Below are 468365 nucleotides of genomic sequence, written 5' to 3'. Positions count from 1 at the left end.
ACCCATTCTGGGTCTTTGTTCCTACCCATAATTTCATAGCCTTGTTGTATTGCCTTGCTGAAATTTAAGATTGGTCAGAAATTTCTGAAATTTGGTTCAATTAAGGTAAAATTTCTGTGCTAAATTTTCTACTGGCATAAAAAATTGTCTTGATTTTATTATCAATATAATGATCAAGTTTTATAAAGCCACTTGTCTTAGCCACAGAGCTGCTTCCATTGCAATATAATAATGTTTGTATGTTTAATGCACAAGAAAATGTGGAAGTGAAGCTAAGCCCAAAATTACAGCTATTCTTAATGCAAATAGAAAGTTATAGGACAGCATTAAGTCTTACCCATATATCACTGAAAGTATAAGAGGATGGTGTGGAGTTCACCGGTTTAATTAGTAAAAACTCATCCCCCAGAAAGCAGAAAGAGCAACAAACCTAGTCTTCAGTATGTGACTTTGAGGGCACATTTGTCTGCAGCGAAGTGGTCCCTTGAATTAAATAGCACATGTTGTATAATTACCCTGATTTGTTTATTGGGCCTGTGAGATTTGACACATATACATGCACACTGCTTTTTATCTATCCGCCTTATTCTGAAGCATTTTCCCAGCATGGGCAAGTGAGGTACACCACAGTGCTCAAATTATGAAATTTTGTGAAATCCATTATCCCCATTTACTGAACCCCCCCAATTCTAAACAAGTCATGCTCCCCTTAGCTGTAAGGAAGGCAGCAGAAGGGTGTTCTCCCCCAAACCGGTAATTCAAACACTGTACTATAGGAAAGGAAGGAAACACAAGCAATTGCTCAAAGAAAATGAAACTTTTAATCTGGGAGACAGTTCCCAAATGGCCCTTCAGAACTGCATAGTGGAATTGCACTTTGCTTTAGATGGATGTCAGTGTCTTTGTGACATCCGTAGACATTATACCAATGTCCTTCCTCATCTCAGGCTTATTTGCATGTGAAGCAGCTGAATGACTTCATACTAACAAATGGGTCAAATATATCCAAGCATAATATTATTGTGGTGGTGATGATGATTTAAATTTTTTACCTACCCTTCACCCTAAGGTTCCAGGGTAAGTTGCAACAATTGAAACACAATTTTAAAAACAGTTTAAAATAACTTACAACAAGAAAATAAGGTGGGTCCTAGATATATATATATATATATATATATACATCTCAGGTGTCAAAAGCCAGGGTAAGCAGGTGTGCTTTCAGCATTCATTGACAGATGTGAAGATACCAATCACACCTCTGTGGGGAGTGAGTTCCACAATTTAGGGGCTTCCAAAGAGTATGCCCTCTTCTAGGCCACCAGCACCCCAAGCTTTTGAGGGTGATGGAGCAATCCAGAAGGGTCCCTCTGCAAATCTGAACACCAAAACAGATTTAAGGGCTTTGGAGGAAGAGGAGAGGGGGGAAATGTTCACTTGCACAAAGAGAAATCCTTGCACGGAGCACTTTCCTAGGTGATACATTTAATACAACCCAGTGATTCATGGCTTCAGTGTCAATAAATGTTGGATCTATGATAACGGATAGCCAATGCCTTTTGCAGGATGTGTTCTTGGGTTGTTTGCATTAGAACTTAATGCTGAGCATGACCAGATGAAAATAAAATGGTACAGCAATGTATGTACTGTAACTGCATTCGTTGTAAACTATTTGGGGCATGGTTTGAAAATGTACCTAGGCACAGAGCTTTAGTGGATTATGACTCAAGTTAATCCATGAGTGAAACAGGTATCTATTTTTAACAGAGTCTTTCTTATTTTAAGTAGCAGCTTCAGTAATGTTGCTCTACAGGGTAATTTTATTTAATTTTTATTATCATTCTGACTCTTTTACCAACTCCCAAGTTTTGAAATGACAAATGGTCTGGTCTTATAACGTTTTATACAATCAACAAGCCAAAAACTAGAGCTCAGTGAGTATTCAAATATGAAGACTACGAAGGATTTATGGGTTTCCACTGCTTTAGGAAATATATTTCTGACTAGCCAGCATTCCAAGCAGAAAACAATAAAAAGATAGATCTCTCTTTCATGTTGGCATGTGCTCATATACCACTTTTCAGCTCTAGGAAAAAAGCAAGCAATATGAAATGTAATAGAATCATAGCTGTCAAGTGTCCCTTATTTGAAGGGACAGTCCCTTATTCCAGCGCCATGTCCCGCTGCTGTCCCTTATTGATAGATGTCCCTTAAATGTCCCTTAAATGATGTCCCTTAAATTTCAAAGGAAGCAGCTCCTCTCCCTCCCTCCCTTCTGGCCAGGGAGGAGGGAGGCTCCAACTGTGTTGCTTGGCTGTGTTGCTCACCCAATAAGAAGTCTGAGAACGACTGGGGGTGGAGCTTGCATGCCTTGTGTGTGGCTAGTTAATGCAAGCTGAGGGGGTTTTTGAATGCTGGACGCCATTTTGTTGCACGTGCTGCTGCAAACTTTGCAGTGCAAAGCCAGGCTGGGGAGCCATCTTAAGTTGACGCTGCATAGGCCTTGTGGTGCATGTGATTCAGATTCTATTCAGTTGAACCTCTGGTTACAAAGTTGGTTGGACAGTGTTCTCGAAGCTACCAGCATGAGTTTGACCAGACTGCAGGAGGACAGGAAGACTGGAGTGCCTGGAACAGGTGAGGCTGCAAGTCCCTTATTTTGGCTGCTGGTCCATTATTTTCAAGGCTGCTGGTCCCTTATTTTCAAATCTGTAAGTTGACAGCTATGAATAGAATGTTCTAATTCATATTATTATTATTTTCAAATGTACATATGTACATTATTTAAAGTTAATATGTAAACTTCTCCCATTGCATTGGTTAAGTAAGGAATGTGGTACAAGCATAGATTTGGTTTCTAGCAGAAAATTCAGGCTTTCTAAGCACCAAGGTGGGCACTGCCTTATGAAATCTCTGTGGGCAGGGAACAACTGAGCTTAGGGACCTTAGATGCTCTCACATCCACAGTTTCATGTCCCATTACTTCTTGGTCTAGTTCAAGAGTTCACCTGCCTCCATTCTCCATACCTTCTTTTGTTTTCTTCTTCTCGAACTTGCAGCTGTGTACTTTAAAACAAGTCTCTATCATAGAAGCAGAATCAATAACACTAAATAAAAGTAACCAGTTATTTAGATAGTAATCTTTATTCTAATTGTAGGATTTAGCTTACATATAGTTACAATAAAAAACTACATAAAGGGACATAAAGCAGCTTCCGCCAACCTGGTGCCCTACAAATGTTTTGGACTACAACCCCCATCAGCCCTAGCTAGAACTTGTCCAAAACATCTGGAGGTCATCAGGTTGGGCTCTCATATAGGCTTAGATTCCAAGCTTTCTTGCATAAGTAGTCACACCAAATTCTGGCAATTATCCCATGCTGCTGCAGCCCATTGTGCCTCATCCCACCCCATTCCAGAGAGTTCTTTGACCTTCACGAAATGTTTTGGGGGACCATAAAGGGGCATAGTGTGAATGTAGAGCCAGCAAACCCACATTGTTGCATCTTATGTGGATCTGATCCATCGTGAATTCTGAATCACAGAGAATTCTGAATCACCAAATTTTCGGTAATTTTTGCACTATAATGTAACAAAAACTGGAGCTGTCTGCATCTCCAGGAGCTATTCACTAGAGAGAGTTTTCTTTGTGAAAATATTGTCTTTGAAGTCAGAGACACATTTAAGAAGACCAAGGGCTAAAGTAGATATGATTTGGAAGTCTGTGGATTGATCTTCCACTATCTCATTCTTTTTGTTAAAAGCAGAGATGAAATCTAGGCCTTTCCCTCTTCACGACTGCCACAATCTAAACCAGCCTACTTTAGCTATTATATAAGTGATGTTTTATGTTTTACCCATGTAAACCTACTTGGTATTTTATGATTTGCTGGTATAGAAATATGTCAATCAATCAATAATTTAAGACAGCTATTCAGAATTTCATCTGCTCCCCTAGGATTAGATGGAAAACAGAGACAACTCATTGAGTATCACCAACATACCAATAATAACACTATACTCAATTCTTCTCAGCACTTTCACGTACATATTAAAATTCATTCTGAAAGCTGTAGTACCACATCCTGACGTTTACCACCAGGAAAGAAGTATCCCCAAGTTGCATCTCAGCAGCACAATCTAGGTCAGATACTATCATGGTCCTGAAGGCAGGCAAGAGATCCAAAACAACATCCCCCTATCTCCAGGTATATGTCATCCAATGGATGGGTAACCTATGGCCCTCCAGATGTTGGTGGACTGCATTTCCCATCAACTCCAGCCAGCATGGCCAATGATCAAGAATGATTGAAATTATAGTCTACAGGTCCGCAACCCTGCACTAGGGCAACTGAGGCAATTTCAGTCTTAAACATGGGTTGAAAACCAGACTGAAAAAAATCCATGGTTGTGGAGCATTACTGCAGACAAACACCAAAACACAAAACTCTGAATATCAGCTTATTTGTGCTGACAAAAATATAATAATAATAATAATAATAATAATAATAATAATAATAATAATACATACATACATACATACATACATAACCCACCCATCTGGCACAAGTCCAGCTTTTTTCTGGGATGTATCTAGAAAATGTACCAATGAGTCAATGTCCGCTTTCAGAAATTCCCATTTTGAATGAGCAATTTCTGTTTAGGTGTTTAAGAAATCTTTAATGACACATTACACTCGCTACTGAGTATAATCCAATGTACACCAAATTACAACCATAAACATTAAATCCTCATTAACTGGTATCAGTGTCTAAAGATTAATTCTTGTTTTTTAAATATATATTTCCAAATGTGATTTAATTAGACCATTTACTTTTCTGATTAAGAGCCTGTATAATTATTACCCATCTGGTCAGGTAATGACTAAGACTTTAATCTCTCTCTCTCTCTCTCCCTCCCTTTCTTTTTGTTAGTTAATCACAGCTTTAGACAATGTGCACACTTGTCTCTCTGCACTATATATCTGTGTGGCAGAGGATAAAACCCTTAACAGTGGATAAGGAAGTGTGACAGTACAGGTAGAGCCTTTTTTTTTGGAGGCTCACCGTTTTGTGAATTATAGAATCTTTCCTTATGATATAGCCCTGAGCTGAATTTCACTGTTGAGCTTCCACTTCATTCGAAATCCACAGATTGGAGAAGAGCTATGTGAAAAGTGATTGACACATGTAGCAACCGATGCCATGTGCTTCTACTTGGGGCTCACAGATGCCTGCAAACTGGGTCAAGATAGCACCGTATGAACTGAATGCTGTCTATGTCAGGCGAAAGTATGTCACATGAACTTCAGCTGCTAAACACATAGCACTGTGCCTCGCAGGCACATGTGGAAGGTGCACCAGATGCACATCCATACCTTTAAACCAACACTGGGGCAGAAGGAATAAACACCAGGTAGCAGGGGTGCCAACCTGCACCACATAATCTATCACATGACATGGCACACGGAAACTATTTGAATGGCAACACCCATTAACTTTGACGGGCTCCAGACTCCTCAAATATTTCATGGCAAGGGCTGGGTTTAGGTTTGATGAGGCCCTAAGCTACTGAAGGTAACGGGGCCCTTTACAGTCATACCTCGGGATAAATACGCTTCAGAATAAGTATTTTCGGGTAGTGCTCCGTGACAACCCGTAAGTAATGGAGAACGTTACTTCCGGGTTTCTCCGCTCGCACATGTGCAGTCAAAATGACAGCACATGCATGCGCGGAAGCGGCGAAATGTGACCTGCGTACGCGCTCAGTCTTGTCTTACGTTCTGTTCAGGATGCGAATGGGGCTCTGGAACGGATCCCATTCGCGTCCCGAGGTACCACTGTATATGTCCAGCTGTCCTTTGTCAACAACAAATTGTTGCTGTTTTTTGTGTACCACTGTATATAGAAATGAGCAAACCAGTGATATTTTAGGGAGCAGGCTAGTAGGCAGGGCCAATTACTTACATCATAGGAGCCTACACAACACAAAACACTGTTGCTGTATGTAGGTTTTGTTTGTTTTTTTATCTTATATTTTGGAAATGTACATCCAGGTCTTTCCCCCTTTATATTTTTTGGGGGGCCCCCAAGAGAGTGGGGCCCTAAGCTATAGCTTCGACCCCTAGGAGTTGGCTCCTATGGCAGGAAGCACCACCTGTTGAATTTCAGCCCGCCACACGGGTGACAGGCACACTCCGCCAGAAACAGTGGCGCGCTTTGCGATAGGTTGCCTGAAATCACTCCAGGGAGGTGATTAGATGACAGCTGGCGCGACCCGCAATCTCTTCCTATCGCTGCTCGGCGCGCGCTTAAGCTCTGGGGCGGCGAGAGCGACTCCTTGGTAGCAGCAGCAGGAGGAGGACGTGGAGGAGGGAAGAAGCCACAGCTCGCCCAAGAGGCAGCCTGTTGCCCACATAGCTGTGCGCCTGCCCGCTCCTCCCTCTGCCCGTCGCCTCCCGTGAACAGCAAGCAGCAGCAGCAGCAGCAGCAGCAGCATAGGCAGGAGGGAGGGCGACAGACGGCGCCCACCCTCATGCCGAGCAGGCGGAAGCCTCAGCTGAGGAAAGTCGCCCCAGGGACACGAGGAGCAGCGCGTACAAAGAAGGCAAGGGAAGAAGTGGCCCCGGCGGGTTTGGAGACATCCTTCCCTCAGGAAAGCGCAGCCGGAGACCACCACCTCCCGCCCTTTCCTGCTCGTCTCGGACTCGGTCTCTGAGAAGGTGGACCTCGCCAAGATGGTTACTGTGGTGACCAAGCTGGTGCACTACCTGCACCTCAGGTAAGGCGGCCGGCACCTGCTCGCGCGCGCGCTCCGCGCCGGCTCCTCCAACCAGAAGCCTCGCAGCCTCGGAGGCGGGAGACTCTCCGCGCTTCCCTCTCGCGCGCGCCCATTCGGAGCGCTCCGTAGAGTGGGCGCACGCACCGCGCTCCAGCAATCTCACACACGAAGAGCTTTCAGGCTCTTCACACACAACTCCTCTTTTACAAAAATCCACAAATATAGTTATTACACTTTCTCTATACACTCCCCAACCCCATCGCCCCAATTCACATTCTTTCTCTCAGGCATTGGGCACCTTGAAAGCCCATTCTTTCCCTCAAAGAATTATGGGCACTGTAGTTTACCCCTCTCAGATTCACGATGCCCAAACGGCTGAATTCTTTGAAGGAAATATTTGTGCTTCTCATGTGTTTAGTGTGTACTCAGTCTCAGTATATTGTTTCTTTAACACTTAAATGCATAATAATAATAATTTATACTAATTTAATAATAATAGTAATTTATTATTTATACCCTGCCCATCTGGCTGGGTTTCCCCAGTCTGGGTGGCTCACAACAGGATATTAATAATAAAAAAGAGATAAAACATCAAACATTAAAAACTTCCTGAAATAGGGCTGCCTTCAAATGTCTTCTAAAAGTCAGAGAGTTGTTTATTTCCTTGACATCTAAATGCACTCCCCTCCTAGCGATTCACCCAACACACTTGCAACACACCCACCCTTCCCTCTTTTAGGGATATGCCCATTGACACTATCAGGCAAGTCTCTCGACATCAGGCTAAATTGTCAGTTCCATCCCAAACTGGGCATGCCTTTGGGGAATGGGGGTCAAGACTGCTGGCCCTTGGGAAGGGACAGAGGAAACACAAAACAAAAGCAAGCTGAGAGTGCCTGTGGGGTTGGGTAGCTGAAAAGATAACGGATCGGGACCCCTTTCCCTGTGCAAAAAAATTCTGGATTAAATTCAAACCACTTCTTGCATATTCACACAAACCACTCCTTGGAGAAAACATACAGATACCAAACTATACACTCTTAGTATTCACCTGCGGTAGATCCTCTGGGGAGCAATAGTTTTTAAAATGCCTTGTGAGTCCATTCTAGGGTGACAGCTGCTCTTAAATGGGAGAACTGATATTTTGTATTGATTTTGTTTTATAAATATCACTTGTAATGAGGAAGAGTGCAATAACTTTATTAGTGGAAGTTACAATATGTTTACATAACACAATTTATATGTTTTCATATAAATGTAATTGTTGCAGGTGGTCCTAGTCTAGAACCATTAAATGAGGATATCTTCACATAGACTCATGGGAGTGAGGTAGATTCTACACTAGCAAACTATCTTGGCACATATTTTATTTATTATTTTAAACTTTTTTCATCCTGATTTCTAGAAAATGTTTTCAGTGTAATCCTCCCTCCACTCTGTTCATTTTGATGTTTCAAGCCTGTTTGCTTTTCTCTTAATCAAATAATAATAATAATACTTGGGGGTATGTTAGTGGAAATTGATTTTCCTGGAACACAAACGATCGTAATATGCATATCCTTAGAGAGGACCCATTTCAGCCTTTAAGCATTGATATATGCACAACTGTTTGCTAATGCATGAAGTGGTAGCTCTGATTTCTTTACAAGTAAATGCTTACAAGGCAGTGGTTAACATAGCATGCATTCTGTAAGCAAAAAATGTGTTTCTGAGTGACGATGGAACTCTGTTATCTCTCCAACTGTACATATGCATATGTTCCCAAATGCATATGATAGACAGCAAGGTAGATTGATTCTGGGCTATTCATATTATTATCCCTTACTTACTCCGATTATGGTTTAAGTCAGTAAAATAGGAACTCAGCAGTACCTGAAGTTTTTCTGTGCCATGCGCAAATCAGGCTTGTTTTCTGGTAGTGTGCTTTGGAGGAAAATTTTGCAGTATGCATATCAACTGTTGTTAAAAGATATGTTTTTCAAACTTGACTAGTGATGAGAGTACCTTGAATATTGCTGGAATCTAAAGACCATAACTAGCAGGATTTTTTTTTTTACATATACAGTCTCCACTGTCTCTGAGGCAGTATGCCTCTGTATATCAGTTGTTGGGAATGACAGTTGGGAAGGGTGCTTTTGCACTAAGATTCTGCATGGGGTTTTCCAATTGGCATCAGATTGGCCAATGTAAGAACAGAATGCTAGACTAGATGGACCAGCATAGCTCTTATGTTCTCATTGGAAGACTCCCTTACCATGTTATAAACTGCTCTGGAAAGTCTCCTTAGGTTCAAGCATGACTTGCCACGTAACATGGGTAGCTACTGTTGGAGAACTAAAGTTTACAGCCCTACTGAACGTTCAGAATCAGTTGTTTGGATACTTGCTTTTCTGTATTCCAAATTTCTTTATGATTTGGAAGTGTCCTAGCAAATAATAGATACCTCAATGAGTCAGTCTGTGAGGGCCAGGTGTCTTTCCATGTTTGCTAAGCTAGAAGTGCTTGAATTATCACTTAAAAAAAAGGATTATTCTTGAACTGTAGTATGCACGGTATGTTTGTTGTAAATATATGCCTTAAAAATCCTTCCTCTCCCATACTTTGCTAAATGCATAGATTTGCAAAAGACTGCATCTCATTTTATATTTGTTAAAAGGATTATCTTATACATTTTAAACTTACTTTAATGACATGGTTATATATTGAATCATTTGCAATGAAGAAATAAGGATGGAGAAATTTTGCCCAGAGCATACTCATGGCTGCTACATATGGAATGCAGGAGGAACTTCTCTGTGCTGAGATAGTTTTGCTTGGGTTCATATTATATTCATAATATTGAGAATGTGTAAAAAATACTGATTGATAAATACCTGAGTCATTAATCACTCTCAGTTACTTAATTAGGCAAGCTTTGGCTATCCTGGCATAATCAAAGACACTCGATTGATTACACTCAGAATGTAAGGTCTTTGTAAGCTGAGTCTTGAACACGGTTACTGAACTGAATCAGCCACACTTCAAAAAGGGAAAAAGCTGGCAGGGAATTCGGGTCTAGACACTGATATACCTAAACGGGGAAGACAAGTCTGATTTAATTAAACATTATGGTGGAGGCGGCCTATGCAAATGTATTATGTTACTGTGGATTAACTTTTTTTGTGAGGCTAAAATTTGTCCCTTGCCCAGATTTTATGCAGTGCAGTGCCTATTTACTGTTATGCATCTGTGCTTGTTGACTTTAATTATTTATCCTCTTCTATTTACTGTTGTTATGACCTACAGTTAAGCAATAAATTACTATGATGGTGCTTGCTTATCTGAAATCATTATGAGCTGACCTGGTAGTTAGAGAATCAGCAGTACCGATGGGAAATAAAAAACAAGAGTAGAACACAATATTTATGTTTTTTTTTTATTTTTATAAATATTTATTAAGGTTTTTAAATATAAATGCACACATAATAAACGATCTTACTTCTTTTACAACAATTTCAACACTTCTTTGGACTCCCTCACGTCTCCCGCTCCCATTTACATCGTTAAATTTTTTTTCAAACAAATTATCAACTTGTTTACAATCTCATGTCCACTCATTCAAATATAATCTAGCACTTCTTCCAAAAAATTTTTATATTTTCTTTAGTCTCACTTATCATCCAATTTAAATCTAGTTTAGTGGTGGCCAGTTTTTTATAATCTAGCATCCTTCTTAACATTCAACCAAATTACAATGTTTTTGTAGGTACATCTTAAATTTCTCCCAGTCTTCCTCCATCTTCTCTTCTCCCAGATCACGGATTCTGCCGGTCATCTCGGCCAGTTGCATATAGTCCATCAGCTGCATCTGCCACTCTTCCAGTGTGGGTAGATCTTGAGTTTTCCAGTTTTTTGCAATGAGAATCCTTGCTGCCGTTGTTGCATACATAAAAAATGTTCGATCCTTCTTTAACACCTTCTGGCCGACAATACCCAGAAGGAAGGCCTCTGGTTTCTTTGTGAAGGTATACTTAAATACCTTTTTCAGCTCATTATATATCATTTCCCAGAAGGCCTTCACCTTAGGGCATGTCCACCAGAGGTGAAAGAATGTTCCTTCATTTTCTCTGCATTTCCAACATTTATTATCAGACGAATGGTATATTTTGGCAAGTTTAACTGGGGTCATGTACCATCTATATATCATTTTCATTACATTTTCCTTCAGAGCATTACATGTGGTGAAGTTCAGCCCAGTGGTCCACAACCTTTCCCAGTCCTCAAACATAATGTTATGCCCAATGTCCTGTGCCCATTTTATCATAGCCGATTTAACCATTTCGTCTTGTGTATTCCATTTTAGCAGCAAGTTATACATTCTAGATAGTACCTTGGTCTTTGGTTCTAACAATTCTGTTTCTAACTTCGATTTCTCCACCTGGAACCCTAACTTTTTGTCATTTTTAAAAACTTCTTTAATCTGAGCATAATGTAACCAGTCTCGCACCTTATCCTTCATTTTCTCCAAACTCTGCAATTTCCAATTGTCTCCATCTTTTTCTAATATTTCCCAATATTTTGGCCATTTGGCCTCCATATTGGGTCTTTTTCGGGCCTTAGCCTCCAGAGGTGAAAGCCACCTTGGAGTTTTATTTTCCAATAAGTCTTTATATTTTGTCCAGACATTAAACACTGCTTTCCTGACAATATGGTTCTTAAAGGCCTTATTGATCTTAACTTTGTCATACCATAAGTATGCATGCCAACCAAAAGCATTGTTAAAACCTTCCAGGTCCAGTACGTCAGTGTCTTCGAGAAGTAGCCAATCTTTTAGCCAGCAGAAAGCTGCGGCTTCATAGTACAACTTTAAGTCTGGCAGGGCAAAGCCCCCTCTTTCTTTCGCATCTGTTAATATCTTAAACTTAATTCTGGGCTTTTTGCCCTGCCAGACAAATTTAGATATATCTTTCTGCCACTTCCGGAAGCACTCCGTTTTATCCACAATCTGTAATGTTTGAAACAAAAACAACATTTTTGGCAATACATTCATCTTAATAGCAGCAATTCGGCCTAACAAAGAAAGCTTCAATTTTGTCCAACTATCCAAGTCTCTCTTAATTTCAGACCAACATTTTTCATAGTTGTCCTTGAATAGGCTCAGGTTTTTTGCTGTTATGTTTACCCCTAGGTACTTTACCTTTTTAACCATAGTTAATTCTGTTTCTCTCTGAAACCGTTCTGACTCTATGTCTGTCAATTTTTTTCCCAGCACCTTGGTTTTCTGTTTGTTTAATTTAAATCCCGCCACCCGACCAAAGTCCTGAATCAATTGTAATACTCTTTTCGTACTAGATTCTGGCTCCTGCAGGGTCAAAACTAGGTCATCTGCAAAAGCTTTAAGTTTGTATTGTTTCGCTCCGACCTGAATCCCTTCCACCAACCGGTCCCCTCTGATCATATTCAAGAGCACCTCCAGAACCGAGATAAATAACAAAGGGGAAATCGGGCAGCCTTGTCGTGTTCCTTTTTCAATTTTGAACTCTTCTGTAACCACATTGTTAACTATCAGTTTGGCCTTTTGTTCTGAATATATTGCATCAATCCCATTCTCAAACCCCCGTCCCACTCCCATTTCTTTCAAATTTCCCTTCATAAATTTCCAAGAAATGTTATCAAAGGCCTTCTCCGCATCTATAAAAATTAACACTGCTTTTGTATTTATGTCTGTTTGCAAAAGTTCCAAAATGTCAATAATGTTCCTAGTATTAGCAAACATATGTCTACCTGGGAGAAAGCCTGCCTGGTCTTTATGAATTACTTCATTAAGAACTCTTTTTAGTCTACTTGCCAAAATGTCTGCAAATATTTTGTAATCCACATTCAGAAGGGAAATGGGACGATAGTTTTTGAGTTGTGTCTTTTCAGTTTCAGATTTTGGTATCAATGTGATAAAAGCTTCCTTCCACGATTCCGGCGCCTTCTTCCCTTCCATAATTTCATTACAAACCTCCATCATTGGTTGGATCAGATAGTCTTTTAATATCTTGTAATACTTGGAAGTCAGGCCATCTGGCCCTGGAGATTTGCCCAGTTGCATGTTCTGAATGGCTTGTTCAATCTCTTGTTGTGTTATTTTGTTGTTCAGGATTAATCTGTTTTTTTGTGACAACTTTGTTAGTCCATTTCTTTCCAAAAATTGTTTAATCTCAGCCTCATCTTGCGGCCCTTGAGTGTATAATTTTTTGAAGTATCTCTGGAAGCACTTTCTAATTTCCATGGGGTTCTGAATGTTTCTTCCTTCAATTTCTAGGTTTGTAACTGTATTTAATTTCTGTCTCTTCTTCAACTGCCAAGCAAGCAGTTTCCCACATTTATTCGCCGATTCAAAAGTTTTTTGTTTCATTAATTTAATCTTCCATTCTATTTCTTGGTTTATCAGTTTGGAATATTGTGCTTGGTATAGTTTAATTTCTCTCAGAATCGGCTGTGACTTCGGATTTGATCTTAATTTCTTCTCCAATTCTTTAATTTTCTGCAAGATCTTATCTTTCCTTTCATTTTGTGTCCTTTTCTTTACGACGTTCTGTTGTATCAAGAACCCCCTCATCACAGCTTTGCTTGCGTCCCAGATAGTTCTTTTTTCCACCGTAGTGTTCATATTTATTTCGAAATAGTCCTTCAGAGTTTTTTGGGCCTTCTTAATAATCTCCTGGTCTCTAAACAAGCTATCGTTCATCTTCCATCTAAAGGAGCCGGTTGGCAAAAGTGTCATATCCATCTTCAGCGCGTTATGGTCGGAGCAGGTCTTTGGGCAGATTTCCACTTTTCTAACCTTGGGTGCCAGACCTCTAGTTATCCATATTTGGTCGATTCTTGTCCAAGTCAGCTGGGCTTCAGAGAAGAATGTTCCCTCTCTTCCCAGGGGGTTCTTAGTTCTCCAAATGTCAATCCAGTCCATATTGTCGGTCATTTCAAAAAAGGTCTTTGGTAGTCTGCCGTCTTTTGTAACATTTTGATTTTGTGACTTATCCATGTTAGTCGATACGACCCCATTCATGTCTCCCATCATAATGATGTTGTTGTAGTCCAGATAGTCCAGCATAATCTCACAATATTTATGTTTTTAATGCCTATTTGGCATAGAACTGGAAGGCATAATGTTTTTCCAAGGCTGAGCAGCAACGTTTAACAAACTTCAGACACTGATAGAATAGTTAAATATAGAGGCAAATCTTAATAATGGATGGGTGACAAGAAGGAAATCAATGCAACTAACAGGTAGCAAGTATATTCTTGCTACTCATTAGAGAGATATTCATGGTAAGAGATATTCATGGTAAGCATTTGGATATGCAAGGGAAATGGAAGAATACTTGAATTTTGTATTTCTAACATGATAAAACTTTCCTTTTGAATCGAGAGAGCAGTTGATCAGCATGATGATGTCATAGTCAGCTGAAAGAAGCCCAGTCTTGTGAGAGGAGGAAGATCACCATATGTGTGTGAACATAATGTTGAATGCCACCCCAATCTCAGAGTGGTGTGAGATTCCATGAGTTCCAGTGGTTTTACCTAGGGTTTGTGTTTCCTTTTGGAAATGAGGCACAACAGAGATTGTGGTGTCATTATGATATATGGTGTGTGTGTGTGTGTGTGTGTGTGTGTGTATACACACACACACAACCTGAGCTTACAATGGAGGGGTTCACAGTATTAATACCCCAAGAGGGTCTTGCTTCTCCCATAGCTGCAGCCTTGGATTCAAACAGGAATCAAACATTGTGCTCAGCCTGCTGCTAAATTTCATATAACTCCTCACTGTAACCTCTCTACTCTCTCTACATTATCAAAAATACATTATTCAACTAAATTATAATCAGAGTAGACCGAATGTGTTTTAGAATAGGACATCCAGTTCAGATTTCTTCTCTGCTTCATCTTTAGGGATGAATCCATTTTAGTTCTGTCCTCGATCATCTCCTTTCATTAGGTTAACTAGTTAATTAGTAAAAACAACAACAAAGAGCCTTGTGGTGCATTAAAGGCTAATGCATTTATTAAGGCACAAGCTTTCATGCATCTGATGAAGTGAACAGTAGTCTGTCAAAGCTTCTGCCATAATGAATGTATTAGTCTCCAGACTGACAACAATACTCTTTGCTGGTTTTTCTGCGGCAGACTAACATGGCTACCTTACTAGGAATAGTAGAAAACCATAGGTTATCAAAGATTTTAGGTTATCAAACATTCAGCTTGAAAGGCTTCTGAGGGCTGAGCCTGATGGTTCTGGATTTCTCCTTATGTGTCTCTTCTCAATTCCCTTCTAGAAACTGTGGCGACTCTGGGTGGCCGAGAAACAACTTTACTTAGTTGCAGCAAATTAAACTGATTCTTTTTTGCACTGATTAACTAACATACTAGATTTGGGCTGCTATAGTTTCTGAAATGGGTGTTCTAATACACTGCTTTAATTGTAAAAAAAGAAAAAGTCGTTTATATTTTGATTTGCGTTAAGCATACTTGTTCTGTTAACAAATTAATCATTTAGTTTCCAGAATTCCACTACTAATATTTCTACGCAAATTGGGTGTAAGTCAAAATATAAAAATAGTACACCAAAAGTATTTCCTTCTTTTTTTAGGAAAGCTTCCCTGTTGATAAAAACACTGTACATAATTAAAATATGTTTTACATATAATTAAATAAATTCACAGCCAATGTGAAATAATACTTTAGAACAACGAACAAAGGAGACAGAAATGGGTAGAACAGGCTCAAATGACTAATATGAGAAACACTGAACAAACAAAGCAAGACAAAGAATGGGCAGACCAATAAAAAACAAGACAGTATTCATAAGCAAAGCGGTCACTGATGTTACAAAAGATACTTGTATAGCACATTACATAAAGACGGTGTCAATAATAGCAGAGGGGTGGATTTTAAAGGCTGCAAACCTCTACACACAAATCTGTGAATATGGCTCATTGAAGTCAATGGGAAGCAGACTTGTGCAGCACTGGACTGCGATCTATAACTAAATCCACTTACCAGGAAGTAAATGTTACTGAATTCAGTATTTCTTATTACCCCTGTTGGTTGACATTATGTTGTGTTGTTTATTTTGTTTATTGTGTTAATAGTCTCATGGCTGTTAGCCACCCTGAAAGTGTATTAGTGAAGGGTGGGATACTCCACCCCCCCCCAGCTCTCTTATTACACTGATTCTGAGATAAACTGGAGAGTGGTGAGCCACATGTACCTATTCTCTCGTAGGGCAGCCTAGGTGCATAGAGCCCATATGAGCCTCCATTCTAAGTGGGAGCAGAGTTAAAGTCTCTTTGGAATGAACATCTGCAATGAATGATATTTTTAAGACTATTTAATTGATACTTGTATTTTCCATTTATAACTCTCATAAAACATACTATATACCGTGTTTTTCCATGTATAAGACGCCCCCTATTTTTGGTGACTCCAAATTAAGAAAACACTCCTCAGCACTACCTGTGTATAAGACGAGCCCCAATTTCAAACCTAATTTTTTGGTAAAAAACCCTAGTCTTATACACGGAAAAATACAGTATATCACAGACCAAATAACACCCACAGGTGGCATAACCCACTTTTGGGTGCCATTGATTTAATTAATTAATGGATTATTAAGTATATCCCCCCCCCCACTGACTAGCTCAGGGCTGAACCACTCAAGGGAGCTAACAAAGTTAGAAATTTAAAATATTTCTTTCTCTTCCACACCAGCACATCAATTAAAAAACTTACAAATGAGTGGCAAATAAAATATTTTAAAAATAATTGGAGAACCTGCAAAATGAAACTTCAGTGAGAAAATTAAGGACACACTTACATTTCTCTTACTAAAACCAAAGGGCTGTTTTGTTCTAGTTGGAATGGTTTTACTTGTTTTTATAATTGCAACTATTTTATTGGTTTGTATATTATGTTATTGCAACCTGCCCTGGGAACTTGTGGTGAAGGATGGCCAAGTGCTTATCTTTGGATTGTCCAAGTATGCATTTATTTAAAAAATTGAAAATTCCTGAACTTTATGTTATACATGATGATTTTTTAAAGGACGCCAGATAGATAGATGTAACTTGGTTTCTTATCTATTGAGTATGTAGAGCAAATATTACAAATGATTATAACACAAATGATGAATCACTGCTTAGCAACCAGAGCAAACATCCCCCTCCCCTTTCTGACCACATTTAATTGTTGGTTTGACTAACAGAGCAGACCATTATGCTCTGGTTATCAAATCTGTCCTACCATTGTTGGAAAAGAATTAGGTTTTAGATCACAGGACATCTTGTCTACATTAACATTTCTTTCATTTGCATCCAAATTCAAGAGATGTTTACTATGGTAATAGCAAATTCACTGAAATTTAGATAACACAAAACTCACCAGAATCAGAAAAAACTCTCATATTCAAATTTAAAGGAGGTCTGTGGACTTCAGATAAGTGTTCAAACAGTGTTAAATTTTGATTAGATATATGGTGCCTAAACTAAACAAACAAACAAAAAAAAATACAAATATATTTATAATCTCTTCAAAACAGATCAGACTATACAGCATAGAAAAGACTGCCTTTCCCTGTGTGGCTTATGAAAACAAATTGAAATTTACATGTTTGCAATATGTGCATATATATAACGCTCATTTTCTAAAATAGTAAGCACTTCCCTTTTAAATAAATAAAGATTCATAATGAATAGTAATTAATACTGATTGTATCAATAGTTTACAAGTAATATTTCTAATCCCCTAGCCATTCTGATTTGGAATTCCACAGGCACTCCAGACTGCCTCACAAAGCAAGGCATGACTTGATCAGCAGAAAAGAGCTCTATGATATATCCCAAACAAGCATGCTCATTTGTTGTAGCATGAGATTTCAGATGCATGGGCATTCTTCACCAGAGACACAAGAGGGCACTAGCTTAAGCAGAAGGCCCAAGTTCAACCCTTGGTATCTCTTGATAGGACCTATCTGAAATCCTCTAGAGCCGCTTCCATCCAGTGGACAATACTGTATAAAGCTAGATAGAACAAGGTGACATCCACACCATACATTTAAAACACATGGCTCTCCCCCAAATAATCCGGGGAGCTGTAGTTTACTCCCACAAAGCTACTATTCCCAGCACTCTTAACAAATGTTCTGGCTAATATGACTGGTGTTTCTGTTGGAGTGCTGGCTAATTTGTGAACATGAGAATGGTTCAGGCCATTGACACAATAATCCCTTGTGTCCTCTCCCACTTTGTATATATCCCACTTGGTACCTTTGTGTACACCAGAGCTCAGGGCAATGAAACAAGCTGAGAGACAGCTTCAACGCAAGTGGAGGAAAGCTACAGACTAATACAGTTGAACACAATTGAATACAATTGGTCACTATCAAGACTACTCAGTGGCAGTGAAAGTGACAACCAATGCATACTTTGCTTCCTCCATTGCATCTTCATGGTGCCCTCTGGCAGAGCTTTTTCAGGTAGTATGGGGCCTTTTATAGAGTGGGCCGAAGGAGGTGGTAGAACCAGTGGTGGCTTGCTGTGGCTCATTTGCAAAGTGTTTTGGGGATAAAATTGCTTGTATCTGCCAGGATCTTGACTGCTGTTATAGCAGATGAATCTCTAGAGGTGTCCAGAACACTGTCTGGTTTTGTTATGTGGGATGAGTTTAAATTTGTAAGGCTCAAGGATGTGGACAAGGTGCTTGGTTCAGTCCGGGTCCCATGACTTGTGCCCATGTCTCTTGCCAATCATAGTTGAGAAAAACTAGTGGGGAGGGGACAGCCAGCTGCAAGAGGGGTTGGTCTCTGTCTGCTGAAAGGAAACAGTGATAAGTACAGTATGGCCATTCCTTAAGAAACCCTACCTGGATTTGGTCAGTAATTTGGTCAGTACAGTGGTACCTCTGGGTATGAACTTAATTCGTTCTGGAGGTCCGTTCTCAACTCGAAACCGTTCTTAACCTGAGGTGTGCTTTTGCTAATGGGGCCTCCCGCTGCGCGCATGCCTCCGGCATGTGATTTCCACTCGCATCCTAGGGCAACGTTCGCAACCAGGAGTGCCTACTTCTGGGCTAGCGGAGCTTGTAACCTGAAGCATTCGCAAGGAGGACGGTTCGTAACCAGAGTTATTACTGTAATGTTAATCTCCCCTTCTTGGGCAAGGTTCTTGAGTAAGTAGTTGCATGCCAGATACAGGCTATCTTGGATTAAACTAATTTTCTAGATCCATTTTCATTGGGGTTTAGGCCCGATTTTGTTTTGGAAACTTCTTTGGTTGCCTTTTCTGATGACCTTTGATGGGAGAGAGACAGAGGAATGGAGGCCCTCTGGCTTGGCCCCAGGACTGTGGGTGCCTGGGGCTGTACACACCGCTTGCAGGCACCTGACGTTTGTTTGTTTGTTTGTTTGTTTGTTTGTGTATTGTAAGTTGCTTTGTGTTGCCTTAGTAGCCCCCCAATAAATTTAATAAATAATAATAATATCCTGCCTGCCCAAAATGACCATTGCCATTACTCTCTGAATGCTTGCTGGAATAGGAATATCTTTCCTTGTTCCTCCTGAACAGATTAGCAGTATTTTGGTTTGGGGTTTGAGAGAGACGGAGTTGCAAAGAGAGAGAAAACCCTGCCCATTTCTCCTTTAAAAATTAGGCTGCCTCAGAAATCAAATTAAGTCATGAATCATGTAAAATATAGCAGGTGGTCAAAATGCCCACCTACCATCTGCCAGTATTAAGGTACAGGTGATACAGGACGAGAACTTCATTACTCTCTGAAATGGTTTGCTAACTGATACTCCGAGTCTTCTCTCATCTGAATTTAACAAACTCCTGAAAGTGCTTTTGCATTGCAGCAGCATTATATTTCAGCCAGCAGATGGCAAGCAACCAATTCAGTGCAACTGCAAACTCTTTCCACCTGGAAACATCTTAAAAGTATTCTAAAATTAGTTCTAGTAATTTGTTCCTCATTACATTTCTGGCTGGAATACAGGAATGGATATTTTTCAAAAGCTCTAGGATTTCTGAGTTACGATTATACGTTGTGAGTTTATCATATAGAGAGTCAGTGAGTGTCTGGAGGTGGTTGGAGGATGGATGACAGTTAATGGATTGAGGTTGAATCCCAACAAGTCAGAAAAACTGAGGGATAGGTGGTGAGCGGGGGTGGGATGGGGGGGGGGCTCCCTGGTCCTGAATGGGATAACTGTGCCCCTGAAGGACCAGGTGTACAGCCTTGGGGTCATTTAGGACTCACAGCTGTCCATGGAGGCACAGGTCAATTCTAGTGTCCAGTTTGTCTACCAGCTCCATTTGGTATGCTGGCGGAAACCCTACCTGCCTATGCACTGTCTCACCAGAGTAGCACATGCTCTGGTTATCTCCTGCTTGGAATACTGCAATGTGCTGTACATGGGACTACCTTTGAAGGTGACCCAGAAACTACAATTAATCCAGAATGCAGCGACATCAAAGACATGATGTCTTTGCTGGATAAAAGAATGGATAAAACTTAAAAACACAAAACTCCTGGACTTAGAAGGATTTGATAACAGATTTGGGTGGCATGCGCATCTATGGAAAGAAAAGAAAAAGGGTTACAAATCGTTTGAAAACCATATCTTCCGGAGATCGTTAATTGAAGTTTGGGACAGATATAAAAATATATTAGAAATGGGGGTCCCACATTGGTTATCCCCATTAGAGGTTATAGGTGTTAAAAAAACTAATATGAGGAGTGAATGGATTACTTATGGAGATTTGGTGGTGAAAGAAGGAGAGAAATGGAGACTGAAACCATATGAGCAAGTAAAAGAACATGTATATGATTGGTTGCACTATTATCAGATAAGTGATATGTTTAAAAAGGATGTGAAAGAAAAAGGATATAAAGAAAAAGACTCAAAATTTCAAACAGAAATTGTTAATAATGATTGTAAGATAATTTCAAAAATGTACAAAATTTTATTGGAATGGCACACGTTAGATGAGGAAGTAAAAGTGGTAATGATTCAATGGGCCAGAGATCTAGGGTATAATATAGATATGGAAGACTGGCAAAAAATATGGAATGGAAATTTGAGGTTTACAGCATGTACTACATTAAAAGAAAATGTCATGAAAATGGTATATAGATAGTATATGACACCAGCCAAATTAGCAAAAATGTACAAAACTTGTAACAAATGTTGGAAATGTAAAGAGAAAGAAGGTACATTTATGCATATGTGGTGGGAATGTAAGAAAGTAAAGGGGTTCTGGGAAATGATATATAACGAGTTAAAGAAAATGCTGAAATATAGCTTTGTTAAGAAACCAGAAACCTTCTTGCTGGGAATAACTAGAATGAACATAAATAAGAGGGACTGTGAACTCTTTCAGTACGCAACAACAGCAGCGAGAACATTGATGGCTCAAAAATGGAAACAAGAAGAAGTACCGACCGTGGAAGAATGGAGAACAAAATTAACAGACTATGCAGAACTGGATAAACTAACTGGAAAAATCAGATTCCAAAGGGACCATAAGTTTTTAGAGGACTGGGGGAAATTTAGAGAATATTTGAAAACTGTATGTGAGGAACATACAACGCTAGTGTGTTTTAAAGAAGCTTTGTGAAAAATTAAGGAATATTGCAAGAATGTACGGTAAATGAGGACAGAAATATTGTACTTAAAGGCAATATCAAAATTAAGGAATGTGAAGATAGAAATTTAACTACGAATGATTGTCAGAGAAGTTGAGGGAGGTCCAATAAGTTAAAATATGTGATGTGGAATTTTGTAAGATTGGAGATTTTATGGAAAAGTTTAATAAAAATTTATTTAAAAAAAGAAAAAAAGAATGCAGCTGCCAGATTGGTGACTGGGAACGGCAGCCAGAACCATATAACACTGGTCCTAAAACTCATTGGCTCCCTGTACATTTCCAAGCACAATTCAAAGTGTTGGTGTTGACCTTTAAAGCCCTTAACGGATTCAGCCCTGTATACCTGAAGGACTGTCTCTGTACTTATTGTTCAGCCTAGACACTGAGGTCTACAACTGAGGGCCTTCTGGCAGTTCCCTCATTGCGAATAGCAGGCAGTAGTGGGAAAGGTGGTAGCAACGGACAGTCCAGCTCTGAAAAATGAAGTGCCAGGTGAAGAATCCATTGCAGCAGTTGCCATCTTAATTTCTCAGAATGCCTCCGAACTAAATGTTGTGGCCAAAAAGCATTCTGGGAAAGTTATTATGGTTGTGGTTGCAGGTACCTCATCAGATGTTTCCTTTTAGAGTGCTGGTATGTAAAATCACTTACCTGTATTTGTTTTTGGTTTTAAATTAAAAAGGGAGACTGGCATCAGCATCAACAAGGCCTTTGGGGCCTCTGTGCCAGAGCCCAGCATTTGCTCCACCATGTGGGGTGCTGGTGGTGTTTCTGCCTCTCATTGTCACAGAGAAAGGGTTGTAGACATTGTGCTTCACTCATGATGAACAGATTGTAGGGGCTCCGTGTCAGCAGAATGAGAGCTGGCAGAGTGCTAGGCAAATACAGACTTGGCCCTACCTTTAGGCAAGATGAAGTAGACCATTAATGGGGGACAAATTGCCCATTGTCTAGTTTACTTCAGATATGAGTGAAAATTTTGAGAATACCAACTTTCAGCTTGACATAGAGGCATGTGGTGTGTGTGAGAGAGAAATTGGACACGCCTAAAATGGTTGCTGTCTGTACACTGTACAACTCTAGGCTTGTTGTTGTTGTTGTTTGGTGACATTTCATTGCAAATGGTTAGAGATCTTATGGATCCACAGCACATGCCAGAACTCAGAAAATTCATGCAGGGTCCACCCCCTTATACTTGATTTGGAAAGTGACTTAAATGACAGTGTTTGGAATTCTAGTCCACAGAGTGAGGGCTATTTTCCCCGTTGTTTAACAGGTTCCAGTTTGAAACTATAGGGGCAGAAACAAATGAGAACAAAGGATTGTAAGAAGAGTATTGGGTGTAGTGACCTATTTGGCAGAAGTGAATGGGTGTACTGTAGTAATAAAGAGGCATATAGATCAGCTCTAGTGGCAAAAACATAACAAGGAGTATAGCATAGAAAATATAAAGCGTTGATGCACTTAGAAGATGAATTCAAGGAGGATGAACTGATTTCAAGAGTATCCTCATAGAGCAGGACCAAATGCACTTGAAAAAGAGCTTTTCTTTCTTTATGGGGTGCTCTGTCAGACAAGGCGGACCTGCAAACCATCAGACACATTGAATTTATAAAAGAAAAAAAGGGCAGCGTGGCATATAAAACAGTTCAAAAAATCTATTTGTAAGCCTGTGATGTAAAGCAGCCTGTGGTCTCATTTGCATGTAATACTGAGTCAAACTATAGCTAGATGAGCAAGTGCATGCAATGATAAAATCATGGCTGGTTTGCTTCTCTCCCCACTCTTCCTGTAGTTGCCATGCTACTGAGAGCTAAGCCACAGTATAGCACAGCAGTATGTCTGAACCCAAGTTTTTGATTTATCTCCCCCAAACAAACCACAAGCAATAAGCAATAAATATTGGTTGCTCTTTTTCAGGTTATGGCAGAGGCAGTGCAAAGCAGTCTGTTGCATATTGGGATACTGTATTTACATTCAACTGTCATACAATCTAGCACTGTTCCTGGATCAAGGTTAATCCAGTATACCTGAAGGAGCGTCTCCACCCCCATCGTTCTGCCCGGACGCTGAGGTCCAGCGCCGAGGGCCTTCTGGCGGTTCCCTCATTACGAGAAGCAAAGCTACAGGGAACCAGGCAGAGGGCCTTCTCGGTAGTGGCACCCGCCCTGTGGAACGCCCTCCCATCAGATGTCAAAGCGATAAATAACTACCTGACGTTCAGAAGACATCTTAAGGCAGCCCTGTTCAGGGAAGTTTTTAATCTGTGATATTTTAGTGTATTTCTGGTTTTTATGGAAGCCGCCCAGAGTGGCTGGGGAAACCCAGCCAGATGGGCGGGGTACAAATAATAAATTATTATTATTATTATTATTATTATTATTAATAATAATAATAATAATAATATTATTACATCTTGGTAGGAAATTCCATTGATTTCCATACATGTAGGATAGTCATTCATTGCACAATGAAGTGACTACTTGGTGAAGAGTGGTACCCTCTACATTTCTACTATTTGTCTCCTCTCATCCCACTTGTTTATTAAAAATAGTTACAAAAGCAACCACCAGAGTGCACCAACATACCCTTTTTAAATTACCGGTATCTGTATGACAAAAGGGTCAAGCTCCATTTATTTGTATATGTTATTTAACGTGTGGACAGAACTTTAATATTGCATTAGCTTTGAATGTGAAGTAAGTCATGTACCAGTACTAAATACAGTTAATTACAATACATCTACAGCTAAGCCATGCAGAAACAACTGTCTAAACTAGCGGGATTTATTTTGGTCACATAAAAGCAAGATTGATTGGTACCTCAGTTGATTGGTAGCCTTAACTAACTGCAAGTCGACCTTTTTCTAATTTATTGGTTTATTAATCTGCAAACAGAAATAGCTCACGAGTACTGAGATATCAAATTTTAAGAAAAGTAGAAACATGGATTATACTTTCCCTCCCCTAAATTCCCCTGTATTATAGGGGTGCTCTTATGTCTGTACTTTACAGCTGTACATTCCTGCCACATTTCACCATTAATATTTTATTTAAGAGAGCAAAGAATGGACAGAAGTTTAACATGCTGAACATGCAGACCTGCATAACCTCAGTGAAATTCAGTGAAGCTTCCTCCCATGTCACGTTGCTGATATGCCTCTGTTTAATTGCCAGGAGGTGCCAGATTTAGCTTGTAAAAGCACCAGATTAAATTTGCTTCTTAAATAAATATTGAATTTGCACTACAGAGAGATCTCTATCTGTCCCCGCATGCCTGTGGAAAGAGTATTAACCAATATAAATATCACAATTTTTATTGAATTCTTTTAATATCCAACAAAATGTAGTGCGTAATACAACCAGATGAAAGAAACAAATGCTCAAGTGTGCACATAACACAATTAAAGAAAATGAGGCAAGTGGCCTTGAGCAGTAGTGCAGGAAGCAAAATCATGTTATAGTACTGTTAAACCCAGGCACCTCTTTACAAGGTTACATGGCCTAGTTTGTGCTGATATTACGTACCTTTGCACTAAGTGTAGTTTAATTAGCCAATTTTATGAGCTACGTCTACTGTGATATTCTCTGTGATCTGAAGATCTTTTAAAAGAGAGACTTGGCCCTTGATAAGTCTTTGCAGTTGTTGGTGTTAGTGTGAGCTCTTACAGCTGCCTTTACTGTTCATTCCGTTAGAACTCCCAATTTGTGTGCATGGCACAGCTTTCTGTTTAGGTTGCAGATCTTTGCAGACTTTACATGTCCCCCCAATTCTTGGGAAACTGAGAAGTTTGGGAAACTGCTGCAAATTCGAGACAAAATTGTTTACCCCTGGTGCCTTATCTTCATAACCTGCTAATAAAGACAGGGAAATGGAAATTTCCTCAGAATAAATTGAAAGAGAAGGAGGGTACTTATGTTAATGCTCAAAACTTGGGAAGGGAGGAAGTACACAAAGACATATTTCTAATACATTATGGTTACAGAAAGTAAAAACACTCAGCGTTGAAAGTTTTTTTAAAAAGTTTAAAATATGAATGGGTCATAGACTGCAGCTGGCTTGGACAAGAATTTGTGTTTTGTGCATCACCAGCAACCTCACAGCATCGTTAGGCGTTCTGGGACCACATCACTACATTTGAGATGGCACAGACAATAGCTAACTGCTACTTGACAAAGAATCATAGTGTCTCAGCAGCAGCAACATGTGGTGTGTTAGGGCAAAGATGTTTACAGGCTTGTTCCATGCATGTTTACTTGGAAGCAAGTCCCTGTGAGTTCAGTGCACTGTGCCTAAAAATGTAGCCATAGATCCATTCTGAAAGGTGCACTAACCTCAGTTGTATTTTTTAATGGTAATAAAGCACATTCTGTCTTATAAGACACATTTCATCCTTGCTTTTCAAGCACACTTTAAAGAGTTAATGAATCCACCAATGAGAAAAAGTTCTTGAATATATTTCAGCATTCCTCTTACTCTCTTCTTAGTGAATTGTATGCAATTGCTTGGTTCAGCACTGAACATTTTTTTCACTTGGAGAGAGTTTCAGTTAAAAACTATGTTTTAAATTTGAGAGTAATGAACAATCATGCTTTTATCTTCCCAATATTCTCAAATAAATCTGTTCAGTATCTGCGGGCAGGAGTTTGTAATTCTGAAAGTGGCAAATATTTACTGATTCTCTTTAGATGTCATTCTAATCCTTCCTGAGTCCCACTGTGCCATCAGCATGTGGTTAGGTGGTTCCTCCTTTACCATTTTCAATTCTGTCTCTTTCTGCAGTCCCTAATGACAGCTCAGCTGGATCAAGCTGCTTTTGCATACTCCGACATGTAAAAACTTTGCTTTGTTCAACCTTAGCTGTGGAATCTTTTCAGATTCCTCTTAAATGAAAGACAGCTTTTGCATATTTATTTTTAGAATGCCCAATCTGTATCCTGTTTTAGTTTATAGAATTGTATTGTGTTCAAAGGTTTTGTACAACAAAGGCTTGTATTGTTTGTATATCATGTCTGTATTGCATATCTATTGTAAATTATATACATTTGATTCTATGTTCTTCTTTCCTCCCTCAAGTTTTTTTTTTCTTATTCACTGTAGGATGTTTAGTAGCAGAGGATAGCTTTTGGTATGCAGTTAAAACAATGAATACTTCCATGGTATCAAAGATGTAAATCCTTTCAGTGTTGTACAGTACATGTTCAAAGAAGAGCTATGGCAAGACAGCGTTCTCTTAAGGCTGAAATCCTAACTCCCACTTACTTGGAAGTTCAGTCCCACAGAATCTAATAGGACTTACTTCTGAGTAGACATGGTAAGGACTGTGCTGTACCATGTCTATGATTTCCTTACTTCACTTACACAGGTGTATATCCTCCAGGAGCTCAGGTAACAGGAAAGATAATTTTAAAAAGTTTGTAACACTTAATGACAATGATCACATTGAGGTATGCCCGGTGGGCAGCAGGCCAATTTAGGCTGCAAGTCTCAATGAACCTTCTGAGGCTCACTTTTGAATAACGGATAGGACTGTTCCGCCAGCCCATGGTTTTGACTGTTAATGCCTGCTTCACTGCAATTGCTGTGTTTGGCTCTGACAAGTTGTGTTACCTGCCTCAAGCTTGTTCTTACTTTTTACATAAATAGGCAAATACATATTTATTTTACTTTTTTTAAAAAAATCCATATCTCACAGGAGTGAAAGGAAGCTGTGTGTGTGTGTGTGTGTGTGTGTGTATACCCACCCACACCCACACCCACACACCCAGTACTGTGCGATCCAGTCAAGTCTAAGGGCAGGTTCATATCTAATCCCTTTTCATTTTCTATATGAATATTCATTTGATAGGGACAGGATGGGGCGGGGGGCGGGAATTGCACCATTAGCAACTGTCACTCCTGTGATCCTGCCGCCTGGGGCAATTGCCTCAGCTTGCCTCATGGGTGGGCAAGACCTGGCCCCAGCCACTATGGTCAATTTTCAGGGACGATGGGAGTTGAGGCCCAACAATAAATTGGGAGCCACCTCCTATTACACATGTCTTATGGTAAGCTGAATCAAAAAACAACCCATCGTTCAGCTGGCTGTATAGGAGCAAATTGTCCCAGCTGCTGTTTGTGTCTTGATTCACAAATGATGCACTCTGCTCCAAGACAGAGAGGTTGTACAAGAGCAAATTCAGGAAATCCCAGACCTATTCTCAAATAACCATAATTGCAGTAGGCATCTTTTAACCCTGCCACAAGTGTAATGGATGACCACTAGCAAGTAACTCTGAATCTATTTTTAATGTCAGGGCTTGGTCTGCGTAGCAACAAGGAAGGAATGAAAGAGATTTTGCAGGAGGTTTGACTAGATGACCCTCTCAATCTCTCCCAACTCTACCGGCTATGATTCCATGAATGCCTTTTTCTCATAGCTACCTGAAGTGACCTGCCAAGTGAAGACCCTTTTTCCTAAAGAGAGGGAGAACAACAAAGGATAATAACAATGGCTTGCATAATTACACACAGCACATTCCTATCAAAACCCAAACTAAATTCCGCAGAATAGGGCAGTGGCGTAGCGTGGGGGGTGCAGGGGGGGGGGCCGGCTGCACCATCTGGGGGTTAGGGTTAGGGGACGCAAATCCACGGGTTAGGGGGCGCAAATTACTTGCCTTGCCCCGGGTGCTGACAACCCACGCTACGCCACTGGAATAGGGTAGTGGATTAGATGCGCCTCTGGCCTCACCCTGTAGGGCTCATCTTATGTTCTTAAAATGTGCCCCCAAAGTTCCTTTGTTGCAGCAACTTCTTTGAGGAGCTCCAAGTTTTAGTTCGGCTCCTCTCGTTTATAAACGATTCTTTACAAATGCCCGAACCTAGCAAGTCAGTGAGCTGAGTGCACCTGACTCAGCACAGTAGCGGGATCAATCCTGGTTTCCATGTAGCGAGCAAGAAACGTCCCGCTAAAGCGGCGAGGAAACGCTGAGATGGCCATGCGTGCCAATCATAGATAGGCTTGTGCCACGGCGTCCTGAGATCCCTGCGCTGAGAGAAGGAAACCTGCGAGCAAGGGGTTAAGAAGAAGCGTTGCACAGAAGACACAATCAGTTGGGAAGGAGGAGGTGGAGGAAACTGAAGGGAGAAAAAATAAAAGGCAAAGCGACGCTCCCGGCCGGGGTGGGGAAAGGCCGGCGTAAAATCCCTCCGCGCGAAGAATATATGAGCGTAAACTTGTGGCTGACTCATGAAAAGGTCCAGTTACAGATAGGTAGCCGTGTTGGTCTGCCATGGTCAAAACAAAATAAAAAAATTCCTTCCAGTAGCACCTTAAAGACCAACTGAGTTAGTTCTAAGAAGTGTGCATGCACACGAAAGCTCATACCTAGAACTAACTCAGTTGGTCTTTAAGGTGCTACTGGAAGGAATTTTTTTATTTTGTTTTGATCATGAAAAGGTCGTCCGAGAGCAAGACTCGCTTGGAAAAAAGGCGGCCGGGTTACTCGGCCCAGGCTGCGAGGATATCATTGGAGGCGGTCCGGACGGAGGCTGGTCCTCCCCTCGCCCGCGACGCCCAGTGCGAAGCGCAGCCTCGCCTCCGAGGGGGCGGGCCCGCGGCCAGCTAATACGCCCCGCGGCCGGGCGAGGCAGGAACTTCGCGGGCGCTGCGCTCAGTCCAGGAACAGCGATGCCCTCGCCCGCATCATGAGCCGCTGGTCTGCTTCCCAGGGGGTGGTGCTCACAGCCTATCACCCCAGCAGCGCCGATGCCGAGGCGCCGGGAAGCAGCGCCAAGGAGGCGGCGGGCGCGTCCCCCGTAAGGTAAGGAAGGGGCGCCCGCGGCAACTGCGCGGGTGGTGCTCGGGGAGGACAAGGGAGGGTTGCCTGCCTGCCTGCCTTCTTACCTGTTGACGTAGGCAGGGTGGCTGGAGCCAGGTACAAAAGGCTGCCTCTCTCTCGAAGGGCTGCGTCAGGCCATGTGACCAAAGTTTAAAGGACGGTCAGGAGGCATGCCAGCAGCTCCACCACCCTGGGGCGCGGCCGCCGAGCGTGCAACAGGTGGAAAGCGAAGGCTAATGCCGGCTGGGGTTTGTAAACCGCTTGGAGGGCTTGTTTTGCTTTGTTCTGAACGAGCAAGCGGCGTATAAATTTTGTGTGTCTGCGAGAGGAGGAATAAGATAGTGTACTAAATACTGGAGGGTAGCGCATCCAAAGCAAAAGTTCTGAAATTCAGCCAGCGGCACCTGCATGTTCGATTTCTGGAGGAGAAATAACATCGTCTTGCCCTTACACTCCGATCCTAAGCATATTTTCCTCTAAATGTGTCCTGCCGATTTTGAGTTTACTTCGATGTAGGCATTATTTATTTCTTATATAGCATGATTAGTATGCTACTTGGCGAAACATTAACTATCTAAGAGGTTTACCTAGAATTAGTCTTCTTTGAATTTTTCTTATAAATGTAGTTATAAAAAATTATGTGTGAAAAGGGATTTTCCTTCCAAGTAACTACAAGGATCCAACAATGAATGGAAGGTGTTGGTGGGGGAAAAGCTGAGCTACCTTATGGCAGAGGGAGGCACTAGCTTTCTGTTCGTTCTCTTTTGGGACTGCCTATGGAAAAAAGAAACAGCATTTTGTATTGCTAAAAGGAAGAACACACACATTTAAACCGCTTTCAGTAATTATTTGTAAGAATAGCAAGAGTAAATTATTAGGCTATTTTACAAGTACAAATATCCCCTTCCCCATTGCTTGTTGTGGTGCAAACAGTATTTCCTGCAATGTGCACTTTGGTTCCCCATCACCATCATTTCCCTCCAATGAGCTCAATACATTTTTATTACTCTGAGGTCTGTGTCAAAATACTGACTGCGTAAACTAGAGGCCATCACAGACAAGAAAGCTTGCTTGAAAATAAAATGAATACTCTTGGAGTGGAGTCTTTTGCTCCTGAAGGCACCTATGTGGGGTTTGGGAGGAAAGACAAGTGTGAAGTAGAACAATTTCAACAGGATTGGGGCATATTCAACCGCCGTTCACTGTGTCCTGATATGGGTGTGTTTCAAGGAAAGCGGGTTTTCTTACAATATCAGGTTTTAGTTTTGTAATAATGATTCTTATTCCAGGGTAGGGGGACCTCAGTACTGAAGAGGGCCTATTTGTCTGACCCTCAGGACTCTTCCTGGGCCGTGACCTGTCTCAGGCTACATTCCTCACTGGTACTCCTCTGCACTCTACTCAATTCCTTCTGCCTCCCTAGAATGTGTCTTCAAACTGATCTAATACCTCTTCCTAGATGGAGAGAGTCTCTCTCTCTCTGTCTGTCTGTCTGTCTGTCTGTCTGTCTGTCTCTCTCTCTGTGTGTGTCTCTGTCTCTCTCTCTCTCTCTCTGTGTGTGTGTGTGTGTCTCTCTCTCTCTCTCTCTGTGTGTGTGTGTGTCTCTGTCTGTCTGTCTGTCTGTCTGTCTGTCTGTCTGTCTCTCTCTCTCTCTCTCTGTGTGTGTGTGTGTGTATGTGTGTGTGTGTAGAAATGCCTGACTTGTGTGTGGCTGGAATGGCAATAGTATTAATACAAATAAATGGTGTGACTGTACTTGGAATCCTGTGTACATGTCTGGTCACCTCACCTCAAAAAGGATATTAGAGCTGGAAAAGGTGTGTAAAAGAACAACCAAAATGATTAACGGATTGGAAGAACTGCCCTATGAGGAAAAGTTACTACTTTTTAGTTTAGAGAAAAGGCAAGTAGGGGGAGGGGTTATGATAGAGCGATACAGAATTATACATGTACAGACATAAAGTGTACAGTGGTGCCCCGCAAGACGAACGCCTCGCAAGACGGAAAACCCGCTAGACGAAAGGGTTTTCCGTTTTGGAGGCGCTTCGCAAAACAAATTTCCCTATGGGCTTGCTTCGCAAGACGAAAATGTCTTGTGAGTTCCTGCAGGGTTTTTTCCCTTTCCCCCCCTTTTCCTAAGCCCTAAGCCGCTTATCAGCTGATCCGCTAAAAGCCGCTAAACCGCTAATAGCGCTAATCCACTAAGCTGTCAATGGGCTTGCTTCGCAAGACGAAAAAACTGCTATACGAAGAGCCTCACGGAACGGATTAATTTCGTCTTGCGAGGCACCACTGTACAGAGAAATGTTTTTCTCCCACCCTCTCAGTACTAGAACCTGGGGCAGTGCAAAGAAGCTGAATGTTGGAAGTTGCATGACAGATACAAGGAAGTACTTTTTCACCTGGCTTAAATGGCTTTACAAGAGAATTAGACAAATTCATGGAGAATAAAGTTCTCAGCAGCTGCTAACCACAATGGCTATGTTCTGCTTCCACTGTTGGAGCCAGTATGCGTCTGAATACTAGGTGCCGAGAATCACAGGTGGGAAGAGTGTTGTGCTCAGAGCCTGCTTTGGGTCTTCCCATAGGCATCTCATTGGCCACTGTGAGAACAGAGTGCTGGACCAGATAGGCCTTTGGCCTGATCCAGCAGGCTCCTTTTACTTTTGCCTGTACTCCTTGCATGCAAATAAGTAAACCTAGATTTATTAAGGCAAGAACTTTTATTACACAAACCAAAAAGTCACAAAGCAGTGTGCCAGCTTTTGAATCCCCCTTGATCAGGATGCGGGTGGCGCTGTGGGTTAAACCACAGAGCCTTGGGCTTGCCAATCAGAAGGTCGGCAGTTCAAATCCCTACGACGGGGTGAGCTCCCGTTGCTCGGTCCCTGCTCCTGCCAACCTAGCAGTTTGAAAGCACGTCAAAGTGCAAGTAGATAAATAGGTACCGCTCCGGCAGGAAGGTAAACGGCGTTTCCGTGCGCTGCTCTGGTTCGCCAGAAGCGGCTTCGTCATCCTGGCCACATGACCCGGAAGCTGTACGCCGGCTCCCTCGGCCTATAGAGCAAGATGAGTGCACAACCCCAGAGTCGTCCGCGACTGGACCTAATGGTCATGGGTATCTTTACCTTTACCTTTACCTTTACCTTTACCTTTACCTTTACCTTTACCTTTACCTAATCAGGCTAGTTGTTAAAAAACAACAACACCGGGGGAGGGGGGAGACCATCCTGCTGGTGGTAATCAAGCCACCTACACCTGCAACCTGTGAGTTTTAAGATGGATCACGGCAGGATCTGGTGGACATTCAAATGAGGCCCCTTCAGGTGCTTTTGGGTTTCATGTTGCATCCATGTCTCTTGAGAAGAAACTTATAGTGGTGGAGTCCCTGTCTCTGCAGATATAGTGACCAGCTATTGCTACAGCTGTCGCCGCAAATAATCTTGATGAGATCAGCGCCTGTGTTGCTAAATTGAAATTTGGAGTTGAGCATCTGAATCCCATGAGCCTGCCAGCATTGTTACATTGTCACTAAGCACTCCTTCTCTGCTATGGGAAGGAAGTCACTTCCTCTTCAGCGGCTGCTTTTTCTAATCCTCCCCCACACCAGATGTGCTTAATAAGGCTTCATTCCAAGGAAGCATTTGAGCGTTTAGTTTTACATCGCTTTCCTCACGAGCCCAAAGTTATGTCCAGATGCAACATGAGGTTATTTTGATGTGACATGAAGAAATGTTGTTAGGCTGTTTGAATACTTAGCATACACTTTTTTTGATAATTTGCGTGGGATTTATTGTGCGAAGCAAGATGCAAGGGTTTCATGGTCGTCCCCCCCCCCCCAGAAGCCCAGCTGGGTTTTCTGTTGCTTTAACATGGTTAATCAGGTTCTAATCCCATTCATAAAACTTGAGCAATGGAAAATGAAAATGGGGCTTGTGTGTATGGAATCTGTTACGCTAGCAACTGTAAACTTAAGTGTCGTCCAATTAGAATTCCAATATAGGAAAAACAGCTGTGTACTGCAGCGTAATAGAGTTCTGCAGATACTCTGGAAAAGTGCAATCTGAGATCAGAGTTGTATGTTTTTCCCTATTTGGGAATGGCACCTCCAGGAAGAGATTTGGAGTGGGAAAATGACACAGGGTTATCCCTTTTCATCTGGTACCCCCCTCTACCCTTGTATTTGCCCTAAAAATAAAAAATAAAACCCATTGGGAGTTCCAATCATAGATCTCTTGCTGCCACGTTTCGTTTGGTATGGCTGTTTCACATTGCCATGTGGGATAGTGCCAGCTACTTGGTCTCCAGGAGAAGAAGTGAAACAGATTTGGTGAGAATGAATCATGTGTCTTATCTGATATGTCAGAGGTTACAGTGATACTTAGACCTGCAGTAAAGCGATGAGATTAAAAATGTGCCAACAAGTGTTGCTCATTGATAAAGTAGCAATGCGATATGTATAGAATTACATCTTCACTTGTAAAGAAATGTTTTTTTGCTGCTATACTGTTGTATATGTCCTTTTAGGATAAAAAGAATGATAGCTGATGGTTCTGAAATGCTTTTGAATTCCACGTGATTATTCTGAAGTAAATGGTTATATTGGTACATTATGATACGAGCTGCCCTTTTGCTGTGCTCTGACAAATGATGGTTTGTCATGGTTTTATTCCCATGTTTATTCCATTTGTACATGTGATGCATGTGATTATCTGTCGTCAGGGGACTTATTTCTGACTAAACATGTCTCTTGCATAGGGGAGGCAAAAGTTTGTGGAGCACAACTAGGCAGAGGATTATCGTGGTGGGCCAGGAGAAGCATTTTTTCCTACCTATTCATATATGAAAATGCTACATTGGCTTTTCTAGTCTCTGTTGGGGTCCTTAAAGGATATGTTGTTGGTTCTATGCTCTTTCCATGTTGTCCATGGGTGACCTCATCAAATCCCATGCCTTACAGTGTCACCTAAATGCAGATAATGCCCAGCTTCCTCTACCCCAGAACTGCTTCTCCAGAACTCGGGTCTGACATCTCCAGCTGCCTCTCTGTTATTTCTGTTTGGATGCTCTCTCTTTTTTTGTGCCCAAGACTAGACTTCTTGTCAACCTTCTTGTGCTGTCTGGCCCCCACCGCTGGCACCAAGGAACTGAAAAAGGTTTGGGCTGAAAAAGGTTCACCATCCCTTTTTTACCTTCAAGGAAAATTCAGGCAGAATAAACAGAAAGAACTAGAGGATATGATATAATTGACCTCTTATGATCTTAGATAACAGACCTCTTAGGATCTGTTCTGAGGGGAAACGTTTTAATAGTATTTTTGAGAGGAATAGATTTAGTATGAAAGGTTTTATGGTAGCCTTTTCTAATAGAAATTTTATGCGGAAAGTTTGTCTCAATAATGTCAAGGCCAATGGCTAGTGCAATATTTAATGATGCTAAGAAACTATTATGCTGCAAGCCTGTTCCCATTTATTTATAAAAGATTTCTTACCCACTTTTCAGCATAAGGTCTCAGAGTGCATTACAACCATATAATCACATAACATTAAAATCCAATAAAGCAACTGAAAACAAACCAAAGAATGTGCATCAAACAATAGAGGTGGGTCACAAAAAACAAAATACCTTAACTATCAAAGGTCTAGGGTAAAGAGTTGTGACTTCAGCAACTGACATAAACTATGAAGATTAATATTGATGCACCTCCATTGGAAGGGATTTCTGCATTTTGGAAGCTGCCACAAAGAATGCAGTCCTTTTTGCTTCTAGCGGTGGTTGAACTGCCACCTTAACACCTCAGAGAGTCTGTAGGGTAGGAGGCAGTCATTCAGATATTTGGGACCTACATCGTTTAGGGGTTAAACACCAATGTGAGCATGTTTAGTTGGGCCTGGAAACTTATTTAAGAGTAAGCCCCCTTGATCTCTGCAGGACTTGTATCTGAGATGTGCATAGTATTGCACTCTTGTAATGCTGCGTGAGAAGGGACAGTGTGTGTGAAGATACAATGAGTAACCTGTTGGCCTTGCGTGCTTGAACTCTGTTCATTTGATAGCCAAATTATGCTAAGCAACCTTTTAACAATAGAAGCTGGAGCCAATAGGATAATGGCATGGACAAAAACTGCTGTCTAGGCTGTCTTAACACAGAGACAGATGCTATGAAAATGAAGGGCTGAATTTCTGAACTGTTGACATTTGAATGATCACCAAGCTACTGAATCCTTGATGAAACATTTTCTTGTTTCAAGAACTTCTGTTCAAACTTCTGGACAGTCTTCTCTCATTGACAATTTGTAAATTTTCCCTCAGGTTGTTGGTGTATTTTTAACATGTGCACTATGTTTTTCACTCACTCACTCACTCACTCACCTAAAGCTAAAGCTTTCTCTACCTAGATTTGCCAACAGTTTGCAGCCTCCTGCTATAATCAGTTGTAGATACAAAAATTTCTTGTCTTATACCTGGCTGTGCTTTTGAACATGAGTGTATTGTAAGATGGAGCCTGGTGTCAGAGGGCACAGGTGTACATTTCCAGTGTAGCCTGGTGTTCAGCTCTGAATTGCCAGTGTTCTCCAAACCTTAGATTTCAGTTGGTTTTACGCCACTCCTGCCCTCCAATTTTGTAGCAGAAAAATAATGCCAGCTAGATAAGTCTTTTACTTCCACTGCATCCAAAATTATTTCTGCCCAGCTGTTGATGCATCATCTTAAAATACATTGTTCCCATCTACTGAAAAAAACAATTGTTTGCTGTAATAAATCTGTTGTGTAACGGCACACAACTGGTTTTATCATAAACATACCTTTGTATTGTTACTCAAAAATAAATGTATTTGATTTTTTTCCTTTTAAGGCATTGTTCAGATCAGGTTTTCCTGTTTCCTTTTAAATTAACAATGGCTTCCTCATCTACAGGAAATAAGGTGGATTTTGTTACAAGCATCTGTCCCACAGATCCCACAGATAAATAAACACATGTTCATAAAATATGAAGTGGAGGAAGAGGCTATAATTTTTTAAAAAATAAAAATTATAGCCTCTTCCTTCACTTCAAATTTTAATGATTTAAGCAAAATGCATTAGGTGAGGTTGATTTACACCACAGGAGAAAGATTGTATGGAACTTGATATAAGCCCTGTGCTCCATGTTCTTAAAAGTGTGTATGCTGAACTTGTGTAAGAGCAAAGGTGGTTTTAGGGTAGTGTGACTGGTTTGGCAGGACTGGGTACCAGTGCCATTGGGACCCACAACAGTGATGTAGAAAGGAGCTTGATAGGTAAGGGAGCGCTGAATTTTAGCATCACACAGGCCCCTGCTGAAATTTGAGAGCCGCTGGTAAGAGCAAGATCTTGGCTTGATCAATGCACTCTCCAATATATGCGACCTCAAAATGCATTTTGTGTAAAGGTTTCTGCCACTGTTGGCCTAAAACAAAATATGTGTAAAATTCTGGTTACCTCATCTCCCAAAAGGATATTGTAGAGTTGGAAAAGGTTCTGAAAAGAGTAACCAAAATGATCAAGGGGCTGGAGCAACTCCACCACGACAAAAGGTTGCAACATTTCAGCCTTTTTAGTTTAGAAAATTGTATGTGGTGTGCAGGAAGTGGATAGAGAGAAGATTTTCTTGCTCATAATTCTAGAAACGAGACATTCTGTTGAAGCTGAATATTGAAAGTTTCAGGATGGAGAAAAGAGAGTGGTACACAGCACATAATTAAAGTTTTGGAATTTGCTACCAAAAGATATAGCGATGGCTGCTAATGTGGATGGCATTAAAAGGGGTTTAGACAAATTAATTGACAGTAAGTCTTCTCTTATGTTTACAAGAAGTCTTCTCTTAGGTTTACAAGAAGAGGGTAAAGATTGCATCCTTGATGCGTCATAACCAATTAGTGTAGGAATCCACACATCATTGCAATTCGATATTGGAGCATGTGTCCTGTGGCAGATGGCTTCCTCCATATACCCTTTTATGAATGCATTGGTAGATCTTCAGTGGAAAAGTGCAGCAGAAATGAGAATTTTCAGACAGATTTGGAAGTAGGTGATGGCTTTGTCCAACTATTGACGCCTTTGACATCTTGGGATGCTTCAGTTCTTAAACCCCGAACATTGTAAGCTCAGTAATAGGTGGTCAGACTTTTTGTTGGGCTTGTATTTATTTGGAAGAGAACCAAAATGTTTAAATATCTTCACCGTGTTTGTTTATTTTAGTGCAGAATGGAACATTTGCTTTAGTTTTGAGTGACACTCAGGATCTTTAATGCCTTTCTGATACCTGAAATCTTCATTGTAAAAACACCTTTTTCTGTCAAAAAGCAAATATTTGAACAATTACCATTATTTACAAGAGTCAGTGAGTAGAGGCAAAATTGTTTTCACTTGTTTGCATTGGCACTTGCCATAAATACTGTATTGGAGTTATAAATTCTTTAGCTACTGAACGAATGTTAGCAAGGCAAATCATAAATCTGGCCTCTGTGCAGGGGAGGAGTTTGAGTTTTGCGCTTATTTAACCTTTGATACATGACCCTGCAGTAAAAGTATTTGAAGAAGCAATGTTGAAAGAAGTGTGATTAATAAGATTTGGTTTCCTATACAACACTTTGTGGGACTGACAGGGATTGCTGCTTTTAATGAAGCGATTTCTGGCAGACTAAGGAGATCTCCTGATAGATTATTTCTTGCATTTCTGTCCTTATCATCAAATGGCATGAGATATGAATATAGACTTCAAACCTGAGTAAGGATTAATATGCAAATGGAAAGCTATTGAGAATTTTTGTGTGTGAGAGAGAGGGGAGGAGGAAGAGGAGAAGAAGTGGTGAAAAGAAAGATTTATGTTCTTGTGTTACATGCCTTGTCATTCTATATATGTACTTAAAAAAATGCCTGTTGATAGCGCCAAAGCATTCAGCTAATCCCCAGAGGTTACTGATTTGAAGTGATAACATCCTTCAGTGTGTCTGATTGTACAGTGGTACCTCGGGTTAAGTACTTAATTCGTTCCGGAGGTCCGTTCTTAACCTGAAACTGTTCTTAACCTGAAGCACCACTTTAGCTAATGGGGCCTCATGCTGCTGCGCCGCCGCCAGAGCACAATTTCTGTTCTCATCCTCAAATATTACCTGAGGTAATATTTCTGGGGTAGTGGAGTCTGTAACCTGAAGCGTATGTAACCTCAAGTGTATGTAACCCAAGGTACCACGGTATATGCATATGTGAGGCATTGACACCAATCTATGCCTATGTGATTCCTTCACCAGTGAATGTATTTCGCCTTCAAACCCCCTTCCTGTGCTTTGGTATGAGGATTTTTTGAAACCTAAATGTGATGCTGGGAGGGAAGGCCTAGAGGAGGCTGTGGCCATAATGGGTGAGCTGGGAAGGGAATCCCACCAGCTGTTTCTGGCAGTTGCAGGTCTTCTGTAAAGAGTTTTCTAAATCCAAAGTATTTGATCTGGAATGAATTAAGATAATCTGGAATATTTTGAGTGTAACTGTTCTGCATGATCCGTTCCCTTTCTTAGGTTTTCAAATACTGTGGAAGACGTTGGTGAACTAGTAAGAGGTAGTGTGGTGGTTAGAATGTCAGACGAGTCCTTGGGAGACTCGAGTTCAAATTCCCACTCGGCTATGAAGCCTATTGGGTGAGTCATTTCCTTTCAGCCAAGCTACCCTGCAGTCTTCTTGTGAGGATAAAATGGGGTTGGGGAAAGAAATTTCACTCCTTGGAGAAAATGTAGGGTATACAAGCTGAAGGACATGTGTGGAAGACTGGGAACAAGAGAAGTAGCAAGAAACTGTGGCAGGCACTGAACTCCTTTATTTAACTCTGCTTGGATTTTGTTCAGTTTCACAAGTCACTGCTTTCATTGTTTTTAACCAACTAGAAATGTTTTATTGTTGTTATTATTATTGTAAATTAAAATTTACATCAGGTTTTCTGCATAAGGTTCTGGGCTCCACTTGTATGTAGATAAAATATATATTCCCAAGCGGTTGCAATTGGGGATATATTTTCATAAGGTAGTAGGTTGAATCAGTGTAGGTGATACACATTTTAATACCATTTATAAACTGCAGTAAAACTATAAACAGCCCATTCCCACAAATTTACTGGCCAATACAGTTTGGCAAAATGTTTAAGAGCATCCCTCCTAGCAAGGATTCCAGAGCCAGCCATTTCCTCCAAGCAGGGCATTCTACTCCTTTACTCTGCAGAATTTTAGAAGGCTTGGTGCAGGGATTAGGGAATTATGTTGAGTGATAAACTATCTGAGGCTTTGTTTTGTTTTCTGTTCAGTTGATACCAGTTCCTTCCCTCTGAAAAAGCATTGTGGTAAAGTTATTTTTCTGGCTGGAGGCTGAAATGGTCAGGTACAAATCTGTATGTACTCTTTCCTCCTGCCCAGTGTTTTCCTTTAGTGGAGACAAGTGAGATGGGAGAATTTAACCATTTTCAACTGATGATTTGGAAGGATGCAGGCAAAATAGCATCCATCTCCTAGGAGGACCCGAAGCTTTGGAATCAGTTTTTTCATTCAGGAAATAAAATACAGTGGTATCTTGTTTCTCAAACGCCTTGCTTCTGAAACAACTTGAAACCCAAACATAGTAAACCCAGAAGTAAGTGTTCCGGTTTGCAAACTTTTTTTGGAAGTTGAACGTGCTCTGCTTTGAGTGTTGCGCTTCCAATTTGAGTGCCACCCTTCCGTTTGGAGTGCCACCCTTCCATTTCCGTTTGGAGTGTTACGCTGAGAATTTGAGGGTTACGTTTCCGCTATGAGTGTAACACTTCTGTTTGGAGTGCCACACTTCCGTTTTGAGTGTTATGCTTCCATTTTGAGTGCCACACTTCCGTGTGGAGTGTTACACTTACGTCCGTCTGTTTTTTGCTATTTTGCGTTTTTGTGGCTCTTTTTGTGTGTGTGTGACTGCGTGGAACCCAATTCAGCTACTGATTGATTGATTGTGTGACTGCAGTACATGGTTCATTGCTTCCATTTTATGTATCAATGGTCTCGTTAGATAGTAAAATTCATGTTAAATTGCTTTTTTTGGGGATTGTTATTAAAAATATGGAACGGATTAATCCATTTTGCATTACTTTCTGTGGGAAATCATGCCTTGGTTTGGGAACACTTTGGTTTTGGAACAGAGTTCTGGAACATATTAAGTTTGAGAACCAAGGTACCACTGTAAGTGAAAGAAGCCTTGTAGAAAGGAATACTTTTTTTATTGTACCAATGTTTATGTGCATGATAGCTATCAATCACAATTTAAAGCTGTACAAGTTGGAGAGGGGCTGCAGCTCAGTGACATAGAGTATATAGCATCTACAGTATTAGGTCTTGAAGTGTCCCCTGACTGACTGAAACTTTGGAGAGCAGCTGCCAGCCAGTGTCAACAATACTGAGCTAAATGAGCCAATCGTCTGGCTTGGTATTAGGCAGCTTCCTATGTTCCTGTACCTGAGCAGCACACATTATTTGCATATTCAACTGGTACTGCTGATTTGCAAGAGGCGATGCAAATTTGATGCATGCATAACTAGATGATGCAATGTTATATACTGTGTTTTCTACAGAGTGCTCTTCGACATATTTTCTTCAAACCGATGCTTGGTTTGGAAGGTGGAGAAATGCCAGATTCAGGTGTATAACATTTTAAAGGGCATCTTATCTCTAAGGAATTTAGCAATTTCCCCAGCACACTCGAGTTAACCAGATTTGTTTAATAACTTGTAGCAATAATTCTAGAAAATAGCATTTTTGTATACAGAAGTTATTGCTATATAGGAGAAAAAAATTTGAAACTTGCTGACAGTGTGGTAGAAAACCTGAGGGGAGACTTCTTCTAAGAGTCCAGTCCTTGTACCAAAACTATTGTGTTCTTTCCCTAGAAAGTAAACAAGATTTGCAGAAAAACACAGTGATAAATGTTAGGGCAGTAGCAGAAACAAAGCAGGCTTTTTTAAAAACAAACATTTTTCATGGTTCTAAACTCCAAGGATTTTGAAAAGATGAAAGCAAACTATTGGTTCTTTCCCATCCAGTTAATGTTTTGTTGAAATATCAAAACACTTGTGTAAGAAAATAACATAATACATTATTTCTGGAATTCCAGAATCTTATTGTCCCTAGAGGACTCACCCTAGTCTGCTCAGGAATGCTTGTGTAAAATCTGGAACATTGCCGTAATGACAAGGGAGCATCTTGTGAAGGGAAGAATAGAGAAAATCAGAAACCTTGGAAATGGCTTAGTTACCATATAGTAACCTGGAAACACTAAAAGCTAAAACTGCTAAATTATAAGCTAAAACATTGTTTACCACAAAGATTTGCATTTCAACATCTCCTTTCTTAGATTGCAAGTTTCATTTCCCCACTCTTAGGGCTCTAGACTGGGTGCTACATGTGCCATATTTCATGTCTATATGCTACTTTACTACTTTCCATTATTATATCATGCATTTGCCTGTTCTCATCTGGCAGCAACCAATGAGGTCAAGCAGGTGTAAGTGAAAAGCAGTATTGTGGTAGCACCATTGCAATGAGGTTTACCAAACTCTTTGAAGGGAAACTACCGTAACTTACGTGGCTGCTGGTTTTGGTGGCAACTGGAAATTTAACATCCTTTCTGATTTGGCCCTTTGAGGCAAGTCTCACATAATTAGGGTGTGGTACAGTTCTCATAATTTTATATATATGTATGTATTTATGTATGTACTGCTTGAATCAGCCTCACATAGAAATCTTGCTGTGTGGAAAGCGAGCGTTGGAGAGGTGGTTTCCAGCTTGGCCTTCACCTTTGTATCTTAACTAAACACATGCAGGAATTTCCACCTATCTGCGTTTAATATATGAATAGACTCTAGAATAATTTAGGAACCATTGAAACTTTCCATGAGCCTGATAGGATCTCAAAAGAAGGCCAGTGGCCAGGGCCCAGCTTGGTGAGCGCCCAAGAGGACAGAACTGAAATCCAAGAGAAATAGAGCCTCAAAATGGTGCAAAGAAATAATTTTTTTTAATCAAACATAGTTCTTTTAAAATACTCAATGTATTTTGGATGAAAGTAACTTTCAGGAATATTTATAAAAGCAATAACCCTCATTCACCTCAGTGGGGCTACGATGGCATAAGTTCTGTTGGAGATAGCATAGGACTAGTACTTTAAGGGATTTATATCTTCTGTAGCAGATGAAAGCCTTTGACAGGAATATTACACTGTTTTTGTGTGTTTGTATTAAAGCCAATAGATGGGTGAATAACTCTGTTAAGAACTGTGGGTAAACCTGTTTTTAAACTGTGGTGGCACAGATGTGGACTGATTTTGTAAAAGCTGACTGAAGCCCCAATATCAGAAAGGAACAAATGTAACTTCTTATCATGACTGTAACAATCAGTTGTGACTCTGTGAAGGATTCTGTTTATCTTACAACTATGCAAGCAACCGCTGAGGGTTACATGCCAAAGGAAAAGCCCCAGAGAGTATTTATGTACATTCCATCAATCTTTAACTGCTTAGCAGTTGGAGTGTGAATAGTTTTTATGACAATTTACCCTGAAACTGATGCTTGTGCTTTTGTGAGTCAAGCAGACACTTGGGTGCTTCCTGGGTCATGCTGTGTCCACTAATACTTCTTCTGCAAACTGTAAAAATATTTGAGTAGTGGGAAGGAGAAGATAATACAAGAATACTCCCCTTGATGTTCACTGCACTTCTGAAAGTTAGTGCTGTGTGTAGATTGCTGGATCTCTACCCAGCTGATAATGATGTGCCAAAAAGGGCCAAATTAGATGCTGTGTGCGAAACTTGTGAATAGTTTTCCAGTGCTTTGCTATGAACTGAGACACAGCATGTAAGTCTGCAGTCAGGAACAGAGGAACAGAAAAGAGGGGTCTTTTGTTTGTTTAGAAATGTTTGCTGTAATACCTTCCATCTAAATAGCAGGAACAGTGAAGGAAGTCTGTGAAACTGTTTTGAGATGTGTTACTATGTATTGTGATAGATTCAGATTGTTTTGGTCTATGAACAGCTGCATTATCCACCATCAGCCTTTGAGTAGTTTTCAAGATGCATTTTTGTTAATATCAATGATTTAAAGAAGACACTAGTGATACAGGGTGCAGCTATTTAAAAATAGCATTAGAACATCTGTGTTTAAGAAGATACAACTTCTGTAAAATATTTTTTGGTAAAAATTTTTTCCACAAGTCGTTCATTCACTAGTTGCTGATTTTCCCCAGACTTTTTCTTCAGACATCAACTAGTTTAATTTCTCAATTAAATTTCTTCTGTCTGCCATAGTAAAGCCCAGATTCTAGACCTGCAATTATATAGGCATTGTGGTTTGCGTGAATGCAGATTTTCTTCTATCTTCTATCTTCCAACATGATATGGTAGCTCAACACTCTTGACTTCCATAAGCAAACCAGCCTACAATGAGTTATTTTGCAACTGGAAAATAGGTCTGTAACAAGTGCACTGCTATCCCTTCTGGTTCTACTGGCTTAAAATTAGAAAAGGTATATTTAATGTTTTAGGGTCCTATGTCATGAGCTAGGCCGGTATTAGCTATCATTTCTTAAGTTAAACCGTTTCCATTTTCTCTTGGGTCTAGATTCCGCAGGAATTGTGGCCATAGTAGCAGTTGGTTTTAGGTTTCCAGCAATTTAGTTTATACAGTACGCATGTGTATTTTTAATTTGTTTTGTGTGATCAGTGAGAAACTTCCTTCTCTACCCCAGCCATTATATCCTGCTAACATTGTTACCCTGTTGCCTTTACTACCAGGAATTGCTGTGAAGGTAATTGGTATCCCTTGAGCTACTGTTACATTAATCTGCACAGGACATAGAAAACCCTGTTAGCGCAAACCTTTTGTGAATGGGTTTCCGTGCACCTTTCTTCTGTGATAGTGATTGGTTCTATCCTCCTAGGGAGAATGGACATGAGTGGGACTCAGAAGTCATGGAAAGTTCAGGGTTTGTTTGTTTGTTCTCTTCCTGGTGTGCCTACCTAAAGGATTGTCATGGATGGTCATTCATAGTCAGGAGTTGTTATGTCATACTGAATTCGTGGAAATGAATCTACAGAGTAATGCCTTTTTCATTGCTATCTCCAGTGCTTTCCCCCCCTAAAAAAATGTTTACAAGTACTCTCATTTTCCTACCCATATTGAAATACTGCCCCTCAATGAAGCCAAACTTAGATACACACAATGTTTAGGGGTATGTCTCCCCCTGCGTCCCCCCCCCCGAAAAAAAGCACTGGCTATATAAAAAATCAAGCAAGCAAAGTACATAACACGGTTGAAACTCCAGATAGATTTGTTGGAGCAGGAAAATAAGAGGGAGGAATGTATTTATAAATGATGTAAAAGAGGAAACATGTTTTCTTACACACACACTAGGCTGTGACCTTTAGACTTGCTTTTCTAGGAGTTAGCTCCATATAGCTCAATGAGTAGGTGCACATTGTGTGGCAAAATGTCTTGCCTTTGCCACTGAGGTTCACATAGAAAGCTAGATTTCTTTAAAAAGTAGGAACTACAGAAACTAAAGTCCTGCCTCAATCTGAATGCCAGGGTGAACTTCAGAATATTGAACTTGTTTTCTTCAGTTCAGCACAAGCTGTCCCAGGAGAGCTGATTCATATTTGAAGTGTTTATATCTAAATACAGCTACAAAGTGATAAACAATTCAATTAGCTATTGCCCTACTCTGGGAAAAAAACTAATTCTTCCTCCTTCAGGGAGAGCAATGGATTCCTCAGTATTGATGAAGTGTTTTAAAAGTACAGTAAGCCTGTAACTTAACATGGGGGTTATGTTCCAGGGATCGTGACTAAAACCAAAATCGCGTGTAGTCAAAACACATTGGGTTCAATGGTGGGTAGGGTTGCCAACATCATTTCCCCCAGAAACTCGCCCCTTTCCTGTCCCCTTTTAATTTTTTTAATTTTATGCTACACACATGAAGCTGAAAGCATATAAGTTGCAGACTTACTGTAATTCATACTTTGAGACAGTAGAAACCCTTCTCTCCACTCCACACTTTATAAAATATGCATTGGTCTTCAAAGTCTAGAAATATTGATAAAAGACAAATTGCTACTTAAAATGTCACATTTTGAAATGTTAAAAGTTGTATGAAGACCAGTGGTATGTTTCTAATTGGCTTTGCTGATGTCACTGTAAACTATGCACCACATTATTAAGTCTCTCTCTCTCTCTCTCTCTCTCTCTCTCTCTCTCTCTCTGTGTGTGTGTGTGTGTGTGTGTGTGTTTTCTAGCAGGAGATCTGGTCAATATAATATGAACCATGACAACTCTAAGAAGCCCTCAGGGAAGCCCCCTTATAACCGTTCAGGTTCTCAAGATTCACTCGATGAATTATCCATGGATGACTACTGGAAAGAACTTGAAAACATCAATGAAACCAGAGGCAATAACTCTGAAGAACAAGCAGTGGTTCTGGTGAAGGAGCCTGATGGTAATTATAACTGGAATTAAGAAAACCGTTTCTCTGTTTTGAAGACTCTGTTTTAGATCTTTCATTTATTGTGCTTGAAACCACATACCAAGATAGATTTAAGATTTGGTCAGTTGGAATTGACTAATGCCTCTGTAAATCTGGCAACACATTCACTGTGTAATGGCAATTATTTTCAAGGACCTGGAATTGCTTTTGTGGACTAGACTATCCTGAGCTGGAGGAAAACCATGATACTTTAAGAAAGTACTTGCTTGAATTCATAACTTATGCATATTATTGCCCCAAGATGTGCTTTTAAAGCTTTTGCAGCAAGAGAGAATTTCCTCTTTTCTTCGTTTACATTTCTGCTGTTTTGCAATAAACTGTAACTGGATTTTGACCACTGCTTTGGTAAGGGTAATGGGAAGTTCTTTTGCTTCTTCAGAAGTCATATCTATTCTGGTTACCATAGTACCCGGAATCACTCAAAGAACAATTAGGAAGTCAGAATTATATAATAAAAACAACACCGATAAAAAAACAGCTTCTACATACAGTAGTAAAATGCAGTGTATTTGGAAAAAAGAGAAAGCAACTAAACACCCTAGTGCAAATAAACAGCCCTTTCAGTTGCCAAATGCATTTGACTATATGGTAGTCAATAGGTTAATAGGTGCATGATATCTCAGACCTATTTATAGTGGGTGTGGTGGGGACTGTTCTTAAAAAACACAATTGTCAGCCAAGGTGAAATGTGGGGGTTTCCTCATAATGTTTCACCACACCTGCTCCAGGTTGGCGTCGTTGAGAGGCCCAAGGAATGGGCCCCTTGAGGAATCCCCAAGACTTTTGGATCTGAGGGATTCAGGGGATTTTGGATCCTGTGATTCTAAACTTGCTGCCACCCTGCAACTCCCCATTTCAGTGCTTTCCATCCACTTACCACTGCTGGTGGCAGGAGAACCGCCAGTGAGTTGTATGTCTTCATTTACTGGGCTATGATGGGACCTCTGCCACTTTGGAACACTAGCAGCATGCCTCTACTGCCCAAAGACAGTGGAGAGGCAGTTACATATTGCCACCACCACTATCAACAATGGAGGAACAAGATCGTACTCTCAATTAATATTACATTTGAGTAAAATACCCTCCCCACTCCGCAATAGAGCGTCTTTAATGTTTAAAATTATGCAAAATAAATTCTGATTGGAGGTGTGTGTGTGTGTGTATGTGTATGAATATATAATCATGTTTTCTTGGCAAGGACTCTGAAGCTGTGGGAGGGGGGGAAGATAATACCTTAGAACCCTTTTACTGAAAATGCACTTCTGTTTTCTATACTAATTTTAGCGAACGAATGCTGAGGTTCAGGTAAATGTTTCCTAGGAAATGTTCTAAGTCTATGCCATTTCTCTGACATTAAAGCACACTTCTGCAATCCTCTCTTTTGTATGAGTAGCTTCTTATATTCCTAACATGAAAAAAAATATCTTGCTAGTTATTTCTATATATAGCAAATGGCCTGGGTTTTTTGTTTGCTGGGACCGTTTTGTTTTTAGTAAACAATGTGTTGCCATCTAGAAACAATGAGGAAATGATCACCTTACTGAAAATCACTAAGGAGTAGAGAACGCAGCAGCAAGCATAATTGGATGCTGCAATACAATCACCCATTTGCAGTAAGATCACCCATTAGCCTTGATAACCTCTGATTAAATTAAACTAATGAAGAGTTGTACTAAGAAAACAAGGCACTGTTACAGCTGGGAGCGAAGGCCGAACTAGCAGAAATGGTGTATAAATCCATTGAATGTGGCAATTGTATATAAATTCTGGTGCTGGGCTTTCTAATTCCATGTAGGAAACAGATTTCCCCCCCCCCCAACCCTGCCACAATCCTATTTTACAGGGAATATGTATGGGAGAAGAACCAAAGGTTTCTGTGCAGATTGTATAAGGAACAGCTTCCATGGAACTGCTTGCAGTTTGGTTTTTTTATATACCTCTCACTTTCCTGCAGAAATCTATGGCTGACTTTGGGTATAACGCAAACCCATGGTCATGCAAATATCATCAAATTTGCAGTCATGCAAATGTCATCAAATTAATTTTTATCTTCTTTTGCCCGTGCCAGAGGGGGAATTGGAAGAAGAGTGGTTAAAAGAAGCCGGTTTGTCAAACCTCTTTGGTGAGGCGGCTGCTGACTCTCAAGAAAGCATGGTGGTTTTGGCTACGCTGACGCGTACGCAGGCAGCAGCCGTGCAGAAACGAGTGGAGACAGTCACACAGACAATGAGGAAGAAAAACAAGCAGTACCAAGTTCCTGATGTGAGAGATATCTTCAAGCAGCAAAATGAGTCAAAGGAAAAAGTGAGTTCCTGATTTGTGGCTTTTGGTTTAGCCTCACTTAAAAAACAACAACCTGTATAGGAATGCAGGCTATTAGGGTTAAGTCGGAGGAGACACTGTTTCACAAATCTCAACAAGAGGGCATTTTCTAAAGGCTGCTTTGCTTGCTGCATGCTGCTTAGAGGATACGGCCGTGCTGCTATGTTTAAATTTGCTAGGAAGAAGATGAAGTTTTGTGTTTTACTGACAAGGGGGCCTTGCATATGTTTTGCGAAGTCTAGCTTTATTTTGTGAAACAGGTCTTCACATGAAACAAAGGGAAGCAGTTTGTTCAGGCAGCAGACTCAGGTGAGGTGGAGCTCCTTTTTCCTGACTTTAAGTGCCAATCAAGTCATAGGGTTTATTTGCTGGCATGTAGATTGTTCAGCTGTGTAATGACTTTCAATATCCCGATGCTTTCTCCAGTTCTGAAAGTGGAGAAATCCATTTGTCTGTTAGACTCCCTCTTTTACAACTCTGCAAAAATAATTTCCTGTATAGAAAACTTGGAGTGGAAAGATGCACAGGTTCAGGAGACACCTTTTCCCATTTTGGGAATGTCAGACTTTGAATGTGCCTGAGAGCCAGACATAGGCGTGTTCTATTAAACTATGAAATTAGTTTGGTACAGCTGATGCTCCATTTATTATGGATGCTATAATCTGTCAGATGATGTAGCTAGTGCTTCAGTTCCCTTTTTGAAGTGAATATTTATCCAGAGGTGCTTTTGTTTTGTTTTTTACTGAATCAATAAGTGTTGTGCCTTCCTTTTTAGAGCAGTGTAATTGCATTCTCAACCTGTGGTGACATCAGCCACATATTAGGCTCATTTAAATGTTTGTCCTTTAGCCACATGCTGCTGTTCTGTATTCAAAATCATATATAACTGCTACAAAATTCAATTACTTACTAAAACAATGGGAAATAACACACACTATTATATTTATACTTGCAAGGATTAAAGGTTCCTGTTTTCCTCTGGAGAAATTTGGTGCTAAAATGTTGCAGCATAAAACCAAATAAGGAGCAACAACTAGAGAGAAGGCTAGTAATGAAAAGATCTGAAACACTTCCCTGGACTGCAGTCCTGTGTACCTTTACTTGGGAATGTGCCCCATCAAAATGTGTACAGAAGGGCCAATTGTTCAGTTGTAGAACATCTGAATCGCATGCAGAAGATGCCAGCTTTAATCCTGGCTTTTCTGGGTAGGACTATAGGCATGACACTTGTCTGAAACCCTGGAGTGTCATTGCTAGTCAATATAGACAACCCTGAATGGTCTGACACTGCTTCAGACAATTTTTTAATATGTACCTAAATTTGATGGGCTTCCAAACATAGGATTGGGTGGCAAATACGTTCTTAAAGTGTTGTCTGAACTACTATCAGTAATGGGTGGCAGAAAGAAGCCATCATGTATATAGGTTTCACTGATTCCTCTTTTCTCTATAGTGCAGACTTTTCCAATTCAGTGCCCTCCAGATGTTTTGGACTGCAACTCTCATCAATCCCATCCAGCTTGGCTGTGCTGATAAGCTCCAATAGGAGTGGTAGTACCAAACATCTGGAGATTGTTGGGAAGGTTGGGGAAGGTCGCTAGTGTGCTTGTATTTACTCTTCCCAGTTTAGGGTTTGGAAATCTACAAGAAAGATTGCTCTTATACTGAATTAAAAGGATATCAATATCATTATTCACGGGGAATGTGGAGAAGTGTCAAGAGCAAGAAGTGGTTGCACCTGTTCTGGCTAACCTGACCTTGGATTAATATGCAAACTTCCCTGCACTGGAAGAACCTGTTCAAGTATTAGCAGAAGCATATAACCGCAGGGAAAGGGGAAGTTCTCTGCTACTTGCCTCAGAAATAGTCGGAGTCCCCCCCCCTGCCCCGGCTTTTTGTGGGGAGGAAGAAGAACTTGGCTGACTTTCTGAGGCCCAGATAATGAGAAGCTGGGATTGGGACTGTGGAAAATTGGGGCTTCGGAGCAAAAGCCCATCCCTCCTACGAGGGAAGATGATCCCATCTGGGGTGAAGCTTTTGCCCTCAACACCAGTTTCCTCTGGGGCTGCTCTGCAAAGAAGGAATGCACTGGGAAGCCTTTTCCAGCCCAATATGTTAACCTGAACTGGGGGGGGGGGGAATTAACCTTCTAATGTTCACCTCTCCCTTTGGGTTGAGCCTTACAGGATCCCAGAGTCTCAGTTCTGAGCCTGAGCCCAGGAAACCCAGCACTGACATCTCTAGCAATTGGAACTAAAAAGACCAAGCACAATATTTGTGTGTATCAATGTATTAAAATAAAAATAAAAATGGATGCACAAAAAAATTAAATCAGAAATGTGTAGTCAACAAAACTGTTTTTTATAAACAATGTGCTCTTATTCCAACTGTTTCATTATATATTTATATACTTGCTTGTGTGTGTGTTTCCCAGGCATAACAAAAACGGTCCATTTCTCAAACAAATCTTATTTCCCGGTCTGCCCCCTCCAATTCTGTCAATATTTATGAATTTCAGCATGAGCACCAGGTCTCATAACCTCATCATACATTTTTTTAGGGCACGGGGCCTTTTGGTTTCCATATGTAGATGGTTGTACATTGATCAGCTGTTAACATGAATATTAATAATTTCCCTATCCTCTTTAGGCTCTTCGAACTTTCACATATTCAGACAGAATAACAACTCGGTTATACCTTTGGTTATATACTGCAAGTTCCTTCATAGTTTCCAAATTCCAAACACAGTTGGCCATCGCAATATGCTTAAAAGCTGTTCTTCGTGCAGGCTGTTGTGGGGAATCCTTTGTCTCCCAGATGTTGTTGGGCTCTCGGCTTCCATCAGCACCAGCCCAATGGTCAGGAACAGGGGGAGTTGTAATTCAGCAACATCTGGAGGACAACAGGCTCCTTGCTTCTGAAGCAGGGATTCTCCATATATCCCCAAACCTCTGGCCTTTCAAGTTTTGAAAGTTTTCAAGTACTGACTGTGTTAATAATCTTTTTTAAATCTTGGCAATAATTTCTATAAATTATATACCTGAAATTCAAACATGAAAACGTCCATGCAAGAGCAATTTTTCTGATGTCTGTCTTAAGAGCAGGTGGGAGCAAAGCGTCTTGTCTATCATTTTATTTTCTGAATAAATATTCAGAATATTTTATTTTCTGCATTTTAGGAAATTGGCAGTGAACACCAGTCTGTAAGAACAAAAGAAAACAAAGAGGATGACACAAAAGAGGGTAAATCTTATCAATTTTCTGTATTGTTTCTATTTTGAAATGTCTTAACAAGATATATTGCTGAGCAAGTCTTTTTTTAAAAGAAAGATTTTTCTAGGATATGGACCATATTCTGGAGAAGTCTTTTAGACAACCCAAACACATGTGTCAAAATCTTTACCAAATCAAAAAACCTCATCAGATGCAAGGATTTAGTCTTGTGGCTCCAATGCCCTAATTAACCATAATTGTTCCCAGTGTGGATCGAATACCATTGCTATTTCTATAAACAGCAACCAGACCAAAATAATAATTATTTGGTAATCATAATACTCATAAACTCTTACAATCCATATATTGCACAATGAAAGTTGTAACATTTGTTTAATGTCAATGGCAGCAGCCAGTCCTGTGTGCCAGCGCCTCCCTCTCCAGATTATGTGCCTGGTGTTGGCACAGTTGCACCACCCTAATGGCAAGCTTTAGCCAATTTGTCTTTCCAAAAACTGTAAAGGAGCAGATTAAACAAGTTAATAAAACAATTGCAACAATTGCATTTGACTAGCTCTGTGAAATCCAGACATTGGATTAAGATGGGTATATAAATCTGGCTGTTGGGAATTCATAATACAGTGGTACCTCCGGTTACATATGCTTCAGGTTACATACGCTTCAGGTTACAGACTCAGCTAACCCAGAAATAGTACCTCGGGTTAAGAACTTTGCTTCAGGATGAGACCAGAAATCGTGCTCTTGCGGCACGGCGGCAGCGGGAGGCCCCATTAGCTAAAGTGGTGCTTCAGGTTAAGAACAGTTTCTGGTTAAGAATGGACCTCTGGAACGAATTAAGTACTTAACCCAAGGTACCACTGTAAATAAAACTAAAGCACACTGAACTGAGTTGTACTCTCATAATGGAACTAGAGTTCCTCAACTCTTGGATGTATTTATGGAAATCTCAAGACACCAGAGTAATGACTTGGCAACCTTACTGTATTTTGAAGCATATACAAAAGCAGCTAGGTCCAAGCCTGAGAGACAAGGACATCTTAAAAGTAGGATAAGGAAGCATGGTCAGAAAAATGACTAATTACAAAACAGGGATTTGTGTACGATAGCCATAAATGCCTGTATATAATTGACTCGGGGGTGGGGGAAACAGGAGAAAGGTATGCTTCCAAATAAGCAGAAAAACAAGAGCCCTGCTTTTATCACTAATGATAAGGATGATACCCATGAAGTTTGGTATTAAAAATGGGATATATTACTAATTATCAATATATTTCAGAACTCTGAATACATTTTCAATAAACTGGAGCCAAATTGGAAATACAAAATCTTGTGAAACAGAAAGATACCGTCAGCTGAATAATATGTGCTTATAGGAGCATTAATGAGCTTTTTCTCTGTTTGCTTCAGCCACCAGGCAGCCATTCACTAGCAAGAACAGTTTCAAAGATGGGATTGCTGCCAAACTGCTGGGTCAGCACAAGGCAGAGAGGCAGACAGAAAAGCACAGGGCTTATGCCAGTAAACTGCTGTAGAATCTTGGTCTGGAAAATTACCAAGCATTTTATTTAAGAATTTCATAACATCTGGTTCTTTTTTCTCCAGTGCCTCTTTATGAGCCTTTACAAATGGAGAAGTTCTGAAAGGCAATTTCCATATGCTAACACTCTCATAGCACTGAATGAAAAGGGAAAAGCTAAATCAGCCTGTGTATATTCTGATATGTTACAGCTGTTGGGAACCTTGCTGTAAAGTGCAGCTCTGCTGCCAGGATTGGAATGGGAGAGAAATCTGTTGCATTTGCAGAATTGTCCCAGTTTTTCTGGTTACAAACTTCAGCACCTGTTTCTGGGCTGTGCGAGAGGCTCGTCAGTAATAAGGAGCTAATAGTCAGTGTTGTTTTAGCAGAGCATAGTGGGGGGCAGTTGTTTTTCCAACGGCAATAGGAATTGCCTGGCATTTCAAAGGCACCAAATATTCTTGAAGTGAAATTCAAAACTAAAAGCTTGTTAGTAAAAGTTGGGAGTGTGTTTAGGGTTTGGGGCAGTGAGCAAAGTAGGGGAGCGAAGTAATTTTCTCATCTCTGATAATAATCTCTGATAATTAGGTGGTGTTTAACAAAAACTTTAAGCTGCAGTAGTCATCACACTTGCCTCATGATTGAAAAATGATGATAATATATTAACTTTGAAACTGAGCAATGCTGCACATTAGTTGTGGTATTATCTTTGTTAAGTTAGAGACAGTAACATAATAGAGGTTTACCATCAAGGAGGTTTACATGCTAGGAAGTATACATTTTTTTTTAACAGCACAACAGTAAGATTATTAGGGGGAGGGAGGATTCTAAAAATTTGTGATCTTCATAATGTGCCTTGATTGCAAAGCAGTTATATGATCGTGTAAGGGGACTGTGATCCAGCCGAGGTTCATAAAGGCTCCCATAACCTATCAGAAGGTGGAAGCATTCTGTGAGCAAATTCTCTGTTCACGAATCTCTGGAGCCAATCCATGATTAATTCAGCACCCCCCTCAAATATGGTTATGGAAGAGGGGGGAAAGTTACATTTAAACTTTAATGACCATTTCCCTCATTTCTTTTTCACCACATCTAGCATCTTGTCAACATATTGATTATGATCATCAAAGAGAAGATGTTCCAGTGACTGAAACGGACATTAACTTGGAAATATCATTTTCGGAGCAGGCAGCTACGCTCAAAGATGACCCAGCAGGCAAAGTCTTGAAGGGCAAAGAGGATGACACACTCCTTCCTGTAGGTGCTTTTTTGGTCTTGCTTTAATATCTTTAATTCTGTGGGGGTTTCTAATTTATTTATCTTCTGCAGCACCTCCAAAATTACACTGGAGAACTTCAAGTTCAAAGAGATAGAGAGTACTACATATTCAGACATGTAGAATGTTGACGTGTTTTAATCTGGTTTTTAAGCTTATCGCTGATTTTAACTTTTGACTGTTTTTAGATAGTTGTTTTTCACTAATTTTAACTGATAATCTTTTTGTAAACTGCTTTGAGGTTTGATTACAAGTGTTGTATAAATATTGTGAAATAAATAAATGCATGTTGTTATTTGTGCATGCAAAAATAGTAGAAGAGGTGGCTAAATGGCACAACCTAGGAACAGTGTGTTTGGTTGCATTGTTGGTAATGGGGCATTCATGGAAAACAAAGTGTGAAACTGCAGAGTCTTAATCTAGTTTTCTGTGTTCAGTAATGGGCTGGGAAGCGTTCACATATGCAACCTTCACCATTACCACCTGCAGTTTGAAGATTTATAGTTCTAGGAACTATTTTACTACTTCAGCTGTTTAGACCAGGCTTTAGGTCCTTTTCTAGGGATGAAAACACTTTCACTTGATGATAGGTGCTGCTTATTGCTCTAGTCCGAATTTATTTGTCCATCTTTGATTGCTTAAAGAAAGATGCACGGGGCTCTTGGCATGCATTCAGTTTTCAAACAGGCAAAAACCAAATCCACTTTCAAGGTATGGGTAACCCACTTTCAAACACTTCTAAGGCATGGGTAACTCCTCCACCCCTTATTTTGTTACCCACAGAGACTGCAGACCCACAGGTACCTCCTGTTTGGTACCTGTGTACAAGTCCCCAATGAAGCTGTAATTTTAATAATATGCTTGGGAGGGGAGGGAATTTTTAAACTAGTAGTGCAAAAGTGAATTTATTATAGCAAAAAATAATACCTTCCCCAATAATATGCACAATATGAAATGCAGCACGAGCTCCCGCTTCCTTTTGTTGCTTGTTAGAGAGTAGACTTTAATGCTATTATTTTAAACTCTTAGAATTTCAGACTGCCAAAAGACAAAACGGGTACAACAAAGATTGGAGACCTTGCCCCTCAGGATATGAAGAAGGTCCACGCTCTGGCACTAATTGAGCTGACAGCTCTCTTTGATATACTTGGAACAGAACTGAAGCCACAAAAAGCAATAAAAATCAAAACCAAAGGTCAGTTTCTTCCATTTGCAGTGCTACTATGTTGATGTGCATTTCTATATGTGTAATCTTTGAGGTCACTTTTTTGGTTTCCCCATGAAAACTGTAGAAGGTGGGGCAAAAATGAAATACGGTCATTGAGACTTCTCATTTGCTTTGGTGGGGTGCACTATACATTGGTACCTTGGGTTAAGTACTTAATTCGTTCCAGAGGTCCGCACTTAACCTGAAACTGTTCTTAACCTGAAGCACCACTTTAGCTAATGGGGCCTCCCGCTGCTGCTGCGCCGCCGGAGCACGATTTCTGTTCTCATCTTGAAGCAAAATTCTTAACCTGAAGCAATATTTCTGGGTTAGCAGAGTCTGTAACCTGAAGTGTATGTAACCTGAGGTACCACTGTACACGCATCGCATCGCATCGCATCGCATCGCATCGCATCGCATTGTGTATTCTTGTATTCTAGATGAAGAAATAGGCCTCAGGTATCCACTGGGGGTCAACAGAACCTGCAAACCAAATGCATTTGTTTTAAAGGGTTGTGGCTTGGCATATGTAGTCAGGTGAGTAGGGTGGGTACAATCCATGCCATATGAAGCAGTTTTGCATTCCATCAGGTTTAGTGGCGACCTGTTAAGCATGATCTAAGCTCTCTCATTACAGTCAATGCAACTTAATTACATTCAAGTTGCATTGACTGTAATGAGAAAGAGAGATTCAAACTCTGGCTGAATCATGCCAAACGAGGCTGCAGCATGAAAAGAAAAGTAGTAGTTTCCAACCACCCTTATTTCTAGGAATATACCACTTCTTCCTACTTTAAACCTGATGGAGTGTTTCACTAAGCTTGTCCTTAATGCTGTCATGCTTGTTTCACTGCTTGAACGTTTCGTTTCTTCCCTTTGCCTATCTTTAGAAGCTTAACTCTAAAAGTGCTCTCAACCATGATTTATTTTTGTTTGTGGAGAACCATCCATATTGATTATGATCTATAGGGCGGGATGAAATAACTTAACATGACTGCACTTGGAGGCTCTCAACAAAATTGTAATTTATGTTACATAACAATATAATTGCAGTGTTCCTATTCTAGGCAAACGCTTTATGAAAATTACAGCTTTATGACCTTTTCCTGTGGTTTCTAGTTTGGCATGAGATTTTGTTCCAGTTCTGAGGTGTGTGTGTGAGTGAGTGATGGCATCCTCCATCAGAGCAAAGGCGGCCTGTCAAATTTTCAAAGCCTGTAATTTAATCCAAATGAGTAACTTCTTTTTCTTTATTTGTTTATAAGTCTTCAGTTCTACACTCATATCATTCTCCATTCCTTATACAGGGATTCTTTTTGGACTTCCCAACCAACAGTCCATATTGGTTTTTTAATATATTTTTACCTTTAATATAGATATGGGCAACTGGGAACATTTTGAGATCACCAAGTTAAATGGCATACCATCAAGTCCTTTTCCTATTAAAAAAGAGGAAAAGCAGCGTTGCTTCCCCGCTCCTCTGATTGAAAATACAAACGTGTATATAGGTATTGCATGCATATATCTGTAAAGTCAACATCCTGTAAAATAGGCTTAGTTTAGTGTGGGGAAACTCACAAAAGAACAGAATTTTTATTAGGGAAAGTTGACCTCTAATACTGATTTTGAGATTGTTGACTTGCAAATTTATGTGTCTTTGACTGTATATATTTGAAAATTCTCCATTAACGTTTTCATTGTTTTTATTTAGTTTCACTTGTATGTTTTAGATGCGACTTTTACATTTAAAAAGTTTTATTTTTAAACCGAAGTTTTGTATATTTCCAGATTAGCTTCTAGTGAGTACAGCCCTGGTTAAACGCATTGGACTGGGAATATTTTATTTATTTATTGGTTGATTAAGAGGATTCCCCCTTTGCTTTCCCTTCAGTCTGAAGTTAAGTGCAGCTTATATGAATTAAAAATGTGTAGAAATAATAAAACATTATGCAGAGCTAAATTTGAAGCAGCAGCATTGCACAGATTTAAAAGTAACCTATGAAATACAGGAAACGTTTCCATTTTGTTAACTGCCTGTATTTCTGACCTTCTCTTTAATGTTTTACAAGGACCTGAAACATGTTACCAGTTAATCAAATATCTTCTTGGGCAAAAACTTGCAGTCAGGGTTCAGCAGAGACGACAGTGCAGTAGCTAAATAATTGAAAGCAACTGTGAGTGATGAGGGAGATACAGCTGGGTACAGTTGAGTTCTCTGAATACAATCTTCATTTCACAGCTCAGAAAATAACTTCTTCCAGCCACATCAGGGTAAAGGAACCTTCCCTCCTCCACAACCTTCCATTTTTATATTCTTAAAAAAGCCGTGTCCAGTTAAACATACCAAAGCTATGCCAAATACTTCTTGAATATGGAATATTGCTTTAGGATAGCCATTTTTTCCTTTCATCCCTGGGAAATAGAGGGTCTACAGAGAGACACTCTTGATTCAGTCCAACTTCTTGTTCCATGTGATTTTTCCTGAGGGTATTCTGATTTGGGAAAACCCCATTGTCTTTCCATAGGAAAAGGGGCTATTGCTCAGGGTAGAGTATTTGCCTTGCATGCAGAAGGTCCCAGGTTCAATCCTTCGCTTCTTGGGGTTAGATCTGGTAGAGATGGCTGTCTGAAATTCTGGAGAATTCTGCTGCTGGTGTGTGGACAGTACAGTGGTACTTCGGGTTAAGTACTTAATTCGTTCTGGAGGTCCGTTCTTAACCTGAAACTGTTCTTAACCTGAAGCACCACTTTAGCTAATGGGGCCACATGCTGCTGCCACGCCGCCGGAGCACGATTTCTGTTCTCATCCTGAAGCAAAGTACTTAACCTGAGGTACTATTTCTGTTTTTAAAAAAAAAAAAAAAAATTATTAAGAGTTTTTTTAATACAATAAAGAGAGAAAAACAGCATAAGCAAAAAGCAAACAAAAAAGAAAAACAAACATAAAATTTAGCATCGTGTAATAACCAACTTTTCTTCATTTTTGGACTTCCTCACGTCTCTCGCTCCTACTTTCCAAATTTATAAAACTTTAACCAGCAATTTATCACCTTATTTCCATTCTTATTGTACACATTTCCAATATTTTGTCCCTCACTTTGAATATTTTTATCTAGGTCTTAAATATCTAATTTTACCATAATATTTATTCAAAATTTATTTTTCTCATAGACTTCACTCATTCTCATAGTCTTTTCACCAAACTTTATGGTGCCCTGTTATTTTCAAATCCCTCATCCTTCTTAACACTCATATAATTTACAGTGTTTTTGTAGGTAGTCCTTGAATTTCTTCCAATCCTCTTCCACTGCTTCCTCTCCCAGGTCTCGGATTCTGCCAGTCATTTCTGCTAGCTCCATGTAGTCCATCAGTTGCATCTGCCATTCTTAACCTGAGGTACTATTTCTGGGTTAGCAGAGTTTGTAACCTGAAGCGTATGTAACCTGAAGCGTTTGTAACCCAAGGCGTTTGTAACCCAACTGAGCTAGATGGACCAATGGTCTGACTCAACAGCCTCCTATAGATGTTCCATCAAATGGTTTACTCTACCATCCCTACCTCAGCACCAGCTATGGTTGGTGGCTGCATCACTGTGAATAATAAGGGCTGTATCCACTTGCTTCATGACTCGAAGGCAGCTCCACATGCATGAGGTCCCCTTTGCTTAGTGTTCAGCAAATCAGTTTTTCCCCATAGAACACAGTCCACACTGTTCACTTCTAGAGAGGTTTTTCGGTGGGGAGGTGTGGTGCTACCAGGGCTGTGGAGATTAAGAGGAGGGAAGAGAAACATCAGTTGTGCAAGCTGCCTTCCACTTGCACAACCATTGGATACAACCCAATACTTAGACTTGATGGAAGAGTACTTCACATGCTCAAAGGCTTGCATATCTTTATCTCGACAACCTTCACAACAGCCCTATTAAAGAAAGGCCAGCATTTTTGTTCCTATATTGCAGATGAGCAGCTAAGGCAAAGACAATAATAGTTTGCCTAATGCCCTCTAGTTAGAATGGGCCCTGTTCACAGGCCACTCATACAGCAGGAAATAGAATGACTGAGGTTACAATCTTGTACGTGTCAGTGAGCTATTCCAAAGGTTAAATGTTTGGAAGTATTCCTCCTTTTCTTTACTTATGGTATATTTATTTTTGCTGGAGCCCCTTTCTTGCTTTAAATGTTTGAAAAGTCTTAAAAAATTGATACAATAATAGCCAAGTAATGCCAAGACAGATTGCAGAAATGTAAAAACAGAAGAATATTTCAATCCTGCTATTTGAGAAGATGAAGTGTACCTAATTCATATGGTAGTAGAGGGATGTATGCAGCAAGAAATAATGTCTGTTTGAAAATACTATTGACACATCAATTTGCAATGAATTCTGAAGTGGGTCAGCTTTGTAGGGTTCGTCTGCAACTTTTTGCTTTTAGCTAGCATGCATTATTCAAATATGCAGAGCTGGCTGATGCTTCAACCTTGTGCATGTTTACAGGCAGTAAATTCCCATTGAATGCAGTGGGACTTGCTTCTGGGTGAATATGCATACGATTCAACCCCACTCTGTTCGGTGGGATTTACTCCTTGCTAAGTGTACATAGGATTGGACTGTAAATTGTTTGTCTGGATTTATTAATTATAAACTGTGTTGATCTGAACATAGTGGAGAAGAGTCTATGAAACCATTTTTCATGTCGTCATAAGCCAATTGTTTGTCTTTTGTTGTTTCATACAGAATCTGGTCTTTTTGGTGTCCCACTGTCAGTTTTGCTAGAACAAGATCAGAAGAGGGTGCCAGGCATCCGGATACCACTAATTTTTCAAAAAGTGAGTACTGTAGGCTGACCAGTCAGTTTCTTCTATACCAGTTAGGTTTCAGCAGAACGCAAACATATAAGGCACCTATAGTTACATCAGTGTGCAGAAAAGCTTGTAACTGTTTAGCCACAGCTGCATTCTAGTTTTCAGTAGAACAAATTTTCTATTTTTCAACTAGCATTTTAGTTGCCGCCAACTTGAGTTGAGATACTTTCTATTTTAATTTGCAGCTCATTTCCCATATAGAAGAAGGAAAGCTGGATACAGAAGGGCTTCTTCGAATACCGGGTGTGGCAGCAAGGGTAAAGGTAAACTAATCTTTCAATTCTGGAAAGAGAGTGTTAGATTAATTACATATATTTTATTAATAATAGTAATAATTTGGTAACTTGTGTTCAGTGGCAAGATCTTGAGATCCTTACGACATTTTATAATTATAACAATCGTATCTTAAAAACAATTTTATATTAATCCTTGGACAACTGACAGTGGTTTTGCCAAAGCTGAGTGACTGAGCAGGAGTGTGTGTGACAGAAACCTCCTTTCCAAGACTTATTTTATTACATTGTGAGTTCTGGTTTGTTCACAAATGTAGGCTTTTTGTATGCATTGCTATAGGTATTTTTTATTGAATTAAGGACAGGGTGAAGGACAATTGACTCTATTCTTCCTACATGTTGACCCTTCATTACTCTGATGTTATCCTGGATTGTGGTTAGCCACCTGGGTAAATAAAGCCTTTGCTCTCAGTCCCTCTGAGAGCATCTCTGTATGGACTGGTTTTTTTTGGATAAAAACTCATCCTCTTTTTTTATTGCACTTCATACCTGATTTTTACCACTGTGCATGTCAAATTTTAAATCTAGAGCAGATGGTTTTCATATTTAGCATCATGTGCATACTCTGGGCCTGCTAATTGTGGATTACGCTTGCATAGAAATCTTCTTGACCTGGCAAAGTGGCTGAATTGAAGCATAGCTCCATTGAGATGAAATAGGCAATAATGGAGTGGGGAGGGTAAATACAATACAAATCCCTGTTCTCCAAACATGCAGAGTGATTGCAAGCCTCTGTTTAGATGGCCAAATAAGCATGCATGCAAGCTCTTTTTGGAGAGAAATGTGTGGAGACCACAGGAGCTATTCATTTAACCTGCTCTGAATGTTGAATTGCAGATAGGTGTCTTGTTAACTTAGGACAGTGGTGTCCAAACTTTTTAAAAAGAGGGCCAGATTTGATGAAGTGAAGGGCCGTAAGGGCTGACCATAGGGTCAACCAGTGTTGTTAGCCTTGTTGGGGGGCTGAAGTTGAGATTTTTAAAGGATTTTACCCTGGGAAATAAACTGCCACAGGAGCCAGATTGAACCGAATGGTGGGCCGGATTAGGCCCCCAAAATGGACTTTGGACATGCCTGGCTTAGGAAGATTGGCATCATGTGTTAATCATCTGAAGAGTCATAAATGAATTCAAAACACTTGAATTCAAGCATCTGCAACACTTGATCATATTTCTAGAGATGTTGTATAAATAGAGAGCATTTTGATACATGACACTGAATGTGCCTTTGCACATCCTCTTTTGCTATTGAATACTGTTAATGGGCTAGGGAGCACAAAGAAGATCCATTGTCAAATGGAGTATCTGTTTTGACAGCATATGTAGCATTATATAAACACATGAAATACAAAACGTCATTTTTAGCACTACGCCCTGACATATAATTGATACACACCCAAAAACCTAGCTCAGTTTTTTTATGTTAAAATGTGTGCCTAGTTTTAGCGTTGATGTTTTGGATAAATAAGATGATTTCATATCCCCCTTTTTTAAAAGCATTAAATATATGTGTGAAGTGCATAAAGACTTTTCAGCCTCTTGTCTTCTAGAATCTTTGCCAGGAGCTTGAAGCAAAGTTTTATGAAGGGACTTTCCACTGGGAAAATGTAAAACAGCACGATGCAGCAAGTCTTCTGAAACTCTTTATTCGAGAACTGCCTCAACCGCTGCTGACTGTGGAGTATCTCAAGGCCTTCCAGGATGTGCAAAGTAAGCATAAGTCCTTCTGGTTCAGAATTAGGGGAGTCATTATGCAGAGCAGGCCTTTTTTTCCAGGTCAGCCTTCCTACATCCCTATAGGGAACCTATGGGAGGACTCAGTAATAACCCCCCCAAAAAACATTTCTAGAAATAACAAACTTTGTGGAGTTCTGGAGAGCCACAGGGAGAAAAAACCTGTATGGCCTTGCAGGCTACAGGTTAAAAACCCATGTTGTAGAATCACATGTTGCACATACAAGAATTGTGTTCCTACAGTTCTGGAAAATGTTCTCCCTCATAGTCTTTGATGTGGAACAGTTAAACAACCACTTGCACCATTAATCTTTTCTGGGCATGGCTATTCTTCATTGGCAAGCGAGTCCATGAAATTTTCTGCAAATAGTCCATTAGCTTGCTTGCACCTGAAAACAATACACAGAATGGTTTTCTATACAAAAGTGCCTCATACTGTTCAGCAAACAGTAGATGAAGTCATAAAATGGTATTTATGTCTTTCATAGTGGAAAAAAAATCATAATTGTGTAGGGCGGGGCTTACCTCCCTCCAATATTTTATTCCAGTTGGCAACCCTGTCTGCCATGATGGCTAGGTTATCAGTAAACATTTTAAAGAAAATGTCTACATGGAGATTTTCAAGCTTGCTGAACACACCTAATGATGTTGTTGTTGGTTGTAATTGCTGCCTAAAAAATCCTCCATAGATGTGGGACTCCCATACTACATTTAGCACCACAAATGACTTGCAATGCAGCAATATCAGAAGCATGGTCAACAAAGAACATTGTGCTTCAGTGAGCTTTTTAGCATGTGATACTAAGCCATTCTTTTCACTGACTGTCATAAATTCCTTTCATAGTCGTGGGCATAAATGGATGTTTCATCTGTGAAGGATTTTTCTTTGGTCTACTAAATATTGTATTAATAAGCATTACATTATGAAACAAAGTAGCAAAAGTAAGGCATTACCTGGGAAATCATGAATCCCAAAATTGGTAATAATGGATCTTGTGGCAGTTGAGTCATGAAGCAGAATCGGAAAACAAGTTGCTAGGTGAGGTGACTGCCTCATGTGGCAAGATCCACAGGGCTAGCAATCCCAATGTAGATGTTTATACTTCCTTTGTTCCTGATGTTGATGTTCACCTCCCCTTCTTACCTGATGGGGAGTGGGGTGCCATTTTGTGGTTTGCCTGAGGTGTCAAAATGTCTTGGCTGCTTTTTACCTGTGAAGATAACCAAGAGAAATCCATAAACATTAATATTTTTGAGGAAAATGCAAAATGATTCAAAAACATACTCACAAATTGAGATTTGCATGTTTCACTGACAGAACTTCCAACAAAGAAGCATCAGCTGCAAGCACTGAATCTTTTGGTCCTCCTTCTCCCAGACGGAAATAGAGATACTCTTAAGGTTAGACTTAAGACTTCACCATTAAAAAAGCACTTCTGAAATTACACTTCTACCCACAGCAACTAGGGCTACTCCTCACTTCTCTTCCTCCCCAGTTGGGGTTCCAGAGCCATGCTTCTACCACAAGGATAGGCCTGGAATCTTGACTGCGGGAAAGGTGTAAGTGCAGGGCCTAATTCTTGGCACCACACTTCAAAGGAGAATTTGGACAAATTAGAATGCTTTCAGAAAGGATGGTTGGGGGTATGGAAACCTTTCGTTTGAGGAGAGGTTAAGGGAATGGGATATGTTTACCCTGAATAAGTGGACTGATATGGTAACACTCCTCAAATATCAGAAAAGCTCTCACTTGTTCTCTGCTGCCTCAGATCTAATGGGCTTAGAGGATAGCTATCAGTTCAACATTAGGAGAAATCACTTGACCATAAGAGCAATTTAGCAATAAAACTAATTAACTAGAGAGATGATGGACTGTTCCAGACTGGAGGTTTTCAGGTAGGGTCTGGACAGCCACTGATGGATACTCTACCTCTGGATTTGCTGCTAGATTAGATGGCCTACAAGGTCCCTTCCCAGGCCCATAATAAATCTCACAACCACTAACACAAATTTACCTTTAAGGAGTGAGGCAGCCCAGAGATAGGGTGACTGCTGGTCTTGCAAAGAACCAGAGTACAGCTAAACAAAATCTAGGGCAACCTTGAATATGTGATATATACTTGACCTAGTCAAACATATATTCATTAGAAGAAGGATAGCCAGTGTGGTTTCCTACAGATGTTGGTGGAATCCAACTCCTATCACCCTGACCATTGGCCATGCTGGCTTGGGCTCATGGAAGTTGTAGTTAAACAAGGCTCGTTTAATTTCATTGTACACAAGTTGTACAATGACAATAAAGGTATTATTATTATTATTAGAGGACACCATGTTGGCTATCTCTGATCCAGAATAAAGATTTCAGATGCCTACCTTTCTTTTTACTGAAGGTAAAAGGAAGTTGACTTTGATTTTTGGAGAAATCACTTGTTTAGTTTAACCACTGAAGTTACTAGTTGATTTAACGCTGTGTACATACTAGAATAAACTTTTTAAAAAGCGCACTATTTGAGCATGTTTCTTGTTTGTTTGCACATGCCTACTTTGCCAATGCTGTTCTCATTTTCAGGCACTGCTTGAATTTCTTCAAAGGGTAATTGATCACCGAGATAAAAATAAAATGACCCTAAAGAATGTTGCCATGGTTATGGCTCCAAACATCTTCATGTTTCATGGTTTGGGCTCAAAGAACACAGAGCAAAGCGAGTTCGTTATGGCGGCTGGGACAGCAAATGTCATGCGTTTTATGATTAGAAACCAAAACCTTTTATGGACTGTAAGTTTGTTTAAAAGTGCTTATTGTCATTAGAGAAGAGCTTTCCAAATTTTTCATGTTGGTGACACGGTTTTTAGACATGCATCATTTCACAACATAGTAATTCACTTTTACTAGCAAACTGGAGGTGAAACTACAGCAACCCCTTTCCAGCCCCAGGAGGAGCGTGGGGAGCATTCGTGCAACATACCTACACACTGCAGCTGACACACTAACGTGTTGTGACACACAGTTTGGAAAGCTCTGCATTAGAGAATTGTCTCAACCAGAAGGGCCACCATTTTACAAATTTTATTGAACATACACACAAACACACACACAATGCAGATGACTCGATTCATTCTGAGCAGCTGGATGTAAGAGCTACATAGATATACAAATTTAATAAATAATAATAATAATACTGAGCTGTTTTGTGTAAAAAAAAAAGAAAGGTCAGCGTAAGCTATAAAATATGCCTGTTTAATGTAGTTCAAAATATGGATGGCGTACATAATTCCCCATAGGAATATTTACAGAATGAATCCTCGTGTGTTTTAGAATATTGTTTGCATATTTTACTCATGACGAGAGTAAATAGCCCCTACTTTGTAAATGTTATTTTGTATTTCAGAACAAACAATAACTTGTTTATTATATTTAAGTATTTATATGCTGTCCTTCACTAGATTTGGTTTTGGAACTATATACAAGCTAAAAATATAAAAATACAATAAACCAAATAAAAACACCCAACAGATGTTTTTAAAAGCTTCAATGAAGGAAAAGAGATTTTCTCTTCTAGAAATGTAATTGTTATATTATTAATCATGTTTAAGTGGTTGTAGGCTGCCTTGAGTATGCATTACACAGAAAGACAGAAAACAAATTTTAGAATGAATTATACCATTAGTACCATATTTTGTTATATATTGGTTATTTCCACATACGTTAGTGTTGAAAGCTTAGTTTTGCCCTTCTGTGGGTTTATTCACACATGCAAACAACAATATGGAAGGCAGAGCACCATTCATGAGAAACTGCTTGCGGGGCAGTCTGATTTCACGACACCAATATAGACCTGTTACTTGTACAAAAACTTATATGGTTTTACTATGAAGAGGTTCTGTGCAATTATATTTCATACCATGTCTTTGCATCTATCATTTGAGTCTCATTTTTAACAATATAATTCTGTTCTTGTTTGACATAAATATTGGTCTTTGATATTCCATATTTGATATGTCTCGTCACTAGAAGGATATAAACATTTGTTTATAGGAGCTGACTGTATCAATGGTGTTAATAATAGATTTTTTGTCTGCTTAGATTCCTACATTCCTTGTGAACCAAGTAAGAAAGCAAAATACTGAAAGTCAGAAAAAGGAGAAAAAGGACAAAGCTGTGAAAAAATTGCTGAAGAAAATGGCTTATGACCGTGAAAAACACGAGAAGCAAGATAAAAATGTCAATGATGTAAAAAGTGTCAATGAGGTAAGCAAGCAACTTTCAGTAAATTAAAGTAGGTCGTCTTCTTTGGCAATTGCTTGTAGCTGAGTAAGCTTGTTTTCCATAAATACACTTTTAACAATGACTGTGGAGGCCAATTCTGGATCTGCACGTCTTTCCACAGTGGGGACATAGGTTTCTGGGCCGGAGTTAATCACGGTGGGGGTTTGCCAAGCATGCCTTCCTCTTAGCATGTTTCTCCCTTGCGTCCTGAGTTGGAGGACTTGACCTTTGGTAAAGGCTGTTCTCCAATTGGAACTACCAGAGCTAGTGGTAGTGATAAAATAGCAGCGCTGCCATATTTACAATTTGCCTTTTCTTGATGAATAAATGTAATTATCTGAAAAACATGATCTTATTAAAAGAATGCCTTGCCCATTAGCAAAGAAGGGTTTATAACATGTATTTAGTTACTAAGATAATCAAAATGGCTAGATGTTCCAGTTTGGAAGGCCTATATTTGTAACACTTGAATGTTCCAAAGCGCTTGCTTATTGTTGTGAAACTATCATGGTTCAGTCGTACCTAGCTTTCTTGCTTCACTTTCAGAGTGAAAGGTGCATGGCCCTGAGCAAGGGTGTAAACTGCATACTTGCTTCAGCAGAGGAAAGTAGAAGAGCACCTCTGAAATGATTGAAGTTTATTTCTTATGTCAGTTTGGCATCCAGATTAGTGCACCACATAATAAATGCCAATAAACAATAAATGATTTTAGAACACAGTCTCTAAAAACAGTCATGGAAGTATCTGTAAGAACAGCAGCAGAAGAAACCAAATCCATTCCCTTTTTAAAGTATGGAATATATATATATATGTGTGTGTGTGTGTGTGTGTGTGTGTGTGTGTGTGTGTATGTATATGTATATGTATGTATTTAAAAAAGTACAAATCAATTCACAGTCACTAGCGTTTTGGGGCAAATACTTGCTGCTCTGTTGTTCTCAATTGGTTAAACATAATTTTGTTTAATTAATTATACCCAGCCTGTGTTAAGATCAAATATCAGAATACATACATGATCTGTATTCTGAATGCAGATTCTCTTTGGATGTGTGTAACCCATCATTAACTAAAGTCATATTCACAATTTAGTGAATTAGAGACATCTTGTGGAAGAATGCAAAATTGCACTGGCTCATCATGTTATAATAATGATTATTCATTATAATCTATTGGCATATTGGGGGCAAACTGGATGTGGTGATGGTAGGCATTTTTGTTACAAATTTTTGGGGTGTTGTGTATTTAACTTTTAAATATAAAATAAAAGCAGGAGGTAAACCTTTTCCCAGTTTAACTCCTTGTGCTCCACCATTTCAGTTTCTGACCTGGCTGGGGGAGGGAGTTTGGGGGGGGGAAAGCATCCGACAATAAAGCAGAAAAGGGCTCCCCTACCCTTATCCCCACTGTGGGCTCTTGATGTTAAAATTAGGCCCTATAGCTCACTGCTTCATATGTATCTAGGGCACAGCATGCAGAATCCTCAAAATTTGGTCAGCTCTCTTAATTGCAGCAATTTCAAAACTAAAATTTAAAACTGAATTCTCTTGGAAAATAAAAAGTTGTTATTGTTTTTGGGCTTGGATAGTGCAGCATGCCATGTGCTTTGTATGCAGCTGTATAGACAAGAGGGAACCTCAGGAGAGTAAGAAGATCTAGCACCTTCTCCGATTCCCTTTTCCCATTGTCTTTTAATGAGTGTGAGCCGTGCACTCTTTGTCCCTGGTCACCGCAGTACAAGTCAAGGTGACTCTGGCTGTCACCTGACGATGTAGCAGGAAGGCAAGTGGGGCTCATTACACAGCATGCCTTCAGTGTGTTGTGTAAACATCTACTGGATATAGCTGGCTTCAGTCATTTCAGGCCATCTTGATACTGAACAAATTATTTCTTGAGACCAGTGTTGGCCAAACTTGGGTCTCCAGCTGTTTTTGGACTACAATTCCCATCATCCCTAGCTAACAGGACCAGTGGTCAGGGATGATGGGAATTGTAGTCCCAAAACAGCTGGAGACCCAAGTTTGGCCAACACTGGTCTAGACCTATCTAGAAATGGGAAAAGTCAGCTTGGCCATTAGGAATATAGAGTGATGCAGTAAAGCAGGGGAAATCCTTATCTCTTCCACCCTGTGTCAACCAACCTGTCAGTCCCCTGGGACCAATCATAGTGGTGTCAGTGGACCTGTTTTCCTTGCCCATGTGGCTTGAAATCAAACTGTTGTGGGTACAGACAGTGCTTTGAAAGGGAATCATCTGATGGGTGGGGGGCTTGCAAAGGACTGTACGTCCTCAGCTTCCTGATCAGTAGCTCTGCAGTGTAGCTGATCCCAGTGGGAATCACTAGCTGCCAACACCAGACAGCTGATAGGCACTGACAGCAAGTCCCCCTCAGCTACACTGGGGAGGTGCCAATGAAGGGAACTCTGTGGATCTCGCTGTTGGATAAGCACAACACTTTGCAACCACCAACAATTGGCACCAACATATAACATCAGTGGTTGGGCAAGTGGCCGTAGTTTGGGGGAAATGGCCTTGTAGGCCAAATTGGGACCCATATCAGGCCTGCAGGCACTAAAGGAAGGCAACATAAATTATTATTATTATTATTACAGTTTCTGGAAGGAGTTGGAAGCTATTGGTTTCTTGCCCTACACATTAATAGGAAGACTTTGTAACCCTCTACATATAGCTTCCCAACTCACCTATCCCTTATTATGTGTGCCTCTGTTCTGTAATAAAAAAGACTTTGTATTTTCTTTTTTTGCAAGCTGAGAAGTGGATCCCACCTGCTCTGCTGGCACTACCAATGCTTTCTTTCCTGTTATTAAATCTAGTATATGAGAAGCCAGGCTATAGTAGCAAAAGCCTTCCAGAGGTTATCCAAGGATTACAACTAATAAGATAGGTTTTAATAAAATTTTATGTAGGATATGTTGGATTTTAAAGAAGGAAAGAACCCTAAGATTTTAAAAGCAATTTCATTTTATAATTTGATATGAGATAGTTCATTCAGAATTTGAAATTAAACTCATTTCTTCACATTTTGCAATTAAGAGTTGCATAAAAGCTTTTCTTTAGGTCTGTAGTATAACTGAAAAGAGAATTCACATTTGGTTAAAAAATATCTAATTGGTTCAGAAATGTTCTTATAATAACCTAAGGTACAATTAAGAATAATATTTTGTTAGTTTCCGGTGCACAACAGGATCCGATTAATGTGCAAATGTAATATCACAAAAGCATGCTTCATAATGTGCCCTGACTGTGCAAATGTGGTAGTAACAATATAAAATATAGGCATCTGTAAGCATTTTGCAAAATTGTATAACTGGTAATTCCCACCCACCCTGCCATCATGCTCTCCATACAATATCCCTAACTTGAGTATTCAGTACGTGAGCTGTCCCAACTATTTATTCTGCACTATGGTTGGAGAAACTCCTCAAAGCCAGTGCTTTGAAAGCTGCTCCATTCCAATTCCATTATTGCTTTACAGGCTGATGTTCCTCAGGGAGTAATACGGGTGCAAGCGCCTCATCTTTCCAAAGTTTCCATGGCGATCCAGCTGACGGAAGAACTAAAAGCTTGTGATGTAGTAGCCAGGTTCCTCAGCCAAAAAAGGTACAAGCATTTCTGTCTCTCATTTTCTCCCAAACTCCTCCTCCTCCTCCCCCTCTTCCTCCTCCCCTCCCCTCCTCCTCCTCCTCCTCCTCCTCTTCCTCCTCCCCCTCTTCCTCTTCCTCCTCCCCCTCTTCCTCCTCCCCTCCTCCTCCCCCCCCTCCTCCTCCTCCTCCTCCTCCCCCCCCCCTCCTCCTCCTCCTCCTCCCCTCCTCCTCCCCCTCCCCTCCTCCCCTCCTCCTCCCCCTCCCCTCCTCCTCCTCCTCCTCCTCCTCCTCCTCCTCCCCTCCTCCTCCTCCTCCTCCCCTCCTCCTCCTCTTCCTCCTCCCCCTCTTCCTCTTCCTCCTCCCCCTCTTCCTCCTCCCCTCCTCCTCCCCCTCCTCCTCCCCCCTCCTCCTCCCCCTCCTCCTCCCCTCCTCCTCCTCCTCCTCCCCTCCTCCTCCTCCTCCTCCTCCTCCTCCCCTCCTCCTCCCCTCCTCCTCCCCCTCCCCTCCTCCTCCTCCTCCTCCTCCTCCTCCTCCTTCTCCTCCTCCCCCCTCCTCCTCCTCCTCCTCCTCCCCTCCTCCTCCTCCTCCTCCTCCTCCTCCTCCTTCTCCTCCCCTCCTCCTCCTCTTCCTCCCCCCCTCCTCCTCCCCCTCCTCCTCCCCTCCTCCTCCTCCTCCCCTCCTCCTCCTCCTCCTCCTCCTCCCCTCCTCCTCCTCCTCCTCCTCCCCTCCTCCTCCTCCTCCCCTCCTCCTCCCCCTCCTCCTCCCCTCCTCCTCCTCCTCCTCCTCCTCCCCTCCTCCTCCCCCTCCCCTCCTCCCCTCCTCCTCCCCCTCCCCTCCTCCCCTCCTCCTCCCCCTCCCCTCCTCCTCCTCCTCCTCCTCCTCCTCCTCCTTCTCCTCCTCCTCCCCTCCTCCTCCTCCCCTCCTCCTCCTCCTCCCCTCCTCCTCCTCCCCTCCTCCTCCTCCTCCCCTCCTCCTCCCCTCCTCCTCCTCTTCCTCCTCCTCCTCCTCCTCCTCCTCCTCCTCCTCCTCCTCCTCCTTCTTCTTTGTGTTGACTTGATTCTACAGCAAGAAAAAAACAAACGCACCCTGACATAATTAAGCTCAAGGGACCAGCGTATATTTAGGGCACAGTGCTGTGGGTCTCTGTGAGGGCATCTTGGGGACTATAGGATTCCGCAAATCACCTTTGTGGACCTTTGAGTATATAAGTTTCTACAAGTAATTTTGTTTCCATGCAATTCATCGTAGCGTGTAGCTCCTTTTTCTAATCATCCCAATATGAGATGTTTATTCAGTAAGTTAACAGATGGAGAAAGATAGCAAGATAATTTTAGCACACTGGCAAATCTCCTGAGCTGTAGAGCATTTTCCTAAGCACATCTAGTAGCTTTTGGTTGCAAGTTATTTGGTACTCTGCTGAATAATTTTGTTGCATTCCTTTGTAGTGGGACCGTCCAGTCTCTGAAGAAAGAGGAAGTGTTTTTATATGAAGTTGGAGGGAACATTGGTAAGGCTCTTTACACTGTAGACTTGGTGCTGGTTTCAAACTTTGCTTAAAGCACATGTTGCAGCTGGAATGACCTCATACAGGTGTATGAGTAATTTCTTGCATGGAAGTGCCCCCAATACCTATTGTTTTGGAAGTAATGTATGTCAAGAATTAGGCTAGAAGCTTTCCCCTGATGTGCAGGTTTGAATGTACAGGAGTAGGAAGAGCGAGGTGAGGATTTATTGGCAATGTGTGTCCTCATGCAATGGCAGCCAATGAGGATTGAGGGCTGTATTAATCAGCACTGCCTCAAAAAACAGGCAATAGGTTTGCGGGGAGCTCAGCACCCACCCACTCTCCCTTTAGCCATGGTATGGTATTAACTGGCCAGCTTCAGAGCTGAGTAGGATTCTCAGCAGGGGAGATGTATTGCACAGGGCCTAATTAATTAGATTATCATTATACGTTCACAACTGCTGGAATAGTACAAGTAAAAGAGAGAGCAGTAAAGATTGGTGTGCTCCGTAAGGTGAAGCATAAAGTGACCATCCTTTCAAGACAATTGGGGTGAGGAAGCTGGGGGCATGCTGGACTTGCCCATCTAAAAGTAACTGGCTTGGAGGGTGAATTTAGTATGGATTCCCTAAGTGTACTGCAAAGCGTGGCAGTTGACCACTAAGTGGTTTTTACTGCTTCTGTCTCTGAACCAGTGTGGAACTCACTTAGAATTCAGGATCTGATCTACTGAGATCACTGTGTGATTAGGTGTTATGGTTTTCTTCAGTTATTAACTCAATCAGAGTTGTGGTTTTGTTTTATCCCTTGGTTGGTCTTCATTTCCTCTGTTTCCATAACCCGATGCATGTTGACACAGAAACAACTTCCACTAAGCTCAATAGGACTTATTCCTATTTGCATACAGTCTTAATCATTTTCAAAATAATCTGTAGTTTTACATAATATATGTGTTTTCCTAACAGGTGAACGCTGCCTGGATGATGATACCTACATGAAGGATTTGCATCAGCTAAACCCAAATGCTGAGTGGGTTATAAAATCTAAAAACTGCTGACTTTTTTTTTAATTTACAAAGAGATAACTGTGACTGATTTTTGTAAAAAACTAATGTTCATGTGCACCAAAATAAAAGCGTGATGTATTCATTTGATACTTCACAAATATTGCACTGTTAAGGGGCATTGTCAGTGCTGCAGTTGGCTTACAGAAAGCCTTCTCCCTTTCTCCCAAGTCAATGCAAACTACTGTAGCAAAACTGGTAGGGCAGGTAGCTTTGTGATCTTAACTGATTTTGTTGCACAGGAACAGTATGTACAGAACTTTTTTCTTATGGGAACCATTGTGCCTTTGGTATGGTCCCATCTAATTCCCATTACTTTCAGATTGCTTGTTATGGCTTCATTTCTCCAATGAAGGGTCAATTTTTTATAATGAAGACATCTGTAAAAATTAGATGTTCCTTCATTGGGCCATCCAAATTATTAATGGTGCTTGTATTCCCTATGTAATCAGGACAATAGTGGCACAAAGAGTACCACACAAACTTACTACATGTATTTGTTTAAGTCACACAAAACGATGTACCTACCCTTTCTGTCTCCAGAAACACATTCATATGGGAAAGCTAATGTGACATAATACTGACAAAACTATCTTTACCCGGAAACAATTCCTGTGATCGTTGTGATGAAAAATGTATTGCTATGAAGCCAGTAAACCAAAGAAAATCTCTGTATTACCACCCTAGATTCCACAGTCTTCTCAATTCTTAATGAGCTGCTACAAATATAAGCATTCTAGGGAAAGGAAATATATATGGAACTTAAGTTCCATAACATATTAGGCATTTCCTTGATAATTCCATGTTGACAATAGTGTGAAAATTTGAATATAGATGCTTCTGTGTGATGAGTGCAATACTCACACTGGGCAATCTATGCAGGTTGGGAAAAGAATAATATGTATAGTGTCTCCATGTATGGTAGTAATGTGACTAGTCATATCAATGATCATTCAAGGGTCAAATATCCCCCCAATGTCTTCGACATATGCACAGATAATGTTTTCAATTCAGTATTGTCTAAAGTCAGTGAAGTCCAAAGATAATATTCATGACCTTTTAATTTCAGCATACTCACGTTGAAGCTTACAGTGTAGTCGTTGAGCACACTGTTGTGCATTCTGTGCAGATTAACATGGCTGAAAGTCTCATAATGAAAGGTATGGCCCTGGGCTTTGCTTAAGCATTCTCTTAACAACAAAGTTGTCATCAAAAGCTATTCACTTGTGGTTGAACATAAAGATGTGTTTTTCTCCCTACAGTGGAAGGGGTGAGGCTAATTGTATGCAGATGAGCATTTACCCTTATGTAGGTGGGGCTCACAGCAGATGTCTGTAAGGACATGTTGACCTTTGCATTTTGTTCTTCTGAAACAAAATCAACAGAAATTAAGCTTGTATAAATAATGACAAAAAGAGGATGAAATGTATTACTGCTAGGATGCAAGTCTTAAGATCCCTTCCTATTTTCAACAAGGAAGTATTACTGACATTCATTTTTGGCGGTAGCTATGAGCTCTTGCACCACTGACAAACCACGTGTTCCTGTGTCACTGAAATTATTCTAGCTTCTCTTGCTCCACAATTAATAGGCTATCAGAAGAGTCAGATGTTCAGAGGCACAAACCTCAGTGGTATCTGCACTTGCAACATTCCCAGGGAATTGTGACCTAATCTCCTGCCATAAAATGACTGTATTGGTTTTCGAAGCCTCACCCTTCATGATCTGGTACTTTGGTGGGATTTGACTGTTTCAGGTCAGTAAAGTAGGGAGAAGAAAGCTTGTCCAAGCAGGAACTAGCTAGCACAGGGAATCTCTGGCCCTCCTGGTGTCTTTGGACTCCCATCATCCCTGGCCATTTGTCATGCTGGCAGGGGCTGATGGGAGTTGTAGTCTGACAGCATCTGGAGGGCTGTGAATCCTGCATCCTTAAGGTGGAAACTCCTGGAACTCTTATCTCTCCTGCCACAGTCAACATGGCTACCAGGATGGTTTTCCCTTCTCTCCTTGATTGGCATGCAGCCATAACTGGGGATTCCCACTAGCCATCTCTGGTAAAGAGGAAATTTTAAAGGCAGAATAGTTTATGAATCTGGAACCTAGTTTAACAGGTAATATGAGATGCATTATGCAACCTTTGTAATACTTTACAGTCTGTAGTTGCTGCAAATCAGACTCAATTGCAAGGGAAATTTTAGGTATTTGAATCAGAAACAGTTACTGCTGCTGGGAACAGCTGTAGCGGTCATTAAACTACAAATGGCCTGTAGATTTGATTTTTTAAAAAATAACTTTTGTTGCAGGGTTAGTGCCATTTTTATTACTATTTGAACAGCTCTTTTATATATGTAAATGAATTTTCATAATCTAATTTGATTTATGAGGTGTATACGTGGAGTATACACAACAGATACACTGACTAGTTAATGGGGAAGGGTGGGGAGTTACCACACTTGTGTAGATTTGTACATAAAATGTTTCAGATGAAAAATTGTGAGTCTGTGTTTTCCTTTTCTGTGTATGTGTGTTGTTGCATAGGGCACATCACCAGGTCTTTGAAAACAGAAGTCTCTGGGGGGGAAGCAGTCCAAAGACTTGTCTCTGCACTGAATCTAATGACACACATATGCAGTCAGATCCTTGTATGCCATTTAATTTAATACAATGTGACATTTGCCTAGTTCTGTATTTACAGTTGATGATACATATTTAAACCTGGGCCCCAGTGGTCACCATTGCATCCTCAGACATCTCCCTTGAAGCCAGCCAGAGCTGCTTGCCCCTTCCAATGTTACAATTTAAATTTAAATTGATTCTTTTTTGTTTGCATGAGGGGTGTTGTTTGGTTTTTTTGTCTGTATTTTATTCGTTTTGGGGCTGTGTGGGAGTGTTTTGCCTAGTGAATACAACAGGAGTGAGAAACTTCTGGTTTGTAGACTGGTCTTTGCTCACCAGTAGATCTAATTTGGCCCACGAGGACATTTACCCCGAGCCACATCCACCTGTCAGTCAGCTGAGGTCACTGGGGTTCAATCCTGCTGGCAAAACAGACCCCTGCAGAGAGCAGAATTGAACTGCACATTCATCAGTTGCTGAGCAAAAAGTTCAATCATTGCCCCAGATGATTGAAAGGTGGGTGGCCCTATGAGATGGGGGGAGGGGAGGAGAACTGTCCCTCAGGCACTTGGTTTCCATGTTTTTGCTATGCCTGTGGTATTTGAGTCTCACGTTGACATGTTCCTTCCCCTTCCTTGGTTCATTTGGGAAAGTGGCCACAGTGAATAGCAGAAGTCTATGCCCAGGTCTAAATGATGACACGTCTGTTTGATTGTTTTTAAATCCAGCTACCAAAATGCTCAGTTTCTGATTTGTTTTTGGTATACTTCATCTTCTCATTTGCTTCTGGTCTGAACAATTGTCTTGCACTTTCTCCATTTTTATTCGTGGGACTTTTCTTTACAGCCTCCATAGGTGGCAGCATTGCTCCACAGCTGAACTCAAAGGTGAAAAAGCAAACACCCAGAAAAGTGAAATGGTTGAAATATTCTTCGAGTTTGTATGGAAACCCTGGCATTTATTGATAAAGTGGCTCTCCTTCAATAATGCCTGGACGCAGGAGGCAAATGTATTAAAAGATACAAGATCTTAACATGTGGTCGCTGGATATCCCTTAAGTAGAAAATGTAAGAGGTATGCATCAAAATACAAATTGGCATGGCTTGAAAAGGTGATGGAAATTGTAATCTTGCTTCAGCATTGCTGACACTTGCATCTCATTTTTGCAAGGTCCACCTAACTGTGGCAGACTTCGCCTTTTAAAGCTGTCAGTAACAGTGAGAAGCATCATTCATTTTGTACGGTTTATTTATTCCTGTTACCTGCAGCATCTGTTTGTGCTGTTCAGTTAGCCATTAGTCTGCTTTATCTGACAATGTAAGTATTTTTTTTAAAAGTAGCCTTGGAGAGCAGTAGTAATTTAATATTGCACAATCATTGGGAAACCTAACAATTTGGTGGTACCATTTTAAACAAGACCATTATTGCCTTGTTCTCAATTATAGACCCAAAAAAGGTTTAATGGAATTTAGTACCTGCCTTCTACAAACTACATATTGTATTTTATTTAGAATTTTATATGTGTATAAATTGGTTAAAGAATTCCTAAGCAGTGTACAGAAAAGCAGGGTACAGTTGTGTTACTCAATAGAAAGGGGTTTGAGTGGGAAAAGATAACAAGGGTCTTTTCTCTCTTCCTTAGAGAGTTGATGATGAGATGATAGTAGCCTTGTTACTGGGGTGTAAGCATTAATACAAATATCACTCACTCAGTGTTTCTGAAACACACTGCAAAACCCATACACCAGAGACATTAGTGGTGTCAAAATGTTAACAGCATAGCAGTGGGCGACATCCAGTTATGTCTGCCTGATTGCACAATGGAAATTTGATCCTGCAACAATTCCCGTTTCTCTTCTCTCTGCCTCCCAGAACCTTCTACATGCCCTCAAAAAGTACTGTGGGTGTATTCCAACCACCCAGGGCAGATTTGGGGACAGGGAGAGAGGAGAAGAGGAAGGGGAATCCCCATTGCACAAGCAGACACCCACTTGCAGTAGTTTGTGTCTTACCCAGTGCCTCATGTCACACTCCTGAACTATCTTAAAAGAGTTTTGTGCTTAATTCAATTTCTTTTTTTAACCCACATTTAGTTTACACAAATAAGGAAGGTACCTTAGGAGCTTGTAGGTTATCCAAATGTGTTGCTGTGTACATGCAATAGATTTTTCATGGTTTGTACCACCTCACAGTGGGCACACGGGGATTGTGCATTTGCAACTTTAGACCACAAAGAGAGATTAACAGGGGATGGACTGTCAGTCTGCAATGTGCACTGTGGAACTATGGCGACACTCAAACCATACATTTCAAACACTCTGATACCAGTCAGGACTTCCGCCAAAGAATTCTGGGAGCTGTAGTTTGTTAAAAGTGGTGAGAGTTGTTAAAAGACCCCTGACTTCATAGAGCTACAATTTCAAGAGCGGTTGAACAACCAAAACACTTCCCAGGGAACTCTACAGCTCCCAGAATTCTTTGGGAGAAGTCATGACTGTTGAAAAGCGGTATAGAGCTTTAAATACAGGATGTGAATGCAACTGTAACAGACCCACCACTTAATACCACCAAATAATAAGGTGGCAGATCTGCTAACTGCCCCCTATGAAATATAGCCACCCACCTCAGGGTACACCAGTTACACAAACTTCTACAATTTACCACAGATTGTCTAGTGGGGGACTTGTGTGAGGGAAAACTTAATGATTTAGAGTCTCAGGCAGGAGTTCAACAAACAAACACAAGAAAAGCTTATTGAACTAAAGTCAGAAAATGTGTTCCTTCAGGTAGAAGTTAACTTGTTTGCTTTAACTTAAAGATTTCTCAGGCTTAAACAAAACACTGTATGCACAGCTCCTCTTAAACTTCAGTTACTAAAAATCAGGTGGTAAAATATTCAGGTTTCCGAAACAGATGGTAAAATGCTCAGCTTGGTTTCTGTCACTTGGATTATTACAGTTAAATACTTTCAACACCGTACAGCTTCCTTCACAGCTTAATACTTTGGTTCATGAGCAAGGGGCACTTTTCTTCAGTTACCCACTCTCTTAACCACCCCACGCCTGTGGTGTAACAGACCCAGGGGATCACCTCACCCCTTGTCACTGGTTTGGGAATCTTCAGTACCTAGAAGAACTCTCCCCTCCTGGCTATACGGAAACCCAGGTAGCCTGAATTCCCACAGGATCTACTTCTCCCGGCTCAGACTCAGTCCTCCCAGGACACTCCTGTCTGTATACCTTTCCCAGACCCTCATCCCAGTCTCCCTATCCAAGCTGCAAGGCTCTGTCCTCTTGCTATTGATAGTGTGTATGTTTCACTTCACTCAGAACCAGTTCTCCTTTTCTCACTCCCTAACTCCCAACTCCAGTCAAACTGAAGTATTTCAGTTTAAAGTGTAAATTTAAACGGGAGAAACAGAGAAAAATGGGACTGTACATTGCCATCTGGTAGCACAATGTTCTATTGCACATACACATATAAATCACTTTTTCTTTGCTAGTCTAGCTGAGTCCCCTAACTCTCCCTCGGAAACTGCTCCTTTTATTCTCCCCCGCAAAGTGCTAGCTGACTCCATAGCCAATGGGCGAGGGCTTCCCACACTCTGGTGGAGTTTCAGTGGAACTGCATCACCAGACTCTGGTCTGACTCTGCTGTCTGTCACTGCAACCTAAGATATGTCTGCCATCATGGAAAAGGGAGAAGCTCTAGGCAGCACAAGGTTTTCAGGGGACTGATTTCATAAGCTGTTGAGCTGGGCTTTGCCTTGCATGTATATCTTTGTAACAGCAGGCAGAGTATTTTGCTAATGTCATAACAATAATAGTGTCTCTGGGTGCCAACTTGCACTGTAAAAAGCCATTCCATACACAGTTGATATTGGGGAAAAGGAACAATAGGTCTGATGCAATAGCTTCCATGAAGCTAGCAGCATCCATGTTGGTTTTTAAAAATACATTCAGTTTTTAGGTTTCACCCTGTTAATACAACAATTGAACAGAACAATACAGTTTCCATAATGCACAAAAGACGTACTTTATAAAGAGATAGATTAGTGTCAAGGAACTAAGTATAATTGGAATGGTTTTTGATCAGTTGTTTAAAGGGAAAGTAAGTCTGAGGAGTCCAGATCTGGCATTATTAGAGGAGGAGTGACGAAAATCTATGTGGGCCTTTTTGCATTTTCACTCTCTGGAGTCTGGTTTGGATAAGAAAGGAAACTCAAGTGAGCCTTGGCTGCTTTATGTACCAGAAATGGGCCCTGGTGCTGTGCAGGAGGTGAGGAGCATCAATGCATCGATAAGCAAAATGGCCAGGTTTCTAATAGAAATGTACCGATGGGGAGCATGTTTAGTTTTCGGTGAAAATCATTAGTCCACTTTGTGAATCTTGGCAGCATGTATTCCCTATTGTAGTGGAGAGCTGACTGCAGCGGGTGAAAGATCAGATACTGCTTGTTAAACCTTCTTGTTGAAGCTGTAGCTAATTAAAAGTTTCTGCCGGCAGCCAATTAGTTTGACTTGTTGGAAAAAGTACTTTGGTTGGATTTCATGCCACTTGAAGAGCATTAGCTGCTTGGGATTAGGTAGAAGCGATTCAATTGACATGGGCTGTCACCCTCCACTCCCACTCCAAATTCAGAGCAGCCTTTTGAGGCTAATCAGCATGCATCATGTGTTTTTATCAAGGCCAGGAGCCACTTCACAGTTGCGCTACCCAACGTGGCTGAGCAGAATTCTGCCTTCCTCCTTCACTCTGCCTACCCTGACAGGACGCCATGTAGACTAGCATGCCTGCACACAGCTCTATCCATAGCCAGGCCCCCCTCTCTGCCCAAGGCAAGCTGTGTTAGAAGATGGAGGTCTAGACAAGGGTACCTCATCCTGTCTGCACTACCTGGGTGTATGCTCATGCAGATTTCTCACACGTGGGTTCTCCATTTTGGCTTTATTTCTGTTAATAAATCATGACATGGTGTGTAATATGTCATGTGTTGTTGTTCATCTGAGGTTGTATATACCTAATTTTAAAACCAGCTAAGGAACAGATGGTTGTTATGTCCTGGTATGTAAAACCATAGAATTCATAGAGAGTGTACTTTCTTTTCCACATGACTTTAAGTATCTGTGATTTATTCTAGCCCAAGTATTTTTGTGTGGGGAATGTTTGTTTAAAGGTGACTGATGGCCAATGTAAAATCTAACCAAGTTTTAATATGCCTGGAGCAATCACCGTTGTGCTTAACTCTGCTACTGGATAGTAGAAATCTCTCTTCCAAACCTCTCTCACACCAACAGTATTTCCTTAGGTCTACAGAAGCAGCTGCTAGCCCAGACCTGATGTTTTTACTTGCTGAAAGGCATATATTGATGGAATCTGAGTGAAAACCCACCTCCATTACTAGGAGATGAAAAGTATCTTACAAAACATTTAGAATCCACCAATTTCCTGCCTTACCAAATCCATTGCAGTAATGCAATTTCCACTGACTTTTTAGCAAGAAGATGCATTTTACAATTAACAAAATGTGCAGTTATCTTTCAATGCATAGCTAGTCATGCGCTGAGTGCCCAGCCATTCATGGCATTGAGCACTCTACATTACATTTAATTGAAAAACATGATGGTACATAAAGCTCTATAACCTTCCCTGTTCTGTCTATAAACTGTAAGCAAATACATCTGGTGATATTATGTCTATCATAAAAAACTTTTTCATGCTTGTGTAGCATGTTCTGGCGGGGGAAGCAGGTGGAGGCTAGAGAGCATCTGGGTTGGGACTGGGACAACTAACCACCTTTTAGAGATGATGGGAGACATGGTTCAGGTCATCGGGGAGTGGGGGTAAGGTAGAAGCTAGCAAGAAGCATATAGATTGACATTATAGATATTTAAAGACCCCAAAGAATCATAGGAGAAATTGCCTCAGAAAATTTCTCCATGGTTTACTTACTTACTTACTGAATGAATGTATATCCCACCTGCCCTCCCAAAGGAGGCTAGGGTCAGGGTGGCAGTTTATCCATTGCATTCCTCTCAAAATGTCCTGTGCTGGTATGCAGTGGTCTCTTTAGAATGGTTTGTACAAATAATATTTCCCTTACTAAAGTGTGGTTATGTTGCTTTATGAAGGCAATCAATTATACACCTTTTATACTATGGAGGCTCCCCCAACTTGCCAAAGTAGACTTTGAAGGGAGCACAGTGGAGAAGGAGAGGATGAGGAAGTCCCATTGAATGCGCCAATGTCTGTTCCACTTTTGCAACAGGAGGGTTGGATCCAACCTATGGCACCACCACCACAAAACCGGCCATATCTTTGTAACCATATGTGCTTAATACTTTCTGATAGCCATTTGTAATAGGGCTAAAGTGGACAATCAACACAGTCATGGTAAAACCAAATTTCCACCATGCGCTATATATCTCACCTGTCATTACAGGAACACAAATTTAGGAACCAAGAAAGCTGCCATCTATTGTTATTTCAGACTACTTGTCCATCTTGCTCAGTTTTGTCTATCATGACTGGCGTTAAGATTTCAGGCACGGGTCTAACCTCTCTTACTACCTGGGACCTTCTGCATTCTTAGCATGTGCTCCACATAGCTAGGCCTTTCTGTTCATCAGAGCTAGAGAAAAGTTGATTTTAAACATGCAGCAATATGTGCTGACATACCAAATATAATTTACTCTCCAGGTAAAGTGAAAAGTAGCCACTCTTCCTCCTCCTCTTAACAGTTCACCGCTACTCTAGATTTTCAATTCCCATAATAAAGATCGTGACAACCGTAACACACACTATATAAAATAATTACTTTTCCCTGTCAGCTGGTATTACGTCAGACATGTTCTTAAAACAATACAAGTGAGCTTCAATGGAGCCTCTGAAAGGGAACTGCAATGAAGCAATTTAGAAATGCAGCAATAAAATGGATGGTAGTTGCTGAAGTCTATTCACTGTGAATTACCTTCAATATATTTACCATTTCTGGGTTTCTAGAGTGCTTTCCAGTAATTACATAGTTGCCTTGAAGGGACAGTACTTCCTCTATCAGCTCTTTTAAATTAAATCTACAGAGGACGTGACAAATGGTCATTTAGGCAAGCTAAGAATCCAGGCAACAATGATGGGGAAGGGAAACGATGAATAAAGTCCTTGAATAAGGCTGAGGTAGCATCTTTCCCAATGAATGGAGGAAACTAGCCTCTAGAATAACTTCTGACTCTTTAAATCACAGGTGGGCGACATGTAGCCCTCCAAATATTATGGCATTGTTAACTCGCACCACCCCTGACCAGAGGCCGTGCTGGTTTGACTGATGGGACTTAGCGTCCAGCAACATTTAGAGGGTCACCCACCCCTGCCATAAAGGCCTATTCACTAATGCATGGTGGATATAAATGTGGTCACCAGTAAAACTAGCAGATGCTCCATTTTGTTGCTGTTTTCCAGCTAAGGTCACAGAGCAATAGGCAGAAGTGTACTGAAGTGAGCAGGGGCAGGCAATGTGTTGCCCTTCAGATGTTGTTAGTCTACAGCCTTTATCATCAAAGCAGCTCACAAGAATCACAATGGCATTAACAAACAACAACAAAAATTGCAATCACTGTTAATACCAAACATAGTAGAATATAAATAAACAACTTGTCACCTACCCAGCAAAACAATGAATACAATTCAATAAAGTAATAGTAACTCATAGTATTGCCAGGATACTTCCTAAGCACATGGAGCTTTACTCCAGAGTAACAAAAAATGGATTGGCTAAGTCCTGTTGGTTATCAAATGCATTGTTTTGCAACAATGGTTAGAAAGCTTCCTCCTAGTCCACTGAGAGTGATCAGTGTATGGGATCATGTCACAAATAGCTCTTTGGGGATGTAGTTTGTGGACAAAAGGGCAATATTACGTGTGTGTACTTGAAGTCAGCTTTATTGAGTTCAATAGAATTTTGGCCCAGGAAAGTGTGTTTAGGATTCAGACTCCATTTCCTTTCCAAACAGGATCAGTGTCAGCAAAAATGTTGAAAGCCAAATATAGCCGAAGCAAAATTGTCCAGATAAGCCTAAGTGAAATTATTGGACTTAAAACGGTGTCTCTCTGTGTGTCTACGTTGGTACTTGGAGTGAATTAATTAGTATGGAAGAAGTGCTTTGAAGATGAAAAGCATTTTGTAAAGACTAAGCATTAATTTTGTCACTGCATTGTAATCGTTCCCAGTTGTTCCACAAATTAGTTGCCTAATAAGGCTTTAATAGTGCTCATTTATCTTTTCTGTATCAGGTGTGAGCCACAGTTGTTATAATAGCTTTACAGCTTCTTTTCTCTTTACATAAAAGAGCATTTTCATAAGTGAGGTTTAAATCACTTTTGAGCCTTGTGTGTGCTATTTATGTCAATGTTTGCATGTTGTTCATTTAGAAAAGGAGCATTTAGTAAACGTGAGTAAATATCCCAGCCAAGGTGGGTTTTTTACATTTACATTACAAACCACTTGAGCCAAAAGCACGTAAACAGCCACAGGCAGGAAAATGTCTTAAGTATTTAAATGACAGGTGGAAAAACAAACAAAGTAATAATATTGCCAACTGTAGTCTGAGTCTTTCAACATCTGAGTGGCAGACAGTTAGCTGGAACATTCAGATGCTCTTGGATTAAGTTAACTTTATGGATCTGAATCCAGATAACTTCCAGCTGGGTTCCAGAACAGGAACATCCTAGGATTTGCTGGCTAGCTTGCTTGCATCAGGAGAAGATGGGGGTGGGTAGGTTGTGGGTTTGCAACATTACTTATTTTCTTAAAGACTTCTCAACAGCTTTCAGTATTGTTGACTAGTTCCTATGGTATTACTTGGGACCATCTCTGTTGTTTGGGAGCTGGTGGTTCTGTTTTCTCCCAAAGAGTATGCACCAGGAGGTGGTTGTAACAGGAGAATGATTGACTGCCAGGTGTGTGGAGTCAGAGAGTGACAGGTGCAGAGAATCAGTTGAGAAAGACAAGAGTGAGAGAGGGTGTGTGAGGGCGACCATAGGTAAAAGGCTGGGAGTTAGAGGAAAGTCAGGTTTGTTAGGTTAGTAAAACTACTCTTGTTCTTTATTAAGTGACTTCTTATTGTTTGGTATCTCCCATGAATAAGCTGTAGGGTAATCAGCCTAGCATGCTTGAGTCTAATTAGTGCATGAAAGGGTTAAATCCATAGAGAAAGCTGTCCTGTCTGTGTCACTTCCTCTCACCACAAGAGGAAATGGGTAGTAACCAAGCCTTTGTCCATGTGAAATTCAGTATGTAAGGAGCTCTGAGCTGATTGCTCCAACCAGCACAGGGCTTTAACTAGCCTCTCTTGTTTCAGTCCTGAATGGAGTCTGAAACTAGCATTTTTTTCTGTACCAATAGTTTGTTTTGTAACTAAGCAACATTTTTAATTGTTTGGGCATCTTTTGTGACTACTGCATGGAAAAAGCACAGAAATCTGACCTTTGAAGAGTTATGTAAGTAAACAATTTTGTTACTTTCTTAATGTGTGCTATGCTAGGGAAGTGGGATAGCTTGGAGAGATCTTTTTAAAGGGGACACTTTGTGGCTCACTGGAAGGGCACATTTCAAAGGTTTCACAACCTATATTTCAATGCTTTTCTTTGCTGCATATTTTGTGATGTTAAATCTCCGCTGGGGTTCTTTCACAAGAGAGTACTTGCCCCAACTTAGCTTCCAAGATTTCAACATAAAAAACAAGCTGAGTTTAAAATTTTATGAATGTGATCGTGTCTGGGGAGTGATGGGTCAGCAGTTTTCTGGCTCACCTCTCATGCTGGCTTAGTATTACAATAAAAGCTGAGCCTCTGTAAATTTTGGGGAACATTACAGGAAGTGGACCAAGTAAAGTTAATATACAGTTGTACCTTGGAAGTCGAACGGAATCTGTTTTGGGAGACCGTTTGACTTCCAAAACATTCGGAAACCAAAGCGCAACTTCTGATGGGCTTCAGGAAGCTCCTGCAGCCAATCGGAAACTGCGGAAGCCCCGTTGGACGTTCGACTTCCAAAAACAGTTTGCAAACCAGAACAGTCACTACTAGGTTTGCGACATTCGGGAGCCAAAACGTTCGGGAACTAAGCTGTTTGACTTCCAAGGTACGACTGTGCTTTGAGCATTTGTCCTGGTTTGTTTGCAGCAAGATTAGATGATGTTGGCTGTTAATGAGCATCCACTCTAATTTGTTTGTGGAGATGCTAGGTGCCCTTGTATCAAAGCAAATGTTACCACATGCTTTTCAGTGCATTTCCCCCTCACTTTTCATCCTAGCAAAAGGTTAAATCTTTTGGGGATGCAGGTTTGTTGTGCATTTGGCTTTACTTGCCTGAATTTGCTCGTATGCGACTGAATCCCACTCAAACAGCGACAGTGTGGAAATACCCTCTGAGTCTACTTCAGGTCATGTTCATCACCAGTAATTCCACTATATTGTTGGAGGATACCTTTATTAATAATTCCACTACAGTGTAAAGAGACTACCTTTATATTTTTTATTAGTCCTTAGTTCTGATTTATAACACATTAAAGGCTTTTAATATTCTGCCAACAGGCCTGAGACACTTGAACGCTCTTAAATGCCACGCACCCTCATTGAGAGGAAGCACTAATTCCCACAGTGAATGTTTCTCGGTGTCATTATCCTTACAGTTGAAAATAAGATGCTTAAGCGAAATTATATGAATCATACAATTAAGCTGTTCAGGGTTAAATCTGAATTCTTGTTAAAATCTATAGCAAATCTGCTGCTTTCAATGGGACTAGGCATTACGGAGCTCGCTTATCAAAGCCGGTTTAATATTTCCTTGTCAGGTGAATAGGTATTTGTTTTAAAAGCAATCATTCCAGCATGGCGAATCAATGAGCCTCTGCAAGCAATAAGCCAGGCAGCGAGCAGAGCTGTCATAAAGCATGTGCTAGTACAAGTGTTTCAGATGTTTTATGGCCTCCTACATAGGCAGGAAGTGACAGTGAGGCAGAGCGCTTTAAGACTGGCCATGGCTCAGTTAGCCTAAGTACTAACAAGGATATTTAAATGTATAATTCTGCTCTAGTTCCATTCCATTAGAGTAGAAAATGAGATTTGGTTGCTCTGCTTGACAAAGCTACTTGATCCCACTGTGCTGCCCTCAGATGAGCTCCGGCTAGGCCTCAGGCCAGCAACTGATTTTGAGTGGGCTCCACAGATGAGTACCTGGAAAGGCATGTAGCTTCTGCCTGATGGTCCTTAGATAATGGTTCTGTGCACAAATGTATTTCATTTCTCTGCAGCTAGGTAAGTTACTGAATTGGAACTCGGTTGAATCAGAATGAAGCATATTAGTATAAATGACATTGCTCAGATGTAAATGGCAGAGAAGATATTGCTTGGGTCAGGCAATGGCAAGATCAGCACAGAAAGGAGATTTTGCAAATTGATCAGAATCCGGAACTGGTCTGTGAACAAATTGCAGACAGGCTGTTTTGCCGCTGCCACTATGGGTCTAGCAACTGACTTGTTATTGGCTCTTGCTGCACAATAGGACTGCCAGCAGGTTATCTGTTATTCAGGTTATCTCTTAGCTATACTAGATAAACCTAGAGCTCTTGAGAGAAAGTACCAATGATGTTCAATTCACCTTCTCCGTATTGGAATCTTGGCTCATAGGAAAAACAATTTTTAAGCAAAGTGTTGACGTTGCTATCAAGGGAATTGATCTGTTATTCAGATGGGTGTATAACTTGGTGGTAGAGTAGAAACAGCACATGTGGAAGACTTAATGTTCAGCCCCTGGCACCTTCACTGAGAAAAGTAGTTCAGGGAGCAGGTTTGATGCCAATAAGAGGTAACAGCAGTGAATGTGACTCTTAGAGTATTAGAGTAGGTGCATTCCAGCCATGCAAAAGTCTGAGGGCTCTACACTCCCTCCCTCCCAGTTCAGGGGCACATGCCAGTCAGGCATGAGAAGGCACGGGGTCCTGATGGGGAGGGATGTGGCATGGGGAAGGGGGTGCCCCAGGGAGAGACTCAGGGGCCGGTTAGAAAGGCCTGAGGCATGCAATTGGACCTGAACCCCGAAGTTGCTTCCAGAGCCATCCTGTGACACAGTGGGTCAGTGCGTTAGCCGGAAGGTTAGTGGTTCAAGCCCACCCAGGGACGGCTGTGGGCAGAATCGCCGCATGGCACGGGGTTAGACTAGATGAACCCTAGGGTCTCTTCCAATTCTGAATTGTGCTCATTAGAACAGGCTGGTGCTAAATGTTAACAGCTGTACAAAGCAACTGAAACAGCAGCAATTGCTGCTTCCGAAGCTAAGCCGATAGTTTCTGCAGCTCAATTTCCAGTAGTGTTTAAGTAAATAGTCCTTAAAGTTGCAATTCCCTTTGCTCATTATCTCAACTAGCTCAGAAGTGCTACAATACACAAAGTTTCAGAGGTAATGGGAAGTTCTGTGGGTTTTGTGTTGTTGTTCCAAGGAAAAAATACTAAGCTAAGTAAGTGTAACAGGGAGAGCGCTTCCATGAAATGACAAGCTGCCTTGCAGGTCATTGTGGGGGAAAGTTAACACGGCCAATGTGCAAGATGGTCTGGAGTACTTTCTGTTTGTTCATATGTCATTAAAACAAGGAGTGACAGATTTTATACATTTGAGAAATCTGAGGAAAGCTGAACTGGATGTGATGGCAGCCTTGGCTTAAAATTAGGTCTGTTGCTGAGTAGCAGCAATGAAAGTTACTGCAATTTAAAACATGGCATTTGGGGGGGAGGATGCACCTTTCAATAGCCTTCCCTCTTTCGCTCTTTCCTTCCCTCTTTCGCTCCACTAACCGTGCTCAAGCTGGACTGCTCCCCCCTTCTAATCGTGTGTGCCCCACCTCTGAAACCCTCCAGCTGCTAGCAATTGCCAGAACTCTCCCACAAAACTCTGTCTATCGCTCTTTTACCTTACATGGTGATGTTGCTTTGAACTAGGTTAGGGGATTCCCCTCCGCCTATGGCATCATGTCTTTAATGTAAATGGAAGTACGTACTTAACTGGCCAGCTAAGGCCATAATCTTAACCCATTTAGATGGGTGTATCATCATCATCATCATCATTATTATTGGAACTGATTGGTTTGGTTTCCTCTTAGAGAGTCTACCTTCATCTATACTGAGTCACAGTTTCGGAAAACACCCTGACTAACCCCCTCCCCCCAAGAAACCCTCTATACCAGGGTGGTCCAACTTTTCATACCAAGTGTGCCGCAAGACAACTTTGACAAGGAAGCCATGGTCCTCACACTGCCTTGTTGCCTGCACGCTGGGGGTGTGGGTGGAGCAAGGCCAAAATTTGATGTTAAGTGAGGTGCTGGGCTTTGGGAAGGCTGCAAGGCTCTGGCAGGGTCCTAGAGCCTTCCTACTTCCTTTCCAAAGCTGAGAAAGCGCCAACTAGGCCTTGGGAAGGAGGAAGGATGACCTTAGGACCCTGTCAGAGCCCTCCTGCCTCCTTCCCAAAGCCCAGCAGCTTGCTTACACAGCTGTGAGAAGGCAGCACAAGGGCTGCAAGGGAGGGGTGTCAAATGTTGCTGAGGGCCACCAAAAAAGATCTCGGGGGCTATCTATCTGTCATCTATCTATCTATCTATCTATATCTATCATCTATCACCTATCTATCATAGCAGTTTCATGAAATGTAAAATCCAGTGTAAATTTTTGACCACCTGGTTAATTAGTCTGATGTGAGAATGGCCTAACAGCAAGTTATAGAAACACCATTTATGACTCTATGCAGGTTTGAGTTTGATTGGGAGCCATCCTAGGCTGCAGCATGAAAACAGCACCTCTCTGCTCTGTTGGTCGATATCAGCAAACTCAATTAACAATTGCTGGAATGCAAAAGCCATTGTTGGGGTGTGTGGCGACACAAAGATCAAATTGAGACTGAGAATTTCATCTAAATTTAACTCAAAAACAAGATTTGAAAAGCCCAGGGCATGCTCGCCTCGGCTGCACTTATTAGCAATGACAGCCAGAAGCAAAGAAACTCGCTATATTAAATTAAGAAGAAAAGGAAGACAGCATGTTATTCAGTATAATTAATTTGCAACACTGAGAAAGTGAGACCGCTTGAGACCCAGTATTTGCTTTCATTATTAGAGAGATGCTCTTAATTAAGACAAGACAAACTGAAATGATCAATTTAATTTGTGTTCAAACTAACTTTGATGAGAAAGAAAGAGATGTGGTGGTGGGGATTCTAATACTAAAAAAAAATGCTGTGAAGTTCACACAAGAAAAAGAATTCTATAGAAATAATGTAAAAAAAATGGCACTGCACAATTTCTTTGTACTTCTGAAGCCAGTCTCAGAAGGATGACCCAATCTAACTGCGTGTGCTTGGATTCCATTTGGGAGTGAGTCAGACTATTGATCCATCTAGCTCAATATTGGCTGTGGTATTGACTATGACTTTCTGGGGCTTCTGACAAGAAGATGCTGGCTGTTAAACCTGGCCTGGTATCTTCTGTATGTATGTCCATAGATCCTTCTATCACTGAGTTACTGTGGTCCTCTGAACAGAGCGCATGCTTGCCCAGATTTGATCACTGGCATTTCCAGATTGGGCTGGGGAAAGGGCTTCAGTGTTTTTAAAAAGGTTAAGATTCCGTGAACCAGTTGCTTGGTGGAGGAGGAAAAAGCTGAATCCAGCCCCTGGTGGATTTTAAACTTCTGCATGTTCTGCTCTTGGATCAGATGTGGAAACCATGCAAGGAGAAATTGTTGGCATACATAGTTCCTTATTGAGCTGGGCTACACACGTGTGAATGATTTGGACTTTTCTGTCCTAGACTGAGTCTATGGTCCTTATTTGTACAGACTCTTGCATATTTTACTGGCAGGGGAATGTATATCATACTTGTATGAGTATGCAAATTTTTATTTCTGTTTGTTTGTGGGATTATAGGGACAACTTGGAAACTTAGCTGAGCCCCAGGCTATTTGCTGTCAGGATAGTGAAACCTTCATTGCAGATAAGCAGTTTGGCACATTTCTTGTTTGGAGAGGCTTCATGTGGCCCACTGGGCAGAGCCAGTGATTGGCAAGGAAAATCTGTATCTGCAGGTAGCCAACCTGGTAGGTTTTTAGTTTAAGGTGAAACTCCGCATAAGGAAAAGCATTATAAGCCTGGAAGGCAGGCAATGTGTTGCTACCCAAGAGTAGGATACTTCTGGAAGCCTGGTGGGTTGAGGGGCTGTTTAGTACAAAGAAAGCGGGTGGCATTTTAATCTACTTTATTTTGCTGTTCTGCTCCAAAGGGAATATACTAGTTCTCTGTAACTTTTGCATTGCATCTTTTCCCACTGTCCATTTAAAATATGCACGTATGGAATACAATGTTTGATGTGTTTAATGACTTATGCAAATGTCACTCATTATTGGTTCACCTGCTGATTTTTCTAATGCTATAAAGTAATCTGGCAAAGGAAAATGAGTATGCCATGTGTGGAATGTGGAATGTGTTATTGTCTTACAGCACCATGAGTACCCAAAGAGCAGCTATATATTTTTTAAAAAGCACAGAACATTATAAAGCTGTTCAAATGATATATTAGGATTTCAATCCAACATGTTCTTTGTAGCAACATTGCACAAATTCCTTAGGCAGTGAACAGTGTCATCCCCATAGCTCCCTCCCTACCGGACACACAAAAGAAAACCTTGAGTCCTGCATATCATGGAAAGAGTGCGTTACACAGAGTATAGAAAACACTAGCAGAGTGCATGGAAAACATTCAGAAGCAGGCAAACAATACTGTTATCTTAAAATGTCCTGATAGCTTTACTGTTGAGTTTTTTCATTAATCTGACACAGTGATGGTGGACTTAGTTTTGACAACCCTAGATCCAGACAAACAAGCCTAACACATTGGGCTTCTCCATATGTAATTGTAGAAGATGCCCAAACCCTCTTCACAATACACTTTCTCCATTTCCTGTGAACTTTATTAAACTTAGTTGCTTTATCTTGCCCAGGGCAACACAAAGTGACTTACAACCAAATACAGAAAGGGAGCACACTTTCCCCTGCAGAGACATGCGTGAGCGCCAGATGCTGGCGTGCTGCGTGCATCTCACTGTAGGGGCATACTGACCATGAGACTACAAGTTTCAGACCAGAAGCACCTATACTGTTTGTTATTACACAGTACAAAAAGTAATGACAGCACAAGGAATATTAAAGTGGTTTCTCTATTCCAATTAAACCTTTATCAAGCCTGTGAATCTCACTGCCCTTCGATGAAGTCTTTGTTTCTCCCACCAGAACCTGATGTGGATGACAAATGCCTTGAAGGAAGCCAGTGATCCCGTTATTTGCTCATCTGTTTTACCACTTTACCATAACAGCCCAAACCATCCTAAGCTAAAACATGAAATTGTTCTGCTGGGCCTGTTCCAGCCACAGAGTGGAAAGGAAAAGTGGAAGTGAGGCCAAAGGTCCCAGAGATAGTCATCCCCAGAGAAAAGACCCCCAGGGGAAATTACATTACCCATTACCACTGGCAACCAACCCTAGAAGGGGGGGGTACATAAAACTGGCTATCTTTATCTCAGCATGCCCATACAAATTGAACCATATCTCTATTTTGTACTTGAAGACTCTGGGTCTGTGTTAATACAATTCCATTCCTCAAAATGATACTAAAAAGATTTCACTTCAAACTCAGGGAAAAGACTGACACATCACACATGAATAGCTTGCAACTTTATTCATTCCAAGGGGAAAATGTTCTTCATCTAACATTTTGTTTTAGAAGCACACCCTGAAATAGCACCATTTTGACTATGTAACAGGCTGTAGTCAAAATATTTGCAAAAGGGCCTTTTTATTATGGAGGTAATGTGTATATATAGGATTCTTTAAAAATCTGAGGCACTTTTTTTGGTTTTAAGTGGTCAGGCTCATATCAGAGTCGGATGATGTCCTGTTAATTTGTAGGGCAAGATAGAGGCTGAACTCCCTTTATCTCCAAGGCTTTGCTGAAGTTAATCTCAAGAGGCTTAGCAGTTCCTTTGGTGAGCTTCATGGATCTAATGCATCCTTTGAAACGGATGTTAGTGGTCAGGCCAAACTGGTTCAGTCCATCTGTGAGGGAAGAAAGAAAAAAACGAAGGTAATTATTCAGACCTCTCTCTCTCTCTCTCTCCTAAAAATAAACATTTCCTTCATATTTCATTTTCTGTGCAGCATTTGAGTAGAAAGCAATGTGAGCTGCAGGTGGAATCCAATTGAGCCCTTATGCTCATGGAAGTATTTCTGATCCAGCAGATACTTCTGCTAAGGGACCAGGAAGGGAAATGGCTTAGGCTACATGCCAGATATTTAATTTATAATGCATACCTTACAAAAGACAAACTTTGTCAAGTCACACTACAGTTGTTCTTGTGGTACTGAAGGTGTCCTAACTTTTTAAAAAAACACACAAAAAACTAACAGATAAACAGGGAAAGGCACATCTTTTGTCTCCACTTTAAATTCATGGTCTTTTTCAGTTTACATTTAGTGGGACTGGGAGACACTTGTCATAGACATCTTGTGGTTGGGGGAAAGAGATGGTGTTGTGGTGTTCTTTCGTTCTATTGCCTAGTGTTAGTGTAGGGATTTGTGTCAGCATCACGTGGGTAGGTCCTTTGTTTATGTATTTATACTGATAATGCGAGAGATTAGAGGGTTCTGAGGTTGATTGATTGAATGGGGAGGTAGGTTGTTGGGTCCGGCTAGCCATATTGATTTGAATATTGTGCTGTGTATGTGATAAAGGGGAACCATACTATGGTGAAGGCGTCCTCCTTTGCTTGTCCCTGTGCCTAGTTTAAGTTTGTTGGTAAACTTCTCTAGTAAGGTGGTTTGCCATACATTTTGGTACCAGTGGTCTATGTTCATTCCTGATAGGTCCCTTCCAAAGTCTAGGTTTGTACTTTGGATTTCTAGCTGCTGTGAGTACGTGACTTATGAGTTCCTTGTCATGTGTGTATGGTTTTCCTGGAATATATTAAATAAGACTACTTCTAGAGTAGTGTCTATTACCCGTTTTGTTATTTTGGAAATTTCCTGCAGCACTGATACTCGGAAGGATTGAACTTTAGGGCATTCCCACCACATGTGCAGGTATGTGCTGACTTGCCAGCATTTAGATGAGATTCCTGGGTACATTCCGGAGCCCCGTTCGCATCCAGAGCAGAACGCAACCCGTGTGTGCGGGTCGCGATTCACCACTTCTGCGCGTGATGTCATTTTGAGCGTCTGCGCATGTGCAAGTGGCGAAACCCGGAAGTAACCCGTTCCATTACTTCCAGGTCGCCGTGGAACGCAACCTGAAAATGCTCAACCTGAAGCTACTTTAACCCGAGGTATGACTGTATAGAAACACTAGCTCTGTGGTGTTAGGTATAGGCCTGGGTGATGTTTTAATACATCTCCCAGGACTGGTATGCGGGCCAGAGCGCAATGGCTGCTTCACCCAGTGGGGTATTGCAGGTGAAACTGCCACTGCTCCTGAATCCCTTTGCTACCAGTGCGCAGTGTGCCAAAGAAGAAACAAGCTGCAGCTGGGCACTGGTGGCAGAGGGACTCAGGAGTGGTTATGGTTTCACTTGCAATATACCCCTGGGTGAAACCACCATCCCACTCTGGCCATCATACAATGGAGGGAGGAATAAGCATCACGTTCAAACTTCTCCATTGAGGGGTGTGCAGCTTCCTGCCCCTCAGTGGAGAAGTCTAGCAGAGACCGTACCACCACCTTATGCAAGTTGGGGGCTCTGTTACACTTCTCCATTGAGGAGCAGGCAGCTGTGTTGAGGGAGGGAGCCCCCCCCCCCCGTGAGCCAAAGGACAGGGCAGGTGGATTGCTGCCCTCCCCTGCCCATGTGAATGAAGCTTAACAGGCTCCATGTGCTTGGCTGCCTTTGCCTGAGTGGTGTCTGCTCAGGCAGGCTGGACTTTGAGGGAGCCACTCTCCCTAACTTGTTCCCTCCAGGGGTGGAGAGACGCTCTTGCGCCTGGCGGGAGGACAAAGCTGCATTGACCCCAGCCCCACGAGGCACTGGGGTGAAACCAGTTCAGCTCCTCCAGCAGGAATGGCAGTGATTTCAGCCCAGCACCTTGTGGGACCAGGGCCAATGTAGTTTTGTCTTCCCTCCGTTTCAACTTTGCAATGCCATTGCCCAACCCGTGTGTCTGCCCCCACAACTTTTCAAGTCCCTTTCTCTGGAATATCACCCAAGCCTGAGCCTAGATATATGGCTATTGATGACAAAAAATAGAAAATAATAGAGTATAAAGAAGGGTAATTGGAGCTTTATGATTGATTTATTTCATTTATAACCTATGATATAGGTGGGGAACTTGTAGCCCTCCAGATGTTGGTCCTGATTTATGACTGTTGCCACTGCTGGCTTGGGCTGCTAGGTATCTTAGTCCAACAACATCAGTAAGATCACAAGTTTCCTATCCCAACTGGTCTTGTTACACAAACGGTGTACCTGCTAAATATTTGGTGGTTTAGGATAGTTTTGATTCACTACAAACTGGCTGGACTACGCCTTTCACCATCAGGTGCTGTTTTTCAGGTTGGTTTTTCCCCCCTCATGAAGCATGGGATCCAGACAAGATAGTTCCACTGATTTTGTTATTTATTTATTTATTTTTCTTAATATGCATAGACTGCTTGATTGTTTAAAACAACACCCTCAACGGGTTTCCAAAAACGTAAAACAATAAAATCAACAGATATTTACAACCTTACTTTAAAATATACAAAAAGTTAAAACACTAAAACAGATTAAAATGACCTCAGATTCCTAAGCATCTGGGTAAGCTTGCCTAAACAGGAATGTTTTTAGCAGGCACCCAAAAAAAGATCAAGTGCCACGGAAGCCCTCCATAGAGCGCATTGCAGTAGCAGTGGATGAACCGCTGTGGGAAGGCTTTCCTGACCCTCAAATGGCTGTAAAAAGGTACTTGCAGTAGCTGAGTCTCCAGTGACACAGCTGGACCCAGAAGCGCCTCCAAACTACAAACCTGCTCAGTTGGGGGGGGGGGAATGCTACAGGCAACTGAGCTACTCAAGATTCAAGCTCAGCTTCCTTTTCACCATCCATTTCACCTCTGCATCCCAGAAATGGCCCAGGGACTGCACAATCTCTCCACGCTGAGTTGTCCTGGAGAAATAGAGCTGAGTGTCATCAGCATACTGATATCATCTCACCCTGAAACTCCTAATGACTGCTTCCAGCGGCTTCCTATAGATATTACATAGCGCTGGAAATAGTGTAGGGGGCTGAAAGGCACTCTCCCAAGGCTATGTCCTGGACTCTGCCTTGAAGGTAGGATTGGAACCACTGTGATAGTTGTCCCATTTCCTATTCCATAGAGGCAGTTCAGGAGGATACTATGGTGAATGCAGTATCAAAAGCTGATGACACTCTCCCTGTCCTGCTCTTTGCAGAGGTCATCCATCAGGGATGAAACACATTGAAAAAACAAACCCTATTTGACGATCACTGGATGTTGAGTTTGTGTACTCACCAGGATATCCTCCAACGAAGACAGGATCATTAGTCTCTGCTGAACTGGAAGCTGCATTTGGACTGATCCCTTCTACGTTGTGGCCATCTACTGTCAGAATTAAACGGTGCTTCATCTTGTGTGCTATAATCCTGTGCCACTTTCCATTACACAAGCTACCTGGAACAGCAGGTTCATAGATGGCAGAGAATCGACCTGCGCCATTATCGACATGGAACATCACCTGGCAAGCAAATTACAGAAACAATTAGGAAAACCAATTAGCTCTAGAAACAAAGCAAAACAAAATGTAATCTGCTAATTGCAAGGCTGGCTGCTATGCTGTCAGAAGGGATCTGCCTTAAAGCTATGAGTTGATATACAAGGTATAAAAGCAGAGACTGTTATATGTCATGTTTATGGTGCAGATCCTAACCCATTAAAGGCAGTAGTGGCTTGGTTATCCTCTCCAGCTAAAACAGTGTTTAAATACTTAATCAACATAAATGGATGAATTTGTGCTGTACTCAAAGATCCACTTGAAATTAATTTGCAGCTTTAGAACCCATCTTGGCAGGAAAGCTCAAAATTATGGGCATAATGTTTGTCAATTTACTGCTGCCAAACTAAAATGGGTAATAGACGCAAAATACTGTTTCAGCAGCTGATTTGATGATCCAAGCGTTTGTGAGAACTTGACCAACTTGCAAAGGGTTTCTCCGTTAACTGTACTGCAATGTGTGGCACATAATAGTTTCTATGCAGAATTTCCTTTAGAAGAACCGTGATAAGGTTTGGAAAGGCAAACAGAAATTTCATCACGAGGGATCTAGTTATCCTATTCCTACAAAGCTGGTAAGGTGCTAAAGTGATATTCTAAATGTGAAAGTGGGACAGAGCAGCCAGGCTCTGCCCTGCAAGTCAGAGAGACACCCATATGTAAACACCCTGTTGGGCTTCTTCAGTTGACCTGCAAAGACCTCAACAAGAAGTAGAGAGTGCCTTGGTGATACCTGGTTTTCAGCTAAACACCATGATTTTTTTGCATAGCCAGGTCAAAAATGATGAAACTTATCATGATACGTACTTCAAACCGGTTTCGGATGGTATACTGATGATGTCGCCTAGCCCTAGTACTGGTATAAAGACAAAAATCTTGTTGTCGAGCTCCAGGTGCTTTAGACTACAACTCCTCTCATATCCTTGACCAGGAGCAGCAAAGGAGGAGGTGTGGTGCTGTGCACCTGGCCTTCCAGCAGCACGGAGGCTGCTGTTTACTGGGCAGAGCAGGATGTGATGGAGGGGAGATTGGCTCGAGTGATGAGCCACATAACACCAATCTGGTGCTCCCACCCTCCCACTGCCTCACCCCTCCCAGTAAGCAGCAGCACTCCACTGCTGTGAAGCCAGGTACGCAGCACCAGCTCACCTCAGTCACTCCTCCCCATGCCTATTTGCCATGCTGGCTAGGGCTGACAGGAGTTGGAGTCCAGAAAATCTAGAAGTCAGCAGGTTAGGTAAAGCTGGTTTACATGAAGTGGTTGATAAACAGAAGATTGTCTGAAACAATTCTCATAGCTCCATACTCACATTTTCATCTACCAACTCAATGCCAAGCCCATCCATTTTTTGGCTGCTGATCCCCAAGAGGACGCCATTTGTCCGAGTTGTGCGGAACTCAAACTCCACTCGCAAATCCAATCCTACTTTATATGCTCCAACTGAGAAGTGAGGAAGAAATGCTGTGTGAAGTTCAGAGGCTTGGAAATAACACCAGTAATAATGTTGTTGCCACAGTAACAGAAAATACATGGGGCACAGGTACACTGAACTCCTAAGCCCTTTCCTTCAACAAATGGTTAATTTGCCAGCAATGGAAGACTGGCTTTCAGCCTGGGCTTGAGGGCCTCAATGGGCTCTACTATCTGAGCAAGGTAGAAGATAAAGGATGAGGACATAAAATGTTGGTATCCATCTGTCTTGAGAGACAATCTGTTGGTATCAGTCTGTCTTGAATGCCTCTGGGGGTTTAATAAGCCTGTCACCATAGGAACATTTCTGTTCATATAAGAGTTCAATGCGATTTTGGGAGTGCAGAAGCTGAAGGGGAGGGCAGGGGGAAGCCTTGTTCCATGAATGTGAATTCTGCTGCACTCAAGGGAGGAAAGTTAGAATCCAAGTCATGTTCTTTGATAAAATAAAATAAGATTATTTAAACAGATATATCAATGTTTTAGAATTGTTGTGGGGTTTATAGTTATAACTGCATAAGTTCTTTTAAATGACACTCTTGTTATTCTTTCATTCATTAAAAGAACTTTTGTAAATTTAATCATAGCCACAATCCTTTGGAAGACCTGATATTACTGCTGTTGAACAAAGTACATTTCAACAAACCTTGCACAGGTAGCAATCCCTGTGGGCCATCATAAAAATCTATATTTCTTTCATTTTGCTTCTTCACTTCTCAGCCTTTATGCTCCGATATATTCATACCTCCCTAGGCAACTGTCTTCTTAGGAGGGCCCAACCATGATTTCTGAAGAACAATTGTAACAATCCCCTGGTGCTCCATTTTGGAATAAAACCTCACATAATGTTACCTGTTTTGGCAAACCCTGTTCCTGAAAAGTATGTTCCTTTCTGTGGATTGGCAAAGCACTTTCCAACATTGTAGCTGGAGGTAGGATTATCCAGGTCAACAGGAGACTCTGTCATTTGGAAATTTCGCATGCATCCATCAATGCTATAGACAACCTGAGTAAGGGTGAAAAAGGTGTTAGTATATGCACAGCTATCTAAAATCCTTTCATCCCACAACTGAAAAAGTCAGAGATATGGCATTGGCGAGTAGCTAGCATTTTTAATTCATTGTTCTTGGCTTTCTGAAATGAACAAGACTGATTACATGACTCCTATACAAAAAAAACCCAGGCATTAATGGGGCAATATCCTTTAATTTTCTGCAGAATCACGTTGCTTAGAGGATATTCTAAGGTTTAGATTACACAGAATGTGGGTCACAGTTTTCTAAGTTTAAGCAAAGGTGACAGAAAATGTGTGGTATAATAGCTTGCCAAATTACATTAGGAATATAAAATGTAATATTTTTCCTGGGTAGAACATATTTTCCACATCACAAAAGTGTGCTTTGAGATTACTATTGCTAGCATTTCTACATCTCTTGGACAAGAATGCAGCCATGTAACCTCTACTGTTCAATGATAAATCTGTCTGTCAACTGATTTATTCTTTTTCCTATGCAAATAGATTCTTTTGTCTTCAACAATCAGGTAAACAGACACCTTTCCAAGACAGCCAAAGATTAAACTTCTAATTTTTATTTTGTGTTTTAGATTTTTAGGAGATTTTTTTTGTATTATATATAAATACAGTATGCAGTTGCTGATTTTTTTAAAAATAAAAAAGATACATGTGGAATATTGGTGTGAAGGCTAGGTTGTAACTTAAGGAGTTCACTCACTGGGCCAGCATACAACCCACTGTGAAATGTGTCTTGATAGTGTGAGGAGAGGCCAGCACAGCCACATTACTACCAAGTTCTCTGTGACACAAAGGCCTTGAACTGGCAGTGTAGAGATTCTTTTCTCAGAAACTCTGGTTCATGTTTCCTGGGTAGATGCCAGCAGCGATTGGTGGGGCTGGAACACTCACCTGACCTTCTGCTGCTGCTTCCTTGGAGATAGAAGGTGGGATGGGGCAATGGCAGAATCAATCTGGTGTTCCCACCTGTGACACTGCCCCACCATGACATCAGCTACAGGACTCAGCTCAGGCATTACTGGAACACCTTGGGACCTGCTTCCTCATGGATGGATGCATACCACTCTGGTAACACCTTGGACCAGAGAAACAGCTTGGACCACCTGAATGATGTTCCCCATGCCAGCATTGCTAGCCCCTGCAGATGGGCATTGCTGGGAAAGGAATAAGTTACTCAGCCTCAAAGGGGAGGTTAAGGATGCAGTTTTTGAACAGAGTACCTCAAGTCTTTTAAAGGACACCAGAAGCAAAATGCTCATCCTTGTCACCCTACACCATGTGCCTGACAAGTGGTGTCACGGAACACATAACTAACAATGGGTTAGGATTTTTTAAAAAACACAAAAAGTCGTCTTTACTTACGGGACCAATTCTTTTAGTTGTATAATTAATTGGCAATCCTCCAACATACAGCATCCCCACTACATCCAAAATGTCAGCTTTCTTTGGGCTTCTGGTCCTGTTTGTAGCACCATCAACTAAAAGGACACCTTCTTGCTTGGTTCGGAATATTTTTATCTGGAAAAAAGATAGAAGTTTAGTACATCGCTACTGCCGCCACCGCCACCACCACTATATCTAGGTTGCAATCCTATTCATACTGCTTGAGAGCAATCCCATTGAACACAGTGGAATTTACTTTTGAGTTAACATGCATATGATTTGGTTTGTGATGCAACATCCCTCATTTTTAACGAATGCTAAGTTACCTTCCTTTCACTTAATAGGATCGCGTGCTGTCAGTAGCAGATGGCGTGGTGGCGATGTGCCACTTGACTGCTGGTTGGTCTCTTTGCCGCAGCTTACAGGAAGAGAGTGGCGGAGGCAGCAGGGAGGTTGACGTGGTGTGTTTGGATCAAGGAATCTTGCCATTGCCACCTTGCCAGTCTCACTCTACACAACTTATGGGAGGTCGGATGAGTGGCAAGCCTCACCACAGTGTCCTCTACTGTGTGCAGTGCAATCCTATGCATGTTTACTCAGAAATAAGTTCCACAATATTCCCTGGGATTTGCTTTGAGGTGACTATAGTTCTGCACCCTTAGACTGAAATCCTTCACAGAAGTAAGGTCTATTGGTGTCTGCTTTTGACAAACACGCTCAGGATTGCACTGTTATATTCTGAGGACTGAGGTGCTTAGGAAAATGGCATGTATTCGTAAGACATTGCATAAGCAATCATAATAACCACAGAGTTTTTATGACAACATTCTCCTGACTTGTGGTCTTCAGAGGCACCCTCCCTCTAGCAGTGGCTAATAGCTATTGATAGTCTTATGTTCCATGAAATACTAGTAATGGTGTGGAATAGTACTGTTTGCTCTTTTAGAAAACACATTAATCCAAGTGAGCAAGCAAGCAGGCAGGGGCGAAACTGGCTGAGCATTCTGCTTTCAACAGAAGTCAATCAGAAGCTAATAACTAGGACTTCTGGTGAATAGCAACATTTGCAATACACATGACATTTGTGTTTGAATAAACCCTATGAGAATATTCATGTGTCTCTTGTTTTGCTGCCTTGCTTGATTTGGATCCAGACTTTGCTCAAACTGGTGACAGCTTCCTGCCAATCCCACCTTCCCCTATAGTTCCAGGCAATGTCCAGGAATCTGCTCTAGAGAGAGGGTTGGACTGGGGGGGGGGATACTATCCACTTCTGCCAATGGGATCCATCCCTTCAATGGGTCAAAAATGTCAGAAGAAGTCATTCCATTTATGGACAGCTAAGATTCGATCCAATCTATTCCTTCTACAATGCTTCCTCATTTGGTATTCCCTTCCCCGTTCCACATATAACCTAATTCTATAGGTGCTGACCATCATTGCTCTATACCTTGTGCCACTGGCCATCATTGATTTTCTCAGGAATCATTGTGCTGGTGTTCCCATGGCCCAGGTCATAACTGAAGTATGGAAAGCCATTCTTTATTTGAACGGTGGCAAAATCAGCATGATTGATCCGAGCCATATAGAAGAGCAACCCATTTTCAGCCTCAGTTCGGATTTCAAATTCAATGGTAAGTCTATACATTTGGAAAAAGACCACAAAGTCGGGAAGCATTAATCTGCTTTATCTTTCACTCTTCGTCATAAAACTAACATCGCTAAAGGCAACATTATTTATAAGACAAATAAACCTAAGATACCCATTTCCTATTTCTGAACTTGCCAAGGTGTATGGATACAGTATTCATGCACTTACTGCATAGACTTGATTTAGAGCTAGAACGATATCATCTTTATGTGGTGCAGAAAAATAAGGGATAAAAACTTGTCGCTATGCCCACAAAAGGCCAATAGATCATTTTAAGAGCAAACAGGTTTTCAGTTTACTGAACTGGATAGGTGTGAGTTCTGAGTAGAATGGGGTTAGCCATTCCATTATCCAAAAGCAAGTCTGGGTCCACACCCTTAAATGAAAAACATAAAATAGATAAATTCAAACAATAATTAGCATCCAAAGAACATTAAAAAAACCCTCATGGAAGACTCTGAGGCTGCCTTCTATATACATAATTGAAACTGAAACTGATGTTCTAAATATCAGTTTATATGTAAAAGTGTAAATTCATACTTCAAAATATTTACTGTAAAAAAGATTCTTAATAGTGTAATCCTATGTATATCTCCCCAGAAACAATTCCTGTTGATGTTAATGATTCTTAGTCCCATAGGATTTAGTGTCTATAGGATTGCAGCTTTAAGTGCCCATAGATTGCAGTTTAAATAATTCTAGGAAATTAGTGACTTCCAGCAACACAGAAATGTTCTTGTCTGTGACTTGCTAAATATAGACCAATTAATTCTGTCTCCTTGGCACTTTTGCTTTATTATTATTTTTGCTCTGTTGGGCTTTTTCAGGAATGAGACACATACTAAAGAGCTACACTGATTTAGGAAAGGAGCTTCAAGTCTAACATGGAATTCTTGCTAAGTGTAGCATCTAACGTTGTTGAGCTGAGTTTTAGAAGAACAAGAACATTTCAAACGGTCATTTTGTGCAGCATGAAATGAAGAGAAACTTGTACAGCTCCTTCAATTGTGGCTGTCCTGCCTAAAAGCATGCCCAGCATTACTCATCCCACACTACCACAATGAGTTTCACCACCATATCATCTCAAAAGTATGGAACATACTTATTCTTAACTTTGGTGTCATCAAATGCAACTGCAATATGACTGTTCCTTGAGAGGCCAAATTGCTTGCCGCCTTCCAAGGTAATTGGCTCCACATCAGCAGCACAGTGTTCCTGCAAAACAAAACACCGCCATCATCTCTTATTCATCGTGCTCTATTAGTTAGCATGGAGCCCTTCCCACACACTCTTAAGGAAAGCAGGTCACATTTTGTATGACGGGTGGATCATGCCAGTATCTCAGTTTTGTAAACAGCAGAATTCACTTTGAACAACACAGGAGATGCATCCTAAAACAATGTTTCTCTTTCTTTGTGTGCTTGCCTTTTTGCTTTAAAGCTGAAGTAAGTAGTGCTGCATCTATGCACCAGACCCAATTCTACATCTGCTTTTGGGGGCATACCAGCTAAAACATCATCATAGGTTAGGTGAGTGAAGCAAACTCAGCTTTTTATGTCATAAGCACATAAGACAAGCCCTGCTGGATCAGCCCAATAGCCCATCTAGTCCATCATCCTGTTTTCACTAGGGGCGTGGGTGGCACTGTGGTCTAAACCACTGAGCCTCTTGGGCTTGCCGATCGGAAGGTCGGCGGTTTGAATCCTCACAACGGAGTGAGCTCCTGTTGATCTGTCCCAGGCTCCTGCCAACCTGGAAGTTCAAAAGCATGCCTGTGCAAGTGGATAAATAGGTACCACTGTGGCGGGAAGGTAAGTGGTGTTTCTGTGCGCTTTGGTTTCTGTCATGGTGTTCCGTTGCGCCAGAAGCGGTTTAGTCATGCTGGGCACATAACCTGGAAAGCTGTGGACAAACGCTGACTTCCTTGGCCTGAAAGCGAGATGAGCGCCGCAACCCCATAGTCGCCTTTGACTGAACTTAACCGTCCAGGGGCCCTTTACCTTTTTACCTTTACCTGTTTTCACTATGGCCAGCCAGATTCCTGTGGAAAACCTGAGGTGAGGAGCAGGACCTGAGTTCCCCTGTGGGTTCTGGCAACTTATGCAGAAGCATGCTGAAGACTGTGGAATTCCTTCTTAAATTTTATGTGAAAACTCTTCTTTTTACATTTGACACTCTAGCTACAGACATAAGTAAATCGGTGTCATGTACTAAAGAACCACATGAACATGAATGCCATATATGTTTTCTGCTTCTAGTGGATATGCTATGAAGAGGATAAATGAATAGGCTGACACAAGCAATTCACAAGAGAAAAATGTTTCAGGGCAAAAATAGGTCCAAATATACATAGTACAAAACATTTTGTTTAATAGCCCCGGGTAACCATTTTCGTCTGCTTTTATTCTAATTCAGTGGAGATTAGACTGCAATGTTTGGAGTTCTGTCCATAAAACATTTTCAAAACACCATCAATTATACATTAGGAAACAAGACATTTACACTTTAAAGAGGAATCTCCTTTCTTTTATGCTTCAGCAACATGCAACCAATCACAATGATCTGGGTATCGGCTTTCAAATGGGGTTTTTTTGGGAATAAACATTCTCTTCAAAAGAGAAAGGGCACAAAGAGAAAGAGCACAAAGATGTTAAAGGCACTTCCAGACACAGGGCTTTCAGAGAAATTGATGTTCTGAATGAAAGCGTTGGTCACTGAAAATCTGCACGTTCAGAGTGCCAGTTATGGTTTCTGCAGCTGCTCCAGATGAACCAGCAATATCTATGCAGGCTGCTATTATGTCCTGAACAACCAGGTTCACCTAGACCCCCACAAAGGGAAGATTTTTTTCTTTTGAGGTACTTTTTGCTGCATGTCCTGCTATGAACCAGAAAGTCAAGTCAGGAGGACGTCTGGAAGAGCCCTGTTGCAAATGTGTGAGGCTAGTCCTTCAGCAACTGACCATTGGCAAAGGGAAATCTCACGCTCCTGCACATTCAGGTCCACATCTATTTTAACAGAGTTGCATATATTTTTTTCCTGTCAGTTGCAACTTGAAACTAGGTGTATAGATAACAGCATATACGGGCCCTCCACCATTTGATTGGCATGGACCAGGAAAGAATATAAAGATGCTTAGTGAAACCCAAATTATATTAAATACTACAATGGACCAAAAATGTCCAGAGGGAGAAGATGAAAGCATTCATGTTTATTAGAAATGTTACTGGAATGGGAACGTATAGCTTTTTGAAAAGACTGAAACTTTACAACCATGTACGCCGAAGAACAGCTTCAAGAATGAACCTTTTAATTAATTCTTTTAGCTGAAATCTTATTGATGTGACATTTCCTGTGAGACAGGAAATTGATACCTTCAGTAGAGCAGTTTGAGCAAATGGGAAGACTGCTGTCTGACTGTCTCACACATTCGTCTGCAAAGCTGCACTACAGCGGGTGGGTGGGTGGGAAGAGAAAAAGCCATTTAGTAGCAAAGCAAGAAGATAAAATCACTGTGAAACAGCACTGCAGCATCTAGCAGTGTTAAATAAAACCAGGGTGGGGGAAATTGGGAAAAACATTGGGAGATACCGTCACAGTGCCAAAGTCAGCTGAAATGTTGGCGCTCTTCACTTCAGCAGCAAGCAAGTCCTAAGAAGCAGTAAATAACATGAGGCAGAAGCAGCAATCACTGAAGTTGTCTCGCTACACACACACTATAGTGTTTGCAGCAGAAAGAGAGCTACTGTAGGACTCTAATATCCAGAACGCCCAACCTCAAGTTATTAGTTTATTATTTTTAAAATCTTCTTCCTCAGAAATGAAGACGATCCATATTCAAAATGCAAATTAAGCTTTGTTTATGCCTGCATTAAACCTGCAACATAAAATACAGGACAAAGCAACAGCAAATAAACTCCAGCAGCTGAAATCCTTTCCAGGAGCAAACAAAATTGGCCAATCCTCACTGGGGCCCAGAGTGGTGTGTTTTCTGTGGCATGTGCAGCCCTGCCTCCTGCTGCTGCCTGGAGCAGAAGGTTGGAGGGTGGGAGATAATAATTTTCCACCATTTTGTGCTCCACATAGGGCCCTTCACCTCTCCTGTCAGAAGCACACCATGATCACTCCAGCATCATGGAATTAATTAGCTAGCTAGCTAGCTAGCTTTATCACCCACCCTTCACCATAAATACATTTAAAAACTGATAAAAATCACATTTTTAAAAACAAACAAACATAAAAACATTCCAAAATGGAACAAGGGAATATCAGGCCAGCAAAAGAGGTGGGTTGCAATCCCCCACTCCCAAAAGCAGCTTAACTGTCAAAGGCCAAGGTAAAGAGCATATGGGGAAATCTATACAATAAAGATGCTAAACATGCCGTATTTACTCGCATCTAATGCTCACCTTTTTTTGGCCAAATTATGTTGCGAAAATTAAGGTGCGCATTAGATTTGAGGGGACATTTACATTCAACAGTAAATACTTTTTTTGGTTTCAAGGTTCTGGAACCTGAGGTGCGCATTAGATTCGATGGTGCATTAGACTCGAGTAAATATGGTACCTCTGTGGAGAGAGAGAGTATCATAATTTAGGAGCAACCACAGAGAAAGCCCTCTCTCAGGATGCTGTTCCCAGTGGAACTGATCAGGGGTTACAGTTGCTCTGAAAGCCGTCTATGTAGAATGAAGTGAAAAAGGCTAAGCTCATAACCAGTACATTGTGAAATATATCAGAAGTATCTAAGACATTCACTGCTCAGATGACTCAACACTAAAGATATAATCGTCAGGCTGATGAATATAAAATGAAATTACATTGGTCTAATAAAGCATTGAGAAGTGTGAACATTCCCTCATGTTTAAAGTCACCTAATAACCATTTCAATAGTAACACATTTTAAAATGGTATCTGTGCTTGTTGCAGCAAACACCAAGTGTCTCTTGTGCCACTTTCAAAACAAATACACATTTTGTTATTTCCATAGTAAAGGCCTTTTGGAATCTATGCACTACTTAAGAATATTAGGCATTCTGAATAAAGTAGGATCCATTATTTTTTACCTGAAAATGATACTTCAAGGGACAATTGATATCACCTCAACATAAAAGAAATCTTACTGAAGTATTCATCTTCCTTGCTTGGACATTGCGGCAGAAACTGTCAGAAATCTTAGCTATGTCAGCTTTTCAGCATATATAAAACCATTACCTTCTTAATGGCATCATTCCACTAAAATAGTAAACTGTTTAGAAGACAGACGAAAATACTATCATTTGGTTCATCAAGCAGAGTATTATCTACTCTAAAGGATAGCAGGAAATAAATCTGGGTCTGTATACAAAGCATGCACTCATGTGATCACCAATAGTCAGCATGGATTTCTGAAAAATAAGTCATGTCAGACTAACCTGATCTCGTTTTTTGACAGAATTACAAGCCTGGTAGATGAAGGGAACGGAGTGGATGTAGCCTACCTTGATTTCAGCAAGGCATTTGACAAGGTGCCCCATGATATTCTTGTAAAGAAGCTGGTAAAATGTGGTCTTGATTATGCTACCACTCAGTGGATTTGTAACTGGCTGACTGACCGAACCCAAAGGGTGCTCATCAATGGTTCCTCTTCATCCTGGAGAAGAGTGACTAGTGGGGTGCCACAGGGTTCTGTCTTGGGCCCGGTCTTATTCAACATCTTTATCAACGACTTGGATGATGGACTCAAGGGCATCCTGATCAAATTTGCAGATGACACCAAACTGGGAGGGGTTGCTAACACCCCAGAGGACAGGATCACACTTCAAAACGACCTTGACAGATTAGAGAACTGGGCCAAAACAAACAAGATGAATTTTAACAGGGAGAAATGTAAAGTATTGCACTTGGGCAAAAAAAATGAGAGGCACAAATACAAGATGGCTGACACCTGGCTTGAGAGCAGTACATGTGAAAAGGATCTAGGAGTCTTGGTTGACCACAAACTTGACATGAGCCAACAGTGTGACGCGGCAGCTAAAAAAGCCAATGCAATTCTGGGCTGCATCAATAGGAGTATAGCATCTAGATCAAGGGAAGTAATAGTGCCACTGTATTCTGCTCTGGTCAGACCTCACCTGGAGTACTGTGTCCAGTTCTGGGCACCACAGTTCAAGAAGGACACTGACAAACTGGAACGTGTCCAGAGGAGGGCAACCAAAATGGTCAAAACCCTGGAAACAATGCCTTATGAGGAATGGCTAAGGGAGCTGGGCATGTTTAGCCTGGAGAAGAGGAGGTTATGGGGTGATATGATAGCCATGTTCAAATATATAAAAGGATGTCACATAGAGGAGGGAGAAAGGTTGTTTTCTGCTGCTCCAGAGAAGCGGACACGGAGCAATGGTTCCAAACTACAAGAAAGAAGATTCCACCTAAACATTAGGAAGAACTTCCTGACAGTAAGAGCTGTTTGACAGTGGAATTTGCTGCCAAGGAGTGTGGTGGAGTCTCCTTCTTTGGAGGTCTTTAAGCAGAGGCTTGACAACCATATGTCAGGAGTGCTCTGATGGTGTTTCCTGCTTGGCAGGGGGTTGGACTCGATGGCCCTTGTGGTCTCTTCCAACTCTATGATTCTATGATTCATATTCCAGTTTGACTGGTATATGAACACAGAACTTCTCATATTGTAAAAAATAATTATGTCAGTGGACTAACAAAATCTATTATTATTATTTATTAGTATACCGCCCTTCATCTGAAGATCGCAGGGCAGTTCACAACATAAAAATACAAAATGAAAGCACAAAATATATATTAAAACAAAAACAAACCAAAAACCACTCTACCACATTTAAAAGGCCATAGAATGTTATTCAGCTTGAAGCCTGGTTTTCACCTGGTGCCTAAAGATATGTAATGAGGGCGCCAGGTGAGTCTCCCTGGGGAGAGCATACCACAAATGGGGATCCACCACAGAAAAAGTTCATTCTTGTGTTGCCACCCTCTGGACACCCTGTGGAGTAGGCACACAAAGAAGGGCCTCAGATGATGATTGCTGGGTCTGGATCGGCAGTCCTTGAGGCATTGTGTTCTCGAGCTGTTTAAAGGCTTTATAGCACTTTGAATTGGACCTGGAAACTAACTGGCAGCCCGTGTAGTTGGGCCAGGATTGGAGTTATATGCTCAGACCGTCTTGCTTTAGTGAGCTGCCTATCTGCCAAATTCTGCACCAGCTGAAGTTTCTGAACTGTCTTCGGAGGTGGCCCTACATATAATGTGTTATTACTTACTGTAGCCTCTTAGATTAAGATTAGAGCTTAATCTACCCAATTAAATCAGGAATGGAGAATCTGTGGTCCTCCAGATGTGTTGAATTCTTATCAGGCCCAGCCAGGATGGCCAATGGTTAAGGATGAAGGGAGTTGGAGTACAACAGCACCTTCATAGTTTTCTATCCCATTCCTGAGCTAAGCATGTACAGTGTTTTGAATATATTGAAGTTCAACAAGTGGTGGTTAATTTTATCATTTTACATTTTTGCTTTTTGGATAATAAAGTTATTACAAAATATGTTTTGCAACTCTTGATCTTACTTCTGCAGTAAGTGAAGGTTTTGCTTGCTTTTATTCTTGCTATAATATACCATTTGGATATATCACCTGTCATTTACATTGAACAACTGACAAGTCTGTTCTACCTACTTATGGATTGGCTACATGGCTGCAAAGGAAAGTGAAATGGAAAATTCATTTTAGGTCTTGTTTCAAGCTGGAAAACTATGACAAACTAGCATAAACTGTAGCATGGCTTAAACTGAAACCACCAGCTTCTGGTTGGAAATCTGGCTCAACTTGTTTGCATTCCCAACATATTATTGAACTATATGTTTTAAAAAGAACTGGAAAATAAAATATTGCATTAATAAATGCATGTTACCATTATGCCACCTTGTGGGATTGAAGGAAAAGTGTTCTATATCATATTTATGAATCAATAACGCACATCTACCATCCTCTATTATTATTAAGATTGATCTCGGCTAGAAAATCATCCTTTTAAATTCCTTCTTCTTTAGACAGACCATTTTAAAGCACACAGTTAGCAATAGTTACATAGAGTAGTTCAAAATGACTGATCCATATGTTAAAAGTCATGCACAAAACTAGTCCACCAGAAAGCCACAAATGCACTGCTCTTAAAAGCTGTCTCTGCTGGACTTTTGGCAATTCTATTCTTCTACTGCAGTCTGTAATGTTCAGAGGATCCCCTCGCTCTGCGGACATACATTTCATGGGTTCATGGGAGGGCACAGGACAGGAAAGATGTGTCCTTCTACTCTGTCTTAGGACCCAACCCTCTGTCTATAATGTGGTGATTGTAGTGGACAAGGAGAGATGTTGGCTTGATTTTCCACAGTGGCTTATATAGGACTATCTGATGAAACTAACAAACAGGTGTCAAGCAAAGTTTGAAATGCTGACATTCTGACCTATAAGTTCTATCTTTTGAAAGTGGAAAAGAGAAGAGATTGAGTAATGAAAATCTAAGCCTTTCTCCCTTTAGACGACAGGTTCATATACAAGCAACTGAAAAAGCACAAGTATCAGATAGGTGACAACGGTAAAAATGAAGTGGTGAATTCTTTTTTGCAGTGGTATTCACCTCACAAACACAAGTTGCTGTCCGGGTGGAATTTCATCAGAAAAGCCATATTTTTTCTCCTGGAAGGTGATTCCTAATGTTGTCAAAGGCACAGGAACCCTCATATCTGCTGTGTGAAATTTGCATCTTAGAACAGGTTTCTGATGAGGGTGAACCAAGGGTGAAGGCAGGGATAAAGACCAGGTTTCCCAGTGATATTTTGAGTATAAAATTAACTTTAAAAAATATTAAATATATACTATATACTATAATTCCTATGCTTTGCTCTAAAACAATAGTGATGAATGGAATTTATATCTTCAAGTTGCAGCTCACATTAGTCACCTCCTTGATTTGGTTGTTGTTAGGACTGTATTTGTTTGTTTGTTTTTTAAAGTTCCCATGCTTTTCATCAGATATCCATGGATACATTGTGTTGGTTTAATTCAGAAAGCAGAGAACGGCCAAAGAGGAGACAGAAAGAACCCCAAAGGACCGAAAGTTGATCCAGATTTCCATGGAAATTGAGAAGCTGGTGATAAAAGTTAAATGTTTCCCACAGTAATGAAGCAACAAGTGCTAACTTATGCATGCCTCTGTACTGATCATTCAGCTGAAAACTGGCAGCAGACTCACCATTTTGAGTTAAGCAGGAACTATGAGCAACTAATAAATCTCACTGAGTGGTATAGCAAGACCTACAAAGCTACACCCACAACACTTGAAATTGATCTTATGGCAAATGCATTTTGGGGGATCCAGCTGATAACAACTGCATGCACAATGGAGCTTCCTTCCTCCTCCTGTGTGTCTTCAGCCCCCCACCCAAATTGGCTCGGGAGGGAGGATGTTGAGAACCCCCAGGACAGGGCACAGGGGGAATGCTTGCCCTGATGGAATGACTGCCTTAGTGCAATCTTGATTTCCTCCCACTGGGATGAACTGATCATATTAGAGATTCAGCTTGTTCAGAAACAGCAGGCTTTGTGTTCCTGTTGTATTGCCCAGAAGAGGGATACCACCGAGATGTTGAACAAAGTCTCCATATGAAGCCCTATTTGCAAAGTGTTCAGTTAGCGAATCCAAGAAGTCGATCATGCACCATCGGCATAATCACTATGCAGTTACCAGTGCCAGGTAAAAACCTGTGATTTTTTTTTTTTAAAAAAAACCCCAACTCACCCACCCAATCACATCATAGAAACGAAGCACACTTACATGTGAAGGTGGGAAAGGGGGTGGCGGAGGAGATGTTGCACTCGCTATCTTTTCCGCAGTATCTGGTTCGGGACGGATCACAACTGTTGCACGGGAGATGTGATCCTCATCCTCTTTCTCATGCAGTGGGTCTTGATCAGGACACTGGCCAATATCTGCATTTTCGAAGGATAATGGCTGGGCAAAATCCATCGGACTGAAGAAAGACAATGAAGTCAGTGATGTCAAAAAACAGGAATTCTTCAGTTGGAAACTTTCACCATGATCAATAATTTTTAAATGTGCAGTTTGCCTTTTTGGAGGCAGTTGTTGAAGGGATTAGGAACTAATCTGATGAACTTGATGTAACACACAATTTCCCGAGATAATTCTGGATTCTCTTTATAAGGCTTTAATTTCATTTACCACCATGGTGAACTGCCGGTGTGTAGTGTTGAAGAAGACTGGGAAAACTAGGTTCAAATCCCTATATAGCTATGAAGCTTCCTCCCTTTTCCTTTGAAAATACACAAAGTTACCCCCCACCTACCCACCCGGATTGGACAGTGCAGTGGGGCTGTGCTGCTTCCCCGACTGCCGTTCAGCTATATTGCTCCTGGGACACAGAGGGGAAGATGCAAAGCAGAGGTGAGGTTGGCACAGTGGGACAGTGCAAATGCACCGGGGAAGCCAAACAGCTCCCCTGGTGTGCCTTCCACTACTGCCCCTTGCCCCTAGTGAGCATACATTTCCAAGAGTTGATGTATTGTTGGAGCTCCATGTGCAGCCTATAATTCAGGTACATAGCAGGTTCTGCTCACATTCAATGCTGCCAACATTAGTACATAGAGACAGTGCCATGTAACACATATATGCTTCAGTGAATCGCTGATCATACAGTTGAAAATCACCTGGTTCAGCTAACATGTAAACCTGGAGCTAAGATGTCATGCTGTGTGTGGCCCTTCTGTGAACTGAATTGGACAGCTGCTAGTGCTTGAGACCTGGCACAACACTGGCGTGGCTATTACTCTGTTCAACATGTGCCTCAGCTAGTACATGACATGTGCCGGAAGATATGAAAAAGCATAGACATCAAATAGAGATCTTGTTCCACAAATTATTTCTGCATGTGTTTAATGAGTGTATAATTGTTCATTGCACACTACCCAGATAGCTTTACGTTATGGAGCAGCATACAAATATCATAAAATTTCAGCATCAGCTAAAAGAGTTCTCATATATTCATTTTCAGTTCTTTTAAAATCACCATTAACTTGACTTTTCCCATCTGATCTGACTAGCAGAACTTTCCTTTCATCAAGCCATCTGGTGTTTTAAAGTGTCAGGAATAACATCAGCTATCATTGTGGTTGGTTTACTTTGTCAAAAATTAACATGGAAATTAAGAGTGTGGCATCTTTCGGATGCATATCACAAATGGTTGGGTTAGACCAGGCAAATATTGCTCAGCTGGCAACCTTATATCATATTATGGGCAAGCGCATATTGTCAGAATTTAAGACCTAGTTATGTAGAATGGCACAGGGGTGGGGGGACTCAGGCTTGTTGGATCTCCTTTCTATTTATTTTTTTACTAGAACCTGGAGATCTACCTATCAGAGGCACAGTTAAAATTAAAGCACAGGGTGCCTCTGAGCAGATTCTGACCATAGAAATTTGTTTTCCATACCAGAGTCCTTTCACACAAAAAGCCACTCCTGGTTAGCTTTATTTATTTCAGCAGTCTAACATAGGTGGGGAAAGTATTGCTATTTTGGCTATTGTTAAATGATTGGGATGTACTGCAAAGACCTACTGAGAGACCTACTAGTAGATCCCTATCTATCATATGCCTACCAGTGGAATAACATCAGTTGGTTTCTATAAGCAACATAGCTTTATATCAATAGGTTGCTTTATATAACCTGACAAAAAATAGATACTCACACAGCATTTATGACAAGGTTCCATATGCAGCCATCAAACGCAGGTATGTTCCTAATAGGAGCAATGTGGAATTCAGGTGGTGTCCCTCCCACAAAAAGCTTCTTAACGGAAACAGGTTGATCTGACGGGAGTCTTTGAGACTGGCTTCTGTCCTCATCTACTTGGATCACAAACAGCCTGCAAAATCAATGAAAATGACTTAATACACAAATACCCCGAGCCAAACTGATGCTCCTACTGCCGTGCCTGCACCATAACACTGATGGATGCAGTTTTTGCTTTGTTTAAAGAGCTACAGGATGAGAGCCCAAACTGCTCTGGCTGAATAAAACCTCCAAACCAATAGAATATCAGTGAAATTAGTATGTGGATGAACTGAAAAGAAGAGCCTACAGACCGACAGCATTACTACTGATAGAAACAATCAAGGCTACTTTTAGTGCTAAAGTATAATTTCCCACGGCCCACCAGGATAAAAAAAAAATGAAAGGGGTCACATTTTGTTTGGTTCTTTATTTTCCTGGTTTTCCCCACTAGTTATTACACTCTTGCTGAAGAACAGTGAAGCCTCTTGAGTATGCTGACTGCTGGAATCCATGAAAGATGTATATTATATATTTTCAAAAGCCAAGTACACCTGTAGTGGCAATATAGCAACTAGCTTTAGCACCAGGAGGTCCTTTTGTACAAAGGGCCTATCCAAAATTCTGGACTAATAATAATGATTCCCCCCTAAAGAAACATAATTTCTACTTTGGTCTTTGTGGTGTCGTCTTAATTGCTGTGATTTCCATCGAAAGCTACACTCACACATGGCAATTTCCCCACCCCTTCCTTCCGACCGCAGGCTCTGTTTTCTCCGAAAAGTCTTTGAGGAAAGGCCCAAGTATATGTGTGTCTGGGAGAGGCCTGACCGAGGAGGGGACACAGTGTGGCTTGAGCACAGCGTGGCCTGGATGCAACCCGGTGCTGCAAATGTCATGCACTGCAGCCCTATACAGGTTTACTTGGAAGAAAGCCCTAATGAGTCCAATGGGACTTTATCCATAAGGTGGCAGACAGTGTATTATTATTATTGCATGGATAGCTTTATAAGCATCCTGAAAGCAATATGTGTGAAAGTGGGTGGGCATGTCCGAGAGCCCAACAGCAGCTCATTCACCTCAGCTTAATGATAATATTGGGTATTCCAAAATGTAATATTTGTGCTGAAGTGTACAACCAAAGATGAAAATATATACTGGGGCCAGATGTGAGGCTACCTGAGGACTGGAAGGAGTTGCTCAGTGCATTTGTGCAAAAACTTGCAGAAACCATTTTGTGTTTTCTTACATTCTGTCGAAGGTTTTGCAGCTGGGCTAAATGATCCTGAGTTCCCCCCCAGCTTCAGGTGTCTGTGCCAGCGAATGGAATAGCAATAACTCCACATTAGATGTTCTCAATTTTTGAATACCTTCTTACCAGTAAAGCTGGACATTCTTAGGCTTGCTTGATTCTCCTGTAGCTGATAATACCTGTTCCTGGTTAAATCCCTAATAATTTACGAAGCCCTCTGCTATTGTTCAAGATAAAATTTTTATGCACTCTGATGCAGAAGACCAGGACATGATGATATGCCTTAGTCCTCAATGCTGTCCTATAATTATCCTGGAATGGGAAGCAATTAGTTTATAATCATATGGGTAATTAGCTTTCTGAAGAGTTTTCAAAAATGTCCTCTGCTTTTAATAAAATAAAGCTTGGGTAATGATTAGCAGATGAAGAGGTTTGTTCATTTCTACTCCAGCCCAGTTTATGGGAAAATGAAGTCTGTTGTGTATGTGTTTTGGACAGTTACGAAAATCACAAGCATGAGCCTATTTCTGTATTTCTGTCCACTAGAGGGTGCTGTAAAAGCAGTGATGAGCTGGCATTAGCAGTCCTTACAGGGTAGCAAATAACATAATCCTGTGTATTATATACAGCATTATTATTTGGTTTGTTAAGTGAAAGGATTTCCTTTGCATTCTGCTAGATATTGTAGTATTATCAATACTTGTCAGCTTGCATTTTGTCATTTATGGTGACATTTAAAGAAAATTAAAAACCTGACTTTAGGAATTTGAAGTTTAAACAAGTACCAAGGAGGCTGACAAAACATGTTTTTGCTTGGGAATAAGGTCATGGGTTAGAGAACGAGGAAGATTCTGAGGAAATGGAATGAATGGATTTACTTGTTAAGATATTTATTAGAGCTGCAGGGCCTCCAACAGAAAGTGCGCTTTGACATAATAAGGGATAAAAACTAATAACCAAAGTAATCCTTTCTGGCCTCCAAGCCAGCATAGCCTATGGTGGCTCCAGAAGCATTGTAGGGTAGATGGATGAGTGATTTACGCTATGCTATCAGTATTATCTTATGTTACATTATTTATATATCTTATGTTGTTATTTTATGTTTTCAGTGGATGCACATTAGGGCTGCACCAAATTCTTGCAGGCATAAATACCTGGATTGATAGTGCTATTTTGGAGGGCATGTGTGTCGATGTGTTTAAAAAGCCCCTTCCCCCACCTCAGACAGATCTTTTTCATTTTTGTTCCTTGCCATCTGCAGGACTGCACCTAAAACAGGTGGCAGGGGCCCCCTTGAATGTTGATTATTACATTTGTATCCTATTCCATGACTTCTAGACATGATTTATCCCTAACATCTAAGACAATGTTCAAACACTGCACCTGCACCACGGCAACTAGCAGCATGTGCTAGTGTGAACCAATGACGTTGCTATGTTGCTGCGAGCCACCAACACTTTAGCTCTTCCTTTTCCTTATTCCCTCTCTCCTCCCGATTGCCCTGACTCTTAAAGATATAGGGCCCTTTTCCAGTTCAGAAGGCATCAATCCCCAACCTTCCCATAGTTTCATGTGAGAAACTTATAAAGAAGTTTCAGGTGTTGTGAATTCGGCGTGGGCGTCGTTAGGTCTTGATGTTGCTATTCCTTCTCATTGGAATCTGTTCCTTAATATTAGTTCAAGATCCAATTCCTCAGCCACACAAATTAGATTAATAAAGTGTATTTGCAAAAAGTATCAAAGGTTAACATAGCAATTTAGATTAATGAAAATCTTAAGCGGCAATGCCTACACTAAAGCATGACCTATGCCATAATGAAATCATCACTGTCAGAAGATGACTTTTAAATGAAAGCTGCACAGAGATTTCATTCTCCTCTCCTCATAGTTTCAGTTACTGGGCTAGAACAAATGTTCAGGGTTACAGTACCCCTATATTCTGAGTTATTACCCTCCGAGTCTTTCTATTCGGATGCTGTGTTCTCTGCCATCATGAAACTCGCCAGATGCAGGTTTGATGGTGATCCTGCGAGGGTCCCTTATTCCGGTAGAGACGTGCACTTCTAGTCGACCACTGTTCAGGAACACAGCATAATAGGCCTGCAATAGGAACCAGCATTTTAAAGGAAGCCCTTAACGCCTTTGTGTATTTATAAGATCATTCCCAAACAACGTGCCACACCCTCCCTGTATGGCAGAAAAGAACACTTTCATCCTTTCAGCTTCCATTTATTTTATTACGGATGAACCATAAACATGTCAAATCTTAGCCATGACTGACAGTGGCCTGAAATTATCACAGATTTCTAAAATGTAGTACAGTGGTACCTCGGTTCTCGAATGTAATCAGTTCCAGAAGACTGTTTGAGTTCCAAAATGTTCGAAAACCAAGGCGCAAAGGGCTGCCCGCAAATTCAATTGAGAAAACTGAAAAACATGCAGCGGAAACCATTCGACTTCCAAGGCATGCTTGAGAATGGAAGCATTTCACTGTTTGGGTTCCAAAATGTTTGTCAACAGAGTCGTTCAAGAACTGAGGTACCACTGTACAGTTAGATGATGGTTGCTGCAGTCTAAAACAGCTGGAGGACTACCCTTGCACTGCCTGATCAGTAGCAAGTGATTGTTAAGTAAATGGTAAAACAGTTTTCACAGAAACCGTGAAATGAACCAAAACATTGTCCTGTAGGTATTGTATAGTACATTAAGTGTTTCCTGCTATGTCTCTCTTTAGTTCACAGGGGCAGAAACCATAGAACAGCAGCATTATGGACATATCAAGAGGAATAACGATACATCTGTGGTAGGGTACATGACCCATGGTCTAGGTCATGGGTCACCTGCAGGTGCCATGGCACCCATGAAGGCTTACAGTGGTGGCCCTGGGTAGGTCCTAGAAATAATTTTATAGGGCACTGTGGTCTAAACCACAGAGCCTAGGGCTTGCCAATCAGAAGGTCGGCAGTTCGAATCCCCGCGACGGGGTGAGCTCCTGTTGCTCAGTCCCAGCTCCTGCCAACCTAGCAGTTCAAAAGCACATCAAAGTGGGATCTAGTGGGAAGATAAACGGCATTTCTGTGTGCTGCTCTGGTTCGAATGACCCAGAAGCTGTACACCGGCTCCCTTGGCCAGTAAAGCGAGATGAGCACCGCAACACCAGAGTCGTCCGTGACTGGACCTAATTGTCAGGGGTCCCTTTACCTTTAAACTCTGCAGGTACCTAATAAGTGATGTCTGAAATGAGAATGGCGTGGGCGGAATTTACCTAACCAGCAGAAACCCTGTGCAGGGTCTTCCACTTGCCTGACAGAGTTTTCATTTTTCTGCAAACCCTCAAAATTGGCTCAGGGTGGAGGCGATTATCTCTCATAATTTTGTGTTATGCCACACATTCCTCCATGACAGCTATTTTGTAATTGTCTCCTCCAACACTCTCTCAGCTTTCAAAATGTGCCCACTAGTCCAAAATGTTTGGGAGCCCCTTGTCTAGGTGTACCAAATGGACCAAACGTCTGATATGTCAGCTTAATGAGATCTCTTCCCCTTCAAACTTTGATAGGAACAACTTTCAAGGAAACGTTCTGAATCTCCAACTTATTTCCCTTCCCACACAACATAAAGACAAAATAGTCCCTGCAGTGCAGGAGCTGAACAATATCTTTGGCCAATGAAGATGTGGCAAACAAGCAACCCAGTTTCTGGTATCATCCTGTACCTGCCCAGTCTGCCTGCGCTTTCTCCGTGGGGGTACAGGCGCCCCACTAGTACCAAAGAGTATGATGCCAGATTCATTTCTGGTGCTGAAGGACAAGTGGATTTCTGTTCCCACATTGAGCGAGACTGGTGGCAGCTCCACAAAGCCCGGTTTCGGGAAGCTGACTGTGTAGATATTCTGCAGAAAAGAAGGGACTGGATGAGTTTGACACAGAACAGGAAAACTTTCTTGCAATAATAAACAGCTCAGCAGTTTACATTCAAAGTGCTGTGCAAACATTTGTCCATCTGTTAAATCACCCAATATCAGAAAACATTTGGAAAAGTAGATTCAGCTAAAAAGAACTGCACAGTCCAGTCTTGTTCCAGCATTATTATTTTGAGGCTTTGTACACAACACGGACTATTCTGAGATCTGCAAGTACTCCTAACCAAATACATTTCCTAATATTCTTTTTCTTTGGGAGGGAGGTTGGTTTTTAAGTATGATGTGTGTGCATCCTGAGTCATGGAAGTCAGTTTGACAGGGAGCCAAAATTTGGGGGTCACATGGTGATGAAGCTAGTCATGGCTAGGGTCGACAAGTTGCAAGTCAGAGAGCACAGTACCTTCAAAACCCCCAGTGCAGAGAGATGTGTGGGTTCTGCAGCCTCTTCCCCACTTCCTCATCTTACCACTTGCCCTCTTTCCCAACTGGCTGCTGTGAGTACGATTCCAAAGGGCCACATGTGCTGGACCGAGGAAAGAACAAGGAGAAAAACCCTCAAGGCTGCCTTCAGGGAGGATTTCAAGAGATACCACAGGTCTCTGGGTTGCAGCCTGTTCACCCCAGTCATGGAAGTTGAACTGCAAACAGCCTCTAGGTCTTGAAACTAAAACAAGTTGTTGTTTTTAATCACAACCATTTTCAAGACAGTTCCCTGCTTGTTAAAACACTGGTGAGAACTTGTCAATATGCAGAGAACTTTCTTGGAATTAAGTCACGTGCACAAAACCTTCCTGATGGTTACTGGTGATGGGAATTGCCCAGCAGAAGATCTTCCACAATTCCAAAATGTAATATTAATGTATTTATTTACTGAATTATTCACTTGCTGCCTTTTTGGATGCAGCCTAAAAATAATCCATTTTAATTCATTAATATACTTTCCCAGCCCTTCCTTGCCCCACTGGTATGTGACGTACTTTATGGAAGATCCAAATCCTGACAAGTGAGCCTCAGTTGTGGTGTTAAATCTGAATAGGATTCTGCTTCACACACTTTATGGTTATCTTTACTTGCCTTGTCCCCACAGTGTGGTTGCTTGCACTTTAAAACGAATCCGCTCATACATTAGGCTCCACTGTTTGTCATTGCCTTCCTATCTGGGCTAAGCACTTCAGCTCGTCTCCTGAATCCAACTCATAAATAAGGCATATACTGCCCATGGCTCTACAGCTCTCACACTGGGAGATATTAAGGATGAACTGAAGAGGGGCTGTATGTCACAGAATATTGAATCGTATTTTTAAAAAACATGAGATTGCTTAAGGACCGCTTGTACATACAGCATTATGATGATATTCAGGATTAATTCTGACCGCAGTCTGCTAAGGACTACTTTTGTACAACTCACTGAAATGAAATGGTCTCATCTTGAAGATCAAAGAATAATAAATTCTAGACTTGGAAGGAACCCCAAGGGCCATCAACTTCAAGCCCCTGCAATGTAGGAATCACAGCTAAAGAATTCCTAACAGAAGGCTATTTAACCACTGTTTAAAAACCTCCAATTAAGGAGAGTTTGCCACCTTCCAAGATAGTTTGTTCCATCGTTGAACAGCTGTTACTATCAGAAAGTTCTTCCTAATGTTTACTCTGAATCTCCTTTCTGTAATTTGGTTTGAGTCCTACCCTTTGAAGCAGCAGAAAACAAGCTTGCTCCATGTTTCAGTGATAGCTGTTCGGAAAGATGGATAATGAAGAGGGCCACAAGTCAAATAGTGTTAGGCATTACGATAATCATGCAGAAGCAATTTTCCATGGGAATTGAATGACATGTTGTAGGTCCTCATTGCAACTCTGTAAGTCCCATACAAATAGGAGTGACGGGAGGGGGAAGGGGAAGCAGTCACTTCCTCCAAGCAAGATGGCAGTGGGGCAACTTTGTTAATGGAATTGTATGTCACAGAATGAAGAAGAAGAAGAAGAAGAGTTTGGATTTGATATCCCGCTTTATCACTACCCTAAGGCGTCTCAAAGTGGCTAACAATCTCCTTTCCCTTCATCCCCTACAACAAACGCTCTGTGAGGTGAGTGAGGCTGAGAGACTTCAGAGAGAAGTGTGACTAGCCCAAGGTCACCCAGCAGCTGCATGTGGAGGAGCGGGGAAGCGAACCCAGTTCCCCAGATTACGAGTCCACCGCTCTTAACCACTGCACCACGCCGACCTCCTTCATCCTCAGGAATTTCCTTGCCAGAGCTGCTTGTTGATAAAACATGGAGCAATCATTTTAAGATCATTGAAGGAAACATGGAAAGCAAACTAACCTCCAGTGTACAGCCTTTGGTAATGCCCACAAAGTCAGGACTGCTCAGAAGATTGTATGGCGTCCGAGAAATTTCAATATCCTTGATGCAGCCTGAGTATTTCTTTGTGTTTACTTCAGGCCTGCAAAAATAAGGTCAAAGCAGGTTTAGTCATGAGTAAAAACAGTCACAAAAGGGCTAAAACAGTTTTCCATATTACTGTTTTAAACATTCTGACCACAATCCAGAGGATGTTAGTCATGTAGGTCACAAAACCTACAGATTTCAATGGGAATAATAATAATAATAATAATAATAATAATAATAATAATAATAATAATTGATGATAGCACAGTCCAGAATATTAAAATGCTAAACATTCTACCAGAAGAATAAAGTTATCAATGACTAACTTCCCTTGGATTTCAGCCTTTTACATAAATTCTGCTTCTCGTCATTTACCAAAGATACAGACCTTTTCCCTACTTCTGCATTTAATGTCACTGTTATCTCTGTGTAAAATGTAACAGGATGACAAAATAATAGGTTATTCTCCAAGAAGTGTAGAAAGATAAAGGTTAGAAAACTTTTTGACAGTTTGCCTATTTACATGAAGTATTTTCTTTAGACATGTGGAAGAAGTAACATATGAGCCACGTGCCCAATTATTTAGTTGTGCTCACATCACAAAAATGTTAGCAACCTACTGTGAATTCAAACTTTCTCCTATGTTCAGGAATATAGCAGAGGCGAGGGACTTTTGTCCCAGAAAATGGTGCTGGAGCACAACTTATTTTCACCAGCACAGTCATGGTTGATGAGATGATTTCTGCTTTGCAGAGGGTCTGCTTTGCAGACTAGATGACCCTCTTGGGTCCCCCCTCCAACTCTACAATTCTATGATTCTATCACTTGAATACCCACAGCCTGAGTTTTGTGATCTGCCAGAAGAGCAGCAGAAGGATAGTGTTAGTATCTCTCAGAAGCCTTTATACTGAGCACCAAACCAGGAGCAGTTTTGTTTGAATGTTTATCATATTCACACATCACTCCTCTGGCTTGGAAAAGCTGCTTCATAAATGTTGATTTTTCCTGAAACAGCAGCCTTCCTGAAGCAGCAGCAACTGCAGTTAACCCTCTGATCCATGTTAACGGTTGATGGAAAGAAAGACTAGGCCTCTTGAGATGTGGATACAATCTGGCCAATTGACCAGATCAGACAAGTAAAATACTCGCATGAAAATAATACAAAACATTAGTATTAAATAAGGTAAAAAACAATTCACATTTCATAGAATTAGAAAGCCCAGTTCATATACCCATATATGTATGTGCATATATGCACATGCACAAAAATATATCTACAATCTTAATTTAAAAACAACATTATAATATAGAATATCAACAACTTGGATGTCCCCCAATAGCTTTTTTCTGCTGTGGCATTTTTATTTTTTATTTTTGCATTTTGTAGCATCTCAGCAAAGCATAGCATGTCTATTTCAAAAGCTGCAAGTACTTTAGAGTTCATACCAAAAAAAGAAACAAAAGAAAATCTCAATTCTATGTTACTGCTAGTTGAAGGTTCTAAAGTCTCCCTGTGGGCACCAACAGAGCTTCAGAAAGTTCTGAGAAAGGCAAACACAATTTCTTTCCAACTTTGAAAATTTTTCTATGTTTCATCTCCTACATTTTCTTCACGCACTGATCCACAGTAGCAGAGCTTTTCTGCAGCCTAACAACCTGTAATTCCATCTGTCTCACCAAGCAAATCTTGCCAGAGTTTCATAGCCACTGAGGCTCAAACTACATGTTAATCAAAGTTCTAAAACTCTCTCTCCCACCTCAGTTTTTCTTATGCTATAGCAGGCTGGGGAGGGTTGTGTCTGAGCACACAGATGTGCTGAAAAAGGGTACTTAAACCTTTCAACGCTCCTGACATTTCCCAGCTAAAAATGACCCTCACCAAGATATTTGTTTCAAGAGAAAGTTATGGAAAAGATTTATCTGCATCTTCTTTCACATGCATTCTCTCTCTCTCTCTCTCTCTCTCTCTCTCTCTCTCTCTCTCTCTCACACACACACACACACACACACACATCCTTTGAGCCTCAAGAACCATCTAATTTTCCCAACACCACTTGAATGCAGTTTTACATAACAACAGCAGTGTGAGACTCTACCTCACTGGGCAACCTTCAGGTACACAGACTTTAATTCTGGGGCTGCCAAAAATATCTCCAAAAGGATATAATTTATTTCTGTATAAGAGCTATGATATGCTTTAACTTAAATTCAAATTTCAACATTGCATGAACTCATCTGTGGGATCCCTCTTTATTAGATGCACCTGAGGAAATAATTGTAGTTGTCTAGACAATGTGCAAAATATGGAGGCTGAGGTTTGCTTTTTATAATTCAGCGGAAGATAAGCAGGGTTTCCAGGCTCATCAAGAGAGACTAACTCAAAATGAATATATGTCCCAATCAAATTTTGGTGGTACTGGGAGATGGTGCTAAATGTTTGGGGAATGGATGGTTAAAGTTTCAGTTGTGTTTTCTTTAAGGTTTTTCTTTCTTTCTTTTTTTACTTGCATATATACAAGCTGGTAAACTTTCATTTTGCTTTCTTTTGTCCTTTTAAGAAGTAAGCCAAGCTAAGATTACATGGTCACAGAATACTGTTGCCATGAGGCAGTCTGGCCCATATTTGTATAGAAAAGGCAGCCTGTCTGCCAAGATTTTCTCACTAAAACATCACTTGCCTTGGGGGCTGGTGTGGCTTTCTTCTTAAGAGGGAGATGAAGAGGAAAAAGAAAGAAAGCCCTTACCACCTTGTAAAATGTAAATAAAAATACCCCACATCTAAAATCGTGGAGACTGTTGCACGCCCCTCAGAAAGTTACAGAAGTTCTGCCCCCCTTTCATCACCTTTGGGAAGACTTTGGGTTCAGGCTTTAGTTAGGATAGCTATGTGGGGATATCCAAGTACAATGCCAGTGCACCTATGAATATTAGTTTTCTGGGGCAAGCCAAAGGCTATCACCCTTGCACTCTGCTTATGGTAGAGATTATTTTGCTGGCAGATTGCTGGCCTACAGAGACTTGATCCAATAAGACAATTCTTAGGTTCCTGAACATATACAGAAAACATATATGCCAGAAAGAGCCTGCATTGCACGGAGAGGTTGGAGAGTCAAGTGTCCCTCCCTGCAATTTGCTGAGAAAATAAACAATCTCTTGTGATTGACACTCCATTCTCACAGATTTCTGCACGTGTTCCATCACTAATTTGCTCTGTGCTGAACAGAAACTCTTAACTGCTTTTTATTTTTTTTTAAAAAATACAGCTTGTACTTCTGATATAATTAATTTTTAAAAGGAAAAAAAAAGGAAAAGAAAACCCAACACAGCAAGATATAAACAGCTGTGTGAAGATGCTAGGCTAAGTGTTTGTTGCTGCAAGTGTGTGCGCAGCATGCGGCAAGGCTGTGTTAAGCACTGAGGAGCAGCTTGATTTGCTGCAGCAGGATCCATTGCCAAATGAACAGCCCCAGAGCAACAGCTGGAACAGATACAGACACAAATTGCTTTTTGCTTCGCCACCTGTTGCAAGCTGCGCTTAACCCATGCAGAGCGCGAGGCATGCAAGTATTGCTTGAAATTTGACGGTTTTTGGTTTTTTTTTTACCTGGATTTCATACTAGGATAAAAATGAACAGAGAAAGAGAGAGAGGAAGAAAAAAAATACAATTGTGTTTATTATTTGCAATTATAACATTTATAACAAACCAAATTCTTATAATGATACAGACTGTTCAGTCTGCTTAAGATTCAGGCCACTTTCTTTAAAATATACACCCATGGCTTTTAACAAACCACCCACTGCCCTTCCGTAAGACTTGCATGCTGGGAAGCAATTGACCCAGAAATCCTCAGAATGTTTCAAAAATTAGCCAACTGACCACCACCTTTCTCTGCAGCCCCACACAATGTCTGTAAATAACAGAAGTTCTAACCAAGAAAGTCAAGTATGCTAGGCTGGAGGAGCTTCCACCAACCTTAAGCCCACCCCCTAATTCCTGGACTACCTTCTCTATAGAGGGGGAAGACACCTAGACCTGCTGGTGAAGGGAAGAGGACAGGGCACAGACAAGATCCCTCACTGAGGGTAAGGCATTAAGAACGGCTTGTTGCAAATCCAGCAGTAGCTGATGGGCTCTCCCACTTTTCAGGCCTGCAATATCAACTGGCAGTTTTGACCATCACTTGTGTGAGGCCACTGCACCCTAGGATCCTTTGGGAGAGAGCAAACATTGCCAGCAATCGCTGGGTCCTTCTGGATCGAAGGAGATAGCTAGTTGGGGAGGTCTATGGAAAATCTTCCATCATCTTTAAGTTGCACCCTCCTTCAATACAGTGGTACCTTGGGTTAAAAACACCTCAGGTTACAAACACTTCAGGTTACAGACTCCGCTAACCCAGAAGTAGGACCTCAGGTTAAGAACTTTACCTCAGGATGAGAACAGAAATCACGCGCCAGCAGCGGGAGGCCCCATTAGCTAAAGTGGTACCTCAGGTTAAGAATGGTTTCAGGTTAAGAATGGACCTCTGGAACGAATTTAGCTCGTAACCAGAGGTACCACTGTATCATTCTCCTTGATCAAAGGGCTGGATCACCTTTCCTATAAGGAAAAGCTGAAACATTTGGGAGTTTCGGAAAGAAGAGGAATAACTGGGACATAACACAGGTATGTAAAATGATGGAGAAAGAGTGGCTTGAGGGAAATTTTCTTCTCATAATACTAGAACTCAGGGCCACCCAACAAAACTGATTGGTAGAGTGTTCAGGGCTGATAAAAGTTCTTCACACAATGCACAAGTAACTTATGGAATTCAGTTGCACATTATGTGGTGGAGGCTGGTAGCTTAGATAGCTTTTAAAAAAGCATTTGTGGAAAACGGGTCTCTCAAAGGACATTAACCACAATAGCCAAATGGAACTTCCTTGTCCTACTTGTGAGTTTCCAGACGTGTCTAGATGGCCACTGGATACTCTGATGACACAGCTGTAATTTATGTGGCACAGCTCTTATGTTAAGGTTTCTACATGACACACAAAATAAGGTCATTTATGTTGAGCTGCAGCTCAATTCCTGATTTCTTAAAAATGACCTGTGACCTGAACAGCTAACAAGCAAATTTTAAAACAACAATAACAGTGCAATAGTGGCTGTTTGGCTCTGTAGCAGCCCAGTAGCCTATCTAGATCTCTCTGCCTATGCAATGACTTCATCATTGTTATTCTTTCATGGAAACTGAACTGATATAGGTGAATGGGTTTACCTGTGTTGCACAGTATCGGCACTTTGTACCAGAGATATTTTTTCCATTGCAAAAATGTTTCTGTAAACTTTGATAAAGGTTCCAGAGTTTGTTCCAGAGTTTGATTTTAAGCTGAGCAAGAAATTCTATCTTGAGTTCATATGCGATTAAACAGAAAATGAAAACGGATACCAGGGCAGTGGGGATGGAGCTACATGTTGTGCCTCAACCACATTTCTTTAAACTTGGCTACTGCTTCATCTGTGCAAATTGAGCCTGGAATGATAGGGCCTGGAGCAGATAAGTTATGGGCAGGAGCAGACACACTACAATTTTTTCCTACCAGCTGTTTCTCCACCAGTCCCCATATAATGCATTTTTGTATGTTATTTTCAGTAATATATGCACCTGTATGCACAATTTGTCCTAGGTATAAGCATTTTTGTATGCATTAGTTGGCTGGAGAAGCCCCCTGCAAAATTCAGGTAAGTGTGAATTTCAGTGGTTCACTGTGTTTTGGTTCGTGTATTGTTTCAGAATAGGGTATGTGGCATAAGTATCCTTTTTGTGTGCAATCCTTTCATGAATCCTTAAGAAAAGGTTTAGAGAACAATTGCTGTTCCTGAATTCCTTTAGTTGACTATGTGCTAAGTGCCATTACCTTAGGTTTCGTCTCAGTGTTGGCAATCCACCAAAATAGATGGGCTCGTCGGCTTTCAAGTTGAGGCCAAAGTGCTTCCCTGTAGCAATTGTTGTGATGATCTCTTCCTGGTTGGAGTCTATGTCTACAATTGATACATTAGCTGAGAAAATATAAGAAGAAAAATTAAATAGGGATTTGAGCTACAGAAGAATTTTCAAATGTTTATAACTACTTCTTCCTTCCTTGAGCAAACACACTTGTCCCTTCCCTCTTTTCAATTAAGAGAGGGGAAAGTATGACCAGGTACATTCTGATTATACCAGTGATTGGTTTTTGAATAGCCTTTTCTAGCTGAATGGCACATAACTGCTTGCTAGGAGGAAGAAGAGAGAAACCACTAAGGGTGAAAAAGCAGAACACAGTTGAAGAAGAACAACAAAAAAGCAAGCATGAAAATTAAAAATGCAAAGGGGGGGGGAAATGGATGTGTCAGACCCCCCAAAAAGTTCAGAATTATTAAAACAGACAGTTCATTGGGAGAGATTCCCCCCTGTACCCTCAGCTATAGCCCCAAGCTTAATTATCCCTATTTTATCATGTTGACTGATTGGGAAAATATTTTTGAGAATGTACAAACTGGAATATCCATCAAAACCAAAAGAGCAATAAAATATGTAATACCACCAATGTGATCAGGATTTTATTCTAGTCACTTTGCTTAAACGGGTTGTGACCCTTCCACGACTGCAGAGTATTTATTTTGGCAGGGACAAAACTGCAAAAGTTTACCTTGGTGAACATACACAGAGAAGTTTCTGGATTTCAGGGTTCAGCAAGACAGCATGAATCAACTGGAGCCAAAGATTGTTTCAGCTCAGCTTTCTTATTTCAAACAGAGATGTATGAAATTCTTATAGGCTTGATTAGACATCCTATAGATATTTTGCCTTTGGAAATATTCTCATTGCATTTTTATTTTAAGTTGAATTCGGCAGCAACGTTAGCAGTCATGTAAATTAAAGTTGCCTGTCATTTATGGGGAGTCTTTTTCTCCTTGCAGTACAAAGGGCTGTGACAATGTGCAAAAAGGGCCCATTGTGTATCGTAGACAGATATACTGTGCCATCAGTATTTTAACTCTCCACATTTTGAAAGCAATTTGATAGATTTAAGTTATGAAAGGCACCATGAAGTACAAAACCCAATTTACATTCTAACAAAAATAGTGTAGGTTTGTTTTATGAACTCTGAACAACATCAGGGCACTGCATGAAAAAAACATTTTTCACTCAGATGCATTTTAGAGTATAATTTAGGTAGCTGTAAGGCAGAATTATGCCTGAAAAATTAAGCTACCATTTTCAAAAGAAAATCATAAGAGACCTGTTTGACACTGCAATCAGTCACAGCTAACCTGAGCCATCTGTAATTTAAGCAAAAGAAGTTGCTAAATCACTTTCTTTTACAACTTTCTAAACCCAGCAATTTTGTACATCATCTTCTCCATGATTAGATAGTTAGCTGTGCTGGATAAGATAATTAGGACGTTTATGATGTTATCACTGCAGGAACTCACCTTGTTTTAGAATTCTTGACAAGGTGAATGATTTCCATTTCCCGTCATTGTGGTTCTGGTTGCCAACAACAGAAGCTGTTCCTGAACCGAGATCATAACTGACTTTAATACGCCCATCACTGAGCTCTATGCTCATGAAATCTTTCTGTTAATGAGAAGCATTAGAAACTTTATTTAGGATGCAGTCCTATGCCCAGTTTTTTGAAAGTAAGCCCCACTGACCTCAATGAGACTTACTTCTGAGTAAACATGTAGTCTGATGATTGCACTGTGAGATTTTGAAAGACAGCTGATTTTCTGATGAAAGTAATCTCAAATAGTGACTAGCCCCCCTTCCCAACAATATCTAAGATTATTTTTCTGCCATTTCTTAATAGAGGTTTAGTTCAAAGAAGGCATCATAGGTGAAGTTAATTTGTTACCGCCTCAGTTCCTAAGAAGGTAAATGAATAAAGTGGAAATATGCTGCTCTTTAATTTCCAACCAGGCAGTAAATTATTGTGAACAGCAAGGTGGAGTCGCTTGCATTCATCATTGCAACACAGATCTTGATAACATTAAAAAATGATCTGAAAAATAATAAATAACCTCCGACTCAAGTCTCCAAATTAATATTCTTCTTACAGGATTTTGTGTCAGAAAGAAAGAAAAAAGCTGAAAAAGACCAGTGTGCCTTCATACATGCTTGGTTAACTTAGGTGTCTCTTTGTATCACTGCCACAGCATTCCATGGGCTGCTTGCCTGTTTTTGCAAACACTACCACCCTCTGCGTATGTGTTGCTGGTAATGTCCACATTTGGTAAATATCAATATTCTGACAACCCCATAACAAGTAAATGCTAGTGATCACACTTTAAGTGACTGACTGCATTTGCCAGTGCATATTGGAGTTTCAGACATTCACAAATATCTCTAGAACTGTCAAAGTTCTCATTATATTTGCCAATAACTGACACATTTCAGACATGCAGTATAATCTATACAGAACTTCTTGCCATCTGTTTATTACAGCTGGTTCCATTTCTAAGGGAAGAACTAGGACAATGACAAGTTAGTTTGCAGTTAAAATCCCTATAATTAGATTATCACCTAATGGATAGATCCCTATGGGACTGTTTCCTTTATCACCTGAGAACATGTTACAGTTCTCTATGGGAACTGGGAGGTCTGTGTAGACTTCATATATCTAATATCTAGCCACCCCTCTCTGTACTAATGTCTGATCGGCAGTGATTCTGAAGGAGTTTCACAGTTCTGTTGACAGCAGCAATGTCAAATGAAACTCTGTCGGAGTGCAGCTTGTAGTCTTGTTCCAGCAGTAAGTTCCAGTTGACTAGAACGGGCCTTTGTTTTGAGCAGGCATCCCCAAACTCGGCCCTCCAGCTGTTTTGGGACTACAATTCCCGTCATCTCTGACCACTGGTCCTGCTAGCTAGGGATGTTGGGAGTTGTAGTCCCAAAACAGCTGGAGGGCTGAATTTGGGGATGCCTGGTTTTGAGCTAATCCTACCACCCCAAAAAATTATATTGGTGCACAAAGCAACTCATGTGCAAGGGCTGATTATTTCAAATGAGGATGCAGGTGCACTGGCTATGCATTTCTACGCATGATTGTTCTATACAGACATATTAATTAGGCAGCCCAGGCATGGGTTTAAGTCAGAGGTGAGAAATCCATGTCTCCCCAGACATTGTTGGACTCCAGTTCTCATCAGTCTAGCCAGCACAGGCAATGAACAGGGTTGATGGTAAATTGAAGTCCAGCAACACCTGGAGGGTCACAGGTTCTCTAACTCTGATGTTAGATATGTCTACATACACCCAGAAGATGAGAACATTTATACCATTTACTTGAGAATGAGATCTCAAGTAGCTTCCACAGTGCAGAGAAGGAGAAGTAGCTGAGGCACTGGAAGTGTACACTGACCTCCCAATCTCTGTAATGTTCTTGTAATGTCTGTGCATGGTAATAGGTAAGGAATAAGGATCTACCAAGCCTGGGAACCTGCGGCCCTCCAGATGTTGTTGAACTCTAACGTCCATCAACCACTGCCAGCATGTCCAATGGACAGGGTTGATTGGAGTTGTAGTCTAGCAACATCTGGAGGACCACGGGTTTCCCCATCCTGCCCTATGCAAATCTATTAGTTTGCAGACATTGTACCCACACATGGAGAAGGATGTCTACCTAAAAATGTATGTCCCACTTTCCTTTCCTTTACACCCAAGGAAGCTAACAAAAAACCAGGTACAAAAGTAATTGTTAACAAAAGCAAAAGCATTCTGGTGAAATGTTTTTGATACCATGTTATGCCTAACTCTAACAGATAAAAGGTAAAACCCAATAGCCATTATTGATGAGTCTTTTGCCATACAACTTTTTTTTTTTTTTTTTACAAATTATAAATTGTAAGAATAATCATTGTAATGATCTGCACAGAGCTCCGTGCAAAGCATTATACAAGCTGCTTGGTTATGTTCTTGCAAATCACACAGATTGACTATAAATGGCCTCACAGAAGTCATTAAACCCAGTGTCTTCACTTAAGTGACATTCATCACGAGTGTAAAAGCATGCATGTTAATCTCTTTACAAGGAACTGTGTAATTCATAATGTTAATGAAAGAAGCCAAGAAACATTTAGGCAAGTTTTACCAAATCTATTGTAGCAAGGTACATCAGAAGAGCAGTGGAAGAAAATGTCTTGAACTTGAACATGACCATGGAGATATTTGGGTTCCATCTTATTGGACGGCTCACCAAAGCATAACCTTCTCCATCAAACTGAACAGTTCCTTCACCATCTGCCACCTGTGGGCTGAGGAGGAAAGGGAAATTTTCAAAATCTAAATCAGAACTTCCAGAACTGCTTTACATAGAAGCAACCATGAAAAAGCATTATCAGGGGCTGGCAACTATTTCACATAGACAAACCTTCTCAAAGCTGAAATGTTTTGTGCAGCTGCTGCAAGTAAAGAGCAGTGAAATCACCCCGGCATTCTGTAGAGATTAGCTGCACATTTAAGTTCCCTGTGTGGAACTCAGTTGCGCAGCTGATCAAGCTGGGTCTCAGCCTGTTCCACAGCAGACATCACATATGTAGGGCAGGTGGGCATTGCTTGGGGGAAAGAATCCCACAGGCCAAATTGGACCTGTGCTGGGTCAAATCTGGCCCACACGCCGGAGGTTCCCAACCCCCACTGTGTGTTTTCAAATCAATACTTTATGAAGAATAAAAGAAGAGGAAGGAATTAGTCCTGTGTTGTATGCAAACTCTACAATTATCTTGTTTAGCATGTTGACCAGTCAATCAGACATGGATTGGATATGCATGAGCAGACTTTCACGAGCTTGGTTCCTATGCCAAAAAATCAAATTAGGGTGGCTTCAAAATGTCATTTCCTATATGAAAATGGCCATATGAACCAGCTATAATATATTTAGAGGTGATATTTAGAGAACCTTAATAGGTTTAACTTTTTAAAAGATATATCTTTAGCTTCCGACATCCATGCCTCATTTATAGTTGATAAGCACAGATTTGTATCTATGAAGCCATATGTGGTTATTCATTTCTGTCTAGTAATTGGCATTTGTTATACTGAAACTGTTGAAGAGAAGCATGAAAACACAGGGGAGAATTTATTTAGGCAACTTGGTATTTAACAGAATTATGACTTTTTTTTGTTTAGGTAACCTGCACATCAATAGCAATAACATTGACAATATACAGCAAAATCTTACCTGACAGCACACCCTTTACACTCTCCTTCAATGTCTCTGAAATTCCATAGTCCTATTGGTTTGCTGTCTAAATAAGTCTCTCCCATACAGCCGGTGAAAGTAGTAACTCGTACAGCTTCAGATTTCTGGAAACAGAAAGCATCCAGACTGAGTTCTGAGCTCTTGGTTAATGGACAATGGTATTGTGAATACATGGCCACTGGTTTATTAGGCAGATAGCATTTGCTTGTTTGAAAGTCCCCAAGTACTTTTTAGTCTTCAACTGATGTGGAAAAGTGGTTGAAATGGACACAATCCTTTGTGTCCAGGAATGTACACTAATGGAAAAACAAGAAGTTTGCTAGTTTGCTGAATGAGGTCAGCTGTGTGGCTTCACATACTAGGATGCTAAACGGTGATGAAAGGAGGCGAGAGCAGGCTGATCTGCAGACTTCCCCCAAAGCCATTCTAAGTGGATCTCACTATGGAGGCTGCTCTCCTTGTTGGTAAACTGTGGACTGGCCTCCTTCATCGTTTCATGGTTTCCCGGTCATTATAAAGTGTGCTCACAGTTGAAGTTGGAATATCAAACAGTCTCCTTTTGAACTCATTTAATAGTTGATGAAAGTCTGATGTTTTGCTATACATCTGGTGGTTGTGAAAAACTTCATTGTTATAAATGAAGTTTCCATGAGATGAATCCTGGAGAATAACTGCTCATTACACCCTTTCCTTCCTACTGATAGTTGTCCGACTCAAACAAGCAGCTATGTGTTACCTGCTTGATTCAAGCCATGTGAAAGTTTCTCCAAGGGGAAAGCCATTTAGATAAGGAGTAGGGAACCTTTTCAGTCAAGGACCACATTCTCTCACTGGCAACTTTGTAGGAGCCATATGCCAGTGATGTGCAGGGCCAGGGGGGAAAGTGGGTGGAACAAGTTTGATTCTTAACATTGTACAGTAGGCCACATTCCATCCATACAAAAAAATAGAGTATCTGAAGAAGTGTGCATGCACACGAAAGCTCATACCTAGAACTAACTTAGTTGGTCTTTAAGGTGCTACTGGAAGGAATTTTTTTTATTTTGTTTTGAAAAAAATAGAGGTTTCTGCACACACCTCTCCATCCTCCATACAGGCAATCCAAAGGCATTATCATCATTCAAGAACACATCCCTGCCAGGCCAAAACACATGAGAAGGGCATGGATCAGGGCTGTGAGGGGTGTGGCCTGGTGAGAATCCCAAGGGCCAGACAGAGGGGCCAGGGAGGTAGCACTCAGTCTCTGTGCCTGAGATTCTCTACTGCTTCTAAGCTCAGAGAATCCCAAAGCTCTTCCATACTATATGAGCAGATCCATTAGGTGATTTCTGCAAAGATAATGCTGCCAGTAGCAGATGATGTGGTTGGCTGGTGCTTCCCATTTCACTTCTGGCTGGTTCTGCTGCTGCTGCTTACCAGGAGGTAGATGGGGAGAGGGGGTGGCATGGTTAGCAAGGTGCAAATACTCTGGCAGAGCCAACCTAGAATTCCGACCAGTGCCTCTGCATTGCGCCGATCTTACCACTACCTTTTCCTTCTCCCTCTTCTTCCTGGTAAGCAGCAGCAACACAATTGACCAGCGGTCAGGTGAGTGGTGTGGTCCCATCACACCATCTGGTGAATGCTGCCTTAGAATGTCCGAAAGAGAAGCTGGGAACTTAACTAGGATTCCCTGTTTAGCAGTCAAAGTAGACTCTTGACAAAGTTAAATTAATAAGTTGGGAGTGATTTATTACTATTATTATAATTATTATTCACAAGCCAGAAATATTAACATTTAAATTCCCCCCAAAATACTTGGCTAAGGTCATATGGACTGCTTTTAGAGTATTTGTTCCAAGAGGAACTTGTCCTTTTCTAAAGTATCCAATCTTCTTTTATGTTTCACTTCATCAATGTGAGCTAGTTTCAATTCCAGATATTTAGCAATCTAAGACACACAAGCACCTGCTACTTTTCATGAAGCAATTATGATTATTAAAAATATTAATGTGTGAGCATATGGAGAAGAGCAACTTGACTTTCAAAGTGAGGCATGACTTGAAAGTGTAACAACATGGGCGATCTGTTCCAAGGTCATTGTGAATATTTTAATTGGCACATTTGAGAACTTCATGATGAGTAGGCACTGCATTCTACTGGAGTAAAACTGAAAAAGCACATTGGAAAGGGGGCGGATAAGTCGAAAGAGGGAAGAAAAATAGATTTTTTTAAAAAAAATTCCTAAAACGGGGAAATGGCAAGTACCATCTTACTATGGTTGCCAGAACTGCACTGTATCTTTTGGGAGTTGGGCAGCTTCTTCTGCCCATTTGTCTCATGGACTATTTTTCTTTTAGGTGTAATGAACATTAACTCCAGGTGTGCCACACAGCAGATGACAGGACAGGGGGGCAATGAGAGACAGAAGCCATGGCTGCCTCATCTCCTTTTGCATCAGGAAACTTAAAGGTGCAGTGCAGATTTTTGTTTAAGAAGGTTTTTCCATAATTGTGGAAGTTCAATTTTATAACTGTTTTTGCTTCAATGGCTTTATTCCGTGAGACAGTTTATAAATTTATTTATTAAAATAAACAATAAAATAGAACTTCCGGGTTAGCGCGAACGGCTAATGGCGGATTCCCTCCGAGCTCCGGAGGGAATCGGCTCTGCTGAAGACGGGTCTTGCCATGCCGGCGACACGGGGACCCTCAGAAACCGCAGGCGCGGAAGCCTGCGGACTTGGTGACTCGGTGGGCACCTTAAGCGCCCTCCCCGACCCACGAAGAGCCTTTTTAAAGGCTACGGAGAGGGTACGGAGAGTGGCGTGGTGCTGAGAGTAGACCGCTACTTCAGTGGAGCGAAGCCGCAAGCCATGGCCGGAGAGCGCTGACTTTCTTCCCAAAATTTGGACTGGATAACAAAGGACCCGTGAGTAGTGGAATTTGGACTTTAAAAATTTTTTATCCTGTGAATTCGTCACGATCGGGGGATGTGTTAAAGGGAAGTCCGCACCCCCTCTACTTATAGACGATTTAAAGCAAGGAACGGAGAATTAAGGTGGAATGAATACTGTTTTGATGATTTAAAAGTTTTTCACAAATTTGATAGAAGAAGATTTTGTGCTGGAGAGAAAGGGAGGAACTTTGGAACTTTGTGTGTAATCCCCCCCAAAAACCCGGGAGTGTCCTATTTGGGTGCCGGAGGAAGAAGTGAAAGGAGTTTGACAGCTGTCAAAGAAGCTGTCAAACGGGCGGACAAAGTAAAGAATTTTGTTATTTAACAACTCTTGGAATTAAAGGTGATACATTTGAACTGAGGCGATTGGAAACAAAGTACTGATAATAACAAAGTAACAGATTATTGGAAAAGGACTACTAAATAACTGAAAGCCCCCTAGGGGGAATTAGTGACATTACAATGGCTGCAGAGGGAAAATTACTGGCGGAGATAGAAAAAATGTTCTTTCTCGTGGGAATCCTGCAAGAGCAGAGTATGGCTCTGAGTAAAGTTTTTATGACCTTGAATTCTGAAACAAACAACTCTGCTGAATGCACAAAGGAGACGTATGACAAAAACTCTGCAGCTGAGCAGGAAGAGATGCCTTTGGAATTGACAGAGAAGAAAGAAGGAGTTCAGACACTACAAGTGGAAAATATCAACCAGGAATCTACATTGTTAGAGTATGAGCAAGAAGACCTTTGGATTACAAACCTGCGAAAGATGAGAAAGAAGAAGAGGGAAGTCCCTGGAGTACTTGGAATATTAAAATTAAAAAGAATAAAGCAACATGATTGGGACTTTCCTCTTGAGTATGGAAAACTAGATGGTCCTTCGCAGCAAACACTTTTTAACATTCTGGATGAAAGAAAATATGATGTGACTCTGACTGAACTCCTTCGGGGTCTTAGGACCAACAAAGAGGACTACCAATATAGTTGGCAGAGAGGGACTGACAGAGAATCAGACGCCTCGGACGTGAGGAATCCGGGCTAAGAACTATTTTTTGTTTGTTTTTTGGACATTTGTTTGGGAAGGGACAGAAACCGGGGCGGGGGGGGGGGAGAGAGAATAGAATTATAAAATGTTATGATTTGTTTTATTTGGTCAATGTGACCTATAATTAATATAATAAAGGGAAAATTTGTGGAAGGGAAGTTAGATCGACCTTAAAAAAAAAAGAAATTAATGATTATAAGAGAATTGGATAAGTTGAATATAGATAAACAAAAAGAATTAAATTTTTAAAAGCAATATGAATATGTTTAAGAGGTTAGGTAAGAACTTGCTGAATTAATTATTGGAACTGGGATGTAAGAGGAGGGGGTGGGGGGAAGTCAATGAAAGTGGGTAAAGAAAATTAGGGTATGTAATTGTATTTGTGTGTTTTTGTCTTTGTGTGTGTGTTTGTTGTTATAAAATGTAAAAACCCAATAAAAATTATTTATAAAAAAGTAAAAAATAAAATAAACAATAAAATAAAATGTTGCACACAAAAATTATACAATTTGCTAGATCAGGCACAGAAATAACTCTAACTTTGCTAGAATGTAGTTCAGACACAGAAATAAGTAATTCTTTAAAGTATTTTTTTTCAGACTGATTGACAGTATCTTGATCGCTCTACATTGTCATTGTTTTTCAGTCTGACTGACAGACTGGATGCAGAGCTGCTTGGGAGATACCTGCATAGCCTGTCAAACATCTTTCCAAACTTGTCATTCCAGCCGAGTGTTTGTGCAAAGCATCCAACATCACCCACTTATAATCTTAGATTTCACTTCAGAGCCGACTGCCAGGATATAGGTGCGTGAGTGTGTGCAAGCTCTGACCTTATGCCATATGAACCCATAATGAATGAAAAATGTGCTTGCATTGCCTCTTCGTGCCATATCCCCCAATATAAAAGGAATCTGAAAGCTAATACTGAAATCCTTCACTCAGTTATAAGCACTTTAGTCCCAGATTTAATGGAATAGTGATTGTGACCCCTTTTAAAACACTGCAGGCCTTTTGTGTTCTATAAAACTATATCCAGTGTTCTTCAGTAATGCCGGAAAAGGATTTGATATTGATCTGGATTGCTAGAAAGCATTACATAGAGCAACATGCCCCATTAATATCGTCACCTTTATATTGATAAAATATATAGACTGTCACCTATTTCCACAACCACCCTTCTGCAAATGATCTGAAATACCCAGAATGCTTACTGGATTAGCCAATATAAGCAGCATTGCAGCATACTGCAGATAGAGACCAACAACTGATGGTGCAATCCCATGTATATCAACATGGAAGTAAGACCTAGTAGATGCAGCAGGACTCATTTCTGAGTAAACATGGATGCGATGATAAATAAGAACCACCTGATGCCTCAAATATAAATAGCCTGATCCCGAGCTCTTCTATGCAGCCTGATAAGAGCTACTGAACATGGAAGGGTGCTTCATTCATTTGACTAAGATTGCCATCTTTGCTCAATCTAAAAGAAAGTAAATCAAAGGATGGAAACATGATTAAATTGGACTAGTGAAGTAACAACCCATTACCTTTATTTTGCCAGTTAGGCCTCCAACAAACAGCATGGCATTTGCATCCACATCCAGAATTGTGTAACCAGGTGGAGAAATTGCACTGAAAATGCTTGGTACAATGGTGGCTTTAGGACCTTCCAATGCCTGTACGGAAACGGTGCCATTTCTTCCAGTCCTTCATGAGGAAAAAAAAGAGAGAGATGGGAACCATTGATGAATGAATTCATAGGCTCGTTAAAAGTCCTGAGTCAGTAAAGAAATTTACACATACAATAGAACATTTTTTGAATTTCTATGCACAACTTTTAGCCTATGAGGAGATATTGTGGGTCACAGCATAACTGACTAGTTGTTGATCTCATGAAGGAGATCAGCCAGTGGGCCACTCTTTATTGATTAGGCCTCATCACAGCTGCCCGACTAAAGGTGTCCTTAGCAGTAGTTCATTATCCGGTGAAGCTGTGAATGGTGCTGCCTTCACAAACATACATACATACATACATACATACATACATACATACATACAAAGGGCCACAACAGTATTTGGGGACTAGTGATGCCAGACCTTCACACAATCTCACTGCTGCTTCCAGGGAAGGTTCCTTAGCAATAAACATTAAGTCCACTACTTATTGTGAACTATTGTGTCTGTAAAACCCCAAACAAATCACTGCTCTTTTAAAAGGAAGTAACCAGAATAAAGATATATCTCAGGTTTATTCAAATAGAACAAATGAAAGATTAAGCTCTCAATTAAAAACTTTTATTAAAAACTGAAAACCTTCCATTGATTTTTAAGAAAATGAAACACAACAATCCTTTAATGCATTAATTTATTTCACAGAGATTGATTATTTCATGCATCAATTATATCCTTCCATTTATGGAGCAGAAATATTTATCAAAGTTTTTTTTTTCTCTGCAAGTGCCAGGCCTTTAAATTCCAATTCATTTTGCCTCAACATGCTGATAATCTGAACAAGATATGCATGGCATTCCCTGGTGAATATTATCTAGAAAATAACATAAATTGCACTGTCATGCAAATTACTGGCAAAAGCGTTAAACTATTCTAATGGTGCCTACTGTATAATTAGACTGTAAAATGAAATGTATTACTAAACATATAATTACAACGTCATATAACATACTTAACGAATCATGAATAAGCATTAGTATATTTCATAGAGGTGGCTAGTTAATTGGCATAGACATCTAACTAGTACTGTCAATGGAATTCCTGTCTGCTATAACTTCTAAGAATAATAAAAATGCCCCCATAAAACTTGGGTTCCACACTTCTGTTTCAGAATTACTCTATCAGGGTGTGATATTCAAAGAAAATAAGGTCAGAATTATATACTATATATGCTGCAATCACTGCATTATATAATCTTCTGTGATAGATTAAGTATGTCCCATCATGTTCATGCCCACTGCTGGCAAAATCTTTTGGGGGAGAAGGGCCAGAAAGATTTACGGGAGGGTAAGGTTCAAAGGCCTGATCTTGGATATGGTCATGATTAAACTGCATAAAAACTTGTGCATTCTTAAGAGTCTTAGTCGGGTTTGCATTACATTTTATAATAACGATGCTCCTGACAAAGAATGCATGTGGCATGAACCATTACACAAGACAACAGTATCTAGACATTATAAAAGCCAAGGCAATGTTGTTCATATATCAACAGAAAGTTACTGGCCATCAATTCAGAAAAAAACCTACCTAAATAATTTAGTACTTTTTAACCCACAGGAAGTGATAAACTATGGCCGAAGCCCTCGGGGAAGAAGTTGTGGTAGTAGTACTACTGATGGTAGTACCACTGCTGAAAACGTCCTGCTTTTAACAAGGAAAGATTTAATCTCAGGAGCAAATGAAACTGAAACATGGTGTCTTCATTTTATATCATAATACAAAGGGTGTGTGTGTGATGAGACTTGTATGGAAAAAGCGAGTACTTGCCTTGATGCTTCAATTCGGTACCAAAATCCGTCGTCAATTGTCAGATCTGGATATTCAACCCGTCCAACACCGGATCCCACATCCCACAGGAAATCCACTTTGCCTTTACGCATTTCGATGGCCAAAAAGTCAGTCTACAAAAAAGACATTTCATTAAAAATAAAATAAAATAAATTAGAGAAATAATAGCAAAGCTACTTGGGAGCAGAGACAGTAACAAAAAGGCAAGGCAAAGTGAGAGAATTAGTAAAATATTGAAAATAAGAAAGATGTGAGTGGAGGACAATGAGTCACCATCACTTGAGGTGGAATAATCTTTCAAAATCCTTAATTTTCCTTTTGGAGATTTACTTCTTATCATGATTTACATGACATTTTTGTGAATTACTCTAATTATAGCATAAACATGTATTTTTCCTCTTCATGGGCTTCTTTCAAATATTGGCTTATTTGAACATATAGCAAAAATAATAGCCACAACCTATCAGTGCAGACATACTCAGGACTAAGCATGTTCTACATCGATAGTAAATACTATTATAATAGTAATATACTAATATAACAGTAAATATTAATATATTTACTCAGCGGCGTAGCGTGGGTTGTCAGCACCCGGGGCAAGGCAAGTAATTTGCGCCCCCTAACCCGGGGCAAGGCAAGTAATTTGCGCCCCTAACCCCTAACCTGCCGCCGCTGCCAGCTTCTTCTTGCTGCTGCCTGGGCTGGTCGGGTGTGGTTCTCTCCCGCACTCAGCGCTGCGCTGCCGCTGCCGCTGCATTGTCCCTCCCCCAGATAGTCCCTCCCTCGCGCTCTCTCCACTCCGCACCGCAACACACGCCTGGCACCCTCCCCCTCCACAGTGGGCGGCGACCTGGCAGCTCGGATCGGATCGGATTCGCACAGCCAGCACTGCAGCCAGGTAGGGGTTAGAGAGCTGCGAGTGCGAGCACACCCCCCCAAATGTTGCGCCCGGTGCGGCTGGCTCTCCCCTGCACCCCCACGCTACGCCACTGTATTTACTGCTGCTAGTCACTCTGAGCCCGGCTCCGGCTGGGGAGGGCGGGATATAAATAAAAAAATATTTTTTTATTATAATACTAATATAACAGTAATTACTATTGATGAGATGCAAAGTAGTGCATTTGTACAGAAAAAGGCCAGGAAAGCATCTGATAAATAAACATTCAAATTATGTTTCCCTTTCTTTTCTTGGGGGTCTTATTTTGTTTCCTTGTGCCATGTTTTTTTTTATATCCATTACAGCAGAGGCTTCAAAAATTGTGTCCTGGGCCTCTCTGGACCTCTGTGGGGGCCTGACTATCTGTTACAATGCTGGCCATGATGATTTCCTATGAAAAAGGGGCTGGGCGGGTCATCTAAAGTGCTGCATGCAGCAAGGGATTGCTGAATCCTTTCCTTCTTATACTTCCTTCCCAATCAGTCTTCTGCCAGCCATCTTTTTCCTGGCTGATAGAAAAAATAATAATTGCAAGATAACTTTACTCTTTTGATTCAGCTTTTATAACCTTAGGCTGCATAAGTCTTATGCACACTTATCTGGGAGTAAATCCCACTGAACTCGGTAGGAATTGCTTTTGAGTAGATATGTACAGAATTGCATGCTTAAGGTTGTTCTCATCAAGTGGCTTACTTTTTCTTACCAGGAGGTTGATGGGTGAGATGTGGAGGCTGGTGCAGTGCAAATGAACCAGCAGAGACCATCTGATCCTCCTGCAGGTGAATTTGCATCACAGTGACCTCACTGCCTTGGCCCCTCCCACTTCCCGTAAGCAATAATCAGAGAATAGTGACTGAGCCCTACACAGTGAGCTTTTTCTGCCACAATCCCAACGTACATCAACGAGCTGTATAATTTATAAATCTGTTTCGCATGGTTAAAAGACAGTCCTTTTGATCTTTGTTTGCCTTACGGCGAATTACAATTATTTAGTTAACCTTAGTTTCCCTGCCCTTCCACTGTGCCTTTATTTACATTGACATTTGCTACAGGTGTACAGATCGGATTAAAATTTCCCCAAAGGAAAACGAATGCAGACTTACAAATCTGTTACTTCCAAGGTAAAAAAGCAGATTGTCGGCCACTGTTGTCTTTACATTGAGAATGACAGTGTTGTAGCTTCCTTTCTTTATCTCTGGTTTGTATGTACGAATGCAGTTGCCTCCAGAAGCCACAGATACTTTAATCTTCAATGGAAACAGAAGAAAGAAAAGTTGGGAGGGGGGGGAATCAGGAGAGAGAACTCAGGTTATACAGCTCATTACCGCCAGTGTAACAGTTAGGTATCCACAAATACATGCAGCGGACTCATTTTCGTCACTTTTCAATCATATGCTCCCTTGAAGTTTAAACTGATGGAATAAATTGCAATCTACTTCCTAAAAACTGGGTTTGGATTACAGGTCATGTACTGGCAATTATTTTGCAGTAAGAACTAACTAGGATATGTGACCATGAACAAGGGTCAGCTGTGACAACATACCTGTTGAATATATTCAGAAATGGTTGCTAATGAACCCACAAGGGTAACAATGAATACAGCCTATGTGGGATGTGTGGTCTATATAGGATGCCTTATTTTGAATGCATTCTTCTCTCCTGTTCTGTTTGCATTACGGAAGACTTTCATGTATTTTAGTTCTACTGTCATTTGCTAGTTCCATCTCAGAGGATCTCTTGCAGCTCTTAAAACTAATTATCTAATATTCATTAAGAGTTCACTTGGTGCTTACAATATTATTGCCATGGCATTTATGTGAGTATAATAAAAGACTCAATAAAGTCCTGGACCATTTGCTTTACTGAGCTTATGGAATCTTGTTACCAAAACAAATAAGAATGTAAACAATTCTATTTTGTTTTTCAAGTTTATGAAATAGAAAAACATTTTGGCGATGGCACAAATTAGTATCATATCCATATTTGTGGAAAATTAGGCAAGTGTGTTTTCCTTACCCGTTTCATTTTTTTTTTTTAAAAACTGATGATAATGGGATTGTGAAAACAGCTGCCATTTTTCCTGTGTGTCCTCTTCTCAACTTTAATATGACTATGTGGCTGTGTAACTGTGTACATGAGGGATGGAGAACCTGGCTCAGATGTTGTTGGGACTCAAAATCCCATCAGCCAAAACCAGCATAGCTAATGGTCAGGCATGATGGGAGCTGTATTTCAGCAACATCAGGAGGGCCACATGATGAGAGTGTATAAACAAGCCTCCTTTTGTAGCATGTGTGAACTAGCTACATGATTCTATATTAGGTACAAAAAAGAAGTAAGAAAGCAAGGAGATGTCCAATGTGGGACCATTTAGGTAAAAATGTATTATATTATATTTCTTTATTTGTTTTTTACATTGAGGCTAAGTCTCTTTCATTCTGGGCAGTGTTATATGGATTTGCCAGAGCCTCACATACCTAAATGAATAATAATTGAGCCATATTTTAGATAGTAATGAGATTTTTAAAGATGTTGTAGGTGTCACACATAGTTGTATTCAAAATTCACTTAAAACTTTTGGCATGACTAAAATGCCACTGACATTGAATTGCTAAACCACCACATCATTTTGGGCTTTCCAACCACACAGTGAGGAATAGTTGGAATGCCTCCTCAGAGAAATGATAAACGTAATGAAAATAGCTTTAAAACCTAGGCATGAAAATTATTTCAAGAGGTGGAAGAAATAATCGGTTGCCTCGCCTCTATTTGCATGAAGAATCATTTATATATAGAAGGTGCTGTTTTATCAGCATTATACTACATACATTTATTTTTGTATTTCTCCTGCAGGCAGCATGATGCTTTGACTTGAATTAAACAGGAGCTGGCTAAACATTCATCTCTAAGGATTTTCTTTACAGATTCTTGTGGGTCATATGGCAAATAAGTTTAGCGTTACCAGCTGATCCCAGAGTTTAAAATGTAATTACACTGGGAAGACAGATTCAGGACTCAGTAATGAGGCTAGAAAATGATGCTCTTAACCCGAGGACACAAGGTGAAGAAAATCAGGAAAATGGGAAAGCAACCCAATTTAATATTCTTGGTGGTTCTGCAAAGATGCTGGCAGGTTCCATATATAGCAGCAATGCTTGCTGATAAGAAAATTTCTACGTCTTGCAGTAATGGGACCTTTTTTGTTTTGTTTTGTTAGGATGATTAATGTAAACACTTGATCAATATATTCATCATACAGCATTATTATAATACATTATTTTATTGATTAATATTTGTCATTAAATATAAACTGACACATCATTTCCAACTTTGCTCACTGTTCATGCTCAATGCACTGATCAAGTGTGAATTCAAAAGTTATAATATGCTTGCTGCACATCAACAGATACTCTCGGGATGATGACCGTAATCCCAGCACCTATGCACAACAAGCACACAGAGGTCTGTGTGAACAAGGCCTAAACCACTCCATTACTGGAAAAAGGTCCATGCACCCAATGGGGAATGTTTGGTCTCGATGTCCATCTGTAATTACAGCACTACTTTTTTACCAATGTGACATCATAGTGGCTTAACCACAGTGACTGTGACAGAGTGATGCTCCAAAGGAAGCGGAACAATGAGCTTCAGTTTAATGACAGACCAGGTAGATACCACATTTAATCATATGAACATGAGCCATGAGGAGAAGAAAGTTGTTTCAGTTTCTGGTTGTTGTGTTGTAAGATCCCATTATGGACGATCGATACAGATACTGTAAAACTTAAGGGCTTAATTCAACAGAGCAGCTAACAGGAACAAGTGCTGAGAGTTCTGCTAGTACAAGGGGACTTGACCCTCTCCTCTACTCATAGGCCCTCATGCCCCCATGTCGCCTCTGGAGCATCCAAAGAACGTCCCAGAACAGCATGTAGAAAGGGGAGCTTGCACTGATGGAACAATCTCCTTAAAGCAATGTTGAATTCCACCCTTAAAGTTGCAGACTCCCTCCAAGACCAAGTGAACATTTACTGGTTATGTCATGGTAATTGCCTCCCCTACTTGGGCATGAGGAAACCTCTTTTATTACTACAATGTAGGGTTGGGCAAGTGCAACCAGATAGGAGGGTCTGCTGTCAATTCAGATTCAAACCACCCCACTCCTCCTGCAGCTAGAGGGATGCTAGTGGGTTACACAAACATTATGTGTGGTTCCTTCATTCCTGCTTTACCAATATGACTAGGAAATGGCTCCTGCATTGCTAACCCTTAGATTACCAATTCTCAAGCAAGCTAAAGCACAACATGAGTCCACCCAGTTTTTATGAGCTTTGTTACCAGCATCGTTATTTTCAGCCCTCCTTAGCCCTTCTGAGATCTCTGTATGAATGAAATAAGATAGTTAAAGAAATAGAATAAGCTATTAGAAAGGCTTACGGAATTGGCTTGCTTCCTGGCTTGATTTATCAGTTCTTTAATCTGAGAGATGTTTTTCCCTAGGTTATCTTGAAGTTGTTTGATTGGTTTGAGTTTATCCATCAGTCGATCTGCTTCCTCTTCCAGGTTTTTAACAGTGTCTTCTGCATCAGCAACTTCATGTAAAAAACACACAACCAGAAACAGTGTGAGAAATTGGTTACAAACACCATGAGTTTGAGAACACTTGAGAACACTCTGGGCCAGTTTGAATATAACAATCCTATTTTATATAAACTGTGGATTTTTTTTTTTTAAAATCTTTATTTTTATTGGGGATGGGACTTGTTTGTTATAAACTGTGGATGATTAATCCAGGAATGAGTGTTGTGCAAATGCACACACCCTTCATGTGCCAGCCAAGGTCTGTATCATGATTGTTTTAAACAAACTTATTTCATCCTATGTGTAATTGGAAATTGTGGCTTAATCTTAGACTCCTGGTGTGGTTTCATATTGTCACTTGCAGTCCATGATTAACCCATAGTTTCTCAATTCAGAAGCAATGTAAAGTAGCTACAATGAAGGTGTGTATGCTAATTTTCAGATAAATAAATCATGCTTTATTCATTTGGGATTTAAGTGTTTGAAAAGCCCAGAAAAATATATATACTGATAAGATTTTTTAAAAAGATGCCAAATAATTGCAACAATAATTTTAGAGCTTGATTGGCAAAATAGGTGCAAAGGAGAAATATTCAAAAGAGTTCTTTGGGTCTGAAGTTACAGGGTTGCTTTTTGTGTGTGTTTTTTTCTGAGGTTAACTGAGATCCTGTGGCATGGAAAAGTTAGAGCTTAGAGGTCACAGTATGGACAGCTCAGGGTTCCAGAGTTTGCCTTTAGTCTTGATTTAATGGAAGCATTTTGTACTAAAATGGTAGCTCATTAGTTTTCATTAGTTAGGAAACAAATTAGCACTCATTAGTTACATAGTCATAAATTAGAAGAAGAAAATAATTGTCTAACTCCAAATATGAGGACCCATGTCTCAGGACTTTTCATATTTGTTAAATCTGGTAAAGGTTGGAAGCCCACACTTGTTTTTTTCACTAGCTCTTAATATTATAAAGTGTAAACCACATGACCACCCCCAGTCACTCAGGATTCCAGCTAACATGGAAGCGTAGAGATCTGCAAGCATAGGGTTTCCTGCTTAGATGCCCATATTGCATGGGGAGTGAGACCAATAGTCTTTTCTATGTGCTGAACCCTCTTTGTGTGTTTAATGTGTAAAGGGATTTTTTGTTTGTTTTGTTTTGTTTTGTATTGTGTGTGTGTTTATATATATATATATATATATATATATATATATGGTAAAGGGACTCCTGACCATTAGGTCCAGTTGTGGCCGACTCTGGGGTTGTAGTGCTCATCTCGCTTTATTGGCCGAGGGAGCTGGCGTACATGTGGCCAGCATGACTAAGCCCCTTCTGGCGAACCAGAGCAGCACACAGAAACACCGTTTACCTTCCTGCCGGAGTGGTACCTATTTATCTACTTGTACTTTGATGTGCTTTCGAACTGCTAGGTTGGCAGGAGCAGGGACCGAGCAACGGGAGCTCACCCCATCGCGGGGATTCGAACTGCGACCTTCTGATCAGCAAGTCCTAGGCTCTGTGGTTTAACCCACAACACCACCCGCGTCCCTCTCATTCATATATATGTATGTATATATCTATATATATCTATATATATCTATATATATATATATATATCTATATATATCTATATATATGTATTATAAAATTTATAACAATTACCGGGTTCTAGTTACATAATACAATCACCACAAAAAAATTACACTGAATTTGTAGTGCCATTACAAGCATTTTCTTAATTTGTCTGTGGACAGGCTATATCAACCATCAATGTGAAGGGAATTTATGAGCACTGGTTTGCTCGATGAGACCAAGATGTCTCTGGAAGTCTGCAGACAGAATATGACAATAGCAATCTGTTGTGGCTTCTCTTCAGGTATCTGGTTTTCAGAGGTACAGAAGGAAGTTTCATTCCTCTGTCATGGACACTGACAGACACATTCCACATGAATTTGTCTAATCCTTTCAAAATGGAACAGTCAGTGGCTTTCATTGTGACCCAAGAGTCTAATGTCAACATATTTCTGGTTCCTTGCTAGGAATGGTGGGGACGGTCAATTCTGGTTCGCTCAGTTTCTCATTCTTACAATCTTAAGTTCAGTTCTCCAGGGTTCTGAAGCTATTTCCCTTCAATTCTTCATGAAAATTCTTCAGCATTTTAGTCTGAATTTCTGCTAATGAACACATTTTTGTCTGCAGTTCTGAGTAATGTACGGCTTTGCAAATAATTTTCATCTAGCGTGTGCTTTATATGCTATTTCCACTAAATATTCATTTTCATACACATTTCCCCCAGTATATACATTTTGTAAACAATGATCAGAGAAGTGCTCCACAAAATTTTCATGTGAACTTTGAAGGATGGCTGTGTTTTGGTTCTTATATTGTACACTGGTAAGTGTGAATTTGAGAAATTCAGCTTTAAATGTAAACTGAATTTAGTTTCTACCCTATACCTAGTCCTGTGACATCATTTTCTATACTATCAGACCTCCATTTCAGGTCCATAAAGAAAGAAAGAAACACTAAGTTACTGTCAGCTTCTTTGGAGAGCTGGTTGCAGTATGTTTTTGCACACTCATCTTCAAGATACAATAGATGAAAAAAAGCAAGTGAAAAATGACAGAAGTAACAAGTTTTCAGAATCTGACTTGTTGGAACATGCAGAGCATCTGAAGGAGAACTGCACCTTCCAGGAGTCTTGACTCCGTATGACCTTTCAATAAAATGACAACTTTTGCCTCCTGCCATTCTTTGCTCCATTTCTCTCTTATGGCTTTAAGACGCTAAGTATGGGCTCGTAGCATCAGAACTGGTTGTGAGGTGTGTCCCTTTCCTGGTATGAATAACAGTGTTAGTGTCAATGTTGGAACATTGACTAGGCTAAATAGTAAGGCGTTATAGCGCAGCAACTTACATAGGTACCATGCAAGTGTATTTGAGAAAATGAATGAAGCATATGGGCACAGCGGAAGGGGAAAGGCTAGAAAGAATAATAAAATTAGAACCTTATACGTACTGATTTCTGCAGACAAGTTTTGGAGATTTTAAAAAAAAGAAGAAGAAAGAAAACTTGTAAGACAGTAGATTCGAAACAACAAACAGCAACACAATAAAATGGATTACTGAACAGAAAACTGTAGGAATTCACAGCTTAGCACACAGTGTACTGCAGATTTGGCAGAAGTGGAGAATTTTCTCCAGTTTCAGGTGCCCACATTAGGTCCTCTAGATATATTGCCACTGGAGAACAATCAACAGAGTAAATGTAAGTGTACTTCATGTGATAATAGCTCGATGCAGATGAAGCATTTCCAGTCTCACAAGTCCTGGCCCCTTCCTCTCCCATTTCCTTTGATTATGGCACTTTTTGTCCTCCTCCTCCTTGTCTTGCCTTTCCTGTTCAAATCTCACCTTTTCCTTTTCATTACTTTACAGAGCAATCCTAATCATGTCTAATCAGAAATAAGTCTTACTGAATTCAGTGGGGCTCAGTCCCAAGCAAATGGAATTAAGATGGCAGCTGAACATCTGTACCAAGCTGAGTGCTAATGATAGTTTTAATTTAACTTGGTGGGGTTATAAATTCTTGTCTACTGTGGTGTAGGTGGCACAGATTTAATGTTCACTGTAGGTAGCGCTGGAAAGAGGAGTGAATTTGAGTAGGAAAAGTGAGGAGGAGGAAGGACAGCCATGAGAATCTGAGGAGCATTCCTGTTCTAATATAACTACACTTAGAAAAGCATACACTGAGATAAAGCAAAATACGTAGTTATCTACAGTTAGCTACATATTTAAATACACACTTAAATGTGAATTTTCATATGGATTTCCCCCCTAAATTGCACATTAATGGAGACGTGGAACAGAATGAACTTACGCATAAACGTATGCAAAATTGGCATGGACTAGATATAGACTGAACTGTCTATTCCTAGATTCAACCCAAAAATGAAGACTGGGTTTTTTATTTAATTTTTTTGCATTTTCAAATGCAGAACTGAGACTTTATGGAAGGAATATAGGACAGAGTTCATGTACATAATACCTCAGAAGGTATGTGATTTAAACACGTCTAAGTTCTTCCACTGTGACTATTTAAGGACCTTCAATGGAAATGACTATTCATTTTCTGTGTCATTGCAATGCTAGAGGTCACTCGACTGTGCTGGAGACGTTCTTGCTCAATTCTCCTACCATGCAACACAGGGCTACTCTGTGAATATAATAACTAAGGGATCAGCATAAAATATACTCTTAACACAGCTATATTACCCAAGAGGCTATATTACATTTCCTACAACCAAAAGACAGCTTTATTAAATTCTTCTCTCATGCTTCCCCCTTTAAAGGTTAGCTCATTGACCAAGCTGACATGTTCATACTACAAAAGCTTGTCGTTATTTCTACTGTACTAGAAATGATCTTTCAAGGACTTCTTTGTTTTTTAAATGCAGCGCTAGAGTTCTTAATCTTAATGGAGATGTTTTAAGAACCAAGAGAATGGATTCTAGAAAACCTACTGCCAATTATTTGCTATGTAAACCTTCCTTAACCTGCTGCTTTCCGGAGGTTTTGACCTATAACTTCCATTACTCCCTGCCTGAATGCCTGTGCTTGCTGAGGCTGATGAGAGTTGATGTCCAAAACATCTGGAGTGCACCAAGTTGGGAAAGGTTGTGCTATTTGAAAAATAAAAACAGCAACGAGATACAGTATGGAGAAACAAATTGACTATTGTTGGGAAGGTTTCATAAAAATAAAATAAACAAACAAACAGCACCATCAATTAATCTGTGCTTTTCCATTGATAATTTGCTTGTAAAAGCAGACACTATTCTGCATGTGTCCAATTGATGTGTGTCCTTTAGGACCTGGAAGAGGGCAGAACAGGGGCAGGCTTATGCATGCTCCACCGACATGTGTGCAGGTATGGAACCCCCATGAAAAGTGGTTGCCGTCTGTAATAACAGCACTTGAACTTATATGCTTTAAATCATATACAGAGTTAGGGAGGGGAAGGAAGCCTTTCATAGCTGCAGAAGTACACGAACAAACAACAGTGGGTATGAAAAAATATGCTCTTACTGTTTTTGGTGGGATCTTTCACCACAGCATTTGTCTTGGCTGCATCCTCAGCCAGTTTTCTGTAGTTGTCTTTTAAGCCAAGGAGATTTTCATTGAGATCTCTGATTCTAGCCAGGACATCATTCGCAGTATCATTTGCTTGCTTGGCTTTGTCTTTGACAGCTTGTACCTTGGCTGCTGTGTCTGTAAATGGGAGGTAGGTGGGCATGAGAGACTTGTACGTATTGTATGCACAGACGTGCTCTATCACTGACGCAAGGCCATTCCCCTCGACGTAGTTACGAAGGGCAAAATCACTGGTTAGATATGGAAACCTAAACCATTAAAAATATAGTTCTTTTCTCACCTAATGTAAAGGAGCATGCCATATATTAGCCAGATCCTACTATCATGCTACCTGCATGTGATTTCTCACCAAACTTCAGTAATATCCTGTCAGTAAATGTTGCCATCAGATATCACTAGCAATGTCCTAGCTAAATATCTTGTGAAGGAAAAAACTGTCAGTGGAATGGAGCCCTGTGTTATCAGTTTTTTGTGAAATGAGAGGACTGCAAATGCTTATTGATTGAACTGCCATGGTACCTATATGAATTATGTCTGAAATCTACACTTACATATTATACAAATTTGGACATACAATTTTCACAGGAGCCAGCTTCTGAGCATGATTTCATAGTCCTGTCCTCCCTGCCAAACCCTGTCACCTGCACTGGCAAAGAAAAGAGCACAGATGCTTGTGAGCTAGTTTAATTAGATCACAACTTTGTTAAATCAGAAAAGTCTGTGATCCAGTATTTTTTGGCACACTGAAGATACCATGCCGAGTGTTATACTGTACCACAGAGAATTGTTCTTTCCAGTCGGAAGTATGGCAACATACCTATGGAGCCATGCCAGTTTGCCACATATGGATAGATACTGGCAGCAGATCTTGGCTTCTGTTTATATCTTTTGAATGCAAAGAGTCTCAGTCAATTTCAGTTCCCTTCATTTATGGGTTTGTGATATTTCTCTGGAAATTTTGAGTTTTGCCTAACTAGACAGAGCGTTTACTCTTTGACAGTTTGCTAGTCTCTGTACTGAATTGCTACGGTAATAGGAAGGATAGGTATTTTGGGAAAATGAGCTAGAGGAAAACGGTGGATTAGCAGTATGGACTCAGCTAGACTGGTAAGGAAAAAGTGATTTATATGAGTTCTATATGCGATATAATATTGTGCCACCAGATGGCGATGTGGAGTCCCATTTTTCTCTACCTGTTTTCCCTGTTTAAATTTACAATGCTTTAAACTGAAACGCTTCTTTGATTTGTCTAGATCCAGCCTATGTTGTCTTTCATTCCTTGGAAGAAGAAGAAAATTAACTTCCAGAACTGGCCTTCTAAGAATGACAAGAAAGTGATAGCTCCTGCAATGCCAAGGGGGGAGGGGGGAGAGAATGCCAAGTATTCCTTCTTCTGTGGCAGACAGAACACCAGCATCCTCAATGATGCTCACAGGCAGGAGGGCACATAGCGAAAAGTATAATATACATACATCCCTTGTCAAAAAATAGAGATCAGAAAAATATTTCAGTCAAGTCTGTCAATACTGCAGCACTACTTACTAGGGCCTAGTCTTGCCTGTGAACTGTGAGAGATGGATGACGAGCAATGGAGCACCCTTGTGTAGAGATGGTGGGAAGAGTGTTCACACCTGTATTGCCTAGACGATGATCCTTGCCATCTGATGCTGTGCTGTGAAGTTGGGCAATGAGGCCACCACAGCATAGCATGGGAAGACAAAACAAAACAAAAACCCTCTTTGTGTGTTCCTTTATCCAAATAATTAGCAACATGTATTTATTTTATTTAATACAGTTATATACTGCTTGTCATCCGAGGATCACAGGGCGCTTTACAGTATAAAAGCAGAAAAACAAACATAATAACAAACCAAACAATCACCCCACCCGCAAGAGGAGAAAGGGACGGAGTGTGCATAAGCATCCGTCCTGTTAAAAAGCTACAGCCTGTTGTGTGGAGTCTACTGTGTTCATGTAGGCTTCCAATGTATTTTATTTATTTTTTTTTTAAATGTTTTTATTAATTTTACAGAATAAGAAAAAGAACAAAAAATAAAATACAAGAGTTTCATAAATCATATTTCTTTTACAGAATCTTTTGGACTTCCCCACATCTTCCCGAATCTGCATTATTTATAATACCAACTTCAGCATTTTGTTATCTTATTTCATCACTTGTTGTATCTTTCATTTTGTCATATTACCCATTTCAGTATATTTGTAACCCAATGTTCATAATACAAAGTCCTCAGCTATTTATTATCTTATTTCATTACTTATTGTATCTTTCAATTCATCATGTTACCAAAGTCAAAATTATTATAACCATGATCTTATGTATTGTGATTAAAACATAATGCAATAAAAATTTTTCTTAATTTCACCTCTATCATCTTGTGCCTTAGTTTTCATTTCACCTGATTACCATTGCTGGGGCTAATATTTCCTAAAAAGTGCATTTTCTTAACATTCATACAACTTATAATATTTTTGCAAATAGTCCTTAAATTTTTTCCAGTCCTCTTCCATTGTTTCTTCTCCCAAGTCTCGGATTCTGCCAGTCATTTCAGCCAGTTCCATATAGTCCATCAACTGCGTCTGCCATTCCTCCAGTGTGGGTAAATCTTGTGTCTTCCAACACTTTGCGATGAGAATTCTTGCTGCTGTTGTAGCATACATAAAAAAAGTTCTATCCTTCTTTAACACATTCTGGTCTACAATGCCCAGAAGGAAGGCCTCCAGTTTCTTAGGCAAGGTATATCTAAATACCTTTTTTAACTCATTATAGATCATTTCCCAAAAGGCCTTCACTTTCGGACATGTCCACCAGAGATGAAAGAACGTCCCTTCCGCCTCTTTACACTTCCAGCATTTATTATCAGACAGGTGATATATCTTAGCAAGCTTGACTGGGGTCATGTACCACCGGTATATCATTTTCATAATATTTTCTTTCAGGGCACTACATGCCGTGAATTTCAATCCGGTGGTCCATAGCCTTTCCCAGTCCTCAAACATAATGTTATGTCCAATATCCTGTGCCCACTTTATCATGGCGGATTTGACTGTCTCATCCTGTGTATTCCATTTAAGCAGCAAGTTATACATTCTTGAAAGTAATTTGTCTTTAGGTTCTAACAATTCTGTCTCTAATTTCGATTTTTCCACCTGAAACCCAACCTTTTTATCTGTTTTGAAAATTTCCCGAATTTGAGCATAATGCAACCAGTCTCGCACCTTGCTTTTTACACTTTCAAAACTCTGCAGCTTCCAATTGTCACCATCTTTTTCAATTAGTTCCCAATATTTTGGCCAGTAGGCCTCCATGTTAAGTCTCTTACGTGCCTTGGCCTCCGCCGGTGAAAGCCACCTTGGTGTTTTGCTCTCCAATAAGTCTTTATATTTTGTCCAGACCATAAAAATTGCTCTTCTAACAATATGGTTTTTGAACATTTTATGAATTTTAACCTTGTCATACCACAAATACGCATGCCACCCAAAAGCGTTATCAAACCCTTCCAGATCTAGGACATCGGTGTTCTCTAACAAAAACCAATCTTTCATCCAGCAGAAGGCTGTAGATTCATAATATAACCTCAAGTCTGGCAGGGCAAATCCCCCCCTTTCTTTCGCATCTGTTAGTATTTTAAACTTAATTCGGGGCTTTTTGCCCTGCCAAACGAACTTAGAGATATCCTTCTGCCACTTTCCAAAACATACCACTTTGTCCACAATCTGCAGGGTCTGAAACAAGAATAACATTTTCGGCAAAACATTCATCTTTATAGCTGCTATTCGGCCTAACAAGGAAAGTTTTAGTCTTGTCCAAATTTCCAAATCCCTTTTAATTTCTGACCAACATTTCTCATAGTTGTCCTTAAACAAATTCAAGTTTTTAGAAGTCAGGTACACCCCTAGGTATTTTACCTTTTTAACCACATTTAATCCTGTCTCTTTCAAAAACTCATCTGCTTCTGTAGACGTTAGGTTTTTTGCTAAGACCTTAGTCTTTTGCTTGTTCAACTTAAATCCCGCCACCCGACCATAATCAGAAATTAAATCCAAAACTCTTTTTGTGCTAGGAACTGGCTCCTGTAGTGTTAATACCAAGTCATCTGCAAATGCTTTCAATTTGTATTGTTTCACTCCAACCTCAATGCCCCGAACTGACCGGTCCCTTCTAATCATGTTCAAAAGCACCTCCAGGACCGAGATAAACAATAATGGGGATAGAGGGCACCCTTGTCGTGTCCCTTTTTCAATATTGAATTCCTCCGTCACCACATTGTTTACTATCAATTTAGCTTTTTGATCTGAATATATTGCTTCTATACCATTTTCAAACCCCCGTCCCACTCCCATCCCTTCCAAATTTTTCTTCATGAACATCCAAGAAATGTTGTCAAAGGCTTTCTCCGCATCAATAAAAATTAACACCGCTCTAGTGTTAATATTTGTTTGTAAGAGTTCCAAAATGTCAATAATGTTTCTCGTGTTGTCAAACAAATGCCTACCCGGGAGAGGCTTCCAATGTATTTTAGACCCCTGATCTTCCAGGGTTCTAACACACACCGACATGAGAAAGCCTTGCTGAATCAGGCCAAAGGCCCATCTAAATCCAGAATCTTGTTCTCACAAAGGAAACAAGATGACTATGAAACGCCTGCAAGCAGGACATGAGTGCAACTGCAGTCTCCCCACTTCTGATTCTCAGCAAGTGGCAATCTAACCGGGGTGGCAGGAGTAGATCAGCCTCCCTTCTGTATACAGTTGCCTTCCAACTAATGGAGGGCAACGGTGGTGGTGGGTGAATGTACTTGGCCCTTTGTCCTCCTTAATGAGATGTTGATTGCATGCAGAAAGGAAAGCCCGAGGCAGACAAAAGAATTGCCCAGTTTCCCAAAATGGAGACCTATTTCCCCTGGCCTAGCTCTACTGATGGCAACTTTGCTACATTTGCAACACTTCCTTTCAAGCTGTTTGGTAACACAGAGACACACAACATAACCCCACTCGCTTCATGATAATTGATTGGCTGGATTCAAGCAATGTGGGAAATGGATTTCGGGTGCTCCCCAAATGGTGGTCAGCCCTACAACTTACCATTAGGAATCGCAGACAGTTTCCCCAAGGTGTCGTTCAAAGCTTTCAGGAGATCTGAGTTCTTTTCCTCTGCATCTTGCAACCTATTCTGCATTCCTTTTAGATTATCCTCATTTTCTGCAAAGAGGGCACAAAACAAAGATTTGACTTAGTTTTCTGAAGCCTCTGTTTATTTCATATACCATGTATGTTGTCAGGAAAACAGGAAGCTGAAAGGTTCTTAATCAAATCAAACAACAACAACAACAACAACAACATCAACATATTTATACCCCGCCATCCGCCTGGGTCTACCAAGCCACTCTGGACAGCTTCCAACAAAATATTAAAAATACAATAAATCATCAAACATTAAAATCTTCCCTAAACATGGCTGCCTTCAGATGTCTTCTAAAAGTCAGATGGTTGTTTATTTCCTTGACATCTGTTGCGAGGGCGTTCCACAGGGCAAGTGCCACTACCGAGAAGACCCTCTGCCTGGTTCCCTGTGACCTCACTTCTCACAGTGAGGGAACCGCCAGAAGGCCCTCGGTGCTGGACCTCAGTATCTGGGCTGAACGATGGGAGTGGAGATGCTCCTTCAGGTATACTGGGCCAAGGCTGTTTAGGGCTTTAAAGGTCAGCACCAACACTTTGAATTGTGCTTGGAAAAGTACTGGGAGCCAATGTAGGTCAGATATATCAGTTTCACTTTCTCTCAGTTTCTCCTTTTCCCAATCAGTTCTCCATATTTTCACAGCAATATGCTACTATTATTTTTGAAAGCCTTCATGGAAATCCATCAAATTTAAAGCAAATTTCTCCAAATATACATGTTTGTATGCAGTTTTGCCAAATATTTACATTTTTGCAAACATTTCCCCTTAGGTAATACATTTTTGCATGTTATCTTCACTCATAACACGAGCATTTTCTGTTCTTTACCCTAGCACACACTGTTTTGTACGTGGAATTTGGCTGGAGAACTGCACTGCAAATTTCAGAAAAGTGCAAATTTTGAAGGATGGCTGCATTTCAGATTGCATACTGTTTCGGGAAGAGTGAATTTGGTATTCACCTGTAGATGAGAACTGAATCAAAATCCTCTCCCATCCTTAATACTCACAGCCACACTATAGAGGAGCCTGGGCAAAGAGAGAATGACTGACCCAAGGGCCTTTTGTGGTGTAGTGGTTAAAGTGCTGGACTAGGGCCTGGAAGGCCACAGTTCAAATCCCCACTCAGGCATGAAGCTCCCTGGGCCAGCCACTCGCTCTGGGTCTAACCTACCTCACAGGGTTGTTGTCAGGATAAAGTGGGAAGGAGGAGAACAATGCACACCACTCCGAGCTGCTTGGAGGAAAGGTGGGATATGTAATAAATAAATATTTTTTTTAAAAAAATCTATGGCTGAGCAGGGATTTGAAAGTATAACTTATAAAAAAAATACTTATATACTTGATTATTCTTTAAAAAATACTGATACATTTATTTATATCTATCTGATGGCAACCACACAAAAATTAAAGTTACAGATCTTTTCTTTAATTGTCCGCATAAGCTTGGCAGCACAAAAGGTTTTCTGTGAAACTCTTGCAGAAAAGAAATAGAATCCATAACTTTTGAAATTTAAATCAAGGATTTCCAGTGCGTCTAAGGTCTTGGTTTTCTTATATTAGTTTAATACAATACCTAGTATTTATAGAATTTTCATTATTATTAGAGAATATGCCTATGGTTGCATTTCGAATTGCATACCATTCCTAGGACTGCATTTAAAAAAGAGGAAACTTGCTGAACAACCGTTCAATAATGGTTAAATTGAATAGAAGACACAGGAGACTTTCCTTAACATCTTCTGCCCTCATCAATAGATGAAACTGCTGTGGTGACCTCAGAATTTCTTGAATTTCTTCAGTGGTGTGTGTGTGTGTGTGTGTGTGTGTGTGTGTGTGAATAAATACAATCAATGAGGTCAGAGTAGAGTCACAAAGAGTGCGTTTTACTTACCAAATTCCTATTACATTGACTTGATGCAGCTGCTGCAGATGTAATACCCATTGAAAGGCCATGATATCATGTTAACTATAATATGATCAATACTGGAGGCAGCTCTCTCTCTCACTCTCTCTCTCTCTCTCTCTCTCTCTCACACACACACACACACACACACACAGAGAGAGAGAGAGAGAGAGAGAGAGAGAGAGAGAGAGAGAGAGAGAGATTTTAAAGCAAAACTAATTTGTGGGTAAAATAATGTACTAATATCCATTTAAACGGAAAAACTGCTACAAACCATAAGGACAATAATTGAATATTCAATATACTACTGATGAAATTAATGTCATCCTTTGTGTATGATTCAATAGTCTTTGCAAGCTGTTTTGCATGACAGTGGTGTTTTCTAGGACATCTTCCATAAAAATGATTTTTAAGGCTGTCAAATCTATGTTCCAACTCAGATTGGTGGATATTTGCAAATACATATGTCACAAACTCAGGAGTGTAGTTTGGCAAGGAAAATGCTGATTAGTGCTGAAGCATCATTTTAGAGACATTTTTCATTATTTATTCCCATCAAAATGGATGTTATGGTGCTGTAGCATTGGAGGGAAGACATTTATTGCAACATGGCATTTTCCCCTTGGAAAAAAGAGGTTGCACTGATGGCAAAATCTGGGAAATGAGTTATAAATCATGTATAGATTGTTTGCCATAGGTGGCAAATTACAGAGAATTCAAACATTTGTATATACAAGGTAACTAGGTACATCTAAATAAGTGATATATTGCATTATGTGATGCCACAAAGCGTTCTTAATTGGCCTGTAAAATGGTCTCTCCTAGAAAGACAATAAATGGTCTCTCTTAGATACACAATAGATTTGCCAGTTGATGAATTAGTAGCTCACTTCTGAAATATCTACCACACGGGTGTGTGTGGAATCAATGAGGAAACATGGCTCTTCAGTGTTCCTCTGCACATTTTCTGAAAGTAAAATAAAATGTCTTTTGCCATGATTATTGAAGCATGTTACATATAGGGTGTCCTGAAAGACAATTTGGAAGCTTCAGTAGGGGCACAACCTGATAGACTTTTATCAGGTACAGCCATAGTTGTCCAAATTCCTTTCATTTGCAAGCCCAATTTAAGGTGCTGGTGCTTTAAAGCCCTAAATTGCTCAAGACCCAAATATCTGAAGTATTGGGAAGTTTTTAATGTTTGATGTTTTATATGTTTTTATATGTACTGTAAGCCACTCAGGGTGGCTGGGGTAACCCAGCTAGATAGGCAGGGTATAAATAATGGTAATGCTAATGGTAATGGTAAAGGTAATAGTAATAGTAGTAATAATAATAGTAGTAGTAGTGGTAGTAATAATAAATGATGAATGCCTATTATTATTATTAGTGCTATTTTTCTAGAAAAAGAGGTGCCAGAACTCACAATGAACACCTCCCTCATTCTCTTAGAATGGCAGTGGCACCCACCTGAGAGTTCTGACTGAAAAAGCTGCTATTATTATTATTATTATTATTATTATTATTATATGCCACCCTTCATAAGAAACCAGAGACAATCAAGAGACCAAGGGTCATTTATTGCCTAAACAATGACTCTTCTGCTGACTTTTTAATCTGACTTGTTTTAACATTTATTATTTATATTTATCAATCACTTCATAATAAAAATTCTCTTAATATTGCTCCAAGATCTGTTGGACATTTCAAAAGAAAATATATAACACCTATGTAATGCTTTCAAAAATAATTTCTTCATAACAGATACATTTCAGGTAGTAGTTTTAGTAGTTCTTCAGTCAATGTCTGTTATACTGACTGCTTCTCTCCTGGGTGCCTTGTCCAAATTATACCAATTATTCCATTCTTACAGTTCAGAATCACCCGGCTCTGAAAACTGCTTCTAGTTCTGCAACCATTGAGCCAGGCTATTTTTATGACTTTTAATAAGTTTTAATCTCTGTGGATCTTCCAAATTCCAATATCCAAACTCCATCTGTTTAAAATTCCCCCCTTTAATATCTCAAAATGCATTTTAATTGTTTTCTAAATATTAAGAAGGAAAAAAAGCAAAATAAATTTCCTCAGGGAGTTCCATGCAGACTGGAGGATGAAGTTCTGAAAATCACCATTAATTTTTAAAGAAACTGCTCTGTTCTACAAGTGATAAATATTCCGAAGAGTCATATTTTGAAGTCACCTGTGGTGAAGTTAAACACTGTGCTGTAGTTACGGCATGAAATCCATTCAGTTTACTTGTGACTGACAACTTCCTTGCTTTTTAGTCAAAGTTAAGCTAGTTCTCACTCATTATGCTAAGAAGAGCAGGCATGCAGTCTGTAAGGAAGTAATCGAATACAGATAATGAGAATGATAGAGGCAACTGCAACGTAAGACAGCACATTCTACTCAAGGATGAAGAAGCTTAGCCTGTGCACTTATGAATGCAAGGGGCTTAACACTGAATATGTGGAGAAGGCCCTAGCTGAGCCCTGACTGTTTTTGTGAAGCAGCTGAAGAATGAGAAGTGGGAAGATGACTAAGAGGCAGACAGGCATCTTTGAAGGCTCAAGAATTTCTCTTTCATTGGAATTACACAACAGGCCCACCTAGAGCAAGCAAGAGTTTTTCTTGGTCTACTTTGCACAACAAAGCAAAATTTGCTGCTGAAACTAAGCAAATTATAAGGAGAATTGCTGAAGCAGGAGGGTAGGAATGTCCACACGTCAGACTCTGCATTCTGTCCAGATTCCTAGAACCAGTTTGACACAGAGACATTTTTAGGGCTGAGTGGCAGAAGATACATAGTTCATGAGAATTTCTCTCCCATATCCTTCATGACAGTATATGCAAGAAAGAGTTTTCCTGTACCTACATCAGATGGCTCAGGGAGAAGGCTTCTGCCAGTTTCATGGCCTTGGTGACCTAGAGCTCTCCAAGACAGTTGCAAGTCCAGATGCTAGGCATTGACATTGGCAAAGCAGAGGGATATCCTATCTGGTTCCCTCTCCTTCCCACCCCATAGCTTTAAAACTGAGTTGTCTTTATAAGAAAACAGCAAAAAAGTATAATGAGATATGTCTAGGGTATTGGGTGTCATCCAACTATGTAATACTCAGAACATTCCCATTAAAATAAGTGGAACTGTTAGCAATAACCAACTTTGGTTAGCTATTTATTTCAATGGGTCTACTCCAAATATGACTCAGTTGGATACCCCCGTTAGAAAACATCTCAGAATAACTACTTTTGGAGATCTGGTAATTGTAGTGTTATGAAGTCTCAGAAAAATAGGGGGAAGTTGCCAGTACAGTCATATACCTTAAAGTCTGCTGAATTCTTTTCTAAATCTATGCTTTGGTGACAATGACTAATGGTGGGAAGTGCTTCACTTTTTGCTGACACCATACATTTTTGTGGTCATAAAGGAATTCAAACCAAAAGATCATGGGGATTTATCCAGGAACATATACAAAGATGATGATTATATAACAAAGATCCTGTGACTTTGCAGGAATACATATTACAAGGCAGTGCTAATCATTATTAGGGACCTCAGTGCTTTTCTTTAGGGGATACTCAAGGGTAAACAGTACTGGTACCTCTTTTTGTTGTTAAAAAGTGTGGAACTTACTGTAACAACTTCATGGTGAGTACCAGCACCTAGTTTTCTAGGGGGGGGGAGCACTGAATAGAGTACAAAGTACCTGCACCCCAGAAATGAAGTTCTGAAAAATAGAACTCCTATTAAGTTATCAATTGCTAATCTGAAAAAAAGAGGAATGGCTTAGATCTGAATGACCACCAACAAATACAATATACTTTCTGTGCTTTCGTTCTGCAATTAACCTTGTTTAGACCAAAGCCTGTCTGAATAACATATCTTTAAAAATATGCATTCACAACCCCCCATCCCTTATACATTTGTCTTGCGTCCCTTTATTCTGACACAGAGCAAGCAAAGGGAAAGAATTTGGTCACTTATAGCTAGGAGCCTGAAATCCACGTATGTGCAAAATGCTAGCTGTAGAACCTACTCTTCCTATCAGTTCTCCCCTTTCAGACTTCCAGCCCCACAGAGGGAGAGAGAGAAAAAGGGAGAAATGAGTAAATCTCCATTTTAATAGCTGCCGTCACACGTTTTGCTCTGTAAGGACTATTTCAGCAAATTTCGGAGGTAATATATGGCATTTTCCTGATTAACAGCCATTTTATACCTTATGTAATTGGCTACAAATCAGGTGGATGTCATAATGTAGCAAGAAAACATTCCCATCTCTGTCGCAGCCTAGGCCTGAGTTCCTGGAGGATATATTACTTGAGTGGTTTACGGGTTTTCATTACTTTAACTAATGTACTACCTGTAGTGCAGAGAGAGAAATTCCAAACTAATGACTGCTTCTGCCTACTAGCTCTTTACAGAGTCTCTATTATTTGTCTTTTAGTTGTGGGCTTCCTATAGGGATTTGGGAGAATTCTAAGGAGACTTTGTTCTGTAAGTTTTTTTTTATTTTAGTGCTCTCTTCCTAACCTAGAAATGCCAAGCCATGGCTTAGGAATTATATTAATAACACCAACAACATACTGATGCAGCAACAAGTGCCACAAACAAATAAAAGCTATTAGTCTCAGGCTTGAATTTGGCTTAATGTCTATCCAGGCCACAATGTGATCCTGCAGGGTTAGAGTAATGTGTGCCAATATATTAACATATACACAGGATAGAGCACTGAGAAAAAACATTAAAGCTTTATGTTTCAGCAAAGCAGTTTCATCACTGTTAGAACCGTCTAATAAAAAAGAAAAATCAGCTCCATAACCCTCCAATTAACCTGTAATAGGGCTTCATGACCATATAGGAGTACTTAACTTGAAATTTTATAAGATGCCTTTGTGGTGATATTGGATTGCTTTAGAAAGACAGAACTTTCCCTTGGTACTGAGAGTGAAGGGGGGAGCAGTAATTTTAAAAATAAAATAATTATTTTTTCACATAACGAAAAGCAATGTCTTAACAACGTGATGGCAAAGGTGTTGAATGCAAAGATGTAAAATGCATGAATGCATGTTAAAATACAATTGCTTTCTGCAATACAGCATAAGCCACTTTGATTAGATTTAGTTGTGTACCCATCATCAAATCCAGTTTATGAAGTTGTGACTTGCCAGATGATCTTGAGCAGGTTCCTCTAAAGAGCCTTCTGGGGACCATGGGCAAGTTGTAGGTGGGACCAGAGGAAAAAGCGGGCAAAGTCAGAGGAAACAGACAGAATACAGAGCAATGGATGTGACTGTAATTTGTGTACAGTAGGCTGATCCAAAAGCTGCAACCAGCACAAAATGCGATGGCTCAGTTGCTCACTGGGGTGGAAATTTAGCTATCATGCCACTGACGGCCAATGAGCTACTGGGCAAGGTTCAAGATACTGGCATTGGTGCACAAAGCCAGATAACTGAAAGTTTGTCTCATCTCCTACATACCCAACCAATCACTGCATTCTGCAGGAGAAAGCACCCTGCAGATGCCATCCTATCAGGAAGTTTGCTGTGCACTGTATTGGGATTGGGTCTTTAGTGTATAGCTGCCAACGTTTTCCTTTTTTAAAGGGAAATCCCCTTATTCCGAATAGGATTCATCGCAAGAAAAGGGAAAAGTTGACAGCTATGCTTTAGTGTGATGGCACCTACACTCCTAGCATCAAACAGGTGCCTTCTCTATTGTCCCTTTTCCAACAAGCATACTAAATGGAGATATCTATTCCAGTAGTGAATGGGAATCGATTTTATGTATGTTCTGCGTAAATTGCTTTGAGATGTCTCATGTGAAGCAATTCATAATTAAACAAATAGCCATAAGAAAACATTCTAGCCATGTCAAAGTCAGAGGTTTCTACACACATAAACACAAACACCCATTTAAGTAAGCAAGAGGCATGAATATGATTCAAGGATCTGTTCTAGCCACACAAAAGCACTTGAAAGGGAGGGTATGGAGTAGGGATGGTGAGCTGTGAGGCTTGGAGAAAAGAGGGGCAACCTGCAGGGGGTGGCATGGCTTGGCGAGAGAGCCTTGAAGACTGGATAGAAAGGCTTGGAGGACTGCATTCAGGTCCGAGGTTTCCCACTCTGGATACTGAGCAAATCAGCAACACTCAGGATCAAACAAGACATGCCACTAAATGTGTAATTAAACAGCTTTCCAAATTAATGCAAGGGTACAGGGGGGGGGGGGTTTGCCATATCTTCCTATGTCATTTGTACTCTCACAAACACTGTCTGAAGCATATTAGAAAGAAGGTCAAAATAGATGTGACTCAACGTAGTCATTAGAAAGGATGCCGTGTTTTGCTTTTTAAATGAGTAAGGATGGGGGTGACAATTTTCTCCAGGACTGCAATGTGTGGCATCAATGGGAGCCCCCCGCCCACATTAATAGCACCCATAATTTCCATTGGGATTGTGCCTGGGAAGGGAAGAGTCTTTCTCCTCGTGAATCCCTCTAGTCAAACACACTTGGCTGATTCTTCCAAATTATGGCGTGCTTTCTAAAGTCACATCTAGTTTGACCCTCACTCTTGTCTAACTGAAAGGGTGTTTGTGAAAGTAAGATGACATAAAAAGATATTGTAGCCCACTCAGCGCCCTTGGAGCAAGTTGGAAAAACTAGATATGATGCTAAATGTGCCCTTGCATTTAATTTGCAAGTTTTAAAAAAATACAAACAGCATCAACTGGGCATGCTGATAATTACTGGGATTGCAGCATGTGGGGAAGGAAAGCTTCATACCTTTCTTCCTCCTGCAGTACTGAGGACAACCCTTTCTTTGAACCCCTTCATTGAAGGGAAATTCCACACCTGCAAATATCACCTCCAGGAGAGATTTGTTTCAGGACCAACAGCAGGGAGGTAAAATGATTAAACTCCTCCTCCACATCTGCCAGGGTCCCAATAACTATTACCCCTCCTCCAGCAGATGTTTGCATATTTTAAAAATACCTATCCATTAAGTGTCTAGTTTGGCCCTAAATAGGGATGTTATAGTTTGAAGCCACGGCCTGTTCTTCCTTTGTGCATTTCTGTCCCTGGGGTCCTCAGACCTTCTGATACAGTATCTTCTGTCCAAGTGTATTCAAACTCAGCCCTCATTTATTCTGACATAAACATCTCTCTTCCTGAGGATAGAGAATATGTTGTTATATCATTCTTCCTATTAGCTTATGTGATCTAGGGTGTTAATGTTAACAAAGACTCTGGTGGCATTTTAGAGATTAACATGTTTATTATGATTTAAGCTTTCACAGACTAGAGTTCTCTTGCTTGGTACAAAAATGCACACGACTGAGTATAGAGGGAAGAAATGTAATAAAGTACCCAATGGCCATAAATTCCAATTATTGGCAGCACTGTTTAGTTTTTTCCTACCTGTATGTGTGTGGATAGACGCATGTGTGTATGCATCTTACAACTGAGGTTAACACTTCATTTATCTAAAGTAGTGGACTCTAGTTCATTCAAGTTTATGCCATAAACTTTTAAGGTGCCACCAGACTCCTTGTTTTTGCTGCAACAAACTAATGTGGCTGCCCCTCTGTAGGTCATTGCTTTAAATTTCTATAGTGAAACAGTGGTTGAGAGACTGTAAGTTGTTCCAAACTTCCAAGAAAGTTCCTGATTGAATTAGGATCTGAATGTAAGAGACTGCTGTCACCATAGGTGGGTATACAGTTCGTATGGAAATCAAGTACTGATTATAGAGACAGAATTGTAAATCAAAATATTTTCCTATAGAGATATTTGCACACTAAGACCACAGTAGATCTCATTAGCTTTTCAATGAAACCCAATTATTGCAGGGAAAGAAAAAGACATACCTTTAACATCATTTGCCTGCCTGTTGGCATCGTTAAGAACCCTGAAGCTTTTTTGCAGAGCATTCTTGGCACCATCCTTTAATGATCCTTCTGGACCAGACGCCTATAGAAGAAGAAAAAGAGGGGGGAAAAGACCCAACAACCAACTACTGTCAGTGAAATGCATGCTAAGCAGCAGGTTCAGGAATTGAGAATCCTCAGAAAAAGTAAAATGGGGCAATTTAGTTGAAGCGTCATGAAAATTTGAAATGATCATCAATGCACTTTAAAGTATGCTCTTAAATCACTATGATATTTATCATACAGAACTAATAAAATATTTTTCATATTAATTTGGGTCTTACATCAAAGTAAATACCTTTCAGGCAGCCATGAAACAGAAAATGAGAGCAGGGCTGAACTGGGGAGCAGAAATTTCCTTTCCTTTTGTTTATTTTAAAATATTATTTAGAACAGATTTGAAATCTATAAATTCTTTCTGCATCTATATGAATACAGCTGTCTATCCCTAAAAATATGTATGAGACGGCCTACAAACATTAGAAAGAGGATTCTGCCAGTATGTTTCTGGAGCCAAACTGAGCCTGCTGTGACATAAAACACATCTGTGGAAGTGTTATGATGTCTGTATATTAAGATGTGTAAAGAATGTTAATGAGCTCGTGTGGCATAGTGGCTGAAGGGTTGGACTACTGCCAGGGAGATACAAGTGCAAATTCAACCTCAGCCATGTAGCTCACCTGGTGATCTTGAGCCAGTTAGCCTCTTCATCTAACCTACCTTACGGAATGACTGTGAGTTTGTAATAGAGGAAGGGAGGCTCTCTGGGTTTCTTAGAGGAATGGTGTTATAAAAACTTAGCAGCCAACATATGTGGTTAAAATAAGAGCTTGATTGCTGTTATTGGCAATCAGCTTGTACGATTCTTTGAGCCCTTGTATAAGTGTCTGTGTTTTAGAGTGGGAAGGCAGAGTAATAGCAAAAACGTATTCTGTTTCCTACCATAAATGCATTGGGAAGGACAAATATACAGTGTCTTGTCACTCTGGGACTACAAGTCCTAGCATCTTTGATGACTATGCCTAATCTTAGTCCTATGAGACTTTGCAAGAGGTTTTTAATGCAGTGTCATCAAAAGGTTTAAGGCATTCAGTTCTATTTTCATTTTCAGCAAATTAGACCTGAACTGTGCAGGATAATGGACAGCAAGCTGAAGCTTAAGGCAAGGATGACGACGACGACGACGACAACAACAACAACAACAACAACAACTGGTGGGAACAACAACAACAACAACAACAACAACGTGGTGGGAGCCAGTCCAGACCCAAATGATTGTTTGTTGGCCTTGCCTACCTTGGATAGGGTCATATTACCCATTTAGTAAAAATATCAAAATAAAGTTGAAATTCATGAAAATCTATTTATGCAATTTGTTTTCTCTTATTAAATATTCAAATTATTCTTCAAAATGGTATTCCATCAGATGCAGCAAAACTATACACCTGCCACATTAGATTATATTTCTTCTATTCTTTCTCCCTTCAGATCCAGAGGCACCGGGGTGATCACTGCACTAGTAAGGAACTACCGGTATATACTGAAAGATTGAGATGATGATGATGATTACTATTATTGCTATTAACAAATAAAATGTTTTGTTGAATGCATAGTAAAAAAGCTCAATAGGCATAATGAAGATGTGAGAAGGTCAATTTGCAATAAGGCAAAAAGGAGATGCAAGTTGGATATGAGGCTGAGTAAATACACTCAGCATAAAACATAAGCAGGGAATTTTGACTGCAATACATGCACTGTAAAAAAACTATCTACACAAGCTATTCAACAGATTGGTAGAGATTACTCTTTATCCAGCACTAACTGGCACTGATGTGCATAACATTTTACACAGCTAAAGTAGGAGCAGATCAAACTTTCAAAACTGAACTGATCATTATGATTGTCATAATGCTCTATACATGATAGCCAGCATGTAATGGAAGTTTTAGAGCTGAAATCACCATGTATGGTAGACTTTAAATATTTCAAGCACCTCTGTGTAGAGAAGGATGAATGTTTTATGCACTGGTTTTGATGTGTGAAGACATAACAAAAACTTGCAATTGGTTGTGGCTTCTCAAGACATGTATGATGTTTGTTAATTGTAATATATCTGCATAACATCACACATGACTATGTGCAACTTTCACCTTTTTTCCTAAATGAAAATGTGTGAAAAATTGTAACTTTTGGAGATACCCTGAGATCATAGGAATTATCCTGTAAGAACAGTATTGTACTACAAAAGCTTAAGAATAGAACAAACAAGAAATGGAAAAGGAAAGAAATAATAATTACCAACTGTGATTGTGAATAAATACAAGAAAGACTGTGAGGAAATATGGCCTAGTTAAGTCATGGCAGAATAGAGTAAGAAGAATATCGGCTGCTCAAGCAAAGCATTGTAGAGTAAAAGTAGCTTTGGGGTGGGGGAAATCTGAGGACTGTGAGATATCTATTAAAAGTCTAGTAAAAGGCAAGCAATAAATATACCAACACTGCCTTAATGAAAGCAATAAAACTTTTCCTCACAATTTAAATAGTCTAGTATAGAGATTAGGGGTAGGATTCAGCGAATGAGTCCCATAGCAGAATTATGCCTGTGTATTTTTGGGGACTTCTGCTTGCACAATGGGGCTGCCCCCTCCTACCACCGCTTGCCTCCCTTCGTGTGACATTGATATACTCCCCCAGTGTCTCTATACTGAAGCTTCTATAGGAATTAAACTGTATAAGAAAAAGAAAGAAAACAAATTTGTTAGCGATAATTAGGTAATTATAGTATATATAGCACCAAACCCTTTCACAGCTTGATGGCTTTACTGCATTTTATAAAACACCGGCATTTCCTAAATATACCGTATGTTAAGCCTTTATTATTATTATTTTTTAAGGATCCTCAGTTCTGAATTGGATCTTTTATCATGATAGAACCCAGATTACCATCGCCATCCACACAAGTAATGGGCTATGTAAATCTACTTTAATAGTGGAAATACCTCATCTGTGATGAATTTATTTTACTTTAGAAGCAAAGAAGAATTCATCATTTAAGGCATGAGACGAATTCATCTGTCATATTTTAATACTGCTTATCTTTCTAGTTGCCACTTAGTCTTCATTTAAGGATTCTTAGGATTTTTAACTGTTGGCTGCTCTTAGCTCTAAAACCATGCAGTCCACAAATCCAAAGCCCATTGTGAATAGAAGGCAAGAGGCAAAGGGATTCTAGTAGCAGATGCACAATCATGCTGCCACAGGCATGAAAACCCAACCATCTCCATTTCTTCCCTTGGTGAATCCAGGAACCTGCTCTTCCCCAAGCCCACAGGCATCTCATACCAGGGACAGGAGTGAATTCTCCTGGAGTGAAGCGAACAAGCAAATGAATAGAGGATCTTTGATCACCATGTGCATAGCATATGGTGCTGTTGACTGCCCAACACAGCTACGTAATTGCAGGGCAGGGTTGTATGTCATTCCTCTGAGCATGCAGGGAAGGACTGTAGTCAACTAGTTCATTCATAACAATACAATCTTAAGAATAAAAAAAAGCAGCAGCACATCGACAAATTGCTACTGGAAAACTTCCTTGTACAGAAGTTGACTTTTTTTATAATGCTTCATGAAAACCTTGGGTGGTATTCAACTAAGTTTGATTCAGATTGGACCTACTGAAATAAACCTGATTTAGCTGTGTTCATTTAATTTCAAGGGGCATACTCTGAGTAGATCTTAGTTGCAAACAACCATTTGGTGGCAAACTTGCAGATTACTCTACTATGTGAAATAGGGCTGTGAGTCCCAGATTGTCACTGGAGTTAGATCTCTGTGTAACACATTTCAGGTGTAGATAATGGTAAGCATTCTTCTGTTTCACTTTACTTCTTTGCTACGACGTTACAAGCAAGCTGGTCTTTGAGACACTTAACAGCCAAAATCACGACTGTTCTCTTTTCTTAGGATATAGTCTCTACTGCTTTTCTTGTTTACTGAGATGATGATTACCAAGGTCCTAGGAACTTTTAATGGTGCATTTGCCTGTGAATATCATTATATTTTCTGCAGAAACTGTAGAATATTATGTTTTGTCACACTGCACACACTTGTAATCAATCTATGTAGACTCCTTCCTGAGTACTAATGTGCGACTGATACAGCTTATTGCCTCTATAATACATTCCACAGGTCACTGTTTTTCTGACAGATGTGCAACAGCTGATGTTCTGTCCTCCCCAGCGAAGGAAGGCACACATCTGATAGTTAACCCTTTATTGACAAGAAATGCACTTACAGCAGCTTCTACTGTGCTACACCCCCCACACTTCTAGCCTCTAGTCCCTGCACAACAGTTACAGCAACAGGGAGACCCCACCCTCCTGCCTCCTTATATACCACCCCCACCATCGACAGGTGGCCTGCAACCTGCAAGTCCCCCCCCCCCATGGAAGTTGCTGCCGTTCTTCCCACTTCAAGCCCCTCCTGCTTCTAGAAGACAGCAGGGCAGGCGAAGGTGGGGAGTCTACTGACCTATCTGTTGGCTGAACAGCCTCTTCTTCTTCCATCACTTCTGGTGCACCTTTCTCTGTTGCAGCCTGCCTTGACTCTCCCCACTTCCCTGACTCCTGCCTGGCGGGTGGCATCAAACTTCATAAATCACTGGTTCCCCCACCTGGGTCATTCTCCTGGTCCCCTCCCTCTACCCCACACTCTTCAGAGACATGCCAGTCCCTGACATCGTCTTTGTTTCCTGGTGTTCTGTCACATACTACATGGACTACTGATGTAAAAACTGTTAGGATTCATTTTCTGTGTTGCAGTCATGCAACACAGAAATTTTATCACATCATTTTATCACATGATGGTGTATGTTTTCATTCCACATTGTGGGAAGTAAAGGAGACAGGATGTTTTTATTACTGTGTTTCCATGATGTAGGATTTTTGTTTTTTGTTCTTTCTCTTTGCTGTCTGATGCTGAAGAGGAAGGAGCTGAGTTACGATGCTCTGAGTGTGTATATGTAAATAAATGTAGTTTAGTCAAAAAGCTGTGCTACTGAGTCTGAATGCTGACTGCCTATACTCTGCTGATCCTGAAGTGTGCTGATGCCTCTTGGTATCAGTCGCTGTGATGTTTGGGCTGGAGAAAGCATTTGAAGCTCCCAACCGACCAGGAGGGAGAGAACATGCCAGTCGGGCATGTGTCTCTGCCAGACTCCTACTCATGTGTAGGACCTCCTGACAAAAACGTCAGTCGCTTTTACTACAGATTGACCTTTGTTCCATTCAGGGCTGAACAGCAGGTTTTCCTGGGGAAAGCAGCGGGATAGATGAAAAACCTCTTGGATCCATGCCTAGAAAGAACAGGACAAATGGAAAACCTCTCAGGCCTGTGCTTTCTAGGCATGAGACAAGCAGAAGTGTGGATGGGCCCATAATTATGTATTGTGCCATGATTTGTGCCCTGTAAAGGGAGGCGCAGCACCAGTGCGGCACATGACCATGTAAGGGGCAGATGCAGCACAGAAAAACAGTGGAACAGTTACAAAGACTGTGGAAACCATGTAAATAGGACTTGACAAGTTTTTGTAGGAAGGTCAGAAAGACCACAGACTTGGTGTTGAAATGAAGACGGTGTAAAAGACATTGACTCATATTTTTCTCTTTTAGGAGACCATACAAACTAAAAAAAAAAAAGGAAACATTCAAAGGAATTGACAAAAAAAAGGCACCAGTCTCAAAAGATGTGGTGGAGTAATGCTTTTGAATAGGTGTTAATAAAAAGCATATTTGGCATCTTTCAGAATGATAAAAAGGAGACTCTTTGAAGGAAACATTATTTTCTCTTACCAGTTGTATAGCTTCATTGGCACGAGCCTTTGCTCCTTTGGCAATTCCATCAGCTTCATCAATATAATCCTTGATATTACTGTAGGCCTTAAAAGCTACAGTGGCATTGAAAGAGAGGTTTTTAGCTTCGTCAAGGATTCTGTTAGGATACAAAATACACATAACTTTAAAAACTCCACGGGCAGTTTCACAAGCTAAGGCTGCAATCCTTTATTCAAGTACTTGGGAGTAAACTGAACTCAACGGGACTTAGTGCTGGATAGACTTGGCTCCGTTGGTGTGTCCTGTCACTACGAACCTACTAGCTGGATCCCAATCAGAAAGGGCAAACAAGTCTGAGATGTGATGTCAGTAAGCCTGCTCACCTAAGTTTCTGATAAACTTAATGCTGCCAGAAGCTCTACTTTTTCTTTGGACTGTTTGTCATTAATCAAAAGACAAGTGCAAACACTTCAACCTGAGCTCTGTGTCTTGTATTTGGCAATGTTAGGACTAGTGAGAACTTGAGGATTGAATGGTGAGGATGTTTGGGAATCCCTGATCTATATTCAAAGATGTTTAAAATAGAAAAGGTGTTATTTATTTCTGCCTGTTAGAGAATCCAGCAGTGTAATCAAGTTGATATCCAAAACAACAAACTCATGGTTAACATACCCATCCAATATAGCAGATGAATCATTCAGCTCGGCAGCATGGGCCTCTGCCTGTAGCACTTTTTCTGGAAGCTTTCTGTCTTTGATATCTTGGGACAGATCATCTATTTTATCCCTTAGATTATCTGTCAATGGACTTATAGTATCCCGGACATCATCCACATACTAAGAGCAACAAAACAGGAAAGTGTTTAAACAACTGAATGCAGAAATCATAGCCCCACACCATTATTCACCCATTCATTTATTTAAAAAACATGTATTATTTATTCTGCTAAGAACTCATCCAAAAAGCTAGATAAGCTGATCCCCAGGTGGCTACCCATCTGGATGTCGGTTATCCTCATGGCTGCTTGGCTCCCAGCTATTTCAGGCTCTGTTGTCAGATATACAGATTTAGTGGATGACAAAAGGAAACTATAAAGGGGAATTATTCCTCCCCAAATCATTTTCTACAGATTTATTTATTTATTGCTTTAAAGGCATAATGAAAAGTAATTTCCCCAGTGAGCCACAAGAGCAGACCATTAGCCATCTTCTGGGTTGGGGGCCTCCACTGCAGAAGACCCCCAAAGACCTGAGGCTTCTCTGCTCCATCACAGTAGGAAGTTTCTGGAGAAGGATGACCCCTTTAAGTCAAGCAGCACTTGTCAGCAGAGGGGGCGCTAATGATAAGAGGGAGTGCTAAAAAATAAGGATGCACCTGCTGCTGCTACTATATAAAGACTTGGTTTCAGCTTGCTTGTGGTTCAAGTCTCTGCCTTGCCTTGAGTCTGAACACTGCCATGCCTTTGCCTTGCCTCACCCTCTATGCTGTCTGAATCTTGTCCCACCTTGCTTTGTCTTGCACCCACATGAGGCCTTGCCTCGCATAACAGGGATATTTGTGAAAGAGAAATTATCCCATCAGATTACCACAGAGTAGTCCAAAAGGAATTACGAGTGAAGACTAGAGATGCCAGTGTAACTCCTGATTCTGGCTGGGGCTTGGCTATGACTTTTAGGAGCTTGTAATGTTTGGTTCAAAGGCAAGGAGAAAATCAGAATCATGAAATTCGTCAGATTTTAACTTGGCTTTTCCAGGCCGATAAACATGCAGAGCATGTCACCCATCCTTATGAAGACAGTTATATATGGTGACTTTTTTCTGTCCCATGAACAAATGCATCAGAGTGTAGCATGTGTGTGTCAAAATCAATTCCACAACAGTTTAGAATGTTTGTGGTCTGGTTCACATGCCACCGTAAGCCGAAGAAAAAACCTTGGCTGCAGATCATAGGTAAGGAGAAGACAGTTTAACCATAAATCTCTGTGGTGCAATGGGTCAGTGTGTCTGACTGTTAACCAGAAGGTTGGTGGTTTGAGCCTACCCAGGGATGGCTGTGGGCAGGATTCCTACATTGCAGGGAGTTGGACTAGATGACCCTTCCAACCCTGCAATTCTGTGATCCCAGGTTTGGACAACACAAAAAGACAAACTTTGACTTGGCTGCCATGCAGCACTAAGCTAAAAGAAACAGGGAGGAGCAAAGCAATTGTGGTTTCCTCCCTGGGAGCCAGCACATTTTCAGTGTCCTGGTAAGATGTGGTTCTGTGCAACCACAGCTAGTCTGTCTTCACCCTTAGATTTTCTCATGGGAATACATACATGGGAAGATGGCAAAGTTGAAAGTTTCCAATAGATATAAATCACATTTGACTGTTATTGCTCCTACTTATTTATTAATTAAATCTATATAATGTCCTTCTTCAAAAGGCCACAGAATGGTTTGCAACAGAATACAAATTGAAGCAGTTATATACCAGTAAATGCATTTATAGTAAGAAATACAGGCGGCAACCATTTTTTTTTGGGGGGGGGGGTTCCATTCCTGGCCCCTGCATGTCACTGGAGTATGCAGAAGCCCCCCACCCTGTTACCCCCATTATGTCCACCATTCCACCACTGTCCTGCCTTCTTTCGCCTTCACATGGACCCATGCGTCGGCTGTCAACTGGACGCACGCAAAATGGTTGCTGCCTGTACATAGTAAAATAAAATATTTCACTGTTGTGAAAATCTGTTTCTTTGTGCTCATCCTTCAACCATATAATATTTACCTCCACAGCTAAATTGATTCCATTTGCAAGGTCATTAGCTTCACTAAGGATGTCATTTCCTTCTTTTAGAGTGTTTTCGACCGCCTGTCGTCCATCTTCTAAAGCTTGCTTCTTTTCCTATAGATTGTATTTGTTTATGTGAGGAAAATGGCTCAAAATGAACATGCGTTTGTTTTTATATTTTATATTTAATAAAACATTGTGTTCGCAGCACTTTTGTTGCTTATTTTGTGTTATGAAGTACAGGAAGGTGTTTTTTAAGAAACCTCAGGATTTCTACCTTCTGTAATATGAGATTTAGGAAATTGCATACGAAGCTGAGTAAGTGATTGTAAAATGCTATACATCTGGTTCATCTTTCCAGCATTCTGTGAAAAATGTCATTTTGGGGAGCTTGCCATGATCTGAGGAATCTGATTAAAACAGAGAATTCAAAGGGATGATTACATCATAAAATTCTACAGAGAAGAAAATATTTTAATTTTCTGCATCTTCCTTCTCTCTACCTTGAAGAAGCAACTGATCTACCTTTAGGGAACGGCGATGGTTAGCCCTTCAGGCCCCCCAAGTATTTCATGGAAGCTAGCATCATGCAACTCATAACAGCCTTGAGACAGAAAAGACTGAAACAAACAAGAAACCGAAACATTTGTCTTCATTTGAGGTTGACTTCACTCTTACTGTCATGGCTAAGCACTTGTTAATGTATGGTATAATGTGCTTTCAAGACGTCGCAATTAAAATTAAATCAAGAGAAATCATTTACACCAGTTGCTAACAATAAAAAATATAGGGTAGTTTGATTTATAATCTGAATTTACATATGCCCATTTAATTCCTGACTTGAGAACAAGACAGAATGAGGAAGTAAAGGTAAAGGTAAAGGTACCCCTGCCCGTACGGGCCAGTTGTGTCTGACTCTAGGGTTGTGCGCCCATCTCACTTAAGAGGCCGGGGGCCAGCGCTGTCCGGAGACACTTCCGGGTCATGTGGCCAGCGTGACAAGCTGCATCTGGCGAGCCAGCGCAGCACACGGAACGCCGTTTACCTTCCCACTGGTAAGTGGTCCCTATTTATCTACTTGCACCCGGAGGTGCTTTCGAACTGCTAGGTTGGCAGGCGCTGGGACCGAACGATGGGAGCGCACCCCGCTGCGGGGATTCAAACCGCCGACCATGCGATCGGCAAGTCCTAGCAATCGACCCACGTCCCTGAATGAGGAAGTATATCCATCCTAATACTAAATCTTGATTGGCTGGGTCTGTGTATAGTCTCAACACAGATTTTAGAACAATGATTGTTTGGGGCCATGACTACTTGGGTTGCTATATTCCATCTGTACTATAATATACACATGCGTAGATCACATACTATTCACTAGAGTAAAAATTTAAGTTCCATTTCATTTCTTTCTGGCATCAATAGTAATTTAACTTAGTCCCCCAACTAGGAATTAAAACATGTCAATTAATTTGTCAAGATTTTAAATCTGCTTGTAGTGTTTTAAAAGCAGAGGGAAAAACATTTCTGATTCTGAGAGAATCTGCATGTGGTAGATTGTCAGACAGTCAGAGTGGGGCATCTCACCTCCACAGATGTCATATTTCCTTGGTTGATTGCAGATAGTCTATTTGCCTCCCTAATTTTGTTGGTTGCTTCTCTCAGCAGGTCTAGAGCATCATTAACTTTATCTTGGTAGTCTGCCAGCTTGTCTCGGACTTCATTTTTGAGCTCCTCTGTTCTCTTCCTAGGATCTCCAAACAGTTTATTCACTCTCTTTAAGAGGGCTTCTGCTGCTCTGTAACGTATGAGACACGGTATTGTTAATATGCCTGCTATATTTATGATTCCATGTGCTTATGATGTCTGTTTTAAAATGGACTTGGGTTAGATTTTCTTACAAATTATTAGAACACATTACAAAATTGCCTGGATCCCCTCAGTTCTGGGTGTTTATTCCAACTCTGGAATATTGGTAAAAAAATAAATAAAAAATTATGTGATGAATGTCTAAATCCAAACCAGAAACACCAGCAGCAAATTTAACTTTCTGCTGCTTGCCATGCTTAATTTGGAGGACAAAAACAAAACAAAAACCCTATTCCAAAGAGGTTTCGTGTTGACTGATTCTGGCCTAAATTGCAGATTTGCAAAGTTGCAAACCAATGTTTGCAATCAACTTCATTTTTTATTTTTTGCATATAGTTTTTAAAACAAGTTAACAAAAGTCCTCTCATTAACCTTCAGTTTACAAGCAGGGTCAAATGCACCCAGATAGCACTATAAAGCACTATAAAGAAATCATTAACAAATTCTTTTAGATAGTCTTCAACCATAATGAAATGCAAATTGCCATGTGGTGCTTCAAATTAGTGAAAAATTCTATGTTTTCACTTGTGGCTTTGGGGGTCAATTCTACCCCTATTTGAATGAATGAAAAAACCCACACCTTTAACCGATGTGTTATTTAATCAATATGGATATGGAATGCTATTCTAGGTTGTGGTTAGCTCCAGGGCTGTCTTAAGCATATGCAGCGCTGGGGTGCAAAGATCCGCCTGGTGTCCCCCCCCCCCCGGTTGCCCAGTCCCAGGCGTGCAGGAGAGCAGAACCAGCCAGCCACCTTAGCATCTTGCTGGCTTGGTCGCCCCCGAACTCGCGGCGCAGAGCCATCCGCAGCAGAAGAGCCCGCCGCGGCACTCCAACTGATGGGCGGGCTCTTCCCCGGACTCAACTCTCGGGCCCAGACTCTCAGCCCTGCACCCCTAGCGCCTATGGGTAAGACGGCTCTGGTTAGTTCAAGTTTCAGCACTACCTTGGAATTGGAGAGCTCCTGGATTTGTCAGATCACTGGAATAGACACATGGAGGCCATGCAACTGAAGCTGCCATTCCATGTTACAAGTACCCAGCTGGCAACCAGTACCATCCACACAGAATGAGGAAATGGGGAAAGTCCTGCTGCACAAGCAGATATCCTTGCACTGATTGAATGGGTTAGTTGATTCCTGCCCTATATTTTCACACACTAATTACTTGTTATCTCCCATGTCCTGTTATTCCTGTTTTACTTTCTTACCCCTGCCCTCTGTTTGAAATAAATAGCATACTCTTAACCTTAAAACGAAACAAAAAAATCATAGTACACCTATGCATTTAATTTTACATGCTACCATAGCCAAAGATCTGACTGGTTATTTCAAAGTAATCAGCGTAGAATAGCAGAATAGGCTTGAGATTCTGAGTATTTTCCAGTTTTGTCTGAAGGATGGAACAAACTCCATGTCAGCTATCTATTGTACTGAACCACCATACTAGAAGGAGTAGAGTTATATATAATGAGTTACACTGTGGTCCTAAACTCATTACTCAGATGTAAGTTCCCCTGAAGTCAATAGGATTTATTCTCAAGTCATGCACTTAGAATGAAAAGGGAAACTGCAAAGGGAAAAGAATGACATGAAATCAGACATAAATTAATGTGGAAATAGTAATGGGGATGTTTTCGATAACAAACAGTTTATCTATGGGAATATGTTTGCTGGCCAATAGATCTGTGTGCTTGAAAAAGAGCTATTCTGTACAAGTGACAATAGATGTAGCTGCCCAGTGCCTCATTTATTTCTAGGTACACGATCAAAGAAGTGGTCAGGTCAGCATAGCTGGGTGTGTATGGGATGACCTCAGGCAACTACTGTTGGTGCTTTTATAAAGCTGTTAATCCAGACAATAAATTTGAAGGCTCCAAGTATCCAAAAATGCCAGTACAAACCAGGTTTTTGGAGGTTCTGGTTAAGTTTAATCATTTTTGGCTACTTAGAGCAAATCTTCCAATGCTGATAAATGACTATGAGTTTTCTGAATCAGAAAATAAATCCTTACTTTTATCCCTGCCTTCATTGTCTGTTTGAGTGGACCAGAACCACTACTGAAAATTCAAGTTCCACTGAAATCTGAATAGATTACAGTCATTTTCTTTAGAACTTATTTGCTAACTCAATTATATTTATTGCTTTGCTACTCACTCTAGCTCATCTTGGGCTGCCTTCTCTTGGACACCCAGCTTTCTCTTCCTGAGCAATGCCATCATTCTGTCAACATCCCTCTGCAATTCTTGAAGGCTTTTGTCCAGAGGCTTGTCTGGGGTTCCAAGTGTCTCATTCAGCTTCAAAGCTGTTTCGTTTGCAGCTGCAGAAAAGTTGACAAATTATATATATCAACAAAGAGAGACAAGGGAAAACAGAGGAAGGGAAGGAAATGGAAATGGAAGCAGGGATAAACAGAAGATTGTTATTATTATCATTTATTACCCACCCTTCACCCCGAGGTCCCAGGGAGGGTTACAACAATTAAAGCACAATAAATATATGTTTATTGGTTATACTTGAGCCATATTCAAGCACTCAGAAACCCCAATATGAATGTCTGGGAGAGTGGGGATGTTTGCTCCACCCCCCACCCCCAATCACCTACCATGACTTGGAAGAATAAATTCCAAAGTTAGGAGTTGGCTCTACTCAAGTAGCTGTCCTGTGTGATTTAGAATCCTGATTTTCTATGGTTCTAAATCATGCAAAGCAGGTCCTTGTGAACAGAGTAGGTTTCCTGTTTCAGAAGTTATTCTTCCACCTCACGGAGAGTGACATGGTGGGCAGAGATAGTGTGCTCAATCCAGCTTTCCTATATTGTTTTCAGGATTTAGAATACATGAACTGGGCTATAAGTAAGCTTGGTTAGAGTGGGATATGACTAGGTTGCTGTACTAAAAGCTTTATAGAAAAGGTGGGATTTGAAGCAAACAGGGGGGTTAAATTATTATCAGGGACAATATAAATAGTGAAACTTTGGAGACTGAGGAAATAATTTTAATGAAAGGTCTCGATTATGTTAAAAGATTGTTTGTTAGAGGCAATCCTTAATTTGCAACAGATTGAGAAATAATTGTATGGAGACTTCTTAGGGCAGAGCAAGAAGTCAACAGTATACATAAAGCATTCATCATTGTATGTTTGGTACACTATAATACTATAAATAATGCTAGAGAGCCTGAACTTAAGACTTGTTACATCAAATTAAGTGTCTGGGATTGTGTGAAGCTTATGCTTTAGAGGAAACTCCCCCAAAAGAATGCTATAATCATCTATGCATTTAGGACAGGAATGTTAATTTATTAGTATCCAGATTTTTGTGAATGTAAGACAGTGTTTCCCAACGTTGGCTCTCCAGCTGCTGTTGGACTACAATTCCCATCATCCCTGACCATTGGTCTTGCTCGCAAGGGATGATGGGAGTTGTAGTCCAAAAACAGCTGGCGACCCAAGGTTGGGAAACACTGATGTAAGAGACATTCATAACACCATGAAAATTGAAAACACAGCCTCCTAGGTTGCCTTATACTATGTTAGACTTTGTCCATTTGGACCAAAATTGTCTACTCTGGCTTGCAGCAGTTATCCAGGGTTTCAATGAGAAGCATTTCCTATTAACTGCTGTCAGGTTTTTAGCAGGAAATTGCAGGTCACCTCCCCCCCCCCCCGTCTCACTAAGGGCCTTTCCAATATTTCTTATTAAATGAAGAATCGCCTGTGCAAAGAAGGCCTTCAGCAAGGTTCTCGCCTCTTAATTTAGCTTTCAGGGCTGGGTGTGTGGAATCTCACACACACACACACACACACACACACACACACACACACACGTAGATGTGTCAATCTGGGTTTTTTTTTTGGGGGGGGAAGAGGGTGACTGGGTCTAGTCCCTTGTATTCTCCCTATGCCACTGAACAGCCAATAGGTTATTGGCTATGGATTCAGTTGTGCAGCTATGGCTGCTGAGCAGGCACATAGGTGGATTGGAGTAGTGAAAATTGCAGGCAGTTCTGATTACTTTAGCTGGAAAATAAAAGATCAACTAGGAACAGGAAGGAAGAGAACAACGGAGGCCAGACTATGAAATCTAAATTCAAACAATGACTGTGCTGTACCAAGTTTATAATAATTGGTTGTTTTGCTCCCTTTTTGTTTATTACTTATGCACAGTGTTCTCTTATTTTCAACCCCCCACCCAAAATGACTTGATACCTTTAATTATGGCTCTCAACTGTACTTTAAAGTTTAGAAAATCATGCACCTTGCAGGGGCATAATGCCTAAGTCCCAGCGCATATGTATGGCTAGCTGTCATCTGCAAATGCTAAATAGCAGATGTTCATTAACAGTAAGTAGTAATGCATTTTTAAAGCCATTTTGAGAAATTAAAAATGTACCGTTAATGCACCACATAGAATGCTAAAACAACAGAGGATTTCCCCCACCCCCTTTTCCTCCCAAATGTAATTTTCACTGCCTTGAAAATAAACAACAGCAAAGCAGAAGTTCCCCATTAGTTATTTAATCATAATAGTTATTCTTTAAGAACCTGAACATCCCTGAAGGAGAATGTTCAATTTTTCTGCTGCTCTGTGCTTTTAATTGCCAATCTGCCAACAGTTGTAGCAAACGGTACCCTTAGATTGCAGGAAGTCTGCAATTATTTGGCTATATAGGTTTTTTTCATTTAACAAGTCCAGCATTTTAATCGATTGATTTCTTTCAGCTCATGTACTCTTTTTCAGTGCTTTCGTGTTCTTAGTCCCAACACATGATGCTTTACATTTCTCAAGAGGCTATTGGCACTGCCTCCCCCTTCTCTGATACCTTCTGCTGCTTGGAGGGTGCCCTTGATGAACTGTCCAAGCATCTTCGCTCTCTCATTAGTTGCCTGAGCGTGCTGCCCAGTTTGCTCCCCATCTGCTGTCACCTTGGTCGCCTGGCGATACAGATTAAAGAAACGTGTAATTAATGAACATGACAAGAAGATACTCCATCTGTCTGAATCTACTTGGAAACTTTACCTCAAGCAAAAGGCAATCAATGAATTATTGATCAGATATACTGGAAGTGACACACAGTCTTCCCAAGTACACAATTACATTTTATTACTCCCTTCTACCATTAAAGAGGCATCCGAGGCTTTATTCTGGGTTCTTAGAACACATACTGGAACAGGACACAAAGAGATCCCAGATGACATTCTTTTTCTTTGACTTTGTTCACAAGCTATCATTCTTAGCACACGTCAGGCTCCATCCATGGCAAAAGTACTGAAGTGTATTAAAACCATGAAGGTTTTAGTGTTTTATTAGCCACTTCAGCCATATTGATTTCAGTGTAACTTACAGAACACTAAAGTTACATTCCAGATCATTCTTGCAATGGATACTTCACAGGCTGTTTACACTCTTGTTATGCTTTTTAATAAGTTGAGTATGGGTTACATCCCACTATGTTCTATTCAAAGCAGACCCATTGACATTTATGGACCCAAGTTAGTCATGCCCATTGATTTTTGAAGGGCCATGTTAAACACTGGATGCAACCCTATGTTTTTATGAACTATTCATTCATGTAAGTTCTTTCCACATCAAGGAATATAATGTATGCATGTACTCATGTGTCGCCTTCTTTTATAAGAGAACTTTGATGCCTCCAGACAAGCGTCAAAGAATAAACCCTACCTTTTGCTTATAGACTGCATTTCCACTTTTGTACCTTTAGTTTTCTCAAAGTCTTTAATGTTTTCAACATTAAAGCTATGTATCCATTCTAAATGCTACGAGGGAGGAATCAATGCTTCGCTTAGAAAAGAACACACTGCTACCAGAAAAGAAGCAACGGAAAATGCTAGATACCTCATGAAGTTTGTTATTTCTGTGTTACAGAACAGAACTGGCTGAACATGCACAATAAAGGCCTACAATACATAATCTCCTCAGAACTATAAGGTCCCTGGTCCCTGCAAGTGCAATTTCATTCCAGAGTAAGACCCTAGATCAAAATGTGTTTATTTATTGATGTAACCATAATGCACCCCCAAATATTTCAAGGCAGAGTACAAAATATGAGAATAAAATCCACATAAAAATTATCAATAAAACATCAATATCGACTGACAGGTTAACAAAGAAAACTTGTGTTAGAGAGGTTCTGTCTAAACAGTATAGTTTTCACCAGTGTTACAGGGCTAACTTCTCTCTGACCATGTACTGACAACTTGGGGTCAAGAATTTGAAAGGAGAAGGCTTGAGGCTTGAGCAACTGACTGCTGATAGTTGGGGGAAATATAAAAACTGCGTACTTGACAGCATTTTTTTGTAAGATGGGGGGCAAGACGTGGAGCATGCATATCTGATGCTGCAGTCCTGTTTCCTCCTCCTCACTCTTATTCTGCTTCTTAGCCTGACCATCTAACAAAGGGGTCAGCAAACTTTTTTCACAGGGGGCCGGTCCACTATCCCTCAGACCTTGTGGAGGGCTGGACTATGTTTTTATTTTTTAAAAAAACAAATTCCTATGCACACTGTGAGGGGGCAAGTAGTCCTTCTCCACCCTCAGCCCCAGCCCCAGCTGCCTTCTTGGTTTGCCACCTGCCTCATTCACTGAAGGGCTGGCAGTGGTGGGGTGAAATGGGCTTTCTCCCCGCCTAGAGAAAGAAGACACTGTGCTTACTCTCCCAGGGGCTGCTGCCGCCGCCGCTTCTCGTGAAGCTCATTCGCTCCGCTCTCTGGCCCACAGGAGCACCAGGGCAGCGGCGGCGGAAGGAAGAGGCAAAGCAGAGGTGGCTCTGCCAATCAAACACCAAGCCTGATTTACCTCAGTGCGGTGCGGGGGACGTCTTTGCCAATCAAATGCCGCTGAGGTAAACCAGGCACAGCGTTTGATTGGCAGAGGCACCGCCGCTCGACCACTTCCTCCCATCACCATCACCGGGAGTCTCGGCTTTGTGGTGGGTTCTGGCTTTGTGGTGTGGGCCAGATTTAGGACCCAGGTGGGCCTGATCTGGCCCAGGGGCCTTAGTTTGCCAACTCATGATCTAACAGTTAAAAGATCTATCCCTGGTAACTATACCCCTGCAGACAGGGCTTGACTGGTTCACTGAGATTCTGTGTTTAACAAACAGGGGATTTATTGATTTGAACCATCAACATCTTATGGATTTGAGAGAGGCATAGTGCCTAAGACCTGCTATTCCCAGTTTCTGATAGGGAACAGACATTCACTCATTTTCTCTAAAATACAGTGTGTTATATCAAGCAGTGTTTACTTACAAAGTGGGATTTTTATCTCCCAGCATCAAGGATACAATTTTTTTTATTATATATATATAAAATGTTGAACCTCCAAGTTAAATCATTCACCTCCCTCCCAGGTTCTTCTCCCGTTGTTCAAACAACATTGTTCAAACAACCAAATCACGGTTGAAATAAGACCTAGGCTACTTCACCACTAGGTGGCACACTTTATATTAATATAAATTCTTACTACCTGATTGACTAATGAAATTCCAATTTCTGCACAGTTTGGAGTCTTTACTAATAAAAGGAATAACAAACAACAGAGGTGTCATCTCAGGAGAACTTTACCGCCTACAAAATAAAGGTGTTTTTAATAACAAGATTTCTCCCTCATCTCTTCTAAATGAAGGTTGCTTGATAGGCTCTAAGTCATAACTGAGATTTGATTTGAATACACGATTTTCTCTGTCTGGCTGTGCCTCTGTTGGATTACAAACTGGAATAAACAAAAGTGTTTTTATTTTATTTCCACAGGTCAGACAAATGCTAGCACAAATATAAAAAAAAGACAAACTGAAGTAAAAGCGAAATGAAGCCTTGCCTATATCTTCCTTCCAGAGCTTTATAAAAGCAGCCCTTGGTAGAAAATAACAGTGTTACTTTGTGAGAAATCACATTCTATTCATTCTATTTTTCTGGCTATTGACACAATTGCATGGTGTAGGACACAGGTACAAAACAGCTGATCCTTGTCAAAAAAAAGGTTGACCAGCCTCTATTATAGTAGAAAATAAGCTTTCAGCGTACACTTAGACAACCCTCAGGCAGAATGAGAAAGCAGCTGAGATGGTGTCTAATTAGCTGTTGAAATAAACCAAGGTCACTGCCTAACTCCTTTGTACTTAAACCTGGGCCACTTAAATTCACAGGACCTGATCCAGGACAGGACCACAGAAAGAACAAATAATGGAAGCTCCACTCCCAAGCCAGAGTTCTGATCTGGAATGGACACCCCTTCCCATTGCTCTCTATTTTTAATTCTACTTTCTTTGATGGACTATGTGAGGCTCTCAGAAAATGTCTTAATACAGCTTGATACACCTTGAACACACCTTGATATTGGCAAATAGCGGAGGCTTAATTTCTTTATCAACCAAAGAATCATTTGAACACCATTCTTACACTAATTGTGTCACATTCTCCTTGAGAGCAGTGTGTGAAGTATCCCTATTACCACCCATACCACATGACTTCCTAGCCCTCTTCAGGCATTAAAACCCCTCACTCGAATAGCATTGTGTGGTGGAGAACTGAGGCAATCAGAGTTGTAAACAGCAAGGAGAGCCTCCATAAGAACAGGGGGCTCCACGTTTTAGAAGTTCACCCTTCAAGCCATGGAGGGTGACCCTGGCAACAACAGAGGTAGAGACTGGGGCATTTGTACCCACTCATTTCACATGATGCTGCTTGTATGGGGCTTTAGAACACCTGAAGCTTTAGAACATCCTGCATACAGACATTGGCATAACCAGGGCCGTCTTTACCTGGGGGTGCAAGGGGTGAGGGGCACCAGGGCACAGAATTCTGGGGGGTGCCAGGCACCCGCCGCTGAAGTTACCTAAGTGTATTTAATTGAGCTGCTATGTGGCAGCAGGGGTCAGCTAAACCTTTGACACGACTGATCTCGCGCTACCTGCCTGCTAATGCTGCTGCAGGGAGAGCACTCTGGAAAGTCTCGCTCACCAAGGCTGGGAGGAGGGGGAGTGACAAGAAAGAGGGAGAGACAGACAGAAAGAGAATGCGTCTATCTAGCGAAGGGAGTGTGCACAGGCTCCGGAAGAAGAGCTTGTATATATGCACTTGCAAGGGCCCTCCCAGCTCCTCTAGAAATAAGGTTGCTCCCACAATGAAAGGCTGCCCGAGATGGCTCTCCCACGCATGTGCACAATGCCCACCTGTCTCATCTTTCATACACCTCATATGTGTGGAGTCTTTAACGCTGTGTTCTTTGTCTTCTTTAGAAAAGCTGGTTTTAAACAAAAACACTCAGACAAAAACTCCTTTTGGAGCTGCGCAGGCGTGAGCGCCATTTATCAAATGATAATAGTGACATAAGCATAATAAAAGTTAATTTGGGGGCTAAACTAAATTTGGGGGCGCTGGGCGGATCTTTGCACCCCGGCAGTGCATATGCTAAAGACGGCCCTGGGCCTAACAACATGAGATGGGGTCCTTGGGAAGTAACATAAGAACGTGTCCTGAAACGCTTTTCTTAAAAATGAAATCGGGATCTAACCCTTTACCCTCTGGGCTCACCCTTGTCAAAAGCTCATCCATCTCTGTCACAAGAGTATCCAAGTTCTTCTTTGCCACCTGAAGGAGTCTCTCTGGTGCTCGCTGAGGTGACAGTAAATGCTGAGGAAATAAAGTCAAACATTTTACATTATGGATTTCAGAAATAACACATTACTGAATGAAGCTGCTCTGTTGACCTTAATTATTGCTGCTGCTGACACATAAAGCATGTTCATAAAAGAGGGCAAGCAGTATATGCATGGGTCTGAGTAGACGCTGCACTGATAAACATGTAATGTGGCTTTTCTTTATCAAATGTTAAGAGTCATTTTGTGACATTAACAGCACACATTTCATGGCAATTTGTTTCCTTCCGTCCAAGAGAAGAAACATGAATTACTATAGCATCTTCTACTTATAATTTATTGTAATAGCTATTTAACCACTGCGGCATGCTTAAACTAAGTAATCAAACCATTAATACACCACCAACCCATCCTGATCTAAACATAATCTCACATGCCAACAAAAGCGTGTGTGCTGGCCTCTCTATCCAGATGTGAAATCTAAAGCTGGTGATGGTTTTGAGAATACCTTTAATTCCTGGGTCGTATTTTCAAACGAATAAAGCATTTTATATGGAGGGTGTAGCGGGCCACTGAGATTGACACTCAAAGCCATCTGGTTTAGAGATTCTAAGTCACGAAGCAGGACTCCAGTGCACTCGTCATCACAAACTGTGGGAAAGGACAGTAAAGAATATTTATTCTTGCTAAATATTTGAGGCAGATGCTTGGTATTTCAACTCAGAAATATTTTACAGTGCCCATAAAGTTCTCCAAAATATAAGGCCACTAAACTCCAATAAATGGTGCCTTAAAAACCCATGGTGCAATAAAAGGAAAGGAAACAAAGATGTGAGCAGCAGATGGGATAAAATGGGATATCTAATTGTCAACAACTTGAAAACAGGGCTTTGTGATTTACAATGTGTTTTCAGCTATTGCTTTTTTGTATAGGGGGAATTCAGTATATAGTGCATTTTATAAAGTCACAAAAGCAAACCACAGGTCACAGTCCAGAGGAGCTTATAATCTCAATTTGGATGGAGAGAGGGAAGACATAACATGGGGATGGGTGGGCATAGGCATGGACAACAAGGATGAATGCAAGCAAATTCATTTAATTCACAATGGCTAAATTCAATTGTTGATTGGGAGTAATGCCAGTAGCGTGGCTTCATAAAAGAAATGGGACTTTTGAGTTCGGACTTAAAGGGAAAAGGGAAGCCCTGTTCACACATTACTTGCATGTAGGGCACTCACAGTTTTCCTGGGATAGTCATCGTCCCATCCCCCCCCCCAAGCACCATGTGTTGAGTACATTTGTCAGGAAAGGATCCATACAAACATGGCTGGGACACCCAGTTGCACCCAAACTGCAAGTGTATGTATGGATCCTTTGGAGACACACAGTGCATGGATGTCAGAAGGCAGCACTACAGTAGGGGTACAACACTGGGGTGGGGTGGGGAAACTGTGAGAGGGACAAACTTATGCCAACGAGACCATTCCAGGGATAAGGATAACAAGGGAGCATGGTGAAAAAAATGGTAAGAGAGCAGGAGACTGGTGGCTCAAGGTGGTAGAAATGGAGAAGTACAAAATACATTGGGAAATTAAAGCAGAATGGTAAGACCTTGGAAGTGAAAAATAAGGAGGGAAATAAACTTGAGATTCAAGAGCAGGTGAATAATGCAATCATGCATGAGACATCATAATGTTCTCATTAAGGAAACTAATAATAAAAGTCTCTGCCATAGGAAAATTAATCTAGACAATCTAAAATTACCTTAATTCAAATTTTTAAAGCAGAATGTATGCATGTAAAACAATTTGCCCTTTTGTCATCAGTAGAATTAAGGGCTTGCTCGTGTTTGCAACACATGGGTTGCATAGAAGAGCTGCAGAACCACAGAACTTCCCAGTACAGTGGTACCTCGGGTTAAGTACTTAATTCATTCCAGAGGTCCAAACTTAACCTGAAACTATTCTTAACCTGAAGCACCACTTTAGCTAATGGGGCCTTTTGCTGCCGCTGCGCCGCCAGAGCATGATTTCTGTTCTCATCCTGAAGCAAAGTTCTTAACCCGAGGTACTATTTCTGGGTTAGCGGAGTCTGTAACCTGAAGCGTATGTAACCTGAAGCGTATGTAACCCGAGGTACCACTGTACAGATGATTAAGGATTGTGTTTAAATAATGGTACACCCACAACCACTATCTGGGATTATTCTAGAGCCCTTACTCAAGACATTAACCACAAATGATAATCTTCCCTCCAGTCTTTTCTCCAAAACTCAATCATTATGACCAGTCAAGGGCTGCCAAGAATTAACCACAGGACTCCATTGTGGAGCCTCTTTGAAATGACTTGGGAGAAGAGTAGTTTTTGGAGCCCCTGTTTAAATGTGTATATAAAAATGCAAAATTGTACTCCCCCCCCCCCCAAGAGAGCTGAAGTTATCCCTGTATTGGGATTTTTTTAATGTGTGAAGTTTTGCTGTCTTTTTATTAGGTTGGAAGTCGTCCAGAGTGGCTGGGGCAACCCAGACAGATGGTTGGGGTATAAGTAATATATTACTTCTACTACCATGCTGAGCAGGATGGGGGGCTATGCACAAATGTTATCCCTTCCTATACTTTTTGGCATTCAGTCAAATTCATGTCAACTCTTTCTCATATAAGCAGCTATGATGCTGCTTCAGCCAGCATGGAACTAAAAGCTCCCGTTTAGCTGCAGAAGTAGAAACAACAGCAAGGAAAATCATTGGATGGGAGACAAATTGATTTAGTGCAATGAGAAGGCAACTGTCAAGCTGCACAAGGAAGCACGGAGATGTTATTTTCAGCTCCTTCCTTTCCTCACTAAGTTCTTTTTCCTTTCCACTCCATACAGTCCTCCCACTAATTTGTTGCTTGAACTGAAGTGCACTATAATTGCTTGAGTAAGGGGGCAATATTTTCTACTTTATGCATGCACATCAGAAAAACCTATTAGTGGTGCAAGTCTTCTCATTTGTGTGCTTGCGTAAGGAACACAAAGAGAAAGCACATTTCCATAAATAACATATAGTTTTAACACTGGGCTCTGTGTTTTATATACCAACATCTATTCTAGTTGGTCAAGGAGTCAGACAGATCTGTCAGGCAGGCATTCAGAAACTATAAATCAAATAAATAGTAGAATACCATTTTATTTGAAAGACCTAGAATCCTAAAAAAATAAATAAAAATACTTTGTTGTGCTGGACCAACAGAGAGCTGCATACTAACAGATTTCCCTACTTAACACTGATGTATACTCTTTTGTTTAAGTAACCCTTTTCTAGTTAACCTTGAAATAGCTGGCAATAAATATAGCAAAATGGGATGCAAATGAAAACCAACTTAATTCAGCATGATAGGAAAAACAAAACAAAAAACAAATCCTGAATGGCTTATAAAGACATGAAAATATTCAGAATGAACAAGCAACTGTTGCCTATAACGTGCACACTGAACATTCATCATGCATTAACACCTCTTGCTAGATAATTGGGTTGAAAAGAGAAGATGTAGCAAGTTCCACAATTTAGTAAAAGAGACAGAGTAATGTTACTCCAATATGCAGCCTGGAACGTACTGAAAACGTTTCAAGGCTCTAATTACATAATTTATACATGACTAAATATTTCTATGGCTTAATATATAAAACTGTCAGTATAAATTTCTGTTCACTATTAGAAAACGCAGCATTATGTCCAGATCATTACTGCTGTGCACACATGAAAGACAAAAAAATCATGCAATGTTTCAGTAAAGAGTTAGCAGCAAGCACCAGCTTTTCCTCACAAATCTGCTTCACTTACCAAATACAGCACATCTCAGAGTTGTCTTAAATGTGAAATGCCTCATAAGAAAGCATGTTTGTTAAAACAAGGAAGTCTTTTTTTTTAAAGAAAAAACTGCTTGCAAAGGTAACTAAATCTTATGTGCATTATCTAATGAATTGCTTCCCATAGCACAGGTGCAGAATTTTTTTGGCCTTCCAGATGTTGGTGAACTATAATTCCAACCATCCCTGGCCATTGGCCATACTTGCTGGGGCTGTTGGGAGTTGTAGTTCAGCAACTTCTGGGCAGCCAAGGGATCCCCACGCTTGTCCTAATGCAAGGACTTTTGGTTGCATAATGGAAGTTCTGCTCCCTCTTCTCGCCCCATGCCTCCTGCCTGAAGCTGTTATGGATTTCCCCTCAAAGCCTCCATGGCAGATTTTGGGAGTGTTTGTGGGGAGAGGAGCGGGGTAGTTCTGTTGTGTAACCAGAAGGCCTTGCACCAGCAAATGCACTTAAGATGGATACTGCCCTAAATTTTGCCCAGCTCATCAGTCATTTTCAAAAGAAAAGTGTTCTCCAAGGCCAGAATCCTAAGAACCTCAATCATGGCAGAAAGCTGGCTCTCACTGCTTGCTTAGCAAGCCCTTGCCATCTGAACGCTAACTGAATTCAGAGCGTGGGTCACCTTCTAAGCTGGGTTGGGAACCTCTGGCCCACCAACCAAATGGAATGGCCTGAAATGGGTCCCAATTTGGCTTGCGAGGTTGTTTCCCCAAAACCACACTCATCTGCCCACATCTGACACCCTATCAGGTGGGGGGTAGATACAGATACGGCTTGACAGGCTGCAAAGCAAGTTCTCCACAGGAAATTTGACTATGCAGCTGACCCTTGCAGGGAGTAGGGTGCAGTTGCTGCCCATCAGCTGACAGGCAGTGAGTTCAAGACCAGTGGATTGGCTGTGTGACTGAGTTACCTGTGGGAGATTCAAATGCTTAGTTCAGGCATAGGCAAACTCCGGTCCTCCAGATGTTTGGGACTACAATTCCCATCATTCCCTGACCACTGGTCCTGTTAGCTAGGGCTGATGGGAATTGTAGTCCCAAATATCAGGAGGGCTGGAGTTTGCCTGTGCCTGGCTTAGTTGAACCCTGCAGAAAGTGGCTTTGCCAACTCTATGCTTGGCAAATTACGTTGCCAACCATGAAAATTAAGTGCCACCCCCATTGTTGCCTGGAGGACAAAGTAGGAAGCCTGTTGTACCTGCACAATCAGGGTTCTAAGCAACACAGAGCTTTAGAATTACAGCAGCCCAGACCTTCTCCTGCAATGTGTGGAGGATGATGGGACAATGGGGGAGGTGATAGAGGAAGCAGGATCAGAAGGTCCTTGCCCTCTCCTCACATTTATTCCAATAGCATGATGGTTTAACTGTCCAAGCAGGCAGAATTCTTCAGAATTGTTCCCAGTGTTTTTAGCAACACATTAAGCAAACATCACAGATGAGTCCTTATTCAATTGCAATTTTCTATTTTTGCATTCACGTTTCACCTGTGACTGTCCTTGTCTTTGACGGGAATGGACTAACCATCCAAAAGCAGATTCTGCAATGTAATTTTTGATTATCATTTTGATAGGCTTAAGTGTAGCTAATCAGAGTAAATTGGTCACATGCTGAGGACAGAAAGCAGAAATACAGGATCAATTTCACAGTGACCAGAATTCAAGCAATAATAAAAGAGAAGGCAATCTACACAGAAGAGCGATGCTGGAGAAATCTATCAGTGCTGTCAGCGCTGAAATGGTGGTTATTTTTATACTTTTATCAAAGTGTACAGCCTTCAACATCTTGTACTCCTTCACCCAGCTCTGTGTTTTATTAGGCATGTGTGAACCAGCATGACTAGGGGAGCTGGAGAAGGCAACATTCCAAGAAAATATTAATCAGAAAATGACAGAGTTGATCAATATTTAGGAGGGTACATAAAAATTAAATAAATCCCATATAATCTGTCAAAGGATCTGTGAAAACCATGATGGAAGCTTTAAAAAGTATATTTTTGTGGGGTTTGAAAATCCATCTTACTCCTTCTGCTGGATGAGATTCAAACAAGGGGGAAGCTCATTTCTCATCAGCTGACCACATAAAAGGTAAAGGTAAACGGACCCCTGACCATTAGGTCCAGTCGTGACCGATTCTGGGGTTGCGGCGCTCATCTCACTTTACTGGCTGAGGGAGCCGGCGTACAGCTTCTGGGTCATGTGGCCAGCATGACTAAGCTGCTTCTGGCGAACCAGAGCAGCGCACGGAAACGCCGTTTACCTTCCCGCCGGAGCAGTACCTATTTATCTACTTGCACTTTGACGTGCTTTTGAAGTGCTAGGTTGGCAGGAGCAGGGACCGAGCAACGGGAGCTCACCCCATTGCGGGGATTCGAACCGCTGACCTTCTGATCGGCAAGTCCTAGGCTCTGTGGTTTAACCCACAGCACCACCCGTGTCCCTAGCTGACCACATATTTGCATGTAAAGGTCCTAGGTTCAATCTCCTATAGGACTGGGATGGATCCCCTTTTGAAATTCTGGGGAGGTGCTGCTAGTCTAACGGTCAGCTTTGATATAAGGCAGCTCCATGTTCAACCCAGTATGATCTTCTGTTCTGATCATATACATGAAGCTTTTCAGCTCTTTCCTTCAAATAGTAACTACCTACCTATTTACTCCACCCTAGAGGCCAAAGGAGCTTCCAGAGTGGCACCCTGTAAACCACAAGAGCCTGCTGTCAGACGTTATTGTTCCCTCCCCATGTGCGAGCAGAACTGTTTCCCACTCTCTGTGTTTGGGTCTCACCAATACCAGCAGTTCTAGACATGGAAGATAGAAAAAGGACATGATTCCAGGGATATTGGAGGGGCAGCGCCTATTCTCAGTAAAATTCTGAAAAAAACACGATTCACATTCTGAAAAGCAAAACAAGACACCCAAGATCCAGAAGTACTGTTAATATACATACAAACACATGCTATGCCTTCTCGAGCATGCCGGGGTTCACATCCTGCACACTTCCAGCCAGTAGATCCAGGTTTGCACGTGCACTGTCCAGTGACAGGATCACAGGGAACAGGCAGAGAACCATATGGATGGCACTCACATTCTTGGCAAGATCCACCAGGAATTCTTGGGTTCCCAGTGTATCCAGGTGAACATCTACAAAGTTGCAAAAATACAATAAAAACTAAATTAGTCTTATGAAGTTGGGGTAAATGAGTTTCTGCGGAGGAATCATCATAGAAGGTTAGGATGGAGAGAGAGAGAGAGAGAGAGAGAGAGAGAGAGAGGTTTGGCAAGGTCCAGGGAGAGGGTTGGTTTTTTTTTGCAAGTTCTGGAGGGAGGTGTGGTTCTTGTGTGGTAGCACAGGTAGCACAGGCAGGTGATGGGTGGCTCTGACAAAGTATAAAAGGGAGGGGGTGGCTGCCATTGGCAAGGGGAGTCATAAGTGAGCAAAGCACTTTCTTTCATCACATATCTCTTTTTTCGTTCTTCCTATGAGCAACTCTTGTCTTCAGTGAATTTCATTCTGTCGATATCGTCCTATCTTTCTACTTAAGATCATGTTAAACATTTAGCTTTATTGCAGACACCTCCATCAAACTGCTATGCAGTAATGTGATTATACAAATGAACAATGACGGCTTTTGGAATGCTAATCTGACAGTGAAAAAAGAGGCTGCACTGAAATTTTATTCAATATAAGCTTACAAAGGAGGCTTGCTCCCCCACAGTCTACTTGAGGCCTGCAACTAATACCCAGTAACTTTTTCATCTTGGAGTTCTAGTATGTCCTAATAATCAAATGCTTCAGCATGTGAAGCAACAAGTCTCAATAGCTTGGAGATATAGCAGGTCACTAGCTGGTTCTGTTCAATCCCCATATAATCCCCAAGTGCCCTTCCTAAGAATAGCAAAGTCATAACAATCTGGAGGCATCTCCAGGGTTACCAATAACAAGATCCAACCTAGCCCACTGCAGTCATTCTGCATGACAGAAATTCAACAAGGGGATGGCAACTGACAAAAAGAGAGGTAGGAACCTGGTAAGGCTTTCAGTCAGCTATGGAGAAAAACTGTTCCTTCTATCAGATATGGGAAGGCAAAGCATAGGCAGTCTCACCGTGGCAGAAAACCACCTGTCGATAATCTTCCAAGAGATGATGGAAGATAACATCTGCAGACTCAGAAGATGAAGAGCAGAGCACTATTCAAGTCTTGCTGGCTCCACCTTGTTTGACACAGCGCTTGTTCACTGGTAGGAGCAGCGACATACAGGTCTTGCTGGTCACCTTCTGCTCTCCTGCCTTTTCACTGCCTGAATGAAGCCCATCTACTCGGTCCTACCTGCAACCCTCTGCCAACCAAGGGTGAGAGCAGTAACACTTTCCTGGTCCTGCTTTTCTTTCACAGCTCCTCCCTTGTTTTCCCTTGGGGAGCTTCTGCTTTGGTTCCCCATACCAGTGAGGAGGGGCTGCACTCTGCTGCCAGCCCATAAAGGACCCCAAAGTGCTGGGATATGTGATCACTGCCCAGCTGACCTTTCTGCAGTCTGCTCTGATTCTATGGTACACACAGAGTCACAAGGGGGCAGATAAGCTTATTGTATTATAACCACATCTGAGAATTAGGAATGTGAATCCAGTTATTTAATAAAACATATAAAAGTTAGGTAAAATTAAAGGACCCCTGGACGGTTAAGTCCAGTCAAAGGCGACTATGGGCTTGTGGCACTCATCTCGCTTTCAGGCGGGGGGGAGCCGGTGTTTGTCCACAGTTTTCCGGGCCATGTGGCCAGCATGACTAAACTGGCACACAGAGGACTGAGATGAGTACCAGAGCGCACAGAAATGCCATTTATCTTCTCACTGCAGTGGTACCTATTTAGCTACTTGCACTGGCAGGCTTTCGAACTGCTAGGTTGGCAGGAGCTGGGACAGAGCAACGGGAGCTCACTCCATCGCGGGGATTCGAACCACCGACCTTCCAATCAGCAAGCCCAAGAGGCTCCGTGGTTTAGACCACAGCGCCACCCGCATCCTGGTTGCAATTTATTCCCTCATTACAATGGGCCTCTTCTGATTAGACAAATTTAGCACACATTTATTGCTTGCTTGTCCATCACTCCTTTTGCCATTTGTTTCCTAGTTGCTACATCTTTATTTTATAATTTGTGCTCAGTACTTTTCCTTACCTTTCACAGTACTGTCCTTCATATCCAGGTGGGCAAGCAGTACATCGGTAATCATTGACGCCTTCTGCAACGCATGATGGACTGAAGCTTAAAGCAGAAAATCAAAACCATAAGCTTTTCTCTCTTTCATGTAACATATGACAGATGCAGAGAGGGGCATCCAAGTGATTTTGGACCCCCCTCTCACAATTTAAAAATGCAGCTGTGATGATTTTGATGCAAAAGCATGTCAGTTAAAGACTTCTGTGGACTTGTCACATCACACAATGTACATTTTCTTAATGGGAAATGTCCTGTTTCATCAATTGACAAAATTATATAGCATTTGGTAACCGAAATGAAAGAAACTGACCATAAATGCTGTTTGCTTTGGAAAAAGTGACTTTAAATTATCATGGGCAAAAAAATCGCAACCCCCAATCTGCCATGCTGGGTATGGATGAGGCAGAAGTGGTCCTCTGTTGAGCCCTACCTGAATCTGCCTCCTCCGTCACAGGCAGAGCCAAACTAGTGAGGAGAGCACCAGTGCACTTCCACCAGCAGAATCTTTGCAGTGATAATAATTGGGAATTTCCCCACCACCCTTGCCCAGGGTGTTTCTTTGGTTGAGCTAGTACAGGGACCACAGCATGCTGAGCCAGTCCCACTGCCATCACATTACAGCAACAGCCCTAATCTGGGCCTCTTTGCTGCACCAGCTTGGGAGCTGGCACCGAAGAGGGTTTTTTCCTGCCTCTCCTCATCTTCTGTTCTGGTCCACATAAGCAGCAAGGCTACAAATGCAGCAGTGGTCAAGTAAGATTGCACTTCAAGTAAATGTTAAGAGCTACTCTTTGATAAACAATAAGCATATAAAAAATCTGATGGCATGGATTTTTACAAATTTGGCCACAATTCTATGCAGATGATTTACCTGGGAGTAAGTTACGTTCAACTCAATGGGATTTACTTCTGAGTAAACATGCACAGGATTGTACTGTTAATTTCCCATATTAATGGTAGGATGTCACATAACACCCATTTTCAGTAAATGTTATTGTTTTTGTACTCCTGGAAACATTTGTCCATGATTTTCTAGTGGGGAAAGGGCATGGCTCCTAGAGGAGAGAAGAGATCTGCTTTTGTTGCTGTTATTACATTGTTTTGTTATGAATTACAGAGTAGTTTTCTGCTCTTTTTTAAATGGATTTGAATGGAATTCAAGTTCACTGCCAACAGTCTGAATGAGTGAACTGACCAAAAGGGGCCAGTGTCAAGGTTTGTCATTGAATAGTAATATTCATAAATTCAATTTCCTTGCCTTTAGATACTGAATGTCTGCTAGGGAGAGAATAATGCGGGTTAACGCTACTACTTTCTATTGAAGTTTTTAATGTATACTTTAGAGTTCATGGTACTGTCTAGCCTGCTTAAACCCTCTTATACACTGTTTGTACTGTAGACGTGTGGCTGCTTCTCAGCTGGAAAGCAAATGAATAAATTGCTAGTGAAAACTAGACAAATTTCTTAAATGATGATACATTCACCAAAAGTGTTTCAGATACATGTTCTGATCTTTAGCAGATTTTTAAAGTATCATTTAATAAATGAAGGCCTCTGGCAATGCTGCAGAGTTGTCATTCCAGTCCATGCTGTTTTTATTTGGAGATTAACAATCTAAATCCAAGATCGACCAGGATGAGAGAGTTTGGATTCGGTGGACTTTGGGTTTCTCCTGCTGAGCTGAGGATATACCCGTGGAAGTCCGTCCTCTGTCTAAGCTGAAACCAGCCTAAGCCCTTTCCCCAGCTCAGCTGGGGTCCGAGCTAGTAGAAGTTAAGCCAGTGTAATTGACGGTGGCATAAGCCCCACAAAATGACTGTTCAGGGAGCTCAGTCATGTGACCTAGCAACCCAGCGAAATTTACGTAACTTGCACCAGTGTAAATTATGCAGTTAAGATTGAACTGTTCAACATCTCCACCCCCCAAATAATAAAACTATCCAAATGCTTCAGCCTTTCCGCTTACAGAATCTGCTCTCACCATTTAATAGTTTCAAGGCTACAATCCTATTCCCACTCCTGGGAGGAACCCCATTGAAATCAATAGGCCGCACTTCATTTTGGCACTTTGCCTGTTTTGCCGGCTAAGCAAGGTTATTGTAAGAATTTTGTGACATGATATTTAACCTCCATGCAGACTTTAAAGCCCTGAGGAGCATGTGGAATTGTTGGAAATGTTAAGCTGATATGCCCAGGGTTTGTAGAACATACATCAAACAGGAGAAGAGGAAAAGCATTGACGGAAGCAGGTGCCACAACATTTGCAACTACCTGTGCAACACTTGCTGAGCCAGGTTAATGCTAAAAAACCACTGTGGCAGCTGGAGCCCCAGACAAAAGCTTCCCCTTAGCTATAGTGCAGTCAGCATCCTCCTCTAAGTTGCTTGTAATGCATTAAATCAATAGTGCTTGAATGAGTAATAAAATTACACCTTTGCAAAAAATGTAAACAAATTGATCTACTCACAAACTCATTATCCAACACATTTTCAACTCAGTGAAAACAGACCCGCCAAGCAAGTCACAGTCTTGAGATTCCCCTCCCCCTACACTCACACCAGCTCATCACATTTGAAACTGAATGCTGAATAAAGAAACAGGAAAACATGTTAAAAATTTAAAGACTTAAACTCCTACCGACTCTTAGTATTGTGGCCTCTGCGGTGAAGCAAAAGTAGAAGAGCAATATACTCAAAGCTTAGTATTCTGCCTTGCTTCATAAACAATTAGATACGTTCAACAATCTGCAGTCTAGCTAGCTAAGATGCTTTCATTCCAACTGATAGAGACTTACGACCAAAACTGGTTTTAATAAGAACATTGTGCATGTTTCAAGCACTTCACATGTCTTATCTACTTATAGTCCTTACAATAACCTTGTAAGGGTTCTGTCCTGGGCCCACTGTTGCTCAATAAACACAATGTTTGTTGTTTTCATAAATGATTTGGCTGAAGGAATTGAGGGGATGCTCATCAGATTTGCAGATGACACCAAGCTGGGAGGGGTAGCCAATGCCACAGAGTCAGGATGCAGGATGACCTGAACAGATTGGAGAACTGGGTCTAAACTAACAAAATGAATTTCAAAAGGGACAAATGTCAGGTTCTACACTTAGGCAGGAAGAATCAGCTGCACAAATCTAAGATGGGGGCACCCAGATTGCCAGTAGTATATGGGAAAAAGATCTTAGTAGTCGACATGCTATTCTAGACCGCATCAACAGAAGTATAGTGTCCAAAACAATGGAAGTCACAGTGACACTCAATTCTGCCTTGGTCAGACCACACCTGGAGTACTGTGTTCAGCTTTGAGCACCAAACTTTAAGAGATATATTGACAAGCTTCAAGAAAACATCAGGAAGAACTTTCTGATGTGAGATCTGTTCAACAGTAGGATGAACAGACTCCCTTGGAAAGTGATGGACTCTCCTTCCTTGGAGATTTCTAAACAGAGGTTTGATGGCTTTCTGTCATGAATGCGCCTGTTGGTCACTGTGTTAAAGAACAGGCAGCATCTTCAAAGGATGCAAAGAAATGTTGAGTATTGCTAAAGCCTGAAACCAACATAGCACAAGTCTTTTAGATAAAACAATCAGATACAGCATAAAGGACGATGAGAAAAAGAAGAGACCTCTCAGCATAAAATTAATAACATTTTAAGTCACATTTGCAGAAGAATAATGGGATGGAAAGGTCATTAGCATAACATACCCCACCAAATGGATTCAGCATGATAGTATCTCCTTTAAATTATTTGATCGTTCACAAGTTGTCCCAAACCAACATAACATTAAATAAGAACTCGATAAATTACAAAGCCCAGAGCGAGGTACTGTAATGCTTTTATGGCAGCTCAAAATATGAGCATAAGTCTCTCTATGGCTCCCTTGTGATTATATTGAACTTGAAAGCTCCGTTCTAGCTTCACTTGTGAGAATAATTTTTATAATGCTCATTCATTATCCGTTGACTATTACATTTTCCACCCTTTATGGATTTCTACATAGCTAATTAGCCAGGAAGCAATTTCTGAAGCAAGACAATTCAGCAGAGGTGGTTCAGTCACTATTCATTGTGACTCCATGCACTATTCTTTCTAATCACTGACAACTGACCCAGGAGAACCCCGAGGGAAATCTAGGCTAAAGCTAAGGCAGATTTGTAACACAGGCTTACTTGTTGCTTGAAACAGCCAGTGGGCATGCGCAAGGTCGGCAATCATTAGGCGATCCTCTAACAATCCCATAGAACCCAAGGGCACACCTATCACAGTGGTCGCCACTAGTGTTGTGACGGCAGTTCTGCGAAACAAAGAGACAATTTTCAGGAACCAGCTTGAAAACATTTTTGTTCGTCACCACCATTACATAATAACATATTGGTTGGAATAGACCTAAGGTTTGTTTAATCCAGAATTGTGTTTCTCACTCCATTACAATGAAGTGAAGCAGAATGGTGTTGGGTGAGGGAGAGGTGAGAGGGGGACAGAAGGGAAGCCAATACCACATTGGTCATCAGCTGGGGGTTCCCTTCTAAGCTTCCCCTTTTGCTCTGCAGTCTTTAATTCTGCCTCTTTAATGGGACAGTGTTAACCCCCCCATTACATTAAATAAGGACAGAATTAAAAAGTTGAAAGCCTATGCTTGGTTAATTCTCCAGGTTTCGGTTTGGTGTAGGAAACATTCCAAGATTTTCTGATTTATTTGTTTATTATTGAAGAACTAGGATCATTTCCAAGATAATCCAAGGGGAGCTCTGGTGAGCTCATCCATCTCTAACTGCATTGGCTCTAGAGATCTAGTGAAGATCACTTGAGTTCTGGCTAGCTATTTGAAATCAGTCCCAGCATACAATACTCTCGTCTTCTCCCCACATTACTTTATCTGCTCACTCAACTCTCCCAGAAATACATCTACTTACTACCTGAAGTTCTTCTATTAAGTTGGTCCATACTGTTTTCTGTAATCATCTATTTTTGGGTTTCTTCTCTCAGCTAGTTCCCTATGGACTACCCGAGTGCGCGCGCGCACACACACACACATGAATTGGCCCTATTATGTTTAGAAACTGGTCCACAGCTTGTGTGGCAATCATGTTGGTAGTATCAACTATGACAAAGTGATGTAGAATACATTCCAGACATGTGCCAATGAGATGTGGCCAGTTGTGTTTCTGCAGCATATGGCTGTTTGTGTTTGTAGTTCATACTTTATTTTCCATTGCAAACTCTGGTGTATATATAGTACAACATATTTATTGAACAAATAAAAAAAAATCAGCTCCATGGCTGCTGTTTTGTTATGGTGCAAAGAACTCTGCACAAAGACAAAATAATTTGATAAACAGTCTAGGCAAAGCATAATTGTTGTACCTGACATATTGAGGTCTCAGGATCACACATGTCACTATGGCCATGGCACTGACACGGAACACAGGCACCAAATGCCGGTCCTGGTCTTCTGCCAGCAGATGTGGAAGGAAGTCTATAGAAACCTGGGGAGCATGTCTGCAAGAAAACACAGTGAGGAAACCAAATGCCATTATATTGTGGCTTGGATAGGAAGGATTGGATAAGACTGCAAACACATCTCCATTCCCACTAGCTTTGACAGGCAACCTGCTCTTCATCATTCCAACTGCATGCTTCAAGCTGTTTTACAAACAGTGCACACTACACTTTAGAAGTAACAGAACCAATCCTAATTGAAAACTCTGCTGCCAGATCCCTTGGGTTGCAAAGCAACACTACTAGGCTTTTCATATTACAGCTAGAGAAACCTTTCATTTAGATGCTCCCTCCTTGTACATCATGTATTTCTCCCGAAATACATAAATACACACACACGGACGCGCGTGCGTGCATGCGCACACCCACACCCAGACACCACTGGCTGTGCAAAGTGAGCAAAAGTACTCTGTATTCACATTGTCCTTGCTGTGTTTTTCTGAGATGACAAGCTAATATCTGCCTACACACAGGCTGATAGATAACAAGCAAATGCCCAGTGATACTCAGCAAAATATGTCTTCATGGCTACATTATTTATACTTGTATACTTGTATAATTTAAAGACCATAAAAATAAAGAATTCAGGAGAATAAAAATGCTACCATGGCCTGAGACCATTAGTCCTTGAAATAAAATTTATCTAGGTCTTGTACATTTTCTTCACCCAGCAGTAAAAATCAGCAAGCATGCTGAAAATTCCCATCAAAGATGACAGATGCAAAAAAAGGGAAGCAATCCTGCATCTTCTGATCCTCCTTTCTTTCCTATTATTCCCTAATGCACCTCATCTTTAACCAGATTGTAAACCTGTGGACAGAGTTTGCCTTTTCAGAGTTCTACAGAACTGCTTTATAAAATAAAAATAGCAACAGTAAATAATGATGATAACAAAAATGGTAGCATTATAATGCATCTATAGCTCTTCTGAGAAGTACAGAATCTGAAAATCAACAATAAGTTAGGTAAGAGCCTTGGCTCAGTACATGCTATGAATGCAGAGGTTCAATCCCAGCATCTCCAAGCAGGATTGGTGGTGGGAGGACACTGTCTGAAACCTTGAAGAGCTACTGCTGGACAATGCAGATCCGACACGGGGAAGCTGAAGCCCTGCAGATACTTCTGGATCCTCTAAACAGCATGGTTATAGAAAGCCCCGAAAAGCCACCGCTAGTCAGAAGAACCAGTGGTGTGCCTCACAAGCAGTTTCCTATGTTCCTATGTTGCTAGTTGTGTCTTGGGACTCATCACACTTAGAGGGCCTTCACCTTTGAGCTTTCCCAATACTTTGTTTCAGTTATTCTCAGTTTAGGCTTACAGCTTAGCATTTTCATAGCACCAAGACTGATTGCTATGAACTAATCCTCATTCAGAATGACTGAATACAATGGGACTTGTTTCTGAGTAAACATGCACTCCTGGTGTACAGTATCATGAGATGGTGGCAGAGACATGGCAGCTGCTAACTCAGAACTATGTCTGCTGCACTGCTAGCAGAAGCCAGAGTGGCCTGCCTAATTACTGAAACTCACCCACCAGGCATACACCTGCATAGTTTTGCATAGTTTTCAGACAAAAATGGAAACAGGAACAGAAATTGCTGTTAGCTTATTTGTCCCATGTCTGGAAAGGAAATCAGTGCAGTGAATAAGATCTGTATTCATTGTTTTAGTTGCTTTCATTTCGCAAATGATACATTATTGATTACCTTTCCCCCTAATTTACACTGTGACACCTCTGCATTGAAATGAATGGGGTGGAGTAACGTAATGACAACATCATTATGTATGTTATATAATTATACAAATTACATAATTTCACTACAGCAGATAGCAAGAATAATAACCTAGTTTTTGGAAGAAGATGAGCTGCAGTAGAACAGAGACAGTGCTGTGTGCAAGGAATACAGGGCAGAGTGGAAAATGATGCCTTCCCATAACCTACAGTAAGTAGAAGCCCACATATCTTTAACACAGCCTGGTGGCAACGCAGGTAAGGCTGTCAGGTTCACTTAGCAGCGGAGCCAGCAGACTTCCATGGAACCACCTCATAAACTGACACCAGCACGGTCGAATTGCTGTTATTAAGATGAATGTATTGCCAAGAATGCTGTTTTTGTTTCAATCATTGCAAATCATAGACAAGATGGACTGTTTCAAGAAGTGGCAAAAGGACATTTCTAGATTTGTCTGGCAGGGCAAAAAGCCCAGAATAAAATTTAAGATACTTACGGATGTGAAAGAAAGAGGAGGGTTTGCCCTGCCGGACCTTAAATTATATTATGAATCAGCAGCATTTTGCTGGTTGAAGGAATGGCTGCTTCTTGAGAACACAGACATCTTAGATTTAGAAGGTTATGATAACGCTTTTGGGTGGCATGCATATGTGTGGTACAGAAAGGAAAAAGTGCATAGGGCTTTCAAAAACCATATTGTCAGAAAAGCACTGTTCAATGTCTGGATTAAATATAAAGACTTTTTGGAGAACAAAACCCCAAGGTGGCTATCACCTATGGAAGCAAAAGCTCTGAAAAAACTCAATATGGAGACTAACTGGCCAAAATATTGGGAAATTTTGGAACAGGAGGGCGATAAATTGAAATTGCAGAGTTATGAGAAACTTAAAGATAAGGTGCGGGATTGGTTACATTATTTTCAAGTAAGAGAGGCCTACAATTCAGATAGAAAAATTGGCTTCCAGGTGGAAAAATCAAAATTAGAAACAGAAGTGTGCTAAGATATTATCAAGAATGTATAACTTGCTGTTGAAATGGAACACTGAGGATGAAACGGTAAAATCTACTATGATAAAATGGGCACAAGATGTTGGACATAATATTATGTTCGCTGACTGGGAACAGTTGTGGACCACTGGAGTTAAATTTACGGCATGTAATGCCTTAAGAGAGAATATTATGAAAATGATGTACAGGTGGTACATCACCCCAGTCAAGCTTGCAAAAATCTATCACTTGTCCGACAATAAATGTTGGAAATGTAAAGAAACTGAAGGTACATTCTTTCACCTTTGGTGGACGTGCCCAAGGATCAAGGCTTTCTGGGAAATGATTTACAATGAAATGAAAAAGGTATTTAAATATACCTTTCTGAAGAAACCAGAGGCCTTTCTCCTGGGCATGGTCGGCCAATTGGTGTCAAAGAAGGATAGAACTTTCTTTATATATGCTACAGCAGCTGCAAGAATACTCATCGCAAAGCACTGGAAGACACAGGACTTACCCACCTTGGAAGAATGGCAGATGCAAGTAATGGACTATATGGAAATGGCAGAAATGACGGGCAGAATACGAGATCAGGGAGAAGAGTTGTTGGAAGAAGATTGGAAGAAATTTAAAACCTATTTACAAAAACATTGTAAAATTTTTGAATGTTGATGACATTGAAATGAAATGAAGGGGTTCTAGTAAAAAAGGTAAAATTCAAATATGAAAGAAGGGATAGATATTAGATGAAAATTAGGAACAAACAAACAATATGAGAAGAAAGATAATTAAGGATAAAATTAATAAGAAGGAATTTGCTAATTAATTTCAAATTGGAATACAAGAAAGGAAGGTTCTTGAGGAAGTCAAGAAAATAGGTTTATGAATGGTAAGAAATTAAAGAGAGGGATTTTCTTTTTTTTCAATTTTTTGAATATTCTTTTAGCGTTTTAATTTTTTCTTTTTCTTTTATTATGTGTTAACTGTTTGTTTTATTGTATTCTGATGTTTTTTGTATGTTTATATATTTTGTGTTTTTCTTTATGTAACCTTTTTCTTTGATAAAACTTAATAAAATATTATAAAAAAATAAAATAAACTGACACCAGCACACCTCTATCCCTCCTGCAGCAGTTTTGCAACTTTTTTTTTTTTTAAATATCTATTCTTACTTTAAAAAACAAAACAAATGAAGAAATAACCGTGTTCTTTAAAAAAGGGGAGACAGCTTCTCTGAAGCATGGCAGGTTGGTGAAAGTGATTGTTCAGCTATTATTTGAATAGCTGGAGTGTATGTTCCTCATACAAATTACAAAACACATAGGGTCCAGCTCATATGGCTACTATAAGCCCTCCACAAGTAGCACGGGCTTTCTACACTATTTCTATTGATCCTGTAGAACAATATAGTTCAGGATAAAACAAATTCCTTCCAGTAGCACCTTAAAGACCAACTAAGTCAGTTCTTGGTATGAGCTTTCGTGTGCATGCACACTTCTTCAGATACACTGAAACAGAAGTTTCCAGACTCTTCTATATAGTGAGAAGGTGGGGAGGGGTATTACTCAGAAGGGTGGTGGGAATGGGTGATTGGCAGATAGCTGTGATGAGCCTGTTGACGACTCTTAACGACTGCAATAGGTCTTACAGGAAAAAGCAAGGGGTGAAAAGGTGAAAAATGGCTTTGTCATGTATAATGAGATAAGAATCCAAGGTCTTTGTTCAGACCAGGTTTCTCCATGGTTTTAAGTTTGGTGATAAGTTGTAATTCAGCAGCTTCTCTTTCCAGTCTATTTCTGAAATTCCTTTGTAGTAAAACAGCTACTTTGAGATCTTGTATAGAATGTCCTGGGAGATTGAAGTGTTCTCCTACTGGTTTCTCTGCCGTGTGATTCCTGATGTCCGATTTATGTCCGTTTATTCTTTGGCGTAAGGTCTGGCCTGTTTGTCCAATATAGAGAGCTGAAGGACACTGTTGGCATTTTATGGCATTCGTCTAACATTGTGTATGCATGCACACGAAAGCTCATACCAAGAACTGACTTAGTTGGTCTTTAAGGTGCTACTGGAAGGAATTTGTTTTGTTTTGACTATGGCAGACCAACACGGCTACCTATCTGTAAATAGTTCAGGATGCATTTGTCAAAAAGAACTAGAATCATTATAAAGGTTAAAATGGACATGCAGTCTAAAGTGTGACAGAAGTCTCATGCATGCACTTCTACTGCATTCCTGAGGCATTTCAGGACAGAGTTCGTGCACTGAAAAAACTATTTCCAGCAGACTTGGGGCCAAACTACATAGATCACAAAGATCTGCAAGAAGCCAGCCTTCCTTCCTTCCTGTTTTCCTTCCTTCCTTCTTTCCTTCCTGCAGCATGGGATTGGGACTCTGTCTGGATCAGGATCCCAGCTCAGTAGTGGTGGGGTAGTTTTTTAACCCTTTGTCCTCCACTCTTGGCTGAATTCACATTAGGTCCCTTGCACCTATATTCTGCAATGCCCCCCAAAATCCTGGTTATATCATGTCCACAACAGGGGTGGGAAAAGCATTCAAGCTCCCTTAACCCCACACACCAAGATCCTGATTAAAGCTTGTCAAATAAACAACCCCACACTGAAAGGAGCAGCTACATGACTAACATCACATGTTTTTGGCCCTTTGGCTGATGGAAGGAGTTTCAGTTCACATTCCCTACATTAGCTTAAGTCTCGTTGATTTCAATGGACCTAATTTCAGCATGTTCAAGTCTGGATACAACCCATTACTTTTAAAGGATTCAGCACATCATTTAAGATCTTTTACATTCACTTTGGATTTGGAAGATTTGGAATGTTAAAGCTGCCAACTGAACATACCTGCTGCTCATCTGGCATCATCAAGGTTTGGGGAAAATTCTAATTGAGATGAATAATAACACATGAAGAATTTGTTCTTCACTATATATTCCTGAATTCTGTGAACTGTAGTTATCAAAAACAAGCACCATAACAGAATGTTTTAAAAGTGCCAGTAACTTTAGAAATTATACCCTTGACATCGGATATGAATAAATAACCAATATGACAGTTCTTTGAATAACAATAAAATCTTTCCTGTTTCATCTGATATGCTATTTATATTCCTCTGTGAAATAATTTCAGAGAGGGAAATGTGAGCAAAATATGATAATATATATGATATAATAATATTTCTCAGTTGATAAGCTACGCATAGTGTATTTTTTGTTGTTGTTGTTTTTAAGAAAATCACAATTGTACTTTGGATGTAAGATGTAAAGGTTTTCAAGTCCCTGTCATCTTTAAATTCCATTATAACAACTTTGATATGTATACAACTAATAACAAAATTAAAGAACATAAGTGCCAATCTCAATGAAAAAGCCCCCCCCCCAAAAGCAGGAAAGCAAAATCATAAAGAACTGCAATACAAAGTTGGAGCACTAAGAGTATGCTCAATGACTGCTTAGCATAGCCTTTACAGCCCAGTCCAGTTTGTTTATAACCACCCCAATTTATTGACCCACCCATTTATTGAGCACCCATCCATTTTATTAGAACACCCACCTATTTTATTAGAGCACCTACTTACTAACCTAGTTAAATCCTCAAAGTGCTGTCTGGAATGCCTCCTGCTGCACAGTATGAAAATACCATTGGTCTGGAATTGTGACAGCAGATTCACAAGAACATAAGCATCACCTGGCATAATTAGACCAAATCCAATTAAATCTAGCGTCATGGGTCAAATCCAACTTAGTTATACCCAGAGTAGGCCTATGGAAATCAGTGGATGAGACTAACTTCAATAGGTCTATTCAGGGTCCAAACTGGATGTCATAAAGGTACATGCAAGATCAAATCTCTCGACTCTTCTCTAAAGGTTAAAAGCAGCCATAGGGATGTAGGGATTGGGTCCAGAGCATGGGGTATATGTGTGTGTGTTAATACTCTGTGTCCTTTTTCAATCAAAATAATGTCCCCCAAAACTGCTCTTTGTCCTGCAGATGGAAACAGGTATTCTATATTAAAATGGGGGGGGGGGGGGGAGTGACGTGGCAGTGCACCTCTGAAAGTGTGGGCATTTATAACACACCCCCAACACACACACTCCACACCACGCCATGCCACGGCACACCGTGCTTTGGTAGAACTGTATGTATGGCTGTATCAAGATTATTTGCATGGTCCTGATGCACAGAATATAGAGGGGTGGAGGAAGATACAAATGAACTGAAGGAACAGAAAGCTGTAACAAACTGTGTAAGCTCCAGTTCTGGAACAAATTCTGGAACTTCACCAAGTTAAACTGGAATTCAGGAAAATAAGAACACAGGAAGAAACTGGAAGAAACAATAACAGGGACGTGGAACCTGTGCTCTGTCCCTGCCCAAATGATGTTGGACTACAGCCCCCAACATCCATTACCTCTAGCCATGCTGACAGGGGCTGATTGGAGTTGGAGTCCAACAACATCCATAGGGCTACATGTTTCCCAGTCCTTTCATAAAGGAATGGAATGCTGCATGGGAGCTGACTTGGGCCCCAGGTTATGGGTGCCCAGTGCGTGTGACGTCATGGCATCATGAAATCATGTGCAACCTCTGGTCTTGGGTTCAGAGGTGTCAGAAGGCTTCAGACAGCATCTCCAAGGCCTTGCGAGACCTCAGAAGTTGTGTGGGGGCCCTGAGGTGTGGGTGCTGAACACCCACAACAATTTTTGTGTGTGCGTTCAGGCACCCAGAGCCCCCTACAGTTGGTGCCCCTGGAACGGTGGAAACCTTATTCATCTCATCACTACTGATAAAGTGGATACAGTATAGACAACATAGTGAAAGAGTTACTCTACCTCACAAGACAAGCCAAAATAACCCAAAGGGCACTCGCATTTCTCAATAAGTTGTGCACGAGGTGTCCTTCCCGACACATTTCCTTCTTCTGCAACTTCCATGGAGATCTCAGAAATTCTGGCAGAAGGGTGGAGAAAAAATTAAAACTAGCTAATGAATCTCTTCAGCATTGATTTGGCTTTAGTTGATACACAACATTGAATATAGCTACTTTTTCCTCAGCCTCTTGGCATCATTCATATAAGAAAAAAAACCACACATTTATTTTTGTCTGTCTCAAAGGAAGATCAAAGCTAGCACCATTTTTAACATCGTTTATAGCCGCGATTAGTCTGACCAAGGGAACTAATGTAAAGTATACTTGCACATTCGCCTTCAGTGTTGTTTTGTTTTAATTTTAGAGCCAAAATAACAAGAACTCGGCAAACAAAATGAAACTTTCAGGATGTGCAACACACTTCAAAGACACTGCCGACTTGCCTTTCCAAGACTGTTTTTAAGATCTGCAGCCAGAATCTAGTATTTTGTCAGAATATCATGAAGAAACTCAAACAGATGCTCCAACGCACTTATCATGCCATGTAAGGTTTTTTCCCCTATTTTTTTTTTTTTAGAGACAGCAAACACATTGCTGAGTCTTCTCCACCTCATCTCATTAGATTATACCTTCCTTATGAAGGATGCTGCTGTGCATGTATGTGTGGTGCGCACACAAGCACACGCGTACATGTGTATGTATGAGTATGCATGGGTTTAAAGCAGGAGTGGGGAGGCAGTGGGGCAGAAGAGATGTGGTGGATGTTTATACTACAGAGAACACTTTGGAAGGGAGTAAGTCATAGAAAGATAAGAAAATAAATGGGGGGAGGGGGAGGTTCCTACACATTCAGTGCCTGACTGGTGACTTACCTAGCAATTTCTGTACTTTTGTTACAAAGAACGTTGCCATTTTGGAACCAGTAGAATTGGTCCATGTGCCATAAAAACAGAGTGCTGAGAGACAGAAGCAGCTAACTACATACATGAGTTCCAAAACAAAAACAAATCACCTGTGGCATGTTAGAAAGCTCATGGCAAGTGAGGGCTGGCTGTTGCCTAGAGTCCACTTAAAGGATTTTTAACACAGATAACCAGTTTATATTAGAAATTCTGGAAAAAAAGACTAAAATGGAGCAAACAGTTCCAGTTCAAGTAAATAGAGTGTCCTTGTCCACTTTTCTTGAAAAAGGAAAACAGCCACATAATGGAAGAAATGTTTCAATTTTGAGCAGTAAATCTGAATCTGGGAACAACCAAATTAACACAGCAGGAGAAAAATGTTTGGCTTTAGGTTTTTTAATGGCAGCCTCTGAATCACTTGCTGTAATAGCATCACTTTCATGCAGAAACATGATTAGTGTTGTGCCTAAATTACATAGCTAATATAGAGTTACCACTGGAATTAAGCTATTTTTACCCTTGAACCTACTGTCAGTGTAAGGTCTCTCTGTATTATTTTGCTGCAATGTCTCGGTGATCTGCAGTGTTGCATTTGCAAACATGTCAGACAACTCCCCCTTTTAAAATATGTGCCAGAATTAAGGAATCAGTTCCCAAAGACTCAAAGGAAAAGTCTGACTTCATTGAAGCTAATAATGGCCCTCTTAGCTGCCCCAATTCTCCTTGCCCCTGGTATGCCCTGTACCCTTTGCAGTTTGGAATCACAGGTACATAGTGCCGCTGGATCTGCAAACTTCTTAATGCACTGCTAAACTACCAGCCTTCTGGTAGGGGCAAGAAGAGGCAAGAAACTAGAGAGCACTTGCTTTGCAGTGGGATGGAGTTTGTCAAGGGTGAGGAAGATGCAGTGAATTTTCCCCCATTCTATAACTGTGATTCGTCCCCTTCCCCCATGTTTCAGAGCAATACTTTGGACCACTTTTTCTTACGCCTTACCCTCAGAAAAGAATTGTCCAAAATGATTAAATTAAAGATTGTGTTGGCAAAAAGTAGTGAACAATTGTTTACTCTTTAATACACTTTGAAAAACTAAATGGCATTGTGAATAATCAGCAAGGTGCATTACGCAACCCCTGCCCCCAACAAAAGGATTGTTTTGGTAATAGAATCATTTCAACAAAAATACCAAATTTAAAAGAGATAGGAGTACCACTGTTCCATAAAGGTAGGGTATTCAAGTCACCTAAGGGCAACTTGCATCATTATTTCACATTGAGTTGGTTCCTATGATCAATAGCTAGAGAACAACTGCTCAAGCAAGCAAGCAACTCATGTGAGCAGCAAACTCCAGTAACATTATGGCTCTTCTTCTATGAACTGGAAAATGTGTGTGGGCAGTGAGTCGGTGGCTGATCTGCAGAACTCAGTCATTTGTTAAAATTTAGAGCCACTGGGAAACTGACATGTTATGCAGTGCAGTTTATTATGATGCACACTCACACAGACACTCATAGTGCTCAGTTGGGTTTACGTCAAGACGAGCATCATGCCTTGGCTTAGCCCTGGGATAGTTGAAGCTGGGATTTAGTTCAAGGGCAGATAAATGAGGATCAGAAAGGAAACAGACACGATCATAGATAGGCATGTAGTCAGACACTGGATTAGGCAGGGAAGGATCAAAGGTCCCAGGGTCAATAAGACATGGTTATAGGTGTGGGGTGCTGGTGGTAGTACTAGATATGGCAGATGGGAAGAAAGAAAGAAAAAACACAGAGGCAAGTGCAAAATCATAACAGGGCAGAACATTGAGTTCCAAGGCAGCAATAGAGTTAAAGGGTCCAGAAGCAGATGCAAAGCAGAAATCAGGGGAAGCTAACAAAGCGTAGTCACAGTAAACAAATATGACTCCAACCGATAAGCTGGCTTCAATGGTCTTGGTGTACTGATTGGTGTGGGGAGTCAGCTGATTCTCTTCAAGCTGGAAGGTCATGTGATTCTTTTCAGGCAACCTACTGGGCACCTTTCCCCCTAAAACAGGCAAAGGAGAAGCCTAGCTTGCCTGGCTTCCTGAGAATCCAGAGACTACAGGTGCTGCACTCGCTGATTTGAATTCCCAGCCTTGGGGCTTTAGAGAAAGTGTGTGGAGAATTGCAGCCAAAGTGGTCGCAATAAATTGACTTTGTAATGTGAACAATTCTTTTAATCCTCCTACCTAGTCTATCCCTGGACTAATGCAAGGCTAACCATTGAATTTCATGGCTGAGTGAGGAGTTGAAAATGGGCACCTGCAGCTTAAAACTGACACACTATTACACCATACTGGCCTTGAGACATCCATGTTGCCTAATAGTGACCCCCTGAAGGGATTTGGTCCCACTACTCAAAATGTAACCCTCTTCTACTTTCTGCAATTAGTTACTGACTGGCAACTCTTTAGTTAGCAGATTTAAAAGGGGTTGTCGTGCACCCTCATTCTCTTGGATTCTCTTTTACTGAATATAGTTGCTGTCGGTGATTAATTTCAAGGATGAGAGGTTCTGCCATTTAAGCCATATGGAGATTTATATAAAAAAAGTAGTTTATTGGCCTAGTCCAACACAGGTTCTCTTCAGCCTACTGACACCAGTGGTGCAAGTTGGAGATAATACTGTGTGAGACTGTACATTAGAAGAGACTAGCTTAATCAGGCGAAATGGAAGCTGGACCTGAGGGCAACAACTGGTGGCTTGTGCCTTTCCTGTGAAAACGAATCCCCTCTGAAAATTACCTGGAGATTGATAACAGATGCCGAGGTTATAAATATTGATAGCATCATGCAAAATGGTTACCTGCTTTGCCTCATGAAGCTGCCATGGGTAGCCTTAATGAGTATGTAATGAATGTTGTACAAAACATCCATGAAGTCCTCACGGGTCACAGTCCTACTGACCCTTGGGTCGTCACTGTGATATTTCCACTCATGCTGAAAGGGAAACAACATCAACGCCTCAAATGATTTAACTGTTTCCAAAGTGCCAGTGACACAGCTTCTTGAACAGGTTGGATTGAAAAATTACCTCTGTCATTTCTATCTCATGTCTTGTCAATTGACCATTCAGAGGAGCAGCTACGTGCCTGACAATAATCCTCGTATGGGTGGGAAGCCCACCTCTGATTATGACCTGTGGGTTGTAGGTTGCAAAGCCAGTCTCTTCTCGTGCTTCAAAGAAGATTGCATATTTCAGCTTTCCCCCATAAGCTGTCAACTAGCAAAGAAAATAAAACCCATATAAACATTGACTGGAAACCAACACCATATGCAGTTATTATTATTATTTTAAAAAATCAGAAGAACATACATATTAAAATAATGATCTTTTTTTCAATGAGACTAAAGGTCTGAAAGCATTATTTTGTGGATCTAAACATTATGTAGCTGTAGGTGAATGTATTTTTCCAATATGTTTAAAATATGTTTTTGAGCTCTTCAGTTAGCAAAAACCTAATCAGTTCACTTCTGTGTTGTGTACTCCACATAACAGACCCACAAAATGACTTAAGATGAACCTATGAAGCCCAATTCCCCATGTCCATTTTAGGTAACAGTCTCAGCCATTTTTGTATGGTGACGTGAAAAACAAATTTCTTGTTTTTCACAACACTCTTATTTTTCCTGTAACAGGCTAACAAGTCAATCCCTCTAGAATTTGAAATGAAACAAAGCAAAACACAGCAGCCTACATCAAGATAACCTAAAGCACATTCCAACATGGTGGCTGTTGTGGGAGCTTTTTCTACTACACTTCCCAAGTGCACCGCTCTCAGTATAGCTGGAGGGTTAGGGTCAGCTAGAAAGAGACTGTGTTTCTTTCTGGATAATCCCAAATTGATCAAGGTCAGCTATAGCTATAGGCTATGAACAGAATTTTTTACTTAAGAGTATTGTATTGTAATGATTTCCTCAGTACTCAGATGGCTGTGCCTCAGCATACCCTGTACTGCAAATGTTATTAAAGAGTGTTTTTCCAGTATTCCAACAGAGCTTGCCTCTATCTGGGATGAGAAGAGCAAATAAGGAGAGTTCTGCCAGTTTTATTTTATTTAATAAATGCAATATATACTAACTTAGTTGAGAGTTGTTTTTCTGTATAAACAATAAAATCATGTTCAGAAAGATTCATTTGGCTATTTGGGGGTGGGAACCCAATGTTTTTTCATGAAGATTTTAAAAAAACTTTTGCAAATCTTAGGGTTCTCCCAAGACTGCCCATTTAGCTACAAAAGGACCAGCAGGTAAACAATTGTGACTGTTATATGATAAATTCAGTTCATCTTGCCCTTCCTAGGGAAACAAAATGTAAAATCGGCAAAATATCAGCTCCAATAAGAATTCATTCCCTTTACCTTCCGTCCTTCAAACTGTTTTGGAAGTCTCCAGTAAAATGGTTCTGAGCGTAACTCTTGAGTGACCAAGTCGATATTTGCAATTGTCTCTGGGTATTGGTATATAATCCCTTGGACAGTTTGCTGCTTGACATTTTCATCAACAAGAGGAAGAATGACTTGATCTGGTTTCAGAGTCAACTATAGTAATTAAAAGATTAGACAAATGAAAGATTTTCTTCTTCTTTGTGGACAAACAATATTAATTATCTGAAGATTAAATATTTTATCAAACAAGCAAGATAACAATAAAATATACACTGGAATATGCATAGTAAAACATTGAATAGTACATACTCAGAGACATCCTACAAACCATCTTGGCTGCGAGTCCTGGAAGACCTGCTCCTTGCCTTGCAGGCCTTTCCCCACCTGGCCTGGGAGGACAGGGCCCTGATTGACTCCAGCTGCAGAAGCTGAGGCAGCTGATCAGACTCTTGGGCTGGGTTGTTGTTGCTGTTGCGAGGCTGGGTTGTTGCAAGAAGGCGTTGCTGCAGTTGACTTTTTGTATCTGTATTTTAGATCTTGTTGTGATTTACGTGGAAATTGTTAGTTTGGTTGTGCATGTTTTAATATTTATTGTTTAATTTAATATTTATTGTTTATGACTACTTTTGTTATGTTATAGTTATGTATTTTTTCATGTTATTAGCTGCCTTGAGCATGGTTTGAAATGTGAAAATATGTATGTATGTATGTATGTATGTATGTATGTATGTATTAAAAGACTTAATGGCATTCACCTTTGTATTATTCAGGCAAATGTGAATTAAACATAACAAACTCTGCATAGTGCTCTATGGTTTGTTTACTATCTTTGCACCAGATGTATTGTGTAAATTTAGCAACTGTTGCTGTTTTCCATACTTCAGGGCACAATCCTAGCACACAACGTAAAGGGCTATCAGATTAAGGACAAGCTCTGGGGGGAATGGCAAATATGACACCACCACAAAAGAGTCAGAAGTACAGAGCCATTGGGACAACGAAATCAAGTAAAGTCATGGTTGGGATTTGGGTAGCACAGGAAAAGAGCATGCTCTTATAATTATAACCTATAATGTGGTTGTCAAGGGCAGAGGGATAGTCAGTCCATGCAGGAGCCAGACTCCTTTTGTATTTTCTGCTTGACTGTATTTCTTCTTCCCTACTAGGCTGAGCACTGGCTATAGTGGATATTCCACTTGATGTTTTGAATCTTTGGTCCTGGAGAAATGTGAATGTAGAATTGCTCTGACTGATGGAGATGCACAGGCCAGAGAAAATGCCTGGGTTAGATGAATGTAGATATTAGACCTCATTTAGCCTATATATAACTTAAGAGATTCTCAGGTTTCACATCAAAAATCTATTGCTTGTGCAAGACCTCATGTGACATTTCTTAGTTTGCAATCTCATCTTGACCTAGTTTTTTTTTAATTTTGAGAAAGTTTTAAAAAATAAAAATAAAACAGGTAGGCTTTTTGAAAACGGCAAAAACATGCCAGACAAACTTACAGAAATCAAAGAAATCTGAAGAACATCACAATAATTAATTTCTCACATACAAAGAGAAATTGTGTAGAATACTAAACAAGTACGAGGGGAGAATCTGAAACTACACAGAATTGCACTGATGCTAAAGATGCAGATACGGCAATTAAATTAAGAAAAGAAAACCATCCTTGAAAACATCAGTCTCTTTCTGGAGCTTCACAAAATTCCTGTCTAGCAAAGAAGAAGAGATGAGGCCCTGAACTGACATTATTATTTTTCTACTGTATCTGTAGCAGTATGACAGCACATTTCTTTGAAGTGCTAATGCCAAAATGAAGTGTCTGATTTCACTCTGGAGGTGTTCCCAGCTCTCATGCATTAGACATGCTAATCAGCAAGAAACTGGTTAATGCACAAAGTATTTGAAATGTACGCCTCAGTGTCATGGTACCGGTGTATAAGAGGGTTTTGCCAGTTGCACTCAATCTGTTCTAAAATAGATGGGAAGAGTTACAAGTTTTTAATGTTCAGAAAGAAAGAGACTGCAGTGTGAAGCTGCAAGCCTCATTTGATATGAGAATTCAAAGAGGGATAATTGATCATTAGGGAAATATTAAATCAGTATTTTAAATCAGGTGCACCTGCACCTTCCAAAGGGAGTGGTTGCAGGAGAGGTGATGCTTTGATTAACTTAGGCTTCAGTCCTATGCCTATTTACCTAGGAGTAAGCCCCACTTCTGCTACAATGCAATCCTATGCATGTTTACTCGGCTCTGCTCAACACACTTGGACTTACTTCAAAGTCAACATGCATAGGTTTGCTTTGTCTATATTTAATGTTTACTGACTCTGTTTTATTCTCCTCCCAGGCCACAATCGATAAATGAAATTGGACCATACCTGACTATAAAAGGTCTCCCTTTCAAGGAATGCATAATTCCTTATCAAAGGTATCTCCTTTCAAGGAATGGCAGAAGGCCAGTTGATAAATATATGTATTGTACTTCACTTTATTTTTTATCACTTGATTAGTCAACAAATGGTGTCTTGTGGCTAAATGTGTGAACAAACCCCAATTAACTGAATAGGATGACATTTGTGGAGGTGATATGTGAAAGTTCTGTATCTGGTGTTTGATCTGTAATGGCTCATTCATGTGCAAACCAACACTTAATGGTGCAGTCTTCAGTTGATGCGTGAACCAGCTTGGACTCTTCAACAACTTGTCACACACAGCACAGTACTGACCTTTTTGGGGGGTCTCCCCCTCTAGTACTCAGTCTATTTGAAAATCTTGATGTGAGTTCTATGAAAGGTTCTGATCAGTACAGAAGCAAGATGGAACATGAATTTTAAAAGCTTAAATTTCCATATAGTGCAAAGGTAACGGTATAATAAGTGTCCCAAATCTTTCCCTACAGATTTTGCATTCCATCTACAGTCAAGAAAAATGTGGATAAAGCCATTAAGCTACCGAAGTTGCATCATCTATGATTTTATGTTTCTGGAATTCCACTGTCCCTCTTTCTTCCATTGCCTTTTAAAAACAAAACTGTAGTGTGGGAAGGGGCAAAGCAGGGAAAGGTGATCCCCCAAATATATTTCTTTATCTCCATGTCTGACAAAGAAGGTATGCTTCACATTGCTCCTCAGTTTCTCAGGCTAAAAGTAGAAATTGCCTGTTTCCGAATCTTAATATTTGACAATTGCTGAACTCTTTTGAATGATTGCATGGATATTTTTTACCTTTATCAACAACAAAAGTCTTAAAAGGTAGATTTTTACTGCAGCTGGCAGGGGTAAGCTAACACATAATCCCCTCTCTGCTAGCCTTTGTCAGCAGGAAGAGAATCTCCAGCTGAGAGACAGGACCACTGCCACACTAGAGGTTTCAGCTTCACCCAACATGGTACCACTGGCAGTTTTCCTTCCAGCAGAAAGGACCAACATAGGTATGTTGTTTGAAAAGCCACATGATAGTGTGGTACCCAGGAATTGACACAATGTTCTAAGTGACGTTTAAACAGTGCAGCATTATAATTTCTGATAGACATACTGAATCAGTGCATCTGACATCTGTAAAACACATGGGGATTATGCTAATCCACATGTTGATAACTTTTGGTTCATAGGATCAATGTAGGTGGACAGCAGAACTGGGGGGGGGGGACAGCAACAATAGCACCAAACTGTACACTATTTGTTCTCTCTTTTCTCCCATCTTTTCACTAAGTACTACAGTGAGTGGGGAAGTGCCTTCGTCTTGGACACATTGGTTTAGTGATGACAATTTAATGCTCTTTTTTTGAAGTCACAGAATCACACTGTTGATTGACATGCGTTATGCGACAGTGCCCCAAAATCCTTCTAAGTAGCCAGTTATTCCCTTCTTGTGCAAATTATACATTTTGTCAAAGCACTGGCAAATGTTTCTTAATACTGAAATCAGCCTTAAAAGCAGAAGAAACTTGCTGGTTCCTAAGGCAGGAAATCTTTCTACATTTTGATCACAAGGGAAATCCCACTGAAGAAGGTATGTCAACACCTAAAGTACTGGAAGGGTTTTCAAAATTATTTGGCAGTGCTGGCTGGAGCTGATAGGAGTTGCAGCCCAAAACATTTGCAGGGCACGAAGTTGGGGGAGGCTGCTAGAAAGTTATATTCAAGGACACAAACAAGACAAAATGTGTAATATATACAAGTGCCAGAAGATAATAACTGGCTAGGTGATAGCACTACTTAGAAGTTTGGCATCTGATGCAAGCCCTGCTGAGATTTGTTCCACTCTGAGCTCCCGGGTGCAAACCCTGCTTCCTTTGCAAACACAGCCTGACTTTTAAAACACACGATCAAACGATGCCTAAAGAGAAACAGTGCTTCTTTCTGTAGGATTTGCAGCCACCACTCTACCACTGACAGCCATCCATCTCCAAGGTAGTGGTGGAGCTGAAACTAAGTACAAGATAGGATGCCATACCATATCAATATTGCTTAAAGAACATGTCTGTTAAAGGTATGTTTCTTACTTGTTTTAATTTCCTGGTATTTTGGAGCTTAAGTGGACATGGAAAACCCTGGAACTTATTAAACTGCAAGGTCCCCCCCCCCTCGTTAATGGAATATATTAGCAATCCATTATTCTGGGTAGAAATGAAAACCTCTGATTTTTCTCAGAGCTTTGCATTTGAAAAACAAAGCTCTGAAGTGCTACGTTTTCTCATGGAACCATTTTCCTTGGTTGATTACATCACCTTTCTTCAGGGTTTTAATAGCTTTGCTCTGAGGCCTGACACCTATTGTGAATGTTTTGACCCTGATTGCCTACTGGAACATGGCCTTCTACCTATTTCTCATAAGTGCACAATGAAAAACACTGCTTAAATGCTTTGCTACACTTTCTAGTTCCATCTCTGTCTTGGACTAAAAGACACCAGCAGGAAACATCATTATTGCATTACACGGCTCAGCAGCGCCTTACTCACCCACATGCGGACCAGCCCCTTTGCCTCGCTGCACTGTGATGTCAAGCCAAAACAGTAGCAGCTGCTGCAGCCAAGTGGGTTTCTGGCAGAAAGTCCAAACCTGCCAGGTTTGCACCTGTCACAGTAGACACCCTCCACATTAACCTATTGTAGAAAGAGGGAAACACTTTAGAGACAACAGCTCCTTTTCACACATCAAAATACTTGCACACTGTGTGGTTCTTAAAGCAAGTAGTTATCGCAGTTAGATTTTTTAAGATATATATTGACTTGGACAAACGGTAGTATGAAGACCTGGAGATAAACACGCTGACATCTGCAGAATACATTGCAACTGTACAAAACTTCACAAACTTATGTGCCTGCTATCCTGTATTCAAACATGCATCACTGGGAAGCATGAGAACTGAGTTCTAGATCATAATGGTTCAGCTCCAGAACAAGTTAATATCCAGCAAGGCTCATCACAGGGATACACAGATCTGGTTCATGCTGTCAATTGCAGCTCAGTGCAAAACACCCAAATGTGCAAGTTTCCAGACAGGAGATTGTAGGCACTACACTCATCTCCTGGCTCTACTGCTACTAAGCCATGGTTTGCCTTAGCATGTCATCTGGTCGCAGGCTGGTGGCTTGTCTCACTTCAGACAAACCATGAGCTACAACCAATGTGCTGCTTCCAGGTTGGCATAACAACGCAAGTATTTTGCCTTCAAACTCTGCTTGTGGGCTTTTCAGAAATATATAGTTGGGTACAGTGGCAAATAGGATTCTAGACTAGATGGACTTTTGGTTTGATCAAGCAGGGCTGCTCTTATGTTCTTCTTTAACTGTTTTTACACATCATTTAACCGTATAAATAAATAGGGCAACATAATGATCATTTACAATGGGGTAGTTACATTAAAGCCAATGAGGCTAAAAGTAAACAAACAGTCAATGAATTGTGACTTAAGAATGAGAAACAATTGTGAATATAATCCGGCAGTGTTTTAACACAGGCTGACCATGCTGAAGAAAAGTATTAAAGTTTTCCACAATCCATGAGAAATTGTCCTGGCAAATGTGTGTGTGTGCATGCGTGTGTACGCATGCACGCACAATTCATTTTAGTGGGTATGGTGTTAATTCTATACATTGTTGATTAAAAGTGCAAACCTCAGGGCACCATATACAAGTCAATTAAGACAATGAACTTGGATTTAAGATGATTTTGCAGCCTATTGATCCAGTGCAAGTCAAGATGCTATCATCTCAGGTTCATTATCCTACAACAACAACAACAACAGCTACACAAAGTTGGAATTCCCATGTGCTTTAAGGGCGATTTTCATTACAGCGTCCAACACTATAGCTGCTACAAATGCTGAGCTCTCAGTGCCACACAGAGAGGGTAGCACCCATTTCTTTCAAAATTCTAAATGTGTGCCCATTGCGCCAAAAAGGTTGTTGACCCCTGCAACTCAGTGGCCCTGGTTCAATGGGAATAAAATAGTCAAAGCTAATTTGACCTGTTAATGTTTTGACGCTTGAAGCATGACTAATTTGGATAGGCAAGTGTATTCTGTTCATGCTGTCAGTCTGAACAGGACTTCTGTGTGTTGCACCACTGCAGGTGATCACTAAAGGTGCCTAGCAAAGCTCTCCAGAGCCAGGCTGGGAAAATAATTTTAAAGGCTCATTTAAGCTGGCCTCGAAGATTAGTGATCCTTTACAAGCCCCCCCCTTTTTTCTCCTGTTCAGTCTGAAATCCAAAATAGAGAAGAATTGTGGGTTTCCCCAGAGGTGGGGAGAAGTCCACTTATTTTTTCTCTCTCCTGCAGCTTCCTAAATCTTTCTCCAAGTAGTTAATTTGAAGTGATCTTATGAGAGCAAGCCAATCTCTAGTGGCCAGTTCTCAGCTATCCCACCTCAGTGCCAACTTTTCTGTACATTATTCCATTCCTGCACTTGGTGGGGGTCTGTTTATCCCACCGGCTCCTAGGGGAAAGAAATGTGGAATGGTCTCTTGCTTTGGGACAGGGGCAGGTAGATCCCATGAGGCCAGGGAGGCCAACAACTAAGGAGCTATGAACTCTAGTCACCAGATATAACAGCCCCACTACTGGTCAATTTTGAAGGATGAGAGAAAGGTAGATCAAGAAACCTAGATCAGGCATAGGCAAACTTGGCCCTCCAGATGTTTCGGGACTACAACTTCCATCATCCCTAGCTAACAGGACCAGTGGTCAGGGATGATGGGAATTGTAGTCCCAAAACATCTGGAGGGCTGAGTTTGCCTATGCCTGACCTAGATAGATCAGGGATTTCTGTCTTGCTTCCTTGAATGTGTAACACAAAAAATGGAGTTCAGGACCTGCTTTTTCAGGATAACTGATGGCCTGTTCTTGCTGGAAACCATGCAGCAAGTCAAGACAAGCAGCCTTGTTCTAATCATGTGCACTCAAGTTCATCAAACACAAGTGTAAAAAAGGCTGCACACTTTATGCCTATTTACTTGGAATTAAAAAACACTGAAATAAATGAGGCTTACTGCTGAGGGGTTCAGGCTGTGAGTGTGTGACCTGGTGGAAGACACTCGCTATTATTTAATCAACAGCTGTCTACCAATTTGAGCCAAATGAAAGATGCTATAGTGGAGAACACTGAGAGACGAAGATAAAATATTTGGTGACTAATATTTCTTCTCTTACCTTGCAGGTGCATTGTCCTGTATGATCAGAACATGAACATTTTTCCATTTCTGAATCACAAGTGTGTGGCTCAGTCCCTGCTGCCAGGCATTCACAGGCAATGCACTGTGGGTAATTGCGATATCCCGGCCTGCATTCAGTGCATTTATCCCCAGAGAATTCTGGACGGCAGAAACAGCAGCCAGTGTCAGGGTTGCACTGGAAACTGAGAGATCCAGTTGGACTGCAGTCACAAGCCTAAAGAGAAGAGGAGATGTTCCATAAGAACATTTAATGATTCTATGTTAAAGACTTTCAACTTTAACTGAAGAAAAACAACTCCCTCAAGAACAACTGAAATTATTACCAATTGTCAACATATTTACATCAATAGGCTAGGCAACTATTTTGTGCAGGTAAAGAGTCCACACATATTGGATTCATTTCTTAGGTATTTTGTCACTTGAAGGACATTTTTTTTAAGTACATGGATTGGTATGGGGGTGGGGCTTGTTTGACTCAAAAGGCAGCTGATGAATTTTTAAACAAACAAACAAACAAACAAACAAACAAACAAACAAACAAACGAGGTAGGGTGCTAAAATAAGCCTCACAGGATCACAAAGCCTGCACAAAAACTAAGGTCCAATAAATTCCACTAATGAATCAATGCTTGCACAATGTTTCGGAGCTCTTTGTTTTGGAGAAAGTCTTCAATCAAATCAAAGAAACAACTTTTGCAAACCCAGAAAGGATTCCTTCTGTCCTGGAATCTTTGTCCAGTTTGCAGAGAAGTTGAAAAGGCATTTGGGAGTAAGGATCACAATGTTAATTCTGTATTGAACTTGCATTTCAAATCTACAATAATGATACTAATCACCTCAGAGCTGATCCTAAATTTGGATACCTTAGATTAATTTAAAACAGCAGTTTGTTACTTTAAGGTTTGGTCTGCTCACATTTGTTATTACTATAGTTTGCAACTGTAAAATTCTTTTATGAATGGAAACTAGGAGGGATAAAAATTTACAGAGTCAGCAAATTAATACGTATATTACCCAACAATATACACTAGAAAATGCTCACTGGTGTTGTTGTGGCACTAGCAGAAATATATTCTGTTTGGACACATGCATAAGAGGAATGTTGTATCAAGAATTGTGGCCTATATTAACAGGCAAGAGTACAACAGCAGCCACTGGCTCTCTTGTTAAAGATGAAAAAGTAGAGCTGGAAGGCTTTGAAAAAAGTTGCTAGAAATGCAGTAGGTTATGATTCCCCATAAGAGAGATAATTGGCAACACCTCAAGTTGAAATCATAAGATGTGTTCCAAACCTCTATTTCGCTCAGTATATATGGCAGCCAAATTCTGGATTGTATGTATCTGGGACCACTAACAGTTAAGAATTGCCTGGCAGGCTTCTGTGTAGTCTAAGAATTAAAGCCTATTTGGAGCAGGAAGCCTGCACAGTAAGTGATGCCAGAGGATAATGCCTACTGGGCAAATTGTTCACCATATGCAGAGTAAATTACAATCAAATGTAATGTTTGTTTTGCAAGGAGAAAGCTTCACGCAATCTTCCCCTGCCAGTGAGTTATGATGGGCACTGAAATCGGCTCCACTAAAAGCTCAAGTGGAGAGGGGGGCAATCGCACCTTGCCTTAGAGAAATTAGTTGCCATGTGTTAAAAGGGAAGACTTGGCTGACATATCATTATTAATTTAGAGAGTGCTGTGGCAGCTGCCATACTAATGCACTCATATAATAGACAAGGCGAGGATAGATAGAAGAGATCCCAGAGCTGAAACAGAGGTCCTCAACCCCTATTAAGCTGGTTTGCAGAAGCCTGGTGATCTGTGTGGTGAAGAAAGGCAGAGGTTTTGTGAGAGGAGCTTTACAACTTAAAAAGAAAATAAATTATTCTGCATTAGTTAACTGGTTTGAATGGCGATGAAAAACAGCCTTTTAAGAGAGAGCACTGTGGCATTTGATTGCTTGCCTACACTGAAAGAAACTACCACAATGTTAAGTTAGGCCTCTTTATGTTCCTATTAATGATCATTTGTACACACGCTTGATATGTGGTGGTTTTAGTCTCTATAATGTCCATTTCCAATATATCTCTAAGAGACGGTAATTTTGATTCTTACATAATGAGAGGGACCTGGAAGTGAGAGAAACTAACTTGCCTGAGGTCACACAGTGAACCTATGGCAGAGGTAGGAGGTGAATCACATCCAAAGCCATCATGGTATTCACCAGACTACAAGTTGGCTCAAGAGAAACAAAAGAAAATACTTTCCACATGGCACATCCACACTTCTGCTTGTCCCACCACTTTCCCTCAGGAAAACTTGATCTTTACTGCTGAATCAGAGCAAACGTCAATAGTTTCCCTGTGGATTGATGTTTGGTATGATTCAGTGAAGAGCGGGTTTTCTCGTGGAAAGCAGTGGGGCAAACAGAAAACCGTTTGGATCCATGCCTAGGAAGTGTGGGGCAAGTGGAAAACCATGCTTTCTAGGTATGGGGCAAGCAGAAGTGTCAACAAGCCCACAGTCAAGTCAATGATAAAAGGCTTAGACAGATCCTAACGCCTACGCATGGTAGTACCATGGATCCTTCATTTTATTTTATTTTATCACACTTGCATCTATCTTCTTTCACAGAGCTCAGGGTAGTATACGTGGAGACGATTCCAATCTATCCTCATAGGTAAGTTGGGTTGAGTACCAAATGAAATATTATTTAGGAGATCCACAATTGATCCTGTAACTCAGATAGGACCTCTATTGTATCTTTGGCTTCAGTTTTTAATTGGGACAATGTAATACCAACTGCAGTTCTAATACTGCTCATGAAGACTGGTATCCTTGAATGACACTCAGAATTCTATTAAAATTGCGCTTGGAACAAAGCTTTGTCAGACACAATACAAAGCCGTCTGAGTTATCCTTAGGCTCACTTCGCCTTTGTTTTGTGAAAAGGGATAAAATTATACCCAAATTTGGACAGACTGTCCTTCTGACTTCAGTACACAACAGCTGAAATAAGGTACATGTGGAGTTCGAACACTTTGTCTTCTGAAAGATGCAGCTCCAATTCAAATATAGCACATCCTGTCATCCGGGCCAATGCCAATGCTCACAAAAGAGAACTTCAGTTCTATGATTCTTTAGAAAACTCCCACTGTGTTTTTGGTTCCAAAGACTAGTAGTTTACCACATGGAAAGCAAAGAAACACACAGAGATAAAATACAGGTTCACTCACCTTGCACCCGCTGATAATGTCATGACCCCAGTGATTTGGTGCACATTTATCACACCTCTGTCCTACAGTATTGGGAGGGCAAATGCAACGGCCAGTGTGTGGATCACAATTATTACCAAGATGGGCACACTCACAACCTTCATGGGGAAGATGAAGAGAAAGAAAACACGAAGCACATTGCTTAAAATATCTGAAGAAAGCAAATTCTGTCATCATAATGTCAGTTGTCCAAAATCTTAGGTTTTTATACTGTACTGTGATGTTTCGTTTTATTGTTTGATGGATAATTGTTTTGATCATCAACTCTATCGTGTTTTATGGCTGTATGTTATGTGATCCCCATGGGTGGTAAAGACTGGTCCAGAAATGAATTAATAGTAATAATCATTTATCTGTGGTGGGTGCATCTAACTATGGACTGGAGAGATGAAAACTGAGCCAAAGTCATGTACCCAGTTGGGTCTGATATAGAAATAATAAAAACAAAAGCGGTAGAGTTCCAACCATGAACTATGTATATGTGCCCACATCATGAAATGCCTGCCTGAGACTTTACAGAGACATCACTTGCCACATCTATCAGCTACATGAGGCAACACATTGCCAGCATACTCTTGGGGCTCAGCTACGCCTCAGTCTCTTTTCTTCTAATGACTGAAATATAGAGTATGAAACACAATTTTAGATAAATGCTATCAGGACTGAGCAAACATTTTTACTTCTGAGAGCCAAGTGTGGTGGTAAGTGGTCAGTCAAGGGCCGTATGCCAGTGGATGTGACTGGAGCCCACACTCCCACCCCCTCCATTGTGATTTACATGGGGAGCAAAACATGTATATCACCCTTCCCAACACAACTGCACTCCCTTGTCTGCCAATATTTTTTTGATGGCAGTGTGATTTACATGAAAAACATGGTGCACAGACATAACTGTGCATCCTCCTTCGCAATAATGAATTCATTCATTCATTCATTCAATTTATATACCCCATAGTTCCTCTCCAAAGGAGCCTGGGGGGCTGCACTGAGGGCCTCTGAGACCCATAGGGTGCCCACCTGTGCTAAGGTAACTTATTTGGTGCTGGAATGATGGAAGTGGCTTGCTAGAATGGGGTCATTCTATTTAACTTTTGTCCTGCTCATAAGCTTTGCCTAATGAAGCAAGTATCCGTTTGGGGGGAGGCAATATTCATACTGTAAAAATGGTATGAAGAAAAGAAGCTCCCTAGTGACTATCTAAACCCCCCACTTATTCTTGGCTGCATTAAAAATATTTTTTAAAAAAGAAAAAAAGAGGCAAGAATTCCAATCAAGATTCCCCATCTCATTTACATACAGGGTCTCAACCATAAATCAACTAGAGACCCGGCTGGCTTTGAAAATCTAATAGTATAGTGCACCCTCATATCATGCTGTCTTCTCTCTGAATGGAGAGTTGCTTGCTGGATGCAGTTTTGAAGTACCATAGAATTAATGGAAGTTTGTGTATCTCTTTGGAATATTCTTAAGCAGTCTGAAGGCATTTGGCTTTTCTCAAGGTTTTCAGACATCAGTATCATTGTCTTTAATTAAAAAGATTAACTGGTAAGCCATTATGCTGTTCTTTCCCCTGCCCCCTACAATGTACTAGAAAATGAAATTCCAGAACTCATTAAAAGTAGAAACAGACTCTCTTTATATCTCTTGCACATCTTTGGTCTTCAAATGTCAATACTCTGTTTCCCCCCTGTTTTGCTATATATCTGCCAGATTTATTATGCCAAATGACATTTCTTTCTATCATATTTCATTTCAGAGATGTAATGGCACCAGTCCCATAAGGGGGTTCTTCCCTTGTTAAAATGGCTGATGTAGTGGAAATGAAGCAATTTCTGTGGCTAAGAGATGCTAGACTGTAGAACGGACTCCCACGAGAGGTGGTGGACTCTCTTTCCTTGGAGCCTTTTAAGCAGAGGTTGGATGACCATCTGTCATGTATGATTTAGTTGAGATTCCAGCAATGCAGGGGGTTGAACTGGATGACCCTTAGAGTCCCTTCCAACTCTGCGATTCTATGATTCTCCTCTCACAAAACTGACAGCAGTATCCATCTGCTTGACAGAGGAAGGGAAGATAATCCTTGTGTACACCAGCAAGCATTCAGCCAATCAATGTACAAAAACATTTCTGGATCAAGGCCAATTTCTTTTTTCTGTGGAACTCATATTCACCATTTGTCCCTGTACTTATGATAGGTAAAGGTAAAGGTACCGCTGCCTGTACGGGCCAGTCGTGTCCGACTCTAGGGTTGTGCACCCATCTCACTTAAGAGGCCGGGGGCCAGCGCTGTCCGGAGACACTTCCGGGTCACGTGGCGTGACGAAGCTGCTCTGGCGAGCCAGCACCATCGCAGCACACGGAAACGCCGTTTACCTTCCCGCTATAAAGCGGTACCTATTTATCTACTTGCACTTGGGGGTGCTTTCGAACTGCTAGGTGGGCAGGAGCTGGGACCGAACGACGGGAGCTCACCCCGCCGCGGGGATTCGAACCGCCGACCATGCGATTGGCAAGTCCTAGGCACTGAGGTTTTACCCACAGCGCCACCCGCGTCCCTGTGTACTTATGATACTATATAATTATTCAACTTTTTTTTTTCCAGAGCAAAAAAAACCTAAGAAGATTAAATGACTTTTCTTTTACTCAGAAAGTCTTCTGGGTTTCCCCATTCCCCTCCTGTAAAATAGAATTCTTTTGAGTTGCTGGTTTTAAAGTGGTTATGATGTGCTGATTTGTGTCTCAAATTAAACACTAGCTAAATCCAGGAATTTCATTTCAGGGTCTTCATCAGAGTAACCCAGAGTGCATACAACCACTAAAGAGAATGGGAAACCCTAAAGAGATGTGGGGCTCTGTAAGTGCCCTCCTACAATTTTTATCCATTGCATCTGCCACACTGACATCTCATTTGTGTGACATTGATATCTCATGCATGTGTGTGTGCTAGAGCACAATTTATGGTGAAAATGTAAACACAAATTAGTACATCATTCATTTCCACCATGTATGATTGAGAATGCAACATTTTAGGATGAAGGAGCCAGAGCTAGACATTCTGGAATAAATCAGGTATCAGTTGCAGAAAATTTTCACAAAAGAAAACAGCTTTCCAAACCTGCAACTGCTGCAAAAAATGACAAATCACAAAAATCATTCACTGTGTTCTCGTTCCATCCCCATTTGTGCTAAGAGCCTTAAGACTACAGTTACCATTTGTTTTTCATTTCAAGTTTTCTCTTCCGTGAATCCAAAAGTTGACCTCTTACCCTTACCAAGTGCTGACATGTTTAAACTTTTACACAACAATAAACATGTCTTTATAGATCGACTCTTCTTGTAAGGGAACACAATAGCACAGAGCCGTGGTTCAGCATGCAATCTGTACAACTTTTAGGAAATATTCATCTGCCTAGAATGTTGCTTTTTTGCTAGTTCATAGACGGAAAGGATTGAAATCACATTTAATATCCTCTAGGGCTAGGCCACTGCTACACTTAAGCAGAACAGGTAAGGGATATAGTTCAGTACTGCAATCCAAGCGTATAGATGAATTTCCAGGTTCAATTCCTGATATCTCTAGTTAAGAAGAGGCTTTCTTTTTTGTGGGTGTTGGTGGGAAGCAGGGTGGTGGTGGTAAATACCTTGTTGTCTTAGACATTGGAGACAGAATAATTCTGGGCCAAATGATCCATAATCTGATTTAATATCCTATGCCTACTTCCTTGCAAGTCCCATTCAACACTCTTCTGAGTAAGTAGGACTGGGCATCATCACACACCCATGACATAGATCAGGCAATCCAGAGTAGTGCAAATGTAAAGAGCCTGAAGGCCAGGAAGAATACCGTAAATACTTTATTGCATAAAATGCAGGAGTATGAGTTTCTGGGTTTAAGTTTAAGAAGAGTAGCTCATATGAATTGCTGAGGAAAGAGAAAAAGATTAAGACTTAAATGGGAAGGGTTTCTATCAATCACACACTATTAAGGAATATAAGCTGACCTGTGTAATTGCATCAGTTGAATGCTTCAAACTAAGGGTGAAATAATCATTCCTCAGATAGGCTTAATGTTACCCTTTTCAGCAATTCTGCCCAATTCAGCAACTTGTGTGCATCTACAATTTCCCTATGGAAGTTGCTCCATTGACTATTGTATCTTAGACTGAGAAATCTTTTCACTGCTCATATAGGTCATACTGATATTGCAGGTCCCATGAGGATGAATGTGTCCTATGGAGAGATGGCTTCAGACCCAAGGGAAGCAATGTTACACGGAGTTTTGGCAGACACACAAAAGTTTTAGTCCGGGGTTTTTTTTTTAATGGGAACAAATTAACATACAAAGATCCAGTAGCACACAGGAAAGCTCACATTTGTGGACTTGAGGAGGCTCTCTCTGCATTGTGAATCTTTCCCCAATTTTCTAGGTCAGCTACTGGGAGAATGATGCCTTTGGCTAAAGTTTCTTGCTGGAAGGAAGGGTGGGGGACAGGGCAGAAACACTGTCACTTTAGCTTTGCCAGTAGATAAATGGAAAAGTAAAGGAACCCAGATTTGATGTTATCTGTATGCTCCTTGCTCCTGCTCACCAAATAAAAAGTCTAATTCAGTGGACTGCAGTCTTCCTAGACCTATGACCCATTTCTAACCTCATCAGTTAAGATGAGAACCACTTTTAATTATCCCCCCTCTCTCGCCGTCTCTCTGACTTGCCATCATGTAGTCAAGGGACAGGGAAACTTTGGTTGTCCTGATGTTGTAGGCTAGAATTCTCATTATCCCTGACCAATGGCCATGCTGGCAAGAGGCTGAAGGGAGCTGAAGTCCAGCAACATTTGGAGAGCCACAGGTTCTCCACCCTCGAGGTAGCTATTGGGCCATTTTCTTTCTTGGAAGACCCAAACAGATCAGAAACTGTGGACAAATTCAGACATGTGTCTATCATGTGACAGAGAATCTTACCTCTGAGATGTTGGTTTGCTGCTGAAAGTTTTTTAATAAACAAATAAATAAATTAGGAACCATGAGGCTGCTGGCACAAACCACCTTACAGAAAGTTGCAACTCCATTACACCACCAGTTGAAGATGAATGACTTAAGGGACAATGTAAGAGAGTGTGCTTTGGGAAGTGTGAAGCACTTAGAGCAAGAGATGGTGTGTGGAGAGAGGTAACCATGTGGAAGAGAGAATGAACTGCCATTTTATTTTCTTTCTTATTGAGCTCCACAATGAACACAAATACACAAAGTAGGTGCCACATAGAAATTAGAGTTGCAATTTTTATTTATTTTTTTTTTACTGACGGGATTGTTTAAAAGAACTGAGGTACTTTCATGTGATTATATTTTTTCATTTAAGTTGACAATTTATTATTTCCATCAGTTTCACCTGGTAATGCTTAGGCTCCATTTCTGTGGTACATTTTGTATAGATTAACTTGCACCTCCCAGAAATTGGTAAGGAATATTTTCTTCTTGCATTTACCTTCTGATGTGTCATGTGGAAACAGAAGAGATATGCAACTAGACTACACCTGCTGGTTTGAAATGCAGTATGTAAAGCTAGACTTTTGCACCCATTATATTCTACTTGTTTGACCTAGCTCTGGGTTGCTACATTTATCTCTAGGTAGCTCCAAGTCGAATGCTTATCATTTGTAAAAAAAACAACATATTGCAAGGGAAAATAGTACAACAGGAACATCACTTTATGCCAAACCATATCATTGGTTCACCTAGCCCAGTAAAACTGATGAGAAGTGGCTCTCCAGATTTTCAGCCGGCACCCTTTCCCCAGTCCTGTCTGAAGGTGCCATGGATTGAACCTGGAACCTTCTAAATGCAAAACGCGTGGCTTGGGATCAGATTATTTAAGAAACTGCTTCTCCGTGTATGATTATCCCACTCTGCATTCACTATTAAGATATTTTGCATGGGCCTTATAGGTTCTAAGGAAGAACACTTCTTGCAAGCCACACATGATAGAATTGGTTACTAGAATAAATCTATCCTGGTGTGTGTGTGTGTGTGTGTGTGTGTGTGTGTGTGTGTGTTTAAAAGAAATGCAAAGTGCATATTTTGGCGTTAACCTTGGACATTTGTAATTCTCCTTGTCTTTAGAGCATAATGCTTGCTTTGCTTGTGTTTTCTTCATTGCAGATGGTTTATGGACATTAGAAAAAAAAGATTTGAGCATTTTGCTACATGTATTTTTTTAAAACAAAAACTAACTTGCATTTAAAAATTTTTTTCCCTAGAGTTAAATCCCAGAGAAACAGAATGTGATGAACTCAGATGTAGTGCGGGGCCTGAAAGAAGTCTTTCTTCCTCACACACAGAATAAAAAGGAAAGCTCCCCATCTATTAAATGAAAGTTGATGATCTATACTTACGAGTGCATCCTCCTTCTTCAAAGCCATAAAATCCATGAGCACAGCGGTCACACTTCTTTCCTCCAACACCTGGCTGGCAATGGCACTGTCCAGTCTCATCACAGTCAAAAGATTTGGATCCAAATGAATTACAGTTGCAAGGAACACAGCCTCTGGATGACTGTACGCCAAAGGTTCCAGGCTGTCACAGTAGACAGAGGGAAATCATTTAGCAGAAATAAAAATAGCAAGCAATGCTAAAGGAAAAAAGTGTGTGAGAAGCACTGACTCTTGAAGGGTCAATGGATGTGAATGAGCCAGTTTGTTTAAGTCCTAAGAGGTTAAAACAAATAGGAAGGTTCAAATCTGGCACCTCTCCTTGTAGCCCAATTTACCCAGTTCACGCTTGAAGTCTGAAATGAATAAAATACCAACATCTGAAATACAAAGAAAGACAACTCTGAAAGCTCCAAAGTTAATTTGAAATCTGATTCATTGGTCCTCATTAAGGAATCAGTATAGTGTAACACCAAGCATTCTAAATTCTGAACTTGGTTCTGCTCTAATGGATCACCTTGCAAAAGCAGCTTTTAATATGCACTCCCGATGTGTCTAATAACAAAGGATGAGCTAACAGAAGAGTCCTCATTTGGGCTACCACAGGGCTTTTGATTTAATGTGGCGGCTATCACTTTTCCATAGGACACATACAGCCATTATTCTGCCTTGCAGAGTTTAGCTTATGTGGCCTCTGAGGCCTTTAGATAATGTGGAGGCCAACTGTGCACATTCAAAATGAGATAGGGAAATGCCTCTCTTTTCCCATCTCCACAGACGACGTCCCTCCTTGCAATGCTGCTGTATGGCATAGAACGGCAAGGATTTTCTGTTAAACCTGTATCACCATGAACCTGTATTAGCAGTAACTATTAGTGCAACATCATTGATCCAAGCATGCTCACAAATCCCAATTTGTGCGTTTGGAATATTGTGTAGGGCTCAACCATTGGAAAGTCCTGGCCTAAATTCAGCCCCATAAGTCTACCAGGTAAACTAGAGGTCCTTGGTCCACCAACCCTGCCTGTTCAGAAAGTACCTCAGAGCAAGGTTCTGTTCAATACATAAGCTTCAGTTATCCCTACTTCAGCATGGGATCAGTGGGCCTTGTTCAGATTACAGGCGCAGAGGCTGAAGTTGCTTCCTCATGCAAAGCCAAGTAACAGCAATAAGTATGCAATTTATCCACCGTTTCACCACTGTATATTATGACTAGTACTATAGCATCGTATCTCTCACTAAGAACAGAAAGGAATGCCTCAACATGCAATTAAACCAGCAAGCACCCGCCCTCTAAATCACCAGTTTCATAGGAAAAGTAAATCCTGTTTATAAGGGGGAAAGGCAGAAAATCAAATTCCATTTTAGATAAAATTGTCTGCTTAACCTACAGTTAACTTAAGAAGTTGGGTCAGTGGCTGCAGTGCACCAGTGAGGAGAACTACAAATTCACATATAAAATTATGCTTTGTTAACTATTTTCTTACTGAGAGGGTGAATTATCTAATAAGAGTGATACATTTTGTGTTAATTACTATGCACTGGATTCAACTAACTGGTACCGCTATAAGTAACTCTGTATAGAGAGCTACCTGAGAACATTACTTTAGGTGAATTCAAGTAATCACAATAACTTAGGTTACGTGGGTTACTAATATTAGCCAAGTTCCTTTGTAACTTGATTCTTAGTTATCTGAAAAGTCAGCATTCAAAATTTATTTTTTTCTCAGATATCCCCCTCATTAATTACCTCAATTGCTTGATGCATCACACTGCAACAGCATGGGTCCTGAACTTCAACTAAATCCCAGGAATTTCAATGGGATTTATTCTCTAGCGCATATTGTACCAGACAATGTTTTGATGTTGAGAGAACACTGACTGTTTTCTAAATGGTTTGCTTCTACTGCATTGTTAGTGTATCACAACACAGACACATGCTAGAATGCAATGCATGCTGTACATGGTCTTTTTGATTACCAAAGAGGCAGGTTTGAAAGCACCTCTCGGGCACCCACTTGCACTGGAGTAGCCCCATCTCTGATGAGGTGCTCTGATTTGCTGAGCTGGTAATGGGTTTTCCTTCTGGATATACACCTGTCTGCTCAGCTCACATCGTTTACCAGCGAATCCTGATTTACAGATACATCTCCCTGACACATCACAGTTTAGTGACATGGATCCTAGAGGATTGCATCCACATGGTGTACAGAATTGCTTTTCTGGAACCCAAACATAACCAGGCTTTTGAAGAGAAAGAGAGGGAAAACAAGTTAGAAAACAAAGTTGTACAAGAAAAGGTTAGAAGAGCAAGAGCAAGAAGTCTATTATAAATATTTGTACACCAAACGATTTGGTTTTCTTAGTGTACATATGGAATTAAACTGAACCAAGTAAAGATTACATAAATTCAATGGCCTTTTGTTTTACACTTAAAACTATCATATGCACATCTTATAAAGTCCAGTAAACTTCGCGCTAAACTACAACCGATAAAGCTCCAGTAATGTAAACACATCCGTATCTAGTAAATGAGCTAATGCCAAACATGATCATAATAGGGGTTGAATCCAATTGTGCTCCTTCACTCATGCAAGAACTTTTGACCCAGTGGTCACCTCTGCCAATGTAAGGGAGAGGCAATTTCCACCAACTCCATCTCACCCTGCAGTCCGTTGCACCCCTGAAAATCTGTTTCAGAAGTTTGGGGGACCCTCCAGAACAGGCATAGAGGGTGACAGTGGGTAGAAAGAACTGATAAAAATTGCTTTCCTTCTGTTGGATTAAAAAGCCATTAAAAATGGAATTCTATCCTGAGAGTGCTATTGAGATGATCATGTTACTTTTCAAATCCCAGTTTTTTACTGTTGATATTTTTTTTTCTAGTTCTCTTAATGGCTTCGTATTGTAATTTCCCCCATAGAAAGTTAAAGTGCTCTAATGAAACTTTCACACAGGAGAGAAATAAAATAATCTTTCAGGGGAAGCCTTTGAAGTTCCACAGATGACCACAGCACAGAATCACCATTTTTCTGGACAGCCTTACCCATTTATTGGGCCAACCTGTTTCACTCAATTCAAATTGTTTATTTCAAATGCTTCGAAGGTTTGCTATATTGTTGTAAACACTGACATAATCATTGTGATCAAGGTGTGAGATGAGTGGTCAGAAAACAGGTAACCGACCTAACCTCTTTTTTAAAAAACAAAAGCAAATGGACAATGAGTCCACAACTGCACTGAATGATAATTCTAGAAGCCAAGAGGGTTGTTCCTTATGTTTTCTTTCTGAGAGACCCTTCTGTATTTGTTTATAAAATTCAAAAAAACAAAAATGTGAATCATGATGCAACAATGCAAAAGGGGTGTGTTCTGCTCATTTTCTTTCTTTCTTTCTTTCATGTCAACTATTATGTCAGTTTTTGTTTTTTGTTTTGCAAAGAACTAAAATCTTCTTTATATACATAAAAAGATATTAACTATTCATGGTGTACATTTATTTTGTTTGACTTAAGTTTTAAAAGGGGATAGATTCTGTGCACCACAAACAACATGTTCCAATTAGCACCAATAATGATTCCAGAAAGCCTTAGAAATAAATTCTGAGACACGTATCAAAGGCAGTTAGCACCCTTATTTCTAAGCCCAAAACCACCCTCAACATTTTATTTGAACAACAACAAAGAGTCGTTATAATATAACACATAGAAAGGGGAGGGAAAGCAATAAAGATGGATCAGTTTTTATGGCTTACCTTACACTCATCACATCTACGGCCCACCACGTTGGGTCTGCAGTCACACTGCCCAGTCTTAGAGTTGCAAGTCTCTGAAAATGAGCCATTGAGATGGCAACGACAAGCTACATGGAAATAAGAAAGGGTGTCATAATGTAATGCATGCTGGCACGCTATGATATGTACATGAAACAGAATGAACTCCACTTTTATCATGTACACACACACACACACACACACACACACACACACACACACTGTAACTCTGTTCTTGGTCTACAATTAGCCCCACAAGAGAAAGATGAGTGCCACTGCCCTCTCCCATTTTTAATTGACTCAGAACCATGCAACTAGAACCCTGCCATGAGCACACGATCCTGATTAGGTCACTGATGGCTTCTTCTGTATTTAATGGCAGGTGCCAGGCTACACATGCTACATGAAAAAGTCATTGCCTGCACAAATAATGGAATTCTAGTACCAGATTATGTGACTTATGATAACAGGAGAATTTTAATAATATAAATACACCCCTGGGAAAGCCACGCAATGCTGTGGCCCAGTAATCCCTGCAACGGATTACTCAAAGGACACACCTCATGGGTTTCAATGCACATCCATCCAGTATTTCCTTTGGCCACTTCCTACTGGGTGGTGGGTGCCTCTCCCCTCCAGACAGTTCCCCTAAACCATTTAGCTGTGTCTCAGATTATACAGAATGTACAGTCATTAGGGCTTTACTTTCTTTTCTTTTTTTAATCTGCCTTGAAGACCATGCAACTTTCAGCTGTATGAATCTTGTGATGTTTCCATAATTAAAAGCCAGTTGTGAAATAATGGACAAAATGATCTGGGCTACTGGTTTGATACTTTTATTTTACATTTTTGTTTCTTAAAAATAATGTTTAGGAATAACAGGGCTCGTGACAAAACTGAGCTGCCAATTGAACTGACTAATGTAAATGACCCCGGCAGGAAGGAAAGAAGGGAAAGGGAGGGGAAAAACCACAGTATTTTGAGAGCAAGACTCTTGCTTTGCAAGTTTTCAATCACGAAGTTGATTCTTTAATGAAAAGGAGAAATTGAAAGCAACAAAGCATAGGCACAGTCCCTCTGATTTCACAGCTTCAGGGCAAACTTCATGGAAGCCTGCCCAAGAAATATGCAAAAAAGAAAGCCTAGTCGTAATAGGAGGAGAAATAAATTTGCAGTAACTGCAAGCACAAGAACATTAATATACTGAGAAGTTCTACTATGAACTCAGCTAATGACAAAAAGCAAATAATATAAATATACATTAAAAAACTATCTATTTTAATGTTTTTTTGTATATATTGTATGTTTTCGCTCCACACAGAGCCTCCTATACAGCTGTCTCTGTAGAGGAAATGTTCAAAGTTTCAGCCATGTCAATGCCTCAAGGAAAGAAGCACAGCAATGGGAGTTTCAATTCTGCTCATAGTTTGATTTTTCAAATCCACTGCTTTTTAAATGACAGCCTTAAAGAAGAAGTCACGAGGCACCGCACCAATGAATTATTAATCAACTCCAATGCAGCTGCTGAAATTGGAACCTGTAAAAATCCCACATGTGCAGAAGTGGTGGTGGTGGTGGGGAAATCTTATGAAAATCTTATTAGTGAAAGAGACTGAATTGATCCACAGAAGACTCTACCTAGATGGAAGACAAGGAGTGGCTATGTTTGCATGGCACTGTATTGCCTTGGAGATCCATGGATGAGCTGGTTGAAAATTATATTTAATGCTGCCAGGGGATTCTTTGTAGATCAGATGTTCTGTGCCAAGTGGTCAGCTGGGGATTAACTGTGTTATGAATATGGTTGGTGAGAACGGGTGAAGGTGAGGTGCTAAGGATGTGTTTTGGGAGATGCTACTGCAGAAGGAAGTGTTAGCATAGCTTCCATCTCAGTTATCTTGCTTAGCCAATAATGCCCGAACACATGGAATTGTTACCGTATTTTTGTACAGTATTTGCTTTTTACTTGTAGTGTTCCTTTTAAAAGGATATGTTGTTTCAATTTTCCTCCAAAAATTTTTCAAATTAATTTTCCAAATAATTACAAATCAAACCAAATTACTTAAATTTAATACAATTTTTAAAAAACAGGTTTCCCGCTCCGGTTCTGAACATATGATAAATTTTAATTATGCTACTTTAAACCATGGGCATTTATTGCACTTTTGTATTTGATATTCATTTGCAAAGTTCTGTTCTTTGCAATGTTGTACTTGATATTTTAAGATTCACTGTAAACCGGTAAAGAAATTATCTAAATCAGCGATTCCCAAACTCCCCTGCAATGGATCTCTCAAAAACTGCTAATGGCTTTAGCAGACCACTGATTTATTATTTTTTTCTGCTTATTGTAGGAATTGTGATGTGCTGTGCTAGATGCTGTATTATTTTTAATTCTATTTCTATTGCTTCTTTTGTTTCTTACGTTGTATTACAATTTGAATTCTCCATAATTTTATAGAACTCAAATGGTAAGTGTTCTTCACAGACCTGCTGTGAACCACCTGAATAAAGCTTGTGGACCACTGGTAGTCCACAGACCAGGGTGGGAACCCTCAATCTTAATACAGTCGTACCTTGGATCCTGAATACCTTGGTACTCGGATGTTTTGGCTCCCGAACGCCGCAAACCTGGAAGTGAGTGTTCTGATTTGTGAACGTTCTTTGGAACCCGAACATCTGACAGGGCCTCCGCAGTTTCTGATTGGCTGCAGGAGGTTCCTGCAGCCAATCAGAAGCTGTGCTTTGATTTCCGAACATTTTGGAAGTTGAGCGGACTTCTGGAACGGATTCCATTTGACTTCCAAGGTACAGCTGTAAATTAAATACATAGATAAATAAAAGAAATATATCTCCTACCTTTACACCAAATGAGTCACTCAATGGGAACAACAAAGCAGTACTATTGCACAATCTCTTTTTTTAAAACCAGTGGTGACATCCTTCTGATTAGTCACGCACTGTGACAGACACTGAACATAAGGCAGGCATCCCCAAACTTGGCTCTCCAGTTGTTTTGGAACTACAATTCCCATCATCCCTGACCACTGGTCCTGTAGCTAGGGATGATGGGAGTTGTAGTCCCAAAACATTTGGAGGGCCGAGTCTGAGGATGCCTGACATAAGGGCAGAAGAAATATGCAAAAGGAGTTGGCAAGAAACGGGCAGCCTTTACGTTCATTTCCTCCTTAGTATGCTTAATGCAACCTTTTGTCAACCAGCTACAAGGTAAAAAGAAAGGTTCTCCTAAACGCCAAACCTGTAGCCAGCTTGACTAGGGGGAGAATGGGAAGAATAGAAGGCTGCTGCATGTGCCTGTGTGCCTATGATAAGATCATCATTGTGATGTGCATTTTCTTCCTCCTGCTCCACATAATTGGTTGCCGCTGACAGGGGAGAGAAACACTTAGCCAAATGGTGTCATGACATGAGGTTAGCTATATTCAATCTTATGAAGAGGGCAAGCTCAACACAGTGCTGTTATTTTCATACCCTTGTTTATCATCATCTCATTTAGTCTGGCCTAGGAAAGCAGAAGTGGCAGGGAAGAATTCTGCGGTTCCTCTCCAGGGTTCCTAGTTTTTATTCTCCTATAGCAGGCAATTCGAAACGAGACTGGTAAGGGAGCAAGCCCTGTCCAGAGATGAAGGAAGGCATCACAGGCCATAACAGGGACAACAGGACACCCTCATAAAGTTGATTTTCCGCAAGGGTAAAAATGGGTCCCACAACGTCATCATGACAACCCAACTGTCAAACCAGCTCACTTATCAAATGTGTGGCAGGGTGAATTGACTGGATCCAGTTCTCCAACCTTGGTATAATCTGAAGTTCAGATGAAAAAAGGGTGCTGGTGGCACCTGCCCTCTTTTAATATGTAAAATGCTGTGCACAAGTGATAGAACCACAATAATAAACAAACAAACAAACAAACAAACAATGACCCTGAATCTAGACAGCAAGTAAGGAAATCTGAAGTAACCGCATTTTGGATAATGTGACACTTACTGTACGTAATGCCATGAAAATAAATGCATGTCCTATTTGACAGACCGTCATGCGCTATGCCCATAGGGAATGAATGCATTCTGACAGGAGAAGCAGGATTCCAAGACTTACGTTGACAGTTCTTTACATCAACAGCATCTCCGAAATACCCATCAGCACACTTCTCACAGTATTGGCCTGTTGTACCTGGCTTACATATCAGACAAGCTCCAGACAAGCTGTCACAGCTGCCAGGAATGGAGAAGTCGAGGTTGTCATTACACTGGCAAGGCTGGCACGATCCCCCTGGTTTTAAAGGTTGTCCAAAATATCCTTCTGCACACCTAGGGCGACAGACATAACATCTTAAAGTATTTACATTGACCTGTTGGCATTTTTAAAAAATAACATTGTTTACAGCTCTGTTGCCTTACGAATCACTAAAGACAGCTTTATTTTCTCTCAAGTGTTTCTCAGAGTTTCCCTACCCACCCACCATTCCCATCGTTTTTTTCAATTTCCTTAACAGCACTGAAGATTCATTACTAGCTGAAATCCTGCCAGCTCGAGGGGGGACCGCCGAAGAGCAGGGAGGGGGCGGGAGCTGGTCACTGGGGCTGAAGATGAGAAAAAGCATAATAAGAAACCTGTCTGTTACCACTCCAGTGGAAATCAGATTCATGTGGAGAACACTTTATGATACAGCCCATCATGTGCAAGTATACAAGAAGGAAACTCAACTATGCCAGCTAACCAGCAGATCTGATATACTCCGCCATGCAACCTAAAGGGTCTGGTTGAGAAAGGAAAACAAAAAAACCATGCAAATTGACAATGAAATAAACTGTATGCATAACAAGGGATGGGAGCACACAAGCTAACACAAGAAACCTTTGATTTCACCCCAGGTGGTAGATCTTCAGCATAAGACTGCACCCTTAGAAATAGTTGTTAAACTGGGTGAAATTGTATTATAGAGGTTTTGTTGCCCCTCTGCTCCATCAGCCTGTGCTTACAGTGGCCAACCAGATGCCTGTGGGAAACCCTCAGGCAGGATCTGACCACAAGAGAACTCTTCTCTACTGCAGTTTCCAGCAACTGTCATGCAGAAGCATTACTGCCTCCAACCATAATGGCTAGTAGCCATTGATAGCCCTCTCCTCCATGAATTTGTCTAATAGCCTTTTAAAGCCAACTAAGTTGGTGGCCTTCAATATGTCCAGTGGGAGCATAGTTCCATAGTTTAACTATGTGCTGCATGGAAAAGTCCTTTCTTTTATCTGTCCTGATTCGTCCAACATTCAGCTTCATTGGATGTCCACGAGTTCTAGTGTTATGAGGGACGGAGGTGCTGTGGTCTAAACCACTGGGTCCCTTGGGCTTGCTGATTGGAAGGGTGGTGGTTCGAATTCACTCAACGGGGTGCTCTGTCCCAGCTTCTGCCAATTTAGCAGTTTGAAAGCACATTTAACTTTTACCTAGTGTTATGAGAGACCAATAAAAACTTTTCACTATCCCCTTTCTCCATGTCATGCATAATTTTATAAACTTGTATCATGTTGCCTCTTACTTGCCTTTTCTCTAAAATTGCCTAAAGCATCTGAGCTGGCAACTCTTAAGTAAGTGGATGGCAGACTAGATGCTAGTTTTCCTTGGTTTGACTAAGCAGGCCTAGTCTGTTCATGAACTACATGGAACCTGTAGAACGAAGGGCCTCATATGGCCAGTCCAATGCAATTTCTGCAAGTATGCTGAGATAATACAGATGACTCCTTCAATTGCTAATAATTTTCGCCTTCGCTTATCAGGGTTCATTTCTTTCGCTCTGCCCATCCTCTTTCATTTAAGCTTTTGTCTTGTATCGGATAATGCCAGCAGAAATGTACAAAGCCAGTCATAAGAAGAACACCCAGAGGATTTGTGACTACTGATGTGCTAATCATAAATAACCCTTCTACTAATGACAATCCACTTTGATCACTCCCCTCCCTCCCTGCCCCAATTCTCATCATTTCAGACTCTGCTAATTAAACTTAACATAAACCTTGGTCTCCTGGCCTTTTCCAAGTGTTCTGGAACCACATTCTACTGATGTGTCTTGTGATGAATCCCAAATAGCTTTCAAAAGCACTGATTGCTGGGGTGGGGGAGGGCGGAGAGAAGTGACCCTAATCCTGTTTTGTCTCTCTCTTCCTTTTTCCTTCTCTGAATTTCCTGGTAAACCCTTAATGTTGTCTACTTTATAGCTCCATATGTTTCCTTTAGGAATTCTTCCACTTCACTTACTCTCTTCTGATCCAATGGGCTGTGCTCATGAGAACCAGCACAAAGGAGGAACGAGTCATGTGTAACATTCATATCTTATATTAACAGGGAAGTCGTATCTTTAAACACAACAACAACAGTGCCGAATGGCTATAAGGAAAAGCAACAGAGGAAGAAAAATGCAGATATTATTATTATTATTGTCTGCAAACATGACATGAAGGCTGGTAACATCAACCCCGCCATGTGGGAATCCCTTGCAGATGACTGCAGTGCCTGGAGACAGGCCATAAAGTCATGTATCCGTAGCAGTGACCTGAGGAGAATTGACCGCTGGGAGGAGCGCAGAGAGAAGAAATGCTTTGGTGCATCTGTAGCTGCACAACTGGGTGCCTTCATCTGCCTCAGCTGCAACAAACATGTCTCTTCCTCATCGGTCTCTACAGCCACAGCAGGCGCTGTAACCTTCCAACAGCTAGACCTCACCCACAAAAGCACACTCCTCCATTCTCTCCCTAAACAGTTGGATGCCAGCATCATTATTGTTGGAAAAGCTTTTTTTTGGGGGGGGGGGGAGAGAGGACATTCTTGTCCCTCTTAGATGTAGCTATAAACTAGAGTAATATCCTCCACATCTAGCTGGCAGGCACATATAAGCCTTTTTCTCCCTAGGGTATATCCATTCAAATTGCAGGATGGATGGAATCACAGAGCATCAGATTATGCTATTCAACCTGAACAACTTGTAGAATAGCAGTATGAATGAGAGAAAATCATTAACACGATGTATACATACATGCCAATTTTTGAAACAACTGAACAGCAGTCATTTGTGTAGGAATTGGGAGGGGGAGTTGTTAGTCCAAGGGTGTTCTTCATACTTAGTTTTTGGGGGGAGCCTGCAGCTTAACTAAAGCTGCAGAACTGTATCTGTACACTTCTCGGAGTGGTTCATGAATCCTGAATTATTATTTTTTTTAAAGTAAGGAACATAAAGTCAAATGACAATTTTGACCCATTGTAAAGGTTGTTTTTGAACTCTTTGTCATGAATATAGAAGCAATCAGATTATGTTGCTTCTAGTTTCCTGTCACTCTCATTCCCCATTTTCTTCTGTCTCTCCCTTTGTCGGTTATTTCAGAATGCTCCCTTCTTACTCACTACTAAGGTAACATTATCAAAATGTCTTGCTGCTTGTCTCCGCCCCCCCCCCCCAACTGCTGCCTGTTCCTTTCTGAATGAATCTCTAGGCTTAGTCCTTTCCTTTGAGGCTCTGAATTTGAGGGTCACTTTTCTTGCTGAACACGTGTTGGCCCACAAATGCCCAACTCATCTTCAGTCCTCAGATGTGCTTGTTGAGAGAGAGAAGATGGTGAGATGGGAAATAAAGAGAGAGATAAGAACTGAATTTTGCCAAAGGCAGAGAGACAGAGAGCCTCAAAAGCAAGGATTAGGGCACAAAATTGAAAGCAACAAAGGGACAGTTGAGAGATTTAAAGAAAGGGATGATGCTATCTTAGAAAGCAGTAGCATTCTAAATATATGGAAAAAGAGAAAGCAGAAGGAATGGAACAGCAAAGAAAGTGACTGCTAGAAGACTAGAGCAAAAGGAGTACAGAATGGGCAAGTGTGTGTTTTTTTAGCAATGGGGGCTGATGCAAAAAATGAAAAAGCAACTTGGTAATGACCAATCCAACAAAACAAACAGAAATGCAGCCCAGAACTCGATCTGCATATAAATAAATGGAACAATGTTCTTGATAACAACAAAAATCCTATAAAGTATTCTTAATTTGCTAGCATTGTAAATACACAAAAGGAGATTTATTGCCAACTCTAAGAGTGAGAAATCATGGGTGGTTGCTGTAAGACAAAACTGAAAATAGAAGATGTCAGGGTAATTTTAAAGCAGTTAATTTAATAGCAACATGACTCAGAGCTGCGCCCCCAAGCTAAAAAAGAAAGATGGGATTCCATGCAAATTCCTGAAGTTATTACTCATTCACATATGATAGTATATAAAGACAGCTTTCGAAATGCTGGCATGTTGTTGTTGTTTTCATAACCAATGGCTCGGTGCATTATTGTGCAACTTGTGACAATTAAAACAGACACACACTTATTCAAATTCCTTCCTTGTTGCCAATCTATGGACTACTCAAGAAATACTACTTGTTGCTTATGGGACTTGTCAGTGACCCCCTACATTGACAAACTGTCACAGAAGTACTCTTCGGCTGATTTGTTCTTGCATTCATTAACTCCACAGCCCTCAGGTTTGAGAGGAGGGTGATGACTTGCCAGCGAGACAGGAAAAGATAGACAGAAATAGCACTCAGCAGTAACAGCCATAGTGATAAGCGGGTGAATGCCTAAGCCTTCTTTTGGCAGGTGCTTTTAGCCAAATATAACACCAAATGAATGTACAAAGAAAGTGTGGGCTTGGTATTTGTTCTGAGCCTTCTGCTTTGACTTTTAATGTTAACGAAGCATATGGCTAAATGGCTGCATTTTCTAAGATGAATCTCAAAAGTCTTTAATTGAAAGGAACATTCTACATTTGGAACCTCCCCCACTCCTTTTACACATGCCATACATTCTCCTGAGGCTTTGCAAATTGCTGACTGCTTGCCATGTATGCTTAGGACATGAGCTGTATTCTTCTTTCCAAATGTCAGTTCTTCCACATTTTAAGGTTCAGAGGATGAAAGAACCTGGGTTTTCTAACTAGAAATAATGAGCCGTAGACTTTCAGTACAATCCCCGCCCCCCACCCAATGACTGGGTTTTCTTTCATATTGGGGGATGTCTTCAGTGATGTCATTCAGGAATGGCAATATTGAATGTAGGTCAGAATGATGAACAGTTAGAGCACTTTGTAGGGTGTAGCCATATAACCCAATGAATTGGGCAGTAGCCAACATGTTAAACATTCCAGCTTCCATCACACCAAGGTAGTGGTAATCAATAATATTAACAGGATTTGTTGGGCCCAGCAAACTGTATGCGGATCGGGCCCTTTGTCCATTCTAATGTATGTCTAGATAGAAAATTACTTCAAAACACCACTTTTGAGACCTTGAGCTCCCTCATTGGAGAAAAGCAAGATAATTATAAGCATAAGAAAAATAAGAAAAAATGGTATTTAAGATGTGATATTAACTTTGCATTGTTTTCATTATGTTCTCACTTCCTATAGTGACAGCAAGTACAAGGAAAAGAAGTAGTCTTGAGGTGCGGTGGCAACTCGTCTCAAAGTGGGCACATCTCGAAGACATTTTCAACCTTACAAAAAGAATCTGAAAAATTCACGGCTGCAACCTTTCTTTGGATGCCAACTGCTAAGTGTTGTTTGCTTCCAGTGATTACGGAATAAAGTGGCTTTTATCAGGAGTGACTCCAGAAAAACTAGTTTGGGAAAGTCAAAGGTAGGCAAAGACCATTATTAAGGGTGCAAGGTTTTATTCTGTGCTGTATGTGACCTTAATATACTGGGAAGTATTTTGGGGAACACCAACCTCAGTAACATTTTGAGTTATCCCTGCCTTTCATGGACTTTCAATTTACAGTCATTTTTTGGTTGTTGCTGTGTCTCAAATCAAACTTTCCAGAATATCATTTTCCAGAACAACAGGGCAAAGTGAAGGGTTGCAGCTTAGTTGTAGAGCACATAGTTTGCATGCAGAAGATACCAGGTTCAGCACCCAGTGTCTCCAGACACTTTTTTGTAATCACCAAAGTTGTGCCCAAGACCAGTCTCCTGTGTACATTCTTGTGGCCCTCCCTTCACCTGATGCAGCCATTAAGTGCCTGTGCTGGCAAAGCCTTCTGCCCCCATACCTTAAAGAGCCAATGCAAGTCACTGCAGACAAGAACAATCTAGAAGGATCAGTAGTCAGATTCAGCATAAGCCTGTTTCTTAGCTGAGGAAATGCAACACAAGATACCAAATTTTATCAAACATGGGATTCTCTTAGGGAAAGATTGATCATATACCCAATTTCTACATTTGTCCACCCTCAATCACTTTGGAAACAGCGTGCCTGTATCAGGTTGCAGGAGAACAAAAACAGCCCCTCTGAAATATTTTTAACACTGCAACTTTATTCATAGCCCAGAAATTTCACATGCTAAATAGCCAAATTCAGAGGCGAATTAGAAGCAGCAAAGTCTGAAAATATGAGTTTTAAAGTAGTTGAGACAAATAAATCTAGCTTCCACAATTATACTGTTTGGCTCAGCGTTAGGAGATGAAATAGCATTTCACTGAATAACTGATTAAATACACCCTCAATATTCAAGCCAAATTAGGAACACACAAAAATAACAACGGAAACTAGCAGGTGCACAAAAATCCAGCAAAAAGAATCCCATCAAGTAATACTACTTCTATGGAAAATACTTTGTTTGTAGCTTAATGTTTATCTAAAGCATTAAACAGAAACGATTTTCGCAGGCCTACTGAGCAGAGAACAAATCTGTTGGACAAATGTGGAAGAGACAATGGAAATTCTCATTTAAATAGGAATCTTGTATGACATCACCACCCCACAATTCTGACTGTGAGTGCATATGGATGCTTGAATACATAGAGGCTTGGAAAAGAACCATGAAATGAAGTCCTGTTAGACAAAGACGATAAACTCCTGTATGGTGCTTACCTCTCACAGCGTGAGCCAGCATACCCAGGGGGGCATTCGTCACATATTAATCCACGACTCTGATCCAAATGACATGTTGGGCTAAAACTTTGTTGTTGATGAAGGGCCAGAAGAGGGACACAGAGCAAAGATAAAAAGATATTCATTAGCAGCATAGTTGCTGTCCTTCCTCAGAGAGCGCTGCTTTTACAGGGAAAGTCCTTCTGGTCTCACACATGGAGCTTAGGTTTGGCTCCAGCTGGTAGAGTTTGGAATGACTCTGCTATTTCTGCCGACACTGAATATAGCTCGAACGGGTGGCAGCATCCAAATGACATGTTGTTATGGGACTTTAGTCTATCAATGAGTTGCTACACCATTTAAAAGCAGGAATGTACAGCTGCTTGTCTGAGCCCTCCAGGGCCTGGCAATGCGCTCTATCCCAGACTTTGTCCCCAAGTTAAATCTCACTGCAGCTAACGGACAATTGACTGGAAAGCTCAGTAAACTCGACTTACATGAATAGTGGAATAAAACTGCCGCATTAAAAACAGGGAAGGGGAAACTTTGTGGTGATGTTTCTCATGGTACGTCAAAGCTGTATTTAAGTCAAGATCAATGAACGGTGATGACTTACACAATATTCTTTGGTATTCAGAATCAAGAGTGGCAACCTTTGTAGATATTTTCCATCCTTGATTCCTAACCTCCATGACTAAAGGTTAGGATCTTAATACAACTGAAAAGAACCAGAGCTACATGGAATTCTTTAAACTTGAGGAAGACCTGTAACCTCATGAATGTAGCTTTAATCATTGCAATAGCAAATGACAATTTCCTATCATTCCTCTCTTCCTGTCCTTTCCTTTCCTTTCCTTTCCTTTCCTTTCCTTTCCTTTCCTTTCCTTTCCTTTCCTTTCCTTTCCTTTCTTTTCTTTTTACAGATACATTATAAATGATAGTTAAATTTCTCAGCAACCAATCATTTGCATGCTTACAAATCCTCTGATAGTATTTTACTCTAGCTGTGTTCCTCTGCCTTCCAGCATTTTGTTTTCTGAGTTTCCCCTCTTTGAGAATCTGATTGACACAATGTAATGAGGTAATCTGCTGGCACACTGGAAGACACAGGCATTTGAAACAACAGGATATCTGTCACTCCACTATTTTAAAGAGATAAGTCCTCAATTATTCTTCTTTTTATTTCGCTTAGAGGTTTGTGTGCACTACATAGCCATTCAATTTGCCAAACAACCCAGCAGTAGACCGGCAGCCTTAGGACAAAGCCTTGGCTTAATATGGGTATAGTGGTGAAATAAATATAAACAAGCATTGATTACAGTCATTTCTTCATTTTGTGACGAAACTTTGCAGTATTGCAATATATATATATATACACATATATATATATATATACACATACACACACATATATATGATTCTGATTGTGTCCTATGGATTGTCACGTAATCAAAACTATGCCACATTTTTTTTAGGAAGTGGGGATCTGTGAAATTAACAAAAGAGCTCAATAGCAGTCAATTCTCTGAATCTGATGGATTGATTCTGACACCTACTCAGGCTGCACTTATATTTCATATACACCCTTGCTGAGGGAGGGGGTGGGGGAACACTTCCATTCGGCCTTTCATTCAGCCTGCTTACTAATAGGGTATAGATACCACCAACAAACTTGTTTGAAGGTATACTTAGTACGTAGTTGCAGGGGCATAGTGTTGGGAGGGCAAGGGAGGCTGTAACCCCTGCCCTGCTTGCCACCAGGGGTCTCTGAGCCCCGGAGTCTGGTCTTGCCACTACATCCCCGGCTCCCTCGCCAAGGGCCATGTCAGCTGGCTGAGCTCCCTCTTGCTGAGGATGGGGGGGGGGCAGGCAGTGCAGCACAGCCCTGTGAACTCTCTGTGCCCCACGCCCGTCCAGCGGCGGCAAGGGTTTGGCTGGCACGGTGGGTTTTATCTCCCCTCCACATCCAGCCCCTGGTCCCGCCTGGTGTGTACATGTGTGTTTGAGTGTATCCAGGGTTCCAATAAAGGACACAATGCCACTGCTCAGTGGGCATACTTACTTGTTTGAAGGTATACTCAGTGGGCAGGCACACAGCTGGCAGTCATCAGGTTTCCCTTTAGTAGCATCTCCAAAGAAACCAGGAAGACATCTATCACAATACAAGCCACCTGTGTTGTGCCTGCAGTTCTAAACAGTCAGGGGAAGGAACAAAACCATCTTCTCAGAATGTCATAGAACATAGTTGATAAAGTCACATAGGACAAAGGCAGCCAACATGGTGCCCTCCAGATGCTGTTGGCCTACAACTCCCACCAACCCTGCCTATTGGCCTTACTGGTCGGGGCTGATGGGAGCTGGACTCCAACATCTGGAGGGAACCGTATTGGCAACCTTGCAGTCGAGCGTGAGTACATCTTCTCTTTCTCACACAAACTCAGTTGGTAGAATATGAGACTCTCAATCTCAAGGTTGTAGGTTCCAACCCCACATTGGGTGAAAGATTCCTGCATTGCAGGGGGGTTGGACCAGATGACCCTCACAGTGCCTTCCAACTCTATGTTATCCGGCAAACATCGTGATTTTGAGACAACTGTGTAGCCAGCCAGTGCTACGTAATGCTTCCGCTGCCTCCTGCAGGAGCAGCGAGCAACTCACAAGAGCAGTTGTAGCAGCTGTCACTATGTTTCTTTCAGTTGTGCAACGAGCACCAGCTCCGCTGCCTCTGCAAAAGCAGGTGACGATTATGAAAGTACAGTGGTACCTCGGGTTACATACGCTTCAGGTTACAGTCTCCGCTAACCCAGAAATATTACTTCGGGTTAAGAACTTTGCTTCAGGATGAGATCAGAAATCGTGCAGTGGCGGCGCAGCGGCAGCAGCAGGAGGCCCCATTAGCTAAAGTGGTGCTTCAGGTTAAGAACAGTTTCAGGTTAAGAACAGACCTCCAGAACGAATTAAGTTCTTAACCCGAGGTACCACTGTAGCTGAGAAAGCAGCAGCCAGCTAGCAGCAGAAACTTATTAGCCTTCATGCTATACTCCTTTCGATTTTGCAGGAAACCCCAGTTCAGCAGGCTAGTAGCCAGTGTGACAGGCCAGTAGGTGTGGTTTACAGAGATGCTGGTCTGAGATAGCTCAGGGCTTCTTGCTGGGAGCTCCCTTTCCCCTTTCCCCCTTCCTTACCCCTGTGATAACATTTTATGAAACTGTTATCGTGCGGTAGATTTAATAACCAATTTCACTTCTTCACGTGGAAATTCAAAAACATTTTTGTGTGAATTCATCCTAATATACACACTTTGCATGCAATTTTGCCTACTGTACCCATTTTTGCAAAGTAATTTTCTGTAATGTAATGCATTTTTTTATTTTCACAGATATGGGCATCTTTCTGCACACTTTCCCTTGCAATATGCATTTTTGCACGCCATACTTGGCTAGAGAACCATGCTGCAAAATAGTCAGAAGTCAGAATTCTAAAGAACTACGCTTTGGTTTGAATACTGTTTTAGTTTAAGTTATTCCGCCTTCAAATGCAAGCTGAATCAAATTTCTTCCCCATCTCTAGCTGGGGCTAGCAGGAGCTGGAATTCAAGAATATCTGGAAGGTCCCAGGTTCTGCACTCCTGGCTTTCAGAGCAAGATAAACACTCTCACAGGTGTGAGGGAAAGCAATAATGTGATCTGTCCTTCAAAAATTCGTTTCTCCCTCCCTCCCTCCCCAATCCCCCATTCTCTTGTTTGCACTTGCAGGTGATGGATTTTCATACAAACTCTGCCGTGTCTTATTAACATGTATATGTGTATTTAAAATCCTCCCCCCCACATACATTCAAGGTTCAGTTATGCAACTCAAGTATATAGTGAACCTCTGAAGGATTTTTATTATATGGTTTGCTTTCTGTGGCTTCATGTGAATAATTGTGTCCTAATGCTCTGGTGCACAATTGTAACCATTTCTTGCTAAAACAGTTGCCTAAATAAACACACAGAGAGACTTTGAAATAAGTTTTAAGACTCAAGGAATTTTATATTCATGAATAAAACTATACCTGAGTTGTACTCTGGAATGTAACTTTTTTTTATTTGCACACTTGCTCTACAATGATTTGACAAGCGGTAAACTTAATAGCTAGTATCCAATCCAAATAACTTTATGGATTGGATACTAGCTGTTGGCCATGACTAATCTTAATAGCTCGTATGCTCTTGTTCAGATGCAATGAAAAACTTTGATTCACTATTATGGGAATGAGATTAGGCATGCATTTGACCTGTGCATTTTCCCATTGGACTGTCTTAAGCATATGCAGCGCCGGGGTGCAAAGATATGCCCGGTGCCCCCCCTCCCAGGTTGCCCAGTCCCAGGCACGGAGGAGGGCAGAGCCAGCCGGCCGGCTCAACATCTCACTGGCTCGGGCGCCCCTGAACTTGTGGTGCAGAAGAGCCCACAGCAGAAGAGCCCGCCACAGTGCTCTGACTGATGGGTGGGCTCTTCCCCGGACTCAACTCTCAGGCCCCGGACTCTCGGCCTGGCGCCCCTGAGAGCCCAGCGCCCAGGTGCCTGGCACCCCTAGTGCCTATGAGCCCATTGTCCTCTCCTCCAGTGCAGATGTGAAGAGGAGATAGGAAGCTCTGGTTTCCATTTGGTTTTGTCCATTTGGTTTAGGCTTAACCTTAAAGTTGACTGAAACAAGCCTGCTTCAGGTCACTATCTGCACTTTCCAGAAACAGTTGAGTACATTTTTGTTCCAACAGGCTCTTCCAGCTTGACAAATGGGTCCTTACCATGAGTATTCATGTCTTAGTGGTTTAGTCTTGTTTTAAATGTACTGGTTTGTTATTATTATTATTATTATTAAGTGTTTTTTAAAAGATCTTACGTGTAAATTGCTTTGAGATGGTGGTTTAGAAAATGATTACTAAAATACTAATAGTAATACTAATAATAGTAGTAGTAATAATAATGTAGCAGTAGTAGGAATTTGTGAAGCACCTTGCTTCAATAAGCCATAGTTAAGATTAACCACAGTTTAGGGTCCAAACATAATGCTAAACTGTTATTAATGAAAACAGGTGAAAGCTTCTGATCTGATCTCCTCCCTCTGGCTGGTCATGTTGGAGGACCTAAGCTCATCTCCATAACAATAAACTAAAGCTTATCATGATGCCCCAACACAGCCATTGGGCTAGTTTGCACATAATACTAAATGCCTCTTCGCCTGCCACACAGCCAGGAGGAGAACTTCAAACTGTGAGCTATGAAGCTGAGTTGTTTAACTAACTATTGTTTGTACTAAGACAGGAATCTTGGTTCACAAATAATACTAAGCCAAGTCTGGAGCTGAACTCCTTCTGCCCGCCATGTAGGACAAAGATTGGGGCGGTGGGAGGTGAGGGGAGTATGCAAGCCTGATGCTTCACCAAGGCTCATCCCTGTAGTACTAAACCATGGCTTAGTGTTATAGGAGAACCAGCCCACTGTGTAATAATCAGCCAAGTGCTTCCAAAGAATCTGGCTTTCCATAAATCAAATATGCAAAGTGAAGACAGGTAGGATTTTGATATCTGTTACAGGAGTGGTCAAACATGAAATGTCTATTAGCCACTTCACACATCATTACTTACAAACCTAAAAAAGCCTCTTAGCAGGGATTTATGTGAGAAGAGACATGTGTGGATGCCTTCTGTTAAAAGCTTGCACCATGATAATCCTCTAAATTAAAATTCAAATACTGGAAAGCTGCATTTCACAATATTGCTGGTGCACACATGCTTCATACTAACAAGTTACACTGGCAAGTATATCCAGTCACATTATTCTAGTAATATTAGAATATAGAAACCATGTTGTGCGGGGCCATGGTTCTCCTCAAGCTCCTCTCTTTTCCTTTCACAACAATTCTTTAAGTGTTTTCTTATATAAGGGAACATGAATGTGATTGCTTCTGAAGTTTCCGGCCCAGTTCAGATGTCATGAGGGCTGATCAATGAACCACTCTTTAGTGTTGAGTTCATAATTTTGTCCTTCCTTCTCTGCCAATGCAACCCCCTCCACATACACTTTCCTAGTCCACAGTAACTAAGCTTTACCAGAAATTAGGGGGTGTGACAACAATCCAGTAGTTTAATTTCCTATGAAGATTTTTTATCCCATATCTTCGTTACATATGATTCTATCTGACTTACTGTCTGGGGAGAGAGCTGTAGGGAGAATAACAAACAGTGGCTAGATGCACAGACTCTTGTGCAAGTTATATGAAGATACCGGATGTTGATCAAAATACACATCCAACTGCAAATGACTGCCCGTGCTATAATCTGAAGAGTATTCAGATGCACACCCAAAAGTAGCACAACAAACATGTGCCAACTATTGCTACAACAGGTGCATCCATTAGTGCAACTATTTTAAGTAAAACAACAACAAAGAAGCCCAAAGGAATTGACATTGTTGAGCAAACCAAGGGTATCTGAAATACTCTGCACTTCCCAAAGATAAAAGAGGGTGGGAAGGCAAAACAGAAACCTCTGTGGAAATACTGTAGAGGGGAAGATGTCACATATCCATAACTGTAACTATGGTTACTTTTATTTAAATGTCACAATGAGTGAACTAACATTATCTCTAACTAGGAAAGGGAGTGAGAAGGAGCACACAAGGCTGGCAGGAAAGAAGAGGAGTACACCATTCTGCCAGGTACCATCAGCTGGTAAACCATAGTGTGGCAATTAGAAAGCATGACATCTGAACTGGACATCACTATTGTGGTGTGATTATTTTGAACTCTCTAAAAACTACAGGAGTGCCTTCCACTTCATCTCTGCTGCATAACAAGATTAAAACCACTAAATATTTTAGCAAGGTTTTGTGAATCTCAACCCCATGGATTAAATCCAATTAAGTTATACTCAGAGTAGGCCCACTGAAATTAATGGGTTTAAGTTACTCATGGTCATTAATTTCAATCGATCTGATCTGAGTATGACTAACTTTGGATACAAGGAGGCGGGTGGCGCTGTGGTCTAAACCACAAAGCCTAGGGCTTGCCAATCAGAAGGTCGACAGTTTGAATCCCCATGACAGGGTGAGTTCCCGTTGTTCGGTCGCAGCTCTTGCCCACTTAGCAGTTTGAAAAGCACATCAAAGTGCAAGTAGATAAATAGGTACTGCTCTGGCAGAAAGGTAAACGGCGTTTCCGTGCACTGCTCTGGTTCACCAGAAGCGGCTTAGTCATGCTGGCCACATGACCGGAAGCTGTCTGCAGACGCTGGCTCCCTCGGCCTATAGAATGAGATGAGCGCGCAACCTCAGAGTCGTCCGCGACTGGACCTAATGGTCAGGGGTACTTTTACCTTTACCTTTGGATACAAACCTATGGACACACAAACAGTGTGTCTGCAACATAACAAAATAGAACTTCTCTTTGTTTACAACTTGAGCTATTTATCATCTGTGTAACATCACAGTAGCCATGTGAATGTAATAGGCACCGCATTCCAGGGGTGTGTAAGCGATTTCCCCCCCTCCACACTCAGACATAGGATAAAGCCATTGAGCTGAGCTCTTATTATAAGTCAAAGAAACACATTTCAACTTCTTTTCAAGTAAATTTCAAAGCTAAGGAAGAGTCAAAAGAAGTAACATATTCGTAAATTAGCTGCCTAAATTGTCTGTTGTATTACTGGGGGCAAAAAAAACATACCATGAATAGTAATGAGAAGGCCAAAAGGCTCAGTACATCTCAATAGGGGGGAAGGAAACCCTTTGATGTGAAACATGCCTCTCCTTTCAGCACTCAAACTTCTCTCTCTCTCTCTCTCTCTCTCTCTCTCTCTCTCTCTCTCTCTTCCCCCCCCTTTCTCTCTCACTTCAAAAGGCTTGTGATCCAAATTGAATTGCAGCATTTAACAGCCTGCTTGGGTATCAACCAATCCTACTTCACTTACAGTCAAGGCAAAATCCCCAAACAGATTTTGAAGAATTTGTTTCTGTGCACTTTGTCTCTACAGGATGATATAGGACAAGCTTAGCTGCTGCAGTGAAGAGCAGAGACAGGACAGGATAAAGGTAGAGAGATTAGGAGATGCTACATGTTATTGTTTCCAGGGATGTATTTTTGCCCTCGACTTCTCAGTAATGTATATCTGCCAGATAACATTACAGATAACCAGTACTAGGGCTGCAACTTTCTCCAAGATTAAATTCTTCTAAACATTTCTGCCTGCTTCTTGAAGAGTTTCCTCTCACATCACTTGGCAGTAAACACCGGTTTGCGATCATACAGGATATCAGCATTTCTAACCATGTGTTTATTGCATATCGTTTTTAGATGTAGGAATAAAAAATAAGCGAACCCCTAAAAAGAGCATATAAGCTCTAATCCAGTTATGACTCAGAAATGACTAAGCCTGCAATTCCTAAATCCATGTATAAGCCCCAGTGAATTCAGTGGGACTCAGATCTGAAAAGACATGCATGGGATTGCATTGTAAACCCCACTGAGACACAACTAACTCAAGTCACATTTCTCTCAACAGGACTTAGTCATGAGGAACTTTCTCTGGGTTGAGGCCAATGTGTGAACTTGCACTAAGTCACTCTGTTGGTGGAAGCGCAAGGAAGTGTGACTGCTTTCACCTCAAACCCCTAGGACAACAACAAGGGAGAATGAATGGCTGTTAGTTTATTTTTATTTTATTTTATTTTTTATTAAAGATTTTGTTGATTTACAAAAGTATGTAATGTTTCTCTCTTGTGTTTTTTCCCCCATGTAACATTTTTACAAATCATTTTCATTTGTTGAGACATTAGGAAGAAAAGGGAGAAAGAGGTGGAGGGGGGAGAGATGGGTGAGAGTGGGGTCAGGTGGCAATGTTTCTATTTCACTTACTATATGTGGGGTTTGGTGTCAGCGTTGCTTGTGCAGGTTCTTTGCTGTTCGCTTGTGTTCCTTTGGTGGTGAGAGAGGTTGGGGTTGGCCTAGGGTGTGATTATTCATTTGTGGTTGGCTGTGGTGGTCTTTGTTTTCATGTGTGAGTGGGGTGGGTGGGTGTTTTGGATCAGGTTAGCCATACTGATTTGTATGCTGCTGGTGGGTTTTTGTCATTGTCTTGTTGGGCTGTGTATGTGATAAAGGGGAGCCATACCAGGGTGAAGGTGTCTTCTTCTATTTGTCCCCGTGTCAGTTTCAGTTTATTGGTTAATTTTTCTAGTAGGGCTGTTAGTTTATTTTAACAAGAAGAACAGAGGAGGGGAATCCCAGGCCTCTGGGTGCAATTAGACCTTGTGCCCTGACATTGCTCTAAGCATGTCTACCTCTAACCAGCATCTGGCATAATATGATGTCAGGAATTGGGCAGGCAAAACTGAAGCACGGTGCTTTTTCAATTGGGCACTGTTTTCTGTTGCCCTGTAGTACCAAATTCAAACTGGGACTGCAAGCGAAGTATCAGGTGCATGCTTAACAGTGTGTTTTGATTTTTTCTTTGTAGTTTCAGGTTACATTCTGAATCACCTGACGCCATGTGACCTCAGGTGCTTGCCAAGTGGGCAGCCCTGCTTGCCTGTCAAAGTTGCCTGAAAGGAGCCAGGTTAGTTTCCCATCCCTGATATCGAGCAAGTTCAGCAAATGGCTCTAGAATTCTTTTCACTCATGTACTATTACAGAAATGGAATTGTTGATTTGCTGCCTGAAGCACACAGTTCCACACCACCAGCTGGTTTTGCTGTAAACCTTAACTAATTTCATTAGACATTAGCATTAGAAGACTGAAATCATGAAAAAGCAATGAAATAGGTTCTCTGAAGGCTGGTGAGGAAAACAGATCAATTTCTGTCAGGTGATTTCCTTCCCCCACTAGATTTACGTGAAGTATTTCAAAATAAAGTTATCATGGCATGTTTTCTTTTCTAAGTACGTCTTAAGACTGAGCATGGGATTAATGCGAGAGCCATTTTGGGCATTTATTCATGAAAAAGCAATTTGAAAAATCCACCAATTTAAGCTATCTTGTTCAGAATTGGAGAGCAATTAAACACCTTGTACGGAGGAAAACAGAAAGGCCAGTGATAATTTAAAATGCCAAATTGCATTGTAAAAACCCTGGATTTTCATTTAGATTTTTCCCTGAAGCTTTTCCTTGGGAAAATCAAAAAGAAGGGAGGAACACTTAAAAATATACACAATGCAGAGTTGGTTTGAATTCTGCAGGGAATCTGGAGTATGATATCCTACTAAATTGGCAGTGGCTCAAATTGCATTTCTGCAAGACTAATGAAATGAGAAATGTTGTTTCAAGCTTCATGCCATGTCAGACAATATAAAACTAAAATGCCCTTGAGTTAATCAGAACAGTCTATTCAGCGTAATTCACCCATTCAAAATAGCTACTGAGCAGGCTAGAAACAGTGGCACACTGGGCATGATTATTCTGGGTAATAAATACACTAAAATTGCTGAATTAGTAGGCAGCTATCCCAAATATATGCATTCCATCAGGGAAAAGCACCTTTCCATCTCATTCAAAACATGCGCCCTCCCCAAATCACACTATTTCTTCATAATTTTTGCAATATTTACACTTCTCCCCCTTGACCAACATTACGGCATGTCACACAATAATGAAACTTACTATTCAGTTACTACTATTCTGTGTGTAAAGTAAACCCACAACAGATGTTACTAGGGGTAGATCATTTTGCATTGCAAAGTTTGTTGCGATATTCTCTTCACTGCTTTCTGCAGGACCTGTTGCTATCCAGGTAATGTAAAGAACCTTTTTGGTTTGCCCTTATTTTCAGTAGCTACTTTATCATGTTACCAAGAGATTGTTTAACTTCAGAAGCAGTTCAATATAAAGATCTCTCCTGTCAAATCACTGCTCCTTTCCTTAAGTACTCATAGTCCCTAAGGTAGTTAATTCAATTGCGTTGGTATACTGAGCTGATCTCAGCGCTGTCAGTCAGCACTTACCAGGCATTCTCCGGTGATATCATCGCAGGACTCAGCGTGACCAAAACATGTGCACGGCCTGCAGATTCCGCCAATGATGGTGCCATTCACTCGCCTGTGCCTTGGCTGACAAGACTGCAGGAGATGAAACATTGAGAATGTATTTTTAAAAATGAAGTAGTGCAGGAGCACATTTGACAAAAATAAAGGAGCTTAATATGTCATTCTGCCTCCTCCAAACCCAGCACTGACTTGTTCTATAGCAGAGAATGTTGCACTCAGGCTGTTGCTGTGTGCAAAGGTCTGTGTGGTGGCCCAATCCAACTGTAGTATTAGAAAAAGGAATAAAACAGTATCTCTCCAACCCCCTTCCCACAAAAAATTTCCAGGGAAACACAATTACTGGGAGACAGGGACATAACACATGTTACTGAGCAAAAATAATGGGGCAATTACAAAATCATACAAAGCTTCAATGATGACCTTTCACTGGAGGACATTCAACTTGCCCATATTTGTCTTGTTGGGGCAGGTGGGAAGGCTCTCTGTAACTTGGCACCCCTTTCCAGGAGTTCTATGCCCCTCAAGGTGTCCCAGTGTTTGAAAACCACCATGATAAGCAATAAAGACCCAAGTGCTAAAACACCTCTCGAAAACCTATGTTCCTGACATGATGTCTGTGAAAAACTGACCTTAACCGAATAGGCAGGTATAAGACTAAAGGAGGCATTAGCTTGCTCTTTCTTCTGAAAAGGTAAGAGAAATGAAGAGTGGAAAGTAAGACAGCTTCACATACCAAGATTTACAGAATGAAAATAGTTAGAAGACAAGTTACTGAAAGAAAGTGGGGAAAGGAGACAAGTGAGAAAAGACAGGATCTTTTATTGACACTGCAAATCATAGCTGAAATACCACATGAGTTATATTGGTCAAAGATTAATGAGAAGCAGAAGTCAAGGTAGAAAAGAAAGCATGCATCACAGGCCTAGTGACATGGGAGCTGCCTCCACATTGCTGGGAGTGTGCATACACATTACAACCACATGCAAATGCTACATGCCTCTTGCTTAAATTTTTCCCATACCATTGGAGCAATAGAGAAAGCCTTTCCCCAGTTTGGTGATACCAGAAACAAGCACCCTGTTTCTGTTCTCTGTTGGTCTGCCACCCACCCCCTTTATGGTCAATCTTTTCACTTCTTCCCGCAAAGCAGTAAGGGACAGAGGGGATTGGCTCCACCAGTGTGCCCTCATAATCTACATCCTGATGCTTTGCTCTGTTCTCTCTCCCTCTCAGTAAGCAGCAGAGATGGATGGCAGGTGTGCAACACAGCACCTTCTGTGCCACCAGCTAGAACTGCTCATATTACTATGGCATATTCTATACTACTGGCTGGGAAATTGCCCTGCCTACTCAGAGGATGAAAAGCAGATGGGGCAAAAAAATGGAAAGTAACTAGTGTGGGTGCCAAAGCCTCAGAAAAAAACACTGACTGGGTGAGAAATGAGCTCTAACCAGGACCCACAATAGGAAGTGGACCACATTGGTTAAATCCGGCATACAAACTAAGGCATTTATAGTTTCAAATGTCGCAAATATGTCAAATAGTACATTTCACAGTCTAAGAAATAAATGATACTCTTAATGTTGTTAGAGCCATAAAATAAGTTTAGGCTTGATAAGAAAGTAAGAATTGCATATATTTGCATAAATTTCAAAATTGTTCCTCATCCTTGCCACTTGGCTTCAATATTTCCAGAAATGTTATATCTCTCCATATGTATGTGGGTCCTCATACAAGAAGTTAATTCTTTATACATGTAGTGATAGCTGTCATCTCAGAATGGGTCATCTCAGAATATACTTTTTGATATATACTTTCCTCCCCCCAAAAACTAGGTGCGTCCTATGGGCCGGTGCGTCCTATGGGGGAAAAATACGGTAAATATTTGCTCAACAACAAGCACGGTATGACTAGTTATGTTTTCTTTTGACAAGGGAACTTCCATGGCAGCATGAAAGAAAGCAGTCAAAAGTATTTTAAAGAATTTGTTTATTTATTCCCTTTCTTTTGAACTTCTGTCCTCCCTTGAACAATTCAAAGATTCTTCAGTATCTGCAAGCTTCTCCTCTTAATCAAAAGACATGTTGCCATTGAAGGTCAGGCAAGGAAGCAACACCTTATTATCTTGCCCAGTTCAAATTGCAAGCAGGATGCTCTTAAGAAATGCATGCAAGAAATGAATTCAATAAATCATTATTTCTTCACTGGCATTCTATAAAGGGCACAGAGTAGTTCTGAAGACCAAATGTAAAAATTATTTGTTTGGTAGAAAAGTCCCAGCCTTACAATGAATTGTATGTTATGAAGTATGAAACACTAACATAAAATCCCATATCTCCTCACCTCGAAATAGTGAGCAGGATCAAGTATGGCACATTGGAATTTAGAAGATCAGTCAAGCAGCATCTCAACAGAATAGAATTAAAGCTTGCTTAACTGTCAAGCCCCAGGGAATCATGGGAATGGGAGTGGCTTTTCTTGTTTGGCAGATATTTGGGAATTTTAACAGATGATTTTCAATAGCCTCACAAAAAACCCCAAGATTCTTTGCTGGAAGCTGGTATAAAAGGGAACAAAAAATTCCAGTTTATGTCCCTATGGGTGGGATTCATCCATTGCACAAGTCTTGTGCAATGCCACTGGTGTGACAGGGGTTTGTCCCTTCTCCTCCCACAAAGGCCTCCTGAAATTGGCTCAGGATGCAGTCAGGAGAACCTCCAGAACAGTCAGGGAGGGGAAGAGGGAAGCTGCAATGCTTGTGATGACAGGATGATCACCATTGCATGGCACAGAATTCCATCCATTATTTTTCAATAAGATTGCGCTTTGAAAGGGCTTTCTGAAAACCCAACAATCAGCTGCATGTTGAACCTTGTGAAGTCCCATTCAAATTTGGCACTACTATGTGCAGTGCTTTGCATCGACTTCAGTGCATTAGACAATCTGTATGTGGCTTCCATTTTTGTTTATATTTAGTAATTTGTATTTGATTCCAGTTAGAGACTCTACAGGGGGAGCATTTATCTAAGGTTTTCAATACAGGGCAGGATAAACTTTAATTACAAAGAAGGACAGAAGCTGATGAAGGTCAAGGTGGAAACTTCTCAATGCATGAGTCAGAGCTTCAGAAGACAGCCAAGGTAAGCAGTAGATATTTCAATAGTGAGCCAAATTGCTTGGCTGTGGACAAGAAGCCAGGATATGCTTCTCCTCAGATCAAAGGTAGAACAGGATGTGAGAGAACAACAGAAATTAAGAGAACATATTGTTTCATTCTGTCATCTCTCCATGGCATTTGTACATCTGCATTTCAAAAGCTGTCAGGTTTCGTATGACTAGGGAATGCTTTTCAATGATCTTGTTGTTTGTCCTATAATGGGAAGCACATAAAAATAATGCCCTTGGGACAGGCAATAGTGTTGCTGTTTGTTTGTTTTTCAAAGCAGAACATACAAGAGGGTCATCCTTGCCCATGGTGTACAGATTAATTTCTTTCCCCTCACTGTCATTTCTGGTGAAACAAGGTTCTGAACAACTACAAAACCCACAAATTCCTTGTCAGCCTTTATGAGCTGCCTCTTCTTTTCTTTCTATATTATTATTTCTAATAGGAGGAACAAGTGAAAACGTTTACTATGAATCAAGGCTCTAAGTCCTAAATGAAATATATAAAATCATGGCACACATTCAAGGAAAAGAGAGCTGACAAGTCAATGCCTAGAGTGCCTGTATAAATGGCCTATTGTTTATAGTCTTGTGAAACCGAACATCTTTGTGTTTTAAAGTGCTTCCTTAGAGGCATGGTTGTGAAGGATTTTGCATTCCACCGTGAGCAATGCCTCTATGAGTTAGTTAAGCATATGTGCACTTACTTTGAGAATATGCTGATAGCATTTTGGTGAAAGTGCTGAAAATATGGGAATGTTACATTTATAACCTTCAACAAAACTGCACCCTCGAAACCAATGAAGCATGCATCCCAGAGAAAGCGGAATGGGGGAAAGGCAATCACACCAAACTGTGGGGAAAGTGTTGAATATCAGATCAAGCACAAAGATGTCATTTTGCTTTGTAATACTCAAGCATGACACATACTTTGATTGAATGTGTCAAGTTTCTGTAACTATAATGGCTGATAAAGAAGCGATCAAGCCAAGGGGAAACTGTTGATAACAAAATTCTCACTTATGTGTACATGATACAGAAATTATTGTTTTAAACAGTCACTTAGGAAAGTATCAAAAGCAATGTTTCTTTTTTTGCAAGTGTAAGGGACTAGAGTAAGAAAAGTTCCAAAATGATTTAGTAACTTACTGAAGCAGATTTTGGACAAATAATAGCAGGGAAGTGGGTGGGAGATTTTCAGCAGGAGTGAAAGGATTAAAAATAAATAAATCCCTAACTTGTGCAGTTGTCATAATTTGGCCCGGGGCCACCACGGTTGCTCTGAGTTTTAAACAGAAGAGGGCTTCCCCAATCATGGGATGCAAAAATGAGGCTAGGGGGTGATTAAAAAAACACAAGAATGAAGCACAGCTGAATGGAAGAAAGGACATTCCCCCCCCCCCCCGTGCAATTCAAACTAAAATAAAAGGCGGATCTGCAATTCCACACAGATTTACTTGAGATTCACTTAACACAGTGAGGCTTGCTTCCAGTATGCACACATAGGATTGTTTTGTGGGATTGCCAGAAAGAGATGTTACTTGCTGTTTGTCTATCCACTCACTTTCCATGAATTGGTTTGAACATTTCAGACATATCTCTGAAGTGGAGCTGGATCTGTTCAATGAGATACTCACTTCACAGGAGGTACCAGAATATCCTGGAGGACACTGGCAAACCTCCACAGCAGATGCATATTTTTGTCCACTTGAAAAGTGATCAGCTGCTTCCAGGCTGACATCACTCAACCTAGAGTGCAAAAATGAGAGAGAGAAAGAAATATTACTATTTACCTGTGAAAGAAACATCAGTCCTGTAATGTTTCCCAGACCAGATAGTGTGGTGGGGGAGTTGTTTGCTAAAAATGAGATGGGTCTTTCTACTCACCGTCTCTATCTCTTCTTGCTTGATATCATTCATGTTTAGACTGTGGCAAGCCCACATTAGAAAGCTGTCACAACAAGTGGATCAGCAGCTGGGGGACTGTGCTTAGCTTGCAAGTTATGTATTTTTACTTCCATCGCAGACACACACAGAAGCAGGCTGCTTGTCAAAACCCAGAGCTCAGGAACTGTCACCATGAAATCCTCTTTTCCAACTTTAAAGCACTGAAATCCTTAATTGCATTCACCAAGCATACATGACTTCTTAACATCTGTATGACTTCTTAACATACTGCATAGATTTATTAATTTCATACATTTTTAGAAAAGCTACCTTTTAGGGCCCAGCCCTCACAAAGTGACTCCCGGATGAAAACACAAGATATATAATCAAAATCTGAATTTAACCATAAATGCCATAAAATATCAATAGGAATAACAATGAAAAAGACAGTGAGGCCAGCTATATTAATGGCAGTATCAACACACATCAGAGCAGCAGCACAATACTGTCCTTTAGGTATAAGTGGTTCCAAACACCTGTGTCTTTGTAGCTCATTTGAAGGTTGATAACGAAAAGAGGTGAGGCATACCTCAACAGGAGCAGTGTTCTGCAAAGGTGGAGCTACTGCCCGGAAGCCCTTATTTTTCTCTCATGCCCATCAACCAATTATCAATAGCAGGCCTGCAAAGAGCTTGTCTGAGGCCCGAAGTGGGAGTCTTGCTCATGAGATGTGCCATTGTGGCACCATCTAATATGATACTACATGTTGGTATGCAATGACACAGGTCCAGATTTTACTATTGAAGCCTTGCAACACATATGGGAAGCCATGAGTATTTCTCCCATGGCCATTAAGTCCCTGGTCGGCTAGGAGGCGTGGGGCATTCTTGCCATGACCCCTGCACAGTCCTGATCAATATTGTTCATTCACTGTTGTTTACATTACTTGGGAGAGAGAACTACAGTGCTAAGTTGAAAAAGTGCAAATTTCAAAGAATGACTGTGTTTTGGTTAATACGTTGCTTTGGGATGTGCAATCTAGGTAGGTTTACCTTTAAATGTGAACTGAATCACATTTGTTCCCCCATCTCTATCTGTAATGTTCTACTTTGGAACTTTACAATGACTACCACTAGGGCCGCTTTGCACTTTTCTGTGCTTTTGTTATGTGGTTATTAGGACTGTTCTGTGACAGCGGATAAGAATTTCCCGGGGGTGGGGTGGGGGTGCGGAATCAATCGTTTTCATCTTTCTGATTTTGTTTTTATGTTGAAATCTCATTGTGGAGCTGCATTGAAAGTAAGGGGAAACAAATCTAGCAAAGTACTAGTAAGATTCTTAAAGGCAAAGAGTAAATCAAAAGAATTTAAAGCCTATTATAAACACAACAAAATTTGCCAGTGGTCTTATTATCCCATTTGCCTATTGAACCACAGATCGTCTCTTCCAGTGCTATGTGATATAATTTGGAACAATGAGAAACCGTTACACACAGAACATTTCACTCAGTATTATTCCACATTTGTATTCACTGAACAGTTCCAATTTTCATTAGGTTCTGCTATTTGGTAAATGGTATTTTAATGTGTTTAACAGTTTTTACTCATTGAAAAAAACAACCAGCAGTGCAATTTTTCCCCACTTCAATGTAGTAATTTCTTTTCCTCTGTGCCATGCTGAAGACATTAAAGTACATAATGTTGGCAGTAATGGGACACAGGATCTTGGAGACACTTGAGAAATTTGAGTTTCCAGACCAAATATTTAATATGACTGCTAGTGTGGCAGACACTGTTGACTTGCAAATGCAAACAAAATTAAAAGAGATGCAACATTTGGAGCAATAGCTGCAGAGTTTACGATCTGCTATTATATTAATTGTTGTAGCTTGAGATTAAAAGAAAAAAGAAATCACCGCCCCCATATAATGCTGCTGGGAAGCCTCTGGGTTGCACGGTTTGCATTTCACGCAACATTATTCCACAGTTGTATTCTCCGACTAGCTTTCATGATGTACTGAAATCTGAATATTGGCTACATGTGTACTGGCCTATTGCACTTCTTTGTTCCACATGGGGCTTAAGTCATCTTTGCTGCAGCTTTTCATGAAAGCGCCAGGAAGTTTATTGTTCCAGTCACTACTGGACTGCTACCGAGCCAGGAAATATGCAGGTCACAGAAAAAGCACGGTGGCAATAAGAGTAGGGCACCTTCTTTTCTACCCTTGTAACAGCTCTAACAATATTGGTTTGCTTACTTAATACACCATCTTTGCAGATTTCGAGTATACTTTATGAAGGAGAAGTAGTTATCTGCCATAGTGATTGTAGCTAGGATGCTCCAAGGAGGAGATAGATGTGAACATCTGCTACAGCACTTCCATGTTGATAGTGCAACAAGAAATATGAAGGAATGCCAAGCCAATTGCCCATACTGAGTTGGGAACTCCTTTCTTTTTTTATATCCTGCCATCTGCTTTGGCATATTACTAGCCCTGTGCAGGCACTTGGAGTGGGTAGCGGTGAATACACAAAGGGCTGTGTGTATTCTGTGCTTGCTGTTTCCACACCAATGTCATGTATTAGAGTCCCTGTCTGTGCAGGGGTCTACATGCATACATCTGGATGTGCAGGCTCTGGAGCAACTTGAACACTGTCTGTGCCAGCTGGTGAGGAAAAGAGAGATGGGAGAGACCAGAAAATCTATCTGCACATTTATCTCCACCTGGCAGCCCTACTGACCTTGAGGCCCATGAGCTTCCTCAGGACTGGGAAGGGAAGAGAAATGCCAGCTGCACCTTCTTGCTACCCCACTTTTATTTTGCTCTGTTCCTGCTATGGATAAGGGATGGGAATTTCTTGCTGTAGGTGCTTGTGTGCAACAAGGGTGAGAGCCTGGATGGTTTGCAGAGAGGGGTGAATGATCTTAAGTTACTCAAAAGCCACAGAGCGAGAGTTTACTGGCAAGGAATGTGGCCCTCTTTGTGTGAGACACAGAGAGGGAGGGAATGGACTGCCGTAAGTGAAAAATGACGTGGGAATTGTTGCTAAAACCACCGGTTGTTTAATCTGTATCAGTCTGTTGGAATGTACAGTGGTACCTCGGGTTAAGTACTTAATTCGTTCCGGAGGTCCATACTTAACCTGAAACTGTTCTTAACCTGAAGCACCAGTTTAGCTAATGGGGCCTCCTGCTGCCGCCATGCCACCAGAGCACGATTTCTGTTCTCATCCTGAAGCAAAGTTCTTAACCTGAAGCACTATTTCCGGGTTAGCGGAGTCTGTAACCTGAAGCGTATGTAACCTGAAGCGTATGTAACCTGAAGCGTATGTAACCTGAGGTACCACTGTATTGTTTGTTTTTACCTGGGTATTTGTTAAATTGGATTAAATATTAAATTGGTTAAATATTAACTTTAGCAGTTTTGCTTGTTTACCTTATCATACAATTGTTAAGTTGTAATTGTTGTCTCTTGTTTTTCTCTGTTTATTCTTTCACTTTCTTTTACTTTGAAGAACGGGCTATAAATATTGTAAAAAAATAAATACATAGGCTCCAATTGCATGGGCTACACTGAAAAAATGGAGGGTAAAGATCTGGTCTATGGAACCTACATGTGTCAGGATATATGCAAACAGAAGGTGCCTCAAGGCTGGAGGGGAAGTCAGCAGGCATGATCCTACTTTCCTCCATCTATTTATCTGTATCTGCTTCAAACCTTCTGCACAGGGCTGCAATGTATAATAGATCCACAGTGTGTATGGTTCATTCTACAGGTGTAAACAGGGAGATGTGGAGGACTTGCAGTGCACAGCTGAATAAAGGAAAGACACAAAATGGGGAAAGGGGGAAATGCTTCACTTCCAATCTGTACGTATGTCATAACAGCCTGCCAAAATCCTGCAACTTTTTATACCACAAATTTCCCACTCTATTTTTGTCCTGCTGTCACTGTGCAAGAGTGCTCCTCCATATGGCAATGATAGTATAACATTGGGGAAGCTTTGTAGAAAAAATATGGTGTCTCCATGGTCCACTATAAATCCATCACTAATGCACTACTATTGCATCAATGGTTCCTTTTTAGTAAACCATTTAGAGGTTCTTTTTACAGTCAAGTGGTTCAGAAACTGTGAGTCCTGGATGACCGACTCCCTGCCTTGCAGGCATTTTCCCACCTCACCTGAGAGAACAGGGCTCTGACTGACTCCAGCTGCAGAAGCTGAGGCAGCTGATCAAACACTTGGGCTGGGGCATTGTTTAGGAGTTTTTGTTGCAGGAGGGATTATTGCTGCTACTGATATTTTTTATTATTTTTAAAGATATTATATCTCTATTTTAGATTATAGTATGATTTACGTGGTGATCGTTCAGTCTGATTGTGTATTTTTTGATGTTTTATTTATTTATTGTTTATGACTCTTTTTGTTATGTTGTAATTATGTTTATTTTCATGTTGTGAGCTGCCTTGGGCATAGTTTGGACTGTGGAAAGGCGGCATACAAATGAAATTATCTATGTACAGTGGTACCTCGGGTTACATACACTTCAGGGTACAGACGCTTCAGGTTACAGACTCCACTAACCCAGAAATAGTACCTCAAGGTTAAGAACTTTGCTTCAGGATGAGAACAGAAATCGTGCTCCAGTGGCGTGGCGGCAGCAGGAGGCCCCATTAGCTAAACTGGTGCTTCAGGTTAAGAACAGTTTCAGGTTAAGAACGGACCTCCGGAACGAATTAAGTACTTAACCCGAGGTACCACTGTATGTAAATAGAAATAAACATTGCAAATTAAGCCCACAAAATAAGCCCAGGCTGGAGATCCTCCTCTAAAGCTGTCATGCTATTGCTGCATAGGGCAAGAAGGACATTCCAGACAGTATTTCTCACCATATGTGCAACTATAACAAAGGGGAAGGTGTAAGAGCAGTGAAACCACTCACTGCAACTCTTTGGGCAACGTCAGGTAGCATTCCAGGGATTCTTCAAGTCTTGCACTGCTTAGAATCATAGAATCATAGAATCATAGAGTTGGAAGAGACCACAAGGGCCATCGAGTCCAACCCCCTGCCAAGCAGGAAACACCATCAGAGCACTCCTGACATATGGTTGTCAAGCCTCTGCTTAAAGACCTCCAAAGAAGGAGACTCCACCACACTCCTTGGCAGCAAATTCCACTGTCGAACAGCTCTTACTGTCAGGAAGTTCTTCCTAATGTTTAGGTGGAATCTTCTTTCTTGTAGTTTGGATCCATTGCTCCGTGTCCGCTTCTCTGGAGCAGCATAAAACAACCTTTCTCCCTCCTCTATGTGACATCCTTTTATATATTTGAACATGGCTATCATATCACCCTTTAACCTCCTCTTCTCCAGGCTAAACATGCCCAGCTCCCTTAGCCGTTCCTCATAAGGCATTGTTTCCAGGCCTTTGACCATTTTGGTTGCCCTCCTCTGGACACGTTCCAGTTTGTCAGTGTCCTTCTTGAACTGTGGTGCCCAGAACTGGACACAGTACTCCAGGTGAGGTCTGACCAGAGCAGAATACAGTGGCACTATTACTTCCCTTGATCTAGATGCTATACTCCTATTGATGCAGCCCAGAATTGCATTGCCTTTTTTAGCTGCTGCGTCACACTGTTGGCTCATGTCAAGTTTGTGGTCAACCAAGACTCCTAGATCCTTTTCACATGTACTGCTCTCAAGCCAGGTGTCAGCCATCTTGTATTTGTGCCTCTCATTTTTTTTGCCCAAGTGCAATACTTTACATTTCTCCCTGTTAAAATTCATCTTGTTTCTTTTGGCCCAGTTCTCTAATCTGTCAAGGTCATTTTGAAGTGTGATCTTGTCCTCTGGGGTGTTAGCCACCCCTCCCAGTTTGGTGTCATCTGCAAATTTGATCAGGATGCCCTTGAGTCCATCATCCAAGTCGTTGATAAAGATGTTGAATAAGACCGGGCCCAAGACAGAACCCTGTGGCACCCTGTAGTCACTCTTCTCCAGGATGAAGAGGAACCATTGATGAGCACCCTTTGGGTTCGGTCAGTCAGCCAGTTACAAATCCACTGAATGGTAGCATAGTCAAGACCACATTTTACCAGCTTCTTTACAAGAATATCATGGGGCACCTTGTCAAATGCCTTGCTGAAATCAAGGTAGGCTACATCCGATGCATTCCTTTCATCTAGCAGGCTTGTAATTCTGTCAAAAAACGAGATCAGGTTCGTCTGACATGACATTTTTCAGAAATCCATGCTGACTACTGGTGATCACAGTATTCATTTCTAGGTGCTCACAGACTGTTTGCTTAATGATCTGCTCCAGAATCTTCCCTGGTATTGATGTCAGACTGACTGGGCGGTAATTATTTGGGTCCTCTCTTTCCCCCTTTTTGAAAATAGGGACAACATTTGCCCTCCTCCAGTCTGCCGGGACTTCGCCTGTTCTCCAGGAATTCTCAAAGATGACTGCCAGTGGTTCTGAGATCACATCTGCCAGTTCTTTTAATACTCTTGGATGCAGTTCATCTGGCCCTGGAGACTTGAATACATCTAAACTAGCCAAGTATTCTTGTACTATCTCCTTAGTTATTCTGGGCTGTGTTTCCTCTGCTGAATCATTTGCTCCAAATTCTTCAGGTCGGGCATTGTTTTCTTTATTGGAGAAGACTGAGGCAAAGAAGGCATTGAGGAGTTCAGCCCTTTCTGTGTCCCCTGTTTGCATTTCACCATCTTCTCCTCTGAGTGACCCCACGGTTTCTTTCTTCTTCCTTTTGCTATGAACATACCCATAAAAGCCTTTTTTGTTGCTTTTAAACTCTCTAGCAAGCCTGAGTTCATTCTGTGCTTTAGCTTTTCTGACTTTGTGTCTACACGTGCTGGCTATTTGTTTGAATTCCTCTTTGGTGGTTTCCCCCCTTTTCCATTTTTTGTACACATCCTTTGTTAATCTTAACTCAGTTAAAAGTTCTTTAGATAGCCATCCTGGCTTCTTTAGGCACCTTCCATGTTTCCGTCTCATTGGTATTGCCTGAAGTTGTGCTTTTACTATCTCCCTCTTAACAAACTCCCAGCCATCATGAACTCCCTTTCCTTTTAGTATTACTGTCCATGGGATCTCACCCAGCACTTCCCTAAGTTTTATGAAGTCGGCTTTCTTAAAGTCAAGAAATTGAGTCCTAGTATGCTTGGCTGCTCCTTTCCGCTGTATAGTAAACTTCAGAAGAGCATGATCACTCACGCCTAATGATCCTTCCACTTCTACCCCACTAACCAGGTCATCAACACTGGTTAGGACCAGATCTAAAATGGCTGTTCCTCTTGTTGCTTCTCCCACTTTCTGGACAATGAAGTTGTCTGCAAGGCCAGTGAGGAATCTGTTTGACCTTATGCTCTTGGCTGAGTTTGACATCCAACAAATATCCGGGTAATTGAAGTCCCCCATTACTACTATCTCCCTTCCTTTTGCATGCTTGGCCATCTGTTCCAGGAAGGCATCATCTATGTCCTCCATTTGGCTTGGGGATCTATAGTAAACTCCCACAATGAGGTCACTGTTATTCTTCTCTCCCTTAATTTTGACCCAAATGCTCTCACTTTGGCTTTGAGGTTCTAAATCTTGGATCTCTTCACAGGTATACACATCCCTGACATATAACGCCACTCCTCCTCCTTTCTTGTCTGGTCTGTTTCTCTGAAATAGATTGTATCCCTCCATTATTACATTCCAATCGTGGGACTTATCCCACCAGGTTTCAGTAATGCCTATTATGTCATATTTAGTTTGCTGTACCAAGAGCTCCAGCTCATCTTGTTTATTTCCCATGCTTTGCGCATTAGTGTACAGACATTGAAGTCCATTAATCATTCCCCCGTGTCTCTTATTTAAGGATTTTTTCCTCCCACCACTAGGTCTGCGTGCTGTTTGCTCCATTTGGTCTATGACATTTGGATGATCATCTTCATCAATTGATAGACTCCTACCTTCAGGAGCACTGTCTCCCTCCCCCACATTAGTCAGTTTAAAGCCCTCCTGATGAGGTTTCTGAGATTTTTGGCAAAAACATTCCTCCCAACCATTGTGAGGTGCAGCCCATCGCTTGCCAGAAGTCCATCTTGGGTTTGTCAGTTTGGGATGATTTGCCTTGCATGAGATTTCAAGCTGGCTGTATTTACAGGCTTATAGCTTACAGCTAGTTACGGAATAAGGTCAAGAGGTAGAACAGGTCTGAAACTGCATTATTTCTGAGGAGGAATTTGAAAGATAAGGAAGAGTTCAAACAGCGTAAGTGTTTGAAAAGCAAGTTCCAGGTACAAAAGAAAAACGTGGAACACAGGCTGAGCTGACAGAGATCAAAGACCTTGAGATGACTCAAGGTTGAAGAGATGCAGCAGTTAAAGACTCAGGTGGGGTGAACAAAGAAACAGAACAAACAACGGCTGTGTAAAGTCAAGGAGACATGAAATGGTAAGGAAACTGTATTCAGTGTGAAAGATTGACAGATCTTAGGTTTAGCATATTTAGGAAGTTAGGTTTAGCACATTTAGTACAGTGGGCTGTCCTAGCAGTAGGGGTTTTTGACACAGGTGAGTGCATCACAACAGAATGGGCAAGTACAGTAGTGAAAGGAAGCATGATCCAAAAGTTTCATAGAATCATAGAACCGTAGAGCCAGAAAAGACCCCGAGGGTCATCTAGTCCCAGTAATGCAAGAATCTCAACTAAATCAGAAGGGGAAATAGGGAGGATTCAGAATAAACCAAAGTTTATTGGGGCTCTTGATAAAATAGAAATCTGTGTCCAAGCTCAATTGTTTTCAGCTTAATTAAATGAAGATGTTGCTGGGGGAAATGATGATCAACCTGCTTAATAGAACTGCAGACAGAACAAAATGCTGTTTCAATGATTACCTGTAGATGGCATTCATCCCATAGCTGTATGTGGCTCTTATAAGGAGACTCTTTATATTTGCCAACACAGACATGAATTCCCTTTTGCTGACCGGATAGTCAGTGCCATGCAGCAGAAATAAGTCGTGCTTCAACAACACTTCTTCAGTGTGCTCTTCAAACGGGTTCAAGTGAATTCCCTCCTGCGACGTGCTGATTCTCAAGCCACTTCCCTAGTAATTATTATAAATGTTAAGGATGAAAACATTTTAAAGAAGTGACACACAATGCTACATATTTATAGAGAGCACAGCACTTTGGCATATGCTACAAGGCAATTTTCATACACGTGATGCACTCTCTGGAATGTGATATTTTCACTGGTGTGGAAATCTGGATAATGGTGGAACAAGGTAATGCATGCAAAATTTTGATAATATGTTGGTAACTGATGTCACAGCTGTGCATTTTCATGGGGAAAAATTCTAGAATTATGCTGCCCATTATCAACTTTACAATAGAAATAAATGCAGCAATAAAATAGTGCAACCTGCCTACACAGTGCATATTCCAGTCAGCTTAATTATTCTATTTAGACTACGATCCTAAACAACTTATCCAGAACAAAATAAAAAATTCCTTCCAGTAGCACCTTAAAGACCAACTGAGTTAGTTCTAGGTATGAGCTTTCGTGTGCATGCACACTTCTTCAGATACATTCTTCAGATGGTATCTGAAGAAGTGTGCATGCACACGAAAGCTCATACCTAGAACTAACTCAGTTGGTCTTTAAGGTGCTACTGGAAGGAATTTTTTATTTTGTTTTGACCATGGCAGACCAACACGGCTACCTATCTGTAACTTATCCAGAAGAATTTTTCACTGGAAAAAAATGGGCCCTTTTTTGTAATTATCTTTCTTCATAATTACACCGCTGCTCTGCGCTCCTTTGGGATGAACTTAATAATGAAATAAATTCATGGCAAGTCTTTGAGCATCATCCTACACACTGCTAATGGTACCTAAGGATGCCTAGCTCTGCACTAGATTACATCTCCTGTGATATTTATTACCATTGAGTTAAGCCAAAGGTGGGAAAGCAGTGGCCATAGCTGTTCTGAACAGTGTGTGAGTTTCTCTTGGGGTCTGCCCTCCCTGATTTGGTGGCAGTCCAAATGGGGTTGCAAAAATGCTGTCCTCTGGAGCCACAGCTTCAAGAGGCAGTTGAATGGAGAGATGGGTAGTGTGTTGCCAGCATCAAAGGAGATTCGAATGCTCCCTGCACCTCCCCTTTCAGCCACTGCTTAAAGCTTCATGAAGGGTTATATCACTTTGAGGGGCAATGGTTCCATTGGGAGCTACCAACTCAAGGTGTAGAGAACCTGGAAGCTGCAGCTCCCAAAGGAATCATAGTACTGTATCATAGAGTTGGAAGAGATCCCAAGGGTCTTCTAGTCCAGCTCCATGCAATGCAGGAATCTAAGAAGCATCCTCTTATTTGCTGCTGCTGCTTAGCTGTTTCCCTAATCAGCTTGACCGGAAGGCAGAGGGGGAGGGGGAGGGGAAGAGATCTTGCAGGACAAGAGTTTCAAGCGCCCTTCCTGACAATCCCATTCTACTGCTCAGATGATCCAGAAACAGATGACTGGCACTATACAGTGGGCTGTGTGTGTGTGTGTGTGATGCTCAATGTGTGATTGTGTTTGCATGTTAAAGGTGTGTGGTTACGTTACTATGGTGTGCAATGTGTATGTTATATTAAATCATGTCCTCCCTCAAAGAGGGCACGTGTTGCGGTGAGATCTGGAGACCTGACCTTGGTTTTGGGGGGCCTTTGGATAGCCACAACACCCGAGTGGTAGGTCCCTTGATGCTGGGCGCCAATGGGGCATAGACTAAATGGATTGAGGGACCTATATATATATATATATATATATATATATATATATATATATGCAGGTTTTGGTGTCCTCGGGTGTCTTCCCGTGTAAAAGTTGGGGTGTCTAGGCGACGTTTCGACGAGGTCTCACTCGTCATCTTCAGGCTGGTGCTTTCGGCTTCTTGTTACTGGAACAGAGCAGGATCTCAGTGTTTGAGTTCCTATAAATACTGTAGAGGGGGTGTGGTGTATAGCCTCCAATGTTCTGGGCAGAGAGGAAGTTCCCAGGCTAGTGTGCCTTTTCTTCTTTTGTTCCTTAATTACTTGAGAGATATCTTGAGTGATTTCTTGAGTGATATCCTGAGTACCACTTAGGTGGGTCATCACTCAGGATATCACTCAAGGATATCACTCAGGATATCACTCAGGATATCACTCAAGGATATCACTCAAGGATATCGCTCAGGATATCACTCAAGAAATCACTCAAGATATCTCTCAAGTAATTAAGGAACAAAAGAAGAAAAGGCACACTAGCCTGGGAACTTCCTCTCTGCCCAGAACATTGGAGGCTATACACCACACCCCCTCTACAGTATTTATAGGAACTCAAACACTGAGATCCTGCTCTGTTCCAGTAACAAGAAGCCGAAAGCACCAGCCTGAAGATGACGAGTGAGACCTCGTCGAAACGTCGCCTAGACACCCCAACTTTTACACGGGAAGACACCCGAGGACACCAAAACCTGCATTCCTGTACCCGTGAAAATCTACGAAAGCAAATATATATATATATATACACACCCATGCACATGACCCAGAGCTTCCTCTTTTGGCTCGTGCATCAGAACACCCGCCCACCTCTCCCTAATTTTAGGGCCTTTTGCGATTGACCTTGCTATACCGTCGTGTGTTGTCTGTCGTTGGGACAGGGGCATGGCAGGAATTTCCCCATTTTTGTTTCGCCTGCCACATAGCAATTCGTCACAACTTGTAAGGTTGTGGATAGGCACTAGTTCATGTGATAGGGATGGGAGAACGGTCTCGCCATCCCTATGTGAAGAGTATTCGTTAAAGGAATCCAGGGACTCAACTTGGTTTGGCCAACCCCTGAAAAGGGGTTGCCCCTGTGCCTGAGTCCAGGGGAGCATCTGGGTAGTGAATAAAGTCTGTTCACAGGCTTTTCACCTACCTCCGGTGTTCACCCTTGGCTGACTTATGATAGAGCTCTGGGTCAGCACTACCTGCAAGGGTGTAGGGAGCTAGCCAAATCAGAGCCTATGCAACCACTCACTTTTCTGTAATCAATAAAGTTGTGGCCTAAATTCTGCCAAAAACCAAAACTAAAATTTGAGTCAAATGTGTCTTTATTTAGGAGGGAGGTTTCTGGGTCTGAACACGCAAACACATATTTGATTTGTGTGAATTGTGGGTGAGTGTGAACAGTGTTCCCTCAGTTGGTTGGTCTCTCTCTCTCTCTTGGCCCTGGTCATTTTGGGGTATGTGGCTTTCAATTCCTTTCTCCAAAGAAATGCAGCCCTTGAGAGGGTGGGAGGGAAAGTTCCCTGCCTCTTTGGCTTTTAGTCTTCATCACCCAAAACAAAAACTAAGGATAAGCAGCTTCATTTCCATATATCCATCCTGTTGCTCTTTGACTCATCCCCCTTTCTTCTCCTTCACTGCTTGTCTTCCTCACCAACGAAATTTAGATTGGAATGTAAGCATCTTAGGGAAGGGTCTTATTGCTAGCTTCTTCTTTTAGCCATAGGAGGTCTGCTAACTGTGTGCCACTAGCAACCCATCCTTTCAATGAGCGTTTCAAGAGACGGGGAAGCAATACTCTACCTCTATGATGACATCAGACTGCAGCATTGCTTCTGCAGCATCCTCTTCCCCTGTGAGGTCATATGAAATGGTAAATTTCAGATGTCCTCCAGCAGCTGTTATCTGCGGTAAAGAAGAATGATGCTGATTACATAGCAGAAAACATGCCTTTAACCATTTTGAAATACTCTTTTCCAATTACAGCACTTTCAAGGAAAGGACTTCTTGTATGGAGAAAGGACATGTGGATGATAGAGAGCCCCAAGGAAAAATCATTACAAACTGTTCATTTCCTGTACATGACTCTCTCTCCTCCCACCTCCAGTACTCCAAATAAGCAATTCTGATAGAAGTGCTTTCAGACACTTCTAAAGGCTGGGAACCAAGCATATATGTTCTTTTTCTTTCTAAAGTGCTTGATATAAATAAAGTTGGTGGTTTTTTAAAAAATAAAATAAAAGCCATAACGTTTTTGACTCGTTTTTCTTATTGAAAAACCCTAATGCACAAGATATAATATTTGGACGATACTAAATTGCTGGAGGAATCAGGGATGCATGTTCCTCTTTTATCCTGTCCGCTTCCCACCCTCTCCAATTCCCAGGTTGAAGGCTCAAACAGAGGGACTCCATGTCCAATCAGCCTGGAGAACTAGGCTGCAAATACTGAATGTGTCTTGCGAAGTATAACCTAAAACAGAGGGGATCTGTCCTCAGGAAGTAAAAGCAAATCCAATTAGGAAGAATGCCACAATCTTGTTCTCCTACAGGCATATCTCTCTGAACGCTGCCTTTTCCTTCACATTTGTTCGCTGCCTCAAAACAATGTGAGGCAAATAACCTCAAGGCATATTTTGACCCCAGAATGAATTTTCTTTTTAGACTTTTTGTTAACGTTTTTAAAGATGCTGATCCCAGCATTCCAGAAAATAGCTGGCAAACTAGACTTTTCTTCTTCATTTTTTGAAACAGCATCAAAAGCAAATCACAAATGACAGTATTCAGAACAAATACAGAAGTTTGGAAGAATAAGGTAAGCCAGTCTATATATTCAGGTATAACAAAGAATCTCTCTCTCCTTTAGATCCCTCCTCCCCACATCTCTCATTCTCATCCATATTATTGAAGAGAATTATGTGGATATTCTTTGAGGCTGTTCATAGGGAATTATGTGCTGTCTTCCATCATCATTTGTTATACAGGAGTTTCCCCCCTCCTTGCGCAAGTGTGTCTGAATGCATGAAGCCAATGTTGTGCTTTCTAAAGAAACATAAATGAGGTTTGTAGAGAGCAGGTACACTTTCTGTGGACCACATTCTGTATGTTACAGATGCTTGATAAATAGTAACAGAAATCATATCAATAAATTATATCAAACTTTTATTTTATTTTTTAAAAAAACATGTTTGTGTTCTTTAGGCACCCACAGTGGACTCAGCTAGATTGGTAAAGAAAAAGTGTTTTATATGCATTGTATATGTGATATAAGACTGAGACACCAGATGGCGCTGTGGACTCCTGTCCTTCCCAACCGGATTTACCTGTATGAGTTTACAACGTGTTTAACTGAACCACTTCTTTGATGTGTCTAGATCCAGCCTGAGATTACAGTTACCAATATTTAAAGTTTCCCTCCAACACAGCAGAAAACAAAAAACAACACAAACACCACCAGTACGATTTCCTGAGCAGTAATTTCATTTCAATGGGGCTTCTGCAGAACATCCTGGTGGATTATGTCTCCCAACCATATATAGAAGGAATTATTTTTTGGGACTCTCTTTAAAAATGTTACAAATACCAGTAGCGAATATATAACCCCCTGTGCCCTTTGCTCCTGGCACTTAAGTAGTAAAATTCAAATATCACAATGGATTTTTGGCTTAATTTTTGACTTTCTCAAAGAAAATGCAATAATTGAAAAAGGCAATAAGAAATCATTGTGTTAAAATTGATGCATTCTGCAATACTTCTCAAGACTCATGCACAAAGCTGTCCATTAACTATAATAAAAATAACTGGTTCCCCACTTCATCTCTCTAGTCTTATGATTCTGACATTTCTTCAGTGATACACAGGGCCTGCTTCATCATGAAGCATTACTGTAGATTGCATAGGGTACCCAATTTGGGAGGGGAGAAGCATTTTCAACCCCTCGCCCTCATTCACTGATCAAGTCCCACCCAATGTAAGTTTTTCACCACAAAATGAAGCACCAACATGCCAGTGTCACATACAACTGAGGCCTGTATGAAGGAAATAAAAATTCAAACATTGGTCCTTGTGTATATATTGCCAGTTTGGACGCACACTCTTCAGTGGCAACTACAGGCTAGTATGTTTTCAGTATGTGTGGGCTGCTTTTTTAGTCTCCAGGAGCAGACATTAAGAAAATAACAGGGTCCATGCCTACCCCCCCCTTTGTGCCAGGTGTAAGGGAGGAACAAGAGAAAAAGCAGAATTATCTATGGAAATAAAGGAACCAATTTTGCACATCACTAGATTTGGTTGAAGAATCCAGACTTAGTGATGGTTCTGGGAGATGCTAGGACAATAAATCTAAATAAGAAGGCAAGATTGAATCCCATCAGTTATGGGCATCTCAATCTATTTTTCCAAACTAGTACCTTCTAATTCTGTTTTCTTTCCAACCTACCTTTACAATGTTCAGTTTCATTTTGGCAATCCCACATATTCTCCCTAACCATGGACAGGCCACAAAATAAGGGGTTGTCAACATTTGTCTGCCCTCCACAATTCATTCCATTTCTTTGATACTGTTAGACCATACTGAGACAAAATGATTGAAAGATGGCCTTGGAGTTATGAATTGTCCTATTAAACTCCCCCCCCCCCCGGTTTTATAAGCATTCATTGCAATATATCTTTAATGACTCAGCACTAGAAGTTTCAGGCAACCTTTTTAAAAAAAATTAATAATCAAGGAACGGCGTATATTAAAAATGTGTCTAATGCCACATATCTCAGGGCACAGTAGGCAGGACAAACCCCCCCACCCCAAATGGCAATCTTAGTGTTCAACAGCCTGCCAGTCTAACGCAAGACTGACTGGCACCCGTGACAAAGTACTGGTACTGAATGGAGAACAAGCCACCTTAACAGATGGGCAGTAAGTATGTTTGTGCCTCCTGTGGGTTACAGGATGCACAGACGGAGTGTCTGAACATCTGTTTGCTTTGATTTACATGCTTATGTTTTAAGGAAATGCTCCATCATTAATCCAGCCCAGGGTTGGATTACAGTTTTTTGAAATAACAAATGCTAGGTGGGAAGTCATAAGGAGAATTTCATATGTGTCCGTTGCATTTAGGGGAAAGGGCAAAAAGAGAGACGTTGAAATGAATTCTAATGAAGCTCTTACCCTAGATACAGAGTATGTAGGTCTTATCATTTTAATATAAATTCTCAGTTACTATTATATATTTTATAATATATAATAGTATAATATATAATAGTGCTGAAGTTCTGTTTGTTAAGAAAGGAATGAGTTTAAAAAGAACTCGCTATCTTTGATAAGACCTTCGTCCAGAGTTTGCATTGGTATAACAGATAAAAGGAAAGTGGCATTTCCCTTTGCTCTGTTTGAATAAGTATATAGAACAAAGGCATTTTTAAAATAAAAAAAGTTTTGCTCTCTGTAAATATTTTCCATGTGGATGTGATATTCATTTTGTTGCACAGCAAATCCCATAACCATTCCTCAGTGTCAGCTTTAGACATTTTTGCACCTAAAGCAAATAGTGAAAACCCCTTCTCCCCCTGCAATGAACTGCAATATATCAAGCTGGGATAGTCATTTCCATTGGGTAGCTTTGAGAATTCCCCCAAAATAAGTCTTCTGAAGCCAACATATGACTATAGTCTTATAAAGGATGGTTACTTAAGCTAGTAACCATGTACAGGCATGCACACAAATTTTCTTTAAGAAAAAGCTGGTGCCACCTGTTCCTCTTTTTAGACAGTTATCCTTTATATTTTTGGGGGGAGGATCAATCTACATTCAGGTGAAATTGCTGTTTCATAGATAAGGTAGCAAAACAACCCCAACAAAGCTAAAATAAATGTACCCCAAAATAGAAGAGTAGCAAAACTACCAAATGACTTTATTTTCCCATAGAAACATCATGTGCCTATAGCGTCACATAGGAATGCCATTTCTAGACATTAATTCCCCATTTTCTGATATAATATGTAATGGTCTCTGAAACTTGTTCTATAATTATCCCAGGTGGAAATTATTTAAACACCATATATACACACACTGTATATTATGGGGGCAATGGGAAGGCCTGAATTAGCCCTTGGAAATCACCCAGTCTGGCAAAAAATAATGCTGACAGCTGTGACAGTGTTGCAGAATATGCCAGGTTTTCCCCATTGAAGGCTTATTAAAAATCTACTAAGTGCTTCATCAGAATTATAAATATTATCCAAACCTCTAGCTCATCCTGAAAGTAGAAAAATTGAAAAAGACAAGCTCACCAGCTGCTGAGTAGATCCCCCCCCCCAGTAGCAATTGCTTTGCTGTTACTAAACTATATAATTCAATAATTAGAAGTCAGTGAAATAGATCAGGGAGGTATATGGTTGCGGGGAAACACTAACTTTTTCATCTTATAATTGATAAGGGAAAACATGAAGGTGAATGTTGAATCTCTTTTATTGTCCACACAGATAGGGTTTAATTGGTTCATGCTACTGTCTCCTCAGCAGAAATCCAAATGGGCACAGCAAGTAGCCTTAGCATTGACCATTTAGCACTGCTGACTGTCTTAAAATGGAAGCGGCTTCATAATCGGACTGAATAAATGCTCACAGATTACTCATACTTGAGTAATTATTTTTTAAAACCATCAGAAGGGCAAACAGAAGGCTCAGACCTTTGCGGAAGCCTTGCCATCTGCCTTGAAAAGAATCCCTGATCCCTAATGCTCTATGCCTGTGTGTGTGTGTAGAGAGAGAGAGAGATATGAACTGCCAGTCCAAGAAGCCTCGAATAAAATTTAAGATATTAACCGATGCTAAAGAAAGAGGTGGATTTGCCCTGCCAGACCTTAAACTATATTATGAATCAGCTGCTTTTTGCTGGCTGACAGAATAGCTGCTTCTTGAAAACACTGACGTGTTGGATTTAGAAGGTTTTAATAATGTATTTGGTTGGCATGCATATTTGTGGTATGATAAGGTAAAAGCACATAAAGCGTTTAAAAATCACATTGTTAGAAAAGCATTGTTTAATGTTTGGATAAGATATAAGGATTTGTTAGAAAAGAAAACCCCAAGATGGTTGTCACCAATGGAAGCGAAGGCACAGAAAAAACTCAATATGGAGGCCAAATGGCCGAAATATTGGGAAATTTTGGAACAAGATGGAGACAGAATAAAATTGCAGAGTTTTGAAAAATAGAAAAATAAAGTGTGACATTGGCTTCATTCTTACCAAATAATGGAGGCATATAATTCAGACAAAAAAGTTGGCTTCCAGGTGGAAAAATCAAAATTGGAAACAGAATTGTTTGATCCAAAAACTAAGCATTTGTCAAGAATGTATAACTTGTTGCTGAGATGGAACACTCAGGATGAAATGGTGGAATCAGTTATGATTAAATGGGCACAAGATGTTGGACATAACATAATGATGGCTGACTGGAAACAGTTATGGACCACAGGTATTAAATTTACGGCATGTAATGCCCTAAGAGAAAACTTAATGAAAATGATTTACAGGTGGTACATGACACCAGTCAAGCTTGCAAAAATTTTCCATTTGCCCGATAATAAATGTTGGAAATGTAATGAGATTGAAGGTACATTCTTTCACCTTTGGTGGACATGCCCAAGGATTAAGACATTCTGGGAGATGATTTATAACGAAATGAAAAAGGTATTCAAATATACTTTCCTGAAGAAACCAGAGGCCTATCTCCTGGGCATGGTCGGCCAACTGGTGCCAAAGAAGGATAGAACATTTTTTATGTATGCAACAACAGCAGCAAGAATACTCATCGCAAAATATTGGAAGACACAAGATTTACCCACCCGGGAAGAATGGCAGATGAAGTTGATGGACTACATGGAATTGGCGGAAATGACTGGCAGAATCCGAGACCAGGGAGAAGAGTCGGTGGAAGAAGACTGGAAAAAATTTAAAGACTATTTACGGAAATACTGTAAAATTAATGAATGTTAGAAAAATGTTGGAATGAAGTTATATGGCTTTAGTAGAAATGTTATAAGGAATTAAGGATAAATAGATTAATAGAGTATTAAAGGGAAAATAAGGTTAGAATGTGTTAAGATAATTATAGGATTAAAAATAGAGGAAGATGGAAAGGAATTGCTGAAAAAATTAATAGAAGTGGAATACAAAAAGGGAGGTGTGAGGAAATAAGGGAATGAAAGATAAGATATTGAAAATATTTGATGTGTTTTAAATTGTGTTTGTTTTGTTTTGTTAGTTTAATGTTAGTGTTTTGTTAGTGTAATGTAGTGTTGTTTGTTTTGTTTTTTTGTACTGTACTGTACTGTACTGTACTGTATTGTATTGTATTGTATTGTATTGTATGGTTTTTATTTTTTGTAGTGTTTAAATTGTTGGAAAAGGTAATGAATATTATTTAAAAAAAGAAAAAAAAAGAAAGAAAATACCCTGCCAGTCATCAAAGTACTCTAAGCATGCCTGGAGCAACTTCACTTTTATAAAATACTATTCAAATATTCTGGGGGGTCAGCCCTAGAGAAGAAAGCAGATTCTGGTGCTGAACATGAGTGCCAGAACAAATTGAGTCCGAGATCAACCATCCTCTGCATATGGATGCAACTCGTTAACAAAAGTTTGAAATGTGCCAAGGATAGAGGGTGCAGTGTTAACACTGATTATCATCACGAAAATATTTGTAAACGCTGAAGGTATGTCACAGTCTTTTCTGCAGGCAGTGCGGGTGGGCTGACAAACCAGTAGCCGAAACAACAGCTTGTTTCTCGTTTTCTTGAACTGTTAGAATAAACTGCCGTTCTGCCAGTTTGGATTTAACAGGAAGGTGCACCTTATTTAAAACTAATAGAGGAAGCTTTCAAGCATCTCCTTTCATGTGCAAATAAGGAGGGAGCAGGCAGTGGTGGAGCTCCGGCACTGGGGGGCGGAGAGCAGGTGGGGCGGGACGCATGTCCTGGGTGCGTGGCATGGCACCTGTGGGGGCGTGGTGCCCAGTGTGGGGAGGGGGCAGCAACGATGGCACCCCACCGGGATTGTGCTGCTGGGGGCGGTGCCCTCCCCCTGCACTCCTCTTCCTCCGCCAGTGTGTGCAGGGGCTGTTATGTGAGTGCAAAGTTTGCCATGGATTATAGCATTGGGCCTTTGTGCATATTCTCCAAGCCACAGAGACTAATGTTCTTTATTCCAGGTTGTTAGACTGACAGCCTGCAACTGCAGACCTGCAAGTTTTCCCCATCTCTCTCACACACCTAGCAGTAATAGCGCACAAAGGAAGGTGACAAAAGAAGTCACCGTTGTCTTTGCAATAAGTCTTATAAATTGACCTCAACTTTTCCCCTTGCCATTGGCTTCAACCCCAAGGTCCACACTTGTAAGATCAATATGAAGTTGTAACTTTCCAAGGGTCTTGCAGGAGAAGGGAAATGTTTAGTAGCAATCCTCAGGCAGTGAGCCAAGAAACTGAGTTTAAAACACTCCTAAGAGTTGGTATTTGAGGGATGAAATACTATGTATATTTTCAAAGACTTCAGGAAACGAGTGTCTGTATTCCATCCACCCCACACTAGGAGAGGAGCCATAACTCAGTATTACAACACATACTTTGAATACAAAAGTCACAGCATCTCCAGTTAAAAACTTGGGAAAGATCTTTGGAGAGCTGCCATTGGTCAGAGTAGAGGCTTTGCAGACTAATGGTCTAACTCAGTATGAGACAGTTTTATATTCTGTAGCCTCCAGTAAGCATGAAATATTTCTGGTGCAAGTGACCTGGAAATTAGCTGACCATTAGCTTTAGTCATTAGCTTCTGTGTACAAGCTGAATTACTATTCAATAGTCATATTGTACCTGCGTTAAATCCTAGCATGCAGTGTCACTTAGAAACTATTATCTTCATTTTCATTTCCCAAAGCGTTAAAAGATGTACCACTGCTGTTTAACCAGAGAAAGCATGGGTCGCTAATGGTGAGAAAAGTGGCTTCTTGCTGCATACCCCACAGTTTGTAAGTAGGCTGAATTATTTGGAATGAAAGAGAATACATGAATGCAAACTAATAACAATAATTATTTTTGCAGGTAGCAAGGGGCTGATAGAACAGCAAAACCCATTTCATAAATTGACCTGACATAGAATATCCATTACTCTCTGTCAAAGTTACCTATTTTAAGGTTAAATGCATTTGAAAAAGAAAGCAGGAGAGAGGGAGGAAGGGAAGCAAAGAACATTAAACATGAAGCAGAAACACAGCAGGTTTGGTTCTTGGGACTTTTTGACATCCCAGTTATTTGTGCGTAAAAAACAGATTATGTTTAAAGTAATGATACTGTAATATATGGTTATATTTCATCATCTCAAGCAAATTTCTTAACTGCCATCTATCAAAAGAGTAATAAATAAAAGGAAAAGCAGTAAAGGAGAAAATATATAAAACTTTATGAAAGTGACAGTTATCGTCCTTTCTGCAAAGAACTAATCATATTGATACTTCAATAACTTAAATATGCTTCTTAATACCTTCCAGATGGCCATGAACTTTCTCACTGAAGATCTGTAGCAGTGTCATTCACATTTTTAAAAAGAAGCAAAACAAAATTGAGTTTTGTCTATAGCTAACATTATGGCCATGCTGGTTAAAGTAGGGTTGAGGTGGGGCTCTCAATTCTATGATAATTAAAATGGGATCTAAGGGACACATATAGGATTCATTTAGCTGTGGGAATTTTAAACTAATTTGCAGATGACCCTTTCTATCACTCACAAACGCAAAAAGAGAATGTGATGGAACTAGCATCAAAGCACTTTAGGACCTGCCATAATGCTTTTAGATTCGTTTTGAAAGGGCACTGGTAGGGGGTGGGGAGGAATTTATTCGTGTATTTCTGTATTTTTGGAATAGTTATAATTGTACAGTTGAAGATTACTTAATGGTTTCATTTAGGTCACATAAGTGCTAAAAACCACATGGCCAGCATCACATTTAACCCCCCCCCAGATGTGCTGGCCTACAGATGTGCACTGTTGACACACCAGCAGTCCCCAGCTTGGGCAGCTGTGCAGGCGGCACATAGATATATACGCATGGGCTGCTGCATGTAGCAAACACCTATTAAATGTAATACTGGCTACACGCAACTGAACCACAGACAAGTGCTTTTTGGTGGGGCAGCATCAATCATGCGAGTGCATGATAGCGGCTAAATTGGGACCCCATGAGCATTATACATTTAAAGCAGAATCATTCCACTTTAAACAAAGAACCCTCCAAAGAACACTGGGAACTATTGTTTAAGAGTGCAAAGGTTTGTTAGGAGATCCCTATCCCCCTGACAGAGCTACAATTTCCAGAGTTCCCTGGGAAGAAGGAGTGGCTGTTAATTGAGAATTGTAGCTCTTTGAGGGGAATGGTGGTCTCCTAACAACCCTCAACATTCTTGTCAACCTAAAACATGGAGAACTTCTCCATGTTCCTTTGAATTACCCAAACACAAACAAGCACTCATGAGCAGCAAAGACTGGGCTTTTAAATTATAAATCACAAATAAAAATACACTGAGGATGTGATTAGTGTACTTTGTATTATGTCCAAACATTTTATTTTAATTTAATTTGTTCTTGTCAAACATCAATGCTCTCCTCTCAAAGTGTGAGTGTATATGTTGCACAAATGTATTCGAGTCAGACTTCGATGTCCTAATAAAAAAAATTCTTGCTATAAATTCAAATGTTTTGCTTTAGTCTCCTAACTCTTCAATATTTAGTAGCACCCTGTGGTACCTTATATTTAATGTAAATGGAATAGCTTGAAGCAATTATAAACTTTAGAGCTAAAATAGGATATGTTGCTACAAGAGCTATATATTTCTGTAGAAGTGATTCTATGAAAGCTATAGCACAACATATGAACACAGACTGCTGTTGTGGGGTAGTGACTTGCAGCGCTAGCAGAGAGGCACATGAATACCCTGCTCCTTTATATTGAAACCTGCCCAGTAGCTCCCTTTGGCACTGTAACCCTTTCAGCTGTCACACAGCAAAGACTAGCAGTAAGGGTCAGTGGTGCCACCTGGACAGTACTTTGGGCAGAGGCCCAGGGCCCCAGTCAGCAGAAGGCCTCATTTTCACATAAGAGACAGTTGGGTCCAAATGGGCCCACATTTTGAAGTTCTGAGTAGTCTTACACTTACACTGAAATCTAAAATAACAGAGCACATATCATGGGGGGGGTAGGCTTGTCCCACTGGTTAACACAAGGCTTGGTATCCTTGGTCTGATGGCTTAATCAATGTACATTCATGGAGGAAGCGTTTGAGGAGCCACTTTGGCTTTTGTGTCCATAGAAACACCCATTAAAACAAACCCTAGAATGGAAGCGAGGCGGAACTTGGTTACAGGGCAAAATACACATATGTTAAATAAATAAATGAGATGAATGGACTTATTTCTTCAGTAGGGCTAATTTCAAATAAATATCTTTTTATAAGTACAGTAGTACCTCGGGTTACAGATGCTTCAGGTTACAGACTCCGCTAGCCCGGAAGTAGTACCTCGGGTTAAGAACTTTACCTCAGGATGAGAACAGAAATCGCACAGTGGTGGTGCAGTGGCAGTGGGAGGCCCCATTAGCTAAAGTGGTACCTCAGGTTAAGAACAGTTTCAGGTTAAGAACGGACCTCCAGAACGAATTAAGTACATAACCAGAGGTACCACTGTATACTTAAAATGCTGTATAATGGTTATTTACAACATTACAACACTGAACACATAAAGAAATCAGGAGTTAACCAAGTTGCACAGTGAAGTGTTATAGCATTCATAACCGAGATGTTAGTTTATGTCCAATGCCTTGCTATTTTCTAAGTGCTTCAGGGATCTTTCCTGCTTTTAAAATATTTGAAGATACATATTTTTGATGAATACACAGTGCATTAGCTGCTGGGGCTGTACAGCGTGTGAGCACTCTGGTCTTACATTTCAATTCTAAACATTTATATAACTGTCAATAAGGCATGCATATATTCGCTATGTGATTTCGATGGCAAAATGTTTGTCACCATTTAACATTAACTATCAGGTTTCAAAACATGAACATAATTTCCATAGAGTGCTGTTAAATTACCAATTTTACTGGGACTACAATGTCATTCTCATTTGATTCCCTCCCTCGTCCCACAATAAACTATAGGAGCCATTTATGAACACAGCACTGTTGACCCTTTCCTAAGAAAACTGACTTCTTGCTCCCCTAAGTCAGGCTCCCAGGCATTTGCAAAAATTAGCTCAAAGTTCAAAGCAGGGCATGAAAACAGAGACAATCTGTCGTGGCATATAAGGCACTGCTCTTCTCACACTCTTGTGGGTGGTACACATATTTATGCAGCTTTAGATAATTTTAATTTGTGTCAAATTGTTTTCTTTGAAAATGATCTAGACAAACTCTTTTTCCTTTTTATATAAAAAAGAAGTGTTCTTTTATGTGTCTGCATGCCTCAGAAACACGTCACTTCATTGCTTTGGGATAGCTTTCTATTTAAGTAGAATGTGGATAGCATTAAATTTTATTGCTGGCCAAAATGGTGAATTTAACCTGTATACATATATACAAGTTGCAGAATCACAGGATTTTAATACTGAAAGACATCTTAAGACAAAATGATGATGATGATGATGATGATGATGATGATGATGATGATGCATTTTGGTCCGATAGTAAAAATGTTGTTCACAACATTACACTGCCAAGCTAAGGCTGAAATCCTATTTTCACTTGGCTGGGAAGTAAACGGAACTTACTTCTGAGCAGACATGTGCAGTAAGTACTACAATGTTAATCGCAGTCAAAATCCCTATTCCAGAGACCCATGTGCTCTTCTAATCAATATACAGTGTTCTTACATGAGAAAGGTTCTCCGTTTATTTCAGCTAAGTGGTGTGCAGTATTCAAGACTGAAGTGAATTGGAAAGCTGTAGTTGGTAGGGAAACTCTGTATCATCATCAAAGAATCAGTTCAAACCCTTCAAGCCCTAAGGGTTGCTAGATTAGTGTGAATATCCCAGCTCTTGGGTCAACAATAATATTTACTGCAAGTCTGAAAGTCAATATAAGATGGCTAATTAGCAAAGGAACAGCACTTTAAGTACTGTATGTTATTGTGTTTGTGATCTACTGCCATTAGCAAAGGGATTAAGCTGTGAATATATCTGGCTACAAATCATTCTCTATGCCAGAGGTCACCAACCCAGTGCTCACAGCTGCCATGATGCCCACCAAGGCTCTTACTGGCATTTCTGTGGCATCTATCAATCTTCTTGCTTTGCCCTAGGAAGGGGTTTCATTGATTTATCATGTGGGGGGTAGGCAGGGAGGTGGAAGAAAAAGTGATGGAGGTTAATTTATTGGTCTGATCATGTGCCTTTTTATTTCTTTTAAAAGGGGGAGTGGGGAAAAAGAACAGCAGGGATAATCCCTTTTGCAGGATCATTTGCCCGCCACCCACAGGGAACTGACAGCAGGCAACTGCTCAGCCCTACAGAGGGCCTTTATTTTGTTTGATGTTTGGTGGAGTGATGGGGATGGCCCAATTCACTAGTGGAGTGTGTATGAGCAGCAAGGTATGGATATGGAGAGTGGTTCTTGGACACATTCTCTACAATATGTTCATGGGCATCTTGTGTGACAATGAAGAGGAAATCACGGGTACTTCAGAAAAATGGATAAAGAGCTAAGAAAGATCTGGACAAAAGTGGTTAACAAGACCAGAAAAGTCATATTCTGAAAGCATGATCAAGATATACACAGTCAGTCAATTAGGTATGCAGTCTAGGAGTGTTATTGTACTCTTCAGCCTCAGCGGCATGAGGGACCTTCTACCTCCCAATGTTGATGCACTGACTGCAACCACCCCCTAGACCAAGATAGGCTGGCCATGTGTACCCATGCATGCCTAACCTCAAGGTTGGACTACTGCAAAATTATTTTGAGTGTTTTTGAAGTTGAACTGCCTTTGAAACTGCACCAATACAGAACACTGCAGGAGGATTTGGACCTGGGATTTGGCAAATACATATCATGCCTTCAGTGAAACAACTCCAGTGGCTCCCGGGGAGTTTCTGAATTCAATTCAAAGCACTTTGAAGTCCTACATTGACTTAGAACACAGATATCTGCTGGACTGACTTTCCCTGCAGTCATCTGCCCATTTGCTGTGATCATAGTCTGAAGCCTGTCTCTGGGTTTTAAGTGCAGCAGGTGGCAACCAGATGCAAAGACTTTTCTGAGGGGCTTCTTTGCTTCCAAAGTGCCCTCCTGAAGAAGGCCTACCTAGAAACCTCATTGCTATCATTGGAATGTAAGTGATATGAATCAGTAAGCATGCTGATCACCTAATGCTGTTTTTCCTTCCTTTCAATTACTACATATTAAAGGCGATTTATCAAACAAAACCTCATGCTTTCATAAAGAAATTGGCTGGTTCCTTCAGCTCTAGCATCTCCAAGCTGCAGGGGCTAGAAATGCTGAAACAGCATGCCAAATGTTCCCAAATTAAAATTTTCTGGATGTTCGTCTGTATTCCCTATTGTACATTTATTGTAACCAAGGCTTGAGCAACTCATGTTGCACTGAGCTGAACACATCAGCCATGTTCTGTGGCCTGCTGGATGCTTATCAGTTGTTTGTCTTTCGCTGTGCAAGATTTTGGGTGAGTTGTAGGCTTTTGCTCAAAGATGGTAGTAGCTTTAATTAAAAGGTGATGGAGGAGGATATATTTTCCAGCAAGGAGAAAGGTCTTGCTGACAATGAATTGCGTGGACAGACGGAGTCCCCAGATCCCGAGTGGTCCCCCCCCCCGTCATGTGGAATAACGACTCTAGACAACGTGCTATGGGATTAAATTGGCCACAACTTAATTAAATTTCAAATGTGGGTAGACCTTGGCTCAGGCATTGGGCGTTCTCCCTCCCCAGTCCCCAGCCGGGGACCTAGGGAGCATCAGGGTTATCCAGTGTGTGTGTGTGGGGGGGGTGGGCCGGCTCTGGAGAACATATGTTCAAGCAGAGATAGCCGCCCCCGTTACGCCGCCGCAGGGGAGAGCAATGACGACCTTTCGGCGTATGGCCAGAGCCTCCCTTCAGAAACCCCTTTAATGGGGAACCCTGGTATCGCCACCGCAAAGAAGAAGATGGACTAAAGGATTCCGCCCAAGGCCTGATACCGCCAAAGTTGTGACGTTTTGCTACGGGAAAGGTGAAACCTGCCAATGCAGGGAAATTCCTTTCCGGCCCTTTAACAGCGACCTTATCGTAGCAGCGCCCGCATACCTGTGGAGAAAGGTTAACCTGCAAAACCTATGAAGAAAAGTTAACCTGCAAAAGAAGACATTAACTGAGGGTGGGTAGGGTGGGAGAAGCTCTGGAGCCAAGTGAGGATTACCAGGTAAGATCCACCCTCTATTGTGTGGGCAGGTAATTCCTCCCCCTACCTGGCCTGGTTTCCCTGGCAACGCTTCCCCCAGGTGGGATTGGACAACTCACTGGGGTAGGCAGGGACCTCCAGGTATCCCACCTGAGGGAAGGCAAAGCCAAGCCTATGCTGATGGGGCCACTCCAGATCCAGGGCTGCACGTGTCCACGCAAAGGGCGCCCCCCGTTTTAAGTGGGGAGCGGTCATTAACAACTCTGATGCCACACACACTCACAAAACAGGAGATTCTCTTATACAGAATTATTAAAACACACAATGTCAGGTAGCATTTGATACGGCTGAATGAGTTTCATTCCTGAATGAGTATCTACAAACTTGTCACTTACTTTTTAAGTGAAATGGTGAACAACCTTTTGAGGATCACAGTTTGGTTCATGGGTATCAGCATCTTTTTCAGAATGTTTTAAAGAAGGACAAGTAAATTGTCAGAAGCTACTTATTCCATTGTAGTTAAAGAGGCTACTTTGAAGTAGATAGTGTGTGGATTGCAATGGATGTGTTATAATGCCAAAATCCATAGTCATATATCTACATGTCTTAACAGTCGCAACAGTCGCTTTTCATTTCTAATTTACGAGTTTCTACAGTTCTATTAATCGTATGGTTAGCAGGCAATGCAGAATTTGTGTAGATTTGTTTTCTTTGAGATTGGTGGAATTTATCTTCTGAAATGATTAATAGGGTTTGACAATGCTCAAAGCTCAGTTAGACACAATCTTGCTTATAGTAGGAAAGTTAGAAATGTTAGCATAGAAATTTCTCTGGTTATTTGAATAACAATTACTACCAGGCTAGCTGATAGAAAGGTCTGATCATGAAAAGATAGATAACCTGCAACACACACACACACAACATATGTAGCTGCATTTGTTTGGAAAACTAATCTCACAAATTTTAGTTGTATTGTTTTCAGATGCACTGTTTTAAATTTCTCTGCAAGAAAATGTATACTGTACATTTAACTTCTTTTAGCTTTTTGTTTTGCTTACAAAAGAAAGGTAACTCAATAACTTTTGCTTCGTATTCATTTAGGTTGAGATTATGAAACCATATCATACAAGATGACAGTTTATGCTCACTGTTCCATGTATATTGTGTGTTTGAGTACATGTGTGTGCATTTCTGTTTTTTAAAAGGAGTCAGACATAGAATAAATCTCATTTTTAGCATCTGGAGTTTCCCCTCTTTCCCCCCTACTTTTGTTTGGATCCACCTAAAAGCAAGCACTCTTTCTGAAACATAATTTGGATTACAGGTAGGATTGGGGCAGAAATTTGTTCACATTCTAATGCAAACCTATCCATTTGCACTTCCCAAACCAATATGTGATCTGAAACAGCTATCCTTCAAAATTCGTATTTCTATAAAGCTTCTGCTTCTTATGTCAATTAACTGCAGCATAATATTATGCATGAATCTTACATCATGGTTAATCTTAACTACAGTTTCTTGAAAAAAGCTAGTTTCAGAACCCATGGTTTGAAGTTGGCTTGTTTCAATCAAACCATAGTTAAGATTAATCACAGTGTGCTGGGTTTCGGTAGCAGAACAAACTGCAGCTAATCCAAAGTGAAAGCTTCCACACTTCTTGTGTCCATCCTGAAGGAGGAAAAGAGAGCCCGCAAGCATAGGGCAAGCCTAGGATCACTCTTGTAAACCATGGTTTAAATGTTGTCTACAAACGTCCATTACAGCCAGAGATTTCATAAGTATCACATGAAATAGCACTACCAATGGCCTGCCTGAAAAAATTATTCCCTCTTTGTCTTTCAGTATTCTGCATAGGGGACTATGCGTTGATCACATTTAGCCTGAAGTGATTTGAACATTTTGAGCAAATCAGGCAAAAATGGACCCTGAAAGTGTTAAAAGCAGTAGCAGACATTTCTCTTGTCAGCTTCATATCTTTCCCTATAATTCCACATGAATGAAGAAAAAGTGAAGAAATCACAAATTACCAACCATATCAAAAATAAGATTTTTATCTTGGAATCAATAAGATAAGCTTTAAAGTGACTAGGGCAACTGTTTCCAGACTTGCACAAGCAGACACAAATTCGTGCTATAATTGTAAACATGCTGAATGAAGATAATATCCTGCCATGCAAGAAAAGTCTTCTTAAAATAGAAAACTACATTTCCTCAGGATATTGATGTAGCCTTGCTGGATCCTACAATAGATAGGAAAGTGGATAATGTAACTTCACATGTGAGAACTTATTAACTTAAGTGACTACAATGGCTGTAACTAATCCTCAACCTTTAGAAGATGAAGATTGCTCCTACTATTTTGTTGTTCTGTCGCTATCTGCTAATGTGACCCATTTTCAGGTAGTAGGAGGTGCCCTAACTAATTTGCAATTGTGCCTGTCAATGCTACATTTTATGGATGGAATGATTTGTATTATTTCCACACAGGCATTTTGAAATGCACAAATAAAATCTGATTGATTTGATTATGAAAGAAAAGGACTTTCTTTGTGTTTTCTGACAGAGATTTCAATTTCTGGGTTTTGATATTGTTGCCTTTTTCATGTTGTAATCATAGCTCAGTGCATCAGCAGGTAACTCATATTTCTAGTAACCCTGCAGTTACAAATTAAAATTATGACTAGTAATCTATCATTACTACAAATTGCTCTGGCTCTGTCGTACACTGGTCCAACTCCACTGAAGCTTTAGCCACTGAGTTTATTTATGGCTTCTATAAATGATGAATATACCCAACTTATGAAGAAAAAAATCTAACAAAGCTAACTGTGACAGTAGCAGCTAGTAGTATGGAGATTTTACAAAGTACATGGACAATGCCAATGGAAAGCTAAGAAAAGCATCATCATCATCATCATCATTATTAAACTTTGTATGACTAATCATGGCAATGAATTCCTCTCTTCGATTGCATCAACCATGAAAAGATTGTGGGGCAGGGGAAAGGTGTACAAGCCTTCTCTCTGACAGGTAGACAAGCTCTTTCCACTTGAAAGCAGAGGTGGTGCAGACTCCACATGAAAAAAATGTACAATCTTAGTATCTGAAAGGTTGAGCCATCCCACAGTTCAGGGACAGCCAATGTGGTCGTCGCCCCAGCTATTTGTAGACTCCAACTCTCATCATTTATTTATTTTTATTTACTTATTCAACTTATACACCACTCTATACCTGGAGGTCTTAGGGCGGTTCACAACAAGACCACAACATATAAAATCAAACCAAAAGCAATAACCCAATAATCCCCCCCCCCCCAAGCTACATTCTAAAAGGGTGTTGGATGTCAATAAGATCAACCAAAGGCCTGGTTAAAAAGGAACGTTTTTGCCTGGCACCTAAATGTGTATAATGAAGGTGCCAGGTGAACTTCCCTGGGGAGAGCATTCCATAGACAGTGAGCCATTGCAGAGAAGGCCCATTCTCGTGTTTCCATCCTCCGGACCACTCAAGGAGAAGCCACATGAAGGAGGGCCTCAGAAGATTATTTCAATGACTGGGTAGGTTCATATGGGAAGAGGCATTGTCTGACCTCAAAGCCGTTTGCATTTTTAACACAATACTTAAACTGAAAGTTAAAATACATAAAAACCATGGGGAATCTGAGGACACTGCAGAATAGTCACTGTCCACTTCATACAAAAACAGGTGGGAGTTCATTTTGGTTGGCCGTAATTCTCTGCTCCAAACAGGATGTTGAACCCTGTCCCAAAGAAGGTCACTGAGAAGGGCAACTCAATCTACTATGAATTTATAACTGTTTATACAGTTAACAAAACAACAAGAGATCACTGGCAGAATAAGTGTTTACTTGTTTAATGTCTATTATTATTTCATTTAATTTCACATTTGTGCTGTCACGCATTAAAGATAATGAAGAGAAATTCATTGGTTTTCTCAGCAATACCAAATACACATTCGGGGCATTTTCAATATCTTTTTATATACAACATGCAGACACATTCCTGAGTCAATAGTTTGTAATTTCCTGCAAAGTCAAATTTCCAAGCAGAGACATTTTCCTGGTGTTCTTGAGTAACCCCAAACAAATCCAAAACAGTCCATTGTAAATATGTACATTTTTCATCATTTTTCATCTTAATTATATATATTTTTTTATTTTCAGTGTTCATTTCATAGCTTCCTCGCTAGAAATAATACTCTCAGCCAGGCAGTCATGAACTGCATGTATAGAGAAGTTGTTAATGTTTGATGTTATGTTGTGTTTCTAATATTCTATTGGGAGCCACACAGAGAGGCTAGGGCTACCCAGTCAGAGGGGCAGCATAAAAATTAAAAAAAATTATTAATTCTTATTATTATTCATTGGGTGACTTGGGGCCCTGCATTATCTCTCAGCCCAAGTTACCTCACAGGTTTGATATGAGGATAAGAGGAATAAAGGACCATGTATGTTGCCCTGGGGGACGCCGGTGGCGCTGTGGGTTAAACCACAGAGCCTAGGACTTGCAAATCAGAAGGTCGGTGGTTAGAATCCCGGCGACGGGGTGAGCTCCTGTTGCTCGGTCCCTGCTCCTGTCAACCTAGCAGTTCAAAAGCACGTCAAACTGCAAGTAGATAAATAGGTACCGCTCCGGCAGGAAGGTAAACGGCGTTTCCGTGCGCTGCTCTGGTTCGCCAGAAGCGGCATAGTCATGCTGGCCACATGATCTGGAAGCTATACACTGGCTCCCTCGGCCAATAAAGCAAGATGAGCGCTGCAACCCCAGAGTCGGCCACGACTGGACCTAATGGCCAGGGGTCCCTTTACCTTTTTATGTTGCCCTGAGTTAATTTGCAGAAAAGAAAGAATATAAATGTAAGTCATAATAATTCGGCATTAACTATATTAGCACTGAGCAAAATTATATCCATGCTCAGAGCAATCCTATATACAGTCCTACTGTGTCAGTCCTACTGTGTTCAATGGTGCTTACTCTTGTGTAAGTGTGTAAAGGATGCAGCCTGTGTGTGTGTGTGTGTGTGTGTATATGTATGTGTGTGTGTATATATATTCAAATACAAGTAATTAGCAAGCACTTGTAAAGGAACAATATATACATACCTGGAGAGAGGAAAGCAACACCCTTTTTCCTATGCAAAATTTCACATGCATTGGTTGAAATATGGCCAAAGGGAGCATTTCCCAGCATCTTTTCAGAGGCACTGTGATCTGTCGTGACATAGCATCATTGCTAGTGGGGCAATGTGGGGGAATGGGGTGGAGGTATTGCAGCAGCAAAACTGCTTTTCCTAATAGTTTTTCCTACCCAACTGAAATGACAACCCCACCACCACTTTTCTGACTTGCAAACCTGGCTCTGAAAGGGAGGATTTTAGACTGTCACACAAATTCACCAGCCAATGTTTGGAGAATGTAAATGTTATAGACATAAGAATGGCCCTGCTGCATCAGGTCAAAAGCCCATCTAGCCCAGCAACCTGTTCTCACAACGGCCAGTCAGATGCCCAAGGGAACCTCCGAAGTGGGATTTCCAGCAACTGGTCTACAGATGCATACTGCCTCTAACAATGGAGGTAGAACCCAGGTATCGTGGCAAGCAGCCAGAGATAGCTTTATCTTTCATGAATTCATCTAAGCCCTTTAAAACAATCCAAGCTAGTGGCCATGACTGGAACTTGTAGTAGTGCATTTTTCATAGTTTTCACTAGGAACTGTGTAGAGTTCTTTTTAATGAGAGAGAACCAGATCCTCAGAACACTGAATCCACATTAGAAAGGTGGTCCTTTTCATTTCCCTTTTTGTCTGTGTGAGAATGGAAATATGAGGAATCACTGTCACAAGCAAAGCTATAATGGAACATGTAGCTCTGAGCTGCTTACTTTATAGCACTCAACTGCATGTTTCTGAAAACTCTGCAGATCCATTCTAGCTTTGCTAATATGATTCCTCATATTTCCATTCTGGTTCTCTCTCATTAAAAAGAACTCTACACAGTACCTAGTGAAAACTATGAAAAATGCACTACTATAAATTCTATAGACATACATTCAAGATCATTTGATGAGAAGTAGTTACCACTTAATATACACTAAGCACCGTCCCCCCATCCCCCCATGTGCATTTCCTTCACTAGTCTTCCAGTGCATCTTAATTGGTGATGTGAAATGCTCACTGGGGTTAGTAAGTACAGTGGTACCTCGGGTTTCATATGCTTCAGGTTACATACACTTCAGGTTACAGACTCCGCTAAACCAGAAATAGTACCTCGGGTTAAGACCTTTGTTTCAGGATGAGAACAGAAATAGTGCGGCGGCAGCAGGAGGCCCGATTAGCTGAAGTGGTGCTTCAGGTTAAGAACAGTTTCAGGTTAAGAACGGACCTGCGGAACGAATTAAGTACATAACCAGAGGTACCACTGTAAAGGAAAGGCCTGTTGCTCAGTGAATAAGATGCATATGTTTGTCTCAAAATAGTTCTCCTTAGACAAAGTCCCATCTACCATACATAGACAAAAATGTTTTTAGCTGCCCCCATTTGCTCACCATCTGACCTTATTTACTCATTGCGGTGTCTGTCTTGAGGCCTCTGCAATGCAGCTACCTAGAGATAAAAGTAGGGATACTGATAGCTAATTCTTGGATGAAAAAGAAGTGAGTAAAGAGTTGACACTCTTTCAACACCATTTAACCTGCAAATCACCCTATGAATTTGTAAACAAAATACAGGTTGAAGTGAGTTTGTGGGTTATCTCTTAATAACTGATTATATAAACAGACCCGAAGGGAATGGGAAACGGGGTGGTTTTTTTTTTCTAGATTAATTCAGAGTGAGTGGGTGCATGCTAAGTAGAATTCTATGCCTCATACGAGTATCAAGATTCTTAATTTAAGCAGCGAAGCAGTGTAAACTAGAGGGATTTTCTGTCCTTGGCAAGGGCTTGCAATAACAATAGATTAAATATAATTAAATCAAATATTTAAATCATAAGATACAGCTGACCAAACATAATCAAGTCTATTTTATTTGATTAATGTCAAAGTCAGCTGTTATTTGAAACCTTCTGCATAAATTAAATAAAGTGGATCTGGTCAAGTAGTTGTATTAAGGAACAAGGAACTTGTAAAAGTTTTTAAAAGATTTTTCAATATAAACAGAATACCAAACTATTGATTCAAATTCAAGATCATCACTGCCTCAGAACCAGCATTGGATAATTTATTAATTTTATTTGTTAACCATGAAAATCACTGGACAAGTCTCAACCTAACCCATATCTCAAAGTTGTGGAGGGCATACAAATTGCCATCAGCTCTTTGGGGCTTGGAGTACAAATGAGATAAATAAACTTCAAAATCCCAGGTTTTAAAATAATGGGACATCTGAATACACCTGTATGGCTAAGGATCAATGCATTTCCTAACATATGATAATGTTTAATTTAAAAAAATAAACCAATGTCATAAATTTGTTTCTTGTATTTTCTCTCAGTAATAAACTGTTCTAACCTTCAGTGACATATAAATAAGAAATTTGATGATCAAAACAATCATTCAAAACAAGAGCACAAACGTCTCAGTATTATCTTGAGCTGAACAATGAAATGTATCACACACACACACACACACACACACACAATCTGTGAGTATATATATATATAGAGAGAGAGAGAGAATATATAGACAGATGTACACACACACACACACACACACACACAAAACCTCTCTTTTGATAAAAATGAGTTGAGTTCTGTTCGATTGAATTCTTAGTGAACTTTTGGTGCATAGAGAAAACAAATACAAAACAAATTACAGGATATAAATGATACAGAAAAACATGAGGCAATGTAACTAATGCAATCAATAAACTAAAGCTGAAATGCCAAGATCAATCGTCCTAAATTATTAATTTGTCTCTAGATCCTCAAATCTCCATCTTGTATTCCCACAATGTCAGATGCTTGGAGATTATCTCTCAATCATGAAACATGATTGCTGCCATATGATTTCAACTCATAACATTTCTTTAATTTAGTTTCACTGTGTGCTTGGAAAAGGTCTTTATCTGCCTACGTTTTCCAGGAAGATGGGTTCTGTTATAAGCTAAGGTTGGTTGGTTTTGTTTTACATAACTGTTTCTCTACACTTCAGCTGTTGGCATCTCCCAAACAATTTTATATCTTAACCAGTGGGAGCAAACTGGACTCAATTCTAATTCAGTACATGAACAAACTAGCAAGATGTAACACTGCATGGTAAGGAATAGGCATTTGAAAAATCAATATTTTACTAGGTATGTGTCATGATAAATGACATTTATGTACCAGCATGAATCAGTGCAGTCAAACAGGGAATACTGAAAGTGTGTTTGCGTAGGAGGCAGGAACATGATGGCACACCCTACTATCTCAGACAGAACATATGAATATATACATTCTACCACCTTAGGCTCTGTGCAGAGGAGCCAATGAACATGTGGATAACAAAGTGAGGTCTGTCCCCTACAATAGCATTGTCTCTTACACATGTTTTACTTGCTCCAAATTTGGAACTCCTAATACTTACCTCTTCTCTGAGGCCAGTATTATGACTCCCTGAAACTTGTACCAAAACCCTAGCATCTCTAACAACGAAGGCTGCCATTGTACTGGGGAAGTGATAGTCAAATGGCTGCAGCTATGGAGAATATTTATTTCAAAGTGGGCAGCTGTGAAACTGCAGTTGCACATCTGTGTCGAGTGACAACCATAACAGTAAGTCAAATGGCACAATACAGAAGGTAAGGGAAGATGTTGAAAGTTGCCTAGTTGAGACTAAAGAGATGGAAAAAACGTGAGTGTATATAGATACTTCAAATCCTACAAAGAACTCAGAAGTAAAGTTACTTCCCAGCTTACTTTGCAGATAGAATCATAACAAGATTAAGCAGGAAAGGTGTACAGACTATATCTGTAGTCACACTGGAAGTGAGAGTGAAGTACAGTGATTTGGAATGTGGGCCCCACACGTGTGATCAGGCAGTGTAGGTATCAGGGACTGGGCAGAGGAAGAATGGTGGAGACTGCCTCTCCATCCTGACCCTTCCAGGAAGGAGGAAGAAGAAGACAGTACAGATTTACAACAGGGGTTTGAGGGAGGTAGCAGCTCAGAGGCAGAAGAGGGGGAAATCATGGACAGATGGAACAACACCCAGCTGACATGTTGTCATTGGAAAGCATTGCAGACTCCATCTCCCAGAACCTGGCGAGCCTTAAAAGTAGGAGAGCAAAGAGCTCAAAGACAGAGGGCATGTAGCAGTACCCGTGGAAGAGACAATGAGAATGACAATTGAGGAAGTAGGAGAGACAGGGGGCTGGGGTGGAGATTCACTCAGGATGCCATTATACAAGAGGCTCTATAAAGACTGAAATAAAAAAGAACGGTAATAAACTTTTCCTCATTTTTATACTTTCCTGGGCAACAAGCCAGGAGCTGCTGACAGCATCCTGACAGTAGGAGGTATGATCTTGTGCACTCTCCCATGCTAGAAAAATAAATTGTGACAAGAATCTTGATCCAATTTATGGGAAATAACCAAGGTATAGCCTTAAATTTAATTCCTTGCAATAGTGATTATATCAAATTTAAAGAGTCAGTCCTTTAACACTTAGATGGGTGACTTAGGACCAAGCAGAAAACTGGAGCTTTTTAAATAGTTGAAGATGAATGAAACAAAAAATATGTTCTGGCATCTTTTGTATTACATGATAACTATGGGAATACAGTTTGGTGGGTTTTTTAAAGATTAAATTTTAATTTTAATTGGTGATATGAATCAAGCCTTTTTACTTTTCATTTGCATCATGATCTAAATTGTTTCAGCTAAAATTAAATCACCCTGGCAACCAGTCTCAGTAAGTCAACAGTGATAAGCTACCTTCAATATATACCACTTCTGCTGCTGATGCTATCGCTACTGTTTTCAATTGATCTTTTAAAAGGTATTGGAGAGATGGTAGTCAATCCCAAATAGTGAAAGTGAGACAACCCAGTCTGAGAGACAGAATTTCTTTGGGCTTCAATGATGCTGAGGCCAAATCTGAGGTATTTATTGGTATACGTAATACCTCTACCAAACTTAATTCAGATGAGTTTCTGCAATGCAGAGCATAAAGCAGTGGTAGGCATAAGGTATCAACTCCTTTTTTATATTGTTGGTGTTCTGTGTCCATCCACCTCAGCTAATGTTTCTGCTTCCTCTATACCATATTTTATATTGTGTGTGTGCAAGAGAGAGAGAAGTGGAAGTCAAGATGGAGAAAGCACAGGGAATGATACAGAGCTAATAAAACAGTGTTTACATTTTCTAAAACTTTACTAAATCTATATAAACAGGACGTAAACTAAGAACCATTAATTCCTAAAATGTAAGTTGTAAAAACGTAGCCAAGATTGGCAAAGCAATCCTTCCCTTCCCTTCCCTTCATTTCATCTGTCTGAATGCCACAGCTTGTTCATGTTCCTTCAATGTTTACAGCAGATTAAGGGATAATTAGTAGAATGTTAATGCACACAAATAAATATTATTAAAGAATAAGGTAGAAAGGCCATCTCTTATGTCGTCATTAATTTGAAGCTCCAGAAATATGACTCCTAATAGGACTCCAAGTTGTTTACCTGGTTTCATGTTCGTATGTTTGCTAATTGCAAAAATGATTTTTGGATACCAGCCAACAGCCTTTTGAATTTTCTGCTTTGAAATTGGTGTGTGTAATCTACCATTAGAGTCAAGTGACATAAGGTCATAATCACATGATACATGCATTTTCTCTCTCATTTTGCTGTATTGAACCACATAGCTTTGTTCATCATACTTGACTGATGTAGCTAACTATGCTGTTCATTAGCCCATTTTATAATGATGCTAACAAAACAAACGAAAACAAAAACATTGGTTGCCTAAGTACCACATTATTTTCTTTATGGAAATGGTAGCCAAAAATGGTGACCTTGGAGTCAGGTGTAACTTCTCAACCCTGAGCAACTAATATTGTCTGCATTAAGGTACCACATGCATTTAGGAGCTTGGTTTGCACACAATGGTAAACCGTGGTTTATATGTTAAACAAACCATGGCTTATTTGTCCAAAGTTAGTTTTGTTTTCTTGATGCTCTTAACTCATACCTTCATAGCTTGATGAACGTTTGGCTGTGGTAGTCAAGCAAATCATGGTTAAGGAAGTGTGCTAGGTTCATACATAATGCCAAACCATAGTTAAAAGAAACAAAAGTTTGTAAGCCAACAACAAATCATGGCTTCAGATTGTGATTTGTTGGCAGTGTTCAAACTATTGCTAAGCCATGGGGCAGTGTTTTCACATGCTAACCATACTGTTCTGTATGAGAAGTACATGCATTTGTGAAATTAGGTAGAAAATACTTCTATGTATCTTAAATAATGTATTCACAGAAAGTACTCTTATGAGAGCTTGGGTAATAATGATAAACCTAAGGCTTTATGCAACACCCCCCCCCCCAAATCAACCAACCGTATAGCCAAGAGAAATAATTTTTGCATCAATTTTTATTTTTATTTTTTTGAAAGACAGAACGCTGGACATTTGCTAGGTAAACTGATTTCTTTGAAAGAGAGCTTTTCATATACAGTGGTACCTCTGGTTAAGAACTTACCGGTAATTTGTTCTGGAGATACGTTCTTAACCTGAAACTGTTCTTAACCTAAGGTACCACTTTAGCTAATGTGGCCTCCTGCTGCCGCCACCGCACGATTTCTGTTCTCATCCTGAAGTAAAGTTCTTAACCCGAGGTACTATTTCTGGGTTAGCGGAGTCTGTAACCTGAGGTACCACTGTAAAACCTTAACCAGTACAGAATTCTGGCACACCATTTGTGACAAGATTGGTGGGGGGCACAATAATGAAAGTGTAAAAGAATCTATGTACAGCAGCAGCAGCAGCTTACAGTGAAGCTTGTTGGAGACAGCCAGCATCAGTTAATGATGCTCAGTGGATGAGAATCTGCTACCCATACTGGACAGCAATGTAAGGTGACAGAGAAGGCATGATATCGCAAATCTGTATTGTACATATGAGAGGCTGCTGAACAGGTAGCAGTGCCTAGCATGGGTCACTAGCATCACGGATCACAACCAACCTTAGAATCATTAAGCTGCTGCAGGTTTCCATAGTGCTGAATTAACACCATAGGAGCCTGTGGGTGTTGAGTGGCTACAAGGATGAGTATGATATGGTCTCAATGATCCAATCTGAGCCTGTTCAGGAACTATGTGCTTTCACAGTCCAGAACTGCCAACTATCATTCTAGCAGAAGTGCCAAATCCCCCTCCCATGTAAATTTACCCACCAGTGCCTGGAAGTTACTTTCAGGAGTCCTTTCAGGAGCTGGTCCTACACTCAAGTAGGACCCTGGCAGAGACACATGCCCGACTGGCATATTCTGTCCTTCCTGGTCGATCGTTCGGGAGCTTCAAAAGCTTTCTTCAACCCGAACATCCCAGCGACCGATGCCAACAGACATCGGCACACTTAGGGATCCGCAGAGTCTTCGCAGCTTGCGTAACAGAACTAGCAACTCAGCATTTTGACTAATCTACTTTATTTACATGTAAACACATATGGAGCACTGCAACATGGCTCCCTCTCTAGCATCAGACAGCAAAAAGAAAAAGAACAAAGGACAATAGTTCCACTTCATGGAACAGAGTAACACAAACATTCTGACTCTGTCACTCCCCACTTTGTGGAGTCAAAACATACACCGTCATGTGATAGACAAAAATCCCATGACTGCAATCATGGAGCAGGAATTCTAACAGGTCCCAAGTTAATCCTAAACATATCCAATGTTGAAAGAGGATCTCCAGTAAAGGGTCTAGAAAAGTCTGATACTGTGGTCAGAGCAGACAATTTGGAGCTACACAGTGCTTTTTTTCTGAGGGGACGCAGAGGTACGCATACCCCTAAATATTTTGTGAATCTAAGTTTGGCCTCATTGAGGGGCAGTATTTCAATGAGTAGGAAAATGAGAGTACCCCTAAACATTTTTTTAAAGAAAAAAGCACTGGATCGGGCACAAGGATCAGGCTCATTAAAAGGGTACTTCGTGTTTACATAAAAGAAGATATAAGAAAGTTACTCCTTAATACCACTGGGATTAGCAATGAGTAGTTGAGATGCATGATACCATGTAGAAGGAGTCTACTGCAATATCTATATATGTGTATTATTGCAATGAATTTTTCCAGTATAGTTAACCATATAGCCTGCCACATTTAGCTTCAGCAAAAAAGAGTACAGTATTTTAGAGGGCCAGAAGGTGAATTTTACTTATTCACAGAAAGGGGCAATTAGGGGTCTACAAACTGAAAATTACCAAGCAGAACTTTTCAAAAAGCAGTATCAGAACAACTAGAAAATAGAAGTGCCCATTTAGTTTCAAGGAAAGGGTTTAAAATAGCAGGAAGGATTCAATGTTTGACATGATTGCCTAAACTCTAACCAAGAGTGTAAAGTGTTCTTTAACTCTGTGGAGAGCTTTATCTTATCAAATTTTTCATTACTTTATAGCTAAAGATGTCTGAATCAGTCCATACTGCTTGATTAATCCTAGAACACTATCTAAGCTACATCATTTTGTTTAAAAAATTCCATTAGCTTTCACAATTATGCTTGGCTCTTCAAGGAAAGGGATGAGAAGTGAGCAAAGCCTGCATTTTCTGGTTAATGACAGTAAATTCCTTTAGAAAGGAAACATACATGAGCAGGAGATTGAAAAAAAAACTTTTTCACAGCAGATCTCTAGATGATAAGAGTGCCCCTAACTTTTTATTTCTGTGAAATCCTCTTGCCTCCCTTGGCAAAAGGACCGGGGGTCAGGGTGGGAGGGTCAAAGGCCAGACTGTCACCAGACTGAAGAAAGGAGCCATGTGCACTGAACACCCCCTCTACTTCTCCCCAATTTGAAAGGTGATGAATAATTAAGGAAGCAGTTTGTTGGGCAATTGAATATTACCTGCAAAGTGCCGCTCATCTCCTTGAGGCAAACTGAAAGCTGACAGAGTTGAGCCAATTAGACTGACTGTCTCCTCAATGAGTTGTGACCTATCAATGGTAATAGCTTATTATGATGATAAATGAACCCATCTCTCAAACTGAAGCCCGAGTACACACTTCAGCAGTTTCCCTGAATCATGGGGCCATTACCTCACAACTCTGGATCGACAGGAGCGACAGCAACAAGAACAGATAGGACGCATGAATAGACACAGATGATTGTTTTACGCTGCTGAATATATTTACAGTTATTTCTGGGGGAGGCATTCTTCTTCTTTTCCTTCTTAATGGGCCTGCCTGAGCATTCCCTGTTTTCACTGGCAATATATGCACTCACACATACATATACATTTCTCATGCTGTGCAAACACTATGCCTATCCCATGAGACAGCTGGATGGATTTCTGATTGGTATCTACATGCCTGTTCAATCTTCACAGTCTCAGAGGTACTCAGCATTCGATTACTGCAGAATATCCTCCAGCCTGGCTGAAAAAGTTTGCTTTACTTCCTTTTAATCCAATTAGTGCCTTTAATTGCTCTGCCAGAGCTAATCTTCCTTAGGAAAAGTGAAAAGAAATGGGGGTGGGGATTGCAACATTAGCCTAAACGCTTTCCCCATGACTTCAACTTATATAAGTTTCAAGACATTTAAAGCAATTGAACAAAAAACAAAAAAGGAAAGAAAGAGAATTCTAGGTCCACAATTTCGACTTGCACAAAAAGTTTCTTGACAACAGTCCAAACAAAAACTTCCACCAACTGGGAAATCATGCTGGGCTTGTTTGCGTCTTTTGAAACTGAAGGATACTGGTGCAGTAACAGCTATGCCCTTCTTTACATCCCCAATTCTTACTGTCTTTTGATGCCTGCCTTCACATTCCCTCTTTTTATAAGCAAAATATAACAGAACAAAGACTGTGTTGTGGCTACCCTACGCTTTATGCTGCCGTTATAGCTTGCTGCCGTGTTCGTGTTGTGAACATGTAATGTTTGGATGACACCTACATATTTTTAAACATAATTGTATATGTACCAGAGAGCTCCAGTCAAATTGAAGCTCTGTACATGATTAACTGGATTAAAGTGTGTAAATGCTTAAGGGCACACATTTGTCATGCACAATTTATGCAGTTCTTGATGAACACAGGATTGCTTTGTAAAATATAGAGGCATCATTATATATACACACTACAAAGTTTTATAGATATACGGTATACTCCAAACATATAATACTCCAAAGTTTGTTCCAAAGCTGTACAACTATTTTGGCCTAAGGGATTTATTTACAACCTTTTATTTTAGTTTTTTGCAAGCATCTGAATGAGACATTTGGAAGGAGACTGAAGATCATCCATTCTAATCTCTGATCTATAGTTTGGTTCTCCTCTTACAGTAAACAAGGAAATGGCTCACTTGAGGGATATGGAGTCTCCCCATACACCAGGCAATTCCTCAGAGTGTTACTCAGGCTACCACCAGCTTTTAAAAATACCCTAACCCAGTGGTTTTCAACCAGTGTGCCGTGGCACCCTGGGGTGCCTTGAATGATGGTCAGGTGTGTTGCAGGCAACACTGGCCTCTGTCCCTCTTTCCTTCCCTCCCTCCTCTGATGCCTTCTCGTGTCTCCGCCTCCCAAAGGCTTGTGGAGCTGTTTGTTGCAGCAGCCCTGGCTACAAGCTCCCCAGGCGAATGGTGCCTCTGGGGCTGGCCAGGGGGTGCTGGTTGCCAGGAGCTCGGAGTAAGTAAGTAAGTAAGCAAGCAGGCAGGCAGGTGAGGAAGCCCAGCCAGCCAGTTCACCAGCCTTTGCTGCTGGGAATGGACAAGCAAGTCCCAGGCTTCTGTGGGGCAGTGTGAGGAGGCACCTCTCTCTGAGGGCAGGGTGGGCAGCTCAGAGACAGGGCTGGTGGCGGCGGCTGCCTGCAGGACTCCAAAGGAGAGGGGAGAGGAGAGGAGGCTGAGGGAACACTTCACAAGAGCATAGCTGTCATTTTTTCCCTTTTCTTACGTGGAATCCTATTCAGAATAAGGGAATTTCCCTTTAAAAAAGGGAAACGTTGACAGCTATGCACAAGAGAGTTCGAAAAAGGGTGAGAGGATGCCAGCTCTGCAGGCAAGGAGTGACATAACTGGGCTCCTGAGCCCCACAAGGGTGCCACAGAAAGAATGTAGTTGGTCAAGGGAGCCAAGGACTCAAAAAGGTTGAAAACCTCTGCCCTAATCATTCCCATCCCAATCATGAGCTGCCTGTGTGGAGGAGGGAGACACTAAGATGAAGGAATAAACACTTTGACCAGGGATAGGTTCCTTTATTTATGCAAATGACTAGTCTATCAGCAAGCCACATCTAAAGTCTAAAGCTGAACAAGGGCACAATCCTTTATGAACAAAGCTGAAAACTCAGGGCACACTCCTTTATGAACAATGGCAAGGAGGCCATAGTGCTTGTGGGGTGCTGGAATGTCTGTTTATGTTTGGGGAAGCGCCATAGTTCAGTGGTACAGCATCTGCCTTGCATGCAGAAGGTCCCAGATTCAATCCCCAGCATCTCCAGCTAAGGTTGGGAGAAAGCCCTGCATGAAATCCTAGACAGTGTAGGCAATATGCAGCTAGATGAACCAATGGTCTGACATAGTGTATGGAAGCGTCCTATGTTCCTGTGAGTGAGTTGAGGAGTTGTGTATTATTACAACCTCTTGTAGGCTACTTCAACATATTTTGATTGAAAGGTATAAGTCTTGGAAGGAAATGCATACACACTATGGTTTGTATTCAGTGCAGAACTAATGAGCCTATTACATCACAAATATTTCTGCTTGCCTGACATAACTCTCTCCTTTCCTCTTCTAAATCTCCAGAGCAGGTTTGTGTGTGTGTGTGGGGGGGGGGGAGATATGGGGGCACATGGGCGGGAGGAGCGGGGAGAAGTACCATTCTGCTAGCAGGAATGGTTGCACTAGCTTCTGCTAGTACAGCAACTGAGTTGAATTTGGCCTGTAATGTTTCAGTGCAAGAACCGCAAACAGGGATGGAATATAAATTCTTGATGATTCCCAACATTAGGTATAGCAATAATGGAAGAGGAGGTGTCAGAAAAATGGACGGTAAGGTCACAAGCTACTGTATATTGAAAACTTATTCTGTGCTACCTTAGGCAGCAAGTCTCAGAAAACCACACATACAATGGAGATTGTATTTGAAGCACTGCAAGCAAACATCATCTAGAAAAGCTGGTTTAATCCAGTTTCAGCTATTTAGAGAAACGTTTTATTGAGTTTACAAATAATAACCCTCAATATTCCATTTCCATAGCAATGCACTAAATCACCCCAGCTAAGTATGTCATCATGGCTATAATTTACATGATGCAACATGACAGTTAAGATGTACTATGGTAATTTGTGAGTGCTTTCAGTATTACTGTAGTATCAAAAATTTATATGGTTCAGTTATTAAGGCAAATTGTTTCATTCATACAGTGATGTCTGACAGTAAACCATAAAGTCCTTCCAAATTACAAGTGGGGAAAAATGCCTTCCATGTTCAGACAAATTGCACACATTCTTTCCATTATTTTGCTTCCTAAGTGGGAAAAGATATCTGCAAAGTATCTGCCAAAAGCACAGGAAATGTTCATTGCCTAAGAGCAAGCAAAACGGACCCTGCTCATACCAGACTTGAGTCTCCTTAACAATCTATAGTCTTGAACAATATGTCCATATTCTTTCAAAGAGATGCAGCTTAATCTTTACTTGCTCACCTACCTTCTGTTACACAGATTTCCAACCAAGCGGAAAATGCTAAGCAGTGAAGCCTGGTGAAAGTAACCTGGGATATCTTCACAAAGTTTCAAAAAACAAGACAGTGCAAGACTAAACATATCAAAAGCTCCTGCTTGTTTTACAGCTATTCAGATTCCAGGCTTTTTCAGTACCACGACCTTTCAGTACCATGACCAATTTTTCATGTGCTAGCTGCCACAGTTCACACAAGAGTACTCTAATATTTACACCAATATTCTATTCTTAGGCATCCAATGTCTATGTTATGATTTAAAACCCTAATACAAAAACACAGTAACCTGACAAGGGTGGTACTGGTGGGAAAAGTGCCTCCATAGCTCAGTGGCAGAGCACATGACTGGCAGAAGTACCAGATTTAATCCTCAGCATTTCTAGTCCGAAGGATCAGTTGGCAGGTGAAATTAAGAGGTCCTGCCTGGAGATCCACTGCCAATCAGAATAGACAATTACTGGGGTAGATTGACCAATAGTATGGCTCAATCTGAGGAAACTTCATAAACTTCCATAAGATGTATGGAAGTGAGAGCTGGACCATAAAGAAGGCTGCTCGCCGAAGAATTGATGCTTTTGAATTATGGTGCTGGAGGAGACTCTTGAGAGTCCCATGGACTGCAAGAAGATCAAACTTAGCCATTCTTAAGGAAATCAGCCCTGAGTGCTCACTGGAAGGACAGATCCTGAAGCTGAGACTCCAATACTTTGGCTAACTCACGAGAAGAGAAGACTCCCTGGAAAAGACCCTGATGTTGGGAAAGATTGAGGGCACAAGGAGAAGGGGACGACAGGACGAGATGGTTGGACAGTGTTCTCGAAGCTACAAACATGAGTCTGACCAAACTGTGGGAGGCAGTGGAAGACAGGAATGCCTGGCGTGCTCTGGTCCATGGGGTCACAAAGAGTCGGACACGACTAAACAACTAAACAACAACAAATGGCTCAATCTGAGGAAACTTCATAAGCCACTTTGAAATCAGTGAGTGGGGCCTTGGCTTCACTTAAAGCAGTGGTGGTGAACCTTTGGCCCTCCAGCTGTTGCTGAACTACAATTCTCATCACCTGGTCACTGGCCATGTTTGCTGAGGCTGTTAAGAGTTGTAGTTCAGCAACAGTCAGAGGGCCGAATTCCCCCATCCTTGACTGATTAATTAATATGCAATTAAGTTTTCTGAGCAACAAAGTAAGTTCTAGTCTTCTGCAGGCGCCTATGTTTCTGCAAACACAGGGCATAACCTTAAGTATATAAAATTATTATTATTATTATTATTATTATTATTATTATTATTATTATTATAGATTCAGTCAAGCAACAGACCCCACAAGAAGGTTGAGAGCAAGCATTTTCATTCTTGCTCTCTATATTTTTTAAAATATGCCCTGGGGAGCACTCCATGATTTCCTAATACACAGATATCTCCCTCATTTTCCGCCTTCTCGCGATATCTGGATTTTGCTGCTTATTTGGAATATTTGAAGAAAACGAGATTGCCTATGTTCGTAGAATGTGTGAGTTATCTGCTGAACTTGCAGGAATTGTTTACAATTCCCCACCATTCAGAACATATGATGGGTATATCCTTTTAACATGAGTGGGAAGAGTAATCCTATTTCATGGAAACTTGCCATCTCCTAAATGTTAAGCAGATGTGTGTCAAGAAGAAATTCTCCACATGTGTGGATTATCTTGCCACTGTAGCAGCATGGTGAGGAAAGTCTCACCTCCTAGAAATACCCCTATTAAAAGGATCAAAAGCTCACTTAAGGTCAAAAGTTGGCATTCCAGGGAACCATGCATGCCTCCTCAAATCCAGTGGGGTTTTAAGTTGTGGGTTGTTCTTTTTAAAAAAGTAGCAGTCTTCTGAGCCACATGGCAAGTAACTTTTGAAAAATCGGGAGTGGCTGGAACTTAAACCATAATATCATTTACCCGAGGACTATCTGTGCTTTTAGGCCACTGTATATGTCAGGTGCAAGCAAACTACCTGGATTTGTTTGCCTGTTGTACCACACCGTTGTGGTTTTATAAGTTGGTGCAGCCAGAAGTGGAGCTATATATCCCAGAGATATAGGACCTTTGAAGATGGGTCAGCTTGTAAGCAACTGTGTGGTTTTAAACACGGCAATGAGGCTTGTAAACATTTTAGCAGCACACCATCTCTGGAATCCCAAGGTATAGCTTCCGGCACTCAAGTTTCCCACTAAGCAATACACGTTTATTCCCCTAGCACACCCCCTCAACATCTGATCTGCTGTCAGCATCTGTTTAAACTAAGTGGGAAAGAACCAGTGAAATGTGAAGGTGTGGTAAGGCAGATAAGACTGCTTGAAAGAAACACATGTTACTCGCACAGAATAGACCACCAGCCAATTCATCCTAGAAATAATACTGCAAATTATCTGAGCTTTCCTAGCACCTGACACCCAAAGCTGCCAGGAGGCCCCGGGAGCAGCAGCGCTTTGCTTAGCTTACTTACCCTTTGCCTTGTGTCTCACGGGGATTCTCTGTATGCCTATGTCAGTTGCTTTCAGCAAGCAATTTTGCTGGTCAAATATCTACCCCGCAAATGCAAACTAAAAGAAAAATAATTGCTTACGTCTTTCGCTATTAATAAATCAAATTAACACCCAGGCAAAGACCATCTGCACTTACTTTGTTGCCCAAATAAGGACTGGGTGCACTCCAATAATAAATCTGCTGCAAAGCAGTCCTCGCAGCCACGTTGCTGATGCTAAGTTGCTGAGGTCCATCAAAGCTGTCCTGCTGAGGAGTCACTCTAGCGCGACCAGCTACATCTGTCAGGTGCCAGCCATTCATGTCCATGATCTATGGTGACAAAAGAAAATACCTACTAATATCCACATACTGAAACCTACAAAATCTATATTCCTTCCTTGTTTCTTTTTGTTTTCCTATTCATAATTCAAATAGGTTTCCATTTAGCACAAAAGCAGAGAGTTTGCCATATTGCATAAAATTATGAATAGAGGAGTTCCCTTCTTTCCATATTCAGTGAAATCAAGAGGAGCATAAGTTTTAGAATCATTTAAAGTCATGATTGGTTCTCTTCAAAGAGTTTTTAATTCTTATGAGTTCAAAGGGCTCACTCCACACACACCCCATTTGAAGCTGGTAACAAATTATGAATGAATACTGCAGAATGTATTCCTTAACTGTAATTCTGCATGTGCCAACTTCATGAGAAAGGTAGTCAAATTATATTTAATGCATTGCACTGAACAACATATTAGATGCACCTCCTTATGATAAAATTAGGCAGCCTCCATAAAAGAATTTTCAGACCATGAGTATGTATAGCATAGGGAAGGAGAATGTATCACCTTGCAACAGAAGGATTTGCAAGACAAGCTTCTTAACAAGGAAATTGTAAGAAGAGCTGGAAGGTGAGCAGCTTCTTAGGGAGCTGCATGCACTTGGAGGTGGGCCACTCAGACCAGAATCTTGGCTGCAATCATGGCGTCCAGTGAAGAAAAGAAGGAAGGAATGAGCCCCCACAATAAAATGAGACAAGACTTCAGTGCTGCATTGAAAGCAATACTTTAAGATCCAGAATGTTTCAAACGTAAAGACTCTTCTTCAGGGCAACTGCCATTCTCTTCAAAGGATACCCAGAAGTCTCTTCAATGGTAGCTAAGAGAAGCTGATTTCTCTCAAGTTCCAGGATTGAGAAAGAGGGAGCAATCATAACCATCTGATTTTATTTATTAAAATAGTTATATCCCACCCTTCTGATGCAAAAGCACCATTCAGGACATCTTGCACCTGAAATATCTCCCTCCAGTGTCAGAAAGGGTAGGTTAAAAACACTTTCCACTTGCTAGATTGGAAACCTTTGGTACAGCGAGGAAAAGGCTTAGAAAAGCCCAGCTGTAGTTCACTGGATGGGGTTTGATACAGGTCTCTTGGGGGCCAATGTTACCTAGTCCTCTCTCTATATTAGAGGTATTCCTAAATGGAATGAGGACAGCTCCCCATGTCATGTGAAGGGTGTCTGTGACCGGGAAACCCACCCATTAAAAACTTTCTGCCTGGCTGGCTCACCCCTCTATGTGGTTGAAACTCAGCTCATCATGCCCTAGTCCAGCTATCTCTGGATTTGTTAATATTTCCTCCTGAGTTGAGGAGGACTCTAAGCACGATAGGAATGAGTGCCTGCTCTGCACTTTTTAAGCAAGGTTGGCTGGGTTTAAAACCTATTCCCTGGTTAGAATCATAACGAGAGGGCTATGGTAGCTACTCCTATCCCTTTGCCCCCCAAACAGCAAGGGATGCAGAACCCTGTCTGTATCACAGGGGAGAGCATCTGTGATCTCCAATCCAGTAATGAGATGAGCAAGGGTTAGATCTATTCCAACCCTTGATAATCTTTACCGCCTGGTGTAGGTTTTATAATTAGATTGGAGGAGGCTTCCCTTCTTGGGATGTAAAACTCCACCTGCATTGGAGGCGAAAAGGTCTGCGATGCAGCAAGTCCGTAGTTCACACACTATGCTATAGAAATGCAATTGGGACCCAAGGCAGTGGTGTATCTAAAAAACTACTGTCTCACATCCTAATGTAGCTATCATCTTTCAAGAGGTGCCATAAGCTTAGGAGTGAATTGTGGAAGCCATGCCAGCTTCTGAACTCAACTCCAAACAGAATGCTATCGTTTCACTCCCTGCTTTCAAACTCCATGGAGCAGAACAAAGTAATTCCTGCTATCCTTAGCTCACAGTCCTGATATGTAGAGATGGGCAAGCACACTACTGCTTGTTCAAAAAATAAACTGGGCTTCAGCAGCTCATTGCCTCCCTCTGATTCTCGAAGCCTGCTCTGCTTCCTTGCCTGTGCTTCAACAACAACATAACTTATTGTCAGGGAACTGCCATCAGGGCCGGAGGGAGAGAGAGGGCTCCAGAGGGATTCCAGAGAGCGTCCCGGGATGGGGAGAGGCAGCCCATCTTCTGGGGAAGGGAATCAGCGTAGCACCAGTGGAGAAGAGGGGCAGATGGGGGAATCGGCGAGGCAGTCCCATGACTCCTTGCCGGGGACCAGCAGGGAGAGTAAGGGTCCTCCGCTGCCCACACCCTCCTTGCACAGAAGGCTTCCACGCAGGGAGAGTAGGAGGAGACTAGGCGTCAAAGAGCTTCTTTGCTGGAAGAAGTTCAAGAAACACCCACTGACGGATTCTGCCAGCGATTGAGACAGCCACGGGTAAGTGGCTGTCCGGACAGAAAAGGTTCACTCAGGCAACCCAGCCAGGTGTGGCGCCGGTTTACGCACGAGCAACCCCTAGAACCATTACACTTATCTTGGAGGAAGAATATCAGAGGGCAGTAGAATGAGACAGAAAGCAGAAGACAGGAGAGAGGGACAGGAGACACCCTATTAAGGTCTTCTCTTTGGCTGCACATGACATATTCCAAACTACAAGTCGCATGATCCTGGGCAGGAAATGATGCATGGAGGGCATAATTTGGACCTGAAGGGGCCTGCAGTGTTTCTCATGAACTGACAGGAAATAATGTGTAGCACATATAAATTGACTGCAGGACCTCTCCTGCCTGTGCCTCCTTTTCCCAAAACAAAATAAAAAAATTCCTTCCAGTAGCACCTTAAAGACCAACTGAGTTAGTTCTAGGTATGAGCTTTCGTGTGCATGCACACTTCTTCAGATACACTGAAACAGAAGTCACCGGACCTTTCTATATAGTGAGAAGGTGGGGAGGGGTATTACTCAGAAGGGTGGTGGGAATGGGTGATTGGCAGATAGCTGCGATGAGCCTGTTGACGACTCTTAACGACTGCAATAGGTCTAACAGGAAAAAGCAAGGGGTGAGAAGGTGAAAAATGGCTTTGTCATGTATAATGAGATAAGAATCCAATGTCTTTGTTCAAACCAGGTCTCTCTATAGTTTTAAGTTTGGTGATAAGTTGCAATTCAGCAGCTTCCCTTTCCAGTCTATTTCTGAAATTCCTTTGTAATAGAACAGCTACTTTGAGATCTTGTATAGAATGTCCTGGGAGATTGAAGTGTTCTCCTACTGGTTTTTCTGTCTTGTGGTTCCTGATGTCGGATTTATGTCCGTTTATTCTTTGGCGTAAGGTCTGGCCTGTTTGTCCAATATAGAGAGCTGAAGGACACTGTTGGCATTTTATGGCATACACAATGTTAGACGATGAGCAATTAAATAGTCCCGAGATGGTATGTGTGATGTTGTTGGGGCCAGTAATGGTGTTGTCCGGGTGTATGTGGCAGCAAAGTTGGCATCTGGGTTTATTGCAGGCTCTGGTGCCAGTGTCCGTGTTAGGTCTGGTTGTAGTATTATTGTGGGTTAGGAGTTGTTTAAGACTGGGTGGCTGTCTGTAGGCAATGAAAGGTCTTCCTCCCAGAGCTTGAGAAAGAGAACTGTCATTGTCCAGGAGAGGTTGTAGATCTCTGATGATGCGTTGTACTGTTTTAACTTGGGAGCTGTATGTGATGACTAGAGGTGTTCTGTTATTTTCTTTTTTGGGTCTGTCTTGCAGCAAGTTCTCTCTGGGTATCAGTCTGGCTCTGTTGATCTGTTGTCTAACTTCATCTGCTGGGTATTTTAGTTCTAAAAAGGTTTGCTGTAGATCTCTTAGGTGAGAGTCTCTGTCTGTAGAATTGGAGCAGATGCGGCTGTAACGTAGTGCCTGGCTATATACAATGGACTGTTTGGTATGTTTGGGATGGTAGCTAGAGGCATGTAGATATGTTTGTCGGTCAGTTGGTTTACGGTATAAGGTGGTGTCTATGCGCCCATCCTGTATTTTTATAGTAGTGTCCAAAAAATGTATTTCTTGCATAGATTGATTCATTGTTAGGTTGATGGTGGGGTGAAAATCATTGAAAATCCTTTTCCCAAGTTAAGGATAGTTTGGGGAGGGGGAAAGACTGGCAGGAAAGGTAGGGGGTGTGTTGCAGGTCCTGAGCCTCAGTTTAAGCATAAAAAGGTAAAGGTAAAGGTACCCCTGCCCGTGCGGGCCAGTCGTGTCCGACTCTGGGGTTGCGTGCTCATCTCGCTTAAGAGGCCGGGAGCTTTAAGCATACTCAGCTCAAAGACAGGTGGACCCAGCTCAAAAGGGTGCCAGTCAATTCAAGCCAGGGCCCTTACATTTTCAACCACCCTCCATCGCATTTCACACTCACCTCATCCCTGCAGATATTGAAATTAGTGGGGAACACTATTAAAAGATGAACAAGCTATTTTCTTTCTGTTTACCAAAATCATGAAACAGACAATTTCCCAAAAAGGGAAAATGGTGGGTTTTTTTTTTACTCCTCTAAAATAAAATACAATTGTGAAACATCTCACAATGCCTCAGCTATCAAAGTAGCTTTGTGTGTCATATGTTGTGCACCCCTGCTGTAAGGAGCTCAGCAGTCTCCTTCAGCACAAAAGAATATAATAGGAGTTTAGCAGACTATCAGATACAGGTCCAACTGTTTAACAGTCCCTTCTCAGTTTTCTTGCTCAACATAATATCAAACATCAATTCATATTTAAGAAGAGCACATGGGATGCCCTGGGAAACCTCTGACATTATGGAATTCCCAGGCAAATTGTAAATATGCAGGCAAGCTCAAGGCTGATCGCTTTCGGGTGAGTGGATACCATCAGAGTTGTGAAACGGCTCAGCTGCGAGCTGAAACAGATCCTGGTTACAGAGTTCACCCAGCAGGCATCTTATATCACACACATACAAAACAAAATTACAACACATAGCTATTTAAACCAAAATAGTTCCCTCTCCAAGCCCAATCAAACTGGAGAATTGCTATTTCAAAGTAGTGGAACCCACAAGATGGAGACACTGAATTTCAGCTGAGTTATAAACAAATAGATAGGTAGGTGAATAGATAGATCACCTGCACAACTTATGTGTGGTTTAAAACTTACTACATGATCATGCAGAGGTGATGGCCTCAAGCCTCCAACCATGCACTTTAACCCCAGTGGGCTGCAGGGTGATAAAAACACTAGGCATTCCCCACACAGTTACAGGTACTATGGGATATTCTTTGATAAAGAGCACCTACCCATCTTTATCACATGCTCATTTCTCCCATTTGCTGAGTCCAGATGTTTACGATGCCTCCTAAACAAATGTGCTCTAAGTTTGTTTTGAAGTCATCCAGCCCAATGACAGCAAGGCACAGTTCTCCAAATCATGCCAGAAGTTTTCCATAGTTCTTAGCTTTCAGTGGAGAAACATGGTATCCTTCACATGCTTCAGTATGAGTTAGTCCCTATGATACACTGAAAGCTACAAGCATGGTGTGGATGGTTTCAGATACACATCCAGTCGGGAGGGAAATATAACTGAATTTCATCTCAGGCTAAAATCCTGAAACTTGAGAGGCTTCAAGATTCTTTTCCCCCAGTGGGGGAGGGCAGGGAGAACATTAAATTTACGAAGTCCCCCCCCCTTAATGCTTCTCAAAATCAGGGTGTGTGGGGGTGGTTTTTTTTAAGAATGACGTTATCCTCTTAAATAATGTTTCAACAATATATCCAAAAGTAATAGATAACTATCCCAAGAAGATATTTCACATTAAACTTGCTGCTATCCTGTGTGAGACAACAGGTATATTTGTTCCCATTCCAGAGAATTTTAAGCCTCTCTCCGATCTGTCTATAAGATGGACAGCGTAAGAGCTCTCTCACACTTCCCCAGTTCCTCTCTCACACTTTTCTCATCTGCACCTAAAGAGCAATTTCCCCAAATGATTTTGCTTGCATTTTTCTTTGGGGCATAGATTCTAGAACTGCTCTCCAGTGTAAAAATAACAAGTAATGTATTGTTTTATTCTTGAATTTAAAATATAGCTATGAAGTATAAACACTTTACAAAGCTGGTTTCAATTAATAACATTTAAAAGCGGGGAGATATGCTGGAATTAATAACATTTAAAAAGGGAGATACATTGGAAGGGTGTACACATTTATTCTAGCTTACAGTGTGGTAGGTCCAACGAGAGCCCACACAGTCGTTTGTTATTCCTGAGCAGAAGCACGCTTCACAGCCCTGGGGGTTGTCTTGCTGCAGGTTAAAGAAGCCACGTTTGCAACGATCACAATTTTCTCCTTCAACATTGGCCTGCAAATGTACATGGGAATATTAGTTAGGTTTGTTTGAAAGTTTTCAGAAATCACTTTTCCTCCAAAGATGTTCAGGGTGATATACAACAAACTTAAAATGTATAAAACATCAATAAAAACCATGTAAAGACTAAACCATTTAATACGAAATAATTAAGATCTGGACACAAAGTTGCTGAGCCTTGCCTTTGGCTATTTTAAAGGAGATTCATCAAAAAAATAAATACTCCTTACAATACATTGAACCACATATACACTTTTAGCTCTGCCGAGCTTGCGACTTCCCTCCTTCCCTTCAGTGAGTATCCCTTTTCATCTCCAATTGCATATTTTGATTTTTTTACCTGTATTGTAAAAATGATCGTGTAAAGAAAATAATAAAAAATTATTGGTAAAAAATAAAAAATACTTATATTAGGGTGACCACACCTTACAGAGCACAGCTTTGTATTCAAAGGGCTGTCAGAAGACAGCCCTCTATTTGCTGGCACCCTCTGTTTGGAGGGCTATCTGGTCCAAATCTGGTTTAAAGAGAAGGAGCCCTAAGAAGGGAGTGCCTAGGCCTTTACGTTGCCTATCAACAACTAGTACCCAAACAACAGTCTGAACAGGCACACAGGTAACCTGGTCTTCCCCACTATAGTGGGGGTTGTATTTCTATTAAAGTTATAGTGATGATTTCTCCAAATGCATCAATACATGTACATTTGCATACACAAAATTTATGCTGTTTTCTTTTTTTGCTTCTTTTTTGTTAATGTGTTTATTCCTTTTCAGTAATGTTAAGTGGGTACACTGCCCCTTTCCAAATTGTGTTATATTTGCGATAATACTGTTCCATTTGTTACTTTGCAGATTGCCAAGAAAAGGAAACATTTGGCCAGCTGCCTTGCTCTGTTTTAGTTATGCATATCTACTGCAAATGGCAGGTGTGTGTAGTCTGGATTAAAGATTATGCTCCATTTGCTGTTAGGCAGAGTCCTACTCCTCTGATATATAATAATCATCTGATGAGTATTCTGAATGTGTCTACTGCAATTAACTGGAATCCAAGTGCCACATTGTCCTTTTACTAGTAAAAGGTCAGAGTGTCTAAAAGTTCATTACTTGCTTGCACTACAATAAGTGTAGGGATTGTATGAAGTGCTGTGTTCCATGGACAAATATGTTTGACCATAGACCTGCAGAGGCTGTTGGTTTCATAGAAACTGGGCCCACTCATGAGGCAAGGTGAGGTGGCCACTTCAAAGGACAGGATCCAGAGGGGCAGCTGATCCCAATATCTTCATTTACCTCTTCTTCCCTGATGGGGAGGGAGACACCATTTTGTGGTTCACCGCAAATGGCAAAACATTCCCTAGATGGAAATGATGGCTAGCCTATTACGGCCAGTATCATGCTAGCAATAGTTTACTCATACATGCCCAATGAAAGTTACTTGCTTCCCTTGCAGCCAAAGATATAGAATTAACATGAAGAAAAGGGTTTAAAATAGTTTTGGAGTTCTAGGATACCTTAGAAAAGAAAAGCCGTTGAGAAAGAAGAAAAGAAAATGAAAGTCTTTAAGATCAAAAAGAGAAAATATGAGGGCAGATGTTAAATACAGATTTTATTACTATGAGCCTACTAATCCTATATCCAGAAAATCCTTTTCATATATCCCTTGACGGAAGTGCCAGCAAACATCACCAACTTTCTGTAGACTTCCAGGACAGAGATTTATTTCCAGAGTTTCATTCAGGAAGCAAAGCAACAGGATATGAACCTTAATACCTTTGGGTGAAAGTTTTAGAAGTCACTCTGAGGATATGGCCTAAAAGTGAGTTTTGCTCATGTGAACTGGATCTGTTCTGGTTATGATACTATCCTGGAGTCAGGCTAGTGAAAGAAGCAGCAAAGCTAACATTGATTTGATTTGCAAAAAGAAAAAGAAGTGGGGGAAAATAAACCAAAAGCAGAGGGCCCAGTTAATCTCAATTGTTTGTTGTGGGTAGGCAATTAATAAATAATTAAGAGTACCGAGTGGAAAACAGCTACCCTGCCCTCCTGAAAATGTAATATTGTTTCTCCCAAAACAAAACAAATTCCTTCCAGTAGCACCTTAAAGACCAACTAAGTCAGTTCTTGGTATGAGCTTTCGTGTGTATGCACACTTCTTCAGATACCATAGGTAGCCGTGTTGGTCTGCCATAGTCAAAACAAAACAAATTCCTTCCAGTAGCACCTTAAAGACCAACTAAGTCAGTTCTTGGTATGAGCTTTCATGTGTATGCACACTTCTTCAGATACCTGACTTAGTTGGTCTTTAAGGTGCTACTGGAAGGAATTTGTTTTGTTTTGACTATGGCAGACCAACACGGCTACCTATCTGTAATTGTTTCTCCCAGTTTATTAGGTAGTGGGCGAAGGTGAGCAGGGGTTACACCAACTCAAATCATTCTCTGTAGATGAATACAATATGAACAGTGGCTCATTTAATGTAGCACATTAAGTGCCTCCTCTTTCTGCTCCTTTACATGTTACTGCTTGAATTTCATCACACTTTGAAGCTAAGGAACAAAGGAGGTTGCACAAAGGAAGTGGCAAGTGCACACATTTTCCAAGGAGCATTTTTTGTACATGTGACCACTTTGTTTTCCAGCTCTGTCCTATTTTCAAGGGGCAGTAAGAGGAATTTCACAAGAGCTTTGAAATGCAATGCATAATAGGGTAAAAGGGACCACAACCACCTACTTTGCTCTCTGACCATGACTGCCCCACTTATCGGTCCGCTTGACAGCGTTGACCATAATAGTGGAATAGGACTACATGCTTCTTCCCATATAATAATTTCCTGATTTTGAGGGTTAACTAAGGAACATTCAGACATGCATGATATCTCTCCTAACAGCTTGTCAGCCCAGTTCACATTCTATCAGAGGTAAAGGTAAAGGTAAAGGGACCCCTGACCATTAGGTCCAGTTGTGACCGACTCTGGGGTTGCGGTGCTCATCTCGCTTTATTGGCCAAGAGAGCCAGCATACAGCTTCTGGGTCATGTGGCCAGCATGACTAAGCCGCTTCTGGCGAACCAGAGCAGTGCACAAAAATGCTGTTTACCTTCCCGCTGGAGCGGTACCTATTTATCTACTTGCACTTTGACGTGCTTTCTAACTGCTAGGTTGGCAGGAACAGGGACCGAGCAACGGGAGTTCACCCCGTTGTGGGGATTCGAACCGCCAACCTTCTGATCAGCAAGCCCTAGGCTCTGTGTTTTAACGCACAGCGCCACCCGCATCCCTGTGTTCAATACAGCTGGTTCTTAAGCAGGTTGTGGATAAGGCTGGAAAATAATTTACATTTAACTTCCTTTATACTTGCACACTGGGGAAGAAATGGGTTGTGTTCTATATTTTCCACAAGCATTTTGCTTTCAGTTTACATTGTGTCTGCAAGTTCTCTTTCCCCTCCTTTGACAGTAAACGTGTCACAGACTTTGAGGTTGACCTTGTGCAGTGGTTGTTCAAAACATCTGGCTTTGGCAGCAGCAGAACTGTAAATCTTCATGGACCCATGACTGTTGCCTCTGGAGTTAAAGGTAATGGGCAGTGGGAGCATGAAGGCACCGCTGTGGCAGACAGAGACACATACATAGCTGGAATACTTTACAACATCTTCTCTTGTGATCTGGAAGTCTCAGAGACTGAAAATACTGAAGCTAGAGGGAAGGTTGTACAGTTCTGCATCAGCAGACAATGAAATGGAAGGAAGACTTGTGCAAAATAAACCAATTGTAGTGGAACAAAAAATACTGGAAGAAAGTGTGACTCAATGTTGGAACAGATTGAGGCATGTTCCTACATCTCTAGTGAAAGCTACAGTCCCAAGATAATACCTTGCTAACCTAAAATAACTTGTGAATCTTAAGATGTCACACTCCTGAGAATGGTGAGGATCAAGCTACATAGGAAGACATGCAGGTTCCACCAACCCACTTACTTCTGTATCTTCCTCCGGGGAAAATTGTGGTGTGGCATCAACATATACATTAACCAAAGCTGCAAACAAACAAGCAGAGTAGGGGGCAGGGAAACATTCATAGGAAGACATAATGCCACATACTTTTCAACATCTGAGAAAGGATATGTGGGCTGATAGTACCTGCACATGTTACCATAATGTATATTTATGCCTGTGAATGAGAACATATGTATGATTTCACTCAAAATAATTTCTGGTTCATGTATCAATATTTTACTACAAATTATTATTAATCCTCACACTTATCTCTCTCAGCCTTTGGCTTGTTAGGTCTAATGCACTGTAGATGTTGTGGGTTGGGTACACACCTTTCACTTTAAGAATATAATATATAATTTACCCAATCCTGGAATCTCTACATCTTCTTACTTGGAAATTAAAAATTGGACAAGAAGCCTTTTTATTTCTGATAGAGCCTTATGCATGTGCAAAGTGATAAAAGTGTTAACACCCAGAGCAGATTTCAGGGCTGTTAAGCTAACACTGTAGTAATTTTGATCTAACTGGTTGAAGATCACAGGGTATTGAGTATTGAACCCAATATTTCCCCAACGAATTAGTTCAGTCTCAGTTGGGGCTTGTTTAAGAAAAGAAAACTTCAAAAATTTGCTTACACATTAAAAACCAAAAACCAAAAAACCAAAACAAAACACCAATGTCAAACAGGACCATCGGTGTTGCAAGTCGAACCCTGCTTACTCCATAATATTTCCACCAACCAGTCTTAACATCCATTCATTCCAAAGTCGGGCTTTTGATGTGAATGTTGCCATCATGGAGAGGGGGACAGGCAAGGTAGTTTAAAGTGTCAGCAAAAGCACCCCTAACTTGTATACTTGCTCAGAATCATTGTTTCCACCATGTCATGCTGCCTCGGCACTGTTATTTTCTCTGTCCTTGATCCTATCCAATCAGAGATCATGTAATAAACATGACACTTTCACAGCACAATGTAGCCAACTGAGGTCCATCCTATTGCCCTCATTCTGAAGCAGGAAAGGGAGATTAAGTACTGCTGCCAAATTAAACAAAATCTGCAAAGGTTATTTGTGTGCTTCATTTAAAAAGAAATACCTAAGGGTCTCTAAGTTGTTGTCAACACAGATCCCCCCCCCCGCACCATAAAGAAACATAATTTTAAATAGCAATTTACTATCTGTATAGCTCTATGTCTGTGTGTGCATGTGTGAGACTGTTTTAGCAAAGGTACTTTGCGGCTCCAATTCCCATTCACTATTCAAGATTAAGAGATCACATTCACATCAGAAATACTTCAAGGTTGGGGGGTCACACTTGTTTGACACTCAGGCACTGCCAGAGGGACTTACGGAAGAAAAAAATGGATGAAGGCAAAGCTTCTTATCTTTGTTAGCACAGATGAAAAGTTTATACTTGCTGAAAGAAAGAGAGGTTGTAATCCATACCTTGCACCTGCAGGGTCCTTCACAAGGGTCATCATTTAAGCTGCCATCCAGAGAGCAGTTGCAGGGCTGACAGTAAGGAAATCCCTTGTAACCCAATGCACACCGATCACACCTTTCTCCTCCAAAGCCACGTTTACAGTGACAGAAGCCAGGAAGCTGGTCTGTAGCAAAAGCAAGCAAACACCAAGCTCAGCTAGATGCTTATTAACATAAACTCAGTGAGTTAAGCAGACAGGCGAGGAGAGGTTAAGTAACACTCATATATTTAATTAAAACAACTCAGACTAATAAAGGCACAGTAAGGCCACTGTCCGCTAGGATCCAGATCTTGTGAGAACTTACAGTCCAGGAGGCTGTGATTGCCACCAACATAGATGGTTTTACAATATGATTGGACAAATTCATGGAGGAGACTGCTATCAATGGCTACTAGCCATGATGACTATGCTCTGCCTCCACAACTGGAGGCAGTAATATTTCCCAATCGCAGTTGCTGGAGACCACAGGAGAGGACAGTGCTCTTTTGCTCAGACGCTGCTTCAGGGTTTCCTTGAAAAAACAGGATGCTAGATGGGCCACTGGCCTGATCCAGGAGGCTATTCTTGTTGGTGCAAATGGAAAATATATAGAAAAGAGAATTCACTGCATGCCAAGATCCAGGTTTGGAACAAGTACTCTTAGGTGAGAAAACTCCAGTAGAGATTTAAAAGCACAAAGTGTGCAGCAAAGTAAAGCATGAAAATATAGGCCGTTGGACCTTTAATACTTGCTCTTCCAAAGTTTCTCTCTTCCCCTAGCACAAAAAAGACCACAGGTTTGGTGAGTTTAAAATGGTTTACTTACTAACTTTCCAAAAATCAGAATCATGTGCTTTTCCACACAGCATTCAGAAAAAGTTACACAGGCAGTAAAACTTGGCTTAGTTACAAAGTAGTGAAAGTTTCTAAATTATTGGTATAGGAACTCAAGAGTGGCTTGTGAGAGCCATTTGCTCTGGACTGGAGCAACAAGCTCAAACCTCTTTACATTTGGAGTTATGCAGGTAGATTGGAGGTTGAACAATAACTTTGATTACCTATTTCCTCCCACAGTGAGGAAATGAAGTAGACATAGCTAAGCCTACAAAGCATTTTTAAAGGAATCAAACTTCCAAAATTTGATTATTAATAATTGTCAATCCAAAAAGAAGAACTTTTAAAATGTCAAGTGGTTTTGTTGAGAAGTGTTTTTAAGTCCACTGAAATTTTTAAAATGTGGATTGTAACAAAAGGAGCTGGAACACAGTTAGCCAACCTGAATACTTTAGGATTAATGAACATTCAACAAAGGTTGAAAAACTTAGGGAGATAAATCTAACAGATTCATCTACAAGCCCAGCTCCTGGTCAGTTGGTAGGCACCAAGTTCTGGTAAATATTATAGTGCTCGGCTTTCTTTTAACAATGCTAGTGCAGCAGGTAATTGTACCAGCTCAGAAATACTGCTGTAATGTGACCAGAGAATAAATTGTTAACATTATAGCTGTATCCAATAATCCTTTGCTTCAGTGTGCCAGAAAGACAAGATGTGTAGGCTTTAAGTTTGGAGAGAATCACTCATTATCATCCTTTCCCATTATACTCCTAGGATTAGTGCATTTTTATTCTTGCTTGGGTTGACAGATACCTTGGAAGCAGGTTTGCATTTTACTCCAAATAAACATTTCTTTCCATACAGAAAACAGCCAGCACCAACAAAGTCAATTTCAGTATACCTAATGTGCATTCATACTGATTTGCAAATATATAGAGAAAATCCATTGGGGAAAATAAATATGCTTTTCACCCTTTCCTTCAAACAAGCGCCATCTTTCCCCAGCTTACATAGATTAAAGAACTGTTGGTTTTTTTTTGGGGGGGGGGGCTTTACAGTGTATGGACACCAAGCATTTTTCCTAACTTCACAGCAGCAGATTGTAAGAGCGACTCATTATTGGGCTCAATACACAGTTTTCTTCATCTGGATAGGTATAATTTCTTTTATTTTATTTTTTAAAAGTTCAGCCCGAAGTGAATGTGCTGTAGGCTGCAATCCTATACTCACTTACCTAGGAGGAAGTCCCCTTGAACTCAATGGGGTTTACTTCTGAGGAGCCATGTAATAGGATTTTTATGCAAATTAGATGTGCTAAAGGAGGAGTCTAAGGCAGAGGTTCTAATCTTGCCTTAGAATGAGTTTCATTAAGAAAAACAAAAGGAACTGGCTGCCAGGAATGGAAGAAGAGATACATGCTACATTTCTAACAATCTTTGCTTGCCTGAATGGCTAGGCATGGTAGTCTGGGACCTGCCTGCAGTGAAAGTTTGTTTCTAATGCACACCTTTTCATGCATGGAACTACACCCATAAGCCATTATCATGAAAAGCACAAGCCTAATGTGAGAACTACTTGCACGGGAAGAATCTTCAGAGTCCGCCCTGAAAAGAGGACCTTCCTAATATAAAAACGCCATGCTTTCCCTCTGCAGTACAATTCCTACAGAGAGCAAGGAAATGTCATCATGTCCTGCTGCACTCAGAGCACCAGATCTTTATTCCCGCCCCCCCTCACCCCCACGGGCCAACTTTGGCAGGCATATGGGAAATGATGGGGTACATATCAGTGTGTATTTTTGTACAAATTCTTGAGCAACGCCTTTCCATATACAACAAGAGAGAGAGAGGAAAAACCTGAAGTCCATAGGGAAGAGATTCCTGTTTCCCCAAATGTGCATGTCACAAGATAGAGAATGTAAGACAGAATGGCAGGAGGGGTAGAATGATTAGGTCTCCAAGGAAGAACTCTACAAGAAAGTAGGCAAGCAGATTTGAAAAGGTCTCCTGTGAGATGGTATTTCTGAAAGCATTGGGAAAGCGAAAAGAGGTTACTACTTAATGTTCGATTTAACAATGTGGCATGTAATGTTTAACATGGCGACCCAGTCCCAAAAATTTTTCTCACCTCCTAAAGCATGTTTTTCATCTTTGACACATGTACCATCTAGAGAGCCAAGAGTATTGCAATGGCATTGCCGACATGGATTGCGACTAGCTGGGAGCACCTGTGTAAGGAAAGCAAGGGCAACAAGGTTACAGACAAAACAAAAATTATGAAACATAAACCGTTAATTCAAAAGCTTGTCATATTCCTCTCACTGGCAATTGCACTAATATTACTCTTCTCTGGTAAACAACATGCCCCTCCTGATAGGAAAGCGATGTTTATCGGATTGCATCCTGCTTCAGTTCAAGCAGAAATACTAGCTGGAAGCCTTGACCCTCCAGTGCAGTCTTTCATATCAACACAGTTTACTTTCATATCCTTGTGAATCTCTCCTTTACCGATTTCCCACTGTGAAAGGCCGCTGGTAGGCTGTCAGAATTAGAATTTAACCTTCCAAAAATGGCAATCAAAACAGCATCTTTGCCACTTAATAACCTAGCACCTTACGGTGAAAATTATGTCTAGGGCTACAGAAGATAAGAGTGGGTCATACTTTACCCCCTTTGGCCTGAAGTACCCATCAATGCAGGTTTCACAGTTGATGCCTGCTGTGTTTTGTGTGCAATTAATGCACACTCCACCCCCAATGTAATCCCCACGGATATTCAGACTCTGCTTTCTCTCTGCCACAGACTGATCATAGTAACATTCTTCAGCTTTCCCATGACAATTGCAAGCTGAAAAAAGGAAAAAGTGTATTAGCAAACGTCGCATTGGTGCAGACATATAGAAACAACATTTTACCAGAGATTTAACAATATTCTTTCATCATTTTGACACTTGCGCTCTGTGTATTGAAACAAATAGCATAAATATCTCATCTACAAACAGCTTTTTCTGGTCTTTAAATTAATAAGGGACCACTCACAAATGATGTCAAAGCATTCTTCTGGATATTTCCTTTTCAAATCATTTTGTTAGTAGAGGGACAATCCTCAATGCTTTTTCCAGTCTTTGTACTTTAGGCATGTCAAAGTATCATTTTAAAATCAGTACAGACACATCACTTTTTCCAAGTATATGGGTTGATCATGAAAGCGTTGGATAGAGGAAGGCTATTATTTTTGCAATGCCTTTTTTTCCTCCAGTATTAAATCATTACAAATGGTTGGACCCTTTGATAGCTACTTTCCAGTTCAAAATTATTTACATACAGCATACTTGAAAGACAACATTTTCACCAGGGTTAACTACTAGTAGGTATCATTGTTTTAAATGCAAAGTTATGATTACATTTTTCCCATTGACATTATTGGCACACATAAAACAGCTCTCTGCCTCATTGTTTTTCACCAGTTGTTGAAGACCTTTTATTCTGGCAGGCTTTTATCGTATGAAGCAGAGGTGGCCATGCATTTCCCCACCAGCAGACAGCTCACACATAGGTTGAAGCTGAGCTGGCCTGGGATCCATTGCGTCCCAAACTGTGTCCTAAACTGCTCTCTCAACCAGCTCCAGCTGGCATCAGGCCCTATCCAGGCCTGACTGCTGTGGCAGACTGGAGCTGGCTTGTCTGGGTTTTTTTACCAGTGCCATAAACAACATCTAATTGGAGTCTTTCCATTACCTTCACACTCATGCTTTACAAGGAAAGTCCCAGCTCGCCAAGGCTTCTGGTTAAATCCAGGGCAACACCGATCACAACTTTCTCCACATGTGTTGTGTTCACATTGACAGGAAGATCTCTAATTGAGTTGTTTTAAAAGGGAGTAGAAAGAGAAAACATTAGAGCAGCTCAAAAGGAATATCTTAAACAATTGGAAAATGTCAGTCAATGTCTCTTGGTACTCTAGGGAGACGTGATTTGCAGATGTGCTGAGTAGCTAAATGCAGAGAGGAAGGGGAAAGGCCTGGTTTAGATGTCCTGTCAACTTTGATTTGCCAAGAACCAACAGTAGCCAGGATGACCTGCTAACTTGCTGGCAGGTGAATCACTGTTGATTACTGGGCAGGAGAGGAACAAGGTGGCAGGGAGGTCAGCATGGTACAAATGCACTGGCAGGACCACCAGATTGATTCTGCTAGTGTGTTTGCACTGCACTGCACTGCACTGAACTCCCAACCACCTTGACTAATTCCCTTTCTCTCCCAGTAAGTAGCAGAGATATGCATGTTAGGAAGCTAACAAAGCAGCTCTGGGGAGCTGCTTCTGATGTTGTCTAGTGAGCAGAATTATTTCAGGTCATTTTATTGTAAGAATTTTGTTAAATATTTTGCTCCCTTAAGTTTTAAACAGAAAATTTTAAAGTAAGAGATATGTCCTTGATCAAAATAGCTAATGAATGCCTGGTCTCCTTTAATGAGGTCTTTGGCTTCACTTTAAAGATAGATGCAGCCAATAGAAAGACTCCAAACTGAAGATAGCCGTTCAGCTGAAATGTGTCAAACAAGTTTAACTTGGTGATATATGAAGACCTTTTTAGTGAACCAGGATTTTTTTTGTACCAACCCGTGAGTAAGACCCATTAAGCATGATGGAAGCAAACTTTAATAGTACTGAACTACACAAATGTTTCAGCTATCTCTATTAATGCTTTTTCTCTGATCTGCTGTCTTTTATGCTGCCTTCCATATGGGACAGTTTTATTGTTCTCTAACTGTTTTCATTATTTTGGCATCACATCTATACCCATATGCCTTATTTAAACTAGAGGACGGCATAATTTTGATTGTATCATGTTTGAATGGACATGGGATGGGCAAGTGAGTCTATGTCAGTTTTGCATGTGCTCTTGCATTAGTCTGTTCTGTTTCTTTTCCACATTAATCTGCTAAACAAATATTTAAATAGTATTTAAATACTTAATTAAACAGAGTTTTATCAAAATTCTAAACATATTGGCTTGTAATCAGTGTAGCCTGGAGGCATGTTTTCTGTTGGGTTCCCCCAACCCTATGGTGCAGATTTGGGGATTGTGCAGGGCACATGCGGGGGAATAACACTGGACAAATTCCCATTGTGCAAGTGGGAGTCTTTGCATTAGCTTCTGCTAGCATAATTGATTGGATGAATATAGTCCATTCTGTCTCAATGTACACATTTCTCAATGTATTTTATCACAACATGTGCATTTCAAAATGTTTCACTGCATTTTTTCTGCATTTTGACACTTTTCTTTTTTGTAGCTAAAAGCATATCACAAAATTGAAAGAAGTGCAAAATCAGAAGGATAATTATGTTCCAAATTGTACATTAGTGTGGGAGGTGTAGATCAGGTCACTTTGCATTGGAATTCACAGAAGCATAATACCTCAAGCATCCCTAGATGGGACTTGAGAAGTGAAATGTGACATAGGCTTTTAGGCATATGGGGAAATAACAGTATTGGATTTCAATAGCACTGTGAAATATTAAGTGTTGTATTTTTATATATAAATTTTTACAACTGACACCCTAATTTATATTTACATATTAATACAACCTATGAGCTGCTCTAGTTTAATAGTAGAAAACAGCAAAAAAAATCCTTAAATTTGAATCATGCTCTGTGTTTGGAAACCTATACTGTATATAGAATCTTAAATTAGGCATTTATAGTATGTCCAGATTAGAGTTGGAGAACAGGCGAGGTCCCTGCAGACTGGAGGTGGGCAAATGTTGTCCCCATCTTCAAGAAGGCAAAAAAGAAGACCCAGGTAATTAGCAACATCAGTACCAGGAAAGGTCTTGGAACAGATAATTAAGCAGTTGGTCTGTGAATAGTTAGAAAAAGGATGTTGTGATTACTAAGACTCAGAATGGGTTTCTTAAAAACAAGTCCTGACAGATGAATCATATATATATATATATAGAGAGAGAGAGAGAGAGAGAGAGAGAGAGAGAGTGGCAAGACTGGTGGATGAGGGGAATGCTGTGGACATAGTGTATCTTGATTTCAGTAAGGCTTTTGATAAAGACCCTCATGATATTCTTGCTGAGAAACTGGTGAAATGTGGACTGGACAAAGTAATTGTTAGGTGGATTTGTAACTGGTTGATTAACTGATCCCAAAGACCACTCATTAATGGTTCCTCTTCATCCTGGAAAAAAGTGATAAGTGGGGTAATGCAGGGTTCTGACCCAGGCCTGTTGTTGTTCAACATCTTTATAAATGACTTGGATGAAAGCATTGAGTGGATGATCATTTGCAGATGACACCAAACTGGGAGGGGTAGCTAATGCCGCAGAAAACAGAATCAGGATTCAAGATGACCTTAGCAGACAGGAGAACAGGGCCAAAACTAACAAACTGAATTTCAATAGGGACAAAAGTAAAGTTCTACTCTTAGGCAGGGAGATCCAGCTGCACAAATATATCATGGGGAACAGCTGCCTTGCCAGTAGCACATGTGAAAAGGATCTAGGGGTAAGGCTAGATGACCCCTGAGGTCCCTTCCAACTCTGTAATTCTAAGATTCTGTGAGAGTTACATTCAGAACAATTATTGGCCATCACTTTTAAATTCTGACATAACTGAAAATTCAATAAAATGCTTTTGTTCATTTATCAGCTTTTTAAAATATGTATGTTTGTTATTGGAATGAAGTGCAAAAGCCATAATTAATTGTTAGGTATTTGATTATTGTTCTTTAAAGCAATTAATTTAACAGAATTTGAAGCTCTAGGCAAAACAAAATACGTTTCAAGGAAACATGTGACTTTCCAAACCTGCACAATTTGTCACTCAGTTTTGACAACATGCATAGACATCATCACAGTAATAACCATAATTTATTTACAGGCATCTATTAAATGGATAGCATTTACTTTTATAAGGCACAGCATGACAAACATAATGGGATGAACGAAAGGATGGCCACAGGAGTTCATCTAGAGATATTTTGTAAGCATGCTGTCATATTGGCAAAAATTGCAATTCAAGTAAGAATTTTTAAAATGTAGTATTTTGCTGCTGGTGGCTCCTTTGGGAAGAAAATCAGGGTATAAACTTAATAATATAGAAAATTAAATACCCGAAAGTCCATCTCATTCCCTACAGAGTTTGTGTGGTGTTAACATTGGCAACTGGTTGAGGGAGTAATCCTTACCCTAGGTTTGCCAGTATGAGTGACTGAGGATCAGGATCTCCCGCTCAGTTAGTCTATGCTGATTTAACCCCCCAAATCTACCTCAGTCAGAGATATGCTGGCCTAAGTCCCTCATCCCACTCAGCTGTGGCACAACCTTCTGAGCAAAGCCTAGTGGAACATAAACCAGCATAACCTGAAAAGGGGATATTCTCGAGTGATGGGGGCAAGACTGTGGGAGGGGAGAGGGGAGGAGTGAAACTTAGCCTGGATCCTAAACCTGCTCAGCTCAATCACAAGACCTGGCAACCCAACATAAATTAAGCTGGCAAAAAGTGTGGTATAACTCAAGTTCTGTTTTAAAGGCTATTTTTCCCTCTGCCAGGCTCATTGAATGTTTGGATGTGGCATGCTTTGATTGCTGTGTCTTAATGCGATGGTTTTATTGCATATTTTAATTATGGGTGCTTATGTTTAAATTATGGGTTGTTTTAGTGTGCATTTTAATTTTAATTTATTAATAATTAATAATTAATAATTAATAATTAATAATTAATAATTAATAATTAATAATTAATAATTAATAATTAATAATTAATAAATTTAATTAATAATGTGAACCGCCCTGAGACCTCCAGGTATAGGGAGGTATATAAATTCAATCAATCAATTCCAGACATGCTAGAAATGATTCAGCTCCAGATACCTGTGCAGATGATGATGATGATGATGAAAGATCTTTATATTCTATAAACTGCTTAGAACTATCTTGGCATTAAGCTATATATTATACAATAATGCATGCATGCACAGCGTTACACTTCTGGTCTGAGAAATAGATTTTGTGTCCTGTTTATTTTATGTAAATATTCTAGTTATGCTATGTCTTATTTATTTGCTTGTTGTTGTTTTTTAAAAAAAAGAATGTGGTTTTATTTATTTATTTTTTAAATCTACCAAAAAAGGGACAACATAACAACTGGTTGGTTCTGTGTATTGAAATGCAAGTTGTTTCACACGGTTAAGGAATTAATGTCAATCATTAGTGGTGGCCCAAATATTCTTGACCTCTTTGGGAGGGGTAAAGGCCCAGAGAAAAGTGAAATGACAACCCCTTTGCTGGCACTTTGCCCTTGCAAGTTTCATGGCCAATGGCTGCAAGGGGAGTTGAAAACTTGAATCTATCTACTAACAGTGTTACATGATGACATATTGGTATACTCTGGGGGAATGTGGCTGCTATGAAGAGTTATGCTTATCCTATTCAACCAACATCAAAATATCAGGAGCAATGGCATAAATGGCAGTATCTTCAGCCACATTGCTAATAATGAGATTTTGAAATATACAATTTTATATAATTTCAATTAACCAATGAATTACAAAACAGATGATAGATAAACCAAGGCTTCAATAATATGCACACATATTGAACCCAACAGAAATAAGAATTTCTTCCAAGCAAGCATGCATAGAATTGAGCTGGAGAAAGCTTTCAGTATCTAACCTCTCTAAACATTAGCAATCAAAACCATATATTTAAGGATGGCAGGTGTCGGATAGGGTTGCCATATTTTGAAGAGCTGAAGAAAGGACACATTTACCAATTTCTACTTTTAACTATGAGTCACTATGACGACTCTCATTTTAAAAAAGAGGACATATCCTGGAAAAAGAAGATATATGGCAACCCTAGGAGATGCTATAATGATTTCCTTTTTAAGGTTCAAGGAGATTTGCAATATACATACATTTGTAGCTAGATTCAGTGGGCATGCCTTTGCGTGGCCATAGCAAATGCACATTCCTCCAACGGAGATGTCTTTCACAGAATAGTAATACTGCAAATGAATATAAAAATAAATTAATACATTTCTAATTATATCACAGACTTTAGTTTAAAAAATCCTTTAAAGAAAGTGCACTATGTACAAAAGTAATTAAATTGAAAACAAATCCAATGAAGCACAATGAATATGTTTTAAGTGTAGTATTCAAACAACTGTGAACTTCTAATGGAAATTTGCTTTTTAATATTTTTAACAATTTTGAAATATTTTAAGACATGTGGATAGATTGTATTTCAATTTTCAGTGGGAAATGGGTATGAATAAACTGAAAACTGTGTATTATTTTTTATCATGTTCCAAAACGACAAATTAGCTTTTCTTTCTGCCTCTCCTCCAACCCCCCCATTCAATTCACCCACTATTTAAAACCTTTTCTTATGAGGCTATAATCAATATTTTTATTTATAGAGATATTTATGGACATATTTTTAGCCAATCTTGTGTGCACCCCCACCCCCTAGCTACAGTCCTGCCTATACCCCAGCTGAGACTCACCTTGCTCTAAAAAAGGTAAATGTAAAGGACCCCTGAACAGTTAAGTCCAGTAAAAGGAAACTATGGGGTGCGGTGCTCACCTCCCAGGGGAGCTGGCATTTGTCCACAGACAGCTTTCCAGGTCATGTGGCCAGCATGACTAAACCGCTACTGACACACAGATGACTGTGACAAGTGCCAGAGCACATGGAAACACTGTTTACCTTCCCGCCACAGCAGTACCTATTTATCTACTTGCACTGGTGTACTTTCGAACTGCTAGGTTGGCAGAAGCTGGGACAGAGGAACGAGAGCTCAGCCCATCACACGGATTTGAACTGCCAACCTTCTGATCGGCAAGCCCAAGAAGCTCAGTGGTTAAGACCACAGCCCCACCACATCCCTTACCTTGCTGTAGAAGCAGGATACTTCAGGCCTCTGTGTCTGGCACTCTCTCCCCAAGCTACGCCCCTCACTGGCCTTGCTCCCCACTCTCCTTCCATGCTTTACCTAGTAGGAATGTGTTCTTGAACTGTGACAATGCCTCTTGCCTACCCAGATGGGGAGTCGTGTGTGTTTGTGTGTAGAAACGTTTTCATAGCTGGAATGCAGATCACTGTGCAAAGGTAAAAGTTACATCCACCTTGGTCTCTGGCCCTGCCCACCACGGGAATATTTTCCCAAGAAGATTGCCCATAAGGGAATGTAGTTATGCTGAAAAAGGTTCCCTACCCCAATTGCTATTTTTATAGAAAAAGAGGTGCTGGAACTTAACATGAATGCCTCCCTTGTTTTCTCAGAATGGCAATGGCGCCCACCTGAGAAGTGCCGGAACTGAGAAAAAGCCCTGCCTACCCCATCCTAAAAGTTGTATCTTTGTACGTGTAGGTTGATGCATGAATTGACATAAGCACACAAACAGATGCATGCACAGTGTTTCCAAGGGATTGTCACCTTAAAAAAGGCGAATTGCACCCAAATGGAGATTACTGCATCAGTTCATTGTGGTACTAGCTAATTTCATGAAACAATAATTTGTTTGTTTGTTTATATATTGCCCCAAAACATATACATAGCAGTTAAGTGCATTGTTGAAAACATTCCACCCTACATCACTGGCAGTGGACCACAATGCCACATATATAACCTAATACTCTTGTATTCTGTGTTAATGAATCTGAAATAATTATGAACATTTCGTTCCCTGTAAGCAGGCACAAAACAGGTGGAACACACTCTCATTCTTTCAATCTGAACTGCATTCACTTGTATTGACACTGCTGTTCTATGCAGGTGAAAACTGAAACACTGGTTGGGATCTAATGGATTACTTTAGTTTCAAAATGGGCTTCCATATACTCAGTGGAACTTTGGACCCTTTCTCATTGAACAGCTGGCCCCCATGACATATGGGGAGTTTAATGCTTGCTGGGACGGGAGCGTAAATCTCCTGATAATTCCTAGATGGCACAGTTTGTTTGGCTCCTACGCATTAATACTAGTAGCAAAAGTAACACTTCAAACAGAAACGTTGGCATCTGTGCCAGGACTTACCCTTCTTGTAACTATTGGGTCAATTTCATTGAGATCTCTATGTGCAAGCATCATTAAATCAGCATTCAGAGTCCGTATCCTCTGAAATCTCAGGCGAATATAGCGAGCTGAAGTGAATTCTAGCAGAGCTGGAGAAGGGTCATCTGCGCTTGGCCGTCCATTGATCAAAGATGTGTGAATCTACAAAGGAGAATAAACAATAGGAGTGTGTTAAATGAGAGTTCTCAGTCTTTTTAAAACCACTAGGGCTGTAGCATCTAGCATCAGGTATTTTGGTAGAGAACATGAATGCTTGAGGAATTTTATATCTGTGAATTCTGAAGCAGACTGACCTAGGCTGATGTGCAGCTTAATGTGTAATTAACCTTCGGGTTTCATACTTATCACAATTTTACAATACAATGCTCAGCTCAAAAAAAGTGCCAAGACTTGTTAAATGTGTACATTTTATGATAAAGACATTTAGAAATACATATAATTAGATAAAATTAATGTAAATATCATCTTACCTTTACATATAGTATTACAAATATATGCACTTTGTGGTAAAATGTGAAATTTTCATACAGATTTCTTAAAAATCACTGATTAATGTAAAATGGACATGTTAAATTAATATGGTTCTAGACCAATCCATTCATCAGAAGTGGAGAAACAACTAAGTTTTCAAAATAGTTTTTCACTCTCTCTTTCTCTATGTCTCCCTTCGTCCCCTAATCATTCTAAAATTCTGCTGGGTAAACTGAAGTGAGCAAATCTGAGGAAGTCTGGTGCATCCTAAAGGAGTTAAAAGGAAGGATTGGCACTGTTGTTTGATAACTTAGAATGACTTTGAAAGCATTCTAGCATCTAATAATGTCACACTAATCTATGGCAGATTGCAGGTAACCATTTTAGCTTTCACCATATGATACAGATAACCAAGCTATATATCCAAACTGCAAATGAGACTGCTTCTGGTAATTGTTCAGCATTTTAAAACCAGTCTACACATGAGATCTGTGAGTGGATCACTCCTCCCAAAAAAACCTTTAAAAATCAGGGACGCTCAAACTGGATGGATGCAGTAATGCCATAGGAAGATGCCTTTAATATCTCTTCTCAGCAGTCTTCACCTACAAGCTGATATTAATCCTCCTGGGGGGAAAGATAGGCACTAAACCTGTTTCCCTAGCAAGACTAGCTTGTTTGGGACATTTCAACCACAGTCAAGGTCCATGGCTAAAGGGTTAACTCTCCAGCACCACTGCCCCATTCTGATTGATCCTATTGGCCCTCTATCCACATCCTCATTTAATCCTCCCCCCCAAAGGTGTGAAATCTAGTCATAGCACTCTCATGCTACATGTAGCTTGGCTTAGGGAACAGTAAGAAATGTTTCACATGAATGTGTCTTATTTCTTCCATTTCTGGTTATTCAACTGTTAGGCAGTAAATGACATTCCACATGCAATTATGAAGACTATCTGTATTCTTTAATGTCTGGTTTCTTCACTTGTCACAATGGAAGAGAAAAATAAACTTATATGATTCCTGCTTTAAAGCTTCGGAAAACTCAAATTCTATATTTCTATTTTTAAAATCATACATATGCTCCTTTTAAAGCAACATAACCATATGGTAGCTTCATGAAGGATTTAACAAAACATTTCTCCCCCCCCCACCCCCTGCTCACAGTTTTGGTATTTAAAAGACGATATTCTGCCAGAAAGTCCACTGAGTACAGTCACTCCCAAGTTGTTTCTGACATATAAAAAATCCCAGCTGTTTGGCTATGCTGCTCAAAGCATTCAAGTTCACTTATTTTTCAAAACAAATGACATTCTTGTCTGAGGGTTTTCACTGGTGCCTTCGCCAGAGCTTAAAAAATGTGTATATTTACTGAGAGGTCAGATTCTGTCTAAAACCCTAAATACCGGTACATTTTTTTTGGGGGGGGGCAGTTTCTCTATTTGCATATCAAAACCACTTAGGCCAGGGGTGGGGGGGTGGGGAGGTGTGTCATCTGCGATCACAACAGACAAAGACCGTCCTTGCACATCAAATTAAACCATAGTTAATGTTTAAAGGTAAAGGGTAAAGGGACCCCTGACTGTTAAGTCCAGTCATGAATGACTCTGGGGTTGCGCCGCTTATCTCACTTTACTTGCCAAGGGAGCTGGCATTTGTCCGCAGACAGCTTCCGGGTCATGTGGCCAGCATGACTAAGCCACTTCTGGCGAACCATAGCAGCGCACAGAAATGCTGTTAACCTTCCCACCAGAGCGGTACCTATTTTTCTACTTGCACTTTGACGTGCTTTCGAACTGCTAGGTTGGCAGGAGCAGGGACTGAGCAACGGGAGCTCACTCCGTCACAGGGATTCGAACCTCCGACCTTCTGATCAGCAAGCCCTAGACTCTGTGGTTTAGACCACAGTTTACCTATGGTTTAATGTGAATGAGCAGTGTGCTGCTACCCACTGCTCAACAGTGCCTGCTTTGTTTCTTCCCCATTCTTGGCCATGCCACACCAAGGAGAAATAAAACCACAAAAGCTGCCCTGTCATGTCCAAACACAGATTCGTGATTTGTTTTCCTCAATCAAAATATGAACCGTAAGTCAAGATCAAACTTGATGGTATGTTTGGAGAGAAACAACCGAATAGTCCAGGTTTGGATGAAATGACAGGGCTAGGCTTGTGGCCATTTCTCCCATCATGGTGAAATCAGACGTAGCGGGGTGGAGTAGGTGGAAGCAGGGACTTTTGAGCTTTGTCCATCAACATGCTGCTTTTTTAAATTCACAGTTAATCTTTTAGCCACAGATTGACGTGATGTGTGATTGGGGTGATCCTTAGCAAATAACTGCAATGCTGCTGCAGTTACTTGACCTGACATGGTAAAATTTCCAGTATGATGTGGTTGTATTCTTAACCCTGTTCTTTTTATACAGTCTAACCAGGAGCATTGTGGGATACCTTGTGGCATAGTTAGTTATGTGCAATGGGAAAATATGGACTTTAATATATATTGCCTACTTTATACAGCATTCAGAATGTGTAGCAAATGATTTCTGGCTATCTTAGTACATTAATAGTTTATTTAACTAATGATTAGACTCCATTCCATTGACTACTAATGAATACAGAATTGAACTGCTTAAAATGCACTGCTTTAAACCCACAGCAAAATGTCAAGTGCTGTTCATGTCATATTCTGCTTCAGCTAACTCGTTCCCCAAAGAGGATAGGCAAATGTCAGCCTAATGAATTGTTTAGCAAATACTGTTATATGATGGACAACTTGTACCTCGCACAACTTAAGCTAAACTGAAGAACTTCTTTTTCTTTAGCAAGTCACTTCCTTCAAGCTACCTGCACCTGAAACTTAAAATTGCTTCTCTGATATATCCTTTTTCTTCTACAGTAGTGCAATTCTTGCATTTTTCATTTTTGAATGGAAAGTAATTTGTCAGAAAAATGTCTTTTGTGAGATATTTAAAGAGATTGTTCAGTGTCAAAGGAGTGGTTATTAATAAATCACAGTGTAATAAGAAATTCAATTCCCTTAAAGTATATTTGTCATGCACCTTTTTTCTTTATTTCTTTTTTTATTACAAAAAAAGGCCTTTATACTGCTCTAGCTAAAACAAAGCCAAAATATTATAGGAAGCTGAAGCTTTAAACAATAATTACGCATACTAGAGACCAATAGGCATTTGAGTAAACACGTATGATTCATTGCAACATTATGCAAAAACAGTATGTAAAAAGGATAACACATATACCATTTGCTAATACTGCTTCCATTTGGAGATGCTGCTTATACATTTAAAAAACAACAACAACCCTGAATTCTGGAATGAATTATATAGACTTAATAAAGTCAAATGTTTTCTAAACCTTGAAGAGATGCTTATTGCTGGTACTGCTAGCCTATTTTGTTTTCTGAGGATAGACTCCTGTTTTCCTGCTCACAGACCAGAAGAAGGGCCAGTTGGGAAATGTAGTCTCTTGATTTAGCTGTCCCACTATATAGGAAAAGAATTTTTGGTTTTGTCTAAGAGGACAATCCTAAAAACATTTTAATTTGGGCATGATGCAAGAAACCAAGACAAAAATGCAGTTTGGATTGAAAACCTAGAGAACATATTTGAAATCATTACAGTCTTTGTGCTTTAGGCTAATGTATAACAGAAAAAATATAAGCAACAGGCAGAAATTCAACAAGTATGGCTTTGCTGCAATTTTTTTTCGCCTTGAAGTTTTTCCCTTGACATGACCATGCAGAGAAGGAATCTGTGACTGGGGACATCAACATGCTGTAACAGAATTTTGCATTCTCCTAAATGGCACCCAAAAGCACTGCTAAAATTGTGGGAATTATTATAGCAATGTATGTTTGTTTTATTTCTGCTTCACATCATGGGAAAGGTCCCATGGAGAAAACTGAATGGTGAAAAATGACCATGTGAAGCAGCCTTTGGTGATCTCACATTGTTATTAGGCAAATGTACCACTTACCCTTATTGCAATGTATGATTCAAAATAGTGGTTGATAAGACAGCAGAGAGGATGGAAAGGAATGAGCAGAGTTTCTTTGTAATTTGACTTCACATATGAAACATCAGTGCAATAGGTTCAGTACTGACAGCTTAAAGTTGGAGCAAGATCTGTATCTGAATCACAACATCCTGTTTCATTCCAGTTAAAATATAAACCAGAGAAACACAGATGTGACAGTTTTCAAACTGGAAATATTCTATGTCATGAATTAAAAAAGGGGAAAGATACATAAGAAACAGAATATTCTTCATAGGAGGAACCAGGCATTCAGACCATTCATGCTGTGCTTGAAGCTTGGCAGTAGCTCTAAGCCAAGAACAAACTCCTGCTGCGTGGCTGGGGATGAAGAGACAAGCTCTGCCACATCAGAGCACTATTAATCCAACATGTATAATACGACAAATTCTTAACAATACTTAGCAATGGGAACAACTTTACCATCTATCACTATTTTCTCAAGCTAGGTACCATCATGTTATACATCTGAACTAGTCACTGTAGTTACAAAGGATTGCCTTTAAAGAGCCATGTGACAGGCAAAAAAATTCAGCAGGTATTGTTTTTTCAGGCACTCTATTTCCACGTTAGAAAAAGTTATTGGATTTCTAAATATCAGGCAGCTGTTAAAAACTGTGGAGCTTCTGTCAGGAAAACTAGTGCAAGACCTAACAAGTATTAGCTTCCAAACACAAAAGGAACACTCTATTTATGCAAAATGATTATAATATACTATGTTTAGGAAAGATGCCTCTCTTTCCCACTGTCTGCACTTGTTGTCTCACAACTTCCTTTTATCATTCAGTAAAAGGCAATAAAGCAGAACCTCCAGCCTTTCACCACAGGGATTTACTGAGGATGCCATGTCAGGTGATATCTGTTGATAAAAGATAGGATTCTTTACACCAGCTGGCAGTCTGTTTCAGCAGATACAATTCAACATCATGTATCATGATAAGCTATACTTGCTGAAATTTCCTCTTCTATGCATGGGATTATGGAGAAAGCTAGAGAGTTCCAGAAAACATCTACTTCTGCTTCATTGACTACACAAAAGCATTTGATTGTGTTGACCACAGCAAACTATGGCAAGTTCTTAAAGAAATGGGAGTGCCTGATCACCTCATCTGTCTCCTGAGAAATCTCTATGTGGGACAAGAAGCTACAGTTAGAACTGGTTATGGAATAACTGATTGGTTCAAAATTGGGAAAGGTGGTGCCTCCGGTAATGGCGGAATTCCTCTGATCGGGAGGAATTTGCCCCGTGGGAATTTGGGTCTGGCCGTCACGGCGAAGGCGGAGACCCGCAATAAATCACAGGCGGGAGAAGCCTGTGAGCGTGGGATTCAGCAGGCACCTTTTGCGCCTCCCCTACTCGTGGGGAAACCTGGTTTCGGGGGTCCGGAGCGACGTGGGGTGAGCGGCGCAGTGCTTTGAATCGTCTGCTTCTTCCACGGAGCGAAGCCGCATAGCTGTTGCTGGAGAGCGCTGACTTTTTCCTGTGGACAATTTGATTTTAAAGTAATTACCTGTGAGTAGAGCTGAAGCAGGAGAATTGGATTTCTAATAGTTTAATCTGGTATCGTAATGGGGAGGTTCAATACAGGAAGTCCGCCTTCCCCTTTTGTAAATAGACTGAAGCATTGAGGCTGCAAGCTGAAGCCTTGGAAAGCCTATTGTAAAGGACTAAATTTCCATCGGTAAAGAACACCCCCCCCCTTGGAGGCAGGAGAAGAGGGAGGGAAGTTGTGAACTGAATATGCCTGCGGGAGAGAGCGAAGAGAGTTAAAATACCGCCGCTCAGAGCCTGGAAACGGGCTGCTAGCAGGACTGACGTTCTTTGGAAGGCTCACTGACAGCGATTAGAACGTTCGTTGACAGCTAGCTAATAAGAGAAATACATCGTTTCTACTGTCTCCATCTGCTTTTTAAAAAAAGAGTAAAAGTAACTGAAAATTGAAACTAACTTCATTGTTTGAGCTGTGTTTAAAAGAAGACATTATTGACTAATATAAACAGAAACTGTTTCCCCCTAGAGGAAGCTTTTGAAACTGTTACAAGAGCTGGGCTGGGGAATTTCCAGCTGCAAGATAAAAAGCTATGAGACTCTGGGACTGACCTTGAATCGGTTAAGTGTTATGGCAAATGGAAAGGAAAAAACGGACTAGTCAATTCCTGAAAAAACATTAAGGTCTGGGAGGACTTGGCAGCAATCTAGGAGAGCCTCAATATCAGGCCCCCCTGCTTCTTCCGCTATTTCTTTTGTAACAGTATATTTAAAATCAAGAGGAATGTCAACAGAAGAGGACTTAGCGGTTGCATTAAGTAAGATAAGTGATTCACTGGAACAGCTTAACAAGAAAATAGATGTGACAAATGCGGAAGTGGACGCTGCAACTATTAAAATTGACTTAAATACAGAAAGTATAAATAATCTGGGACAAAAGGTGAATATCAACACAGAAACAATCAAGAAATTGATACAGGAATCTACTTTGATATGGCAGACTGCGGAGGAAGCTAGGGAGAAAGCTGTTGCTGCTGAATGTAAAGTAACACAATTGGTGAGAGAGAGAGTCCCAGCCTTACAGAGGCAACTTGATGACCATAAGTTGACGCTTGCTATGACTGAATTTAAAGAAAAACAGATGAATTTGAGGATCAGAGCCCTACCTGAATTGGAGAAGGAAAGTTTGATAGACTTCTTCACACAGGAATTTGCTGATTTTTGGGACTTGGATCTGGGTCAAGAAGAGTTTAAAACTGTGAGGGCCTTCAGATTTGGAAGAGGAGGGAAAAAAGAGAAGAACAGAATAAGAGACTGTTGGCACTACCAGAAGAACCTAGAAGTACAACAGCCAAGAGTGGAAATTTTTTAAGACGTCCCGAAATACCTTTTGGATCTTAGGTCTAACTACGGAGATTTGGTTGCCATGCTGAGAAGGAATAAAATCATCTTTAGGTGGGAGTTTCCTCAAGGTCTATTCTTCAGCTTTAAAGGAAGGAAAATAATAATAAGATCAGTAGAAGACAAAGTAAAGTTTTTGTATAAATACGAAGAAGATTTGCAGAAGGGACTTGGAAAAGAGCTAAGAGCATCGGACAGAAGATCACCAGGTTGATGGACTATATGGAATTGGCGGAAATGACTGGCAGAATCCGAGACCAGGGAGAAGAGTCGGTGGAAGAAGATTGGGAAAAAGTTTAAAGATTATTTATAGAAATATTGTAAAATTAATGAATGTTAGAAAAATGTTGGAATGAAGTTATATGGCTTTAGTAGAAATGTTATAAGGAATTAGGTATAAATAGATTATTAGAGTATTAAAGGAAAAATAAGGTTAGAATATGTTAAGATAAGTATAGGACAGAAAATAGAGGAAGATGGAAAGGAATTGCTGAAACAATTAATAGAAGTGGAATACAAAAAGGGAGGTGTGAGGAGGTAGTTGAAACAAGTGAATGAAAGATAAGATACTGAAATTGTATGATGTGTGCTAAACTGTTTTTGTTTTGTTTTGTTTAGTTTATTGTCAAAACAAAACAAATTCCTTCCAGTAGCACCTTAAAGACCAACTAAGTCAGTTCTTGGTATGAGCTTTCGTGTGCATGCACACTTCTTCAGATACACAATAGTTTATTGTGTTAGTGTTGTGTAATTTTTTTATATTGTATTGTATTTTTTTTCTTTTTTCTTTTTTTGTAGTGTTTAAAAGCAATAAATATTATTTTTTAAAAAATGGGAAAGGAGTATGACAAGGCTGAATATTGTCTCACTGCTTATTTAACTTATATGCAGAATTCATCATGAGAAAGGCTGGACTGGATGAATCCCAAGCCGGAATTAAGATTGCCGGAAGAAATATCAACACTCTCAGATATGTAGATGACACAACCTTAATGGCAGAAAGTGAGGAGGAATTAAAGAACCTCTTAATGAGGGTGACAGAGGAGAGTGCACAATATGGTCTGAAGCTCAACATCAAAAAAACGAAGATCATGGCCACTGGTCCCATCTCCTCCTGGCAAATAGAAGGAGAAAAAATGGAGGCAGTGAGAGATTTTACTTTCTTGGGTTCCACTGCCGATGGTGACAGCAGTCACGAAATTAAAAGACGCCTGATTCTTGGGAGAAAAGCAATGACAACCCTAGACAGCATCTTAAAAAGCAGAGACATCACCTTGCCAACAAAGGTTCGTATAGTTAAAGCTATGGCTTTCCCAGTAGTGATGTATGGAAGTGAGAGCTGGGCCATAAAGAAGGCTGAACGCCGAAGAATTGATGCTTTTGAATTATGGTGCTGGAGGAGACTCTTGAGAGTCCCATGGACTGCAAGAAGATCAAACCTAGCCATTCTTAAGGAAATCAGCCCTGAGTGCTCACTGGAAGGACACATTGTGAAGCTGAGACTCCAATACTTTGGCCACCTCATGAGAAGAGAAGACTCCCTGGAAAAGACCCTGATGTTGGGGAAGATGGAGGGCACAAGGAGAAGGGACAGCAGAGGATGAGATGGTTGGACAGTGTTCTTGAAGCTACTAATATGAGTTTGACCAAACTGCGGGAGGCAGTGGAAGACAGGAGTGCCTGGCATGCTCTGGTCCATGGGGTCATGAAGAGTTGGACACGACTAAACAACTAAACAAAAACAACATGCATGGGATTGCAGCCTGAACCAGTTGTGAGATTGGTCCTGCAAAGGTTTTGCTTAGACTGATGAAACAGTCCATTTCGCACCCTATTCACAGTGAAATGAATGCCAAATATTCCACATTTTCCTAGTTAATTTTATCTGATCACTGAGCTCTGTGTGCACACAAAAAATGAATATCAAGGTGTTTGTCATATTTTTGAGGCTTCCTCTCAAGTACTCTCCAAGGCTTCACCTCAGAAGCTACCTCAGCCAATTAACTTTCTAAAATCCAGTCATGCAAAATTCTGAAATTCTATTCCATCACTATGATTAAAAGACAGAGTCTGTAAGAGGGTTTTATCTCTCACAAAAGGTAGCTCTGATCAGTTTTTTCCATGTGTGTGCATTGGTGCAAGGCTGTTGACAGATAAGAGGTTTACTAGCAGGTAGACCTTGACAGGTTGTAAGTGTGTGGTCTGAGCATGTCTTCTTTCAATTATTACATTTTGATCCTCCATTCCCATTTTTTCAAAGTGGTCATGTGCACAGATACTTGTTTGCCAATGTACACACATTATTATTTTTTAACTAAAGTGCACAAAAACAAACTTAACCAGCATATTTTGCAATGAGGCAAAATTAAGGGTTGTGAATTTGGGGTGGGGTATATAAACAAAACATTGATTTCTACAATCTCATTTTACAGTGAAATCAGATTTCTTCAAAAGACCTCTCTTGGATCCAGCATTGGAAAGCTGGCCAAGAAAGTCTGCCTATCTTCCTTCCTTCCTTCCTTCCTTCCTTCCTTCCTTCCTTCCTTCCTTCCTTCCTTCCTTCCTTCCTTCCTTCCCTGGCGTGCTTCCCACTTTCAGCAGGAGGATGGTTTTCTAAATATCCTTTTGGATATAAGCCATGATGATCACATGATGCAAGCATTTTGTAAATATTTAAAAACTTGGAGAAAGCTTCAAAAAAACTTTTCTCTCCATAGCCCCAATTCAAGTATGAAATGGACAAGATTCTAGTAAGTTTCAGGTAGCTCAGCCAATACTGTGTGTCCCCCATCATTCTTTCCTCCCTTTTTGTCCTTTACATCACCAGCTCTCTTCCCTTCCCAATTAATGTTTACAGCTCTTGATTTCTGCGTGTGTATCATGGAGGTTTGGCACAAGACTGCTGTGGCACAAAACTTGTATTATTATTATTATTATTATTAAAAAATTAATACTAATAAGTGATTGGCAAATGTGCCTTCATTCCCACAACCTTTCACTACCAATTCATCTTTAGCTGCCGATTCCTGTTGCTGTTGTTTTAATATAGAGGTTTTGTGCAACAGGAGTTGTGTAAAATCTCTGTATTAAAAATAAAAATGGAAGTTTAATAGTTGGTGGGTGTTCTGTGAGCATGCCCTCAGCATGCAGCAACTGGAAACAGGCACCCTTGGAAATATGCGTTTTTCCAGTAACTGAAAGGAACCATCACATCCCGCACCTGCCAATTCTTCCCAAAGAGCCCATTTTATTTTAAACAGCTGCTTTGCACAAGAGCAGTAAGGCACAAAACAGCTGTTACATAGAAATTACAAACCCACAAACATGTCTTTAGCAACAATGGGGGGAAATTGGCATGCTGTATCCTTTCCTTGGGGCTGATGGAAGCAAAATGGCTAGGTTGTGCTCAGGCGAGGAGCAAACAGAAGTAGGGGGCGTGGCAATAAATGGCAGCCAATGAAACATCACCTCACATGTAAAAAAAACCCCTCACCCATGCAATGTGCATCAAGTCAGGTAATGTGTGATTTTTATATATTGCTTTTTGTTCCCTTACTGTACTATCCTCCAAGCTGGGAGAATCTGAATTAATGGAGGATAGCAGGAGAGAGAAATGTGGGTTGAAGGTTGGATGTAGAATGTGTGGGTGCCACAAGAGAGAGAGAGAGAGACAGAAGCAGTTTCAAATCCACATGAAACTTGTGGGTGAGATTGTATTTCACTTTATGGGTAAATTACATTCACTCAACACACTGTTACTTGGGATTTTTGGCTTGGGGATCAAGTGATATGTCTTAATTAGAGTTGTGTTACCAAATAGGCAGGCCAAGGACTAATACAATAGCCACACAAATTACGTGAGATACGGGAAGCTTCAAAAATGCTCAACCACCACCAGAAAAGCCCTGTCACTGGAACCTGTCTGTCTCACATCTCACACCAAGAGAGTAATGGCCCATATATTATTCTCAATATCTGGGCAGCCTCATATTGGCACAGGTGGTCCTTCAGATGAAGGCAACTGTCTTTAATTTTTGCAACAGCAACTGAGAGAAACTTCCAAAATCTGGAGGCTTCATATAGCCAATAAAATTTTGCTCTTTGGGATAATAATGAAAGTTATTTGCAACATTCCCTTTGCCCCTTAATAGCATTCCAGCACTTAAACAAAAGTGCTAGAATTGTTCAAGGCAGTATAAGAGTTAGACCACAAACATGACCAAATAGGTTTACTAACCCTTTCACCCTTAAATAGCACCGGCTTGTTCTGAACAGTGTGTACTTTGTAAATTGTTACATTTAAATCATTTACTATCCTAGACAGTTCTATGAATCATGTTATTAATCATTGTTCTGTTTTCTACAGATGACATTAATTACTATCAAGCTTCTATAACACAAAGCCAGAATGGAAAGAAATTATTGTCAGCAGAAGGGTATCTTTATTTCAGCTTTCCCCAAGAGAAATAGAAGCAAGTCCTTTTCTCTGTTCTTTTTTGAGCAATAAAAGTTTTCCAATCATTTTTATCCTAGAGCATAATATCTACGTACACTTGCTTAATAGTGTTATTACTTCTTCTCTTTTTGCAGACTGAATAGCTTACTGAGAAGGTAATTGTATACAGAAAGAATCCCAAATACCAATCTTTTTTCTAGTTCAAAATCCACCTCAAAGGTCTTTTGAGAAAAAGCTTTTTCACATGCAAACTTGAGAATCATTCATGAGCATCTATATTCAGAAGTAACCCCTACTGATTTAAATGTGGCTTGTGCCCTAGAAATTGTGCTTAGGACTGCAGCCCTAACACCTCTGCTGTTAAAGACCAACTACACATTAATTGTGGGCAAACTACACATTAATGATGTGATTAGCAATCACATGTTATGTGGTTTAAAATTATATATCAATCAGGAGGGTCCTGATTGCTGTCTGGATCACAACTCATGGGTCAATTCAAGCCTTCTCCCAGCTGCATGAAATTGCCCCCTTGGGCCTTTAGCATTAAGTGGGGGATAGCTCCCATCAGTGCCTATGTGAGCTTTTTCCCTAAAATTAATTGCTACATGGGATGGAGGCAGAATTTCTTGGAGACTCCTGCTGGGGAATAAAAGCTTAAACCTCCTTTCTCTACCTGCTGTGACCTTGATAACAACTACACACACACATGCCCAGTATTAAGTTTTAAAATGTGATTGCTAATCGTGTTGTCTGTGTGCCACTTTGAACCACATTTATTCTTTAGTAAGGTGAACAAACAGTGAGTGTGCTGCTGCATGAGGAGAAAATCGCAGCTGTTTCACCGCTCCCCCACTCTTGCTGCTACCCTATCACATTTAGTCTACTCCTTGGGGTGCACATGATCTGTTCGTTGGGCAACTGCTCCTGAAATGAATCTATCCTACCCAAGTTCCAATTGTGCAAGGATAAAAATGCAATTTAAAACTGCTGGCGTAGTTTGTGCTATATAGGACCAATGTGGCCCAGAGGCTAAGCAATCGTTGAATAGTCAAGCAGTTAAGCCAGTAAGTAGAGAAGCAAGAAGGGTATGAGCAGGTAGGCAGGCAAGCCACCAAGCAAGCCAGCATAGTTAAATACATAGTGAGGTGATCAAGAATGGGCAGTTTGAGAAATGCCCAGCCTTTATTAAGAAGCAGATTGTTCAAACACAGAATCCATGCCAAAGTGGAGCTGGAACCCACTTGTGGCATCTGGCAACAGCAACAACAACAACTTCTATTATTTATATGCTGCCCATCTGACTGGGTTGCCCCAGCCGCTCTGGGCGGCTTCTAGCAAAATAAAACATCTAAAAATCAGTTGTTTATCAGCCTTGCTGAGCTTGTAGCTTAGCAGTAGCTTAGAGCCGTCTGAAGTAGCAGTGCCTACACACAACAGACAGCTGATCATCAGTTCTCTCTCTCCTGTATATGTACGAGTGAAAAACAACAACAGGTTGACCAGAGACACGCCATGTCAAACCTTCTCCCTTCTTTAGTGTACTGAGACCTGCATTGAGAAGATTAGCAATCATGAAAAAGAAGCATGAAATATGAGTATTAAAAAAAAGAGTACAGTGGTACCTCAGGTTACAGACGCTTCAGGTTACAGACTCCGCTAATCCAGAAATACTACCTCAGGTTAAGAACTTTGCTTCAGGATGAGAACAGAAATTGTGCAGCGGTGGCGTGGCAGTGGGAGGCCCCATTAGCTAAAGTGGTACCTCAGGTTAAGAACAGTTTCAGGTTAAGAGCGGACCTCCAGAATGAATTATTAAGTTCTTAACCCAAGGTACCACTGTACATTGATTAGAATGGAAGGGTCACTGGGTTTATTTCATATACATGCATACCGAGATGGTGGGGAGTTTAGAACACTTTGGTAGATGTTGGCTTCCTTTTTTTGGGTAGGAATTACATTTGCTATATTCAACCAATTTTACTGGGCAGCACGATGTCACAGCGATTTTTCAAACCACGCTGAGTTGAATATGTTTCAGTTTTGAGTACTTGTAGACATGTCGACCCTTTGACCCTATGGTGTTGACACTCTGAAACTCCCAGTGTGAAAGGATTAAATCAGGCTGTGGGGAGAATTGGATTTACAGTTCATTTGTAAGTCCTTTTCTCCTTCTCTCCATGCTTTCCTCTATCAGCCAATCAGTTTGTCCTGAACACCTATTCAAGCAGCAAAGGAATGAAGGAGATCTAAGAGAGGCATTGAGAAGTACCAGAGTTCAGCACTCCTGACATTATTGGCCTGACATTAGTGCAGCTCAGGAATGAGTTACATAGAAAAAAGGAGTTTTTCAAAAGGAGTCAAGACCTACATTTCAAAGGGGGGGGGGGCCTTAAAAATGGATCCAGGTATTAGCAGATGAGCACATGGTAGATGAAAGCAGTAGCACAGCTACAGTGTCACTGCTTCTCTCTGAGGCTTTTTTCTATACAATCTGTAACTGTGGCTAAACTTTGTTGGCGTGATTCTTTTTATTTGGTTTTTTTCCCTTTTGAGTTGTTTATGGATTTCTAGATTCCCTTCAGTCTCTAAATGTGTGTTTTCAAGTTTCCGTTTGGCTAGCCAAATTAAACAAAGACTGACGCATTTGTTAAATCAGTTTTATAGGGACAGGAAGTTATCCTCCAGCCCTTATCTTTGTGCTGTATCAGGAGGGAACTAGTGTTGAGAGTATGGAGGAAGCACTTGAAAAGCTACCATATTTCACATCAGAATGGAAAGATGCTGAATTTTAATCTTATTTTGATGAATTTGTCCAGCACATATACAAATAACAACACTTGAAGCCCAATAAAACCATGCTTTTCTCAAGGTTGTTACTAAATTCTGTTTCTATCTGTGCTTTTCCATGAGCAAAGCACACAGAAATATCATGTTGTGTCTCCTGACATTTCTTTAGTTTATTTGAACTAGGGATATTCTTCATTGTGCCAGGACTTTTATGCCACTGAACTGATAAATAATAGCAAAACTCCTGGCAGAAATAAACAATAGTGAGAAACTACATTTTTATTGAATTCTTTGAATGTTGTCTTGGCATAATAATTTTGAGCATTAACTGTGTTTCCTAAATTCCCTGTGAAACAGTTTGGGATAACACATTGTCTAAAAGAAGAAATCCAGAGCAGGATCCATATTTATGCCACAGTTCTGCATACAATATACCTTTGTTTCATACTCCAGTCCCTGTTAGAATAATTTGAAGCAACTAATGTTACTTAGTTTCTAGAACCTTATGCAGACAGATACTAAATCCACTGAGTTGTGGTCCTGTATTCCTCTCACAAATGAAAAAGAACTATAAATGTAACCATGTAAATATATAACCATATACTGTAACCAGGCCTCTGGCTGAATAAACATTCTATGGACTTTCAAATGTGTTTGTGGTTTGTTTATGATGATGATGATGATGATGATGATGAGGTATTTTGAGTTCTTACTTTGTATTCTTATGTGATCTTCAGATGAAGGGCAGTATAAAACATTTTATCTCTGTCACTCTACACACACACACACACACACACACACACACACAGTCTTAAAAATACTAAATGGCATTGATTTACAAACAATACACACCTTTGAGTATAGAATCCATATCCAACACCCATGCCTATATCTGTCTCCAGGATGCCGTGTCCTTGCCTGACTCCTGCTTTCTCATAACTAATAGCTTCTTTTAAAACTCCTTTTACTGCACTGCTGTACTTATGAAGAATCAATACTGCATTAATACTCTCCATCTCTCCACGGGGAGTGTGCTTTTACCTATAATCTTACCAGGCAATCAAATGCAGTTTGATTAAAGAAAATGTGCAGGTGCCTTCTGATGTCCCCCTTTAAGGTAGTTTTAAAACTAAAGAAATCAGGAAATAGTTCATAGGGTAGGTTGTATAATATAGCTTCACATTACAAAGTTCACCAGTCACTCTCAGATAATAAAAGATATGTGCTTATGCAAACTAAAAACGGATCTTATTATGACCATTACCTCTACCATTCAGCGGCTGAGTTGTATCCAGAACCTCTAATCATGGATTTCAGGGTGTTAGCAATTCAGTGGCATGATTAATTTGCAAACTGCTTTTGTTCCCAGGAATAGTCACCATGTAGACTACATATAGGACATATAGGACTCAAATTTATAGACAACAAAAAGTCATGCATGAGTCAGCTACCAATGAAGATGGGAAGGGATGAGCAATAGACTAGAAGATGTAACTTAAAAGTAAAGCACAGCTAACTTAATATTATTTTGGAATTAAAAATCCCCCAAACAAATATGACTCTTTCAGATTCACATTTACGACATCTGACCATCCCCAACTGCAGCAGAGAAGAAATTCATGAATGCAGTGTTGAGCAGGATCAGGTCCCAAGGTATGGTCTTAGGACACATAATGCGGCCATCTTGCTGAAGCTAATCAGGTATGTGTTAATGCCTAGGTGGAAAAGATGCCCAAGAACTGTCAGCACCCATGGATTCTGACTGATATGCTGGACTATGGCTGGAGATGGATGCATCTTTACCATCTGGTTTCTTGAACACAAGTCATTAAGTGTTGGCTTATAGGTGTGAAGGAGACATCACACGCCACAGAACCAACTTTCACCTTGCATTCCCTAAGATACAATGCTTTCAAACCGAGTGTAGCCACACATTCAGCTGTAAAATTTCAAATGGGGATAATTGAGGAATATTCATGCATATGAGTGATAATTGATGGATATTCCTGCAGTATGAGTGACCACAAAGATTAGTATAAGATAAACAGGACCTGGGATTTACAGAGGTATGGGGTGATGAAGGTGCATGTGCTGTGCAGTTCTTGTGAAAATGCCAAACCCAGGGACATAGGAGAGAATGTTGTAAGCCCTCTGTGTATGCTCCTTGTCTGAGATGTGGCTGTGTATCTTGGTGCACATACAGTGGTACCTTGGTTATTGAACAAAATGCGTTCTGGGAGGCTGTTTGACTCCCGGAACTGTTCAAAAACCAAGGCAAAGCTTCCAATTGGCTGCAGGAGCCAATCAGAAGTTGTCGGAGGCACACTGGACATTTGGCATCTGAAAATCATTTGAAAACCAGAACACTCACTTCTGGGTTTCAATCGTTCGAGAGCTGATTTGTTCGGGAGCCAAGCCGTTTGAGATCCAAGGTATGACTGTATCTGTTTTATAGTTTCCATGTGCACTGCTATATGCCCTCTTGAGTTAATAAAGTAGTCTGAAAACCATATACAAAGCTACATATTCTGGTGGTTTCTTAAGGAATGCATGGCATTAGTAATCAAAACACACTTTTGGATGAGTCACTGCCCTCTTGTGCTATTGTTGCTTTATTTGCAAAGCACTACAGTACAGTGGTGCCCCGCAAGACGAATGCCTCTCAAGACGAAAAACCCGCTAGACGAAAGGGTTTTCCGTTTTGGAGGCGCTTCGCAAAATGAATTTCCTATGGGCTTGTTTCGCAAGACGAAAATGTCTTGCGAGTTCCTGCGGGTTTTTTTTTCTTTTTCCCTCCTTTTTCTAAGCCGCTAAGCCACTTATCTGCTTATCGGCTAAGCCGATAAGCCGCTAAAAGCCGCTAAAAGCCGCTAATAGCGCTAATAGTGCTAATCCGCTAATCCGTCAATGGGCTTGCTTCGCAAGATGAAAAAACCGCTAGACGAAGAGACTCGCGGAACGGATTCTTTTCATCTTGCGAGGCACCACTGTATCCTGACTGAAACCTGCATGTCATTGTTGTTTAGTCGTTTAGTCGTGTCTGACTCTTTGTGACCCCATGGACCAGAGCACGCCAGGCACTTCTGTCTTCCACTGCCTCCCGCAGTTTGGTCAAACTCATGCTGGTAGCTTCGAGAACACTGTCCAACCATCTCATCCTCTGTCTTTTCCAGGGAGTCTTCTCTTCTCATGAGGTGGCCAAAGTATTGGAGCCTCAGCTTCATGATCTGTCCTTCCAGTGAGCACTCAGGGCTGATTTCCTTAAGAATAGATAGGTTTGATCTTCTTGCAGTCCATGGGACTCACAAGACTCTCCTCCAGCACCATAATTCAAAAGAATCAAGCCTTCTTTATGGTCCAGCTTTCACTTCCATACATCACTACAGGGAAAACCATCGCTTTTAGTATACGGACCTTTGTTGGCAAGGTGATGTCTCTGCTTTTTAAGATGCTGTCTAGGTTTGTCATTGCTTTTCTCCCAAGAAGCAGGCGTCTTTTAATTTTGTGGCTGCTGTCACCATCTGCAATGATCATGGAGCCCAAAAAAGTAAAATCTCTCACTGCCTCCATTTCTTCCCCTTCTATTTGCCAGGAGGTGATAGGCCCAGTGGCCATGATCTTCGTTTTTTGGATGTTGAGCTTCAGACCATATTTTGCGCTCTCCTTTTTCACCCTCAATAAAAGGTTCTTTAATTCCTCCTCACTTTCTGCCATCAAGGTTGTGTCATCTGCATATCTGAGATTGTTGATATTTCTTCCGGCAATCTTAATTCCAGTTTGGGATTCATCCAGTCCAGCCTTTCACATGATGAATTCTGCATATAAGTTAAATAAGCAGGGAGACAATATACAGCCTTGTCGTACTCCTTTCCCAATTTTGAACCAATCAGTTGTTCCATATCCAGTTCTAACTGTAGCTTCTTGTCCCACATAGAGATTTCTCAGGAGATGAGGTGATCAGGCACTCCCATTTCTTTAAGATCTTGCCATAGTTTGCTGTGGTCGACACAGTCAAAGGCTTTTACATAGTCAATGAAGCAGAAGTAGATGTCTTTCTGGAACTCTCTAGCTTTCTCCATAATCCAGCGCATGTTTGCAATTTGGTCTCTGGTTCCTCTCCCTCTTCTAAATCCAGCTTGCACTTCTGGGAGTTCTCGGTCCACATACTGCTTGAGGCTTCCTTGTAGAATTTTAAACAAAACATTGCTAGCGTGTGAAATGAGTGCAATTGTGCAGTGGTTGGAGCATTCTTTGGCACTGCCCTTCTTTGGGATTGGGATGTAGTCTGATCTTCTCCAATCTTCTGGCCACTGCTGAGTTTTCCAAACTTGCTGGCATATTACATGTCATTAAAAGTCATTAAAACACTAATATTGAAATGATAGAAAGCATAATGAATTGCAATATGATGGAAAACAGAAAAATTCTCAGTTAAGCTACTAAATGTATTGCTCTATGGGTAACAGGGTGTGACAGGTAGATAGAAACCCTGCTCAGAAACTGTGCAGTGTACATATGGATACATGTGGAGGAACAGACATGAGGATGAGTGAACCAGACATCGGGGGGGGGGGGAGAGAACCTAAAGCAATTTAGATTTCATCCTCCATCAGATATGAAAGTAATTCGTGAGAAACCTCTGCTCTTCAGAGCTGATTTCTGATTTAACTGATTAGACTGAAAAGGATCATAAAAATGAAGAATGCAATGCATGGGGTCGTTAGAAAGTTCAGCCTAAATGAAGATCAAGTTAAACAAAAGCCCTGTATCTTCCACAGGAAAAATAAAAGATATTACTAAGAGTAAGAGTTAATGTCCCTAGAATAATTTTACATAACAAGATTAATAAAAACATAGGCACTAAGTTCTAATCCTTAAAAAGAAGAAACCAACTGCTTTTTATAAAGAACAAAATTAAATGCAAATAACAGTGGCTTCAATGCAAGTGAAATGAAGCAAAAATCACCATGGTTACCATTAATTTTTAGTTTTCAGATTAATGAAAATCGCAGGAATCAAACGTGATGATGCCAGCTTTGTAAAGCTTTTGAAAAGGTTGAAATTTTATTAAATGAGGAGGAAAGGTAGTGTAAAGGCAGCTGCACGTTTACACCACATAGTCTTAATTAGTGCTGAAAGGAAAGCTCACACAATTATGGCTATTTTCATATTATCAATATTGTTAGCTTAGCATCCTAGCACAGATAAAGAACAGCAAACTCCTTAGAACCCTGTGGAGTATAGTAATTTTCAATTTTAAACCATCATAAAACCCAACAACACAACCTGAAATTTATGCCAAAATATTCTTGGAAAAACCCAAGTTTTGTGGTATGACATGGAAATTCACATTCTTTTTTTTTAAAGCATATTGGCATTTATGTTTTTAAATATAAATCTGATTTTATACATTCATTTCAGTCTTTTCATTATAATTTGAAAACCAAGAAGCTCTTTATGACTCATTTCCCCACAAAACATATCACCTACCTATCCATCACTGATTTGTGCACAATGTACCATATGAGTAAGAAATGACACATCCAAAATCCCTTTGGACATATTCAAAAATGCAAACTAGGAATGGAACATTTGCCATTTGATCACTCTCTTAGGGCCCAATATTATAGAGAAGATCCATCAGCTGAGAGGCTACAGAATTTGACAAAAGCTGTGCTATGTCGGTGGAATACTGGATATGCCACCAACTTGTACTATATTGCCCTCTGCATGCTGAACTGAGAGCTAAGTTTATCCTTGATTTGTTGCTTTAGATACCTGATGTGGATGATCAAGTGAAAATCACACATTTGTTGTCTGGTTTTCACAAATTTGTGACAGCCAATTTTGTGAGATTTGCAGTTGCTTGCCCAGAATTTTTGTGTACGTTTCTCCTAATATACATATTTTTTGCATGCGATTTAGCCTACCAAACACTTTTTTTTTAATTTGCAAGAAATGTAATATAAAACATTTTGGCATGTTATTTTTCAGTAATACTGATTGGGGTAGTTTGAATATCAAGGAATAGCTCAATTTCTGGTTGTCCATTGTTTTGGAAAGGGAAAGTGAACCAAAACAGTCCCCCATTTATTTCACCACGAGAGACCAAAGGCTAGGGTGTAGCTCAGCACTAAATCACAACACACAATTGCATAAACGCCACACAGGGAGATCATAACTTCGGCCATATGGCATAAGGCTATATCCCTCTGGCCACATGTGATGCACACGTAGAGCTCACAAGGGGGAACTCTGGAGAACCAAGCCAAGGCATGACACTGAAAGAGAGTGAGATGCTACTTTGCTGCTTAACACCTTTTGCTCTGCTCCAGCACCTTGAGCAAATGTTTCTACTCAAGCATCAAATAAAGAGGCCTCCCTAACTTCACAGCCTGTAAATGATGTTGCAAAGCTTGAGTATAGCCACTGTTACTGGATATAAAATTTTAGAGATATCTGAATATACTTTATTTAGTACACTATGGCTATGTTTGAAAACTCCTGATCTTATGTATGCACAAACATTAATTTATGGGAAAATATGCATATTCAGAGGGCAGTGTGGTTGCCAGCATATTGACATCTGCAGTACTCCCCCATCTTACCTCTCCATTCTCCAGCGGATGAATCCTAGAGTAATATGAAGTGCATATAACTTCATCATCTTTTGTATACGATGGAGGTCCAGTGCGGGGAAGAATGTTGTAGTGAGTCAGACATTCTGTGTCTGTGATAGCGTAGTACTGCCAGGGCTCATAGTTGACACCATCTAGTGAACGTTCCAAAACCCAGTTTCCAGGTCGTGGTGCATTAGCTGCTTTTAAAATGATATAAGCAATTTGGAACACCTGGGAGAATGTGAGAAAGAAAAAAAATATATATCAGAATAACTGGTTGAAGTATATTTTTCATTTGCTCATTTACCAGCAAGCAATGCCGATTCTAAAGAAGTTTGATATTATAGCTTGGCTTTAGCAAAGTCTGCAGAGAAAACAATAGCATATATCCTGTTTACAGCAACATCCCATACATGAGAAGTGAAGCTGAACATTCGCTCTGTGTTAAACCTCCTGCACTACTGCACTCTATTGTTGTTCTATGGTTGCTCTGCTGTTGCTCGCTTTGGGATAGATGCCTAGCATATAAAGTAGTGTGCAAGGGCTGTACCTCAAGCTCAAGCTCTACCACTAAGCTCCTAGCAGTTCCTATAGCTAATATGAAGGAGCTTGGGTCAAGGGGCTATGAAAGAGGGAGAGGGCAGCAAAGATAAACACTGATTCAGGTTCTAGAACCATCACAATGTAATGTGATGTGCTGTACCCACAAGGGTGCCAACTTGAATAAAATACGGGGCTGGCGACTAGGTAAGACCAACTCCACATAATCAATCACAAGACATGGCACACACACACCATTATACAAATACAAATTTAGTAAATACAGTAATACAATTTCAGTAACCTCACAAAATTGCTACCGCTGAGCTACACCACCCTCCATATATTTTCCAGTCCCCAGTTGGTGTTCCAATCCCATCTGGAAAGCCTTTTTAATCTTTCTTCATCCGAGAAACACCACCCTGAACATTCAGCTGGTGATTTCTACCTGCAGCTTATGAGTACTGCTCTCATATAAGCAGATTATGAACATTTAATCAACACTCATTATGATTTGCTCTTTCACCTGCCTTTCCAACTAATTTACAAAGGATTTATTTTCAACTAACCTACTTACCAAGACTGATACACAAGACACAATTATATTTGAATAAGCTTTGAATATGCTAATAATTTATCTTTTTGTAAATCAGATTTTATTACAACCCAGATAAAAATGAAACAGGTAGATACGAGTATACATCTCAGTAAGAATAATTAAAAGGATTTCATAGATACTAACTCACATTTAGAATGTAGCAAACTCTTAGTCAAAATATATCACAAAGATGGGCAGTTGGATGACTGGGGTATAGGTATTGCCCTCTGAACAACAGTTTATATACTGGAAATCCATCCATTATATAAAGGAAAGTATTAGCATACATTGAAAGGTAATAGGGTTTCATTCTAGATAGCCTCTCCAACACTGTTGTATAATATATAAATCAATATTTATCACACAGAAGAAACACTTCTGTGGTGTAGTGTGGTGTAGTGGTGTGGTGTAGTGTGGTGTAGTGTAGTGGTTAAGAGCGGTGGACTCGTAATCTGGTGAACCGGGTTCGCGTCTCCGCTCCTCCACATGCAGCTGCTGGGTTACCTTGGGCTAGTCACACTACTTTGAAGTCTCTCAGCCCCACTCACCTCACAGAGTGTTTGTTGTGGGGGAGGAAGGGAAAGAAGATTGTTAGCCGCTTTGAGACTCCTTAGGGTAGTGAAAAAGTGGGATATCAAATCCAAACTCCAAACACTATTATGCATCTGCATAGTTTTCCTGGAGATAAGCAGCTGCATGTATTTCTCCAGTTCCAATACAGGCCCTCCTGAAGATAATGGAGAACCACAGCAAACCATCATTTCCATTTCTGGGGTTCTTAAGAAATGCAAGGTGTAAACAGAAATCTTAGTGTTTTCAGTTCTGGAGTTATAGCAAGAAGTATGAAGAATGACAAAGAAAATTTTATAGTGGGAAACTAGAAGACAATGTTCCATATCATTAGTTGGTGAAAGCTTGGGTTTTCACTGGAACTCTGCCAATTCACACCAACTGAAGTTCGTGAATATTATAATTACAGAGTGGAACAGATGAAATAATTAGAGCTGTTTCAGTTTTTTTTTCATGGTAGCTTGGCAGCTTTTCCAGTGTTGGCATTAAAATGTGTAAAGGAGAAAAATGGAGATTTCACACTAATACTTTGCTACTGTAACTAAGTACTTCAGGGGTTTCCCAGCAGAGAATTCTGAGAGCTTTCTAAAAATGAATTTAGTGTCAGCTAACATTTATATTTTGTTGTGTTTTTAATGCTGTGTTCAAGAAAGGTTTCGGGGTGACTGCCTCACTCTCTAAATTATCCACTGGCGAGCATTGTACTGTTTAGTGCTGCATAAAGCTGTATCATGGAGCATTTCCCCTTATTGACCATCTGTGTCCTTTAACTGTGACTTCCAAGCACCTAGCAGCAAACAGAGTGGAATCTATGTCTGTCTGGCTAAGCCTGCTAGAAAAGAGGGTAGTTAACTGTCATCACAACAAACTGGTAGAGCATAAGAAGAGTCCTTTGGGATCAGACCAAAGACTGATCTTGTCCTATTTCAAATAGTGACCAGCCAAATATTTCCAGGAAACCAAGTGGGATATTGTCCTCCCAGCTTTTTATATCCCAGCTACTGGAATACAGAGGGCTGTATCCAACTAACTTAAGAGTCATTGAAATTAATGGACCTATATTCGTCTATAAGAGATTCCCAATTGTGCAATGCTTGGAAATCCATTTTTTCCATCTTTGGAGCACTACAGTAGGAGGACCTGCACCCCTATAGAACAGGGTTAGGCTACATGGTGTTGTTGGGACTCCAACTCTCATCAGCCCAGATAGCATGTCAAATGGTGATGGGAGTAGTAATCTAGCAACATCTGGGGGAAACCCTGCTATAGAACTTGTTCTACTCACTTTCTTGAAGACTAGAAGCCCTGTCCCAGATAGGATACTGACATCCTATTCATAAAGTATACTGAAACATCTTACTTGACTGTGTCAGGCCAAAACGAAGTTCCATCAGGCTGCCACTATTCCCTTGGACTTTTAAGTGATTCCTAGCCAATTAGGTTGCTTCTATTCACTCACATCACCCTAGTCCTATCAAACCCATTGTCCCACACTCACCTCTGATCACTACCTGACAGTTCTTTGTGTCCCATATCTGACTTTTTATCCTTCCTTTCCCTGTCCCTTTCTGCAACAGAAATACATCACCCAAGTGTAATACAGACAACCATTATCTAATGTAGTAGCAAAGTTCTTTCTCCTTCACAACATAGCAGGTGCCTACCAGCACACAGTCGTTCCAGATAATAAGGGAGGAAGTCAACATCACAATTGAGGAGTGACCAGCCCAATGTCATTCAGTAAGCTTCATGGCTGAGTGGGGATTTGAACCCTGGTCTCCTGGTCCTGGTTCAGAAGGGCCATTACCATTTTCACGAGCATGACTCAAAACAGACACTGGAACCTGACTGTTCAAACCTGCTGAATGTTATAGGGAGGAAATACCGTACTGATGGTCATCTTGGGTGACAGTTGCTTACAGGAACTTAGCTATAATCATTATACACTTCCTCAAGGACACAGTGGCAGCAACAAGCTATGTCACAAAAAATGGTTATGCTGTTGTCATTGCTGTTCCTTAGTCTTTCAGCTCTCGCTCACTCGCCTTCCTGACATTTCCAAAACAAACCCTCTACTCTCTTCATTTCCCCACTAAATGACAGAGTGAACTCAAGTCAGTAGTTATAGCCACACTGAATCAGATGAATGGATGTCATTTATAGCAAACAATGTAGTGCAACTTAAATACGGCTAGAGTATATTTTACCCTTTCACAAAATGAAGCCGTTTGAAACGAATTGGTCTGTTTGGAGTGCTTGGTAATTTAAGGTTCTTTTCCTGTTTGAATACCTTGGGAAACGACTGCATTTTACAAGAGCTCCTCTCTGACTTATTATCGTGGGGAGCCATATTCAATTTTCAGCCACCAGTTTTTGGGGATGGAGGGCAAGGAATAAATGGCTCAGTTGTTCTAAAGATGTCCAATTGCATTTATATTACTCCAGCCATAGAGATTATTGGGTCACATAGTACTTAGATGAGAAAAAGAGAGAGAACTGTGAAGCACTCAAATCAACCATTCTAAAAGTTGGGTTATATTCAGTGCTCTGAGTTTAAAATGTTCGCAAAAGGTGGCAGGCTAGCATGAATTTAGCATTGCTCCTAGGAAATGTGGTGTTTCCTTTGACTTGCTATCATATGAGTTAAGGGAGGGAAATTGAATAGGAGCATGATTGAAATCACCAAGGCAGGCAATTGGAAACAATGGGTTGTTCTTTTTTGAATGAAAATCTGAGCCACAGTTTTTTCTTGACACAACTCTCTTCAGTGAATGATCCTCTAATGAAGGATGTGATTCATTCTTAAACCTTAAGTTGCCTTCATCTTGAAGGTCATGTTCAAAGTGTTAACCAAGCAAACATATTTGGAATTCTGAGGCAGCTTTCAGCTAGGTTGATTAACCCCTGGAAATTCTTGCCTGTTTCTATCACATAGCAGCACTCTGTCAATGTAAGGACATAAGAAAAGCACTTTGGAGCAGACCAAAGGCTCACTAATCCTAGCATCCTACTTTTTTCTGTGGCCAGCCAGAAGCCTTCAGGTAGCCCACAGTCAGGGCATGAAAGTAACCCAGTGAAATTTGTATGATTCTCTTTTAAAATCACTGACGTTTAATGGCCATTAGTACATCTTGCAACAGTGAATGCCATAAAATAATTGTGTGCTGTGTGAAGTATCTGACACCTATCTGAAATACATAAATTGTTATCTCAAAGCTCCGGCGCTTAATCCCATGTGTACTGGTACTACCTGTGGTTTATTCAGTATTGAGGAAATACATTCTGCACATGCTCAGGGACAACTCTTTTGAAACTGATGTCTAACCCCAAAGGGATTGTTCAATTGTGGATATTCCATGTGGCAGAAATACATTCTCCACATGCTCAGGGCTTTCAGAACAGGACCTGAGCTTTGTGACCTTTCCCCAGACAACATCTTTGAGAGTTTCTGGTTGAAAGCTGACCATCACTCACCATTTACTTGGATTATCTGTAGCTTTGGTTCATTTATGTTTGCTCAGAATTAACACGTCTTCATTTCAAAAGAACATGGTGTTTTGCTCTGTGATACATGTCATTGAAAGAATTTAAAAAATATTGCTCCAAATTTCACCTCCAGACTCTATTGCTTTGGGCCTATCTGTTCTGCATTACATGGTTCACTTCTCGCCTCAACTCAATGTGCCAGTGCTTACATTTGAAACTCTAACCACCTTTGGTCCTGGGTGAATTGAGGGGTTTTAGTCTCCCATATATAGGCTTCCAAACATTCCTGCTTCTAGCATCTCCCTCAGAATGCCATTTGGCAGCTAGGGATGTGGATCAGACCTGCTTTACTTGTGTCACCAATGGTTTGGAATTGCCTTCCAAGCAGATCTGTATGGACTTATCACTGTATTGCCTCATTGGGCATATGAGTATTCTACATAAGGCTAGGTAGAAATTTAGTTCAGTGTTGGGTGTGTGTGTACAATTTTCAGAGGAAAATATTTTGAACTACATACTTACAATATGGAATTTGACAACTGGACACCGTAAATGGATTCTTCATGCCCTTACTATGGCCAAAAGACTGATACTGATGCACTGGAAATATAAGTGTATGGTTCTATTTAATCAATGGATTGAAGATATGACTACACTTGCAACTTATGAATGGATTGCTTATAGATGTAGATTTTGCATAGATAAGTATAATGATATTTGGAACACATTTATACAAAATATAGTAGGTTATATGTATATATTAGATAAGTATATATAATTGTTAACTTATATAATGATACAGTATAGCTTTTATTTTTATTTTCCATTTAGTTCAATTAAACTGTTCTAAAAATAATAAAAGAAATTTATGTCAGAGAAATCTGATGAGGCAAGGGTAAGGAACAATAAGGATATTGTGTTAGTATTGGTGGTTTGTGAAAAATTTGTTGAATCACACTTGTACAGCTATTTCATGAAGAGAAATACTTTCTACCATGCACTCAAAGCCATCTGGTTTTATCTATTAAAAGAAAACTCATCCATGCCCCCCCCCCCGACATTTAGAAGAGTGGAATGCAGCACATTTCAAATGTTATAACAAGAATGGTTGCCATATTAGTTCCAAATGCAGGCAGGTGTGGTTCAAATAATAGCTTCTACTTGGCTAAATCTGTTGCTAGCAATCTGTTGACTCCTGATCCAGTATCTTGAACTCTGTATTCAGACCTACTTTCTGGATGCAAAGATCTAGCCTAGGAATAGTGTGTGCAAGGCTTCCCCACATCTTTTGCGGGTGGTGTGGTGTTTGAACTGGTTTCCAAGTATGCACAGAATACTAGGATTAAGTTTCATTCCATTAACATGCTGGACTGGAGTCCACAAGTGCTTAGATATCATCTGTATTGTGTTTCTTTCAGCAGGATAGTAAGATCTACATTTAATTTTTCTGCTCACTGCAGATCTGAAACTTTTAGCACTTTCTTTTAGCTAAGCCAATGATGAAAAATGCAGTAAGAGTGTTTTAAAAAAGAGCCCAGAAAATAATCAAAATTCCAAGCTAATCAAAACTCTTTTGAGACTGGTTTTTATTTTAATGTGAAGTACTACCAGTAATTATTAATATAGCACACCAAACTCATTTTGAAGCATAGAATAGACAATAGACTATTCTCTCCACTTCAGCCTTTAATTGTAGAAAAAATCCACAAGTTCTTTGTTGAAATTATGCCAAGTTATTGACATCTGAAAAAGTTGAGGAATACCCTAGATATTGCAGTGTCCATTCCACAGCTTAACTGTCAGAGAGTGGCTTCATGAAAAGAAACAATGGAAAGGGGTGGGGAGAGAAACAATCCTTGAGGACTAGATAAGCAGTCAGAGTCCTGGCATGGGAGAAGGGACATTTTCGCTGCCTTTCCAAAATCCCCACGAGAGAGCAGGCCTATATTGTAAGAAACAAAGACTACAGAAACTAGCAGAAACTAGGAACACTTGACATTTTAAAAAGACACTGCAGGTTTGAGCTGTAAATCTAGTCAAATATTGGGTTCAAATCTTGCACCAGCTCTGCAATATACAACATGCAATCTAACTGGACTATTGATGATGACTTGAATGAGATAGTAAGATAAGGAAGCAATGGCAGCATAATGGCAGCTTGTTTGTATAGGACTGCTCTCAAGTAACTGGTTTATGGAACACAGCCTAAGCATATTAGTTAAACATAATGAGAGAAGAGGGTTGCACTAGTTTCTATGGATTACAGTCCACTTCTTAAAGTGCATGAAGCGTTATCTTAAATTGGCACACACACACACCACACACTCATGGTGTGAAAGGAATACCTGCAGTCTCTGTCTTAGAAATGCTTCAGGCTTATGGAAGGTGTGGGCCCAGTTCTGAGATAATGGAGTATCCTATGGGTTTGGAAAGGGGACTCTTAGTTTGAGAAAATCTTGCAACTGGTGTGCCCTAATACCAGGAAGCAGCAGGAATCTGGATAACTACAAAAATTTGTATTTTTTGGCAAACAATAGACCAACAGCTCTGCATAACAGCGAAGACTTCCTATACTGGCAAGACCAATGTCCCAGTTAGTTCCCACTAAGCTATGGAAAAGAAGATCAAACCGATCCATTCGGTTAAGGAAATCAGCCCTGAGTGCTCACTGGAAGGACAGATCATGAAGCTGAGGCTCCAATACTTTGGTCACCTCCTGAGAAGAGAAGATTCCCTGGAAAAGACCCTGATGTTGGGAAAGATTGAGGGCACAAGGAGAAGGGGACAACAGAGGACGAGATGGTTGGACAGTGTTCTCAAAGCTACCAGCATGAGTTTGACCAAACTGTGGGAGGCAGTGGAAGACAGGAGTGCCTAGCATGCTTTGGTCCATGGGGTCACGAAGAGTCGGACACGACTAAATGACTAAACAACAACAAAGCTATGGAAGTAGCCACACCCAGAGAGGGGAGGAGCACATTCTGTTACATACCAGACATGTCACATTGCCACCTCTAGGATCAGTTCCAAGTGCCCTCTTGATATCACACAGAAAGTCATTTTCAATAATCTCAACAGCTGCTTCTAGGTTTGGTTACTATTCCCCCTGAGATTGAGGGAAAATGCAAGTGTTCATTTGCTGAAGATATGTGAAATGAACCACACACACAAAATGAACATTCAGATCACTCACTCAAAGGATATCATCCTCAAACTGTAAATGTAAATGCTGAAGCTCACAGCTTTTCCTGTGAACTGAATCCATACACAATTAGTTCACACCTTACATTTGCGTATTTTGCACCTTACATGTGCATATTGGGAGGTTCATGAAACCCTTGCATTGACCATTGTTACAAAAATTGATTATTAATTTGCATTAATATTTTCTTCCATGTGAAGTCAACAGCATTTGGGCTTTTGTGGCTATTTGGTCATGTTGAAACATTTTTTTTTTATTACACTGACCTCTGTCCATCTTTTGTAAGCCAGTTAGAGGTGGGTTTTTAAAAATAAATAAATTAAGCAGTCTATAAATTTTGTTAAATAGATAGAAAAACTGTAGCTTATGTCTTCATGAAATATGTAAGACATAGGCCGATCCAATATGGATAATGGTCAGGATATGCCACAAATTCTGTTTTAACTGGCAATTTTGGAACAATCATAAGAATGAATCATTTAAAAGAGAAGAAAGGATGGAGGGTGAAACTATAATAGAAGAGAAAGCTGAAATTGATAGAGGTAGAGGTCTATGCAAAATGTAAAATGATGTTTATTAGAGTGTTTATATATTTTGTAAACAGATTTATGCTGCAAACGTGTGTTGTGATCAACACACTTGTTCAGAAGTTCAAGTCAACTTCCAATTCATCATTTATAATTAATGTAAATCATATGTGAAAATATGTCTCGATGAACTGTGGAAGTATTTTTTTAAAAAAGAAAAATCCTTTTCAAGTGTTTAGTGGTTGAGAATAGCTAAGCAATTATTTACAGCTGCACACACACATTTTATCTGTTAGAATTTTTAATTTTTAATTGTTACAGTGTTTTAGATTTTGTAAATTCCATTTTCAGTCCTGGGGCCTGTGGGGCAGCACAGCTTGTAGAACTGAGTTACGAAAGAACCCCTCTAAGTATTTCCAGGAATTTTCCTGTATTAGACAGTATGGTCCACATGATAAGACACAAGATTCCATTTCCACTGGTAATTGCCTCAATCTGTATAGTACACACTGTGAAGCACACTTCCATAACTTGCAATACCCACTAACAAATGGCTCATAAGACACAGGAAACGGTATCCTATTACAAAGGGTAATTCACTACACTAATATTATTCATATTGTGCTGAAATGAATCATTAATCTACATACCGCTAGCCAATGAAGCAGGAAATCTCATTGTGTATTGCTCCCACCTGCTCTTCTAGCTCAAAATAAATCCATTAGCTAGGAGCCGTTTGTGTAATTTAGCTTGCAGAACAGCGTCACACAGAGAAATACAATTGAATAGCTACTTACATATCTGTAATATGAGTAATATGTATGTAGGAATTATGTATAGCTTCTAACAACTTGAGACTTAATTTTTTCATACCTATATTTCATGGAGTTGCAGCAACAAGCTGTACTGGAGTCACCCAACCCCTTTAATTATTGTGATAGATTAGCCTTAGTCCAACCAATGTTCATTCTGAAACCTCAGTCATGTCATTGAAAATGCATAGATGACATTTTTGGTGCAATCCAGCTCAGTGATCAGTCCTACTGAATTCAATGGTACTTACTCCTAGTCTTCCACTGCCTCCCGCAGTTTGGTCAAACTCATGGTAGTAGCAGCATTGCCACATACTCTGACAAAGTTTTTTTTATGGTGTATTGTTCGTAATGTGCCTTATATAAAAGGAATTTAAATATGGAATAATGAAGCCTTGTGAAAAAGTAAAAATACTCTACTGAAGTAGAAGAGCTTCTCATTTTAGTTCTGCCACATTTCTATTGTGATGACTGACATCTGACTCAAGAATGGCATTTTTGTCGTTGTTGCATCAAAAAGGTTTAAATATGACTGCTGAGAAGTTGTGCCCTTATGATTTGGTCGAACTGTTTGTTGGTGTTAGGGACTGGTTGGACACTGAGGAGTGTGCTGGTTGGATACTGATGAGTGGGCAATGGGAGAAGTGGGGTTGGAGACTGATTTGCCAGATGGGGTCCGTGATCTGGGGGGGAGCCTGCTGCAGCCAGGAGACAGGAGTCAGAGGCAGGAGAAGCTGTAGGATTGGAGAGTGAAGAAGAGGTGCTGGAGGAGGGAGAGAGAGGTCAGGCTGGTGTAGAGTCAAGGGCTTCCATACCTTCTCCTCCTGCCCCCACCTCTCCTGCTCCACTGTCTCCCAGGACCAGAAGAAGACTGAAGTAGGAGGAACAAAAGGTTACATGTAGGTTATATGTGTGCAGCTGGGATAGGGGAGACACAAGCTGAGGTAGGGAGCGGGGTCTCTCTGTTGCAGCAACTGCCTCATGGGATGCACACCTAGGAGTAGCTGAGAGACACAGGACTGGTGGACATGCCTTTCCCTAACTTGTAAATGTCACAATAAAGAGTTAATTTCTCACTCTGGACATTCCTTGCCTGACAGCACTGTGACAGCTGGCTATTTTGAGCTTATCTGTGTTGTTGGACTAAGCTTTGGCTTTCATTTTAACATCATTGTGATTTCATTAATTCTTAAATAACCCTAATTTTGAAAGTGGGTTGTTTTTTGTTGTTTTTTGCAGTAAGCATGATAGATAAAGGTTATAAACAAATGTACTCATGGATACAAAAATGAAGTGGTGCTCTTGGAGTGCTGCACTGGTGAGTATGTTTTAGGTTATGATATGGATTTCCATTACCAAAAATAAAGTCAGATCAGGTTACAAAATAAAACATGTTGGGTAACATCCAATGTTAGTCATATTCAGAGCAGAGTCACTGAAATAAATGTATACTCTGACTTAGTTTTATTTCACCCATCAAATATAAAAAGAATCGCAACTGCTTTGACTTACTTTGTTATTTGCACAGCCAATTCACTTGCCCCTCTCTGGGGTTTTCAGTCAGAACCCAACCTCTGGACTCCTTTACCAGGTTACCCTGAATTTACACCCCGCCCCCAAGATTTAGACTAAGGATCCAACCCAATACTGTTTTCCCCCAAAAGTTGAAAACTGCTATGAGGAAGGCCAAACCTCCAGGCCGGCCCAATCTGTCTGCAGACAAACTCTTCCTGGCCCTGAATATGGAGAATGAGATGCTCCACAGCAAGGCCACACTCATGCGCTGCCCATTGACCTTGAGCCAGAGCTATAGCATATATAGGATAGCAGAATGCCTGCTTCAAGCTTTTATGCCCCACTGGTGGACTCAACAGAAGACTGGCCCTGTAAGGTCTGCCACCAGATCATCATCCCCCCTCCCCAGGCATCGACTGCCTGCCAAAAAAAACCAAGTAAAAAATTAAACTGCTGTTTGAATACAGTAAGTGGTCTTTGTCACCATCTCCAAAGGCCTGGCTATCTTCACCAGCAGATGAAAAGTTTATGCTAGATACACCTCCAAGGGAGATAATTTCAGGCAAATGATTCTGCCATTATTTTGTGACCACATATATTCCTATCATAACATATCATATGATATTACATTATATTATTACATTATATATGCTGAAAACATCCAGCTTTTTTAAAAAAACACACAAAACTATTTTTATTTCCAATAAGCTGCTTATCTGCAGTATATTTCAAAAACAGGAGCAAGTCTACACAAGATTCAACTACTTCTGAAACTCATTTTTTATGAGAGTAATTGGAAACTTTCTACCAGTTTGACTTACTTTTGGATTATCTGCTGAAACCGTGTCAAATCTAGAATAGCCTTCGCCACTTTGGTTTTATCCAAATATTCTGGCCACAAATTCCCCACTTGCATTTATTAGATATACACAGTGCTTTTTTCTTTAAAAAAGTGTTTAGCAGTACTCTCATTTTGACTCAAGAAAATCACCATTTTATAGTTCAAATCAGGAAAAATAAATACAGTAAATGGACAAAAGTACAAAGATTCACAAAATGTTTAGGGGTATGCGTACCCCCTGCGTACCCCCCCCCAAAGAAAGCACTGGATATACATCTTGTTCCTTGAAATGTATTGAATCATATTTAAGCGCATTATAACAATGAAAGCCTAATTCTGAGAAATACTCATTAGTTTCCCCATAGCCCATCATGGAGAAATGATCCATATATTTGCAAATGTAAAAAAGCTATGCAACCATTAGAACATCCCCTTTAAAGGGTCTATTGCTGTCATCATCCTTGTGTTAACTCTGTGTTAGCAATAAAATGTTTCTGCCCTTGGAGCGGTTTTAATCTTTAGCAAAGATCCTAAATTTTAATGTCTGTTCGGAGATAAACGGCAGCTGCAATAGTAATTCTGTCATATCTTGTGACCATAGATATTCCCATATACTGTTATTTATGCTGCAAACATCCAGTTTTAAAGGTTTTGTCCCGATTTCCCATAAACTGCTTACCTGCACTATATTTCAAAAACAGGAGCAAAGCTGACCAAGACTCAGCTCCCATTGTGTAATCTTACCACAACACTTCAAAACTTCCCAACACTTTGGGAAGTGTTTATGGGGCTTACCACTACTTCTAGGGTGCCAAGTCTGTATGCATATTAGAACAATCTTCTCCAACATGGGAAGGCTGGTGCTGGCTGGGATTGGTGAGAATTGTAGTCCAAAGCATCAGAAGGGCACTATGTTGGGAAAGGCCATTAGCCACGATGGCTATGCTCTGCCTCCATGGTCAGAGGCAGAAATGCTTCTCAATGCCAGTTCCTGGAAACCACAGGAGGGGAATGTGAACTTCTGCTGGGGTCCTGCTTGCAATTTCCCCACAGGTATCTGGTCTGGACTAAATGAGTCATTGGCCTAATCCAGCAGGCATTTATTATGTTCTTAAGGATGAAGTAGAATACATATATGTCACTGAAGAAGATACCCAACTCCAATAATAATAACAATAATAATAATAATAATAATAATAATAATAATAATAATAATACCCTGCTCATATGGCTGAGTTTCCCAGCCACTTGGGGCAGCTTTCAGCAGAATATAAAAACATATTTACATGAAAATGCTGCACACTTCACTGATAGCCCTGGCACTTTTAACAAACTTGAGTACAGATAAGTTTCCGGAATTTGCAGGCTGTGTGCACACACGCACAATTCGCAGTTGAAAACACACCTGGCCACCAGTAAAAACAATACTGCTAACAGATAAGCCTTAACATGGCATGATAATTCAACAAGCTTTTGTTGTTCTAGATCTTGGAGCATGTTGCTGACTCAGAGTACTGCATAAAGACAGACGATTTAATTGCATTGGCTTCAACAGCTTAGCTGAAGATGCCTAACTCTGTAGGATTGTGGCATTAATCAAACAGGTACTATATATAGATGGCAAACATGAATACGCATACAAATTTATTCTGATTAGTTTAGAAGGATGAAGGATGGCCTGTGTGTGTGTGTGTGTGTGTGTGTGTGTGTGTGAGAGAGAGAGAGAGAGAGAGAGAGAGAGAGAGAGAGAGAGAGATTTCTTTCAAACTGCAGTTTGTATCTCTGGTGGACTGCATTCTGCAGCCTTCTTGAAAAAAACCTCACAGCAGCCTCGGCTTCACTTTCCTGTAAGTGCAGGTGGGGAAGTTGCCTACCAAGTACCTGACAGCTGTCTGTTATCTGTTAAAGTGAAGTTGTTTCTGCTTTAACAGAAATCAGTGTGGAAAGACCTTTTCTGGGGATAAAAGGAAGAACTTCCTATACAAATTCACCAGTGCACTGACCTGAGGCACTCAGTAGCCAGTCTTCCTGTTCCCAACACTTCAGTTATAGTCTAGGTCTAGGAGACGGTATCATGAAGTAATTCCTCACGTAGGGCTTTTTTCAGATCAAGACATGTGAACAAGAGGCTCCAGAATGCCGGAGAAACATTTAATAGAAGTTGAAAAAACATGAACTATCACATTCACATCACAAATGACAAGGAAAGGCTGGCATTGTTTTATGTTTGTAAAATTTAGATGGTCAATCAGCTGTGTACATTTTAAAACCTGATATTATATATAAAATACTTATTTTGAATGGGTGCTGTCATTGTTTCTTTCTTTCCTCTCTCCCTTTTATCCCTCTTGCAACAAAAAGTATAACAAACAAATACATGAACCTCCCACTGAAATTATAAAGACATTCTGAAGCCTCTTGTGAATGAGGCAGAGAAAAACAGGTGCCTCTTTCTTGGGGGAAGAAACATTTACATAAATTGAAGGAAATTAATGGAAACTATGCATTTCCTCATGAGTCATTTGCATGACTTTCTCCTCCGCTGCTCATGACTCCTCTTTGCAGTGTCCAAAGCTGATCTCAGTCTTCCAAGAGAGATCTTTCTAAACATTACATTATTTTAAAATCTCCCCCCACACACACAATCTTTGTGACAGAAGCCTACTGATTTTAAAATTAAAAAAATACAGAGAAGAGCCTGCTGTGTAAGGCCTGTGGTCCATCTGTTCTCATAATGTTCAACCAGAAGCCTATGGGAAGCCCACAAGCAAGACCTGAGTACAATAGCACTTTCCCCTTCTGTGGTTTCCAGCAACTGGTATTCAGAACCATACTGCCTCCTACTGTGGCAGTCAAACATATCCATCAGGCTTAGTAGCCACTAGTAGCCTTATCATCCATTAATTTGCCTAATCCTTTTTTTTTACAGCCATCCCTGCCATGGTGGGAGCAAATTATATAGTTTAGCTATGCAAAGTCTGAAAAATGATAATTATTTAATAATAATAAATCTCTTGTCTCTCCCGAATCTTCCAACATTCAGCTTCATTGGATGACTCTTAGTTCTAGTGTTCTGAGAGAGGGAAAAAACCTTTTCTCTATCTACTTTCTTCATACAATGCACAACATTGTAAGCTTCTACCTTGTCGCCTTAACTTGCCTTTTCTCTAAACTAAAAATCACCAAACGCTGTAACCTTCTCTCCATTTTGAAGCTTGAAACGTGCTGGAGGCTGACTTTTTGCTATGCATATAAGATTTCAGCTATTTCCTAGCCACAAAACTATGGGTTGTATTGAAGGCTGCACCAGCCCTCTGGCACAGATTTTAAGGATGTGCAGGGGGAGAGAAGTGGAAGGGAAAGTCCCACTGCACGAGCAACAGTGTTGGAGACAACCCTATGATCCCGAGTCAAGGGCAGAGTTAAGGGTAGATCATAAATACCTTGGCTTATGGTACTTGCATGCTTTCGAAAGGAACACTATAATTGCCCTAAAATGGAATAATAATTATATTTTCCTGTTTATGCAGCTAAAATGATGTCATTTTGGGGGGAAATGCATTATTATTTATTATTGTGTTATGCTATTATTTTATTATGATGGATAGTCACCAAAAAATACAATTCAACTCCTCCAAAAGGTCTAGGTTTATTTAATGATGAAAACTGTAATTATTTTCTTGGTTCATTCCCCACAACATTAGAATTTGCTAAAAGCTTTCTATGTACATTCATAATTATCAATAATAACAGCCACTAATGCATTCCTGCAATTTACAGACCATGACTTTTAGCAATAGAAAATGTCCAATCTGTTGTACAAAAGGATACAGCATTTTAATAAGGGCCCATCCATAAAATGCCTAGTAATGACTGGATCACAAGCTTTCCAAAAAGAAAAAGGACAACCACTTGATGTCTTCATCTTGTCCTTTTGACTCCATCCGTAAAACCACAAACAAAACAGAAACCCCATGTTTTATTCAGTATTTTATTACATAGATTGGTATGGGTCTAAGACTAGATCTGCACAATACAACTGTGTATCCACCTCTGAAAGGAGTAGCATCACCTTCATCCTCTCTGTGGATTCAATGCCACATAAATTGTGGTATGACATCATAAAGTTGCAAGCTTTGGCAACAGCCAATGAAGTGCAAGTGGAGAAAGGAGGGGACCCCACAACATGCTGACTTTGTTTCACACAACTTTCTTGATAAAACACTGCTAGAAGCAGAGCTTTTTTTAGCCGGAACTCAGTTCTGGCACCGCTCAGGTGGGTGCCATTTCCATTCTAAGAGAAAGAGGGAAGTTTTTATGGTGAGTTCCGGCACTTTTTTTTCTAGAAGAATATCTCTGACCAGAAATGTGAGGAAGTTGGGGCATAGGCTGCTGCTTTTGGCAATGGTCTCCCATTGGCCACAGCACATTTTTCCAGCCTAAGAAGCATTACTTGCTCTGGGGGATCTCTGAAATTCTAAGGCCAAGCAAGTAGACATAACAATCATTGATTTTGTGGATTCTCTCCTAGTGACCAAAAATAATTTGGAATGCCATTCTGTTGTTGTTTTTGGTTGTTGTTTTTTTGGCCGGGGGGGGGTAGGGTTGATTATTTGCTGCAGTGACCATTCCTTTTTAGCTTATCGTTATTTCACTATATTTTTTAATGTGCCACTACTGAGGGTGGCAGTGAAGCTCCTCTTTAAGCCATCAGAAGCAACTTCTCTCCCAACATTCCCTGGGAATCAATGTTATGCTACACAACATACCTCACAGTATTTTGGAAAAGGGTGTGAGTGGAGTTATAGGGTGAAAAAACAAGTGTAGCAGTGAGGAAGAGGTTGACATGAAGTGCAAAGGCCAGACTTCTGCAGTTTCCACTCATCCCTGATCTTTTCTAGTGGGGCAGCTCTCTTGCAGCTAACAGGTAGCACTGGTTTTGCTGCAGCAGCCTAATTTAACAGATGAAGCATTTAGGCCTTTGGAGAAGAAGCTCTTGGTAGGCATTACTGGGAAGGGAGGTGACAACTTCCCTTCAGATTTTGGGCTTCTGAATTACCACGGTGTTTTTACTACCTATTTTTTGGAGAAACTGTTTGGTGACTATATTAGGGCTTAAGTGGATTAGCAAGTGGGCCATTAATATAATTATTTTCAGATGTTATGTTAATGAGGTCACAAATAACTCGGGAGAGAGGCCAAGAAGCTATGAACCTTGCTGAGGCAGACAGAAGAGGACCCTGGGAAGATTGCTCTTATGAAAAGCGGGGATGTCATAAACCTGGTCTTTCAGAAGCAACAGGGTTCATGAGGGTTGTGATACTTGTTCATTGAGTATAGCTGAAGACAAAGGAGGTTGTGAAAAGAATTTGGGGAAGAGGAGTCAGCCCAGGTTGATCCCTTTTCCAGGGCAAAAGCAGCACAGGGAGAGTGAGAAGACCATTTAAAAAAGACACAGGAGAATTTTAGTAGTAAGAGAGGCAGAACTCTCACAGATCTGTTGAAGGATGAGGCTGCTAATTTTGGTTGTGAAATGTACTATACGTGACTCAGTCACTCTCCACGGGAAGGGAAGAGCAAGTGATTTGTGGGTGTTAACTGAAGGGTCTGCTGAGTTTTGCCAAGGGGTAGCTTAGTTGATTATACATCCCAGCTCACCTCATATCAAGTATCTTATTTCCTTCTGCACTGGTTTTATTAAGCAGATCTACATGCCTTGTTCCCTGTTCCATTAGCCTATTCAATCCTAATGTTAGTAACTGGCTCTATTTCTTGCCCCTTCAAATAAAATACACTCCGTGATTCTTCATTTAACTTTAATCTCTACTCTCATCCCCCATCAACTGGTGCTCTGGCTATTGTCACACAGGGTGTGGGATCAATGCTGCAGTCAAGATGGCAGCTTCAGGAGTCAGTGTGATAATGTTCCACAGGGAATGAGTAAAGGGAAGGGAAGAACCTCTTAGGTTATCTAAGCTATTTTGAATTTCTTGGATACCGAGCTGCAGCAGGAGCAAATATAACATCGCGGTGTGTTATTTCTGGCACCTAACTAGATATTCTGTATTTGCATTAGCTAAAGGGAAATAAAGCCACTTCTCTTCTGTCACTCCAAGTCCTCTTAGTTGCACACCTGCCACAATCCAGCATTCTTGTGAACATCAAATGATAACAGCCTCCTAGAATCTATACACTTGCCATTTCATCAAACTTACCATGGAAGGAGAAGAATGACAGGAGATGAGATGAGAAACCTAAAGCTACTTCCTACAGAGTCTAATGCAAATGTATTTCAGGACTTGTTTGCTTTCCAAGTACACTAGGTTCAATTCCTACCCCCCCCCCCAAAAAAAAGATTCACAGCTTGCAGAGCTTCCTGTAACACAATGACATTTCTTCAAAGACCTACTTGGATCAAAGAAAACTGGAACTATGCCCGCTTCATGGAAGCACATTTGTTACAATTTGCCATTTTTTAACAACAATGTGTGTTGTAATCTTTTTGCATTTCTAAGAACATGTAAAGATTAACTTTCAATGTTCTAGATGCCAGTCTCAGCACTAGACGTTCAATATTTGTATATAAAAAGTGCTCTAAAAAAAGTAATGCCATTGTTACCACCACTCTCTGTACACCAATAACTGCTCACGTGAGTGTTCTATTCACACAAGCAATATATTATAGAGGATGTGATTTACAGAGGATTGTTTCTTCCTTTGCACTAAGCCAGACTATTGGTCCCTCTAGCACAATATTATCTATACTGATTGGAGGTGTTGTCAGAAGTCTTTCCCATCTCTACCTGGAAATGTTGGAGATTAAACCTTGAACCTTTTGCAGGCAGGGATGTACTCTTGTTTCCATCTGTAATGGCTGTAACAGTCCTGTTTTTCTATTTTTTCGCCTATTTGTTTTATGCTGCTCCCTGTCCTGACATCTGGATGCTCAAAATTAAGTAGACAGGTAGAAATACAGGAACAAATTTCGGCACCAAAATTCAGCAGCAGAAACAAAGCATAAAAGTTACCTGCCGCAAGTCCAGTGTGATGGTCACATAGTGATATTCCATCCCATTCTGAATGCTGGGACTTTGCCACCAAGTATTCTTGCCATCAATTGCATTTGTTATGGGGTGTCGCTCTGTTGGAACATTAGTAAAATGCAAAAATAATAATGAAGCTAATTGGCAGTGAATGTGACTTGGCTTCCATCTCACTCACAAATTCCATTTCAACCGACTCAGCAAATTCATTCTGTTGCATGCAGTATTTAAGAAGAAGAAGAAGAAGAAGAAGAAGAAGAAGAAGAAGAAGAAGAAGAAGAAGAAGAAGAAGTGTGTGAGAGGCACATACAATATCCTGGATAAAATTATTTTCCAGTGCTTGCAATAGCATACCACAAGCTTTAGAAATGCACCACAAAGCTTTGGGATGAAACATATTTCCAAGACATAATCAGGAAGAGATTAAAGATGCAGCTAAAACAGAGAGAGAGATGATCTTTCCACGATTCCCCATACTTCTTACTCCTAAGGCCTCTTAAAACACAATGCTCTGTTGTAATGCTTAGGCTATAGGCTGTTGTTTCTGGAAACAAGTTCTCATTAATTTCAATCAGATTTTTAAATACATTTCCTATGCACAGCCCATTGAAATGAATGACAAATGTTCAGTAGCAGTGCCCAGTGAATTACACCCAATGAGGCTGTCAGCTGTTGTGAGAAGAAGTGGTAGTTGTGAACTGTGGACATGTCATACTGACAAATGGATAATTTTTCAAGCAGTATGACTAGTTTTGCTAGTTAAGCTTAGTGGTATCAGGGTCCAGATCCAGTGCTTTAAGTTGTGCTGCTTCCTTTCCTAATTCCAGTAAATCAGTATCTAGAAAGTAAGCTCCATTTAATTCAGTAGGACTTACTTCTGAGTAGACATGGTTATGATTGCCCTGTCAGTCTCTTGCAGACATCTTGGTCAGGACAACGTTGAAACTACATCCACAGTTCATAACTAGTGGCTACAGGTATCTAGCTAGGATATCAAAGTGCACAGGGTCCAGTTGCACATGCATGCCCCAATCCAGTTGATGGGCCTTTCCTTGTACACACTGATCTTTCTTTTTGGATAACAGCAACAGATAAAAGCAATGATTTGGATCTAACATGTAAAAAACCACATTTAAAATTTTTTTGAGCCAGGGTGCTAATTTTTATAAGCTTCTGCTTTGATTCAAATCAGCAGTTCACTGAAGGAAAGGAATCCTGTCTCATAAGTGAAAAAGCAGAATGTCTAAAGCACAATTAAAGCAGTTGTGGGAGGAATAGGAGGTGTCAGTCTAAAAACTGCAAATGTCATAAACTGTATGCAAATATCAAATGATTCAATAGCTCTAGAAGCATTAACAGTAGTGTGTTATAAAATTAGGGAGAGAATTGAGTTATTGGATTCATATCAACAACATTTTTTAAATAAAACACCAAGAGCAGGGGGAAAGGCATTACTTTGCTCTCAATAGTTTTTTTTGTTTTTTTACTATGTCTGATCTTCTTTTTTTGGCTAAAAAAAAATCTTAGCGGGGAAGAAATCAACTGTAAATCAAACCTGGGTCTCTGAGGTGATAGTGATAGAAGTTGTCTAATTGGAAATTTTGCTATCAGCCTCCTCAAGTCAAATTGATATAAGGGTTAGTCATGAAAAGGAGGAATGAGAGATGAATATACAATTAACTGTAATCCCATTACGGAAGTTTAATCTTAATTAATTTGAAACCACTGATTAATTGCTGGAATGTATTCCCAATTTTAAAAGGGGAGAGACAAAATATACTATACACCACCAGGAAAGATGGGATAGAACTGCAGGCTTAAGGACCAACCTCAGTGATGAATGACAGGGGAGTTAGCTCACACAGGCAACCCATCAAAGTGTGGTCTTTAATTTGTGCTCACACATGATTAACTGGGGAGTGTGTGTTCATTTCCTTCTACAGTAATTAAGGGGAGGTATACCAGACTCACAAATTCCAAGGGGACCATTTAAAGTCTGGTTACATTACATGGCATTCTTATTAAAGGACCATCTCTGGGTAAATAAAACAGTTCATTGTGGCAAATGAACATTTTGCAAACCTTAAAATGTGATGAGATTGTAGTGAAAGGCCGTGTATTTTAAAGGCTGGCTGCACTGCAGACTAACAACAGAGACTGGATTGCAGAAGAAGTACACAGTTCTTAACAGGCTTAAAAGACCATAGCGCTGGTAAATAGACATTAGAATTAAAAGGGCCCTCTTAGTAGAGACACTAATAGCCACACGGATAAGCAAGTGATGAAGCCATTTTTCTCTCTGGGGTTTTCTCCCATGAGGACAAAATGACATGGCACAAGTCTCTGACTGATGTATTACAAATGATGTCATTGGATGTCCTATCATGTGAGGATAGTCCTGAAAATAACCAGGGAAATGTATGGAATGCTTTCTGTATATGCAGGAAAAAAGAAGTAGACTTGCTCTGACCTAGTCCCAAAGTTTCTCAAATGCTGGAGATACTTCCATTGATGGATTTCCTTCCCATGTCCAAAACCTGACCCAGTGTGCATGAATCAACACATTCAATAACCAGGGCTATGAAGGTGCTTTATTTTAACCAAGCATATCATATTAATAGTGATGCTAGACAGGATGGCTAGATGGACACACATTCTGAAAGAAAAATTGCACACGTACGATTTGGAATCTTACTGCGCAGGTCACAGAGCCGACACTGAGGGTTTCTTGCAGGTTGGCCAGGCACGTGTTCAACCAACTTGCAGTACATTTCAGGCCCTGTTTCCCCACAGGTAGCATTTGTGGTGATGAGAGCATTGGAAGCCAAGTTCAGAACTGCTGGAAACAAACCTGAAAGAAGAAGAAAAATCATCATCATGGCACAGTAATAAAACAGAAACTCATTCACATTGGTGCAGGAATTAAGATGCATGTAAAAGAAGAAGAAAAAGTATTTGGTAACATAGACTGTAGATCCTAAACTGCTGTAGTAAATTCTGACCCTAAGATCATGCTTTTTATTGTATTTATTTCATTTACAGTGGTACCTCAGGTTACACACACTTCAGGTTACAGACTCCGCTAACCCAGAAATATTACCTCGGGTTAAGAACTTTGCTTCAGGAGGAGAACAGAAATCGTGCTCCCGCAGCGCGGCGGCAACAGCAGGAGGTCCCATTAGCTAAAGTGGTGCTTCAGGTTAAGAACAGTTTCAGGTTAAGAACGGACCTCTGGAATGAATTAAGTACTTAACTCAAGGTACCACTGTATATTCCACCTTTCTCCCATCATGGAACTTATATCAGTTTGCAGAAGGTTCCCAGGGCATCTCACCCAAACCTGCTGAGCTTCAGCAATGTGACACAGGGCATGCTACACCATGCTTAGAATAGAAAATTAGTAGCACAGTCAAGCAGTTTCATCACTGCTGATCCATAGTTGCTAAAGAAAAGGTTATTTCCTTCCACATCTTCTGTGCCCCTAATATTTTTTTGTATTGATCAGTTGTTGCCTTTTCAATATATCCACATATATTTTAACTAATTAACAGAGGGTTGTTGTTTTTTAATGTAATGCAACAAAACCCAACAGGAGCTTCAGCCTATTGAGTGTCCACATTTTGAGAGATATCGCAGCTCCAATTAAAAGTAGAACCATTGTGTGTGTTGTGTAGCAGGGAGCAGGAGGAGGAGGAGGAGGAGGAGGAGGAGGAGGAGGAAATCCCAAAATATTAGTAAGTTGGATCAAATATTAAGATTTCCCACAAAAGAAAGATCATGTGGGCTGAGGATATGAAAAGCTTAAGACATCAACACAGTGGGTTTGTGTCTGAGAGCTATGCTGGATCTAATGTTTGCCACCCCCATGTCTGGCTGTATTCCCTGAATCTAGCTCCAGACTTTAATGAGCACAAAACCTAATCTCAACTAAAATTGCCAAGGATGGGCTTGAATGTGTAACAGATTTTCAAAGCTTTTCTCCTCTTTCCCCTTGCTAAATTAATGCATTTTGATCTCCCATCTCAGTTCTCTTGTCTGTCCCTGCAATTAACCTGTGTGCCATTTAATTACTGACCTTTTTGGTCATGGTACAGTTATCCTCTGACATTCTAAGTTAGTGACTCCAATGCTCCTTTTAAAAGCCATGTTCAACATATTGCCTAAGCAAGGCACCCAATTAGCTGCTAACTTGTCCAATTTGTACAACCAGTCAATCAATAGTCAGGACTTTATTGAATTTGCAGCTCGCCAGGGTTTTTGCAGATTACACACCTCTGCTTTAGTGTGTTTTAAAGTGTATATATAATTTGTAGCTCCCTCCCCACCAAAAAAACCCCCCTCCACTGAGATATATTTATGACTCTACACAGGGGAGTTACAGAGTCAAGACTGAGTACTGAGAGAGCAAATGAGTAGTCAGAAGCTATAGCACCTCCAGGTTTACTTAAAACCTCAGGCTCTGCAGCATGAATAATATAAAAGCCAGCAATCTAGGCATAACAGGAAGACCAGCAGCCTGCTTTAAAGTGCACCACAGATAGTTTCAGCTAATGGGAACATCACATAAGCTCATAATATAGTGAGGCAGGCAAGAATTTACAGTATGGGATGTTGGAAAAATATATTGAACGAATATAAAAGGAGGTGGTGAAAAAATGTCAGGGAGGAAACAGATGCACACAGACACACAGCTATGTGTACTTTATGTCTCTTTCTCTTAATCCTCTCTCATACACTCTCCAAAAACCCACATGAAATGCATTATTTTATTTTCCCCATGAGGACACCCTAGCCTTTTAGGGACAAACTAGATATTATATGCAGATGCATCTAATGATGCCCTGTTGGTTTTTGTTATAATCTGGAGGAGGGGAGAGGTGTTGGGAATCTGGAATCAAGAATGGAAGAGCAACTCACGGGGAGTGCATCACACTTTCCCAGTCAGCTGTTTAAACCAGCCACCTCCCTAAATGACCATTGCCTCTGGCAAATATTTCAGCCGTTCAAGGGGCTAGGATGCTGCCCAGCATGGTTGGCCTATCAAGGAGTGGAGTAGATGGTATTGGCCCCATAAGAAAGCCTTTCCTCCTGGGGGGGCCACTAGGGGGCACATCGGAAGATGGCTGACAATAACATCTCTCCGACCCACACGAGGTAATTTGGAGGCTATGATGGGAGTAATTAGCCTCCCTACCCCCCCCCCAGGATGGTGGGGGGGACTGCCCTTGCCTGCTGCGCCCTATACCACCCCCGAATTTGTGGGGATGGGGGAACTAGGCACAAAGCCCTCCTGTGGGATTCCGGCACTCCTGGACGCCGTCCCTGATCCGCGCCACTAGCTGCAAGAACTTCAAAAGAAACAATTTGGATGGAGGAATGCACATATCTCAAGGAAGGAGGGGGAGTAAAGACTGCTAACAGAAGAGATCTCTGATAAAACAAGACAAGAATAAAACATGAGAAGATACGCCAAGATACGGTATGGCAAATGACTGATGGGGGAGGGGGGAAACTTTCCTTTCTTTCCTTATGTGATTAAACAAGAATCCCCTCCCCTCACGAGTCAGAATTGTCGTTTTAAGGACTTAAGCTGTGGATTTAAGGCTATGTGGAGAGAAACTTTCAAACCAAAGCATGTTTTAAGAAGAGTGTGGAATGTATAAGAGCTTTGGAATGACGCAGTTAAAAATGCCGTTGCCATATTGGGAAGTTCTGTCGGAGGACTTAAGTCTGAGAGGAGAAATAGAGAAATAGAGCTGTTTTTATATTGTGGGTGAAATTCCTCAGTGGGACTTAAGAATGACAGTTCTGTAATTAATGATGGAAAGAGCGCTGTTATCTATGAAGGTGATGATATATGGAAACCATCTCAATTTGAGGATTGGAAGAACAGAAAATTCACACAGGATTATTATTGGTGTTTATCGGCTTAAGGAGACTATCAGAAGAGATCATAAAGAAAAAAGAGAAAATATATGAACAAGATGTGATGTGGAAACAGCAAGATAAGACTGGATAGAATTATGAACTCTGTTTGACTGATTTGGATTGATTTGGACATCAACGCAGTAGCAAGATGATGATCAGAATCCCCCTTCGGATCTTGAAATATGGGTCCCCCCAACAAAATTTAAAATTTGGCTTTGTAATTCGGAATTTATGTGATGTGATTTAATTTGATTTGATTTGCCGGTTAATAAAAATTATTTTTTTTAAAAAAAGAGAAAGCCTTTCCTCCTTCCAGGAGGGGAGGGGTTGTGAGCGGGAGACGATTCCCGCATCATACAGGGGGCGCTTCAACCCGTTTCAACTCCAGGGCTGGTGCCACGCCCCTCCCCAGTTGGGCACCCAATAGGGAAGCTCAGCTGGGGTGTGCCTTGCTGCTCAAACGCAGACCTCTGGTTGGTCACCCTGTTTAACCCTCGGTGACATCAGGAGAGATGTCACGACCCTCGGTGACATCATGAGAGAGCCTATAGTTGGATTAGCATCAACAGGCTCCCCCTCCTGGTGGTTAACCCCTCCTCAGATTCACCCCTCTTCGAGTGGGTGGAGTCTAATGTTCCGTGGTCCAATGCCTAAGCCAGTACCTTCTCACATGCTGTAATCAGTAAAGTTGTGGCCTTTACCTTACCCATTAACGTTACATTCTGTGTCCACGTGTCTTTATTCCCCAAGCGGGGATCGGGTCCTCGAATCACAATGTCTTGTCACTGCCAGATGACTCCTCTTCCAACAGAGGTGCCAGCTTGTAAGGGCGATGGGGCATCAACATCGCACACATGACATCAGGATGTCATCATTATTGTTGAGAACGCTGTGGTATTGCCTTGCGCCTTCATTATGCACTTTTAGCCACCAAGCAAAAACGTTCCTCTTTAACCGGGCCTTTGGTTGATTAACATCCTATGCCCTTTAAAAATGTGTGTATGGGGGGGGTGTCATTGGGTTGTTATTTTTATTTTGATTATGTACTTTGTGATTTTATATTCTGATTTTATCCTGTGAACCACCCTGAGGCCTGCAGGTATAGGGAGGTATATACATTATAATAGTATGTGTGTGTGTGTTGTATTGTGTTGCAGGGGAACAGTATCATCAGGGCCATGCTCTGAGATTGGCCAATGTGTGTTGGAGCCTTCTGTTCATGGGGTGGCTTGAAGGTATGATTTCCACCTTGAGCTGTCACTGCTGGCCAGTGGCAGTTCTGTCAAGGATTCTGAGACTGCAACAGCCATATTTGCAATGGGTTTTTTCTTGCAATGTGTTTCTACCTCCTGCCTTTCACTGGGCACATATAAAATGCAGTGGCCATTTTGTGGGCATAGCATAGCAACGTATCTCCAAACTGCAGGATAGGATTGCTCTATCCATGTCCCAGCACACTTGTGTCTACCGTATTCTTCGCCCTATAGGACGCACTTTTCCCCCTCCAAAAATGAATTGCCTATCACCAATAAGAAATCTCTCAAATTCATTTGAAAGCATCTTTTTATTTAACATCTTTATGTTAACTGCTATTTACCAACTGCTATTATAAATGGACAGGGAACTTTAAATCATAGACATGTTTAAATTGAGGGTATTAATAAGCTTTTAAGGGGTTACACTTCTATTCTCATTTATTCTTTCATTATTTCATGTTGGATTTAATGGTGACTTAGGAGAATGTCAACTTTACATAAGAACCCATTTCTTAATTTCATTTTGATTAGTAGCTTTGTGCTTTGCAAACTTCTAAAGGACCATATACTGGCTTGTGTTATGTCTTGAAGCATGTTGAGATAGCAGGCTTGCTAAGAAGTGAGCAACAATAAAATCTAAAATGGGGGAACAATTGGTTGCCATTCAAAATGCCCCCCACAAAGAATATTACTTTCCTTTCAGACATGGGGAAATACCACCTCTGAACAAATGTACCTATACTACTTCTGCTCTGGAGGAAGCATTTATCAGCTCTTTCTTAATAGAAATGCTAGACTCAGGGAGTTAAAATGAAATTAAGATGCTCCCTGAATAGTTGGTTTGGTTAATTCCAGTAATTTTAAAGAAAGTATTGAATACATGCACCATTTACACAGAATCACACACACACACGTGACTGTTTTTGTAACAGTTCATCAAAATCGTCTGGAAGAAAATACCACTCCCAACTGTGCCAACATGTCATTAACTGAGAACAAAATTTGACCTCATAATGAAACACATTATCAGCATGAACACAAGCAACGGTTGTTAGATGTTTTATTAAAGAGACATTGTCAATGTCCCAGTGTTTCGGAGAGAAGGAACCTTGTCATATCCAACCCCCTGCTGGCATACATGAGCAGAGATGGCAGGCAGAGCACAAAAGCAGCAGAAGGTGAATGAGCTCTCCTACCATGAACTCAAACACTGCAGTTGCTGCTGATGGATTGCCAAGCCTTGGAGCTGGCATTTTAATACATTTGCTACACAGCTGATAAGGATAAAAGCCCTTTGTTGGTAAGGGGTGGGTGTTCTTTGGTTCTTTGTATGTGTGCTTTGTTGTTGTTAAATGTTTTCAAGTTGGAACTGCAGTCTTTCCTGAACAGGTCACATCTGTATGTTCACAGTCACTTGTGATATAGTGCTGGGCACTCAGTGCTAATCAGAATATTTCATTTGCCTCTGTGTAATTTCGGAACATCACGTCCAAATAGCATCTCTGAAATACAGGAGTGAAACGAACACATTTCTCCAAATACCTATAAGCCTGTGATATCCTCTAGATTGAATTATGGCTGCAAAATAAATGAATAAATGCTAAGGCACAATGAAAACACCATCCACCAGGAATTTATAGTCCACAATTTATTTATCATCTGAGTCGGCAAAATGTAAATATGCTTTTAAGGAAGACACAAGAAGTAAATAAGCTTGATTGTTGGTCGCTTGTTTTCCCGCCCGACGAAAAACACATTAGTCTGTTTCCACCAACAACTTGTTAGTGTTTAAAACCTGTCTGCTTGACCAATAAACAAAACTGAACCAGCAGCTCAACAAAAGGCATCCCAGGAACAATTTGTTTTGGAACCAATCCGACAACCACTCCACTCTAGCAATACTATGCGTAGTACTGATTAAAACGTTGCTTTATTCCTAAGCAAAATCCACCTGGATGTGGTTAAGAATAAATTAGACAACCAGAATATTGCAAAGGGAGAGTGGGAAGTATGTCAGCAATGGAAAGATTATTGTGCTGTTGTATCAAACAGGGAATTTTATTCACTACCCAAAAGTTTGCGTGTGTCAGAGAAGCTGGCTGCTAACTATTGTTACACTATGTTGCCAATTTGGGTAGGATACAGTAGGAAAGATTGGCTGCCCTCTATTTCTGGATGCTTCTGGCAATGGAAAAATTTACATTCTTCATATGTAGTCCTATTCCACCTTGCCTCATACTTAGAGGGATAGAATAACTGGAAGATACTCTAAATAAGATGGTGCCAGGTAAAAAAACAACCTCACTTTGTCTCTCTTCTCTTTCCCTCACATTCTTTTTTACTTTGTACCAGCCTTATGCCTGCTTTGATATTCAGATTGAATTGCATTTGTAGTCATTGCAACCACAGCTATGCTAAGATAGCATATTTAATTTAGCATATAACAAATAGTATGGTAAGATGGATTTGTGAAAGCCTACACACATACAATTTTACTTTTATTTATTTGGCTTTCTAAGAAGCTAGAATGGCCTTCTTTTCCTACATCTCCACCACCTCTTCAGTAGGTCATGGTGAACTGCAAGTGTATCAATGAGCCCTCCTGCCCAGTTAAGACTTCTAAAAATAATATAAATTATATAGGCATTTTTGAAATAAAGCTTGGCTCCCCATTTCAAAATACACACACCTAAGAACATACATACAAATAAAAAATACAGCAAATTACCAATGGATATTTGTTTTTAAGTTTAAATTCTACATAACACTAGCAATTCCTCTTTTATTTACCGTACATATTTGGTGTTAGCAGGGCAATCCAAATACCCTTTGTGCCAAGCTAGAGTGGGGGGGGGGTTAAATGGGCAAAGGTGTCCCTCTGCCTAGCCCCACGGGCCTCCATCAGCCTCTGCTGGCCATTGTCTGTGCAGTGACATCAGTTGGAAGGCAGGTGGGGGAAAGTGATGTTGGCTGGACCCCTGCTGGAAATGAGTAGATGAGTGGACCTGAGATGGCCTAGAATCCATTGTATCCCAAGCCAGTGCCACTGCTATCAGGTGATATGGGGCCTAATTGTTATACCAGTTGTTTCCTGAAGGCATACAAGATTAAAGGTGCTTAAAGCAGGCCAGTGTAATTTTTGACCCACTAAACTGAACACAGACCACCAGTCACATATTTTAGCCTACCCAGCACTTAACACCTGAGCCCTTTTGCGTATCAAAGCTGGCAGCAAAACAGTAGGATCCTGCGTCATCTATGGCTGGTGGCCTTGGTGGGTCACAATTTCAGCAGGCCAAAGCTAAAGCATAGAAAACCCAACCCTATGCACCATACAAATATTCCTAGTTTTTAAAACTGCAAATCTAAAATGCGTTTTGTAAAAGATTATGGAAATGCATTCAACTTCTCTCCACCACTGTTTTGTGACTAATATTGCTACACTTTTCCCTAATGCAGTACTATTTGGTCCAACTACCGTACTTTCTCTGCAAACACCTTGCTGCTTCAAAGAAGGAAAGGAAAACACTCTGCCTAAATTTCAGCTTAACTTTGCCAAAGCCACCTTCCAGGTCTGCAGGGGAAAGCTTGAAATGCCACTAAATTTGTATTGAATACTCAAAGGCAGCTTAAAAAAACAACAACTGTCTCTTTCAGGTGTTCTAAGAAGCATCCTCAAGAAAAAAAAAGCAGCCGCAGAAAACAAAAGAGAAAGAAAGTTCCCTGTTGTAGTACTAAACTATGCTGGTGTGTGGGAACACAGTGAGTAGGCACAGAAAAACTCTGGGGCAAAGCAAAACAAAACATTGCAGCAAAGGATAATTTCCAGCTGTGCACCACAGGGAGCAACTTAATGCACTCAATCCACAATGTAAAAGAACACTTTTATACAACTGGAAAATAAGTTCCATTTTAAGAAATCACTGTCCAGGCACAGCAGTGCTTGCAGACTGGAAAATATGATGTTAAAAACTATTTGTCCAGAGGCAAACAAAATCCAATACCACCGCCTTTCAGTTCATGTTTACTGCTCTGATCAACTGCTCCTACAGCGTTAAACAGCTCTGTTATCTTTTCTTGTTTAAAAGAGAACTAATGCATTTTTGTGGTGTTGCCACTTCTTTCAGGGGATACTCTTTTCATTTTATTCTTTTCTGCTTTAATCCCAAGAACTTTTCTCTCTTTTAGACTAGCAACTTTCCCCCAAGTTACATTCTCCACTCTGTCAAAAACATACCCTGATAATGTATGGTTTCCTCCCTGAAAATCCATGTAGTTAATAATAGGCATTATGATATGTGTACAAACAAAATAGATCTCTGTTGCTTTCCAGTTAAATATGAGGTCAATGTGTCTAACTGCTAACTAGAAGGTTGGTGGTTCGAGCCCACCAAGGGATGGTTGTGGGAAGGATTCTTGCATTGCGGGAATGGATGACTGGATGACTCTCAGTATCTTCCAACTCTACGATTCTATTATCCTAGCACCTGTTTAGTATTTATAGGGCCTCTGTTTAATCTGGCTTTCAGGTCACTGATTTCAGTGGATGTCAGAGTCTGCTTTTGCCATTTTTTAATGATTCTCATTGACTAGTATGAGGGAAACAGGAGCAAGAAACTGTGAAAGTGGGAGACATACCTGCTCTCTGACTGGGCACTGAAAATCCCCAAAGTCTAGGCTCAGGTCACCATCAAGGGTCACCATAATAGGGTACCTTCTGAGACTCCCCTCCAGCAGGAGGGGCAGTCTAATATAGGCCCCTGGGATCTCCTAACCATTGCTCACCTGCCCTCTTATCTTAGGCTAAAAAGTACAGGATGGTCATGGTGAGAAGGAGCAGCTGCAGCTGCCATCACCAAATTGTTCACTGGCTCTTCATCTTGCGACAGGGCATGTGGCAACAATGGCAAGCAAAAGGGGAAGGAGAAACAGCTGATAACCATGGCTGGGAAGAGGAACGGTCCCTCTAAGTAGCAAGGGAGCTGGCACAGATGAAGCCATTGTGGTGTAGTGGTTAGAGTGTTAAACCAGAACCTGGGAGTCGAGGGTTCAAATCCCCACTCATACATGAAACTCACTGAAGTCTCTCAGCCTAGCCAACCTCACAAGATTCGTATGAGGAGAAAGTGGGGAGTGAAGAGAACATGCTACTTTGAGCTCCTTAGAGGGAAAAGGAAAGTGAATACAGGTGAGATGGAGCACAAACCTATATATAACATTGGCGTATGTTGATTCCAGTGTGCTCGGCTCTGCCTCAACGTTTTCAATCACTCCCATTTATTTTCACAAACAAGCTGGAAGTTATATAAACACCATTCCTCCTTATATATGAAGAACGGGTGAGGAGCAATTGTGATTTGTTAGAGGCTGCTCAGCTAGTTCATTGCTAAACTAGGATTTGACAATTCCTTTGAAACCATAACATTTTACAAGAGTTTAATGCAATAACCCAATCCCAGCTTCCCTTCCAAATCTGTTTGTTTGCTTCCTCAATCCCAGTTCGTGCTGAGGATGAATGGAGAGCTCAGAGCAGATGGCTGTCAGAAAAGCAATGACTACACACCATGGCTGAGAATTAGTGCACAGAAAATTATGCATCTTGGTGAATAGTACAGAGATCCTGCCTATAAATGCCAACAGACATCTGGCTTGAAAACACTGTAAAGCCAGTTTAAATATTCTTCTACGCTTACTTTAATATTCATGAATATTAGATTATTACCATGTCGGCTAACACCTCTCTGATTGAAGTTTTACTTTCCTTCCTAGGATTTGAATTTCAAGCGTTTATTCTTTTGTCATTTAAAAATCATCCTAGAGTGAGCATAGGTTTGTAATATTTCATTAATTCAAGGAAGGAAAAGAAAGGAGGAAAGGCATAAAACATTTGTGGCAGTGGGAATTGTTAGTTGGCTTCCAAAATTCTACGTTACTTACTGAAAAGGGTACATTTTCGTAGAACCATGCCATTTGGTTCTTGGGTAAGGAAAACAAAGGTTTCTAAAAAATGAACAAGTATCAAGTCTTGGTTCAGCCAGTCAGCACAATTGCCCAGAGGACTATAGGAAGCTGCCAGTGGGCTTGCTGGTGTGTTTGTGTAGAAACACTAACCAGCGGCGTAGCGTGGGTTGTCAGCACCCGGGGCAAGGCAAGTAATTTGCGCCCCCTAACCCGGGGCAAGGCAAGTAATTTGCGCCCCTAACCCCTAACCTGCCGCCGCTGCCAGCTTCTTCTTGCTGCTGCCTGGGCTGAGATATTTATGGTAAGGTAGCCACGGTGGCGGCGGCGGGTCCGTGTCAGGTGATCTGAGGCGAGTTGCCACTGGTGCTGCCGCCCAAACGACGCCGCTTGCCCGGAGGAGGAGGAGGGCAGAGAGGCGAGGAAAATGCAACATGGCCCAGCAGCTGCTGCTGCAGCAGCTGCAGCGGCGGCAGCGGCGGCAGTGGCGGCAGCGGCGGCGGCGGGGCTGTGAGGAGGGGCTGCCTGGCGCGCCCTCCGCAGCCCTGACGCGTGGGGACTGCGGCGAGCGCTGAGAGCCGCTGCCTGCCGGACGCCTTCAGCCCGGACGCATGCACAGCTCATCGGTTCCGCGAGACATGGGGCTCTGCTACAGCCTGCGCCCGAGGCTCTTCGGCGACTCCGGAGGCGGCGAGCGCGCCCCCCAGATGTTGCGCCCGGTGCAGACGGCCCCTCCTGCACCCCCCACGCTACGCCACTGACACTAACTGTATGAACTGAGCTGGGTTGGGGGTGGGGAGATTCAGACCTGATTAGCAATGGACAAAGTTATCAGACTGCTGAAGGCAGTGAGAACTGGGTGCCTGATTGTTTACAGTGGCCGGTGTTAGAAGAGCCCCATCTCTTCTCATTGCAAGGTTACCAATGTCATTTGGGAATAGATCTAACCCTTGTTGCACAACCTTCCAGAGCACTGAATCTCTAATATATGATACAGTAGGTGACAATTAAGGGTCCAGGAACTCTCCAGTTCATCAGAGAAGCCACAGTCAAATGGTTTGAATATTACCTTAGTACCAAGGGCTCAATTTACTTTTGCGGAGATGTTATGAAAAGCAGAAATATAAAACGTAAGCAGAAAGCAAGGTCTATAAATTAGGCAGGTATAGCAAAGAAGAATGCTTTACTTACACAAGAAAAGGAAAGTAAGAATAGAGAAGAATGTGTAGGCGTGCATAAGAACTCCCAGTCTCTTATCCCTATGTATAGGCTAGTTGATTAGCATTATTTTTATACACCTCTACAGACATCTCTGTAAGACATCCAGCTTCCACTCAATCATATAACTCATTTATTTATGTAAAACATTATTTCTCACCAGAGCAATACCTCTGATCAGCGCTGGCTCAGGACTTTTTGCCACTTCAGGCAAAACAGAAAATGCCACCCAACCATTGACGCCACTTCCTCCTCCTCAGTCTCCCACACTGAAGGTGGTTGGAGAGTAAAAGGAGGCTGGAGAAGAGTGGGCAGTGATGGGCACAGTGGTGGGCAGGAATGGAGGGTGTGGGCAATCATAAGGAGGAGGAGGCCAGGATCTGCTACCTGAAGCGACTGCCTCACTTTGCCTTATAGGCCGGCCAGCCCTGCCTCTGATCAATCTCCATAAATGAAATAAAAACATTGGATTCTAAACTTAAGCAGCTAAACAAATGTTCCCACATCTTACTCTTCCAGTATTGCCAAATGCAATTTCTCCCCCCCCCCTACATTCATTTCTCCTATTTTACACTTGTCTAATTCTTTCCCAAAGAGACAGAACTATGAGCTCTGTTAATGAAACATTTGAAAAAACCCAACACATATTACTTTAATTTCCCATGACAAAAGGGGAGGAAAAAACCCCTTTCTTTTTGAAAAAGAGAAGTTTCCATTTATTCTAAAGATAACAGAAATACACATTTCAATTAATTCTCCACATTTAAAGAGTACCCCCAGGCTCTCTTATCTTACCATTCAACTCAAATTAAAACCCCAAACAACTGTTCCTTACATATTTCTGCTCACTGACTTGCATACATACAGTATGTTTAATATTTCAGGGGCATATTGGAAAGAGCTGTGATGTTTTTCCCTACTAGTATTCCCTCCTGTAAAATATTATAGTGGGTCACAGTCTGTCTAAATTATTGTTCAATTGTTCTAGCAATAGTACAGAGGTAAGCTCAGAACACCCTGTTGTCACTTCCTTACTTGCTGGTTGCATTCTACTGATTTCATAGTGTGATTTTGCATACTCTCATGCCTGTAGATTGACCTGAAATGTGCAGAACAGTTCTGCTCTCTATCCCTATCCTAAGACAGGAGTAGGGAACTTCAGTCCCAGGGGCTGAATGCAGCCCTAGAGGCCTCTCTGTCTAGCTCTCAGGACTCATCCCAGGCTACACTCCTCATTGGCTAAGCTTCACACCCTCATTTTGGGTTGTACCTGGTTGGAATGTTACCTGGCTGAACTCTGATAAGGGATAAGAGAGGAAGTTTGTACAGGAATTTGCCTGCTGCAGCAAAGTAAAAATTGCATCCATTGCTCCGCCCCACACAGGCTGCCAAAAAGAAAACGCAGCACTTAGCTGTACATCATCCTAACAGAAAAATGCGTGCTAACAATCCTCCTGGATGGAGGAGAAACAGTGACAGAATTTAGATTTCAGAAAATATTGGACTCCTGGGAAGGGGGTGGGAATGCTGAGACTACTAAGAAAGTCCCTCCAGGCACCCCCACTTGCATTAATGCAGAGTGACAGCTCAAGTCTCAGCATTAATCTGATTTTGTTTTCCCCTTTTTGTTGCATTTTCCAGTCAGCTTGCCTTTTGTGCTTCAGCATATACTGATCTGCTGTCACTTTGTGTGATTAAAAAGTTCCAACATCAGTGACACAGATGACCAAATGTCATTTCCCAAGTAATCAAGCCTACATCTCCTTGCTTCTCTTGAGACACATCTCTCTTGCAAATATATAAAGGTAGTTTGTGTTTTTCCAGAGCATTGGACTTAAAAGCTTGCCTTTAGAGGGGTCCAAAGGTCAGAAGGACCTATGCTCATGATGAGAACAGAAATCCATAAAGTGGGTTATCCTTTGAGAAGATTTATGAAGGACCAAGGATGGAACTGGTTGTAGAAGTTTCTCGGTTTTGCTCCGTCTGGCTCAGGACCTTCCTTTCCCCCATAATAATCCAGATCAGCCTCCTGTACCCAGGAGGTATTGGACTATAACTCCCATGGGCCCCTTCATGGTAGCTGGGACTGATGGGAATTGTAGTCTAAAATGGGTTACCACTGATCATCGTATACTTCTGCACCGGTAACTGGAGTGAGTTGTGGGGCACAGTCTAATCAATTCCAGAAGATGGCGCTGGAGGGCTTTTGCTCCACCCCATGGCACTTTTGCAATGGGTTTCTAGAGAGCTCTATCTTGTACCTCTCCATTTTTCAACTTCCACAGGAAGCCATTAAATGAGAACATGTGGCTACAATTCTTCCTTCTCTTCTTTTACTAGCATTTGTCACCAATAAACCTCTTTTGGGAAGAAAATTGGGTAAAAGATGATTGCCTCGGTTTTCCTTTCTCTCTTACCCACAAACCTTGTGGCATGAACAAATGGTCAGGCTTGTTGAAAGGAGAACTCCCAAGTTGCAAATGCCCAGTCTAAATGGATGGTGGATAAAATGTAACATAAGAGAAAACACAAAGCATTAGCTATCTCACCTATCTCTAGTTCAGCTGCCCAACAGGGGTGGCTACGTTTTCTCTCAGGAATGGTGATGCAGTGCCACTACCATTGGGACATTCCATTCAAAATGATGGCTGAACAATTCAGGGCTGCTCTGCCACTGCTTTCAGCAGCAGAAGTGCTTTTGCTTTTAGTTGGGGGGTGGGGGAGAGAGAGACCTGGAAGTGGTAACTCCCACACTTGAAAAATTGTACTATCTAAATGGGAGGGTTTGCTCTTCTCACCTGCATCCTATTCCACAATGTTGTATATACTGGAACGTACAGCTTGCTATGGTAAAGCACTATTATTATTCAGGCTATTAATGGTTGCAAACTATGTGGTCATAATCTAGTGCTGACCGGTTATTTTATTGTATCTCATAAACTATGTAATTAATTTATCTAAATAAAAAAAGAGCAGGAAACAGCAGCTGCCTTGGAAGAATTTGTCTCTCGAAAGATGGAAATTACTATATTAAGTAATAAATAATTTCTGTGGGACGGAAATTACCGTATTAAGTAATAAATAAATAGGTACCCAATGTCACTGAGTAGGACTGGGGTCTTGCCTCCCCTCAAATCCTCTATATACAAACACAAACAGCCGATAAATGGCTTGAGGAACGGCCCACAGCTTAGCAGTCAAGGACATACTTTGCATAGATAAAGCCCCAAGTTCAAGCCATTGGGTTTCCAGTAGAATTTCAGGAGCAAAGCCTAGAGGAGACATTTCTGCCTAGGGGGCCACTGTCAGACTCAGGGGTTAGAACACAGCTAGATGGGACAATGGTCTAACCTACATTTATCTTCAGGTAGGTAGCCGTGTTGGTCTGACGCAGTTGAAATAAATTAAAAAATTGTCCAGTAGCACCTTAGAGATCAACTAAGTTTGTTCTGGGTATAAGCTTTCGTGTGCATGCTTTATCTGTTCTTTTTAGTTGTTTGGAACATTTGCTGACCACACAAGATAAAAAATATATATTCTGAGGAGCTCACACTGTACTATTAAAACATAAAAAAAAACCCATTATTTCAAATGTTTAAAATATTTTATAAAATTACATTTTCAGCATAAAATCTAGCATAAATTATATAACCTTTATTTGTTTTTAAATGTGCAACTTTGAAGCTTAAGTATACTAATTTAATTCATTAAAACAGCATTTAAAGCAGAAGCAGCAGCGGCTGTGCAGGTGGGGCTGCCTTAATCTCTTGACTTCGCAGCAGCACATTGCTGCCACTTACTGAGAGGGAGCAGCAAGGCAGGAAAGAGCTTGGTTTGCTCAGCCGTGGCTTCTTTCCCAGAATCCCCTGAACTTAGTCTGCTCTAAGAGTATACAGTCGTACCTTGGGTTACAGACGCTTCAGGTTACAGACTCCGCTAACCCAGAAATAGTACCTTGGGTTAAGAACTTTGCTTCAGGATGAGAACAGAAATCACGCGGCGGCGGCAGTGGGAGGTCCTATTAGCTAAAGTGGTACTTCAGGTTAAGAACGGACCTCCAGAATGAATTAAGTTCTTAACCAGAGGTACCACTATATTAAACTTTTGGTAATATATATCTATATATCTGTCTATTCCTTGATCCATTTTTATTGGAAGTGTTAAATTCCTCAGTTGCTCTCTGGTCAAAAGATCAAGTTCCAGTACTCCTGACACACAGCTTAGTGAATGAACGCATGAAGCATTTCTAAATCTGCCAGAGTCCCATTACTTCAGTTCAATTCTATATTAACCAGTTTATTTTATGCACTTGACGCGGGTGGCTCTGTGGTCTAAACCACAGAGGTCTAAACCAGTGTTTCCCAACCGGTGTTCCGCGGCACACTAGTGTGCCGCGGGACGTCGGCTGGTGTGCCGTGGGAGGGAGGCGGGCGAGTCGGGCGGCGAGAGGCGGGGCGGCGGTGGCGAGCACACGCGGGGCGGGGAGCGAGCTCCCTCCCACATCCCATCGCCCCGTGCTCCACGCTGGTGTCCGCAAGCCTTGCGCACCCGGGGGATCTCCCCCCGGGAGCGCAAGGCTTGCGGGCAGCAGCCTGCAGCGCGGAGCACGGGGCGCCCTCCGGAGGACGCCCCGTGCTCCACGCAGGTGTCAGCAAGCCTTGTGCACCCGGGGGATCTCCCCCCGGGAGCGCAAGGCTTGCGGGCAGCAGCCTGCAGCGCGGAGCACGGGGCGCCCTCCGGAGGACGCCCCGTGCTCCACGCAGGTGTCCGCAAGCCTTGCGCACCCGGGGGATCTCCCCCCGGGAGCGCAAGGCTTGCGGGCAGCAGCCTGCAGCGCGGAGCACGGGGCGCCCTCCGGAGGACGCCCCGTGCTCCGCGCTGGTGTCGGCCAGCCTTGCGCACCGGGGGATCTCCCCCCGGGAGCGCAAGGCTTGCGGGCAGCAGCCTGCAGCGCGGAGCACGGGGCGCCCTCCAGAGGACGCCCCGTGCTCCACGCAGGTGTCCGCAAGCCTTGCGCACCCGGGGGATCTCTCCCCGGGAGCGCAAGGCTTGCGGGCGTCAGCTGGCAGCGCGGAGCACGGGGCGCCCTTCGGAGGACGCCCCGTGCTCCGCGCTGGTGTTGGCCAGCCTTGCGCACCCGGGGGATCTCTCCCCGGGAGCGCAAGGCTTGCGGGCGTCAGCTGGCAGCGCGGAGCACGGGGCGCCCTTCGGAGGCCACCCCGTGCTCCGCGCTGGTGTTGGCAAGTCTTGCGCACCGGGGGATCTCCCCGTGTGCCGCGGGACGTCGGCTGGTGTGCCGTGGGAGGGAGGCGGGCGAGTCGGGCGGCGAGAGGCGGGGCGGCGGTGGCGAGCACACGCGGGGCGGGGAGCGAGCTCCCTCCCACATCCCATCGCCCCGTGCTCCACGCTGGTGTCCGCAAGCCTTGCGCACCCGGGGGATCTCCCCCCGGGAGCGCAAGGCTTGCGGGCAGCAGCCTGCAGCGCGGAGCACGGGGCGCCCTCCGGAGGACGCCCCGTGCTCCACGCAGGTGTCCGCAAGCCTTGCGCACCCGGGGGATCTCTCCCCGGGAGCGCAAGGCTTGCGGGCGTCAGCTGGCAGCGCGGAGCACGGGGCGCCCTTCGGAGGACGCCCCGTGCTCCGCGCTGGTGTTGGCCAGCCTTGCGCACCCGGGGGATCTCTCCCCGGGAGCGCAAGGCTTGCGGGCGTCAGCTGGCAGCGCGGAGCACGGGGCGCCCTTCGGAGGCCACCCCGTGCTCCGCGCTGGTGTTGGCAAGTCTTGCGCACCGGGGGATCTCCCCCTGGGAGCGCAAGGCTTGCGGGCAGCAGCCTGCAGCGCGGAGCACGGGGCGCCCTCCAGAGGACGCCCCGTGCTCCGCGCTGGTGTTGGCCAGCCTTGCGCACCCGGGGGATCTCCCCCCGGGAGCGCAAGGCTTGCGGGCAGCAGCTGGCAGCGCGGAGCACGGGGCACCCTTCGGAGGACGCCCCGTGCTCCGCGCTGGTGTTGGCCAGCCTTGCGCACCCGGGGGATCTCCCCCCAGGAGCGCAAGGCTTGCGGGCGGCAGCTGGCAGCGCGGAGCACGGGGCGCCCTTCGGAGGACGCCCCGTGCTCCACGCAGGTGTCCGCAAGCCTTGCGCACCCGGGGGGCGCATGGGGCGCCCTGAAACAGAGGGTTCCCCATGCTGCGGACTGTAGCCTGCCGCCGGACGCGCGGGGCGCCCTGAAGCAGAGCGCCCCTCGCGCCAGGCAGACATGGGCCAGCCCCACAAGCTCGGGGGACAGCGGGGAGGCGCAGCACCGCCATCCCACTGTTCCCCGATCTGTTTTTTTGGGGGGGAAATAAAGGAAAAAATTTTTTCCTTTATTTCCCCCCTCAAAAAAGTAGGTGCGTCCTATGGGACGGAGCGTCCTATGGGACGAAAAATACGGTACTTACTATTTCATAATAAAGTAATTATAAAATACTTTCTTTGTGTTTATTTGATTCCTATTAAAGAGAGTTACTTTATATATAGTCAATATAGGCACAGAGTTAATTTTTTAAACATTTTCTAATGATGGTGTGCCTCGAGATTTTTTTCATGAAACAAGTGTGCCTTTGCCCAAAAAAGGTTGGGAAACACTGGTCTAAACCACTGAGCCTCTTGGGCTTGCCGATCAAAAGGTCGGCAGTTCGAATCCCTGCGATGGGGTGAGCTCCTGTTGCTCGGTCCCTGCTCCTGCCAACCTAGCAGTTCAAAAGCACAACAAAAAAGTGCAAGTAGATAAATAGGTACTGCTCCAACAGGAAGGTAAACGGTGTTTCCATGTGCTGCTCTGGTTTCGGTGTTCTGCTGTGCCAAAAGCGGCTTAGTCATGACCCGGAAAAACTCTGTGGAGAAACGCCGGCTCCCTCGGCCTGTAAAGCGAGATGAGCGCCGCAACCCCAGAGTCGTCTGCGACTGGACTTAACTGTCAGGGGTCCTTTACCTTTTTTATGAACTTAATTCATTTTACTGGTGTGCTCTCACTGAGGATTTCTGATAGACCTGAATGGCCTAAGTTTGTTGTATGACGGCAAGAATCATATTTCCCAGTGCAAACAAAAGTGCTTTATATCACAGGCTTTAACAATCATGGAATGTCTTGGAGCAATTGTATTAGGGTTTTGTTTTTGTTTTTTAAGAGAGAGAACTTGATTTATTATTTTACTTCTATCACCCTTTCTGGGAACACTTGATCACAGCAAGGATTCTGAATGCTACAAGCTCTTCTTGTTAGTCCTTCACTGTCGCCTCCCTGCAAAGCATCAGAGAGCCCTGCTGTGCAAGTGATCTGCTTGAGCATTGCAGCTCTTAAACCCAGTTGTTATACTTCTTAGCCTAGTGCTCATCAGTGTCTTAGCTGGAAAATATAGGGGAAAGCAGTGGCTTAAATGGTGGCGCAGAATATATTGCAAGCAAAAAGGCTCCAATTGTAAACCCTCTTCCCTGGAAGTAAGCATCAGTGATCTCAGCATGACTTACTTTTGAGCTGATATGAATAGGATTGCCCTGCAAAACAGTTTTCCAAAACACTTACATATTTGATTATCTTTCACAATATTAATATTAATCTCTGATTAAAAAAGGCATTTGTAATCTGAAGTATATCCATGACCAATGCAGATTTTATGTTTGCATTATGAACACCACTGGAGCAAAACCTGCTTTAAGTCCTGTCTGTGAAAGTACACAGAATCCAAGTCCACATTTCCTAAATTCTGAGTCTGCATTTCCCAAAGTGGGAGAAGCAGAAGGCTGTCGTACATGAAGATGCACAGTGATTTCTGCATGATGGGTCTGGTACAGATACAGTACTGACAAACTTCTAACATGGAGGAGGGAGAAAATTCCCCACAAAAGTTAGCATGGAGCTTCAGTGAAGCAAACATTGGAGGACCTTTCAGAAGCACTGGGACTGTGCAATTTGGACCTTTTCTTAAAATTTGTCCTACAAACTTGTAAAATAATATATGAAGGAGGCACATTCAAGTTCTTCTATCCATCGCTACGGATGTTCTATGGGGTGGGGGGGGGGAGAGAAAGTTGGAACTCAGTGTGCTGGAAGTTAAAACAAAAACACTTGTTTTCCCAACCTAGTTGAAACCCAGCAGCTTTCTCTGAAAATCTAAATCCTCTGGAATGTTTCAGTAATTTTTTGCAGTTCTCAGTCTCTTATTTTCTTAATGGGCTGTAACAGATTTCTAAATTCAAAACTCTTCACCTTCCTTTTGTCTTCACCTTCCTCTTAGAGACAAATCACATGAGTAAATGAATACAACCAATTGTCAATGCAAGCAGACAATAAAAACAACTCAGAAATAGCATAGTCTAAAAATAAATGAATTCATTTGTGATGTAAAACAAGTGTCCTTTCAGGAGAGAAAAGGAAGGGAGAAAAACTTGCAATACAGAACAATTTATGGAAATAGGGAAAGTATGATTATAGTTGTTAGACAACGTAATAAATCATTCAGCAAAGGAAATGCCAAAGTCTCCAAAAGACTGGAATAGTTCAATTTTTTTGGATTTGCAGCCAGATCTATTTCTTATATTGAGCAAATCCTTTTTCGTGTTAGAAAAATGTCAAAATAATGTTTCCGCTACAGATTTAAAATATACGTTTTTCAAATCTTCTTTGGCTATTGTCTCATCTATACCAGCAAGGCAGTGTCACTCTTCCGCCTTAAAAAATATGGCAACTATGGGGTAGCAGGGAGCTCAAGGCATACAAACTAGGGATGCATACAGAGCATAAGATTCAGTTTGGATCCCAATTCAGCACTTTGTTTTTTTTAAAAAAATATTTTTATTGGATTTTCAAAAACATTTTTTTAAACAAACACAGACATATATCATAAACACAAAACACAAAACAAAATATCTGTAGTTTCATACCCTTACAATCATTACCCTCTTTCCGTGACTTCCCCCCACCCCCCCCACCACCTTCCCATTTCATTAAATATCTCAGCAAGTTATTTGTTCAAATCTCTTAAATATTATTCATATCTTTTCTTATAGTTTATCCTTTATCCATTTTTACTTTAGATCCATTATACACATTAAGTTGTTTCTCTAAGGTCGGCCTAATTTCTCTCCCATAAATTCCTTGCTCTTTATATTAAATCAAAAAAACAATAATATTTCTATTCTAAACCCCAGACTTTTACCACCCTACACTCCCCTCCCCCTCTGTCCCGGTTTTTGCCCCTTCCCGCATTAATGTCCAAAAGAAAAAGAAAAAAAAGAAAAAAAAACAGATTTAACCCGGATTTCTCACATCAGAGGCCCTTAGGCCCCAGTTAGTCACTCTCCAGCAGTTTTGTTTATAGTCCTTTTTATTGATCTTCTCTTCTCGAAGGAATTCTGTCACCAGTTCCTCATATTTTTCAAACAAAAACAGTCTTTGTCCAGGATCAACAAATCTCCCATGTTGCAGCTTAAAGAAGAAGTCTCCATCATACTTGTTCGTTCTTTCGTAGCTTAATGTTTCAGTTGTTCCAGGGACTTCCATCTTTCTCTCTCTTTGCAGATTTGTAATCCATTGGTTGTCTTTTTCACTTCTTTTCCTCCCAAAAGTTACAGATATTTGATTACTCTCTTCCTCCTGAACTCCTTCTTCTTTTTCTTCTTTTTCCCCCAGTTCTAAAGTTGTCTCTTTTTCTACAGCTGCAGATTCTTTTTCCATCCGGTTAGCTCCACCAACAGAGTTGTTTAGTTTAAGATTGAAGGTCATCAGTTGTTCTCTCATGGCTAAGCTCTGCTCTTGCAGAGCTCCCACCAGAGAAAACATTTTTTTTATCTCTGCCAGTAGTTTTCCTTCCGCAGCCATTGCAATGTCTTTAGTTCCCTCTAGGGGGATTTCCATCATAGTTCTTTTCCAACAGTTTGTTACTTTGTTATTCAAAATTAGTTTGTTTCCAGTCAATTCGATGTAACACTTTTAGTCCCAACAATATAGTTGTAACACAATTTTAACACAATTTCCAAGCTGACGTCCGTTTGACAGCTCTTTTGACAGCTGTCAAACGCCTTGTTTTTTTTCTCTCGGGTTCCCAAGCAGGGCACTGCCCGGGTTCGGGGGGGGGGTCCGCCAAAAAGCAAAACCTCTGAGATTCCCCTCTCTTCACTCCAGCACAAATAACTTTTTCAACCAATTTATGAAAGTGTTCTTTTTCCTTTCAGCACCAGAGTCTTTCCGACTTAGTGCTCCTCTCCTTACTTTGAGTCTTTTGGTGGGGGGGGGGAGTGTGGACTTCCTTTTTAACACATCCCCCGCTCGTACTCGAATTCAATAATAAAACTTTTAGTGCCAAAATTTCCTTCTACTCACAAGTTGTTTTTTCAGTCCAAATTTCAGGAAGAAAGATAGCGCTCTCCGGTCATGGCTCGCGGCTTCGCTCCGCCAAGGCAGCGATCGACTCTCAGCTCCACGCCACTCTCCGGTCCCCTCCGTAGCCTTTAAAAAGGCTCTTCGCGGGTCGGGGAGGGCGCTTAAGGTGCCCACCGAGTCTCCATGTCCGCAGGCTTCAGCGCCTGCGGTTTCTGAGGGTCCCCGTGTCGCCGGCACGGCAAGACCCGTCCTTAACGGAGCCGATTCCCTCCAGAACTCGGAGGGAATCCGCCATTACCCGTTCGCGCTATCCCGGAAGTCCTCCCCAATTCAGCACTTTGGAAAATAGCCTGTTTCAGTATAAATTGTTGCAGATGCTGCCCAATTTGGTTTGGACCCAAATTTGAATCCGGAAAAATAATAGAAACTAATAGAACAACACAAGCACTGAGAGAGAATGAATTATCCTTAAACAATTTCCTGTTTAAACATAGTACTAAACAACAACCTGCTCCTTCCTAATAAAAACTTACAATTTTCACTTTTTAATACCTCCGAAATATATTAACTCAGAGAATAATGGTCTGCATTTACTTGCTTTCAGGCAGTGTTCCTGGATCTTGAAGAGGGCAGGAGCCTATTTTCAGCTACATCTAGTATTAATAATAGAGTTAGATATGTAGAGGCTCTGTTTCGAAAGCTGCAGTTGTATGAAGAAATTAGTTGCATTCAATCATTAGACACAACCAGTATTTTTTCTTATACTAAGTCCAAAGCTACAAATTCATATTTTTCTGTGTTAATGCTGGTTAATATAAGCTAGGCTGAGATGGGAAATAATATTGGGCCGGGAGGCTGGAGCTTCATATCCCTCACCCTGTAGCATACCTATCAATCGCCCGATGTCAACATAATGTCAGGTGACCCAATATCAAAAGCACATTCTAAGCGCCTTCCTGATTATTTTCTTTCTTTTTTTGTGGCTTGGTCTCAAGCCAGTCTGTAAAGGAAGAACCCTGCTGACAGGGCTCACAGACAAGCTGATTGGGACTGAGTACAAACCCTATTTTCAGAAGCTGTACTCCAGAGTCTCAATGAGAAACTTCTGAGAAGAACTGATCCCAGCAGGGTTTGCATTACAAATGCTGCTTTTGACAGGGATCAGTGGACCTAGTGACATTTGGTGCCAAATTCAAAAAGCGACAAACATAAGCAACACTTGCCAAGGAACTATTGGAAGTGCATTTTCAGGCTCCCCATTATTCCTTTGCAACCACGTCTTTACTTGCACCAGGTATGGTGGCTTGGCGGAAACAGGCTTCTGGGGAAAATTAAAACCCACACTGAACTAAACTTGACCTGTGGGACAGAGGTTTCTCATGCCTGAGTTAGAAGTTTCAGTTCAGTTTAGCCAACCAAATTTTCATGCTGCAAATGTGGTTTGTAATCATGCTCCACTGTACCATCTTCACACAAACAGGCATCGAAACAAGAGAAAACTTTTTGCTTTGGTGAATTAAAGACACAGGTGAACAACAGTTTTAACAGGCTACTGCAGATCTGGAAAGCTTCAGGAAAGGGCAACCAAAATGATTAAGGGGTTAGAGCAACTCCACTATGAGGAAAGATTACAACATTTGTGACTTTGTAGTTTAGGAAAAAAAGGCAAGTAGGCATAATATTTATAAAGGTGTATAAAATTATGCACAGTTTAAAGAAACTTCTCCCTCATATACGGGAAAGCATGGTTGTGATTCAAGGACCCGACACCCACTTGGGGATAAGAAAGACACATGGACACAGTATATTAGGTTAATGGGCTAAAAAAGGCCACAACTTTATTGATCACAGCATGTGAGAGGTATTGGCTTAGGCATTGGATAAAATAACAGAACGTGACTCCACCCCCTCAGGGTGGGGTGAGTCTAACAAGGGTTAACCACCAGTGGAAGGAGCCTGTTGATGCAAATACAACTGAAAACTCCCCCTGATGTCACCGGGGGTCATGCCATGGCCCTAGCCACCAGCAAGGGCATCAGACAGGATCCACGACCGCCGGATTCCTTTACCGGAATACCCATAAAGTGGGGTAGGCGATGGCCACACCCTGCCCTCCAATGCACAAACATATTCCAATGCCTAAGCATTCCCCTTTCATTCTGCTGCTGGTTTTCATCGGATCAAGACCTCTGGAGGAGCTTGTTTTCCGGCTGATTTGAGAGCATGGGCAGCGAGAGCCAGGAGGAGCCATTCCTGCAGGGAAGCAGGGGCTCAAGTATTTTGTCTTGGCAGCAGATTTCTGAGTGGAGTGCCTCAAGGGAAGCAGAATCATTAGTGGTTTGCAGACCGCGAGGTTTGGAAAGCATGGTTATCCAATGAAGTTGAATGTTGGAAGATTCAGCAGAGACAAAGGAAATACTCCTTCACACAGTGCCTAGAAAAACCATAGTGTTTTGTACCACAGGATGGAGAAGCATACACCATCTAGGGAGGGTTTTAAAGTGGGTTAGCGATTAAGTCCGTCAATGGTTACTAATCATGATGGCTGTACACTACTTCTAGTACTGGAATACTACCTGTTGTTCTGATGTGAGCACTGATCTCAACAGAGGTGGGGCAGAAGCTCTGTATAAGGCATGGACTGAAATGAAGTCCTCTGAAATGGAGCCAAAGGAGGACAACATGATGTCATCGAGCTAGAGGGGCTCTAACTGACCTCCTGAAGGTGCCTCAAGGACTGATCCTGAGAGTAGTTCTCTTCCCACTATGGGTGCTGTTGCCATCTTGTCTTGCTCATAGGCTTCCCAGAAGCATCTGGCTGGCCACTCTAGGAGCAGAATGCTGGATGAGATGGCAGGCTATTTGATTAGATGGACCTTTGCTCTGATCCAGTGGCATACAGCCAACTCCTAGGGGCCATGGGGGCTTTGGCCCCACATTCGAGGGGGCCAGGCCCCACAAAGTTGGTGGATATTCCCATTCAAATAGTGTGTGCACTGAGTCATGTGATCAATATTTTATTCAAGTCCAGTGAGGTTCTTATGACCTTAAGGATATCCCTTGTTGCAGCAACGGAAAAAGTGCACCTTGTCTCCTGAAAACTGTAGCCTCAAGTCATATCAAGAAGCAGTCTGAAGAACCTGTCAGAATTCTCACAGAGCTTTCTGCCAAATTCACAATTTCCCATGAATTATATTTGTGATCCAGGATTCAGTGTTGCCACTAAGTATTGTGTTAAGAAAATGTGACACATTAGTGAATCAAATTTTTACTCCTTTGGCAATCACTACATCTTGTGGTAGCACTTCTATTGTTCAGCTATATATAATGTATGAAAAAAGATGCTTCCTTTTGTTTGTCTGCTGCCAGTCAACTTCCTAAGACAGTATTGAGGTTCCAGTATTGAGAGAGATGGAGTAAAACATCTGTCCATTTTCTCCAAACTTTGCATAATTTTGCAAACTTTGATCATGCCTCCCTTTTTTTTCTAAACTAAGAAGCCCCAGTACTTTCCTCACTGGGATAAGGCTCTACTGTATCTCTCTGGTAATTTTGGTTCTCCTTATATCTTCTCCAGCTCTACAATATCCTTCTTAATACTTAGTAAATTCTCAGATATCAGTGAGTCTCACAAATTCCTAGACAGACTGGATAGAATGTGTTCTAATTTAAGAAGCCAAATGGAATACATTACACATAATCCTCCGTCCCCATGCAGATGACATCCTTTTCTGCCACACAGTATATGGCATGTTTGTACAGGAAACAGCAACTGTTACATGTCCTTGAGGGAATATTAGGGAGCAGCATAACTTTATTCCATGGCCTTTGCTGGGTGTGACCTCCGCATGACCTCTGATTGCAGGAAAGAGGACTGGCCACTTGTAGTCTGTCGATTAATATAATAACCCTAAGTGTCAGGGATCTGAAGCACAGATGTCAGGTCATCAGATCAAAGTGCTGCTGTCTCCCAAGGCAACAGTGTGTCTTAAATATAACAGTGACATACGGCAAAGATAACTGGAATGACCTCTTTAAGGTTTAACTCTCTGCTCCCAGTAGAATCATTTATTAATATGATTTATTTATAGGATTTTTCTTCAGCAAATACTGAGATTGCATTAATGGTTGCTCATATTATTTTATTTCTTCTCAAATGTTGAGTGTCACTTTGTATTTATTATTGGCTTGGGCTGGGCACAAGATTTACCTAGGAGTAGTGACTGTCTGTTCCCACGTTGTAACAGGGGTATTCTCATTATTAATTACCACTTGGCAATAAATTGCATCTAGCCATTGCCGGAGCTTGTTCTGAGTTGATGCTTTGAACATCTGAATATAAATACATGCCTCTGACATCAGTTCAAATGGAGCACATGCATATTAATTGGGAATTTTCACAGCAAAATACACAGGGCCCAATCGTTCCCCAGCTGCATAGAGAAACAATTTCAGCATTCACTTTTTCTAGATTTTGAGTATCAAAACAGATTGAACAGGTTCAATCCTTGGCATCTAGAGGTGGACTGAAAAAGACTCCTTTGAAACACTGTCAGGAACAGCCAATGTGGTGCTCTCCAACTTCTATCAGCCTGAGCCAGCATGCACAGTAGTAATGGATTATGGGAATTGTAGTCCAACAGCCACAGTGTTGGCTATTCCTGAGACAACAGTGAACTAGATGTGCAAATGGTCTGACTCTGTTTAAGGCAACTGCCTGTATTCCTATGCCAGCAGCAGACTCAGTTTGTCTGATTCTCTTGCACAGAAGCATCTAGAGGTGTGGGTTAGCACAAAGCGATGACATCATCAGATAAGCACAGCTTTCTAGACACCCGCCCACCCCATTGACAAGGAAGAGCTACATGTGCACTAGGAGAACACAAAAACCTCAACACTTCACTCACTACTAAAAGGTAGTAGTTGGTAGGTGCAGGAATCCTCCCCCTTTCCTTATCTGCCACTTCGCAGTACAGCATTGACCAAGAAATAACTCCTGATTTGTTGCAAAGTGTTGGGAAATATGTTAATGCCAACCATACTTGCTTTGCATTGGAAACTGCAGCACACCGCTCTGTGCATGACTGCATGACTTTAGGACTGAAATATCTGTATCACTTCCTCAATGGTATAACAATTAATATCTTCAATACACCATTTTGGAGTGAAGTTAATTCAACAGATGTTTAAATTTGGACATCAGCAAACCTGCCTGCAATCATGATGTAACTGTCCTTCTAATAGTGGTGAAATGTCAAGTGATGCTTCAGTCCTAGGCATTACTGACAGTGGTTCAAAACTTAATATTGCTCTACTCTGGCATTTTCTCCCCTTAGCAGTTTGAATGTAGCTCAGTTCTAAAACTCGGGATTAGAAGCCATAGCTTTGTAGCGCTGTTACTTAAGCAGGAGTTTTTACCATTTCATTTGGTAATGAAGACAAATATTCCACCTTCTTTTGTGTATGAAGTTTAATTGCAAGAAACAATTCTGCATGAGTGCTAGAAATTGTTGTGTGTGTGTGTGTGTGTGTGTGTATGTCTGTGCATGTGTGGGGTTTTTCTTTATTTTAAATAAAAAAAGCTAGCTGTCACAATCATTACCATCCTTCATTAATTTCATGGTCATAGCTCATAGTTCAATCAGGTTGAAAGTAACCTGTAGATATGAACATCAATGGCAGAGTGCAGTTTCCACACAAAATCAAGAGGTTGTAAAATTATTAATCCACAGTGAGAGCTTTGCTCTTCCTCAAAGCAAAGAAAAATGTGTTAACACATCATGCAACATCTATAACCACCACTGACCATGCACAACATGAAAGACATTTTATCCAGGTAGGTGCTGTACGACCATAATACTAAGGCTAATTCACACGAAAAGGCATAATCACACAAATTACTTCACACAGACATACAGCTGGGAGGAAAGGCAACAGAAACATGAAAGAAACCGGAGGATTATTTTCTACATATAAAATGCTTTTTAAAAAAATTCCCATGGCCACTAGAAGGATGAAAAATCTTTGATCCCTAATAGAGGTGGCCAAGTCGTTTGTCAGTGCAGTGATATATGCTGTTAATACAAGTTATTCTTCTTAAGCAGAACCTTTGAGCCTTGTAAGTATTGCTACTGTGAGAAGATTCAAGTGGGAAAACAAGCACTAAGGAATGAAGTGAAATGAGTAAGAACAGATGTGCATTATTTTAAACCTTCATTGGATGTCTAGGAACCTGAAGTAACAAAACACTTTTGTCCTACAACAACACAGAAGTAGAATTATGAAACCTAAAATAGAACAGTAAGTTGCATTTAACAATAACTAAACATAATATATGTGGTGTGTAACTGTAGCTGAACCTTCATAAGCACACAGACTTCCCAAAGGGTTTCCCCTTCCCATGCCCTTTTAGATAATAAGATTAGCCCTCATATGTCTGTAATATGATATTCTGGGATATTAGAACTTCTTACTTAAAAAAAACAAAGCACATTAAAGCTCATTACAAATTTCAAAACAATGTAAACGTCCTTCTCAAATTATCGGCTTTCACAAAATTACCATGCCTTCCTGAATTCTGAGAGTACTAGGCTTGATCCAAAGAAACTCTCTAAGCAGGGAGAGCTAGTGGAAGTGGATTTCTCCTTTCCTCCAACAGATCATGCAGGGCTTCTCCTTGGGGAACCACTGCTGAATGCAATGGGCTGTGGTGTGGGGAGCTGAAAGGAAAGTAGCATTGCAGAAAAGTGGCTAGAGGCAACTTGCAAAGGTTGCAAAGGTTTTTTTTATATATATATCCCAATTTTTTTTTATGATTGTATTGGCTTAATCACTGTTTTATTGTTAACTGTAACCTGCCCTGATGAAAGCAGGATACAATTTAGACCAATAAATAAATAATAAATAATAAGAGATAATAGACTGGAAGCCAGAGTGACAGTTTAAGAAAACGCGTCACATAGGATGAAAAAGTCTGGCATCAGAGTTCTTGACAGAAGTGAGAGGAGTGTGTATGACAACAGAAAGTACGCAGGATTAATGGTAGAAGATGGTCAAAGCTTGACCAAGAGTTTTAGATGAGGAGACAGAGAAGGGCCTGATTTTTCACTGTTACAGTCCTATTAGCACAGGGAATTCACATGTTTTAATGAATGCATGATAACTGCTTGTATTTTCCCTGATAAATGAGTTCCAGGAAATAGATATGCTGTTTCCACTTTACCGTCAACATCTCTGGCTATAAAAGTACTTACACAAACCTCTTTAGTAGCCATTTTAATTCTAATTTGTAATTGTTGCCCCCCCCTTCATGACTACACAACTTGCAATAACCCTCAACAGCTGCCAGTCTACAGGTGCAGCTGAATAGCACCACCATAAGCTCATATCATTTTGGTTTCCTTTGAGGAAAGCAAATGTTATCTCTAATGTACAGCAGAAAGCAGAAGTAATAAAACAGGACCCTGCAGTATAAGCAAGAAAACTATCATTATCATTGCATTCCAGAACTATATACTTTATGAGTTATATACAGAAATTACAGCGAAGGTCAGTTTCATGAAGACTCAGGATTGGTGGTAAGCAGGGAGAACAACATTGCAAGAAAAATGGATGATGGCAGAAATACTGTCCTCAAGGTTCTGCATTCTCTAAATTCAGTTACAATGGGAATTAATAAAAGCATTAGGTCAAAGCAGAAAGACTCGGTGTCTTTTGCAGCCCCAAATATCCCTTTTCTAAAGTACCGTATTTTTTGCACCATAACACTCACTTATTTCCTCCAAGAAAGTAAGGAGAAATGTCTGTGCGTATTATGGAGGGGATGCCTATGGGTGGCGGGGGGGGGGGTCCTGCTGCAGTCGTGAGCAGAGGATCCATGGTTCCCCTTCCTTCCCTCCTCCGTGGCTCGCTTTGAAACAGCAAAGCGGGAGAAGAGCCGCTGAGTGGGGAAGAGAGAGGGACAGAGAGCCTGCTTCTTGGTTGGTTCCTTTAAAGCAAGCAGGCTCTCTGTCCCTCTCTCCTCCCCACTCAGCTCGCTAAATAGCAGCAAAGTTTTTCAGCTCGCTAAGCCGGGGATGAGCGGGGAGGAGGGAGAAAAGCAGAGCCTGCTTGCTTTAAAGGAGCAAAGCGGGAGAGGAGAGGAGCCTTCTCCCCTTATACCCCTCTTCTTCATTATTAGCAGCATCCTTCTCCACCCACCCCACGCATGCTCCTTGTCCCTTGAGTGCTTTTCCTTCCCTCCCCACTTAAAACGTGGTTACAAAGCACGGATCCACATGGATCCTCAGGATTTTTGCACTGGGTCACCCGAAATTCACCATCAGATCACATAGCATGTCCATGGCTACATCTTGCACCAAAAAAATCACGCACCCACTGTTGCCTGGGGCTGCAGTGGTGCAAAAACGTGGTTACAAAGCATGGATCCACATGGATCCTCAGGATTTTTGCATTGGGCTACTCCAAACTCACTGTCAGATCACATGTCTGTGGCCACAGCATGAACCACAAAAATCATACATCTACTGTTTCGTTTAGAATATATTTTTTTCTTGTTTTCCTCCTCTAAAAACTACGTGCGTGTTATGGTCGGGTGCGTGTTATAGAGCGAAAAATACGGTAATTCCAGACCAATTTGCTGGGCCTTACTACCAGATAAGTACACTTTAAAATCAGGCTCCTACCAGTCCCATCCAGTTAGGCTGCAACAACAACAAATTCCTATTTGAAATATTGCAAAGTCTCATGAACACACTGTGTGGTGTGAGCACGGCCATGTGCATGCATATGCACACATCACAGGCAAATTTTTGCCAATGAGGGCCAGGCTAACCAATTTCCCCCTCACTGCAGCATCTATTCTCAAGTGCAGCATTTTACTATTTGCTTAAACAAATAAATGGCAGCCATTCACCAATACATAGGAAAGTAATGATTTGCATTTGGGACAATGGGATTAGAAATATTTAACTTTAGCTTAGTTAGGCCCTATGTTTAATAAAGGAAACATCTCAACAGCCCTGAAAATTATCTGCAGGAAACACAAAGACATTAGTAATGTTAATCTTCAAACTGAAAGGGATTATTTTACCTGAACAACAACCACCACCACCCACAAAACAAAACCCTTGCGGAAGCTGCAGCTGCAGCATCCCAAAGCAACAGTCAATTCTGCATAATAAAATAACAGGGATAATGATGTGGGAAATCTGAAACCAAACCTGATCACAAGATGACATCAAATATACTAGCAGGAATTGCTGGAATGAATCATTCACATCTGGCTGGGTGGAATACAGCTAAATAATCAATGGCAAAATCCTGTCAAATTATTTAGGCTTGCCTCATATGTACAAGTACACACCAAAAGCTGAACAAGTCTTGGAACATTACAAATTTTATCCTGAAGGCAAAGGTGGTCATATGGTCCAACTATGTCAGCCACCAGTACCCCCACAACTACATCAGTGTTGTGTCAAAGTAGCACAGCAGCACTCCTAGACATTCCCAGCAGCAAAATGCAATGTAGAGATGGAGGACAATTTTGTTTGCTTCCTATTTTATAGAAAACAGACCACATCTGTTGATCCCAGACTAATAAGTGTATTGAAATGCAGTCAACAATCAAGTTGCACATTTCTCCAAATTCTGCTACCCAGTTTTTACTTCAAGATATGCGTACAAAAAAGCATACGTTAGGGGGAAATGCATAGGACAGCATTAAGAAATGTGGGGTGGTGGGGGGAGAAGTTTGTATTTTGTCAAAGCGCAAAAAATGCATACAATTTGTAAGTGATTTTTTAAAAAATGTGGGCAATGATACAGGTTAGGCTTATGATTGAATGCATGTGAAACTGGCATGGAACAAAAACAGGCTAATTCGTCTATCCTATGCCAGTAAAAAGACATAATGCAGTAACACTGACAGCTACTCTAGGAGCCTCGCACTACCTTCAACATTCTTGACACTGCACACCAATGTCTCTGAAGGTAGCAAGGTATGGGAGGCATGAATCAATGTGTTTCAATGACAAGGCTGTCATGATAACACCCACATCTCCTCCTCCAACACAGAACATCCTCTGTCAGAAGAATCCATAGTCCATTCTTTTTCTTAAATTATATGCGTTATTGTTTTTGAAAAGCTCAAAAGGTTTGTAGGGCAGCAGGAAACACCTACAGACTCATTCTCTAGGGTTCTCCCCAGAGAAACCCAGAACAATCTGTTTCTGATTCATCAGTCTCTTTGTGTGCCTGTCACGAGAAACTAAACAAACTTTTACTTCCATTAGCTTTAATTTGTAACACCAAATATTGCAAATGTATTTTTAAAAATATTTCTTTTTATTAATTTAATCAAAAACATATACTTCTATAACATTTAAGGAACAAAGGGAATACAGCTGAATGAGAATTAAAATTAAACAAACATACAAATATATATACACACATTTGGGTCACTGGAAGAATAATTATTGATATTTGAGTGTGGTAACATGTCCTTTTAAGATATTTGTCTTATTGGTAAACATCAGGATAATGTCCTTGTAGTGTTAGGATATTCTCACTTGAAGCTGAAGAGTTACTAAGAATTCCAAATAGTGTTATCGTTCCCTGGAGGAATTTAAACACACCAAGTTTTCAAGTTTTCGATTTTTACACATGCTGCCACTTCGTTTGTGTTTTGCTTTATTTTGAGTTTTAGTTGCATTTTGTAACTGCTTTTAGAAATTGTTGCACTTACATTTTTATTGCAATTCCATGTTGTACTCTGGGTATTCTTAACAGAACTGTGGAAGGGTGGGTGTGCAATCCTGAAACCCAAATTACACCGCTGGTGTGGATCTGGTGTAGTGTTTCTCCCCTGGGCTCCTTTGGTGAGATGGTCTGCCTACAGAAAGCATAGAGGAGCTTGTGCTACTGTTTTCCTGCTAGTAGTAGTCATCATTAGGCCCGAAAGTAGGCGAGGAGCACAGTGTCTTGTTCCACTGTGGGTTGTGGGTCACAGTGAATATGGAAACAAGGAACAGGTCAGGCGGAACAGGCCAAGTCAGATTATCAGGAAAGAAGATCAAGGCAGGTCTCTCTAGCAGGTCAGATGCTACACCACAAAACCCAGGTGAAATGCACCCAAACTTTTTTTTTTTTTAAACTTTTGAAAACACTTCAGTACAAGTTTAAAACAAATGCTCCAGCCTACAGTGCTCATCCAAATTGCCAAAGTGAAGAGGTGAATTTTCAGTAGTTTTCCTAAAAATCATGTGTGAGGTAGATTGTGGTATCTGCAGAGGGAGTTCCACCACTAGGGTAAAATCATGAAGAAGGCCCTTTTCCATTTTACTGCAAGATGGGCAAAGGCTGCGAATGGGACGATGAAAAGCATGTCTCTGGCAGAATGCAAGACCCAGTTAGATATGTGAAGAGGTGGCACTTCTAGTGTTTGGCTCCTAATTGGTTCCGGTAATGAAATCTGTGATTTAAAGCCATCATCTTTGGAGTCCTACAGCAACTGCATTTCCTGCCAGCGATTTATTTCTTTTCCCATTAACTAGGATCTATAGAACTGGAACAGCTGGCTGCAAATGTAGGTTGTCATCCTGAACACTGACCCTGGGCTTCCTCTTCATGAGCAATTGTTTGATCGTAGTGACTTACTGTAAGTTGTCTAGTTTAGGGCGGGTGGTTGGTGTCAATACCCTCTAGGTTCTTTTGAGCTCTACTCTTCTATGAATAGACCTTAAGCACTCATTTGCTATTTAGACTCGCCCCTTACTTCTGCAAAAGAGGAGAAAGAGCAACCCATTTGTTTGATACCTACATCTTCCTGCTTTAGGTGTAGCAGATGGGAACCATCCATCACCATCAGTCAACACTTCATCTATGCAAGTATCCTTTTTTTTCCTCCAAGAGCTGTGCCCAGCTAGCTGTGCCATCTGTGCTGTGCCCAAGGAGTGCTTTACAGTCTGTTCTTCAACACTCTTTACTACCATTCCTTGGAAAAGGTTATGCAACATGCTGCTCTTTCCATGTGACTTTTTTTTTATCCCAACCCAAGCATACAGATGCCCTAGAAAGATTTCTTGCCTGTCCTTATTGATTTGTTCCATCAGTCATCTATCGTGTTTCACAGCTGCCACTATCTACGTCCCATTTTATCCATCTCTAATTGCAACTGCCTCAAAACTAATTTTCTGGTCTGAACTAACCCTTTATTTTTAAAGCACAATGATTTTGTGAAAGTGTCTTTTTAACACAAGGCAATCACTCTGGAAACTGACTTTCTATTGGGGCAGGGGGAGGAAATAATCCCACACAGTTTTCAAGCCAAGCTATTACTTAAACCTATTACCTTTCCCTTTTAATATCTCCCATAGTATTTGAACATGTTTGTTTTCCCTGCCCCTACACAGTTCAGTCCAATTATTTACATGAAATGAACTTCTTTTGCATATTAAGAGGTCATACATATTTTTAATAGCCTCTGTAACCTAAAAAGGTCATTTTAGAGATGAGGCTTTTGTGATAAATATTTGAAGGGCAAGTTAGTCACACAAAAGGGCCATTGTTTCACAAAACAAAATGGTGGCAGTGGGGAAAATCAGAATGGCAATTAATGTGGGATTCTCTGGCTGTATTGTTCTATTCTCTTAATGCAAATAAAGAGATTGCAGAAAAATGAGTCAGATCCTATATATGGACCCTTCAAATTAAGGTGAGAGTGTGCTGTATCTTGTCAACCTATTGCTAATCCCCATTTTATAACTATTTGAAATAAAGCAAAGCTGGCAATTATCTTGCGCTGGCCTAAAAAATGGCTAGGATAATTCTATGACCTTCTGCCATACACTCATTTTCAAACATCTCAGTGAAATAATGTATCTGCACACATAAGATTAACTTTTAAAAGATACTACTATAGTGACTTTTATGTGTATCTAATCAATTCATGCAATTTTGTGTAATCAGCATACATTTATTTTGTGGAACATGGCAAATTTAGTTGTTTTATGTGCTGTTCCCCACTCGACAACATTATTCTTTGAAATATTTTCCTCAAGGAAAAAAATATAAGAGGGTATTGCTTTCATGTGATACATCACTCAGCTTTCATCCACTGAAATTAAGTTTTGATAGCACAGGTCATATCAGAAAAAGTAATAGTGTTTCATTTTGTTTCTTTTTTTTAGGATGCAAAGCAGTTTGCCTCAGATTCTACAAGAAAATAAAGCAGCCAACTGCCAGCGGAACAGCATACTGATAAAGAGTCTAATCATGGGCAAGTGAGGGCTCCGTCTTCAACAATCTGAATGTAAAGTAGGCTTTATGCAATGAGGCAAAATTCTCAACACTTAACTTTTTCATTCTCATTTGGAAAAAGTCCAGCTGCTTTCATGATAACTCTTCAAGAATTCAAAACAGAGGCATTATTTCAGAATTCGGGGGGGGGGGAGTATTTCAGAGTACAAGGTTCTCAGCAAGGCTCCAAGACCCACTTTTGAGCATATTCATGATTCAATGTGGGGAGAGAAGCTGTGCATTTTAAAAAGAATTTTGTTGTGTTTTGAACACATCAAACACTCACCATTTGGATTATGTATCCTTAATACAGAGGACCATTTTATTGTACCTATTCAGTGACACTGTGATAATCATACAGAACAGGGGTAGGGACTCTGACCAGACATCTGCAGACACAGACATTGGCAGAGGAAAAATGTTCCATTTGCAATAAGTGGTTGGTTTCAAGTTACCTCCTGCAAACAGCTTTTTCCATCTGAAGTCTGTTTTTAGGCTTCAAATGGGCTTCCTGTAACCATCATTCAGTGGCTTGGTAGCCACAGCAATCCCCTTGATGTGTGTTCCCAGTGTCAATCAGCTGTTTGGTGCAGACAGCCTTCCAGAGAGGTGATTCTTTACCTTTGCCTTTTGACAATGAAGGTGATGTTTAGTTGAAAACTATTTTCTTGTAACTTGAAAGCACTGGTTGGGGTCCTTCCTTCCAGAGCAGGAGAAAACAAGCTTGCTGCATCTTCCATGTGACAGCCTTTTAGATATTTGAAGATGACTATAATATCACATCTCAGTCTTCAGGCTAAACATACACAATTCCCTCAACATTAAGGTACTTAAATACTGATTCAAAGGTTGCCTTTATGTTGCTTTAACATATTACAGCTGCTTAATTATTATTTTTAAAATGCTCCCAGGAAGCTATTGTGCATCATAATGTGCAGGCCTTCCTGATGAATTGCATGGAGAAAAGATGGCTGTACCTGTGAACTGAATTACCGTATTTTTTGCTCTATAAGACTCACCTTTTCCCTCCTAAAAAGTAAGGGGAAATGTGTGTGCATCTTATGGAGCGAATGCACGCTGCGCAGCTATCCCAGAAGCCAGAACAGCAAGAGGGATCGCTGCTTTCGCTGCGCAGCGATCCCTCTTGCTGTTCTGGCTTCTGGGATTCAGAATATTTTTTTTCTTGTTTTCCTCCTCCAAAAACTAGGTGTGTCTTATAAGTTTAATAGTTACTGTTAGCAGTTATAAGGTCTTGAATATGAGAATGGGCCTATTCTGTAGTGGCTCCCTGTGGAATGCTCTCCCCAGGGAGGTTTGTCTGATGCCTTCATTATACACCTTTAGGCTCTAGGCAAAAAGGCTCTTTCAACACCACATTAGAGACCACCCTGGCCAGCTTAGTTGGGGAGGCCACTACTGGGTGGCCATGTAAAGGTAAAGGACCCTGGATGGTTAAGTCCAGTCAAAGGCAATTATGGGGTTGCGGTGCTCATCTCACTTTCGGGCTGAGGGAGCCAGCGTTTGTCCACAGACAGCTTTCTGGGTCATTTGGCCAGCGTGACTAAACCGCTTCTGGCGCAATGGAACAATGTGATGGAAACCAGAGCGCACGGAACGCCGTTTACCTTCCCACCATTTATCTACTTGCACTGGCATGCTTTCAAACTGCTAGGTGGCAGGAGCTGGGACAGAGTGACAGGAGCTCACTCCGTCATGGGGATTCGAACTGCCAACCTTCTGATCAGCAAGCCTAAGAGGCTTAGTGGTTTAGACCACAGTGCCACCCACATTCCTACGGGTGGTCAATACACTAGCAGCACCCCCAGTCTGTCTCTCTGGCCAAACATCAGATGCAGACCCTTTATGCCCATCTCCGGATCAAGAGGCTTCCTAGTGAAGGAGATGAAATTATTAGAGGCTACCAACCATAACCGCTTCCCAAAGTGTCTAGCAGAGTTTCCCTGGCAGCAGACAAGAACTGTAGTCACACTCGAATGCACAATCAAGAATTACATTATGCAAGCATTTTCAATTACTATAAACTATTTACAGTCCTTCTTTCTCTCTTTGGCACGGTGTACTTTCAGTCTAGTAATAAACAGTCCTGATACCGCAAACTCATAGTATCAGCAGCACACTTCACCATCTATCCAAACTAGTTGTAAGCATGCATATTAACGGTGTATGTATGTTCTTCTCGTGCCTCACATTGCAAACTCAACTTCCTACTTTTAATTGCATCTCCAGCTGACACCAACTAAGCCTGGAGTGCCACTCCCACACTTTGAAGAAATTTCTGGAACGTTTTTTAAAGTTTCCAGGAACTATTAATCTGTTTCGTGAAGAATGTATTCCTAACAGAAACTCATATGGACAATGGTGACACCCCCTCCACGATCCTTTGGTCTGGTGTTGCTCCAAGTACCCAGGCAGGCACAGCTGTGTTACGTCAGGTCCACCCAGGTCTCAGTGATGTATACCAGGTCAGTCCCTTCATCCATAATCAAATCATGGATGAGTACATTCTTATTTTGGACCAACCTGGAATTAAGTACTGGCACTGCCAAACCAGAAGACTCAGTAGGTAAGCACCCAATTATTTCTTGGAGAATGAAGGGGCTAAAAAGAGGGACAGAGACTATGTACCTAGGCTTCCACCCCAAGTGGTAATCTTACTCTCCTCCCAAACTATGCCTTCCACTGCCCATGACCACCAGAACTGATGACAAAATTGAGGCAGCCATATGACCACTCAGACAAGTTTTGATTTCATCCCACAATAATAAAACCATGTGCAATAATGCTATAACTATTAATTTAAGAAGCAATGACAGGAAGCTGTATATTATACTAAGATATGGAGAACTTGGTAACCTTTGTGGATCCTATGGAAAGTCAGTGGGAATTTATACATTTTACAAATCTTCAAACAATATTCTATTTTATCCCCTCTGTGGAGTTTTCCAGTCATGTGCATGCTTTACAGCTGCATCAAGTGGTGGTGGTTCATTGCAACCCCAAATACAAAAACAAATTTTAGACATATATTTTTTCTCAGAATTGAGACTGTACATAGTTGCACATCAAAATTGTACTGCTTGTTAGGTAACCAGATTTGCTAATAATCCCTAATACAGAAGATGTGTGAGGGTCACTAGCTCTCAAGATTGTGTAATACATGTTCAGCACAGCATACCTGTGTAACCAGCAAGTTATTTTATTGCCCAGGAAGAGACCTCTCAGGATCCATTAAAAAAAAGTTTATAGATTCAAATGTGAAGCAAACTGAGAAAATGTGACAGCACTGTCCAGTATTTAAAGCACCTAAATTGCTTTGCAAATAAGCTCAGGATTAATTGCTGTCTACCAGCAGGGAGCCCCACTTATTGCCTCTAAGAATTGTGCAGGTAAAGCAACAGCTGCTGTGCTGCTAAAAACTGGGTTTCAGCAACAAAATGAACAGTTAAAATAAAGTAAAACCCATCGGGTGAAGGAACAGAGGCTTGTGACAATGACCATCTATAGCAAGTCATATCTATATTTAGCGACTCAGAGAGCAAGGCACCACCCCCTTCTATCTCAGAGATTCTTAAAAGAAAAGATGATCCTCAAAAGAAATTGATTTACCTCTAAGCATTAAAAGAAAAGGAGGAGAAAACTCAGCACAGCCATTTCAGGAGCTCTATCTGATAGCAGCATTGTCGACCTTGACTGATCTGTATTTTAAACTTGAGCCCTCCAGACGAGAGTCTAAAAAGACATCAGTGCGTTTTTTTCTTCTAAATCTGTACAAGCAACTGACCTATTTTTATTCATAGGAATACACTTAAAATTCATGACCACACACACACGTAAGAGACATAAATCAGAAAAAGGATGAAATAGGTTATGAACAAAGCGGGGGCTGGGGAAGAGAGGAGTGAGTAATACAGGAGTTACAGGTACAGCACTCTGATTTACATCAAAAGAATAAAAATGTGATATTCTGTCACTGAATATGTAATAAAAAAACAGGTATTTCGGGCCTGCCATCTAATTAATTTGTTGAATATTCGACAGAGGTAGAGTGAGCACGACAGAAATGCCAGTGAGGCATTGGTAAAATATTCATTTCTTTATGTTTAACATACCACTGTGGTTCAAACAGCAGCAAATATAATTCCCCTGGTTTAGGAATGTAATCTGTGTTCTGCAAGGAAACAATAATGCAGGTACCCTCAGCCAGTCCAACAGACAGATAAAATACAAGGGAGAGCTAATCAAAAACCTGGTTGTCTGTAGCAAGTGGCTGATGCTTGCGATTAAGCTATAGCACAATTTGGAAATGGAATCTGATTTTGTGGTTAGGGGAAGATGTCTATTAAATTAAACAGATTGCTTCAGGTTAAAACATCTAGTAACATTAACACACACACAAACACATTCATTTCGCCCCTTGGTAACTTTCTGATGTACATAGATAACTGTTTAGTTCCTAGTCTAAAGGTCCGTATGCCAGAATGAACAATAAGACCAACAGTGTAAAGCAGAAATAGCCCCAACAAAAAAGACCATAATATTAAAAATCTGGTGGTGGGTGGTTGGTTGTACTAAACCCACATTTACAGATACTATACTTTCTACTGAACAATCAGTATTTTGTTTTGTTCCGTTTCATAGGTAGGGACAGAGTAGACTTCTGCCCCAACTGCAACCTGAGCCAGCTGGCTAGCTAGGTTTCGATTGGAGCAGAAACATCATTTGGAGTAGATCAAGAAGCAGTTCGTTTCTGGCTCTGCTAAAACTCTCCAGTGAGGAACAAGATGAACAGTGACTCCTGTATTTGATTCTTGTTGTTCTCCAGCTACTTAACTACTGATTCAAGTAACACATGCACACAGGTTTCATAAGAACATAATCAAAAAATGAATGCTAATGATCAGTGATAGTGGCCTGCCTACGGTGAGTTCATGTATGATCTGGGGTTCATGCAGTGAATAGTGAAACTACAGAACTTCCACAGAAGGCAGTGATGCCCACCAACTTTAGAAAGAATTGGACAAATTCATGGAGTGTAATGCTGTCAGCGATTACTAGCCATGATGGCTATGCTCTGCCTCCATGGTCACAGGCTAGAAACCTCAGGAGGAGAGAGTGCTATTGTTCTCAGGGTCTATGGGTTTCCCCATAGTCTTCTGGTCAGCCACTGTGAGAAAAGGATGCTGAACTAGATGGGCCATTAGCCCAAGTGGTTTATTTGTGTTGACCTGAAGATGGTGAACTTTTTGTTGGGACAACAGTCTGGCTTCACCAAGTACCCATGTTTTCTGTGCATGTGGGATAGTAGGGACTGTGCTCAGCATTACATGAAGAAGGACTGGCCTGTGTGGGAGGAATTGGTGCCTTGCAAAGAAGGGAACGTCATCAACGAGCTTCTGGTGGACAGAGACAGAATACTCTTCCCACCGCTGCACATCAAGCTCGGCTTAATCAAGCAGTTCACCAAGGCTCTGGACAAGGATGGTGACTGCTTCATTTACTTGTGCCAGGCTTTTCCAGGATTGACCATGGAGAAGTTGAAAGCTGGCATCATTGACGGTCCTCAGATCTGTCAGCTCATCAGAGATCCAGAGTTCGGAAACTCAATGAACAAAGTGGAACTGGAAGCGTGGAAGGCATTTGTTCTGGTAGTGAAGAACTTTCTTGGCAACAATAAGGCCAGAAACTACGCAGAACTTGTCAACAACATGCTGACTGCTTTCAGAAACCTGGGCTGCAACATGAGCGTCAAGATGCACTACCTATTTTCACATATGGACCGGTTTCCTGAGAACCTGGGTTCAATGAGTGATGAGCAGGGGGAGAGATTCCATCAGGACATGAAAGAGATGGAGACCAGGTATCAGGGTCGCTGGGACGCAGTCATGATGGCTGACTACTGTTGGACTCTGAAGAGAGACCTCCGTGCCGCTGAGCATTCCAGGAATTCCAAGAAACAGAAGTTCAAGCCCTGAAGTTTGAAAAATGGTGAAGCAACATGCAATTTACATGTACTTACCTTTATCAATGCCCACCATTCAGTTTACAGAAAACCTGACCTGATGGAGAGAAATGGATGCCATTTCCTGATTCAGCAGTGCAAAAATATCCTAAATCAGTTGTAGAAATCTAGACAACATTCAAAAAGTAAAAAATTGTTGCCCAGTGTAATTAATCAGTATATAAATCCTACTAGTTAAATAGATCAATAAATGTTGCTATTGTTTTGATAGACAAGACTGAATATACTTGCAGTGCTAACAGACTTAGACTTAGCACACAAATACTTTTAAAGTACAGTATATATAGGGAAGAATACGAAGAGAGATTCAGCATCTACCAAAAAGCTCAGAGTCAAAAAGCATCATGATAATAAGAATAATGCAGCTGGTGCTAATGCTATTTACATGAATGAAATCTGATTATCCCCCTCATTTTGGCATTGTGTAGAAACAAGCATACTTATTTCTGTTTTTTGGGTTATCCCTTTAGTAAATACTGTGTAGAGTTTAATGAGACGTATGCTTGCTATGTTTCACCCAGTTTGACCTATTGTTCCATTAGAAATTCCCTAGGAATAATATAGAGCTGAAGAATTTCCTCTTTACATGAAGGAATAGCATCCAAGATACAGCCTAGTTCACACCATATGCAGAACACATGTCTTTTGCTTGTTCAGCTTATACATATTGCAAAGAAAACACAGATGTTCTGGAGTTTTGTCAGCTAAAAAAGTTTAAAAAATTATACGTGGCTCATCTACACATCAGCAGCCACTGTTGAAGAATAAATTGTTTGTAAATTCATCCCTTATTCACTTTAGTATCTATCTTGCCTCACTTGCTCAAGTTCTTTGTTCTTTCTTTCGTCTCCGAATATTTCCAAATATTTCCAATATTTATTGGAGCACCTCTTTGCCTGGAACACACCTAACTGGATCTAAAACAGCAGCCCCCTCCACTCCACCAATTCCTCTCTCCTGCTGCAGCCCCCTTCATGCCCCACTATAAAATATGTTTTTTTTATTTTTATTATAAGAATAATATTTATAGGCTGCCCATCTGACTGGGTTACCCAAGCCACTCCAGCAAAATATAAAAACACAGTAAAACATCAATCATTAAAACCTTCCCAATACAGGCCTTCAGATGTGTTTGGAAAGTTGTATAGTTATTTATCCTCTTGACATGTGATGGGGGGCATTCTACAGGGTGTGTGCCACTACCAAGAAGGCCCTATACCTGGTTCCCTGTAACTTCACTTCTCACAGTGAGGGAACCACCAGAAGGCCCTTGGAGGTGGACATCGGTGGTGACGCTCCCTCAGGTACACAGGGCTGGGGCTGTTTAGGACTTTAAGGAGGGTCCCTTGACCCTCAAGTGTAGCTTCTTCCCAGGGAGTGCAGGGGGTTGAACGCAGAGGGAGGTACAAGAAAGCCCCACTGCAAATGTGGGGTTGTGCTTGTTTATGTCTCAAAAAATTATGCCACTTTATAATAAAAAATTCTAAGCAGTTTACATAATAGCAATAAAATGTCCTGAAAGCTAAATTTAAAAGATAAAAACAAGTTAAAGCATTCATATATATATATATATATATATATATATATATATATATATATATGAGGGTCAGAGCCCAGAAAACCTTGAGTAAATATATGTTTGTAAGAAGTGTTTAAATATCATTACTACCACCATCTCAATCTTCTGAATAACTGGGGGGAGGGGCAGAGGGGCTGTGCCATCACAAGGCTATATTATGACCAAGTGACAAACTGCTGAGCAAGAAATGACCAGTGAAGCCTCCCTCAACATCCTTAGAGATCAGCTTGGTCTATACTATGAGACAAGAACAGTCTGCTAGGTATCATGATACCAAGTCGTTTAGGGCAACAAAACCTTAAACTTTTCTTTGTAGCTAATATGGAGACAGTGCAGGTGAATATGTGTAAAGTAATATGTGTAAAGCTGTGTGTCCCACTAAGCACTCTAGCGGCTACAATTTGCATTAGTTGCAGCTTCCAAATCAGGCATAACACAGTAAGGTTACCAATGTATGGACCATACATTAATAAATAAATAAAGTGCTCCAAGTCACTGAAGTCACCTGGGTCTCCCGTGAAACAAGCAGTACTAGGCACCTGCTCCTTCATGGGAATGCAAATCCTTCCAGAGCTGGTATGCAACCAAGTTACAAGATCTGGAAACCACTCATCCATAGGGTCCCCATCAGAGTTCATTAGTAGTTTACAGCCTCTTACTACACCCAGACATCAGTTTACTACATGCACAGCCTCTCCTGATTCAGAAGTTACAGAGAAATAGAGTTGGTTACTATCAGCATGACGTTGCCATGTCCAAATTCCATTGCCAAGTAAGCAAGGGCTGGAAGTCTCTGAGGAACTCTTACCTGAGAGCTGAATCCACATACAAAGTCCAACAGCTCAGCAGGAAACAGCAAGGTAGAACCAGGAACTACATGCATTGCTTCCAGCATCTGACTGCTGCTGAGAGCTCTGTTGAGGCCAAAGCCAGCTGGTTCTCATCAGCACCAGCTGGCTCTCATCAGTGCCTTTTCCTCTGTGAAGGCTGATCAGCTGCAGGTGGAGTCATTCCCCTTTCTCCTCTTTTAGGCTGCTGTTCAGCAGGCGAAGCTGACTCCTGGACCTTGTCAATACTGGTGAAATTTTGCCTCAATTATCCTAATGACCACACCCAGGGGCTTCATTTTGATATTAAATAGCATTGGGGACAAAACTGAGCCCACAGATCAACTACTAGGTGTCTGAGGTACAGTGGCCCAGTACTACTCTCTGAAGCCAACCCCACAAATGGGAACTAGATAATCATAAAATGGTGTTCCCAACCCCCAACTCACTGAGGCAGAAGGATACCATGGTCAATGGCATCAAAAGTAACTGGGAGTTCCAGGAGAAGCAACAGGGTCATACTTTCCATGTCCCTCTCCTATAAAAGGAAGCCGTCAAGGTGAGTATGGTTGATTAAATCCCAAAACTGGGCCGGAAGCTGCACTGCCACCATCCCTCTTGATCACCTTACCCCCCAAAGAGAGTGCTAATGACCCGGCAGTAAACCTCTGGGTACAGGTGAGGACAAATTATTTCAGGAGTGGCAGCATCACCATCTCCTTCAAGGAAGCAGGATCTACCCCATCACACAACCAAATGTTCAGCACACCTTGGATGTGAGCAAGCAGCTTGCCCACATCCTCAGGCTTCAGTAACTGTAACTGTAACTGATTCAACAAAATCAGGCAAGATAATATATCCAACATCTCAATGGCAGCACTCATGTTCCACTCAGACTATCTCTGGAACCAGTCCAACGAGAGTGTTATCCAATTCTGTTATCCTTGTGTTCAGGGCCTTTGATCCAACAGGTGGGTCTACTAATGGAAGAATAGAGGAGGTGATTTTTGTGTGAGAGAGAGTGGTCATTTTCTCCTTCCAGAATGACACAACAGAGTGACATTGTGGGCTGCTGGTAGAAGGCCAAAGCAGGTAGAGGAGAATCCATTTCTCTCTTTTTTCATCAGTGGAGGCATGTGTTGGATCAAAACCTCTTCCATCAGCACAAGAGCATCAATTGGCTTCCATGCACCATCTTGACTACATGGACACTTGAGAGCCTGCCCAACAGACTTGTTTTGCCGTGCTGGTGGTGTTCAGACCTTCCAGTCAACAATGATTTGTGATTTAAGAACAGGGATAGGCCTAACTTTCTGAACTCTTAATAAGAAAACAGACCGTTGGTTGTACAACAATCATGGCAAATGATCTATGGTCAAATAAATTATTTTTATGCAAGTAAAGGAAAAACAAAAGGTCAGAGTAAGCAAAATAAAAAGCTGCTGCATGGAAAACAGATAAGTAATAAATTATTATATTATTATAAAGGCTTAGAACCTAAGCAGTTGTCCTAATATGGAGCAACAGTAAAGCTACATCATAAAAAATGACTGCAGCCCTGCACAAATGACATACATTAGAATCATGCAAACATAGTAGGGCAAAGCATTAGAGCTGGGAAAGAAACCTACTGAGCACTAGTATTACACTGGCTTTAGTGGGACTTGTCCTGAAGCAAGACACAACACTCCTATTGAAATGAATGGAACTTGAGTAATGTCATGGATTGGTTAATTACATTTGCAGAATGCAATTTCATGTTCCTCTGAAGAAAATATGACCAGGACAATGCTGACATGAAACTGAAGTGGTACTGGAAATATTTCATGGACTTCCTCCATTTAATTAGCAAGAAGATAGTATTACCAGGTTGCTTAAGAATACTGAGCTATGTAGCATTTGCTAGAGTGATCTTGCCTAAGCACCAAAAGGTTTACTGAACATTTATTACCCAAGTCATGTTTTTTGTATGCTGCCGTCTTGGAATCCTGGCTTTATAGCTGACTTGACAAAGTACCTCTTGCTCAGTTCCATGTAGAGATAATTACAACATTCACCCAATTCACAGGGACAATTCAAATAAACATTTGCTAGTATTGTTTCGAGAAAGAATGAGTAAAAAAGGAAGATGGGAATGCTATTTTCTTGCCCTGTGGTCATATCAGAATAGCATTTATGGCATTTCATGGCAGGCTACCAAAAAACAGGGAGCTTAGTATTTTTCAAGGGATTTAGAACGACTGTCTATTGTAGCTGTAGGTGCTGTCTATCAGAAAAACTGGAACATAGCCTTACAACAGCAACACAGTTTACTTTTTCAAGAGAGCTAATGTGTTCTTTGAATAAGTTCATCTCTCATGTGATCCTTTGCTTTTCATGAGATCTTTTTAGCATTTCCTCAGCTCTCATTCCCTCTAGTAATCTGCAGTTGCTAGCATTTCATTTTGCATTTAATGCCAAACCTCATGGAGGATAACACAGCCTGCAGCTTTATTCATGTGACATGGCTTTGGAAATAACGAAAGGAGTCTATATATATATATATATATATATATATATATATATATATATATTACACATATTGATTGTCAGTAACTGAAGATGCTTGCCAAGTGTATGCAGAGAAAGTCAGTGCAGAAGACAGCAGCTCCAGGCTTCTCTTGAGCCCACTGCCCACACAAAAGTATCAGAAGAACAATGCTTTCCTATGATGTTCACTTTCCCAAACTGAGTCTGATATATACATGACAATTCTCCAAAGATTTCCTAGTTTTACTGAGGCAATAGATTGTTTTGTTATTATAATCATGCCTCTGGTACATTGAGGAGAAAAATTAATGGAGTAAAAAGGCTTTGCTCTCCAGTGTGTTTCTTCTGCTGTTTTAATGATAATGGCTGGAAGATAACTAACGTTTAACTTTTTGTCTTGCTTTTCAGGCTTTATTAAAGAGTCCAAAACCTTATTCTTTTTACCCTTATAAACACAATTCACACTTGAACTTCCTGTTTGTCTCTGCTTCTGTACATTTCTGCAGCGACACCCTCATTATTAGGGACAAAACATCTGCAATGTTTGGACAGCAATGCAAAGTAATAAGAGCAAGTTGTTGCAAGTTTGCTCTTCTTCGTAGAAAACACCCAGAATCTATCTATTGGACAGGAACTGCTGTATCCGCACTGTCACATTATAACTCAAAAGTGACAGTGCTGGATGCTCCAGAAACCCTCTTTGATTCTGTGACTGAAAGTAGTGTAGAATACTGCAAACAATTATGTGCCACATTCCTCAGTTAGTAGATATCATCTTTGGACCAGTGGTCTCTATCTTGGTGAACTTTCCAGTACATTTCCAATCAGGAGTTTTGAGTAGAGCTCTATCTCTCTGTTCCATCTGAACTGGGAGAGGTGCTTGGGGCACAAGACTAGTGCTTTGATGCAGTGATGAGCTGGATGTAGGCCAAGCAATTGAAACTGAACCCTGAAAAATCAGAGGTGTTGTGTGTTCCAAGTTCTCAGGTCCAGAAGGTGAATAGAAGGCCTGTTCTGGATAGGGCTGTACTTCACTGGAAGGAGCAAATTCCTGGACTGGCTCAAGAGGCCTCAGTAGCTAAGAAGCCCTAGTTCCAGTTCTGGCTGGTTCAGCAGCTGTGGCCCATTTTGGACAGATATGATTTGGTCAAAGTATCCATGCTCTGGTAACTTCCAGACTGGATTATTGCAATGCACTCTGCATGGTGCTGCACTCAAGGACAATTCAGAACCTTTAACTGGTCCAAAATGGAGCAGCCAGATTACTGGTTGGGGTTCCCTTTAGAACTAATATAACCTATGTTTTGAAAGAGCTAGATTCATTGCCAGTTCATTTCCGGGCACAATTTGAGGGGCCCACATTGGTGTTTAGGACTTTAAACATCTAAGGCCTGAAAGATACCCTTCTTCTTTACAGATGTACTCAGACATTAAGATCCACAGAGCAGACCGTTGTTGTTACTATTATTATTCCTATACCATCCTCATGGAGGAAACACAGAGGAGGCACAAAAATACATATGCTAACAAACAAAAACAATAAACCCACATAAACAGTTTAAAAGGCCATAGTTTGTTTGATTAGTCAAAGGCCCAGGAGAAGAGGAATGTTTTTGTCTGCTGCCTAAAAGTATTATTATTATTATTGTTATTGTTATTGTTATTGTTATTGTTATTGTTATTGTTATTGTTATTATTTCTATACTGTCCTTTATCCAAGGACTGCAGGGCATGCTGTTGCCTGGAACCTAAATATATGCAATTAATGTGCCAGGCTAGCCTTCCTGGGGAGAGCATTCCACAAGTGGGGAACTACCACAGAAAAGGCCTGTTCTTGTGTTGCCACCCTCTGGACCTTTTCATGGAGGAGGCCCATAAAGAAGGGTCTCAGATGATGATTATAGGGTCTGGGTCAGTTTATAGGGAGAGAGGTAGTCCGCTTGGTAGTTCAGAAGTTGGGCAGTGTGTGTGTGTGTGTGTGTGTGTGTGTGTGTGTGTGATAGCCTGGGAGAGGGAATTCTCTGCGGAAACTCCTAGTTTATGGAATTCCCTCCCCACAAGGGTGGGTTGAGCACCTTCATTATGTAGCTTCTATCATATGCTGAAGATTCATCTCTCTACCCTGGCCTTTGACACTTGAGGTATATGTTTTCAGGACTATTCAGGACACACTATTCCTGTGACTGTAATTTGATTTAAACCATTTTTAATATTTAATTTTAAATTGTTGTAACCCACCCTGGGGCCTTATGACAAAGAGTAGGTAATAAATTGAAATAACAAAAACAAAAACAGTAAATCCCAGAGATTTCAGGATTAGAATACAACCCTCCCACAGTGCAATGATTTCTGTATAATTTTGCTCTGACCCCCAGTACTGTGTGTTCAAAAGAATGTCTAGAAATGTAGGCTATTCTGTGGCATTATGCAGCATCCTAAGAATCCCATTTTTGCTTCCATTATGTCCAGCATTTACCAATGCATTCCAAATGCTTCAAGCAAATCAAAAACTTGGAAGTAGAAGAAAGAGATTGCTAAACTGAAGACATGAGAACTGCGTTGGAATTCTACAGTGAAATCAGAACTATTGTCTAAAACAAAACAACATCCCCAATCTATTTTAATGAAACCAGGTTCACTGAAACCTAATCAGGAATGTAGCAGAACTGAATACCAACCATCACCACCAATTTCTCCCTTTATTTATGTAGCGTAATGAATTAACGGTAAAACAAGAAATGTTAAGGGGAAATAGCATGTGAGATTCTGCTCAATCAATGTCTGCATAAGTCCCTTTTCGTATGTGGGTTTTATCTGTCAGCCAGAAAGCACATGAAAGAAAGAAAGAAAGAAATGCACACATGCCAAAGAGACACAAAGTCTCCCAGCTAAACTGCTAGAGCAGTGCCTCTCACATGTCTTTGGAATCTTACAACTGCCAGATCTAAATCAGGATTACTGTTGCAGTGGTGGTGTTGGTGTAGTTAATACAGAAAACAATCTTAAGCATGTTTACTCTGAAGTCAGTTCCACAGTGTTCAGCTGAGCTTATTCCTGGCTTAGCATACATTGGACTGAAGCCATGGAACCACTTCATACTATGGGTAAGTCGGATTCAGTCTGAGAGCCAGAAAGAGAGGCCTAGAGGGCCACTTTCAGTCCTCAAGCCTAAAGCTCCCACCCCTGCTTAAGACCTTTCATATATTCTGCTCATAGTATAATGAATAAATTCAGATAATTAATGTGTCCAAGGAAAATCAAGGGACTCCAGAAATGAACTTTCTGTAGTTCTCTGAAGCTATAATGTCTACATAAATGGCTATTTTCTTTTTACAAGCCATTTCTTTTTCATATATGACTAATTATTAAAAATGCTGTAGTTGTAAGTATCTTACTTAGTTTTATTAATTTTGAAATTAACTATGTAAGGGATTTATGCAATGTTAAATTCCTCTATATGAGTTCAATTAAAATGAGTCATACAAAACAGAATCAAGACCGTACCTTTTCAAGTTAGTTAAGAAAATGTTAGAGTGGGACATAAATATGGTTCTATTTACCTTGCCTGAACATCACCATATTTTCAAAGGGTCAGTGAGAACCTTTTCATTTGTTGCTGGCCTCTGTCTAACCTAAATATTTTTTCAACTTTGGTTTTCTAAATATTTACAATGGGTTATACCCAACTGCATTCTACTCAAAGTAAACCCATTAAAACTAGTCATCCTCGTGAATTTCAATAGGTCTACTTTGAGTATGACTAGCACTGCATGTAGCCCAGTATGAATAAAGTATGTTCCCCCACTCCAATCACTTCATGTACCTTACAGTTAAGAGATGAAGAAAGGGAGTGGGAAGCATATGGGAATTGGTAGGTTCGGTTTTGAGCAGAGAGATTTTTACGGGGTGCACACAGTATGAGATAAAATGCAGGGAATCTCAAGCGAGATGCCCATAAAGTGGAAGTTGCTCCCAGTACCAGTCACCACACAGAGGCAGAGAAAGGTTACTGTTGCAGAAGATAAGGTTCAGTAAAACAGTTTTGTAAGTACAGTATATATATACAGCTTGTAGGCTTTTGCAAATACACACAGATACATACAAGTACAAAGTATTTCTGTTGCTCTAAATAAGTTATATAATTTAAGATATAACACTGGATAAGTAACACTGACTGCCTAACCAACTAACAGATACACAGACTAACTGCAGACTAACAGACCACTGAATTGACATGTATTAATCACAAATATAGACGGGTCACTGGGTCGTTGCTGTAGCAACCACCTTGGATGACCTTGCACCTGCAAATAGCTCATCCATGGAGTGATTTGCACTCATGAAGGAAATTAACCCATTCGCATGTCCAGTTACTCCAACATAAAATTCTTAGAGAAGCAAATGTTTCTGCCATTGAGCGGCTGTCACATTTATACATGGTGCTGCGGCAGGTGGAAAGGACTGGGAACTTGGTGGGGAGTAGCATAACCAAAGGCAGCTACTAAATGGGTTTGCTGCCATCAGCATGGCCTTCCATGTTCTCTGGTCCCTTGTCCAATCAGCTAAGCACTTGATGGAAGGGTGCAGGACATGCTGAGAGCACACCAGAGTGCAGATTTTGTTCCACTCCGCTCCTCATATATCCAAACTGAGGAGGTGCATGCCCATCATACATGTGCTCTGTTTCACAGGGCGTGATATGAAACCTTGCTGTGAACTGCAGGTACTGCCAGATGAGAACCAGTAAGGAATTCTATCACAGACCCAGTTTAGACTTCTTCATAACAAAGGCACTCAGTTATGTTTGGCATTTTGCTGCTGCTTGCTCTCCATTTCATTGAAACATTTCATCGAGCCAGGACAGGACAATGGTTTAGCAATGGGAAGGACTAACTCAAATCTCATTGATTTCATGGAGTCTACTCAATGTATGACTAAGCCTCAATCCAACCTACTGAACTAGGCATTTTCAATTTTAACCTAAGAGCAGGAGTTGTAAAAGAAGATTCTTCATGTGTGCCAGTGGAGTCATAACGTATCCATGCAAAAAAAGTTAAAACAATAAGGAAAAAATGCATAATTTTTTATCCAGTGAATTCTATGATTCTGTGGTAAACCACTTCCATCTATAAAAACAAAAATAGTTTTGCTACATAAGTTGTTTTAATCAAATTTTGACAAACATTCCCTCTTTTTCCCCACATCCTTCAGATTGTAAACATCTGGACTTTCATTTAATTTGGGTCAATAGTATACTGAGGAATCCTTGACTAGATTATTTTCTTCCTGTAGGATCAGCCAATCTATTTAACTATTAAATGATGCCTTTCCCAATGCTTCATACCCATATAGAATTTCAATGAATGCTTCCTCAGCTGAAATGCGATAGCACAACTGTTATTTTTTACCTCTGCATCTCTGCCAAAGTTTATTAATAATTTACAGAGGTCTTGTCTCCAACAGAGCCACACAGGGATTCATCATGTAAATACACCTCCTATCATCCAGCTCATGGGATGGTACAAGTTGCTTGCCTTCAGAAATTACTTAATTGGATGCAAGTGGGCAAATAAAAATGCAGCATATGTTATCAAAACTGATCTGTGCCTTTCTTCACCTATGTGTGAAGTCATCCTAAAAGATCCATGCTCTGGAGGCCCTTTGTCACAAACTCAGATGTGTAGGTTTGGCTGCAGTGACTTAGGGAGCAATCCTAACTAGGGCTACCCACTGCAATTTATGTCAGTTCAAGTTACACCTGCATAAAATACACCAGAGCCAAGCCCCCTTCAGGAGTGAGCCTACAGTCAGTTCAGTTGGCTCAAACCCAACAGAGCAGAAACAAGCCTGTAAAATAGGTGGTAACTTACACTACCTTTTTTGCTAGTGTAAGTTCCATCAGGCTTCCAATTCACATGCCTGAGCCGAAAAGATGTGCCCCTGCCACATCCCTGGAACACCCTCTCCTTGGGGACTTACTCCGTCCTCAGCTTACACCATCCTCAGCAAGGGACTTACTCCAGTCTTTCTCAGTCTAAGCTGCAGTTGGAGACTTACACCAGTATAACCCCAGATGAGCCAGGATGGAGGCAGCTGAGCTGGAGATCCACAGGATTCCAACTGGATCCCAGATCTTGGGTTTGGACTGCTCCATTAGGGTTAATTTATAATATTACCTCAGTGTGCAGCAGTATAATGTGCGGACAGAGTCTACTGCAAAAGGGTAAATTCAGCCCATAAGAATTGTATCCACCCAGCCAGCTTCATATAGGCTGAAGAAGACAGAAGTCTGTGTAGCATTGGGCTCAATTTAACTGCCCCATTCCAACAAACGTTACCAGCACTTTATTTTAAAGCATGGTCTGAAAATGTGGTTTAAGCTGTGATACTGTATGCCTAGTGTCTGAATCTTTTTAACATCTGTGATTCATCTGCAATTCCTTTTACTACTACAGAACATAGGCATAGCATATGAATTTGGGTCAGATATTCAGTTATCAATGAGTAGAATAACACTTTTTCTTTTAGACTCAGACCCAACAAGAATTTTACAAATAACACCCCAAAGATCCATCATGAAACAATTTTAGCACAGAGTATTTTATGCAAAATACTGAAAGATATACAATATACTAAGTTAAAAAAAAAAATGAGCCAGTCAGTTATATGTGTAGTTCTTGCTAAATTAACCATATGTATTTGAGTTGGAGAAAAAAAAAATCACAAAATAATAATCCCAGAAATTGGAAAATGTTTATTAATGATTGAAAAACAGATCTCACCTTTCTGTAAATAATGGTGATATGTTTGCTGTTACAATAGTTTAATCTGACTTTTGTTTTCCCCTTTGATCATTGCATTTTATATGTACATGTTTGTAGATAGAGTATTACAGGCAATTCCCATTTACATGGGGGTTACGTTCCGAGGCACAGCACACATAAGTGAAATCACATATATTTGAAAGACCATTGTAAAAGCCTGCAAACACCCCAATCTGCCCCCACCACATTCTGCCCCCTTTTGTGATGTTTTGGGGTTGCTTCTGGGATCAGTGTGATGCATATGTGTGTGGCCATGCACATATTAAAACATGTAAATGGGAGGTTGCCTGTATTAATAAAAATGTATAAACAGCAACAACAATCCTATACCTGCTTACCTGGCAATGGGAGTGAGTCAACATGCATAGGAGTTTGCTGTAAGATGGTTAGGGAACCTGGGGAGGGATTCAAACCCAAGATCCACCAAGGTGAGAGGAGTTTAGAATAGGTGTATCTCTGGCTGAGCCTAGGCTGAAGTCTCTCATCCCAGCTCAGCTAAGTCTTAAGCCGTCCCAGCCTCCTCAAAGCCTTCTGAGGCTGTGGTAAGTCCCCAAAAGGGGTTTTCTGGAGGAAGAGTGGGGCAGGCTGAGACTTACTCCTATTCCAATCTCTATTTATCTCAATCACAGATGTTTCACTGGCAAAAAGGGTGGAGTAAGTCAAAAACTTCTAAGAGGCTTATTTTCCCCAGTGTAAAGTATACCACCCAGTGTAAAGTATGCCCATCCCACCTACCTAGGAGTAAGTTACAATGGGCTAAATGAAACTTACTTCTGAATTGACATGTGTGAGATTGTCCTGTTAGATGGATATCATGAATATGTGGGGACAATACAAACAGGGTTTTGTTTTTGTTTGTTTGTTTGTTGTCCTAGCACTCCACTAAAACATTTTATATGAACAGAAAAGCATTTAAATTATCTTTTTATACACTTATGAAAAAATGTGAGTCAGCTAGGTGAAAAACTGAAGGCAAATAAGTGCTTTCTGAATTCAGACACTGATTAAATTAGGTTTTCCATTTGAATGTGAAGCATTACCAACCCCTGGCCATCACACAATATGCTACTTGTGGGGTGGGAATGCTTTCACATAAAAATTAAAAAATTGTGAATGAGGCCATTTAAAGACCCATGTCAAAATGATTATTTACCAGAAATGATGTTTGCTTAAATGCTTGCTGTTTCCTAAAGCAGAAATTTATGTTTCATTTACACAGCAGAATACCACCAACAGGTGCAGCAATTTCAATAGAGCTGTGCTTTCAATCCAAATGTGTGTCCTTTAGAACTGAAACATCCACCCCAGTCACACTATATAGCAGGGGTTGTGCTCCCAGTGAAATCAATACAGGAACTCTCTGTATCTTTTACCAAGAGAACAACGTAAGAGAAATTCCTCAAGTATTTACCAAGCCTTTACTCAGGAAAGACATCTACTGATACTTGGATAAGTCAGGATGTCAGGAGATTATTCTCATAGTGAACAGGCTCTCTTACATCTTTTAGCATCTGCAGTGTATGATGATATCCAGTTTGATATGTCTTTTAAACTTGAGAGAGGGTGGCAGGTGTGGAGAAATAGGAAAGCAATTCCTAGCATTCAATTTGTTGTCACTAATAAGGAAGGAATCTTTCTGTAATGGGGTTCATTGTGGTATTTCACTGCTTGGCAGTGGGTCCCAACATTTGTGGGTTGTAATACTGTAATCCCTGCTAGAGATGGATTGCAGAAACTGTAACAGGAGTCCAACGAGCAACAGTGGGTGACACATAGTGCTAATTCAGCATCAGGACCTGGGACAGCACATAGTTTGAGAGATAGGTAGGACTAAGGGCCAAGTTAAATATGACTGCCATGTGGCTTGGCTTTGCATGACTATTTTTTGTTTAATAAATGGATGGCATGGAAGTTGGCTGGGCTGAATCAGGACTGTACTGTACTAGCAGAGGTGAACTTTAACTCTTTGCTCTTCCCAATGCCCTGATTAGAGCTGAGGCCTCCTGCACCTATAGCTGCAAGAAAAGCAAAGGTCCAATTGCCACCAATGGGAGTTTTTATCCCACTGAAAATAGTGGTGTGAGTGGCTCCTTATCCATGGAAGTCTTTCCAATAGAGATTGCCTGAGTGGCTGATTCATGAGATATGTCAGGGACAGAGGGCCTTGCCCAAACTCATGGTTTTGGCATCTTAGGACTGCTCCTCTGATTCAGAAGAGTCAGTGTTACTGAGTTATGACAAGAATAACTAGAATATAACCTATGAAGGCATTTATTATTTATTTATTTCATAAAAGTTATATACCACTTGCTTGCAAGAAAAATAACACCACCACCAAACAAACAAACAAAAAACCTCAAAGCGGTTTCAGATTTGCATTTGGTAGTTTTGTTGTATTTTATAATAATAAAATAATATTATAAAATAATAAAATAATAAATAATAAAAATCATTCTAAGCCATCGGATTAACCCATTTGATACAGCTTACACTTTCTTTAAAGGTAGAATAAATTTCTCAGAGAGATGAAATGCAATTTGGCAACATCTCTGCATGATGGCCACAGTATATCACATCACAGAGAAGAAAGTGTCTCCTCTTTTCACATCTTTTCTGTTTGCCGGGCAGATCAGGAGCACTGTAAAGTAGTTTATTGAACTATCTTCACAAGCATGGTAGGATAGAGGAGAAACATTCTGCTGTCACCAAAGAATATTTATCTCACAGAGTTAAACTGTCTTGCATTTTCAGTTTTGCATAAATACACATGCATTTCACCAGTGATTTGTCTGTCTGAGACAAAGAGAACTGGGAAGGTGTCGGGATACTAAATAATTCATAGCAAAGCAGAGTGAGCCTGCCATGCAAATACAAGGGGAAAGGCACTTAGCAAGCATATGCATTCCCAGCTAAAATATTAGGACATATTATTTAGAAACTGTGGGGAGCATGTTGCTGGAAGGGAGCTAATAAACACATACCAAAAAATAACAAAATTTGAAACAAGAGTTAATGATGTTTAAGTTGTTTGCTTGCAGTAAAGATTCAAGAGGCTGTTATTTCAGGGTTATTATCCTGAGATAAGAACCCTGTTCTGCATAAACAAAGAATCTCAAAGTGTTTCATCCAGATGCTCGTTACTGATAATCTAAGGTCACTGTTCCTCTCCTTAGAAGACTGGAGCTTGGGGTTGTATGGAAGCAGTGGCTTCAAGCAATGAAGCAGCACTGACTGGGAGTTTATAGAAGGAATGGAGGCTTCACCCCTTCCTGGCTCCCAGGCAGCAACAGATCTGGCCAGATGCTTTCATGCAATTTCCCATTCTCCTGAATAATCTCCAGTGTAGCTATCTGGGCATTTCGGTGGCAGCCCTGAAGGTCCTGCCTAGCTCACCGTCTCCTCTGCCTCTGGGGGAGATGGGGTGGTAGCACAGGATGCTGGGGGTAATGACCTCCAATCCTGAGGCAGGAATGTTTGGGTTACTGGCAGAATGGAAATTTGCTAGAGGGCACCACTCCTCCTCCAAGGAGACCTTGGGCTCCAGGTCCAGACTGAACTTTGAACCTGAACCCTATGGATATAGGCTATTCTGTTTGTCTGAGAACTGCAATCTCTACCCACTAGAAATAACTAGTCCTTTCTATTTATTGATGAAAGTAACAAGAGCCCCTGACTTGCCAAGGGGAGTAGAGCCTTCTTCAGTTTGTTAAATCTAACCTCTTACTTATCTCAATTCAATAGGTTTATTATCTTTTTTTTTTAAAAAAAATACTTTTTTATTCGATCTTTAAATAATACACATGTCTATATAAATATATAATAGGTTTATTATCAATAGGTTTATTATCATGGGCTAGGGCTCTGCCAGAAAAATAGTCATCTTTCCTGACGAAGGTCACTGTTCTTTCGCTTCATCAGTATACAATTACTACTCCAGTAACAAATGCATCTGAAGTGCACAGGTATACATACATTGTTGGTTGCAGAGAGCCATGTCTTGCATAAAAATAGTGTGCTATGGAAAGGATAACTTTTAACATGCAACCACGCAGTTTTATAGCTGAAACATTAGCAAACAGCAGGGTTCCAATAACCAGCTGGATACATAATATAAACTCATGTGCCATGTGAGGTTAAACTCAGAAGTTTTTAACAGGTGCTGCTCAGAACAAAAAGATACATATTTGTGGACAATTTGCCTATATTATTCTGCAAATACAGAGCCGGGTATGCCCTTTTCAATTCACACATGACAACAGGGAAGCCTAATGTGCTTGGTCAGTATTTTTCATAAAACGACCATTTTAATAGAGTGAGTAACAGAATAATAGAATATAGGATCATAGAGCTGGAAGGGGACTTGAGGGTCATCTAATCCAACCCATGCAATGCAGGAATCCTGCCCACAGACAACCCTGGATGGGCTGGAACCACCAACCTTTTGTTTAACAACCAGACACACTGATCCACCTGAGGAAGAGGACAGCAGGAGTGCAAGATCAGATGCAACATTGGGTAGAGTTACAGTGCATGAGGTGTGGAAAGTGTTGGTTGACCAAGTAAGAAATATGGTGAACAAGGCTGACCCTTCTGGAAAGTCCAGGGGTTCTGAGGCAGATGAACTGGTATGGAAATAGCTCCAAAGAAGTGAAAAGTTTTAAAACCACTTGTCTAATGTCTCATGGAGAGATATATTCAGACAGATTTGCACTGAAGCTCTGATTCTCTTTGGGGGTTCTCAGTGTTACAATCAATTCTTTACTAAATCACACTTCAAAAATAGTCACATCCTATGCATGTGTCTGAGTGGACAATTTATTCAAACAGCTTGTGCCTTAATTAGCAGAGCATAATCAGTAATCTGGTCAGATTTAGGAAACATTCTTGCTTCTCTGTTGGATACAATAAAACACTCGAAGTGATGCTGCACAAGGAATCTCATTTGGAGCCTGTTTCATTGTCCTCTTGTATAATATAGTGATTATATCAGCCATAACATGGGAGGGGGGAGATTAGATAGATAAATAGATATAGATATATTAAGATGCCAGCAGTAGGCATACTTAATATGAACTATAAAATAATGTTCAAGTGCATTCAGGTTTATGAGTGATTTTGTGAAAGGTATGCATGCATAAGAAAGCACCTGTATGCCAATCTTTCTGTGTATGCATGGGTCAAGTTTCCTATTAATGGAAACCTATTTATAATGGGACAAATGGGAACGAATAATGTTTGATTGGTCATAGGGACAACCATGGAGAGTCTGTAAAGACGCTCTGCAGGCAAGAGTCAAGAATAGCTGGTTTCCTTTCAAGAAATACTAGGTTCCTATGTCAGTCAACATTTTCCTTTTCTTTCATATCATGTTTCTATGCTCTTTTATATATTTTTAAATAAAACCTTTTTCTCTCAGGTTTGCACTTCCTTCTTTTACTTTTATGACTTGGCTCCTAAGCTCTTTCTGAGAATCAGTTTGTATGGTACAAAAGAACACTAGAGAAAGAGCTCTCAGTAGATCATAGGCAGATTTCAGAAGGAGATTTTGTTTCCCAGCTATTCCCAGATCCCACAGTCTATCTCCTGGAATAATGTATGTTGTAGATAGCTGAATGCCACATTGGAGGAAAGAAAATATTCTTACCCCCCCCCTAAAAATCCCCTACAAAATTAACTAAGGTGGTATACCGTAATCAAGGTCATCCCCATGTCCGATTTGCTTCAGGGTCATTCAGACAACCCCCCCCTTCAGAACACTATGAATTTTGCACTCACCATGAAGGGATCCCTGTGGAACAGCAGAATCCAATGGACTATGGATTCCACTACCCTTCAGGCTTATCTTCCTTGTTGCAAATATAGTCCCCACAAATCCTGCTACATGCCCTTCAGATAGCTTAATTCCAGGTGACGTCAGATATTGACTGTGTGAATATACACACACATCAACAGACTCATCGGCATATGGCAAACCCGTGAGCCCCTCCCATTACTACTCTCATCATCCCTGACCACTGGCCAAACTGGTTGGGGCTGATGAGAGTTGGAAACCAACATCTGTAGCACCACAGATTCCCCATCCTCCAACTAAAGAAAACAGAATACTTTGTGAAAACATGTAGGGCTAGATTGCAAATTTCTTCAGAAAAATAACAAAGCATTCTTCTTGATTCAACATTATACAGTCCACTACCTTGTACCATTAAGCTGAAAAGTGAACATAACATTTGTCCAAATGACAACTTACTATGTAATCTTTACAACAGATGTGAGGAAGCTTTGGAATTCCAGATGTTGCTGAACGACAACTCACAGTATCCCTGGCCACTGGTCATGCTTGCTGGGATAGATAGCAGTAGCAGTTCAGCAAGATCTGGCAGGCCAAAGGTTCCCCATGAAAGGAAACTAAGATCAATGTCAACTTTGATAAAATATTTAAGTGGCTTTTTCTTTCTAGAAATGTCTGAATAAAACTGAACTGATTGTCTTGCTCTCTGCAAATTATGTTCATTCACTGATTGATCAGTACCATTTCAAAAGTATGGAATAAAAGTGGTTTGTATTTTAACTACAATGCTGTAACTACCGATTATATCACAGACAACTGAACTGCCTCACTAAAGCTGTTTTCCCATTTTCATCATTTAAATGGAAACATTAGTAGTCACTTAACCACAAAAATAACCCAAACATTATAACCCTTTTTTTAAGTGATTTTGTTTATAATTTCAAAAAACAACATTATGATTGATGACAGCTCAGGCACTCAAAATTTAAGCACTGTGATTTCTTTTTAACCCTTTGAAAAAGTGTTTTGCCATAACCACAAAGTATATCTCAAACTGATGGCATTACACACACACACACACACACACACACACACAATATTCTAGTGATAAGCAAGGGGTAATTAAGGTTGTTAGGGTCCCCTTCTCCCATAAGAAATACATGAAATGTATTAATTTAAAAGCATTGGTGTTAATTTTAACCTGTTTTTAATATTTTAACCCTTTGTGTGTTTTTAACTATTGTTGTAAATTTTTCTTGGTTTTCATGTTCTATCTTTTTATAAACTACTTTGAAGGTTTGGTTTTGTCTTATACAGTCAAGTGATGTACAAACTTTATGAAATAAATAAATAACTTTCTAAAGAGCTATATTTTTATCATCATCATCATCTCCAGGTCTTCTGTTATCTTAAAAACAAATCTATTATGGTCTAAGCGATTGTGGACTATAAAAAAATACTCTGACTTGGTGGTGTTTCACAGCTCCCAGGAAAACAGAAACAAAACACATTTTGCTAACCTTGTTAAACAAAAAGAAAATTCTCTGACTGGGTGCAGTTTCACATTTTAAACACAACATTGGTTTTCCTCACTTCCTGCCATGGGCCAGTAACCAATTTTCAACCTAACCTATTTCATATGGCTGCTGTGAAGATGTAGAAGGAAATGGGACCTTATCATTTCAAAGCTTCAGTTAACATGAATCTGGCCTGATTATTGCATCAGATATTTAGATATACAGTGGTACCTCTGGTTACATACTTAATTCGTTCCGGAGGTCCATTCTTAACCTGAAACCCTTCTTAACCTGAGGTACCACTTTAGCTAATGGGGCCTCCCACTGCCGCCACACTGCCACTGTGCGATTTCTGTTCTCATCCTGGGGCAAAGTTCTTAACCCAAGGTACTACTTCCGGGTTAGCGGAGTCTGTAACCCGAAGTGTTTGTAACCCAAGGTACCACTGCATATGTCCCACATGTTAAAGTAAGCTTATTCCCACTGTTATGTACATTATCCTTCACACACCCAACCACATTTATACTTATAATAGGGTCCACCCTATTAATAGGTTCCACTCTATTATTGTAACTGTAATTTGTTTTAAAACTATTTTTAATAATACAATTTACATTATTGTAATCCACCTCGAGACTTTACAATAGAGGGCTGGTAATAAATCAAATAACTATTAAGAATATCACCCTGTGAGGCAGACTAGGTTAAATCAATATAGGCACATAAGAAACAGCTCTTGCCAATAGATTCTCCTCCCCACAATCCACATATAATGTACGGAGCCTAGAAAATCTTGTTGGAATGCCTGGATGAGCACATGTACAGTATTTAAGTATTTGCAACCAATGTGAAGCAGATTCATTTTAGCGTTCTTCAGATCTAGAAATTCACTACAATATAATTTTGCTGCTTAAGATTCACTCGTCACTTCTTCCATTCAAATACAGACAAGCCCAAGCATACATGTGTAGAAGGCTACGTGTGGTAGCCAGGCATTTGGCACTTTTAATTAACTTTCAAGTGTTTAAATACTTGTTGAGAATTATGTTTCAGTTCTTATCCAGTCATCCTTATACATCCATATAAATTAAAAAGCATTTCCATGGGCTTCACAGTGTGGCTATCACAACCTTCTTCCTTTTGGGTATTTAGCGCTTTTACATGCCTGTTCACAGATGTGGTCTACTGCTGCTCTGGCACATTTGCAGGATCTTCTCCCTCTTCAAAATCCCAACCAATCAGGGATCGAACTGTGAACCTAATAACATCATGGTGCCAAACAGATCCATTTGGCCACATGTTGCTTAAACGTCATGACATTCAGGGGCTGCTTGTACCTTCTGAAAATTTAAGCAAAACACACTTCCCACCTTTTGGGGGCTGGTCTTCAGCAGAACTGTTTCGTATTAGACTAACTGACATCTTAAATTTTAAGTCGGTTTAGATTCCTGTTCAGCTGTTCATTTGTTTGATTAGATGAAACAAAAATAGAAATCAGTGTTGGGAAAGAACAGCATGTAGAATCTGAAGCAGCTTCTGAAGGGACATTTCTACTGGTTATTCAGCAGCTGCATTTCCACAACCTGCTTTCCCCACAGCTGTTTTGGCTTATGAACTCCCTGACCGTTGCCCATGCTGGCTATGGGTGGTGAGAGTTGTAGTTCAATACATCTGGAGGGCACCATGTTAGGAACAACTCTTCTACACAGTCAACTGAAGAAGTAACAGTCCAATGCAAGGGCAGACTTTGTAGCTCATGTATAAACCAAGTTGATCAGCTTTTCCAGCACTGCTAATTTACGGTAACCTAACCCTGCCTCAGTGCATCAACATGTGGCTGAAGGAACACTTGATCTAATTATCCAAGTTGGCATTCAGACACAGATGAGGGCTTTTATTGTGTCTCCATTGTTCAGTTCTGGTGCTGAATGAGTCACCATAATTTTGAACTCAGTAAGCCAGCACATTTAAAAACAAACAATCGCAACAAAAGCCAAAAAACTGAGGGGAAAATAGTATTTCTTTGGAAGATATGCCACGTCAAGTTTTCCTGGAGTAAACGACAATCCAGATGTTGACACACTGCACAATTAAAGTTCATTTCCTATATTTAACTTGCTTTTCCTATTTCTCTCTCATAAATAAAATCTGTCACAGATTTTGCTGTGAAGTAGCAACACAGCAAAATACAAAGAATGAGAGTGAGTAAGCCTATAGATATTGTCAGGAAATCTTAAGGTTCTCAGTCTAAAGCTGTATCTAAACAAGAATATAAACATCAACATACATTCTCCCCCTGAAAGCTTATAGCCTTCACAATGTAGTTCCGTCCTGTTTTAAACTGCTCTAGGCAGCAGTTTCTTCCTTAACACTGGCAAGGTTGACTCCATCTCCTGAAATTCCTATAAAGTATATTTGGGGACCTTTTTTCCTACAGCATGAAAAGGTTTGCAAGTTGCTTGATTAAGAATACATTTGCTTCTCCAGTAGTAGCTCCATGGGGAATATTATGTATCTATACACTGTAGCTTAGCAGTGGTCAGAGCATTCCTGGAATATTTCTCTTGTATCATGTATCAGGGACAGATGTAGCTTGTTGCAAGCCCATATGTAGATGTAACAGTGCATGGTGCAAGAAAACAATGGACATATTATGGAAATAATATCAAATTCATAATGAGGTTGTTCTACAAAACTGAACCACAAGTGAGATTTCATAGTGTTGTGAACACTGAAAACAACATAAGTTGCTTTAGCGCTTTGTAAGTAATCATGCAAATTATGATTTTTTCCCAATTTATTTATTCAATATAAATTGTATAAATTTTAAAAATGAAAGTCACACTTTCAGAAACTTGCAGATATGGTCAGGACAATTTTTAACTCCCCTCCAGTATGGGATATCCCATTACTAAACACATTAGAATAAGTTCTGTTGATTTTATAGAATTAGAGGTGTCAAATGGCTGAAGAATTAATCTACACTCTAATAAGTTCATTCAATCAAATATTCATTTCAATTAAATATTAAATATAAGCATATTTGCATTTTACCAGTACCTAGATATGTGCCTTTTTGATTAATCAAAGAAGGAGTTGCAAACTAAAAGGAAGTTGTGTCATCTTTTATCATAACACACCAGAGCCAAATCACCTGCAAAAATGAGTGCTTTCCCCTTAACTCTCAGTATTGCCTACTATATCACCCCCATTGATCAATCAACTAAAGTTTCAGTTCATAAATCTGCTTCAAGCTTGCATCCCTTTCCAGAACAATAGCAAATGGAGTTGGATGGTGCTGAAAGGTCATTTAGTACAGTGTCCTTGTCCAAAGACAGGTGTATCCATTCGCTATCCCCTATACATCTGCCAAAGTGAGATAAATCTAGAGTACATCATTTAATAAGCAGCAAGCAGGTACATTGCTGAAAGATGCTCAAGACAGTGAACGAGTTCAATTGGTTCCAGCAAGTGAGCTACAGTGATTCAATGAAACATCTCTTTTCAAGTTAACACGCTGATACAAAGTTATACTGTAAACCATGCTGTGATCCTTGGATAACGAGCAGTATATAGATGTAATAAATAAAATAAATAAAAAGTTCTCTACCTGAATTAATGAAATTACTGATTCAATTGATTGGTAGTAGCAAGAATGAGGAGCTGATCCTTATGTTCAATAGGGAAATCAGAGGAGAAACTCCATGGATGAAATCCATTAATGTCTTTCAAAGAGGATAACACACTCCACTGGAGGAACAAATTTCCACCCCCATAGTGACCCATGCATCCACAAAGTCTGCTGCCGAGATTTTGGGGAACTCTCTAGAGCAGAAGTCTGTTCATGCAACATTGAATATAGCACACTTTCAAAGTGGATTGCTGGGCTAGAATGTGCATGTTTAGATTTCAAGTATCTCACTGTCTACTATATTATTTTATAGTAACTGATATTTTTAAAAGTCATATTTTACTGTTCTTCCCTAACAATAGTTAAATTCTAATGTGTGATAATCACCTTGATTTTGTTAATAGTTTTCTAAGGTATAGAAGTATACAAAAAAAGCAATAACATTGAATAACATTACTGTCATTACCCTGCTACTACATCCTCGAGTGGGTTAATAGTGGTGGTAATATTGCCTTAGCATCTTTAAATGATTAAAATGCCTATCAAAATTACTTCTTCATTTACTGTACAATTTGTTTCAGTTAACAATTGATGATTTTATCACCTCAGCTAGCTATGAAATCCCTGCTATTTGATGCTTCTTCCGGCTTTTATTCAGTTATAATTATATAATTCCTCATTTCTTATCCAATATATATTTTTAGATAGTCTGCATTTTTAAGAATAGGTTAGTTGCGCTGAGCTTAAGCTCTGTTGTCACTGTCTTGGTGACTAAGGATTAGGTCATGGCTATAATTTCTGAGAATATAAAGAAAATGTTTCATGTTGTGTATTATTCAAGTGGAAAAAATTCAAGTGGAAAAAATGGGTACTCTCCACCTTCCCTCCTCCCTCTAGGAATGTCTGATCTGCTACATGAATATTTTCTTCTGAGCAGAAATGCTGTGTTTCTTAGACAGTGAATCTGTCTATATAAATACTTTCCTTTTTATTATTTTCTTTCACAATTTAAACTTCCTGTCTATGCCAGCTATTGTTTTGTACTAAATCTTAGAAATTTGCTAACTTTGGTGGTCAGCCATTGTAGTACCAAGGAAATGTGAGATTGTTAATAATTTTAAAAATCATGATTGTGAAATTGTTTTCTAAATGTTTTATAGTATAAATTTGACCCACTGAACACAAAGAAATTACCCTTCCATGGTGTATTTATTTATACAATTATTTCCAGCCCTTCCTCTCAATGTAGACCAGGGCAGTAAACAACAATTGATAAAATAATAGAAATATATCCAAATAGAATCAGACTAGGAAAGACTTCAGTTTGCTGAAAAAAGAACTTCAGTAGGTGCCAAAAAGAAAACAGATGTGGGACCAGTCTAATATTCAAGGGAACAGAATTTCAAAGTGTAGGTGTCACAACACTAAAGCCCTAGTCTTATATTGTGCAAAACAGATTGCCTGATATGATAAGATCCACAGTAAACTCTCACCTGCAGAATGCAATTATTATGCCAATTGGCTAGTTGCACATTAATTTGCTTTTTGCTACATGCACAGCTAGGTTGAGCCACAGGTGAGATCCAGGAATAGTTTGAGTGGACTTTCCTTTTCCTCCCTTCCGCAATCCCCCATGTGCCCTCAAAATCTACTATAAGGGGTTAGGGAGCAGATTTAGGTGAGCTTAACAGGCTGGAGGGAAGCAGGTTTCTGTTGTGCAAGTGGAAAGACATCATTACATGATTACAAAAGGAGTTTGGCATAGTAAGTGCATAAGGCTATTAAATCATCTATATGATATGCCCACTATCTATTCATCCTTCAGAATACATCATAAGGATATTGGAACAGGTCCAGACTTTATCATCTCTGGTAAAATCATATCCGGCAAACTGTTCTTTCAGAAAAGCAATCAAAAACGCCAAAAATCTCAGGGAGCTCTGAGGCTACTTAGTTCATTTTATACCCTTTATCAATGCCTCAGGAGCAGGTCTCAGTCCCTCATTAACCAAGAACTCATTCTGGAAGGACTCAGTGTTACTGCTCCCCCCCCCCGCAATACTTCATAACCTATGGAATATTGTGCATTTTGTACTGTTGACTTTGACATTTTTTTAATGGCTGTTATTTCTTCTCTTGATATATAACTGTTTATATGAAATGTACACATATAAACAAAATCTAACAGAGCTACCTTAAAATAAAATGGCTCCTTCTGTCCATGGACTGATCAATTTGCCCTCCTGCTTCAGCTCCTTCCCCAGTGCCATCTCCTATAACATTCTGGGGGATTCTCTTACTCAGCAGAACAATTGTGGGAAGTGACACTGGGGGCTGCAGGGAAAGAGGAAAAGGCCAAAAGGTGCCTTCCCTTCTGACATCAAAAGCACCCCCTGAGCAGAACTCTTCCCAAAGCATGTTCCCCCTGGTGGGAGTGAAATCTGGATACAATCCATTATTATTGCAATGAATGGTTGCTACTTCTAAATTGAGTTGTTACTGCTTCTAATTAAAACCAGAGCAAACTGATAAACAATCCAGCACTCATTAGAATATGACAGATTGTGCATTCAGAGAAATTATTTTGTTAAAAAAGCAAACCAGAAACATATTTTGGGGGATTGGGGGATTTTCCTGAGACTTTTTGTAAGTCTGTTTTTGCTTGGCTGTCTATCCTGCTGTTCTCGAAAGCAAACACTGGTTGGCAAATTGTTTCCAAATATATTGCCTCAACCAAGTGGTATCACAGAAGTTATTCTGCCATTTCACCAGCTGACAAGAGCATGAGAACCTACTAAACAGAACCATGAACAAAATACATCCCAATTTCTTAATTCATACAAAAGCTTTTGGTTGAAATGAAGCCCTAAATACTTTGTTGTTTCTATTATGGATTTTAATTTTTGTTGTTTCTAAATGGATTTTTAAAATCATAATAAAATAACCTTAATAAAAGCTGGACTTTTTTTAATACTGTCACTTTAATTTAAAGGAGTTCAGGCATCCCCAGTCAAGATACATTCTATCTTATTCCATCTATCAGTGTACAAACTCAATTGGATAGAGTTTTTAAATTTTATTTTCCATGTTCTTCAAGGAAAAGGTCAGCAGAAATAATAAATATGGAGCATTTATTGTAGCTGAAGCCATGAATGGAGAACCAGGGCTTGGGAAGTTGCAATAAACACAGGACTGCCATTTCGGGATTAAAGAAGCCACAATTTTATTGATTACACATGTCAGCAGGTTTGGGCACAGGCATTAGTTGTGTCTTCTGCATCAACCAACCCATTTGTTGGTTTATTAATTGGCACCCTGGTTGGTGCCAGGGTTTATTAATTAAACCCTTAACCCAAGGTTAAGGGTTGCCCTATGGGGACCACAAGAAAAGCCCCTCCTGCATGAAGTTTAAGTTGGCTTCTTTCAAGGAGGTATTCTTGCAGATACTTGGCCCCAACAATTCAGGGCTTTACAGGCCATTTCTAGTGCCTTGAATTAGGCCCAAGAGTATACAGGCTAGGTAGGCTTATAGAAGTTCTTACCTCTCTCTGACCCAGCCCACATTTACAATACTAAAATAATAATACTGCCCCATTTTACAGGGTTATTGCAAGAATTATAACAAGTCAATGTTATACAAAATGCCATTGCTAAGTTAATTTGTTGAAAAATGAAGCTTCAACTAGTTGGAGCATAATGCTCAAACTAAGCACCATGGATAATTCTGCTATCACTAAACCTCATATGTGACACACCTTTATGAGATATGCCTTCAATCTTTTTATTTTCTGTGTACTATACTGTTGTATTAAATTTCAAATGTTTTCAGCCCAGATCTGCAATATCTTCACCCCACACCAATCTACTAAAATATATGAAATCCTTTCCATATGGGGTTGTCTGTATATTTGATGAGTATGTTCTCCACTCCTTCACTGAAGTAATTAATGATAATGTTGAACAGATCAAGCACAAAACAAATCCCTGTTAAAACTCTGGTTGGTACATTTCCAATATGGCATTGATCCATTGTTAAAAACTACAAGTGGCATTCCAACTACTATTAGTTTTTTTTTTAGTCTGATGAACAGCACATTGAAATAAAAGAAAGGTATCTTTGATGAATATCTGACAGTTGCTTGAATGCCTCCTTCAATGGCATAATGCAGTGTTGAATTTAAAATAGAAAAAAGCTTCTATTTTGAAACCAGTAAGGAATCACAGTGTAATTCTTGTAAAATAAATTACTCATAATTCAAATCTAAACTCCAAGTAATGATAATAATTCATGTGAAATATATATACAAAACACGTATAAGACAAATTCTGATTTGATATCATGTCGGCATCCTTGGAGAAGGTAAAGTACTCTCTGTTCAAAACAACTTCCACAGTAGAATACATGCACACAAAAAAACACACTCTTTCCTCATTCTCTTCACATCCATTAAGCACTTACACAGCCACAAGTTTTAAGAGGAATATTCAAATTCACAACAAAATAAAAAAATTCCTTCCAGTAGCACCTTAAAGACCAACTAAGTTAGTTCTAGGTATGAGCTTTTGTGTGCATGCACACTTCTTCAGATATCAAAGCTCAACAACTTTGGTCAATCCAATAGGTAGATCACTGCCACTATTTTTATAGTTGGAGTAGATTGCAGTCTCTTGGGAGTTGGACATGCCTGGTTTATGCATACCATTGTCCTTTCTAATTTCTTACTATAATCCTATGAACTGTAAATCAAAAGTACTAATTCACCCTGCAGGGGACTTGAAGGGTTCAGAAGGCAATGCTGATTAATGGAAACAAAAACCAAAAACATTATGAGCAACAGCTCACACAAGAAGCCTCAAACTAATGACCACTGTATGGTGAGTAATGAATTAAAATACCAGAATGTGGATTCAAGTGTCAGATTACAAAATTAATCAGGTTTATTGAACCTACACATAAGAATCAGTCCTGAATCCTGGCCATAGGAAAGAGGATAAGTTAATAAAATATGTGCACAGATTTTGTGTCAGTGCCAAATCTGATATTTTAGACAACCCCCACCCCAAATCAAAAAGAAACAAAATAATCAGGGACAGAAAGCCTAACTATGTAACAATTAAAAACAACCATTCGTGAAATAAGCCAGTTAAACTTGCAACAAATCTCTTTATATTCCCAATTATTCCCTTAAACTTTGTCAGCCAAGCTGAGTCCTTTACCTAGCAGCTGAGCTCCATGCAAGAAAAAAAAAAGCCTGATTAAATACAGCCTTGGACAGATGACCATAGTATTGTGATTGATGGCTGAAATATGGACCCTGAAAGGATCCTACTGATTGCAAACATCAAAAAGCTGAGCAAGTCAATGTAAACTTCAGACTCTTTTCACTGCACCCGAAGCCAACAAACTAAGGTGTTTATTTTTACCTCTTCAAAAATATGCAATCTGAATAAAAATGCTTTACAATCTTATTTCATGAGATTTGAAGATACGATTTCACAACTGTAAAAATAAGCATGATTTTATTCTGGGCAATGAGGTTTTGAATGTTTTTGTCCAAATTTTACTGATTCTCCACTCACAATCACCAATATGAACTGGAAGCCTGACTCCACCAACTAAAATGTATTGAAAATGTGAAAGGCAATCTCATTTTTTTTACCACTCGGATGTGACTACATAAAGGTTGTTAGAACTAGTCCTGAAACTTGAGTCCTGAATGCAAAGAAATATATGGTTTAATTCTAGGGGGAATTGTGCTTCTGTAATTACAGACAAGTGCCCTTTAAATATGTGTATTTATTTGTTTGTTCAAAAAATTACATTTCACCCTCCCCACCCCAATGAGTTATTCAATATGGTTTACAAAAATAAAAAATAAAAATAAAATAAAACCATCATTAAAACACAATTATGAGCAGAACAAAACTTTAAATTTCCAAGCATGGAAAGAGGGAGATGTGAACAACAACAAAACTGCACAAAATGAGGAAGAATGGCCAGCACCACAGGCAATTATAAACTGGTCAGTTGTTTGAATGGAAAGCTGGTTAGCCTACTGATGTTTAGCTAGGATTTTAACAAGAAGCTGAAATCACCATCTGAAATAAGTATTCGAAGGGGGGGGCTACAGATATATGTTTGGGGATCAGTATCCAACACATGCAATGTCACTTTCTGATGAGAATAAAATAAATGTAGGTTTTGCATGGGACTCTCAAGAGTCTCTTGAGAGTCCCATGGACTGCAAGAAGATCAAACCTATCCTTTCTGAAGGAAATCAGCCCTGAGTGCTCACTGGAAGGACAGATCCTGAAGCTGAGGCTCCAATACTTTGGCCACCTCATGAGAAGAGAAGACTCCCTGGAAAAGACCCTTATGTTGGGAAAGATTGAGGGCACAAGGAGATGGGGATGATAGAGGACGAGATGGTTGGACAGTGTTCTTGAAGCTACCAACGTGAGTTTGACCAAACTGTGGGAGGCAGTGGAAGACAGGAGTGCCTGGTGTGCTCTGGAACCCACTCTGGCACCCGGACGGCGTAGCCCATATGGACTGCGCATGTGTGGCAGCCCGTACAGACTGCGCATGTGTGGCATCCCACACGTGCACACTCCATACAGAATGCCACACATGCACAGTCCGTACGGGCTGCTGCTCGCATGCGGCAGCCGTACGGGCTACCACTTGCATGGCGACCGTACAGGCTGCCGCATGAGTGGCAGCCCATACGGACAGTGAGCAAGAGGGGCAACCCGTATGGATGCGCATACAGATGGCACACGAGAGCAGCAGCCCATGCGGACGGGACGGACTGCGGCCGCCCTCGGTCCCTCTACGGCTGGGGGGAGGCAGGGGCCATCTTGTCACCCCTTGTGTAGAAGGATGTCACTTCTGTCAAGTGATATTGTGTGTGAAGACTTCCATAACTGGTTGAAAATGAGAACAGGTAGAATGACCAAGCCCTAGAAAACATGCTGAAGTGTCATTGCTCCCCATACTTACTGAACACTGTGCTATTGAAGATGTTTGGAGGATTCTGTGCACGGGAGAGACAGAAGACATATCTGTTAATTGGTCAGCTTTTATGAACTGCTGCTTTGATAAGCAACAGCAGTAACTAGGAGCTTATTCCTGACTGCCAACAAAGTCCATCTCCCCGCTTTGTACGCCTTATAGGTTCCAACTTGCAAGAAAAGTTACAATGCTATCACTTTCAAACACCGAATTCTTTCAAGGTCAATGAGATCAATGTAGCACCTTTCTTTAGGAGTTGAAGTGCAGCAATGCCTGGTATCCTCTTGACATCTTCTTCCCAAAGGTGTTTAGGAGTACTGTGAGTCATTGGGGATTTTCACTTTTATAGAACTGTCATCGAAAAGGGAAACATGTCTCCTAAAATAGTTTTCAGTTCATGTTCCGTAACCTGAAAACTATTTTTGTAGGCACACCACTTTCACAGATGCAGTGGATTCAGGTCCACAATTTCATTACACGATCATATCTTCTACACCATTAAACTCTTTTGAAAATATCATGGCAGCTCAAAGAGGTGCCAGAACACACTATAAACACCTCCTTCATTCTCTTAGATGGCAATGGTGCCCACCTGAGAGGTGTCAGAACTGAGCTGCAGTCAGGTAGAGCAGGTAACACTGGCCTTATTACTTTAACTTAGTCTAAGCCAGTTTCAGCTTTTGCTGACAATGTTCTCCTTTGGTTAGTTTTAACTTAGCGTTACAGATTATTTTTTTACAGGCCATGCTCAGTTTCAAGCAGAATGAATCAAGGCATCTATGTATGCAAGGAGGGCACAGTGGGAAAGCAAAAGGGTATTTTCAAACCACTTTAAAGACTTTAAAGCTACCATGTGTGAACTGTTCATTTTGGGGGAAGGAAGAGGGGGGAATATGTTGATCCCTTCAGAGTTTTTGTTGTTGTTTCTGTTTGAAACAAAAAGTAAGTTTGCAAAAGTTTGGGTAACTGCAGTTAAAGTGTATTTCTCTGCAGGTAACATTCATAGCACTGGAATATGACAGATATTGGATCTCCAGTTTTAATGCATGCCAGTTCTACTTAAATCATACATGTACATGGAACGTAGTAACTGAAATAATGCAACAGATTAAGAACAGCAGAATATAGAAAACAGAATGAGCCTGAAACTGGCTGTATATTGTTTGGTGGACCAGCTACATGTGGAATCAGGCAATCCTTTAAATGTTCACCTAGCCTATACAGAAGCTGCTTTACCTTAAACATCTTCCACACAGGTCAGAAAAACATTTCAGTAGAGAGGAAGTCACATGCGTCTTTTTTGATTTCTGAGGCTTACCCTTCCCAGTCAAACAGCTGATTGAAGGAGGGGGGGGGTGTTCAACCTTTTTTCCCAACTACACAACAGGCAAAAAGTGGAGGAAATAATCCCATACAGCCAAACAATCTGAGTGCTTTTATTGTGAACATATAGCGGGCTAAATCAATAATTCTAACCCAGTACAGTATATTGACTCCAAAAGCAGCTAGCACTGCTACATTAGATCAGGCCTGCAGAACCTGTCTCCCAACCTACCAACTATGCTTGGTGGCTCACCCAGGACTTAATAAATCTGGTTTTGCAACACACCACCAACAGTGGACTAGGAGGTTAAGAACATGGCAAGTTACAATTACTTGGTTACATTTCCATCTATGTAACATGGTTCTCCTGATGATCAATAGTGAATTTTGTGTTCAGCATGGATTTCGCAGAAGTATTAGAAAATATTTTGCTTCCTCTCAGGTAATAGTTCCACGCTGTTTATCTTTAAGCAACAGATGGTGACATCTAGAGCAGAATGAGGACGATATTACCCTACAAAAGGGTCTGGAAGCCTTCCCCATCTGAGTTGTTTCACATAGTATAAAATTCATATAATACAAAATCCTAGCAAGTCATTACTGGAAGGACTGTGATTTTAAATTGTTAAGTCTGTGTGCAATAGGTCATAAACAACACTTCAGTGCTGTCAAAATACACATCTTTAAATATTGCTTCATCTATTATTTTGCTGGGCTACTTGTATTTAAGGATTATCTTGTCCTTATGTTGCTCAGAACAGTGGCATTAGGAACATCTATCCTTCCAGCTAATGTTTTGAAGCAAGAAAATACAGCCTCCTCATGAGGGCTGTTTTTCATGTCTGACACCATTAAAGCTGAAGACCTTCCTTTTTGGCTTACTGTTCTAGGAAGAAAGAACAAGAAGATCTCAAAGGAAGATTTGTACTTTTTCTGTGTTCATTCAAGTTCAGTTAAGGCAGCCAAGTTCATTTCAAATAAAACAAAGCCATCCTGCTGGGATGGTGGGTATGAACCACACCTACTCTCAAAAGATACCCAAGGCTACAGCTGTTGTTCCTTTATTTCAAAACAAGGTTCAAACACAGTCAGACTACACAAACACAAGAACATCATAATCCTTCTTGCAAAACAATGAAAAAATGAGAGCATGTAGATTATGTTAATTTGGTTTATTTGATTTCTCAATCTCTCTCTTAATTGGTACATAACTTTCATATACTTTGAAGGGTCCCAAGGATCACAATAGCTCCCTCACACTCACAAAAGAACTGACTCAATTCAGCCATCACACAAACTATGGTTTGTATTAGCCACAGTTAATAATCCACACCACGGTTGCACATACACAGCAGGCTAACCATAGTTTATAGCCGCTTGTCTGCTTTTATTGTCCATCTGTTCAGCAACCCAGCCTCTTAACTTCATTTCTGTCTCTGAAGGGCAGTAGCTTCTCAAAGTGGAACAACATTCATCTTCATAGGGCAGAAGCCTACTGAGGCAGAGCTAAAGCTCTGATGCTTGGAAATTTCTTGTGAATTCAAACATAACCACAAACCCCAGTTAGGCAAATTAACTTGAAACTGTGGTTTGATATCCTGCTTTGGGAAGCCCCATTGCATTAATCTGCCATGGTTTGGCATTACGTCTGAATACAGTCACTGAATGATATTCAGAAGAAACAAGGAGTATTTTTATACAATAAATGTGAATTAGTTATACTTTAGCATGTTGTGGCTGAAGAATTCTAAGCTTTCCTGAATAAAATGGTTTTTCTTGGCCCTTTTCAGTCTAGGGTTTGCCCTGGCTATGTAACAGAATCTGCTTCAATAGCTCTGACAGATTATCTTCAGGGTTTCAGGAAGAAAACTTCCCCAGCCCTACCTGGAGATGTCAGAGACTGAACCTGGCAACTTTTGCATGCAAAGCAGGTGCCTTATTACTGAGCAATGCTCCTTCCCTAGAGTATATTTTTCATAATTATTTCTGTAAGGGTATAATGTGGAGGAACTAACAGAATCTTTTTTATACACTTAATTCTACAGCCTATATTGTTTGCTGTACTTTTTTTTTTGCTCTTATCAATGAGATGGGGGTGGGGTGGGGAATTCTAGTGCTTATTATTGTGTAGAAGCCCAGTACAGGAATATTAACATCAGGAGGATGAAAAGAGAAATAACAATGTCATCCCCAAGCGAGAAACTTGAAAGTGAATAGCTACTTGGAAGTCCGTCCTATTGAATAAAAAATTGTACACCTAACCATAGCAGAAAAGCAGAATTAACCACATTCTCTTTACCAAGAAGCTATGTAAGCCACATTCGTTTTTCTTTTTTGTCTAAAAGTGAACTCAGCATCAATGCAAAACTGCAGAGGAGGAGGAAGAAACCCTGCGCTTCTCCTGCTGTTTTATGTACAGTTACATTTAGCAACAAATCACAGCACTGACAGGAACTAAAAGAGAGCAGTAATAATGGAGGTTGATTTTGGACACCCATTTATTTTATCTGGCATATCAGCAATACTACAGGAAACTCTGTTCCAGATGAGAATGCATGGCGCTCAAAGGCTTGCAATGTTATCAGATTTCCAATATCTCATGATGTGCTTGCTCTTGGTAGGATGTGAGTGTAGTAACCAACTCCAGATGCATTATCTAGGACACTTGTACAATTATTTAATTTATAGTTTCCTGGACACATTATATAAGCTGAAATTTACAATTTGTTTATTAGCTTAAAAGAACACGCCCCTGGGAGCTGACTCACAAGGTTAGTACCAATCCCTCCTTCATTTCCTTTCTCAAGTCTAATATTACTGTGAAGCTAAGAGAACAGGAGTTAATAATTAGAACTTATAACCATGGGGCCCAGTGAAAATCAGGATTTTATCTCCTTATCTGCTACAAAATGCCAGATTGGGGGTGAGGAGGGGGGGGGGAACAAATCGATTTCTCCTATGTTCTAAGGCTTGGGGAATTGCTAAAGGTTTTCCTCCTTATTGACAGGCTGTACTGCATCTAGCAATTTCTTTCTCAGCTAAACACTGAGAAAATTACTCAGATAGTCAGTGGCATGACCCCTGAATCCAGCAGCAATCCAGACACAGAGCCAGAAACTGCAGAGGCACCAGCTAAGCAGCATGATCAAGTTCAGGGCTCTGAGCTGTCTGCTGGAGATCAGGGTAACACGGCACACAAGTCTGTCCAAAGGAGTCCCCAGAAGAATGTCCTGGGCTACCAGGACCTGTAGTCTGTACTCACATGGGCAACTTCCCCTAAGTCTGAGAAACTAGGTGCTTCTAACCACACATCACTTGGTGCAACAGTGCAGGGAGAATACTAGGGAAGAGCCTATGGAATGGAGTGGCAGGCAGACCCTTTAAGACTCTGAAGAGAGTGATGCCTGGGAGAGGTAGTCTGAATACATACTTTAAAAGTCTCCTAACTTCTGATGAAGCAAGTTGCTCACTTGGAGCTATGTGTCTTGAAACCTCTGACCACTGAGCCATCCTCCTCAGATAAGTACAGTGGTACCTCGGGTTACATACGGTTCAAGTTACAGACTCCCCTAACCCAGAAATAGTACCTCGGGTTAAGAACTTTGCTTCAGGATGAGAACAGAAATTGCATGGTGGGGGCGTGGCAGCAGCGGGAAGCCCCATTAGCTAAAGTGGTGCTTCAGGTTAAGAACAGTTTCTGGTTAAGAACGGACCTCCAGAACGAATTAAGTATGTAACCAGATGTACCACTGTAGTGGGGAGGCTATGTGGCAGAGGTGTCATGCTTTGTGGGTTGTGCCAAGGCCAGAGGAAGAGGCCTGGTGAGTTGAATAAAGGAAGCCACCTAGCAATTTGCTGTGGGCTATTCACACACACTCTTCCAATGGTTGGGATCCAATGCAAACATCTCCTTTTCTCATTAAATAGGGTTTAGCTTTACCAAGAAAGTGAAATATTATTGAGGGCATTCTAAAATGAAATTGTGTGGGTTGTGTGTCACTGTGTGAGAGAGTGCTGAAAAAGATCAGTAGCTTTAATGTAGTACAACCTGAGAACATTCTGAACAATTTTGTTCCTTAGAGCTTTGAAAACAGATGTTCGCAAGGTCCAGCTGACATCTTTCATTTTAGCCAGCAAAATGTGGGATGATTCCAGGAAACTGATTGTTCATGTAAGCAATGTGTGTCTCTATTAAGGAATTCCAATACCTCATATCATTACTATGTTTTTATTTCTAAGGAGACTCCCCCCCCCCCTTTATTATATTAGAACACCATTAAAAAGCAGTCATATTGGATCAGTCTGATGCATGATCCAGATTTAAACAGTGGTCTTCAAATGGAACTACAATAACATAATTATAGAATGTACTGACCTTGTTGGTCTAATTTCTCATGTGTCTCAAGCTGTCACCAGTTAATGTAATTCCAAGATGCAGAGATATCTTTCATATACATTTACATTCAATAAGCATAATGGCTGCTAGCACTTAAGTGACCCATTGCTCAATAACTTGTTCAATCATTTAGTCACTCAGCTATTTCTATTATACCACAAGTTATAGGACAAGCTAACCTCAACACAATGCAAAAAGTAAATTTCACACTAAATGAAATTAATTTGTCCTGCAACTTGTGCTATAATGTGAAATTTCCAGAGATTATTTGTGGGGGACAGCTACAAGGGGGAGTGGGTATTCCCTTAAAGCATCCCTCATTGTTTTACAGACAGACGTCTTCTGTTACTTAGGTGGCACCCATTGGGTCTCCCACTACATGTTTTTAATTTTACATTGTAAATTACTAGGTATGTATCCTGCATCTTTGCACAAAGTGAAAGGGTATATAATTGATCTAGGGAATAACTGCATCAGAATGGGCTGATTCTTTACATTCTACTTATGGGCTTTTCAGATAAATCTGGTTGGCTACTGAGGGAGACAAGATGCTGGATTAAACGGTCCTTGGGTTTCAACCAGTTATGTTCTTAAGTTAATATTGGGTGATACCATTCATGAACTCAGGGCATGTCAACCTGGAAAAGTAACCCATCTAGGAAGAGAAAAATTCTTGTTGTCTGGACAGCCTAGGACCTCCATACACACTGCCCAGGCTTGCACCATGGGAAAGACATTTCAGTTTGACTTCAACCCTGGACGGGCACTTCATTGTCTCTTGAGAGAGACAGATGCCAAAAACAAATGTTAATATAATGGCATGATGTCATTGTCAAAATATGTAGACAAGACCATTCTTGACCATTGGACCCACTATTGGTCTCATCCACTCAATGTGCCGAAGCCTATCTTTGCATGCAGAGGAAGTCCTTAACTCACTGAAGGTTTAGCCGGCCAATCAAAACCATTCCGGGGTGTGGCTGCTGTTGCATGCTGGCAGCTTCCAGGAGCCACAGGTGAGAGCTGAGTGCCAGGTGGGACCAAAGATGACCAAACTACCCCAAAAGGAGAATGATAGTACCCACCAGAGGTACTATTGCTCCCTTAACATTTTAATTTGCCCCTAGAGCTCAGTATAATCAGAAAGGTTTCCATATGTGCAAGGATCTACTCCGTGACCAAATAATCTGACAGCCTTCTCTGGGGTATATTAAAGAGATCAGGTTTCTTAAATAAAACCATATTCCTCAATAATTTATGTTCCCCTCTACACAACACATTGGGTATGGTCACCAGAGACAACATTTCACAGTGACATCATAAGTACAATGCTGAAAATACCTTCCTGCTTTTAGGTTTAATATGCTGGATGATACTAATAAGTTGAGGTACTTTTCTTCACTGTCCTGTACAAATCTTTCACTATGAATAATGATGTATACTATGGCATTACAGCAGGAGATTATTTTTGCAACTTCACTATCACCACTGGCAATGATCTGTTTTACAAGAAAAGATGCAATGACAGTGATTTTATCAGCCTGGTTATGCTCTCATGATTTTAAAAATACATCATTGTATTAAAGGTTTTTGTTGTTCTTTCAAGAGGCACTGTTGATAGAAGAAAACAATTCTAGTACCACTACCAGGAATATATAATGACTGACAAAATGCAGGGGAATTATGCTGGTTTCAAACTGTTAGAATACAATTAAGTCATTACAGTCAAGTCACAGGGCATTTCTGGAAGATTAATAGCCAAGCATGGAAGGTTGGTGGCTCTTGGCAATATCTTCAGTCATTACCCAGGAAAAGTCCTCATTAATACATGAAAATTACCCTGCCTACGGGCAGTCATTGCTATTATAAAATGAAAGTGTAGAGAAGGGAAAAAAATATTTTAAAAGTCTTTTTTTAAAGTTTGCAAATCCCTCAAATTTGATTGTGACAAGTTTTCTGAAAATTAATGTCTCCTGTATTATCCAGTGCAATTGCTTTTCAACTTCCAGTTACATTTATAATTACTTATGACAAAATTAAAGTGGCAAGAAGAATACCTAATGCAGCTTGTTTTTTAATCTGTATTTATGTCCCCAGAAAATATCTAAATCTTTGATCTTCATTCTACTGAAAACACTCTAGGGGTACATATTATTTATTCTTCATTGCCCTTTTCTCAAAGACAGGCAATAAATAGCATTGCAAATCCACATAATTATACTCTCAGAAATGAATATAAATATAAATATACATACATGTTTGACTGAATCTACATGGAACAGCAGATTGGAACGTATTTTGGAAAGGTACAGAGGGAGGAGAGGACAGGAGTTCCTTCTGCAATCAGAAATCCTTGCACTGATGGGACATGGATGTTGAATGCAGCCCAAGGTACCTTTGGAGTAAAGGTAGCCATGTCATTAATCCAACTCAAATGTCTTACTTTAAGTGTGCAAGTTTCTGAGTTCTGAGAATTCTTCATCAGGAGATTAGTCAGGTTCTGACCACTTATACTTTTAGGCATTTAACTAAAACACAACTGTTTCAGAAGGCTGCTTTGGCTGAGATGGATTATAGTTTTTCACATCCTATATGATGTGTTACTGATTTTTATGAGGTGAGCTGCTTTGTGAGAGGCCATAGCTCAGCAATGGGGCACCTGCTTTGAAACTTCCAGCTTCAGCAACATTGTTCTAGCTCAGAGGCCAGCTTTGGAGACAGATGATATCCCTTCAGCCAATAGCCACCAGCCACATTCGAAGTGGCACAGAGGTTCTGCAGTGATGGCTGCCCATTCCCAGAGATGGCTTCAGGGTTGAAGGGGGTAAGCCTGCTTCTGAAGCCAACAATGTTTTCTGTCAAAAGTTATGAACTCTCCAAAATTTGACAGTTCAGGAATGGTAGCATGCTTTTCAGGAAATGTTAGAATCTACTCTGGATTACCAATTTCTGGTACCATTATTATCTAAAATTTTGCTTTTAATGCAGAAGCATATTGCTACATTTTCTATTCAACAACTGTCATGCTTAATGTATTAACAGAAGTAAAATCACTGACTAAAATCCTGTGTTGAATAATCACTATTCCACAATGAGATGAGTGTTCAACTCTCGCATTTAAGATGATCTTATCACAGCCAAAATACCAGGCATTTGTTGTTCATTTCCATCCACGATTTCTTACTTAGCACTAGCAACCCCAGCTCTTACTCAGTTCTTCAGCTCCAATTGGGAAGACAATAAATTATCCCAACAATTGGACCATGAGCCAGCATTGTTTTTTGAAAAAGGGTTGCCCTCTTTTCTGCCCGTTAGCCTTGTCTTGTCCTACCAAGATGACAGTATTCTACTGTTGTTTTAGTTTTCTACAGCTTTTTGTTAAATGTTCTAACTTCACATTTCATTCCAGCATTATAGGCATTTTTATCTTTTGTTAAGTGTTTTCCATAGTGCATGCATGGATGGATGGATATAAAATATCCTTTGTGGCAAGATGCATTTTTATTTGCTATTTAATGCATGGCCAGCTAGACCATAGTATGTAACTCATGTACAAAATGATTTTGTTAGCCTTCAGTAGAACAAATACACATTGGAGGCTCTCTCTAGCTACCAAGATATGTAGGTGGTAGAAAATATCCACATGTTTAACTGACACACTGTTCACTTGTCTGTATTACAACTGGGAAGAAGAAACACAGCTGCTATAAGCATAAGCAATGCATAGAGTGTGCATGGCAAAGTCACCCACCCACTCCAGCAAATATTTTACCCACTTACTGTATGGCCAGTGCAGAAGTGATTAGGAGAGGGAAGCACATCCTTTGGTAACACGTCTAACCAACAGAACATTGGCACTATTTTAGAAAGCCTGATTCTTTTGTTTCTGACAGTATTATAAAAGAACCACATTCTATTACATGTGCATACCAACTATATATTCAATTCCAATGACTCATTTTTCTTCCATAGGTGATGTTAATACACCAGTCACAGTCAGCAAGAGCAATGGATCAGTTCTATGCAATCAGTTCTTGGCTACATTTCTGCCAAAGCAGAACGTGGAATTTCAGGTGGTTAAAAAGACCACTGGTCTAGATAGACAAGTTCTATACATTCCCTAAAGAAACAATTGCAGTGCTTGTGGATTCTCCTGTACCCAGTGTTATATATGGAGGCACAGGTAGTTCTTGGAATGCCTTTTATCCATATAAGGTGGTTTGCCAGTTGCAACCCTTTCTGGAGAAAGGACACCTGGCTGCTTATATCCAGACTAGACTACTGTAATGCTTTATTTGCACCAGTTTGTGCAACAAATGTACACATTTGTTGCTGAGCTCAATTGAAAGTACTACCACTAGCCTTTAAAGTCCTAAACTACTGTAGGGTCACCTACATCCTTATGAACCTGCCTTGAGTGTCTTATTGTCTATTAAAGGAATTGTCTTCAAAACTCTGAAAGGGATACATGATATCACACGTGAGTTGCATGAACATCCAATTCTATCACATCTGGCACATATCCTGAAGGCATGGGAGTTGTCCTATCACATGAAGTATGCGTAGTGTTAGCCATCCCTACACATTTCTAGATGTTTTCTAAAAATATTTATTCAGGTAGGTCTTTCAAATCTGTTATTCCTTGCCAATCGCCTCTTACTGATGTGTTTGATGTTTTTGTTGTAATAATGTGCCTTTAGTGTGTATATCACCATGTGATGTTTTAAATGAAAGTTTGGTTTATAAATATCTAATTAAATAAAATAAATAGCTCTTTGCAGCTGCTATCCAAGAGCATTTCCTTGCTGCTTGAATAGCAAAACCCAGTGACATGCAAGCATTTATGGCTGTTTGAAAGAACTGGCTATGATTTAAAAGTTTGAAAACAATGCATAAACATTTGACTATCAACTTCCAACAGAATTGGATGCTGGAATAGTACTTAGGCTGGAATGAGAAAGTAAGTTTATTATTCATGGTAAGATTTCACAATAGTCCACTAGTATATCCTTGCTGCAGCTGCTGTAATGACATTAGGCTCTGACTCAAAGGGATAAGCTGTTGCAAGACTCTGGCAAGCCCTTGTGAAACTTGTATGTGTGATGTTGATGAAGCATCCACCAAGCAAGAGGTTTTTTAAAAAATATAACAGGTAGTCCAACCCTGTTGTTAATTACGAAAAACAATATCCATGTATTTCAGGACTGCACTACTGAGTTTTCTATGGAAGTCATGGAAGCTTGGAAGTTCCCAGTCAGTAACAATGTCAACCATACCTTAGCTGGCAAAGTGGAAATCATCTAACATTATAGCAGAGTCAGGTGATTATCAAGTGGGCCCCATCTATCTCTCAAAATATTCCTCTGAGAGTAGAGGAAGCCAGGAACTGACTTGCTGGCCAGATTCCATTCCCAAGAATTTTCTGGGCCCAAACAATTCTTTCTGAGGCCACCCTAATGTGGTCATTTCTAGTTGGGAAACAAATATTTTTAAATAACCTGGGGAAGGATTTGCAGGATAGAAACAAAGCGGGGAAGGGTTAAAAGTGTTTTTCTCATACAGTCAGATGAGTTTGCATCTGAAATATGCACTAAAAGGATCAGAATTAAAATAAATCCAAGTTTTTTATATGTCTCCCGTGTCTTTGTTAACTTTCCATTTGAATCATGATTTGTCAAGACTGCTACATATATTTCTTTCCAATTCTATTTGCAGTTATTTAAGGTGCCACACGTTATGTCAGATGGAATCAGATCCTTTTTTTAGGTTGATGAAGCAGTTCAAAGCATGAAAGAAGATCACCTGCTTTAAAGATCACTTGCTTTAAACTAGTACATTCTTTCTTGGTGATATTTTGTCTAAAAAAATATGACAGCTATATTACAGTGGACAGTAAGTGACACTGGCATGTACTGTTGTTGATTGCAATGTTATGAAATACAATCACCATTAAATTTATGTTGTGCTGTACAGAAGCACATCATGTAGACATCTGTATGCATTCTACCATTTGTAGAAGTAATTGTTTTTGAAATGTATTTTTTCCATGAATTTAAGCATTCTGCTTTGATCCATGCTACAAAGAAATGTTTATTATCTTAAATTTCAATATGCTGGTGTGAACAAATTTTGATGTGACATTGCAACTAAAACATCATATTGCCCCAAACACAAATTGTCACTTTGATATACAATGCTTCTATGTAATGAAACCTAAAATAAGAAGCAGGGGCAACTGGCTAAATACCATGAAGCATACAAAATAAAAATAGAATTTCTCACCAAGATTACTATGTGTGTATCTTTAAACAGCAAAACAATACAGGAACCCATGTACAATCAAATTATAATCAGCTCATAATCAGTAAAGGATATTTCAGAAACTGCATTCAATGTTACTTTTTCAACCAGAATGTCATTGACGGCCATGCAACTTCAATAGCTGTGTTTCTACCTGCTTATTTCTGCAACATCAATTACTCACTGAGATTCTTTTTGCCAAAGTATTGATCTGGCATTAACAATGCCATATCAACCCAGCAAGCCCAAATAAGTGTATGTATTGTAAGTCACTTTGCATTTACTTTTCTTAAAAAGCAACTACTAAATGTAATTAATAATAATAATAATAATAATGCAAGAGATAGTATGCATATAGCAGTCGTAAGGGAACAGTTGCATTTCAAAGAAAACTTCTGACAACCCCCTGAAGGGTGTGAATGTGGTGCTGAATTTCCATTTATGATAGAAATCTTATCCCATTTCCTAAAGTCATAATGTTCAATTTTTCTCATCCTAAACAGTGGCAGCTACTGATACAGAGTTTGGCCTAGGGAAACAAGTAAGCTTTTATATACATTATGGGGAGAAGGGGTGGAGTTCAACACAGGATGTCATTTCAGCCACAGACCCATGGTTATTGAAGCACTAACCCCATTGTATGCATGGGTCTTACTGTGAACCTCTCTGGTTCATGCCATTAGCCTTTTGCACATTATGCACACAACAGATTTGAGAAGTCAAATACTACACTGAAGATATCAGAACAGGTGTAAGGAACCTGTTGCCCTAATGATGATGTACTCCAATTCCCAGTAGTCAGCACGGCCAAAGATCAGGAATGATGACAACTGTAGTCCAGCAGCATCTGGAGGGCCCCACATTTCCTATCCGTGTATTAGAATATGGAAGTAACCCAAATCATAGTGCCCCTTATGAAAAATGTTCTATTCTTCTTCAGTAGTTAAACACTTCCAATAGTATACTGTGTATCTTGCAAGTACCGGTATTTCTTAACCCTATTAAAAATGTGCCACCCACCTCCTTAAAGAATAAAAACAGCGTCCTTTACAACCACATTACTTTGGTGGCTCATAATCATATAATCAACATCCTGATATTTCAGGCAATAGGGAGACTCAGGAATGAAAAAGTTACTGAACTGTTTGCTCAACTATAAATCATAGATCACTGTATCCAGAAACAAAAATCATAGTACAAGAGCAAGGGTTATATAATTCAGCAGTGTTGGTAAGGCTTCTCTCAGCTGATTGGGGGAGGCAAGCAGTTTTCACTGAATCCATCTTCCTCTGCTACCCTCTGAAGCTTCACTAAATCAGTTCTGCAGCATGCCCCAACCCCCTGGGTCAGATTTAGGGTCTGTGAGGGAGTACAAGGAAGAGGGGGAATCACCAAAAATTGCTTCTCTTCTCATTCCATTGATGGAAGCCTTACTGTCAGCTGAGCAACACCACTGCATACAACCTTATGAGTGGAATTCAACTAAGCTTTTATACAGAGTAGGCACAATGAAATGAATGGATGTAACTTAAGTTAGGTACATTAATTGCAAAAGGTCCAACCTGAGAAAAACTTGGACTGAGCGGAGATATGATAGCTATCTTCAAATATCTCAAGGACTGTCACATGAAAGAGGGAACATGCTTGTTTTCTCCTGCTCTGGAGGGTAGGACTTGAACCAATGGCTTCATTACAAGAAAGGAGATTCTGACTAAACATCAGGAATAACTTTCTGACAGTAAGAGCTGCTCAACAGTGGAACAGTTTCCCTCAGGACTCGAGAGGTTGTGGACTCTCCTTCAATGGACGTTTTTAAGCAAAGGCTGGATGGCAATCTGTCATGGATGCTTTAGCTGAGATTCCTGCATGGCAGGGGGTTGGACTAGATGGCCCTTCCAGCTCTACAATTCTATGATTCTATGAATACCACCCTAAAACCCCAATTGCTTACATTATTTATTTATTGAATTTATATACCACGCTTCATCCGAGGATCACAGCTGTAATGCACCCTGGGGCCATAGGGTAAACAGCAGGTAATTAATAATAGTAATAGTAATAGTAATAAGCATTAAGGCCAAATATTCAAAAAAAAATTAAAAAACTGAATTTGATGGGATTTAATATTCAAGCTATTTGTATAGACTATGTTGATTCCCTAGTCTTTTTGCAGATGGCCCAGATTTGAATACCAAGTTGTAGAAAAAATATAAATGTAAATGACTAACAGTTCTGCCAGTAAAATACTTATATAGATTTAGATATCACATACCAAGTTTGTGGCTCAAGTACTGACCACTAAATCATTGTCTAACCCAACTGAATATATGAATTTAAAAATTCAATTTCCAAATCTTCAGCAAACAGAATATGAAACTAAAATTCATCTAAAGTCTGGGAAGGATGTATTTAACATAGTGTGAAATTTAAAGCTTGTTTAAGCTTTGTGGGTGTTTTTTAATCAATTCCTAGAATTGCATCAAGTATTTTCTCCACTCAAATTTCATTCTAATACTCCTGAGGAGGCAGTGTGTAGTCTGGTTTTTTAAGGGCTACTATATATCCTTTGGGCATGTTTTCCTGAACTAAAACCATTCAAACTTGTAAGATCCAGTGCTCTAAAATACTGTTTTCTTCATGCAGACCTGATACTTTTGAAAAGACCTCTAGGAGGGGAAAAAAAGCATAGTTCAGTTAACAGAAAAATAAGTAACATATGATGCAACAAGCTAAATATTAAATTAACTCCAGGTTTCTGACCACAAAGTCTCCAAACAACTTTAAAAAGTCAAATTACAGAGTAGCATATTGTCTGAGGTGCAAGATGTGCTAGAATTGTACATTTTAACTGCCATCTGGAAATCCTGTAAACGTCTTAACTATCTCATGACCCCAAATGCCCTGAACATGGTTGACAGGCATATATATCAAAATATCCGAAAGTGCCATTTGGTACTATCACAGTATTTATTACACAGTATTGTTTATTAAATGTAATGCCTCCTCACTGAAGAAAGGACAGAATAACTGTTCCCCATATTGTGCCAAATTCTGAATGTGTGCTTAGATTGGCTTGGAACAAAATGGCAGCTTTGAACAAATGAAATAGTCACAGATGCATCGTAGGGGTGTGGAACTTGTATATTGCTCAATACCAAGCCTGTTAAATACAGTCCTTTTCATAATCCTCCCACAACTTCATCCTACCAAGTAGGCAGGAGGTAATTGTGGGGTCACTCAAAGAGCGACAGGGTATAAGGACAGACAGGGAACAGCAGCAAACTGTTACTCAGATTAAAAAAAGGTTTCCTAGAGTGTATTTCATACAATGCCTTCTATTCTATAAGGTGTTCAGATATATCCCTCAGGAAGGGCTGACCTTGCAATCCTCTCCTTTGATTAAAGTTTATCTGGATCACTCAAAATATACAATGCTTCAAGGATGACAGAGATGTAATTGTGAGTAACAAGGAAGGCTGGTAATATTGGTGGAAATGGTGCCTTATCACATCCTTGTTTCTGTATCACAATCATCTATAGCTGGTGTGATGACTAGAGTGTTGACCTAGGACTGGGGAGATCCAAGATAAAGTCTCCACAAATCTCAGCAAGGGATCTTGAGCCAAAACTCTCAGTGCTAACCCACCTCTCAGAGTTAATCAGTCAATTATTCATGTTAATCAGTCAATTGTTCTTTTACCTTACGGCTCCTCCTAAAAGAACGCAGAGAGGCAACCACAATCTTAAAACACAGTACGAATATACAACAATGATTAAAATTACCAACAGAACAATATCAACCTTTAAAACACAATTCAGCAAACAACATTTGACCTCTGTTAAAGTGAATCACTAACTACCAATTGCTGATGATGTGTGGGACAACTGGATATCAGGTGGGAAGGAGCTCATAGTCAGAGGGCTGTCACTAACAAAGTCCTGCCTTGTGCCATTAACACACAGGTTTCCCTCACCTGTGGGGCCACAAGCAGATCTTAAAGCACCAGATCAGATGGTATTGGAAGAGGCACTCCTTCAGGTTGTATAGAGCCATGTGCACAAATATCGAATCACGCAGTTAGTTCTAAGAAGAACAGTTCTAAGAAGGGGCATAATATCCCTTATTGCTGCCCCATATAACAAAATTGCAGTGGCAAATAATTAGAACAAAAATAAGGGAAACCGTTTACTCCACCCTAAAGCCTTTGAAGATGGACTATAAATGCAAAATTTGATTTGAAGTAAAAAAAAATAATGAAATGATTTTAAAATGTGTTATTTTATTGTTGTTAGCCGCCCTGAGCCCAGCTTCAGCTGGGGAGGGTGGGATATAAATAAAAAATTATTATTATTATTATTATTATTAAAAAATAAACATAATAAATGCATAATTTCTCTATGCCAGTAAGTGAATTTCTTACCTTGCTCTTGACTATCTCTCTTTTCATAACCACCCAGATAAATTACATGCAAAGTAGACATATCTATTACAGTACAGGCATTAAAAACATATGGTATAGTGGTGAGGAGTCACTACTAGAATAACCAATTGCCACCAGAAGCAAAAATTGTGATTTTTTCCCCCAATAAAAACATGGCATACATAACAGGATTGCTATAGTTCTAATCCCTACCCAGCATTCTAGATTTAAGACTGCAGAAGATAGTGGCAGACTATACAGACTGAGCTATACAGTCTGGCTGTTTGTTTCAGTGGGATGTGAATGACATTGGGTTTCTCTAATGCTCTTCTTGGACAAATCATAGCAACATTAACATCCTCATCTGCTTGCATTCATGGGATCGTGGCAATATTCCAACTCTCAAATGCATCAGCTTAAAAGTCTGGCTGTTCATACTAAGGTCAAGGTTACCCAGAGACCTCAATGCTCCAGAGTTACTTCTGTAGCGCCATCTCCCCCTCCCCTTTTTTTATGAAAACCATTACTCTACATAGTTCTCAACCCCAACTAAAATGAAGTTGATGCACATACAATTACACCTGTTCATATTGAACTGCAGAATTTCCCCTTCTCTTCTCTAGCACTGGTTATCCCTCAATGCTTACATTTACACTCAAAGGTCCTCAACACAAGGACCTGTATTATCTCAGGCTTGGGTTTGCTCTCTGAAGCATTGTGTATGATGATAGTGGTCCCCTATAAATAACAACAGAAGGTGAGAAAAATGGTAAAATATGTATTTCTATAGCTGCAAATTACCTCCTCGTCTGAACACTAAATGGCAACAGCAATGAATATGTGTCCCAATGTATTTTAAATGTGCTATTTTAAAATGTGACTGACTGCTCTCTGTTTTCCAGTGAGTCTATTTCCAAATGTAGTCAACCTGTCTGAGTTCTCCCCATAGTTTATTATAACTCTATTTAGAATCTGAGAAGACACAAGCAGCCCTATCCTTTGCACAGATCAAAAAAGTTTCCACTTTAGGTGCTCATTCTGTATTGTTTAAAACCTATCGATCTTGTTGTTTTGTAATGTTTTTAAAACATTGTTAAAACATTATGGTATGTTTATAAATTACTTTGAGATGCATGTAAAATGCAATTCATAAATTATTAAAAAATAATAATGAAAGGTAAGTTCCACTGATTTCAATGGTGCTTATTCCTAATCATTTGACAGGCCCTCATTAATCTTCCAAACAGTTAAAATTAGCATTAAGGAGCCAGCTATTTGAGGTTTCCTAAAGGGCAAATACAACCTACAAGTTTAAGGATGATATCCAGCTAAGTTACACTCAAAGCAAACCCAGTGACATCAATGGACTAAAGTTACTTACCGGTAAGTCCATTCCCCCCCGCCCCAACTTAGTTGGCTTAGTTGGCTATTGACCATAGCATCTGGTCCTCTGATGCAAAATGTGGGATGGGCAGAAAATCCTCAGATGAGTCTGAATGTTTTAATTACTTTCAGATTTCTACATTAAAGTCATGAACAGGCTTTGTTATTTTTAGTCAGATCCCTCCACCCCCAACACAGCCATTTTCTAACCTTACCACAAACTTTTCTCTTCAAAGAGAAAAGTACTCTTTGAAAAGCACTCTTTCTCTTTAGCTGAAGCTAAAGCCTATATACAATTACTTCAATATTGTCAGACTTTGTTCATGCTGTATGTCTTTTGGAGCCATTTTTTACACTAATTAATATGACTCCCATGTTATCCTCTTAAGTGATTTTTCTCTTTTTCCAATTGATCATATTGCAGAGTAAGAAAAAAGAAGTATACAATGCAACATTCACCTAGCCCAAACCCTAGGTGCTTACACCATATTTGAGGAGTTATTCCCCATCACCACAATCGTAAGTCATAATAACCTCACTATTTCATGGAACTACCCATCACGTACAGTAGCCTGAAGTATTTGGGAAGATGCAGTTTGCAAGTAAAACCTGGCAATGGTCTAGCAATAAGCAGAAAAGGGACTGTTCCCTAGAGACACAGGTTCAGTTCTCCAGTTCATAAGCATCACTTTCTAATAATAATTATAATAATAATAATAAAATGCCAGCACTGGGGACTCTCAGTTGGAAGGCTTATATTCAGAACCTCAAAGCAGCCTGAAAAAACTGGTGTCAATTGTGACTCTTGGAAGGACGTGGCCTTGAATGTGTGTCCCATCAAGTCGTCAACACGTGGTGCCAAGAACCCCCTAGGTCTGAAAAATCAGATTTGCAACACGCGCGTTTTGAAGAAATCAAATGCTCTCCAAGGGACCGAAAAAGCAGGGCGGTGGGGGGGGGGGGAAGGAGCGTAAAGGGAGCCCGACTCCACTTTGCCCTTCTGCAGCGTCGAAGCCCAGCTGCTGCCTGCATAACAGCTTGACCAGAAGAGGGGAAACTTGGAGCCGGGCTGCCTTTCACAGCTCTCCCAAGTGCCTCTTCAGCCCATCTGTGGGAGATGCTGCAGCAGTGAACCACCAACCCTTTGCTGCTTCTCTTCATTGACTGACGTGGAGGGAAGACTCAGAAGAAGCAGGCGAGAGATGAGGAGAAAGAAGAAGCGGGCTGGGGAGGGAGAGCAACCGAAGTGTGTCTGTGTGTGTTTACCAGAAGCCCCTCACAGCTCTAGGGAACTAGCTCCATGCCGGCAAACTTTACTGTACCTCGTTGTTGAGGCGCTGCCTGTTGCTGCTGCTGCTGCTGCTGCGGCGGCGGCGGCGGCTGAAGAACTTGAGCGCCGCACCGGCTCAGTAAGGCGGCCAGGACCAAGAGAGGAGGCAGAGCGGGTCGCGTCATTGCTCCTCCTCAGCGGCAGACGCCGCGCGCTCTCGCTCTCTCCCGGCTAGCGAAATGAGTTTCAAGTGAAGAGACGCTGCCTGAGAGGGAGAGAGGCGTCGAAGCCGCTGCCACAAGGGAGGGCGCCGCGGAAGGATACGCCCCTGTCCCGCTCCGCGCGCTCCCTCAGCCTGGCCCGCTCTCCTCAGTCAGGCACCGGCCAAGGGCCTGAGGAGGTCACGGGACAATGAACAATCGGGGAAGCCTTCCAAGGACGGAGGAGGCTTCGAGGGAATGAAGAGGGCAGCGAGCGACGCGCGCGCCCGGGGTGGAGGTTGCCGAACAGCGACAAGGTCGTGGCCAGAAAGCGTGAAGAGCAACAACAACGGACTGGAAAACAACAGGAATGGGAACTTTTAACCGTATTATTATTATTATTAGTAGTAGTAGTAGTAGTAGTAGTATAATAATAATACTGTTATGGGGTACTCTCATTTTCCTACTCATACTACCCCTCAATGAGGTCAAACTTAGATTCACAAAATGTTTAGGGCATTCGTACCACTGCATACCCCCCAGAAAAAAGCACTGGTGGTGATGATGATGATGATGATGATGATGATAACAGGACCTCACCTCAGCGGAAGAAGTTTCACAGAACGACCTAGAACTCGCTTCGCCGTCAGCAACTCCAGGCACTGAACTGGACCAATGAATGAGACGTGGATTTGAAGCTGTATACAGTGGTACCTTGGGTTAAGAACTTAATTCATTCTGGAGGTCCGTTCTTAACCTGAAACTGTTCTTAACCTGAAGCACCACATTAGCTAATGGGGCCTCCTGCTGCTACCACATCGCTGCTACGCGATTTCTGTTCTCATCCTGAAGCAAAGTTCTTAACCCGAGGTACTATTTCTGGGTTAGCGGAGTCTATAACCTGAAGCATCTGTAACTTGAAGCATCTGTAACCCGAGGTACCACTGTAGCAGGCCTGGCATTTTTAACATGTGTGCTCATGTGTCTTGGAGGTTTTTCCAAACTAAAATACTGGGAGAATTGTGGTGATAGTGAAAGGGACGGGGATGGAACAATGGAAGATTCTGGGTTCAAATCAGTTTGGTGTGGTTTAGCCCGCGGGGTATATATTACAGACTCTTGAACAGGGAATGAAGGAGCCTGCAGAGGTTCCCTGAGAATAGATAATAGTATGTACAGAACGGTAGCTCTCCTCTTCCCCTTGAGAGAAGTCACTGACCATGAACTGATGAGGAAACCAAGACATTGAAAAGATACGTGGGTCAAATAGTGAAGCTGAAGTGATGGGTTCCTTCATCATTGCTCTCAATATTTCTTCCCTCCATTCCCTCTTTACTACACTAGCCCTCAATTCCTTTCAGGCATGCTTGTGGACTAAAAAAGCATATGCCCATTTATCTGGTGGCATTTTTTCTCAGACTGATTCTCAGTGCATCAGTTGTACGCAGTAATATCCTGTAAAGTGGGTGATAATTTTACCAGGTCCCTGCCTTCCCAGCCAGTTTACTGTCGTGTAGTTACACATATATTATGCTCAACTTTTTGTTTGCAGATGTGTGACAGGGTATGCTACCAGCATATGTTTCAAATCTTGTCTGTTCCCAATTCCTTTGTATGTGTTACCCAGCTGCCTCATCATGGCAATCTAGTCATCCTGTTCTTCATTAGCTTCAGCTTTGCTGACTGGCCTACATAGAGTGCATTATATTAATCCAGTCATGAGGTTACCAGTGCACAGATCACTGTGGCCAGACTTTTCTTGGCCAGGAACAGACATAGCTAGCATGTCAGCCATGACTGCTGCACCCCCAGACTTCACAACTCCTTTTTCAGAGGGAGTGTGATCTTATTCAGGGCAGACTCCTTGCTTATTTCCCAGACCTGTGAACTGCCCACCCACAATGCCTCCATTTTGTCAGGATTCAATTCCAGCTTAGTAGCCTCATCTAACCCACCAGTTTTAATGGCATATTGGAGTTTTAATGGC

At 40.7% G+C, this 468365-nt stretch overlaps 2 protein-coding genes and 3 long non-coding RNA genes across 16 annotated transcripts; 3 read left to right on the top strand and 2 right to left on the bottom strand.

Annotated features, from left to right (window-relative positions):
- Window positions 1–6322: 6322 nt before the first annotated feature.
- On the top strand, window positions 6323–75195 carry ARHGAP18 (Rho GTPase activating protein 18). 5 transcript variants are annotated; one of them, XM_081856189.1, is made up of 15 exons: window positions 6323–6777; window positions 45583–45779; window positions 47896–48131; window positions 51329–51392; window positions 53996–54156; window positions 55205–55370; window positions 60115–60206; window positions 60428–60505; window positions 62085–62244; window positions 63587–63669; window positions 64838–65044; window positions 66353–66517; window positions 70029–70153; window positions 71583–71644; window positions 72607–75195. In XM_081856189.1, the coding sequence occupies exons 1-15, from the start codon at window positions 6734–6736 to the stop codon at window positions 72696–72698; spliced, it is 1932 nt and encodes a 643-aa protein (XP_081712315.1). In that variant the 5' UTR covers window positions 6323–6733; the 3' UTR covers window positions 72699–75195. The 5 variants fall into 5 exon arrangements, with proteins under 5 accessions (XP_081712315.1, XP_081712314.1, XP_081712312.1 ...); XM_081856188.1 differs by having other exon boundaries at window positions 45580–45779; XM_081856186.1 differs by lacking the exon at window positions 6323–6777 and adding an exon at window positions 29065–29254.
- An 8984-nt stretch (window positions 75196–84179) lies between these two features.
- Window positions 84180–166754, top strand: LOC309338824. 2 transcript variants are annotated; one of them, XR_014155070.1, is made up of 3 exons: window positions 84180–84812; window positions 134678–134789; window positions 166654–166754. It is a non-coding gene; the product is annotated as an uncharacterized lncRNA (long non-coding RNA). The 2 variants fall into 2 exon arrangements; XR_014155071.1 differs by lacking the exon at window positions 166654–166754 and adding an exon at window positions 139611–139782.
- On the bottom strand, window positions 92068–466420 carry LAMA2 (laminin subunit alpha 2). 7 transcript variants are annotated; one of them, XM_081856105.1, is made up of 66 exons: window positions 466231–466420; window positions 376005–376175; window positions 373310–373422; window positions 354179–354421; window positions 332874–333053; window positions 330747–330836; window positions 325556–325673; window positions 324487–324665; window positions 323947–324046; window positions 320969–321129; window positions 315383–315523; window positions 309047–309220; window positions 273882–273983; window positions 270179–270390; window positions 261023–261134; window positions 256849–256902; window positions 256178–256291; window positions 247262–247389; window positions 245200–245286; window positions 238406–238617; window positions 234269–234375; window positions 232495–232758; window positions 230479–230659; window positions 224048–224184; window positions 220796–221032; window positions 218103–218246; window positions 213106–213285; window positions 211779–211967; window positions 211551–211684; window positions 207783–207900; window positions 200078–200212; window positions 198883–199007; window positions 194664–194750; window positions 192435–192628; window positions 186141–186283; window positions 185568–185666; window positions 180835–180946; window positions 178169–178331; window positions 175732–175942; window positions 174145–174261; window positions 172046–172209; window positions 171392–171530; window positions 165483–165585; window positions 155610–155726; window positions 150441–150623; window positions 145216–145370; window positions 141882–142025; window positions 139821–139954; window positions 137870–138029; window positions 132318–132442; window positions 131229–131391; window positions 128572–128716; window positions 127014–127155; window positions 124719–124730; window positions 121049–121169; window positions 118520–118696; window positions 116756–116904; window positions 113470–113646; window positions 111541–111736; window positions 102807–102919; window positions 101504–101693; window positions 100033–100188; window positions 98490–98643; window positions 97477–97607; window positions 95908–96130; window positions 92068–92463 (listed from the first exon to the last, which is right to left on the bottom strand). In XM_081856105.1, exons 1-66 carry the CDS (start codon window positions 466361–466363, stop codon window positions 92306–92308), a joined length of 9732 nt encoding a protein of 3243 aa, XP_081712231.1. In that variant the 5' UTR covers window positions 466364–466420; the 3' UTR covers window positions 92068–92305. The 7 variants fall into 7 exon arrangements, with proteins under 7 accessions (XP_081712231.1, XP_081712234.1, XP_081712232.1 ...); XM_081856108.1 differs by having other exon boundaries at window positions 192573–192628; XM_081856106.1 differs by lacking the exon at window positions 124719–124730.
- On the bottom strand, window positions 189388–192392 carry LOC309338829. The gene is made up of 2 exons (XR_014155075.1): window positions 191915–192392; window positions 189388–191543 (listed from the first exon to the last, which is right to left on the bottom strand). It is a non-coding gene; the product is annotated as an uncharacterized lncRNA (long non-coding RNA).
- Window positions 250627–253939, top strand: LOC309338813. Its single transcript, XR_014155057.1, has 4 exons — window positions 250627–250754; window positions 251838–251901; window positions 253082–253272; window positions 253743–253939. It is a non-coding gene; the product is annotated as an uncharacterized lncRNA (long non-coding RNA).
- Window positions 466421–468365: the final 1945 nt, after the last annotated feature.

Source organism: Podarcis erhardii (assembly GCF_964252035.2).
Source record: "Podarcis erhardii genome assembly, chromosome: 3".
In the NCBI taxonomy this organism is placed as follows: domain Eukaryota; kingdom Metazoa; phylum Chordata; class Lepidosauria; order Squamata; family Lacertidae; genus Podarcis; species Podarcis erhardii.
This window is presented reverse-complemented; position numbering and strand designations above follow the sequence as displayed.

Coding starts and splice junctions, on each gene's coding strand:
- LAMA2 (XM_081856105.1), bottom strand. CDS start 466,363: ATGACGCGACCCGCTCTGCCTCCTCTCTTGGTCCTGGCCGCCTTACTG. Junction 325,674..330,746: donor CACTGAATCTAGCTACAAAT/GTATGTATATTG, acceptor CAACTCAATTAG/AGATCTTCCTGTCAATGTGA. Junction 128,717..131,228: donor ACCTTGCTACAATAGATTTG/GTAAAACTTGCC, acceptor TCTCATTAACAG/AAAGATTTCATGAGCATAGA.
- ARHGAP18 (XM_081856185.1), top strand. CDS start 29,139: ATGAGCCGCTGGTCTGCTTCCCAGGGGGTGGTGCTCACAGCCTATCAC. Junction 70,154..71,582: donor AGGTTCCTCAGCCAAAAAAG/GTACAAGCATTT, acceptor ATTCCTTTGTAG/TGGGACCGTCCAGTCTCTGA. Junction 71,645..72,606: donor TGAAGTTGGAGGGAACATTG/GTAAGGCTCTTT, acceptor TTTTCCTAACAG/GTGAACGCTGCCTGGATGAT.